We start from the raw sequence: 536824 nt of genomic DNA, 5'->3' as shown, positions 1-536824 counted from the left end.
TGACTACTGTCTCACTTGGCCTTTTCTCCAAGGGGATGGTAGCGCACTCTGTGTTGACATCAAGTCCTTTTGACTTTGCCTCCTAAACATTTCTTGCATCTTCTATGTGTCCATTAGTCCCTGGCCAAGTCCAGTTCAGTTCAGTTCAGTTCAGTCACTCAGTCGTGTCCAACTCTTTGTGACCCCATGAATCGCAGCACGCCAGGCCTCCCTGTCCATCACCAACTCCCAGAGTTTACTCAAACTCATGTCCATCGAGTCGGTGATGCCATCCAGCCATCTCATCCTCCGTCGTCCCCTTCTCCTCCTGCCCCCAAATCCCTCCCAGCATCAGGGCCTTCTCCAATGAGTCAACTCTTCACATGAGGTGGCCAAAGTACTGGAGTTTCAGCTTCAGCATCAGTCCTTCCAGTGAACACCCAGGACTGATCTCCTTTAGGATGGACTGGTTGGATCTCCTTGCAGTCCAAGGGACTCTCAACAGTCTTCTCCAACACCACAGTTCAAAAGCATCAATTTTTCGGCGCTCAACTTTCTTCACAGTCCAACTCTCACATCCATACATGACCACTGGAAAAACCATAGCCTTGACCAGACGGACCTTTGTTGGCAAAGTAATGTCTCTGCTTTTTAATATGCTATCTAGGTTGGTCATAACTTTCCTTCCAAGGAGTAAGCGTCTTTTAATTTCATGGCTGCAGTCACCATCTGCAGTGCTGCCTGCAACTCTGGCCTGGACCACTGCGGTGGCCTCCAAGCTTCCCCTGCAGGGACTCATCCCCCACCAGTTGGTACTCCACGTAGCAGCAGCAAGAGTGGTCATTTCCAGTCTCAGATTCTGTCACACTCCCCTCATTCTGACCTTCACTCCGGTATTTCTTCCCATTGCTTTTAGATGAATATGACATTCTTCTCACAGCCAGAGGCCTGGATCCCCACCCACCTCCCCAGCCTCTTCTCCCAGCCATTGTCCCTGCTAATAGGTGTCTCCACAGACCCGCCCCCACCCCCTTCACTGCCCTTCCTTCAGGCTCAGAGGTCATTACCTCTCCAAGTATGCCTTCCCAACCTCTCAGGGGCCACATTTTTCAGTTGCAATTTTATACTGATTGATGTAATAATCTGATTAAACACAAGTTTCCATGTAGAATGTAATTTCTCATGAAGGCAGGGACCAAGTTTCTTCACTATCATAGCCTAGTTATCACCAACAGTGATACCTGTTGATACCCCTGGTGATAACAGGCACTGCTGGTAATGATTTGAACATGTTTGGACACTTGGCACACCTCACTTCTCTTGGCTCAATCAAAATAAAAATTTACTGAACAAGAACTAGGCGCCAGACATGCCCCTTATTGCTTAAGCAGCTTGTGGTCTGGGGAGGAGAGACAGGCATGAAACAAGTGACTACAAATATAAGTTTTACAAAGGGGCATTTGAGTAAGCCACGGAGGCACAGAAGAAGGGGTGCAGGTCTCGTCTGGGGGAGGGGGGGTAGGTCAGTGGAAGGCTTCCCTGCATAATGCATAAGGAACATTTGAACTGAGGTGAGGATGAGTGGTTTCCCTGGTGGCTCAGATGGTAAAGAATCTGCCTGTAATGCAGGAGACCTGGGTTCTATCCCTGGGTCTGGAAGATCCCGTGGAGAAGGGAATGGCAATCCACTCCAGTATTCTTGCCTGGAGAATCCCATGGATAGAGGAGCCTGGCAGGCTGCAGTCTATGAGGTTGCAAAGAGCTGGACACCGCTGAGTAGCTAACATTGAGGGCAAGCAGAACAGGGCATAGGGAGCCGTCCGGGTAGAGGCCAAGGTGAACTTCAGATGACAGGGCTATTTAACGGGCAAGTAGGGAGCACTCAGTTCAGCCTAATTCTCTATCCTCTCAAGTGGTTGGCTGAGATGACCTGTGCTGACCTGGAGACTGGGTGGGGTCCAGAGGGCGGATGATGCACTAAACAGGCTTGTGCATGGATACCTCTCAGGGCCCCTCCTCTGACTCAGACATCACAGGAGAGGTTGTGAATTCAGCACCACCCCCAGCACTCTTGTCAGCGCAATATTAAACATCATCACCATGAGTGGTTTTGATTCATTTCTTTATTAATGTAGAAAAGGAGCCCAAGGCAGCTGGACCAGTAGTACAAAGCACCAGGAGTTAATACTATTCTGGTGAAAGGGTTGGCTTTACAAAAGTGAAGAAGTAGGTAGGAGCGACCCTAGTTCTGGGGCCAGGCCCCGCCTACTGCCCAGAACCAGCCCCCAGGAGAGAGTGACAGGTAGGTCGGGGACAGACGAGCTGGAGACCAGAAGGACAGGCAGCAGGGATGGAGGGCCAGGCAGTGAGAACCATCCTGTGGCTGATGAGGACAGGGAACTGCTGTCTGGAGGCTCCCCACTGGACCCTGGGCAGAGGTTCACATGAGCAGGCAAAAAAACCCTGCAGATACTAGAGAGGATGGGGATCCAGACTCAGCTTGGGGTCAAAGGGCCTTCCCTTCTCTCCATCAGGGGTCACTGTTCTCAGTACTACGGGTGGGGCTTCAGGGCCCAAGGCACAGAGGGAGGCCCAGAGGCCTCCCAGTGGGAGAAAGAAGGGGCAGGGAAGGAAGCACTTGAGTGTTCCTGGCTTAGGCAGCCAGGGATGAGACACAGAGCAGGAAAACAGAATCCCCATACAGTGAGGCTGGAATGTGCGGCCAGGTGGGCTTATCCTCAGCCAGGACCAGCCCCGTGGCCTCGATGCCTGCCTCAAACCTTAGCAAACAGAGTCTGCCAAGAGCCCTGAGCTGTTTCTCCATGGACCAGCCATGCCTTGCCCTGCCCTTTGCCTCCTCTGCTAACGAGAGCTTTGGATATGACCTCTTAGGTCATGGGAGCTCCAGGACCTGCTCTTGGTAGTTAAGTGGGAACCAGCCCCAACCAGCCCCTGAACAGAACTGGCATGGGCTGGGGGGCCAGGGATGATGGAAGAGGAAGATGTCCTGCATGGAGCCTCCCCCCTTTGCCCGCAGACACACTCCAGACCTGGGCAAAGAGCCTCTCCTTTGTCTGGGAGAAGCAGCTGCCCTCCCTTGGCACAGGGGGGACGTGGCTTGGTGCAATCCCTTCACAACCGCCACCCGGTGATACCGGCATGGAGAGAATGGGATGGCACTCTACAACCCTTCATGTTCTTCCCCAGGGTGGGGAGCTCAAGGCCTCTTGTGGCTTTTGCCTCCAGCCTTCAGTGTGGGGTCATCGTGCTCTTTCTTCTCCTGTGGTCCTGCCCTGGGGACAGCCCGAGACTCCGCCTGGCTGGCACATGTTAGTCAGTGAGGAAAGGACAGAGGGGTAAGTAAGGAGACAGGAAGGTGAGAGCAACTCTCTGGCTTTCTCCTCGTCCTCCAGGAAGAGCAGCTCAATCGACTGAGTCGCAGATCTCCTCCACCACCGCGTTGAAGATGTGCGGCTGGTCTGCGTACACGTGATGCGAGGCACCCTCGATCTCCTATGGAGGGAGGACCCCACCAGAGGCAGGATGGCCCTTTATTCTAGGCACTGGAAAGCTGCCACACCATTTCTTTTTCTTGTAAACCTGCTTGCCTGTTGCCCGTAAGCACGTATTTTATCTAAGACAACTGTCCACCTTTCTCCCTATATCTTGGCACTTCCCAGTGGCAACCAGTGAATCCCAATGTCTCATCCCTACTGCTCCTATGATCCCTGATTGTATCTTTCCTTCCACACTAGTCCCACCATGCTCATGTCATCCACAGGTTCGATACCCAGGGCCCCTGAGGCACCAGACTAAGTAAGCACGAAGTGAAAATCCTTCAATCCTGTCCAACTCTTTGTGATCCCATGGACTATAGCCCGCCAGGCTCCTCTGTCCATGGACTTCTCCAGGCAAGAATACTGGAGTGGGTAGCCATAAGTAAGCATACTCCTTAGCAAGTGAAGGTGGAGGCAGGAGAATGGTGGGAAGGCTTCTTGGCAGCCTCTATTGTACCCAGCTCTGATTTGGAGTGAGAATTACAGGGGAAGAGGAGCAGCATGCTCCCTATACCTGACTATTGGACAAGAACTTGCCTTTTAGCTTGACTGGCTACACATAAGTGAGGAACCCTGAATTATGATATTACAGAGAGCCAACCCTTTCAAATTCATGACCCGATCTCAACCTTTCCATTCCTCTTTCTCCCTGACTCTCCCATCACCCTTCGCTACCTGGTCTCGTAGCTACACTGAGTCAATCAACATGTGCTGCATGTTGCGAGATTCCCACCTCAGTCTGTCCCCTCTGGTGGCAACGTACCAAGTCTCGGACATAGGAATCCGGCCGCTGAAGCTTCACCTTTTTTCCCGTGCTGGTGTCTATCCAGGTGTTGGCCCCATAGATCATGGTGATGGGCACATCTTTTCGAATCAAGTGAATTCGCTCTAACATGGGGCGCCGGGCCCAGCCGAAGGACTCCATCATGGCTTTGAATGCCGTCTCCCCGCTGGAAAAGCCAAACAGGTGAGGCAATGAGTAAATGTCACAGCATAAAATGTCAATTTGTGGGTCTCTCGGAGGCTGGGGCAGTATCTTTGGCATCTTTTTGTTTACCTCAGAGCCCAGCACTAGGCTCATTAAATATTAGGAAGATGACGAGACAGGACTGAATCTCCAGAGGGTCTGGACACAAATGAGGTAGGAGGGACACACTTGTGAAAACCCCATGGCACTGAGGATTGTCCACTAGCATAGCAGGTTAATATGTATTTAACAGCTATTGATGTGGCAGCTCTGGGCGGAGGGTGGGCACATACGAACAAGACACATGCAGTGCCTGCCCTCCCGGAGTTCCCATTTTCCTCATCCTTCAGGCATTACATAATGAACTACAGGATTAACTTAACTTCACATTTCCCAAGAATTATAAAAGGGTGGTGGAGTTCTAGGAGAACACAGACTAAGGAGTTGGCTGGCTGGGGCTGGAGGAGAGGGTCGAAGAATTCCTTGAGGTGGGCTCTGAAGGGCAGGAACTACAGAAGCACAGAGGGTTAACTGAGGAGACTGGGGAATGAGAGTCTTGCGAGGACCCAGGGGGAGCAGCAGTTTGTGCTACCTGAAAAGCAATGACGGCCAATCTAATCTACTTTGCTCCCTGGTCTTTCAGAGGTCGTGTCAAGGGGTCTGCAAGGCTGGAGGGGAATGCAGCTGTCTGGACGGCTTTGTCACTTCTGTGGGAAGCAGGAAAGGCTGGGGTGACTGGCACCCAGCAGGCTCGGTCTGTTCGGGGGTTATGTCCCCAGTCTCCTTAGCATCCCTGAGATGAAGGGGAGCCTGAGTCCTGCACAGGTCACCAGAAAGAGTCCTTTCCTAAGACACTGCAGCACAGTGGAACAGTCATGGACTCTGGAGTCAGAGAGATATACCTGCAAATCCTGGTTCTACTTTCTTAGCAAGTCGTGGAACCAGAATATACTTTAGTTCTCTCATCTACAAACTGGAGAGAAATTATACCCACTTTTTGAGGTCATTATGGGGAAAATGAAAATATGTACAAAGCCCCAAGTTTAATGAAGCGAAGTAGGTATCCCACCCCCCAGATATTATTCTTTTGCTAAATTATATGTTTTCCAAGGGAATGGTAACAGTTACCATGAACTCAAGATTACAACTCAAAAAGACTCAGGGGCTTATAAAACTGAGTGATGGTGTTTAGGGGAAGCGGCTGGTTATCACCAACATCATCTCTGCTTCTTCCAGGACCTGAGTGAGTTGTGTGACTACATACTCTGTGGCTTAGATGGGAGGCCATTCATTATACTGAAGAGGACTGAGGCTGGGGAACGCTCTGAGGAAAGGACTAGGGGTGGGCCTGCAAGGCCTCAGAGGGTATGAGACTGGCACCAAGCCCAGTTGAGAGGGGTCACGAGCAGGAAGCTGATTCGACTGTCGAACTGAGTTTCCAGACTGCTGTTTAAGCAGGGCCCTTCCATCAGTTGAGCTTCTGAGGAATGCTGGATGGACAGTTCCCACGCTGCCTGAAGGCAGTCTGAATTTGAGGTTAATGCTCAGACATTGCTATTGGAATGCAAAGTCCCAGTTGCTTCACAGCTTCGGACTGAACAGGCCTGAAATGAGGCAGGGCAATGCTGCTGCTCCCAGTGATCTTGGCTTGCCTGTGATGCCTCCCAGCAGCTTGGGGTGAAGTCCCCACAGAGGTGGTGCCTCATGGTATCAGCAGCTCACATGGCACTGCCCAAGGGAAGATTACCTCCCTGACTCCGCCCTGGCTGGCGGCTGCCAAGACTGCAGATCACAGGGTACGGGCCAGGGGCCCACTGTCGGAGTTGTCACAAACATCAGCTTGTTGAGATTCTGGGGACATCCTCAATTCTCCAAAAGACAGAAAAGGCATTCCTATCCCAACAGTAAGTATTTCAATGTGCACAAACATTAAGTTTTAGAATGTATAATCTTTCCATCAGCAATTCTATTTGTAGGAATGTAGCCGAGAGGTACAGTCAGACGCGTGCCAAGGAAGATATACAAGGAGGCTCTCTGAAGCAATATCACATGATATCTCAGACAGAAAATAACAAGAAAATGACGGAATTACAGGTCTGGGACAGGAGAGGACTTGCTTGCTTTCTTTTCCTTTACAAAAACACCATGTTCATAATACTTCTTCAGTTAAAAAAAAAAAAAAAAAGATCTTAGCAAATGTTTTCCAGATTCTTTGCCTGTCAGGCCAACTGCTTACTTCCAGGGAAGAGTAAGGGTCTTCCTCTATAGAGACAGGTGGTATGTTTAATTAATCTATTATCTTCTCCATCCCTTTTTGCCTATCCCTGGGGAAATCTCTGGAAATAAGCACACCTGCTAATGCCTACGTTCCCCTAAGTGGATGAGAGCTCTGTGGAAGAAAAAAATACAGCACAGACTGATCTTGGGATAGTTCTGGAGTTTTCCAGCAGCTGGAGTTTTAGGTCCAAACCCATCGACATTGAGCTGACTCCCAGAGCTGCCCTCACCTGGGATTCTGTGCATTGCAGTGGTAGATATACTCTGATATAGTATCATCATCAAAGAAGTCTGCAAACTTGCGCTTGAAGTCCGGTCGGAATCGCTGTACCAGGCCGGGCCCTAGGAGGGAACAGAATGTGGAGGGGCCAGTTTGAGTGAGGAGGAAAGACCCCTGTCATTGTATGTTTTAACAACTTTAACCAAATATTATTTCTCTTAAGGGTTTGTTTGCTTTGTAAATTTAAGGTTATAGTGACAGAGCATGTTAAGTCTTTTGGGAAGCTCCAGGTAACTACAAATGAGAGTCAGTTAGTTGCCAAAGAATTTGGACAGTCTAAGGTCACTGAGGAACCAGATTATTTGCAGCTCAATGAAATCCCAAGATCCTTTCCTCCAAGGATCACAAACCCCACAAGAGTCCATGGTTGAGATGCTTTGCTTTTATGGTCTGAGCTATGTTCTCTTTCTCCCTGAGAGCATGTATGGCCTTTTAATCTTCTGAAGGTAGTGGATGAAACCAAGAGCCCTCTCAGGTTCAGGCCTGTAACAGAATATAAGTGATGAGGTAAACCTAACACTGGCATCTCAGACTCAGGGCAGAGTTTTAGAGAAATCTGTTCCTTCCACCTTTCTTTAAACAGTCCATACACAAGCAGTTTAGGGCACTTGAAACACACTGTAAAAATTGAGCCTAGTCATCAGCTTCTGGCCTCTCTCCCTCTTCCAGTCTGCTCTGTGTGAGGAGGGGTGAGAGGGAGGCATGGCAGGATCTCCTGGGCACTAGCCCTCCTCCATGGTTGCCAGCCACCTGCCCCTACCATACTAGCTCTGATGTCTATGCATGGCCCCGGCCAGAGGCAAATCCTGAAATGGGGACAGTGGTTAGAACAGGGCTCCTGCCTGGAGGACTATGGAAGGTCTGCTGGAGTGCACAGTGCTGGGTACCCTAAGAAGACCAGTCCTCTGCCCATTTAGTACCCTTTGGCACCTGTGTCTCTTGTTTTCCTTTCTTTCTCCCCAGACTCCTACCTTCTGCTCAAATGCTCACTTTTCTCTTTTACCCAGAGTCATTCTGTTTCTCTTGGTGGGCCTAGAGAGACAACTCTTATTCGGCCACTAGCAATTAACTCCTAATAATTGGCTGCTGAACATTACTGTGTATATATAAGCCATCAGTGCAAGACAGCGTTGCCCACCTTTACCATAAAGGGAAGCTGCTTTTGCTTCATTAAAAGGCTCCTCTCCAGACAGGAAGGTGCCGGCAGTGTGAGGTCAGAAGCCTGGGGCCTACTAAATCTATGCACTCTGGCTGCCCCACCTCCTTCCTCCCTTCACTCACAGGATTTGCTAACAGCTACTAAGTGGGGATGTGGTGTCTGACTGGGGTAGGGCATGGTGTAGAGGGGCTTGCCTGCCCCTGTAGGTGATGCTGGAGGCTCTGGTTCTGACCTCTCCTGGAAGCAGACGTTGGGTGAGCTACAGAGATGGGATCCATAGTGACCACGCTGAAACACCAACAGCTGCCCCAAACCCACACATGTAGCATAAAAGCTCAGCAGAGGAAGAGTTGCCTCGTAACCCCTTTCTCTCTCTCTGGGGCACAGAGTACAAGTTCTACTCCAGCTGTCTCTTGAATAGAAAAGATTTTTCCATGCAGATGAAGGGGGGAAAAAACCTTCTGAAACTGCTGACCAAGACATCTGGTCCAGATGAACAGCTTTAAATAATAATGCTAGGCTTATTCCCATTTTTCATGAACAAAAGGGGATGGTGAGTGTCCAGACACAGGGGGGCTTCTAGAATGGGACAGTTGTGGTTGGAGGAGACAGTTTCTTCATCTGCAGGCTACTCACCCCAGGGCCCAGCGACTCGAAGAACAGCCAGTGGATTGGAACGCCCTAGGACAGAGGCCACAGCCTTGACCCAGGTCGGGGGTGCACGGATCTGACTGGGGTCAGTTGGTCGGAGGGGAAAGCCCCATGGGTCCACCAGGATGAGGTGTTTAACTCTAAAGGAGGAAAAGGGAGAAGACAAGTTTTCTTTGCTTGAAGGTACCATAGCCCTTAAGTTGCCCAGGAAGAGAACAACTGGAAATGGGTAATAGAAGATTCCCAGCAAGGCACTGTTGTGATGGAGACAGGTGGCTCCTCCTTACCTGTCAGGGTACTTGATCGAGTAGGAAGTGGCCAGGAATCCTCCCAGACTGTGCCCTAGGAGAATCATACTGGGGATCCCCATGCTCTCCCGCCATGTTTCTATTGAGGTCACAAACTCGTCCTCGGCCCCCTCTGGATCCCTCGGGAACGTTGGCCTCGAGCTTCGCCCGAAGCCTAGCAGATCGAAGGTATGTAGCGTGCGGCGGGTGCTCAGTGAATCCATGTTGAGGATCCAGAGGCCCACGCCGCCCCCGAAGCCGTGCACCATCACCAGTGGGGTGCGGTCCCTGAGCTCAGGGCTCACTGTCACTGTCCAGATCTTGTTCTGGTTTGGGAGGGACACATATCGAGCCAGGAACTTGTTCTGGAGGCCTGGGGAGAGGGGGTGCAGGGCAGAGGGATAAGACTGTGTGCTGACTGCATCATCTTTTTGCTTGGACTCCCACTTTTCAGCTCTCTCTCATCCCCAAACCCTTCCTGGCCTCTTTCACCTTTCCTTTTACAACTCTCTGATCATACAGCCTAAGAGTTCAACTCCAAGAACATTTTGTAGATGTCTAGTGTTAGTAGTCTTAATTGCTCAGTCGTGTCTGACTCTGCCACCTCACGAACTGTAGCCTGCCAGGCTCCTCTGTCATTGGATTCTCCAGGCAAAAATACTGGAGTGGATTACCATTCCCTTCTCCAGAGGATCTTCCTGACACAGGGATTGAACCTGGGTCTCCTGCATTGCAAGCAGATTCTCTACCGTTTGAGCTACAGGGAAGATCCTTTAGATGTCTAATCTGTAGGCATTAAGAGGGCCATCATATTCCCTGGGCTCCCTTTGGGTCCAGGGCAGAAGTGACCCCACAGAGCTCTGGCATTCATCACTCTTGTATATGCCTGGGGCTTGATCGAGGGAGAGTGTGTCCTCACTGAGGGCATCTGGGAGGGTCAAGCCAGGTCCCTCTTAGGGAAAGATGAAGGTGGGCAGTGTTTGCTCTGCCAGCGTGAAGGCAGTCACACAACAGGGCACCTGAGGTAAGTCACATGGATTTCAGACAGAGGCCTGAAAACTGACTGTTCTGTGGCTGTACTTACTCAGGCTCATAAGAGAGAGGGTAGCTATGGCTAGGGCAGAGGGTGCAGGGCAGGAAAGATCATATGAGAAATATGGGAAGATGGGGCCCAAGGGTCTTGTTTGAGTTGGTGGCTGATGGTGCTCCTAGGGGGATGCCCTGACCCCACAGAACATTGCCTAGGAGAACTGGCCAGTGGGAGTGCCCAACTACTCTGGTAACTGGATGATGGGGAGGGGTGGCTTATTGGGTAGAATACAAGCAACAGTATTATTAGAGAATATAGGATTGCTGGTCCTTGGCTAGGAAGGTGGTAAATCTAAGAAGTGTTTGTCTGATGAGAAAGGGAGAGATGGAAAAAAAATCAGAGAAGCCAGAAGTGAATGTGTATTTGTACACATTGTATATTAATAGCTGGTACAGGGTTTGAGGTGAAGTTGTAGGATGTGGCAGAAACCAGCATGCTGGACAGCGTGGGAGATGTTAAGGAACCGCTATCATAGAATGTGCACCCTCTGCACAAATTGCTTCCCTCCAATCATGGACATCCCTTCCTTCTACATCGAGCATTGTCAACCAGGAATCAGTGGGCTCACTGGGCCAGGCTCTGGGAAGACCCTGTATTCTGGGGCTCCCGAGGGAGGTGGCACAAGCCACTTTCTACTTACACTGGAGGATCCTGGCTTCTACATTCTTCAGTTGAGACATGGAAGTGGGGCGCCAAGTGGGCAGCCAGCTGCTCAGCCAGCCTTGAGGCCTGGGACAGGAACACACAGAAACATTCACTAGCAATATTGCAAACATTGATACCCCCAGTCTTGCTGGCAGTTACAAAAGAGTTATCAGGGTGCAGGGTGTTTCCCAGGCTCAGGAAACCTGCCCCTGTGGCAGTCAGCAATTCCCTGGCTGCCTGATAAACTGTTACTCTTCTCTGGTAAATGGTTATTAGCAACAACATACCTTTTGTTTCAACAGATACTCAGAATACTATGTGTACAGCACTTTACAGTTTATAAAGCCCTTTCACTTTTTTTTTTTTTTTATCTCATTTGAGCTTTACAACTCCCCTTTGTTACTGGTTATTATAATGTTCAAGGAGGTTATGGGGGGGGGGGAGGCCAGCTTTTAACTAATGTTTCAGTTCTCCTTTGCCATCCCTAGGACTGTATGTTCCTTTAGAGTAGGACAAATTCCCATGCCACCTGCCCTCCTGGCAGAGTACCAGGGTTGCTGTATGCCTGCTTCCCAGCCCCTGGGAGTCCAGAGCACTCTGTCAGTGGCCAGTGGGGCTCTCAGGCAATCAGTCCAGACTTGAATGATGTGTTGGGATAGGCAGGGAGTAGGAGGAGGGAGACCTGGGTTCAAACTCAGTTTTGATTCCCTGATAGGACACATGTTGCCTCTGGCCTTGTTTCCAGATTATAAAATGAGTAGAAAGCTCACCACCAACGGCTTGCAGTAAAACAGGTAAGATAACCTATCTTGTTTTCTACTTTACACCCAGGGGACTTTAAGTCATTGCAGGGTACAGGTGGAAAGTACCAGTGTTAGAGTAATTTTTTTAAAACCCTAGATTTACGTCATAGTAATGTCATTTATGAGAAGAATGGTGTTGGCCTGATAAATAACCTGTCTTTGAGTATCCAGCTATGAAAGGAATCTCATAAGGTGCCTGGGATAAAACAGATGCTCAGTGAATCGCTTTTGTTATTCCTTTTCTACCCCATATTTCTCTTTCCTTGAACTCTGCCTAGATGAAGTGGATTTCAGGATGGACACTACCAGCTATAGGGAGGGCCTGTAAACATCATAATAGTCAAGCAGGGACATTCTGTGAAGGAGTGAGGGCAACTACTACTAATCCCCTCTTGCTACACACTGGGCACCGTGCTGCATCATTTGAAATGCAGCATTTTAGATTAGGCTAGTTCCTTAGAAATCTAGTCCAGCCTCTTAATTTAACAGATGAGCAAAGTGATGCCCAAACAGGCCATACATCTAGTTAGAAAAAGAAGCAGAACCAGGACCTGGATCTCAAATCCAGGTTTCAGGAATTCCCTGATGGTCCAGTGGTTAGGACTCTGTGCTTTCACTGCTGAGAAACAAGGCCAAAAAAAAAAAAAGTCAAATCCAGGTTTCTCCTTGTGTTTCCTCTGGACATTCCAGCCTCAGCTTTTTAAGGTCACACATGGATACTCCAATATACAAGCAGTTTTACACCTGCCTGCTTTCTGAGAGGACGTGTGACCTAAAGCCAGAGGTCAGAGTTCTAATCCTGGCACCACTACTATACACACACACACACACACACACACACACAATGCCCTTACACACACACACACACACACACACACACAATGCCCTTAGCACATTATTTAGCCTTTCTCTGTCAGAGTTTCCTCATCTTTAAAAGGGAGGTAATAATAGTATCTACTTCATAGGGTTGTCATAAAGATCGAATAAATTAAAGCACAGAATAATGCCTAGCACAGTACACACTCTCATAAATGTTCTTTCCCCTGGCCAAATCATAAACTATTCATATTCTGTGCTTTTCAAGTAGCAAATCTCAGTTACTCAAATCTTAAGAGGTTTGAATTACTGAGGCTGCAGCTGAAACTTGTCCGTCAATGGCTTTAGTCAGATGAGAGCTGTTAGTCTCAATCCTATGAAGACTCAGAACCCTTCAAAAATCCACTGGAATTCCTTACAGGCTTGAGTGCGGGCACCAAGACCACAGAATGTTGCTGGTCTTAGGAGACAGACTTTCTCTCCATCCTACAGAGACTGTGACAAGTCAGAGCATGTCATCTGGAACCCACATGGCCTCGTATCTGCCCAAAGTAGCACTCAGGAGAGATGCTGTCCCGAGGAACAGCATCATGGGCTGCTCTGCAGAGATCCTCAGATATCCCGCCTTTCTTCTTCACCGAAAATGCTACCAGTAAAGTGCTGGAAATAGCACCTGGCACACTATCTGCTCAGTACCACTGGGGAGATAAGAAAGCCTGGAGTGGGGAACTGAGACAAGAAGCAAAGTGGCCCCTTAGCCACAAGCTTAGCCTGACTGGGGTGGTCTCATCCCTCTAGGGTCAAGGGATCTTTACCCTGATGGTGGGTGAGGCAGAAGAGGTTCTGTGCTGCGTAAGAAGCCTGTTCTAGACCTCTGTGATATTGGGGTCTAACTTCTTTGGACACCGGATTCTTCATTTGTAAAAAGAAACTGCACTGACTGAATATCAACTCTAATATTCTGTGTTTCCTTAAGTCATTGTAGGTATTGTAAATTTCCTCTTGAAAGCATCATTTTGGAAAGTACCACTCTCCTTGGCAGTTCCTTCAAGCCTGTCACAACGTCATTAGTTTTGCAAAAAGCTCCAAAATGGGGGGAACACGGGATTCAGGAAAGGCCCAGTTCTGGTATAACCCCGGCTTGGGTGGAAGCTGAGTCATTCTCCAAGCAACTTTTCCTTGTTCCTATCAGACGGTGAACTGCTTGCCACACCACCTACAGGTGGCATCCCAAACTTGATGTCATTGAGATCGCGGTAACAAAATCCAAAAGCTCTAATACTGAAACCGTAGCATTAAGGAGATTGTTAATGATGATTAAAAACTATCAACTAGGATTGCTGGTAAATTAAGCGCCTCGCTGGGAGAAAGCTAAAGGAACTTGCAAGCCTATTAACCCAGAACAATCCCAGCCCAGGGGAGCCCTCTCTCCGCTTTCCAAGCCTTCGCGTTGCGGGGCTAAGCGATGCTCTTCCCACACCTCCGACTCGCGTCCGGGAGCAAACGCAGACTAGCAGCAGAGCTGGCTGCTACCCCCGCACCCGCGTCCACACACGCTTGCTTTGAGGGATCTGAGACATCACCACTAAACCTAATCCCAGGGTGCAGGCACTAGAGGGGAGCGAGGAATGATCGCCGAGACTAAAGTGGAAAGTCAGAATCGCCGGGCTGCAGGCAAGCGTTATCTTCCATCGTTCCCTCGGCTCTGCGGCCGCAGCTCCTGGGCTAAAGCAAAGCAAGCAGACGCAGCCCCCAGCCCTCCCCGGAAGCCGACCTGGAAACGAAAGGCGGGAAGATGTCTAAAACTGTTCCTCAGCCACAGACAGTCCCAGGTTCACGGCCCCGAGAAAGAGAGAGAGAGAGAAAAGAGACAAGGTTAACTCACTGCTGGTCCAGATCATCGGCCATAGTAAACAAGCCCTGCCGGGTCGAGCTGAGCCAGCCCATCCCTCCGCCTGACGCCAGCACCAGCTGACCCAGAAGAGGGTCGGATAACAAAGTGGGGCGTGGCCAGCGCCGCGGCCGGGGAGGCGGGGTCGCAGGAGTCTGGCTGGGCCAGCCGGGACACGTGAGCTGTCTCTGAGCCCCGACCGCAGTCCGGCCACACATTTGGGGACAGCGAGGGAGGTAAGCAGTACTGAAACTACGAGTTCCTCCGTCAAACCTCCATTCTCTGATAAGTGAAAGGTAACAGAATTACCCCTGCCCGCTCCCACACACTCTTCCCTATTACAGACCCCAGACCCCCAGGTCCTCTCCTTAGCGTTCCTTCTAAGCAGATGCTTAAGATGTTTGTGGACACAGTACCAACGGTGGAACGCTCCTACGAAGGGCCTGGGAGCTCGTGGCCCAAGTAGACTGCTAGAGTTTGTAAATAAAACTAGGACGCCTAGTTAAGGTTGGATTTCAGATAAACACCAACTACTTTTTTAGAGTAAGTCTGTCCTGTGCAATATGTGGGACATAACTGAGCATCTTGTATTTTATTTGGCCACCCCAAACTTAAGCCACGCCAGCCAAGATGAGCATTCCTCAACCCCGGGGATGTCTTTGGCCCCAGCCTGGTTCTCAGGAACAAGGTGGCTCAACCTCAGGTCTCCGTCAGTTTGGACTATCCCTGCCTCCACTCCCCGCAGGAGGGAAGTTAAAAGACTAACCTGTAAAGGTGGGTCGGTTTTAAGTAGCTGGAATGAGGGCGGGTGGTGAGGGGGAGAGAGGTCCTGATTGGTTTGCTCAGCAGAGGAGCCAAATCTTAAGGCTGGCTGGCTCCAGAACTTACCTGAACTGGATAACAAGGTCTGATGTCCCTGGAGCCGGCATCCTCTTTTATTTATTTATTTATTAAATTTATTTATTTTTTCCGGCATCCTCTTGATAAGCTTAAAACCAGACTAGTAGTGGAGGGTGGGAGAATACTGATGCTAGGGTTTGTCAAGATGGGTTTTTTTTGGTTTGTTTTTTTAGCCTTCCTGCTAGACTCAGGAGAGTCTGCTGTTTCTTCTTTCATGTAACACAGTGTTAAACTGATCTGATTATCAAAGGGCAGGAAGTTCAAGAGAATGGGTATTTAATACACCATTGATACTATGTTGAAATAGGTTAACTAATGAGAACCTACTGTGTAGCTCAAGGAACTCAGTGCTCTGTGGTGACCTAGGTGAGAAGGAAATCCAAAAAAGAGGGTATATATGTATAGGTATAGCTGGTTCTCTGCTGTACAACAGAGACTAACACATTGTAAAGCAGCAGGTAAAGGCTCCCACTCCCGCATTCTGGCCTGGAGAATCCCATGGACCGTATACTCCATGGGACCAAGCAAAGAGTAGAGCACAACTGACGACTGTCACTTTCACACTCCAGTAAAAATTAATTAAAAAAAAGAGAGAACCGGCATTTTTAGAGCTTGGGGGTCTAGGAATTTGCAAGGTGTGGAGCAAGGTAGTACTAACAAACAAGGACCCGTCTTGTCACTTGTTCTTAGCACAGAGTGATCCTAAACCTCAGGATGCATGACCATCATCTGGAGGGCTTGTTTAAAAATTCAAGTTTCCAGGACTTCCCTGGCAGTCCAGTGGTTAAGACTCCATGCTTCCAATGCAGGGTTTGAACCCTGGTTGGGAAACTAAGATCCCACATGCCTGTGAGGTGCAGCCAAAAAAAAAAAAAAGTTTCTAAAACCCTACCCTCTGAGATTCTAATTCATTAAGTTTGGTTTGATGCTAATAGCTGCATTTTTAGGAAGCACTTCAGATGCTAAAGTTCAGTAGGACTCATTGGAAATTAGAAGATAATTTCTAGGGTCAGAATTCTGGGTGCAGGTCAATTTTGGCTTTGCAGCTTATCTGCTACATTATTGTGAGTAAATTATATAGCATCTCTAAATTTTCCTCCTCTGTCTCCTATTTTGTTGTAAGAATTAAGATAATTCAAACATTTAGTACATTTGTTTATGCTAAAAAGTTACTATTATTATTAACATACCTATTCAAAGCCCAGCATTATGTTAAGCACTAATAACACCATTATCAAAAGTAAAGAAACAGGGACTTCCCTAGTAGTCCAGTGGCTAAGACTCATTTCGTTGCAACAAAAGATCCTGCCTGACGCAACTGGAACCTGATGCAGCCAAATCAATTAATTATAAACACACACACACACACACACACAAACCAAGGTGCTAAATGTTATGAAAAGGGAATGTTGCCTATAATTCCAACAAACAAAAAATGTTACCTGCCGTTCCAGTAAACAGTGAATGTTGCCTGCCATCAGGCCAGGCCATCAGCCAGAGCAACTGCTGGCCGCCCACTCAGCCCACCCCCACATGGTGTGCCCTGAAGGGAATTCAGGATGGAGATAAACAGGAAACTGTCTGTCCTAGATAGTTAAGATGCATATCTAAGGAATAATTCTTATATGTAGTTAAGGACTAAAATCACTAACTTGAGATGTCTGGTTTTTGTGATTTCCATGTTCCACTACATGTCTCCACCCCCTGACACCCCCACCCCCCAACCCCCCATCCCCAGCAAAAACTGCAATATATCCTGGCTCCTCCCTTAAGTCTTGGGAGCAGTTCCTCAAGGCAATCTGAGGAAGGTCCTCAAATAAAACTTAACTCTCCACTTTTAGTTTGTGCAATTTTTCTCTGGTTGACAGTGTCAAGGGCTTTTGGAAGCTGTGCCATACAGGATATTCCAGGCTACATCACTGTTAGGTTAATAGAATCTCCCACTTTTCAGAAAACCTGTAAGATGTAGAACTTTTCAGGGTAAGCAGACCTGGCTGAGCACTGAAGAATTGATGCTTTTGAACTGTGGTGTTGGAGAAGACTCTTGAGAGTCCCTTGGACTGCAGGGAGATCCAACCAGTCCATCTTAAAGGAAATCAGTCCTGAATATTCATTGGACAGACTGATGCTGAAGCTGAAACACCAATACTTTGGCCACCTGATGCGAAGAACTGATCCATTTGAAAAGACCCTGATGCTAGGAAAGATTGAAGGTGGGAGGAGAAGGGGACGACAGAGGGTGAGATGGTTGGATGGCATCACCAACTCAGTAGACATGAGTTTGAGTAAACTCTGGGAGCTGGTGATGGACAGGAAGGCCTGGCGTGCTGCAGTCCATGGGATCGCAAAGAGTCGGACACGACTGAGCAACTGAACTGAATTCAGCTGATGACCTGGCTGGAACTGATGTCAGATCTCTCTTGACCTCATCTTTTGAGGCAGTGCAGAGGCATTTGTATTTTGTCTTTGTGTGTCAAACCAGCTCTACTGTAGAGGTTGGTCATGAGTAGGAAACTTCAACATATGGAAAGTGCCTTTTATAACTAAAGTTAAGAGATCTCTTAAGATGTCCCTGTTACTGATCTGAACTTGTGTCCACTCGCTGTGCAGCAAAGCTAATCTGTTGACACTGGGTTGTGATGAAGGAAAGTATAGTAGTTATTGTAGGCCCCCAGCCAGAAGTCCAAGTGGCTTCTGCTCAGAAGACCTGAACTCCCTGAAGGCTTTCAGGAAAAGGTTATTATTATTTTTTTTAAAACTTATTTACTGAAATTTTTAAAAGTTGATATATTTTAATAGAAGTATAATTGATTTACAATGTTGCATTAATTTCTTCTGTACAGCAAAGTGATTCAGTTATACACATACATACATTCTTAAAGGCAACATTTGAGGTGAGAGTTACAAGGTACATGACTTTCTTCTGATTGGTTGGTGGTGAGCTAACAGGATGGAGTTTTAGGAATTTTAATTATCAGCCTTCTGGTTCCAACCAGTCTGGGGTCTATGAGCTTGTGTTCAGCATGCGGTCACCATCCTCCACCTGGATTGGGGGCGTCAGTTCCCGCAGAACACCTCAAACATAAATGTCAGGTCATTATGTATATCCTTTGGGGAGGAACCAGGGCTGCTTTAAATTGTTGCTTGACTGCTTGTCCTTTGTTTCTGTGTTCCCTCATCTCCCTAATTAGTAACCATTTGGGTCTGCTCTTTGGCACTCAGGGAAGGCCTAGGAGACCAAAGACTTTTTCTTAAAAATAATTGTATTTATTTATTTATTTTTGGCTCTGCTGGGTCTTCCTTGCTGCTCGGACTTTTCTCTAGTTGGGGCTACTCTTCATTGCAGTGAACGGACTTCTCATTGCCATGGCTTCTCCTGTTGTGGAGCATCGGCTCCTGGCTTGCGGGCTTCAGTCGTTGTGGCTCATGGGCTCGGTAGTTGCAGTTCCAGGGCCCTAGAGCACAGGCTCAAGAGTTGTGGTACAAGGGCCTGTGGGATCTTCCCAGATCAGGGATGAAACCCTTGTCTCCTGCCTTGGCAGGTGGATGGATTCTTTACCACTGAGCCACCAGGGAAGCCACAAAGCCTTTTTCTACAAACAAGAAACAGGGGACACAGGAACTTTTGTACCAGGGAGGGTCCTACAGGGCTCTGTTGGGTCTCATCCCCAGAGCTGAGATATCTCAGGGTTAGGCTGAATCTGTGAGAATTACAGAGTGAAGACCCTCAGGGCCTGCTCTAGACAGGCCTCTGGGGAGAAACACAAGGTACTTGTTTCTCCTTAGCTTCAAGATAAAATACATTGTGTACGAGTGTATCTTTTACCTCTAACATAAGCGATATTATGTATGATTAAAGTATGAATATGCTCTTTATGAAGGGAAACTAATTTTTTAACAAACCCTTTCCTGTGCCTCTAAATCACACTAAATATTCCAGAAAAAAAATTTTTTTTTTTCCAGAAATAGGTGGAACTGATGACCTGATAGCTCATGCCTGCCAGGGATAGATTGTTCTTTGGTTTCAAATGGGTGTCATTGCCTTTTGAATGACCTATAAATAAGGTCTGACCCTCAGATTAAACAAAGAAAGTGAGTAAAATAGCTCTAAAGTCGCTCTCTCCAATATGATAGCCATTAGCCACATGTGGCTACTTAGATTTGAATTAATAAAAAATCGAAATTCCTTAGTCACATTAGCTACATTTCAAGCACCCAACAGCCACCCACATGTGTCTAGTGGCTATCATATACTGCATGGCACAGAGGCTTTTTTATCATCACAGAAAATTCTATCGGACAGTGTTGCTCAAGCAGTGATGATTTCAGTCCCATTTTATGGAGAGTGGCCCTTGGAAAGGACTGTATGGTAAACTCTCTTATGGGTGTCAGGGAGGAAGCAAGATTGAGGGGTTCTCTTTATGGGACTCTCTAAGACTAGAAGGGAAGAAAATGAAAGGAGCCTGTAAAGTTATTCTGTTCCATCAGGGACTACAAGGACAGTTATGTTGGGATGAAGTGATATGGGCTTACTGAAGCTCTTTGCTGCTGTACTAGGGCTTAGATCAGAAACTTGATACTTGAGAAATTTGACTTTGTGCTGTTTGCAATTAGATTCCTCAACATTTTTTTAAAAGAAAATAATAACCTATTTACTATATTAGAAAACAAAGTAAAAGAAAAGAAGATTCCTTTTTCTGTACTCAAACAACACTTCTGACACCAGATGTGTGGATTTTCTCATACTAGGCATTTCCCCAGTTCTCAGCGGACACCAGCTCAGTGTTCTTAATGTTACTCAGTTCTGGCACCGACTGCCCTGACCTAGCACAGATGCCACAGGTGAAGGACTCTGTCCCATAAGGCTCTCCCCTCCTCCTACTTTAAATGCTAATCTCAAGTTCAGGTTTCACCTCTGATCACCAGCGATAACTTGGAGGTTCCCAAGACCCCCTCCTAAGGTTTGATAACTTACTGCAATGGTTCACAGACCCCAGGAAAACAATTTACTTACTAGTGTTAAAGAAGAAACAACAGGGAATTCCCTGGTAGTCCAGTGGTTAGGACTTCGTGCTTTCACTGCCAAGGATGTGGATTCAGTCCCTGGTTAGGGAACTAAGAAACAAAAACAAAACAAACAAAATAAAAACTAACCAAACAAAAAGAACACAACAGGTCCAAAATGGAGTCACTTGTGCTAAAACCAATTTCTAATTGGTCAGCGCAGAATTTTCTGGTCAGGACCAATGAGGTGCTTTCCATCCTCCAAAGAAAGGTTAGGTAATTTGTCACAAAGACCCATTCTGTCTCCCATAGGTAGGTTATCTAAACCTGAAATAATCTTTTTAATTATATTTTGCTTTTTTGACTGTACTGAAAGGCAAGCAGGATCTGAGTTCCCTGACCAGGGATCAAACCTCTGCCCCCTGCTGCAGAGAAAGCATGGAGTCTTAAGCACTGGACTACCAGGGAAGTCCTGAAATAATCTTTTTTGTGTATGATTTTCTTGTCTTATTTCTAAAATCCTCTCCCTTTCTGTAACTCTTTGGAGCTCTTCTCTACTAGTAAGTTGGGATGCTGCCTGAGTCATGAGTTGTTCAGTAAAGCCAGTTAGATCCTTAAAATTTACTTTGTTGAATTCTTGCTAACACTAGATTACTGGTTTATTATAAAAAGATACAATTGAGAAACAGCCATAAGGAAGAGATGCACAGGGTGAGACACTGGGAAAAGGTACATAACCTCCTTTATCTTTTAGGCTGTGTCACCCTCCCAGCATCTAAATGTAATCAGCAATTCATCAATTCTCAGAACCCCTTTGGTTAGAGTTTTTTATGGAGGCTTTGTTACATAGGCATGATTGATTAAATCATTGTCTACTGGTGATTGAATTCAATCTCCAGCCCTTCTCCCCTTATTGGACCTTGAGAAGGAAACGAAAGTTCTAACCTTTGAACCATGTGGTTGGCTCCCCTGGCATCCAGCCTCCATTCTTAGGGGCTTTCCAAAAGTCACCTCATTAATATAAACTCCAGTGTGGTGAAAGGGGCTTGTTATGAAAAACAAAAGACATTCCTTCCACCTTTATTGCTCTGGAGCTATTTCAGAAATGGGACAAAAACAAATATAACAAAAGATGCTCCTATTGTTTTTACCACTTAGGGAATAATGAGGGTTGAAAGCTCTGTGCCAGACCTGGAGATGAAGAACAAATATGTATTTCTTATTATATCACACTGTTACAAAGAAAGTGGGTTTTGGCCACACTAGGGCCAAAGTTTAAAGGATGGAGCTGTTATGTGCAATAGCAGAGAGAAGAAAAAAAAAGGGATTTGAAGGAGAAAGTGAAAATAAAAGGGAAAAGAACTGGAAAACAGACTTTTTCACACAAAGATTGTCTTTAGAAGAGTCCTCTTCTTAGGAAGATATGTGTTTCTTTTGATAAAGAATGTAATTTCTTACCATAGTGAGATACACTGTACATTCATGGCTTTTGTTTATCAGGGGACCTTCTTGACCTTCCACTTTCCCATGGTTTGATGATGTTGAGTGTTTAAGGGTAGCAGAATATGCCATCCCAAACTATGCCACTTTAGTATAGCATTATTTTGAGCTGAAGGCAACTGAGAAGACACAGATACAAGAAAAGTTCTGGACTTGCCTGGTGGTCCAGTGTTAAGAATTGCCTGCCAATGCAGGGGACATGGGTTCGATCCCTGATCCAGGAAGATTCTGCAGGCTGCTGGGCAACTAAGCTGGTGCTCCACAGCTACTGAGCTGACATGCCGTAACCACTTAAGTCTGAATGCCTAAAGCCTCTGTTCCACAACAAGAGAAGCCACCTTAATCAGAAGTTCGTGTACCACAACTAGAGAGGAGCCCCCGTTCACCACAACTAGAGAAAGCCTGCGAGCAGCAAAGAAGACCAAGCACAGCCAAAACCAAATATAAATAATTAAAAATAAAGGTTCTCTGCCCTCCTCTTATTTGCCTAAAAGCAGGACAGAAAGGTGTTCCCGCTCCTCTCTCTACTAGGAAGGACAGAAAACTCTTGACCTTATCAGCCCAGAGAGGGCACCAGAGGAATCTACATACCAAACTTTACTAGCTAGCCTTTATTTTTCATTAATGCTTTATGTATTTACTTGCTCAACTTCATATATTTACTCACAACTTGCTTTGAATTTCTAAACTCAAAGTCGTTTTCCTCTGTCTTGTTACTTCTCTAAAAGTTTATTGCTTTCTTGGGTTAAGATACTACTGTTAAAAACAAGACAACAGGCTCAAAATGGAGTCACTTATGCTAACTTAATTACAATTTCAGTGCTCCCAGAAGTGGAATCTTAAACCAGACAATCACGGATTGCCTGATCAGTACTGTGTGCATGTGTGCATGCCTGATCAGTACTGTGTGCATGTGTGCATGCTCAGTCACTTCAGTTATGTCTGACTCTTTGCAACCCTGTGACTGTAGCCTGCCAGGCTCCTCTGTCCATGGGATTTTCCAGGCAAGAATACTGGAGTAGCTTGCTGTACTATTAGGTAATCTGCCTGATAGATCCCTGCCATCCCCTAAAGGAAAATGACCTTGCTGTAAGTAATCTGATTTTTGTCTAGTATAATTAACTCTTCTCTCTCCCTTCTGCCTATGAAACTCTCTTATTTTAGATAACTCCTCAGAGCACCTTTATATCTGTTGGTTGGATGCTGCCTGACTCATACATTATTGAATAAAGCCAATATAATCTTTACATTTGCTGAGTTGAATTTTGCTTTTTAACATTATATAAGCCCAAGTTCTGACCACCCTTTTGAGTCACTTCTAACTGGCTGTTTCCTGTGCATGTGCAATGCATATGTTAAGAAACATGTTGGTTTTCCTCTTGTTAATCTGTCTTTTGTCAGTCTAATTATAGGCCCAATGAACCTGAGTAGAGGGAAATAGTTTTTTTTCTCTCATTGTTTTAGTAACAAAAAGTCTAAGTTTTACACTGATTTCAGCTTCAACTTATAAATTTGATTTGTCCTCTGAAAACCATAAGACTTTCAGTCCCTCCAGTACCCATTATTTTGCATGCCCAAATATTGAGGCTCTGTGCTTTGCCCAACTTCTAATTATTCAGAGAAATAACAAAGCAGACATAGTTAATTACCTGGGTTAAAGATAGTTAATAAGAACAAACATTTCCTTAATATTTACTTTGTGTCAAGTGCTGTGTTAGTTACTGTTAACATCATCTCATTTAATCCCCACAACCTTTGAACTAAAGAATGTCATGCTTGTATCTCTAAAAGGACTGAGTCATTACTCACTGTGGTGACTGACCTTCAACACACTCTGAAAGGAGTTGAGGGCAGAGATCAGGAATGAGGCACTCTGTGCTTTGGGAATACTGGCAGAACAGGCCTTCAGATGGATATTTTCAGGAGAAAATGTGAACCCAATTGAGACAGGAGGGAAGGAGGCAGGGCACAACCATTAAGAGAATGATACACAGGGGAATTTCCTGGTGGTCCAGTGGTTAAAACTTGGTGCTTTCACTGCAGGGGCCCAGGTTCAACCCCTGATAGAGGAACTAAGATCCCAGGAGCCATGTGGCCTGCCCCTCATCCCCCCGCCCCCACCAAAAAAAAAAAAAAAAAATAGAAGATAGGACAAATGCCATTTAGAACCAAGTAGGCCCAAGATGGTGGGAGATTCAAATTCCAATAGACCTTGACCCTCATTATAAGCTCACTGTAATACATGTGCATGCTCAATGACATACCCACAGGCACCATGACAGTTCTGAGATTGGCCATAAAAGCCCAAAAAGTGAGTGGTAACCCAATTTCTAGAAACCCCCACTCCTTTCCCCAAATAGTTGAAATAATCTTCCCACTTGTTAGCCTATGAAATTACCCAACCTATAAAAACTAACAACCATGGGGCTTCTCTCCTTCTGAGATAGCCCACACTCTGTCTATGGAGTATGTAACTCCCTCAATAAACCTGCTTTCACTCTATTTCATCTAGTTCTTGAATTCTTTCCTGTAGGAAGCCAAGGACCCTCACTTTGGGGCTTATCCCAGGGTCTTGCCCAAGACTTGGGAAGTGACCATTCTCTCATGCCCCATTTTCCTGCAACACAACTTCTTGCATTTTCCCATACTTAGAAAAGCACTAAAATCATTAACTAAGATATCTGTGCCTTGTGACTAGCAGTAGCCCTCTACCAAGATGTGCTTGGCGGCACTTACCCACTCCCTTCTCCACAATCAAAGACATGATCATCTCTCCTCTACCTCTTCAGAGCAATTCCTCAGAGCTACCTGAGACACTGTCTCTTGGGCTATAGTCCTCAGTAAATCCCCAAATAAAACTGAAACTCACAGCTCTCACATTGTGTATTTTTACTTCAGTCAACAATCCAACAAGCCAGGTATTGTTCTTTCCATCTTGAACAAGAGGAAAATGAGGCTGTCAGACTAACTAACTTGTCCTGGATTAGAGAACCAGTCAACAGCGGGGCTTCCCTGGTGGCTCAGTGGTAAAGAATTTGCCCCGCTGTTGAGTGGGTTTGATCCCTGGGTCTGGAAGATTTTCTGGAGAAGGAAATGGCAACCCACTCCAGTCCTCTTGTCTGGGGAATCCCAAGGACAGAGGAGCCTGGCAGGCTACAGTCCATGGGGTCACAAAGAGTCAGACATGACTTATCGACTAAACAACAACAAAACAGCAGAATCAAGGCTCAAACCCAGGATTGTCTGACTCTTGAGTATGTCCACTACTCAGGACATGACTGTTTACATAGAGATTCTGATTTAAAATATTGAAACTAACACTAGTATTAACAATTTCTCATTGAGAGATCAGTCAAAAAAAAATGTTTCAATGATTACAGAATCATAAACTGAACACAGAAGTCTACTTCTTGCTGTTTTAAGTAGTCCAGAAAGCTTTAGTTCATTGTATCGGTGTTTGACTTTGCAGATCTCAGAAAAGGATGTATTCAGTGAGTGAATTTGATGTTTTTCATCTCTTCTGCTTTCCCCCTTTAGGAGTTCCTATGGAGATGCTAATGATGATAGTAGACAAGGATCAAAGGTAGACAAAACTTACGGGAGAGACTACGGGAAGGAGCCTGGATGATTCCCCTCAGGAATCCACTCCTAAATGATTAAACAGGATCCGCCTAGTCTTTAAAGTTTGAAGTTGAATACTGGTGAGGAAGCTACCGTCCTACTTACTGATGAGGCAGGGAGAAAGTTTCAACTTGTCAGAGAAACTGAGGCTTCTTGCCTTATTATATTGAAATTCAGAACTGGCATGGTTATGCACTTTTTTCTCAGCAACTTAAGAGTTTAGATTGAAGTTCTGATAACAGTATAAATCTCCATGAGTGTGAATATGAATATATCTTCAAATAGATTGTAAAGTTTTTTGAGGACATGGATTACATCTCTGCTTTCTAGAACTAAGCAAGGTTTTGCTCACGACTGTTAATCAGTACATTTGTGACACCCATTTGGTTCCAGTTTAAACACAAATAAAAAGTGAAAATGAATGAAGGAAACTTGCTGTTTTAGGAATTTTGCTTGAATGCCTAGGATAGTTCAAAGTTATAAATGTAAGCTGTAAAAGTACCTGGTTCATGTACTGCTTGCAGCTCGGAGAAAGACTAGGTCTGGAAGGTCAGATTCATATGAAATTAAAACGCAGAAAATGCCAGAAATTAAGGTATATCTTAGTTTTCAAAAAAAGTTAAAATGCTAGATATGAATAGTTAATCTCACTTGTTAAAATACAAACCTTCAAACCTTTAGTTTCCTCTGCAAAATAAGCTGGAGCGTGTAGGGTTTGAACCAGGCACCAGGCAATGCTTTTACAGGCCTTTCAGAGCTGTCATTCTGGGATAGTACGACAGGTTCAAGATGATAGCTTGGGAATAGAAGGCTGCTAAACTTGATCATATACTCTTATGCAATTTAATGGACTTTTCCCCCGCCCCTGCCCATCATCAGCTCTTTTAAGACTATATCATATTTCCCTGAGGATACCTAAAATCTAGCATAACGATCTACAATTTATAGCAAAATGGAGGCTGGAGAAGGCGTCCAATAAATGTCTGCTGATTGAATGAACACCTGCGGGCCTAGGTTCTACCGCGCTTATTCCTAAGCGTCCTCAAGAGGTCAGCTCCCAAATCGAGTTCAGGGCCGGGCGGAGGTCGAGCTCCCCAACTCCGCCCCGCACTTGCCTTCTCCAATAACCAAGTCTAAACTGATGCCTACGCAGTGACCGGCTCCGGTGGTTCTCACTGCGGGACAACTCGACTTCCTCTAATGATCTGGGACAGGCATCTGCAGTTAGTGCCCTGAACAGAATTAGGGCCGGGCGGGTACCGAAACCCAGGAAGCGCCAGACATTGACTTAAAGCAGATCCAATTAGGACGCCTAAGAACCAAAGAAAGCCGGAACTTTTGGGTAGCCACGCTGTCCGCTGAAAAACCTATCCTTCTCTTCCTCCCACGCTACTCTGTTGCTAGAGCAACTGTGGGCGTCTCTAACCCGACGGCGGAAACAGGACAGAAAGAGTACACGTCTCCAGCTCTGGGACAGATCCGTTGCGCAGGCGCACTAGTTTTCTCTGGCTGTAGTTCTCATGCAGTTGACGTATTCTGCGTCTGCGCATTACTTGCTTCGCGCCTTGGCCGGCCTATACGCCTGCGCAAAGTGGCAACTCGAGGAGGGCGGAGCTGGGATATTATCTGTGCGCATGCGCCAACGCTATATCCGGTGTGGTGGTCTGGTCAGTTAGGAGTTTGAGGGTACGCCGGCGGGAATATTCAGCTTGAAGCCGACTGTAGCCATGTCGGCGTCTGTGTTGTCGGTCATCTCGCGGTTTTTAGAAGAGTACTTGAGCTCCACTCCTCAGCGTTTGAAGTTGTTGGACGCATACCTCCTGTATATACTGCTGACCGGAGCGCTGCAGTTCGGTTATTGTCTCCTCGTGGGGACCTTCCCCTTCAACTCCTTCCTCTCGGGCTTCATCTCTTGTGTGGGGAGCTTCATCCTAGCGGGTAATGATTCTATAAGTGATCTCAATAATAATGTGTTGCTTTGGTGCGTGCTTGTATTTCCACAGTACTCGGTTCTGTATCAGACCACCGCCTTCTGAAGTTGTGAGGGGAATCTGCATTGCCGTGTTTTTGTGAGTGGGGAAATTGAGGCTCATTCAGGTTGTCGTACCTAACACCAAAAAGCCGCCGAAGAACTGGACTTAAATCTCGAAACACCTTCATTCTGCTCCTCAACCTGGTGATCCACTTCACTTCATATTGGTCCAGGGAAAACTGCATTTCGGCTTTAACTTAAGTTTATTTAACACAGCTTTGAAGTTGGTAAACTTTTAAAATGGAAAACCCAACTCTGAAGCTGTTATTTTACTATCTTGAACTCAGCTTCCATTCTCATAATTCTGTTATTGGTGTGATACAATCAGAAGAATTTTTGAGCAGATAATTTTTCTTTATGCCAAGTCTTTGTATTTGAGGCTGCTGTGGCTAAAATTGAATTGGCAGACCCCCTAACTTCCTCCCCAATGAGAAGTTGATGACTTGTCATTGAAGAAAATGCCTACTGAGAGGGAATAGTGGGGTTCTTGTGGGGGATTGTGATTTCATAGCTGTTGGATAATAGGTAATTGGGGCTAAGAAATGAAAATTGCTTTAGGAAAAAGGATTCAGGACAATCCATAGTTGCTGTGGAAGGGTATTGGTTGCATTTCTTTTTATTTTTTAAAAATTATTTTTAACTGGAGGATAACTGCTTTACAATGTTGTGTTGGTTTCTGCCATACAGCAGAGTGAATCAACCATAAGGGTACCTGTATCCCCTCCCTTTTGAAACTCCCTCCCACTTCCACACCCTCTTCCCCCATCTCTAGGTTGTCGTATAGCACTGGGTTGAGCTCCCTCAGTTATACAGCAGCCTCCCACTAGCTATCTGTTTGACACATGGTAATGTATATGTTTCAGTGCTACTCTCTCAATTCATCCCACCCTTTTCTTAACCTGCTCTGTCCACAAGTCTGTTCTGTCTGTCTTTCTCTTCCTGCCCTGCATATAGGTTCATGAGTACCATTTCTCTAGATTCCATGTATATGTGTCAATATATGATATTTGTTTTTTGTTTCTGACTGACTTCACTTTGTGTAACAGGCTCTAGGTTCATCCACCTCAGTTCAGCACCCTCAAATTTGTTCCTTTTTATGGCTAATACTCCACTGTATGTATGTACAGCTTCTTTATCCATTTATCTGTTGATGCACATCTCACTTGCTCCCATGACCTGACTATTGTAAATAGTGCTGCAGTGAGATTTGGAATACATGTGTCTTTTTGAATTATGGGTTTCTCAGGGTGTATGCCCAGTAGTGGGATACCTGGGTTATAGGGTAGTTTTATTCCTAGTTTTCAAAGTAATCACCATACTGTTCTCCATAGTGGCTCTCTCAGTTTACGTTCCCACCAACAGTGGAAGAGGGTTCTCTGTTCTCCATATCCTCTCCAGCATTTATTGTTTGTATAATACATTTCTTAATGGTGGCCATTCCGACCAGTGTGAGGTGGTGATACCTCATTGTTGTTTTGATTTGTTTAGAGCATTTCTCTAATAATGAGCCATGTTGAGCATCTTTTCATGTGTTTATTGACTGGATTTAGAAAAGGCAGAGGAACCAGAGATCAAATTGCCAACATCTGCTGGATCATCGAAAAAGCAGGAGGGTTCCAGGAAAACATCTACTTCTGCTTTACTGACTATGCCAAAGCCTTTGACTATGTAGATCACAATAAACTGTAGAAAATTCTGACAGAGATGGGAATACCAGACCACCTGACCTGCCTCTTGAGAAACCTATATGCAGGTCAGGAAGCAACAGTTAGAACTGGACATGGACCAACAGACTAGTTCCAAATAGGAAAAGGAGTACATCAAGTCTGTATATTGTCACCCTGCTTATTTAACTTATATGCAGAGTACATCATGAGAAACACTGGGCTGGATGAAGCACTAGCTGGAATCAAGGTTGCCAGGAGAAATATCAGTAACCTCAGATATGCAGATGACACTACCCTTATGGCAGAAAGTGAAGAAGAACTAAAAAGCCTCTTGATGAAAGTGAAAGAGGAGAGTGAAAAAGTTGGCTTAAAACTTAACATTCAGAAAACTAAGATCCTGCATCTGGTCGTATCACTTCATAGCAAATAGATGGGGAGACAGTGGAAACAGTGGCTGACTTTATTTTTTTGGGCTCCAAAATCACTGCAGATGGTGATTGCAGCCATCAAATTAAAAGGCGCTTACTCCTTGGAAGAAAAGTTATGACCAACCTAGATAGCATATTAAAAAGCAGAGACATTACTTTACCAACAAAGGTCCATCTAGTCAAAGCTGTGGTTTTTCCAGTGGTCATGTATGGATGTGAGAGTTGGACTATAAAGAAAGCTGAGTGCTGAAGAATTGATGCTTTTGGAGAAGACTCTTGAGAGTCCCTTGGATTGCAAGGAGATCCAGCCAGTCCATCTTAAAGGAGATCAGTCCTGAATATTCATTGGAAGGACTGATGCTGAAGCTGAAACTCCAATACTTTGGCCACCTGATGCAAAGTACTGACTCATTGGAAAAGACCCTGATGCTGGAAAAGATTGAAGGTGGGAGAAGGGGATGACAGACTGATGAAATGGTTGGATGGCAGCACCGACTCAATGGACATGAGTTTGAGTAAACTCTGGGAGTTGGTGATGAAAAGGGAGGCCTGGTGTGCTGCAGTCCATGGGGTCCCAAAGAGTCGGACATGACTGAGCAACTGAACTGAACTGATATGTCTTTGGAGAAATGTCTGTTTAGGTCTTCTACCCATGTTTTGGTTGGCTTGTTTGTCTTATGTTGAGCTGCATGAGCTGCTTGTATATTTTGGAGATTAATCCTTTGTCAGTTGCTTTCTCCCATTCTGAGGGTTTTCTTTTTATTTTTGTTTATAGTTTCCTTTGCTGTGCAAGTGTTTTTAAGTTTAATTTGATCCCATTTGTCTATTTTTGTTTGCATTTCTTTTGACACCTTTGACCTTACTAAATCCACCACTGCCTTGTGTCTGTTTATTGTGCTGGGGTTTCTAACCTCCCCAAGTTGTTCTATCTATTGGAAGAGAAGGGAGGTCAGTTTGGCTGAGAAAGGGAATTGTAGGCGATTATGTGGAAGGATTAGGTAGTTCTGGGTGCTAGAACTTTGAGGGCCAGGCCAAGGAATTTTATCCTCTAGGTAATAGGAATGCATCTAAGCATTTAAAACATTTAAAAATTTTTTTAGATTTGAGTGAAGGAGAGACTTAAAATTGGTGTTAATATGTAGGATAAACTGGAGGGGAAAGTTCTCTAATCTGGTTCCTTAATTTTTTTTTTTTTTAATTTTTTTTTCCCTTAATTTTTTTTGGTAGTCTGTTCTTTTCCATCCCTTCTGCATGTGTTCTTTAGCATATGCTCTTTGGACATTGACTAGTACATTATAAATCAGTACAGGACCCTGTCACTTTTTTTTTTTTTTAAAGCCTGACATTATTTGAGCCCAATGAAAATGATCTGTTTTCTCCTATTCCCTCATGACTGGGGAGACTTACCCATGGTTTCAAGAAGGAGCCAGAGGTAGAAAATTGCCGTTGATAAATCTTTTTTTGTTTGTTTTTTTGGATCAACAGTTTACAGTGTAGAAGACTTCAATGATAGAATATTTTTCTTCTTCCAGACAGATTTCAGACATCCTCAGCAGCTGACTGTTTATCTTTTGGTTAGATATCTCTAGAAGAGGACACCTGTCCCTTTTTCAGAATAGCATCCCAGTATTTGCAGCCTTTCTAGTTTTTCCTTTTTTACTTGATTCAAATCCCTCTTTTGCTCCTTTAAAGTGCTCTTTAGGGGTACTCTTTCTACCCCCTTCTGATGTCTATGTCAGAAGCTTTCTCTATCCCTTTTATACTTTAATAAACTCTATTGCACAAAAAAATAAATAAATAAAAATAAAGTGCTCTTTAGGAGGGATGTGTGGAAAACATTAAGACTGTCCTTAAAATAAGTCTTTGATATTGAAATCAGTTTTTAAGTAGTTTCACAGCTTTTGTCTATTCTGTTTTCTAATCTTTATGAAATACTTTTGGAATTAACAGCGTTTTGTTTCCCCTAGTTTATAGATCCAAAATGATTTGAATTTGAAAGGCAAGGAGGCCTAATTCAGAGTGTTTTCTTTCTCATGGCAGCTCTTTGGCTGTGAGGACTGGAGTCCAGTGTTTCTTTGGGAATTATCTATTAGATTCCTAGGCCCATGCTGCTGCTGCTGCTGCTGCTAAGTCACGTCAGTGTCCGACTCTGTGCGACCCCATAGACGGCAGCCCAAGAGGCTTCTCTGTCCCTGGGACCATAGCTGTTATCAAAGAAGTTGGGAGTTTGGCAGCATTATGCCTGACAGTCCTGTTTCTAAATCTCATATCTGTTGCTAGCTGTTTGTCTTCTGTCATTCAGGTTCTCAATATCTGCTATCTGGAAATCTTCCTTATTGATCTCCCAGCCTCTTGTCTCTCCCTCCAGTCCCTCTTCCACTATGTTTGCGGGCTTGATTTGACTTACAGATCTAACTGTTCTACTCCCCACAGAAAATTTGTCTGTATCCAAAGAGAAATTTAAAATATTTTTTAATGGTGTAGAGGCTCTTTGATGATCTGGCCCTGGCCACATCGCGAGCTTCATCTCTTGTCTCCACCTCCTCTGTACTTTATATCCCAGTATTATTGTGTTACTTATTATTCCCTGAACATGCCAAGGTGTATTAAGCTATTTTACCTTTGTTTGATTGCCTGGAAAATTCCTTCCCTTTTTAGACAGCTCAAGTGCTGCTTCCCTTTGAGCCCTTGCCTGGCTCTTGAGATTTAGGTCTTCCTCCCATGTTCTGTAGGTGTGTAATGCTCTGTTCATCAATTAGTGCTTAATACTGAATGTTCAGTTTTGAGCATGCCTCCGATAAGTTAAAGAATGTTGAATATTTATGTGTCAGGTTTCCTGGCGGGGAACTGAGAATTTAACTATGGAACATGCAGATGTGGTGTCTACTCCCACAGGGTTTATAATCTGGTGGGAGATGCAGGCAAGTACATGGATATGGTGCTGTGGTGGAGAAGTATTGGTGAGAATAGTGGTCTGTAACACTTCCCTAATATGTTTGCTTTTCCAAGACATGATTCGTAATTTCTCCCTGCACTCTCACCTGTCTTTTCTCTTTTCCTTTATTCTCAGTTGATCTTGCTTTGTTTTTTGCTTTCCCTTTCCCAACAGGGAATCATAGCAGCTCACCTCCACTTGTACCCCTGCTCTCTGGCTTACTTCCTGTGATGATGGATGATATATCCCTTTCCTATCAGAGGCCACCTCCTCCGCTTGTGAAGAGCATCTTGATGTCTCTTGCTCACTCAAGGACTCATCTTCTGTAATCATCCCTCCATTCTGTACCATTAACTTCCCTCCACTGGATCATTCTCATCATACACATATGCTCTAATTAATCATCCAATTAAAAAATTTATTTGACTCCAGATACTCCTCTAGCTACTGTTCCATTTCTTTTCCATCATCACGGAATTCCTTGAAAAAAATAGTCTAGTTGTCTAGTTGTTTCTGCTTTCTCATTTTCCATTTGCTCTTAACCCACTCATGGTGGTGGTCTTTCCCCACCACTGCAGTGAAACCACTCTTTCCATCTTGCCAGATCTAATAGCACACATCTCACCTAGCTGGAATGCTCAGCAACATTTATCAGTTAACATAGTTGGCTGCTTCCTTCTGAGTGAATGAAGTACTTTCTTCTCAAAACTTTTACAACACTACACTCTCCTGGTTGTTCTCTTTTACCTCGTTGGTTTTTCCTTCTTACTGTTGGTGCTAGGTGTTCTCGGTCTGAGGGTGTGGTTCCAAACCCATTCTCTATTTCTTTCCTTTAGATGAATTTAAATAATATCTATGTAACTGCAGCTACCACTTTAATATTTTCAGTTTTAACCTGTTCCCTCAATTCCAAATTAGTAAGTCCAGTTGCCCACTTGACATCTTCACTTGATGTCTAACAGACAACTCCAAATTGAGCCTTCCGGCCCAACCATCTTTCTCTTGCCAGTCAGAACATAGTGTCAACATTGGTTAAATTGTTGAAGCTAAAAATTTAGGAGGTTTTCTTGATGCCTTGGTTTCTCTTACCTCCCACATCCATCACATCAGCAAGCCCTTCTTTTCCAAAACATAGCCTGTATCTCTCCACTTCTGTCCATTTTACTCCCATTGCCCAAGCTCTGGCTCCTACTTGACTCTCTTGTTTCTTTAACTCTGCAAACCATTCTCTATATTGCAGTTCTACCATCCTTAAAAAATGTAAATCAGATTATTTTACTCATCGGCTCAAAACTTCGAAATATTATTCCGTTGCTCTTACAACTACATCCAGACTCTTTACTGAAGCTTACAAAGCCCCACAGGATTTGGCCCTTGTCCCCCTCTTGCCCTTGATCTCTACAGTCTAGTCAGTCTGACATGTTGTACCTAGAGCATGTCAACATTGTTCTTGCTCCCTGGAATGCTCTGCCCCTAGATCTTTCCATAGTTGGCTCCTATCAAATTTTGGTCTTAAAATAGCACCTTGTTAGAACTTCTGTTACCACCAAATAAGAAATAGCTTCCTAGTCACTCTTCTATTACATTGTTTTCTTTATAGCACATATCTCTACCTCATATTTCCTTATTTATTTGTTTTCTTGTTTATTATGTTCCTCTTCATTGAAGTGTAAGTTCTTTGGGAGCCAGACTCTTGTCTTATTCTATGCCAAATGGCACATAGTAGATGCTCAGTAAATATTTTGCTGAATAAATGTACATTTAAGGAGATAAATTAGAACCACTAAAATGGAGCAAGCTGCCTCAGAAGGTAGTACATTTCCATTTTTGGAAGTGCTGAGGGAGAGACTGAGGATATTTGTGGGGGGCGGCGGGGGTGGGGGGGGTGTGTGGTTTGAACAGAGGGCTTCCATGATGACTCAGACAGTAAAGAATCTACCTGCAATGCAAGAGATGCGGGTTCGATCCCTGGGGTTGGGAAGATCCCTTGGAGAAGGGAATGGCAACCCACTCCAGTATTCTTTTTGCCTGGAGAATTCTATGGACAGAGGAACCTGGAGGGCTACAGTCTATGGGGTCGCAAAGTGTTGGACATGACTGAGAGACTAACACTTTTTGAACAGGCGTTCTTTGCCTTTTTTTCACCCCTGCATGTTGGGGATATGTTGCCTCTGTGATAACACAGGCTCTGGATGGTTTGTAATTCTCTACCTGGGGATGACTTATCAGATTCCGGAAATGGTAAGTATATTTTGAAACGATTCCCAGCTGATTCATGCAGCCCTCTTGGCATGCCCATTCTCACCATCTCTTGGGCATTTTGTGCATCATAAGGGATGTTGGTCTGTATGACATTCAGGGTTGTGAAAATGGTAACATCACCTTCATGTAGAGTTTCTCTTTTCCTTTTGTCCCCCATTCTCAAGCACTGCTCTACTCCCACCTTCCACCTCAATAGCCTCTGTTAATTGTGTTTGGTATCTCTCCAGATTTTTTCCTACATTCCAAGAAAAATGAGAAAATATATTTAAGAGAAATATGGAATAGAATAGTGTAATATTTTTGGCTTTTTTTCAATTGATATATTTTAGATATCTTTACTGTCAACCTATCGAGAATTCACCTCATTCTTTTGAATAATTGCATGAGATTTTATTGCATGTCTGTAATTTATTTAAATAATCCCTTGATGTCATTTGGACTGTTATCACTTTTTTTTCAGCTTTAGGTACATGCTGTTAGAATGTCCTTGTTCTGTAAGATAAATTTTTTAGTTAAAAGGTGGCAACATTTTAAATATTAATAGATGTTGCTAGTTGCTCTGGCAAATGGATGAACCAAGCTGTACTCACCCCAGCGGATTTTAATTGGCCACCCTTGTTTCAGTCAGTGTCCTTCATGTTTTGAAGAGTCCAGGTTCCTGAAAATATCAGGGGTGTTTCCACAGTGTTTGCATGTTTAAGCATAATGACAACTCTTGCCATAGTGATGGACTCTTGAGAACTAGTCTAATAGTTTTCTGACCTTTGGGTTAGATCTCAGTTTGTTGCCTTCTCTTGGTTAGTGGTAAAATGGATGCTCAGTTCAGTTCAGTCACTCAGTTGTGTCCGACTCTTTGTGACCCCATGGACTGCAGCACACCAGGCCTCCCTGTCCATCACCAACTCCCTGAGTTTACTTAGACTCCTGTCCATTGAGTCAGTGATCCATCCAGCCATCTCATCCTCTGTCATCCCCTTCTCCTGCCTTCAATCTTTCCCAGCATCAGGGTCTTTTCCAATGAGTCAGGTCTTCCCATCAGGCGGCCAAAGTATTGAAGTTTCAGCTTCAGCATCAGTCCTTCCAATGAATATTTAGGAATGATTTCCTTTAGGATGGACTGGTTGGATCTCCCTGCAGTCCAAGGGACTCTCAAGAGTCTTCTCCAACAACACAGTTCAAAAGCATCAATTCTTCAGCACTCAGCTTTCTTTATAGTCCAACTCATATCCATACATGACTACTGGAAAAACCATAACCTTGACTAGATGGACCTTTGTTGGCAAAGTAATGTCTCTGCTTTTTAATATGCTGTCTAGGTTGATCATATCTTTCCTTCCAAGGAGCCTTTTAATTTCATGGCTGCAGTTACCATCTGCAGTGATTTTGGAGCCCAAGAAAATAAAGTCTGTCACTGTTTCCACCGTTTCCCCATCTATTTGCCATGAAGTGATGGGACCGGATGCTAGCATGAAGTAAATTTAAGTTGTGTAATCATTTGTCACAGGTATAAAGATATTTAGGAAAAGTGTATCCCTAGAACTTTCTTTTCATGTCAAATGGTGACTGTGGCTACAGTATCAGGTTGGAATCTTCAAGGGTAGGTACAGAAGGTGGCCATCGAGAGTTCTCTGTCAGAGCTATGTAACTTAGATCTCTTGCCTTTTTTGAGACCAGCAGCTGCTAGAACTGGGAGATCAAAGATTATTTATAACTGTGAGGTCCTCGTGGATACGCATCTCTGCTGTCTAATAAACATGTTCTGTTGGAAATAATTGACAATTTTATAACTTGGTCTCAGCCTGCTTCCTTTGTTACTACCTCAACTACATCTCAGTCTTAATAAGTTTATAAACTTAAGTCAGGAGATAAGAGAGTTCTCAAGATTTTCTGGTTGTATATATATTTTTTCTAAGTAAGCCTTTGATTTTTAGCTTAACTCTGAGAAGTCATATTGTTCCCTTTAACAAACAACAGCAGAAAATTTAAGTGTACAGCTTGATGAACTTTAAAAAATTTACCCTTTTAACCACAATCACGTCAAGATATAGAACATTACCAGCACCCTAAAGATCTCTCCACATGCTTTCCAAGTCATCTCTCCTGTGAAAGATTAAAAACCACTATCCTGACTTGTATCACTGTAGATTGTTTTTGGCCGGTTTTAAGCTTTGTAGAAGTAGAATCATGAGAATGTATTTTTTGGCATCTGGATTGTACTGCTTATCATGATATTTGTGGAAATCCATGTTGTGAAGTTCTTTCATTGCTATATGGTATCTGTTGTATGCATATGCCATAATTTACCCATTTTACTGTTTTGTTTGTGGGTTTCTTTTGGTTGCTTAACTTGTGAAATCTTAGTTCTCCAACCAGGGATGGAATCTGGGTCCCTGTCAGTGACAGTGCTGAGTCCTAACCACTGGACTGCTAGAGAATACCCCCCTGTTTTACTATTGATAGATATTAGATTGCATCCACTTGGGGGCCATCATCGGTATCATTCCTTACGTGTCACTTCTGTTGGAATAGAATTATTGGGTCAGAGGGTCTGAGTATTTGCATTAGTCATACATGTTACATACTTGATAATCATTTTTGTTTTTTTCTTCTTGTACAGTTTGTCTGAGAATACAGATCAACCCACAAAACAAGGCGGATTTCCAAGGCATCTCCCCAGAGCGAGCCTTTGCTGATTTTCTCTTTGCCAGCACCATCCTTCACCTTGTTGTCATGAACTTCGTTGGCTGAATCATTCCTGTTTACTTAACTGAGGAGGAGGAGACTAGAAGAATGTAAGTGATGATCTTAGCGCTTATCACATGATGTTGATTTTAGGAATAGAGATTGGAGGGGGCTGGTTTTGATTATGGTTGGCAGAGTTCCCATAGTGCTGATGAGAGGTTTGCAGAATTTTCCATATTGGTCTGCAAAGTTTGTGTTAATATCATCATGATTCATCAGTGCTGCTGATCTTGGTCATTGCCTTCTCTTCTCACTGTTCTGGAAATGATTAAGAGAGCAGAAAATGGGAGTTTGCTTGTAGCTAATACATTAATTTCTGCACCAATAACCCCCTGAAAATAACTCTGAGCTCTTGGAAGAGACATAAATTGTAGATTTTGGTTTTAGTTTTGCTCTATAATTTTTTTTCTGATATTGATCTCAGATGACTTCAAATGCTGGGCCATTGTTCCCAGAGTACCTAGTATAGTGCTTACACTTGATACACATATAGTATATGCTAAATGAATGATAGCTTCATGATGACAGCTTCTTGCTAATATATGTGCTAAATTAAAAATTAATGGGAAAATTGGATTAGCTTGGGAGAACACCTTAAAATATAAGATGAGATGCTCTTTGGTTCACTTGTCAGTTTTCCTTTTTTTTTTAGCAGTAGAGCTCTTTTTTCCCCCTAAGTATCTCAATCAGTTCAGTTCAGTCACTCAGTTGTGTCCAGCTCTTTGCGACCCCATGAACTGCAGCACGCCAGGCCTCCCTGTCCATCACCAACTCCTGGAGTTCACCCAAACCCATGTCCATTGAGTCAGTGATGCCATCCAACCATCTCATCCTCTGTTGTCCCCTTCTCCTTCTGCCCCCAATGTTTCCCAGCATCAGGGTCTTTCAAATGAGTCAGCTCTTTGCATCAGGTGGCCAAAATATTGGAGTTTCAGCTTCAACATCTGTCCTTCCAATGAACACCCAGAACTGATCTCCTTTAGGATGGACTGGTTGGGTCTCCTTGCAGTCCAAGGGACTTTTAAGAGTCTTCTCCAGCACCATAGTTCAAAAGCGTCAATTCTTCAGAGCTCAGCTTTCTTTGTAGCTTTCTTTGTAGCTTTCTTTCTCAGCTTTCTTTGACCACTGGAAAAACCATAGCCTTGACTAGACATACCTTTGTTGGCAAAGTAATGTCTCTGCTTTTTAATATACTGTCTAGGTTGGTCATAGCTTTTCTTCCAAGGAGCAAGCGCCTTTTAATTTCATGCCTGCAGTCACCATCTGCAGTGATTTTGGAGCCCCCAAAATAGAATCTAAATATATAAAATGGCAGAGGAGCCAGGGTTGTTTTGATTGACAAAGTTGAAAAGCCCTCTTTGCTCGGCTCCCCTTGTGTGTAGTATGCCCTCCCCTCCATCCTTCCCTCCTAAGCAGAATCCTAAAGCTCTGAGAAGCACTTGACTCTGTTAATAATTGTTTTATATGTGAGGAAAGAGAGTTCCAGAGCATCTACTGGTTTCCTTGGCTACGTAGCTCAGTGGAGGCAGAGCAGTGTCCTAGTCCAGTGGTGCTCTTCCAGTATCCTATGTTGCCTACTCATGAGTAAATGCACTCTATTCTCTGCCTTTCCCCACAGAATTAAATCTTGGTATTACTGGGGTAGAGAAAAGAGAACATTAGGAAATGTTACCCTCTCTGGGGGAAGAGGCCCAGCCTCTTTCTGTTGTACTTGGAAAGCTGTCTTTTTTGTATTAATCAGAAATCTAACACATGAGTTACAACAGCCATGGGCAAGGTAAATGTAATACTGTGACTGACTATACTTCAGTTTCTATCATAAGTCAATCAGTTACTTAGTATATTACATAAAGCCTTTCCATTTTGTATATTGTCTCAAAAACAGTTCTGTTAGTTCAGGTGAAGTTTCACTTTTGGCAATAGTTAAGTTGACAGAGATGGTTTATATCAGTGAAAGAGCTTGAGAACCACTTCTTTCTACTATTGTAATACAGTTGAATTTTTTGGAGACCTGATCAGGACTTGAATTGTTCTCTCATATGCCAGTCAATGCCTTGGTACTGGGAATACAAAGAAAAGGAAAATATAGTTCCTGCCTTCAAGAAGTGAACAGTCTAATGGAGAAGCCACGTGCCCACAGCAGTTAGAGCCATGCTAAAGACCTGAACAAAGTGCTGTGGGGGCTGAGAGAAGGTGGCTGCCATGCTATCTGGAGCAGAGGCCGCAGGCGAGGTGTCTGACCAGTGACAGCTTCTGCAGTGCAGGTGGAAAACCTAGCCAACAGCGCTGACCTTCACTGACCCACGAACATCCTGAGTAACCCTTGGGCTCTGATAGTAAACTTGCGGGAAAGGTCATAAGTCTTCTGATTGCCTTACTTTAAAAGTAATGGCTTACTTTAGAGCAATGCCTTACTCTAAAAAGTAAATGCCTTACTTTTTTCTAGATGAGTCATGGTGGTGTATACTTTAACAAGGGGACAGAGCATACAGTCCAAGGATGTTCTCTAGGATCAGGGAGATACCAAATCATGAAAAATTATTTCTTAGGGCTGTCATGATTGGAAGAGGACTCTGCTGCAGAGAGCTTAGTATTTCAAAATTATGACAAAAACAGACAAAAAAGCAGGCTCAGCAGAAACTGCATACTGCAGACCATATTAATGACCTAGGGCCACCTGTTCAGCTGGGAATTATGGATCCAGGGTACAGCATAATCTTCCAATCCCAGATTGCAGTGTTAAATCATTCTATAGAGGGTATATTCATAGAGAATTCTTCTGTGGGGGACTCGTCAGGGTTTTTTTCCCCAGAGATCTTTCATTTGACATACAGTATACTGTCCTGCTCTCAATCTTCAGATAGACATTTTCCTGCTCTTTTTCTGTGTTTCTAATTCAGTTCTATGTGCAGTGTCCTAAAACACTTTTAAAAATGGTTTTTAAGTGAGTTTTCAATATTTGTATCAGAGGGTACAGCAAAAATTTAATACTCTCCATATTTGCCAAGTATGTTGGGAATTGGGTATAAAAAGAATAAACATCTATAGGGTACTGCTCTTTGTGAATTTTGGGGTAGCATTTAAAACCAGCAGCGACTCTGAAAAAGGCAGATCAGAAGAAAATGGCGTTGAGTTAAAGAAATGTTTTCAAGGAGAAGTAAGGAAGTTAGCAGATAGTGAATGCTCACATGGACCAGGTTTTAAGTTCTTTTTATTCTGTCTTATTTTATTTTCAGAACAACCTCTTGAGGATAAACTTGCTAATTCCACTTATGAATGGGAAACTGAGATTCAAGGAGCCTTGCTGGAAATCTTTTAAGTCTGATAATCCAGTCTGATGTCAAAAAATGTTTTTAATCTCTATTTTCACTTGTGTTACTTGCTCAATCTTGTCCGACTCTTTGCAACCCCACAGACTGTAGCCCGCCAGGCTCCTCTGTCCATAGGGATTCTTTAGGTAAGGATACTGTGGTGGGTGCCATTTTCTTCTCCAGGGAATCTTCCCGACACAGGGAAACCTGGGTCTCCTGTACTGCAGACAGATTCCTTACCATCTGAGCCACCAGGGAGGCCCTAATTTTTGCTTAAAATTGCTTATTATGGGAACTTCCCTGGTGGTCCAGTGGCTAAGATTCTGTGCTCCCAATGAAGGGGGTTGGGTTTGATCCCTGGTCAAAGAATTAGATCCTACATGCCGCAACTAAGAGCTCCTTCACCACAAGTGAAGTTCCTGTACTGCAACTAAAGATCCTACATGCTGCAATGAAGATTGAAGATCCTGCGTGCTGCAACCAAGACCCGGGGCAGTCAATAAATATATATTAAAAAAAAAAACACCCTCCTAAAAAAAATTGCTTGTTATAAAGTATTTGACAGTTGCATAGTCAGAGAAATGTGTTTAAAATGTGGCCACAGTTATTTTACCACCATCTTTTCCTTTATTACTTACTTTCTTTGCTTGTATGACAATGTTAAAAGTACAGAAAAGTACAGAGAATAATATAACATCCCCATGTTCATTACTTGCAGTGGACAGATTTTGAACAGAAACTAAGCTAAAGTTCCTTTGAATCCCTCCAGTCCTCATTGTTTCTCTCTGCTGTAAGACTTTACTGTCTTCTTGAAGTTTATAAATATATAAAAACTACTGTTAATACAACCTTATCCAAACTTCAGACTTTGTGGCCTCCTGAAAACATGTCCAGAGATAGCAGAGTGAGAAACCTGTGGTAAAAGTTAGCTGTTCAGTTGGCAACACTGGTATAGGTGGCTATTCCTGGGGTCAAGAATAGACTTCATAATATTTAAAAAGTTATTATAAAAAGGAAAAATTCTCCTCATGAGCTTCTGAGTTGGGAGAATTCATGCACCTCTCAAGTGATGGTATTTGGCACTTAGGTGGCAGTAAGTCTGTTTTGAATGAATGCATCATATTCAGTGGACTTGAATATTTAGAGATTTACATAACTACAGGTGAATATTTCCTGTTTTGTTTTTCCATGTTTCCCTGTGAAATTCTTTTCAGAAAATGTCAGCCTACCTCAAGTGTTCGGAAGGGAAGAGAGACTTAGCTACATTGGATCACAGCTTGGGAAGGGAAGTTCCTGATGACTCCGCCCTGGATCAGAGGGAAGAGTGAACAGGGCTTTGACAAAGGGACAGACCTGAGCTTGGAAGTGTGCTTAGCCTGGGGGAGATGGTTTGCCACCAGCTTGTGCTGAAACCTTGTTAGTGTTAGTCTTTATGCTGGAGGCTGTTCTACAAGTCTTTAAATATCCATAGTGTTTAATTCTGGCTGAAGCGAGGGTGCTACAAGGCTGGGCAGAGCATAACTCTGACTAACGGAACTATATTCCAACAAGCAGTTGCTGTTGGCTTTTTGAATTCATCAGTAAATATCAGTACTATAGTAATCTAGAAAATTACCTCTAAAGGGAATTCTAATGTTATTTTTTAGGCTATACTGCCACCTAGTGGCCAGTACATTTCATTACTGAGAGAATATACTACAAAACTCAAGAGAAACTGAGTTTAGGGAAAGAGACCACAAACACCTTTGTGATAGAACCCAGTTTCTTTCCAGTCACAGGAGGGCAGCAGAGGTCCAGGTGGGCCTGGATGTTAGGTAGGGGGTGCTTTACATTCTGACCAGAAGTGGGCAGTGTCGAGTGAGGCACAAAAGGGCATGCAGCCTTACAGTGACCCTAGGTTTTGTTTCATGTGAAGACCAAGCATACAGTGGCCCACAGATATACTTTTTATTTCTTTTTCTTATCTTGTCAGTTCAGGAGCTCCCATTTTGGCTTATTCTAGACCTGTTTCTGACTTGATGGACATGAGTTTGAGTAAGCTCCAGGAGTTCATGATGGACAGGGAATCCTGGCGTGTTGCGGTCCATGGGGTTGCAGAGTCTAACACAGCTGAGTGACTGAACTGAGACCTGGTTTTGCTCTTCTCCTGGAAGCCAGCTTTAAGTTTGTGTGTGTGTGTGTGTATGTGTGTGTGTGTGTGAGTGAGGGGTTAGTGTCTTTCATTTTCTCTGTGACATTTCACCTTATATTGAATTAGCCATCAGATAAGTTCTGAAAAAGGAATAACTAAATTTGTAGAAAACATTTTGAGTTAGCATAGTCTTTTTTTCAACCCCCTTTTTTTTCCTTGGTTGGAGAGGGAGCTTAATTTTTTACCTATTCTTAAAACCTTAAATCTGCTTATTTTTTTAAAAAAACAAAAACCCTGATAATTGATGACTTTTTTTTTTTTAATTGATGACTTTTAATTGGTGATTTTGCTCTATTTTGTACTTGGTTTATTGATAACTACAAAAAAAAAGAGGGACTATCAGGTAGATTTGTGTGTGTGTGTGTGTGTGTGTGTGTGTTTTAATTTGTTCTGTTTTTTAAGTTTGGCTGAGCTTTGTGTCTTACGGAGTCCTAGTTCCCGACTAAGGATGGAACCTGGGCCCCGGTAGCGAAAGTGCTGACTCCTAACCGCTGGACAGCCAGGGGACTCCTACAGATTTGTGTTTATGAAGTCCCTACCTTATTTTCTCTACCCTTGCAGCTCAGCTGAGTCCTGCTGCAAGTCATTCTTCCCCCAGGTTGCATAGGATCCTCTTGGGGCTGTCATGGTTCCCTGTGCCTGCCCCTAATGCTGCGCTTAGCCATACACTTACAAAACCATTCATTTTCCTGTCTCTCCCACTGGACTCTTAAATGACCAGGGAATGGGGACCTTAGAGCTTAGCACAGAGCTAACATAGTGCATGTTTGTTGTGTAAATCATTTTCAACAGCAAGAAATGCTGTATAAAATAGCTGTATCCTTAGTTATGTGGATGCTCAGACATGAAGAATGTGCTGTAGAAGGACGAAGCCAAGGAAACAGTCCACATGAAGGGTGGTAGAGTGGGGCATGAGCATGAGATCAGAAGTCAGAAGACCTGCGTTGTAGACTTTGCTGTGCTGTTAACTAGTTGGATGGAGAAATAAGCTTGTCTCTGAGCCCTCACTTCCCCTATCTTTACAGGGAGGGAATTGGCCTGGGTGATCATCAGAGTCTCTTGCAGTTGTTGAAGCCTCTAATTAATAGTGTTCATGATAGTCCCATTGTGTTTGAGGAGGATCGCACTGTGTGGATCCTCAGCTGAGCTTTGCTTTTTTTTCCTTTGCTTTTTTCCTTCAGTTTTTGCTTTTTATACATTACCAGGTTTTCATCACCCATCAGGGTGGTGCAAAGTTAAAAATGTACGATGTTTGTATAAAGCCTTTTACAAAATTAGACAACATTTGTTGAATGTTTTAACGTTATCACATACCAGGCTTGCAGGACTCACACACATCCCATGTGCACTTTTTTTTTTTTTTTTAACACATCAACCTATGTCATCCTCACAGCTCATGCTGGGATCAGTTCAGTTCAGTTCAGTCGCTCAGTCATGTCTGACTCTTTGCGACCTGATGGACTGCAGCACGCCAGGCCTCCCTGTCCATCACCAACTCCCGGAGCTTACTCAAACTCATATCCATTGAGTCAGTGATCCATCCAACCATCTCATCCTGTGTTGTCCCCTTCTCCTCCTGTCCTCAATCTTTGCCAGCATCAGGGTCTTTTCCAATGAGTCAGTTCTTCGCATCGGGTAGCCAAAGTATTGGAGTTTCAGCTTCAGCATCAGTCCTTCCAATGAACACCCAGGACTGATCTCCTTCAGGATGGACTGGCTGGATCTCCTTGCAGTCCAAGGGACTCTCAAAGAGTCTTTTCCAACACCACAGTTCAAAAGCACCAATTCTTTGGCGCTCAGCATGGCACTCGGCACACTGGGATGGAGGTAGACAAATAGTAGTAGTCCCTTTCTATCCATGAGGTAAGGAAACCTTGATGAAATTAAAATTGATTTGCCCAGGGCCTGGAACTAATAAGTGACTGAGTAGGAACTCGTTAACTGACATTTTTACTCCAAACTTTTATATTCCTTCCTCTCTAGTGTTCAAAGACTTTTGGATGATGAATATAATGTCTTGTTAGAAGGTTTCCTTTAACAGTATTAAAGTTGCTTCTCTTTTTTAAATGGGAAAAACTTAGAGGTAAATGTTTCTGTACAATAAGTCATCTTTAATATGATCTGGAAGAAATGGTGGAGAATGCACATCAGGAAACCTGACTTTATCTCAAGAGGCTGACCCTGGGCCAGCGCCGTCTGATAGAACTCTGCTTTGGGCAAACTGAGTCTGCAGCTGCCCAGTATGGTAGCTGTAGTTATTAAACATTACGAATGTGGCTATGTGACTGAGACACTGTTTTTTTTCCTTTTTGGCCACACCCCGCGGCATGTGGAATCTTAAGTTCCCTGACCAGGGATTGAACCCATACCCCTTGCACTCGAAGTACAGAGTCTTAATCACTGGGCCGCCAGGGACGTCTAAGACACTGAATTTTTAATTTTATTTAATGTTAACTCAGTTTGAATACTCACCTGTGGCCAGTGGCTGTGGTGTTGGACAGCTCAGCTCTGGACAGATCTGTCAAACTCTCAGATGGCAGTTGCCTCATCTGTAAGATAAGAAGACTAGATGCACTTTGATTCATATTTTCTCCAATTTTAGTTTTAATTGGGTGAGTAGAATCTAGGATGAGATGGATTTGAAGGAAAATCGGTATTTGAGCATATCTGCTCAGTGCTGGTGTCTGAATAGAGATGGTGCTGAGGAAGTAGACAGATTCCAGATGGAAATGACCCTGTCTGGCATCATCTTTTGTGACTTTACAGAGAGTAATTATTTTGAATAGTTCTTTGTGTTGTGCCTTACTTTCTCTCAAGATGACGGGGACAGGTTGATGGAATGGTGCTGTCTTTCCTGCTTGGGTGAATAGACTGAAGAAGCCATGCGCACTCTTCTCAGTAGGTGTCTTCCACTTTACATATCTTGTTATCAGGGGAGGAAATCTTATTAGTCAGTTTCCTGAAACCTTTATCCCCTGGTTAACAGTTGAAATCATTCTTCTGAGCTGGTGAATAGTTCAGTTTTGTTGAGCCTAATAATTCAGAAACTCCTAGAAGCTCTGCTTTTAGAATATTGTCTGGTAAATATACTTTTGCCTTAAAAGAAAGGAGCAGATCTATGTAGGAATTTTCTGAAAACCATTTTCAAAGAAATTTGTTAATCATTTTCTTGCCTTTTAGATGGACCAGTCCCAATGTCTTAGATTTAAATGTTTTAATATCATAAGATCTCAAAACTTGACTTTCCTAATAAACGAGGATTTCTTTTAGCATTCTCAGTGGTCAAGGCTCTTCCCTGAAGTGGCCTGTGCTCTAGTCCTCTCTCACCTTGGCTGTTAGCACCGATGTGTTGTACTAGTTCATAGTCTGTTGTCAGAGAGTTTGCTTAAAAAATTTGATGGAGTGAATAGGTGAGTTTCAGTAGATCTGTTTGTTCTTTTTTTGGCACTGTGCTCACTTTTGCTCCCCAATTTTTGCTCTTTGTTTTATTACATATTTCTTCTAATTCCACTGATGTAGGAATATTCTGCAATTATGTAGCATTACTGTAAGTGCCATTGTTAGTGAAATAAAAGCAATCTGGCTAGAACTCTTAAGATCTTTCCTTTAAGCTCTGATGCTAGAATCTCCAGGTCGCCTGAACCAATACACAAAGTAAGGTGGTGCCCTTTCACATAGGGGGTAGCCCCCCTCTTCTGAAAGGTCGTGTTTCCCAACATTTCTCAAGTGATGGCACACACGGAAGATGACAGTATTTTTACGGCCCACTGCAGGAAAATGGACTGCTTGTGGCCGGGGACATTGGGGTGCCTAGAGTCAAGGGGTCACCCCTGGCCACACCAAGTTGGAGCAACTGTGGGTAGCCCTCCCACAGGGGTGAGAAAGAAAGCCACTTCTCTTGGAGTTGTTCTCCACCTCATTCTCGCCAAAAATAGTCTTATCTTTAAATGAAAACCATTCCTTCTCTTTTGGTCCTTCGTTAAACCTGAGGTTAGAGATCTTTTTCTAGGTTTTTCGAATTCTTCTTTCTTCCACTCCCCACCCCTCCCACCCCAACGAGAAGTTAGTGCTTTATAAGCTTTCTAAATCCAGAAAAGTTCTTTAGGTTAAGTTGAAGCCCTCTCGCCTCAAAGAGGGTTTGTGGATCAGGGAGGTCAGAGTGACTTACATGAAGTCACACAGCTGATTAATTGGAGAGCCAGCGTTAGACCTGTGTCTGCAGTTCCAAGTCGTTATGTCTTGGAATTGAGATTTGAGCATTAGTTTTTATGGATACTTCTGTAAAATGTTCAGTGAAAAGTATTCGCCTTATTTTGGTTGTTCTAGCCTTGTTTAAATACTTTCCAGAATTGGGAACCCTGTAACTGCCTTTGTCTATACGGGTTTAGAATTTAGGTTAAAGGATTTGAGGCCCTGTCTGTAGTGTCACAAGACATTTTAGGAACCATGAATATCTCTTCTTACCTCTCTGCTTCTTTCTTTCAGGTTCACCTTTTAATTTCCCCTGGATAAGAGCTCTTTGAGATGGCAGTTTGCTGGACACATGGACTTTCTTCAGATTTATGCTTACTACCAACTCCTTGGGGTGCAGGTGGAGAGCCTAGAGAAGCTCCCTGCCTTCCGAGCCAGAACAACTTTGTAATGAGCATTTGTTAGCATAGCCTCTGCCTTCCATACAGTGTAACCTTTCTGCCTTCCAAATTAAAAAGCTCCATGCCCCTCCTTCCTCTGCCTCTGGCTGTGTTTTTTGGTATTAAAATCCTTTTCCTTCAGTCCTCTGTGCACATTTCTTTAGGAGTTGATAACTTGCAACTGTGAATCTACCTCCATGTTTTCCTTAAGTGTATTTGAAGTTAATGACATAAAGGCACCTCTGACAACCCTGGGAAAGTAGAGCCCTTTGTCTTTTCCCTGGAGCTGGTAATCCCTTACTAATCCTTCAGTTGTTGCCGGTGGTTCTGCTCTTAGGACACAATGCATTCCTGGAACTCCATCATTAAGCACTTTGTGAGAAATTGAGCTATGTGTGTGCTTCCCCATTTATATCTGTTTCACTGTGATTTAGTGGTGAAAAGTGAAATACGTATCTCTTAGTGTAAGAAGAGTACAAAAAGTGTGGTAGTTGTGTGTGTGCTTGTTTATGAGACACTGCTCTCCGGACCACCTTCACCAGTACCCTCACTTTGTCCTTACTATTATCTCAGGGGTTCCAGTCCTCGTTAGGTAGGTGAAGAAATTGAAGCTCTGATTTGTAACTTGCGTTAGATCAGAGTTCATGACACGCTTGGGTGGAACAGTAGGTCTGCTGGCTGAAGTCTAGGCATATTTATATGTATTGTGGTGGCGGCCTTATTTCCATCTTGGGGGCTGTAGGAAATAAGCTATGTTGAGGATTCCACTATTTAAATTTAGCTGACTGCTGCCTTGGTATGTTGGGCTCTAGAGGTTCCCCAACTTGGCTGCACATTACAATTGCTTAGGGAACTTAAAATCTCAATGCCCAGGGCACAGCCCAGACCAATTAAATAAAAATCTTTGGGGGTGGCATCTTTACTTTGTACAGCTACCCAGGAGATTCTAACATGCAGCCAGATTGGAGAAGTGCCACTGGATTCTTGTTCCTTAAAATGTAGCCCATTGACCAGCAGTATTGACATCACGTAGGAGTCTATTTGAAAAGGAGACTCTACAGCTCCACCTCCCTCCTGAAGCAAAAGCTGTTTTAACGTGGTCTGCTTGTGAAACACGTGCATGTTAGAAGTTTGAGAGGCACCCATCCAGACCAGTGGTTCTCAATCTTGGTTTATCTCACAGTTCTCTGGGAACTTAGTAATGAACTTGGGCCTCTGTGTTTTTTAGCTCTCCATGGGACTCTGATACACACTGAGGTTTGAGAATAACTCTGGGTCAGGAGTCGTCATCACTGAATGGTCTGGCAGTGTTTCACTAAAACCGTATCACAAAGGCAGGCTGTTGGTCCTTGGGACATGGTTTACCATTCTGAGGTATATTAGTTCACTCATAACTAATAATGCTTTCAAACGTATGTACAGGCATGCATCTTTATCAGGAGGCTTCTGAACAATTTTTAGTGTAGATTGATAGACCAGTATTTTGAATAAGAAAAGCAGTATAAATGGGCTTAAAAACTGGGAATAGTACTAATTTTATCAAGGAAGATGTTACAACTTTCAGAGCCTCTGATATACACATTTTAATGTCTATCCATGATCTTGAGATACCTGGGGCAGATACCAAGCACCCACTTAATTGGGTTAGCTGTTATCTCAGACGTGATTTACCCAAGCCAGTGACCGTCAGTGGGAAACATTCATCTCGTGTTGTCTTCTCACTATTTGCAGTAGGGCAAAAGCCTATGGACAGCTTTTAGAATCTTGAGTTTAAATTCAGTTTAATAAAACTCCATTTTTGGGCTTCGTTCAGTGGTTCTCAACTATTTTTTTGAAAAATTTATTTTAATTGGAGGCTAATTACAATATTGTGATGGTTTTTGCCATACATTCACATGAATCAGCCATGGGTGTACATGTGTTCCATCCTGAATCTCCCACCTCCTTCCCCATCCCATCCCTCAGTGTCATCCCCGTGCACCAGCCCTGAGCACTCTTGTCTCCTGCATCGAACCTGGACTGGCGATCTATTTCACATATGCTAATATACATGTTTCAATGCTATTCTCTCAAATCGTCCCACCCTCGCCTTCTCCCACAGAGTCCAACAGTCTGTTCTTTACATCTGTGTCTCTTTCGCTGTCTCGCATATAGGGTCATCGTTACCATCTTTCTAGATTCCATATATATGTGTTAATATACTGTATTGGTGTTTTTCTTTCTGACTTCCTTCGCTCTGTATAATAGGCTCCAGTTTCATCCACCTCATTAGAACTGATTCAAATGGCATTCTTTTTAATAGCTGAGTGGTTCTCAACTCTAGATGAAGAAAATTTACCTGTGAAATTTTAAAAAGTACTTTCCCCCTCTCCCCAATGGAATTTCTGATTCTTAGGTTTTTTTCTTTTTTTTTTTTTTTAAGATAAGAGGCACTGAACCAGGATGGGTAATCTTTTTCATCAAATGGGTCTTCCAACCTGGGTCTTGATACCCATCAGCTCTTGTGATGGTGCCCCTCTATGGGTCTCACACATGGGTGCCCAAAGGAGCATGCTGCAACAATGGATTTTGAGTACCATGCCACAGAATGAGCTATAGTCTAGCATTTTCTGCTGTCTCCAGCTCAACACCTTTACAAAGTGGCTTTATTTTTATTTTCTATGCTCTTTTGTGGAGCCGGAAACCATTCGCCACAAGCACTGTACATGGTCTGTTCCCTGCCATTCTTTGCAGTGGCGGGAAGCCCGGCCCTGAGCACCTCCTGCCCACACATTTCCTGCCCCCTATCACATGGAAACCATCGTTTGTGTTTTCTTCTCTTAGCAGCCAATACCTTTGGCCTCTTTGATCACATCCTTTCATCTTAGTCTTCAAAACACTTTTGTTATGATGGTTGAAAATACTTGGGGGGTGGGGGCCTCTCTGGTTTTGGAGGCTCAGCAAACTTGCCCTGGTGGTTACCAGGGCCTGGGGCGCTGTGTGACTGTGTTCTCTCCCATCTCGGCTTGCGGCTCAGGGCTTCTACAGTCTGAGTGCTGTATGACTTCCTGTCTTTAACTTTTAAAAACTTAACGAATATAAAAAATGGATTTTTCCTTTTGGTAGAAACCAGCACAATACTGTAAAGCAATTATCCTTCAATTAAAAATAAATAAATGGATTTTTCCTGCATGAGGAAACAATACTTCACAGAACAAGGATCTTAGATAAGGAAATGAGGGGGGAAAAAAAGACTTGCTTAGGTTGAATTAATTAATAGGCAGGTTCAAGCTTAGGCAGACCTGTCCATGGGATGAAAACGAGAGGCATTTTCAAGACTCTAGTTGGGCAGCCGGCTACTGCCGGAAGTACCTCGTTTGCCCTGAAGGTGTTGATTCAAGGACATGTTCTGCCACTTCCTGTCTGTTGACCTGAAGACCTTGTGTTTTGTCTCTCAAATTTAGCCAATAATTAGGCACCCAGGCATGATGCTGCATAGCACGTGGGATCACCAGAGACAAGATACAGCCTTGTTGTCCAGGAGTGGCTACCACTGAGCACCCTCCGTATGTCTGGCGTGGTATTAAGTGCCCTATTACTTATATTTCCCTGTGAGATGGTTGGATGGCATGATCGACTCCATGGACATGAGTTTGAACAAACTCGAGGAGATAGGGAAGGACAGGGAAGCCTGGCATGCTGCAGTCCATGGGGTTGCAAAGAGTTGGACACGACTTAGTGACTGAACAACCACAATAATCGCATGAAGAGGAAGGTAGTCTCTTTCAGATGAGGAAATGGAAACTCAGACGACAGTGTGAGGGTTTGAATCTTATTTCTGTCTGATTTCAAAGCACTTGGGTTAGGCTTTATGAGAAAATGATAGAATAGCATGGGGCTAATAGGACTTCTCACTGTTGTGCCGACAAAATAGAAGTGAAAATACCTTGTTAATACGGCTGCCGTACAGTGTATTGGTACCCTGAGCGCAGTCGTCAGAAATGCGGAAAACTGTCCTCACGTACTGCTTTTCACCCTCAGCTGCACATCCAGTTCTACTGGCTTCCAGCTAAAGGACTGTGGTGGCCAAGGTCAGGTCTTCCTAGGTGCCCCTAGAGACATCCCTGGGGTCTGCTATTTGAACCTGCTCTGCCTTTTTAAATCCCAGGGATGAATAGCTTTGTTTCTTAACTTTCTATTACTGAAAATGTCACAGACATACAATGCACACACATGCATGCATGTCAAGACATAAACTTACGGATACCCGACATTTGGCTTAAAAAATTATCAATGTTTTTTACCCCATCTGGACTTCCCTTGTGGCTCAGCTGGTAAAGACACTGCCTGCAATGCAAGAGACCTGGGTTCGATCTCTGGGTTGGGAAGATCCCTGGAGAAGGGAAAGGCTAGCCACCCCAGTATTCTGGCCTGGAGAATTCCATGGACTGTATAGTGCATGGGGTCGCAAAGAGTCGGACACGACTGAGTGACTTTCACTACCCCGTCTAGTTTCAAGATACTATAAGAGACATCTGATGGGGAAGCTCTTTCTATGACTCCAACATTGAGTTAAAAAATATTTGCGTGCCTACTCTCCAGGACATGCAGAGGTGATCAGAACAGACAAGGTAACTCCCTTTTTGAGCCTTACATTCTAGTCAGGAAGAGGGCCAATTAGCACATGAATAGAACTGCTGTTAAGTGGAGTGAGGGACACAAATAGTATGAAGTGATCACGAATGGGGATGAGGTGGGAGCTCCCTAGACACAGTGGTTAGGAAAGCTTCTCTAAACAGGAGACATTTATCATCAGTCACCGGCAGCTGGAGTGTGTCTAGGTATTACTTTACTAACTCTCATTGCTGTGTGATTGAGTCCTGGAGTTTGCTTTTGCAGAAAGCATTGCCTCAGGAGATGACTAATAAACAACATTTACCGAAGGAGTGTCTCTTAAGCAAACTGTTTTGCAACTCTGCTCTAATCCTAGAGGAGTCAAGAGTCCTGAAGAGGGAAGGGAAATCCGGACAGAATAGAAGACACCAGTCTTGGGGCAGGGGTGGGAGTGGGTGATCAATTGGTCCTGAGACCCCATCTTTTCCTGCTCCTTCCTCTGTGATGGCTGTATCTGGAGGCACCTGGGATTTGGGCGTCCACTGGCGCTGATGTGGGCCTCATTCACTGGAATGGCAAGTGAGCCATTTCGCCTTTCTCCATTTGTGAAAGGGAGGGACCATACCCTGCCTGCTGCTTAGCTTTCCTGTGAAGGTCAAAGCCAGATCATGTTTGCTTTGGTGTTGCACAGACACGCTATTCTTCATAAAGATTCCAGATAAGGATGTCGCCCCACCCACGTCCCCTGGTAAATCGCTAGAATAACTTGGGTCAGCAAGGAGAGGCAAGGACGCCCTCGAGTTTGCTAAAAATAGTGTCTCACCGTCTCCACTGGAAAAAAGTCCTGTTTCATGTTAGCCCAGTTTCCTCCAATCAAGGCTGGAAGCATGAAATGGAGACCAGTTGCTGACCACTCTCTGAACCACAGTCCTTCATCTACTCAAACTCTCTGAAGTCCTGCCAGCCATGTCTCACATTTATATGCTCTTCCCCTAATCGTTCCTTTTTTTTCCTTGGCTGAATTCTGTGTGGGTGGCTCAGGAAAAGGGCAGACAAGCATGCTTTCTGCTTCTTGGGGGGATTTTTAAAGAATCTGACAATGGGAGGGCTCTCTCCCCTGGATCCTATTGCCTCTAGATTGAGAGGGTGCCCACATTTCCAAAACAAACAGTGAGAACAGGCTGCCCTTTTCCCAAAGGTGATGAGACCCCTCTGGGATGATGTAGGGTGTTCTGGCTTGGGACGATGGCTGCCCAGAGAAACGACCCACTGAGGGGTGGCCTACCTTCATTCCTTCAGACTTCACATCTAGCCAGGACTCAAGGGGGCCCATTTTGGGGGAGAGGCTTGTACCATGTGGCATGTGGATTCTTAGCTCCCTGACCAGGAATTGAACCCTTGCCCCCCTGCAGTGGAAGTGCAGAGTCCTAACTGCCGGGGAATCCCCAAGGGGGCCCTTTTGAAAGCAGAGAGGCCCCCAGACGGTGAGAGGGGAGATAAAAAGCAAGAGTGTTCAGGGATGTTGCAAAGAGAGGAGTGGGCAGCTTGCAGTGCCCTGGGGCTGGGAGGGCTGGCTTTGTTCTGAAAATCCACGGCAGCCTTGCCAGGGCCTCCCAGTGCTGTAATTTCCCCTCCCTCAAGCTCTCCTGGAAGCTGTGGAGGGGGCAAGAAAATGCATATCATGGTGTAACCAGAAGCTCCTGGGGCCATAGTGAGGAGAGAAATACCTGTCCCCTGTGGGCAACAGAGACACACGGGTGGGCTGAGAGCTCTAGGCTCCCTTGGGTGCTGGCCTAGTGAAGCAGCAGCCCCACTTTTATCTCAGCGTGGTGGTCCAGCCTGACCCAGCTCTACTCACCCGCAGGCAGGGTCTCCGTTCAATTTTCTGGGCATTCCCTTAAAATGTGCATTCAGTTTACTATGCTGAAACGGTGCATGTGTTAATAGGAACAGTACTTTATTGAGGTATAATTTACTTGTGCTAAAATGCACAAATCTTATGTGTACAGTTGGGCTTATTTTGACGTGTCTATATACCTGTGTAAATCACCCAAATCAAGAGGCAGAATATTTCCACCACCTGGAAGCTTCCCTGGGGCCCCTTTCCAGCCAGTCCTTGTACCCCAGAGGCATCCACTGTTCCCATTTCTGTCGCTGGTGATTAGTTTTGCTTGTTCTTGAGCTTCATCTGTGTGGAGTCATATAGTTTGTACAGAGCCTGAATCCCTGGGGCCTGGCCTGTGTCTGCACTTGGCAGGTCTGCACTGTGAGAGGAGCCTTGGTTCTTAAGCTACCCTGTAAGAGAGCACTGACCCCATTGGGAAATTGAAGCTGTGGATGGTCAGTGAGATGCCCACAGGGCATGGTGGGTCCTGGTGGCCAGCCCAGGCTCCCCGATTCTGAATCCAAAGCTCTCTCCAGGCTCCCAGGGGGGTCTCCCAACCTCTCCATGGGGGCTCCTATCTAGTGCTCTGGATGAAGGAGCCTGGTGATCCTGGGCAGGTAGCGCCCCCTGCTGTCTACCGGGGCCAGACCCCCACACCCTCTCTCCTCCAAGGGAAGTGACAATCACCCGGGCAGGAGCCCAGGGCAGTGATGGACAAAGGGCAGGGACTCGGCTCCTGGAAGGAAGTCTCCTGTCCTTTTATTTTCCTCCGAAAAGACGTTTTCTTAAGCGTTTGGGGGCTTTCCTGCTTCAAAAGAAGCGGATGAAGGGAGAAGAGGCATCTTTGGTGGAGCTCTGCTGCCCCCAGGTGGGTGGCTGGGTCACTACCACGGAGCCGGACGTCCAAACCCCGCGATCTTCAGGTCTCAGGTTCAGAGCGTCCTTCTGTGGCTCTCCGTCTCCCGGCCTCCTGAATCCTGGTCTCCTTGGCTTCTGAGAGCCAGATGTCCCTCTAGACCATCATCTTGCACTTCAACCGTGATCTGGAGCGGTTCCTTGGAGAACCAGCTCCAGCTGTGCGTAGGAGGGTGCGATGTGGCCCCACGCCTCCCGGGGAGGGCGGGCTGGACAGAAGCCTAGAGGGCCTGTCCTGCATAAAGCAATGGTGTGATCGAGGGAGATCAAGGTTTGATCTTAGGGCTTGGCTGGGGGGGAGGGGGTGATAGGCGGGGCGGGGGTACTTCTCGCTGTGGGGTGCACAGCCCCCCTGCCTGCCGTGGGCGTGGGTGCCGCCGCCAGGGCCCCGCCGGCCCCTCCCAGCTCGCCGCCTTCCTGTCGCACCTGCAGTCCTGGTGGTGTAACGGCCCGGCCCTCCCGGCCCCGGCACGTGGCCTGGGGTGATGCTATCTCTAACTCGGTATTTTTAACTCCTTTTTCCAGAGGATGTGGCTTCTGTGGGAGAGCTTCAAAGGGTGCCCCACTTGCCCCTCGCGGCAGCCATGACGTCATGGAAATGGGAGGGGCCGCCCCAAGGCCCCCCAAACACCTGCACGGAAGTGGGAGGCTTTTTCCACTTCCTGTTCTACATCTGGCTACTGACTCAATGTCTGACCTGCTTATTAATTTCAAAATATAGCTCTCAGTGTGATACTCAGAGGAAACCTTACTCATGTGCGTGTCTGGGTGAAACTAGGCCTGCATGCCAGGGGGCCTTACACAGGGGCAGGGCACTGGCCCGCCAGCCTCCTGGCTTCTGAGTGTACTCATTAACAGAGTGACAGTGACCTGGGCTTGCAGACCTCCCCAGACCCACCCATCAGTCAGAAGCTCTTCTTCCCACAGGTTGCTCCCAGAGGTAGATGGACAGAGAGTTTTAAGACAGGACACGTGGAGAAAGTGAGGTGAATGGTAAGGTAGCCTGCAGCCCTGGACCTGGGTGTGGTCCTTCAGTAAAGGGAGGGCTGATTCCTAGAAGCCCTGATGCTTTCCCATCCCCCAGGCTCTACTGGATGAGTGCCCACCCGAGGCTGCTCTGGCCAAGGGACCATCACTCAGGTTCTGCTTTTCCTGATAGTTCTCGACAGGTTACTCTTAGCTCTTGGCTAAATTATGAAATGCCTTCTCAGGAGGCTCAACGGTAAAAAATCCGCCTGCCAATGCAGGAGACACAGGAGACTCAGGTTCAGTCTGTGGGTTGGGAAAATCCCCTGGAGTAGGAAATGGCAACCCACTCTGGTATTCTTGCTTGAAAAATTATATGGACAGCATGGCAGGCTGTAGTCCATGAGGTTGCAAAGAGTCAGACAAGACTGAGCGACCACACATACACAAATTGTGAAAATGTGGCTCACCGGACCACCTCGTATATTAATCCCCGTTTTCCTTTCTCTTATGCTCCCTCACCCCCCTACACACATATACATCTTCGCTCCTTCCCCAGTGCCTGATGAGCCCCTGCCTCATTTATTTGTTCACTTGCTGCTTAAGTGTATATTAAGCATCAGTTGTATGCCAGGCACTGTGCTGGGTGTTGCAGACACACGGATGAACACCATATACTTCCCATCCCAAGGAGCTCATAATTGAATAGATTTTCTTGCTGAGATATTACCTGATAACTGAAGTGGTATCTGTCAAAGGCTTTACATGTGACCCCATGGGAGTTAGATGTTATGGGCAAACCAAGAAGAAAACAATCTTCAAGACTCAGAAGGCTGCCCCTCCAATGGTGGGTCATGGTGAGGGGTGCTCTGTTGGGGCTGAGACCCCACCCAAGTGTTCCTGAAGCACATACTGGCTTAGCCTGCCCTTTCCTTGACCAGATCATGATTCCAGTTGGACTCAGAGGGCAGATTTCTGGGTGAAGTGGCAGAGAATTCTTTAGAATCTTAGGCTTGGGGTCCAGAGAAGTCATTTGGTCCATTTTTCTGCCTCCAGGGTTGGCCTGAGCTTAAGTCTTTTGGGGGCAGTAAGATGTCTGTCCAGAGAATTCTGTTCTGTAACTGGCCTTGGGGGCCCATTCCACCTTGGGATGGCATGGTGTCCCTCCCCGAGGCTGGCCCCTGCTGGTGAGGACTGGGGCTCTTCAGGGCTGGGCCTTCTCAGGGACTTGGTGGCCATGTCTCCAGGTTTCCTCAGCAGCCTCTTCCCTCTATGCTGAACACTGGTCCCTTTCTGCATGGAGGGATCTGCCACAGTGGCCCTTGGCCCAGCACCGCCCTCCTAGCGGGCACAGGCACCCTTCCCCAGGCCTCCTCACAAGGCCACTTCGATCGCCTCTGACACCCTGGTGGGGCCTGGGCCAGACGTGAGAACAGAGAGGACACAGCCGCCGAGGACTCTGCACCACCCCTTCAGCACTCTTGCTTAGTTGGCTGTTGGCTTAACAGCCTCAGACCCGAGAGAAGGTTCTTGCTGCGATAGAGGAATCCAGATTTGAGATGGAAAACTTCCCCGAGCTGATGCTGACCCTGTTTTCCAGATGGCCTCTTACCTGCCTGAGGCCTTGTCACTCTCAGCTTGGGCTGGGCCTGGAAGGAGTGGGCCTTCCCCCCTCCATGGGTCTGGGAGGATCCCTGGGCACTGCTGCCGCACCCCTTCCTAGCTCCTCAGGTGGCCTCAGGGGTCCAGTGACCACAGGGCCCTGCCAATCTAAGGACCCTGAGCTGGCATGACTCCACAGGCCCCCTCGGTCTCCTTCCACCTGGGCCTCCTCTGCAGTTCTTGGAGGGGTCTGTCTTTGGCCCCTTCACTGCCTTCCAGTGTCCCTGCCGCTGTCCCCTGCCACAAGTCCCATTTCCCCTTCATCCTCAGCATCTTCACAGCCAAGGCTCAGGAGCAGACCTGCCTCCCCAGCCACCCACACAGTCTCTTGCCTGGATCTTATGTATACAGACCAAAGTGGATTAGGAGGAAAAAAAAAAGGCTAATTTGCCTAAAGTTTTTAACAGTTGATAAAGGCTTGCTCTGTTAACCCTCCCAGGGGCATTTTCATTTAATAGGGGGAAGAGAATGCTTTAATTAAAAGAAATTCCCAATGATGGAGTCTCTGGCATCGTGTTAGACTGATGAGGCAGTTTTGAGTTCCCCGCAGGTGGTAACTCTTCTTCTGGGTGTGAGAGTGATCTGCTGTGATGGGATTTCCTCTGAGATCCTTCCCTTTAGTGATCTTTAAAGGCACTTGTATTTAGGCTGCACATGAGGCTGCTCAGAGACCACTGGGGTTTCTGTGACTACCCTTGGTAGGGCTACCAGTATTGAACATGGTTCTTAACCTCTATAGAAGCCATAGAATCAGAGATGCGGGGAGCTGGAGGCAGCCTCCTGTCCTAAGTGGCATAGGTTTTATAGGTGGTGACCCTGGAACTCACAGACGGGAGGGACATGCTGATGTTACCTATTGAGCTGGTGGCTCCATCCTTGTAAAAAGCCGCAGACCTGAATTGTAGCCGGAAGGATTTGCTTGTTTCTGGCTGTGTGGTCAGAGACACACAGGTGAACTGTAGATGTACTTGGGGCTAGAACCCCCTCCCACTCCTACACCAGGAATCGGTAAGCACTGGGCTCCAGTCTTGAGAATGGTAATTGTGAGGTGGATGGCTGAGTAGTGTCTGAGGGGTGCTCCCTTTCCTAAGCACCCCAGGAAAGGTGCTAAGGTAGCAGGAGGCTCAGGAGAATCCTAGGGGACCCCATCTCCTGTCTTCTAGGTGAGGGCTTGAGACACCTATTCTCCTTGGCCAAGTCCCTGGGCTTGAGAGGAGAGAGCTCATTTCTGCTTTCCTTGTTCTCACACCCAGGGTGATGGGAGCAGAACGTCTGGCTAGGGTCACCCTCTTCTCCCCGCTTCCCCCACTCCTAGACTGACACGCCAAGGGGCTGAGCCTCTGGTGGGCACTGGGGGCAGTGGAGTGGTAGGTGGTCCCCAGCCATGAACTTGTAGAGCAACGCACAGTTTCAGTGGGAATCCAGTCTGAAAGGAAAGGCAAAGGAAATGTTTCTTCAGGGCAAGAGACAGTGGGTGGCCTTTTGGGGACACTTGCTGTGTGGTCCCTGTCTGCCAAATTTCAGCTACAGGTCATTACCACCCATGTACATGGGCCTCCTGCTATGGGTTGCCCAGCAGAAGAGCAGGGACCCAGGCTTTTAAGTGGGTTTGCCTGGCCCCAGCACAGCCTTCTCAGTGGAATTCTTTAGAGGTTTTTCCAGGAAGAGGTGGACTTAAGCAGCTTGTTGAATTAGGCCTGCCGAATGTCCTCATGGATGGACGGCTTGGTTTCTTTCTGCCCAGCTAGTGATCCACAGCAAGCTGAAAATGACCCGGACCAAACTCAGTCAAACAGGAGCACAGTCTCTTCCAAATCGCTTTTATTGAAGCCTTGGCAGCAGAATATACAATGTGGCTCAGATACACAGCAGAGCAGGGCCTAGATCATGAAAAGATAATTTTTCCCCACATCTTGGGAAAAAGGGTGATATATATTTTTTTATGAACACTATGTAAAAAATATAAACACCACACAACATTCTCCGGGAGCTAGAGCCCAAGAGAACCCACTGGGGATCCACCATCCAGTGGGACATCAGAGGCAGTCTCTGGGGGGTGGGGGTGGGGAGGGAGTGTCCCTACAGCCAGGAGAGGGTGCAGCAGCCCCCCGACTTTGCCGAGAATGCCAGGCAGTGACAAGCAGCAGTGAGGAAGAGTGGGTGGCAGCTGTGCTGGGCAGCTTGTCAGCATCTTGATCGCCAGTATCTGGAGGATCCAGTTGGTGTTATGGCCAGCCAGGCCAGAGAGGAGGAGGGAGACTTCTCATCCACAGGGGCAGAGAGTGCGCCTCTCTGCTTGGAGAGGGAGAGGAAGGGCGACGAGGAGCAAGGGGCGAGGGAGCACGGGGCTCTCAGGCTGTCGGTGACCTGGGATGAGGAAGAACAGGGTCAGGCTGCATAGTGATGAGACCCAGGACAGTTAGGGATGTAATGAGGATGCTTCTGTTTGTAGAGTTCTAGGGGCAGATGGACCCAGAGTTCTTTTTGATGAGATGCTCTTGTCAGTGGGATGACCTGGGACACTGGGGGAAAGGGTCTGGAGATTCTAGTCAGAATTGGGGTGGATAACAAATACAATACTGCCTCACCACACTGGGGCCAGAGGACCTGAGAAAAGGAATGGGGGGCCCCCTAAGATTTGCAATGCATGGGGTACAATAGAAGGCGTAGGTATGAATGAGTCTAGGTCCTAAGTGTCTCCTAAGTTCCACTCATTAACTGTGTGGCCTTGATGTTCCTTGGCTTCAGTTTCTTCATTCCCAAAATGAGGATAATAACAACTGTTCCTCATACTTTGTAGGTGAGATGTGGCTCAAAGGAGGTGACCAATGTCACCCGAGGAGTGTATTGTGTTTCTTAAGTGTTTTGCGCCATTGCTATTAACAAGAGGAACCACTAACAGGAAAAGAGGAGTCTGGTGGGTCCAGACTTAGGACCTAAAAGCAAGAGCCTGGGGGAAGTTCCTTTTCAGAGCTTGGGGACCTGTGCCCGGGGCCCCACCACCTGGCTGAGACGTCAGCTCACCTCAACTGGACCAGAGCCGCAGCGTCATGAGCAGGTTAAACCCGACCACCTTCAGGAGGAGGATGCGGAACCCGATCACTGACAGGTTCTGGGAGTTTAGGTTCATATCTGCAAAAACAAGGAGTCACAGCAGTCATGGTGCAGGTCTGCACAGCCCCCGTGACACCGAAAGCAGAGTGGGGAGTATGGTGGGCTTCAGCGCCTCCACCTGCCTCTCCCTTTGGGCTTTGGTGCACATGCCCTCATAAACATATCTGTACATCCCTCTAGGGTCAACAGGGGCTTCCCAGGTGGCACAGTGGTAAAGACTCTGTCTGCCAATGCAGGAGATGCAAGAGATACGGGTTTGATCCCTGGGTTGGGAAGATCTCCTGGAGTAAGAAATGGCAACCCATTCCAGTATTCTTGCCTGGAAAATTCCATGGACAGAAAAGCCTGGTGGGCTACAGTCCATGGGGTTGCAAAGAGTCGGACACGACTGAGTGACTGAGCGCACACGCACCAGGGTCAGCAGCATTTCATTTCCAAAGGGAAACACTAACAGCCTTACTCTCAGTTTTAGGGCTGAGCCTCTCAGTGGGTGGGGAGGTGGATGCTCAGAACTTGGCACACGCAACACCCTGGGTCAGGGCCCCTTAGTGAGAATCTAGTGGCGGAACCACAAGGATGAAAGTGAAAGTGAAAGCCACTCAGTCGTGTCCGACTTTTTGCGACCCCATGGACTATGTAGACCATGGAATTCTCCGGGCCAGAATACTGGAGTGGGTAGCCTTTCCCTTCTCTGGGGGATCTTCCCAACCCAGGGATCGAACCCAAGTCTTCCGCATTGCAGGTGGATTCTTCACGCGGTGAGCCACAAGGGAAGCCCAAGGATACTGGAGTGGGTAGCCTATTCCTTCTTCAGTGGATCTTCCCGACCCAGGGATCGAACCCAGGTCTCCTGCATTGCAGGAGCCAGAAGGGAAGCCCTAGAGGGATGACTCAGTACAAATGATTCAAATGGAAATGAACGTGGGCCCAGAGTAGGTGGTGAGGAGTGGTGGGGATCTTTGAGAGCCAAGGTCACCGCCCACATGAGTTCTGCTGCTCTTCTCGAAAGAAGGCAAAACCCCCAGGCTATGGAGGGAAAACATCCTTGGGAAGACCGGGTTAGTCTAGGGCTTTATGTGAGCAGGTCAGAGATTTCCCAGCTGGGCCACCCAGAAGCTCTCTTGATCTCTGTGGACAGTGGAGGAATCCACTGAAAGGAACATAGAGGCCTGGGAGTGAGTCATTGGTCTAGCAAAACTAGACGTATCCATAAAGTTCTTAGAGTGGAGAAGAAAATTAGAGATGGTGAGAGGAATCTAGGGATTCAAGAATGTCCCCAGGCAGCTTTGAATGGGGCTTGAACTGCTGTTCTTGTTCCTTAGAACTTCATTCCTAGATCCACATGTTCCTTCACACTGCCTCTATCCCGTCTGGGTGATTGTGGGTTCATCGTCTCCCCAGACCTGTGTGAAGCCAGGATGGATCCCTCGCTTACCTGTTTCAAAGCTTTTCTCTACCAGCTTGGCGTTACAGGCGATTCCTAAAAGGAGAAATAAAGACATTTTTCTTAGAGTCCTGAGCATTCTGACGTCCCACCCCAGAAGCTGGGCTGGTGAATGTCTCCAGCTTTTCTATGCCTCCTCGTGGAGAGATCTGGAAGGAACTTGTCCCGTATGAGCACCTGTTGGGGCCTCCACTGACCCTCGAAGGACCAGCACCCTGGCTTCTAGGCACCATTTTATATACTTAATACTGGTTGTGCTAAGTGCATGTTACATGACACAAGGAGCCATCAGGCTCCACCCTTGGGTGAGTTCCAGTCTGGAGTCTGATAGAGGAAGTAAGACAGACACTGTGAGAAGTGCCATAAGGGGCATAGATGCTTTCATCTGTTCCACAAGGTTTTGACCCCTGCACCCCAAATCCGTTTACTTGTTTTTTCTGACTCAGTAAATGGCCTTATCATTGACCTAGCTGCTCAGAAAGAAAATCCAGCCACCTTCCTCAGTTCCCGCTTTTCCTTTTCGACCCTGCATGGTTCTAGCTTTGAATCCCAAATAGTGTTGAGCTTTTAACTCCCCTGTCACAGGGACTTCCATGATGGTCCAGTGACCAAGACTCTGTGCTCCCAATGCAGGGGGCCTGGGTTCTATCTCTGGTTGGGGAGCTAGATCCCACAAGCTGCAACTAAGAGTTCGAATGTCCTAATTAAGGCCCAGTGCCTTAGTTAAATAAATAAAAAAACAAAATATCAAATAAATAACTCCCCTGCCACAACCCCATCCTGGCCTCTATCCTCTCTCTGCTGCATGAGCTTATTTTCTGTATCCACCCTCAGCTCCTACAATCCATTTTCCACTCTAGTCAGAGTGATTGGAAAAAAAAAATGGCTTATTTATTTTGGCTGTGCCAGACGTTCCTTGGTTGCAGTGAGCAGGAGTTACTCTCTAGTTTTGGTGCCAAGGCTTCTCACTGCGGTGGCTGTTGCGGAGCATGGGCTCTAGGGTGCACAGGCTTTAATAGTTGCAACACATGGCCTCAGTAGTTTTGGCTCCTGGGCCCTAGAGCACAGGCTCAGTATTTGTGGCACATGGGGCTTAGTTGCTCCATGGCATGTGGGACTTCCTAAACAGGGATCGAACCTGTGTCCCCTGCACTGGCAGGCAGATTCTTTACCACTGAGCCACCGGGGAAGCCCCCAGGAAGATTTTTTTTTTGCCTGCTTATAGGCAATCAATAGCTCCTCACTATCCAAACAGTGTCTCCCTCTCATGACGGGCAAAGCTCTGTGATCTGGTTCTGGCCTATCTCTTCCATCTCATCTCCTCCTGCCCTTTGCCTTTCTCACTGTTCTCCTGACTCTATAAGGTCCTTTCTCTTCTTATGGCTGGTACCTCCTCAGCCTTGAAATCTCAGCTCAGATAGCATTTCCCCAGAGGGCCCTTCTCTGACTTCTGTCTGTAGGGTGGCTATTTCCCCAACTCCAAGTTAAAGCAAGTATGATAATCTGGATTTCTTTAGATTTCTGCTTGTTGATGGTTGGTCTCCCCCAACTAGAATGGGGCTTACTCAGAGCAGACCCCTCATCGGATGCATTTCTTCCTCCATGGAAGCACTGGGCATGTTGTACAGGCACGATCAGCAATTGCTGAGTGAATGAGTGAATGAGGTCAGGAGCTGGGAAGCCCTTTGGCCGAGAGGGAGGAGTAAAAGGAGGGATCTGGGAGAAGCACACTGGAGCCTGGAGGAGCAGTGAGGGGCCGAGCAGAGGGGTGGGGCTCAGAGAGGGTGAGCTTCAGGGCCCTGGCGCTCTCAAATTCTTCCCCCTCTGCTGTTTATCTAGGACGTTCTGTGACCTGCCTGGATGGGGCTCCCTGATGCTCAGGAATGAGAAGGGAGGGGTCTTTGCTGACAGTTGATGAGGTTGAGACCACCAATCAGAGCAGCTTTTAGATGTCACACACCTGAGCCCTGGGCACAAATGGGCCTGTCGATGGAGGAGACAACTTAGAGCAGAACCCAGGCTGCACTCACCGTCGCTGGGGGCTACGACAATGTCCTCGCTGAAGGTATCTTTGCATCCAGCATCGCTGGTGTTTCCCCAGGTCACTATCCCGTTGCTCTTGGATCCCAGGACCTCCATGTCGAGCGCAGTGCTATTTGTCTTGTGCATCATGTTCCACTTGCTCCCCGTGATTTGTGTCAGCTGGACTTCAGAGTCAAAATCGGTGAACAGGCAGACAGAAGTGTCGCTGGACTCGGGGCTTCTCAGCTGGTACACAGTGGGGTTGGGGTCCTTGATTTCTGTGGACCGAAAGGACCCAGGTTAGGAGATGGTTGTTTTCCTCCTTGCTCCAACCAAGGCCTGAGTCCAGATGCCAGTGATGGGCAAGAATAGGGCTCTATGGGGCTGGCAAGTCACATTCTCAGGTTTGAGGTGGGAAAGAACATCCTAGAAACCATCTGCTCACAACAGATGGGACTCAGGGACAAGCACAAACTACGGGTCCTGGCCAAGAGGCCAGGCTCTCAGTGAACACATTCTGCCAGGCCCTGCCTACCATTCAAGGAAACTAGCAATGCAGGGCTACTTAAGGATGCTGCCCATTTTTCTACTTAATAGGAACTTTTTCAAAAGCTCAGAAGGCCTAGGAAGCAACAACATAGTTCTGGCAGGACAAAGCAAGCAGAGAAAAGAGACCCAGCAAAGCAAGCCATATGTCTTAGAGTCTAGGGTGGTCTTCCTGTCTTGGGCTGGTGTTGACAGGAGTGTGATGTTTGTAATAGGCTGGCATGAACTTGGAAGATGGGCCACATCACCAGGAGATCTCTGTCACTGATAAAAGCTTTAGGCTCTAAATCAGAACCCTTGTGTCTAAGCCCCGGCTCTCCCATTTACTAGCTACAAGGCTTTGAGCAATTCACACCAGCTCCTTGAGTCTCAGGAATTTCATCTGTCAAGTGGGGATATTGCCTCATTCTTTTTCCTGACCAGGCTCTTCTGAGAAGCCATGAGAGTTTCTCCATGTAAAGTTATACTTAATAAACTGAAATAATTTTAGTAATTGCAGCTCTTGATACTACCAGGAGATTGCCATGATAACTGCGCTACCCAGTAATACAGTTTCTACTCTTTCGTCCAGGGAAAGCAAGGAGCAGCTGGAGGCTTTTAGTTAGTGCTGAGAATGACTCCTCAGTATTTTCATGGGATTCTGTGTTTTTAAAGCAACCCTCAGTGTTTATTCTTTCAGACCTCCTGCCTTTGGAGGAGGAAGCAGAGGTTTATTAGGAGGATTAACACGTTGGGGCCACCCAGCAAGTTTACAGCAGGGCTGGGATGGCAGCTTCCGGGGCTCGTGGTTCTCTACTCCCCTAGCTTCTCACCGCACAGGCAAAATCTTGCAGACCAGTGATACATGACGCACCCCGTGTGCTGAGCCAGTCAGGGTGGCCTTGGAAATGCAGATATCCATCTGGATGAAAAACAGGGGAATCAGCCCTTGGCATGGCCTTGGGATGCTGAATCAAGGCAGAGCTGCCTGTGGGTGGGGTTGTCCATGGTCACATGTGAGCGACACCCAAAGCTCTGGCTTCAAAGGATTCTGCCTGCTCCCCTCCAATCTCCACGTGCCCGAGAGGACGACATCATTGTGGGTTAAGGATTTACGGCAGAAATCTTTTACTGGGAGTGGGGAGACCGGAAGCCATTAGCTAACACCACACCCCAGTGGATGTGTCAGTCATTAGTGGGAGTCATGGGTGGGACCAGAGAGGGTGATGTGGAAGGGTGTGGAGGTGCTGAGAGAATGTGGCCTCAAGAAAGCTGTCACCAGACACAGGTTGACCTCAGAGGGAGAAAGGGGTCGTTATGGGGGCCAGATACCTGACTGAGTCCTGGTTAAACTCTCACTCAGATCCTAGAGCCAGTGGCTGTCAGTCTGGAGAGGGTCTAGACCACGCTGTCTAGTGTGATAGTCTTTAGCTACACTAACCAACATCAAGAGAACTCCGGGAGATAGAGAAGGACAGGGAAGCCTGGTGTGCAGCAGTCCAAGGGGTCACAAGGTGTCAGATACAACTGAGCTACTGAACAACAACAACAAACATCAAGTAAAATTAAAAATTCAATTAGCAATGAAACCTTCATTTTGAGACCCCAGTAGCCACATGTGGCTGATGCCTACAGCGTAGGACAGTGCAGGCTGAAAGAGTATTTCCATTGTCACAGAAAATTCTATCAGACGGCATTGGTCTGGAGGGTGCAATGCCACAGACCACGAGGAAAGGCGGCAAGGGCTGAGAGTGAGACTTAAAGCCAGCTGAGGTGCGTGGAGGGCGATACCCGGGCAGGCTTATTGTTGCTCAGCTTTGCTAGTGAGAGATCAAAATGAAAGAGCAGTTAGTGAAGTCAGAGAATTGAGGTGATTTTTAGCCTCTCTCAATTCTCGTTTTTACCACTTGATACCCTTGGGTTTTCCCCATGTGCATTTTTGCTGTTGTTTCTCCTGTCCGGCTTCCTTACCCCTGGTTTCCTTCTTACTCACCCTTTCCTGCTCCCCCGACCTCAGTCTTTTCTTTGAGCTCATCATCCAAATGACCTGTCTAAAACATGGAGCTGATCGAGTCACTTTCTGTTCAAAATACTCCAGAGACTCCTATCGCCTATAGGATTATGTCCATACTTCGTGGCACAGCATTTGGTGGTTGCCACGATTTGGAGCGCTTGAATTTCCTCTCTCAAGTCCTGTATATGCCCTGTATGAACACAGCTGGACAAAACTCTTCACCCTGGCTCCCTGGAATATAAGCTCTGTGACAACTAGGACCTGTCCCTAGATCACTGCTGTGTCCCTAGTGTTTTCCATATACTAGGTGCTCAAGAAATAATTGTGGGATAAATAAACAGCCTAGTGACCACCAGATTTGGAAAATTTCTACTAATTAGAGTTTGTGGTCAAAAAACCTGGATATTTGTCCCGAAACTTGGCTTTTTAAAGCCCTCTTTTAGGGACTTACGTGGCAGTCCAATGGCTAAGAATGAACTCCCAGTGCTGGGAGTCCAGGTTCGATCCCTGATCAGGGAGCTGGATCCCACATGGCACAACTAAGAGTTTGAGTGGGACAGCTAAAGATACTGCGTGCCACAACCAAGACTTGGCGCAGTCAAATAAATAAATAAAAATAAGTACTAAAGAAGAAGTCCTTAAAAAATAAAGCCCCCTTTTACTTTTATCCCCAGGTGCCTCAATGCTACATTTTTGTCTGAAAACAAAGAATGAGTCATTATTAATTTGGAATCTTTAGGGGTCCATCTGCCAGAGTCCTGAGAGAGAAACATCCTGTTCCACTTTAGTAAGATAAATGCCTCTTGCCACTGATGACATCTCAGAAGGTAGGCTTAGCAAGACTGGATCAACTTTTCAGTGTGGAAGTCCAGCTATTTCTAGATCCTCACCATTCATTTTAATTCAGAATTAACCACAGAAGCACATGTTCCAAGGCTCTAGTGCCTAAGATCCCCAGGGCACAGCAATGATGGAAAGCTCCCTTACCACCAAATCTGTGTTTGGAAGTTGGGCACCAGGAACCCTAAATGTGAGTGAACAGTACTGACTTTGAGTTTGAATCCCACTGAGGCCCTCGTGAGTGTCAGGAAGCAGTGAACCCTCACAGACATACCTGGAGTAATGGAGACTCTAGTTCCCTTGCCAAATTGCATCTGGGAGGCAACACCTCCATCTCACTCTCACTGTCTTCATTACAAAAAGCCTTAGGTTCTCCCTCCTCTGATGGATGGGCTCTTACAGCCCATTGAGCAACAAAGGGGGGTGGTCTAGGCCATGAGCTGTCCATAGGAAGAACTGGCCTCTTTCACCTTCACCTCTGGTCTGCATTTCTGAATTGATTCCCTGTCTCCCAGTGGCTGGTCTTGGCCCTAATGGTCTATATTATCCTGAAGGCTCTAGCATTCCTTTTCTCCATTGTCTCTGAAGACATCTTTGGCTTTCTCTCCATTTAACTTCATTATCAGAGTGTTTACTTGGCCAAAATGCACATGCCTTGTTCATTCCTGAGATCATGCCTTCTTTCTTGGTGTTTCTTATGCCTGGAAGTCCCCTCATTTCCTAACTTTGCCCCAGTAGATCTTAATTTATCCTTTAGCCTCAACAAATTCTTTCTACTTCATAAAACCTTTTCCATGTAGGCCAACTTTTCATCCAGGACCCCATTTCTCTGAATCTCTACCGTGCCTGTTATCATCATCAGCTGGTTGATACAAAAATGGTTTTCAGGTTGCTAAATTTACAATATCTCGGTCCCGTTGACTAGTTTTTATACTGTTTGGAGACAGTTCAGGCATCTATCTTAGGTATTCATTCTCAGTCTCACATTTTATAGAGTGATGGCCACACAGAAGGCATTTAAAGTTATCTGTTGAATGATTAAAGTCAAATTTTAATGTGTTTGACCTAGAGAAACACAGATTTTCAAGATCAATAGTGTTGCCTTTTCCATTCACAGAGGCCTCTGTAAGACAGTTATAACACTCACAGTTAGCCTTGCCACAGTAATAAGATCCCCAGGGAAAAGGTTAGTGACACTGGTCCATGGGGTTGCAAATGGTGCCACCTGGAATGACTCACCAGATATTATGGACACTTGGGTTCCTTTCCCAAATGTGAGTTTACTGGTCACTCCTCCTGTATTCACACTGCTGGGGATACCATTACAGAAACTCACTGGCCCTGCCTCCTACTTCAGTGAGAAACACTGGTCTCTCAGAGGGGACAGAGGATCACACTCTTTAGAGTTAGACCTTCTGCTCTTCTGTGTTGAGTCTTTGTCTCTTAATCCTTTTCTTCCTTCCTCGTCCTGCTGTAGTGCTCTGGATTGGGGGTTCTGATTTCCATAAACACAGAATTCAGTAGACAACACCCCCTGCTCAGGACAACAGTGTCTTGGATCCTCTCGTGAAAGGTCCAGGACTCCTTGCCCATCATCTGACTCATGATTTTTCAGGTTCTGGCCCAAGGGTGTTTGCTGAGCATTGAGAGCAGGATGAGAGGATGTTTTGGGATGGGTGGAGAGAACCTTTTGGGATTCAACAAAAGAAAACACCCGCGCTCAACTGGGCATCTCAGACAAAGAAGAATTAGCTGTCAATGTCCACCTTTGCCCCACATTACTTACTTGGTTGGACACTCAGGCTGGTCCCTGCTCCAAAGTTTAACTTAAAAGTGCCGAATCTCCACCGAGAGTAAGGTCTTTGCAATAACCGTCCTGACATTAACCTGCTGGAACCTACCAGGCTCTGAGGGTACCATCTGAGAAGGGACCCCGGCTTTTGTTTCTTAGGTTTCCTATTTCCCATGGAAATTGTTCCCCTTTCCCGTTAACAATAATGAAGCTTTAGAATAACAAAGCCTTCATGATGATGATGATAATTATCATTAATATTATTTAGAAAACCTGTCATTTATTGATTACTTGCTATATGCCAAGCATTATCTCATATTATGATGTGTTAATTTTTATTTTTCTTTTGAGAAGGTGAAGACTTAATTAGCTGGAGAGGACAAATCCAGACTCCCCCCAAGGTCTGCTAGCCTCCCAAGCTATGCTGTGAACCCCACACCATCCTGCCTCCATACCTTGTCTTATTTGCCATTCACATAGGGGTCTGGGTCATTTTTACCCTGGGAGCAGTTCAAAATTCTACTCAGTCTCAGAGAGAAAGAGTCTGTGAGCAGCTATCCCCACACTATGCTCATTAGTCCATCCAGGGAATTTAGCTACCTGCTGCAATAAAAGAGAATTTGTGTTTGCCATTAACTCATCTCTTTCCCCCAAGAGCATTTAGCTAATTTCCTGAATGCTCAGATTATCTGGTGCTGATATGATCCATTTCGCTTGAAAGCACCAAGTATCTGCAACTCTTTTTATGTTTCTGTAAATTGTTCTACTCAGATTTTCATTTACCCAGCTGGCTCTTGGCACTTCTATCTTTAACATGAGAAATGGGAACATTTCAAGTTACCAGAGAGTTTGTAGAAATGAAAACGAGTGTTGCACATATCCTCGAATTTGCCATAAATTATTGCCGGTTTTCTCGCAGACAAATGGTCAACCACTTTGCCTTGGTCATTCACACCGTCATACTCACGGGAGTGTACAGTCAGCCTGGTCCCGGTTCCAAAGGTCAGCTTATTGTAGCCACCAGACGACACACACTAGGAGGATGCTTTACAAGAACTCTGGCCCCTGGCAGGGTTAGCAATGACTCCTGAGTCTATTTTACAGGTTCCTTAAAAATCCCCCTTTCTCTAGCACAAGAGAAAAGTCCGGCTCACCAAGTCCTAATTCCTGAGCTTTCTGTGTAACAACCTCATACACCTTTCGCTCCCAGCCAGCCTTGAGTAGATCAGGCTCTTTCTGGAGGGTGGATGCCCATTCTAGATTCCACACTGAAAGTGAGGAAAGAAAACTGAAAGAGTCTGGAGAAAAACCAGAGATTAATTGGGAAATGAATCTTGAGGGAAAATTCACAGCACTGGCAATAGATGGAAAACCTTGAGTACAACCTAATCATGGAAGGGAGGCCTATGAGAGTGCTCTATTAGAAAGTGGTTCCATTACTCCTTGAGGGCAGACACAGACTAATATTGCCATAGGAATAGTCCCATGAAGTGCACAAGGAGGACTGCTTAATTGTGAAGGTTGTGAGAATCAGGAGTGAGTTGCAGATGGGGCCCAAGAATCTAGTTCTCTGGAAAGTTCTAAGGTTAGGGTTAACGTTCATATGGGGACAAAAAAAAATCTCCAGTTTGAGAGTGGTTTAGACAAGTCCTTTTCAGTGAGAATTTCACAGAACTCTAGTCCTAAATTTCTCTGCAAAAAAGATTCTAAGCTCAAAGAAGTTTGGAAAATAGAGTATACTCTATTTTCAGTCCTGAAGCCTGACAGTGCATATTAGCATTTTAAAGGTTCTGAGAAGTCTTAAAGAAATTTAGAGCTTCTTAAACTTATTTGATCCAATAATGTTTTTTTCTTAAAACATCCATTAAACTCTGTGGAACATGTACAGGTTTAGATATACATTCCCCGGAAGTCCCTTTTCTAGTTCAAAGAATTTAAAATTCTTCCTAAATTTCAGCCTAATTTTATCCTTAAGCTTTCATGTTCTGAGTCTGTTTGTTCTCTTACCAACTCCTACCGACACAATTAGGGGTCTCATTGATGCTGATTATTTCTTTCTAATCATTATGAAACAGCTTCATTCTATTCGGGCAATTGCTGAACAATAGTCAGCTATGTAGCAAATTTTCTTGGCGCTGTCAGGAAGGGCTCGAGGGCAGATATGAATGCAGTCATCATGCAAGACCACATCACCCCAACACTTTGTAGGGTTTACCTACTGGGAACAATGGCAACTTGAAAGCCTTGCCCAAATGTGAATTTATTGGTTTTCTTTCCACACACCTTCCTACATACCTTAGAGCTGTGTGCTTCAAAGGAGATTCTGGTCCTAATGGAGAAAATTTTCTGTCCTGGGTGGTGTCTCAAGTAGAGTCATATACTTCAAGTATTTATCACTAGACCACTTTCCTTTTTGCTACCAAAGGATTTTCCACTTGTGCTACTTCCCTAGCAGGGTAGTGCAATTCTTATACCTCTGAACTCTGGTTCTTTAGAAATATGACGGGGTTTCAGGCTTTCTAAAGGCACCCTGAACTGACCCAGGGCAGGGAAGATGCTTCGGTGAGTGCACAAATGAACGGACAAATATGGAGGAAGTTTTCCCTCAAGAAATGGGCTCTCACCCACCCATGCACATTCTGATGGATTCTGTAATCTCTTGGTTTTGAAATTTAGCAACTCTGTTGGAGAATACTTGCTACTGTCTAAACCAAAAGGTTCTAAACAGTTACCACCTCTGCACTGAAGTCTTCCCCAACTCTCTAGCTAAAGGCATTTTTCAACAATCATTTGTTTGGTGATGCCTATGTGTCAGGTGTGGTGCTGGGGTATGGAGGTGTAAGGATGAAGGAGAGAGGGTCTCAACCTCACAGAGCTTATGGTGCAGTGCAGGATGGATGAAAGTACCAAGCAGCTAGGATAGGAGGTCAGGATGCCTTCCTTTCTGCTATTCCATCGCAACTTGTGTGTACTTCCATTGCAGTGTGGTGACACTGTCTTTAACTGTCTATGTGTATGGATGTCTATCCACTGGGAGATACTGGATGACAGAGACTCTGCCTTTTCCTTTCTTCCTTCTCTCCCTTCTTTCCTTCCCTTCCTCCCTCCTTCCTTCTATAGTGCTTGGAATGTATTGGGCTGGCCAAAAATTTTGTTCAGGTTTTCCTGTAAGATCTTTATGGAAAAACCCGAATGAGCCTTTTGTGTGTGTTCAGTTGCTCAGCTGTGTCCACCCCTTTTTTGACCCTGTGGACTGTAGCCCGCCAGGCTCCTCTGACCACGGGATTTTCCGGGCAAGAATACTGGAGCAGGTTCCGTTTTCTACTCCAGGGGGTCTTTCTAACCCAGGGATAGAACCCATGTCTCTTACGTCTCCTGCATTGAACGAGCCTTTTGGTCACCCCAGGAATAGTTATTTGATAAATATTTGTTGAATGAAAGCCCTTTCAATATTTTAATTCATTTTAAATGCAATTCTGCTATCTTTTTTTATTAAGACCGTTTCATTTATCTTTTAAGTACTGTATGGGTCCATTTTCTAAACTCAATATTGTTTTTATTGCATCATTTAGGCCTTAAGTCCTTCCCATGTCTCTTGACTAGACATGGAGCTTTGTGAGAGTGTATCCCATGCCCATGGTCTTTGGGAAATTTAACTTATCACCTTTCATGAAAATTAAATGGTAACAAAAATAATTTTTTTGGCATAATCGGTCATGATTTCTTTTCCAATAAAGGTCTTTTGTCTCAAAGGAATCTAGAAATAGCAAAAGAGTCTACCTCTGTAATGATGAAAAGGCCAGGCCCCACTGGCAATGACTACGTTTAGAAAATAAACCACTGTTGAGCTTGTGGCTGGGAATTCAAATTTCAAAACATTCAAACCTCATGGAGAAGCATGAGAAATTAGTTTGGGAAGTGCAGACTCAACATCCAAGAAAGCAGAGTAGGGACTTTCTGTGCTTTTGGCTGGAGTCTAAGGTTGGGCACTTACTTGGATGCACTTGGAGTCTTGTTCCACTCCCAAAAGTGAGTGCTCTGCCGCCCGTGTCCACACCCTGCTACAATGCAGTACAAATACTGCTCTCTGCCACCCAGGGCGGCTGCCCTTGCCCCCTCCTTCCCCCATACAGCCTTCACTCTTGGGAACAGAGCTTTTAAACAGCCTGTTCCAAGGTTTGGATGATAAATTTCTTTCTGTGTTACTTTATGCCCAATAACGAGTCCCCCTAGGTTTCTACTCCTCTCCCTGCCATGCCTGCATTCTGCCAACCCAGTTCAATGACTTTACTCATCTCTTCAGAAACGATGAGTCCTGGGACCAAGGCTGCCATGGTTACCATGGCAACAAGGCCTGGGCTGGGCAAACCAAGGACCAGACCAGTAGCCTTTGAGGTCTGTGATCTTCCTTCACAGAATACAGGAGGGACAGTGGTAGCAGTGTAGTGGCCTGTTTAATAGTAAGGCCCTGGAGTCAAATAGATTAGAGTTAAATTCTAGCTCTGTCATTCCTAGCTGTATGATGTTGGGTTGGGCGAGTTATTTGTTTCAAGCCTCTGTTTCTCCATCTGTAAAATGGGCCTAATACTAGCTACCTAACATTAGGATGGGTGTGAGCACTGAATGAGAAATTCTATGAAGGACAGTCACTGGCACATGTCAGACATTCAGTAAATAGTAGCTAATAGTACAGTGGTTCCCAGCAATGATTTCCACTGAGGGAGGGATGAGGCTTTTTGCGGCCAGAGGAGACCTGTCCCTGTTCCACCGTCCTTTCTAACACTCCAGGGTGCCTCAGCATTCTGACTGGGATGCTCTTGCCTGGGACAGATATCTCATGGATCCAAGACAACATGGTAAGAGATTCTCAGCCACAGAATTGAGGGGTAAGATGGACCCCTTGGCTACCAAGAAGATAGTTCTGCTTCAGAAACCTAACCAAGAGTGAAGCCTTTTTTCTCAACCCTCAGGGATTTGTCCTCTGCACACACCATGCAAAACCTTTGTCCAGCACAACCTCAATCATTTCATTAGACCTGACACAATGGTAGGTTACTCCCAGACAACAATGGGCTCTCTAACGACGGAGCAGACCAATCATAGACTCCCTCATTATTGCCGTATCCTTCCATCATATGTCCTCTGTCTACAGAATATCCCTTGGCTGTTTCTATAATACTCACGTGGGTGAACAACAAGCTTGGTCCCTCTTCCAAATATAAGCCCATCATTTCCTCTTGATACACACAGCAAGGAAAGCCCTTGCTAAAACCCATCTCACATGACCTCCCTCTACCTGTTGCCCCAGTGGCTGGGGCAACAATCCAGGGAAACACTAGCCGACATGCCCAGAGTTGCAGGAATCTCCCACAGTTGTCCAGGGCCACTGAAGCTAGGGGCAGTGATGGGACTGGGAGAGTGCCACACTTGGTTTACTCAGGAGAACGCACACGCTCCTGTCAGTGGAGAAGCGAGGCGGCAACTCCCTTGTAGCAGCAGCACCACCAGCACTGCCTGCTTGCCTGGGGCCACAGCAGAGTCTGACTCTGTTACTCTTTCGTCAAACACAAGTGCTCCCAGAATGGAGGCAAAGGAGATTTTATATTATATTGTCAGTGCAGATGCTGAGAGAAAGCAACAAGGGGCACACAAAGGTTAGACACAAAGCTTCTTAGAAGTGACTTTCTAAGAATGTTAGGTGTGGCATTGATGGAGGACATGCCCTTCCTACTCCCACGAACGTAAGTTGTCCAGCACCTATGGGGTAGGAACATCGATGGGTGGGGGAGAGGGCCATGTGCCCAGGAGGATCCCAGCTCACTTACTTGGTGTGACCAGCACTCGAGTCCCATTTCCAAAAGTGACTCTGTTTCCATAATCACACTCTGGGTAAGTGCATTACAAAAAGGTCCTGGCTTTGCCCACCCTCTCACAGAGGACACACATACATCCCAGGAGCTCTAAATGCTGGGAACCCGGGAAGGCTGACCCTAACCTTTTTCCTGGGATGGGTGCTCAGAGCAGTGGAGGGAGATCCCGTAATGGCTGTAGCAGCTTCAGCCCCATTGCTACCCAGCACCTCCATTTTCCTCATCACAGCCATCAACAAACAGCCTCTGGCTACTTCTCCTGCAGGGGGGTGGAGGGGAAGCAGAGCCTTTACAACACTTGGTGAAAAACTTGTCTCCTACCTCGGCCGGGTGGGTGTGCATGTTTCTGAAGGTACCAGGCAGCAGCGGGCGTTTCCCACCTCAGCTGCCCCGCCTGAGAGGAAGGCACCATCATCTTGGGGACATTTGCAAAAATGTATGTTTCACTTTGCCAGAAAAAGTGGGAGCAAGAGCATTTTCAGTAAGCCATGCTGGGGCACACGCTAAAAACATGCTTCAGGGAGACTCAGAGTCACCGCATCCTCCTTGGGGCTGAGCAAGACTCCTGGTGACTCACGCCTGACTCATTCCTGCTTCTACTGTTTCTATCCTCACCCCAGTCAGGCTGCTTTCTGTCAAGGGTTGTCAAGAAAGTCAAGCATCTCAGCAGGTAACAGTCTTAGGTCCTTTTCCAGAAACACAGGGGTGGAATCCTGCTTGCTCTCTGCCAGGGAATGTGGACTGTCCACTGTCCTGTTTCCAGCCAGTAGGGCCCCAGGTCCTATGCATGACCACACACAGCATGCTGCTTGGTGCGCCCACATATAAATTGTTAACAGACTTTTAATAGATGGGTGTTTTGTTTTTCTGACAAGACTGGAAGTTCTCGAGAGCAAGAACCGCATCTTACACTTCTTCTTTTCTTGGTTTGTTTCTTTTTAAGTCACATATGGCCCCTGGCTTGTCGATGATACTTAGTCCTCACCTACTGAGGTGAACTGAGCTTTACTGTGCATAATTATTGGGACAAGAAGGCCAGTTTAGGGAGAGGTTAAAAGCTAAGTATACTCTGGGTAAATATGAGCTGCAAAATCTAAGTGCTTAGGCAGGGAAAAGCTAAGGAAGCATTTCTCAGAGAGGTAATCAGGAAGCAGCATAGAAATCAAAATATCGTGAGGTTAATATGAACCCTCAGCAGAGAGGGGGCAATGGAATGGACAAGTACTTGACTCCAAAAGAAACACAGATGTTTTTCTCCTGTTACTTTCACACTGATTCTTCTTAAAGGGTAAAATGAATAACGTGGCAGAAAAGTAAATTCAAAGTTAGCAGCATTGTTATGATTAATAATAATAAAACAGTAGTGGTAATAATAATAATGAGATGACAATAATAATGATTATTATTATCATCATCATATTATGTTTAGACCAGAGCAAATGCTACATAGATACATGTAAACCCAATACTGGAAGTGGGGTTACACATTTCTGGAGATCTGACTTACTTGGGTTGATCAAAAGTTGGGTGCCAGTTCCAAATACGAATTTCTGATAACCTGTGTTCACACTCTGACATAACTCTATACAAAAATGGTACCTCACAACGGAGCCAACTCTATACAAATGGATCCCTGTAGCTGGGCCATAGCCTGGGATTCCTCAGTCACACACAAGTTAGTTACCAAGTGTGTGTGGTCATCAAAGTAGGAAGAGGTGTGTAATTTTACTATTTAACCTTCACTTCTAAGAACACTGGAAGATGACAAGAAATAAGTCATAATTCAATAGAAAATCCTGCTCTGTATACAGTAGATTATATTAAAAAATGCGTGAATATTCAGGTTTAATAAGTCATTCATATAATTACAGAGTTTTAGTTCTAGACAGGACCTAGGGTAGCTATGTCCATCCACACTTACTAAGTGTTCACTACGTATTTCTACATGAACAGTGCTCATGGACATATACTGCAACTTTACCATTGCCAACCTATCTTATTTAAATAGCAGACAAAACTTTGGGGAAAAAGTCAATGAAAACAGATATTGATATCTTTCAACTATAATAAAAATCAGGTTATTTCATGGAACTTACTTGTTTTAACAAATAACTTTGTTCCTGTCCCAAAGACAAGTTTGAAGCCTCCAGAATTTCCCACAGTGATTTGTGCTGTGACAAAATGGACCACTTCCTTCTCCTTCCATTTTTATACCACAGCTGGGGATTTGGCTCAGGGAGCCTTATTTTGGGGAAGGTATTCAAAGTAAGGGGCACTTTTTTGTTTTTTCTATTTTGGCCATGTGGAACTTCCCCGACCGGGGATCAAACCCGTGCCCCCTGAAGTAGAAGCACAGACTCTTAAGCAAGGAGCAATTTTTTTTTTTTTATAGTTTCCCAGTAAAACCCAGTTTTTTTCCTGCTCATGGACAATCTCATACATCTTTCCTGTTAGAAGTGTTAGTTCTCCAAACAGTAGTCATGGAATATGGCCCAGAGACTAAGATCCCCATGTTTTAGTCCCAGCCCTAGTTCTCACTGAATTTAGGATAATGGACAGTTCAGTGAACTTCTTTGGATCTTAATTTCCTTATAGGAAAAAAATTCCCTTTCAAAACTAAAGTTCTATGATCCAGAAGTGCCCAAAGTGCCCTCACCATTGCATATTTCTATAATTCACAAATGAGTGAGGCACTTATAGGTGGATTACCCTGGAGACTGTCTGCCTGGGGAAAATACAACAAATATTGAGAGGAAAGGACAGTCAGCATTAAGGAAGTGGCTGCTGCCAGCTCTTCTCTCTCCTGTCTCCACTGGGGTAAATGCTCTCAGCAGCCCCCTGTATTACTTATTTCTCATTAAAAGGAGCAGAGAATCCTTTAGATTTGCAGCACCCAAGTCAAGATCTCTCAAGGCTCCATCTCTCAATCATGGCAGTATCTAAGAATAGAAAAGATAAATTCCATATATTTCCTTAGCAATTCTGATTGGCATCCTCCCTCATTTCTAAGTAAGCACTGGTACAGTGTCTGTGAGATAAAGTAATAGAAAGAGTAAGCCTTTGAGATCAGGCAGGCAGATCCTGATTTGAATGTAGACCCTTCTATTCACTAACCCTGGGATCTTGGGCAATACTTCTCTGAACCTCAGTTTTCTCTTCTGTAAAATAGAAATACTGTTCCTTGATCCATAGAGTTGTTTGAAGATACACAATACTGTATGTCATGCACCTAACATGATATCCACCCATCATAGAAACTGAGATGGTGGTTATGATTTCTGTGTTGTTAAATTATTAATCAATAAGGCTTTTTTTAGTGTTAGAGAATTTGTGAAATAGCCCTAAGAGTCAATATCCTTGGGTTGTAGTGATATAAACTCTAGGGTGCTATAGGAGTAAGATCCTAGAACCATAGATTTGGAGTGCTTCAACCCTCTCATCTCACACTGGAGGCGTCTGAGGCACACAGAGGGGCAATGACACAGTCAGTTGGGGTGCAATCAAATCTAGAACTCTAGACTGAAACTAGAAACCCTGGGCTCCTTTCTCTGCACTTCACTGATTCTTCTTGAATAATGTTTAGTGCAAAGGGCCATAGCCTCTGGAATGAGCTGGGGCATAGGTAAAGTGACCTTGAATAGCCTCCTATGGTGAGTCTCAGTCAATGGCAGTGGAGGTAGAAAAATTCTATGAGATTACGGCCATGCAATTTCCTGCTTTTTATCTTTTTTCCTCTTTCTGGCATTTAGCTCAATTTTAGTGCTGAAAACTCTAATACTGGACAGAGCTTTTTGTCCTGTCCATTTTCCTCCTGTTACCTTCACACTGATTCTCCTTAAAGGGTAGGATGAATAACGTGGCAGAAAAGTAAATTCAAAGTTAGCAGCATTGCTATGATTAATAATAACAAAACAGTAGTGGTAATAATGATATGACAATAATAATGACTATTATTATCATCATCATCATATTATATTTAGACCAGAGCAAATGCTACATAGATACATGTAAACCCAATATTGGAAGTGGGGTTACACATTTCTGGAGATCTGACTTACTTGGGTTGATCAAAAGTTGGGTGCCAGTTCCAAACACGAATTTCTGATAACCTGTGTTCACACTCTGACATAACTCTATACAAAATGATACCCCATGACTGGGCCAACTCTATACAAATGGAGCCCTATAGCAGGGCCTAGAACAGGCTAGACACCACAGGCTAATCTTTAAGCAGGAAGCCAAGCTATTTCTGGAGAAACCCGGGTTTGTCAGCCTCACATCTTGGGAAAAGTCTTAATAGTTTGCTAAATTTCACCATAAGGAAAGGATGCTCATACAGTGTTTGAATATTTTCACAAATTTATCTGAGTGCTACAATTCTTAATACTTCAGCAGTAGATTGTGGTTAATTATAAATAAGATACAAATGACAAAAATGACATCTCCTTGAGAAACTCCCAGTCACTGTCATTGGAACACATTTTGCATTTACCATAGAATTGCACACTTACTCAGCTTCACTTTTAGGTGGGTGCCTTTCCCAAAGGTGAGTTTGTTTCCTCCTCCCCAATTCCCACAGTGTCTGATGCCTCACAATAAACTTCCTCTGTCACTTCACCCCTTTCCTTTATTTACCTGATGAGTTAGAAAATGTTTTAGACTTAATATGGCTATTTGACTTACTCATATAAGAAAAAAACTCTCCACAGCCCAAGTAGAATAAATTCACGGGCTGCTGGTGCCAAGGGGCCAGAGAGGCCATCCAGACATACTCTCCCATTTTTTGGATGAGAAAACTGAGGTCCAGAGGCAAGAGATCTGGTCCAGGTTTCACTGCTAGTTGGTAGCAGAGACCAAAACTTGAGTCTGTTTGACTCTCAATCTAGTATTTTTCCCTCTCTACCACATACTGGTTGGTATGTACTGTGTCACTTACTATATTTTCCTCTGTGGCCTGGAAACTTGATTTCTCTGGGTATTTGATTTCAATTAAACAAGCACTTTTCAAGCACTTACTTTGTAAAATGACCATATTAGATACTTCATGGTATATAACAGGAACCTCTGCTCTTAAGGATCTTTCAGTTTTAATAGGCAGATCTTCTCACTAATGAAAGAATTCTGTAGCTGTATGTGTCATAGGCTGTCCAGTATTCCACGGCTAGGTACAGGATACAGAGGGAAGAGGAAAGGGAGGGGTACCGGGGAGACACCACAGGCTAGTCTTTAAGCAGGAAGCCAAGCTATTTCTGGGGAAACCCAGGTTTGTCTTAATCACCTAGAGTATTAGTCTCTATTCCATCCTGATCTAGTGAACTAGTTCTACTAATTAAACTAGTTCTACTAACCCAACTCTTCTGTTGGTTACTTTCCTTTTTCAAAGCCTTCCATGAAGGCTCGACCTTAAATTCATAGGTCAACTGATTAAACAAGGATGATGTCACAAGGGTTAAACACAGAAATTACACGTAGAAGCCTTAAACCAGAGAACGAGAAGAGAGGAGTGGGACTGAGTCAACATTTACCTGGAAAGACAAGAAGCATGGTGCCCTTTCCAAAAGTAAGTGCGTTGTATCCTGAATTCACACTGTAGCAAACCCTCATACAAAAATAGACTGTAGTGTTGGGCCCTTCAACCTCTGACCTACTTAGGAAGGGAAAGAAGACCAGTACTAGAGTCTATTACGTGCCAAGTGGGTTAACAACCTCTCTATATAACCTTGCCTTATTCGGGCCATAACTATGCCATGAACTCTGATACTATTATCCTTATTTTACAAATGAAGAACAGATGATGTGGGGATGGGCACGTGGAACCAGTCCTGCTACATAAGTACCCTGGATGCATGAGACTTTTTAGTGCAGGACAGATACATGTTAGCAGGAGCTATGAGAGAAGGACTCTCCTTTTTGTTTCTAGGAGAATGAGACTGCAGCCGTGTTATAGTTAATCCTCTTGCCAGAACCAGATGTTAGAACGCTAGTATCAGTGATCCCCCAAACTCCAGCTCATCCTCTATCATACAGTCATTTCCTGAGACATGAAAACAAGTTCATCAACCTTCCTGCTGTTCCTCTGATACTCTACTCACCAGGCCTGACCAGCAGTCTAGTCCCGCTTCCGAAGGTCCACGTATAGCCTCCCACAGTGTTTCTTAGTCAGTCAAAAACACCTGCAAGCCCACACATCTTCTCATACCCAAGACTGAGAGATACAACCCCCTCATCTTAACTTTCTTTTTACATTCTGCATAACACAGGCCATTCGACTCAAATATGAGCATTTATTGTGTAACACTTAAAATGAAGCCTTTATCTACTCACAGCCCTGGGTCTATCACCATCCAACTTGTGATTTTCAACTCTATTTATCCAGCAGATGTATCTAGCTCTTTTGTCTTCATTACACTTATCAAACTTTAAATTCCTGCCATAGTGTCTCTCCCAATTTTAACTTCAGTCAATCTGAAACTTCATGGAATAACATCCAGATCACAGAGTGACTACTTACTGCTCCTACCTCCTTATCTTACAGACTTAGTGGCTCAGCGGCACCTGGGTTACCTACTTGAGTTCTGTTCTGTCCCCAAAATCAGGCATGCCTCTGATTAGAGGGCATCCATTCTGGTTCAGGTCTGATTTAAAAAAAAAAAAAAAATCACTTGCCTTCTCTTTATTCTCTGCAACTTTACTGTTTCAGTTGGCCTCATGGGCAATGTCGTGGCTTTCTTTTCTATTAAGAAAGAGCACAACTTGGATGAGACAAAACTATTAGAACATTAAAGGTTGGATGAGGGATATTTCTAAATATCTTTATTTAAATCTTTCAAAAATGGCCAGAAAAGGCTTATTACATCCCCATTATGTGCTCCAAATGTTACAATCTGGGAGATGACAACACAAGGAAGGAGAAATGCTTAGGAATTTAGACTTAGGGTGACTTGAAGTGTCGTTCCAGTTCCAAAGGCAACCTTTAGGTCACCCCTAGGATTCATGCTGCAATGCAGGCCTTTACAGAATGGCTTCCTTCCTGCCATTCTCATGTGGGTGACATTTAAGTGTCTGTACGTCATAGAAGAGAGAGTGGTTTTCACCAATGCCTATGGCTACAGATCAATGTGAAAATAGCTGTTTTACTAAGAACCTACATATTCTCTATGTAGAATTGTACTAGCCATCCTAACTTTTTCTTTTTGTTCTGAAAACAGTCATAATATTTTACATGTACATAGCATTTGCTAGTTTATAAAAATAATAGTTTCATATCTATTAACTTATTTTATTTTTAAAAAAACTTCTGAGGTGAGATGAAGTATTTTCATTTTACAGGTGGTGAAATTTTGGCCCAGATGCACTGATCTAGCCAGGTTTAGAAGGACTAGCAGTATTTAGCCAAACTTTGTCTTTTTCTTTATGATCCACTCTCGGACTGAGCTGTTCCAGTCTGTTATTTTTGGTTCATCGACATGACTACTTTTGCTCCACAGTTAGATCTTTCTAGCCTCTGTGGCATTACTTTAACATTTCTTTCTACATCAGAATGCATTTTAGTCCACATAAACCATTCATTTCTTGACGCTCGGGCCCTACAAATGCTGCAGTAAGTTCAACGGCCACATTAAGCCTCCTACTTTAGTGACATATTGTCTACTTACTGGGTTTTACTGATAATCTTGTCCCACTTGCAAAGATGAATGTGTTATAAATCACAGCACCGTGCTGCCTGACAATAATTCCTGAGCTACCTTGATAATAGATTAGTGTGATTAGCGTGTAGCTGTCCTCCTTCCTGGGAACTCTGGCTGGGATTTCCTCCCTTTTTATTATTGAAATAAAGACTAAGCCATGGAGTTAAGCCTCTGAAAGCTTCTTTTTCAGAGCACAATAGAACTGATGGAGGGGAAAGCCTGAGAAGAGTCCAAGTGATAGTCTCTAGACAACTCTGACATATTTCCTTCAGAAAGATTTGCAAAATTTCACCAAGTCATCTTGTTTTACCAGCCAAAGGACATCAGCTCTGGTACCCATGTTTACTTAGGCATCAACCCCTGTACACAGCTCCTTTTACCAGTGGTTAGCGAATTGCTCCCATCCCTATAGGTAATCTGTCTTTCTTTTATCACTCACTTTAGTTTATTTAAAAAAAAAAATTTGTGAGCATGTGGTGGGTATGGTTGGAGTATTAGACATGGGGGATAGTACACATTTTTTTTCATTTTGTTTTAATGTCTTTCATTACCAAACCCCAATACTCCTTGAGTTAAAGAATAAGGAGATAGGGACTTCCCTGGTGGTCCAGTGGCTAAGGCTCTGCACTCCGAAGGTAGGGGGCCGTGGTTCGATCCCTGGTCAGGGAACTAGATCTCACATGCTGCAACTAAGAGTTTGCATGCCACTATTAAGACCTGAAACAGTCCTATAAATAAATATTAAAAAAAGAAGATACACAGAAACCCACAGGGACACATTTAGAAAAAAAGAATGAAACATTTAGTCCCCTGTACAATGTAAGTCTGCAGGATAAGTTCAGGTGTTATGATCAATAATAACCAGGTACTTACTGGGATGCACTGATACTGTGGTTCCTTTTCCAAAGACCAATGCATTTCCTGCCTGGTAGGCACAGTGAAACAAGGCCCTGCAAATACCTGAGTACCTGCTCACTCACCTAACAAGGCACACTTGTATTCTGTCCTTGCCTTTGGCAAGGAATTCAGTGAACTCTCAGGGTTTGGGAATGCAACAGTAAAGCTGTGTTACTTTGTGAGAAGGAAGGTAGATGTGGTGGGTCCTGCACTCACTTAACAACTCTTCACCCACCACCTCCATGTGTGAGGCCCAGTGCTAGGTGATAGGATACAGCTGAAAGCCGCTGGGACACTGTCCCTGTCCCCATGGCGCTTACAGTCTAGGAGGAGGCACACAGAAACCAATCCATAGATAATACAATGTCAAGTGATGAAAGTGCTTGAACAGATCAGGCTGGATAATGGGATGGAGAACCAGGCGTTGTCTGTGTTTGGTGGCTTGTTGGATGGATTAGGCAGAAAAGGTCCCTCTGAGAAGGTGATGTCTGAAGTGAGATCCAAGCATGGAAGAATGAATCGTCACCTCCATTTATAGATCAGCAATTTGAGGGTCTGAAAGATCAAAGCCTGGTTCCAAATCACACAGTGCCAAGGATGGCCATGGATGCCTAGATCATGCCTTCTCTCTGTTGAAATACTAGATACAGTTCCACCTCATAAATTCCTGCTTAGGAAAGATAAAATGAGACTGAGGTTCTTCCAAAGTGACTTTGGGACATTACAGGAATTGGGAACTGTGGCAATGGTTGTGAGGGCATTAAGGTTGTAAGAGGAGGCCCACTGGAAGAGAAGATATTAGCCTCTCAGAGTGTTTCTCAGATGACTTCTCTGATGGAGCTGACCACTGAGATGGGGAGACTTCTGCCATTCTGGTTCTCTATTAAACTGTTAAACAATGCAAACCATCACAAACCATTACAAACAAAATGAGCTGTTACAGTTAGGATGGGGAGGACATGGGAAGAACTCTGTTCTCCACTAAATCTGAATAAACTGAAAACATTTGGCAGTCCCCTTAGATATACAAAAAAGCCTGTTACATGTCTCCATAACTAATAGAATTCAAAATTCAATACTTACTAAGATTCACCTTTAACATGGTCCCACTTCCAAAAACCAGCCTCTGGCCACTTGAAAACCCCACAGTGATCTATTTCACCACAAAAACCAAAGTGAGCTTCATTTACAAGCACAGAAATTCTCCCAGGTTCTCTTGCTTGGTTGACACCTAGTTCAACACTAAACACATATTTAGGTAAACTCAAGAAAAGTCTTAAAGTCATACATTTTTCAGCATGATAGGAAACCTCTGAAATCATTTCCAACAAGCTCACAACCTCACTCATTTCTCTCCCAAGTGATCTCAGGTCTTGATGGTCTCCAGGGACAGTCTCAGTCACTAATTCTCATGTTCTGGTTTCTTATGGCTAGAAAGGTTCACATATCCACGTTCAACCCTTTCTCTGCAGTAGCCAAGATCCATGAAGCGTTTTGATTTCCAAGTTTACCCTCAAACAGAATTTTTCATAAAATCTGACTCTCAAAAAATTCATGAATCATCTGACTGCCCATACTTTTCAAAGAGATTTCACATACATTATCTCACTTGATTCTTACAAAATCCTTTGAGCTAGGCAGAGCTAGAATCATAATCTGCATGTCATAGATGAACTGAGGCTTATAGGGCTTCCCATGGGCACGTGGCTGGTGAGTGGCTGAGCCAGATCCACTGCCTTTTGGCCCCATGTTGAATGCCTTAATGATTTATTTGTACATGTTCATGTATTGATCATATCACCGTGGCTTTCAAGGATCTCTCCCTTCTTTTTTCTCTTCCCTAATGAAAAAGGCAGTATCATCAACAACAAAAACAATATCCATTTCCTCCCTTAGAAAAAACCAAAACAAAACAGAACCTCTCTAAATAAACCTCCAGTTCAACTTTTTCAGAGTAATGTCCTTTTAATCCTTACATGCTTTCTGTGAGCCTGTAGATAAGAGTTATGAATATTTCAGTTGCATTAATTGGGAAAAATGAGGGCCAGAGGAGATATATCAGAGTGATGTTTATAGAGGGTGAAGCCTGGTACAGATAGCAATATATTGCACCTTAGAGCATGTGGGTGCTGGCCCTGCTATTATGCGCACGTTCAAATCCTTTAACCACTCTGAATCGAGAGAATCATTGCTTTCCTCTTTCTTCTACGTTGTGGGACAAAGCTGTGAAGAAATAAGGAAAGGGCCTTAACTATTTTCCTTTTTTTAAGAAGACAGATCCTAGAAAATACCAATAGCGCTATTTTTCTCCACACTGAATTTGTGCATCCCTATATGCTTATGTATGAGAACAATACTACACAATTTTAAGGCAAGTTTGAGACAGATTAATGTGGGCCCACACAGCACACTCAATCTAAAATTGACGACTAGATTACTGCCTCAATGTTGGAAACAGAATTGTGGCTCAAGTACTCACTCAGCTTGACTATCACCCTGGTTCCTCCTCCAAAGATTAGCTTGTTCCCTGCAGAGGTGGTCACACAGTGATTTGAGGCCCAGCAAAAACCACAGGGACCAAAGAAATCACACTCTTTAGATGCCTGACCCCTATCCTGTGGCTGGTGCAAAGTGGAGGGCTTGTGATGGTTAGGGTAATCCTGGCTCCCAGCACTGTGCCCACTTTGTAGAGCTGAAATGCTTGTCTGTGGCACATATTTGGGTCTCATTCTTTCACATATTAACTTACTTCTCTGCTTTGGCTGCTTGGACCTGGATCTGTGAGTGAGAATAACAACTGCCAACAAAACCTCACCCAGGAGCCCATTTGACCATTTGTAACCCACAAAGGAACCTGAGAACAGGAAGTCCTATAAGCTCTATAAGACTTCTGGGATCAGGTTGTTCATACATACAGCTTAATGAACCCACCCGTACACAGGCATGCACACTATGAGCCTTTTTTTTATTCAATTTAGTGCCCTGGGAAGACCCCTAAGAGAGGAAGGATATTTAGTCTTGGGTCTACTCAGGCCCTTCGAGCTCCTATACACTGTGATCAGCTTTTCTTTCCTTGGTCCAGGTTGCAGACCCTCACTCCCTCCAGTTATTCTAGAGCCCGTCCAATGGGGAGGCTTCCACTAAGGAAGAGGGAGGAGGCTTCCTGGGGAAAGTTGACAGAATACAATGGAGAGGTTATTCATGGTAAGAAAGAAGTTGATAGGGCCTCTGGACTCCAGAAAAATAACCCTGGCAACCCTGTACCTCAGTCTGGCATGTCCAGCCAAGTGTTGGGTGTGGACAAGAGTGGGGGTTTTGGGATGCCTCACACACTCCAGTGGGAATGCCCTTCTCCTTGTGGGGACAAGCACAGCCTCCTCTCAGAGTCTCGGGCTCCTGAAAGGGATCCTAGGTGGTCCTGATATTTCTTCTGATTCCCCATCCTGGTCTACCTAGGAAGGAGGGTCCTCCAGGAACAGCAGTACACATATTCCCTTAGTTTTAGAACTAAGGGCATTTATTCATCTCCCTTTTCAGTTTCTTCATAGAGATGTTTCCCTGGAGTAGATAACAACCCACTCACCAGCCTGGACAGTTAGCCGGGTTCCTCTTCCAAAGTAGAACCTCCCCAGACTTGAGCCTCTGTCGACACAGTGCCGGCCCCCTTTACATGAACCTGCTCCTAATGTTCCCCATCCCCCTCTCTCCTGCCCTGAGGGCCAGGTTGAAAATCCACCTTCATCCTCTTTAAGTGGCTTTAAGTCTTTCCTTGTGCAGTCAACAGTTTGAGCGGGACAGTCAGATCTCAGAGGCTATCTCTCAGGGGACAAATGGTCTGTGCTAACAATAGCATTCCCACCTGCAGAGGCACCCTCCCATCAGAAAGCAATTACACGTCCTTTTGAGAGTGTTTAAATTGGAAGGAACTTGGCTTCCTGGGCCCTATTTCCCCATATAAAAGACAGTTCACTTAGTTGGATTGTCATTGTGTTTGGATCCTTTTCCAAAGCTGAACTTGTGAAAACTCTAATAGACTAAATCTGTCCTTTGCAGAATCACCCCATTCCCCTCCTTCGACCTCTGGTTGTCCCTCCAGGCATTCTCTTTTCCTCTTTTTTTCTTCCTGATATCACTCTTTATTTTTCCATTTACAGCACTGGGAAATCATATCCCACCATCTCTTAGGTATAAAAAGCCCAAATAGGCTTTAGCTCATGAATAATTCAATGACATATTTCTTTGACTATCAAAATAATAAAAATAGAAGAAACACGTCTGAGCTCACCTTTTCATCCTATAGGCTGGAGTCATGAGATCTTAGCACTTAGAGTTGAAAGGGAGCCCAGAGATGATTCAGTCCAATATCTAAAATGGCACAGAAACCCCTTCTACAACATCAGATAGTCAGCTACAGGACCCAGTGTGAAGGTCTCCAAGGAAGAAGGGTCGCACACTTCACAAAGCAGCCTTTCCACTGCAGGCCTTGTTCAGAAAGGTTCCACAGAAGGCCGAGACACATCTCCTTTCATCCACTGGTTTTGATTTTGCCTCCTGTCCTCACCCCTTCCCTTGTCTAAATGGCAGTCCTTCAAATATTTGAAAAGAGTTATATCTCATCTTAATACAGCCCACTGACATCCTCTCTTACTTTTTTTTAGGAATCTGAGAGAATTCCAGATAGCTAGCTTGGTTTTCATCTGACGTTAAAGCCAATGCTCTCGACACATTTATCCTTGTGAAGGTGCTCCTGAGGAGGAGAACCATTTGGGATGGAGGAGGATGTGAGGGTGACCATGAGGCAGGCAGATTTTGTCCTAATGCAAATGGGGAAAGCTTTTTGGAATTTCATTACTGACCACTGTGCTCCCCAGGTGGAATTGCTTGTAATTGTGCCTACCATTTTGTTTTAAAGTTATTCTTGTTTCTTCCTTTTTACTTACTTGCTCTCACAGTTACTGTGGTTCCTGATCCAAAGGTGAGCCTGTAGTTATTTAGAGTCACAGTGCTACATCTTCCTACGCAAACCTTGTCTTGGATAAGAGAGTGGGCCGCGGGGACAGGCAGGCTGCTCCGAGGCCTCCCCTTTGTAGAGCCCTCTGGTAACTATTTTAACCTCTTGTTTTATTTTTCACTTTCACAGTTTCCTCATCTGTGAAATGGGGATGGCAATAACTATTTCACAGGATTGTGAGGAAGATTAAGTGAGTTAAAGTGTGAGAGGCCTTTACACCATAGCAAGTGTTCAGTAAATATAGCTATTAGATTATTATTAATATAATTATAATATATAATTTTAATTTAATAAAATTTTAATTTGTCATATCTCCTTTCTGAGGTCCTGGATATTCATAGACCTTTTAAATTATGTTCAAATGCTTTTTTTTTTTTTTTGAGTCAACTAATAATAAAAGCAACTATAGTTAAAATCTGAGAATTTTCCTTATATAGGATATCATCCCAAGAGTATGGTTGGCAGTTTCAAAATGTTTGCTGAATCATAGGATTTGTTTACTACATTTTATATCTGTTTAAGGGACATATGAACAAGGGCCAAAAAACAAAAGAAAAGAACTCAAAATCAATACAGACTGGTAAGAGGAGTTTATGATAATATGCTGGTGACTTTTTCTTATAGACAATTGTCACTTACTTGGCTTTATGCTGAGTTTTGTCCCAGATCCGAAGTAAAATCTGTTGGTGTTGTACACCATGTTTACTACCATTACAAAAAGTCTCCTGGACTTTCTAAAAGGAAGGTATGTTATCCAGAGATAACTAACCAAGCTAGGCCAAGACTAACCCAATGCCACCAGTTTTCTTTTTCTTTTTTTGCTACTTTCCTAGAAAATTCAAGAACCAAAGTGAGGAATGAACCAAGAAGACACATTCATTATCAAAGACAGGCAAGATAAGGGCATCTGATTTTCTTCAGTGGTTTTATTGATTTCTTTTCTTTTATTTTCTGCTTGGGTTCATCCTTGTGTCTTCTGTGCTTCATACACACAATATTTGAAATAAGGACTCTGCAAATAAATGCTCTTTACCTTTCTCTCTTCCTAATTATAAATGGAAGTTCTCCTCAGATAGACTAGATTGTAAGGAGAACCCTGATTCTGCCTTTAGTTCCAGGGCTATCGAGGAGCTTCTCTCCCTGAGTTGGACCTGGGTCTGTGTCATGCTTGGCAACCTGACCTGAGCTTCTTTTCAAGGACACCCTGAACCACACCAGCAAGCTAGCAGTGTTCTGTGTGTGTGATCAAACAAGATTGCTGTGTCCTATCCGTCGAATGCCTCCATTATATAACCAAATGTACTTTAACAGCCCCCGTCCACCCCCCACAATGAAACTGTAGGTTTTGGCTTTTTTTTTTTTCCTGCTTTCTGCCTGCATATTCCCTTTAGGAAGGGGGAGGAAAAAAGAGGCCGCAGACTTGGCTGTCATTTGCAAGTCTAGATGAAACATTATTTATGGGCAAAATATTTTGCTGACACTTTCAAGAGAAAGGAAACCTCAGTGCCAACAGTTAGACGCCCACACTGTTTGGATTTAAACAAATCTCAACAAATGAACACAGTTATGAGAAATAAAATAGAGGTGACTTCAGTCTAAAGCAAGTAATTATAATACTTATACAGTTTGGGAGGGCAAAGGGCTTACTTGTTCTTACTCGTAGAAATGATAAGCAGTGTGTTACAGGAATGCTTTGCTGGAAGGGCACCAGAAAGCTATAGAAATAGAGCTTCATTTAAATATCTTAAATAGGCACTTTTGTGTTTAGCAACATATTTAGAAATAAGCCAGGATGGGCTAGCAACATAGCTGGCCAACTAGACTTGGTTTAAGATAATTCCTGTTAAAACCATCTTGTAGCATTTCACCTGTTCTAGTGAAAATATTATGAGAAACAGAGGTTCCCGTTATGAAATCTGTTATTCTTCTAGGTTAGGGCAGCTTCTTTTCTATTCATTTTCACCAACTCCTATTCCAAACTTGGCAAAAAAGGCTTTTTTCTCTTTGGTCTTTGATAACTACTTCTCTTCTTATGTTACCTTTTAAAGTATGTGTTGTTAGTTTCTCTCCCACCCCACCTGCAGGCCCATTATGTTACATAAATATACACTATACATTTACAGATTAATAAATTCATGAAAATATTACTTAAATGTGATGGCCTACCAGGTACAACAGTCAGTTGGGTCCCAGATCCAAAGGTCAGTTGCCAGCCTGAACCAGAGGAAGCACTGTGATAAGCCCAACAACAAAAACCAGAGCCAACGGGCCAGGTTGGCTGGAGCACAGTGTGAAGAGCTGGCGATCACCATGAATTAGGCCTGTCAAACTAGGTTTGATCTGGAGTAACCAAATTGCCTATCTACAAATCATAAAGAAAGCCTTTTTTGTCTTTAAAATCTCACCTTCTTTTAGGGAACCTTTGCTTCTCACTTTCTACTACAGAGTTCCAGGCATCAAACATATGCTTTTAATATATAGAGAGGGTAAGCGCCCTCTGATTTCATAGGTCAAACCAGTATTTACATCTTTTCATCTAAGAAGACTCACAAAGCCAGGACAGGGACTATTTCTCCAGTGCTTTGAGTATCTCTGGGTTACACCACCAGGAAATTGCCCATGCAGGAGAATTAATGATAGGGACTTAAATTCCAGCCTGAGCTCAACCATAGACTGGCTGTGGGGCCATGATTTGTCTCTTCCCTGGGCCTCAGTTTCCTTATATGTGGACAGTCAGAAAAGATGATTTTTAAGGGTTCTCTCTGCTCCACGAGGCTATGCTGTACACATTTTTGGCCTAAATTCCCAGAAACAAAATTTGTCCCAACAGTACTCATGAATAAACTTTGTTTTAGAAGTGAGTTTTAGACTTTGGGAGAGGCGAATCGCAGTTATTCTGGTCAATGATCACTATTTACAAGGTTCCTTCTATAAATTGACATAATCTTAGCCAAAAAGAATAGTGCCTTAGAGGCTTGGAAAAGAAGAAGAAGTCTTGTCACTGATGATGGTACAAATCTAGGGTTACAGATCCTAGTTAGCACCTCAAGTAATCAGTCACACATCACTGTCTCACTGAATATATTCTGGAAGCAATTCCCAGACACTCCCCTCCATGGCCCATTTTGCACACAGATGTCAGATCCTAGCCAGGGGACTTTTGTCCTTCTATCTGACGCTCATTCACCCTTTCTAAACATTCTTCCAATAGTGTATAATTGGGTCTAAATCAGCCTTTAATCCATAGACATTGCTTAATCCAGGGATACACATTTATACTTACTGGGCTTCACAGATAACTCGGTTCCCTGTCCGAAGATAAGCTTTCCTCCCTGGTTATAATTCACACAGTGTTACACAGCTTGTCAAAAACACATCCAATCTTCCTGAACACATTTCTAATCCTCCCCCTCCAGAATCCACAGCCCATCTCTCTCATACCATGGCGTGAATCACGGCTCTACATTCTCCTGTAAGTTCTTTCCTTATAAGGGAAATCAGGTACCTACACAGGGGACTGATAGGGAATAATGAGAATTCCTGTTTATCCAAAAATGTTACTGTTTAACACCAAACCCGTCTCTCACTTTTGCTTAATGGCTCTGGGAACTGCTGTTCGGCAAAATGGCTTCCTTTCAAATATGTCTCTCATGGTCTCAGCTAGAAATATTTGGCACACGGGTTAGAATTAAGGACAGGTGAGGCTCCAGGGAATCAGGCTTACCTGGGGTGACCACAACCTGGGTCCCCGCTCCAAAATTCAATTTCCCCCAGCTGTCAGTTGTCACACTGTGACGAACACCTCTACAAAATGGCTTCCCCAGAGAAGACAGCAGCTAAATGAAGACAAATGGCTCGTGGGGAAACAATCTTGCTACAAAATGAGGGAACTGCATGATCCGAGATATAAGCTTTTCCCCTGCTTCTCTTCTAATTTCTCTTATTACAAGACACCAAGAATGATGTTGCCAGGAGCTGCACTTCCAAGGCTGCAGGGCCAGGGAGTAGCACTGCTTGGGTTAATGAAGACCAGGCTTAGGGAAGACTGGGTTCTGCAGTGATAAAACCCCACCGTCTAGGAGTTTACCTAAAACCCTACCCAGCGCTCAGCACCCGAGCTCAGGTGAAAGCTGGTTACCCCAGCTACCCTCTCATTTAAATAACCTGCTGCTTCAAATCCAGCTGTCTACTGGAAAAACTGATCTCCCTGAGTTCCGTTCCTGTTAGAATACGCCAATCTCTGAGAGGCCTGTTTTTAACTGTATGAAATGGGCATAAACTCTACCGGCATCTCCTCCTAAAGAAGATCTGCCATCAAGATGCTTTTACTTATTGGAAGGTGAGAGTGTGGACGGACCCCAAGTCTGGACTGTCGGTGGGGTCCTGGTGAGTTTCTCCCCCTCTGCACCTCCCAGAGCTCCTTCAAAGACAAGAAAGGTGACCAGGCGCCTTGGTCTGCTCAGCCCCTAGAATGTCTTTCTGGCCCAAGGAGACCCCCGTGGGAAAGAGAGCAGGTCTTCTCTTGGAGATTATCATATTCAGAGCACAAGTCAAATTGGATGCCACTTACTTGGCTTGACAAGCAGCCTTGTCCCCTTCCCAAAGACGAGGGAGAAGCCTTGCCTTTCCCCACAGTGATTATCTCAGCATCAAAAACCTGCCAACTCAGCTCTCTCCTGACAAAGCCCTCCTGAGAAGGGAAACCTCCGATGTACTTCCCCCAGTATTATTCACATGATCCTGTGATCTTCCTCCCAGAATAAACACCCCTCTCACTCCTTACTCTCCTTTCCATCCTGGCTCCAAGGTCACAATGGACCCAGGCCTCAAGCACAGGCTGGTTTCTGCTCCCACCTCTCCATACTTACGGGGCTGCACAGACAATCTGGTTCCTCCACTGAAGATCAAACCCCGGCCATAGTTATTCCCACAGTGTCCCTGGGCTTTACAAAAACCCCTCAGAGCCCCCCAGAGCCCACACCCCCCAACTCACACATCTCAACACCGCCAATGACCCACAACCCAGCCTCTGTGTCCTTAGCTTTAGGATGCTTGTCCTGTTCAGTCTGAGTACAAAGGGAGTTTGGGACACGACAAGCAAGGGTTCCCAAACTTAACCCAGCAACCCTGGTCCCCCGAAGGAGGCAGCTCCGCACTAATGAGCCAGAATTTTTTTCACAGAGCAGCTCCAGGGCGGGGAAGAGGCTTAGAGTGTCTCTCTTTCTCCTCCTGCCTCCAGGCAGGGCTGCGCTTCAGTCAGCCCTGAGAGGAGGGTGTCTATCTCCTTTCAAAAACCCTCCAGAGAAAGTGCCCTGGCAACTACTCCTGACAGCTCATTTTCACTGTTCGCAAACCTATTAGGAAGGTTTTACCACTAACCTAACTCCCTTCCTCTTGCAGTATTAGCCATGTCCTGTGGTTTGAGTCCCAGGGCGGGGTCAGGCAGGGAGCTGGGGAACACAGCACCTCCAGCTTTTGTTTAATGCGTCCTTTCCCAGATTTAGCTATGACTAGATTCCCACTTTACCCTCCACCCCTCTTCTTCAATACTAACCGGCCCAGTTTGCCTCTATAGACTCCTGATTCTCCATCCCTGGGTCTGAGAATTTCATTTAGGGGCTATCTTCAGGCATCATATCTCTCATGAGCATTACTACCTAGAGGAGCAGAGACACAATCTGGGGGCAAGTAGCCCTTCTCTGTGAAGCTGCCATCCTCTCTCTCTCCCTGTCCCTCCACATGGGGAGCCCAGGTCTGGGAGGGGGTTGCGCGGGGGTCAGCTTGCCGAGAGGATGGGGCTAGGTTTCAGCTGCTACACCCCTCGCCTGACTACACCGTGAGCTGCATCTCTGCTCTAAGGGGCTATTGTGTAGCCCCGGGAGCTCAGACCACGCAGCTCTCTGCAGAAATCTCTCCCCTGCCTCTGACATTTGGATGATTTTGTATTCAAATTAGCCAGGGTTCTTTCTATTTCCCTTTAGACACTTTCCAATCCCAGGTGAAAAATTTCATAGAGCAGGCTGACATTCTCCACCCTCCCCTCCTGCCAGCTCTTCTCCTGACGCATGACAGAGCCTTGACAGAAGAGCCTGAGGGGTGAAACAAAAGTGCTACTGTGTGTTGGAGATGATGTTTATCATTATTATTAATAGCTAGGGTTTAATGAGCTCTTTCTATGTTTTGGGCACGATGCTAAATATTTTAGCTGTTATTATTTTATTTGATCCTTTCAGCAGCATAATAAGGTAGAGATATTTTTATCCTCATTTTATGGATGAGGGAACTGAGGCTCAGAGAGGTTAATTAATTTGTCCAAGATCACACAGCTGATAAATTAGTGGAGCCAGAACTTGAATTTGGGTTTTTCTGTCTCCAAAGCTCACACTATAATGCCTAATCCCTAATCATTTTGATTCATGTCCCGAGGGACACATGGCATCTCAGAGATGCTGCAGAAAGAGATGAAATTTCAGTGCTGAATTTCATATTTAACTGTAGGAATTTTATTCTCAAACTAGATGCCTAAAGTTCTAGGGGTTCTTTTCAGAGATTTAAATCTCAATGCACACATGCGTAGTCAAAGTTAGATGTACTTTATTTCTGGCAGCAAAGGCTGCTAAATTTTAGAATTGATTACAGAGAGAAGCTGAGGAATTCCCTGCCCTAGACCATCAGACAGAGCCAAAGCCCCCTATTTGGCTGAGAACGTGCAGAGAAGCCAGACTGGGGTGGGGGTCTTCTCTGGAGGTTCTTCCCGACTTTCCCATTGGCTCGGTTATTGTTTATATCTCAATTTCTTTGAAAATGCTGTTTATGCTCCTGAAAGCCCCTCACCATGAGCCAGAGTAAGTGTGTGTGTGTGTGTGTGTGTGTGTGTGCGCGCGCACGCGCGCACGTGTGCATGCGTACACGCATATCTCATTTTAAAGCAGAGAAAGAAACCAACTCTCTTTGGCCTGGGGAAAGAACATTAATAAAGAGCCCAAGCAGATGCAGAGGATTAAAGTATTTTTCAAACTAACGATTTGATTGATTGCCCCTGAAGGCACAGCCAAAGAAGAACACAACTTACTTGGCTTCACAGTGAGCGCGGTCCCGTCCCCAAAGGTTAATTTGCCTCTACCGGTGTTACACAGTGTTCAGTGCTATTGCAATAACCTTGACTTGGGCCTCTAGGAAGACAGGTGGAGGTGGAGGAGGCAAGCAGGAAAACAAAACCTGAAATGACTGCCCATGGCCAAAACAATCTCCTTGTAATTAGGTTAGCATGTGGGATGAATACTAATAACTAGCAACTTCCCAGTCCAATTCTATTTGCTATAATTTTCCTTGAGAGAATGGGCCTTGGCAGGAGCAGCTCCTGGGAAGTTCACTCAAGGTGGCTACTGCATGGTCTCCTGGGATCCCCTCTTGTTTGTTGTTCCTGCAAGCCCTTTATCTGTTTTCATCCAATTCCTGCCTCCCCCCTTCCCCTCGGCTTTCCCTGGGCCTTTCTCGTTGTGGAGGTTCACATATTTTCTCTGGGAGAAACTACATGGATCTTAAAAGCCAAGTACAACGCCTCAGAGGATATGTGCATTAATAACCTTGTTTTCCAACTGGTATCATGAACCACCCAACACAAACCAAGCAAAGAAAACACCACCTGTGTTTTGACAGCTTCTGCATGATGGAAGGCAGGCATCTTGGGAAGAATAATTAGCCAGAAAGAAGAACTTACTTGGTGTGACCAAGAGTTTGGTGCCCTTCCCGAAGGTGAGTTGGTAACTCCCGGCCCCAGAGTAGGCACAGAGTTTCCTTTCTTTGCAAAAACCCCACAGATGCTGAGAAAAATCAAACCGTTCACAGTATAGGAGCAGTGCTGACAAAAGCTCAGGCTAAAACAATAACCAGAGGACAGGCAGAAGAGAAGGGCTGTTACAGACACTTGCCATGAGGTGGACCATCCCTGAGTCCTACAGAGAATTGGCTGGATTTCAGAGGTCACCTGGTCCATCCTCCTGTCCTCAGCCAAGGAGTTCTCTAACCAAAGACCAAAGTATTCTTCAAGAGCTCTTGGGAAGATAACTCTCCTTTGCCAATAGCCTTTGCATTCAAGGATGTAACCGATCCTTTTATCTAACTGAAATCTGCCAACTGCAATCTGAGTTCTCTATGTCTTGAGTTGCCTTCACTGAAGACAGGAGATTTCATGTCATACTCCAAGGAGAAACTTATCACAACTCACCCAACCAGTCCCAAGGGTCACCTTTGCGGAGGAAACTGATACTGAAGGAAGAGGAGGTCAGGGTGAATATTGGCTTTATCTGTGATTTGGATTGCTTTTATAATGAGAAAATTTCATATATTACTTAGACAATTTAAAATGAATATCAACATTAGACAGAAACCCACAATATATTTAAAAGTGGCTCTTGGATCTCAGAAAAGCTTTCCTGTGCTCCCCAGACTAAGGTGTCTCAGTTTCTCTGTTCTAGGGTTTTGAGCTCCTGGGATCAGGGGAGAGAACTGGGCAGGATATGTGACCAGAACCAGTTGGAGAGGCTGAGGCCGGGGTGAGGTATTATCTGGTTGGCTTTTGAATTATGTCAGAGTAACCTGTTCATCTTCCTGCCGAGTACTAACTTCTCAGCTCCTACTAGACTTTTCTTGGGGAAAAAAGCATTCATAGGTTCACTGAAAAATCATTTAAGCGTAGATGCTATTGCTGACAGGGATGGCCAGGGACACTTACTTGGAGTCACAGCAAGTCTTGTGCCTTTTCCAAAGACAAGTCGCCTGTCTCCTGAATCCCCACAGTGATTGCCTCCATCACAAAAACTCTGAATGCCTGGCCTTGGGGGTTTTCTAAGTGTTTCTTCATGGTAATCTTTTTCCCTGTGTGAAATCAGCCAGAAATCTCCCCACTAAACCATAGCTTTTGTTTTCCCTTTGCACGTCTTTGCCTCCTTCTCCCTGGAAGCCCATACTGGCTTCCATACATGGAGTTGTGGCCTGAGAATGCATTTGTGAACCATCTGCAAACTTCCAGCTTATTGTTAGCCTGTGAAACATATTCCAAAGGAAACCCCTGTCTCTGGCCTCATAATGAACTCTTTGCTGTGCTAGGAATAAATAGGAGTGGCTGCTTTACCTAAATGAAGGAAAGGATTTGGAAAATGGCACAGAGTGAAAAGGCTCAACCCAAGATGTTGTTCTTGGCTGACACACCATCTTTGTTGCCTCTGGCATTAAAGTAGTTCTTAAAAAAGTTATCTCCTACTCATCCCTGGAACAAAGGAAATGCGAAGGCGTGGGGCACCAGAGCCAGGAATTTTAGCAGAGGCTGAACAGAGAAAGTGGGTCTTTTATGAAGAATGGAAGAGGAGGGGGTCATAGATAGGCTGGGGTCATTTCCGAAGCCACTTTGTTGAAGTCTGAAATCATCCTGGATTTAATGATGTGTCCAAACAAAGTCCATGAAGGGGTGGGGAGCAGCCTGGGTGGGGGAAGGGAAACTTGAAAATGACCCTTGACAACGGTTCACAGTTTTTGACTCTTTAAATGTATAAACCGTGGAAAAGATAATTAATATTTAAGCACCAAAAGCATTGGTAGCAACTTTTCAAGCTCTAGAGGGGAAAGAATTTGATATCTGGCTGAACTGTGGAAGGGTCAAGGACTGGGCCTCTCTGTAGGACTCAGGAATTATAGGCTACCCACATGTCTTAGAGCCGAAGAAGCTTTTCCCACCCAACACCAAACCACTTTCAGTCAATGGGAGTCAATATCAGAAAATCACATGAACAGCACTTACTGGGGAGAACATGAAGCTGAGTCCCTCTTCCAAAGACAATTTTGCTAGCTGTTTGTTCACACTGTGATTGGGGCCACAACAAAAACTCCCAGTGACTCTTCAGGAAAGCTTGATGGCTATCTCACCTTCACGGGACATTTTCCTTTCTACATAATAAACAGGCCTCGTTATCTCTTCTGTTATCTTTCTCTGTGTCTCCTGGTTGTTTTGCTTCAATTTTATGCTGCTTGTTGCAAATATGCAGAGAGGAAATTGGACGACCTCATTTGACACTGAGAGTGAATGATAAAAGCAACAATTCAATGAATTCCTTTGTGATATCTAACACAATTCTGTGGTAGCAGGTGAAAAACGACTGAGCAGACAGCTACGGAGCTAGAAACCCACTCCTCAGAGCCTGAGGAAAGATGGGGGCAGGAAGGGACTACGCAAGACACACATCTGAATTTTACCTGAGACAGAACTGTTTCACAGAGCCCTCACCTCACCCTGGGCTCTGTTCTGGAGGGGCCGTACCACCTAACCCTGAAGATGCCTTACCTGAGGTCAAGCACATGTTTGCTACACTGACTATTGATCTGCCCTAGCGAATGGCGGTGCGGGTCATCCATTGGCCCAGAAGGACTCTAGCCTTTCAGGGAATGCTGTTCTTTCACAGTCCATGCCTATGTTTTCTCACCACTAACAGATGGACACTGGATGGCATTACCACCAGTAATTGAATCCTTGTTTGACCCATAAAAAACCAAACCCCACTGTTTCCTCCTCATTGACTACCTGACCCCCAAAATGTCTTTATCACAGTTGTTAAAAAGGATTAGCATGGATTGGTCATATTTGCTAGATCTAAAGCAAACTTGGGCTTCCCAGGTGGTGCTAGTGGTAAAGAACCCACTTGCCAGTGCAACAGACATGAGACGTGAGTTTGATCCCTGGGTCAGGAAGGTCCCCTGGAGAAGGGCATGGCAACCCACTCCGGTAGTCTTGCCTGGGAAACCACATGGGCAGAGGACCCTGGCAGGCTACAGTCCACAGGGTGGCAAAGAGTCAGACATGACTGAAGTGACTTAGTAGAGCCCAGCAAACAGCCCAAAGCAAAGTTATGGAGTCCTCTAGTTTGTTTCTTTGTCTTTGGTCATTTCCCACAGTTAAACCATTTAAAGATTAGGCCATTCTATTTCAAAGCTCTTTGGTCAGTTGGTCAGTCCATAGTTTCGGTTATAACCTAATGTAGAGTTTAATAACTCATTCAGTCAACTTGACAACACCTGCCTCTTACTATTATTTTTTTAACTAGATGAGTCGCTTTGTTTCCAAAATGTATTGTGAAGAAACTGACATCCCAGGTGCGCCCCCAGGAATGCCAGGCTCCTGAATTCATTATTTCCCTCCTCCCCATTGAGGCATGTTCAAAAAGTTTTTACTCCCCATGGAGGAATTGATCACTAAACAAAAAATCCTGTCATCATGCCTGCCATTTTATTTCACTCTGAATTCCCTTTCAGGTGTTAATAAGCCATCTGGGATCGTCAATTTATCTCAGTTGTTTCTTTCTCCCATTGCATTTGAATAGTAAAGCTATGCTTTTAGTGAAATTTGACATGTATAGGACTAGATGTGGACCTTTGTCAAACTAGGTGGGATGTGGGATAATGTTTGGGTTTTATATTGGATCTTTTAGAAATAAATACATATGCAGGCGTGAGCGACAAAGAAGTTACCTTATCCACATGAGGAGCATTTAAAATGAGATAGATTCTCATTTTTAGTAAAATGGAAGACAAGTTCTGTGGGCAACATCACAGTAAACACACAAATCATTGCAGAGCATAGTTTCAGAGATACTGTGGCTGTAAATAACTGATGACTCCCGTATCTCTTTAAGAAGAGGAGCTGAGCTACCATATTAAAGGCAATTTGGGATGGTCTCATTCTGCATCCATTCATCATTATTGCTCTATTTTCAACAATCATGAATGTTTCATGCATTTGCAAAAGTCATTTTTCAAAAGGCACATTTGTCTACATATTAAATTAAATCTCTACTAACTTCACAGGATTTATTTGTTTGGTCAAGCATAAATAGAACAGGGCCACTTACTGGGCTTTACCACCACCTGGGTTCCAGTTCCAAAGAAGATTCTGGCATTGCCAGTCCCCACAGTATATCCTGCTTTTACTGAAACCCCTAGTGAAACCCCACCGCACATGTGGCTTGGGAGTGAAGGGGCTTTGGATTTCTCATGTTTTTTTTTCCTGTATTTCTGGAAAATGGTCTTTATGATAAGAAGAAAATACTGGTTCTGCTACAAAAAGCAAATAATTTTTATTTGAAAAGACCAAATGTAGGAGCTTTTAAGACCTTTTGCATTGTTAGGCTTCAATCTGCCATGGCCAAATCAACTAATCTGTTAACAACTCTTGTTCTCATATGCATGAGCTCAGCCCTAGACAGACAGGTTTGGAAAGATGATGCCTTCCTATACCCACAGGGATGTTTTCCAGCTTCAGAGCTGTCTGAATTCCTATCCAGACTCCACCCAAATGCCACGGTCCTGTTCCCTACTCGCTGATCAGGGTATTTCCAAGCTTTCTCACTATGTAATAGTGTCTATTTGGCAGCCTAAGAAGATATTTCACCAGGGAAGAGTAACAAGTGGCAAACCATCTCATCTTTTCCTAAAGAAGTGCCACCATGGACTCTTATGATGTTTCAGATGAACAAGAGAGTTATAACACACCATCTACTACACTTTAAGAAAGTCCAGTTCTGAAATAAATGAAAGAAGTGAACATTTTCTGTGATGAGAAAGATTGTATCCTAAAGACAAGGATAAGGGCACACAAGAGCCCTTTTATCACTAAGCTGAGCATTGGCTGAGTTTTAACATACATGTTAACACATACACTGATACTTGAAGAGAAGAGAGAGGAGTGAGCATCCAAGACGGTGACACCAGATCTTGGTTAAAAATAGGGCCTTGGTGACAGGATTTTAAACTTGGAGAGAGGAGACTAGATCTCATCCCCAACATAACTGTGACTTATTGCTTCTTCAGATTTGAAGAGCGAGTTAAATACTAATGTTCTTTCCTTTTAGCTTGGGAGCAGTGAGTGTCCAGAACATGCCAAAAGGATGTATTCTAGAGAAAATGAAAAGGGAAACAAATGCAGGACATATGGGGAAGGTGTTCCATGGATCACCATTTTAATACTGACCTAAACTATCCTAGGGCTTTCCTGGTGGCTCACTGGTAAAGAATTTGCCTGCTAGTGCAGGAGACGTGGGTTTGATCCCTGGGTCGGGAAGATCCCCAGGAGGAAGAAATGGTAACCCACTTCAGCATTCTTGCCTGGGAAATCCCATGGACAGAGGAGTCTTGTGGGCTGTAGTCCATGGGGTTGCAGAAGAGTTGGATATGACTTAGTGTCTAAATAACAACCACAGCCCACCCTAAGCCTCGTCTTTGGCCTCCCCTACCCTGCATCAGTTTTGTCTGCCTTCTTAGCAATCTCGCCAACCATAGCTCTCAGGTCTCTTTGGGAAGAAAAATAAGATGCTTGGACCGGCTCACATACAACTGCACGAATAGGCTAGGAGAGGTTGTATCTATCTAGATAAAGGTAGGACCAGAGCTGATAAATGGCCTGGAAATCAAGTTCACTGAGCAGAAAGCCTGTAACATTTAGATGAGAAGAATTTTTCTACAGGGGTTTTCTTCCTGGGATTTATCTTAACACTAGCCCATTTCCCCTTCTCCGACTTTGTGGTGCTATGAGGAGATTAGGACATTTGAGAGCCTAATAGATAAGGAATGATGGAGGGGTAAGAAATCTAACTTTATCCTTCCCTTTCATCAAAGAGTGGCTGTTCCTTCCCACTTGCTAGGGACACAGAATCCCACTACTCACGTACTTGGCTTGACAGAAAGCAGCGTGCCAGTCCCAAAGATGAGCTGGTTATTAGCACCCCCATAATTCACACAGCCTTTCAGTGCTTTACAATAACCCACAGGAAGGGGCAAAAGGATGGAGGAAAATGGGCCTAGTCTTCCCAGTTTAAGAACTCCTGAGTCCTACTGCTTTGAGAACTGACTTGCCAGGTATCCCTTTAGGCTCCGTACACCCCTCACGTGCCCTGACACGACCTTTTACATGACATCCTTGTGGGGCTCGTGCTGAGGTCCAGAACCTCAGGGGGTTCTCCAGCAAATGGCCAGAAATTTTGCAGGCATCTGCTTCCCCACACAAGATAGCAACCAGAGACAAGGATGTTGGGGAAGTGGCAAACACTGCTTTCATCCCCTGGCCTTTGACTGTGGCTCTTGGCCTTTTCTCTGGCCTTCTTTTTTGACAAAGCAAGACTGGTTATACCCTTGGGAAAGCATTCCAACCATCTTAGAGGGAATCAACCTTTGTAACAGCCCAACTCTGCTCTTTTGGAGGGCGAGTTAAGCACTGTTCACTCTGGAAGCAAGCAGATCAAACAAGAGAGTTGGTGGCTGACACCGCGTCTCGCTGGGAGTGAAAAGCCCTTTTGGGTCGAGTGTCTTGTCTCCAGCAGGCTGGATTGTTCTTAAAAATATAATTTGCATGCTATGCCTCGTGTATTATTCAACCCATGTCTCCTCTCCCTTACAGTCACATCTCTGAGACTTACCTGGCTTTATAATTAGCTTGGTCCCAGAGCCCCAGATCAACTGATAGTTGCCATCCACACAGAGACAAAAACCTTAACAAAAACCTTCACTGTCCTTCTGGGGAGCCTATTAAAGATAAGTCCCAGATAAAAGTCCAGAGCCAAGCACATAAAACAGTGTAGGAATATTGACTATTGAAGATTATTTGCTCATTTAATTACATTTGATTCCTTCGCCCATTTTAGATTTCAGACACAGATGATGAAATCAAATGACTAAACATCTAAAGTCAATCTCGGTCTCTGCACACAAGGGAAGAGTAATTCATAAACAGTTTTCAAATGGGAGAAGCTGAACTTGCTTCACCTTCCCCGATACTTTAAATAAAAATGCAAACGAGAAAAACAGATCATTTGTCTGGAGTCATGATGCATCTGACTGTCTTATTTTCACTGCTGATAAGATTCTAGTCAGTACCATGGTATTCACACATAGATTGAGCTGATTTGGTTTACAGAAACTTCTCTCTTCGAGAAATGGTATCCTGGGGGAACGAGGACCAGACAGCCAGAAGTGGGGAAAGCCATACAGAACACAGCGTTGGGAAGGGTGGCCCACAGTACCATGAGGATGAACCAAAGCCAGTTGACTGTTTATACAAAACACCTTTGCAAAATCTCTGCTTGGTTTCTAGGACTTACTTGGAAAAACTTGTAATCTGGTTCCAGCCCCAAAGATGAGTTTGTTGTTGTTGGTGACACAGTGATACAAAGGCCTACAAAAACCCTTGAGCCTAGCAAGGCTCTCTGCCCACATCTGGCCCCTCTGCTTTCTCCCTATCTCTGACACCAAAAAATCACCAGTGGCAAAGAAGATCTGGGCATACATTTCAAACACCCATGCAATCATCAAACAGTCAGTTTTTGTTTTGGTTAAGCTCCATCCCCGGTGAATTCCTATGGCCTGTGCTTATTATGTTTTCAATTCACAGAAGTGACAGCTCAAGATAATTCACCATAAGAAAACAAGGAATCTCAGGCTGTAATCCCAGTTCTGACTTTTTTGGTTTGACTTAAATAATTTAACTTGTCTGCGCTTTGGCTTCTCCCTCTGTGAAATTATGTGTGATGATGTGTGATGCTGTTTACTTTCTCCGAGGATGCTGTGAAGGCAAAAGGGCTGGTGAGAGAGCAGTGGGTTACACGCAGCAATGCATTTTGAATAATGTGGGGGGAAATTGCTTATTTAGGCCAAGATATTATTAACACGAATAGGAGGGAATATGTTAGCTAAAGTGTATTGCTAAAATAACTAACAAAAAGCTTTCTGAGGAAAAGCTGAAGGGGACTGTATCTATCTTGTATGTTTTCCCCCAAGAAAGTTAGTGGACACAGTCACTTAATCTGCCAGAGAAGACAGGCCTGGAAAAGGTCTGCTGAATTCTGAAGTCTGACTGCCGGGGGATAAGAAGAAATGACTGCTCTCCCACAGCAGTGATGAGCATAGATTAGGTTCCCACCACGTTCTAATTTCCCTTTGCTGTTGGCAGCATTAGCGGAAATCAGTCGAAGTTATGTCTGAAAATGAATTTGATCGCCTTAATGGTCAATCCTGCGGTGCGTCTAGATCCAGAAATCGTATTCCATCAGCAACTAGCTGGGAAATGGGGGTGGGGGGATAACTCCTTTATTTGATTGACATACTAACCCACAGAAATGAGAAGAGATGCTTATACTTACGAGGTATAACAATCACTTGAGTGCCAGACCCCAAATGCAGTACCTCCCCAAAGGCTGACTGTCCACAATGGCTGACTCCACTACAAAAACCTGCCACCCTTCAGAGCCACATATGTGGAATCAAGGTGGAAGCTACAGTTTTCCAGGGAGGAGGGGGCTCAGACACATGTATCACGAAGGCCACGGTGGTCCTCATTCTGTGACCGACCTTCCTCCAGAGGCTCTCCCTCACCCTGGGCCCAGCCCCAGCCTAGATACAGGCATTCGGTACCCAGGGCGGCCGGGAGGATTCCCTCAGGTGCCTGAGCTTTTGGAGGGTCACTCATGGAGTTGAGGACAACACCATCAGAGTATGTCTGGCAGCCTCTTTAGTATGTGGTGGAGTTGGTGCTGGGGTGGGCATGAGACTCAGGGATCACAGGAGAGAGAAAGGAGTTAGAGGAGTGGGAGAAGGAAGGCACGGAAAACAGAAGAAGGGTAGACCCACAGAGCAACAGCTGATGTCAAAACTCGTCCTGCTCTGATGTGTGAGAACACAGGAGTTCTAGAGGAAAAACATGTTCCCAGCTCTGTCAGTCACCATGACATACTTAGTGCTATTTTCCCTCCTGTAACAACCTCTCGTATGCAGCTAAGAAGGGGTGCACTGCAAACGGAGACCCCCCCCGCCCCCCGTCTTACTCTGTTTCGTAGAACCATCTGACCAAATGTTCTACACGAAGGGGCAGGAATGGCAGCCGCAAAAGATCCTCTGAATCTGTTTCTCTGTTTCTAATTAGGCTGTCAATCTGTTTAGCTAATAATTCCTATGAAGTGTCTTAATCTCTTCCAAGGAAAGGAGTCATATAAATGCAAAACAGCAGCAGCCATAAGTCAAATGGCTTGCTGGGTGTCTTTGTGCGCAGAGTTGCTGTTGAATAGATGGAAAACGTGCTGTGTGGAGACGAGACAGACAAGGGAAAAAACACAGCAGCATTTGTTTTTATTAGGCTGAGTCTATACAGCACAAAGTAAAACAGATCTGGCAATTATTTAGGTAACGTGACAGCCAATTCAGGCCATTTTGAGCCCAAAAAAGGTTTCTCAAGGAAATGCCTAAATATTTGGATCAGCTGCCGACATTAATCAAATTAACTGGATGATTGTGCTGTGCAGACACAAGCTAATAAATGTGCCCTGAGATGGTTCTCCCGAAAGGGTTACATATTATAAACTTATCATTAAAACTGGCCCAATATTTACACCCACTCTCTTCATTTTGGCACTGCAATTGACATTTTCCATTTTTTCTTACAACATGTCTTACATTTAGAGCTGCAAAAGTAAGGGTGACCTTCTCCCTGGAGAGTCTTATCAGGTTAATACACGGAAGCTCATTTAGAAATTCATTAGGTGTCTGGGATGTGAGAGCTGGTCATTATAGATTAAGGGCTTTTTCTCAAGTGGCAAAGAACTTACGGGGGAGGATGGTGAGGCTTGTTCCTGTCCCAAAGACAAGCTGCTTTGCTCCAGAAGTTAACACAGTGTTTCTGCCCAGTACAAAAACACTTTACTCTGGGCCATTTTCTTCCTCCTCTTTCTCTGTGAAGCTCACCGGGGGGATACTATACACATTTTGACTCTTTTGACTCCTACTTGATGATAGCCTTTTACCAACCATCCTATGGAAAAAAAATGTTCTTTTCCATGTTTCTTATAAAAAAAAATCCAAAATATCAATAGTCTCCCATTTTTCTTCCCCATTTTTTCACATAAAAACTTATCATTTTCATGTTACCCATCTTCCCTTTGAAAGGCAATTCTTAAGAGAATTCTAGTGGCTACTGGGGTGGTTCTCACTACAGTATGTTATTACGTAAAATCACCTTTATTTTTGGTACACTTCTTACACTTGACGTTTTTATGTCTCCCATCAAATTGTATTCTCTTGGTCTTGCCTAGAAATTCCAGACCTAACTCACCTTAAGTCCTGCTCCTTTTTTTTTTTTGCCACTAACTGAAACCAAGTGAGTTAGAAAAGACCGCACCAGCCAAGCTTTACCCACATTCCCCTTACTAGTGTTAACTAAAGATGAAATCTAAAAAATAAAGAGTCTTTGATAAGTTGAAAAGGCAGAGAAGACTAACCAAAGAATGAGCTGAATGGGTAACTCTGGACTGTTCCGGAACATCAGACCTACCTGGTTTTACTTGTAACATTGTCCCCTGCCCAAAGGTGAGTCTTCCTGTGTTTGCTGAGCCACACTGTAGTGCTCTGCTTTACAAAAACTGTAAAAGGAGAGCCTTTTCCTCCCTCCAGCAACCTGATCTAGTAATAATAGCTAATATTTATTGGAGACTCACTATGTGTCACTGTATGTAAGGCCCTTGGTCAGTATTAACTCTCTTAATCTCATAACAATGCAGTGCTATAGGTACTGTTCTTATTCCCACTTAACAGATGAAAAAATGAGGCATAAAGAGATTAGGTAACCTGCCCGAAGTCACACATATAGCAAGTAGCAGAGTTAGGGTTTACCCAGGCAGTTTGATTCCAAAATTCACCTATAGTGGCTAAACCTTTCATTGGCCTTAAACAAATTCTGGGTTTCCCTTTAAAGTGTGCATCCCCATAACACTGACTAAATAGTTAGCTCATCAATCCTAATAAAGGTGCCCTGAGAAGGTTCTCCTGGAAGTCTTACATTTCATAAACTTAACATTAAAACTGGTACAATATTTATATCCACTCCCTTCATTTTGGCATAGCAATTGACATTTCCCATTTTTTCTTGCAACCCATGACTTACATTTAGAGTTGCAAAGGTAAGGGTGACCTTCTCCCTGGAGAGTCTTATCAAGTTAACACACAGAAGCTCATTTAGAAATTCATTAACGCCTCTATCAGAGATGTCTTTCCCAAATCCTCTGAGCTCACTGTATCACCCCTGTTCCTCTCCCCACAGCTCCAGCCTGGGGCTCCAGAAATTCCCTGGGAGCTAGCCAAAGCCACAGCAAACACTGCTGGGAACCAGTCTGGTTGTACAAGCGCAATTCTGAGCAGGGTGGGTGGTCCCTAAGATGTTTCTGATGAGTCTTGGAGAGAAGAACTCTTCAAGAGAGCAGAGTTAGGATGAAACCAACTTCCTTCCCTGTTACTTCTAGTAAATCTACCATAAGACTGTAAGCCAAAGAGAACTGAGAGATGCAGAAATCACATGGTAGGTTTGAGTCATGCTGGATAATCCGTACTAGGGAGATGCTCTCCAGGGAGGCCACTGGGAGGGCCCTGAGTTCTGAGAGTTCCCAGCAGCACTTGAGTTATCTTTGGCTGGAGGCTAACAGGATTCACCGATGGCCTGCGTTGATGTTGGTACAGTGTAGACTAAGGAGGCTGTGATACATGATGTGTAGTTTCCCCTTGTCTAACTTTTGATGCTTCCTGATGGCTATTTTGAAATGGGCCACCTGTTTGCTCTGTAAGACAACAGTCTAACACTCCAATTGCTTTCCCACCAGGCACATCCGAACTGTTCTATCTAGTTATTTTGATTGAGAGGTAGGCGAGGACTCAGCTTGGGTGGACAAGAGAAGAACACTACTCATTACCGCACATTTAAAACTTTCTCTCTAAAGAGGAGACAGTTTCTCAGATACTTCAAACTACAGAGACAGATTTGAGAGAGTTAATTTGAAGACTCACTTGGATTTACTGCCAGACTTGTCCCCAGTCCCCAAATCAGCTTATTGTTGTTGCCAATATGACACAGTCATAGAAAGCTTTACCGAAACCGACCAGGCCAGTGTGTACCAGGAAATCCCTTTCAATCCCCAAATCTAGCCAGCGTGCTCCTCCAGCTGGGATCCTGGCCAAAGAAGCAGTGGGGAAGACTGCTCATAATCGTGGCCAGTTCACAGCATGGTTGGGACACAAAGGCTCTTCTGAGGTTACGTATTTCATCCCCCAACCTCCAGACCAAGCTGTCCTCTCACCAGGCCAGCAAGGCATGGCAAAATCCTCACAAATTCGCTGGAGAGATTCTTCCACTCCAGTGCTCAGCTGTCCCTGAGTTCAACCCAGACTCTCTGATGCAAATGGTTAAGACAAAAAGGACAAAGAATCTGTTATCCCCCAGCTTATTTGTTTCTGTTCCAGATAATTACCTATGTGCCCATTTTCACATGTACATATGGCATATATGCATGCTGTATCATTATTAGGATTAATGGTTAGAATTAACTTTAAAAACATCGGGTGGAGAAAGTCCTCAAATGGAGTTCAGTGCTATGGTTTCCTTTAGAAATCAGAACATTCATTATAGATTCAGCAGAGATACTCACGAGGTTTGACCATTAACCTTGTTCCCCCTCCAAATGTGAACACGTTGCCTGCATTATTATTCACACAGTGATCTTCAGCTCAGCAAAAACCTCCTGGAAACTGAACTAAGTTTTCCCTAAAGATCTTCTGGAAGAAGCGATACCGTGAGCATGGAGAATATTAAGTAATTGTCACAGTAATAACCTGGCACAGAATCATAGCTCCAGCTTGGAGTTCAGAACTGTTTCCACATTGGATGAATGGAGGGTATTCTTTCTAAATATTCTAAAGAAGGAATTTTCCCACAAAAGCCCAGAATACTTTCCCATAAAAACCCAGACTGCCAAAATCCTAGCTGTCCTCTGGTGCTTTAGATAATAATTCTCCTGAGGTTCTGAAGATCATGTACCTCATTTGGACAAAGTAGGAACAGTTCCTGTCCATAGCACCAAAGCAAAAGCAGTCAGAGACGCTGTCATCGCAATGATAGAGACTGAGGGCAGCTGCTACTGCCCACCCGGCAAGAGGGGTGGGCACTTTGGTCCACCCTTTCAGGATGCTGGAGCCTGGCTCTGATGCCCAGGCTCTTGAATTGTAAGGGGATTCCTGCCTTGTTCTCATTCCAAAAAATTAGAGACAGTTGCAGGCACTGGTCAGCCCTGGAGCTCACCCTTGACTCCAGCTCCAGACCTTTCATCCCCAGCTTGGACAATCGCCAGGAAAAGGACTTTCACTACTTTCTATCTTTGTCCTAGTGGAGACTTTTCCTTTCTTACTGTCCCTTTCCCAGGAGATAACACAAGCCAAGGACTAACCTAAAATCATTCTTTTAAAGGTAGCTTTTCCTGTTCTGTCAAGGTGATTCTCTTGAACCTCTCTTAATTTTGAGGTAGCTTGAAGGAAAATCTGAGAAGAATTTTACCTTTTACTTCCACTGTTGAGTATAGGGCAAAGTGTCCCCTGCTCTTCCCCACCTCTGGGCACCGGGAAGGGACCAGGGGCTTAACAATCAACAATCCGGAATGGACCCTTCCGGAGGGAAAACAAGAAACATGCAGGAAATATGGCAGCCCATATATTCCTACTTGGGTTAAGTCAGTGTTGTTCTCCTCCAGAGAATGTCTTCCCTCCTCTCCACACCAGTTACAGGATCATCTCCTTCCTTCCTACTTTGCTATTTGCCTGTTGGATCTCTTACCCAAGCCTCCATCCTTTTGAAGAAGGGATATAGTTTCTCAAGTTGTCCTGTGAAATGAAGTCTGGTGACATTGTCTGGGTCTCCTGGCTGAGAAACAATTTGTTTCATGTCTGCAAGTCTGCTTTCATTGGTGGGTCTGTGGAGTCTGATTTATGGACACCAGGTTCAGGTGTGGGCAACTGTAAGCATTCGGGGGAAGAAGGTGTCCAGTTTGCCTGGAGCAGAGCATTTGAGAAAGGGAACAGCTGGAAAGAGATTTGGAGAACAGAAAGGGTCCGGGTTTTAGAGAGCCTGCTTTCCTGGTGACTCAGATAGTAAAGAATCTGCCTGTAATGTAGGAGACCTGGGTTTGATCCCTGGTCAGAAGATCCCCTGAAGAGGGGAATGGTTACCCACTCTAGTATTCTTGCCTGGGGAATTCCATGCACAGAGGAGCCCTGTAGACTATAGTCTTTGGAGTTGCATGAGTCGGACACGACTGAGCAACTATCTTTCACTTAATTACTTAAGTCACAGGCTAAGAAGTGGACATGACGGTTTCTCAAAACATGAATGCCTAGATAAAGCATTGAATTGGATGAGGGAGAAAGGCACAAAGAGGATAGGAAAAGCACGTGAAAAATGTGGAATGAGAGTACAGTTTTGAAAAGAATTCCCGTGTTTAGAGGAATCTCTCAAAGTCTTAAGCCAATAAATGTTTTCTAGTAATTAATATAATTCTTAGGAAATTGGTGGTAAGTTCATGTTGGTGAGCCCCAAGCTCGCCTTCATCCCTCCTGTCCAGAGTGGAGGGACCCAGAATGGCCACTCCAGGCAGCTGCCATTTTTGCTTCCATAGTTTACAGCAAGTATTTCCCTTATGTTTCCTTTGCCTCTCAGATACCAACAACATTTAAAATAATCTGTCTTATAAATAAATAAATAAATAAATAAGTATAACATTGTATTAAAAAAATCTGTCTTGCCTGTAATACTCACTTGTTAAAACCTGCAGCCTAGTACCTGCTCCAAAGACGTATTTGTAGCTTCCTGAGTCACAGTGCTGTATGGCTCTACACAAACCAACATAGGGTTCCCCTTTTCTTACAGTAGCTTTGGAGTCAATTAGCAAGATATCGTATGCACTTTTTCCATGGGAAGGTTTTGCCCTCATGTTTTTCTAAAAGGGATTTACTTGGGATAACATCTCAGTTCATATTGAAGTCTTCTTGCTTTGGTTAGGTCTGGGCTTGCAAAACTCCCTCAGTCTTATGCTATGTTTATCTTAAGCATGTTTATTAAGTAAAGAGGCTGTTTTAATAAACATGTCAGGATTTAAACATATAAATTATGGTTGAACCCTTCAAAGTACTCTCTTTAGGATCAGTTTATGGGCCACACATACATAACAATGACCTTACTTTACAGTCATACCTCATTTCTTGGAACCACGATAGTACCAGTAATTATTTTCAATCCCTCCTTTATTTATAAGTCATGTCTCCAAAAGCCTCTTGCTTATTAACAAAAATAAAATTCACCTTCAAAAGATAAAACCATCAAGGCTGCTACAGAAAGAATGTTCCAGGCCTTTTGAGGGCAGATTCAAAGGAGGAGGTGAGCAATGGACAGTAGGGTGTGTGTGGGGGACTGAAGTGCGTGTCACTTCAGGCTGAGTGGCTTGACTGGGCCACTCGTTTACATGTATAAACTGTTTGTTAACAAATCAACCCGGTTACTTATTGTCACACCCAGTTCAGGCACAGAGGGTAGCTGACAAAAATACAACTGAAATGTGAGATGGCAGGCATTTCTGCAAAAAGTGTGCATGGAAGGCACCCCGGTTTCTAAAATTCTAACAGAAAAAACCCAAACCCAAACCCCGGAGCACTGAACTCTGCAAGGGTGGAGATAGTGTATAAATTTTCAACACTGCTTGTTGTAATACATCTTTCCTCCCCTCTCCCTGACAGCTTCACAACTCAGATAAACACCCTGCTTTATCACAGGCAATCCAGTGGCGACAGGGAGGCTTCCAGAGTACTGGGATTCTCTGTCCCTCCCGCAGAGGAGACTCAGCCAGGCTGGGTGATGGGAGAAGTCTGTGTGGGGAACTCCTCTGTCCCCAGAGTGAAGGAGGGGGCTGTCCACTGACATGACCCATTGAGGGCTGTCCTCACACCAGAGAAAGTTGGATTGTTCCATTGTTCTCCCAGCAGAGGAAAACCACGAGAAGCTTGTAACTCCTGCTGCCCACCCCTCACACGAACCCTCAGTCCACCTGCTGGATTTTCCAATTCCAGCAGGTGTCACGGCATAAGTGCAAGCGGCTCCTCAGCGCTTATCTGTTAAGGACACGCTTCTGCGGCCACACGCTGCTGCTTGGGCAGCCTCCCTTTTCATTGGTTTGTTTCTGTCTCTATCACCGAGCTTTTCTGCCTCTTATCTCTGCTTTTCCCCCAAAGCCTCAACGTGCTTTGTGGACCTTCAAGAAACACTGACTATGGTATTAATACAATTTATCAAACTCCCCACAGGACTGATAACTAAATCCAGCCTCCAGGGAAACATGTATTCATATCTGACTCACACATCTGACATAGTTAACAACTGCATGCTAAACGAAGCAATTAAGTTCAGCTGCGTTTCAACAGGTCCCTTTTAATGGCTCTCCAGAAAGGATCAGGAGTTAACCGCAAGAACTCACCGGGTGTGACCAGCACTGAGGTGCCTTGGCCGAAGTGGAGCACATAGCCGGTGTTGAGCTCCACAGTGCACCTTTCCTAAACAAAAACCCCTCTCTTCCTCATGGGACCCTCCATTAAATCTAACGCCTAAACACCCATCACCCTGCAGTCACACAGACCACGAGTCTCCCAGGGCCCTCTTCCAGGAGACCACTGGAAGGTCGCTCACTCACCACAGTGAGGTGGGCGATCACTCCTGAGAAGTGCCAACCTGGGGAGGGGGCCCTGTTACACGTTGTGAAACCCTGTGTCCAGCAGAGGCCAGGCCTCTCAGAACTGAGGCCAGCCAGGGGCCTGGACCAGGGCAGCTCTGTGGGCTCATGGCTGAAGGGCAGGTAAATTTATTCTCATTCTCTCTGGATTGTGATTTAGTTGCACTCATTGATTAGTCTCTGAAATCCCCCAATACTTACTTGGTTTAACAGAGACTGTAGTGCCTTTTCCAAAGATGAGCTTTCCTTGGCTGCTCCCATCATTCACACAGTCATATGGGACCTTACAATAATCAGTGGGTGGGAAGGATTCAGGGGGAGACAGAATAAGGGAGACCACTTGCCCTCTAGTGAAAGTCTTACTGCTTTGCAGCCTCAACTCCCAGTACCTTGGCAGGGATAGGACATTTCTCTAAAAATAACAGCTGGCTGTGTGGATAGATCTGAGCTTGATCTTAAACCCCCAGTTTTGCTTCCATAACACTGAGTTCTGATGGCTGACTCATGCCTGAGACATGTGGAACAATTGCAAGGTCAGGCAGAGATATGCCATCTAGCACGGGGTCAGAGAGTGGCTATTTTGGGGACTAGGGACCATGCCACTTTCATAGTTCTTACAAAGAATAACAACAACCATAAAATCCAATAAAAACCCAACAAAGGAGCCGACTGTGCTCCTCTCGGAGACGAGGAGGGATCTTCTTGAGGAAAACCTGATTTCTGGGTTGTTTGGTTTTTTTAATTTGGGTTTTGCATATTATCATTAGCATTTTTATATATCCAGAGCCAAGGAAGAAACCAACAAAAACTTCTACTTCTTTGTGGCCTAATTCTTAGGATTGCCAGAACTCATCAAGGAAAGGACTCCAACCAGCTCAGGTACAAAGAAGCCAGGTGCATCTACCCTGGGGAGCAGCAGCGTCCTAATCCTGCTAAACCGCACGGAACAGCACTGCCTTTCAGACTGACCCGCTTCCCTCACTTACTTGGTTTTACCGTCAGTCTGGTTCCTGCTCCAAAGCGTAGGTTGTTGTTATAATTGCCACAGCAGTACACCCTCTAACAAAAACCTCCCAAGGAAAGCTTGCAGCCAGGCTCCCAGTGTGGCAGGGGCAGGGGGCAGAGGCACCAACTAAGGCCACAACACAACTGTCCCATTCTCCTCTCTCATAGGAATGGAGCCATTTGTCATGCTACTAGGCTGTACAAGGGGGCACTTCTCAGCGCACTGAGCACAGCTAATCCAGAACCCAAATTGGCACTCTGAGACATAGAATCAGCTCTCTAACAGGTTCCCAAATTAGGTATAAACCCATGCCACAAACAAATCATGCCCAAATGCATGGTGTGTCTTCAGGGACCACTGGATATGAGTTACTGCCTGGTGGCATGCTCCAGATTGTTGATAATTTGCATCTTAATTATGGGTTCAAAATACTCAAACTGCTCATCTATATAATTTCACGTTAATTATCATGTAGTTATTTCATAATTGGTAAATAATGAAACATGGCAGTGTGTTGGGGGAGAGGGTTGGTATTTCATTAGGTTTTCAGAGGATCTAGTGTCTTACTCTACCAAGCGTCTAACCCAACAATTCCTCTCAGAAGTTGAGTGTGTAGGACATTAAGCAAGTTTCCTGAGAGTCACTCAAAAACAGTCATTAGAAGGTCACTCTAGCCCACTTCCTCCCATTTGCACATCATCCTTGAAAAGTTATCTGGAAGAGCAGGGCTCTCTACTCTCTATTTGAGAACCCTTTTCATTCTGTTGCTCAGAGTGACATAATCCTGGTGATAGATTCCCAAACCTGCTGCTCCAAAGAAAACAGACAGAGTAACAAAGACAGAAAGAGCTTCAAGTAGGGAGAAGTCTGTTTTCACAGGTGGATAGGAAAGCCTCAATAGTAGAAATAAAAACCAGTACAAATACTGATGGAATGCTGGTACCCTCAGTGAGACCATCTCCCACTGGAACAAAGGCAGGGCAACATCCAGCTAGGATATCCCCTCCAGAGCACTCCTGTTTCAGAGGTTTCCCTGGTGGGTCAGGAGTAAAGAATATGCCTGCCAATGCAGGAGATGTGGAAGACACGGGTTCGATATCTGGGTCGGGAAGATCCCCTGGAGAAGGAAACAGCAACCCACTCCAGTATTCTTGTCTGGGAAATCCCATGGAGAGTGGAGACTGGCAGGCTATGTACAGTCCATTGGGTCGCAGAGTCAGATGCAACTGAGTGACTGAACACACACACACACACACGGTTGTTACCTTATGGTTCTTGTTACCTACCAAGGGTGACCTGAAGTCTCGTTCCAGTCCCAAATATGACTTTACTGCCACTGCCCGTGTTACACTGTGAGATGCTCCATGACAGAAACCTGCTGCTGGTCTCCATCCTACACTGTTACTCAGAGCTCTCCCCGTGGACAGGCTGCCCAGGCAAGCCCTTGGGGATCGCTTTTCATCCATCTCCCAAACTCTGCAGCGTTAAGCCTAGGAGGGTGGTGGGGCTCTGGCCAGATACTACCTGTTGCAGCCCTCTTTGACCTCAACTCATCATGGAGTGCTGGCTAGCTGATGAAGACTGAGAAGTTGTCAAGTTCAATTCCCCAGACGCTGGGAATTGAACTCCTTGTCCTTTCCCTTTCTGGGTTTTATGTTAACGAATCTCTCTTGTCAGAATTTGATGAGAGATGGGACTCAGAAAGCAAATGATTAATAACTGTTCTAACTTAAGGTCCCTAAGTCAGGCAGAGAAGAGGGCATGAAGACAGAAAAGGAGAAACGATCAAACTTCTATCCACACAGCCATGTCCACAACACCCATGAGAGTCATTTTCATTGCAAAGGTGCTGATAACAAAACAGTCGCTCTATATTCATGCTTCAGTCCCAAGTGGTTTCCTTTGTCTGCCAGAATCCAGAATCCCCAGTAATGGGGCTACACTCACAATAAGCACCCAGGAGCCCCCCTAGACTATCCCCTTCTGTATCTACACATCTCAAAAGTGCCTGTGTCCTTAGGACCTTGCTGATATGCCCATGGGACCAGAGGCTTATCAGCAGGGTGTGGGAATGTTCCCATGCAGTCCGCATTGAGGTCCCCAGCTCTCAGGCAGAAGCACTTACGGGGCTGGATGATGAGCTGAGTCCCTTTTCCAAAGATGAGTCTGTTACCTCCTCCTGTATTCACACCCCATGTCAACCCTTTACATAAACCTCTCTGCCAGAGACCCATGCCCTGAACCTTCAGAACTTCTAGCTACAGCTGCTCCAAAGCCCACAGACACCAGAACAGCTCACAGCCCTGCTGAAGCTGCTGGCCATTTCTTTCCCTCCCTTGTTGCTGTCGTAAAAACTCAAAACACATAATGAGATAAGGGGACTGGAGATGAGGGCTGGGGCTGCCAACACATGGCTACCAACTGCACCGCTGTCGGTTTCTTCATGAGAGCAGAAAAGGTCACAGAACACACCCCTGTCACGTAGGAGAAGATGGGGAGGACAGAGGCCCTTAGCCACAGACATTTAAAGGGGCTATGGTTCGTACATCTGGCATGTAAAACAGGACAATGCAAAAACTATGCTAGAACAAATAATAGGAAGAGACATAAATGTTTCACTTTCCTCTCAGACTTACTGGGCCTCACTGCTAAATGCGTCCCGGTCCCAAAAGTCAGCCTGTTTTGGCTGCCACTCTTCTCACTGTTGTCAGCAGCTTTACAGAAACAGGGCAGACATCTGTCATGAGTGTCAGCTCACCAACCTGTCTGGCTGGCTTTCTCCTGACACCGATCCCAAAGTGCCCTACAAACCAAGCAGTGCGCATCTTCCCTCACACCTCTCCAAGTCACAGGCTCAGGATGAATTTCTCAGCTCAAAACCACAGGCTAAGGTTTCTATCTGACAAGTCTAGACACCCAAACAGCAAGCAGTGCGGTCCCGCAGAGACGCTGACATTTAAAAAAAAAAATTTAAGTTCTATATCAAACCTTAAAAAAATTTAAGCTCTCTTTTAACATCAGTTAATTGGTGTGTTTAATTCTCTCAAAGGCAATGCATGGGAATTATTTGAAAAATTAAAAAATCTACAGTTTATAATAATACTAAGTTTATATAAAACCCCCTGGTTACCTTTGAGGAAAGTAGGAAACCATTCAATATTCCCAAACTAGTAACTACAAGGAAAGAACCAAGTGTGTACTCTTGCATTTCTTATAATTGCATGGGAATTCTTAAGTGAATCACATTAACAAAGTGTTTGTGTTGCACTGAAATTTCACTTTTTCTTCCTTAGAAACAAAACCTTCTAAAATAGAGTCTAGCTGATTTGTTATGAAACACAGGTTGGGATTAAGGTGTGCGTTTTATACTCACGAGGCTTGACTGTCAAAGTGGTTCCTGAGCCAAAGATCAGTGTGTTTCCAGAATTCACACAGTATCAAACTCCTCTACAAAAACAGCTCGTGGGTCTAAGCATGTGGGGTGGTGTGGGGGTGAGTGACTTGGTCTTGGAAACAGAACTCTTCCTCTCTGCATATAGGACGTGCTGGGTTTTGGCCAAGAAGTCAAAGATATTGGAGTTATCACAGAAACTTCCAAATTTGAAAAGTTCGATTGTGTATGGAGTTTCCCTTGTGTTTGCTCTTTGCTTCTTGAAGTAGGATAAATGCTATGACTCTTCTCTAGAAGGAACGAACGCTCCAAAGATTCAGTACATCTTTTCTTTCAGTGCTTTTCTAAGCCTCTAGCAGAATTTTCTTTCATCTCATTAATCCTAATCAGACTCCCCTGTTACAAACATTTCTACTCTGTTGCGATGTCCTCCAACTTCAAAACCCATAGCAACCACCAATTAGTAAAAATTTCTGGATGCATTGATTGGAAACAAACTCTTTGCAGCTGGCTTCCACATACAGTTTTTGAGTATTTGGGGCTCTGAGTTGGTTTAGAACCACTCTGACCGTCCCCTGCTGGGGAAAGCATACTTTTACTGAGTTGCTCTTGGTAGCACAGAGGAGAGTGACATTTTCACTGAGTGAGTTATGTTTTCACCTGGGGACAGTCCCGTGAACACTTCTGGCTACTGACCATCACTGGGTCCCCACAGCTCAGCTCTGTCACTGTCTTGCTTTGTAACTCTCAGAGCTCCCTTTCCCTAGATACAGAGCGGAGAGAGTACCACTCCTCTACCTTCTCCAGACAGAGAAGAAAAAGGCTTTGAAGCCTAAAGGTGCTTTATCCAGTCTAGCTGGGAGATGCTTTATAATGTAATTTTCACTACAATAGTCTGAACCATCCAAGTCCTCAATACTCATGCCTTTAATTTCTAAGGCAGAAAAAAGAGAAAAACATTCCTCTAGGTAACTGAGTGGTTAAGACAGTTGAGAAATCCAGACTTGGACAGGTTCCATCTATCTAGTTCTTGCCCTTCCAGTATTTGCGACGTTGTCTTTTGTTACAAAGTCTACATGTTCACATTTTCCACAGCTTTAACTTTTAGATGCAAGAAATTTTTTTTTGCCCCATGCTTTTCATATTACTGTACTCTGGGTATATATATCCAGGATTTATCTTGTTCCTTCTATCTCTCTCTCATTTATCAACTATCAACTATCTATCTATCATCTCAGACATAGTTTTTTTTTCCCCCCCCAAGTTAATTCTGTGCCTTATCCATGCTCTAACTTACTAAATGCTCGAGAATTGGTGATGGACAGGAAAGCCTGGCCTGCTGCAGTCCATGGGGTGGCAAAGAGTCAGGCACGACTGAGCGACTGAACTGTACTAAACTGACATGTGCTGTCACACTGATAAACTCCACTGGGGTCCGCCCCCTCCAAGTTTTCCAAGTTTAGCCTTCCACTTGGGACCAGTGCTCAGTGTCCCATTGTTCTGCCCTACCTAAGGCACCAGTTCTTAGCACCTTCCCAAATACCTTCACCATCTGCAAAGAGAAACACATTGGACTAACTTTGTAAAATTATACTCTCCAGCGTTCTGTCTGCCTGCTTCTCTGGGTCTCATGGTTTGCTTGTCATTTTGATAGTCTACGTTTCAACCATTTCTTCCAAATGACTGCAGTACTCAAAGTTCAAATTACCATACAAGATAAAAGTGGAGATGCAGTTATTCTGTCTGAATTCTATTCACATGTCACATTAGCACATGATGGCAGCAGCAAAAACAGAATTGTGAATCATATTTTCAGCTTTGAATTAAATATTCAAGACTGGAGTTCCCCCAGAGAACTCAGATATTTGGCAGACACCTATCCCTACCAGTTGTGAGAAAGGACAGGTGGAAATTCTTTTAAGCCTGCTCTATCTAGTGTGACCTCCAGAATCTCACATAGGTGACCTAAAAATTAAAGAATGGCTGATTTCCTGACCAAGAATGAAATACTTACTGGCTGTGATGATGAGTCTAGTTCCTGTTCCAAAGTTTAATTGACCGGCTTGGTAGTTAGACACACAGTGTTCTAAGCCATTACAAAAACCAAGGCTCCAAGCTCTCCAAACCCTACTGTGCAGCCCCCATTTCTTCTGAACCTCCTTCCCCCAATACTTCACCATCAAAGCTGTCAGTGACCCCTTCATACCATTTCCGCTGGACCAGCTGACAGAAAGTGGAGAAAAGGCTATAATTAGGAGAGGCTTGAGATGTGAGAACTGTTTTGATTTTTCTGCCAAATTTTCTTCACAGAGAGGACTAGACATCCTCTTTCTCTCTCCAGGTGCCATCAGCGAATCCCTCAGGTCTAAACACAGGATGAGTCTGGACAGCCTGCCATCTTTCTCATCCTTTCATACCATTCCATATTTCAGTTTTCTCTGAAGTCACCTCTTTTCCCTCCTTTAGCCTTCTGGGCCATTTTCTTTCAGATGAAACTTGCCCCGCAGTCTCTGCTCCTGTGGCCTGTGCCATGAGAGGCCATGCTTCTCTGGTCAGGGCAGGTGTGAGGGGCCAGCTGGTGGGGGTGGCCCGACTGCAGATGACACCATTTGTCCCCCTCCTCCCAGGGGTTGCCAGGTGAGGATTTATGTTCCCAAGCATGAATCACCCTTGCGGGTGAAGGGGGAGGGACTCTGCTCTGTTCCAGATAAAATTCTATCTAGTTTAGAGAATTAGGACAGGGAAGCCTGGCTTGCTGCAGTCCATGGGGTCGCAAAGAGTCGGACAGGACTGAGCAACTGCACTGAACTGAGTTTAGAGAAACAGAGTAGCAGAATCTTGATGCTTTCTTTCTGGAATTTAAAGGGTTTGCTCAACACAATGGGGATGGAAAATTTTCTTTGACTTACTTGGAATGACCGTCAAACTTGTCCCTCTCCCAAAATAGAGTTGTCGGCCGTCGGTGTACCACTGTGACAGGGAGCTCAACAAAAACCAGGCAGAAGACAGAGCTGGTGCAGACACCTGGAGGCCCACCCAACAGACGGACAGACAGACAGACAGACAGACAGACAGACAGACAGACAGACAGACAATCTCTTGTCCTGTGCAGGCTCAGGGGCCAGGGCATTAGTGGACAGGAGCTTCAGGGCTTAGAGCAGCTGTGACCATGAGGAGTGGCTGGAGGGACCGAGTCCTTCTGAGCGGGGGTTAAAGGGAAGGTTAAAGTGCTTTGTGGGCTGCTTGCTGTCTAGTGAAAGTTGTGGGCCCATTTGTTTTATGCGTGGACATTTGAAAAATTCTTTTTCTTTGAAGACTTAATTTTTCTCCTGATGATCGCATGATTCTGAAGCTCATTCTCATCAGGTCTCTTTATTACATATTTTAACTCTGGATTTTATTTCTTTGTGAAATTTTTGGAACAATTCCTTTTCTTGGGATTAATGCAGAATGAGGCTCTGATCACTTGCTCCTTTCCAACCTACCTCACTTCCCTAACTCCCTATTACAGTATTCATTGTTCACCCACCTGATCTTGTACCCCATGAGCAAGGAGAGGGTGGAGTGAGGAGAACACAGGTTAGTGACTTATTTTTCAAATTGCCATGTTCAGGTCCAAGCTCTCTGTGATAGCTTTTAGGCACTAAACCCATATCTGCCATTCTTTGACCTTTTCTGATCACAGTTAATACATCTTGATTCCCACCATGCCACCAGCACAGCCATCTGAGCCCCATGCCTATGGTAATTATCCCCGCCACCATCCACAGGCAGAGTCACAGGCAAACTTACTTGGAATGACTGATAAGCTTGTCCCTTGCCCAAACATCAACTTGTAGGAGTTGTCACACAGCCATCGAGCACTTTGCAATAACTGACAGGTGACTCTGTGATCTCACACCCCAGTCTTTCTTGATGCCACTTCAAAAGGCATCTCAGGTAACTTCAGATCTGAGAGTATGGAGCCACAGTTAGGTCAGATTCTTTGGGGGATGGTAGGAAACTTGCTAGAAACACGTGCTTCTTCACCTTGGGGTCATTGCAACTTCTGACATGCCAATGATTTTAAAAACATCTGTGAGTTCCCTTGTCGTCTTCTCCCTTCTCTGTTGTCACCCATCCACACCATGTCCCCATCTGCATCTCATTTCCATCTCCAAGCCCTTGTTTGGTGACACTCGGTTCTCAGGCACCATTGATCTGCCTTCTCTGAGACAGCATATATTCACAGGCTGCCGTGATTAAAGGACTGGAAATGCCAGCCTCTCAGAAGCTGAGATCTGGGCCCCTCGCTCTTGATCGCTGGTCAATATGTTGTCCTCATTTGTCTGGCTAATGAAGAGCTGACCTTTCTAAGTGGATGCTTTTTCGCTGAAATGACAACTGCCAAAGAGCTAACAACAAAAGCAGAGCTCTGAAGGCAGTGTTGCCCTTTCAGACCCCTTTGGCATATTTCAGTCAAACGGTTCCCAGGCTCAAATGTCATCCTCTCGGTTTCAGCCCCCACAACACTAGGCTTGGAGAAATTCAACAAAAATTGGGCAATATTGGTCCAACCTGCCCCCTGTTCGGTAGACCCAGGCTCCTCTTGGAGGCATCTTGCACATTCAAGATGGTCATAACAAGCCAAGATTCAGCTTCACAGCGGCACTTCTAGTGCCACACCCACCTGGTGTGAATTGATGCTGCCCCTCAGTTGAGCAGATAGAGACCACGATATCAGAAAATCCCAACCCTCCATCCCCACTCCCCTCTCCATCACACAGGGTAGGGACCATGCTGTCTGCCTGATCAATGATGCCTGCACAAAGACACAGACCTAGATTCTCATCCCTTTAGCATCAGAAGACTTTGCCCTCAGTGGAAAGCCTGGGAAAACAGAGTGCCTGCAACGCAGAGTGATGTCACCCTTCTCTGTGACACCCTCCTCCCCATCTCAGTCTTATCATGCAGCTGTTAAAGATATATTCCTACATTTTAATATTTTAACATTTCCCCCTTCCTATAGCTCATTCCTTCCATTTACATTTCTGAGCACCCACGGGACTCCAGCCTCCGTGATCTGTTTCCACTGGACTCCATTAGCATCCTTGCAAGAAAAGGACAAAAGTCCTAAAATGCAAGAATACCTGGGGGACACTGTGAGTTTGGGTCTTTATGGCTTCTTGGCTTCACGGTTAGTCAAGTTCTTTCTTTTTCTAACTCAGAGCTGCTGTGCTACTCCCTGCAGTGGAGAGTTTTACAACGACTGACAGAAGGAACTTTATGAATCTTAAAAAAACAGAGTTTCTCACTCTTCCCAGCGGGGAGCAGCAGCAAACACACCAAAGCCAAATCTTCCTATCTGCTCTAATTATCAGCAAGGATACAAGTCACCACGAGGAGAAAGGTATTAAGCCTTGTATCTGAAACTCTTTGGAATTAATTGTAATCCCTTGCTGGTGGTTTCAGTGATAGGAAACGTGGATATGTGTGTTTTTCCACCCCTTTCCCCCCTTCTCCTCTCTTTTTGTAGTTTTGCATCTAGAGAAGCCATAGGAGACATGTAGGGAACATAGAGGGATTTGAAATAAGACCTTAGATTCCTGTTCAGTTTTCATTTTTTCCTTCTCTGCTTTCATTTGAAACTCATTCTGAACTGAATGCCACGGACTTATTCAACCTCTGCTCTCGATTATCCCTCTCCGCTGTAGATGATACCAGTGAAAATGGCCTCGGCTACACCAAGAAGAATTTAAGGTTGATATAAGGAAGAACTTTCTGATGAGGAATGGTACTAACAGTTAGAATGGGTTACTCAGGGGAGGCGATTGGAAAAGGGACACCCTCACCCCCAAATTTGGGCATCATCTCTAGAGAAGGCTCTGAAAGCAGCAGACTCTTTTCTATCTTTCAAAGGTCAAGGTCAGCTTTACTCCACCGCAGTGGGATAGACCCAGAGTCTCAAAGGGTTAGACCCAAAGTCTCAAGGTCCAAAATGGAATCTATGAATGCTGAGATTAAAGAAGAGACAGGACCCTGGAGGCTACTGGTCAACGTCAAGCAAGATCTGGTTTCTAGGCAACACACATTTCTCTCAAAACTAATACCAGGGCTGAAATCTCAGAATTTCCAGTATGTTTCTGTGTCCTTTTACACTTACTTGGATGGACAGTCAAAGTGGTTCCTTGTCCAAATATCAGCTTTCCATAGGTACCACCAGTATTAACACTGTAGTGGAAGCCTTTACAAGAACCCCGGGGGCACCCCCAAGGCTCACAGACAACTTCCTCTTTAACTCCAGGGAGAAGAGACTCACCCAAAGGGGCCCGAATCTGTGAGGCTGAGATTCTTCCCACCTAAGATCAGAGAACCATTTGCATGTCTGGTCCTGGGACGCTGACCTCCTCCCTCCCTCCCACCCCCTTGTCTCTGTCCATTTCCTCTGGTTTCCATCCTGAGGCTTACTGATTTCTCATGTTCAGCATTTCTCTTTCTAAAGGTCTCATTTCCATTTTACAGCATCATTTTCAGGACAATTTCTCTGATCAGTTTTCAAGACATGTCCTCCCCTCCCTTCGAGGTGTCACACATTTCTGATGACAATGAATTGATTACAAGGAGACAGGAGGAGAGTGTTCAGCTTTCTGGAGGCTGACTAGAATTTGATGAGGTTTAGGCTCCAGCCTCAGGAAACACCATCTCCTGAGCTTCCCTTCATGCCCCAGCATAAGGAATGAAAATGATGGGCACATTTGACTGAACTTCCAGTCGGTTTTAAACCTGAATTACTCATTACTGAGAGCAGTATCTCACAGAAAGTTTACATCTGAGCTTTGTTATGTGATCAATCATCCTGGGGACTCTTTTGGATTTAGGAAAGAAAGACCTTTGTCCTGGGAAACCCACAATCACAGACAAACCGGGACAACTGGTCACCCTACAGGCTCATCCGAGGTGTCCTGACCTCAGAGCAACCCAGCAGCCATAATGGGAGAGTTAGTTGAGGCCTCTCTTAGGGGTGCTTGGAGTTTACTCGGAGTTACTCTGTGTTTACTTGGAGTTGCTGTAAATTGCATCCTTTGATCAAACACAGCTTCCACTGCTGACAGTAACAACCATAGGAAGCCCTGGGGTCTCCTTGGCCCCAGGCTGTGTCTGGTGGATGCCACAGACCATGTGAGGAGCCAAATTCAGGCAACCTCATTATTCGGCACATTGTGATCAAGCCCTGTCCCCAAAGAAGATGAAACACAAATATTTTAGCTCCTTATCTGCATTCAACTTTTAAACTCTTCAACTGTTTTGACTGAATTTGTGCTACTCTCTCTAGTCATCTCTTCAAGCAACCACTTATTAACAAAGTGTCAACATGAAGCCTGAAATGGGAGAGAGGGAAAAAAAAAGGCTATGATTTAGCAAAGAAGAAGTGACATCTGCTTTAAGGACAGCAGTCAGGGATTCAAATGACCCTCTCATCTCTTCCTGCTTCCTAGCCTCACAGTTTACAGAGCTCCCCACACCAGACTTGAGCCACTGAAATTTCAGAACCTAAGCAAAATTAGATGCCTACCCTTAGCGAAAGTTCTCCAACAGACAGTGCCAAAGTGTCGCTATAGCAATAATCTCTGTCCTCTGCTGATTGAAGGAAAATAGTATTTAAGGTCCATTGGACTCCAGCCTTGCCTTGGTAGCCCTTGTAGAAGACGAGTCCATTGTATGGAAAATTTGGCCTACAGTTACTGTCTGGAGCTCTGGAAAAATGCTCGCCCTGCACAGGTATTGTCTGCACCGTGAGGCTGTCTGCTTCTACATTTTACTGTGTAGGGGTTACAGCTCTTACTTCCCTGAGTGGCCCACCAAGTACTGAGAGGAATTCTCAGCTTCTCTGTCCATTCTAGAACACCCACCATAGAGCTCTCCCTAGTGTTTCCAGCGAGACACCAAAGATGAAACCAGTCTGGTCCCCAGTTTTGGCTGCCCACCCTCTGAAAAGTGATGTCCTTGAGTCTCCCAGCAGGCTCATGTAAAGCCCCTTGAAACTTTAATTAGCTAGGACCTCAGAGACTACTGAATGCATGGGCTTCCACATTATTCACTGTTTCTGTTGTTGCAGACGTGTGCTGGTTTTGCCCATGCTGAGCAAGGCACTTACGCATGTGACAGCTTCACCGCTGAGCTAACCACACAGACTGTTTTTCAGGCAGGACCTAGCTCAGAACATTCCAAGCTGGCTGTTACCAGGGCCGCAATAACTCCTTTAGCACTGCATGCACTGCATCACTTACGCATTTACACTGTCCCCCCACCCCCAGCCAGTCTTGTAAGAGCTTTGCCTGGGCTGTATTTTGTAGTATGCCTCTCCCAGTGCTGTATCCTCTCCTAATCATAGAAAGCAGAACTGAATAAATAAAACTCAGCAACCAGGAAGCTTAGCTTATGTCAAAAGGAGACTGGGAGTGCTTTCAACATGTTTTTCCTATTTACCCAAATTTTATAACAAGTTAGTCTTTCCAGCATTAGTTTATAAGCACCACTGTCTGAAGCCACCAGAAAGATTCTCAAGGAATGCCAATAGCTACCGCAGTTGCTTAGTATTTTATATATATAGCATTTAAAACTTTTTCAAGTATTTAACACATGTTATTACCCTTATGAACATGTGGGTGCATATTTGAAGGAGAGATTGTAGTGCTGTATTCTCATGATTCAGAGGACAAATGTATTTTTGCCCCGTCCTGGGTTGAGCTAAATCAAACGGTGACTTAATCAATAATTTTGGTAACAGAGGGAAAAGAGGGGTTAAATGCTGAGTTAATCTGACAGCTCCACTCACAGAGACCTCAGTTACTGGACTGGGGATGGAGAATAGTTCCTTTTAAGAGAGAGAAAATGAAGGTAAAAGAAGAAAAGAAATCTGTCTGTAGAATTTCCAGCATTCATTAATGAAATCTCTGGGTCTCATTATTTCAGGAGATAAATTTAGGGGAGTTTTAGTATCTACATCAGGAAGATTTATATTTGGTCTGCTGAATTTGCATAGTCACAATATGCCAATTTCCTCTCTATCTTTTTGGCAAACATTTCCTGGCTTTAGCTGAATCCCTCAGGATCCTGTATTCAATTTTTCTCCCTGAACCAACAATCTCATTGAAGATGGATGATAGGAATGTTTTTGGCCGAAGGTAATTTAGTCTTTGTACAACGAAGTTCTAATCTCTCTGAGGGGGCCCATATCTTCCCAACACAAGCATCAGATTTGGAAACTAACCTGGAATGTTTTGGGGGTTTGCGGGGGGAGACAAGTAATTTAAATCAGAAGAAAGACATGTTTTGAATCCCTCCCACTTCCCACCGGGCCCTTCGAACTTACTTGGATTCACAATTAAGAGAGTGCCTTTTCCAAATGTCGGTTTATAGCTGCTGGTTCCACTAGTCTCACAGTCAGGGGAGGCTTTACAAAAACACTAACAGGGGCATCTCTTTGCAGCGGGGCCCTGGGGGTCAATATAGTCTCGATAGCACAACATGGCTTGTGGGTTATTTAACAACATGCCCCCACATTGGTTGCTGCAGGTGGGAGCTGGGCTTCCAGAGGGCAATGGAAGCTTGATAAATATATATGTTATTTATTAAAAATTAAAGATTTTTTTTTTTCATTTTTTGTCTGAGCTGCCACCTTAGTTTGGATAAACCACTCTTTTCTTCTTCTTCCCCCATTGTCTACCCCGGTTGGCACTCACAGTCTCTATTTTATTATACTTCGGGGCTAACTGTTTCTCTGGTTTTTGGAAATTGTTCACATCAAACCCCCAGATTCTGGTTTACTGGAAACACCCGGCAGAAGGGGAGGAGAGTGAAGCAATTTTACAGGGATGTATTCAAAGGTAGGAGTTTGAGGGCTTTTTGGTCTTTCCTGATCTGCTTCCCTATAATGGGCCAGGCAAAACAAGCAGGGCTTGTCCAGGAGAGCCTGCAGGACGTGGTCTAGAGAGGACAAAACTGTCAGGGGCCCCGTGTGGCTGCATCCTTTCATACTCACTGGGGTTGATGGTCAGCCTGGTTCCTTGCCCGAATACCAGCTTCTGGCCTGCACCTCTCAGACTCACACCCCAGCAAAGAGCTTTACACAAACTGTATGCAAGGCCCCTCTCTCCCCACGAGACCCCTCTCTCTCCCATGAAGAGGAGTCTGCTCTGCCCTCAGTGCCCCAGGCGGCTGGGCCCTGAATCTCACAAGCCAGAGAGCTTTAGGACAGTCTCTTTGCTGTCCTTTTCCTCCTTGTCAATGTCCCCTTTAGCAGTTGCAGGCATGTACCAGATTTTTGTTCTCCCTGTCAGTCAAATATTTAACATCTTTATTTCCACCTCATAGAATTTTAACTTGAAAAAAAAAATCTTTCAGCCTTTACAGAGCTCTGCCTAAAATCAGCTGGATTGAAAGAATCTTTCAAGTCAGAATAAACAAGGTCTCCTGGGTGAAGTTAAGCTGGCTTCCCCCTTGAAACTGGTGGTTTGAATCCTAGGGTATGCTCATCTGGGACCTCATCCATCAGCTAAGACAGGAAAGGTTAGAAGTCAAGGCAGAAAAATCCAAGGGAAATCCTGGCCTGTGAGCCCTTCTTGTCTTCACACTCTTATCTGCACTTATTTTTGGACTTATTCTCTTTTCCTCTCCAACCAGGACATTGCCAGCTCTTGTCACCAACAGGGAGCCCTGCTCAGCATCAGTTCTAGAAGGCTCCCACCCACACACCCTGAACTCTGAAAACAGACATCATTTCTTTCTTCTGCTTGGGGAAATTTGATTGAAAGACAATTTCTGATTTTGCAAAGTGAAAAGGATTAGGAGAAAATCTGCTTGCTTCTGTTCTCTTTCTCCTCCCCCCTCCTCTTCAGTAGTTTTAAACTATTCATAGATACAACCCCTTTAGGGTTAGAGAAATGTGGTAAGTTTCTAATCTCTTCATCTTTTTTTTCTTGCTATCTATTTACTGCAGTCCTATATTTACAATCTAAATTTGCATTTCATTTCCATTTGCTGAAGCTTCTAATGCACTTTTTCTATTACTTCCAGAACACCATGTGTAATGATAAACTCTATTGAAATGAACCAATTCAGGAGTTTTTAGGGCCGGAGGCTGACATTTCTCTCTTCCGAAAACAGGTCTGGGGGTGAACACGTTATTATTACTCTTCTAGGCAAGCCCAAGATAGGGGCAGTGCAGCCATCTGAGCAACTCGGCTTGTGGGGCTGATGTCTAAATAACCATCTACTGAACGTTGCTCCTTGGGATTAATTTGAGTTTTCTTTTTAATCTAGTTCCCAAATGTCAGCTTCCCATCTTCTTAGCTCTTAGAATCTCTCTGAAAGGCAAAGCTTAAGGTAAATCTCATAGATGTTTTCTGAATCGCAACCAATATTTCATCTCTGTACACATCACAAATAAAGAACCAAAAGAAGGATGAATATAACACCTCTGGGAGAAAATTTATAACAGTTCTCTGGGAGAGATGAGAATTATAAGTAAAAATGGAATAGCATGTGCTTTTTCTGATTATCATTTCCAGTGTCTGGGGGACTCTAAATATCCAACCCAATTTGGAAACATGGCAGCTGACTGGTCCATGTTTTGAGCTCTAGTTAGCAGTTGGACACACAGGTCAGCATGGATATATTTTTTTATTCTTATGCTGTTTTAGGCATAAAGGACTTCAGGAGGGTCATCTGGGACTAACATAATGCTCACTAGGACCTCCTGATTCTAGCCTTTCTATTGTGGACACTAATTTGGCCACGAAAGTGGAAGTTTTACTTTGAGATAGTCATTGGGTATGGGTATCTCTTATGAATTGTAAGCAAAAGTTAAACCCCAAACAATTGTCTGGAATGAGCTTCTATTGCAGTAAAGAGAGATTCCCTCATGGAGCAAATTTCAGCTACAGTCAAGTTAATTAACTAGATTTGTTTTGAGAGTGGTAAGTAGCACTCAAAAATCTCCCTCTGAGTATTGCAAGATGGAGAGAAGAGTTGTTATGTTGGGTTAGGGAATCCTTCCCTCACACTTCCCAGCGTACTTGCCCCTTTTCACTGAAGGGCACAGAAATGAGAGGGTATTCAAAGGGGCTTCTCTGCTGAGCTCAGCCAAGGCGAGAATGAAAAAGTTCCAGTTAGAAGCATTGTGGTTAACAGCATCCTGGGTCATGTTTTCAGAAGTTTGTGATCTGTTTTGAGTATTTGATTTCAATCCTACCACTTCCCTAAATATCAGCTTGAGATTAATGTCGGCACCAGAAAATCCTACATGGTTTTACCCAACTGGTGTGGCTCCAAGAATTTGAGAATCATAGGGATTAGGCAATTTCTTTCCTAATTGCACCAACATGGAGGCCTTAGGAAGGCAAATATCTCACCTGAGATATCAGAATGAGAGTGGTCATTCAGCCATTTATATCAACAGGCTGCATCTCACTGTCTTCTTTTGAGTCAGGTTGCATTGCACACCCTACATTGCTTTAGTTTAATATATCCTTTCTTCCCAACTGCTTTCTGCCCTACACACTAAAACTTTAGTTTATATTTCATTTGTCAGACACACATCTCCAATAACAACCAAAACCAGCATAACATGTCCAAGGGCTTAAAGGTGTAGAAGAAACAGCCCTAAAGAGTCTCCATATGAGGCTGCCCTCATGAGCATATCACCAGAAAGACTGGTGACACCAGGTCCCCAAAGATGCTAATAGTTCAGTGAGTAACTCAGTGATCTTTCACAGAATTTCTAAGAGTGAAGGCTTATGTTTAGAAACAAATCATCTTCTTTAAAACATACCTGGTCTAACACTCAGGATCGTTCCTTTTCCAAATATCAGCTTAATATTGGATGAGGTGCCACACAATGACATGAGACTCTACAAAAACTCAGTTGCTCAAACTCCCTTTACTACCTATTTAAATGTTTACTTATCATCCAAGATTCTCTTGATAGAACCAGCTTTTTATGATGAGGGTTTGCTGGTAGAGTTTATAGACTATCTGGGCCCTTCTTTTTCCTTGCCATAATGTCACTGAGTTGGAAATGTGCCAGCATCCCCCCACAGCCTGCCTGCTCCGGTAAAACAGGAGTAGGAACCTCCTCCCACATTTACAGAGGGAGAGCATAGAGGCTCTGCGAGTTCACTGATTTTCTCTTAGTCTCATGGAAAATCCCACCAAGTATAATACGAAATTAAACTTTCTAACAGTCTGACTCTTTAGTTTAAATGCTTCACTAGCAGTCTCACGCTGGTCTATTAGGTAAAATAGCATGTGAGGGTAAACAGCAGAGTCCTGCATGAGGTAGGTATATGTCACTGGTTGTTTCAATTGGAATCCATCAATGGGGCTGCCAGGATTTGGACTTGATTATAAGACAGAATAGGAAATTTAAGAATCAGGGTTCCAAAAAAAAAAAAAAAGAATCAGGGTTCCAGAGAGAAATCTGGAACCATTAGTTACTCAAACTTACGTGGCCTTACTGTCAGTTTCGTTCCCTTTCCAAAGAGGAGTTTTTCAGATCCGCCCTGAGTTACACCCCAACAGACTGCTTTACAAATACTGCCAAGACCCTTCTACCAGGTGCTGGGGGCCGGGGCTCCTCCGTCTCTCCCAAAGGAAGCACAAAGGTGGAAACACAGTGTTGTATAATCACGAAACTGTATAGTTATTCCTGAAAAGGGGGAGGAGCTAAGGAAACACTTTAATCCATCTTTACCTAACATTTGATTGTTGCCATTAATGAATTAATTAACCTAGCTGGTTAGCAGTTGCAATGAATTTGAAATAGCTCAGCTTTGGGGTCAGGGAGACTTGGGTTTGGAACCAAGGGCAAGTTCCTTAACCTGCTGCACCCCACTTTCCCTGTCTGTAAAGAGGGGAGAAAAGTGGGGAGAATGAGGCTGCATGGTGAAGTTGTTATAAGGACTAGGATCTGTATGTGGGTTGCACTGGCCCTGCTGCTCAATCCCTGGCTTGCTTAGCTGAGAGCACAATTCTCTAGGGATTGTTTTAGCAACTTTAGAGACCAAAGCATCAGTGATTTCCCTTCAAACATAATCCACTCCCCCACTAGTAAACACTAAGCTCTGGAATCTGAGTTCCAAGAATTAAATTCTAGGTCCTCTATCTGACTCAATCTATTTGAACAAATTGTTCAACCTCTCTCTGAGCTTCCAAAAGAATATTAAAATATAAAAATGAAAAAAGTTCTCTTCTATAAAATGACGATATTAATAACACTTAACCCACATAGCCGGTATAAGGATTTGCTGTGATAATGGATGGAAAACATGCAGCCCATTGCCTAGCACATAGTAAGCAATTAAAAATCATCATTATTTTCCTCCCCAGAAGCCAAACACACTGGCAGTGATCCTCTTTTCACAATGCCCTAAAAATCTCCAAGTCCCTGAGTGCTTCTCTTCCTCTAATTGGTAAACCAGCAGGGCTATGAGGGTAACAGAAGAACTACCCAGCAGTTTGATGAGAAGGGTAAGTGATTTTGTGAGAATTTAGCAAAAGCTGTATTTAGCTGCATGGGTGCACCTTCATGACTAGACAGTCTCGGAGGATATGGAGAGGGTATCATTTAGCCAGGCAGAACTTGCATATGAGCAGAGATGGGTCAAGAAGTCACATACCCATGAACTGCTGTAAAAGGGTCTCATACCGTTTTCAAGAAGAGGGTTCAGTGCTTTCTCCACTTACCAAGTTGCACTGTGAGCTGAGTCCCTTTCCCGAATATCATCTTAGAGCCACTGGTTTGTTGAACACAATGCTCCGAGGCTTTGCAAAAACCGGAGGGGTCAACTCAGTGAACCCAACTTTGCTGAGCTTCCCAAGAATTAAGTTTTTCCTTCAACCTCCAAGCTTTTCAGACAGGATAAGTGATGGTATCTTTCTTGGTGGTAGCCCAGAGCTTCAGGGCTGAGAGATATGTCCAGAGATATGATTGCCATTTTAAGACATAAGAGCTCAGCAAGTCGATTCTGTATACACATTCTGTGGTCCAGAGTAATTGCATAGCTGATGCAATTTATCATAGAATATAAAATCCCACTGGGAGAGAAATTAGCACTGCAGAATTTATAGGTAGTGTTTGATGGTCACAGTCAATTGTCTGAAGACAAGACCAGCATTTTCATTTGGGCTTTTTTGCATCCCTGCCTCCATTTGCAGATGGCTGAACATTTCCCCTAAGATCAAGTTTAGCTGTTTCGACTTTAGTCAACTTTCCCCCACAAAACAGGCATGTGATGATTTTATCTCTCTTTAGAACCCTGGGGTTCTGTTCTGAGCTCACTAAATCTTGGAAAAAGAATGTTTGGGGTGCAAATAAACTTGCTTAGTCAAGAACCACGATGTTTTCTTTCTCTTGGGTCTGGCCTGGTCTGAGCTGTGAGGTGTCTTGGCTTAGTCCCAGACCAGTCTCAGCTGTGTGACCTTGAGCAAGTTCACAAACCTCTCTGAGTTTCACCGTCCTCATTTCAAAATTAAAGAAGTGAGTTAGGTGGTCTTTCAAGACTTTCTGAGCTGTTACTCTTTGATTTGATTTTCTGGGCCTAATCTATCCAAAAATACTGTGCAAATCTATCCCCCTCAACCTCCCAGAGTGTCTTGTTCTCCTCCCCATTTCCTAAACAGAATAAAACAAATAAACGGAGAAAAGAAAAGTAGGTCTCTACTTATCACATAGGGAAATAGTTTTTCAAGCCTACCATCTGCCTTAACATTAGATCTTTTTAGAAGTTTGAAGTCAGAATTTTGGAACCAAATCCTCAGGGAAAAGTGTTCTTTGTTTGGAGCTTCCAGATAATTCAAAAACCAAACCAAATAAACTGACACCTTTGGTTTAAAGCTAGTACTTACTAAGTTTCACTCTCACTTGAGTCCCGGTTCCGAATGTAAATTGCCTTGCTTCCCACAGGAGCAGACACCTTTACATAAACTACAGGCTCTTGCTTATCCACAGGAAAGGTGGTTCGATATTTATAGTCTTTTCCCAGTGGATGAGGGAGTTCATCATCTAGCCACCAGTGCCAGCTCTCTGGTTGCTAGGTGTTACATGATGAGGGGGGTTTTGCTAACACTATATCTGAAATGGAGGTACTCACCCAGGCTTACAATTAACTGAGTCCCTTTCCCAAAGGTGAATTTCTCAGTGCTGTTTACACAGTGCCTGGGCCCTTTACCAAAAGTTCCTCTTAGTGCTGAGCTGTGACTTCCTCTTCTCAGATGCAGCCTGTCTCTGGGGTGATTAGGGGGCCAGCTTGGTGAGCAAGGTCACTTAGGGTTGTTCTGCAGCCCAGAACTCAGGCCATGAGGAAGCCAGGACCAATCATGTTAAGGGGTCCAGAATTCTCTGGCTTCCTGGGCAGCTGAGACTCCCGTATTCTGAACATCTTGTAGGCTATTTCTTATTGCCCATCTTGTTGTACAGATCTATAAAAATGATAACTGCCTGGTGGTTCACCGTTGGTTCTGACCTACAACAGGAAAGGAGACCCCTGTGGGCATCAAGTATATGAGGGATGTCAGGTCCCCTTTTTCATTATTGGAAAGATAAAAGGTACCACTTCTTCCTATGTTGACTGTGAGCCTACTTTCAGAAATCTATGATTCTTGAAAAGCTTTCCCCCCATAGATTTAATAGATCAAGAAAACTTACAGTTGGGGAGAGAAACTGGCCCTACAAAATAATGAAATACATGCTAAAAGTCAATTATAAAATACCATTTTTGATGATCTTGTGTTTTAGATTATCCATGCTGTTGTGTACTTATTTCCGCCCCCCCCGCCCCGAAGATAAGCTACTTACCCAGGGCCACAGTTAACCATGTCTGGGTCTCAAAGATAAATCCGTTGTCATTGTTCATTCATTGACAAAACCCTTCCTCACTTAGGGCAATGAAACCACCTCCTCCAAAACTGGCCCAGGTGATCCCTGGGGAAAACTGTGGGCACTTAATAAATATCTGTTAAGTTGAATTGTATTAATCATTCATCTTTTGTTCCTCTTCCTCAAAGAACACTTGAATATCTCTCTGACAATTTTCAGATGAAAAAAAAATTAATTCTGCCAGATAGTACGTACTGAGTTTCAAGATTCCTCTAGTCTTGGTTCCAAAATGTCAGTTTCCTATTAACCCCATTCCCACAGAAGCGAACACCTTTACAAAAACTAGAAGTGTCAGCATGGTTGAAAGGGATGTGGCATCACCTTTGTTCTCCTTCCTCACTAGACAGAGATAGCCTTCTGTCCTCCCCAGGGGCCCCCTCTTTCCTGGGAAAGGTCTGCCCTCTTCCCTCTGTTAGGACAGAGATAGTAGGTGGCTGAGTAGATTTTAGGGATGAAGATGATAAATAAGATATCAAAATGTTATCACACGATGCGGAGACTTTTTTTTTCTTGTCAAATTAATGCTTTTCTTCCCCACCTCCCTGCAAAGGCTGTTTTCAGCACTTTCTTTCTCCCAAATGCAATAATAACCGGATTCCAAGCTGGCATAAGGGCACAAACCTCCAGGTTCTGATGAGTCACACACATACTGAATCAAGAAATGATGCTACCCCCCAGTGAAGAAAAGAAAGCATGCTTTGCTTTCCTCCCTTGCTGGGCATGACAGAGTTTAAGCACCACTCAGGGGGATATAAACCAATAATTCTCTTAGTTCAGCTCTCAGCTTCATACATTAGCATCTTAAAGTGCAAGACCTGGAAGGCAACTTAGCAGCTGCTGGGGCCAAGCAGAAGATGAAGCCCAAGCCCTGAGGGATAAAGTTGCTTAAGGCCACATCAGTAGATAGAGACAGAAGTGGGACTAGAAATCAGAACACCTAAGTCCCTTCCTGCCTTCTTCCTTCTCGTGACTCAAGAGAACAGGGACCCTCCCTTGGTAGGCCCCATCCCTGGGGCTCTCCTGGCTAGCCTGGGTATGATTATCTCTGTTAAGCAGTGGATAAGTGACACAAGGGAGATGTTTGGCTTTGGCACAGGGTTTAAAATTTTAAAGAGAGATATAGAGCATCTTAATTCATTTTCAAAATTTTATTTCTTAGGCTGCAGGCAACAGCAATTGATAGCGGGGGAAATGGCCCATGAGGTCTCAGGGAAGCCAAGGGAAAGACAGAGATTTAGAAATTTGCCCTTTACCAAAAGGATAATCCAACAGAGAGTTGCCTCTGATTAGTCTTTCTCTGCGGGACTCATTACCAGGACTGACATCTAAGCAGGGTGGTGGCAAACACAAAGCCATGTGGTGTTCCCTTCTGTTCCTGTTCCCAGGGCAGGTATTGCTAATAGACACATCACTCTGCTCCTCTGGGTCTAGATATAGCCTCAGTCCTTTTTAAAAAAAAAAATTGAAGTGTAGTTGATTTAAAATATTATGTTAGTTTCAGGTGTATGACAAAGTGATTCAGTTATATATATATTTATTAATATATAAATATATATTAAATGTATTTCTGATTTTTCATTGTAGGTTATTCCAAGATATTGAATATATTCCCCTCTGCTATACAATAAATCCTTGTTGCTTATCTATTTTACATACAGTTCACAATCCTTCTTAAAACTGTGCTCCAGATAACAATTACCAATTGCTAGCCCTTGGTAATTGAGATATCACCTGCTTGCTCTCCATGCCTGGGGGATAATTGGAGAGAAGATCCTACAAATGGCTTGAGAGATGTGCTTGGGTCAGGGTCAGGCGAGGTCCCACACAGCCCCATCACAAAAGATATCACTGACCTGGTTGGACCAAGACTGTTCCTTCCATAGGCTGCTCCAGAGGTGACGACAGTAATACCATGGAGTATTACTTCTTCCTCACTGCTTTCCTTCAAACACAGGCCTTGGGCAGCAAACCATGGTAGTGTTCTTCATGCTGGCTCTGGCCCAAAGAGCCTTCAGCAAGCTCTTCCCCCCAAACAGAGGTCCTGGGGATAGAGGACGTCTGCTGGACCTCAGTCCCTCCCTGGCATGCTTCCTCTTATCCATCCGCCCAGGTCTGTCCTGGGGGTCCTGGAATGGAATGGGCCACAGGAAGAAAGTGATGCAGAAACCCTTCTGCTAGACCACTCATTGCCATCATCACACAGATGTTTCTAAGTTTTTCCTTTTAATCTCATTTCTGTTCTTTCATTAAAAAAGCGATGTGTTTGTCCATGTCCATCCAAAGACATTTCCCTGTGCCCTTTGCTGTTGCACTAGGCTTTTGTCTGGTAGGGAAATGTCCCATGTACCCTTGTGGGGTGCTGTCTTATGTCCTTGAAGACAGTGCTCTGAGTGACTGGGGAGGATGGCCCCTTTGGCCCAACAGAGAAGCAGCTGCCAGTGTCAGGGCTGAAAGGGGATTGGGGAACAGAAGCTGCAACTTTGACTAAGTTCTGAACAAAGAATATTTTCCTCCTCTGACCTCTTTTCTGCCAACCTCCAGTATGACCTACTTATGGAGATGGGCTAATTAGAACAGCAGAGGGCGCTATAAGGTCAAAAACAAAGCTGCCCTCCTCAAAGGAAACTGGGAGAAAACCCCCCCTTCTTTGAGCTAGTGTAGTGATCAAATCCAAGCCTGGGACAAGAGTGGCTTCTTTATCAAATCCCTGGGGCCCCGTCAGGTCCAAAGGCCTCTGTTGTGTGGTGGTTTTGGGTTAAAGAAAGGCAGTCCAGGGCGCTCGCTGCCTGGACTCAGATGCAGACACCCACAGGTTTAAGGGAGATGGGGCAGGAAAATTCAAGGGCAATGCGTCCATAGTAGGTCATTAGATCTTGAGTCTCTCTTAGCTCTAAACTTTGGGGGTCACTCTCGTCTGTACTTTGTGGTCTCCTATGAACAAGCCTGTTGAAACCTTCGGAAGACATAGGGCAGTGAGCTGGCAGATTCATTTCATATTCCCAGTGCTCTTAGGGGTTTGGGATAAGCATAGCTGGCTCAGGTCTTAGGGGAGCACAGAGCTCTATGACATACTTACAGCAGTGACAGAAATGAAAGATGAGAGTCCCTTTTTTATTTGCCATCGATTGGTACAACATGGTTTAAAAATTTTTTTTGGTGTGATTTCACAACTTTATTTTTTAGATTTACTCAGCATCTTATTTCTGAACGTCTTTGATGAGACTCAAGCTCCCAGTTTATTCATCAGTCTGTTTCACAAAAACGACAATAGCAACAGCAATGACTAGCGCTCTTAGATCACTTGCTGGGTGTATTGCTTGTGTTAAATTTCATTTAATTTTCCAGCAGTCCCGTGAAAAAACTATTATTATTTTCATCTCCATTTTATAGGTGGAGACACTGAGGCTTGAGGAGGAGTTAGGTTGTGTTTAAGGTCTCACAGCAAGATGCTGGAGCTGATAGGAACCCAAGTGGTGTGGATCCGGAGCTCCACTCCTTACTGCACTGCTGTTCTGAGAAGTGCCCTGCTTGAAGCGACGCCTCTCAAGGAGTGATGGAAGGGCACCATGGTGGGGAGGGGGTCGTTTTATGATTGTGCCACCCTGAGAAGGTCTCAATGTGAAGGCTAATGGAGAGGGCAGGTGCCTCTGAGTGAGGGTCTCTGAAGCCCTCTCTTCTGTTCTCGAGTGTGGGCAGATGTAACTAAGGTGGGCTGTCAGAAGAGGAGCAGCAGTTTAATTTGTAAACTGTTATATTGCCTAGGTCAGGAAGGGAGCACTCAGCTCTCATACATATCATGCTTCGCACCACCTTTAGAGCAGGGACAGACTCCCAAAGACTGAGCGCGGGCTGCCAGAGCACGTGATTATCTCAGAGCCAGAAGCTCCAAGTGGCCTTCCCTCTCGGAGGGGCTGGTGCCTTTGAGAGGGGGACCCCTGCCTGCAGGAGGCAGTGCAGGCCTGGCAGCAGCTGATCAGACATAGCAACTTGGTTGCTGAACCTCCCTCTTTTACATCTGGGGGCCTGGGGATGCTCACGCTGGGGTTTCAGACTTCCTGGGGTATGCTTTCGGTGATCTTCATGACTAGGATTGCCAGATAAAATGCAAAATGTCCAGGAAATTTGAATTTCAGAAAAACAATGAATATCTTTTTAGAATAAATATGTCCCAAATATGGCATGTCCCAATTATTACTAGTGAAAGCCTCTCAGTCATGTCTGACTCTTTGCGACCCCATGGACAATACAGTCCATGGAATTCTCCAGGCCAGAATACTGGCGTAGGCAGCCTTTCCCTTCTCCAGGGGATCTTCCCAACTCAGGGATCAAACCCAGGTCTCCTGTATTGCAGGTGTATTCTTTACCAGCTGAGCCACCAGGGAAGCCCAAGAATATAGGAGTGGGTAGCCTATCTCTTCTCCAGTGGATCTTCCTGACCCAGGAATAGAGTTGGGGTCTCCCGCATTACAGGTGGATTTTTTACCAGCTGAGCTACCAGGGAAGCTCTAATTATTACCAAAATGTTGTTGTTGTTGTTCATTTGAAATGCAAACTTAACTGAGTGTCCTGTATTTTTATTTGTTAAATCTGTCATCTTTACTACTTACAATAGCCAAGATATGGAGGTCACCTAAATGTTCATCAACAGATGAATGGATAATGAAAATGTGGTATATATACACAATGGAATACTAAGCCAGAAAAAGAATGAAATAATGCCATTTTCAGCAACACAGATGGATCTATGGATTATCATACTGAGTGAAGTAAGTTAGAAAGAGAAAGACAAATATTGTGTAAAGTACTACACATAAAGTAGATAAACAGTAAGGTCTTATGTACAGCACAGGAAACTAAACTATATTCAATATCCTGTAATAATCCAAAAAGGGAAAGAATATTAAAAAGAATATGTATGTATATACATATAAATAGCAATCACTATGTTGTACACCAAAACTAATACAACATTGTAAATCAACTATACTTCAATAAAAAAAATCTGGCAAACTTATCCATGCCAGTGGTGAGTTTTTAAGTGGAGAAAGTTATATTCCTTTGTTCGCAAATATTTGTTGATTGCCAGATACATGGCAGACACAGTCCTAGGGGCTAGGACTCACCGTGTATGTGTATGTACACAGGGTGAGAAAGTGAAAGTGAAAGTTGCTCAGTTGTGTCTGACTCTTTGTGACCCCATCTATACAGTCCATGGAATTCTCCAGGCCAGAATACTGGAGTGGGTAGCATTTCCCTTCTCCAGGGGATCTTCCCAACCCAGAGATCAAACCCAGGTCTCCTGCATTGCAGACAGATTCATCACCAGCTGAGCCATCAGGGAACCCAAGAATCCTGGACTGGATAGCTTTTCCCTTCTCCAGAGGATTTTCCTAACCCAGGTATCAAACTGGGGTCTCCTGCATTGCAGGCAGATTCTTTACCAACTGAGCTATCAGGGAAGCCCATACAGGGTGAGAAGGGAAAGGCAAATAATAAGCGTGTATAAGCCCAGTGATGTCAAATATAGTGATTGATGAGATGTGAAAATAAGACAGAGATGAAATTGAGGGGGACTCTGGGTACCCAAGTGAGTGACATTTATTTGCCAGGGAGAGACTCTCAGAGCTGAGACTGGTAAAAAACTGGAAGCAGAGTTTCAGGCAGCTAGCAGAGGGAGGCAGGGAGAGGAGCAGAAGGAAGGCCACAGCAGCTGAAGGGCAGTGATAGGTGTAGGAGAGGGTACGCGAGGATGCTGGCAGACAGCAGCGGTCCCACCAGGTGCAGTGGGTCACAGGCCAGGATAGGAGGCCCCCCTGACATCATTAGATTTACATTTTATGAAGACCTAGAGAGGGATTGTCCAGGGGCAAGGGCAGAGGCAAGGGGACCAGTTAGGGGGTTACTGCCATGGGCCTGACAAGAGAGGGTGGTATTGGCAGGAGGCGGGGGTGTGGAGAGAAGCGGAAGCACTTGGAGACACACTTCTTGGTGGAGCTGACAGGCCTTCCTGATGAACTGAAGGTGGCGGACAGGGAAACAGAGGGACTCCAGAGCACTCCTAGAAACACTCCTAGGTTTGGGGGAGCAAGTTGGTCATCTGTTCTTTTAGGGCAGTGCCTCCCAGCAGTTTTCATGTCTTGGCTTATACAGAAGATAATATTTGTACTTGAGTGTGGCTAGGAGGGGCTGACCCAGGAGGCTCCAGCTACCCCAGGTCCCAGTGGCCCCTGGGAGCACTGTCTCAGCAGCTTTGTAACCTACTCACGGCAGCTCACCCACTGGGAAGCGCTGCTTCAGGGGAGAATTTTCCAGCTGGGGCCAAATGTGTGCTGCAGGAGAGATGGAAATCAGACTGCGGGAAGTGAAAGAATGATCTCAGAATCGCAGCCCTCCTGATCCATTAGAAATCGATCCTTCTGCTTTTCTGTATACTCATTCTATTCATTTTTGAGAGTTTGATACTGAAACTCCAACTAAAAATCTTAATTTAGCTACTTAAGAAAATAATTGTAATGTAGAGTGGAACTATATGTTACTTTGTTCTGTATTTTCCAAGTCTCTGGTAACTTTATCATACTTTCAGAATTTAAAAAATTAAAAAGAAAGAAAAAATAAAAAAAAACTGGGGGAAAAAGAAATAGAGGATTTCAATATTTTGTAGTAATCGTGAACAGAGTGTAACATTAAAAACTTGTATAAAAATAAATAAACAACAACAACAGCAAAAGAAATAAGAGTTCTAGAATTCAGGGCTAAAGCAGATTTTATTTATTAAAAAATATTTATTTCTTTGGCCGCATCGGGTCTTGGTTGCAGCATACGGAATCATCTGTCTTCATTGCAGTATGCAGGTTCTTTAGTTGTGGCATGTGGGGTCTAGTTCCGTGAACCAGCGATCAAACCCAAGCCCCTCCTCTATTGGGAGCATGGAGTCTTAGCCACTGGACCACCAGGGAAGTACCTAGAGCAGATTTTAGAAATGACCTTATCCAAGCCGCTTCCTTTCCTCATTACACAAAGATGTAATACTAGGTGAAGGTCCCCATCCATTTGTTCCACGTACCGAGTGCCCCAGGTATGGGCAGCTGGGCTCATGCTGGGACACAGAGCTACTTAATGTGCGATACTGGACTGGTACCCAGTCTGTCCCCAGAGGATGTGGAAATGGACGATGAGCCAGTGTTAGGGCTTCCCTGATGGCTCAGTGGGTAAAGAATCTGCCTGCAATGGAGGAGAGATAGGAGACATGGGTTCGAACCCTGGGTCAGGAAGATTCCTTGGAGGAAGGCATAGCAACCGACTCCAGTATTCTTTCCTGGAGAATCCACGGACAGAGGAGCCTGGGGGACTACAGTCCACAGGGTCGCAGAGAGTTGGACATGAGTGAAGCAGCTGAGCATGCAGCATGCAGGGCAGTTTGATATCGAAGTATGTGATCATTAGGCTTGTAATTTCTATTTTATTCCTTTTTAAAAAACTAATTCATTTTCATTGTGTTTTACAAAAGGATTAGTTCAAGAGGGTTGAGGACTACAAAAACAACAACAACGACGTTTCTTGGGTTGGAAGCATGTGCCTCAGAGAGTTACAGCTAATTCAGGCACGTGACTGTCAGGGCTGTTCCACTCCTGTCACGTCCCTCCCATCTCCTTCTCTTCAGAAGCCCCAGAGACAGTCTCAGAGGTTCAAGGAGCCCAGTTTTATTCTATATCCTCCTCCCTGATATAAAAAGAAGATGTTTCTCCCTGTGGGCTTCAGCCTTTTGCTTTTCTGTAAGTGCACTCGCTGTTATGTCCCACTTATTCTATCATCCGTTTCCCTGTTTCTGATTTTCCGAGGCTTGGGCTCTTTCCCATTCACGCTAGATTTTCCAGTTATTTTCTGCCTTTAATTTTCCTCTCTGTGTCCTTCCCCTGCCTCTGCCCACTGAGGTCCCCTGGGTGGGCCTGTGCTGGACCCAGGACCTGCAGAACATAGCCCCTCACTGTTTCCTTATTTTTTCTCTTCACAGACAAGGGCGTGCTGTGTAACCAAGTGACCCAGAGTTCCCCGGAGCAGAGGGTGGCGACTGGCAGTGAGGTGACACTGCTCTGCACTTTCCAAACCTTATATTCAAATCCATACTTGTACTGGTACCGAAGAAGACCAGATGGTGTCTTCCAGTTTGTCCTGTATCGGGACAACGCTAAATCCCATGATGCAGATTTTGCTCAGGGTAGATTTTCCGTGCAGCATAGTGTGAGCCGCAAAACCTTCCACTTGGTGATCTCCTCCTTGAGGCCTGAAGACACTGCCACGTACTACTGTGCTTTAGAGCTCCCACAGTGATGCAGGCGCCCAGGAAGTCTTCACACAAACCCCTGGGCACAGCCTCGCAGAGCTGCTTCTCTGGGCAGCTCATGTCCTTGGACATGGCATCCTTCTTCCTCGTCATTCTGTGGTCCAGTCTGGCCTTGGGAGGTGCCCTAACGCGTCTGCCTAATACGAAAAAGCCTGGTTACTTGCAGGGGAGCACCCCGACTTCCAATGGAAGAGATGTCGCCCCACTTCACAGAGGGCCCTTGCTGCCCTGGTGCCCGTGGTGGGGAAGGGAGACTGCCTGTCTGAGGGACCCTGGTGCCCGGGTTGTGCCTGATACAGAGAAGGGCTTGACAGGGATGTGCTGTGTGCCCTGGGCGGATAGCCAGATGGGGTGGGTGGGGGACCAATCTAAAGAGAGCCCATTGGAAGTGTGTTTATTTTATCTCCATCGTTTAGCCATTGTTGGAATTGGCCTGTTTCCCTTTTAAGATTCAAATTGGACACAAAGTTATTTACTTTAAAAAATGTCCCCAGTTTAACTTTCATGAACATCTTCTTGTGCAGTTACTTTATTTCTCTGGGATGTTCTTTGGTACCTCCTTTTTACTTTGTCTGGAGAATATTTTCCTTTCACCAAAGAGCTTTGAGATATTCCCAGAAAGCTGTCTGTGAAAACCAGAATCCCAGCTTCAAAGTTCCTGAGTTTGGAGCCCAGTGGCATCCCCAGGGGAGAGAATTACCTCCAGGGTAAACCAAGATGTGATGTCAAAAATAGATACACCCTCAGCCCTGGGATTGCACCCCTCCTTCCTCTACTACTGATGTTTCTGCCTTAAGACAACTATTAGAGTTATTAAGTGTAATCTTAGAAATAGTAGAAGTCTTGGTGGTGGTTGTTGAGTTGCTAAGTCGTGTTGGACTCTTTTGTGACCCCAAGGACTGTGGCCCACCAGACTCCTTCATCCATGGAATTCTCCAGGCAAGAATACTGGAGTGGGTTGCCATCTGACCATGGAATTCTCCAGGCGAGAACACTGGAGTGGGTTGCCATTTCTTCTCCAGGGGATCTTCCTGACCCAGGGATTGAACCAGTCTCCTGCACTGCAGGCGGATTGTTTATGGCTGAGCCACTAGAGAAGCCCTAGTAGACGCGTTAGACGTTATTTTATGGGAAAAGCATCGAAGCCCAGAGAAGTGAGGGACAATCAGAGCTGGTTAATGACTGGGCCAAGGGAGCGGGGCTGCATTTCTGGGTGCTCCCACGCAGCTGCGCCCTAGGAGGCTGTAGCAGTAGGCAGCTTGGGCAGCAATTAGTCTGGGCTTCAGCACAGGCAAGTGGAGAGTAGTCACTATAGAGATGGAAGGAAAGAACATGGGTGAGGGAGCCAAAGTTTCAGGCAAATGACTCAGCCTCTGGGGCTTCTGTTCTGCCACCTACTGAGTGTGTGTAATACTCTTCTGTAAACTCCTTTCGGGTCCTTGTGGGACCTGAGATTCTGCATGTGAAAGCTCTGGAAACCTATAATCCATGGTAGCAAGGTCCCCACACCTGAAGTCAGCCACAGTCCCCTCTGGCTCCAGCCTTAAATTTTTTCTGGAGGGTCCTTTTGGTGGAAGAAATTCATAGTCCTCTAAAATGCTAGTTGCCTTTTGCTGATGATCAAAGTGGGCCAGTGGGTGGCCCATTCATATGCTAAGTGCAGGACTGTTTGAACTTGGAGTTGGCACCCCTGATAACTTGGTTCTGCTCCCAGAAATATCCCTGCCCCACTGAATGACTTTGGACAAGGTACACAACTTTTCGGCGGGCATTTTTTTTTCCACCTGAAAAATCAATCTATGATCTTTTAGTTTTTAGCAACTTCAGAGAAATATTCTAAGAATGGCCCAAGGTAACAGATGCACATGTTTTGGAAATAGGCATTCTTGATGCCCATAAGGTGACAATGTGTGGAATCTTCTAGTGGTTTTTCCCAGGATAGACCTGGCTTATCCACCTAGATTGTCCTAAACTCACTGACTCAGAATGCAGCTGCCTCCTTTCTTTGGTTTGGGGTGTGAGGACCTGACGTGGCAGTCTGCAGATGTCACAGGCAGGGGAGTTGTGGGTGAGCCTTGCTCTTTCACTTGTAACCTCATGAGTCCCCAGCTGACACCCCGCAGAGGTGCTGAGGCGCCCACGGTGCTGGGTTTCTAGGCCTCTGCTACCTGTGTTCCTGCAAAGGGATGAAGCTGGCCTTGCTGAGGTGAGGGGAGCAGAGGTCAGTGGCCACATGCGAGGAGGCGCTGCTGATGTTGTAGCAGCTGCGGCAACAACAGCAGGAAACCCAGGGCTGGGCTAGGGGCCCAGGAAGCTGTGGCGTGACCTATGAGCTCAGTTTGGTTTTTGTCTGACTACTAGTGAATTCACAGCCCCTCCACTTTCCCCCTGCAGTGGTCCACAATGAATAAAGTCAGAAGCAAGGTACATACAATGCACTTTAATAAATGCAACAGAGACAAAGAAGAATGGCAGAAAACCATCAACACCAAAGATCCAATGCCCTCAAGTTCCCCATGCACAGATGGGCAGGCAAGGGGTCAGGAAGACTCTGGTTTTACAGGGAAATACTGGGGACTCATTCCTATCCCTCCCTCCAAAAATACTTGCACAGTGAGTTGCTTGAAAGCAAGACTCATGTCTTATTTTTGCACTCTCAGCACAGTGCCTGGAACTTGCAGTAATTCATGTTTGTTAAGTTGAAGAAATCACATTTCCTCTGCATTTTACTCTGATCTCTGCTAATAGCTCTGAGAGTATCTAGATGAGACTTTAAACCCCATTGCTTACACAGAGAGTACTAGGGAGTCAAGTGTAGTTTTGTTTGCCAAGTAATAGGGAAAGCAGAAAGTGCCTTTGTAGACGAGAACGCTAGTTTGGGCAAATCTAGTGCTGGGTTGAGCAGAGGCTTTTACATTTAGGTAGAAGGATACCCACTGTCCTTTCCCCAGGATCTATTTTTCCTCTTGGAAGATGGAGCTGGGAACCGGATGGGTCCCACTTTCTAGTTCTGAAGGCAAAGAAAGTCAAAGGAACAAAACACCACTTTCAAAGTATGTCAGTCATAGGAAAAAAAAATGAGCCCTATATACCTTCATATCTCTTATCCCTTTATAAAGCAGCATATAACACAGTTGGGGCCATAAGCCCCCACTCCACAGGACTTCTATCTTTCATCAGGCTGAAGGATAAGCTGGGTTTGTTGCCTTTAAAGGAAAACCAGTTTGGGGAACAGCCATTTAAGCAAGGCTGGGACGGGTCAACTTGAATCACCAAAAAGTTGAAAGCCTAGGAGATAGTTCCTCTGCAGGCTTTTGGTTTCTTTCAGGGAATGCAGCCTTCTCTTGCCAGTCAGCCTGGAAATGAAGGAAAACTGTCAGAGCTATAGAATCATAGACCTTCAGTGCTGGAAGGAATCGTAGCAGCCATGGGGATGGTCAGTACTTGCTGTGGTTGTACCATTGCAGACATCACTAACCTATCCTGGCATATTTTCCTTCTACACTTCATGATAGTTCAGCTAGTCACTATCAGTTTCTCGGTGTTGGCACCAGTCATAAAACCCATCTGCTCTCCTTTAGTTATTCTTCACTCCTTTGTGTTACAGATGTGATAACCCAGGTCCAACAGGGTGAAGCAAACTGGCTCAGGTAATGTAGTGCGTTAGTGACAAAGTTGAAACTAAAATCTAGTGCTTCTGATTCCTACTGAGGTCAGAAGGTCCTTTTCACCTAGCTATTTGGCCTGTGTCCTTGGGATGGCTGGTAAAACACTCACCTGTTGGGGAATGACTGAGGATGCTTGCAGGCTAGGTTGGGTAAGTCCCACACACTAAGTTTAGGGTTGTCCTTAGATCAGGAGCTGGGACTGAAGGGTGTTTGGGGGCACTGGAGAAGGAGCTTTATAGGCAAACCTAAGTCCCGGTTCAAATTTCATGTCTAAGATACTTTGGCCACCTGATGCGAAGAGCTAGTTCATTGAAAAAGACCCTGATGCTGGGAAAGATTGAGGGCAAGAGAAGAAGGTGGTGTCAGATGGTTAGATAACATCATTGACTCAATGGACATGAGTTTGAGCAAACTCTGGGAGATAGTGAAGGACAGGGAAGCCTGGCGTGCTGCAGTCCATGGAGTCGCAAAGAGTCGGACGTGACTTAGTGACTGAACACTAATAACAAGATAACCAAAGAGGGAATGCAAGTAACTGGCAAATAATTCACATCTCATCCTCAATTTGCATGCATCCTGAGTGGTTACCAGTGAGCTGTTCACTAAGAATAGGAGTGTAGGTTCATCCCAAAGATAAGCTGGTCAACACATTGAGTCCTATGACTAAGGATCAAGAACTGGCATCACCTTTGTCTGGCAAAGACAAGTTCTGCTCCCCTGAATATTCTTCAAGTGAGCCTTTACTGATGGTCTCTTAAAAAGCCCATGGTCCTTTGGCCATATACACAAAAATAGCAATGAAGAAAAAGATCTTTCCCGTTCAGGTCCAGTTTTTCTAGCTCCTCAGTTGGAGATGAGGATTATTGACTGGTATTGCATTATTTACATGAATTTTGAGTCTGGCTTGAAATAAAAGGCCAACAGGAGACAAAATGTTATGCTAAGTATCCAGAATGGTCCACCTTATTGAATCGTAATATGTCTCTATGTGTTTTTTTTCCTTTCCCAATGCTTCTTATCATTCCTAAACTCCTTTCTTCCACATGTAGCATAGTTTGGGTGGAGTTATGAATAATAAGCAGCTAGATCTTACCTTAAAAGAAAAATAACTTGGCAGTCAAGAGAAAATTGACGGCGACACTCTTGGCAAACAGCATTCGGAGCCCCAGTACCGAGAGGGACATCATGTTCACCTTCCCGGGTTGCACTGCAGATGAACAAGAGTGAAGATGGTTCACTCACTTAGCAAGAGACTAAATTTCCTGCCAGATATTGGCTTACAGCACCAACACCAGCCTGCCCCGCATCACCATCATTCTTCCTGGTCTGAAGCCCAGCGTGGTGCCAGACAGCCTTCACAGACCTGAAGCTGCTGTTCACAGTCAGCAAAGCAAGCTTTGGAAAAACCCATTCCTATAGTCAGGAAGACTCTGCTTGAAGAGTTAGAGGGAGCCAACTGGACTCAAGTATGGTTTTTGTTTTCTTTTGAACTAGAATGATTTTGGGCCCCATCTAACAATGACAGAGTTTGCTTTAACCTCAATTCTGAAGTTGGCCCTTTGGCTTCAACTAACCTTGGGGCTCATAGCAGGTCTCTGAAACTGAAGTTTGTTTGCTGTTTCGAGGTTCCATCGGTTTTGGAGTTCCTGGAACAAACAGCAGTGGTCAGGGTTACAATGACAGCTGAGAGGCTCAAGGGCTTTCAGGTTTTAGAATTGGAGGTGACTTTAAGTAAACTAAGAACCAGAGGAGTGACTTGGTCAAGGTCCTAAGCTATTGACACAATCAACATGCTTCCTATCTTGAGGTTTTTTTTCCCATTAGGCCATGAAGCCAACATCCAGGTATGCCTCAATTTGTAGGAAGAATTGGGATAATGAACACCAAGATAAGCTGGGCTGCCCTTGGTTGTAGCATTCACTCTAGATCAGATCCCACATGAACATTCAATCCTAGAGTCTTTAGTATGAAGGAGACAGAGTTTGGTGAAGAGGACAGATGGGGATGAAATAAGATGGATTTTATCCTAGATTCTAGCTCAGAGACGCAACAAGTTTAATTCCTGTTCAGGGATGGGAATTAAGGCTAATCCTTAAGTCTGAACCTGTCTTATTTCCAGCATGATGCCATATTGAATGTGATCTGTCAAAAGTTTACATCTCCAACTTCTCTTTCCCTCAACTTTTCTTCCCCACAACCCCAGACCCTTGAAACCAGATAGGACCTACCTGAAATAATTTTCTTTGGTTCAAATTCAGTAGAGTTTATGGTTTTTTTTGTTGTGTTCAACCGAACACGTCACTGAATCGGGATCTCCATACTGACCAAGCTTGACAGCACTGTACCTCCCCCCAGGTGAGACGACAATAGCAGGGTCATATTCTGTTATTTTCTTGGATGATTGCAGACTTATAGTTACATCTTTGGGGTAGAACTCCTTCACCAAACAAGCGACGTTTGTCCCATTTTTCATGACAAAAACAGATGGGCTGGCAGCAGGTTGACTTTCTGCAAATATAATCAGTTTATTTTGTGAGATGATTATCCACATGTGGGAGTTGAACAATGCTGTTTTCCTCAGTTTCCCTGGGGTCAAACACCACAATCCAGACTTTCCTGCATCCTGTTAGTGACCTGAAATTGTTAGTATCTCCATGAAAGGATCACCAAGGGAAGTAGAAATGAAAGGCAGGCAGTTTGACTCCTAGTTAGGAGATGCGAAGAGATATGACTGGGAGTAGAGATAGACAATGACAAATACAAAAAACTGTCTAGGTCAACTGAGTTTCAATTTTCTATGTCTTATTAGTCAATCCTCTGGACAGTTGAGTTAGGCTGAATATCTATCTGAATCAGTACATTTATTTAATTTCTGAATATCCTCCATTTTCATTTATTTTAAATTTATTTTTAGATTGGAGTATAATTGCTTTACAAATTTGTGTTAGTTTCTACTGTACAACAATTTGAACTAGTTATAAGTATACATATATCTCCCTCCCTCTTGAGCTTCCCTCTCAGCCCCCCTACCCCCACCTGCCCACCATCCCACCCCTCCAGGTCATCACAGAGCACCAAGCTTAAGTTGTGCTGTAGTTGGTTTATTTTAGATGCATGAACCCTTGGAGTGAGATCAAAGCAGAGTCTGAAAAGGGCTCCATAGTGGTTCCAACACTCTGCAGATATTAGTGTTGACATCATTTCAGGGTGTCATTCCTATTTTTTGGACTAGAAGGGATCTGCTAAAGTTAAGTGATCCATATCTCTGCCTTGAGGTGAACTCTTGTTCTCTTGTAAGGGACTACCCTACAGTTTCTTTTGAGTCTTTAATCAGAGAATAATAACTGTCATTCTCAGAAGTCCTAATGAGCATGAAACCAGTTTAAGCCCATTCTTGTTTTGTTCTAAGCGGAGCTGTGGAATATGGGTTACAATAACTGGGTCTCCTCCTGTCCTTCTCTCTTTTCATGCCTTATCTTGGACAATCATTTATCTGCTACTCTGTGTGTGCATCTTTTTCTTTCCTTAAAATCAGAGGTGTGGGGGTGGGGGGTGTTGGGGACTTTTCAAAAGCTCTCCTGGAACCTAAAAGGAGAAAAGCTACATTGTTTTGTTTCCTGGCATAGCTGAAGCCGCTGATAACCGACACTGATAAGCCCAGCAGTAACGGCTTGGAAACCGCACATTCTGCTCAGTCATCTCCCTTCAGAACTGTGGCATTTCTCGCTCACAATACTGATTTGGTGAGATGAATCCACTTGATTTTCAAGGAAGCTATGAGTTATAGAGAAAGGAAACTAGTCCATTAAAAACCAAAGCCAAAACATTCCTATTTTCTTCATTACTTAAAAATATGATCCAATCCTAGTCTGATTTAATTGGAAAATTAAGCCTTGCTTGGGCTTTAAAAATCTACATTCAAAGGCAGTTGTTAATAATCACTCTGGGATGGAGAGACCTGGCTTGAGTAATTTGAACAATTTGATATAAACAAGACAAATGTCTGAAGAAGGTCATACACTCAGAATATTGAGCTCTGAAGCTGTTTGTATTTCAGATAAAGCATGATGCATTGGTTTGAAAAAACATTTTTCTCAGATCCTCTTTCTAAATTAATGTCTATCTATTCAAAACAGTTGTTTGAAGGTAAAGGGTTTAATTCATTCTTTAGTATCATGGTAACTAAAAAATAGAATGCATTCAGTATAGTTGTCACATGTAACTCAGTCTATTTTATATTAGGCCTAAACCAAAATTTGAAGTTGTGTAAAATTTGCACTACATTGGAGTCTAAAATTTAAAGATGTAATTGTTTGTCTTTTGAGAATTTCCAGTCTTTCTTCTTGGTCCACAAATACAACTACATTTTGGCATGTGTTTCAAAGTGCTATTTGTTTGGGCAATTGTTATTTTCAGACTTTCTCTTTTTATGAGTACCATCTGATGCTAAGGTTATGTGCTGGTAAACATACAAAAAGAAGTGTATACCTTCCTTGAACAGTCTTCCTTAATTTATAAACTTAGAAATCATCTATGTTCTAGATTCTTATAGAGCACCTTACAGGTTCTCTAAGCATCTAAACATTGATAACAGATGTCACTCACAATTTCAAAGATTTCTGCCAAGATGGCCTTTAACTTGAACACTGAAATATAAGTTTGCTCCATCTGACTACTCTCACCTGGTTAACCATCTCTCTCCTAAGTCTTCCAGCTGCAGGACACTTTTCAGGTGGCCCAAAGATATGCACAGCTTAGCCAAAGGGATGTGCAAGGATGAAGCAACCACCTGGAGAATTTGGGCCTCTGCCCCTCCTGCATCTGATATTCCAACATATCAGTATAATTCTTCTACTAGATTCCTCTGTGCTTTCTGGGCTGCTCTTTTATCAGAATTTTTTTTTTTTTTTTAATAATAATAGTTACAGAGCTACTTCGATACTCAGCCTAGTATCTCTACTGTGCCCCACTCCACATCTGTACTACTCCATCTCCTAATTATACTTTCTCATGTACCACAAACTGGATGGCAAGTCTAGTCCCAGGAGTCAACTTGTCCCTAGAAATGTATGGAAAAAAAATCAACTTACGGGGCTCCACGAAGAGTTTGGTGCCAGCTCCAAAAAACATCTGCCGGGTCTCCCAGGAGCACATTGCAACACAGCCTGACAAGTAACCAGCCTGGGGCTGGCCCTGGGGCCTGGGCTAGAGCATCTGTGTCCTGCCTCCCCAGCTCGGGTTCCAGCCTAGAGACCCCATAGCTCAGAGAGCTACAAAGCTGCACTTGATGAAATCAGGGGGCTGAGCACATAGAGCCCCAGTTCCCTCTGAAGCTAAGAATAGTGTAACTGCTAGGTAAGGAGGTGAGCATGAAATCCCCAGCCCAGGAGCACTGGGACAGGAGACAGGGCTGAGACAGAGCAGCAGAAAGGGGTGACAGCAGACCAGTAGCTGCCTCCAAGATGGAAGATTTAACACCCGTCTTATTGGAAGGACTCTCTAAGAACACACTAGCTTGGGAGTAAGAATGGGGCACTGAATATCGACATTTCTTGTAATGAATGTTAGGCTGAGGAGAGTTTTAGGCACTGCTCTTTTTCTCATATTCTGTTTCCCTTCTCTTGGGTCACAATCCTGCTTTTTGATTAGAAACCTAATTTCTCCCCCATCACTCAGACTGAGTCTCACAGTAACAACAAATCTACTTTCTAATTCCCTGAGTCCATGGAAAGACTTTCTAAGGACCCGAGGGTTGAACAAGAAATTGATTGCTGACAGAGGAACCCAGTGGTGCTGCGTGTTATGGACACAGGACAGGGAAACCAGAGCTTGCTTTGGATTGCTTATTTTTGTTTTATAATTTCTCTTGACTCTGGATCCAGATACAAGCCTCAAGAGGACAGAGTAATCACGTGAAATAGAACTTAAAAACCCTATAGATTACTTTGTCTTATCACCAAAAAAATCAAGAGTCCAGGGTTAGAGCTAGGCGAAAGGGAAGGACCATTCTTTGCTGTCAAAACTTTAAGGATTAGGGGCTTGATTTGAAATTCTTAAACCCCCTACCTGAGCCTCATATCATCATATTATACTCAATCGCTGCAGGAAGAGAAAACTGGAGAAGCAATTGGGATATCATTGGAGAGTGCAGGTCAGCATCTCAGCAGAGGGTCTAAGCTTTGGTTTCATCTCTTTCCTTCTTCTTTAGGACTCCCAAAGGCATAGCCTCAGAGATTTGATTCTAACACTGCAGATAACTCTGAATTTCAAGTGGAAATGATTTAAAGGGAAAATGAAACACAATACTTTTTGCTCAGATGCAATTTACCCAACATCAATCAGACTGCAATCAGTTACAATGTGATTCTGTTTTCCCTCCTTTTCATTGCTCTAGTCTCCCTCTCCTCAAAGATAAGAAAACTCACCAAATTCCACTATTTCCCTGGAAGCCCAAGGCAATCAAGAACTCCTGTAAGTTTATATTACCCTCTGAGAGGCAGAGACCACGTTGATACTACTAGTCCCTTTCAAGACTGTCAGATTGCCTCCTCACATTCATGTACATTTCTCCACTTCTTTATTGCCTCTGAAATAAGTAAAATCAGAATCTAACCAATGCCCCATTGGCTTTGGCATTTTGGAAAGCTTCCGAGAGACTGTTGTTCTCTGGACTGGTTCCAGTGACTGATGGTTGGCAGCTAGCCAAACTACCTGAATATGGCCCCTGGATTTCCAAACACGGGAACAGACTGCCCGTGGATAGTATCCCTAGGAGAGTCCACTACTTCCCTATTGTCCTGAAGCTGGGGGCTGTGTTTCTACTTTAGGTGTAGACTCCTGACCTTTTACAGAGTCCTCAGATTCAGGGCCAACAAGGGAGGTGAGCACAAAACAGTGCTCAGCAGACCCAAACAAGGGTGGGACCTTGGAAATAATTTAGTGTGAGTCAGGCATGATGATTTAATGCAAGTTCTCAGCAAAAAAAGAGACAAGGGCAGGTTGGTTATTGACATCTGAGGCAGAGAAGGGGCTTTTGCTGTAACTCCTTCTTTAATAATATTTTTCTTCTTCTAACCTTCCCTCTCCCTATGCTGTGACCATGGCTCTTTTCCCTCATCAACAGTGGAAATACTCTAAAGATCCAGAGCTTGCCTTTTCCCTAGTCCCAGTCCCTGACCAGAGGCCAGAAGTCTGACTAGGGCTTTATTTAAGCAGTTGCAAAAGACTTATCAATACTAATCCTCAGAAGAGAGCTTCCAAGTACACATAGAATATTTTCTCAAGAGAGATCTAGTGATTTTATTCTCCAATTTTACGTTGACTCTTTACAGCAACAACAGGAACGACAATGGATTTCCCATTTAGAACCTCCTAACTTCTCAAGAAGCTCTGCTTATTCAGGACTATACCACAATTCCAAGGGAATATACACACTAAATAAAATACATAACTCACTTGGTTCCATGAGGAGTTGAGTCTCATTTCAAAAGACGAGTTGTATTATCAGCACACTATTTCAGACATCATGACCCAAAATCTCACTACCTATTTTCTCCCTGCCTAGTCCATCTGTTTGGAAGTGGATGGGTTAGCTGGATAGAGCTCTACAAGGGTTTCTGAGATCTAAGCCTTTCATTTTGGCAGCTTCTTTGATGTGTGTTATCTTCTGAGTGTTGGCATTTAGGGAAGTCCCAGGGTTTACTTCTGTTATCCCCTCAACCTGTCATCTCTTACCCCAAGATCTTGCTTCACAATCATATTTTCACAGAGAGAAAGGAATTAATTTGGTTTTGCTGAGAATGTCAAATGGCTATTTTCAGCAGAAACATAGCTGTAAGTTTCAAGTCAATCAGAAAAGACTATGCCTCAGTTAGAGTTGGAAGGACATGATGGCTGGACCAAAAGTCATTTCTGCAAAAGACTGGGAGTCTTTTCAAAAGATCCCAATACTCTCAGATGTCTGCCATTTCTATAAGCCATTTTACTACTTCCAGATGGCTTGTGCTTACACTACCTCAACAAACACTATCATAACAAACTCCTTGAGGTGATATTATTAGATCTGTCTTACAGATGAAGTCATTGGAGCTAAAGAGCAGTTAAGATAGTGACTGAGCTGTGTCTGACTCTTAGGTCTCCAGACCCCAGTTCCCATCCATTGAACCAGAGTAATAGATGACAGGACTGAAAGGAGCTTCAGCTGCCACTTGTCAAAATTCCTTTGGCCACACAAAGACTAAGTAATGGGCATATAGAGAGAGTTTGGACTCCTTTTTCAGTGTAATTTTTCATTAAATCTCAGAATTTCCACTGGATCATAAGACATTCACATCATTGAACTTTCTTTCTTTTCCTAATATATTGTCCCTTAGAATTGGTCTGGCAAAAGATCCTGATATTCAGGATCTTAGTGTGCTAAGCTGGAAGACACCTTGGAAATCATTTGAATCAGCTAGAGGGAAACTCAAGTACTGTGAAGTTAAGTCACAGAGCTGGTCAAAAAGAAGGATTAGAACTCAGTCTTTCAATTCTTGGCCTAACATGCTTGCCACTGCTCCTCACATTTATTAGATGAGCTGTAATACAGGTCTGGTCATGGCCCAGATCTGTAAATGGTGAATGCATGGGTGTTAAGTAAGCTGGTTCTCTAAGGGTAGTCAGGTAAAGGGAAGGCCACAAAGACACTCCAGGATGGAGAGTGGACCAAGAAACCTACTACATCCCACCCTGGATTTTGTCAGAAACTCAGTCCCTGCTCCTCCACCATCCCTTGCTAAATCACTTGCTGAAGGGACTTTCAACAACCTGAGAAGTGCTTCCTAAACTGATGAATTGGGAAAATATTTAACAAAGATAACTGACAGATACAGTGGTCAAAAGAAGAAGAAGAAGAAGAAGAAAACCGAGTCACTTACTTGGTTCCACGTTCAGATAGGTTCCTTTGCCAAATATTAGTGGATTCTGCACAGCTGATAAACCCAGTCTAAAAACTGCCTTGCCTTTTCCTTACCGCAACCCTGGCCCCAGTTGCCAAGTCATGTGACAGTCATTGGATGAGATTTTCTGTCTCATCTGCTTAACCTCTTTCTTCCTCTGTCTTGGGAGCTACCCTCCAGGACAAAGCGGGGGGTGATTCCTGTGTCAAATAGAAATCTAGACTTTTGCTGTGTTATAGTCTGGATTTGTGGTCCGAATAAGAGAGATTGAAAAACAATTTCCAGTCTGGAGCAAAAAAGATGGGCTATTGGTCACAGAGTGCATGAGGGTACGCTAAGTTGCTTCAGTTGTGTCTGACTGTTTGTGACCCCATGAACTGTAGCCCGCGAATACTTAGGTGGGGCAAGATCTAGTAAGTTATGAGCCCCACTCAGAACCTTTCAGGAGAATTCCATTTCCTGTCCAATCAGAGCTTTGTATCACTGACAAGCATTGTGCAGCAGCCAGACTTGGTATAAAATAGAACTGGAGTCTATTTTAATAATTTTAATTTTAATAATATATTCATGAATTTCAAATTTGAGCATACTTTAATGGCGTACTGACACTTAGATATGACAGTTAAAATAGCTTCTGTCATATGTAAAACCCAGAGTCTATGAAATTGCTGTATGTTACTCCCAAAAATCCAGGGAGAAAAGATGCAGATTTTTCAGATCAGTTTATAGCCCATACAGGATTGCATATCATACTTTGAGAATCACTAAAATGGAGAGTGGTTCTCAGTTGTGTGAAGTAGAAAGGAATCAGAGAACCTGAAATCAAATTCCACTCAGTTTCTTACTTACGAAGTGTGTAATCTTGGCCAAGTTCCTTAAGGTCACTGAGCTTCATTTGCCTCCTTTATAAAATGAGGATACTGTCTTCTGTATTGAGAGGTTGTAAGATTAAGTGAAAGGGTGTATATATAAAGCATTCTGTAAATGTTCAGTGTAAGTATTAGAATGCTTACTAGGGTCAGACTCAGAGTAAAATTTTTACTTGAAGCAGGAGAATGTAATTATACTAAGCTCAGAGCTCCCCAGAGCAAGGTGTAGGGAGAAGTTGCTGAGACAGGAGAGGATCCTGTTTCTTTGGTGTTTGGGATAAAAGTGAGGACTGGAATCCAGGTTTCTGTCTCCTTTCTCTTACCAGGGTCAGGTGTGACCACCATTCCCTTCTCTAACCTTCCCTCTTAAATCCGAAAGTACAGGTCCTTGCAGTGACTTACAAGCCATCTTTTCTACATTATCAACCTGACTTCATTGGCAAACTCTCTCCTGGTCACTCACTCTCCTCCAGCCACCCAGGCTTCCTTGCTGTCCTTCATGTACTCTGGGCAGTGCTTGTGTTCCCTCTGCCCGGAAGTGCTCATCCTTCAGAAATCTGCACAACTCACTCCGTCACCCCTTCGGGTCTCTGCTCAAATGTCAATTTTCCAATGAGGCCTTCTATAACTTCTTTGTTAAAAACTGCACACTCTCCCCTTCTATTGATACTCTTTATTTCTCTTCTGTGGTTTATTTTCCTTCACAGGGCTTATCACCACCTAAAATATTATATATTTTATTTGGTAAGTTTATCATCTGTCTTTTACAGTACACTGTAAGCTCCAACAAGTCATGGGTTTCTGTCTGTTTTGTTCATGCTGATTCCCTGGCACCTAGAAGAGTGCCCTGCATATAGTGCCAGCGACTTGTCACAGGTTGTGAGCTGGGATCGGGCTTGGCTCTTGCTTACATTTCTGTTTCCTTTTGTCTTATACCACTGCTGACTTGTCCTCTCATCCATTCGTTCATTTGTCCATTCATTCATTCAACAAATATTTATTTACTGCTTTCAATGTAGCCCTTGTCCTCATGGAACAGGGGAGATAGCTGATAAATAAGCATTCAAAGTTTCAGGTGGAGATGAAGGCTATATGAAATAAAGCTCCAGACTGCAAGAGGGTGAGCTTCTGGCTTAAGCCCCTCAGGTTGTGGTCCTTTGTTAGGACAGCCCTGTGAAGCTATGCGTGTATGTGTTCAGTCGCTCAGTTGTGTCTGACTTTGTGACCCCATGGAACATTTACCTTAAATAATGGCTATCATAGAGTCTCTAATATAGACAGTTAAGGTCTCCTGTAAAACATGAATAATGTCACTTAAAAAAAAAAAAAAAGCAAGGTGGACTTCCCTGGTGGTCCAGTGGTTAAGAATCCGCCTGAAAATGCAGGGGACGTGGGTACAATCCCTGGTCCAGGAAGATAAGTACCACAACTACTGGGCCCAGGTGTGTAGAGCCCGTGCTCTGCAATGAGAAGCGGTTGCAATGAGGAGCCCACACACCACAACTAGAGAGTATCCCCAAGTGCCACAACTAAAGAAAGCCTGCAAGCAGGAATGAAGACCCAGTGCTGCCAAAAATTAAATAAAATTATGGAAAACAGTGTGGAGATTCCTTAAAAAACTGGAAATAGAACTGCCATATGACCCAGCAATACCACTTCTGGGCATACACACTGAGGAAACCAGATCTGAAAGAGACACATGCACCCCAATGTTCATCGCAGCACTATTTATAATAGCCAGGACATGGAAGAAACCTAGATGCCCATCAGCAGATGAATGGATAAGGAAGCTGTGGTACATATACACCATGGAATTTTACTCAGCCGTCAAAAAGAATTCATTTGAACTAGTCCTAATGAGATGGATGAAACTGGAGCCCCTTATACAGAGTGAAGTAAGCCAGAAAGATAAAGAACATTACAGCATACTAACACATATATATGGAATTTAGAAAGATGGTAACGATAACCCTATATGCAAAACAGAAAAAGAGACACAGAAATACAGAACAGACTTTTGAACTCTGTGGGAGAAGGTGAGGGTGGGATGTTTCAAAAGAACAGCATGTATACTATCTATGGTGAAACAGATCACCAGCCCAGGTGGGATGCATGAGACAAGTGCTCCGGCCTGGTGCACTGGGAAGACCCAGAGGAATCGGGTGGAGAGGGAGGTGGGAGGGGGGATCGGGATGGGGAATACGTGTAAATCTATGGCTGATTCATATCAATGTATGACAAAACCCCCCCCCAAAAAAAAAAGCCAGGTAAAATAAAGCAAGGACTGCAGAAGACAGGTGGTGGTTGAGGAAGGCCTCACTAAATGTGATGTTTGAGTAAGACTTGGAGAAGGTGAGGGAGAAAGCTAGGGTGAGTTCATGAGAGAAAATGGTTCCAGGCAGAAAGTACAGCAGGTCAAGGCTCTGTTCTGGGAGATGCTCCTCCATAGTGAGAGGGAACAAATGCCAAAGATGAGAGTGGGAAAGCTGTCTCGTGGCATTTTAGAAACATGCTGATGAGCCCAGGATTTTGTAGACTCCTCTTTCTTGAAGGAAAGTGTGATGCTTTGATCATTGCCTGAACCTTTGTGAGTTTAGGGACCCTCTAGCCTGAGGGGTGTAATGTGGGGGATGGACCTTGCCTGGAGAATGCCTCTTTGGGTAACTGGTTTTTTGTTGGGGGACAGAAGTTCTGCCTTGGTGAAGGATTGTGGTGCAGGTGGCAGCTGGAAGGGAAATAGCTTAACTGTTGATTCTGACTTTGTAGGCAGCTTGGAAAGAAGGTCATTAGGAGCCTGTGTGGAAGAGACAGGAAAGAAAAACCTCCACAGGTGCCCCAGTCCAACTGAAGTCCCTAGAAGAACATAGTGTTTTCAGGGCACAGGGTTTGGAATTGACAGATGACACCAATTTTAACTTTGCTAAGCTGTATGATCTTGGCGAACCTCTCCTGATCTATAAAAATGCAAGTAGTAGTACTTAATTTTTGCATAATCATGTGAGAACCAAGTAGAATGACATTCATGAATAAAGTGCCTAGTCCAGTGGCCCAATACACAGTAGGCTCTCAAAAAGTGGTAGTTGATATGATGATGATATATGAATATCATATAACTATATATAATTCTAAGTCCATCCAGTGGCCCACTGGCATGAAAATGTTCCTGACTACCCTTTCTAAGCTCCTGTCATTGTCATGGTCAGTAGCACATATTTACATTGTGGTACGTCATTCCTTGCTGTTTTGTCCTTACTCTGGTTCTGTTTTATGAAGTTAAGTGGCAACCCTAGGTTTTTTCCAGCTGGAGGGCTAAAAGCTATGGTGGACCTGTGACGGTGGGTCTGTGTAGACCTGTTAGTTTGGTGCAACCGGGGAGCCCTGCAAGTAAGAACTTGACAGAAGCTCCTGAGGAAAGAGAGCATCAAAAGAAAGTAGGCTTCTGAGAAGATAAAGGATCTGGATTTGCAGTGACCCTTCTTTATCCAATATGTGTTGGCTAAAAAGAAGTCACTGTGCAAAGATATTCTGGATCTGGGCTACACTGAAAGATATGCCTTCTCTGGATGCCTGCTATCTTTTCATCTCAAAGGACAATGGAAGGCACCAGATCAGTGTTTCTTAAACTTCAATTAATCACATCTCTTTTGGGGCTTTTATTTTGGGTCATTTCCATTAGTCATAAGATTTGCTTAATAAATTTCTTTAAATTTACTCACATTTGAACTTAAAATACAATTAAGAGGAAACTTTAAATCACATAGGTTTGACAACCTAGTTGCACTATGCTGATACCATTAAAAGATAGTGCAATTCAAATGAAAAGAACGTCTGTCTATGTACCCCCGAAAATCATATGTTATGCATTCTACACTTAGGGCAACGTTGGCTCAAGTAAGTCAGTAAACGGAAGAACTCAATTCATTAGGAAGAACTCGGTGAACAAAGGGAGATAAAGGAACTCAGTCACTAGCTTTGTCAGGAATGTGGATAAACTGTTCTTTTAGTGAGAAAAATTAAAGCCAACAAGGTCTAAAGGCAAGAACCTTAATTAGTTGAATTTTCAAATCTTACTATGATTTAAAAAAACAGATAAACAGATATATGATTTTCTTTGCTCTGCCTCTGCTAGCCGACTTTGGCTCTCCATCTTTTTCTGGATGCAAACCACCTGCCCCACTTCTCCATTTTGTGTGTGAGGTTGGGGGGTGCCCAGCCTGCACTTCTCCCTGCCCTTCGTCTGATCTCAATTCTATGCCTCCTTCAATTCATACACCCAGGACAGTCCTGTCCCCAACCATTCTGTGAGACGAGCCCACTCCATCACATTTCTGTAGCCTTCTTTTACCTTAGAAAACACAATCTGAACACCAGGGCATCAGGCCAGGTTGTGCCGTTACTTTTCTAGCAGACAGCTCCAGCAGATAAGGGGGCCCCAACAAATTTGAGACCCCTTGCCAGACTTCCCTAAGGTCTTTGAAATGGGGTTTTGTGTTGTTTATTACATTTTCTAGCTTACTATTAATCTTCACTTTCTAATTGGAAGCTGCTGCCCACTGGAGATTACAGTCTTTTTTTTTTTTTTTTTAAACAAGACACAATTGAATTAAAATGTCACTTAAATGACACGAGACGATGCCTTCTGAGTTGAGCATAGACCTTTGACAACATTAGCATCGATTCCTTTATAACAGTTAATTAGTGAGTGGCTCTGCGTACCCTTTGTGAGGAAGATGGACGCCATGAGCCCTTAGGGAGCTACACCTGGCTATGTCCTATAGGCTTTAAAGAAAGCATAGCACATCCACTTTCTTCCTCACTAGCCACCTAACTTCCATTTGCAAACAATTAGAAACAGATTTCTGGAACTGGTTCCCTTTTTCTGAAGAAAAATGGAGCGGCACCAGCCCACTTACCCTGGCCTAAGCCTCTGTGCCCAGGAAGCTGATGCAGTTCTGAGCTCTCCTAAGAGCAAGTGTTTGGCTTAAAGATCAGAATTCTTAATATCTGGAGCCAGCTTGATAGAGTCACCCAGACTCAGCCTAACCTTGTACCTGGTCAGTTATGACTCTCCTGGAGGAGTTGAGCCAGGGATTTTGTGGTTTCTACAGCCTGACCCAAAGCTCAGGCATTGGACAGAAGCCTTTTCAGTCTCCCTGAGCTGTGTGGGGGTCTTTTACAACCCCCAAATCTACTTTTTTAAAAAACAACCCCCTCCCAATTCCTATGGAGGAGCTTAACGGTAGTTCATATCTTCCCCAAACCCCTCCTCGACACAGTACTGTGCTATTACTACCCATTTCACATTCCCTGATACTTCCACCCCCTGAGATGGAGGATTACCTTTCAAAGAACAGATAAATGAATTACTTACTTGGTTCCACGATGAGGCGGGTCCCTTTTCCAAAGTAGAGTTTGTCAGTCTCACACAGAGATTGAGGGCTTTCCAAAAACCTCAGCTGTGTTCCCGCCTTTCTTCTTCCTATCAGCTTGAGGATGGGAGGATCTTAAGGGTTTGGCTCTTTGAAAGATGGCACTTGATATTCACCCAACTGGTTCATGCTCGTTTAGTCAATTGCAGAATCGCAATTGCTTTTGGGTTTGCTTTTGGAAGGTTGCTGTCTGAAGAGAAGGTAAGAGCACATACTCCTTATGGTGGACATTTCCTGTACAGGGCATTTTGTGAAGTTCTTGGAATGGTTGCTTTCTGTTATTTTAAATTTTCCTCCTTTCCTAGATGCATACTTAACTCTCAGTCTTAGAAGATGAGTGTTGCCCATGGGATGGGTCTTGGATCCACAACTATTCCAGAGTCAAGGGCTTCACAGACACCAGAGCTGCTTTAAGTCAGATAACATGTGGCATATCCACAGTGACAGCATGAAGCACCAGTCCTCTCCTGGGGATTTATAGTGTATTCAGTGTTCGAATGAGCAGCTACTATTGGTGATGGCCTAAAACCAAATCCCCGTCTTTAAATTCATCTTCCCAAACTTCATAGCAAAGCACACAGGCAAATGTCTCTAGGAATTTGGGTTCAGAAATTCCATATGACTCTTTTACAGTAGAAACCAAGACAAGGATAGTTTTCAAGGATCACCTTTCTGTATTCCTCAAATATGGGTGAAATACCAAGAGAAAATCCAAGAGAAAACAGCAGTGAGAGAGAGGCTAGCAGTAGCAGCTGGCAGGGGCAGTTGGGGGTCGGGGAGGGAGTTGGGGTGTCACCTCTCCTGGTTCAGACAATTTTCTGGCATCCCTTCTGGGTCACAGAGGAAGGAAGGACAACTATTTGCTGTGTTAGTTCCCTAGGGCAGGGTAGCCAGGTTATGGATTTCCCAGGGAAATGTCTTTTGGGCTCCTGCAGTTTTTGTACAGGTCCCTGTGGGTTTTGTATCACCGTGCGTATCCCACCCACAATGCTACAGTCCGTTACAAAAACCTCTGCTATGGTTTTGCCCAACGTGGCCTCTTAGAACTACAGGGCCAGGTGTTTTCTCCAAGTCATGCTCCAGCAAGATCAAAAGGATTTGGCTTAGGTCAGGGCTGGATCCCCAGGCGTTTCTGTCTGAGGCTCTTCTGAACCCCTGGCTAGATCTGTCTTGGAGTTTGTGACTAAAACAGATCAAATCATGATGTCTACTCCCACTGTGCCTTCTGGCTGGTCTACTCTAGATGGTTTCCCTGGAAGAGTTTGCCAGACCTGAATGTCTCAACTGGATTCTACAAGCTGTAGGTAGGCAAAAAATGTCTGTGGCTAATATAATTTCTCCTTTATCTTGCTCAGCTCTCAAATTAATTCTCTTTACTCCACTTTGCACATGGGGAGGATCATATAACCGACAAAGGACTTTCACATAAACTTAGAATTTTATCTTCTCCATTGACTCTCTGGTGCTGAATTCAGGGCCAGTAGCCCATATACTACTTAGTGTGACTTGGAAAAGGTGACCTGCTGGGCGAATGCAGAGGTAGCCCCTTGGGTTCAATATGGTGAACAAGGGCTGCTTCGTGAGCTTTCTTAAAGGCTTCCCTTTCTCCAACTGATGCAACTCCACACAAGGATCTTGGCTCAGCCAGCAGAACTCAAGCTGAATTTTAACCCTACTTGTCCCCTAGGCCAAGAGCTGATTAATATAGATGCTAAGCCATGGAGGGACCCCAACTATGAAATTACCTTCCAGAATTTATGGTAGCTCCCCACTTAGTTTAGAATAAGATACTTTGGAACACAGGCTTTTGCTTACCTTTCTAGTCCTGTATCTTATACCTTACCACATGCTCCCTTAAACTGAGCTGCCTCAGACTACTTGCTTCCTGAAAGGGCCATGTTCTTTCATTCTTCTTTGCTTTGCCCTGTGATTGCTTTTGTCTGAGATGCCCTTTCTTTTTGAGTTCTCCAGTTTGGTCCCTTACTCACTTCCTTAGATCCTATTGAGCTGCTGGTCTGAGCTTAGCTGTGGATGCCCCCGGGAAGTCCTAAATGACTGCGTAAGACTGGACTGTGTTAGATGTACCCCTTTCCCTGAATCTTCTTGCATCCAGGGCTGATCCTTATCATTGCTGTCAAAACCCCATTCCTTTCATCTTCATTAGGTAAAGACCCTTGAGAGAAGAGATTTCTCTTGCTCATCTCTGTGTCCTCTGCTCCAGCACAGTGCCTCACGGATTGAGTGCTCTGACAGTGCCTTCAGAAACTGTTTTAGAGATGTGGTATCTCGTATTGAGAAAGGATAAGCTTGAGGTGACAGAACCGGGGCCAGAACCCATTCCTGGTACGCTGCTCTCTCTGACTCTGGGTGCCCGATGAAGTACTATCTTACATTTGTCTCTCTGAGCACAGTTATCTGAAAATAACCATTCAAAATAACCATTACAACCATTAGTTGTAAATAACTGGGTTTTTAACATTAGCCTGAGTTAAGCATCATTGGCGTCTCTGGTAGCTCAGACAGTAAAGAATCTGCTTGCAATGTAGTAGATCTGCATTTGATCCCTGGGCTGGGAAGATCCCCTGGAGGAGGGCATGGCAACCCATTCCAGTTTTGTTGCCTGGAGAATTCCACGGACAGAGAAGCCTGGAAGGTTACAGTCCATAGGGGTGCAAGAAGTCGGACACAACTGAGCGACTAAGCACAGCACAGCACAAGCATCACTGAGAAGATAAGTTTGTTGTGCTTTGCTCCACGTCATGAAATATATGCCAAAGCCAAAGAGAAATGCGTTCTGTGTTGTCTACATGTTTGGGGTATTCAAATTACTTTCTTTCCACTAACATGAGTAATCAAGGATGAACTGTGCCTCTGGAGTGGTATCCTAGAATATCATAGCTAAGACCGTTCTTCAAGGATCATATGTTCACTTCCCTATGTGTTCAGAGGAAAGAATCTAGAAAGATCCAGAGAAGTTTCACAGCTGGCCAAGGCACTCAACTTGAAAAGAACATACGAGAAATCAAGTATCCCAATTCCTAGTCCAGTGATAGTTTTTGGTACACTTAAACTTTGGTCTTTTATTTTGGTCTTTGGTCTTTTATTCTGATGTTTGTTATTTGAAAGTTTCTTAGCATCTGCTCAGTCTTCCAGCTGATCTTTTTCCCTGGAGTGCCCTTAGAGTGGCCTGGGCAGCCTGGCATTTTCTTTCTTTATGTAGCTTTTCATTGTTGTAGGAGATGCTTTTATGTGGGAAAGGGGAGGGACAGGCCCAGGGTGGGTTCATCCTGAACCCTCCTCTTTCTGGTAGGAGGCTGGGTCATTCTCACTGTCAGAGAAGTGCATTTTCAGAGGGGATCAAAGGACTGGGATGGTCTGAGGGTACTGAGTTTATCACGGTTTCTCCAGTCCTGGGTGGGATAAGGTTTGCTGCTGGAGACTCTGAGCACTTCAAGAAAATTTATGAGGATGCCAGGCCAAGAAAAGACATGGGGATTGAACTGGGGCATCCTAGAGCTTTTAATTTTGCAATTGTGGACTCTGAACTTGCTTTATTTATCTCCACCCTCTGCTCCTGATATTGACATGTACTCTTTGAAGATTATAGACACACTGCAGTGTATTCAAAGCTGAATACTAGGCTATTGAAAAGACTTCCAACCACATACAGGCAGGAACAGCTTGGGAGATCCTGGAGGTGTTTGTTTGATCATACTCTTCAGATAACCATCAGGGTAGAGCTGGCTTATTAGAAGACAGCTAGGTTCACTCGTATATGTATGTCTTCTATCTGTTGTAATATTTTAGTATGGTTGAAATATACAAGCAAAATTTGGCCTTATACAGACAAACGTGTAGTCCAAAAAAGTAGGTTAGTTGCAATTTGAAATTTGAAAATGTGCTAATGAACTTTTCTTATTCTTTTCCATTAAAATCCTCTGGTCTAGCCTGCATTTTGGTTAGAACTTTCACCCATGCATGGTTTTGTAACATTATCCAGTAGTCTTTTTGCAAAATAATTGGTTCACTGAGTTAGGTGATTTCTGCATGTTGGCATGTTTCATTATACAATATCAAATGTATCACAGTAGTTAATACGACCACCAATATTTTAAACTCAGAACAGTGTTTAAACACTAGGGAACCATACAGCTCATATGGCAGATACAAGTTTCCAAAATTCTGTTTTTAATATATATATATTAAAAATGTTACTTATTTTTGGCTGTGCTGGATCTTCGTTATTGTGCCAGCTTTTGTTAGTTGTGGAGCGTGGAGGCTAGCTTCTAGTTGTGGTGCGTGGACGTCTCATTTCAGCGGTTCTCTTGTTGCAGAGCACGGGCTCTCGGTGCTCCAGCTACACTAGTTGTGGCTCCTGGGCTCTTGAGCACAGGCTCAATAGTTGTAGCACTCTGGGCTTAGTTGCTCTGCAGCATGGGGCAGCTCCCAGATCAGGGATAGAACCCGTGTCTCCTGCATTGGCAGGCAGATTCTTTACCACTGAGCCACCAGGGAAGCCCCCAAATTCTAATTTTTGCCTGAACACTTAGATTTTTATCATCAGCAACAATGGTCCATTGTTTTTCTCGATGTGCGGGCTCAATTCATTTCCAAGAAAATACCTGACAACTACCAAGATCTGATTAACCATGTCTCTGCCAGTTATTCTGTCAAGCAAAATAGCTTGTTCAGCGATGAAAAAGTGGCTAGTTCGGCTTGTGACTAAAACAATTGCTCACATGTTTTCCCTTGAGATAATCGAATAATTTGGAATGCAGCAGAAGTGCTCTGTGTGTACTTCCACTTTTGTCACACATAATACTAAAAAGACTTATACTCAAGAGTGGAGATTTAATAAAACTAATAGTTTTACTGCTTTTTCAATGTTACAGCCTGGACTGTATCCTTCCCAAATTCATATATTGAAGTCCTTATCCCTCGTACCTCAGAATGTATCCTTCTTTGGAGATGAGGCTTTTAAAGATAAGGTAAAATGGGCCATTTACGCTGGATTAGAGTGGACCCTAGTCCAGTCTGACTGGTGTACAGTGAGGAAATGTGAGCAAACAAAAAGAAGAGACACAACGGATTTGCATGCACAGAGGAAAGTCCATATGGGGACACAGGGAGAAGGTGGCCATCTCCAAGTCAAGGCAGGAGGATTCAGGAGAAACCAACTATGTGGGCACCTTGATCCTAGATTTCTAGCCTCAGAACTGTGAGAAAATAAGTTTCTATTCTTTAAACCATGAAGTCTGTGGAATTTTGTTATGGCAGCCTAGTCATTTAATATAGTCAATAACATTTTTAAGTGAAACTGGCTTTTTACCCCCCTGCAAATATAGAAATGAAGGATACAATGACCTCTAATATAGAATTAAGACTTCTGTCTTGTTTCATGTTGAGGGACCAGGAGTTTTATCCACCATTGCTTTTGCACCATTAGGGCAAATGTCAACACAGAGAAAAAGGCAAATATTGTTTTGACATTATTATGAAGCTTGGTCTGACCTCATGGAATCCCTGAAAAGGTCTTTGGGTCCCTTGTGGTTCATGGAATACCCCTTGAGAACCACTCTCCTAGTCTATGTGGTTTGTGCTGCCAAAGTTGCAACGGCAGCAGTCACCCCAGGCTTTCTCTACTACTTCACCACTCTCTAACTTGTTGACTGGCGAATAGCCTATCAACTGTAACATATGCTTTCAGTACCCATACTATATTTCTGCAGAAATATTTCAAACTTTCCATTAAAAATATTATCTATATCTTTAAATGACAGGTAGTTAGAATGGTGAGCTGAATTTTTGGCAAAGCCTTAAAGGAGAGGAATAGACTGAATTGACTTTCATGGTTAATGGATCAAGCAATACACTTAGCAGCTGGACAGGAAATAAAAAGGGCCAGGGTTTTGAACTGAGACCCATAGGAAGTCCCAAGAATGGATAAACCTGGTCAAGTTCTCCTCAGTCAGGGAGCCCCCAACACACTTTGTCTTTTGTTCAAACCTTCGCCTACCTTCTCTGCTTGTCTTTTGTTCAAACCTTCGCCTCCCTTCTCTGTGACCCCCACCTTGTGCAGGGAAGTAAGCTTGAGAGTCCACTGCTTGGAGTCCTTGGGGCATCTGTAGAGGCCTGGCACTGTCCCACCCCCACGCAAGTGGAAGACTGGATTTGAGCTATAGTCATATCTCAGATCTTGAAAGACAGTGGTTTTAAGATATACTATTAATGCCTATTTCTTGGATTAGAATAATTCAAGATCTGCAACATCATCTCTGGCAGTTTTCTCATTAATGTTACCTGTGTATTCACTGACAGAGTCCTTGTTGTCTTAGAAATATTTCACATAACATACAGTTTCAATTTCTTGAAACATCATTGGATTCAGGGTTTCTTTGAGCCAAGCAGTATTCTTTAAGAAAGCATGCTTTAAAAAAGGGTACAAATGAACTTATTTACAAGGTGGAATTCTTGTATTCTTGCCTGAGAAATCCTATGGACAGAGGAACCTGGCAGAGGAACCCCAGGCTACAGACCATGGGGTTGCGAAAACAACAATGTGGTATCTTAGCCAGACCAAGGATCACAACTGCAACCCCTGAATTGGAAGGCAGATTCTGTCTTCTATAGACGGTTTTTAGAGACAAGAGTTCAGTCAAATACTCAGCCCTCAGATTGGGAGAAAATAATAGCAAATGAAGCAACAGACAAAGGATTAATCTCAAAAATATACAAGCAACTCCTGAAGCTCAATTCCAGAAAAATAAATGACCCAATCAAAAAATGGGCCAAAGATATAAACAGACATTTCTCCAAAGAAGACATACGGATGGCTAACAAACACATGAAAAGATGCTCAACATCACTCATTATCAGAGAAATGCAAATCAAAACCTCAATGAGGTACCATTACACGCCAGTCAGGATGGCTGCTATCCAAAAGTCTACAAGCAATAAATGCTGGAGAGGGTGTGGAGAAAAGGGAACCCTCTTACACTGTTGGTGGGAATGCAAACTAGTACAGCCACTATGGAAAACAGTGTGGAGATTTCTTTAAAAACTGGAAATAGAACTGCCATATGACCCAGCAATCCCACTTCTGGGCATACACACTGAGGAAACCAGATCTGAAAGAGACACGTGCACCCCAATGTTCATCGCAGCACTGTTTATAATAGCCAGGACATGGAAGCAACTCAGGCGTCCATCAGCAGACGAATGGATAAGGAAGCTGTGGTACATATACACCATGGAATATTAGTCAGCCATTAAAAAGAATTCATTCAAATCAGTTCTAATGAGATGGATGAAACTGGAGCCCCTTATACAGAGTGAAGTAAGCCAGAAAGATAAAGAACATTACAGCATACTAACACATATATATGGAACTTAGAAAGATGGTAATGATAACCCTATATGCAAAACAGAAAAAGAGACACAGATGTACAAAACAGATTTTTGGACTGTGTGGGAGAAGGTGAGGGTGGGATGTTTCAAGAGAACAGCATGTATATTATCTTTAGTGAAACAGATCACCAGCCCAGGTGGGATGCATGAGACAAGTGCTCGGGCCTGGTGCACTGGGAAGACCCAGAGGAATCGGGTGGAGAGGGAGGTGGGAGGGGGGATCAGGATGGGGAATACATGTAACTCCATGGCTGATTCATGTCAATGTGTGACAGAACCCACTGCAATGTTGTGAAGTAATTAGCTTCCAACTAATAAAAATAAATGAAAAAAAAAAAAAAGAGTTCAGTCAAATACTATGCATGTAATTAGGTTACTAAGTTAAGTTTCTTCAATCTGTAATAATTCTCCTTCCATTGCTTTCCCTCCATTGTACTTGTGTTTTGTTCCATCATATTGATTTTTGAAGGGGCTGGGCCTGTTGTCCTGAAGAATATCTCACTTTCTGGACTTGTCTAGTTGTTTTTTTTGAATCTGACTTGTTGGTCTTCTGGCTCCCTTGCCTCCTGATAGAACTAAAGCTGGATTAGGCTTTGTTTATTTTCTTATTTTTGGCACGAATACTGTGTAGGGGAGGTCATGTCCTAAGTATGATATCATGTCAGGATAGACATAATGACTTGATGAGGCTAAGAGTCATCACTAGGATAAGATGGTGGCAGAAAAATCTATCTTTTGTGAAGTTTATATTCCCATTGCAACCAGAAAATAATTTGAGACATCACAAGGTTTTAACACTTTTTCTTTATTGGGCTTGAAATAATTTTTCCTGCATGATTGTTTGCCTGAAGCAGGGTGTTAGTTCACATATTTTTCTTCCTACAACTGTGAATCCCTGTAACACCAGAAAGAGATGTTATAAACTCATCACTAAATGCTGAAACATTAATATCTAAAAGAGTTCACTCTTTCAGAAATTGTAACCCAAGGATGATATGTTCCATATTTGCTCTATAAATGAGAATTTCATTAAAAGTGTGATATGTGTAAACTGCAAAATGAGTTCTTTTTTAAAAATTTTATTGAGCTGATGTATTATATTTTTTGAGGAAAGGATCCCCAGCCTTTTTGGCACCCGAGACTGGTTTCATGGAAAACAATTTTTCCATGGACAAGGGCAGATGATTTAATGGATGATTAAAGCACATTACATTTATTGCACACTTAATTTCTATTATTGTTATATCAGCTCTACCTCAGATCATCAGGCATTAGATCCCGGAAGTTGGGGACTCCTGCAAGCCATGAGCTCAGTCATTTTGAACAACCTAGGAGGAAGCCTAGGTATAGTTTTCTTCCTCCATGAATTTATTCTTCTGTTATAGACTCACAAAGAGCAATGTGGTATGGTAATGGGTATTATAATCCCAGGATGAAGGGGTTAATCCCTGTGCTCTAGGAGCAAACACTAGCAGGGTCAGAAGAGTGAAGGACAGGCCAGGACTAGTCAGCTCTTAGACCTGTGGGATTCACATTGATTGATTTCTCTTCTGATTGATCAGAAATTTTTCTGAGTTCCCAAGAAATATCTTTCAAAAACACAAAGTGTAAGTGCGGGGGGATAAGTGGTGCATTTACTCTGGGATGAGGAGGAAGATTCCTTCACTCTGAAATAACATTCCCAGTTGGGGTAGGTCTTGTGTAATCTTCAAGGACCCATTTAAGGCTCATCTCCAAGAGCTCTTCCCAGCTAACTCTACTTGAAAAAAGAATTCACCTGCCACATCTCTTAACTTACCTTGTGGTAACTCAGGTTTTCCTTTGAAGGGTCTGTACTCTTCATTTGTCCAGTGTTACCTAATAACTACCTTCTTGCTATCTCTACTCCCTCATTTGACGGTTTTCTCATAGAACAAGACACATGAACTGTCAGGGTTTGAGGACTTTAGTGTTATATTTTCACCTTGCAGATCTGCTTTTAGTTATGGACTTTAGAAATGTGTTACAAAAGCTGTCTCTTTCAATCAGTAGAATTCAGTTCACAACAACCACTTTCCAAACACTCGTTTTTGTTTCACACTGAGCTTATGAAAAGAGGAATTATGTAAATCAGACAGACGTGGGTTCAACTTCTTGCCTCATCATATACTCCCGAGTGACCCAGTACTCAGGCTAATGTGTGTGCATGCATGCTGCTAAGTCGCTTCAGTCATGTCTGACTTTTTGCGACCCTATGGATGGTAGCCCTCCAGGCTCTTCTGTCCATGGGATTCTCCAGGTAAGAATATTGCAAGTTGGTTGTCAAGTTCTCCAGGGGATCTTCCTGACCCAGGGATCGAACCTCTGGCTCTTATGTCTCCTGCATTGGCAGGCTGGCTCCTTACCACTAGTTCTACCTGGGAAGCCCACACAGACTCAGAGTCTTTATTAATTCCACTTCCTATACTTCTTCCATGATGCTCTCTTTTATATGGCCATGAGTATATGTCCAATAAATTTTGCTAAAATGTGGGAAGATTATTTATTTTGATGACTTTGGTGATACTTGTTCACATTCTGAACTATTGCAAGTTGACATGTGTGGTAAATCTCTAAAGAAAGGAATCAGGGGGCAAGTGGGTAGTAAGCTCGTATATTATTTTCCCCTGACACTCAGAGGTTGGTTCCTGATGCTGAGACATATGTAGTGGAGCGTAGCTGGGGTTTTTGAACAAGGGTTTAGTACACTTCAACTTCTGTGGTACGTAGTCACAGTGAAGCATAGCTTTACAATAACCCTCCTCTTTCTTTTATCTTTTCCTTGGCATCTTGCCATCACCACCCTCCACTGTCTAGAATATCTCAGAAATATCCTTTCTCCAATGCTATTATTGTGTTGAATGCTATGAAACTCATGCAAAAACTATTATAATCATACAAATTCATAAGTAATTTGAATGTATGAAACTAAAAGATAAATTGGCAAAGGACAAATGAAGACGGTCACTCATCAGATAACAAACTTAGAAAAATGTTATATGCTTCTAGCAATAAGAATGTAAATAAAGCATTAATTAAGCAGTTTTTAAACACAGAATTAAATTTCTAATTTAAGCAATGTTTTGTTAGAAAAAGTTATGTTCCCAATGCTTTGTAAGATGTTGGTAACACTATAAATTGCTATATATTTATTGGAAGCCAATTAGTTAATATCAAAAGGGTGAAGATACTAATACTAGTTTGAACAAATATCTTCACTTTGGAAAATTCCCTGTGAGAAAATACCATATATGTTTAAATGAAAGGTCAAATTCTTTATTCTCAGAGAAGGGAGAGTCCCCTTATATTTGATTCTTTGCAAAAATTACAAAAAGCAATATTATAGTGCTTTCACACAATTATTTGATTTTGCACAGTTAAGTACAATTTAGTGAAGATCCTTTTACCGGGAATGATCTTCATCAAGGCCAGTTCTACTCTGGAAGTCAGCTGATGAGATTAGTGAAAAAGATAGGTATAATTTAACAAAAACCACTTTTCTTGGGATTAAGCTTTTAAAATTATGTGTTCAATATTGTTTAAACAAATCTTTTAAAATGAATGTTTTGTTGCTGAGATCACAAATACTCAATTACAGGCTAAGTGGAAAAGCAATAGTTGTAATATTTTGTGAATTAGTTCTGTGGTTTAGAAATGTTTTAGTGATGACTTCATACATGGATTCCCAATGTGCTTAATTTAAATAAAGTAGGCACATTGTAGACACATGTAGGCACATGATATGCTTGGAAAATGTTTGAAGATAAAAAACAGTTCTAGTGATGATAAACACATCAGCTTAAGTTGCTACTAAGGAAATTAAAATAAATTTTATGAAATAAGAATGGAAAAAAGTTTATTTCAAAATCAATAAATATGTAATATGTGATTTAAATTAAGTATGTGCAACTGAATTGACATATTAAACATTTAAAGTAAAATTTAACAATCTTATTTACAACCTTAATATATTTATATTTTCAGATTTGTTTTAAACTTTTATTTAAATCTTCTAATTGAGGAAAAGTGGGAACTTACTTCACATATATACATATACTGTATATATATGCTTATGTAAATAATATAGTTATGTGTATTTAGTTACATATATATAAAGTTTACCTCATATTACATACCACAATTTTAAGTAATGGAAATGTTACATATAGGTATATTCCTTAAAACAATTCTTACCATTGGAGAAATGTAGAAGTTGCCCAAATTCTCCATCATACAAGAACTGATTGATACATAGCAAGTTTCTAAGTACAGTATTAATGTAGATCATTAAAGATACTGATCAGTATAAGCATCTAATAACAAGGAATTGATTTTATAATGTAAAAAATGATGAAATGTATATATGGAGTATGATTCCATATACACAGTATGTAACAATCTATACATCAAAAAAGAAAGCTGGGAAGGAATATACCCAAATACTAACTGTAGTTGCTTTTTGGTGTCAGTTGAGTTTTTTCCAATATGGATACTGTAATGAATTTTAGGAAAGGAAGAACTCAGGTCATTGAGTTCTAGCTCCTAACCACACAGACAATCTGCCCACCTGAACTCACCCTCTGACATAGATGTTTCTTTCACTGCTGAAAAATGGCAACTATGCAAACATATTCCTGCTATTAAATTAAATAACACACATATAAATTTTATTTTTTTAAATTGGTCTCAATTCTGGGCTTCCTCCTGAACATAAGAAGAGAAGTGCCTGCTTGAAGACTTTAGACCCTCCTTGTCTGATCCACGCTGAGTCTTCAAATGGGAGGGAACAAACTTCAGTCTTTCATTTTGGGCAGTACCCAAAGCTTTGAAAATTCTGCCATGGTTGCTTTAGTCTTTAGCTCATGGCTCTTAGGGCTCAGCTGGTAAAGAATCCGTCTGCAATGCAGAGACCCCAGTTCGACTCCTGGATCGAGAAGATCCACTAGAGAAGAAACAGGCTACCCTCTCCAGTATTCCTGGGCTTCCCTGGTGGCTCAGCTGGTAAAGAATCTGCCTGCAATGAGGGAGACCTGGGTTCGATCCCTGGGTGGGGAAGATCCCCAGGAGAAGGGAAAGGCAACCCACTCCAGTATTCTGGCCTGGAGAATTCCATGGACTGTATAGTTCATGGGGTCGCAAAGAGTTGGATGTGACTTTCACTTTCATGGCTCTTATCTCTATTAAATACAATGCTCTCTCTCTCTCACCCCTACCCCAGAAAACCTAAAGCCTCTAACTGTTTCCATTGTTCATCAACTTAGTGTGAACTGGTTTCTGGTGATTTCTTGATACCAGGTTTCGATGGGAACAGAATAAAATCATCTGAGGGATGTGGTAGGGAGGGTCCAAAGGGCCCAGAAAGATGTATGAGGAGCCATGGATGACCTACTTCGCAGTCTGCAGGGATGGCAGCTGACAACCTCCTTTAGCTACTGCCAAGACTTTGGATTATTCCAGCCACAGCTAAGCCCTTTTTTGGTAATATCTGCAGGATTTGAGGATTCAAAGATTCCTTGAATTCTCATACATTCTTTCAGAGACACTAAGAAAATATACATTGTAATACTTACAATTTTATTTTCTAGGAAGCTCAGGTCACTGTCAATTCAAGTGAGGAGCACTCTGGTATTTCCCCTGGTACTAATGTCTTTTTGTCTTGCCTTGTACTTTGTCCCTGCCCTTCCTATTTTCCTCAGCTCTACCAAGTAGGCAGTGCACAGAAGGGACCACATTCTTAGGCCACAAAGGTAGCAAAAGAAATCTATAGACTTAGGAAAGCCAGTGAACAATCTATCACAGACAGTTGGGGTTCAAGGACATCCTTGCAAGATCTTATGCAAACTAGTAGTAACATTCTGATGAGCAGAATCCCCAGCCCCACTGTCTTCCATGTGGAGAAAGGAAAGGTCCTGCTGCTTGCGGCTTCAGAGAGTGAGATGGGCAAGGTCAGTGATTTAAGAAGGCATTCTGTCCGAGTTTTGGATAGATTTGAAAGCATGCCTAAAGTACATGTAAAGTTGTAACACTTGCTTTTTAATAATTCCCTTAACTCCCATTCTCTTAAAAACTTAGTCATAACTGAGATGTCTCAGTTCCCATTAAGAAGCATTAAATCCCTGAAGATGCTCAGGAACAAGTTTCCCAGGCGCTCTCTTTGGGCAGGTGTCAGAAGATGGATGGGATCAGAAGTATGGGAATTTCTCAGAAGTGGATTCTCATGCCCTGCCCTGGGGGATGCTTCCTGGGTAGTTGGCGGTTGTGCCCCACATCTGCTGTGAACTGGCTGAAAGCCAGCAGCTTTTCTTCTCTGAATAGGAAAGGAACTCAAATGTGGGGTGTTAGGGGGTACAAGAACCACAGAATGTGGATAGTCTGGGTCTCTGGTGCCTCATAAGGAAGACTCATCTGTTGGCTTAGGTGGGTGGTTAGAAGTCTGAGTCATCAGGGGACTTGAGAAATTTCTCAGCATCCAGGTCCCATGGATCCCATCACTTTCCACTTCTCTCTTAGAATATAGGTTTTCCCAGGATTATTAACCAGTGTGTATAGTTTGACTTCTGGAATCAATGCGATGGCATAAAAAATACTGAACAAGGAGATCTTCCTCCAGGTGTGGTGGAGACCAGATGGCTTGGGGTGTGGAGCCAAAAAGCAATGGGAGAACCATCCTAACCCCTTATGGCAAAACCTCTATCAGAGAGAAAGCCATTGTAGGAAGAAGGTGTGTATGATTTTCTTCTGTAAATAGAGGTTAAATAATTTCAGTACAATATTGTCTTCCCTCCATACACTCTATCTACACTTATAATTGAGTTAATTAGTGTATATAGGATGGAATCTCAATTTTCTTTTTTTTCTTTTTTCTTTTCTTTTTTCCATTTATTTTTATTAGTTGGAGGCTAATTACTTCACAATATTGTAGTGGTTTTTGCCATACATTGACACGAATCAGCCATGGATTTACATGTGTTCCCCATCCTGATCCCCCCTCCCACCTCCCTCCCCATCCCATCTCTCTGGGTCATCCCAGTGCACCAGCCCTGAGCACTTGTCTCATGCATCCAACCTGGACTGGCAATCTGTTTCACACTTGATAATATACATATTTCGATGCTGTTCTCTCAGATCATCCCACCCTCACCTTCTCCCATAGAGTCCAAGAGCCTGTTCTATACATCTGTGTCTCTTTTTCTGTCTTGCATATAGGGTTATCATTACCATCTTTCTAAATTCCATATATATGTGTTAGTATGCTGTATTGGTGTTTATCTTTCTGGCTTACTTCGCTCTGTATAATGGGCTCCAGTTTTATCCATCTCATCAGAACTGATTCAAAGGTATTCTTTTTAATGGCTGAGTAATATTCCATTGTGTATATGTACCACAGCTTCCTTATCCATTCGTCTGCTGATGGACGCCTGGGTTGCTTCCATGTCCTGGCTATTATATACAGTGCTGCGATGAACATTGGGGTGCACATGTCTCTTTCAGATCTGGTTTCCTCGGTGTGTATGCCCAGGAGTGGGATTGCTGGGTCATATGGCAGTTCTATTTCCAGTTTTTAAAGAAATCTCCACACTGTTCTCCATAGTGGCTGTACTAGTTTGCATTCCCACCAACAGTGTAAGAGGGTTCCCTTTTCTCCACACCCTCTCCAGCATTTATTGCTTGTAGACTTTTGGATAGCAGCCATCCTGACTGGTGTGTAATGGTACCTCATTGTGGTTTTGATTTGCATTTCTCTGATAATGAGTGATGTTGAGCATCTTTTCATGTGTTTGTTAGCCATCTGTATGTCTTCTTTGGAGAAATGTCTGTTTAGATCTTTGGCCCATTTTTTGATTGGGTCATTTATTTTTCTGGAATTGAGCTTCAAGAGTTGCTTGTATATTTTTGAGATTAATCCTTTGTCTGTTGCTTCATTTGCTATTATTTTCTCCCATTCTGAAGGCTGTCTTTTCACCTTGCTTATAGTTTCCTTTGTAGTGCAAAAGCTTTTAAGTTTCATTAGGTCCCATTTGTTTATTTTTGCTTTTATTTCCAATATTCTGGGAGGTGGCTCATAGAGGATCTTGCTGTGATTTACGTCGGAGAGTGTTTTGCCTATGTTCTCCTCTAGGAGTTTTATAGTTTCTGGTCTTACATTGAGATCTTTAATCCATTTTGAGTTTATTTTTGTGTATGGTGTTAGAAAGTGTTCTAGTTTCATTCTTTTACAAGTGGTTGACCAGTTTTCCCCGCACCACTTGTTAAAGAGGTTGTCTTTTTTCCATTGTATATTCTTGCCTCCTTTGTCGAAGATAAGGTGTCCATAGGTACGTGGATTTATCTCTGGGCTTTCTATTTTGTTCCATTGATCTATATTTCTGTCTTTTGCCAGTACCATACTGTCTTGATGACTGTGGCTTTGTAGTAGAGACTGAGTCAGGCAGGTTGATTCCTCCATTTCCATTCTTCTTTCTCAAGATTGCTTTGGCTATTCGAGGTTTTTTGTATTGGGATGGAGTCTCAATTTTCATCACAGAATTATCTGTATGCAGAAACTATGTACAGGAAGCATGAGAAATATATCCAAATGTAAAAATGGGATGATTAGAGACCTGCCTTATACTTAGCTCTTGAGTCTGCATTGCAGAGAGGGAAAGATTTTACTCTGCAGTCAGATTCATTTACTTTTTTGAGTCTGAAGAGTAATGAAGACTATGTTGACTTGGTGCAGGCTATTTTGGGGTAGATTCAATCTATCATAAACAGATGGTAGAATGAGTTGTGGTATCAGAGAACACAAGTAGATGAGAGAGTAGAAGTCTCTCAGGTGACAATGCTTCCTTCTACCACTGAAGACCTATGACCTAGACAGTTCCCATCATAATCCACAGAACTCATGTATCCCAGCCTTTGTCTTGGAGATTCATATATTCATCCTGTAGAACCTTAGATTCTTTTTCAAGACTTTAGAGAAATAATATGTAGATATCCCACCTTTGTCCGGTGGCAGATTCCAGTTATGTAGTAGCTGGACCTGGATTTAGGTAGAAACTTGTGTCCTTGTTTCTGAGTCAGGCATGTTCAAGTCAGCCCAAAAATGCTTCTCTGGGACAGATTCCTGAGAAGTTTCAGTTTAGTTCAGTTCAGTTCAGTTGCTCAGTCATGTCTGACTCTTTGCGACCCCAATAACTGCAGCACGCCAGGCCTCCCTGTCCATCACCAACTCCCAGAGTCCACCCAAACCCATGTCCATCAAGTTGGTGATGCCATCCAGCCATCTCATCCTTTGTCATCTCCTTCTCCTCCTGCCCTCAATCTTTCCCAGCATCAGGGTCTTTTCCAATGAGTCAGCTCTTTGCATCAGGTGGCCAAAGTATTGGAGTTTCAGCTTCAACATCAGTCCTTCCAACGAACACCCAGGACTGATCTCCTTTAGGATGGGCTGGTTGGATCTCCTTGCAGTCCAAGGGACTCTCAAGAGTCTTCTCCAACACCACAGTTCAAAAGCATCAATTCTTTGGTGCTCAGCTTTCTTTATAGTCCAACTCTCACATCCATACATGACCACTGGAAAAACCATAGCCTTGACCAGATGGACCTTTGTTGGCAAAGAAATGTCTCTGCTTTTTAATATGCTGTCTAGGTTGGTCATAACTTTCCTTCCAAGGAGGAAGCGTCTTTTAATTTCATGGCTGCAGTCACCACCTGCAGTGATTTTGGAGCCCAGAAAAATAAAGTCTGCCACTGTTTCCACTGTTTCCCCCATCTATTTGCCATGAAGTGATGGGACCAGATGCCCTGATTTTAGTTTTCTGAATGCTGAGCTGTAAGCCAACTTTTTCACTCTCCTCTTTCACTTTCATCAAGAGGCTCTTTAGTTCTTCAATTCTGCCATAAGGGTGGTGTCATCTGCATATCTGAGGTTATTGATATTTCTCTCAGCAATCTTGATTCCAGCTTGTAATTCCTCCAGCCCAGCGTTTCTCATGATGTACCCTGCATATAAGTTAAATAAGCAGGGTGACAATATACAGCCTTGATGTACTCCTTTTCCTATTTGGAACCAGTCTGTTGTTCTCTGTCCAGTTCTAACTGTTTCTTCCTGACCTGCATACAGGTTTCTCAAGAGGCAGGTCAGGTGGTCTGGTATTCTCATCTCTTTCAGAATTTCCCACAGTTTATTGTGATCCACACAGTCAAAGGCTTTGGCATGGTCAATAAAGCAGACATAGATGTTTTTCTGGAACTCTCTTGCTTTTTCAATGATCCAGCGGATATTGGCAATTTGATCTCTGGTTCCTCTGCCTTTTCTAAAACCAGCTTGAACATCTGGAAGTTCACAGTTCACGTATTGCTGAAGCCTGGCTTGGAGAATTTTGAGCATTACTTTACTAGCGTGTGAGATGTGTGCAATTGTGTGGTAGTTTGAGCATTCTTTGGCATTGCCTTGCTTTGGGATTGGAATGAAAATTGATCTTTTCCAGTCCTGTGGCCACTGCTGAGTTTTCCAAATTTGCTGGCATACTGAGTGCAGCACTTTCACAGCATCATCTTTCAGGATTTGAAATAGCTCAACTGAAATTCCATCACCTCCATTAGCTTTGTTCGTAGTGATGCTTCCTAAGGCCCACTTGACTTCACATTCCAGGATGTCTGGCTCTAGGTGACAATTGACAGAAAAATTTCTTAAAGCAATTATCCTTCAATTAAAAAATAAATAAATTAAAAAAAAAGAAAAAAGAGTCCTCTAATGCTGGAAGGTGGTCCTTACTTTCCAGTCCTACATGGGCAGAGGTAGGATTGAGAAGCAAAAGCAGGAATAGGAAGGCATCTGTTTTGTACCATTTTTTAGTTGAGACACAAATGTTCTGGAAAAGTTCATTGTTGGAAAATGTAAAGCTCAGGGTGAGGGAGGCAGGGAAGGAGAACTGAGAGGTGGAAAGTTTCTGGATTATCAACCCTGTGTTGTTATTGTTTAGTTCCTCAGTTGTGTCTGACTCTTTTGGGATCCCATGGATTACAGCCCACCAGGCTCCTCTGTCCATGGGATTTCCCGGGCGAGAATACTGGAGTGGGTTGCCGTTTCCTTCTCCCAGGGATTTCACTATCCAGGGGTTGAGCCCATGTCTCCTGCATTAGCAGGCTGATTTGTTACCACTGAGCCACCAGGGAAATCCATCCACTCTGTGAGTAGATGTCAAAGAAGAAAGTATGAATTTATAAAGTAGAGATGCAGGGTTAGAGAAAGATATTGAGGAATAAATTCAGCAGAAGACACTAAGTGAGTAATTGGCCATGACACAGAGGGCATGTTAATGGTTGCTGTATGTCCCAAGCTTGAGCTTTTTGCTCCCAATAGATGCCTGGGATAACAGAGAAGTTGAGGAGGAAATCTCTCCATAGAGGTGTCTGAAGAAATTAAAAACTTTAACTCACACGTTGACCTTGTAATAAAATGTGCAAATGTAGCAAAGCCCTATGGGAGTTAGCTTTAGAAAGGAAATACTGGAAAATACAAACAGGATAGAGCATTTACAAGAAATGAGAAAATTCCATGCTTAGTGAATGGGCAGATTTAACACAGTTTGTAACATGTAATTTTCCATCAGAAACAACTTTTTAATGAATTTGGATCTGAGTGCCTTGTAGTAATTAAAAATGGCAGCTGATATTTTGTGGGAATTCATTTAGGGAGTCATGGGAAAATTACTCTGATATCAAGGTAGCCAGGTTGAAGAATTCACAAGGAAATTCCACTTTTAGCCCTACAGTTCATGTACAGGTCTGTGTGATGTTTGTATTGCTGTGATAGTACCCCACCCACAGTACCACAGAGCTTTACAAAAACCTCCCCTTGGTTTTAACCTATCTGGCCTCTGAGAACCTGCATCTCAGCATTTTTTTCTAATTTGAGCTATGTATATGCTGGGAGAGATTGGAGGCAGGAGGAGAAGGGGATGACAGAGGATGAGATGGCTGGATGACATCACTGACTCGATGGACAATGGGTTTGAGTGGACTCCGGGAGTTGGTGATGGACAGGGAGGCCTGGCGTGCTGCGGTTCATGGGATCGCAAAGAGTCGGACACGACTGAGCGACGGAACTGAACTGAACTGAAGATCAAAGGGTCTTGGTGGTAGGTCAGGGCAGCCTCTCCCGGGTGCTTCTTTCTCAAACCTTTCTGCCCTGCTGCCGAGATCTGCCCTGGAGTCTGTGACTAGAACAGACTTCAGAAACCATGCCGTCTTCTCCCATCTGTGTTTTCTGGCCAGCCTACTCTCAGATGGTTTCCCATAGCAGAGTCTGTCAGACCTGAATGTCTCAACTGGGTTTTACAAGCTGTAGGTAGTCAGAAAATATTTGTCATCAATGTATTTTCTCCTTTAACTCACTAAGCTTCCCAATCACCTTTGTCTGCCCCATTTTTTACTTGAAGGGTATTATACAGTAGAAAGGGCTTCCACATAAACTTAGAATGTTATTCTCTCCATTGACTATCTACTGGCTAAATTCAGGACCAGGAATGCTACTGTGTGTGACCTGATAAAAGGGACCTGCTGGTAAATGCAGAGGCAGCTCCTAGGGTTCATGTTGGCAAACAGAGGGCAACTTTGTGAGTTTTTCTGAAAGGTTTCCCTTTCTCCAGCTGATGAAACTCCACACCAAGGCCTTGGCTCAGCCAGCATACCTCAAGTTGAATTTTAGCTCCACTTATCCCCTTGGCTGAGAGTCCTTGTGCCAGACACAACCTGTGTACCTGGATGCCTTGGCTCTAGCCAAATTCAGTCCATGCTTTTTATTTATATTCTTGTTGAACTTCCTCATCATACTCCTTTTGAAATCTTCTGTCTGGTGTTCTCAAGACCCTGGTTTTGGTTTACTTTGATATTTGTGTCCATCACTGTGAAAATAAAGGGATATACTGGGTCATCAAAAGAGACCTCATTAAATATTAGCCATCAAAGAAGACTGTGAATTTTATTGCTGTTGCTATCAAGAGGGAACAGGATTGAAAAAGGTTGACCTTCTCACTTTCACTGGAAGATCTTACCCAAATTCAAATTAAATAATTAATTTGAATTTCAATTTTAGGTATAAATTTGTGACTTCTTCCCACACTTCATATAATTGCATCCCTGCCCCAGGAACTCCAAGCACCTTCATCTTCATACACACAACACCAACACTCTTTTGTTGATTAAAAAACTCAAAACACAAGAAAAGAGAACAAATGTTGTCTTCTCAGTAACCGATAATGTAGCAGGGGTTGGCTTGAGCATAGAATGGAGAATGTGAACCTCAGAGAGGGAGACCAGTAGGGAAGAAAGCATTGAACTCATACTGTTAACTATACCTGGTTTAGGTGCTAGTCTTTGAAGTGGCAAGAGGTATATTGTTGGTATGCTGAACAGTAAATTTGGCTTCTCACGAATCCCTGTGAGGCTCACTGACTCTCTCTGAGTGCTGGTGCATAGGCTTTCCCAAGCAGCCATCAGAGACTGGTTTGCATGGAATTAGCTTTAAGAAACAAAAAGTAGGAGATGTAAAGCAATTACAATCTCAGGTATACTAAAATTCTGCAACTCTGGTTATGGGGCTGTGAATCTTGCCATCCTGTGGCCATGGCAGAAAGGTCTGGGATCTGAATCCTGAGGGGAATGCAGCTGTTGTGTCCCAGCGCTTCACTCCTCCTTGTACCAGGAGGATCCTCCAGGGTCTTTGCTGTGGGTCTTTGCAGGATCCCCACTCCAGGTGGGTGTACATCCCACTCCACTGACTTTGGGACATGGCCACAGCTGTGGATGGAGGTGACATTGCCTGTTCCAGGCTGAGGCTCCATGTGGCATGATGTCATGGATTTGAGCCAGCACTCCTGAGTCTTTGTCCTCTAAAATGAGAAGGGTGTGCTCAGGGGTATTGCTAAGTATATCCTGGGTCCCAGAACAAAGACACAGCCCTGAATGCAGCCTACAATCTGGGGGCAAGTCCAGTTGGTCTGCAGACCAATGAGCAAATGCAATATATGTTTGTTGTACAGCAACTGCAATTTTGGGAATGTTTTTAATAGTTTGAGCCCTCTGAGTGTCTCTGGCGGAATGGAGTTTGATTCTAAATGCAAATTCGCCCCTCCTACTGTCTTGCTGGGGCTTCTCCTTTGTCCTTGGATGTGGGGTATCTCCTCACAGCTGCTTCAGTGTCTACAGTCTTACTGGGGTTTCTCTGACCTTGGACATGGGGTATCTCCTCTTGGCTGTTCGCCGCTCGAGTGCCCTGGACGTGGGGTATCTCCTCATGGCTGCTCCAATGCTGTCAAGGCTGTATATTGTCACCCTGCTTATTTAACTTATATGCAGAGTACATCATGAGAAATGCTGGGCTGGATGAAGCACAAGCTGGAATCAAGATTACCGGGAGAATTATCAATAACCTCCGTTATGCAGATGACACCACCCTTATGGCAGAAATGAAGAAGAACTAAAGAGCCTCTTGATGAAAGTGAAAGAGGAGACTGAAGAAGTTGGCTAAAAGCTCAACACTCAGAAAACAAAGATCATGGCATCTGGTCCCATCACTTCATGGCAAATAGATGGGGAAATAGTGGAAACAATGGTAGACTTTATTTTTTTGGGGCTCCAAAATCACTGCAGATGGTGATTGCAGCTGTGAAATTAAAAGACGCTTACTCCTTGAAAGAAAAGTTATGACCAACCTAGACAGCATATTAAAAAGCAGAGACATTTCTTTGCCAACAAAGGTCCATCTAGTTAAGGCTATAGTTTTTCCAAGAATCATGTATGGATGTGAGAGTTGGACTATAAAGAAAGCTGAGCACCAAAGAATTGATGCTTTTGAACTGTGGTGTTGGAGAAGACTCTTGAGAGTCCCTTGGACTGCAAGGAGATCCAACCAGCCCATCCTAAAGGAAATCAGTCCTGAATGTTCATTGGAAGGACTGATGTTGAAGATGAAACTCCAATACTTTGGCCACCTGATGCGAAGAGCTGACTCATTTGAAAAGACCCTGATGCTGGGAAAGATTGAAGTCAGGAGAAGAAGGGGACAACAGAGGATGAGATGGTTGGATGGCATCACCGACTCAATGGACATGAGTTTGAGTAAACTCCAGGAGTTGGTGATGGACAGGGATGCCTGGTGTGCTGCAGTCCATGGTGTAGCAAAGAGTCAGACACTACTGAGTGACTGAACTGAACTGAACTGATAACAGACAGTTGTTGTTTTGTTAATTCGTGTCCAACTCTTTGTGACACCATGGACTGCAGCACACCAGGCTTCCCTGTCCTTCACTATCTTCCGGGGTTTGCTCCAACTCATGTCCAGTGATTCAGTGATACCATCCAACCATCTCATCCTCTGTCATCTTCTCCTCCTGCCTTCAATCTTTTCCAGCATCAGAGTGTTTTCCAGTGAGTCAGGTCTTCCCATCAGGAGGCCAAAGTATTGGAGCTTTAGCCTTAGCATCAATCCTTCAAATGAATGTTCATAGTATAAATTTCTATTTAATACAGATGCTAAATAGAGAGGGAATGACCTATGAAATTACATGCTAAAATTTTGATGGCTCCCCGTTACTCCCAGATAAGAAAGTCTGGAACCCAGGGTTTTGCCTCTCTTCCTAGGTTTACATCTTGTACTTTCCCACTTGCTTCCTTAGACTCAACTGTGTCAAATTGTTTGTTTCCTGAAGGCTCCATGGTCTTTCATAATTCTTTGCCTTTGCCCCGTGATTTTGCCTGAAATGCCCTTTCCCCCTTCTGTTCCCCATTTTGGTCCTTTACCCAGCTTCTTTGATCCAATGGATTATGATTTGAGCTTAGCATAGCTGTTGACCTCCTGGTCAGTCCTAAACGACTACTTGAGACTGGACTGGTTTAGATGCACCCACTTGCCCTGAATTTTCATGGCATTCCATACTTATCCTTATTATCTCTCTCAAATCTCATCCCTATGGTCTTTATTAGGTAAAGCCCTTGAAAGAAGGACTTGTCTCATTCATCTCTGTGTGGAATTGGGATCAGATGGGGGCATTCTCCATCTTAGAAAATTTAGGATTGTGGATGATGAACTTGTTTGTTGATCTCCACCTCTGCTCCTGATATCAACATGTACTCTTTGAGGGTTATAGACAAACTGTAGTGTATTTAAAAAAATCAGTGTATTAAAAAAATATTCAAACCATGTACATGGAGGAAAAGGCAGAAAACATTAGAGAAAGTAGACCAAAGGAAGGAGGTTAATGGGGATATTTGATCACAGTTTTTTAGTGATCCATCAAGGAAGAGCTGGCTTAGTAGAAGACAGGCAGATTCTTATATCTGCTCATGTGTTCTATCTATTGCAATTCAATGGTTTGGTTCAATTTACCAGAAAAATCTGATCTTATACAGATATGTTGTAGAAAAAGGTAGGTTAGTTGTAATGTAAAATCAGAAACTGTGTTAATGGATTTCTGATATTCTTTCCATTAAGCTCCATTGGTCTAGCTTGGAGTTTGAATGGAAATTTCACCCATGCATGGTTTTGTTACACTGCCTGTTGGTCTTTGGGAAATGATTGGATCACTGACTTAGACAACTTACTCATGTTGATATATCTCATTGAAAGTGAAAAGTGAAAGAGAAAGTCACTCAGTCGTGTCTGACTCTCTGTGACCACATAGACTATACAGTCCATGGAATTTTTCAGGCCAGAATACTGGAGTGGGTAGCTTATCCTTTCTGCAGTGGATCTTCCTGACTCAGTAATCAACCCAGGGTCTCCCACATTGCGGGCGGATTTTTTACCAACTGAGCTATTAGGGAAGCCCCTATCTCATTATATGATATCAAAAATGTCACAATAGATAATATGACTACCAATATCTTTAAATCAGAACAGTATTTAAATACTGGAGATCCATACAGTTCATGATGGGCAGTAACAAGTTTCCCTAAACCCTAGTTTTTGCCTGAAAGATTAGCTTTTTACCATTAGCAACAAGGATCTGTTGTTTTTCTTATTGTGACATACTCAGTTCCTTCATTAAAAAAATGTCTGACAGCAACTCGAGTCTAAATACATCTTTTTTCAAGCAAAATGGTGTTTCATGGAAAAAGTAGCTAGTTCAGTTTGCAATGCAAATGATTGCATGAAGACTTTCCTTTGAGATAATATAATAATTTGGGTTGTAGCAGAAGTGCTTTATGGGTACTTCTGTTTTTGTCACACAGAATACTAAAAAAGACACAAACTCAAGAGTTGAGACTTAATAAAATTAATGGTTTTACTACTCTTTCAGGGTTATGGACTGAGTGGTCTTCTCAAATCCATATGTTAAAGTCCTATCCTTCAGTATCAGAGGATGATAATGTACTTGGAGATATGGCTATTAAATAATTAAGTTAAAATGGGGCCATTTGTATTGGTTTAGGGTGGACCTCATCCATTCTGACTGCTGTCCCTATGAGAAGAGGAAATCTGGTCACACAAAGAAAGGAGACACCATCTACAAGTCAAAGAGAGAGGGCTCAAGTGATATTAGCTCCGAGGCAGCATGATCTTGGATTTCTAGTTTCAGAATTTGAGAAAATAAGTTTCTCCTGTTTAAGCCAAAAGTCTGTGGAAATTTGTTATAGCAGCCCTAGCCAACTAATATAGTCAATAAGTATCTTAAGTGAAACTGGCTTTTTTCCCCTTGCAAATATAGGATACAGTGATCATTAATACAGAATCGAGGCCTCTGCCATAAGTACACCAAGGGACCAGCAGTTTTACCCACCATTGCTTTTGCAGTATCGGTTAAAATGTCAACACAAAGAAAAAGGCAAATACTGTTTTCATATAATTATGAAAATAGTTCTGACTTCATGAACTCTCTGAAGAGGTTCAGAGATGGGCCCCTAGATGTCTGTGGACTATCCTTTGAGAACCACCATCCTAATCTACGCTGTTTGTTGTGCTGAAGCTGCAATTTCAATGGTCAATCCAGTCTTTCTCTACAGCTTCACCACTTTCTACTTGTTTGCTGATGATTAGTCTATCAACTGCATCATATGCTTTCATTGATGAATAATTGGTCAAAAGCCATTGTGAGCAGGGACTTTCTAGTTCTGTCAAAATGTTGAAACGGACCCAGTTACTTTGCTGAAATCTCTAGAGTCAAGGACGATGAACATGTATACCATCTTCCTGTGGTTTGTTCTTGATGGTACTCTGTCTTAGATGCTGAATCCATGATGATGGGGCTTTGGGGACAGTGGGAGGGCTGAGGGAAGCCCATAGTCTGATTACACTATGTTCAGTATCCAACCTATATTTCTGCAGCAAAACCTCAACAGTTCCATTAAAAATAAGATTTTCTTGCTTAAATGATAGGTAGTTAGGATAATGACTCGAGCTTTTGGCAAGACCATAAAGAGGAAGAATAGAGTAACTTGACTTTCATGGTTAATGGATCAACCACTTAGCAACAGGACGGGAATTAAAAGAAGCCAGGGTTTTCACAAAAACAGAAATATAGACCAGTGGAACAAGATAGAAAGCCCCGAGATAAACCCATGCACCTATGGGTACCTTATTTTTCACAAAGGAGGCAAAAATATGCAATGGGACAAAGAAAGCCTCTTCAATAAGTGGTGCCGGGAAAACTGAAGATCTATGCTTTAAAAGAATGAAATAATGAAGTAGAAAACTTGCTAAAGATAAACTCAAAGTGGGTAAAGACTTAAATGTAAGACCAGAAACTATAAAACTCTTAGAGGAAAACATAGGCAGAACACCTGATGACATAAATCAAAGTAAAATCCTCTATGACTCACCTCCTAGAATAATGGAAATAAAAACAAAAACTAAAAAATGGGACTTAATTAAACATAAAAGCTTTTGCACAACAAAGGAAACTATAAACAAGGTGAAAAGACAGCCCTCAGAATGGGAGAAAATAATAGCAAATGAAACAACTGACAAAGGATTAATTTCCAAAATATACCAGCAGCTCATATAAGTCAATACCAGAAAAACAAACAGCCCAATCAAAAGGTGGAAAAAGATCTAAACAGATATTTCTGCAAAGAAGACATATAGATGGCTAACAAACACATGAAAAGATACTCAACATGGCTCATTATTAGAGAAACACAAATCAAGACTATAATGAGATATCACCTCACACCAGTCAGAATGGCCATCAGCTAAAAGTCTATGAACAATAAATGCTGGGGAGGGTGTAGAAAAGGGAACCTTCTTGCACTGTTGATGGGAATGTAAATTGATATGGCTACTATGAAAGACAGTATGGAGATTCCTTGGAAAACTAGGAATAAAGCCACCATTTGACCCAACAATCCCACTACTAGGCATATACCCTGAGGAAACAAGAATTGAAACAGACACATGTACCCCAGTGTTCACTGCAGCACTATTTACAGTAGCTAGAACATGGAAACAACCTAGATGTCCATCAACAGATGAATGGATAAAGAAGCTGTGGTCCATATACACAATGGAATATTACTCAGCCATAAAAAGGAGTGCATTTGAGTCAGTTCTAATGAGGTGAATGAACCTAGAGCCCAGAAAGAGAAAGATTAATATCATATACTAAGGCAAATATATGGAATCTAGAAAGATGGTACCAATGAAATCATTTGCAGGGCAGCAGTGGAGACACAGACATAGAGAACAGACTTATGGACACGGGGCGGGGGGAGGAAGGAGAGGGTGAAACGTATGGAGAGAGTAACATGGGAACTTACGTTAGCATATGTAAAATAGACAGCCATTGGGAATGTGCTATATGACTCAGGGAACTCAAACAGGGGCTCTGTGACAATCTAGAGGGGTGGGATGGGGAGGGAGATGGGAGGGAGGAGGTTCAAAAGGAGGGGGGATATATGTATACCTATGGCTGTAAACCCCGGGAGCTGGTGATGGACAGGGAGGCCTGGCATGCTGCGATTCATGGGGTCGCAAGGAATCGGACACGACTGAGCGAGTGAACTGAACTGATGGCTGATTCATGTTGCTGTACGGCAGAAATCAACAAAATGCTGTAAAGCTATTGTCCTTCAATTAAAAAATTTTGTTGTTCAGTCCTCAGTTGTGTACAACTCTTTGCGACCCCACGACTGCAGCACTCCAGGCTTCCCTGTCCTTCACCATCTCCCAGAGCTTGCTCAAACTCTTGTCCATTGAGTCAGTGATGCTATCCAACCATTTCCTCCTCTGTCATCCTCTTCTCATCTTGCCCTCAATCTTTCTCAGTATCAGGGTCTCTTCTGATGAGTCAGTTCTTTGCATCAGGTGGCCAAAGTATTGGAAATTCAGCTTCAGCATCAGTCCTTCTGATGAATTTTTAGGATTGATTTCCTTTAGGATTGACTGGTTTGATCTCCTTGCAGTCCAAGGGACTCTCAAGAGGCTTCTCCAACAATGCATTTCAAAAGCATCAGTCCTTCAGTGCTCAGCCTTATTTTTGGTCCCACTATCACATCCAAGCATGATTACTGGAAAAACCATAGCTTTGACTAGACAGACCTTTGTCGGCAAAGTAATGTCTCTAATTTAAAATATGCTGTATAGGTTTGTCATAGCTTTTCTTCAAAGAGCAAGCATCTTTTAATTTCATGGCTGCAGTCATCTGCAGTGATTTTGGAGCCCAAGAAAATAAAGTCTGTCACTGTTTCCATTGTTTCTGCATCTATTTGCCATGAGGTGATGGGACTGGATGCCATGATTTTAGTTTTTTGAAAGCTGAGCTTTAAACCAGCTTTTTCACTCTCCTCTTTCACTTTCATCAAGAGGCTTAGTTCCTCTTCGCTTTCTGACAAAAAGGTGGTATCATCTGCATATCTGAGATTATTGATTTTCTTTTGGCAATCTTGATTCCATCTTGTGCTTTATCCAGCCTGACATTTCACATGATGTACTCTGCATATAAGTTAAATAAGCAGGGTGACAATATACAGCCTTGATGTACTCCTTTCCCAATTTGCAACCAGCCCATTGTTCCATATCCAGTTCTAACTGTTGCTTCTTGACCTTGCATACAGGTGTCTCAGGAGGCAGGTAAGGCGGTCTAGTAAATAAAAAAGAAAAAAATGAAAGAGGCCAGGGTTTTGAACTGAGACCTGTATGAAGGTCCAAGATTGGATAAACCTTGTCAAGTTCCTCTCAGTCAGGGGCCCCCAACACACTTTGGCTTTTGTCAAAACCTTCTCCTACCTTCTCTGCTATGCCCACCCTGCTGAATGAGAAGTGAGGTTGGCAATCCACCGACTGGAGTCATTGGTACATCTGTGGACATCTGGCACTGCCCCGCGTCCACACAAGTGAATGATTGGATTATGAGCTCTCATCATTCTCTCAGATCTAGAAAGGCCATGATTTTAAGGTACAGCACTTATGCCTATTTCTTAAATAAGAATACTCCCAAAAGTGTAAGATCATCACTGTCAGTTTTCTCTTTAATTTTACCTGTGTAGTCAGTGACAGAGTCCATTTTTATCTTAGAAATTTGTCACATGAATATACAGTTTCAATTTATCTAAACACCTAGAGATCCAGGGTTTCTTTGAGCAGAGAAGTATTCTTAAAAATATACGCAAATTTTCAAGAAACATTGTATTTCACTTTTGTAATGTTTAAACTTGCTGCAGACTTCTTGGCCACTTAGAAATGAAAACATTAAAGGCATTTTTTTTAAATAAAGCTTTTGAAGTATTAAAAAATGAAGTGAATAGAATCAATATTTTTAGACTCATCACCTACTTCCAGTAATTGATGTTGCCATGCTTGCTATTTATTTTGTTCAAGTATTTAAAAATAAATTACAAATATCACGACAATTCCTTTTAAAAACTTCAGCATGCAGTTTTTGAAAATAAAAATATTTTTCTGCAGAAACCTAATACCTCTTTCCATCTACCAAAGTTAACAATTCCCTAAAATCTTTTCATATCCAGTCAATGGTCAGATTTCTTAGTTCTTTCCCACATGTCTTGTATAGATGATTTTTAGAAATGAGTTCAGTCAAATATTCTGCATTTAATTTGGCTGTTAAATCCTTGAAGTTTCTTTGGCCTGTAATAGTTTTCATTCCACAGCTTTCCTTCCACCGTCCTTGTGTTTTCTTTCATCAGATTGATTATTGAAGGGGCTGGGCCTACTGTCCCGTAGAATATTTCACCTTCTGGATTTGTTTAGTTCTTTCTTTGTGGAATCCTTGAACTTGTTCTTCTAGCTAGCTTGTCTCCTGCTAGGACTAATGGTTGGATTAGGCTTTGCATATTTATTTATTTTTAAATTAATTAATTATTTATTTTACTTTTGTCTGTGCTGGGTCTTCACTGATGCTTGGAGTTTCTCTAGTTGCATTGAGCAGGGGCTTCTCTTGTTGCAGACTGCAGGCTCTAGAATGTGGGCTCAATAGTTGTGGGATGTAGGCTTAGTTGCTCTGTGATATGAGGAATCTTCCTGGACCAGGGATCGAACTGGTGCCCCGGCATTGGCAGGCAGATTCTTATCCACTGTACCACCAGGGAAGTCCTATTTGTTTATTTTTGGCTGGAATAAGGGAAATTGTGTGGAAGGGAAATTGTGTCCTGTGCATGGCATCATGTCAGGATAGACATAATGATTTGATGAGGCTAAGATCAATCACTAAGATAAGATGATGGCAGAAAAATCTATTCTTTGTAAAGTTTCATATTCCCATTGCAGCTTTGCAATGGGACGTTTTTGGGGGGGGGGGCGCTTGGAATATTTTTTTTCTGCATGCTTTTCCTTTAGTGAGAAACTTCAAGCTAGTTGCATTTCTTCTTCCTGTAACTGAATGCATCCAGTTTGCTATGCCAGAAAAGAACGTTACAAACTAGTCACTAGCTTGATCCCTGATAAGGGAACTGAGATTCCACATGAAGCATGGTGTGGCCAATAAAAAAGTGGTAGAATTTGACCACTTCATCTAAAACTGTAATATATTTATATATTCAATTTGGCTAAAACCTTTCTTCTAAATCTAATTGAGGTAAAGTGGGGACTTACTTCAGATTTTATATATGTGTGTGTGTGTGTGTGTGTGTAGTTTTATGGATATATGTAAAGTTTTCCTTATATATCATTTCAGTTCAGTTCAGTCACTCAGTCATGTCCAACTCTTTGCGAGCCCATGGACTGCAGGACTCCAGGATTCCCTGTCCTTCACCATCTCCCAGAGCTTGTTCAAACTCATGTCCATTGAGTCGGTGATGCCATCCAACCATCTCATCCTCTGTTGTCCCCTTCTCCTCCTGCCTTTAATCCTTCCCAGCATCAGGGTCTTTTCAAATGAGTCAGCTCTTCGCATCAGGTGGCCAAAGTATTGGAGTTTCATCTTCAATATCAGTCCTTCCAATGAACATTCAGGACTGATTTCCTTTAGGATGGATTGGTTGGATCTCCTTGCAGTCCAAGGGACTCTCAAGAGTCTTCTTCAACACTACAGTTCAAAAGCATCAATTCTTTGGTGCTCAGCTTTCTTTATAGTCCAACTCTCACATCCATACATGACTACTGGAAAAACCATAGCTTTGACTATACAGACCTTTGTTGGCAAAGAAATGTCTCTGCTTTTTAATATGCTGTCTAGGTTGGTTATAGCTTTTCTTCCAAGGAGCAAGTGTCTTTTAATTTCATGATTGCAGTCACCATCTGCAGTGATTTTGGAGCCCCCAAATTAAAGTCTGCCACTATTTCCACTGTTTTCCTATCTATTTGCCATTAAGTGATGGGACTGGATGCCATGATCTTAGTTTTTTGAATGTTGAGTTTTAAGCCAGCTTTTTCATTCTCCTCTTTCACTTTCATCAAGAGGCTCTTTAGTTCCTCTTCACTTTCTGCCATGAGGGTGGTATTACCTGCATATCTGATGTTATTGATATTTCTCCTGGCAATGTTGATTCCATCTTGAGCTTCATCCAGCCCAGCATTTCTCATGATGTACTCTGCATATAAGTTAAATAAGCAGAATAACAATATACAGCCTTGATGTACTCCTTCCCTAGTTTGGAACCAGTCTGTTGTTCCATGTACGGTTCTAACTGTTGCTCCTTGACCTGCATACAGATTTCTCAGGAGGCAGATAAGGTGGTCTGGTATTCCCATTTCTTGAAGAATTTTCCACAGTTTGCTGTGATCTACACAGTCAAAGGTTTTGGTGTAATCAGTAAAACAGAAATAGATGTTTTTCTGGAATTCTCTTGCTTTTTTGATGATCCATTGGATGCTGACAATTTGATCTCTGGTTCCTCTGCCTTTTTAAAATCCAGCTTGAATATCTGGAAGTTCATGGTTCACATACTATTGAAAACTGGCTTGGAGAATTTTGAGCATTAATTTGCTAGCATGTGAGATGAGTGCAATGGTGGAGTGGGAGGGAAGGGAATAGTGTATTTAATGTGTTTAATAGAGGTGATAGCCATGAGTTTAAGACTAAAGCAACCTGCCTAACATAATGTTGAAATAAAATAATAGATGTTGCCAAAAAAAAAAGACTGAAGCAACCAGGGAAGAATTTGTCAAGGCTTTGGACACAGCCCAAAATAAAAGATGAAAGTTTGTTCTCTCTTGTTAGGTGACTTGTTGTGGATCAGACAAGGAGAGTCTGGAGTCTCCGAGAAGGCACTTCTTATGTTCAGGAGGAAGACCAGACTTGTGATACTAAGTGTAGTATCTGTTCCTTATGTATACATATTACAAATTTAAATGCTTTAAATAGTAACTGTAGTTGCATTTTGGTGTTAGTTGAGTTTTTCTGACATGGATACTGCAATGGATTTTAGGGAGGTTGGAGGTCAGGTCACTGAGCTCTAGCTCCCAACCAAGGAGATAGTCTGCCCAGTGTAGTCATCTAACTGAACTCACTCTCTGATAAGGATATTTCTTTCACGGCTGAAAAATGTCAACTGTGCAAAGCCATCCCTGTTATTAAGTTAAATGACACACATTTAAATTTTATTTCTTTATTGGTCGCAATTCTGGTCTTCCTCCTGAACATAAGAAGTGCCTACTTGGAGATTCCAGACTCTCCTTGTCTGAGCCACAACAAGTCTCCTAACAAGAGAGAACAAACTTTCATCTTTTATTTTGGGCCGTGTCCAAAGCCTTGAAAAATTCTTCCCTGGTTGCTTTAGTCTTTTTTTGGAAACTTCTATTATTTTATTGCTGCATTATGTTAGGCAGGTTGCTTTAGTCTTTAACTCATGGCTATTATCTCTATTAAATGCATTAAGTACGATATTCCCTCCCTCCCACTCCACTTCAGAAAACCTGAAGCCTTCAACTATATTCATTGTTCACTAAATTAGTGTGAATTTGTTTCAAGTCATTTCTTAACATCAAGTTTTGATGGGAATAGAATAAAAGCATATGAGGGATGTGGTGGGGAGGAGGGTGCAAGGAAATGGCCTAGAAACAAGAAAATAAGAAGCCATAGATGACCTACTTTAATTTTGCAGAGGGTCGGCAGCTGGCAGCCTCCCTTAGCTACTGCCAAGAATTATTCCAGCCACAGTGAAACACTTTTTTTTGGGGGGGGGGCGGATGGAAACTGCAGGGTTTAGAAATTCTGTACTCTTTGAATGCTCATATTTTCTTTCAAAGACACTAAGAAAATATACATTCTAATACTGACCTTTATATTTCGGGGGGAAATAAATTTAATATCAATTTAAGTTATAAATACTCTGAGTCCGTATCAGTATTTTTCTTGGTACTGATGTATTTGTGTCTTTCCTTGTACATTTTCCCTGCAGTTTCTATTTCCTTTAGTTTTACCAAGTAGGCAGTATACAGAAGGGACCACATTCTTGGGTTACAAATGTACTGAAAGAACTCTGTGGACTTAGGGAAAGTCAAGGTACGATCTCTTACAGACAGTTGCAGAACAAGGACATTTTGTAAGTGCTGACCCAAACTAGCAATAACATTCTCATGAGCAGAATCCATCCCCAGCTCCACTGTCCTGCCTGTGGAGAAAGGAAAGGTCTGGCTGCTCATGGTTTTGAAAGCCTGTCCTGTGTGTGATCACCTCATTGATTCAGAGAGTGAGATGGGCAAAGTCAATGATTTAGGAAGGCATTCTGTCCAAGTTTTGGAGAGGTTGGTATTAATAGATATGACTAAAGTACATATAAAGTTATAATATTTGTTTTCCAATAATTCCTTTAGCTCTTAGTCTTTTAAACTTAGCTGTAACTCAGGTTTCTCAGTTCCCAACAGTAAGCATCCCTGAAAATGCTCCGGAGTGAGTCGCCCAGCTCTCTTTGGGCAGGTGTCAGATGGGATCAGAAGTATGGGAATTTCTGAGAAGCAGATTCTCATCTGCTCCTCATCCCTCCTGCCCTGGGGGATGCTTCCTGGGTAGTTGGCTGTTGTGCCCCACATCCGTTGTGAACTGGCCCAAAGCCAGCAGCTTTGGTTTTCTAATTAGAAAAGGAACTCAAACGTGAGGTGTCAGGGGTTACAGGAACCACAGGATGTGGACATTCTGGGTCTCTGGAGCCTCATAAAGAAGGCCCATCTGTTGTATTAGGCAGGTGGTGAGAAGCCTGAGTCGGCAGTGGACTTGAGCAGTTTCCCAGCACTCAGTTCCACGCAGCCTACTTCTTTCTTCCTCTCTATTAGAATATGGGCTTTTCCAAGTTTATTAGTCAATATGTATCATCAGGTTTGACTTCTGGGATCACTGTGATTACATCAAAAATGTTGAACAAAAGATCCCCCTCCAATGGGGGGAAGGGGTAGTTAGGAAGTTTGGGATCAACACACTGCTCTATTTAAAATGGATAACCAAAAAAGTCCTACTGTATAGCACAGGGAACTCTGCTCAATATTAGATAGCAGCCTGGCTGGGAGGAGAGTTTGGGGAGAATGGATATGTGTATATTGAAGGGCTGAGTCCCTTTGCTGTCCACCTGAAACTATCACAACATTGTTAATTGGCTACATCCCAATATAAAATAAAAAGTTTAAAAAAACCAAAAAGAGATCCTGTTTTTGGTCTCCTCCAGATGTAATGAAGACCAGATGGCTTGGGGTGTGGAAGTCAAAAACAATGGTATAGAACCATCATAACCTCCTGTGGCGAGAAAGAATTTATCCAGAAAGAATGACATTGTAGGAAGAAAGTGCTGATTGCTTTTATTCTGTAATAATATAAGTACAAAATTGTCTTCCCTCCACATGTTAATCCTGCCATGATAGCTAGGTAAATTAGTGTATGTAGGATAGTTTCCATTTTTATCACGGAATTCTCTGTGTGGAGAAACAATGTACAGGAAGCGGGAGAAATACATCCAAATGTCAAAATGGGATGTGTAGAGGCCTGCCTTAATCAGGCCAGCTCTTGGAGTCTGCATTGAAGAGAGGGAAATATTTAACTCTGGAGTAAGATTCATTTACTTTACTCTGAGTCTGAAGATTAACAAAGACTATGTTGACTTGGTCCAGTTTATTTTTGAGCAGGTTTGATCTGCCATAAATGGTAGAATGAGGAGTGATATTAGAGACACAGATAGACAAGAGAACTGGAGTTTTTTAGAGTGTCGATGCTTCCTTCTTCCACTGAAGGTCTATCATTTGGACAGTTCCTATTACAGTCCCCAGAACTCATGCATTCCAACCTTTGTCCTGGAGCTTCATACATCCATATGTCCTATAGAACCTGAGATTCAGTTCTAAGACTTTCAAGAAGTGATAAGTAGATAGGTAACATCTTCCCATCAGCAAATTTCAGTGATGTAGTACCTGGACCTGGATTTAGGTAGAAACTTGTGAGCATTTATGAGTCAGACTTCTTCAAGAGTTGTGTATCATGGAGTTCATTGTTGTTCAATCACTAAATCGTGTCTGACTCTTTGTGACCCCATGGACTGTAGCATGCTAGGCTCCTGTATCCTATATTTTCTCCCAAAGTTTGCTCAAATTCATGTCCATTGAGTGGGTGATGCTATCTAACCAACTCATCTTCTGCTGCCCCTTTCCCATTTGCCGTCAGTCTTTCCCAGCATCAGGGTCTCTTTCAATGGGTCAGCTCTTCATATCAGATTGCCAGAGTATTGGAACTTCAGCTTCAGCATCAGTCCTTCAAATAAATATTCAGGTTGATTTCCTTTAGGATTGACTGGTTTGATTGCCTTGCAGTCCAAAAGACACTCAAGAGTCTTTTCCAGCATTGCAATTTGAAAGCATCAATTCTTCGGTGCTCAGCTTTTTTTATGGTCCAACTCTCAAGTTCATAGACGACTACTGGTAAAACCACAGCTTTGACTATATGGACCTTTGTCAGCAAAGTGATGTCCCAGCTTTTAAATACACTGTCTAGGTTTGTCATAGCTTTCTTTCCAAGGAGCAAGCATCTTTTAATTTCATGGCTACATGAACTGTTTGCAGTGATTTTGGAGCCCAAGAAAATGAAATCTGTCACTGTTTCCATTGTTTCCCCATCTATTTGCCATGAAGTAATGGGACTGTATATCATGATCTTAGTTTCTTTCTTTGTTTTTTTGAATGTTGACTTTCAAGCCAGCTTTTTCACTCTCCCCTTTCACCTTCGACAATAGGCTCTTTAGTTCCTCTTCACTTTCTGCCATTAGAGTAGTATCATCTGCACATCTGAGGCTGTTAATATTTTTCCTGGCAATCTTGATTGCAGCTTTTGATGCATGCTGCCTGGCATTTTGCAAGATGGGCTTCCTTGGTAGCTCAGCTGGTAAAGAATCTGCCTGCAATACGGGAGACCTGGGTTCAATCCCTCGGCTGGGAAGATCCCCTGGAGGAGGACAAGGCAACCCATTCCAGTATTCTTGCCTGGAGAATCCTCATGGACAGAGGAGCCTGGAGGGCTACAGTCCACAGGATCACAAAGAGCTGGACATGACTGAGTGACTAAGCACACAGTGGGAAGATGCCCTATAGCACAGGGGGCCCAGCTTGGCGCTCTGTGATGATCTCACCAAGTCTGGGCCTCCCTGGTAGCTCAGCTGGTAAAAAATCCACCTGCAGTGCTGGAGACCTGGTTTTGATCTGGGTTGGGAAGATCCCCTGGAGAAGGGAATGGCAACCCACTCCAGTATTCTTGCCTGGGAAATTCCATAAACAGAGGAGCCTCATGGACTACAGTCCATGGGGTGGCAAAGAGTCAGACATGACTGAGTGACTAACACTTTGACTTTGACTCTACATATAGGTTACATAAGTAGGGTGACAATATACAACCTTGTTATACTCCTTTCCCATTTTTGAACTAGTCTGTTGTTCCATGTCTGGTTCTCAATGTTGCTTCTTGACCTGAATAAAGGTTTCTTAGGAGACAAGTAAGGTAATTACTCTGGGGACAGATTTATGAGGAAAATGTTCACAAATGATGTGAAGTGATCCTAATCACTTCACATGGGTATGGGTAGGACTGAGAAGCAAAAAAATGGAATGGGAAGGCAACTGCTTTGCATCATTTTTCAGTTGAGATACAAATGTTCTGGGAAAGCTCATTGTTGGAATGTGTGAGGGAGGATGGAATGTGTGTTGGAGGGTGAGGGAGCCTGGAAGGAAGAATTAAATGGTGGAAAGTTTGTAGACTATCAACCCTGTGAGTAGGTGTTAAAGAAGAAAATATGAATTTATAAAGTGGAGGCTCAAGATCAAGATTAGAGAAAGATATTGATGAATAAACACTTCATAAGACAAATATTGGCCATGGAACAATGACATGGAAGTCATGTTTATGGTTGCTGTATGTCCCATGGTTTCCAAGCCTGAGCTCCTTGCTTCCAAGGGGTGACTGGGATAACAGGAAAATGGAAGAGGAATCTCTCCATAGAGGTATATGGTGAAATTAATAAATATAACTTGTACAATGACCTTGTAATGAAGTGAGAAAGCATAGCAAAGCCCCTTTAGAGTTAGCTTGAGAAAGGAAATCCTGGAAAATACAAGTAGGATAACATGTTTACAGGAAAAGAGAAAATTCCCTGCCTAGCGAATGGTCGTCAGATTTAACCCAGTTTGGAACATGCAATTTTCCATCAGAAGATTGGTAACAACATTTTAGTGAACCTTGGTCTGCATGCCTTGTCTGAGGTAAAAATGGCAGCTGGTATTTTATCAGAGTTCAGTCATGGAGCCATGGGAGAATTGGTCTGATAGTTACAGTAGTCAGGCTGGTGAATTCACCAGGAAATTCCACTTCTGCCCCTATAGTTTCTGTACGGGTCTCTGTGGGTTTTGTAGCAATGTGGGAGTACTCCCGTCACAGTGCTACAGAGCTTTACAAAAACCTCCCTTTGGTTTTGACCTATCTGGCCCCTGAGAACCCACATCCCTGCATTTTTTTCTATTTTGAGCTACAGTAACATCAAATAGGCTTGCCCTCAGGTCAGGACAGGCTCACTTGGGTGATCATTTCTCAATTTTTCTGCCCTGGTGGCTAGAACTGCCCTGGAGTTTGCAACTAGAATGGACTTTAGAAATCGTGATGTCTATTCATCTGTGCTTTCTGGCCAGAATACTCTTAGATGGTTTCTCACAGAGGAATTTATTGATCCTGAATGTCTCAACTGGATCCTACAAGCTGTAGGTAGGCAGAAAATGCTTGTGGTCAATGTAATTTTGGCTTTTGCCTGCTAAGTTTCTGTATCACCTCTGTCTGCCTACTTTACACATGGGAAGTACATTCTACAAAGGGCTTTCACATAAACTTAGCATTTTATCCTTTCAATTGACTCCTTGGCTGTTAAATTCAGGGCCAGGAGCCCACATGCTGCTTTGTGTGACCTGGAAAAAAGACCTGCTGGGCAAATGCAGAGGCAGCTCCTAGGGCTTAAGTTGCCAAACAGAGGGTACTTTTGTGAGCTTTTTGAAAGACTTCTCTTTCTCTAGCTGATGCAGCACCACACAGGGCCTTGGCTCTACCAGTGGAGCTTATTCCCATTTGCCTTTGGCTGAAAGCCCTTGTGCCATACAACCTATGAACCTAAATGCAGTGGCTCTGGCCAAATTCAATCCACTATTTTTATTTATATTCTTGTTGTACTTCTGATTTTTAATATCATCATGCCCTTTTTGAAAACTTTCATCCAGTGGTCTCAATAAACTGGCTTTATTTTGCTTTTGATCTCCATGTCCATCACTGTGAAAATAAAGTGATATGTTAGGGTCATCAAAAGTGACCTCATGGAATGTTAACTGTTTAAAGTAGAGTGTGAATTCTATTGCTGTTGTTATCAAGAGGGAGCACAATTGAAAAAAGTTTAACCTTCACCTTTCTTTGGAGGATCTTATCCATGGCCTAATTTAAGTGTCACAATTTTCTGTATAGTCTTGTGACAGCTCCCTCCCCACCTCCATACAACTGCACACCTCCCCCATGAACCCAACCAATTTCATCTCCATACACAGGGTCTAACACTCCTGCAGATTAAAAAACTAAAAAAAGTGGGCTTCCCTGGTGACTCAGTGGTAAAGAATCCACCTGCTGGTACCATAGACATGGGTTCTATCCCTGATCCAGGAAGATCCTACATGCTGCAGAGCAACTAAGCCTATGCACCACAACTATTGAGCTTGTGCTCTAGAACCTGGGAGTTGCAACTACTGAGCCCATGTACCACAGCTACTGAAGCCCATGTGCCCTAGAGCCCATGCTCTACAGCAAGAGAAGCTACTATAATGAAAAGCCCTTGCCCTGCAACTAGAGAGTAGTCCCCACTCACCACACTAGAGAAAGCCTGTGCACAGCAACAAAGACCTAGCACTGTCAAAAATAAATAAATAAAATTATTAAAAAAAAAAACTCAAAAAAGAAATAGGAAAAAAGGAGAAGAAGAAACATCATTTTCTCAGTAACAGATAATATAACAGAGGCTGGCTTGAGCAGAGAGCAGGAGAACGTGCATCTCATGGTGGGAGGCCAGTTGGGAATAAAGCATTGAACTTGGACTGTTGAGTGTAGCTGGTTTAGGCCCTAGTCTTTGAGATGACAAGAGGTATGTTGGCATGTTGAACAGTGAATTCAGGTTCTGATGACCCCCTGTGAGGCTCACTGACTCCCTCCTAGCGCTAGTGCACAGAGTTTCCCAGGCAGCCATAGGAGACTGGGTTGAATGGAACTAGCTATAGGAAGCAAAAAGCTGGGAATGAAAAGGCAATTAAATTTTGAGGAGACTGAAACTTAAACTCAGCAACCTTGTGAATCTTGCAATCCTTTGGCTGTGAAGAAATGTTTGGGGTGCTGCATCTTGAGGAGAACACAGCTGTTGTGTTTCCCAGCTCTTCACTCCTTCTTGTACCAGGAGTATCTTCCAGGGTCTTTGCACAGGACATTGCAGGGTCCCCATTCCGGGTGGGTGTACGTCTCACACCACTGACTTTGAAACAAGGCCAGGCATGGATCTGTAGGTGTGGGTGGAGGTGACAGTGCCAGTTCCAGACTGAGGGTCCACATGGCATGACTTCATTGATATCTGCCAACACTTTTTGGCCTTTGTCCACTGAGGTGAGAAGGGTGTGCTAAGGGGTCACTGCTGCTTCATCCTGGGTTCCAGAACAAAGACACAGCCCTGAATGCAGCTCACAATCTGAGGGCATCATCCAGTTGGCCTGTGGACCAATGAGCAGAAGCAGTGTATGTTTGTTGTTAAAAAGCAGCTGCAATTTTGGAAATGTTTGTAATAGACAATAGTCATGGCAGAAGTAGTTGATTATTACAAATGTTAAGCCTTGGGGAAATCCCAGTTATGCAGCATGTGCTTAAATATGTGCTAACTTCTTCATTATCCTCAGGATAAGTAAGATAGTTTGGACACAGATTTTTGCTTACCTTTCTAAGCTTATATCTTGTACTTTTCCATTTACTCCCCAAAACACGGCTGTGTTGAACTAATTGCTACCTGAAAGCTCCATAGTCTTTATACCTCTTTGCTTTCCTCTTGTGGCTTCCCCATTTGGTCCCTAACCTCCCCACCCCCCACCCCCGCCCCATCCTCCACTGAGATCCTATTGATTTATTGCTCTGAGTTTAGCTGAGGATTTCCCTGGGAAGTCCTAAGTGACTGCTCAAAAGTGGACTGTGTTAGAGATATCCCTTTCCCGGAATCTTCTTGCATCCAGTACTTATCTATCTTTGCCGTCAAACCCCTTTTCTCTCATCTTCATTGGATAAGGACCTTTGAGAAAACAGATTTGTTTTTTTCATCTCTGTCTTCTCTGCCAGTACACTGCCTCTTTGAATGAGTGCTCAGACAGTGCCTTCTGAATCCATCTGAAGGATGAGGTATCTCATATTGAGAGAGGATAAGCTTGAGGTGACAGAGCCATGGCTAAAACCCACATCTTTCTGATTCTTATTCCCTTCTGCCTCTGGCCCTAAGCTACTCTATGGAAAACTATAGTTTTATATATACAACTATATTATTTATATAGCAGAGCACAACACCATTAGTTGTACACAATTCATTTTTTATCATTAGTCTGAGATAAGCATCATTGGGAAGATAAATGTTCTTTGCTCTATACCATAAAATATTTTTCAAAGCCAAATAGAAATGAGTTCCACATTGTCTACATATTTGGAGTAATCAAATCAAATTATTTTCACTAATGTGAGTAATCTAAGATGAACTGTGCCTCTAGGAAGAATCTTAGTCAGAGCTGAAAGAGACTTCAAGGATAATCTATTCAATTTCCCATGTGTTCAGACAAAAGAATCTAAAAAGATCCAGAGAGGTTTCACAACTGGTCAAGGCACCCAGATTCAAATAAACATAATAGAAATCAAATGTCCCAATTCCTAGTCCAGTGATAATTTTTGGTATACTTGCAAATATCCGGTCTTTTGTCCTTTATTCTGACATTTGTTATTTGAAAGTGTCTAGGTGATCTCTCAGTCCTCCAGGTGATCTCCTTCCCTGGAATGGTCTTAGAATGGCTTGGGCAGCCTGGCATTTTCTTTCTCTATGTGGCATTCCACTACTGTAGGAGATGGTCTTCTGTGGTTAAGAGGAGTGGCAGGCACAGTGTAGGTTTGTCCTGAAGTTCACCTTTTCCTGGAAAGAGCCTAAGGCATGTTCTTGGGGCCAGAAATGGTCACTCTTGGCAGAAACAGATACAGACAACATGTGAGGACTGGGTTTGCCATTTCATTGTCAAGTCATGGCTGTGACCTGGCTTCCTTTTGGAGATTCAGAGCACTTGGAGAAAATTTATGGGATACCATGAAGAGAAAGGAAATCAATATTAGACAGGGGCATTCTCCATCTTGGAAGATTTGGGATTGGGAATGTTGAACTTTCTTTGTTGATCTCTATATCTTGCACCAGTATGAACATATAGTCTCTGAAGATTATAGACAAATTGCAAAGAAAAATATCAGGCTATAGAAAAGGCTTCAAACCATGTACATGGAGGAAGAGGCCGAAAACTTTGGGAAAAGCAGACCAAAGGAAGGAAGTTAAGGGGAATGTTTGATCACAGTCTTTAGAGACCATCAGGGAAGAGTTGTCTTAGTAGGAGACAGGCAGATTCTTATGTGTATTCATGCATTCTACCTACTGCAATACATTGGTTTGGGTGAATATAAGAGAAAAACTGGACTTTACACAGGTATGCAGTTTGAAAAGATAGATTTGTTGTTCTGTGGAATTTTAAGCCATTTTAATAAATTTTTCATATTATTTTCCATTAAAATCCATTGGCCTAGTTTGTATTTTGAATAGAACTTTCACCAATGCATGGTTTTGCAGCATTATCCATTGGTAGTCTTTAGGGAAATATTTGGTTCACTGAGTTAGTGAACAACATGACTTCCACATGTTGATGTATTTCATTTACAAGGTCAAAAATACAAAAATAGATAATATGACTACCAATATCTTTAACTCAGAACAGTATTTAAATACTGGGGAACAATCCAGCCCATGGTGGCAGAAACAAGTATTCCTAACCTCCAATTTTTACCTCAAAGCTCAGATTTTTATCATTAGCAACAATGATCTATTGTTTTTCTTGATGTGACAGACTCAGTTAATTTATTTTCAAGAAAATGCTTAACAACTAACCATCCAAATAATCCTTTGCAAGAAAAATAGTGTTTCATGGGAAAAATGGCTAGTTTAGCTTGCAACTCAAAAGATTGCTCATGTTTTTCCCTTGAGATAAAATAATAATTTGAAATTCAGCAGCAGTTCTTTATGTGTACTTCTGCATTTGTTGCACAGAACACTAAAAAGACTCAAGAGTTGAGATTTAATAAAATTAGTGTTTAAACTTTTTAAATGTATAGACTGCAATGTGTCCTCCTCAAATCCTTATATTAAAGTTCTTATCTCATGGATCAGGATGCTACTGTATTTGAAGATACAGCTGTTAAATATATAATTAAATTGAAATTGAATTGGATTAGAATGGATCCTAATCCAGTGAATAGTTTCCTTTAAGAAGGGGAAATTTGGGCACACATGGAGAAGAGACACAAGGGATTTGCATGTATAGAGGAAAATCCATATGAGGACACAGCAATAAGGTGGCCCTCTCGAAGCCAAGGAGGAAGGGCACAGGAAATTGATTCTATGTGTATCTTGATCTTGAAGTTCTAGCTTCAAGACTGTGAGAAGATAAGTTTGCATTGTTTAAGCTACTAAGTCTGTGGAGTTGTGCTATAACAGCCTAGCCAACTAATACATTTGATATCTTTTTAAAGTGAAATTATTAGGCTGATGCAAAAGTAATTGCATTTTTGCATTGTTGAACTTTGTCATTTGATATTAGAATACATTCTTAAATAAATGTGGTTATGTGATGTATCATTTTAATGGGCATTTCTTGCTTTGTTTTCTTTTTGCTAATGACATTACTTGTTGTTTATTTTATATTTATTTTAGACTATAGAAATGATGTTAAACAAAAAGCAAATTCAAGCAATTTTTTTTTAAATTCAAGGTCAAAATGGGTCATAAAGCAGCAGAGACAACTCGCAATGTCAACAACACATTTAGCCCAGGAACTGCTATTGAACAGACAGTGCAGTGGTGGTTCAAGAAGTTTTGTAAAGGAGACCAGAGCCTTGAAGATGAGGAGCATAGTGGCTGGCCATCAGAAGTTGACAATGACCAATTGAGAGCCATCATCAATGCTGATCCTCTTTACAACTACAAGAGAAGTTGCCAAAGAACTCAAAAGTCAGCCATTCTATGGTCATTCAGCATTTTAAGCAAATCAGAAAGGTGAAAAAGCTCTATAAGTGGGTGTCTCATGATCTGACCACAAATCAAAAAAATTGTTGTTTTGAAGTGTCATCTTCTCTTATTCTACACAAAAGTAATGAACCATTTCTCAATCGGATTATGACGTGTGATGAAAAGTGGATTTTATATGACAATTGGTGATGACCAGCTCAGTGGTTGGACTGAGAAGTTTCAAAGCACTTACCAAAGCCAAACTTGCACCAGTCAGACTCACTACAACTTTCTAAATCCTGGTGAAACTATTACATCTGAAAAGTATGCTCAGCAAGTTGATTATTATTATTTTTTTTTTGCAGTTTTTTGATTGCACCAAAAACTGCAATGCCTGCAGCTGGCATTGGTCAACAGAAAGGGCCCAATTATCCTCCTCCCTTCTTGACCACACATCGCACAATCAGTGCTTCAAAAGTTGAACAAACTGGGCTACGAAGTTTTGCCTCATTTGTCATATTCACCTGATCTCCTGCCAAGTGACTATCACTTCCTCAAGCATCTTGACAACTTTTTGCAGGGAAAATGCTTCCACAATCAGCAAGAGGCAGAAAACGCTTTCTAATAGTTCGCTTGGATTTTTTACAAGCATGGATTTTTACACTACAGGAATAAACTTATTTTTTGTTGTCAAAAATGTGTTGATTGTGATGGTTCCTATTTTGATTAATAAAGATGTGTTTGAGCCTAGTTATAATGATTTAAAATTCATGGTCCGAAACCACAATTACTTTTGTACCAACCTTAACATTTTTCCCCTTGGAAATACAGAAGTGAAGAGTACTATGATCACTAATACAGATTTGAGGCCTCTGCCTTGATTCATGCTAAGGGACCAGTAGTTTTACCCATCATTACTCTTGCAACTGGGGAAAATGTCACCACAAGCATAAAGGCACATATTGTTTTTATATTATTATGAAAATAGTTCTGACCTCATGGAATCCTTGAAAATGTCTTTGGGCCCTTAGAGAACCATGAACCATACTTTGAGAAACACTCTCCTAATCCATGTGGTTTGTGCTGCCAAAGTTGCAATGGCAACTGTCAATCCAGGTTTTCTCTGCAGTTTCACTACTTTCTACTTGTTTGCTTGTGATTAGCAGATAAATTGTATCATATGCTTTGATGGATGGATGAATTAGTGGTCAGAAGCCTTTGTGAGCACATAACTTTCCAGTTATGTAAAAATGTGGAAATTGACTCAATTACTTTGGTGGACTCTCTAGAGTCAAGGACCGCGGATCTATATGTCACTTGCCTGTGGTTTGTTCTCCTTCTTGGTACTCAGTGTCTCAGATGTTGTATCCATGATGATGGTGCCCTGGGGACAGTGGGAGGGCTCAGGGCAGGTCCAGAGTCTGCCTACTCTATGTTCAGTACTCATAATATATTTCTGCAGCAAAACTTCAACCTTATTAAAAATAAAGTTTCCTTATTTAAACAACAGGTGTGGATGGTGACTTGAGTGTTTAGCAAAACCATAAAGAGGAGGAATAGACAAACTTGGCTTTCATGGTTAATGGGTCAAGCAATATACTTAGCAAGTGGACTGGAAATAAAAGAGGCCAGGCTTTTGAATTGAGATCCATATGAAGCCACAAGAAAGGATAAACTTGCTCAAGTTCCCCTCAGTCCTCGGCCCCCCCACAACACTTCGGCTGTTGTCAAAACCTTCTTCTAACTTCTCTGTGATACACACCCTATTGCAGAAGAAGTGAGCTTGACAGCCCACTGTTTGGAGTCACTGATACATTTGTAAAATTTTTGGCACTGCCTCACCCCCACACAAGTGGAAGACTGGATTTTGAGCCATTATCATTATTTCAGATCTTGAAAGGCAGTGATTTTAAGATACATGACTTAAGCCTTTTTCTTGAATAAGAATAATCCAAAATGTACAACATCATCAGTAGTGTTTTCTTATTTATATTACCTAAATATTCAGTAACATATTCATTTTTGTTGCAGAAATATGTCATACGAACATTTACTTTTAATTTGCTTAAATACTTGGAGATTCAAAGAGTACTTTGAGCAAACCAGTATCTCACTTTTTCACTGCTTAAACTTGCTGCAGACTTCCTGGCCACTTAGAAATGAAAACTTTAAAAACATTTTATTATAAAGCTTTTGTTATATTTGAAAAAAGTTGGATAAATTTTGTATCTTTAGACTCATCACCTAGTTCTAGTAATCAGTGTTCACCATATTTGGTATTATTTTGATCAATTACTTCTAAATAAATTGCAAACATCATGACAATTTATTTTTAAGCACTTTAGCATGCATTTTTTTAGCATGCATTTTTAAAAACTAAAATATTTCTTACATAACCATAATACCACTTCCCACTTAAAGTTAACAATTCCCGAAAATCACTTAATAGCCAGTCTAGGCTAAAATTTCCCAGTTCTTCCCAAGTATATTTTACAGATGATTTAAAAAAAGAAGAATCCAGGGAATTCCCTGGCAGTCTGTCCAGTGATTAGGATTCAGTACTGAATGCCGGGGCCTGAGTTTGACCCCTGATTGGGGAACTAAGATCCCAAAAGTTTTTTTTTTTTTTTTTTACTTTTTAAAATTTTTATTTTAATTTATTTATTTATTTATTTATTTTTTTATTAGTTGGAGGCTAATTACTTCACAACATTTCAGTGGGTTTTGTCATACATTGATATGAATCAGCCATAGAGTTACATGCATTCCCCATCCCGATCCCCCCTCCCACCTCCCTCTCCACCCGATTCCTCTGGGTCTTCCCAGTGCATCAGTCCCTAGCACCTGTCTCATGCATCCCACCTGGGCTGGTGATCTGTTTCACCATAGATAATATACATGCTGTTCTTTCAAAACATCCTACCCTCACCTTCTCCCACAGAGATCAAAAGTCTGTTCTGTACTTCTGTGTCTCTTTTTCTGTTTTGCATATAGGGTTATCGTTACCATCTTTTAAATTCCATATATATGTGTTAGTATGCTGTAATGTTCTTTATCTTTCTGGCTTACTTCACTCTGTATAAGGGGCTCCAGTTTCATCCATCTCATTAGGACTGATTCAAATGAATTCTTTTTAATGGCTGACTAATATTCCATGGTGTCTATGTACCACAGCTTCCTTATCCATTCGTCTGCTGATGGGCATCTAGGTTGCTTCCATGTCCTGGCTATTATAAATAGTGCTGCGATGAACATTGGGGTGCACGTGTCTCTTTCAGATCTGGTTTCCTCAGTGTGTATGCCCAGAAGTGGTATTGCTGGGTCATATGGCAGTTCTATTTCCAGTTTTTTAAGAAATCTCCACACTGTTTTCCATAGCGGCTGTACTAGTTTGCATTCCCACCAACAGTGTAAGAGGGTTCCCTTTTCTCCACACCCTCTCCAGCATTTATTGCTTGTAGACTTTTGGATAGCAGCCATCCTGACTGGCGTGTAATGGTACCTCATTGTGGTTTTGATTTGCATTTCTCTAACAATGAGTGATGTTGAGCATCTTTTCATGTGTTTGTTAGCCATCCGTATGTCTTCTTTGGAGAAATGTCTGTTTATATCTTTGGCCCATTTTTTGATTGGGTCATTTATTTTTCTGGAATTGAGCTTCAGGAGTTGCTTGTATATTTTTGAGATTAATCCTTTGTCTGTTGCTTCATTTGCTATTATTTTCTCCCAATCTGAGGGCTGTCTGTTCACCTTACTTATAGTTTCCTTTGCAGTGCAAAAGCTTTTAAGTTTCATTAGGTCCCATTTGTTTAGTTTTGCTTTTATTTCCAAAAGTTTATGTTTGTTGAACAACAGCAACAAAAGAGTTCAATCAAAGACTATGCATTTAATTAGGCTGATAACTACTTGAAGTTTCTTCAGTCTGTAATAATTCTCCTTCCACTGCTTTCCCTCCACTGTCCATGTGTTTTCTTTTATTACATTGATTATTGAATGCCTCAATATCTGGATTTGTCTAGGTTTTTTTTTTGAATCTAACTTGTTCTTCTGGCTTCCTTGTTTCGTGATAGAACTAAAGGCTGGATTAGGCTTTGTTGATTTGTTTAGTTTTGGCAGGAATACTGTGTAGGGGAGGTCATGTCCTGTGCATGGCATCATGTCAGGATAGACATAATGATTTGATGAAGCTAAGATCCATCACTAGGATAAGATGGTGACAGAAAAAGAAATCTATCTTTTGTAAAGTTTCATATTCCCATTGCAACCAGCAAGTAATTTGACCTATTTTTTTTTTTTGACTTGAAGTTTTTTTTTTTTCCTGTGTGTGTGTGTTTTTTAATGTGAAGCCCAAAGCTAGTCACATTTCTTCTTCTTGTAATTGTGAATGTATCCAGCCTGCTATCCCAGAAAGGAATGTTATATCACTAGATGCTTCCCTGCTGGTCCAGTGGCTAAGACTGCACTCCCGAAGCAAGGTACCCAAGTTTGATTCCTAGTCAGGGAACTAGATCCCACATGCCAAAACTAAGAGTTCACATACCACAACTAGAGATCGTGTATGTTGCATTTAAGGCCTAGCACATCCAAGTAAATAAATACTAAAAAAAGACTTATTTGGATATGCTAGGTCTTAAAAAAAAAAAAAGACTTATCACTAGGTGCTGAAACATTAATATCTAAAAGAATCTGTTCTTTTAGAAGTCAGTACCCCAAGGAAGATACATTGCATTTATGCTCTAAAAATGAAAATTTCCTTAAAAGTATTATGTCTGGAAAAAAAGTATTATGTCTTTTTTTATGAATTTTATGAATTATGTCAATTTTTATGAATTGTTTACATTTCCTGAAAATGGACTCTTTTATTTTTATTGAGCCAATATATTCTATCCTTTAAGCTGTAAGTTCAGTTATTTTGAAGCTGGGAGGAAGCTTAGGTAAAGTTTTCTTCCTGTGTGCATTGATTTTTTTCTTACAGACTCACAAAGAGCAATTGGAGCTGGTGTGCTAACTGGTGATTATAATCCCAGGATGAGAGGGTTAATCCCTGTGCCCTAGGCTCAAACATAAGCAGGATCAGAAGAGTGAAGGACAAGCCAGGACTGGTTAGCTCTTGGGGGATTCACATTGATTGATCTTCTGATTGAACAGAATTTTTCTGAGTTACCAGGAAATATCTTTCAAAAACATAGAGTATTTAAGTGGGTGGGCACAGGTGGTACCTCTGCTCTGGAAGAAGGAGAGAGCTTAGTGGCATTGTGTCAAAGAGAAGTTCCTTGACTCTGAAATAACATTCCCAGTCAGGGTGGGTTTTATGGAATCTTCAAGGACCAGCTCAAGACTCATCTCCAAGATCACTTCCCAGCTAGCTCTACCAACAAGAATTTCCCTGCTACCACTGTGACTTCATGATAACTTAAATTTTACTATGAAAGATCTGTACTCTTCATCACATCACTGGGCCATTTGTCTCGTGCTGCCTTATAATGACCTTTTTGCCATCTCTACTCCCTAATTTGACAGTTTTCTCATCCAGAATAAGACATGAGTACTGTCAGGATTTGGGAATTTAGTCAGGTTTTCACCTTTGGATTTGCTTCTAGTTACAGCTTGTAGAATATATTATTTAAAGAAATTGCTAATCTGTACACATGTCCATTCCAGTTCGATTATATTCAATCCACAACAACCACCTTCCAAGAACTTCTTTTGCTTTGTGCTGGTCATTGAGCTCTTTGAAAGGAGAAATTGTGTAGATTAGACAGACGTGGCCTCAACTTGCCTCATCATATTCAGGTGTGTGACATAGGCTCATGATGATTGCTAGTTCCGCTCATGATGATTGCTAGTTACTTCTTCCATGATATTCTCTTTTACATGGCCATGAGTATACATTGAATAAATAGTGTTAAAATGTGGGGAGATAATTTATTTTAATGACTTTGGTGATCCTCGTTCACATTCTGAACTATTGCAGTAGACATATGGGATAAATCTCTAAAGAAAGGAGTCAGGGGCAAGTAGGTAGTAAGCTTGTATATTACTTTCCCCTGATGCTCATAGGTTGGCTCATGATGCTGAGACATATGTAGTGGAGCATAGCTGGGATTTTTGAACCAGGGTTTAATACACTTCAACCTCCGTGGTATATAGTCACAGTGAAGCACAGTTTTACAATAACCCTTCTCTTCCTTTTATCTTTTCCTTGGCATTTTGCCATCACCACCTTCTGCCATCTAGAATACCTCAGAAATCTCCTTTCTTCAATGCTGTTATTGTGGTTAAATGCAACAAAACTCAGAGGCACAAAATTACCGCTGCTGCTAAGTTGCTTCAGTTGTGTCCGACTCTGTGTGACCCCAGAGACGGCAGCCCACCAGGCTCCCCCGTCCCTGGGATTCTCCAGGCAAGAACAAAATTACTACCAGCACATAAATCAGTAAGTACAATGGTAAGACCATAAAAGATAAGTGGACAAAGGACAAATGTCACAAAAGTGAAGAAAATCACTCACTGGTTAACAAACTTAGAAAAATATCTTAACCTTCTAGGAATAAAAAATGTAAATGAAGCATTAGTGAAGTGAAGTGAAGTCGCTCAGTCGTGTCCGACTCTTTGCGACCCCATGGACTGTAGCCTACCATGCTCCTCCGTCCATGGGATTCTCCAGGCAAGAGTACTGGAGTGGGTTGTCATGCCCTCCTCCAGGGGATCTTCCCAACCCAGGGATTGAACTCAGGTCTCCCACATTGCAGGCGGATTCTTTACCATCTGAGCCACCAAGGAAGTGCATCTATCTATCTCTCTTTCTATTTATCTATCCATCATCTATCTACCTATAAATAAGTCTTTTTTTTTTTCCTTTTGGCCTCAGTTCTTCAGTCTGTTGCATACAGCTTAATGCTGGCTGTCTTCCAGGACACAAAGAGTCATGTACCTGCTCTGAGTGATTCCAGACTCTCCTAGTCTGATCCACACTGAGCCTCCAAACAAACAGAGAAAGAACTTCTATCTTTCATTCTAGGCAGTGTCTTCAGGCTTTGAAAATTCTGCCGTGGTTGCTCTAGTCTTTAGCTCATGGCTATTATCTCTATTTTTTTTTGTTGTTGTTGTTGTTTTTAAATACAGTGTTCCCCTCCCTCCCACCCCAACCTCAGAAAACCAAAAGCCTCCATCAATTTCCACCATTCACTAATATGAGCTTGTTTCAGGTCATTTTTTGATATCAGATTTTGATAGAAACAGAATAAAAGCATATGAGGGATGTGATGGGGAGGACGGTCCAAGGAAATGGCCCAGCAAGATGTGGATGAGGAGCCATGGATGACCTACTTTATAGTCTGCAGAGGGCTGGCAGCTGGCAGCCTGCCTTAAATCCTGCCCAGACTTTGGATTATTCCAGCCGCAGTGAAGCCCTCCCCCCTTCCTTTTTTTTGGTGGAAACTTCAGGATTCAAACAGTCTGTATTCCATAAATTCTTGTATTTTCTTTTAGAGATGCTGAGAGAATATACATCCTAATACTGATCTTTTTATTTTCTGAGAAGGTCAGGTTAATATCAGCTTATCAATACCAATTGATAAGCATTCTGAGTTTACAACAGTAGTTTCCCTGGTGCTAATGTCTTTTGTGTCTTTCACTGACTTCATCCCTGTGCTTCCTATTCTCAACTACTAGATGGGAAGTGCATAGAAAGGACTGTTTTCTTCAGTCACAAAGGTAATAAAAGAAATCTACATTTGTATATGTATAACTGAATCACTTTGCTGTATACCAAACATTGTGAATCAACTATGCTTTAATTAAAAAAAATAAAGCAATTATCCTTCAATTAGAAATAGATACATTTAAAAAAGAAATAAAAGAAAACAAAGAAACAAACAGAAAAAGAAAACAAAGAAACAAAAACAAACAAAAAATAAATCTACAGACTTGGGGAGATGAACATGGTCAGTGATTTAGGGAGCCATTCTGTCCAAGTTTGAATAGCTGTGCAGGCATGCCTAAAGTACATGTAAGATTATAATATTTACTTTCCCTGAACTCTCAGACTCATAACAGCTGAAATTCAAGTGTCTCAATTCCCAACAGGAAGCATTAAATCCCTGAAAACGCTCAGGAGTGAGTCTCCCAGGCGCTCTCTTTGGGCAGGTGTCAGATGATGGATGGGATCAGAAGTATGGGAATTTCTGAGAAGCAGACTCTCATGCCCTGCCCTGGGCGATGCTTCCTGGATAGTCGGCGGTTGTGCCCCACATCTGCTGTGAACTGGCTGAAAGCCAGCAGCTTTTCTTCTCTAAATAGGAAAGGAACTCAAATGTGGGGTGTTAGGGGGTACAAAAACCGCAGTATGTGGACAGTCTGGGTCTCTGGTGCCTCATAAGGAAGATTCATCTGTTGGGTTAGGTGGATAGTGAGAAGTCTGACTCAGCAGTGGTCTAGCTTCCCAGTACCCGGGTCCCATGTATCCCACCACTTTCTACTTCTCTCTTAGAATATGGATTTTTCCAGGATTATTAGCCAATGTATATAGTCTGACTTCTGGGATCAATGTGATGACGCAAAAATGCTGAACAAGGAGACCTTCCTCCAGATGTGATGGGGACCAGATGACTTGGGGTGCGGAGCCAAAAAGCAGTGGCAGAAGTATCTTAACCACTTGTGGCAAAACCTCTATCCAGAGAGAAAGCTGTTTTAGGAAGAAAATGTCTAGTGTTTTTCCTTCTGTAAATAGAGGTTAAATAATCTCAGTATAAAACTGCCATCCCTCCATGTTGCTGTATAACACAGGAGCTCGATCTGTTATTCTGTGACAACGTAGAGGAGTGGAATGGTGGGGGAGATGTAGGCTCAAGAGGGAGGGGAGATATATATATGTTATATATGGCTGATTCACAATTTTGTATGACAGAAACTAACACAACATTGTAAAGCAATTGTCCTCCAATTAAAAATAAACTTAAAAAGAAATAAAAAACATACTAACAGTTAAAAAACTAAATAGGCAGCCTAAAAAAATTCTTTTTCAAACATTCATTCTGCACTGATAGTTGAGTAGTGTGTGTAAGTTGGAGTCTCTATTTTCATCATTGAATTTTTGGTATGCAGAAACAATGTACAGAAAGTAGGAGATATACATGAGTGTAAAAATAGGGTGGTTAGAAATCTGTCTTATACCTGGCTTGTAGAGTCTGCTTTGGAGGGAAACATTTTATTCTGGAGTCAGATTCATTTACATTACATTGAATCTGAAGAATATAACAAAGATTATGTTGACTTGGTCCAGTTTATTTTTGAGTAGATTTGATCGACCATAAAGTGATGGCAGAATGAGGTGTGGTATCAGAGAACACAATTTGACAAAAGAATTGGAGTTTCTAAGGTGACAATTCTTCCTTCTTCCATTGTTGGTGTATGATCTGGACAGTTACCATCACAGTCCACAGAACTCATGCATCCCAACCTTTGTCCTGGAGCTTCATACATCCATATATCCTCTAGAAATTGAGATTCAGTTCTGAAACTTTCAAGAAGTGATAAGTAGCTTGGTCACCTTTTCCCAACAGTGAATTCCAATGATATAGTACCTAGATCTGGATTTAGGTAGAAACTTAGAAGTCTTTCTGAGTCAAGCATCTTAAAGAGTTAGTGTCATGAAGTTCAGACTCAGGCCCAAAATGCTGCTTTGTGGAAAGACCTCAGGGAAAATGTCCACAAACTGCGGAAAGTGGTCCCTACTTTCCAGTCCTACGTGGAAAGGGGTAGCACTGAGAAGCAAAAAGCAGGAATAGGAAAGGACCTGTTTTGCATCATTATTTAGTTGAGATACAAATATTCTGGGAAAGTTCATTGTTGGAAAGTATCAAGCTCAGGGTGAGGGAGGCTGGGAAGAAGAACTGAGATATGGAAATTTTGTAGACCATCAACCCTGTGAGTATATGTCAAGGGAGAAATTATGAATTTATAAAGTGGAGGCTCAGGATCAAGTTTAGAGAAAGATACTGAGGAGTGAATGCTGCAGAAGACACTGAGTAACTGCCTACAGAACAGTGACAGTGAAAGTATGTTTTATTGGTGGTTGTAGGTCCCAGGGTTTCCAACTTTGAGCTTTTTGCTCTCAATAGGTGCCTAGAGTAACAGAGAAATGGAAGAGGACATCTCTCAATAGAGGTGTCTGAAGAAATTAAAATATTTAACTTGTGTATTGACCTTATAATGAAGTGAGAAAGCATAGCAAAGTCCTTTGGGTGTTAGCAGTAGAAAGAAAACACTAGAAAATACAAATAATCTGAAACATTTGCAGGAAAAGAAATCCTCTGCTTAGTGAATGATTATATTCAACACAGTTTAGAACATATAATTTTTCATCAGAATGTTGGTAACAACATTTTCCTGAACTGGGACTGGATGACATGTAGCAGCTGGTATTTTGTGGGAATTCAGTCAAGGAGTCAAGATAAAGTCAGTTTGATAGTCATGGTAGCCAGACTGAGCAATTCACTGGGAAATTCCACTTTTGCCTCTACAGTTTCTGTACAGGTCTCTTTGGGTATTGTAGCAAAGTGCTCGTAAATCCCACCCACAGTGCTGCAGAGCTTTACAAAAACCTCCCCTTGGTTTTGTCCCATCTGTCTTAGAACATCCATCATAGGTATTTTCTCCAAGTCAGGCTCCATCCACATCAGAGTCTTGGCTTGAGGTCAGGGCAGGCTTGCCCAGGCATTTCTTTCTCAGGCTTTTCTGCCCTGCTGTTGGGATCTGCCCTGGAGTTTGTGACTAGAATGGACTTCAGAAATCATGACCTCTTCTCCTACCTGTGCTTTCTGACCAGTTCACTCTCAGATGGTTTCTCTCAGGAGAGTCTGTCAGACCTGAATGTCTCAACTGGGTTCTACAAGCTGTAGGTAGGCAGAAAAGATTCACGGTCAATGTAATTTCTGCTTTCACCTGCTAATCTTCTGAATCACCTCTGCCTGCCCTACTTACCCATGGAGGGTGTTATGGAGTGGAAAGTGCTTCATTGATCACATCTGGCTATATTCAGGGCCAGTAGTCCATCTGCTGCTTTGTGTGAACTGGAAAATGCAACATGCTGGGCAAATGCAGAGGTAGCCCCTTGGGTTCAAGTTGGAAAACAGAGGGCAACTTTTTTAGTTTTATTCATAAAGTCTTCCCTTTTTCCAGCTGATGCATCCCCACACCAGGGCCTTGGCTCAGACAGCAGAGCTCAGGCTGAATTTTAGACCCATTTAGATGAATTTTTGCTCCCTTGGCTGAGAGTCCTTGTGTCAGACACAACCTGTGCACCTAGGGGCAGTGGCTCTGGACAAATTCAGTCCATGCTTTTTTTAAAAAAATAAATTTATTCATTTTAATTGGAGGCTAATTACTTTACAATATTGTAGTGGTTTTTGCTATACATTGCCATGAATCAGCCACGGGTGCACATGTGTTCCCCATCCTGAACCCCCTCCCACCTCCCTCCCCATCCCATCCCTCTGGGTCATCCCAGTGCACCAGCCCCGAGCAGTCCATGCTTTTTAATTTACATTCTTGTTGGACTTTTGATTTTTAATACCATCATACCCTTTTTGAAAACTTTGGTGCTCTCAACACAGCAGTCTTCATTTTCTTTAGATCTCTGTGTCCGTCACTGTGAAAAAAAAGCAATACATAAGGATCATCGAAAATGTCTTTACTGAATGTTAACCATTAAAGGATAGTGTGGGGTTTCCCTGGTGGCCCAGTGGTAAAGAATCCCCCTGTCAATATAGGAGAGACAGGTTGATCTCTGATCTGGGAAGGTCCCACATGCCACAGAGCAACTAAGCCCATGTGCCACAAGTACTGAGCTCACATGTTGCAACTACTGAAGGCCGGGCACCCTAGGGTCTGATGCTCCACAAGAGAAGCCACTGCAGTGAGAAGCCCATGCACTGCAACTAGAGAGTAGCCCCCGCTCACTGCATCTAGAGAAAGCCGGAGCAGCAACGAAGACCCAGCATAGCCAAAAGAAAAAAAAAAAAAATATATATATATATATATAAAACAGAAGGATAGTGTGAATTTTCTTGCTGTTGTTAACAAGAGGGAGCAGGATTGAAAAAACTTTGATCTTCATACTTTCTTTGGAGGATATTATCCAAATCCATGGCCTAATTTAAGCATCACAATATTCCTTATAACCCTTACTTATAACCCTTACAACAACGCCTTACTACCCTCCATTCAACTGCATGCCTAGCAACTTCATTTCCACACACACAGTCTAACACCTTTTTCCTGATTAAAACCTCAAAGAACAAACAGGAAAAGAGGAGAAGAAATGTTATTTTCTCAGTAACAGACAATGTAACAGGGGCTGGCTTGAGCAGGAGAACATGTACCTCATGGCAGGAGGCCAGCTGGGCTAAAGCATTGAACTTGGATGGTAGAACATAGCTGGTTTAGGTACTAATTTTTGAAATGGCAAGAGGTGGGTGGTTAGCATGTTGAAAAATAAATTTGGCTTCTGCTGAAACCCCTGAGGCTCCCTGACTCCCTCCTAGCGCTGATGCACAGACTTCCCCAGGCAGCCATCAGAAACAGGTTTGAACAGAACCAGCTATAGAAAACAAAAAGTTGGGAATGAGAAGGTAATTAAATCTTGAGGAGACTGGAACTTAGACTCGGCAACCTAGTGGTTCTGGGGCAGTGAATCTTGCGATCCTGTGGCCGTGGCAGAGAGGTTTGGGGTGCTGGGTCCTAAGGAGAATGCAGGTATTGTGTTTCCTAGTGCTTCACTCCTCCCTGTATCAGGAGTATCCTCCAGGGTCCTTGACACAGGACTTTGCAGGGTCCCCATTCCAGGTGGGTGTACATCCCACTCCACTGACTCTGGGACGTGGCCATGCATGGATCCATAGTTGTGGGTGGAGGCGACAGTCCTGGTCCAGGCTGAGGCTCCACATGGCATGGCGTCAGGGATTTCTGCCAGCACTCTTGAGCCTTTGTCCTGTGAGATGGGAAGGGTATGCTCAGGGGGTCACTGTTGCTTTGGCCTGGGTCCCAGAACAAAGACACAGTTCTGAATGCAGTCCACAATCTGAGGGCAAGTCCAATGAGCAAATGCAATATATGTTTGTTATTGTAGAAGTGTTAGTTGCTTAGTTGTGTCCAACTCTGACCTCGCCAGGCTCCTCTATCGATGGAATTCTCCAGGCAAGAATACTGGGGTGGGTTGCCATTTGCTTCTCCAGGGAAACTTTCTGTCCCAGGGATTGAACCTAGGTCTCCTGCATTGCAGGCAGTTTCTTTACTGTCTGAACTACCAGGGAAGCCCCAGTTATAAAGCAACCTCAACTTTTTAAATAATAGGCAACAACCATAGTAGAAATGGCTACTTAATACAGATTCTAAACCTAGGGTGACTTGACCTATGAAATTACATGCTGAAATTTATGGTAGCTCCCCATTATCTTTAGGGTGAGAAGGTTTGAGCATAGGCTTTTGTTTACCTTCCTAGGCCTTTGTCTTATTCTTTTCCACATGCTCCCTTAAACTCAGCTGTGTTGAACTACTTGCTTCCTGAAAGCTCCATGTTCTTTGGTCTCTCTTTACCTTTGCCCTGTGATTGCTTTTGCTTGAAATGCCCTTACCTTCTCCAGTTCCCCAGTTTGGTCTCTAGCCCACCTCCTTAGATCCTATTGATGAAGTATGATGTGAGCTTAGCTTAGCTGCTGACCTTCTGGGAAGCCCTAAATGATTGCTCAAGACAACTGTGTTGGATGCACCCCCTTCCCCTTAATTTTTGTGGCATCCAGTGCTTATCCCTATCACTGCTGTCAAAACTCATTTCCTCTCATCTTCTTTAGGTAAAGATCTTTGAGAGAAGAGATTTGTCTGTGTCCTCTGTGCAGGACATTACCTCATTAAGCAAGGCTCATAAAGTGCCTTCTGAAACTATTGTAATGATATAATGTCTCATATTCAGAGAGGATAAGCTAGGAAGTGACAGAGTCATGACTAGAACCCACATCTTCCCAATTCCTAGTCCTTGCTCTCTCTCACCCTGCTCTGCACTACGGAACACTATCTTGCATTTGTTTAACATAGCACCATTAGCTGTAAACAATTCAATTTGAACATTAGTCTGAGTTAAGCATCATTGGGAAGTTAAATTTGTTGTGATTTGCTCCACACTATGAAATATATTCCAAAGTTAAAGATAAATGAATTCCTTGTTGTCTACATATTTGGAGTATTCAAATCACAGTCTTTCTACTAATATGAGTAATCAAGGATGAACTGTGCCTCCAGAGAAGCATCTAAGATGTTACAGCTGGGAGAGCCTTCAAGGATGATATATTCACTCCGCTATGTGTTCAGATGGAAGAGTCTAGAGGGATCCAGAGTGGTTTCACAACTGGCCAAGGCCAACATCAAAGAAACATAAAAGAAATAAATTATTCCAATTCCTAGTCCAGTGATATTTTTGGTTCACTTGGCAAATATCCAGTTCTCTGATCATTTACTTTAATATTTATCATTTGAAAGTGTCTGAGTACCTTCTTAGTCCTCCAGCTGATCTCCTTCCCTGGAGTGACCTTAGAATGACCTGGGCAGCCTGGCATTTTCTTTCTGTATGTGGCTTTTCATTATTGTATGGGATGTTCTTTCATGGGAAAGGGGAGGGGCAGGCACAGGGTGGGTTCATCCTGAAGTTCACCTCTTCCTGGAAGGAGGCCGAGTCATTCTTGCTGCCAGATGAGTGCATTCTGAGAGTTTACAGTGATGTTGTCCAGTCCTGGGTGGGAGGGTACTTGGAGACTCAAGGCACCTGGAGAAAATGTATGGGATGCCAGGCCCAGAAAAGAAATGAGGGTTGCACTGGGACATCCCAGAGCTTTTAATTTTGTGACCATGGACTTTGAACTTGCTTTTCTTATCTCCACTCTCGGCCTTTGATTTTGATGTGTTCTCTTTGAGGATTATAGGCAAACTGCAGTGTATATCAAAGGAGAATACGAGGCTTTTTAAAAAAAATGTGGAACAGACTCTTGAAAAGACTTCAAACCACAAAGATGGAGGAACAACTAGAAAACTTTGGAGAATATAGACCAAAGGATGGGTGATACTAAAGGTGTTTGATCATAGTCTTGAAATAACTATCAGGATAGAGCTGGCTTATGGAAGACAACTGCATTTGCATGTCTGCTTATGTATGCCTCCTGTGTATTGCAATATATTGGTTTAATGAAATGTATGAGGAAAACCTAAACTACACAGATATGTGTTACAAAAAGGTAGATTTTTTGCAATGTGAAATCAGAAACTGTGTTAGTGGACTTTTTCTATTCTTTTCCATCAAAGTCCATTGGTCTAGCTTGCATTTTGGATGGTACTTCCACCCATGCTTGATTTTATAGCATTATTCATAGGTCTTTTGGGAAATAATTGGTTCATTGCATTAAGAAACTTTTATGTGTTGATATATTTCATTATACATCAAATATATCACAGGAGGTAATATGGCCACTAATATCTTTAATTCAGAACAGTACTTAAATACTGGGGAGCCTACCAGCTCATAATGGCAGATACAATTTCCCTGATGTCTAGTTTTTCCCTGAAAGCTTGGATTTTTATCATTAGCAACAATGGTCCATTGTTTTCTTGATGTGCAGGCTCAGTTTATTCATTTTCAAGAAAATGTGTGACAACTACCCAAGTCTGAATAACCATAGTTTGCCTGTCAGTTATTCTTTCAAGAAAAATGGTGTTTCATGGAAAAAAATAGCTAGTTCAATTTGCAACTTAAATGACTACAAAAGACTTTTTCCCTTGAGATAATAAAATAATTTGGAATGCAGCAGAAGTACTTACGTGTACTTCCACTGTTGTTACATAGAATACTAAAAAGATATAAACTTGAGTGGAGATTTTAATAAAATTAATAGTTTTACTGCTTTTTCAGTGTTACGGACTGAACTGTGTCCTTCCCAAATCCATATGTTGAAGTCCTTACCCTTGGTAACCCAAAATGTATCCTTCTTTGGAGATAAGACCCTTAAAGATAAAGTAAAAGAGGCCATTTTACCTTAGACTGGATTAGACCCTAATCCAGGCTGACTGGCATCCTTATGAGAAGAGGAAATTTGTACACAGAAGAAGATACATACGGGATATATTATACATGTATAGAGGAAAGTCCACATGAGGACAAATCAAGAAGGTGGCCATCTCCAAGCCAAGGAGGAGGACTCAGGAGAGATCAAAACTGTGGGCACTTTCATCCTAGATTTTTAACCTCAGAGCTGTGAGAAAATAAGTTTCTGTTGTTTAAACCACATAGCCTGTGCTGTTTTGTTATGTCAGCTTAGCTAACTAATACAGTCAATTACATTGTTAACTGAAACTAGCCTTTTTTTTCCACCTGCAAATACATAGGAATGTAGAATACAGTGACTGCTAATACACTACTGAGGTTTTGGCCTTGATTCATACTAAGTGACCAGCAGTTTTACCCACCAACGCTTTCACAACATGAAGGCAAATGTCAAAACAAAGAAAATGGCAAATATTATTTTGCCATTATCATGAATATAGTTATGACCTCATGGACTCCCTGAAATGTCTTTAGGCTTCTGGATGTCCACGGACCATACTTTGAGAAGCACTCTCCTAATCTAGGTGGTTTGTCCTGTCAAAGCGGCAATGGCAGCACTCAACCCAGGCTTTCTTTACTCTGACCAGTTTCTATTTGTTTGCTGGTGATTGGCAGATCGATTGTATCATATGCTTTGACTGATGGATGAATAAGTGGTCAAGCCATTGTGAAAAGTGATTTTCCAATTCCTTGACAAAGATGAAATTGCCTTGAATACTTTGGTGGAATCTCTAGAGTCAAGGACCACAGATCTGTCTGTCACCCGCCTGTGGTTTGTTCTCCTTGGTGGTACTCAGTGTCTCAGATGCTGGATCCATGGTGATGGTGCTTTGGGGGCAGTGGGAGGGCTCGGGGAAGGTCCAGAGTCTGATTACTTTATGTTTAGTACCCATACTATATTTCTGCAGCAAAACTTCACCCTTTCCATTATAAATAATATTTACTTGCTTAAGCGACAAGTAGTTAGGATTGTACTTGAAATTTTGGCAAAACCATAAATATGAGTAACAGCCTGACTTGGCTTTCATGGTTGATGGATCAAGCAATGCACTTAGTAACTGGACAGGAAATAAAAGGGGCCAGGCTTTTGAATTGAGACCCATATGAAGCCCCAAGAATGGATAAACCTGGTCAAGTTCCCCTCAGTCAAGGGGCCCCCAACACACTTTGACTTTTGTCAAAACCTTCTTCTACCTTCTCTGTGATGTCCAGCCTACTGAAGGAGAAGTGAGTTTGACAACCCACTGCTTGGAGCCCTTGGTGTATCTGTAGAAGTCTGGTACTGCCCAGCCCCACATAAATGGAAGACTGGATTTTAAGCTATAGTCATTATCTCAGATCTAGAAAAGCAGTGATTTTAAGGTACACTGCTTATGCCTATTTCTTGAATAAGAATAATCCAAATTGTGCAAGATCATCACTTGTGGTTTTCTCACTAATTTGAACTGTGTAGTCAGTGACAGAGTCGATTATTGTCTTACAAATATGTCACATGGAAATACAGTTCTAGTTTGTTAAAACACTTACAGAATCAGGATTTCTTTGAGCAGAGCAGTATTCTTAAAAAATATGCTAATTTTCAAGAAACATGTTATACTTTTTACTGCTTAAACTTGCTGCAGATTTCTTAGGGATGAAAACATAAAAACATTTTTATAAAGTTTTTGATCTATAAAAAAGGGGGAATAAAATCAGTATCTTTAGACTCATCACTTATGTCTAGTAATCATTAATGTTTGCTTTATTGGGTATTTGGTGAAGTGTTTAAGAATAAATTATAAGCACCATGACAATTCGTTTCTAAACCCTTAAGCATACATTTTTAAAAAACAAAAATATTTTCTATACAACCCTAATACTACTACTTCACATCTAACAAAGTTAACAATTCCCTAAAATCATTTAATAACTAGCCCATGTTAAATTTTCCAACAAAATGTCCTTTACAGATGGTTTTCGGAAACCAGAAACCAGTCAAATACTATGTATTTAATTTGGTTTCTAAGCATCTTAACTTTCTTTAACCTGTAATAGTTCTCGTTCTACAGCATTCCCTCCACTATACTTGTGTTTTCCTTCATCACATTGATTACTGAAGGGACTGGAACTGTTGTCTTGTAGAATGTCTCACTGTCTGGAATTGTCTAGTTGTTTCTTTGTGGAATCCTTTAACTTGTTCTTCTAGTTCCTTGGTCTCCTGCTAGAACTAACGACTATAGGCTCCATTTGTTTATTTTTGGCAGGAATACTGTGTAGGGAGGTAGTGTCCTATGTATGGTAGTGTCCTGCGTCATGATAGGATAGCCATAATGACTTGATGAGGCTGATCCAGCGCTAGGATAAGATGGGGACAGAAAAATCTATCTTTTGTAAAATTATATATTCCCATTGTAACCAGCAGGTAATCTGAGATTTGGCAATGTTTTAAAACTTTTTCTTTTGGCTTGGAGTATATTTTTCTGCCTGATGTTTTGCATGTAGCCAGAAGCTAGTCACATTTCTTCCTCCTGTAACTGCGAATGCCTCCAGTCTGCTATACACAAAATGAATGTTATAAACTCATCATTAGATGCTGAAATATTAGTATCTAAAAGAACCTGCTTTAAAAAAAAAGTAACATAAGGAAGATACATTACATTTCTGCTCTACAAATGAGAAATTCATAAAAAGTGTTGTATTTGTGAATCGTTTATACTCCCTGAAATGGGCTCTTCAGTTTTTATTTTGATCAAGCTGCTGTATTCTATCTTCTAAATCATAAGCTCAATTATTTTGAACAACCTGGGAGGAAGCCTAGGCAGAGTTTTCTTTCTCTGTGCATTGCTTTTTCTCTTATAGACTCACAAAGAGCAATTGGAGCTGGTGTGGTAACTGGTGATTGTAATCCCAGTAAGAAGGGGTTAATCCCTGTGTCTAGGATCAGACACGAGCAGGGTCAGAAGAGTGAAGGAGAGGCCAGGACTGGTCAGCTGTTAGACCTGTGGGATTCACACTGATTGATCCTCTGACTGAACAGAAATTTTTCTTAGTTCCCAGGAAGTATCTTTCAAAAACACATCGTGTCAGTGGGTGGGGACTGGTGGTGCCTCTACTCTGAGATGAGGACAGAGCTTAGTGGCATTAGGTCAGAGAGATGATTCCTGACTCTGAAATAACATTCCCAGTCGGGGTAGGTCTTGTGGCATCTTCAAGGACCAGCTCAAGATTCATCTTCAAGGGCTCTTCCCAGCTAACTCTACCAACAAAAACTTCTCAGCTACCCTCTCTTTGCTCACTTTGTAATAACTCAGATTTTACTTCGGAAAGGCCTGTGCTCTTTATTACATCATTGGGTCGTTTGTCCAGTGCTGCCTCATAATGTCCTTCTGGCCCTCACTACTCGCTCACTTGTTAGTTTTCCCATCAGAAAGAGACACAAGAACTGTCAGGATTTGGGGGTTTAGTGTCAGATTTTCCTCCTTGTAGATCTACTTCTAGTTATGGTCTTTAGAATATGTTGGTGTATGACCCAGTGCACAGGCTATGGTCATCTTTATTTCCATCCCTGTATTTCTTCCATGATGTTCTCTTTAATTTTGCCATTGGTATATGTAATAAATGTTGTTAAATTGTGGTGAGATGATTTATTTTGCTGATTTTGGTGATTATCTGTTCACATTCTGAGACTATTGGAGTAGACACATGGGTAAATTTCTTTCAATAAAGGAGTGAGTGGGAAAGTAGTTTGTGTATTGTTTCCTCATGATGCTCAGATGTTGGCTCTTGATGCTGAAACATATGCAGTGGATAACACCTGGGATTTTTAAACAAGTGCTTAGTACACTTCAACCTCTGTGGTACGTAGCACAGTGAAACACAGCAGTACAAAAACATCCTTCTTCTTTTATCCTTTCCTTAGTAGTTTACCATCATCACAACTTGTCATCTAGTAAACCTCAGAAATCTCCTTTCTCCAATGCTCTTATTGTGGTTAATGAAATAGAACTCAATTGCAAAAATTATTACATTACACAAATTAATAAATAAAACACGAAGTATCTAAAGGGCAAATGCACAAAAAACAAATGAAGAAAGTCACTCATTGGTTAACAAATTTAGAAAAATATTTTAACCCTCTAGAAATAAAAAAATGTAAATGAAACATTAGCAAACCATTAAGAAATAATCAGGTTTTAAGCTTTGTGTTGTTAGAAAAGTTGATGTTCCCAGTGGTGGTAAGATGTTGGTAATAATATAAATTGTTATATATTTATTGGAAACCAATTAGATAATATTTAAAAAGTGAAAATATTATTACTAGGTTAAGCAAATATTTCCACCTTGGGGAATTTACTGTGAGAAAATATATATGTGTTTGAATTTAAAGTGAGGTTTATTATCCTCAGAGAAGACAGAGTCCCCTTATATTTGATTCAAATTCAAAAATATTATACAAAAAGCAATATTACAATACTTTAATGGAATTCTTTGGTTTTGCATAGTTAAGTACAGTTTAGTGAAGACACATTCACCTTTAATGATCTTAATCAAGGTTAATTCATAGATACTACTGAAAGTCAGATGTTGAGCTTAGTGAAAAAGATGACTAGTAAACTTAATGACAATTTAGTAGCTATTCTTGGGGTATGCTTAGAAATTACAAGTGTTCAATATTGTTTAAATAAATCTTTTAAAGTAGATTTTTGCTGTGGAAATCATGAATATTCACTTACAGTCTAAATGGCAATCAAAAGTTCTGTTTTGTGAATAGATATTGGGGTTCAAATATGTTTTAGTGAAACCTTCATATATGGATTCTTAATGGGCTTTATTTCAAACAACTTAGTTATAGGTTGTGTGAAATCCTTTTAAAAAATGTTTGAAGATTAAAAGAACAGCTCTGCTGATGACAATACAAGGCTTTGAGGTATTTGTGAGAATTTAAATAAAATTATATAAACTATTAGAGTGGGGGAAAAAGCTGTATTTCAGAACTAATATCATATATAAGGGTTTAAAAATGTAAATAATACTAAAGCAGTATGTTAAAATTTTTAAGGTGGAATTGGACAAACTAGTGCTGATTTACAAGGGTGTATAGAATCAAGTTGGCTCAAAACCTTTATTTTGAATCTTCTGAGAGAAAGTGGGGACTTACTTCAGTACATATAATAAATATATTCATGGCTTCCCTGGTGGCTCAGCGGTAAAGAATCTGCCTGCAATGCAGGAGACACAGGAGACACAAGTTCTATCCCAGGGTCAGAAAGATCCCCTGGAGGAGGGCATGGCAACCCGCTTCAGTATTCTTGCCTGGAGAATCCCATGGACAGAGGAGCCTGGTGGATTATACAGTCCATGGGGTCGCAAACAGTCAGACGTGACTGGAGTGACTGAGCACACACACACAGACACACACACACACATGTATATACACATGGTTTTCCCTATATACATACACACAATAATTTTAAATAATGTAAAGCTCTCTATATATACACATTCATTACAGCATTCTTTATTATAATAAAAAACTGATCAAATTCTAAATTATAAGGAAATTGATAAAACAGTGTGTTTCCAGATACGATGTTAACGTACATCATTAAATACTGATCATGAAAGGTGTCTAATAACACAGAAAACTGATTGTATAATGCTTAAAAGATACAGGTGTGTATGTGGAATATGATTACATGTACAGACTATTAACTAATCTATATATTAAACTTGGATGAAATATATCAAAAGAGTAACTGCAGGTGCTTTTTGGTGGCAGTCCGGATTTTCTCTTGATGTAGAATAGTGTATTAAATAATAGGAGGAAAATGCTCAGGTCATTGAGTTATAGTTCCCAACCATGCAGACAATCTGCATGGTGTAATCACCCACCTGTACTCATTCCCTGATAAGGATATATCTTCACTGCTGAATGGCTGTCAACTGTTACAAAGCAATTCCTGCTATTGAAATGAAATAATTTAAAATCAATCAGTCTGTCTTCCTGTCATCTATCTGTCTATCCTTTTTTCCCTTTTGGTCCCAGTTCAGCCATATGCTGCAGAGAGGTTAATGTTCTCTGTCTTCCAGGACACAGGGAGTGTATTGTCTGCTCTGAGCGATTCCAGACTCTCCTTGTCTGATCCACACTGAGCCTCCCAACAAAGAGAGAATGAGCTTCTATCTTTCATTCTAGGCAGTGTCATCAAGCTTTCAAAATTCTGCCATGGTTGCTTTAGTCTTTAACTCATGGTTATTATCTCTCCCTCCCACTCCAACCTCAGAAAACCTAAAAGTACCATTGATTTCCATTGTTTCTTAAACCAGAACAAACTGGTTTCAGATCATTTTTTGATACCAGGTTTTGATGAGAATAGAATAAAAACATATGAGGGATGTGTTGGGGAGGATGGTCCAAGGAAAGGGCCCAGAAAGATGAGAAGGAGGAGCCATGGATGACCTACTTTGCAGTTTGCAAAGGGCTGGCAGCTGGCAGCCTCCCTTAGCTACCAATGCCCAGACTTTGGATCATTCCAGCCACAGTGAAATACCTTACTTAGGGGGTAGAAACTGCAGGGTTAAAGAATTTTATACCCTTGAATGCTCATATTTTCTTTCAGAAATGCTAAGAAAATACACATCTTGGTATTGACCTTTTTATTTTCTAGCAATATCAAGTTAATATCAATTTAAGTGATAAATAGTCTGAGTTCACAACAGTATTTTCCCTGGTATTAATGCCTTTGTATTTTCCCTTGCACTTGGTTCCTGTATTTCCTATTCTTCTCAGCTTTACTAAACAGATAGTGCACAGAAAAACTCATTTGCTTGGGTCACAAACGTAATGAAAGAAATCTACATATGTGTATGTATAACTGAATAATTTTGCTGTACACCAAAGATTGTAAATCAACTATACTTCAATTTAAAAAAAAAAAAGCAAAAAGAAATCTACAGACTTAGGGAAAGCGAGGGTACAATCTCTTCCAGACAGTTACAGTACAAAGACAACTTTGCAAAGCCTGGTACAAAGAAGGAAGAACATTCTCATGAGCAGAATCCCCAGCCCCACTGTCTTGCATGTGGAGAAAGAAGGTCCTGCTGCTCATGGCTTTGAAAGCCCACCCTGTGTGTGATCGCCGTGTAGATTCAGAGAATGAGATGGGCAAGGTCAGTGATTTAGGAAGGCATTCTGTCCAAGTTTTGGAGAGATTTATAGGCATGCCTGAAGTATATGGAAAGTTGTAATACTTGCTTTCCAATCATTTCCTTAACTTCCAACCTCTTAAATTTAACTGTAACTCAAGCTTCTCAAGTCCCAACGGGAAACATTAAATCCCTGAAGATGCTCAAGAGTAAGTCTCCTAGGCTCTCTTTGGTCAGGTGTCAGATGATGGATGGGAACAGAGTGTGGGAATTTTTGAGAAGCAAGTTCTCATGCTCTGCCCTGGTGGATGCTTCCTGGGTAGTTGGTGGTTGTGTCCCCATATGTTGGGAACTGGTCCAAAGCCAAAAGCTTTTGTTTTCTGAATAAGAAAGGAACTCAAGTGTGGGGTGTCAGGGGGTATAGCAACCACAGGATGTGGACACTCTTGAGTCTCTGGTGCCTCCTAAGGAAGACCTATCTGCTGGGTTAGTTGGGTGGTGAGAAGCCTGAGTCAGCAGGGGACTTAAGCAGTTTCCCAGTACCCAGGTCCCATGCATCCCACCATTTTCCACCTCTCTCTTAGCACACGGGCTTTTCAGGGATATTAGCCAATGTGTATAGTCAGGTCTGACTTTACGGATGAGTGTGATGACATCAGCAAGGCTGAACAAGGAGATCCTCCTTCAGATGTGGTGGAGACAAGATGCTTTGGAAGGTGGAAGCAAAAGCAATGGCAGAACCATCCTAACCCTTTGTGGCAAACACTCTATCAGAAGGAAAGTCATTTAGGAAAGAAGTTACTCTATTATTTCCTTCTGAAAATAGAGGTTAATAAATTTTGGTGCAAAACTATTTTCCTTCCATACAGTCATTTTGCACTGATAGTTGAGTTAACTATAAGATGGAATCTCTGTTTCCATCACTGAATTTTCCATAAGCAGAACAATATACAAGAGGTGGGAGAAATACAACCAAATGTAAAAATACAGTGTTTAGAGACCTGCTCTATACCTAGACTTGGAACCTTTGCTTTGGAGAAAGAAGAAGATTCTACTCTGCAGTCAGATTCATTTTCTTCACTTTGAGTCTGAAGGTTAACGAAGACTATGTTGACTTGGTCCAGGTTATTTTTGAGTAGACCAAATCTGCCATATACATACATGATAGAACGACGTGTTGTATCAGAAAACACAGGCAAATCAGAGCATTGGAGTTGTTTAAGGTGACAGTGCTTCTTTCTTCCATTGAAAGCATATGATCTGAACAGCTCCCATTACGGTCCACAGAACTCCTGCTTCCAAGCCTTGCCCTGGAGCTTCATAAACCTATAAATCATGTGAGTCTGAGACTCAGTTCTTAGCCTTTAGAAAAGTGATATGTAGATAGCCCACTCTTTTTAAATGGCAGATTCCAGTGAGGTAGTAACTGGACCTGGATTTAGATAGGAACTTCCAAGTTTTTCTGGGTTCAGTTCAGTTCAGTTCAGTTCAGTCGCTCAGTCATGTCCGACTCTTTGCGACCCCATGAATCGCAGCATGCTAGGCCTCCCTGTCCATCACCAACTCCCAGAGTTTACCCAAACTCATGTCCATCAAGTCGGTGATGCCATCCAGCCATCTCATCCTCTGTCATCCCCTTCTCCTCCTACCCCCAATCCCTCCCAGCATCAGGGTCTTTTCCAATGAGTCAACTCTTCGCATCAGGTGGCCAAAGTATTGGGGTTTCAACTTCAGCATTAGTCCCTCCAAGGAACACCCAGGACTGATCTCCTTTAGGATGGACTGGTTGGATCTCCTTGCAGTCCAAGGGACTCTCAAGAGTCTTCTCCAACACCACAGTTCAAAAGCATCAATTTTTTGGCGCTCAGCTTTCTTCACAGTCCAACTCTCACATCCATACATGACCACTGGAAAAACCAGAGCCTTGACTAGACGGAACTTTGTTGGCAAAGTAATGTCTCTGCTTTTTAATATGCTGTCTAGGTTGGTCATAACTTTCCTTCCAAGGAGGAAGCGTCTTTTAATTTCATGGCTGCAATCACCATCTGCAGTGATTTTGGAGTCCCCAAAAATAAAGTCAGCCACTGTTTCCACTGTTTCCGCATCTATTTCCCATGAGGTGATGGAACCGGATGCCATGATCTTAGTTTTCTGAATGCTGAGCTTTAAGCCAACTTTTTCACTCTCCTCTTTCACTTTCATCAAGAGGCTTTTTAGTTCCTCTTCACTTTCTGCCATAAGGGTGGTGTCATCTGCATATCTGAGGTTATTGATATTTCTCCTGGCAATCTTGATTCCAGCTTGTGCTTCTTCCAGCCCAGCATTTCTCATGATGTACTCTCCATATAAGTTAATTAAGCAGAGTGACAATATACAGCCTTGACGTACTCCTTTTCCTATTTAGAACCAGTCTGTTGTTCCATGTTTTCTGGGTTAGGCACCAACAAATATCATAATATTTATGGAGTTCAGGCTCAGTGCTGAAAAGATCTTTCACTATCTTATCCCATCAGAATGTGCAAACTGATTCTCTGGAAACAGATCTCTGAGAAAATGCCCACTAATGGTGCAAGGTATTCCTAACCTTCCAGACCTGTACAGGCAGGGGCAGGACTGAGGAGCAAAAAGTAGGAATAGGAAGGCCCCTGTTTTGTATCATTTCCCAGTTGAAATGCGAATGGTCTGGGAAATGTCACTGTTGCAAGGTGTAAAACTCAGGGTGAGGGATTCTGGGAGGAAGAACTGAGTAGTGGAATGTTTGTAGAGTCTCAGTACTGTGAGTAGATTATAAGTCTTTGTGAGTAATATATAGATTATAAGAGTATAAAATGGAGGCTCAGGATCAAGATTAGAGCAATATATTGAGAAATAAATGTAGCAATGGACACCGAGTCAATAGTTTGTTGTGGAACAATGACATGGAGGGCATGTTTTATGGATGCTGTTTGTTCCAAGGTTTCCAAGTTTGAGCTCTTTGCTCCCATTTGATGCCTGGGATAACAGAGAAATGGAGGAGGAATCTCTCCATAGAGTTGTCTAAAGAAATGAAAAACTTTAATTTGTATGTTGACTTTGTAATGGAAATGAGAAAGCATAAGATAGCCCGTTGTGAGTTAGTTTCAGAAGGAAACACTGGAAAATAATCTAGAACATTTATAGAAAAAGATGAAATGCCATGCCTGGTGAATGGTCAGATTTAAACAGCTTGGAGTATATAATAATTTTCCATCAGAATATTGAACATGAGTTTGAGCAAACTCTGGGAGATAGTTGAAGAACAGGGAAGCCTGGCCAGCTGCAGTCCATGGGGTCGCAAAGAGCTGGACATGACTGAGTGCTGAACAAAAACATTGGCAACAAAATTTCAGTGAACTTGGGTCTGGCTGCCTTGAGTGGAGTAAAAATGGCAGCTGCTTTTTTGGTGTGGGTTCAATAGGGAGATACAGGGGACAAGAAATCTGAAGTCATGGTAGCCGGCTGAGAATTTCCCAGGGCAATTTCACTTTTGCTCTTACAGTTTCTGTAGAGGTCTCTTTGAGGTTTGTAATACTGTGGCCCCAACCAATCACAGTGCTACAGAGCTTTACAAAAACCTCCCCTTGGTTTTATCCTATCTGGCCTCTGAGAAGGCGCTCTGCCAGAGATTTCTCTAATTCAAGATATAACAAGATCAGACTCTTGGCTGTAGGTCACGGCAGGCTAACCTGGATGCTTCTGTCTGAGGCCCTTCTAACCTGTTGCCGGGATCTTCCCTGGAGTTTGTGACTAGAATGGACTTTCAGAAACCATCACGTCTTCTCCCATCTGTGCTTTCTGGCCAGTCTGCTCTCTGATGATTTCCCACAGAGGAGTCTGTCAGACCTGAATGTCTCAACTGGGTCCTACAAGGTGTAGGTAGGCAGAAGATGCTTGTGTTCAATGTAATTTCTGCTTTCACCTGCTAAGCTCCCAAATCACCTCTGCTGGCCACATTTTGCACATGGAGGGTATTATGTAGTTGTGAGGGCTTTCACCTAAACTTCAAAGTTTCATCCTCTCCATTGACTAGCTTGTGACTGAATTCAGGGCCAGGAGCCCATATGCTGCTTTCTGTGACTTGGAAAAGGCAACTTGCTGGGCAAATGCAGAGGCAGCTTTTAGGGTTCAAGTTGGCAAACGGAGGGCACCTTTGTGAGCTTAATTCATAAAGGTTTCTCTTTCTCCAGCTGATGCAGCTCCACACCAGGAACTTGGCTCAGCCAGCAGAGCTCAGAGTGAATTTTAGCCCCACCTGTCCCCTTGGTCAAGGGTTCTTGTGCCAGTTAATTGGAATTTAGCATCAACCTGAGTTAAGCATAATTGGATTAAGGAAATTTTTTTTTTTTGTGGTTTGCTCTGTACCATGGACAAGGGAGCATGGTGGGCAACTGTCCATGGGGTCGCACAGAGTCAGATATGACTGAAGCGACTTAGCATGCTTGCATGCATTGGAGAGGGAAATGGCAACCCACTCCAGTGTTCTTGCCTGGAGAATCCCGGGAACGGAGGAGCCTGGGGGGCTGCCGTCTATGGGGTCACACAGAGTCAGACACGACTGAAGCGACTTAGCAGTAGCATCAGTCATACCATGAGATATATTCCAAAGCCAAAGACGAATGAGTTCTATGTTGTCTACGTGTTTGGAGTATTCAAATCACAGTCTTGGACTTCCTTGGTGGTCCAATTTAAGGACCTGCCAATGCAGGGATTAGAGGTTTGGTCCCTGACCCAGGAAAATTCTACATGCCTCAGATCATCTAAGCCCATATGCCACAACTACTGAGCCATCACTCTGGAGCCCACGAACAGCAACTACTGAGCCTGCATGCTCTAGAGCTCATGTTCTGTAACAAGACAAGCCACTGCAATGAGAAGCCCTTGCACAGCAACTAGAGAAAGCCCTACTCTCTGCAACTAGAGAAAGCCCGTGTGCAGCAATGAAGACCCAGAGCAGCCAAAATATAAATAGACGAATGAATGTATAAATAAATAAAGGCAAAAAGAAGATCACTGTTTTTCCACTAATATGAGTAATCAAGGATGAACTGGGCCTCTAAAGAAGCATCCTAGGATGTCACAACTGGGACGGCTTTCAAGGATCATTTATTTACTCCTCTATGTGTTCAGATGAAAGAGTCTAGAATGATCCAGAGTGATTTCACACCTGGCCCAGGCACTTAGCTTCAAAGAAACATAGAAGAAATCAAGTATTGCAATTCCTCGTCAAGTGATATTTTTGATACACTAAGCAAGTACCCAGTTTTTGGTCTTTAATTTTGACCATGTAATTTGAAAGTGTTTGGGTATCTTCTCACTTCTCCAGCTGATCTCCTTCCTTGGAATGACCTTAGAATAACTTGGGCAGCCTGGCATTTTCTTTCTCTTTGCATTGTTATAGGAGACACTCTTCCATGGGAAAAATGAGGAGCAGGCACAGGATTGTTGTGTTCTGAAATTCACCTCTTCCTAGCAAGAGGCTGGGTCCTATTCTCAGAAGGGATCCTCAGAAGGGTTCAGGGGACAGGGATGGGGTGAGGGGATTGAACAGTGGCATTGTCCAGTCCTGGGTGAGATCAGGCCTCCTGCCTGGAGATTCAGAACACTTGGAGAAAATTTATGGGATGCCAGGCCAAGAAAAATGAGGATTGGCCAAGGGCATCTTAGAGCTCTTAATCTGGTGACTGAGGACTTTGAACTTGCTTTATTTATCTCCACTCCCCCCTCTAATATTGACGTCATCTTTGAAGGTTATACACAAACTGTAGTATATTCAAAGGAGAATACTAAATAAACTATAGAATATTCAAATGTTGTTGAAAAGACCTCAAATCATATACATGGAGAAACAGCTGGAAAAATTTAGAGAGTATAGACTGAGAAAGTAAGATCCTGTAGGTGTTTGTAGTCTGTGGATAGCCATCAGGGTACAGCTGGCTTATTAAAAGATAGTTGGATTTACATGTCCATTTTTACGTATTCTATTATTGAAATACATTGGTTTGATGAAATATATGAGCAAAATCTGGACTTACGCATATATGTAGTACAAAAAGTTAGGTTAGTTACAATGTGAAATCAGAAACCATGTTAATGAACTTTCCTGTTCTTTCCCATTAAAGCCTGTTGCTGTAGCTTGCATTTTTGAGGAAATTTTCATCCAAGCAGGGTATTGTATGATTATCCATTGGTCTTTTGGGAAATAATTATTTCATCTGAGTCAGGCAACTTCCACATATCAACAATCTTTGAAAGAAAAGTGAAAGTGAAAGTGTAAGTTGCTCAGTCGTTTCCAAGTCTTTGTGATCCCATGGACACAGGGGCCTGCCAGGCTCCTGTGTCCATGGAATTCTCCAGGCCAGAATACTGGAGTGGGTAGTCTTTCCCTTCTTCAGGGGATCTTCCCAACCCAGGGATCGAGCTCAGGTCTCCTGAATTGCAGGTGGATTCTTTACCATCTGAGCACCAGGGAAATCCAAGAATGCTGGAGTGGGTAGCCTATCCCAATCCAGGAATCTAAACAGGATCTCCTGCATTGCAGGTCTGTTCTTTACCAGCTGAGCTACCATGGAAGTTCTAACAAGCTTTATATGATATCAGAAATATCACAGTAGTTAATGTGACCACCAATATTTAAAAATCAGAATAGTATTTAAAATTGGGGAACCATACAGCTCATGGTGGCAGATACGAGTTTCCCTAAAGTTTGCTTTTTGCCTAAAAGCTTAGATTTTTAACATCAGCAGCAACGATCCACTGTTTTTCTTGATGTGACAGGCCCAGTTCACTCATTTTCAAGAAAATGCCTGACAGCTACCCAAGTTTGAATACCCACAGTTTGTTTGTCAGACATTCTTTCAAACAAAAAGTATAGACAAAATGGCTAGCTCAGTTCACAACTCAAACAATTGCACAAAGATTTTCCCTTGAGATAATATAATAATTTGAAATGCAGCAGAAGTGCTGTATGTATATTTCCACTTTTGTCACACAGAATGCTAAAAAGACATATACTCAAGATTGGAGATTTCATAAAATTAATAGTTTCATTTGTTTTTCGAGGTTATGAATTGAACTATGTTCTCTCCAAATTAATATGTTACTTATCCTTAGGCCTCATATCTCAGGATGTAATTGTATTTGGAGATATGACTGTTAAATAGATGATTTAGTTAAAAGAGGCCATTTGATTTGGATTAAAATGAACCCTATGCAGGTCTGACTAGTGTCTTAAGAGAAGAGGAAATTTGTACACACAAAGAGAAGAGACACAGGGAAAGGCATGTATGGAGGAAAGTCCATATGAGGACACAGTGAGTCGGTGGCCATCTCCAAGCCAAGGAGGGAGGGCTCAAAGACACACCAGCTTTGTGGGAAACTTGATCTTGAATTTCTAGCCTCAGAACTGTGAGAAAATAAATTTCTGTTAAGTCTCCTAATCTGTAGTATTTTGTTATGGCAGTCCTAGCCAGCTAATTCAGTCTCATATTTTTTATGTGAAACTGGCTTTGTTTGCCCTGCAAATATATAGCAATGAAGAATACAATGACCACTAATACAGAATTGAGGCCATTGACTCCACTCATGCTAAGGGACCATCAGTTTTACTCACCAATGCTTTTGCAATATTAAGGCAAACGTCAACACTAGGATAAAGGCAAATATTGCTTTGATATTATTATGAAAATAATTCTGACCTCATGGACTCCCTGAAAAGATCTTTGGGCCCCTAGATGTCCATGGAGCTCTACTTTGAGAACTTTTGTCCTAATTTTTGTAGTTTGTGTTGCCAAAGCTGAAATGGCAGCAGTCAATCCAAGTTTTCTGTGCTGTTTCACCACTCTCTACTTGTTTGCTTGTGATTAGCAGGACAATTGTATCATATGCGTTGACTGATGGATGAATAAGTAGTCAGAAGCCATGTTGTGCAGTGATTTTCCAATTCCTTAAAAAAGATGAAATTGCCTTGAATACTTTGGTGGAATCTCTAGAGTCAAGGACCATGGGTCTGTATATCACCTGCCTGTGGTTTGTTTCCCTTGGTGGTTGGTACTCAGTGTCTCAGATGCTGGATCCATGGTGATGTTTCTTTGGGGACAGTGGGTGGGCTCAGGGAAGGTCCAGAACCTGATTACTTTATGTTCAGTACCCACACCATATTTCTGCAGCAAAACTTCAAACTTTCCATCATTTAAAAATAATGTTTACTTGCTTAAGTGCCGGGCTCCAGTCTCGACAGGATCCAGGGGATACCCTCAGGATGAACGGCGTTGGCGAGAGAGAGACGTGAGACCAGCCTTGACAGGCCAAGTCTGTGAGGGAGAGAGAAAGAGAGAGAGAGTGAATGACCAGACGGGGGTGTTTGCAGGGTCTGGCAGAGTCTGGCAATGCTTTATTTTTTACCGTAGCTTTTATACCCTAAATTAGTACATTTCTAAGGGGAAGATAATTTAACATTACATCAGCTTGTTCTTCACGAAACCAGGGTGTTTTCTGCATGCTTCTTTGTTTATGAGGGTCTTGTACATTATCTTCTGGCCTTGGGGCCTATTGACATTTTATGACCTAGGTGAATGCAAACCTGTTTTCCGTAATCTATTCTTTAATGAACACAAAGGTCAGTCCTTTAGCAGAAGTTATCAGTTAAATTTATCTAAAAGGTTTACCACACAAAGACTCTGCAGCTCCAGTGAGGCAGCCCCTGTTTAGCATTCCTGGTTAAAATGAACAATTCTAAACTCTTATTTGTCTAAATCTTTAACTATAACCGCTTTTAGAATAATATTTTATGTTCTCTCATAGGCTTCCTCACCTCCCGAAGGACTCTGTGCCTATTAGGGCCTTTTGTGTGATCAGGTTCTTTATGCTGTTCATGATTAAGGTGTTGTGAGCAGTCATGTGCATTAGTATGCATTTGCCAAGCAGGCTAGAATGCCAGCAAAGGGGTCTAAATTGAAACACTCCTTTCATCCTGAATAATCTTATAGGATACCACCATCCGGCGGACATATTGATTAAAGTTCTAAGTTGATTCTGTTTGGAAAGAGATCGGGGAAGGCCTTCTACCCGTGTCACAGAAATTAGGGAGTAGTCTAATATAGCAAGCATCAGAAAGACAGAGATCATCTTTAAGGTGAGCGCCGGGGCAGCTTTTTGAAACCCCTGAGGTCCTGATCTGCCTTGCTTGTCAGGTCTCCTGCTCACGACCTTGTCATGGGTGGGGTCTTGTGTGCTGGCTCCCGGCACTTAAGCATCAAGTAGTTAGGATTGTGACTTGAATTTTTGACAAAACTATAAATATAAGTAATAGACTGACTTGGTTTTCATGGTTCAGGGATCAAGCAATGCACTTAGTAACTGGACAGGAAATAAAAGGGGCCAAGGTTTTAAACTGACACCCATATGAAGCCCCAGGATTAGATATACCTGGTCAAGTTCCTCTCAGTTAAGGGGCCCCCAACACACTTTGGCTTTTGTCAAAACCCTCTCCTACCTTCTCTGTGATGCCCATTCTGCGGAAGGAGTGGTGAGGTTGACAATCCACTGACTGGAGCTCCTGGCGCATCTGTAGAAGCCTGGCATGGCCCCAACCCCACACAAGTGGGTGACTGGATTCTCAGCTGTTATCATTATCTCAGATCTTCAAAGCAGTGATTTTAAGATACAGTATTTATGCTTATTTCTTGAATAAGAATAATCCAAAATGTGCCACATCGTCACTAGGATTTTGTTATTTATATTACCTAAACATTCTGTAACAGATTCACTTTGTTGTAGAAATATGTCATAGGAACATACAGTTTTAATGTGTTTAAACACCTACAGATTCAGGGTTTCTTTAAGCAGAGCAATATTCTTTAAAAAGTATGCTAATTTTCAAGAAACATATTGTACTCCACTTTTTCACTGCTTAAAGTTGATGCAGACTTCTTGATCACTCAGAATGAAAACTTAAAAACATTTTATTGCAAAAATTTGAGAAAAGGAAAGATATTCCTATTTGAATGCAGAGTTCCAAAGAATAGCAAAGAGAGATAAGAAAGCCTTCCTTAGCGATCAATGCAAAGAAATAGAGGAAAACAACAGAATGGGAAAGACTAGAGACCTCTTCAAGAAAATTAGAGATACCAAGGGAACGTTCCATGCAAAGATGGGTTCGATAAAGGACAGAAATGGTATGGACCTAACAGAAGCAGAAGATATTAAGAAGAGGTGGCAAGAATACACAGAAGAACTGTACAAAAAAGGTCTTCACAACCCAGGTAATCATGATGGTGTGATCACTCATCTAGAGCCAGACATCCTGGAATGTGAAGTCAAGTGGGCCTTAGAAAGCATCACTACGAACAAAGCTAGTGGAGGAAACCAACACTACATTGTAAAGCAACTATTTAATTAAAAAATGAATAAAAAAATAAAGGTCAAGGAATGTGAACATAAAGAAAGAAGTGAATAGAATCAGTATCTTTATAGTCCCCACCTAGATTTAACAATCATTAATGACCATAAAGAAGGTCAAGCACTGAAGAATTGATGCTTTCGAATTGTGGTGCTAGAGAAGACTATTGAGAGTCCCTTGGACTGCAAGGAGATCAAACAAGTCAATCCTAAAGGAAATCAACCCTGAATATTCATTGGAAGGACTGAAGCTGAAGCTCCAATACTTTGGCCTCTTGATGCAAAGAGCCGACTCACTGGAAAAAAACCCTGGTGCTGGGAAAGATTGAGAGTGGGAGGAGAAGAGGGTGATAGAGGATGAGATGGCTGGATGGCATTATTGACTCAATAGACATGAGTTTGAGCAAACTCTGGGAGATAGTGAAGGACAGGGAAGCCCAGAGTGCTACAGTCCATGGGGTTGCAAAGAGTTGGACATGACTTAGCGACTGAACAACAAATTTTTGTCATTTTTGCTGTTTATTTTGGTTAAATATTTAAAAATAAATTACAAGTAGCGTGACAATTTACTTCTAAACACTTTAGCATGTAGTGTTTAAATAGAAAAGTATTATTCTACGTGTCTGTAATACCGCTTTCCACTTAAAAGTCAACAATTCCTTAAAACCATTTGTTGACAACAGCCAGTCTTTTTTTAAAATTAATTAATTAATTTTAATTGGAGGCTAATTACTTTACAATATTGTAGTGGTTTTTGCCATACATTCACATGAATCAGCCATGGGTGCACATGTGTCCCCCATCCTGAAACCCCCTCCCACCTTCCTCCCCATCCCATCCCTCAGGATCATCCCAGTGCACCAGTCCCAAGCACCCTGTCTCATGCATGGAACCTGGACTGGCGATCTGTTTCACATATGATAATATACATGTTTCAGTGCTATTCTCTCAGATCATCCCACCCTCACCTTCTCCCGCAGAGTCCAAGAGACTGTTCTATACATCTGTGTCTCTTTTGAACAGCCAGTCTTTTTTAAATTTCTCTACTTCTTCCAAAATACCTTTTACAGAGGTTTTTTAAAAACAAGAATACATTCAAATACTATGCACTCAATTACACTGCTAAATCTTAGAAGTTTCTTTAATCTGTAATAGTTCTTCTACTGCTTTCCCTCCACTGTACTTGTGTTTTCTTTCATTACATTGATTATTGAAGGGGCTGGACCTATCGTCCTGTAGAATGTCTCACCTTCTGGATTTGTCTAGTTTTTTCTTTGAGTAATCCTTTTACTTGTTCTTCTAGCTCCTTTGTCTCCTGCTAGAACTAAAGGTTGGATTGTTGTTGTTTAGTTGCTAAGTTGTGTCCAACTCTTTGTGACTCCATGGACTGTAGTCCACCAGGCTCCTCTGTCCATGGGATTTCCCAGGCAAGAATACTGGAGTGGGTTGCCATTTCCTTCTCCAGGGGATCTTCCTGACCCAGGGACTGAACCTGCATCTTCTGCATTGGCAGATAGATTCTTTACCAGTGGACCACCTGGGAAGCCAAAGGTTGCATTAGGATTCATTTATTTGTTTATTTTTGTTGGGAATACTATGTATGAGAGGTTGTGTCCTGTGTATGACATTAATCATGTCAGGATAGACATAATGACTTGATGAGGCTAAGATTCATCACTAGAATAAAATGAGGCGAGAAAAACTTATCTTTTATAAAGTTTTGTATTCCCATTGCAATCAGTGAGGTATCTGAGATTTTGCAATGTTTTAAAACTTTGTTTTGACTTAGAGCATTTTTTTCTGTATGATTTTTCTTATGTGAAACCCAAATAGTCACATTTCTTCTTCTGTTAATGTAAATGCCTCCAGTCTGCTATTGCGTGCTTGTGAGCTAAGTCATTTCAGTCGCGTCCGACTCTATGCGACCCTATGGACTGTAGCCCGCCAACCTCCTCTGTCCATGGGATTTTCCAGCTAAGAATACTGGAGTGGGTTGCCATTTCCTCCTCCAGGGCATCTTCCCGACCCAGAGATTGAACCCAAATATCTCATGTCTACCTGCATTGGCAGGTGAGTTCTTTATCTCTAGGGCCACATGGGAAGCCCTCAGTCTGCTATACCAGAAATGAATGCTGTAAGCTCATCACTAGGTGATGAAAAATTAACTGCTAAAAGAATCTGCTCTTTTTTTTTTTTTTTAAGAATCTGCTCTTTTAAAAATATATAACCAGGGGAAGACATGCTCCGTTTCTGCTCTAAAAGTGAGAATTTCATTAAAAGTGTTGTATTTGTGAATTGTTTATACTCCTTGAAATGGGCTCTCCTGATTTTATTTATTTTTTTTAAATTTTTTTTTTCCTGATTTTATTTTATTGAACTGATGTCTTCTACCCTTTTAAGCCGGTGGTCCCCAAATTTTTGGTCCCAGGGACCAGTTTCATGGAAGACAGTTTTCCCACAGGCCAGGAGTGGGTTGGAGGGTGGTTTCAGGATGATTCAAAGGCATTACATTTATTATGCCATGGCTGAGCTGACAGGAGGCAAAGTTCAGTCAGGAATGCAAGTGCTGGGGAGCAGCTGTAAATACAGATGAAGCTTCACTCACTCACCTGCTTCTCACCTTCTGCTGTGTGGCCCAGTGTCTAACAGGCCTCGTACTGGTACTGCTCTGTAGCCTGGAGGTTAGGAACTTCTGCTTTAAGCCATAATCCCAGCTATTTTGGGCAATCTGGGTAGAAGCCTAGGTACAGTTTTCTTCCTGTGTGGGTTGCTTTTTCTCTTGTGGACTTGAAAAGAGCAATTGTAACTGATGTGCTAACTGGTGATTGTAATCCCAAGATGAAAGGATGATCCGTGTGCTCTAGGATCAAACACATGCAAGATCAGAAAAAGAGTGAAGGGGAATCCAGGACTGGTCAGCTCTCAGACATGTGGGATTCACACTCTGATCCTCTGATTGAACAGACATTTTTCTGAGTTCCTAGGAAATATCTTTTGAACATGTAGTATAAGTGGGTGGGGACTGGTGGTGCCTTTGCTCTGGGATGAGGAGAGAGCTTAGTGGCATTTGGTCAGAGAGAAGACTTCTGACTCTGCAATAACATTCCCAGTCGGGGTAGGTCTTGTGAATCTTCAAGAATCTGCTCAATGTCATCTCCAGGAGCTCTTCCCAGCTAACTCTACCCAACAAATATTTCCTTGTCACCACCTATTTACTTACTTTGTGATAACTCAGGCTTTACTTGTAATGACTTGATGAGGCTAAAATCCATCACTAGAGTAAAGTGAGGTGAGAAAAACCTATCTTTTATAAAGTTTCTTTACCTCTGTTCTTTTCATGACATCACTGGGTCATTTGTCCAGTGCTACCTAGTAATGGCCCTCTTGCCATTTCTACTCTCTCATTTGACATTTTCTTTTTTTTTTTTTTTTTATAAGAACAAGATATGAACTGTTAGTATTTGGGGATTTGGTGTCAGAATTTCACCTTATGGATATGCTTGTAGGTATGGGATTTATAAATACAGTATTTTAAAAAATGGTCTGTATATGATGGAATTCAGTTGATAACAAGCACTTTCCAAGCACTTGTTTTGTATCAGACATTGAGTTATTTGAAGGAGTAATTATTTATTTTTCAAAACTTTTCATTTTGTATTGGGGTATAGCTGATTAGGGACTTCCTGCATAGCTCAGCTGATTAAGAATCTGCTTGCAGTGCAGGAGACCCGGGTTTGATTCCTGGGTCGGGAAGTTCCCCTGGAGAAGCGATAGCCTACCCACTCTAGTATTCTTGGGCTTTCTTGGTGGCTCAGACAGTAAAGAATCTGCCTGCAATGCAGGAGACCTGGGTTTGATCCCTGGGTTGGGAAGATCCCCTGAAGGAGGGCATGGCAACCCACTCCAGTATTCTTGCCTGGAGAATCCCCATGGACAGAGAAGCCTGGCGGGCTGCAGTCCATGGGGTTGCAAAGAGTCGAATAGGACCGAGTGACGAAGCACAGCACCTAGCTGGTTAACAATGTTGTGATAGTTTCAGGTGAGCAGCAAAGAGACTCAGCCATACCTATGCACGTGTCCACTCTCTCCCAAGCTACGCTTCCATCCAGGCTGCCACACAGCAATAATTATTTACATTAGACAGAAGTGAGTTCAACTTCTTACCCTCTCACATATGAACGTGTGACCCAGTACATGGGCTTCCCATTGTTAGTTTCATCTACTTCTTCTATGATATTTTCTTTTAATTTGCCAATATTGTATTTCATAAATGTTGTTAAAATGTGGTGGGATTACTTATAACTGATTACTTCATGGTAGTCCTTCATATCTGAAACTTTTGTAGTAGTTGCATGTGTATGTGTGTACTCAGTTGTGTCCGACTCTTTGTGACCCCGTGGACTGTAGCCCACCGGACTCCTCGGTCTGTGGAATTTTCCAGGCAAGAATACTAGAGCAGGTTGCCCATTCCTACTCCAGGGGATCTTCCCTACCCAGGGATTGAACCTGCATCTTCTGCATTGGCAGGCAGTTTCTTTACCACTGAGCCACCTGGGAAGCCTCATAGCGAAAGATAATATAGAATAAATTCCTAAAGAAAGGAATCAGGGGGCAAGTGGGCAGCAAACTCATACATTATTTCCCCATGAGACTCAGAGGACTCCTCCCAATGCTGAGACATACACAGTAGATCATAGCTGGGATTTTGAACAAAGGCTTAATACACTTAAACCTCTGTGGTACGCTGTCACAGTGAAACACAGTAGTACAATAACCTTCCTCTTCTGCTTTTTTTTCTTCCTTGGCACTTTGCCATCACCGCCCTCCTCTGCCATCTAGAATGTCTCAGATATCTCGTCTTGCCAGTGCTGTTGTTGTGGTTAAAGGCAGTGGAACTCAGAGGCACAACATTATTACAATTACACAAATCAGTAAGATCTTAAAAGATAAATGGGCAAAGAATAAATGAAAAAAACTTACTCACTGGTTAAATCAGTCACTTAGAAAAGTGTTTTAGTCCTCTAGCAATAAAAAATGTAAATAAAGAAACAATAAACTAGTTTTGGGGCAGATGTTTAAGTAATACTTTTGTTAGAAAATGTGACGTTTCCAATACTGGCAAGATATTGGTAGCAATATATATTGCTTTATTTTTATTGCAAGCCAATTAGGTAATATCAAGAGGATGAAAATATTCTTTCTTGCTTGAGCAAATATTTCCATTTGGGGGAATTTACAGTGAGAAAACATGATATGTGTTTGAATATGAAGTGAAGCTTTTAATCCTCAGAGAAGAGACAGCCCCCTTATATTTGATTTCTTACAAAAGAACAGAAAACAACATTACAATACTTTTGTGTAATTCTTTGATTTTGCACAGTTAAGTATAGCTTAGTGAAGATGCATCTATCTCTAATGATGTTAATGAATGCTAGTTCATAGATGCTGGAAGCAGCTGATGAGCTTAGTGAAAAAGATGACTAATAAGTTTAACAACCACTTAGTCACTATTCTTAGTAACTATTCTTGGGAGTAAGGCTTTCAAATTACAAGTATTCAAATTGCTTAAACAAATCTTTTCAAGTAATTTTTTGTGGAAATTATGAATATTCACTTATAGGAGAAATGGCAATGAACAGTCCAAATGTTTTGTGAATAGACATTGTGGTTCAAAATATTTTAGCTTCATATATGGATTCCTAATGTGCTATAATTCAATCAATTTATATACAAGAGAGTTTGATATGCTCTCAAAAAATGTTTGAATATTTAAAAATGCAGCTCTACTAGTGATAAATACTTTAATTTGAGATGATTGAGAGGAATTGAAAAAAATTCTGTGAACCATGAGAACAAGCAAAAACAAGTATATCAAAATTAATATATTGATGCTATTTTATATGAAATGTGATTTTAAATATGCATGTGTAACAAAATAATACATTAAAGATATAAAGAAACATTTGACAATTTATCTATCCTTCTTAGAGTTTATATAATCAAGTTGGCTAATAACTTTTATTTTGAATCCTTTAATTGAGAGAAAGTGTGACTTACATATATATAAACTTCATATATATATATGAAATTTTGCTCACATACACATAGGATAATTTTAAATAATGAAAAGTTATATACAGATATGTTCATCACAGCAATTTTTATAATAGGAGAAATGTAGAAGCTACCTAAATTCTCCATCATAACAGGACTGATTATACCATACCTTATTCTTGGATACAATATTAATGCAGCTTAGTACAAATACTGTTAATAAAAAGTACCTAATAAAGTAGAGAATTGATTTCATAATGTTGTGAAAGTTGCTCAGTCATGTCTGACTCTTTATGACCCCATGGACTATACAGTCCCTGGAATTCTCCAGGCCAGAATACTGGAATGGGTAGCCTTTCCCTTCTCCAGGGGATCTTCCCAACTCAGGGATTGAATCCAGGTCTCTTGCATTGCAGGCAGATTCTTTATCAGCTGAGCCACAAGGAAAGCCTAAGAATACTGGAGTGCGTAGCCTATACCTTCTCCAGCAGATCTTCCGACCCAGGAATTGAACTGGGGTCTCCTGCATTGCAGGCGGATTATTTACCTACTGAGCTATCAAGAAACCTTCATAATGTTGAAATAGATACAAATATGTATATGGGATATAATTACATATACAGTGTGTAATAATTTATACATTGAGAAAGAAAGTGGGAAAGGATATACCAAAAGAGCAACTGTCTTTCCTTTTTGGTGACAGTCCTGATTGTCTTTCAACATAGATTCTATAATGAATTCTCCGGAGGAAAAGAACTCAGATCATTGAGCTTTAGCACTCAACAATGAGGACAAACTTTCTAGTGTATTCATCCACCTGCACTTACTCTCTCACAAGTATACTTGTTTCACTGTCAAATGGCTGTCAACTGTGAAAACAAACTCCTGGTACTGAATTGGAATCTTTTTTTCATATCTATATCTACATTTAGATCTATATCTGGAAATTTCTATCTCCATCTATCCATCATCTTCATTTTTCCCTTTTTGGTCCCAGTTCCTCCCTCTGCTGCAGACAGGTTAATGTTCTCTATTTTACTAGACACAGGGAAAAAACTACCCACTTTGGGAGACACCAGACTCTCCTTCTTGTCTGATCCACACTGAGCCTCCAAGCAAAGGGAGAACGTACTTCTATCTTTCATTTGAGGCAGGGTCCTAAAGCTTTGAAAATTCTGCCAAGGTTGCTTTAGTCTTAGCTCATGGCTATTGTCTCTATTAAATACAATATTCCCTTCCTGTCACCCCAGGCTTAGAAAACCTAAAGCCTCTATCAATTTCCATTGTCCACTAAATAACTATGACCTGATTTCAGGTCATTTTTTGGTACCAGGTTTTGATGGGAACAGAATAAAAGCATATGAGGGATGAGATAGTGAGGAGGATCCAAGGAAAGGGCCCAGCAAGATGTGGACAAGGAGCCATAGATGACCTACTTTACAGTTTGCAAAGTCCTGGCAGCCTTCCTTAGCTACTGCCGAGACTTTGGATCATTCCAGCTACGGCTAAGCACTTCTTTTGGTGAAGTCTGCAAGATTCAAGGATTGTGTACTCCTTGAAAGCACATATTATCTTTCAGAGATGTTAAGAAAATACACATCCTAATACTGATGTTATTATTTTCTAGGAAGTATTGGGTTACAATCAATTCTAGTGATAAACACTCTACATCTACTCAGTGTTTTCCCTGGTGCTAATGCCTTTGTGTCTTCCCTTGTACTTTGTACCCATGCTTCCTACTTTCCTTAGTTTTACCAAGTGGGCAGTGGACAGAAGGGACTATTTTCTTGGGTCACAAAGGTAGCAAAAGAAATATACAGACTTAGGAAAAGTCAAAATACAATCTCTGACAGATAGTTGAAGTACAAGGGCATCCTTGCAAAGCCTGGCACAGATAGCAATAACTTTCCCGTGAGCAGAATCCCTAGCCCCATTGTCCTACATGTGGAGAAACGGAAGGTCCCGCCGCTCACGGCTTTGAAAGTCTGTCCTGTGTGTGATCACCACTTTGATTCAGAGAGTGAGCTGGACAAGGTCAGTGATTTAGGAAGGCATTCTGTCCAAGTCTTATATAGATTTGCAGGCATGCCTAAAGTACATGTAAAGTTGTGATACCTGTTTTCCAATAATTCCCTCAACTTACAGCCTCTTAAACTTAGCTGTCACTCAGGTTTCTTAATTCCCAACAGGAAGCATTAAATCCTTGAAGATGCAAAGGAGCGAGTCTCCCAGGTGCTCTCTTTGGGCAGGTGTCAGATGGGATCAGAAGTATGGGAATTTCTGAGAAGCAGATTCTCATGCCCTGCCCTGGGGGATGCTTCCTGGGTAGTTGGTGGTTGTGCCCCACATCTGTTGTGAACTGGCTGAAAGCCAGCAGCTTTTCTTCTCTGAATAGGAAAGGAACTCAAATGTGGGGTGTCAAGGGGTACAAGAACCACAGGATGTGGATATTCTGGGTCTCTGGTGCCTCATAAGGAAGTCACATCTGTTGTAATAGGCAGGTGGTGAGAAGCTTGAGTCAGCAGTGGACTTGAGCAGTTTCCCAGCACCCAGTTCCCATCCATCCCACCACTTTCCACCTCTCTCTTAGAACATAGGCTTTCCCTGGTTTATTGGCCAAGCTGTATAGTCAGCTGTGACTTCTGGGATCAGTGTGATGGCGTCAACTATGCTGAATAGGGAGATCCTCCTTCAGATGTGGTGGAGACCAGATGGCTTGGGGTGTGGAAGCCGAAAGGCAATGGCAGAACCATCCTAATCCCTTGTGGCAAAACTTCTGTTAGAGAGGATTTTCTCCTGAAACTAGAGATTAGTAAATCTTGGTGCAAAATTGTCCTCTCTCCATACACTCAATCTGGACTGATAGTTGAGTTAATTAGTGTATGTTGGATGGAGTCTCAGTTTTCATCATAGAATTCTGTGCATGCAGAAACTATGTACAGGAAGTGGGAGAAATATATCCAAATGTAAAAACAAGGCAGTTGGAGACTTGCTTTATATGTAGCCCTTAGAGTCTGTACTGAAGAGATGGGAAGATTTTACTCTGGAGTCAGTTTCACTTCTTTTACTTTGAGTCTGAAGACTAACAAAGACTGTGTTGATTTGGTCCAGGTTATTTTTGTGTAGGCCAGATCTGCCATAAATGCATGGTAGAATGAGGTGTGGTATCAGAGAACACAAGTAGACCAGAGAGTTGGAGTTTCGAAGGTGACAACTCTTTCTCCCATGGAAGGTGTATAATCTGGACAGCTCCCATCATAGTCCACAGAACTGGTACATCCCAACCTTTGTCCTAGAGTTTCATAACCCAAACCTCAGGTAGAATTTAAGATTCAGCACTGCAACTTTAAAACAGTGATATGTGTAGAGCCCATCCTTCTTCCCTTGGGCTTCCTTTGTGGCTTCCCTTGGGCTTCCTTGGGCTTTCCTTGGGCTTCCCTTGTGGCTCAGCTGGTAAAGAATCCACCTGCAATGAGGGAGACCTGGGTTCTATCCCTGGGTTGGGAAGATCCCCTGGAGAAGGGAAAGGTTACCCACTCCAGTGTCCTGGCCCAGAGAATTCCATGGACAGTCCATGGGATCCCAAAGAGTCAGACCAACTGAGCGACTTTCACTCACTTCACATCCTTCTTCCAATAGCAAGTTACAGTGATGAAGTAGCTGGACCTGGATTTAGATAGAAACTTCCAAACTTTCTGAATCAGACCATTTCTTTAATAGTCACAGTATCAGTGGAATTCAAGCTTGTTCCCCAAAAGATATCCTTCACACATCTTCTCCCTACAGAACATGCAAAATGCTGCTCTGGAAACAGATCTCTGAGAAAATGCCCATGAATGGCGCAAGGTGGTGCTGTCTAGACTTGGAGGGCTAGGGGTAGGATTGAGATGCAAAAACACAGAGTAGGAAGGGACCATGTTGCATCACTTCCCTGTTGAGATGTAAACGATCTGGGAACTGTCATTGTTGGAAGGTGTAAAGCTCAGGATGAAGGAGACTGGGAGGATTTCAAAGAGGAAAGTTTGAATTTACAAAGTGGAAGCCCAATGATCAAGACTAGAGAAAGATATTGAGAAGTAAATTCCACGGAAGACACTGCGAGAAATTGACCATGAACAAACGACATGGAGGGCATGTTTATGGTGACTATTCGTGCAGAGATTTCCAAGCTTGAGCTACTTGCTCCTGGAAGGTTCCTGGGATAACAGAGGAATGGAAGAGGAAGTCCCGCCATAGAGGTGTGTGACAAAGTTTTAAAAATTTCACTTTTACGTTGACCTTATAATGGAAATACAAAGAAAGCATAGGAAAGCCCTTTGGCTGTTGGCTTCAGAAAAGAAATACTAGAAAATAAAAATAAGCCAGAACATTTGTAGAAAAAGAGGAAATTCCAAACTTATTGAATGGTCAGATTTAATATAGTTTGGAACTTGCTATTTTCCATCAGAATATTGATAACAACAGTTCAGTGAACTTGGATCTGGATGCCTCATGTGGAATAAAAATGGCAGCTGCTCTTTTGTGTGAGTTCAGTAGGGAGACACAGGGGACAACTGGTCTGATCCCTGATTCTGCTGTTTGGCCGGGCTTCTGGCTCAGAAACACATTGGAATATCTTGCGTTTTTCAGGTCTTTTGTTTCCGAATGATGTTCAGGGCTGTTATTGCATCTGAGAATATTACTTTTCCCACCTTGTGTGTGTACGATGTAGGACACCCTGTACTGACACAGATGACTAATTTACAAGCATTACCTAAGTCTAATTAATATCAGTACCTGAAGTAGTTTATAAGATTGGATTCTGAAGCTATAATTTATAGCCTTTTTCTTACTGATCTTTTTCTTACTGGCCCCCAATATAACCAGACAATTCTCTTGTCTGGTTTCTTGAGGGACAAGTTACTTTCTTGCAGAACCATTCTTAACCATTCTTAAAACCTAGGGGAGTGTAAGACTACAGACAAGCCACAGCCCAAAGCCCAGGCTGCTGATTTGAGCAGATGGGAGAATGTTAACAGCCAAGAAACATGAGGTCTTTGGATCTTTTCCCAGAACTGCCAGGCTAAGACCTTGGCAGAGACCCAACAGGAAACTGAACTCTATTTGCATATCCTTTTATACATGGGAGATTAAAAGCGTCAACCTTGAGTGATCACAGTTTTTGAAAAATCCCGATGAGGCGTTAAAGAGGAGGAGTGTCCCAAGGGAGCTGAGCTGGAGGCAAAGTAAGGTAGGTCTGAGGTTAGCACTGACTTTCAATCCCCTTTGATTAACCATGAGTGTATTTTGTTTAGTTCTTTTTCTGATTTTACCCTTATTGAGTCACATAAAGGAATCAGCCAGGCAGGAATCTGGGCATCACAATCTTGGGAATCTATGAAATGTGATCCCCTTTGTCCCACAGCTGCTTCCTTCTCTTTCTTGTTGGACAGAGACCCACAGCTTGTTAGTGCTGAAGCAGGCATGTTGTTGTTTGGTCGCTAAGTCGTGTCTGACTCTTTGTGACCCTTTATACTGCAGCTTGCCAGGCTCCTCTGTCCATGGAATTCTCCAGGCAAGAATACTGGAGTGGGTAGCTATTTCTTCTCCAGGGAATTTTCCCAACGTAGGGATTGAACTCGAGTCTCCCGCACTGACAGGTGGATTCTTTACCTCTGAGCCACCAGAGAAGCCCTAAGGAAGCGTGGCGATCAGCTAATGTAACCTATTGTACAGATGACAATCTGAGGCTCAAAGGGTTTGAGTGACTCATGTAAAGTCACAGAATAAGAAGTGAAGTTCTGACTCCCCCTCCCCCACACTTTTGTCAACAGGCTGCCAGTTCCTCTTAGCAGGTGGAAGTTTCCTCAGATCTCAGCTTCTTTCCCTCATGGGATTTGGCACAGATAATACCCTTCACTGTCTTCTACCAACAGAAAAAGCATTTCTGGCAAAATAGTAGCTCTGATTCCCTGACTTTTCTTCCTAATTCGCCTGCATAAGGTCTCTATAGTTTTTTTTTTTTTTTTTAATGGACAAAGCCAAAGTACTGAAATGAGGATATTTACCTTTGGGATTTATTTAGGGGAACTTGAGTTTCTTGGCCAAGTTCTATGGTGAACTAAGCCTAGGTAGAAGGCATGAGTAACATGAGGATGGATAAATGTCACCCCTCACAGGCTAGTAACTAAACTTAATAGGTTCCTTTATAAGGATGAAAAAAGATCTCTGCATTCTTAATAAGGTACATTAATTAAATATCCTAAGACTGGGAAGGCCCTGCAGGAGAATATCCTCGAAGCTGATCCTTCGAAAGGCTGAGCTTTCTGAAAATTGAGACTCCGTGGTCCAGCTATTGTCCTAGACATCTAAACCATGTCTATTGGAAGAGTTTGACATGAAAAATTCATTCTCCTTGTTACTTTTGCTAAACCTGGGACTGGCCTGGACCACCTTCATCTGGTACAGACAGAGGGCAATGAAGACACAGTATGTTATTGGGGACCTAGCTCCTTCGGTACTGGACTTGTCTTTGAGACTTTCACTATCATCAGTGCATGGCAGAAACTTAGAGAGGTTGTGTGGAAAGAACATTCCTGATGAGATATTTTTATGAAAAATATGCTGGCAGCACATTTGGTTGGACTTATTGGTTTGAAAAAGTCTTACTGGTTATTACCAATGTTCCTTCCCATTTTAGATCTTTATTCTCTCTTCTGCGTAAAAACCACCCTCCTTCAGACCATTAAGAGCTGAGGGTATTGGGACTTCCCTGGTGGTTCAGTGGTTAAGACCTTGCCCTTCAATGCAGGGGATGTGGATTCAATCCCGGGTCAGGGAGCTAAGATCTCACGTGACTTGTGACCAAAAAACCAAAACATAAAACAGAAGCACTATTGTAACAAATTCAACAAAAACTTTAAAAATGGTCCACATTAAAAAAAAAAAGAGAGAGAATAAGAGCCAAGGGTATAGAATATTAGCATTATTGAGCACATTTGAAGTGCTAATCACCCAGGAGTGCCAGATGACTTCTAGCAATTATTTTATTTAATCTTTGTAATAACTCTGTGAAATAGGTATTATTAATCTGTTTTATCTGTGAGGAAATAGAGGTTTAAGAAGTTGGGCAACCTTGTTCAAGGTCCCACAGTAAATGAGGAGCTATGATTCTTTCTTACTTTTGTCTGATTCTACCACCCATGCTCTTTTTACAATTCAAAGAACTCATGTATAAAAACACATATGCAGCTTATAGACTAAATTTTTTAGACCAAATATTTAAACTTGTTCATATCAAGATAGGTAAAAAGACCTTACCAACATGAGGGACCATTTTCAGGTGATTGCTTTTAAGTTCAACACATTTTAATATTTTTGTGAATGATAAGCATATTTATTCTTGTATAATCACTTTTGTTATCTGCACTATATTGCCACCTATTTAAGAGAGGAAAATACGCCTACTTAAACTGTGTCAGGAAACTTTCTGTTAACATGATAAGGATGTTTTCACAGATCTGAAATGTGGGAAGGATTATAGAACGTGTTTATCTGAAACTCAGAAAATCCCACTCTCATCTTTCTTTCCCTTTGGTATAATTATGTTTTGCTCTTTCTGTCTCTTTCCTCCAATGTTCTAGAATTCAAGGGCTAATAAAAGCAGCCATGACGCATGGTCAGCTTCACGTGAGAGGCAGATATGCGTTTAACTTTCTGACCACCTGTCAGCATTCAGAACAAGCCTTCTGGTCAGCAGGACTTCTGAAAGGGTCATTCAAGGCTGGTTCCTTAGGGTACCATTACATCTCTTCTCACCCTTTGGCCCAGGCACCTCTGGATGCAGTAAGTTGGAAGATGAAAAGATTGGGAAAGTTCAAAATAGCAAAGCAACGAAACCATTTCAGATGAAAATAACAGATGGAGGTGTAGGTCTGGGACAGCGATATCCAGCTGGAGAAAGATCACTGATCTTACATGCAGATTCTCCTTTTTATTCTGCTTACTAGGGAGATTTCAACCCCCTTCAGTTTCTCTGTGGTTCGTAGTGGTGAAAGCACAAGAATACTCAGCCTCTGGTTTCAGTCTGTTTGTTTGTAAATATAAGTGATTGTTGATGTTATTCATAGTGAGAATAAATCTTCCCTCCACGGAAAATTTGAAATGCTTAACCTCAGTCCGAAGGGATTAATTTTAGAAAGAAAATTCATGTGGTCTTTCTAGAACTTGAAGGTAGTAGTTCACCCAGAAGAGTGAACTACTGTGAGTGACCTACTGGAAAGTTAAACCCAGAGGCATTGCAGATGGTCCTTAGGGAGTTCCCAGTGCTTCTTATGGTCCCCGCAGATGATTCAGTGACTGGACCTCTGGAAAAGAGGAAACCCTGATAAGAATTGTGAGAGATAAACATGATACTCTCTTCAAAAGGATGATTCATGCATTATCATAGAGGAATAGCACAAAGAGGGTCAGTCCAAATAGATACCACATGCTGGAAACTGAGGGTGGAAAAGTGCCCTCAAACATACCACTGAGGCTATCAGTCTTCTCGGTTGCAAAATGTAAGGATAGTATCAGGGGGAACCCAAAGGAAATAGTTTTTCCCTCCTTGCACAGCTTCCTTTTATAGAATATAGCCTAATACAGTCAGAAACAACTTTGGGAAGGGATTGGACCCACACTTTTGCCCATAGACATGATTTAAAAGGTTTAATAAGCTCCAGAAAATGCAGCCTCTTGGGTTGCATGGCACAATATCTTTGGAGGCCAGCTGCCTGGGCTTGTGTCCAAGCTCAGCCACTTACCAGCAGTATGACCTTGGGCAATGCCTTACCCTGGCCTTGCTTCCGTGTTTTCATCTACTTCCTCATAGAAAAGTACTCCATGATTGTAGGCCATCAATGAACATTGTTATTAGTACCCCTTTACAACTATTGATGATTTTCATTTTAAGGAGATTTTTCATTTTTAACTTCTTCTTGCTGAAATTTCAGAATGTTTTCTCTTCTTGGCTCATAGGAAATGTTTTCTCTTTTTATTGGCTTATAGGATGACTGATCACAGCATCACAGATGGTGAGAAGAGGACGGGACCTTAGGTTGTCTCATTTCTGGCTTCCTTGCCTTGTGCATGAGCCTGGGGAGGGGTGTAGGTTCTCACAGGGCAAAAGTAGACTTTGAACACACATCCCAGTCTGGTGGGTTTCTTTTCCATTATAACTCTTCACAGGCTTCAATTCAATGCTGCTTAATTTCTCCAAGACTTACTCAGGCTAATTCAGAAACCTGTCAGGCCAGTGACCTGTGGGAAGAGCTGATCAGTGCTGAGTATAATAATACTGCCATTCTTATAATCTTCTAGCACCTCATTAGCTTTCTTTTTCTTAACAGCATTGTCATATGGTGGACTTGCATTTGTTTTGAAAAAGAAAGAAGGGAAAATTTTTGTCTCTGAATGGAAGGCAGGCTCAGGCCATTGATCCACCCATTCCTCAGTAGACAAGTTCAGAGGCACTGCCGTGGGGACAAAGGTCAGGGAGTGAGGAGAAGGGTCCCTGATGAGTGGGGTTTACTAAGGCTGAGAAGACAGAGTGGGAGACCAGCCTTTCGTCTTTATACTGAACACCTGTTATGAACTTGGAATGGAGCTAAGCTCCCAGAGGGATGGAAAATGCCTAGGAGAGCATTTGAGGTTTCACAGAGTCTCTTTAGAAAGGGGTAGAAAGCAAGGGTGGAAGTGTAGTGGACACTCTGGAGTTCTTTGGAGCTCTGGACTCTCACAACACCCATGAGACATCTTATTCTTCCAGCTCAACTTGGCTAGGAGGAGATTTTCCAGCTGACCAGAGTGGAGAATAGCAAAGCAGGGATGTGGGCTGAAAATATGGGGGTGACACGGTGCTTTCCTGTGGCAACCAGGTCAGGGAGTGGTGAGAGGTGTTCATGACCAGGGATTGGAAGCCGTGCTATCTTTTGGCTTTCCTACCAGCTGGCTGTGGGCTGGAGAGAAAGTCAATTTCTCCATTTCCTAGGTCACTTAAGGAGAGGAAAAAATATTACCTGCCCCAGATTCCATTTGTCAATAATGCAATTCTACCATCTTACTTTTCATGTTCTATGTTTTGACCTTTCAGCACAGCTTCCTCCCCACTGGTACTAATTCATGGAACTACATCACATTGGTTTTAAAAAATGGAAGCCTGAATGCTTGGTGACAGAGCTTGCAGCAAGAGAAGAAGAAGAAGAAAAAAAAACTGTTGCCTATTTCTCCAAGTTACAGAAAAACTGGTACTATTATGCATCATAAAACTGGCCATTAAAATGTTATTTCTAACAGAAAATTCTGGAAAACACCCAGACTCTAAATATATCTTACTGCTCATCCCAGACCTTTGCTGAAATGTAAGCTTCTCCTTGTAGCCTTTCTTGACCAGCTGATTTAAAAAATTTGCCTCCATCAGACCCCTGATTTCCTACTCTCTCTCCTCCCTGCAAGTCTTCTCCATGGCAATCATCACAATCTAACACATATTTTACTTATTTTGTATTTATTTTCACTAAAATAAACTCCTGACCTTCTGTATTCCCAGTGTGTCTAGAAAAGTACCTAGCATATAGTAGCTACTTAATAAATATTTGTTGAATAAATAATGTTGTTATATTTTATGAAAATAGCTTTAATCTCCAAAAGTCTACACTTTGGATTGATTTCCTTTATTAATAATTTGCTATCCTAGTAATGTATTTATACTGACAGTTCTTTTTCTGAAAGTTATAAATTCTCCTGGGGCTTTGTCCTTAAGCCAGAAAATGATCATTAAAGCTTCCCTATTCTCTCACATGTATGCAGGCAATGGAAAGCTTACAGGGACTGGTTTTCTTTTTTTTTTTTTTTTGCATTATTTATTTATTTGGCTGCACCAGGTTTGTGGTGCACAGACTCTCTCTAGCTGTGGCACCTGGGTTTAGTTGCCCATGTGGGATCTTAGTTCTCTGACCAGGGATCGAAACTGTGTCCTCTGCGATGTAAGATGGGTTCTTAAACACTGGGCTACTGGGGAAGTCTCTAGATTTCTTATTTAAACAGAGTTGGAGAGCCCGCCCTATTTAAATGAATAGGAGCTATCACATGGTGGCTTGACTTCCTTTAGCAGGTTCTCTTCCTATGGAGCCTGCATGCGGGGTGGAGCATTGCTCCAGGCCAGCTGTGCCAGGGGGCCTCAAGCATCCAGGCTTTGTGCCTTCAGAGAGTTCCTCCTGCGTTCGATTTACACAGTCGTGCACTGTTACCACTCACAGTGTAAGTGTCTGTTCATGAGTGAGTTGCTAAAAACACAAGACCCTGAGGATTCTGCACTCCTGAAGAATTCCAAAATCATTTGATGGCAGTGGTCGTAGCGGAAGAGGGAGTTAGGAGTTGTTCTTTCCAGTGTCTCTTGGTTCAGAGATGGTATGCCCCAGCAGTCTGTTTAGAGAGAATGTTTGCAAAATTTCTCTGGGAAATAGGGTAGAAATGTTCAAGCTTCTCCCCAACAGTTCAAGACTTGGGGCTTGGGGCCTTAGGATTAAAAGGAGAGGAAATATGGTGAAAGGAGAAAGCCTGCCATTCCCTGTCCTCACCCTCCCATTTTATTCCGATCATGGTGGGATGTCCAAGGAATGTAGGAGCATTGATTTCTGCTCTCCAAGAGTCAGTTATTTGGTGTTCTAGAGTGCTCTATTATCTACTCTTTAGAAAATCTTGTTAGCAGATAGATGAGGGTTGGATAAAGCATTTCTGAGGGCAAAGTTATCACCGGTCTTGTGCACTATTGCATTCCCAGCATGCAGCACAGCGCAGGGTACACACTGCTCCTTCATTGCACATTTCACTCACTCATTCATTCAACACATGTACTGCGTGCCCATTTTGTGCCAGATTTATTCCAAGTGCTAGAGGTAACACAGTAAGCAAAACAGGCAAAATCCCTGTGTTCCAGCGGAGAGCTAAACAACAAATAAATAAGCAAGTAAAATATACAGCTCATCAAATAGTAATGAATGCTATGGAGAAAAGTCAGGCAGAGAGGAGAGACGGTATTTGCTGGAGGAAGAATAAAGCACTCTGACCCCAAAATATTAGAGGTGTTATAACCCCATGATTTCAATTTATATTTGGAGGTAAGATGTTGAATTGAGAAGTAGGAAAGCAGCCTCAATTCCAGTGTTTCTTCACCTTGTTGATATGGAGAGTTTATTAGTCAGCACTTTTCTGTCTGAGGTGCTGCAGGGGGCTAAGACCCTGCCTAGAGCGAAGTTTGGTTTGAACTCAGTTCTCTTCTTTGCACAGTGACTCCCTCACCTTAATTTACAGCAGCACTTTCTGGTGTCAGTTTGCTCATTTTAAATGCAGGGAATTGTGGATGATAGATCTTGAGCCCTTTTGCTGCTTCTATGTAAGTGACAATAAGTCAGTGAAAATGGAAGAGACGAACTCGGACACTCTGTCTCAGGGTGCAGATGTACATGGATGGTAAAGTTAACAAGTCTATCGATCTGCCAGGGACCCACAGACTTTCTCCAGCTCTCATCACACCCGCCCCAGACTCCTATAGCTGCCACATCAGGCAGTCTCTTTGAAGGAGGGAGAAGGCAGTGAATGCATCAGCACCCGAGGGACTCTCAGTTCAGTTCAGCCGCTCAGTCGTGTCTGACTCTTTGTGACCCCATGGACCCCATGGAAGCACCACGCCAGGCTTCCCTGTCCATCACCAACTCCTGGAGCTTGCTCAAACTCATGTCCATAATGTCGGTGATGCCATCCAACCATATCATCCTCTGTCGTCCCCTTTTTCTCCTGCCCTCAATCTTTCCCAGCATCAGGGTCTTTTCCTAAGAGTCACCTCTTCGCATCAGGTGGCCAAAGTATTGGACTTTCAGCTTCAGCATCAGTCCTTCCAATGAATATTCAGGACTGATTTCCTATAGGATTGACTGGCTTGATCTTCTTGCAGTTCAAAGGACTCTCAAGAGTCTTCTCCAAGACCACAGTTCAAAAGCATCAATTCTTCGGCGCTCAGTTCTCAGGGAATTCTATAAGACATTGCCGCTGCTAGGCATCAGAAAGGAGGAATATGTGGGTCTGTTTTCCATGCTGTGGCCTGGGAAACAAGCTGTTGACCAAGGGGTGGGCTCAGGAGTGAAAGTGGGAGGGGGCTGGGTAGCAGCTGTCCTGTTTCAGTCATGGGAGTGAGGCATTTCCTGAGAACAACCTGGAAGCTGAAATTGCAACTGATGTTTTCAAGCAAGGGAGGGAAAAGTGGAGGAGGAAGGAGTCAGGAGGAGGAAGGAGCAGGAGGCCAGTTCCATGCCCTCTCCCCAGGACTGGCCAAGGAGTCAAGGACAACCTCTGCATCACACAGATGACTAGACTTCACATACTTGTTCCCAGTTGTTCTCTAATTCAGATTGTATTATAGGTGATGGATTTCTTTAGTGTAGCCCATGGCTCCTAGGCCAGTGCCTGGGCCACTTGCCTTTACTAGGACGCAGGTCCCTGCTCTGCTTCTGGAAACTTAGGTAAGCTACCCAGTCTCTCTGAGGATCAGTATCTCCATCTGTGACACGGAGCTGACAATAAAGACCTGTGGGGCTGATATAAGGATTAAGTGAGTTCACACTTGAAAGTGGTTGCATCTTGGCACTCCATAATTTAGTTTATTTCTTCTCAGTTATTCCACTTTATTGTTGGGCCTTTCTTATGTGAATGGCTCAGTCGTGTCCAACTCTTTGTGACCCCATGGACTATATCCCACCAGGCTCCTCTGTCCATGGAATTATCCAGGCAAGAATACTGGAGTGGGTTGCCATTCCTCTCCAGGGGATCTTCCTGACCCAGGGATTGAATCCAGGTCTCCCGCATTGCAGGCAGAGTCTTTACTGTCTGAGTCACCAGGGAAGCCTTTTTTCTTATGTTAAGTAAATTTATGGAATAACTACTCATGTGCAATGCAATTTACTTCCTATTATTTGTTTTTTTATAACACTGTGAAGATGGACTCATAATTTCTGAAAATGTGACTTTTCTTATTCGGTTTCAAAGATGAAGAGGTACAGATGATTTTAGAAGACAGTGAAGCTTGTGTCAGGATCACAAAACCTCGGAGCTAGAAGAAATTGAGAAGTCATCTGGGACCCCTGCTGTGTTGTCCTAGTTTCTTGACAGATGATCATGAAGCATTGGTTTGAACAGGTCTGGTAGCAAGGGCACAGTCCTGTTGTTCCTTATTTCTGACACATCCTGGGGACGGCCTCCTCCATGGACTACCTCCTCCCAACCTCCTGAATCACATACTGTGTCCTCCAGCTCCAGAGTCTGAAATCTGTCACCCTTCCTTACTGGCAGGAGTATCTTGGCAAGCGTTTTAGCTTTACTGTGCCTTAGTGTCCTCATTTGTAAAATGGGGATGATAATAGAAAATGCATCATAGAATTGTTGAGAGAATTAACTTATATAACTCATGTAAAGTGTTCAGAACAGTATAGTAAGCACACAATAATATTAATCATTATCACAGAGAATTCACAGTTCTACAAATTTGTACAAATATTTTCTTTCCTCCTTCTCATCAAACATATTCTTCCAGTCTCTTTAAGAAGGACCTACTGAGTCTCTTGATAGGAATACATCTTGCAGGTCTTATAAAACCATCACTCCAAAACTTTGACAATATCTACATAACTAGCTTCCAAATTTCATCCCTATATATGTACGTATATTATATATATGTGTGTGTGTGCGTGTGCGTGTGTGTGCTCAGTCACGCAGTTGTGTCTGACTCTTTGCAATCCCACGGCTCCTCTGTCCACGGGATTCTCCAGGCAAGAATACTGGAGTCTATTGCCATGTCCTCCTCTAGGGGATCGTCCCGACCCGGGGATCGAACCCATGTCACTTATGTTTCCTGCTTTGGCAGGCAGGTTCTTTACCACTAGTGCTGCCTATATATATATGTATATATATGAGGTCAGGCAGAATCACGGGAGATGGAATGATTGGGAGGACCCTTGGAAAACTGAAGATCCATCACTGGAACCGATTGTATGCCTGCCTGGCAAACATTTGTCAGCCTCTATGTTCTATGGATGGCAAGACCTCTGAGTAGAAGGGTTAAATGTAGAAAGTTTTCCTTAGGCATTGCTTGAAGTAGCCCACTGAGGCTTTAAGAATTCTTGTTTTAAATTAAAAAAATATTTTTATAACTCCATCAAGGTACTCTTGATGTGTAATAAACTGCATATATTTACAATGCACAAGTTGATGAATTCAGATGTACTCATACACCCATGAGACCACCACTATAATCTAGTTACTGAGGATACCTGTCACCACCAAAATTCCAATAAGGTTGTCAATAACATGAATGGTAGATTTTCTAGACAAGGCCAGAAGGAAGGCCACAAGTTCAGTCTCAGAACAGTCTGTCAGTCATCTAAATCTTGAAAAGTACACTGTTTAAGATAAAAGTGGAATTTAAATTGAGCTACTCAAAGAATGATAAAGAAATGCCAGTGGAAAAAAATTGTTCAATGTTTTGTTTCTAAAACATATAGAAGTAAGCAGGCAGAGATGGAAAGGAGAGCAAAAGTCCAAAATGGTACAGAAAACTAGAGATCCGCTCTTACCCTCCATGTTGGGATGATGACAGGCCGTGTGTCTCATTGATGACAAAGGAATGAAGGAGTCTTTCCACCTTCCCAGCCCTGCTCATCGAGATCAGCTAGATTCCTGGTGTATGTGGTTGGGGAGAAACTAGAGCTTGCCATACTCATATTCTGAGAAGTTTCTCTTTACATCATATCCTAAGTACTTCAGGCTGTATAGCCAAATCTTTTATGAAGCTCCAAGAACACTGTTAGGGGTGTACAGTAAATGCTACAATTTCTGACTCTTGTTCTGTCTCTTCTCTACTGCCCCACACTGGGCCACACCTCACTAGGGATTGCCTATCTAAGCACCACGGGAGCTTGTGGGCAGGATATGAGCCACTGAACCTGAAGGAAAGGCATGGACATCAGCCTTCTCTGGCCTCCATTTGTTAAACTATTTCTTCAAGAGAAAGTCATGATCTTGTTGAAAATGCTATTCCACTTAGATCTCTGTGTTTGTTGAGTTGCTTAGAAGTGAACCTGCAGCAGGGTGGTAACACTGGCACAGTAGTAAAATCCTTCATCTCTCTTTGATGCCTTCAGGACCTCCAGCATAGCCTGGTTGGTTAAATCATCAATTTTACCTCGGAAGTTGTCCTCAAACCCAGGGCCATATGTACCCCCTTCTCGGTATATGAAAGTCATTGTGTTACCCGGGGTCTTCCTGTACCAGAAAATATAGTGTTTACTGATGGAGTCTCCTTTCATGGAGCAACTGAGGGTGACAGATTTCCCCACAGGCACAGTCTTTTCTTGGTCTTGAGGCAACAACACGACAGCTGACATGACTCCTAGAGAAAAGACACAAGATAGGCTCAGTGAAGACTGGGGCTAAGATCATTGAATAAGGGGTGCTATGCTCGAGGGCCTGGCCCTGGCAGCCTTGATGCTCAGTTAAGTTTCCAGGATCTGACTTACCTGCCCAGAAGAGGGTGAGGTGGATGAAGGAGCAGACCCTCTGCATGGCTCGCTTGGGGACAGCTCTGCCTCCCGACTGGTCCTTGCCTGGTCCCTCCTCTGAGCCAACACCTTCTCTGTGACACGTCTCTGTCTGAGGAAACCAGCCCCTGGCAGCTGTTCTGTTACAGAAGAGAGATTTTGCCAATCACAGAAGGCATGTGGAGCCTGCTGCCTGTTAATGAGATGACAATGCCCGTCAATGCTGCCCACCCTAGAAGTTAAATTTGATATTGTTGCTCCATTTTCATGTTAGAGGTGTATGTTGTGTGCTCTGTGGTGCTGCTAAAAGTTAATTGCAAGAAGAATTATTGACATTTACAGCCATAATCATAAGAACCAGCAAATAAGGAGGTTGATAGTGTGTTCACAAGGACTGTGGGTGTTGTAATGGTTGTTGTGTTTACTGCCAACTCCCTCCAGGCAAAGTTGGATAAGGGTGACTGACTCATCCAAGTATAAAAGAGCAATCCAATGTAAAAAACGTAGAAACCACCACTACCTCCCAGTTTATGACAGCTAAATTTAGATGTACTTCAGAAGAGAAGTGCATTTGAATGCTTGGGACCTGCACATTGGGTTTCAGGGTTAATAATCTATGAGATATTGAAATTAAACAGGTAAATTAGTAATGGAAACTAGAAAGCGCAGCTGAAGCCGGGAAGAGGATCACTTGGTCTACAAAGAGGTATCCAATATCTGAGGATGGGTGCAGGACCTAAGTCGCCACACAGGTGGAGCAGAGACCCACCTGAGCTTTCTTGTTCCCCCCAGTGTGACTGGGACAAGACTGGGCTGAGGATTCAGCTGAAAGCAAGCTCAAGGTTTGCTTGACCTCATGGTAGTTGCTTTTCTTCCTCTTGTCATCTCATTTATCCAACAGCCCATCTCACCCAGCATTTCTAGAGGACCATGAGCAAGTATTCAAGGTGGTCACGTTCTCTGACACTACAAACTGCAATATCTATACCCATAGGATGTGTACGTGTTCTGTACAGTTTGTTGCCAAGGGCAACTTTCTGGGCTTACTTACCTGATCTTTTTATATCAGGTTGCTTGGCTCTTGGCACATCCTATAAATCTAGTCATTTTTACTATGCACCGGACCTTGAGGATTCAATGATGAACGACAGATATGGTCTCTTCTCTCACGGAGTTTAGTTTCTAGCATAAGTGCCAGTCACTGCTTGCTGATTTGCATAATGAATTTCTCCAGTGCTGCAGACTGACAAAGACCTTGCAGACGCAGGGTTTTGAGAGCATGTTACAGGGGCCAGGATCTGGTCAGGAGGTCAGGGAAGGCTTTTCTGAAGAAGTGACTTTGCAGTTGAGACTCAAAAGCAGAAGTTACCCGAGTGCTGGATAGTGTCTGTTTGTCCTTCCAGATCACTCTATTTCCTCCCCTAGGACAGGGGGCCCCAACCTCTAGGCTGCAGACCAGTACCTCCTGTCAGATCAGCTGCAGCACGAGATTAGAAATAAAGGGCACAATAAATATAATGCCCTTGAATCATCCTGATACCATGTCCCACCTGCGGGTCCATGGAAAAATTGTCTTCCACAAAACTGGACCCTGGTACAAAAAAGTTTGGGGACCACTGCTCTAGGAGGCTGACCTCCATGGACAACATCCACCTGGTTCCCTTGTTTGCTGACATCTTGTTCATTTTGGCCAATGGGAGGCACCATCAGGAGACTGGAGAGAAGGAGAAGGATGAGGTGGTGTGTTTTCACTCCAGGCTACTTCCTGTTGGCTGTGCCTTGCTAGTCTCTGCTTTCCTTCACCGGAGGCTGCAGGTTTTGGTAAAGGCTCTTGTGCTTCATACTTCAGGCCTAGGTTGGCAGCTGTTTTTCTGTCGCCAAACCCAGATGTTTCACTATCTTTTTCTGGGTTTCCCATAACCCAGCAGTATTCATTTTTTATGGCTGCCTTAACCAAGTGCCACAAACTGGATGGCTTAAAACAACAGGTTTATTGTCTCACAGTTCTGGGGGCTAGAAGTCTGAAATCAAGGTGTCAGCAGGGCCATACCCACTCTGAAACCTTTAGCAGGATCCTTCCTTGCCTCTTCCTAGAGGCTGGTGGTTTGCTGGCAGTCCTGGCTGTTCTTCGGCTTGGCTGGCCTTTGCTGTCATGTGGTGTTTGCTTAGCGTCTGTGTCTTTACAGGGCTTTCTTACAAATTCATCAGTCATGTTGGATTAGAGGCCTACCCTACTCCAGTCTGACCCCATCTTAACTAATTGCATCAATTGCAAAGATGCTATTTCCATATAAGGTCACTTACTAACCTATTGGGGGTTAGGACTTGAACATGTTTTTCTTAAGGGACACAATTCCATTCTTAACACCTGCCCACAAATGTCCTTTTCATTAGAGTCTCTCTAATCACCCCTTTGACAGTGCCCTCTCTCTCCTGCTGGGACTCTGCTTGATACACCAAGTATAGGGGGCCTGTGAAGGGAAAAAACTTTCTGTAGAAGAAAGGAGGACATATTTTTAAAAAGCCCCGAGGCAGGAGGAAGTGCTGTAGACCTAAAGTTGTATTAATATCTAAAGAACAGTTAACGGGACTCAAATAAGCCTATCTGTTTAGATAATTATTGTTGAATTCTTCATTCAGGAAGTCATTCTGAAAAATTCCAAGATAGTGCTTATGTTTATGACTGTGAGTTCTATCCGCCACAGGTTAGAGGTAATTTTAAGAGTTTTATGCTAATGGACAAAGACAACCTTACCCTGGGTCTGATGAGGAGAGAGTCTGCCTGAACAATAAATCAAGCCAGAGGTGGAAGACACCAGTGGGGAGGGAACAGGTTTTGTGGGAGCTGGGGCAGAGTGTAGGGGCTTTCCTGGTGGCTGAGACTGTAAAGAATCTTTCCGAAATGCAGGAGACCCTGGTTTGATCCCTGGGTCAGGAAGATCCCCTGGAGAAGGAAAATGGGGCAGGTTGTGGCTAGGAGACTACCTGGTCAGGAAGAGTCAGGATCTGCTACAGCAGCTTGGCCTGGGCCCATGGCAGGAGCAAGATGGAACTTAAGCACAAACAGCCTGTGAAGGTAGAAGAGTGTGCCAGGGCCCCACCCTTGGATGCCCCCTTCCTCAGGCTCTGAGCAGGCTCTGTTCCTGGTGCTTAGTAATTCTTTCTGCCTCCTGCTCAGCAATTAGGTCACAACTTTCCAGTCCCTGGGGGATGTCTGGCCATTCATGTGACAGGAGAGAGCTCTCAGAAAGAACTTATGTTTCTTCATAGTCTGTGAGGAGTACATGAAATTATATTTGCGGACAATTGGCTCATTGCTTGGCTCTTTGTTAGTTTCCTTCTTTTTTGACATTTATATAAAAACCAGGACATCTGAGACTTGGACAGTTAGTAGGAGAGACAAGACTATGATGGGATGCTTTATCCATTCTTCCCCATAATCTCCATCAGCCCCCCATTCTTTCAATCTTTCTCAAATCTTTTGTGCTATGAAAACACCACCTCAAGGCACATTCCTCAGGCATCTTTCTACCAGATCACAGCCCCTCAGCCCCACCTTTTTGCCTTTGTATACAGTACTTTGGGTGGTGCTAGTGGTAAAGAACACACCTGCCAATGCAGGAGACGTAAGAGACGCAGTTTTGATCCCTGAGTTGGGAAGATCCCCTGGAGGAGGGCATGGCAACCCACTCCAGTATTCTTGCCTGGAGAATCCCATGGACAGAGGAGCCTGGTGGGCTACAGTCCACAGGGTTGCAAAGAGACGGATACGACTGAAGGGACTTCGCATGCAGGCACTCGCAGTTCTTTGTGAGGTATAAGTGTGGCCTCATTCTTGCTTAGTCTGGTCTTTATCTCCTGTGTAATCCCTCCAAAACACCTGCGGGACCCATCAGTTCAGTTCAGTCACTCAGTCATGTTCAACTCTTTGCAACCCCATGGACTGCAACATGACAGGCTTCCCTGTCCATCACCAATTCCTGGAGCCTGCTCAAACTCATGTCCCTTAAGTCGGTGATGCCATTCAACCATCTCATCCTCTGTCGTTCCCTTCTCTTCCTGCCTTCAATCTTTCCCAGCATCAGGGTCTTTTCCTAAGAGTCAGTTTTTTGCATCAGGTGGCCAAAGTATTGGAGTTTCAGCTTCAGCATCAGTCCGTCCAATGAATATTCAGGGCCGATTTCCTTTAGGATTGGACTGGTTTGCTCTCCTTGCAGTCCAAGAGACTCTCAAGAGTCCTCTCCAAGACCACAGTTCAAAAGCATCAATTCTTTGGCCCTCAGCTTTCTTTATAGTCCAACTCTCACATCCATACACGACTACTGGAAAAACCATAGCTTTGACTAGAGCCACTAGAGCCTTTGTTGGCATAAGTAATGCCTCTGCTTTTTAATATGCTGTCTAGGTTTGTCATAGCTTTTCTTCCAAGTAGCAAGCATCTTTTAATTTCATGGCTACAGTTACCATTTGCAGTGATTTTGGAGCATTCCAAAATAAAGTCTGTCACTGTTTCCATTATTTCCCCATCTATTTCCATGAAGCGGTCAGACTGGATGCCACGATCTTAGTTTTCTGAATATACATCAAGGTTGTATTGTCACCCTGCTTGTTAAACTTATATGCAGAGTATGTCATGAGAAATGCTGGGCTGGATGAAGCACAAGCTGAAATCAAGATTGCTGGGAGAAATATCAATAACCTCAGATATGCAGATGACACCACACTATGGCAGAAAGCAAAGAACTAAAAAGCCTCTTGATAAAAGTGAAAGAGAAGAGTGAAAAAGTTGGCTTAAATCTGAACATTCAGAAAACTAAGATCATGGCATCCAGTCCCATTACTTCATGGCAAATAGATGGGGAAATAATGGAAATAGTGGAACCCACACTGGTCCTCAAAAATGCTGACTGAAATGAAATGATTTCTTCTGTTCATAGGATGTCTGACTTGAAAGTGAGTCACTGTCTACAACACACCAGGAGCACACAGGAACATCAGTAAAGAGAACATTCTCAAGATCACGGCCACAGGAAGGACCTCAGGCCTTGGGATTGTGGCTCTAAAGATAAGTCATATCATTACAGAAACATCTGCTTCCTTCAGACTTACCAGACAGAGGAAGGTTAAGAAAGGCATTACTGACCTTAATACACAAACTGTGCTTCTAGCTTTTCCATTAGTGCACAGTGGTTAGAGGGTGCTGTGAGGCTGAGGTAGTTAATATTTCATTAAATATTTTCAGGGCCAGAGTGCTGCCTGAGGAGCCCCAAGCAAATAAACACAGATGACATAGCAATGGAGAAAGATCTGTTTATTGGCCTCACTGAAAATAGAAGGAAGAAGGAAAGATTTGAGGGTAGTAAGTAGGGACCTTTGCAAGCCTTCTCATCACATTTCAGCTTTCACTTCCCCATAAGCTCAAGCAGAGAGCTGCTTTTCCAGTTCTTCAAGTTAAGTTCTGTGAACTCATATTCTATTTCTTTGAATTTGCACAGACTGCTGTGAGCAGACAGCTGGGTAACCCCAACTCTGCTCACATGACCCTCAGACCAAATACTGTCTACCAGTAGGCTGGGCAGGGTCCTTGGGAGCCCTTGTTTCCCACAGCCTCCTCTAGTGTCAAGGGGCAGTTGTTCTGTAGTGGAGAGACCACTGGATTTAGACTCGGAGAATCTGGGTTTGTACCTGACATCAACACTTACTTGCAAGTCACTTAACTTCACTAAGCCTCAGTTTTTAGACAGTAAAATGGGGATAATGCTGCCTCATTTGGTCTTAAAATAATATGCATGGGTACACTTTGTGACTGACCTATAGAGACACCTACCCTTAGATCATTGTGGAAGATGGGAAGAGTAGGCTTTGCTGTAACCTGTGAGGAGCCAGGGGCTTCCCAGGTGGTCCTAGTGGTCAAGAATGCACCTGCCAATGCAGGAGACATAAGAGGCACAGGTTTTATCCCTGGGCTGGGAAGATCCCCTGGAGGAGGGCATGGCAACCCACTCCAGTATTCTTGCCTGGAGAATCCCATGGACAAAGGATCCTTGTAGACTACAGTCCATAGGGTCGCACAGAATTGGACATAACTGAAGTGACTTAACACGCACACACACAGGCAGAGCCAGAGGAGTTGCACTGTGAGGGCAGCCAGTAGTAAGTCCCTCCTCTCTCACTGTAGTTTCAAGAATCTCCAGGGAGAATCGGCCTTTGCAATTGGGGCCATAAATGGCCAAAAATGGCCTCGGAATATTGGGGCCATAGAAGTCTCCTTGTTGGTATATAAAGTTCAGGGAGCCATCTTGGTTCCTCTGACACTAGTATATCATGAAATTATTAATTTCCCTGCCCCTGTCATTTGGCACTGCAAAATATCGCTCTTTCTAAAAGGAACAAACATCTCTTCTTGCTCCAACAAGACATCTGACTTGATTCCCGAAAAACAAAGTCAAAGGAAAAGAAGAGAGAGAGGAGCCCCATCAGAGTGTCAAGGGGCTGTAGTATCAGAGTGGCATTACGGAGCCACCTTCCAGTTTCGTCTTCTCATCGTCTCTCCCGGGAGTCATTTCATCAGGGAGGTAATTTTTCCATTCACCCAATTATTAGGCAAACATCCACTCACTTCTATGGTGGGCTTGGCTCCTTGAGGGTGACAACATTTCGGGCTCTTCAGGGCTCACCTGGCCCAGGAAGAAGCTGGAGGTTCTGCAGTTCTGAGGCTCCAAGGTGGCTCCTACCCAGGCAGCTGAGTGGCAGGAGATGTGCTGCGTGGCTTCCCTGAGTTCTGAAGAGTCTGCTTCTGGGACTGTCTCCCCGTCCTTCCTTCCTCATCTCACCCTCAGTGCCTCTGGCACTCATCTGTGTGCTGTTGGGCTTGCCTGTGGACAACGCAGAAATGAGCCCGAATCAGCAGATGTTCTGCCCCCAGAAAACAGCCTCACCAGTTTTACAGACAATCTGGGGGCTTTTTCTTTCTCCTGCAAATGGCAGCATCTCCCTCATAGAGTGAGGCCAATATTTTGGCAGGACACATGTACTATTTAGATTCAGACAGCTTTTAATCTTCCTTCCCCCCTAGTTGTGGATGTTCCTTTTATTTTTTGTTGCAGTATATTTATTTTGGATCTTTTATTTATGTACCCAGGGAGCTGCTTCCTAGAAAGGGAGATAGACTTTGCCAAAATGCCCATCTTCCACAGGACCAGGGCCCATAACTGTCACACAGGATTTAACGGAAAATATGATTGCATTGGATTTAATTTTTAGTAGCAGCTAAGTGTCTCCTGTAGTACTCTGCTCATGTCAAGGGCCCTGTAAGTGTCGATGCTATACTAGGGAAAGCACAGCACAAAATAAGCATAATGGGAAGATGGAGTAAGTGGAGCGGGCAATGAAAATTAAATGAGAAAAAGCAAAGTTAAAGCATGAAAGAAGGCTTAATGGGGTATTGTAGAATTAGCTACTGAAAGGACAAAGTAGAATAAACTAAAAATAAAAAGGAAATATCACAGCTTAGACAAGAGGAGTGTAGAGGCAGAGGAAAACTGGAGAGGTAATTAGCACAATCAGCTCCACCTTGATGCAGTGGTTCTCCATCTTGGCCTCACACTGGCATCCTCTGGGGAGTTTTGAAAAATACTGAAGCCTGGGTGCTAACCACAGAGAGTCTGATTTAATTGGTCAGAGATGAGGTCCAGGCATCAGGATGTAAAGAAATCTCCTTAGTTAATTCTGATGTGCAGGTAAGGTTGAAAACCACTGTGTAAGAGAATCATTTAGTAAAACAAAGAATATATCTTATAGTACAGTGAAGGCTTATTATAGTGTTAGCCTCGGGAACAAGCCAAAACCTGTGGCCAGATGTCACCTATGACTGGGACAGTCTGTCAGTCTCATCCTTTTCTCCAGGACCAAGAGAGGACCCTCAATAACTCTCCTCTCTGGTGATGGCTCACTGCCCACCTCCTATGGATCAGAGGGCAGGAGGGCCTGTTGAGGTCAGCTTCAGCTATCTCCTGGTTGCCCTGAACGCCTACAGCAGTGCTGGGCACTAAGTAGGTGTTTAGTAAACAGTTGTTAAGTGCTTTTGTCCTTGTCCTTCTGGGTCCTTCTCTGCCAATTAAAATGGGCAAAGCCTATGATTCTTGGTTCCTCCTCTTCATTCTGCCCTGACCATCAAGATCTAAATTATACCCTACTCGACTTCCTCCTGAGAGGGTGAATTCAGCCAGGAGAGCATGCTGGCTGTAATTTCTTAGGTTGGACAGCACATCACCATGTGTGTGGGATGGGACACAGCCTGCAGCACCAGACCCACAGGGTCATGGGTTCTTGATGTGTTTCATCATGTTCTCTTTTCCTTCCCTTTCTTGCTCCCACCCTCCCTCCCTGTTTCCTTCCTTGATTCTGTCCTGTAATTCCCAGGCTCACAGCAGAGCACAGTCATCCAAGGGGACCTGCCATAAAGAGTGAAAATGTGTGCAGTGCCCTGAAGTGGCCACGTGGTCTTGGAGGGGGTGAATTACCTTCTGCTCTCCTGAAACTGCTGATTTCACAGTGAAGATTGCTGCCACAGTGACAGCTGTGGGTAGAATGTAAATCTATTGCTGTCTCCGGCACTCCTCTTTCTTTTCCCCTGCCTGCTGGAATCACCGTGGGGGTCTGGTGGTCCTCAGGTGGAACATGGAGAGGCCAGAACAGAGCTGTTCATGCTGATAAGAGGCTAATCCTATGCCTTTGTCGAAAGAAGTCTATTTATAAAATAGCAAACCCCAAACAATAGTAATTTTGTACTTCCATCCAACAATATCCAATAGAGAGGAAAAAGCTGGAAAAACCTGGATTGGGCCCAGAGGTTATTTGTTTTGCAGGCTTGGAATAGAAGCCTGTAAAGCCTCCCCCTCTGTAATATTTCTCTGTACATAAGAAAAAACACCCTGACTCTCCTCCCCTAAAGGGGAGAAAAATATTTTTCTCAAGGTTCTTATTTGGCAGTAGAACTGGGGAACAGGTCAGAGAGAGGGAGAAGATAAATTTTTTTTTTCTCCTTTGGAGATGGGAGTTTATGAGACTGTAGAATGTCTGTGTTTCCATGCCTTTAAGGAGCTCCAGTTCTGTAACTTGGGCACCATGTAAAATTAAGCTATTATACATCTTACATCCTCTAACCTGCCAAGGTGCCCAAGGCAGAGGGCAGTGACAGTATTGGGCTCTCCCAGAACCCCAGGGAAATCCCCTGCCTTACCTTCCACAGGGAAGCAAACCAAGCCCTTTATCCTCCAATCAAAGGGAGAGGAAATAGCTGAGGCCTCCCCTGAGGGTGAACTCTTCCCACTCTACCTCAAGCAAGAGACACTGAGATGCCCCTTTTCTCTGGTTGGGACTGTGCTGCCAGAGGAGGCGAAATGCCAAGATGGAGAGGCCTCACTTTCTCTTCCTTGGGAGAAGGATGTGGTGGCCCAGCTGCCAGGACAGGTGTGGCTCCCACAGCCGCCAGCAAACACTTGGGTCATCCATACTTTTTCTGATTGGCCTTCTAGCCCAAACACAGCTCCAGGGTATCTCTTACTTCTTGGGCTCTGAACTAACACATTTTTTTACTTAGTTTTATCACAGGTTGGATGGGAAAAAGGAATGAGACTGAAAGAATGCTAAAACATGCGGTCAGTTCTAAAGATACAGAGCTGAGGAAAAAAATGGAAGGAAAACATGGACACACTCTAGGGTGCTTTGGGGAGGGCAGCTGGGTAGATTAAAAAAAAAGTGGCCAGGAGGTAGCTCTGGGGGCTGGAAAAAGAGACTCTGAAACCAGTGAAGTGGGAAAGTCAGTATGTGAGTGGATGTTGGTCTGACAGCAGCTTGGGTTACCATAACCCTTGTCATGTCCCAGGAACAGCATCCATGCATTTGCTGCTGCCCCCTTGCCATATCCTCTGTAACTCTGACATTCTCCTTGGTTATGTGGGGTTTGTGACGAGTCTCTGGTAGAAAGTGGGCATGGGTATAGGGCCAAGGACTGGGGTAAACACAATGTTATCCATATATCATATTCACCATGGCTGGAGACACAATAGTTACAAGTGGTTGTTTTATGATGACCACAGTGTCGCTGTGTTCAAGTCTAGTTTAGAATGCAGGTGCTGTTATATTAATCATGGAAGTGACAAGTTAAAGGGCTGTTAACACTGAGCTGCATAATGAACACTTGGTATGAGTGAATGAAGAGAATGCTGAGTAGAAATACAAGCTACCCAAGTTGGCAGGGCTTTAATTGCCGAGGAGTCTGAGAGTTTGCACACGTGCGTGACTGAGAAGTGACTGTGAACTGGGACGTTACCAAAGAGAGTGAAGGAAGAAGCATGGGCAGTGAAACAGTCCCGCGCGAGGAAGAACCTCAGCATCCATCAAATGGAAGCAACACTTGAGTGAAATCACGGTCTGTGACAGAGCACACAACATCAATCTAAACTGACCTCAGTGTCCAGGCTGCAGTGAGAAATCGGGGATGCAGGAAAATAAAAGATGCAGAGGGAAGGGCACATGCCAAGAAGATGGGCTGAAGAGCCCAGGGAAAGGGGATTTTTTGCAAGACTCAACTGACAGACAATCATCTATCTCTGTCAGAGGACCTTATTTTCAGACATGCCAGCTCAAGTTCCAGATTGGTGACCCAGAGACTGCGGTGTGCTAGGAGAACTGTTGCTTCCACTCACAATCTGCCGCGTTTGTGTTGACTTACAACGTGGCTGGGGACTCAACTGGACTGCATACTAAATGCCTGGTAGAATTCCTAAAACCGCTGTTGGCCCAGAGAACCCTTTGTTAATAAATATTACAGCACAATCTGTGTTTATTAAGGGAAGTGTGATAGGGAAAGGAAACTAGCAGGAAAAGAAAATAGAGTTTAAAATGCCACGGTAGTTGCAAAATATTTATTTTTATGGAAGAGAGGTAATCCAGATGATTTTCCTCTCATTTTGAAAGACTAAACCCTAAGCTTCAAGCATGTGGAGGCCAAGGACAGATTTTTTTCAGGGCAACCACAATTAGTTAAAGCAGCTTCTGTGTACACACACCAAGGGGCTATGGGGTCATGTCTACATTATAACCAGGGCCTCTCTGTATGGTCATCATGACCCCCAACACACTTTAGCAGATCATCAAGTACAAACAGGCTCTTGGATTTTCTCTAGACAATCCTTAGCTTCCATCAGTCCTCTTTTCTTCTAAATGTATGTGAGACGAGCTGATTTTGATGGGTAGAAGAGGCCTTGGGAAGAGCTCGGAAAAGAACAGGATCAAAATTCAGATGAAGGAACAGAGGTACAGTTGCCACAAGCTATTATAGCAGCTGTTGAAGCATCTTCCTGGAATCCAGGAGGTCTTCCTCTTTTGTCCTCCTCTTTGGTTCTGAATCTAAATCAAGGAATCAGCACTATGTGGTTGAACCCTTGCTCTAGTTGGGTGGGACAGTTTTAGGCCAACCTTTGTCATTTGCTTTTATCTTTTCTTTTCAAAGGAAGGAGCAGATACAAATGGGCCTGACACACCAGCCTTGCCAGATGGGCTGTGGCAGGTAGGCAATTTATTAATATAAAACCTTTGAGGCAGCTCCGGTGACCACAAGGGATGATATTGGCTCCATTTAGCATTTTTAAATTTAAGTATTCACCTCATGTCAAAGTATGTATCTGTGTTCTCTCATCTGAGGTTGTTCATTTGGAAATACAGAAGGATGAGGCATTATTTCTTTAAATAAAATATTCCCTTTCGTTACTGGCTGTGTGTCAGAGATCCCTAAAGCAGAAATTCAGCTCACACATTAAATTCAATAATCATATATTAAACACTTACTATGCAACACCCCGTAGAAACTGGAGATGAAACAGAATTCCTACCCTCAAGGGGTTTATAAATTAGGAGGAGCATAAAGGAAGTTTCTAAACAATCATGGAAAAAGAGAGAAAACATGAAATGACTCAAGAGAGTTAAGTGCAGAGAAAAGAAATAAATTTAAAAAAGAGAGCAAGAGAGAGGTGTAAGAGCTAGGGTGGTTCAACTGGGGGGAGATCTTATCTTCAAAGGGGAGTTTTGCATTGGAGATATTAATTTGGGGGTCTTGACCATGTCTGTGGAATTCAACTCTGTGAGCATAAATGAGATCACCGAGGGGAAGATACAGAAAGGAAGAGGGACCTGGACAAGGGCCCTTGGTGCTCTGTATTCAGAAGTTAGGTAGAAGAGTCTCCAAGGGGACTGAGAAGGAGAGGCCAGTGGTATAGAGGAAAATCAGCAAAGTACAACATCTCAGAAGTTAAGCCTGGAAAGCTCTGCAGCTCAAGAATAGAGATGCAGACAGAGAGAATGGACTTATGGATATGGGGAGGGAAGGGGAGGGTGGGATGAACTGAGAGAGTATCACTGACATATATACACTACTGTGTGTAAAATAGCTAGTGGAAAGCTACTCCGTAAGGCAGGGAGCTCAGTTCAGTGCTCTGTGATGACCTAGATGAGGGACGGGGCTGGTGGTGGGAGGGAGGTCCAAGAGGGAGGGGACATATGTATGGTTGATTCACTTCTTTGTACAGCGGAAACAAACACAACATTGTAAAACAATTATATTCCAATAAAAAGAAAAAAAAATGGATGGCCAGTGGTAAAGTACACAGGTGAGAGGTTGTATAGTTGTTGGCTATTCCTTTCTCTGCTTTATGTCTGTCTCCTCTTATCTTAAGGAGGGCAAGGCCCCTGTTTAGCTCAAACATGTACTCAAACACGTCTGGCGTGGCATTTGGCACAGAAAGGACTCAAGATATATTTCATGCATAAAGGAAGAATTAAAGCCGGCCCAAGGTATGTGTAGATGGTGACTGCAGCCATGAAATTAAAAGACGCTTACTCCTCGGAAGGAAAGTTATGACCAACCTAGATAGCATAATAAAAAGCAGAGACATTACTTTGCCAACAAAGGTCCGTCTGGTCAAGGCTATGGTTTTTCCAGTGGTCATGTATGGATGTGAGAGTTGGACTGTGAAGAAAGCTGAGCGCCAAAAAATTGATGCTTTTGAACTGTGGTGTTGGAGAAGACTCTTGAGAGTCCCTTGGACTGCAAGGAGATCCAACCAGTCCATCCTGAAGGAGATAAGTCCTGGGTGTTCATTGGAAGGACTGATGCTGAAGCTGAAACTCCAATACTTTGGCCACCTGATGTGAAGAGTTGACTCATTGGAAAAGACTCTGATGCTGGGAGGGATTGGGGGTAGGAGGAGAAGGGGATGACAGAGGATGAGATGGCTGGATGGCATCACTGACTCGATAGGCATGAGTTTAAGTAAACTCTGGGAGTTTGTGATGGACAGGGAGGCCTGGCGTGCTGCGATTCATGGGGTCGCAAAGAGTCGGACACAACTGAGCGACTGAACTGAACTGAACTGAAGGTGTGTGTGCTTAGGCAGGCAAAAAAATAGTATCTGAATAGCATCTTCGTATTCCTAACATGGAGTAAGATTTTAGCAAGAATGCAGGCCTCCTTTTGGAGGCCTGTACAGAGCCACCGGCTTCAGGCATAACCCCTCTCATCATCACTAATCCTTCAATCTGGATGCCCAGGAATAAGAAAACAGTAAGAATCCACTGGGTGATTCTCCGATAATCTTTGAGAGCAGTGTTAGCCACTAGCCTTTCCCTTCTCCAGGTGATCTTCCCAACCCAGGGATTGAACCCAGGTCTCCTGCATTGCAGGTGGATTCTTTACTATCTGAGCCACAACGGAAGCCCAAGAATACTGGAGTGTGTAGCCTATCCCTTCTCCAGCTGATGTTCCTGATCTAGGAAATGAACCAGGGTCTCCTGCATTGCAGGCAGATTCTTTACCAAATGAGCTATCAGGAAGCCCACTAGAATCTCACGAGATATTAATGGTTGTGCCATTATAGAAAGCATTCTCTGAACCTGGTTCTGGCTACGTAGGCATCTTTACAGTAGGAGTTCTCAGAGCACATAACATGCTAAGAAATAATTGTGAATGCTAATAGAGATCTATTAAGGTAGAGCATTTGCCAAACTTATTTGACTATGGGATTTTTTTAAATTGCTTAATAACCGTTAACATCTTGAGGGATAGTGACATTCTAAAGAACAATTTGGCAAGCGTGGTCTCTGAGTTTTTCTAAGAAGAAAAAAATATCAAATTCATTTTTTAAAAAATTTGTTTATTTTTTAATTGAAGGATAATTGCTTTACAGAATTTTATTGGTTACTGCCAAACATCAACACGAATCAGCCATAGGTATATATATGTCAAAATCCTTTTTAATTGATGTGGGAAAAAGTCTCCATGTTGGATATGAATGACATGGATGGAGTCAAAGGGTGTGGTAGGTTGTATCATTATTATTGTATTCACTTATATTCACAAGTATTTGATCCTCCCTTTTATTTGAAAAAGATGAATTCCTGCATGTTGCTTCATTTCCTATGGTGCCTTCTGAGGGAGGGGTACGAGTTCCTGCCCAGCTGAGTTTGAGTGTGGCCCAAAGGCTTTGATCAATGAACATGGGTGGACATAATGTATGTCATGTCCAAGCAGATGCTCTGAGGAGCACTCTGCCAGAGTTTCTGCCAGCAGCTCTTTTTTTCTTCTTCCTCTGTCATGAGAACAATGTGTCCCAAATAGTGAGTTATCTTTCAGTTTGGATTCTGGAATGAGAAGATGCAGGGAGCAGAGCTTAGCAGGCATCTTGAAGCCACCAACTTGTTGTAAAAGTAGGAATAACAGAAAAAATGTTTAAGCTATTGTCATATTGGTGCTGTTTGTTACTGTAGCAGAGTTGACAAATACAAAGAGGGAAATATGGAAGGCTGCTATAAATATGAGTTTCTTTCCTGAGCTCCCAGAAGAGAGACCATCCTGGAGAAGAAGCAGAAAACACAGTGGCTCAGTTTGTAGCTGAATTTTTTTATACTTCACTGGAGAAAAGTTAGGCTTTTGCTCTGGTGAGAAACAACTCTATAAAATGAGATGACTCCATCAGCTTAGATAGAGATTTGTAGACTTAGTGTAGACTACAGATGCTGACATATCTAAGAGGAAATCTCAATATTTCAAACTGAATGAAGGAAGTCAAAGGACACACAGAAGCGAATGTTCATAACTAGTCCTACTGGCACTATTTGCCTCCCTGTAGAGTGCGTTGGGCTTCCCTGGTGTCTCAGTTACTTTCTCTTTTTTGACATTTAAATTACATTGTTAAGGTGAATAAAGATAATTGATAGTTTTGCATTAAATTATTATAAATTAAATAAAATCAGATGGATATGCAAAGCAAAAGTGCACATATTTATTATTCTTAGCATTTCATTAATTTACAAAAACTGGTTCAAAGTTTAAATAACTGAACTAATGACAATTTTATTTACTACATCCATGTAAATCCAGAAGTAATATCAAGTTTCTGCATTACTTTCCTAACAGTCTCTCCACATTTCCTCATAGTTCCCATTAGCAGGATGGGTGTGCCCCATATCACCAAATTCTGGGAAATCTCTGAGGTTTGGGAAGGCTCTTCAATAAGAACAAAAAGTTGGAAAGGGTGACCATTATCCAAGGAAATAATGTTCTTTCCCTCCCCCTTTCCTCTTTGCTTTTCTTAAATCTTTATCTCCTCAACCCATACCATTCCCATTTAGCTGGTCTGTTCTGTGGTGTGCACAGCAGTGGTACTTTGGAAATCTCTAAGCTTTGCTTGGCAGGGAATTTGCTGCATCTGTGGTTAAAGAGCCCCTGTGAAAGCTCTGATAGACATTAGCTTTCCCACAAAAAGAGACTGATTGTGTCTAGCCTAAGTTCAGTAAATTTCCATCTGTTTTCAGTATGTTTGTTTGTTTAAATTGTAGGTATCATACAGCCAAAGGTACGTGTGTGTGCGCGCATGCGTATATATACTTAGCTATCAAGGATTTTCATCTTTCTTCCTGGATCATCTTCAGGTCATCTTGGTCATCTTCCAAGCATATATTGCTTCAAAGAAGTAGTGTTTTCTCTGTTAGGAGCTCACCTCACTTCCTATGAGAAGCCATCCCCAGCTCTAGGCCATCACTTCCCTCTCTATGTTCTCACAGCTGTGTGCTCCTTCCTCTGTTAATGTCTTTAATTTCTTGTCTGTTTCTCCCACTAGGAAGAACACCTTGAGGACAGGAATTGAGCCTTAGTGGTTTCTAATGCTCAGCATGTGGCACAGCACCAGGAATATTGTGCGTGCTCAGTACATGTTTGAGGGATGAGGGTATCCATCCCTGTAATTATAGACTTGTGTATTTTAATAATATAGCTACTGAAAATACCCATCCGAGATCCAAAACACCAAAAAGGCTCATTAGAAGCCCAGCCAGGAGTCACTGAGAAGATAATCATCTTCATAATCATATTGGCCCCTCTGATTTCTCATAGCTGGCCAGTTTCTCTGGACAGATTTTGTTTACCTGTCCCAGGTCCCTGTGTGGGAACTGGCTCAAATATACAGAGGATAGATCCTCTGACCATCTCAGTTGTCCAGTATGCCCTGAAATAGGCTCTTGAGTACATCAGACAACTAGAGAAAGGATGGAAATCACTGGTTTCTGAGAACACTTGGTCTGTAGCACAGGGTGACTCTGGAGACTTCAAGATCACCCCAAAGTGAGAATATAGCAAGGCTTGGGACCTACCTGCAGCCCAGAGTCAGTGATGATCACCAAATTTTGGGAAATTCTGGAATCTAGGAGAGTCATCCAATTATTCATAGAAATTTATTTTTGCAATTTGTCAGGTTTAAGACAAGCAAGAGCAGATAGATTCCTCGGTGTCTCAGAGCTTTCAAACTAATGAGAAACTAAACGTTAATTAAATTAGTGAAATATATTGCAGACAGAAATATGAATGCATACTTAAAACCCCAAATCTGAACTTGCTGGGACATCTCGACACATATGAAGAACTGGTGTGTAAACTTTGATCCAAAAGATGAATAGGAGTTAAATAAGTGATGAGGAAACAGAAGAAGTATTCCATAAGGAGGAAACACTATGTGCAAATGTCCTGGGGTGGAAGGATACCTGGTGCATTTAAGCAACTGGAGGAAGACCTCTTTGACAGGAACATGAAAAATGGAAGGAGAGAAGGTGAGAGGTACTGGAAGTAGAGATTAGAAGAGGTCAAATTGTGCAGAATCTTAGAGGTCTCTTTAAGGATTTTGGTCTTTTGCATATAAGCAATGGGAAGTAATTTAGAGGATTTTAAATCAGGGATCTGACATGACTGTGATTGTATTTTGAATGGATCACATTGGCTGTAGGGAGGATATGTTGAAAGGTCCCAGAGACCAGGTAGCTTGTTCAAAAGGCTGATGAAACATTTCAAGAGAAAATGGTAGTTTGGATCCAGGTGTTAGTGGTGGAGGATGAAAAGAAGTGTATGGATTTGAGATGATATGTAACATAGGAAACCTTGGGAAAGGATCATATTTAAAGCCACGTTCTTGACCTAAGTCTTGGAGTTCTGCTGAGGTAATTTTGAAGCATCTACATGAATATGCTAAAAAATCAGTATACATAGAATGAATACAGCTCAGGTGAATACATACTTCATGTATTCACAGTCAACTCGTATTTATTAACTACTCACTATATGGTAGTCATTGTACTGAGAATTGTATGGAACAGAAAAATATATTGAACTTGGATTCTTTTCTTGAAAGAGTTCAGAATGTATGAGACAGTAATAAGGAATGGTTGAGAGTATTTGGTATTAAGAAATGAGGATTTGGAGGTTGGATGTGATAGCTGTCTTCAAATAGTTGAGAATATGAGGGTTGAACTTAGTGTTCACAATGTGTAACAAACACCAACATAATAAAGTTACAGGGAGGCAGACTTTGATCTGCATTAAGAAGTGATTTTTTAATGTAAGGACTATCACTGAAAATACTTGAGACTGAAAGATCGTTTACTCAATCAATATTTAATGAACATGTAAATTGAATGGAGAGATTCCTACTTGACCTTTAAGATCCCTTCCGGCTTTCAAATTCAACGATTCTAATTTTCTGTTTAAACTCTTAATTGTTTAGGATGAAGGTCACATCTTGGATTTCCTTGAGTCCATTTCCTCACTCCGCCCCTTCCTATATCTTCCCTGGGCACTTTCAGGATTCTGTAATGAGTCATTTCTTTAAGGTTGTGACACCTCATGATAGAAATGACATTCTCTTTCTTGGTTTGATGCAGAGGAAGAAGTGTACTCTGATTTTCTTTTTTTCCCCTCTTGCCTCTTACTCCATACTATGGCTTCAGGATATTGAATGACTTGTTTGTAAGTGCAGCCAATGGAGGCCACTGTTCTTGGACATAAGGTACCTTCTTTTTTTCCTCTTTCTTACACGGTAACTTCTTGCACCTTTTGAGCCATCAGGGCCTTCATTTCCAGCCACACAGGATGCCCAGGGACTCTCTTGCTTGGGAACCTGGTGGAAGTGGCATGCTTATTGTCACCCCCTGACAGCTGACCTCAGAGACTTTTTCACACACTCTGGGATTTCTCTTTACTGTTCTGAACTCTTTCAAGTGAGCCATTTTCATGCTGGATAACAATCAAAGAAAGCAGGATAATAGGGATAACAATAAAATAAATTTATTCAACCCTCAATCATCTCTACCAATGCAGTAGGGAAGAACTAGGACAATACAAAAATATTGGCTGACGTTCATATCACTCATTTGGCTCTGGGATTTCGGCAGAAACACTTGGTCCATGCTCATACTATATTAGAGCTTTTGGTGGCCCTATCTCCACCCACGTCTGAGGCTTCAAGTATTACGTAAAAGGCTTTCTTATCTGCCTCCTGGTAAGTTCAGGGATTTCTCCAGGCCTTTACTTTTAATTCTTGTCTGATTTGTTTTTTCATTGTTTTCTGCAGATTGTTACTGGGCAGTCTGCTTGCTTTCCCCTCAAATGTCCCTTTTCCTTGGCTCCAGGCTGTTTTTCATGCTCACCCCATTCCCGTTTTGGATTCTGAGTTATCTCATCCCAATATGGGCCAGAACTTCATGTTTTCGTCCATCCTGCAGGAGGAACGGACAACTGGAGACATGTGGTCTTATCTTCCATCCCTTTTCTTCCCCATCAGACTTAATCAGACACTAATGATTCATGTGTTTTTTTTATTTATTTTTTTTCTGATTTGATTTTGAGTTGAAGGTGTGTAACACAAGGTCCTGGGTTGCAGTAGATAATCCAGGAAGGTCACATGGTGTGTTAAAGAGTACACTGACTCAATAAATATTAATTCATTTCCTTATCTGCTTGTGGATAAATGAGAAATGGTCATACCTAGAATTTATGTAATGCCTTCTTCCAAGGAGCATACAAGGACACAATAGCACCTCAGTGAGACCATTTATTATATTAGTAACACAAATAATCTGTAACCTGATTTGAGGATGACTGATTGCTTATTGTGAGTCTCACACCTGGCTGCACATCAGAGTCCCTTCAGGAGCTTTTTACAAAAATAGATTCTTGGGTGACATTAGTGAAAAATTGATTTATATGTCTCCATGAAATTTTTCAATAATGACGGGTTCCTTAGACCAGTGGTTCTCAAACCTTAATATGCTTATAATTCATCTAGGGAATCTTAATAAAATGCAGTCTGATTCAGTAGACCTAGAGTGGACCTGAGATTCTACATTCTGACAAACCTCTAGGTGATGCTGATGATGTTGGTCCAGAGACCAAATTTGGAACAGGAGGTCTTAGACCAGAGAGGGGAAGAGAAGAGGACAGGGAGGGGAGGCTGAAGTACCTGGGAGCTAGAGCTCTATGCTCACACCAATGCAATCAAAATCTCCAGATACATTCCAGACATTGGTATATTCAAAGAGTTTCCCAAGTAAGTCAAATATGCAGTTGGAATTAAAAACTGTTGTTCAAGAGATTCTTTGATCATATCTAGTGCCCATTTCTCTGTCATCAGGGCAGAAGAACTTGGAGATATCCAACAGTTCTTTTTCTGCTTATATCAGAATTTCTCAGACATGTCCTTGGACCACCTGCATCATAATCGCCCAGGGTCCTTGTTATAAATACATGTTCCTAGGCCTGCCCCCAGATACGCTGAATTAGAATCTTTGTAGATTGGGTTCAGAATTGGATTGGAAACAATCTCTCTTAGTGCTTTGCCTACACAATAAAGTTTGAGAAAATCTGGCTTATAAGATAAAATCAAATCTCTTTGGTCATGTAGCCAGGAGGGTTTAAACAAGTTGGTCTCAAGCAGAGCTTTCGCTCTCTCTTTTCCAGCTCTGTGGCATTAATCCCTGGTGGGAGGAAGCCTCTGATGCAGCCCCCAATGAGCCCTACTTCCTGGTATTCATTCATGCTCTCACATAATCTCCTTCCTTCGAGTATGGGCTGCACTTACTGACTCATTTCTACTAAATGATATATGGCAGATGCAATGGAATGCTGCTGCTAAGATTGTTTCCAAAAGACTGTGCCTTCCATCTTGGATGCTCTCTCTCCTTTGCTGTAGGGAAGTAAGTACCATGCTATGATGGAACCTGTGGAGGAGTCTACCTGAGGACTCAAGTTCTGCCAACATCCACATGAATGAACCTGAAAGTGGATTCTCTTCCAGCTGATGCTTGAGATGACCGCAGCCTGATGAGAGACCCTGGAGGACCCAGCTAAGACACACCTGGATTCTTGACCCATATAAACTGTGAGATAATAAATGCTTTGAACCTTTCCAAGTGTTGTGGTAATTCATTATATAAAGGTAGATACCCAGTGCACTCGCCTTGAAATAGCCTTCTTCCTCCTTCCCACTTATCCAAGTCCCAACTCGTTCAAACCTTAGCTGTCCTAGGAAACTTTTCTCATACCGATTGTCCTTTCATGAACTCCTGGAACACTGCATGTGAAGTCGCAGCACTCACTGTTAGATTGTACTTGCTAGTATTTTTTTAATCATTTATTCATCTCTCTAGTTTTAATTTCTAATGATGTCTTTTAAAATAAGTTATAAATCCACTTATGAGAATACAGCTTAAAGTAGACGTTAACACAGAACTCTTTCTATTCCCATGACCTATACCAATATTATAAACACAGTAAGTGCCCTGTAACTAAATGTGTGATGAAGGTAACATTGGAAAGAATATTGGGAAGAAGGCGTGAGGAAAGTTGTAGTTTTCACATTCACATCTACTCTGTATCCTATTGCCTGACTTTTAACCTTATGTATACAGAGGATTCCAGACAGATAGATACTTGAGCAGAAAAACAAAGAGATGGCTATAAGGCCAATAGGATGAAAGCATTCCCTTGATGATTATGAAATGTTTGTGTCTTTAATCCCTCCTGCACATCAGTTTGCTCCGTGGTGCCTCCAGGCCTTGACTTCCTCTAGTTCCAGACACTTCAGTCTCTTCCATTTCAACTTGTGACTCAGGGATCTATTTTTTTAAAAATTCAGTTGATTTATGACCACTTCAGAAATCTCACATTGCCACAAATATTTGTCTCCAAAGTATCTCTTGGCAACCCACATAACAGAAGGCCATGTGTTATCCCTCCCTGCATTCCCCATGGGTCCCCTGGGCTCCTCTGTCGCTAAGGGAAGATATAAAACATTCACTATCTGAAATAGTTAGGGAGCATCTCAGAAAATGACTGTAGTCATCCTTCATCACAGACTAGGAGTTAAAGCTATCTCTAATAGCTTTGGAAATTTTGATTAGGATGGTAATGGAAAACCATCATTGCTTTATCTGGTTTATGCACACAAAGGCTTTCATGATAAAGACTCTGGGATGAGCTACAGCAAGCACTCCCTAGAGAAGAAATATGTTCATCTCAGCCTCTCCACAATGAGAGGAATTTCTCAGTATTGAAAGCTGGTTTTTTTACCCCCAGTCTTTTCTCAGGAGTCTGTGAGAGAGAAGCAGGGTCCCCTTGGTCTCCCTGTACAAACCCTAACAGACCTTTCTGCCCACTTTGGCTGATAAAGTTCCTCTCCACCAACTACAAAGCTAAGGCCCCAGCTCAACTCCTGACTCTCTTATCAGATGTTCCTGTTGAGGTTATAAAGTGGTCTCACCTCAGGGGTGGTGCTCATTTTAGCCAAAGATGGTCTCTCGTTGGATCTGCTGCCTTGGTTTGACTCGGGGAGATTTGAGGCGATCAGAATCAGGACTGTAGCACTGTGGATGTCGGATCCACAGTAGTAAGTTCCAACATCTTTTATTGTTGCTTTTTGAATGTTGAGTACGTATTGATTTTTTGAAGTATCAATTTTCCCCTTGAAATTACCCCTTACATTTTCATTAGAATTATTGCTTAGTCTGTATACTAAAGTTAAGACGTTATTCTCATTCCTCTTATACCAACTCATCTGATAGTTCTTCCAGTTCCCTCCAGTTACATTGCAACGGAAGGTGGCAGGCTCCCCAAGGAGGACAGTCAGAGTTTTGGTCTCTGATTCCAAAATTACATCCAAAGAGACCCCTGAAAGGGAAAGCCCTGAGTTAGAGAGGCCTCAGAGAAGTCCCTCCGTCCCACGGGGAGGAGTGTCAGAGCCAGGCTCAGCAACACTCTCCCTTTGACCCCAGCAAACTGTTCCTGACTTTCCTGAAGAATAAAAGGCCCATCAGCTTGTCCTTACCTGCCCAGCAGATGGCCAGGTGGAAGAGGGCACAGGTCCACAGCATGGCTTTATGGGGATGACTCTGCGGTGTGCTGGTCCCCTGCCTGTCCCTGCCCAGATCAGCTGCTGTCTAGCCATGGGACGGTTTGTCCGTTGTAAGGGTGGCTGGGGGTTAGCCACTTCCTCAGAGAGAGAGCGACAGGCTTGCAAGGCCACAGGTTAGGCTGTTTATTCAACAAACATGGGCTAATGACATCACAGGTCAAGTACTACTAGGGAGATGTAAGAGCAAACTTCTGACATAAAGATGTAAAGTTCTGCCTTGAGAGTGCTCAGCTTTTTGGGGAGACAGACAGAGAGCAATTGCAAAAGAGTATGAAATGCTATTTTTTTTTTTTTTTAAAGGTGGATCCAAAGCACTCCAGGAGCACAGAAAAAGAGCTGCTTCTGCTTGGGATACTCAGAAGGGGTAACTGTGAACTGAGCCCGGAGAGTTGGGAGGAGGCTCTGTCAGGAGAGCATTTCCAGGAGCTGGAGGCGGAAAGGGCGGTGTGGGCAGGAGCTAGCCAGTCTGCCAGTTGTTGTCCTGCCTCCACTCAGAATCTGTGCAGCTCCCAATTTCCCCTCTGCTCATAGCCACCCCTGCCCCAGGCAAAGCTTTCTTCCCCAGTTGACAGCAATTACGCTACTATCCTAAAGGCCTTCCTGCTTCCAGAATCCTTCCCTGTTTCATCCCTTCTCCATGCAGGCCTCACACTAATTTTTTGTTCAGACCAAAGGGGACCAGGTCACACCTCTGCTGAAACTCCTATTCACTCCCCTTGGCTTTTAGGGGAATGTGAAGATCCTATGTCATGGCCACATGATCTCCTGATCTTCTTCCCTCTCCAGTCTCACTTTGGGCCACTCGTCTGCTTGAACTTAGTACTTCTGCTGCACAAAAAGGACTTGCAGGTTTGAAAATGTATTTTAGTCCTCATACGCCCAGTTTTTGCAGTGGCTGCTCTTTCTTCCTGAAAAAACTGTACCTTCCTTCTCCACTCCCACCTCACCCAGGGGAGGTGTCTCCCAGGGCTCCTTGAACTTGTTGGGTCACGGCACTTATCACCTTTATTATAACTATCTGATAATTTGTTTGTTTTCTGCATTGGACTTTAAGATTCTTTAGGACAAAGATAGCATCTTTGTATTTGCATTCTCAGTGTCCAGCAGAGAGCTTATCAATATGAGAAACTTAACATACCTGCTGATCCAATCAGGAGTTCTCTGTGGGTCCTCCTGACTCTCAAGGAGACTGGTGGGTTGCTCATCTAAGTGATGTCTGAGATTAGGGGAGGATTTGCCAACAACCCAAGCCCAAAGCTGGGGAAGCCAGGTCTGCCCATGTTGTAGGTGAGGGGAGTAGTGAGGTACTCTGCAGCAGCAGGATAGCTCCTATCCAAGAGTCTGCTTGGAATTGCTTGTGGCTAACATTCTGACATCACCATTGGTACTTAGGTGATGTCACTACCCATAGAAAGAGCAGTAGCTTGGCAGGTCTTAGAGCTCTACGTTTTGAGTCTTGCTTTGCAACTTGCCAGTAGCTGGGCAAGCTACATCTCTGAATCTTGATTTCATCATCTGCAAGTAGAGTGACTACCTTGTAGGGATGTTGTAGGTGGGAATGAGAGAACACACATGTGACACTCATCCCCACGCCCGGCACACAGTGGTAGGCCACCACAGATGGTGGTTTCTTTGCCTCATCTCTTCTGCTTTGTCATGGTTGGGTTAGTGACGTAGTCAGAGCTCCTTTCCTGAGTCATAGTCACCAGGAGAGATACAGAGCTTCTCATTCCAAGCCTGGCAGAATATTCCTGTGGGAGAAGCAGGGAAGCTGAGCTATGTCCTTAGGACTGTGATCAGGTAAGTTGAGCAGGTTAAATGGATGAAATGAATAGAGCCACATCAGAGTTGCAGTGCATCAGAGTTGAAGGTTTCCCAGGTGGCTCAGATGGTAAAGAATCTGTCTGCAATGCAGGAGACCCAAGTTCAATCCCTGGGTTGGGAAGACCCCCCTGGAGAAAGGAATGGCAACCCACTCCAGTATTCTTGCCTGGAAAATGCCATGGATAGAGGAGCCTGGTGAACTACAATCCATGAAGTCGCAAAGAATTAGACATGACTGAGCAACTAACACACACAGAATTAAGGAGTAGAATCAATAACTTCTGTGTCTGTAGGCAAAGGATCATCTCTTGCAGCTAAGGATGGAAGCCACATATGAGCTAGAGTCCCAGTTTTCTTTGTCCAATTGGGATGAAGAAACAATAGGTGGACTGAAGAAGCAAAAAGACCCCAGGGTCAGATCAAATCAACCCATACTGGCTACTAGCACCATTCTCTCTGATGGTCTCTGCCCCTCTGAGTCTTCAGTATCAAATATCCACTGGGTGACTTGAATATCAGTGGGAGAGTGCCAGAACTTTGATTTTCTCTATAATTGGAAGTTTTAAGACCTACCTTACCTTTGATTTGAGAACTCATCTACTCTCACCCGCTTTGAGTTCTTTGGGATAAAAAAGGAGATAAGTTTAGTGAAGGAAATACCTTTCCTTCCTCTTGCTCATTAGTCTCAAACATCTCACGTTAAGAACTTTTAACAGGGAAGTCAGACTCTGATGTTTGCCCATGATTTGTCTTCATCTCGGTATGGAAGATAACTTCTGTTTGGCCTGTTTCTAGCTGCTGTTTCTCTGCTCTGGCATTGGGTGGTTGGACAAGCAACCAAAGAACAGAAATGGAGGTGAATGAAGGGAGTGGAAGCTGCATTTCTGACTCTCTTGGTTTGGATCTCAGCTGCCTGGTACCCCAGGACGGCCTTCAGTAAGTGGCTTTTGCCCATCTGATTGATCTGGGCTCAGAACGCTCAGATGGCTGGAATTACTCTGCTTCTCTGATTTGTTTTTCCTGAAATGTCTGGGCACCACTGGTTGTTTTAAAGCAAACATTAGATATTTTTGGAAATTAGTGAGGAATTTCAATGGGTGTCAAGGAAAATCACAGTGTCATTTGTCTCTAAAAAGATTTTGGCTGCCAGTATTCCATCTGCGACTCAGTTACCCAGCTGCACGGCATTGAATGAAGCAGCTGTGAAGCAAAACAGCATGGAGGCAAGTAGGGACGCGTTACAGTTGTAATTCTGCTTCTGTCGCTGACTTGAGACCTTGTGATGTAAATAAAAAAACTTTTCCGTATTTAGTCTCAGCTCAGCTCCTTTAAGATGTTTTCCAGGCTCCCATCACCCAGCTCATCCTGAAATCTAGAGGTCTTAATTCCAGTCTGTGCCTTCCTTCTGGAACCCTCCCATGATCATCACAACCAGGTACTTGTCTTGTTTTCACATGTGTCTGACTCCGTTCCTCTGTTAGGTTACAAGCCCCACTACAGCGTGAACTCCAGAATGGTAGAAAGCTTGTGTTTCCTGCCTTGGTATCCTTGGCTCTTGAGATGGTGTTTGGCATATTGAGTAGACACTCAGCATATATTGTTGAATTAAAAAAATGAACCTCTCCAATTCTATAGTCTGAGACTTACGGATACTTGATGAACATTTATTAAATGGCTTTAACCTTCTTGTTCACCTTTTCTTCCAGGATCACGTAGGGAGATTAGAGGGCTTCCAGTGAGATGATGAGGTGGTTGGGACAGATGCGCTCAAGTATACCATGAGCTCCATCACAGTTTTCATTTGGTCCCTACAGGAAGAGACCAGGAAACCCACCCGTGGGCAGTGTTCTCCAGTCAATGCCTCATTCTCTAATAACTTTCTTCTACTGTATCCAGACTTCCTCTCCCTCTGATGGTAGTGGAAAATGAAGAACAGTTATTTCTCTTACTGAGACTGTTAGCGTGGTATAATCAGAGATCTTTGTGACAGAGTCACAAAGAATCTATTTCATTATGGCATGGCCTTTGAATTTTGGTTGCTCTAGGGAGAGTTGACTGAACTGATTTTTATTGGTTGAAAATACAGGAGGGTTCCTAAAGTTGTCAGTGTCCTTTAGGAAACCAGAATTTTCTGCGTAAGCATTCAGCAATTCGGGGGCTGTGTTAAAAATAACCCCAAGGTACCCCTGGGGAAGAGAAAACCCGGAAAGAAAGTGACTCACTCGCTCACCACTGTGTCAATCTGGGCCTGTCCCATCAGGGTTAAGACTTTGAAATCAGATTTCCAAAGCCAAATTTTGCAAAGGGTCCTTCTCTAGTTCTTTTATCCCAAGAAAAGCCTCTTGTTTTGTGTGATTCTGTGCACTTGAAGGACTGCTCTTGGGGGCGCTGGTGCTGATGAGCCCATATGCTGGCTGCAAATGAGAAAGCCAGCAAAACAGCAGGGGATTAGTGTTTCCACTGATGAATAAAAGCAAGATCTGAAGCCGCAGGAGATCCTGCATCTTCAGAAAAGAAAATAGAGAAGACAAGCCTGCTTATTTCAAGTTCTCAGCTCAGCAGTTCACACCCAGGAGTTTTCATGGGTGGTTCCATGAACAAACAGAGGCCAATGTGAGTGTGTATTTGTAGAGATTATGCACTTCTGAAATCATGGTATGATCTTCACTTGACAGTTATTTTAGGATGCCATAGAGTCAGGTGTACTTTGACTTGATTTATAATTTCTTTGGATATAGGAACATTTTCAGGTCATGTAGTATGCCTTACGATGTTGAAAAAACTAATTCCTTATTTATGATTATGTTCATAAGCAACTTTAACTTTTTTTCTGGCTCTACATGTATAAATTATTCCACTATCCATTTAATGGGTCAGGCTACTGTTTTATTTGAATATCTCATAATGTCTTGCTTTCTGCTGATTTTACTTTTTTCTATATAGGAAGCCTGTAATAATTGATCAGCATCCAGTAAAAAAGGTCCTGAAAGTCTTTTGAATTGTATTTCTGTGAATTCCCACTCATATTTAGCTTTTATTAGATGGGATGCTAATATAAAAACAATGCTTAATTGTCCAAGAGATTGACTTACTCTTTATCAGGTTGCTAAGGGCCTAGGCCAGCCCAATACAGGGATGCAGATATGTAGTGATAATCACCATCATGATCTCATCACCATCCACAGCAATAGCAGCTAAAACTTCCTGTGTTTCCTCTGTGCCAAGTGACACTCTAAGTGCATTACATGTAATAATTCACTTAACTCTTGCAACAGTCCTCTAAGGTAAGTATTATTATTATAATTATTTTATAACTGAGAGAGGCAAGGCATAAAGTAACTTGCCCAAGGTCATATAGCTAGTGACTCACTAAGTGGAAGATTGGGATCCAAAATTCAACAAGTCTGGCTTCCAAGTCTGAAGGTGAACTCAGTCATTGCTACTATGCTACCTACTCTTCACATGTATCTTTCTATTATCTATCGATTATTTATTTAATGTACTAGTATTTTACATATGTATATGTAGATGCTTAAAATCTTTCAGGCTGTTAGAAATGTTAGGTTTCCAAGGGTCTGTGATTAAGATGTTAATTGTTGGGTTTGATTTTTTTTTTACTGTGTCCAATTTGTTTGTCGCTCTGGGTATTGGGGACTGTGCTTTTATGTGTCAGGTCAAAGATGCAAGTAATTCAACAGGATTTAATTTTCACTTCTGGTTTAGCAAGATAAATGTGAGGAGGTGTTAACGGCTGAATACATTTTATTATTTGAGAAGTGCTTGTTTTGTATCTTTGTATTCCCATAGCACTTAGGATATTGATTTCTAAACCATGAGGGTCCTTTGGTTTTGAATGAATGAATCGATGAACGAGTGGAGGGAGTTTAAGATGATCCTGAACACCCTCTCTCTTGGTGGATGCCCTCTGAATTTTCTGTGTTGAGCTTGCTTGAGGCATACAGCCTTTGTCCTGTGTGATGTTAAGGGTGTCTCATGGTGCCTGTAGAGCTGGCAGTAAATGGCTTTGTCTCTTGGCTCCTCGTGCCTAATGGTTTAGGTCCTGGAGGATAGCTCTCTGTCTACAAACAACTGGTAAGGCTCCAATACCAGGGTGCCTTGAAAGGCATGGAAGGTATGAGTGAGCCTGTTAGTCTCTGCAGATATCAGAGTTATATTTCCCACCAGGAATATTACATAGGCATTGGCACGTCACATGCCTCCCAATCATGGCAGCTCTGTTGGAAGTTGTGTAATTTCAGGTCCCACAGAAACCATCGGCAAAGAGAAAAAGGATAGCAAAGGAGAATTGCAGCCGTTTACCTGGGAGCCAGTTAGAGAGGCAGGGCGGCCAGACGCAGAGCAGCCGCTACGTGGCAGCGCGGCAGTTCCTCCCGGCGCTGTTTACCGTGAAGCCTACTTTGCATGCACCAGGCAGTCAGGCCACCTTATCTGTAACAACCATGTGGCTGCTTCGTTGCTGCAGCCATAAAGGAAAGAGGTCTTCAGGGGGTGGTTGGTGCGTGCGCTATCGAAAGACACACTCAGATTTGTTCAAAGGCAACAGCCAACGGGCCCCTTTGGAGGAGCTCGGTGCCCCTCCGCCACTAGGGGCCTGCGTTTTCGCATATGGCGCCATTTCCTTATCAGCCCCCGGGGGGCTCATTCTCTGAAAGGAAACAACCAGGGAGAGAATCTTTTGTTGAAAGACATTTGGTGGGTCGTGATCCCTGGGGTCCTTGTTTCTGAGCTTCAGGAACCTAAGGAGGCGGAAAGGTAGGAACAGTCCTTTTCTTGAAGGAACGATGGCTAGCACTACCCTCCTGACTGGTTCTGGTTCTGGGACTTGCTCTTCAGAAGCCAGAAAGGGAAGAAGTACTTTGTTCATTTTAAAGAATCCATTCATCAGGCAACCATCTGTTCAGTGAAGATGTATTGAATGTCAGCTGTATACAAGCTTTGTGCTGAGTGCTGAGGATGCGGTGGAAAGGAAAACCAGTTGAAATTTCTGCCACCGTGGAGTTTAAAGTCTGGTGGTGATGTTTAACTTCAGAAATATACACGAAGCTGGGCAGGGGTGGGTTGAGGGGCTTCCAGGGTCTGCACAGATCCAGGCAGGGTTTGTTCCCAGTCAGCACAGCTGGTGGTAGGTTCACCCTGGAGGAACACAAACTAGAACTTTCCCTGGCAATTCCTGCCCCATCTTAGAGCCAGAGGGTTCCTTTTCTGCCTACCTTCCTTTATAACCATTCTTCCCTCAAGAAACAGTTCTGTTTGTTGACAATTCACAGTTTTGAGCTTTCTGTCTTTGCACTGTTATCTTTCTATTCTTGGAGTAGAATCAGATTGGTTGCAATTGTTCCTGCTGTGAGGATAACGGCATCTTTTGTGTGATGGTTTTCTTTTCACCGTGTCTCCAGTGACTGCAGAGCTAGGAAATTTTAATTTGGGATAAATAATAAGCTATCTTTAGGGCCAATCTTATTTTGAGAGCCAGGACTAATGGAGGTCACTGGAGTCTTTCTCTTTTATTGCTTTCCTCAAAGCCTTGACTCATACCTCTGCTTCTGTCTTCCCTCATCTCTTTCCCTCTCTCTTTCCTAAGACTATTCCTCTTTCTGCAAGATACTCTTTTGAAGAATTTTAAAGGGATTATGGGAGACTGCACAACGAAGTAAGGGGAGAGTCATCCCAGGATGGCTGGTTACACAGAAGTGCCATGCACACAGACACGCAGAGGTGGAAGGCTGGTGGTGTGGCTGTGGGTGTGCCTGCAGCAAAACCGGTGGTGTGACAGGGTGGCCAGGCACCCTCACAGCGGTGCTGATGATACCTGGGACAGTGAAGCTAGTTGAGAAGATTCATGTGTGTAGTATGATGGCCCTAGACTGACTCATCAAAGACTCCTGGGGAAGGTTGCCCTTGGTGCTGGGAGGTATGTAATAGCCTAACCATTTTACTAGGAAGAGGGCTTTGATTGACTGGCCGGGGAAGCCAAGAACTTATGATAGACTTTCTCTGGATCTAGCTCTCCTTAGGCCAAACTGAATAGAGAGAAGAAAAGATAACGGTAATCAAGTGATTTCAGTCCAGTAGCTGGATGCTCCTTCACATGCTGAATTCATAAATAAGGGTGGACAGCCAATTATGGAATGAGTTTTGAGGGCCCAGAAACTCCCTACCCTCAAATTCTGAAATTCTGTCATTGGAGATTAGTCGTTTGGACCATAGAAACATAATAAAAATATTCTTAGGAAGATCAACACTTTAAGTCTTAATATAGTAAAAACAGATAGAATTAATTTCTGACGACAAAGTCTTGAAACATACAAGCTAGAGAATCTTCCAGCATACAAGCAGGATGCCATTAAGAGGCCCTCTCAAAAAAAAAAAAAAAAGAGGCCCTCTCTCTCCCCCTTGACTCCCACTTATCATTCATCTGCTTTTGATGTCTCTTGAATCTGCTTTCTCTTTCCAGGTGCTTATTCCTGACCTTTCCATTGTCCATCTCAGCTTTCACACAAACTTTATATCTGAGCTCACTGCTTTGGGTCTCCAAACCAATCCTCTCATCCACAGTGATCTTTCTAAAACACTTTCCAAGCACATTGCCTCTTTTGTATCTCTGATTTCTTATGACTTCTCACAGGACAAAAATCCAAATCCTTTATCCTGGTTTGCAAGACCTTACCCCATCAGGCTACATCTCACCACAGCAGCCACTGCTCTGACCTGGCCATCAGTGCTGACTCATTCCCGCAGAGTGGATGCTCTTGTCCAAACACAGTCCCATCCACCTTCCTGAATTGCCTAAGCTGCTAACCCTCTTCTTGTCATGTCTTTCTCCAGTCCCTCCATTGGTCAAAATCCTTCATCCTTTAAGTCAGTTCAACTATAACTTCCACCAGGGAGCCTTTCCCCATCCTTCTTAACCAAACTAATCTCTCCCTCCTCTGGACAACTGTGCATTGTACTCTGACCAACATTTATCATGTTCTGACGTTAGAAATGAGTGCTAGGAGGGTCTTTATGTGTCTCCTATTGAAAACTCACCCTACCCTACCCCATTCTCTTACAGGTTTCAGGAAGGTCCATATGCTTGAGGAAAAGGTAGATTTTCCAATTGATTTTCCAAGGTCCACCAGTGTGCTCTGTCCAAAGTACAGCTGTTATGCAACAATGTCTGCCAGGTAGGCAATCTGCTAGTCTCTAATGGGAACCTGAAAGAACACTTCCAGCTGGATCACTTTTGGTGAATGTACTGAAGGATTTGACTCTGCCACTGGCGACACTTGGGGTCCATGGTCCTTTTTGAGGTCCTCTGTGTTCAACAAGTTCCTGCAGTGTCACTGTCTCCTTCAGGGAGTAACCCAGCGTGTGTGGTTTCGAGGGACTAAGATTTCCTACACTGCTGCCACAGTGTGAAAAATTAAATCCACCAGTTAGTAACCAGGGTTGCCTGGTGTTGGAGTTGTCAGAAGGAATTATAGTTTCAAGGAAAATAATCTCAGACACTTCTCACATGGGTCACAGTCTTAGGAGAGATTTCGAGTTTTTCCAAATCACAAGGCAGGAGGGTGTGAGGTCTGCCATAGATGTCAAACGTGGACATCAGACCTGGTATCAAGCCTCAGGCATTATCCACCCATCGAAGATCTGGACCTGGATATTCAGAGCCCTGAGTCAGGTCTGTATTTGAATGCAGTGCATTAACCCTGTGGGCTTTCCTTGCCTCTTGAGTCTTATGTATTGACTGTCAATCTCCTCTCTTATGGAAATTTCTGTACATTGTTTTTTCCAGGTATAGAACAGAGATGATGCCCTAGAGGCCTGTCCCTTGATCATATTGAAGACATCTTGAAAAATAACAGGCTGGGACATGCTTAACATATGATGAACTCAACTCCCATGAACAGTTACAGGAAAATGTTATTTTAGAAAGAATTTTTTTTTCCAGTTGCTCTAAGGAGAGTTTGCTTTGATTTACAACATTTTTGTGAGAAGAATGAAGACCCTGAAGACCTAAATTTGAACTGTAGGAAGAAATTTAAGTTAGGTGTTTTTATAAAGGGATATTTCTTTTCTTTATTCCTTCATTCCCTTTTTCCCTTCTTTCTTTCATTTTGCATTTTTTTTAAAACCAGAGGATAATTGCTTTATAGTGATGTGTTCCTTCTTCCTTCTTTCCTTCCTTTCTATCTTTTCTTTTCTTTCAGTAGAACTGATCCTTGAAGATTGTTGAGGCTGAGAGGGTTTTGTTGGTAGACTAGAGACACTAGATGAACTTAGAGCACTGTTGTTGAGAAAACTAGAGTAAGGCTGAGAATGAGTGTATTCACATCTAAAACAAATATCCACTCATTGTTGGGGAAAATTATGAAGTCTGCATACAACTAAATTCAGATGTACACTAAGATAGAAAATATTCTGTTGTTTGGCAGAAACCAACAAAATTCTCTAAAGCAATTATCCTTCAATTAAAAATAAATCAATTAAAAAAGTATTCTATTGAGAAAAATTAATTTGTATCTTTCAAGTTAGAAGTGGAGGGCATATTTTCCTCCAAATATGAATATAGTCAAAGCTATTGGTGTCTCATACATTATATTTTAAGACCTAATAACACCGATTTTGCCTTTTTGGGCCATGAAGACCAGCCTCTACCTGAGATGGTGGAGGGTTGGTGAAGAGCTTCCCTGGAAGGAGTAGTTTGTCTCACTGTCAGTCATCCCAGGGCAGCAAAAGAGCTGGTTTTGGACTCTGCACATGAGGATGTGGGAGGCCTGCAGATTTTTACTGGGGGCACTGACTGGTCCCTGCTATGTGGAAGTCTGCAGGGAGACAGGAAGAGGTTGGGTTTGGGGTCTTAAAATGTGCATTTCTTTCTCTCCGCTAGCATTTAGCTGTGCTTTGAATGATTAAGAGAGCAGGCTGTGTCCACCGCCAGGTGGAATCCATTGGCAGTAGGCAGAGGGGACAGCAGCCTGGAGAAGGGTCTTGTGGGATGACACAAGGGGGCCTGAAGGAAAGTTCTGGTTCAGTGAAGTTGTGGAGCCCCATGGGGACCCATGGTGGGATGAAATGACCATAAGTCCCCTGGGGACAGAATGGATGCTCCACATTACCATGATAGAGCCTGCTAGTTATAAACTGAATATTCATGAAACGATGTCAGTATTTTGTAATCCACAGGCTGATGAGATCTGAGGACACATGGGTGATATAACGAAGGACTTCTGAAAGTAAGAGATCTGAAACTCTTGAAGTGGTGTTTGAAATAGCGTTTGTACAATGACAACCACTGCTTTAATTAATAACCTAATTATCCTTGGCTGTCTTCAGGACTAAAAATGCACAGCAACTAATTGATGGCTTAAAGTTTAGGTGTTATAAGAGCTGGAAAACAGGAACAAATCTGAAAATGGCCAATCCCAATTTATGCGTATATATGTATGCATGCTTCTTCTACCCATTCATTGAACAAACATTTATTGTCAAACACTGTGTTTACTGCCAGGAATATAGAGCTTATTAAGACATTACCCTCAAGGAGCTTACACCTGAGTGGGTAGAGATAGGTAGGACTCTGCATCCCCATTCAGAGAGACAGATGGTTCCTGATTAATGACACGATGAGACAAATTGTCGTCTCAGTCTTTCCCAGGGGATTGGAGCCAAATCTACTTTCTGGTGAACTGCCTTTTATTTCTATGACCCAGGTTTGGAGGAGCTGCTGTAATAGGCTTGACCGCGCTGTGCTCTCAGGGTGCTCCAGTGGTCCTTGGTTTTTGGCTTCCAACCAGAGGCTATATCCTACAATGACGGCCCAGGTGGGGACGAAGATGGAGCAGCGCACCTAGAGATTTGGCTGGTCCAGCACTGCCCTCCAGTGGTCAAATGTAGGCATGTGGGAACCACGGATTCCTAGAGCGAGTTTCTGAGGTGCCTGCCCATTCATCAGGGGACGAGGAATGACTCCTTTGGATGAGGTTGGGAAAGCAGGAATTGGAAGCCACAGTTGAGAAATTAAAGCGAGAATTAAGATTGATTAATGACCAGGCACCTGGAGTTGTATTTGTAGAGAGAACTAGAATCAAAACCATGTCAGTCTTCTGATTTGAATTTTGGGGGACACGATGACCAGGCTGCCTTGGTGTGTAGAAAGTGCAGTGATACTGGAGGGGCAGTGATTGCCCAGAGATGCAACCCCAGTCCTCTCAATCCTCTTTGGTGTAGGTTCTCAGAAGGCTTTGATCAAGAATTGTTATTTTTCAGGTTGATGGGCAGTCAGGAACAAGCACAAATCTCCTGAAATGAAATCAGAGGCAAATTCTCCAAACATTAGATTTACAAAGGGATCTAGCCCGTAGGAAGACACATCTGTCTTCAGCATGTCTCCTGGGACTCAAGTATTCTCAGTCTCCCCACATCCTACATATGGGCAGTTCAGTAACTCTACTTTGGAGGGAAATTTCTCTCTCCTAGAAGCAAGAAATCTTCCTCCCAGCCCTCTATTGGGTCAATGTCACTGGAAGATGTCCAGCACAGTAGAGCACTGTCCCATGTCCCAGATCATGGATCTAAGAGTCAAGGCTGAAGTAGTCTTGGCAGCCTTGGCAGTGTGTGCTTGGCAAAGTCTACAGCTAGTGCAAGCTTCCCTTCCTTTTATGTTAGCACATCTTAGCACACGGTGTCCTCTAGATATATCATCGCTTACCTTTCAAGGTCATGAAAGCAATGGAATTTCACTGTACCCTGAATCTCCCCCTGCTTCATTTCTTCTAGTTGATCTATGACTTGGCTTTCTGAATCTTCAAGCCTGAAATCTTCCCTGCCCCTGCCCTTGTTGCTGTCTTCCCCTACTCCCCTGAAGGGAGAAATGGGTTAGAGAAACTTCCTGATCAAATGGAAAAAGCAATACCAGACAGTTACAGCTCAGGAGCTGAGTAACTGTAGCATAACGCATCTTGGTGGTTGATTTGCTCACACTGTTGCCTCTAAAATCCAAGCATCCACAGCCCTACTGTAGAAGACTCTAGTCTTTACTGCAGGAACAAGGTTCAATCTGTGAATCCAGGGCAGAAATCTGAAAGCAAGATAATGAAGATGGAACATGAATATTTTAGCTACAGGGCTCTTAGAAGACAACATGAGTCACAGTAACTCTGTGCATATGTGTAGCGCTGTATGCGCTGCCATGTCGTTAAATGGAAGCTTTCTGAAATCAAGAACTGTGCCTTCCCTGCCCTCCTTCATAATGCAGGGCCCTTGGTGATAAGCATATTGCGCCATAGCACAGTGGTTAAGAGACGATGCTTTGGAACCCAAGCCCTTTTACTTTAAGTTTTCAATCTTGGGAAGAATTCCTAGCCTTTCAGAGGCTTGGGCTACTCATCTGTAAACCAAGGATACTAATACCTGCTCCCCACTCCCTGCTCCCAGGCAGAGCGTCTGTGAAGATTTGGAGAGCTGGTGTCTGTGCAGCCCTGGGCATTGTGCATGGCACAAGGTCAGTGCTCAGTAAAGAGTAGTTATTTTATTATTTACATGTGTATATATGCATGAGATCTCTGGGCACATGAGAATTTTTCAGTCAAAGTCCAACTTAGCTGCAAAATAAATCAGCCTCATTTCAGAAAACCAAAAGCATGCAGGCATGGAGATGAACAGATTCCCTTCCTGTTTACCCTTTGCCGCCTCCTTCTATAACTGTAAAGTCTTTGTCCAAATTTCCAGGAACCAAACCTGTTCTTGAACCCTGTCTAGAAATGGGAGAACTGTCCACATGTGAAAAAGCTTTCAGCTGAAACAGACACGAGGTGGCTGATCCTCTCTTCTTGATCCAGTCTGGGTGCTCACCTTGTGGTTGGCAGGGCTCGGTCTCCTGCTGTGGATGGTCATAACTGACCCAGTCTCAGGAGCTACCAAAACAAGAGAGATTGGGAAGCTTAGTGTTCAGTCATCACTGGGAGCCTACTAGGAGAACAAGGCACCATGCAGTACTGGAAAGGCTGTGTCTAGAAAGGGCCATAACGGAGGAAAATCCTTCTGCTTGGCTGACTGGGGCCAGGACTATGGCTTTAAAGCAATTGGCACAGATGCTGAGTGAGGGGGTGCCTTCATTCTGTGCTCAATAAAACCGGTTTTATTCAGGGAAGTGAATTGTTATCCCCCCCGGAAAGGGTGAAGGTATAAAAACAGGTCATAATTCCTGGAGGGTCTCATTCTTTTGTAGCTGGAGACAGGAAGAAAAGGAGAGGGAGAGAGAGGGAGAGAGATGGATGGAAGGGAGCGCTGCTGTCCCAGGGAGTCCTAGGGTAATTACCCGCTCCAAGTTCTCCTGGAGCTTCAGGATGCTGCCGGATGTGTCCAGGCCCTCCGCATACTGCCCCGCAGAGCCGGCATCCAGGGTCCACCTCCTCCCCCCCTGTGGCTGCTCCTCATGTCCGGGAACACATCAAAGGAGGTTTGATATTCATAACCGCTGTGAGTCATGTTCACATGGAACTACAGGGAGCCGCCCGCACTGCTGCATGCTGTATTCAGCCTTTGTCAGTGCAGCTGAGCCGAGCCAATCCCCCATTATAGGCGAGAGGAGTTTCCTCCTGGGAGACTTGGATTTGTCCCTAGACCCTTGTGCAGAATAAAACGAGTCTTTTTTTTTTTTTTCCACTGAGAAATAGTTATTAAAACATCCTGGGGTCTTGACTCTGGATCTGCACCGCCCACGGGGACGACTCTGTGTGGTCCTTCTCTAGGAGTGCGGTCGCCTCCAGGCCCCGCTGCTGTTAGTGTCAATAACATCTGAAACCTCCCGGGCTCCTTCGTTCTGAGGACAAAGGAGGTCGACAAGACTCCAGCCATGACCACATTTCTTATCAGCCGGAGGAGGAAATTCTGCTCCCTCCTGTGGAGTCTGGCTATTGTTGGAGATGGCTGGCGGAGACTGGAGAAATTGAAGCCCCAGGATCCCAGAGCCGGAAGAGGCCCTAGTCCCCATCCAGTGCTAGCCCTTCAAATTACAGATGAGCAAATTGAGGCACAGAGAGGTTAAGTGACTTGTGGAAGGTCACACAGACCTGTGAGGATTTCTAGCACATAGAATCTCTTTCTGAAAGATGGAGGGGAATTGCAGCGGTGTGAGCCTTGCTGTTACATTCCCACTGGGAGTCAGCTTCAGAGGCTCAGACCTATAGAAAAGGGATGGGAACTAGGAGAGCCAAAGCCATACCTCAGCTGTGCATCTCAGTTTCTCTGTATGAAAAATGACTGTATTATTTACCTTCATTTCAGGATTGTTGATGGGTTTCGTGAGTGACTCTGAGAAGTCCTAGGAGCTTGGACTTTGGGGTGGATGACAAGTCTCTTTCTGGGCTCTGGAGTGGGCTGCTTGCCTGGCTGACTCACCTGTTCTCAGTTCCTCAGTCACCACTGAAGCTTCCAAGAACCCCTGGGTTTGGGAGAGTGGGGAAATTAGTGTGGAATGATCAGTGGGGGTGGTTGGACACAGGGCATGGGAGTGGGTATGGCGTTGGCATATAGTAAAAAAATACAGCAATACCTGCCTGCCCCCAGCCCTGGTAGCAGTCTCCCAGGAGAATATGTGAGACATGCCCGCCAAGGGAAAACATTCCTGGTTACCAGGACCAGATTCCCAACCTTTACTTGGGGAGACATGGGAAATGGATTCCCCATCGCTGTGCAGTTGAATGCGTTTTTCTTTTTTAAAACTTGTTTGGCTGCTCCGGGTCTTAGCTGTGGCATGTGGGATCTAGTTCCCTGACCAGGGATTGAACCTGGGCCCCTTGCACTGGGAGTGCGGAGGCTTTGCGTCTGGACCACCACGGAAGTCCCTGAATGCATTTTCATTACCCTGTATGCCTTCAGTGCTGCCAGAAAAGCAAGCATGTCTTGTTCTTTAAAATGTCTAGAGCTCCCGTTCCCACTTGGGGTTTGTGGTTGGAAGGTCAGCCTCCAGAGCTGTCTGGTGGGAATCGGGTTCTTAACAAATGAGCCCTCGGGGGCTGCCAGGGAGACCAGAGAGCAGTTCGGGCCCTGCCTGGGCTGAGTCGCAGCAGAAGCCACATGGCTTGTGCCCCTTGGCAAGGTGGCCGCGCTGGGCTGGGCAGCTCCTGCTTCCTGGCAACCCAGCCAGCATCCGGGCTTGGCGAAGCTGCAAGCCCAGAGGCCCGGGTCTGCACATCAGTCTTCTCAACGGCTTTCTCCTGTTATTACCTTGTCAACAGCAGTACCCAGGACACAAAGGACAGCTCGGCATGATGATGCAGTGAATGACTGGTTAGGTGCCTCCTGTTTAATAACCAGAGAAATATTGCTGTGCGGCATCTCTCCATATGTTGTAGCATCTGTGTGTGGCATGTAAGGGACTCATTTTCTTCACATATCTCATTAAAGATGTAAAGCAAAATGGAGGGGCAGCAAGCCTCTCCCTGTGATGCTTGCAACTCCCTTTTCTTACCCTCTGCTGCCATCTCGTGGCCAGTTTCCTCCTCTGCACTGTCCTTTCCCTAACAGGGCTGAAGTCTCAGCCCCCGGGAAGCAGGAGGAAGACAGTTCCAGAAAACACAGAGTCATGGCTTTCCTCAGAGTCCTTGTTGCAACGGAGGGTCAGAACTTACCTCTTGACACCTGCCTGAGCCACGCTGGGACTGCATCTTGGAGCCCGAGAGGGCCCTTTCTCTTCTGGAGAGAGATTGTCTGTCCACTTTCTTACAAATCTATCCACCTTCCAGACTCTAAAAGTAAACCGTGGAGACCTGGCATGTCTTGCCAAAATCCCAGGTGAATCCTGTGACCTGGAGACAGATAGAGTCCTGCATCTGATGCTGACATTTCCCACCATATCTTCAAGAATCCCCAGAGGTGGGACCGGAGAAGGCACAGAGCAGAAGGGAGATTCCGTTGGTCTCTTCAGCCAACCGCCCACCTATTTCCATACAGAGTCCTTGTAAGTGGAAGCTCGCTCCAGCCTGGGGTTCCGCTGCCTCAAGTCAGGACCTGCAGACGGTGTTTGACATCTGTTCTGTTGCCCATGATGACATCTGAGTGTATTTTCAACCCTTATTCATTAGCCTGGGGTCTGGGGATGTGTGCAAAGCTGTGAAACACTCCCCAGGATGGAAGACCCAATGCAACACAAGCCAGCTTGTCCTTAAAATGAACGAGAGCCGCGAAAGAAGAGCAGACAGCGCCGTGGCTGCGGGGTTTGGGATGGGGCTGCGGGTGCCTGTGTACCGCTGTGGGCTCCCACACCGGAGGGAGGCGCGCCTCTGCGCCTCTGGGCTGGGCCTGAAGCACAAGGAGTGATGTGGCTTTTGTCATCGAACCCAGCAGCTCATGTCCTTCTCTTCAAGCCTTGGTACGTGTTCATCAATTTCATTCATTGAGTCGTTGTTCTCTGTGTACTCAGCTGTGGAATATACAGTGAACTAGACACAAAACGCAGCATACAACACAGTCTCAACCTTTGAGGATCTTGTTATCTAGAGAAGGAAGTCAGGATGAGCCTGACGGTCGAGACAATGTGGGTTAATTCTCCAAATGAGAAGAACAGCTGACACAGGAAGCAGAGATTATAAGAGAGCATCCCCAGAGATCACAACAGCTGAGTAGTGTATTATGGAAGTAAATGATTCAAGCTGCCCAAGGAATTGCTGTTGATGCTGAAATGCCTTCTAAGGTGTGTGGCCACCCCCGGGGCCCATGGCCTAAGGACTCTGCTTCAACTGTGGGCTATGCTCCCTGGGTCAGGAGACAAAGGGGGTGTCTTCCAGGGCCCATTTATTGACTATAATAGATTTCTTCCCTTTCTCAATATTACTGTTCATTCATGAATTAATGTGTCATTCATTTACTCATTCAAGAAACATACTGTTCTAGCACTGGGGATCAAGATAGAAAACCACAAAAATGGCTAAACGTTCACACTAGCTTGACATTGCACTAGAGCTTCATAGAACAAACTATTAATAGCATCACTGTCACTTTTGTCTCCATTTCAGTCCCTTCACTTGTTAAGTATCTGTTAATTTTTAATTGCTTTGTCTGTCCACATGGTCCTGGCACCTTTCCGCCAAGAACACTTCAGAGAGAGATGCTGCATCTTGGAATGACTGGACCGGTTCTCAGGGCTTCCGGTTGGCAGGATGGTCAGAGAGATCAAGTGGAAATAGAAAGTCTAAAAGATTGAAGAAAAGACCCTTTGATTCAGTCTTGATTAAAAGTAAAACAGACTTAGTTTGCAATGATGTTTGATATGTCTTGTGAGGAAGAAATCCTATTATGTCAAATTTTCAAAAGCCTGTGCTGATAAGATAAAAATATTTATATTCCATGACCATGGAGCTCAGTGAAAGGGGGCTGTCAAGAGACTAGACAGCTTGGGGGAATGTTTTGTGTGATTTAAACGTACACAGCTTTGGCGTCTTAAGTTTACTGACAAGGAACAAGCATCTCTGATATCAACTCCCCAGGAATATAACTTCTAACGGCAAAGCATTTGATCATAAAGAGCTCAAAAAAGTATTGTATTGCTCATTTAGTCCTCAGAATATTTGTGTAGGAACTAGAATTTGTTTAGTTGAGTTGTAAGTAAACGCACAACGCTTTGATCACTTTAACTCATCACCTTCTCTTTATTTCTTTTGGTGTCGTCTCTGCTTTTCTCTCAATAAACCACATGAAATAAAGGGTTGCAGGAGATACCTTCTGGACCTCATTTCTTCGCCAGTTCTGTTGGTTGGGGTTTTATATTCTGGAGATAGAGGTTTCTAGGAAGAGGTAGGTGCCAGGTAATGTATATGTTTCCGTAGGTACTGAGACCTGGACCCAGCTGCTCTTGGCCAGGTGACCTTGGTGTTATCCACACTGTCTGCAAAAACAACCCTCCTAACTCCATCAGCTCCTGGTCTTGGAACTTAACAGTGGAGATAAAGATCAGAGTCTCTGTACCTTGGCTCCTCTTTTCATTTCTGAAACTGTCACAGACAAGAAAGTTTGGCTGAGCTTTATGCAATCGTGAGGTGTCATGTCCTCTGAAGCCTGATGTGCACCTGTGGGAACCACAACACCCTCCTTCCATCGTCCCCATCATACTTTCTCTGGGATTCAGTGAGTTGAACCCCAATCTCGCAGATCAGCCAATGGGAAGGGAACTTCGTGGTCAACGAGCATCTACTTGAGAGCCCACTCACTTGGATTTCACAGTTTGCTGAGGCATGCATCATAGTCCCATTTTATAGGCAAGGAGGCCCCCAGAGGTTAAATAAATAACCACACACAGAAGAGGAAAGGGTGGGCTGAGCCTTCCTCCCCCTCTACCCACCTCTGTCTTTTCTGAACAGCTGAGGAACTGTTTGGAGGTGGATGATGCCTCTGCTGTCCCCTGGCCCTAGAGCCCTGCTCCCAAGACCCCAGGACCTCCACCAGCTGTCATCAGCTTCACATTCCATAGGTGCTGGGACCCGGGGCCTGGGGCTGCACCCTGGGCAGGATGGAGTGCAGGAATAACAGGGTCACTATTCCAGTCCTTAGAAGCCAGCTGTCCCTGTGAGTTTCCTGAGGTCAGAACCAGCCAGTATCACAGTCATTCCTTACCTGGTCTCTGTCCTAGGGACCACCAAACTCTGGAGGAGGAGGATGGGGGGAGAACCAGATACCCAGACCTACGGCTGCCCTTGACTCTGCCAGGATGGACCTGAGTGAGACAAATCCACCGCAGAGGGACCCCTACCAGGCCCTTCTTTCCCTTACTTTCCCCCATGGGCTGGGTGGTCCCACTTGTTCCAGGCCAGTCTCGAGTGGGCTTCTCAGAGCTGGTTCTTGCTGTTGTAGGAATCCCTACAATCACAGGGTCCTTTGGAGCCGGAAATTTCCCCACAATCACAGGATTGGAAATTCCTGGTTGCAAGGGCCACTGGTATCATCCCGACTAACAAGTGGCATTTAGTCACCAGTCCCCTGTGCTCAGGGTCCCTTGTGGTGATGTCTGCAGTTTGGTTTTGTTTTTATAGGACATGGGAGTTAGTGATTCAGTGAGAGAGGGACATGTCTCTTTTGTGAGAATTCTCCTTTAATACCATGGCATTGCAATCATGATATTGATGATTTAGCCCCCATCCATTTGAGTGTGGTTCTCTATTAGGCACCATCTTTAGGCAATTGAATGGAAAGTAACTCTGCCTTCTCGAAACGTCCAGTCTGAATCAACAAGATGGTTCTTCTACACAAAGCAGACAGACATAATGACCAGTGCAAAAGCATCAGAGATTTATTCCTTTCTATCCAGAAAGCAATCACATCATTGGCACTGTGAACAAGCACCTGCAGACTGGCAAGCAGCAATTAGACACAGAATGACGTGCCTGCCCCAGATTCAGGGCTCGCAGTGGCTCAGGTGCAGGTCTGTTGAGGGTACTGGGCCAGCACCATCAGCCTCTTCTTCTCCTTGTGAGTGTGAGTGGCAGAAAGAGAAAGATTGTTTAATAGAGAACCACTGAATCAGAATTTTACAGAAAGCTTTCTTTTCCATATCTCAATTTTATGCAGAGGAAACTGAGGCTTACATTACTTACCATGGTTTTAGCAAGGTCATGCATCTTGTAACAGAGACAGAGTCAAAGCCAGAGCTCTCTGCTCTCTCTACCTCACACACCGCTTATACTGAATTACAAACTGAATCTGATCCATGTGGAATCTGTGCCAATGCGCTGCTTCTAACAAGGGCAGCAGGGGAGATAACCCTCTCTCCTGACACTAATCTCAAAGGTTAAACTATAGCCTCAGACTAGTTTTCATTAATAGAATATCAAGGATCTGTCATGCGTTTATTGATCCAAAAATAGTGCTACCATTTTCATAAATTAAACATACATGACATAAAGTCCATCTTCATTTATTGGTATGTTGATTTTAACACACATGTCTTAGTCTGGCATTCCAGCAGTGCTGGGGTATTAATAGTTGGGGATGCCTTCATATGCTTTTTCTCCAAGTGACAAATTTGTATTTTAACCTGCACTGTCAGTAGCTGAACTCCAGAGGGTGACTAATGGATAGATTGCAGAATCACAGAAGGTTGGTGGGGATATTATCCTTTTAGTGGAGAAATTTTCTGTGTGTCAAATCCTACCATGTAAGTGACTAATCTATAGGTAAGACCAGTCTTGACCTAAAATGAGGAATTCTGGAAAATTGCAAATGCAACTCATGCTCAGTTTTTGATGTTAGCGAAAATGTCAAAGTGGACCAGCCATGCTGTGCTGTCTGTCTGGCTGTTTCCTGGGATTTCAGAGGAGCAACATCCGCCTCATCTCAGGGTGCTGGTGAGCACTCCACTGCGGACTCTGGGGACAGCTCGGCGGCGAGCTCAGAGCACACAGCAGAATTTCCTTCTGTGTAAGAATGAATGAACCCTCAGAAACCTTTGCTGGACTTTACCAGCTTGTTCCCTGGCATATATTTCAGAAGGTGCTTGAGGCCTCAGATAGAGCGTTCAGGAGAGTTGAAACCTCCCTCCCCCCAATACATGAAGATGTCCCTTCTGGTGACAGCACTTATGTCAAGCTCAGCAGCTCAGCGTGCCCCCAGCCCTCCTTAAGATCACAGCGGATGCAGGGAGGTGAGAGCTCACACCAGCCTGGGTGAATTCTATGTGGAACCTTGACAAACTTTACTGGGAATGAACTGGAAAATATCACAAGCTTGCATGAGAGGTGGGGTGTTCCTTTTGGGGACACTCATCACAATTAGAGAGAAAGTAGCTAAGAAAGTGCAGTCTTAAGGGAGACTTGGACTTTTCGAAGATTTTTTTTTTTTTTTGATGTGGACTGTTTTTAAAACCTTTATTGAATTGGTTACAATATTGCTTTGTTTTACTTTCTGATTTTTTGGGCTGCAAGGCATTTGGGATTTTAGCTTCCCAATCAGGGATCAAACCTACACCCTCTACGTTGGAAGGTGAAGCTGTAACCACTGGACAGTCAGGGAGGTCCTGATACGAACTTTTGAGGAGGTAGAATTTGAGAGAGATCTTTGCTGCTGTTGTTCACCCCAGCTCTCCTCCCATCACTCCTCATTCTCTTTTTCTGGTATTTGGAGAATGAGTTGACTGGGCGCCTCTGGGAGCTGTGGGCATCTCTGGGCTGAGCCAGGGCAGGGCTTGTCGGAAGTTATTTATTTGGACCTTGCCCTCTGGACATTAGCTGTAAGAACAAATTTCTCACAGTGTCTACATTAATGCTTTTCAAATTTATTTCCACATGAGAACCACTTTGGCTAGGCAGATAACCTCTGGGCCTTTACCTCTCTTGCTAATGGAGAAGAAGCTCATTGGAATGAATAAAGAGACTAGAATTGCTTTGGCTCAAACACTAATGAGTACTTTCCAATTGTCCTAGTGTAAATATTAAAGTTAAAAGAGCTCAGGGGCCAACTAATTATGTTAAAGACCCCAAATGCTTGCAGATTGTCTGAAATGGTACATGGAGGAGCTATGTTCTCTTTCAGTGCTGAGATCCCTGGGTTTCCTAAAACAAACACTTCTGAGTGTCTCCAGGAGCCTGCCAGGAGGGAACTTCTCCCAGGCTCAGAGGATGTTAGAGCTGGGCAAACTTAAGTCTTTTGGTCCAACCCCCTGTTTCATGTGTGGGAAACTGAGACCAGAGGTGTTGAGATCTCATCATTAGCTCGGCGGGTCATGATCAGAACCCAAGTTTGCTGCTCGCCAGTCTGGTCTTCGTCTCTTTCTCCCTCTTGCTTAAGGAAAGGACAGTGGTTCCTGGACTATCAGAGGAAGAGGTATTTTTCTTTTCTTTTTTTCTTTTTTTTTTTACAGTTTTTAGGATGATCTGTTTTTTTTTTCCTGCTTTTAAGGTGTATATAGACTCCACTTTCACTTTTCACTTTTATGCATTGGAGAAGGAAATGGCAACCCACTCCAGTGTTCTTGCCTGGAGAATCCCAGGGATGGGGTCGCACAGAGTCGGACATGACTGAAGTGATTTAGCAGCAGCAGTGTTTACTACCAGTAAATTTTTTCCAGTGGATGTTTGCTTCTAGAAATGTCTGCAATTATTCTATTTTGTTCTGAAACTATTGGTAAAGCAACCTTTTCTTATTGGTCTTTTTTTTTTTTTCAGGGTCGGGAACCCAGGATGAATGTTTATGACTCTAAGTCTTGCTCATTTTGAACTCCCCAAATCCTCACGACCTAGTAGAGTGCTTGGTATAGAGAAGCATTCAGAATGACTACATTTAGCTCAGTACTTTGAGAACAGTGGCCAAATAGTGATTCTTTGGTCAGAATTGATTGCTCACTGACTGCCACTGTTAGACATCCTCTTCCCCTTGCCGTTTGTTTAGAAAGAAAGCCTTATTTTTAGTTGTGAATAAAAATGGTTCATCAGAGTATGTTTATTGCTTGTATTGTTGTACAACAACTATAGAGAGCTTTACTTGAAGTTTGAAATAGTTAAATTCAGAAAGAAAATACCGTTTTAATTTACACAGAGGGAGTAAATTTTAGAAATTTGGGTTGGAATATAGGAATGTGAGTTCTAGAGAGATCTAGATCTAGAGGTTAGGCAACTCACTTTAAGGGAAACTACAAATATTTTAAAGACGTATAACCTAGTAATTAGAAGATGCTTTTATTAGATGATTTTTATCACTATATGTGTTCATTGAAGGGAAAATTGTGAATTATATATAATTATAAGGAAGAAGAAAAGGGACATCATCCATAATCTCACTGCCAGAGACAGTAACTCTAATTTTGTTATCTTTCCCTTTAGTCTTTACTTGTCAGTTTATTTTCTTACATGTTGAAACCACATTATATTTTCAATTTTCTGCTTTTCATTTATAGTAGAGTGATATGTTTTTCCCTGTGTGATCGAAAACTCTTAAAAATCTAATTTTTGATGGAGGCATAGTATTTTATTAGGCAGATGTTTCTTAATTTGCTTAAACATTCATCTGATGTTGGATTTTTAGATAATAGTAATTATTTCCAATTATTTGGACCATGAGTAACATTAAATGGATATTGTAGCTTATAAAAAGTCTGCTCAGATAACTCTTTTAAAGATAGATTACCAATTATTCAGACAAGAGGGATGGCCATTTTAAAAGGTCTTGATACCTAATACTGTAATAAGCTACTGTTGCATTGATTCAGTTTGTAGTCATAGCAGCAATAAATGTAAGTGTTCTTAATGTGCTGAATTTCATCAGCATTGAGTTGTGATTGCTTTTTTAAAATTGATAAGCTTTTATATGAGTAATAGTTGTTTTCATTTGCATTTAAAAATTTTAAGTATGTTAGGGTTTTTCAAATATTCATTAGCAATTTATGTATTATTTTTGTCTCTCATTTTTGCCTCTATATCCATCAAGCCAGTGTTCTTGTTCATTTATATGAACTCTTTATACATTAAGTGCATTAAAATTTAACTTATATAACTCATATGAATATATTTATTATTGATCTTTTTTATGAATGTATTGTCAATCTTTAAAAGCATTTTGGATATTTAGAACTCTCTTCACTTTATGTACTCAAGTTTATGAATTTGTACGTATTCCTGATAGTTTTGCTTACTGCCTTTACATAAGAAATTCCTTTTCTTTCCTGTTTCAGAGGGAGTGGGCACAATTTGGGTATAGGAGGAATAGTTCTACGTTGGGAAGAAGACTTGACTTGGGGCTTGGATTAGGGTTGGTTTTATTAGCAGCTTTGACAGTCAGGTGTCTCCTCACTGCTAACGTGCTGCAGGAACTCTGGATATAACATATGGTATCATTTTTCTTAGTTTGATAAGGCTTCTCACAGGGTTGAAAAGGTAGATGGACTGTAGGCTGATAGTGAGAGACTGTGAAAATTTGTCTAATTAAATTACTGTATAAAGGGAGGAGACATAATGCTTCCCAGTGCCACAGGAAAAATGATTTAGGTTCCAAACTGACTCTAGCATTATGTCCCTAAGGAAATAATAATCCACAGGAAGACAGTAGCCAGCATTATCTAGAGGAAGAGAGGTTAAAACTATGAATGCATATAAAATCCAGTTGCCAGGTGTTTTTGTTGGGAGGTACATTCTTCATGGTGTTTTGTTAGAGCTTAAGGGAAATACAAGGCTTCCCTTGTGGTTCCGCAGTAAAGAATCCACCTGCCAATGCCGGACACATGGGTTTGATATCTGGATTGGGAAGATCCTTTGAAGAAGGAAATGGCAACCTACTCCAGTATTCTTCTCTGGGAAATCACGCGTACAGAGGAACCTGGCAGGCTACAGCCCACGAGGTTGCTAAGAGTCAGACACCACTTAATGACTAAACAACAACAACAACAAGGAGAAATATAATAACCCCCTCCCAAGCTGTTTAACTTCCCATATTCACAGCAAACAAGTTTATTATCAATAATTTGGCTTCCAAAGTATCATAATAAGCAAGGGAAGAAGTGCCTTGGACAGGGACTAAAAGAGCAAATACACTGGCATTTGGTTTTAAATCTGAATCTCATCCCAGTTTAGATATTTTAAGTTTGCCACTGATGTGCTGATCACCTCTGCGTTCATGAAGAACATGCGCTTGCTCGGTTCTATAGATAGAGGACCAGTGACTCAACTTTGAACTTCCTCTAGCCATCAGCAAACCCTACTGCTACCCAAAGACACTTGGAGAACACATGTTTTCTGTAACTTTTTAAGCGAAGGGAAAATATTTTAATAAATTGGGAAAAGACTGAGTAGAATATGCCCATCCTAATGAAGACAGCAAATGGAGCAGATAGGGAAGAAATAAATTCAGGTGCTACCTTGCAAACTTTAATGGGAGAAGTGTAACCAGGAACACAAAATACGAAACAATCAATGTTGTAAGGTTATCTATCACCTCAACTCAGCACTTGAGCAAGGACATTTCTGTGGAAAGTTATAGAGAGAAAATACTAACAACCTGTGCATTTCAAGAGAGATATAAATATAGAAGATATAGAAGAGGCTGGATAGCAGAGGTGTGTGTGTGCATGCGCACATGCTTATGTGTATACTCACTTCTACAAGGAAATGTGCAAAACAGCAATTTCATTAAGACTATAGCTCTGAGCCAGCTACCTGAATTCAAATTCTGATTATAACACTTATGGATTTGGTGAATTTGGACAATTTACCTATTCCCTTTGAGGCTTGGTTTTATCATATTTATCATGTAAAATGGGGATTAATAAAATTGGCATCATAAGGTTAATGATAAGTTTAAATGCAAAGCATGTAAAATGTTTAGCAGAGTGTCAGTGACATTAAAAATCACTAATAAAGGTAGATTTTGTTACTTGCTATGTACAGAAATGTACATCTATGGGGATAGAGAAGAAAACTCTAAAAATTTAAATTTGATGATACAAGTAATATACTCAAACATTCTTTTTAAAAATTATTTTATTTATTTGACTGTGCCAGGTTTTAGTTGCAGCATGTGATAGTGAGTAGTAGTGAAGTAGTGAAAGTCACTCAGTCGTGTCCGACTCTTGCGACCCCATGGACTGTAGCCAGCAAGGTTCCTCTGTTCATGGGATTCTCCAGGCAAGAATACTGGAGTGGGTTGCCATTTCCTTCTCCAGGGGATCTTCCTGATCCAGGAATCAAACCCATGTCTCCTGCATTGCAGGCAGATTCTTTATTGACTGAGCTAGGAGGGAAGCCCGCAGCATGTGATATCTGTTCCCCAGTTAGGAATCTAACCCAGGCCCCTACATTGGGAGCACAGAGTCTTCACTACTGGACCATCAGGGAATCTCCTCAAACATTCCTGTTATAAAAATTAAAGCATTGCAATGAAAGTCCAAATGTTCATTGACTGTCTCCCTCCCTCAAGTGTTATTTCCATTCCCAAGGTTGCTATTAATAGGGAATTTGTCTTTGTACTTTTACTTTGTCTTTGTACTTTGTCCTTTTACTGTGAGATATCCAGGGTTTATATTGTACAAGTATTTTTACTAACATAAATGGCATCAATTTCTATATGTTGTTCTACAACTTGCTATTCCCACTCAGTGGTAATGAAGCTGCTATTTTGTACAGATTCACTTTATTATTTTTAAGTGTATGGAGTAAATTAGACAACACAATAAATTAGACAACATAATTTATTATATCATTGTTGCCATATGATTATGTTATTTGCAGCTTCTTATGACCCCACATTGCTGCAGTCTTGTACATGCTTTCTTTTACAGTGAGGGTAATACTAAGGCTGGGACCCAGTAGTTGCTGAGTCACAGTATATGTTCATTTCCATTATTAATATTTATCAACACAGGCTTTTGTGCTGTGGTAGGAAAGATACCTCAGCCTCTCTCATTCTTCTCACTGCTGGAGTAAAATAGTATGTCAATTTTTGTTTATTGTATGTTATACCCTAAGTAACTAATTTTGTTATTTCTTTTCTAACATGAACATTTATTCTTGTAGAAGTTTCAATTTTTATCATAAAATTAGTATATTTCTTATATGGAAAATTTGTAAAATACAAAAGAGCTGAAGGAAAACAGTAGTCACCCTATTCCCATGAGCTGTGATATTGAGTACTTAATCATGAGATAATTTCCTAGGGAATTTAAAAAGTTATAATATGGTTAACAACTAATTTTGGGGAAGCTTCCCTGGTAGCTCAGCTGGTAAAGAATCTGCCTGCAATCCAGGACACCCCAGTTCGATTCCTGGGTCAGAAAGATCCCCTGGAGAAGGAAATGGCAACCCGCTCTAGTATTCTCACCTGAAAAATCTCATAGACAAAGGGGCCTGGTGGGCTACAGTCCATGGGGTCACAAAGAGTCGGACATGACTGAGTGACTAACCAGGAACAACTAATTTTAACAATCAGGTTACATTATGCTGGTTTAACAAAGAAGTGAACAAAGCAATAAATTATATCTTAAATATAGCAAAAATTTAGACTAATTAAATTTCTGATTGAAAAATTTAGGAAGAAAAGAACTTATCAATTTTAAATGGTAGTGACAAAAATAGTATTCCACATTTGGTTAAGTTATTGTCCTTTTTTTGAATAACGTTCTTTTTACAGAGACAAAATTATCATTGATTTTAAGACATTTCCAAGATCTGTATGGAAATTGTAATAGTAACAGGGATTATTTGAAAATTGCTTTTAAACATTCATTTATACTTTGTATTTATCACATTTGAAATATATGTATCTCTGAAATTTTTATGGGTCTTCATGTTTTTATGAGAATTAAAAATGTGTTTCAACAGAATGATAGTCTAAAACATGCAGTTGGGCTTCATAAACTATGTGAAATTTAAGTGGCGTGATATAAAAATTAAATAACCCATATATAGTATGAGCAAAACTTGTAATAGTGTAGTTCTTACTAAACATAAATTAAGATTTGCGTAACTTTCAGTTGAACTAAAACAATTAAGCTTTTTTTCACTCCTGCCACATGGTGGCGCCACTTTAGCTCATAAGGGAAGTAACCAGACATTCACTGTTATTAATAGTATGTTATGGTCTTCTTTTTGCTTTATGAAAATAGCTGGAAGAGATATCGGTTTCTTTAATGTTACTATTTTTAACAGTCACTAAAGTTTTTAAATTGTTTTATGTCTTTTTATATTAGCATTTACTAAGAGTTGTTACAAAAACTCATGTTGGTATGAAAACTCATGTTGAAAATGCGTACATTTTAGACAGATGTTAGCTGTAATTTGGTGCCATGAAGAAAGCCCAACAATGCCTTAATACACTTTATCATTAATTTAAAGAAGAGCAATTGCTAAATATTATAGATAGTACTAAGGAAATAAAGAGCATCATCAAAACAGAAGTATGTTACAAAGTTGTAGATATATTAGTTTTATAAATTAATTCCCCATTTTTTTTCTTGTGGGAAAATCAGCCTTGAATTATATGCAAGATTGTAAAAAGTACATATTTCTTTAAAATGTAACTGAATCACATTGGGCCTTATCTTATGGTGATCGTACAAGCAATACTGCCGCAAGACTCCAATGCCCTCTTTTGCTTTTTCAGTAATGTTAGCACTAAATGAAGGGCAAGTGAGGTCAGGTAATTTGAATAGAAAACAATTATGGAAATGGAGTTGTTACAAGTTGAATGCTATAAGCATGTAAAACTCAATGTACGATTGGTTCCATATTCACCGTTTGCATGACTATATGTGTACAGTTCAACTTTTGTATGAACAATTTAGCTACCGTTGCTTAGTAGTAGGTATGCTGCTGCTGCTGCTACTAAGTCGCTTCAGTCGTGTCCGACTGTGCAACCCCATAGACGGCAGCCCACCAGGCTCCGCCGTCCCTGGGATTCTCCATGCAAGAACACTGGAGTGGGTTGCCATTTCCTTCTCCAGTGCATGAAAGTGAAAAGTGAAAGTGAAGTCTCTCAGTCATGTTCAACTCTTTGCAACCCCATGAACTGCAGCACGCCAGGCCTCCCTGTCCATCACCAACTCCTGGAGCTTACCCAAACTCATATCCATTGAGTCGGTGATGCCATCCAACCATCTCATCCTCTGTCATCCCCTTCTCCTCCTGCCCCCAATCTTTCCCAGCATCAGGATCTTTTCAGATGAGTCAGCTCTTCGCATCAGGTGGCCAAAGTATTGGAGATTCAGCTTCAACATCAGTGCTTCCAATGAACATCCAGGACTGACCTCCTTTAGGATGGACTGGTTGGATCTCCTTGCAGTCCAAGGGACTCTCAAGAGCCTTCTCCAACACCACAGTTGAAAAGCATCAATTCTTCAGTGCTCAGCTTTCTTTATAGTCCAACTCTCATATCCATACATGACCACTGGAAAAACCATAGCCTTGACTAGACGGACCTTTGTTGGTAAAGTAATATCTCTGCTTTTTAATATGCTGTCTAGGTTGATCGTAACCTTCCATCCAAGGAGTAAGCATCTTTTAATTTCATGGCTGCAGTCACCATTTGCAGTGATTTTGGAGCCCCCCAAAATAAAATCAGCCACTGTTTCCACTGTTTCCCCATCTATTTGCCATGAATTGTACTGTTGGTGCACAGTAATTCATCAACCCATCAAGTGAATGATGTATATGGATGTATTTATTTAGGCTGCTGGGGGTCGTTGTTGCTGCGTGAGGGCTACTCTCTAGTTGTGGTGTGTGGGCTGCTTGCTGCGATGGCTTCTCTTGTTGCAGAGCCCAGACTTTTGGGCCTGTGGGCTTCAGTAGTTGCAGTGCGTGGCCTCAGTAGTTGTGGCACATGGGCTTAGTTGCCCCATGGCATGTGGCATCTGCCCAGACCAGGGATAGAACTGATATCCTCTGCATTGCAAGGCAGATTCTTAATCACTGGACCACCAGGGAGTCCATGAATTTATTTTTGAACAAAGGAAAACTAACAGTGATGAAAATCAGAAGAATCAAACTGATAAGTAAAATCCAACATGCATATGTGTGTGTGTGTGTGTGTGTGTGTGCATGCTAAGTCACTTGTCGCGTCCAACTCTTTGCGACCCTATGGACTGTAGCCTGCCAGGCTCCTCTGTCCTTGGGATTTTCTAAGAAAGACTATTGCATTGGGTTGCCTTGCCCTCCTCCAGGAATTTATATGTCACTTCAGTCATGTCTGACTCTGTGCGACCCCATGGACTGTAACCCGCCAGGCTCCTCTGTCCATGGGATTCTCCAGGCAAGAGTACTGGAGTGGGGTGCCATGCTCTCCTCCAGGGATTTATATATATATATACAGCTCCAAATTGATGATTTAGTTTAGCAAAACATCATAAATTAAAATCATTAAAGTTTTACTGGTTTTAAAGTTTTCTGCATGTTTAACTTGCATTTTTGTAGTTGGTATAAGAGCAATAATAAGCACGTGGAGTTTAAATACCAGTTTATTTTTCTACATGTTTAAAGAACATTATGTACTCTAGTTGAGGGACATTGCCCTGATGTTGGAAACTCTGTTTCCTTTTGCATATTTTTGTGTGTCTGTTCTCTGGTTCTACCACTGTGGCCAGTGTCCACGGCAGGTAACGAGGTGGGGTCCCAGGACAGAATGTAGGTACAGGAGGCAGGTGATGGGGGGATCGCAGTGTGACTGTTGTGTAAATGTGGGCAGCTGGAACTTAGAGCAGGGCAACCAGGATGTGCAAAAGGAGGAAAGCATTTTCACTGAGCTGCATTATGAATCTTCTACTCCATCTCTCTCTCTCATTTGCAGAGATCCTGCCCGAATTGATAAAAGGCAAGCACTGTTTGTGTAAATAGTTCAGAATAAAGTTCTCTGCATTTTAGAATTTGTAGGGCCCTGGAATTGTGTTCACTCTCCTTTTCTGTTCACCCCCTTTCGGGAAGACCAGGTCACCTACAGGAAACAAGCCTTTTGTTCATCATACCCTATAGTGTTTCTTTTAGTCTCACTGTCTCCAGAAGGACTCCCAGTATATCCACACTGACATTTGCATCTCTGAGAGGAAAGTCCTCTGTGGGCCTGGACTGCCATCTTCAGGAATTCCCCATCACAGGTGATCCACAGTCACAAGGTCACCAAGGAGCTCCCAGGGGCTTCTCTATGTTTCTTTCTGCCCATACTGACTGTCTTCCGATATCTGACATAAGGAGTGCAGGTTTGTACTGGACAACTACTCTGACAACTGTGTTTCCAGAATCCTCTTCTGTGTGAAGTTCTGTATTAGAAATGGGCATGTGACGAAGTTGCATGAAATTTGGAAGGCAGAAGGGAAGCAGTGACAATTTCTCTTGTTACTGAGTCCAAGCTCATACTGCTCACCACATGACAGGCCAGTAAATCAAGAGATAAGTTGTTGGGGCAAGTAATAGTGACTTGATTCAGAAAGCCAGCAGACTGCAAAGATGGCGGACTTGTGTCCCAAAGAAACATCTTCCCCACGTTAGAGTTTGGGCTTCATTTATACTAAAAGGGGTGTTAATGGTGGTGGTGTTGTGGTTGGTTGCTGCGAGCTTCTTCATGGTGGAGTCCTTTGCTCTTTTAACTGTCCACAGAAGTCTAATCACAATGTTCCTATACGCCTCCAACAAGACAGAAGTTATTCTGAGTTCTGCAGATTTTTATCTTTTTTTTTAAATTTATTTTTATTAGTTGGAGGCTAATTACTTCACAACATTTCAGTGGGTTTTGTCATACATTGACATGAATCAGCCATGGAGTTACACGTATTCCCCATCCCGATCCCCCCTCCCTCCTCCCTCTCCACCCGATTCCTCTGGGTCTTCCCAGTGCACCAGGCCCGAGCACTTGTCTCATGCATCCCACCTGGGCTGGCGATCTGTTTCACCCTTGATAGTATACTTGTTTCAGTGCTATTCTCTCTGAACATCCCACCCTTGCCTTCTCCCACAGAGTCCAAAAGTCTGTTCTGTACATCTGTGTCTCTTTTTCTGTTTTGCATATAGGGTTATCATTACCATCTTTCTAAATTCCATATATATGTGTTAGTATGCTGTAATGTTCTTTATCTTTCTGGCTATTTTTATCTTTTTTGAGTGGAAAAGTGTTACACTTTAAAGTCAGAGCCCTGAGAATGGGCCATCCTGTATGTTTTAGGTTATAGGCAACATTTTTAACTTGTGGCAAAAACAATAGAATACAAAAGATCAAGTGAAAAACAGATCCAGTATGGAGTCAGGTTTGTTCTTCCCTATTACACTCTTAGAAGGTCACTGTGGTCAGGTACAGTGATAGATGCCAGGGTGCTAGGTGGGTCCCACTTTGTCCTTCTTCTCCTCCATTCTATGCCAGCTAATCTTTCTGGCTCTTGGCTCTGCCTACCAACAGTTACCCCAGGCCCATCACCAGATGCCTGGCTGTGGATCCACCCAAGACATAGCAGCTTATCGTACACCTCTCAATGAGTTCCTCTTCACAGTCCCATTTTGGTGGCTGAAAGAGCTTCAGTCAGTTCAGTCGCTCAGTCATGTCCGACTCTTTGCGACCTCATGGACTGCAGCACGCCAGGCCTCCCTGTCCATCGCCAACTCCTGGAGTTTGCTCAAACTCATGTCCATAGTGTCAGTGATGCCATCCAGCCATCTCATCCTCAGTTGCTCCTTCTCCTCCTGTCTTCAGTCTTTCCCAGCATCAGGGTCTTTTCCAATGAGTTGGTTCTTCGCATCAGGTGGCCAAAGTATTGGAGCTTCAGTGTTAACATCAGTCCTCCCAATGACTATTCAGGACTGATTTCCTTTGAAAGTGCTTAGGTACTTAGATTTTCCTTCAAGCCCCAGCCCGTGCCTTTGTGCTACTGCTTCATGCAGGTAACTTAATGACCCCCTTCCAATCCTCTGACTCCCTTTTTCCAGACCTTCCCTTCTCCAGCTCCTCTTGTGTTTGTAAGTTCTAATTACTATAATGAATTCTTACTCCTATATTCTGTATCATTCACAGTGGTTCTGCTAACCTGGCTGACCCTAAATAGTACAGTCTTTGGTCTGGAACTGATTCAGTTAAACAGAACCTTCCAGATGGGGAGATGGTATCAATTCCCTGATTTTGCTAGGTGTAGTGATCCCACTGCCACTGGTAAATGGGATGCTAGTAGTCCCTGATATCAGGTGCTTACAGAAGGAAGTGCTGAATTACCAGGTAGCTGTTATCATTGAACAATTTAGTGGAAATAAAGAGTGTAAGGAATGTGAGTTGCTTCTGGGTGCCATAAAGAAATTTGAGAAAGAAAATAATGAATTTGGGGTAATATCAACACATTTCAGCATAAGGTCTAGGCAAAGAACTAGAAAGTTTCTGCGACAGCTGTGAAAAAAATCCTTATTTCTTGTTGTTGCAGTATTCGACATTTCTGAAAACCAAATTCAAAGACTAATGTCATGAGCAGGTGGATTACAATACCAAGTTAACTCAAAGTCTCTTATACAGTAACCCCCCTACGTACGAACATGCTCCGTTCTGAGAGTATGTCCGTAAGTCTAATTAACTCATAAGTCCAGCAAAGTTAGCCTAGGTACTCAACTATCATAATTGACTGTAACACTGTATTGTTATAGGTTTATAATACTTTGCACACAAATAATACATAAAAAAACACAAAAATAACATTTTAATCTAACAGTAGAGGACCTTGAAAAGTACAGTAGTACCAGTTACCTCACCTCTGCTTTTATGCTTTCTTCCTATATCCTGGGCTTGAAATACAGTACTCTATACAGTGAAAAGGAAAATAAAGTGAAGTCTCTCAGTGGGTTGCCATTTCCTTCTCCAGGGGATCTTCCCATCTCAGGGATTGAACCCAGGTCTCCCGCATTGCAGGCGGATGCTTTACCCTTAAAGTACACAAAAGCAGTTGCAGAGAATGTAGGCACATGACAATGTATGCCAGGCAGGAACTAACTTATATGATTGGATATGCGAAGGCATGTTCGTATCTTTGAAAGTTTACAACTTGAAGGTTTGCATGTAGGGGACTTACTGTAGTTAAAATTAAGGCCTTGATTGGCATAGACATAGGATCCCGAGTATTGAGATGGCAACATGTGGGCAGATTCTGATCAATCCAAGGCCCTGGGAGGCCCTCAGTCTCCTTTGCTAGAGGAAGCAGACTTTATTCCCCTATGCGAGGAGTAAGGTACCCCTTTGCTTGGAGAACCTATGATGACCTTCCTCTCCTGTAGGGAAATGCTGAAACTCCTCAAGACCCACCTTCAGCACCTTTCATTGCTTCTATACCTGTAACTAGATTCAAGATTTGACAGGTAAAAAATAATGAGATATCATACATGTAGAAAGAATTACAGTTTTTCTAATTTATATTTACATGACCAGAGGTTTATACTGCAAGTTTTTCCTCTTTCCTTTCCCATCAAAGACTTGCAACCATTTGCCAAGGTTATAGTGCATTGGAGCAGGGAAATAACCAGACTTTTGGGGATATCTAAACACTGGCTCTGAAACAACACTAAATCTTGAAAACCCAATCTGCCACTCTTGTCTGCTTGTCAGAGTAGGATTTTATTGAGGCTGAATGGTTATGGTGTTTTGGTTTAGGTCCATCTCACAGTCTAGGCAGCTGGGCTTGGAACTCACCCCATGGTTATTTCCCAAGTTCTAGAATGATTGAAAAAGACACACTCAGCAAATGTCAGAGTCACTATTTTGGTTATCTGATAAGTGAAGACAACAAGAAGATATTAGAACTGCCTCTAAATTCCCAGCTAGTAAATCCAAAGTAATCCTGCTTTCCTGGAGAAACTACAAAAATTAGTGCCTCCATAAAGGACTTAAAAGATACAGAGTTGACAATTTCCACTCAATTCAACTAATTGGCCTGAGCAGAAGATAGATGGCTCTTGAAGAATGACAAAGGATTACTGTAAAGTTTATCAGATAGTGAATACAATTGCAGCTGCTATTCCAAATATGGTTTCATAAATCAGCAAATCCCTTGGTATCTGATTTGGACAGCAAGGAGATCCATCCAGTCAATCCTAAAGGAAATAAACCCTGAATGTTCATTGGAAGGACTGATGCTGAAGCTGAAGCTCCAATAGTTTGGCCATCTGATGCAAAGAGTTGACTTATTGGAAAATACCAATGCTGGGAAAGATTGAGGGCAGGAGGAGAAGGGCACAGCAGAAGATGAGATGGTTAGATAGCACCACTGACTCAATGGACATGAGTTTGAGCAAACTCCAGGAGATAGTGAAGGACAGGGAAGCCAGGCATGCTGCAGTCCATGGGTTTGCAATGAGTAGGACATGACTTAGCAACTGAACAACAACAATGAAAAATTATTTTTTCTCTCTCTGTACCTATTGGCAAAGACTGCCTGATGCTTTCAAATGTAATTTAATTTAATTTTATCTTATAAGTTTTTAAATATGGGAGGACCAGCAACATATTTTCAATGTTTCACCTTAGAAATATATCAACTTTCCAACCCTGACTCTATTCCACAGAGAATTGATTGCCTCCTTATTCCACAAGACACACAAAACTATAGAGTCTGACCTACAAAACTATGAAGTTGGGCATGCATAGGAGTGAGAGTGGTGTACACAGATTGGGCTTGAGCATTTCTTGAAGGTACAGGTAAATGGCATTAGCAAGTGGCTCAGATTTTTATGGATCCCAATTCTGCTACACTAGTCATTTTTTTTTTCCAGCTTATACCTATGGCCTCATCAAGGTCAGAGGTATATTAGTCATGAGTATATAAGTATTAGTTACAATCATGGGGTGGGCAGAGAAGTAGACTAAGGTTGGAACCAGAAAAAACAGCGACATTTAATGCAGGAAGGAGAGGAGAGTTAACTCTATAGGAATCATGATAGGTGTATCACTGACCACTTTATGTTGCTAATATTTTAAATATTTATGAGCCTAACTTCCCAAGTAGAATGTGAACTCCTTGAAGGAAATAATTATAGCTCATCTTTTCTGTGCTTCTATACCAATTGTCCCAGTGCCTTGCACATATATACTTAATATATGTACATTTAAATGAATGAATGAATAATTAATTAATGGAAGGACTCTGGTTTGACATTTCTAGTTGGTGCTTTCATCATTTAGTGTGACATTTCAGTGTAGTAGTTCTTCATATCTTTTCATTTTATCACTATTTTTTATTATATAAAGAATGCATATTTATTGAAGAAAAATTTAGAAAAAAGGAAAGCTAAGAAAGTTACTTTTAATCCTATTACCAGGAGTAACTGTTGTTAACATTTCATGTCTATCCTTTTAGACCACTACTATCAGCAGAAATACAATGTGAACCATGCATAACTTAAAATGTTTTAGTAGCTATATTAAAAGAGAGCATAAAGAAATAAAATTAATTTTGATAATATATTTTATTTAACCCAGTAAATCCAAAATATCTTTTCAATAGGGAGTCAATGTAAAAAAAAAATCACTGATTTTTTTTTTCATACTAAATCTTTGAAGCCTGGTGTATATTTCACATTTACAGCACATCTCAGTTTGAACTAGCTACAATCCAAGTGTTCAACAGCCACAAGTAGGTGGTGGATATGTACTCAACAGTACAGTTCAACACTTTTTGATGTATATATAATGATGCAGCTATACATAAAATTATAATTTTCCCTCCACAAAAATCAGGTCAAATGAAACCTACAATTTTATAGGTTTTTAAAGTGAACTTTAAATTTTAGAGTAGTTTAGATTTACAGAAACGTTGTAGAGATAGTACACATAGTTTCCACACAGTCCACCCCCAGTTTCCCTTCTCACTAACATCTTCCAATGGTAACTGTACTGCAAATAATAAACCAATACAGACATTGTTGTTAACTTAAGTTCATACTTTATTGGATTCACTTAGATTTTACCTAATGTCTTTTTTCTGTTTGCAAAATCCCATTGAGGCTGCCACATTACATTTAGTCATCATGTCTCCTCAGGTTCCTCTTGGTTGTGATAATTTCTCAGACTTTTCTCATTTTTGATGACCTGGGTAGTTTTGAGTTTTTAGTGGAGGGCAAGGCAGCCTGACTGCTGCAGTCCATGGGGTTACAGAGAGCGGACATGACTTAGTGACTGAACAGCAACAACAGGAGTTTTGAGGAGTGTTAACCAGGTATTTCATAGAATTACCTCATTAGTTCTTTGATAATTTCCTCATGATTAGACTGGGGTTATGGGTTTTGGGAAGGAAGACCACAGAGGTAAAGTGCCACTTCTTATCATTTCCTGTCAAGGGGACCTGCTATCGTCACGACTTATTTCTGTTGATGTTGAACATGATTACCTGGCTGAGATAGTGTTTGTCAAGTTTTCTCTTCTACACAGTTACTCTTTTCCTGCCTTTTCTAACTGTCCTCTTTGGAAGGAAGTCACTATGTACAGCTCACACTTAAGGAGTGGGGAGTTATGCTCCACTTTCTGGAGTATGTAGTGTCTACATAAACCATTTGAAATTCTTCAGCTTGGGATATTTGTCTATTTTCCCTCATTTACTTTTGAAATAATTTATGCATATCAATGACTCTAGATATTTATTTTCTACTTTAGGTTGCTACTTAATACTGCTTAATTTATTTTATTGCTCGAAGTGTTCCACCTTTGGCCACAGGGAGATTCTTCAGTTGGTTCCTATGTCCCTTTGACATTGCCTTAGCACTGGTTTTTGTGATTTGTGTATGTGTTAAGCATGATGACATACTCCAGGATTATCCTGCATATTCCCTGCTCTGACCTCAGAATCAGACATTTTCCCAAGGATCTCTGGTTCCTTTTATTAGAAATGGTATTTGAAACCAAGATATGGGATCCAGGCCTGCTCCTTCTGGAGCATTTTCAAGAATGTCATAGAAGAGATGTGAAGTCGGTTTTGAAAGATGGTGACTCTCAAAAGGTAGAAATGGGGAGGAAATGTATTGCTGGAAAAGCAAACAGCAGAAACAGAATTTGGGAGCTGGGGAAAGCACAGTCTTTCAGGGGATCCAAGCTTTTTGAGCCAGCAAAATTCTTGGGAGGGACACTGTGGGGAGATGAGTGGAACAGCACTCAGCAAGGTGACCCTGCGCTGGAAAGGTCTGGAGGTGAGAGAACAGTTAAGTGTACAGCGTAGTGATGCAGGTACAGCTGTTAAGTCTGTCCCTCTTCCTTAGCACCCTGGGTGATGTGAGTTGATGTCCAACCCATCTAATTGGAACAGTTTGAAGAACTGAAGAGTTGGGGCTCAGGGCTGCTGCCCTAAAGTATGCTGTAGTGGCATTCGGATTCTTTTGGATTGAAGCTGTTTGAGAAATAGCTGATGCAATAAGGAAATTCTGACCCTCCTTTGTCCCCCTGAAAGTAGGAAATAAACCTCTATGTGAAAAGTGTCCTTCCTGCATCTTATCACCAGAGATAGGGAATCTGGAAGAAAAATCTGTATAAACAAACTTTGTTACTTCTTTACCTCACTACCCCAAGCCCAGACTCTGTTTAGATTTTTCACTGAGCATTTGACAATTACTAATAAAAAAGTATAAAAGATGCCTGCTTTGGCCACTTCTTAGGTACCCTTTCCATGAGAACTCTGTGCACAAATTAAAATATATATATATTTTTTCCCCTGTTAGTCTTTCTTGTGTCAATTTTATTATAAGTCCAACCATAGGAACTCAAGGAGGGTAGAGGGGGAAATTTCCTCTCCTTGACAGGATCCTTTCTGAACTGTAGCACATCAATAGTTCTGTTATTTTGAAGTATTTTGCTTGCTTAGTTCATTTTACCTCATGACTGTCTTTATTAGTGTTTTTTGTTATCTCTTTTGATTGAAATATTAATAATGGAAAACTCAACTCATAATAGCTTACAAAAAAAGAGATTAATTGTGTCACATTGTTGGCATTCCACCTTCACTCCCTTACGTTTATCATTTCAAAGTGCACACTGCCCACTTCCTTCTGCCAACACTTGTGTTTGGCAGATTTCAGTGCTGGGGAGTTAACACCCTCATCCACTGGAGCTGTCCTCCGTCAACCACTGGAGCTGTCCTCTGTCAAAGACACACAGGACTGGGGTATCAGTATCCTAGCTCCTTTGGCCCCAGTTGAGATAAGTGGAGATAAGTGCTTTGCGCTGGTTCCCAGAAAATTCCCTGGCAAGATTAAACATCTGGTGCCCAATGGCAGATGGCCTGACAACATACACTCTTTACTGGCTCACTCCCTTCCTGTCACTCTCCCTAGAGCTCGCACCATGCATTCTGGGATCACTTCCTAACTAAACCACTTGCACTTGAATCCTTGTCCACTTCTGGTGGAACACAAGATCAGGGAGCTGAATTGTTCAATTGAAAATTCCATATAGATCTTCTCTAATCACAGCAGAGTCCAGGGCCTCAAACAATGTTTTAGTAGCTCAGTGTCACTTCTTTCAAGATCATGGTCTTCTCTTTTGATGGCAAGAGGGTTGCTGGAAGCTCTAGGTTTACATTGTTTAAAAAAAAATCACCTGGGTAAATCTGAAGATCTAATAGGTTTTTTCAATGATTCATGAATCAGGCAGCACCCCATGTAGCAAAACATGGGGTTGTACAAAGTAAAAGGTTTTTATAGGCAGAAGGAAGGAGGGACAAGAGGTATTAGCCAAAGGAAAAAAAAAAAGATGGTTTCAGGCCAGGACCATTTTCTCATGGGGAAAGGGAACAGCAGGGTTTTATCACAGATAACCTCATTGGTATTAATCAGGAAATTTCAGATTGACTATCGTAAAGGTCATGTTTCTGGAATAGGTTGAAACTACAATTGAGTCTTGATTTGCTTTTGTGGGAGATGGGGCAAATGATTCCACTTGGGGCTTGTCATTGCTTTTTAACAACATCCTAACCTCTTAATCTCCAGCAGCATTCCCATAGTTCCGTCTTAAATTTGGGATGTGGGCTTGGATCATGTGTGCATCCTTGAACCAATCATTGTGGTCAACGAGATGAACTATGCTAACTGGTCAGGGCATCCAAGGATGGGGTCAGCTTCATCCAAACCCACACATGGGGTAGAAGGAGGGGTGTGTGTTTGCTTGTGCTCAGTCGTGCCTGATTCTTTGCGGCCCCATGGACTGTAGCTCACAGGGCTCCTCTGTCCATGGGATTTTCCAGGCAAGAATACTGGGGTGGGTTGCCACTTCCTGCTCCAGAAGATCTTCCTGGCCCAGGGATCCAACCTGCATCTCTTGTGACTCCTGCATTGGCAGGCGTATTCTTAACCACTACACCACCTGGGAGGCCTAGGAGGAAGGGAAGCTTGTTTATCCAGAGAAGATCAAGGTGCTGTCACCAGAAAAGGGGTGTGGATGTTGGGCAAGCAGAAATGACAGCGGCATACCTTGATGGTCTATACTTAGACACCAGACACAGAGATGAACATGCTCCGGAGGCTGGGGTCTCGTAACCACGACTCTTTCTTTGATACCAAATGTGGGAACATTGGTTTGAGAACATTCATTAGCCTCTCTCTAGATCCAGCAGAACCACCCATCATGCCTGTGTCTTCCCTCTTCCTGTTCTGTGGGTTGTCTTCTCCTAGAGCAGGTGGCTGTCTCGTGCCGAGCCCTGGTGGTTTTTGTAAGGCGCTTCCTGTCACTACCCTCACCGTGGAACTCTCTGACAGCACAGAAATAGATGGCCGAGTCACTCAGCGTCAAGGCTGAGATGGTGAGTTTCAGCATTTGGCTGGGTTTGTAAAATTCCACAGAATATCGTCCTTCCCTTGCGTGCTTGCTTTGAGAATAAATATTAACCATGTAAATCATCTCTCCGCTGGAAGGCTGTCGATACCAGTACATCATGTAGTAAGTATAGCTGACTGAGAACTTGCATTCCACGGTCACAGATTCCCCCTCTTTTTTATACACTGTAGGTACATTGGCGCTCTCAACATTGTTGGAACCTGTAGAAAAGAAGGGAAAAATGATTTATTTGTTGGTGATGCTCACAAGAAAGCTGCCACAGTAGCCAAGTTTTGACCCAGGAAATAAAGTGGAGAAAAGCATTGTAGGATTCTATTCTAACTTCTTTCCCAAATCTCCTTCCTCAAGCCCCAGCTGCAGGGTTGGGGAGCTCCCTACCAAGGCAGATGAGGGCCACGACTGCGCACAGGAGAGCAGGTGGTCCAGACTGCATCCTTGGGGTCCTTCCCGCTAGTGATGTGGCTCTTATTCTGCTGTCACCTGCCAGGCCCTGGCGATGTCACTGGAGCTGGGCGGTCCTGTGGCCTCGCTGCTGCAGAGCCGGAAATGGGGTTTCTGCCTGTGCAGGCTTAGTCATGTCACCTGCTGTCTGTGCTTACCCTCCCACCTGTCTTCCTCCAGGCTTGCTACTTTTCTTTAATAAATATATAACGTATAGTATATTTTTTGTTATAAGGAAAACTATCAACATAGAACCAAGTATAAAAAGTGTAACAGAGATATAAAATTCAACTATAATCTCATTCCCCAGAGATATACACTGTTAACATTTCATTATATTTCTTTTAACATCTTTGCAAATGTGCTTACTTTAAAGGAAACCCTCACTTGTTTATCATTGTATTTATGAATATACCATCATGTCATTCAATTATATGTTAAAATGTGATATTTACAGCTTTGGACTACTCTGTTGTGTAAGTGTACCTCAGTTTGTTGAAATATCATTGGTTGACATTGTATCATTATATTTGTTTTGCCTAATTTAAATACAATTTAGTGAACATTGTAAATATGAGTCTATGCATTTCTGATGACTTGTTTTTATGTTAACCAGGTTTTTTTTTGAGGTATTTTATTATGGAGAATTCAAACATCTACAAAAGAAGAGAGAATAGTGTGATAAAACAGCATATATTCATTACCTTGCTTCCACAATTATAGACTTATGGCCAGTTAACTAATCTGCTTGCCCATCATCCTACATACCTATGTACCTCCCCCTATTCTGATTAAAGTAAATGCCAGACATCATGGTATTGTGTACTTTCCTGGGCAGATACATAATATCAGCTTGACTGTGTGTGTGTTGTTAGTGACTTTAATAAGCAATGATAAATCTATTCTTCAGCTATCTCCTGGAGAAGGGATAGGCTACTAACTTCAAAGCAGTCAATCTTAAGGGAGATCAACCCTGAATATTCACTGGAAGGATTGATGCTGAAGCCGAAGCTCCAGTAGTTTGGTCATCTGATATGAACAGATGACTCACTGGAAAAGTCCCTGGTGTGGGAAAGACTGAGGGCAGAAGGAGAAGAGGGCTTCAGAAGATGAAATGGCTAGACAGCATCACTGATGCAATGAACAGGAATTTGGGCAAACTCTGGGAGACGGTGAGGGACAGGGAGGCCTAGTGTGCTGCATTCCATGGGGTTGCAAAGAGCTGGACATGACTGGGCTGTTGAACAACAACAACAACAACCCACTTCAGTATTCTTGGGCTACCCTGGTAGCTCAGATCATAAAGAATCCCCTTGCAATGTGGGAGACCTGAGTTTGATCCCTGGGTTGGCAAGATCCCCTGGAGGAGGGCATGGTAACCCACTCCAGTATTCTTGCCCGGAGAATCCCCATGGACAGAGGATCCTGGCGGGCTACAGTCCATGGGGTTGCAAAGAGTCGGACACAACTGAGTGACTAAGCACAGCATTGTTTGGTTGGGACTTGGTTGGCAAAATGTTATTCTAATTATATAATTTCTACTTCACTTATTAATTTTATGATATTTCTATATATGTTTATTGTTATTGCTATATATTATATCTTTATAATATTTCTATAGATATTTTCCTTGTCAATATTTCAATTACTCTCTGATATCAAGTGTATGATTATTTATCAGTCTTCAGGATAATGAGTTGATTCCCTGTAACATGACCAGTCATCCCTGTTTGCCTGAGATGAACATGTTTCTCAGGGCATGAGGCTTTTTGTGTCAAACCTCAACAGTCCCAGGCAAACCCCATGCAAATCAGGACAAATCCCCAAAAGGAACTGAGGAGGATGTTTTTGTGACCCCATGAATTTAAATATACTTGATGTGTTGCAATCCACTGGATTCATTTTATTATTGATTCAAGAATCATTCCATCTTTAGCCAGTGAAAATCTTTTCAGGTTTGCTCTCAAGTCTTTTAACATGGACTCTGTAGTCATCAATAACTTCCTAGTTTTCTGGGATGACAAGGTATTCTAAGCTTATTTTGTACATTTCCTCCCTGCAAAATGGAATCAGCCATCGATGATTAATGATAATTGTGTTTTTTCCTTTTTAGTCTTAATGTTTTTATTATTTTACTGCACTGGTTAAGATAGGCTTCCCTGTTAGCTCAACTGGTAAAGAATCTGCCTGCAATGCAGGAGACCCGGTTCAATTACTGGGTTGGGAAGTTCCCCTGGAGAAGGGGTACACTACCCACTCCACTGTTCTTGAGTTTCCCTGGTGGCTCAGATGTAAAGAATCCGCTTGCAATGTGGGAGACCTGGATTCGAGCCCTGGATTGGGAAGATCCCCAAGACCATTAATGTAGAGTAGAAAGGATAATACTGAAACTCCTGTGTTTTCAAGTTTTTAAGGGAATGTTTTTAACATTTCACTTTAAAAACAAATAAAACTCCATTTGTCAGGTTAAGGAAGTTCCCTTTACTTCCTAGTTTACTAAGAGATTTTATAGCTAAGGGATTAATTAAAAATATGTACCAATATTAAATTTGACCAAGTTACTTTTCAGCATTTCATGAGAGAATTTTATAATTAATATATTTAGGTGGTGTGTTGTTCAAATATCAAGCCTTCCTCATACTTCTGGGGCTTCCTGGTAGCCCAGACAATAAAGAATCTGTTTGCAGTGAGGGAGACCTGGGTTCAGTCCCTGAACTGGGAAGATCTCCTGGAGATGGGAATGGCAACCCACTTCAGTAGTCTTGCCTGGAGAATTCCATGGACAGAGGAACCTGGTGGGCTACAGTCCACGGGGTCTCAAAGAGCTGGACATGACTGAGTGACTAACACACACACACATACTTTTGGGTGTATCAGTATTATTTTAAATATTCAGTACTAGATGGACAATATTTTTAGAAGTTGTCATTGCTTTTTATAAATAATGTTGGTCTATAATTTTTGATTGTCCTCTATTCTTGTTTTTGTCATTATGGTTCTCTCTTAGGCTCAGAATAATGCGTTGACTAACTTCCTGTCTTTTATTATTCTCAGTACTTGGATATGGTTTGTATAATATGGAAATTATTGGTCTTGGGTTTGCTATAACTTGCCTATAAAACCATATGTATGTATTATGTTTTAAATTTCTTTAATTTATATGTAAATTCAAACTTTATAATTTTTTATCAGTTTTGCTATATTATAATTTTTAGAAAGTTTTATATTTTGTCCAAGTTCATAAATTTATTTGTATGAATCTACATCTTGCATTTTCTTGTAATTATTTAAATTTTTACTGTGCCTGTAGCTATAATCTTATTTTACACAATATTTTTGTCTTGTTTTAATTTCTTTGAGAAAACTTATTAGGGATTTGTCCATTTTGTAATTCTTTTCAAAGGACCATTTTAAATTGATCCTTTTCATTGTTTCTTTCTCTGTATTTCATTAATTTTAGCTCTCATTCTTACCTTTATTTATCCTATTTTTGTTGTTTACTATTGTCTCTTAAGACTTTTTGATTGAATGTTCAGCTCATCATGTTCAGTTTTTTGTTTTTAATATATTTTTAAGCCTGTAAAATTACTCTGTATTGCTTTAGGTTTATCTCTGAAGTGTTAAAATATAAACCTTTCATTATAGTTCAGTTGTAAATATTTTAACAATTCCATATGTCTTTGGTTTACAAATTATTTAGAAGTGCATTGTTTTCTTTTTTCAATATTTATTTTATATTGGAATATAGTTGATTTAAAATGTTGTATTAGTTTCAGGTACACAGCAATGTGATTCAGTTATACATTTATATATAAGTTTTTCAAAATCTCCCATTGAAATGACCACAGAATAGAGTTCCCTGTGCTGTGCAGTGGGTCCTTCTGCTTATCTATTTTATATGTAGTGGTGTGCACATGTTAATACCAAACATTTCATTTATCCCCTTTCCTTCCCCTTTGGTAACCGTATGTTTGTTTTTGTGGTCTGAGTCTATTTCTGTTTTGTAAATAATTTCATTTGTATAGTTTTTTAAAGATTCTACATAAAAGTAATATCATATGATATTTGTCTATCTCTGACTTAATTCAGAAGTGCATTTCTTTTTGCCTTTAACGTTGACTTTTAATTGACAGATCTAACTTTGTTTATGATAGCATAAGAATATAACCTTTGTGATATTGATTCTTTACTACTTGCTTTGGTCAATTTGTGCTCAACTTTTCTGAATATTTTTTAAGGGCAAATTGCTGGATGTAGAATTGTTGAGTGGATTAGTTATATATATGTTAACAAATTACCCTTAGAATGAATTTGCAAATGGAAATTTCGGCAACATTACTACAAGTTTTTGTTTCGTGACATCCTTAGAAGCACCAGAGAGTCTAATATTAAAAAAATTAACAATTCATAGAGAAAAAATGTTTTATTATTTAACGTGCTTTTGTTCATCACTGAGGTTGAATTCTTTTCATATTTTTGCTGTTGGTTTCTTAGTTGAAAATTGTTTGTTCATATCTATTTTTTAAAATTGGTGTAATTTTTCTCTAATTTCTTTGTAATGATCTTTTATTTTTAAGGCCATTAAATAGGCTTGTTTATAAAAGATCATTGTCTTGGAGTTCACTACTGTTTCTTAACCAGATAGATATGCAGCTTAATATGTATTATATATTTGTAGTATATAAATTATATAATATTTATTATACCAAGCTCCTTGAACTAACCATATTTCTGGATCATTTCCACCCCAGAACTCACCATTGAGGTCCTGGCTGCTGAAATTGTCATTACAGAAGTGATAATGACATGAGTAATGAAAGGTACACATAAAGGATAGAGAGACCTGTTTAGAAAAAGGAATAGCTTCTGGCCAAATCATTTTTTTGAGAGTGGTTTGTTATAAAGGGTAAATCTGTTATAAAGGAAATCTTATCCAAAGAAATGATCATGGAATGGGGAAGTCCTCAGACCTCCTTACAAGCCTGGATTTGGTATAAGACAGGGCTTGGGAAAATTGCACATATAGAAGGAAACAGGTGGTAACAAAGTTTCCTGAAGTTCAAAGGAATTTTAAAGAAAATCTGCTGTCAATGACCTCAACAGTATTCAAGTGTCTAATTATCAATGGTGTCCTTTACTCTCCCAAGTTCAGGCCTCTCATCAGTCCCCATGTAGTGTAAGCATGGTCTCATTGTTTTCAGAATCGTGTTAATGGACAAGATTGTCCCCTGGAGGCCACACAGAGAAGCAGCCTTTTTAAAACATTCTAGCCTCCTGGTTCTCGGGCTCCCCGGTGGCTCAGCTGGTAAAGCATCTGCCTGCAAAGCAGGAGACCCAGGTTCCATCCCTGGTTTGGGAAGATCCCCTGGAGAAGGAAATAGCTACCCACTTCCTGGAGTGTATTCTTGTTTGGAGCATCCCCTGGACAGAGAAGCCTGGCAGATCCATTGGGTCTCAAAGAGTTGGACACCACTGAGCGACTAACATTTTCACTTTCCAGCCTCATAGGTCTCAAGTCTGGCTGCACATTAGAATAAATCGGAGGGCTTAAAAAATGTGGATTCCAGAGCCCTAGACCAATGTGGAGATACACTTCAGCATCACCTATTAAAGTTTACACTTAAGTGAAAAAATAAGATAGAAATGAAAGCTACTGCTCTGCAATAAATCTAAACAGGAACAGAACCAGAATTACTAATAGCAGGAAGATGAACTAAAGAAGATATTGAGAGAGAGAAACAAGGAGACACTTTATCTACAGGTTTCCCACTTTGGGAGGGAGCCAGTTTTACAAAACATTAAGACTTGAAATTTGACTGGGCCAGTTTTGGGGTCTATGTCTGTGATGTTCCCATGAAGGTTCTCATTTTTGTGTGTAAATTGACTGCTGATTATCTAAGTTTGCACTCCTAGTTCTCAAACCTTTGCTCTTTGCTCAGCTTTCCCTGGGTTCTGGGTGGCTGTGGTATTACCAGGGGTCAGCAACCCTAGAACCTCATCCAGGACTTGGCATCAAGGTCCAGACTAGCATTTTGAGATTTAAACTTCTAAACCAACATTAATTAAAATTTTCTTCTGGAGTCATAGAATCACAAAAAAATTCAAACTGAAGGGCTTTTTGAGGCTCCTCAGACTAACTTCCTTCTTATAAAAGTATGAAAAAGTCATGTTAATTTTGACAACCAAAAAAACATAAAAGATAGTTACCATTTCAATATCTTCTTCTCTATCCCAGGTACCTCATAGGGTACCTGATTGGGTACAAAGAAGCCATGTACATATCTGAACTTTTCCTTGCACTGTCTCTACCTAATAGAGGCAAAGCACTGCTAGTGGTCCTACCGACTTTCTCTAGGTGGTTTCTACCAACTTTTCTGCAGGTGACTTTCTCTAGTTTTCATTTCTGGGTGTAGAAACATGGTGCACGTGGAGGAGGAATTCCCAACAGCCAGTCTCTAAGTTTATAAAGTGACTTTCTGGGTGGTTCTGGCTTCCTGAGGTAAAACTTGGTGGGTTGGAAGGGAAACCTGGCAATGTGTTTCTAAATACAGCTCTATCTGCTTTCTGTTAAGCGGAGACAGCTCTCAGATTCTGGTATTAGATTGTCAGTGTCACTTCTCAGCAATTTTGTCAGTCTTCATGACTTTTCTATTTTCTGTGTAGATAAGGAGGGAGAGAATTGCCACTTGATCTTCCTTTACATATGGATTTCTCTAACATGACTGCTTACTTCTTCAAAGAGAGTCTCTAGAGCATACTTTCCTGCAGAAGCTATGAGATACAAATGTGTGCTGTGCTAAGCCACGATTTTGTGGTAAGTTGTCTTGTAGCCATAGAAAATGAATACAGATTTTGGCACCTGATAGTGGGTGCTTTTGTAACAAATATGTAAAAAGGCTGAAGGAATTTTGAGATGTATGATAGAAAAAAAAATCTAAATTCCTTTGAACAGATTGTTAGTTTTAATAGAAGTCTGGACTTTAAGGACACTACTAGGGAAGCTGCAGAAGGAATTAAGGAACTGTTACTGTGAACTGAAGGAAGGGGAGCCCTTGTTAAGTAGTGGCAGAAACTGTGCAATTGTTTCCTGTGGTTATGCGGAAGGCTCAGCTCGGTTGTAGAGCTAAGGAGATTTTTTTTAAGCAAAGCATGAACGTACCACTGGGTTTCTTCTTGCTGCTTATAATGAAATGCAAGAGGAGAGAGGTAAACTGAGGAAAGAATTGTTTAACAAAAAAGAATCAGTGTTGTATAAATTTGAAAATTCTCAATTTGAAAAGATACTAAAATTGAGACAGTGCAGCATAGAGAAAAATCTGAGTGAGATTGTACAACTTTTCATTAAAACATCAGAAAAAATTAATGGTGGGAGTACTCAGTCACACAAACGGTTCTTTCTAGGGATTAAGATGAGCCTCATAGACCCTCTCAATCAAACCAAAGGACCCCTAGGAAGCTTGAGAATATGGTCTGTTGGCCAACTGAGCAAGGGCTGAAATAGAGGTTATGTGGAAAAGATTTGTGGGTGTGTCTTTTTCTAAAGACACAAACTTCATTGAATCCATGGGAGACCCATATTTGTGCAAATCCAAATTAAAGTCCCTGTGGAGCAGCATCAGCAAGGTGTGCAGGGTCACCTTTTCTGGGCTATGCAATCAACATGTTTATACATCTCTGTTGGGTAGAATCTCCTTGTTTCCAAGGAGTAGAATGTAGTGTAACAATTTTGACTCTCTCTGCCCCCTCAGTCACTTGAGGGAAAAGCATTTCTTGATCACCCTGTTAAATTGTACCCTTCAATTTCTCTCTCAGTCTCTTGTTTATTGCTTCTATAACATATATCCTAATTTGCTTGTATGTTGTTTAAATATCTGTTTATCCTATCTTTCTCATTAGATATTAGGGAATCTGTTGTTGGGCATATTTTTCTTCAGCATCGTATCTTTGGCATCAAACACAGTGTCTGTGACCTACCCACAAATAAATGCGATCTAAAGCAACATGACTGCTATAAAGGTTCTTAAAATTTTTTTTAATTTAATTTTTATTTTATATTGAGTATAGTTGATTTACAATTTTATGCTAGTCTCAGATGTATAGCAAAGTGATTCAGTTATGCATGTACATATATCCATTCTTTTTCAGATTCTTTTCCCATATAGTATAAGATTTTATTATTGATTGATTGATGGGAGTATAGTTGAATTATACTATTGTGTTAGTTCCAGGTATACAGCCAAGTGATTCAGTTTTATATATATATATATATATATTTATTTATTTATTTTCCAGATTATTTTCCACTCTAGGTTATCACAAGATATTGCATTTTGTTCCCTGTGTTATACAGGAACTCCTTATTGCTGATCTAGTTTATATATAGTAGTGTGTATCTGTTAATCCCAACTCCTAGTTTCTCTCTCCCTCCTGTTCCCCTTTAGTGGCCATAAATTTGTTTTCTGTGTCTGTGTGTCTGTTTCTGTTTTGTAAATAGATTCATTTGTTCATTTGTATTACTTTTTTAGAGTCCACATTCAAGTGATAGCATATAATATTTGTCTTTTACTGCTATAAAGTTTTACAGTTGCCAAGGGTGAGGGTGATTGCTACAGCTAAGCGTGAATCAGTACTGAAAATTTCAGTACTGATTTCAGTACTGAAAATTTCAGAAAATTTCAGTACTGATTTCAGTACTGAAAATTTCAGTACTGAAAATGAGGATTAGAGAGTCTTCGAGGCAAGTGGAATGGCCTGAACAAGACTGTGAAGTGGTGAAGCACTCTGTGTTTTCAGGGAAAGCATTGTCTCAGGAGGAATCTGAGAAGGTTCTCTGTGGGAGAGAGACAGTGGAAGGTTCGTCTGGCAGCACTGGGCAGGGTGGATCGGCATAGGTGGTCCGAGCCTGTGGGTGGTTGTTAGGGGCCTGGGGCATTGTGGTAAAACCAGCTGTGGGAACAGCTGTCTTTGATCCTGGTCCTGGCCCGCCTCCTGCCTCCTTACTGCCTGAAGTGGGAGGAGGGGGGATGAAGTCAGAAACGTCCCATTTGAGACAGGTACCAGTGTGTACAGCTAGAGGAGTTGGCCTGGTGTCTGAGATCTGTGGGGAGACAAAGTTCAGGCAACAAGCTAGTTAAAAATTATTTGCTTTGTTTTGAGCAAATGCTATTTTTATGTGCCGCTCAAATACCTCAGGTACTAGATTCAGGGAGGAAATGCTTCTGAGAAGGAGGTCTGGATACCATTTCTCTATTCTCTGAGCCCAGGGGTGGGTGGGAATGTTTTTCTAGAAACAATCAGCAGTTTCCTCCTAGGACCCCAGAGGATCACTCACAATTCCTGTTTCTCAGTGTCTTTCTGAGTATGTGTGTGTATACCCAGGCTTCTGCAGCCTGGGGTGTTTTTGGCAGACTCCTGGGTTTTTGTTTTCCTTTCTTTCTTTTTCTGCCATCATTGCTCTGTGTTCTGAGAACACAATGACACAGATTCCTGACTGTCATTATGAGCTGATGAGACCGATTAATTTAACCTCTTCTTGGAAGTTCACTAAATAGCATCCATTTGTTGATTTCTAGTTACACAGAATAATAAGGTAGAAAAAGTTAACCACGTGCTAACTATAGGCAAGTAGAACCCAGATGGATTGGAACCAGAAGGCTGATGATAAAGATTTCCAAAACATTACCTTGTTACCTCATCATGAACCAATCAAAAGAATTGTGCATGAGCTGATCACCCACCCTGTGACCTTGTCCCTCACATTGTCTTTAAAACCCTTCTAAAAGCCTTTGGGAAATTCGGGTGTTTTGAGCATCAACTGCACTTTCTCCTGGCTTGGTGCCTTACAACAAACACTGTACTTTCCTTCACCGCAACCTGGTGTCAGTAGGTTGGCTTCATTATGCATTGGGTGAGCTCACCCAAGTTTGGTTTGGTAACACATAAATGACAGGCTTAAATAGCTCACATAGCTTAAATCTGGTATGGTAAGTAGATAGCCACATGAGAAGATCTCTTCCACAGAAGCCTTCCCAGAAGAAGTATTATCTAAGTCAGGGGCTGCCAATGATTATAAAAACTGGTGTGTGTTTGTGTGTGTGTGTGTGTGTGTGTTTGGTGGGGGAAGGGAGACAGTAGGATGCTGCTTAGAGAGAGAAGGTACCAGACAGAGGAAACAAAAGTGAGAAAATGGCTGCTATCCAAAAGTCTACAAGCAATAAATGCTGGAGAGGGTGTGGAGAAAGGGGAACCCTCTTACACTGTTGGTGGGAATGCAAACTAGTACAGCCACTATGGAGAACAGTGTGGGGATTCCTTAAAAAACTGGAAATAGAACTGCCATATGACCCAGCAATCCCACTTCTGGGCATACACACTGAGGAAACCAGATCTGAAAGAGACACGTGTACCCCAATGTTCATCGCAGCACTGTTTATAATAGCCAGGACATGGACGCAACCTAGATGCCCATCAACAGACGAATGGATAAGGAAGCTGTGGTACATATGCACCGTGGAATATTACTCAGCCATTAAAAAGAATTCATTTGAACCAGTTCTAATGAGATGGATGAAACTGGAGCCCCTTATACAGAGTGAAGTAAGCCAGAAAGATAAAGGCCAATACAGTATACTAACGCATATATACGGAATTTAGAAAGATGGTAATGATAACCCTATGTGCAAAACAGAAAAAGAGTATAGAACAGACTTTGGGACTCTGTGGGAGAAGGCGAGGATGGGATGTTCAGAGAGAATAGCATTGAAACAAGTATACTATCCAGGGTGAAACAGATCACCAGCCCAGGTTGGATGCATGAGACAAGTGCTCAGGGCTGGTGCACTGGGAAGACCCAGAGGGATGGGATGGGGAGGGAGGCGGGAGGGGGGATCGGGATGGGGAACACATGTAAATCCATGGCTGATTCAAGTCAATGTATGGCAAAAACCACTACAATATTGTAAAGTAATTAGCCTCCAACTAATAAAAATAAATGGAAAAAAAATGAGAAGAGTTGGGGGTCATCTGGGGGTCCCTGGGCTTCATTATTGAGCTACCCAAGCACAGATTCTGCCAACATTCTGGATACAACTCCTTCCCAAAAGGGGTGTTCCTGGAGGAGGCCCTTGGGAAGTGACCTGGCTCTTTCCTCACAGACTGACTTAGGGACACATTTTTTTTTTCAAATGTGGTCCTCATTCCACCATTCTTCTTTTTTTTTTTTTTTTTTACTACCCACCATTCTTCTTTTAACTTCAGCCCCTTGGTTTGAGTTTGCACCCACTCTGACTTAATTCTTGACCTACACAAACTTTCCTTTTTTCAGGCCATGAAGGCTCTCAGAAGGAAGACTATAGAGATCATAAGCACACCCGTGCCATGGGGTACTATTATTGGTATCATAAATTGTGCACCTGTTTCATTTAGTAAGTCTCAATTGAAAACAATTTTCTGGTTGGCTGAATTATTTCCTTATCATTGTACTTGTTTTTCATTTTATCAACAAAAAATGTAAGTTCATTATGGCCAGGAGCCTTAGTTCTAACCACCACCTCATTTCTTCATTTTTTAAAAAAAGGGTTAGATAACCATTATGAGTGTCTAGAAAATGCTTCCTGAATATGGAATTTTTCACGGCATTGCAGATGGAGGTGAGAATAAGGAAAATCAGGCAGTATTAGACTATTTCACACCCCCTTAACACTTAATTAATAAGATCTCTTCTTTAAGCTCCAGTCTCTTCTTCACTAAGAAAATAGGAGCAATCAGAGTATGACTTCTTCATCTTCTCACCCCGAGTCTGCAGTCCTATGCCTCTGAAGCTGTGCCCTGTGCCTTTCCTTCTGTTTAATGGATGAGCCCTCCCTGCTTATGTTAAGGCCAATTCCTCCGTTTGTACTTGGACCCTGTCACCTCTGCCAACTCAAGGACTTCGTAATGCTAGCTTCTGTTCTCTGCATTATCAGTTTCTATCTCTTCGCTGGATCATCTCAGTCAGTATGTATAAATATTATATACTATCCTGTATGCTGTCTCATGCCCCTGATAAAATATCCTTCGCCTGGCAGTTTTAAATTCAGCATCACGGGGAAGTAGGGAAATGTGGGTTTTCTTGTATTTGCCCACTGATTTCTCTGCTATGTGCCTCTCTCCCTCTCCCGGGATTTCTTTACAATATTTGTAGGAAAATATTCTATTTTGAAAAATTCTAATCTCAAAAGGATGGACGTTAATCACATATAATGGGAAAACATAAAATATGAAGAAGAAAATAAAGATCACCTTTTAAATCAATTATGCAGAGAAGCTTTATTAACAGCTTAGCATTTTAGCTTTATATATGTATGTTTACATAATTGTAGCAACGTGGTATATTCAATTTTATTTATTTATTTTTTTTCCATAACAGCAAGAGTATTTCCAGATCATTAGTATGGTTTTAATGGCTGCATTTGTATAGACATTGTCATGATTTATCTAACTATTCTACTACTGGTAGACATTTATATTTCCCCCGACTTTGACATAATAAATAGTATTACAATGAAATACTGTACTTCTATAGAATTATTTAGGCATGTTTATGGTTATTTCCTATGAATTAAATTAGTATGGATTAAATTAATGGGAAGGCTCATATAAACTTTCTCTTTCTCTCTCTTACTCTCTCTCCCCACCTCCCTATGGTAGCAAAGCTCAGAATCCAAAGTATATGTTTTTTCCACCACTGGAACTTATCTTCAATTAGAAGCTTCCAGGGATTTCAAAGCATTCCTTAGCTCTTTTCTTGGGCATTGTCATTATAACTTTTCTTAAAAACCTATATCTCTAAATAACAAAAAATGTTCATGCTGACTGTCATCATCATGTAATACAGAGACAGGTAAAGGAAAAGTTGATATCTTCTGCTTGTCACGTCCCAGTCCTTTGGTCCCTGGAGAGGAGGTTAGGAGGGGGACATTTTGTACCTGCTGTTATTTGAAGTCAAGATTTTCTCTTTTGCACATGCCTTGCACATGACTTGCCTTTCTGTGTGTTTTTTTTTTTTTCCTGAAAAACAACTCTTTATCTGGTTAGAAACAGGATAGGGTCAGTTTGAACTTGTTTTATGAGTGCTGTAAGAGTTACCTGTTGAAGATATGATGAATATGAGAGACTTTTGAAAAATATCCTTGATGTAACTGTTGAAAATGAAGAAAAACATCCTGTCCCCTTATGGATTTTCAAGTGCTTTCAAAATTGAGAAAACACTGAATAAATCTGAAAGACAGTTGAATGCTATGTCATCAGACAGAAGATATTGTTTTCAATTAGAGATATTGCATTGCTATGTAAAGTAAATCTGTTAGAATCATCTCATTTTTAAAAAATTCATTTTTACAATGAAGAATGCCTTTAGCTGTGCTCTCAGTTTAGGAGAATCTGCATGGTCCTTTTATACTAATTGAATAAATTAGACCTAAATGGGCAGTGCTACATTTGAGTGACTTGAGTGTTAGTATCTCAGTCGTGTCTGGCTCTTTACAACCCCATGGACTGTATAGCTCGCTAGGCTCCTCTGTCCCTGGAATTCTCCAGGCAAGAATACTGGAGAGGTTAGCCATTCTCTTCTCCAGGGGATCTTCTCCACCCAGGGCTTGAACCCAGGGCTCCTGCAGATTCTTTACCAGCTGTTTACTAATCAAAAGGTTAGTGAGTCAGAGCAGGCCTCATGGAAGCACAGTTTATAAGCACAATAATCAGTGTTCATTAACAAATATCCAACAAGTGAAGTTTCTATAACAAGCATTCCTGCTTAACAGTTCTTGGAACCATTAGGCTAGTATTTTCATTATTATAAGAAAGCTCCTTGCTCTTTTTAGTTAACAGAGATAAGCAGAAACTTTATACAATTATAAGATAGGAAACATGATTTAGCTTATTTTTATAGTCACTGGCATGTCACATGCACTCACTGCTTCTAACTACCTGTATGGAGTTAAAACAAGCATTAATTGAGCAATTATCATGTATCAGGCACTGGCATCTCTATGAGGCGCATATAATTTACAATCTCAATTTTTCAAAAAGACTGAAGAATGGAGAAATGAAGTAATTTTAAGGTCACAGAGTTAAAATCTGAAGGATCTGCATATAGGCAGTCTGTACCTGGAGCCTGTGCTTTTTAAAAAAATATTTATTTATTTTTAATTGACTGATGATTGGTTTACAATAGAACCTGTGCTTTTAATCTCTGTCTTGTACTTTTAATTTGTTTCACCAAACAAAGACTCATTATCAACCCAGTGCTTTTCAGTCTCAAAAGTCCCTGTATCAATTACTTCTTAAATTTCTCTCAAAAATAATAGCATTTAGTTTTAACTTGACTTTTCATCAGGGTTGAATCGTGGCTATTTGAGGCTCCTAAAAATTCATTTTCACAAAGAGCTACTGGGTGAAAGTATACATCTGTTCACTGAGCCATTATTTCAAGACTTCAAGAATATGTGCAGGTTGGGTCTTTTCAACACTTACACAAACATAACTCAATGTGATGAGATCAACAAGCAAGTTACATTTTAGGAGGTGACAATAGGGAATAAAAAAAGACTCCATTTTTCTATTAAGCCATTCTGTACCTGTGCTTGCTCTCACCTGCTGATTGATGACCTCCTGCTGGCATGGCCGATTCAGTGAGAGAACCGACACAGATGTACACAGTGTGGAGAATGGGGGGCGTCCATTCTCCTCCTGAAGTGATGCCGCTTGGGGGTTAGATTTATGGTATATTTTATTGGCAACAGTGACTCCTATGAGGTTTCTGAGAAGGTAGAGAACAAATGTCTGTTAGGCCTTGAATGTCAATTGTTCAGAAATTCTGAAACATATGCTGGTCAATGGGTTTGCTGTCAAAACAGAAAAGATTGATAGAGAGGAGGACATTTCTTTAGAGAACAGCATGCCTTTGAGTGCCCTTAAGGGAGGCCAATTTGCAAGGCTGGTATTTACTCTTTCATTCGGCTTAGTTGAAGCATTTACATAGTAATGTTTTCAGTTTAACGTGGGAATGTTATTTTAAATCCTATACACGCTGCATATAAGTGTCCAAATGAATTATCTTATGTGTTTACTGTGTCTGGATGCTTGTTTATGGGCCTGTTTGAAACTACTCTTTGCCGGTCCCTGCTTTCATTCTGACATAGTGTCGGCAGGGTCTCCTAACAGGGAGTATGTGTTCCTCTGGTGCCTCTAGTAACAAATTCCCGTCTTTCAGGGTTACCCCAAATTTCATACTAACCCAAGCTACTTCTTTTAATAAGTATCCAGGTTAGTGGTTTTCCACTGGGTGTTTTGGTTTCCTAATTTTTGAAATAGCACATGACCCTTGGCTGGCCTTGGGGGGGGCATGTAATACGTGTGAAAGTGATTTGTCATTTCTGTAGGAGCAGGAAAGACATTGAACACAGCTGATCTGGAGACTAGAAACCTAGCAGGTAAACATTTTGCAGTTTACTCAGATGTACAAACCACAACAGTTTTATTTTCTATAACAACTTAATTTCTAACTCCAGTAACCATTTCATCTGGTGTCAGAAAACTTATTTTAAGCAGATACAGGATTTTCTTAGTTAAATCATAATTTTTAAAGTCAATTCAGGATTTCCTCTGACCGTTCAGGTTTCCCTCGCTCCATCCTTGGGTTGATGTCTAAGCTCTAGAGGCCTTAGTGGTGTCCTGATGTTGGCTGGGGGCACCTGGCCTGCATTGGCACCTGCTGGGATGCAGGGCTTTGGGTCTGGCCTGCCACATTACTGTCTCTGTGTCTCTAGATGTCTGAGTCCCTCTGGGTTTCTAGTTGTTGATGTACATGTTCTGTGTCCCTTGAAAATGAAATCTCTCCAGATTCACTAAAGCTCTTTCAATAAATTTCCATGTTTTTTGGTGTGTCTGTGAAAACTCAGCTGCTCTAACATCACTTATACAGAATGGATAGAATGGGGCTGTCTTGGGCTCTCTGGGCCCACTATCACTACAGCACAGCTATCTCTGCCCTGGTGGAAACTTGCAAGTCTATTGTCTTTCTGATAGGAATTAGGTAAGTCTCCTAGTCTCAGATTCCTACAAGCCTGTTTGGGGCTCCACTGGTGGGCAGTGATATGAAGGTTGGGCACAGAGGTCTTCATCAATGTCTTAACTGTGTTGCTTTTGTTTCCATCACCCCTAGGAATTCCCACAGACCTAGAAATTTGTATTAAATCGAGAGTTTGTATCAACCCATTTTTCTCAGAGATCTTTAGTAAGGCATAGGTTTTTTTTTTTTTTTTTTAACTCAAGGATTATAACCCAAACTCAAACTCTTTTTCTTTTATTCTGTTGATTCTAGAGAAAGTGTCTAAATTTTATTTTGAAGCTTGAAAGCAAGTAATTTCTTTTTTAATTTTACTTATTTTTTATTTATATATTTATTTTTATTTATTTTTTCTTCTATGTTCTTTGTGCTCTTCCTCCTACAATATAGGAAGTCAGGACTTCCTGCCTAATGTGAGAGGGATGACAGAATGAAATAAAATACACATCTGGCTATATAAAAATGGTTCTTTGTCACTGAGATGATTGGGATTGGGTATTAAGACAACCAGGTTACTATTAATAACACCTTTTTATGATATCAGAGAAAATATAAGTGATTACCTTCTGAGATACCATATAAGAAACTGGATAAGCGCATTAACCATGGAATCAGATGGTTTGGATTCAAATTCTGGCAGTGTGTAATACAGCACAAATTATTTAAACTCCTTGTGCCTGGTTTCTATAACTGGGCAAATAACTGGAGTTGTTATAAGAATTAAATAAGTTAATAATGTACAATACTCAGAGCAGAAACTGTTCAACAGTAAGCACTTAACAAATATTAATTATTGTTATTAGATATTGCCAGCTTATGTGCTGAAAACATTTAAAAGTGATAGTCTCATATATACATGTTCCAAATAATGCACATGGCATCCAAATTTAGATATTTTGTTTCCTTTCCAGTTGTTTTGCCCATGTTATCTACTTTAAACTTTTTTTTTGTTCTCTTCATAAAACTGATTAGTTTGCACTGATAAAACTTTTTTTATCCACATGGAATTGCTCAATACAAAATGTACCTACCAGAATTGGTCAAACTATGAGGTTAAGGGCATAGTCCTCCAGACTGCCAAATCTACCCAAAACTTAGGACTCCAGTTTCAAGGATTAGGAACCAACTACGAAGTTAAAGGGAAGAGTCTACACAACAATGTCCTTACTTCTGACAACTTCAAGTTTAGGGGTTTTCAGAAACCACCCTTAGGTTTCATTATATGCTAGAAAGACTCGAAGAACTCTTTGAAACCTATTATACTCATGGCTATTTTTATTATAGGAAACAAATATATTAAAATCAGCCAATGTAAGAGATGCATAGGACAGTCTGGGAAGATTCCAAACTTGAAGCTCCCATTGTCCTCAGTGATGGCTTATCTTCTCAGCCTCAGTGTGTGACAATACAGAGTAATGCCAGCCCAGGAAGCACACCTGTGCTTTGGTGTTCAGAGTTTTTCTTGGGGCTTCATTATGTAGACACAATTGATTAATTGCCCATGTGGTTGAATTTAGTCTCAGGTTTGATCAATATCATGTAACCCAAAGCCCCCACCACAATTGATATGGTTTGTCCTTCTGGCATGACCGGCCCCCCCATGCTAATACTCTTAGGTGAGCCCAGCCTCAAGCTGAGTCATCTTGTTAACAGGAACTGTCAAATGTGATCCAAGGGGTCCACTGTCTATAACAAGGATGCTCCTATGATTCTGGAGCTTCCAAAGATTTAGAGATTCCTTTCCAGAAGCTGGGACAAAAGCCTGTCTTTGGTCAAGGCCATTCCTTACTATATATTAATAGGAGAGTAAGCAAATTTTATTATCATAATCCAAAATTTCCCCTTTCTCTCAGGGTCCAGCTCATTACAATCTCTCACCTCAGCCCATTCAATTTAGGAGATGATTAGTCTAACATTGTTTCTGTGTCTACTCTGAAATCAAACATATTCTCTGCAGTTTTCCATGATAGCACCTGCATTTGTGTGAATTCTGTTTAAGGTCTTTATTTTTTGACTGCAGTCTTGTTGAGCTACAGCCTCACTCCCAGAGACACTGTTTCCTGTGCTTCTAATCCTCTTCCATCAGAATTTGAGTTAATGGATGTGTCACTGGGAGCATTCACAGTGAAGGAACAGTCCAACGCAGAGTAAGATAGATGCCTGATGGCTGAGATTCATTCATTTATTAACTATTTATCACATCTTTTTTCTGTGCCAGGCACTATTCTGAACACAGAATATTCAGTGATGCTTAGAGGTTACTGGGAAAGGCAGATATTTATTGTACACAAAAATACATAGCAATTGTGATAAGGTCTACAAAGCGAAACTTGTTTTACTGTTTAAAAAAAATTATAGGTTTCTTTGAAACAATAAAACAGAGAGGACAAATTTAGATGTGGAGTGGGGCAGGAAATTGTTCACTGAGGAAGTGACATTTAATTCCAGATTTAAAAAATGGGAAAGGATTAGCCTAGTGACTGGAACTCTCATTTGATATGAGCTGGTAAGAATGGCATTGATGTAAGCCCTAAATTTAGTCTTTGTATGATCTCCCCACTCCCACAAAATGAGGAAAATAATCTTTAATGAAACTTGAAAGTCAAAGGCCTTTGTATTTAAGGCTTTAACTGGCTCTGGAGTCAAAAAGAAATCTAGTGAAAATAATTAGTGAAGTTGTGTAAACATTGCAAGAGGAGGAGCCTTTGGAAAGGTTTCAGGTTGTCTCATTCCCATGTGCATAACAATTGAAAGCTTTTAAAAAACCTTTCAGGAGGTTATGCTAATGGAATCTAGCTTATGAGATTCACTGTGCTTTCATTCCATGATATATCTTGAGCTAGTCATCAAAATAGACTTTGTTCTTTTTCATAGTTACTGTTTTGGCAAGCAAAGGAACCAGAAATCATAGTAAAACATCACTAGTATTCCTTGTTAAGACGAATCAATGTGCTGCGATGAAAAGGTTAGGCAGCACTTATACCCAGCTTAAAGTATTTTGAAATGAAAGCCAGGGTGGGCTTCAGAGTAAACACTGTGAAATGTCAGTGTGATACATGACAAGAAAGGAAGAGTAATCGGCTTTACTTAGTCTAAGCAGATAGGGATTTTGGAAGTGGTGTTAGATGACTTGCAGAATCATTTGTCAGTCTGGAGAAAGGGACTCTGGGCCTGACTTCTAAGAGCAAAGACCAGAGCCACCCATTCAACTGGCCTAGAAAGTAGGTGGCCGTCCCTGTGCCAATCACAGGACCGCTTGATGGGGGTGAATCTTCTGGACTGGAAGTGGCCTCCAGTGCCACCAGACACAGAACATGCAGCCAGGCTGGCCCAACCAGGAAGTTACTGCTCCTGAACCAATGAATCAGATGCTGCTGCTGCTGCCAGCCTGAGAACAATGCAACCCGTACTGCCTCCCATCAAGGAAAGTAATGTCCTTGCCTAGACTACTCTTCATGTGCCTCATCTCCCGATTTAAGGCAATGGAGCCTGGGAAGTAGGTTAAAAAGTTTTCCTACCTTGGGAAGGCAAGATTTACAGCATGAGAAACTGTCAATGTGGACATCATGTCTAATACTTTTCAGAAGCTGTTAATGATGGTTGTTCTTTAAAGTAAAAAAGAATGCCCAGAGAAATACAACAGCAAAGATGACTGTAAGAATAACTGGGAGAGTCCAAAGAATTATAGATCCTCAATCTAAGAAGATGAAGAGGAAATATGGAAAGTATTTAATAACTTAATGATGTCACAATATATAGTGTAATGAACTCAATCATTATAATGAGTAAAACTGAGTTTTGAGGTTGATTTAAGTATAAAAACTTTAAATTATACAAAGCCACATTTCTACAAGTGCCTGCATGGTTTGAATTTATTTCAACTCAACATTATGCATAAATGAATTAAAGGTAAGAGACAAAAACTAGTTTTTAAAGAAAATTGTATGATTGTTATCAGAAACAAATTAGGTTTATTAGTAACTGTTTCCCAGTGCCATAGATGGGTGACATTTATTTTTGTCCTTACTGTTTAACTCCATCAGATCCAATTGTTTCTTAAATATTTATATGAAGCAATTTTTTGTTTGGTGATGGGAGCTAGTGATGAGAACTAAAGAAATGAAATGTATGAAATGATTAAATAATTAAGGAATGTATGATCAAGCAATGAACTCCTTTTAAATTCTAGGTACACTTGAAGAGACACTGTTTCCTCTAACCTTTTGGATGGATCTTTCCATGGCCTGCCATTTACACTTGACTGAGACTCATTCTGCTGAATATTTGAGGGCATTCTCTGCAGATCTCCAGGGTTCTCTCTTTAAGCACTTCTCTTTTTTTTTTAGTATTCTGTCCTGTGAGCTCTAGCTCCTCCAGTCTCAGCTCTTGTCTCCTTGACTCACGAAAGTCATGGGGTTCTTACTCAATTTCCCCTCCCTGTGTCATAGACTGGAAACTCTCTCAAGGTGAGAATCTGGGGGCAATGTTTGGGCTCCCCTCATTTGTTTCCCATCTCTCAGGGATAGCTGTCATCTGTTGCCTGGTATACAGTGTCTTGGAAACTGTTGTTTTATGTAATTTGTCTGGGGATTTTTTTTTTTGGTTTTTTCAGATGAAGGGTAATCTGGTCTTCTTTTTTCTATGTTGACTGGAAGCAGAATTCCAGATCATATGATTCATAGTGGTTGTATCCATTGTACAGATGAGCCAACATTTTTAAAATCACTTTCTCTATTGGTAGACATTCAGGTTTCTCCTTCTTGATTCTTAACATCTTTGGTCTTTTTCCCTTTTTCCAAAGTGGTTGCTTCTATTTGGCCCCAAATCATAGGCCTTAGTTGTTATTTATTTTCCTACAGCTTAGGTTTCAGAACCATTTTTGACACAGAAAAAACCCAAAGAGACAGCTTCATCTTCAGCTTCAACTCCAGCCTGAGCTAGGATTATCCTCCCGCCGAGACATCATCGGCTACATCTTACTTCTTCTGCTTTCTGTCATTCCAACTGTCAATAAAATGAAAGATATTCTAAAAGTTCATTTATACTTTGTGAAATTTCAACATCGGTTTCTCATTAGGAAATGGAGGCTTGAAGTTAGAATTGACTTGATGAGGTTTTGGAAACAGAACCATGTCAGAGGTTAATAGAGGTTGTTAGGCTTTTGGAGAACTCTGTTGGGTCTCAGGGACAAACAGAAGAGACAAGAAAAAAGACAAAAAAGAGAGAAAAAGTTATGGAGGTGTGGTGGTGGGTGGTCATTGGCCTTTGTTAGCTCCAGGTCACCACTGACCCTCTCACTCCCACTGGGATCCTATTGTTAGGGGAAGCACACTGACTGAAACCGCCCACCCTGGCCAGGCACCATAGTAACCATTTGCATGAGTTGTTTTATGACAGGAGATCCTGATAAGGAATACGGAACTAGTAAGCCACCACCAACCAGAAGAGTTCGGGAAAGGTCAAAAGGGGACACCGCGTGTCCGTCCACTTCCCAGAATCCCTCTCGCTAGCATCCATCTTGGCTGAGTGATGCTGTGTCACCAGGAAAGACTCTGAATTAGAATGATTGGCCAAAGACCATCCGGAAACTAATCCCATCACCATAAAACCCAAGAGTGCAAGCCACGCGGCAGAGCAGTTCTCCTGGGTTCCCTCACCCTCCTGCTCTCCACCCAGGTGCCCTTTCCCAATAAAATCTCTTGCTTTGTCAGCACATATGTCTCCTCAGACAATTCATTTCTGAGTGTTAGATAAGAGCCCAGTTTCAGGCCCTGGAAGGGGTCCCCCTTCCTGCAACACTATTATGGAAGTCCTTGGTGTATTTAGAGCTGATCCTCTTTTGTGTCTTTCCCCCAGACGGAATCTATGGAGCATGGTCTCAGGGCTGGCTCTGGGCCTTACTGCTTTGTGTGTGAACAACTTGCTATAAAACTGCCTCTTCAGAAGAAATTCATGTATTGATAAGATTCATTATCTTAGGACTTCAATGAAGAGATTTAAACTTTCACTAATAGTTGAAATGTTGGAAGACTTAAACAAATGAAATGAAAAGGAATGATGAATGACTGATGAGTGTCTGTCCTTGACATGGAAATGGGGTTTAGGAGTCTGACCCTTCTTTAACTGGAGAAGGGAGCAATGTTTCAGGACTTGAGAAAACATAGGAAGTTTGAAGAGGAAGTGGAGAGCCAATGAACATAATTTAATGTGCCAGAGCAGAAAGGATAAATAGCTAAAATGATTCCCAGAAGCATGAAAATAATATAATGGCTAGAAATCACATGGCCTCTCCAAGTGGTAGGTGAGGCAGAATGAAACCTTTGAGCTGAGCATCCAGCCTTATACACATTGATTAGCATGTGCCTGTGGATGGAATTGGGATGCAGTCAACATAATTTAGCCTCTGATTCCCTCAGCATCCAATCCCTTGAAACATAAAGGTTTCAGGCTCTCACATTTGAGTTCAGAGTGACCAAGGGAGAATCAGGGACACACAGAGTCATACAATTCTTCGGCCTAATGGAAGGGAATGTCTTTTTTAGCTGGTCCTGCTGGCTCTGGCTGGCTGTTCCTGTCCTCCTTCATGTGCTTGGATAGATCAGTTTGGTTAATAAGGCCTTCACAAAGAAAGGAACACACAACTAAGAAAATATATATTGTCTTCCCTAATAGCAGAATATGACTGTGATAGCCAGGAGGCTAGTATGAAATAGTGTCCTGCGACTTTTTTTCCAATATCCTAAACCTCTTTGGAAGATGCTTTTATTTACTACCTGACAGGATCCATTTATCTGAAGTATAGTCTGAATAAATGGACTTTCAACACTTGTTCATTCTTTTTCCTTGTCTCCTGACTGTATATCTTGAGCAAATAACATTTTTTTTAAAGGGACCCATGCAATCTATGTTTTTACAAACTCCACAATCTTCCTTGCCTAAATGAAAAACATTGCTTGCTCAAATATGCTTTGAATTTTATTCCAAATTCCAGTGGCCACAGAATCTTTGATTTATTTTCAAATAGCTAATGCTTGAGGCCAAATGTAGATCTCTCAGGCTGAGAGAATATTCAGGAATTAAGAGGAGAGGCACGCCTTTCCCGGGGCTGAGGAATCCAGGCATTTCCTTTGTTAGTTTCTCATTATGGTGATAAGTACCCTCTTCTCTCTTTAATAGGGATCGCCTTGTGTTTTATAAGTCTGGAATTTTAATCTTTGTCTTTGCTGAGAATAACTACCTTGTAAGACAGTGCATATGCCCACACCATGTTGATTAAAACACCTTTGCTCCATCAGAGCTTTGGTCCCCGTGTCCTTCCTTCCTTTCTTTCTTTCTCTTCCTCTCTTTCTCTTTATCTCTCTGTTTCTGGCTGATTCCCTGGAATGAGAAAGCCGGCTGCATAATCCAGGGAATATTAGCCTCTTTCCTTCTTTCACTTTCTCATCGTTGACTCCAGACCACCAGGTTCCAGTCCAATAAAAGACCAACACTAATCAGTGGTATTTCTAAACATTATAATGATATGCTATGCATGTTGCATGCTAAGTCGCTTTAGTCATTTCCGTCTCTGTGCGACCCCACGGACAGCAGCCCACCAGGCTCCCCTGTCCACAGGATTCTCCAGGCAAAGATACTGGAGTGGGTTGCCATTTCCTTCTCCAGAATGATAAGGCAATCTGATAAGTAAATTTTTATATCCTCTGATAGTCTGATCTTTCTGTCCAAGAGTACACTGTGACTTCTAGGAGAAAGACAAAACAAAGATATTTAATTCATAAAATCTATTTCCTGATCTGAACCTTTTAAAAAAAGTCAGAATAGAGTGGGCATTCATCATGAGATATTAATGAAGGTTACATACACGTACACAGACACACTTCAAGTCATCACAAAGCTCTGTTCTGAAATAATACTTAAAAGAAAATAAGCATCTAATTTAGCAGTAGTGAATCCAAACCTGGACAGGAGTCAGTGGGAAGAAAAACACAAGCTGCAACTAGTGAGTACATACCAGCTATGGATTTTAAGGGTCTTTTTTAGAATTGTGGGCTACATTCTTAGGGTAAACAGTATCTGGATGACTTGTCCTTTCTGTTGCAAAATTCTAGAAGCTGCCATCACACAGAATAAAATATTGGCGCTCTCTGGAGCAGTGCCATGGGCAGGCACTGCTTGTGGGCCCTGGGGTCTCTGGGGTTCTTGTCTCATCCTATGTGACAGACACTGGGGAGCAGTGATTGCTTGGTCTAAGCTTATTTTGCATCTTTCCTTTCAACTACAGTGACTTCAATGAGGGTAAATATAATTCTGAAGTGCTACCTTGAATTTATTTAGAAAAAGAGAAATTTCATGACTTTTATTCGAAAATGATTGAAAATGTCTCCTTTCCCCCAGAACTTCACTTTGACTGATACAATGTTAGTCTTCCCACGGTCATCATTAATTTTTCAAACATTTGTTGCACTAGAAGAGACTTAGGTATTGCCTTAATAAGGTATGTAACCAGGACATATGCTAATTCAGCTAAAAAAATTTAAACTTGAGCTACTCAAACTTCAGGGCTAATGCAGAAAACACAGTTAAATGACAAGTAAGAATGTAGGTAATCCCCCAGAGGTCACTCTTCTGCAAACGAATCATTTACATTTATTTAGTGATTTAATCCATGAACATCTTTAGTTTTATAAACTAGATATGAGTTTCTATCAAAAATAACCATAAAGGAACACCTTAAAATAGTTTTATCTTTTGAAAATGTACCCTGTTGTCTACTGTTCTACGAACAAACCACCAACAGAATAACAAACAGCTCTGTGTTGTTCTCAGCTATCACTTACCTGCTTTCTTTCCCAACACAATTTCTCAAATGAACTATCTTTTCTGCTTCTATTGCTTTACTTCCCATTAACTCTTTATTTCCTGTGTACTCAGCTGTGTCCGACTCTTTGCGACCCCATGGACTGTAGCCCACCAGTTCCTCTGTCCATGGAATTTTCCATGCAAGAATACTGGAGTGGGTTGCCATTTCCTACTCCAGGAGATCTTCTGATCCAGGGATTGAATCTGAGTTTCTGGTGTCTCCTGCATTGGCAGGCAGATTCTTTACCAACTGTGCCCCATTATTTTTGTTTAACCAATTTCAATTCATTGTCCATCCTCCCAACTCAGGACACAGTTTCTGCCAAATGCACTAGAACTCCCTTGCTGCAAATCCAGTGGTCACCTTTGTTATTATCTTGCTCAACCTCTCGGCAGTCCCCTCTTGCAGTTATACAGGCCCCTCTCTTGGCTCTTCTGATTTTCCTCTGCCATATGGCCACTATCTCTCAGTCCTCTTTGCTGCATTTTTTTCCCTTTTCTGCTCACCTTTGTGTCATAGTACCCAAATCTGATTCAAGTTCTCATCTCTTCACTAACTCTATTTATTCCCAGAAAATCTATCTCCCCACGTCCCTTGGCTTTACATGCCATCTACATGTCAACGACAGCTGAAGTTTTAGCTCTATCCCTGATCTCTCTATTAAATTCCAAACCCATTTACCGAACTTTCTCTATGACATCTTCATTTAGATTTCTAATGGGTATCGTAAACCCAGTATGGCTAAAATGTAAATCTTAATTTCTCTTCAAACATGTTCCAGTCTTTTCGGCTCCAAAATCACTGCAGATGGTTACTGCAGCCATGAAATTAAAAGATACTTGCTCCTTGGAAGGAAAGTTATGACCAATCTAGATAGCATATTAAAAAGCAGAGACATTACTTTGCCAACAAAGGTCTGTCTAGTCAAGGCTATGGTTTTTTCATTAGTCATGTATGGATGTAAGAGTTGGACTAAAAAGAAAGCTGAGCACTGAAGAATTGATGCTTTTAAACTGGTGTTGGAGAAGACTCTTGAGAGTCCCTTGGACTGCAAGGAGTTCCAACCAGTCAATCCTAAAAGAAATCAGTCCCGAATATTCATTGTAAGGACTGATGTTGAAGCTGAAACTCCAATATTTTGGCCACCGGATTTAAGAACTGACTCATTGGAAAAGACCCTGATGCTGGGAAAGACTGAAGGTGGGAAGAGAAGGCGACGACAGAGGATGATGGCATCACTGACTCAATGGACGTGAGTTTGAATAAACTCTGGGAATTGGTGATGGACAGGGAGGCCTGGCGTGCTGCAGTCCATGGGATTGCAAAGAATTGGACATGACTGAGCAACTGAACTGAACTGAACTGAGTCTTACCTATGTCAGGAAGTCACATCAAAATGTACCTGATTGTTTAGGCCACACATCAAGTAATCATCCTTAGTTCTGCTCCTTTTTCTTTGCCTTCTCACTCACTTAAACCATAAATTAGTTCTGTTAATTTCACTGTCAAATATGTCTCATATTTGCATATTTCTCTTCATCTCCTTTTTTTTTTTTTTTCATCCTAGTCCAAATCACTATCTTTTTACAAGGATTATTTCAACATTTCAACAGTCTACTAAATGGTCTCCTCCCCCACACCCCCTGCTACTTCTGCCTCCCTGCCTCTCTTTATCTACTTTCCACACCAGAACCAAGTAATGTTTTTGAAGAAGGTAAATGAAACCATATCACTGGCCTATTTACATTTTCCAGGAGCTTCTCATTATACTTGTTAGTAGGTATCCCAGTATTACTCACCATGGCTTTTGTAAGTGTCTATGTAACACCTCAAGGAAACATCTCGCACCAACTTCTTTCTCATTCACTCTGCTCTTCTCATTCCTAGTCCTGGAAAATACCAGGCTTTCTTCCATTTTAAAGCTTTTTATTTGTTTTCCCTATACCCCAGATCCTTTCTCCTCATTTCTTAGCAGGACCTGTTCTTTCTTTTCATTTGAATTTCAGCCTAAATATCATCTCAGAGACTTTTCTCCTGACCAGTCAATGAAAGTGTTCTCTACTCTTGCTCTGTCTTATCACTTTCTTTTATTTTCTTCTGAACATTTATAAGATATGGTTTACCTTGTTTATTTACTCAGTAGAACATTAATTCAATGGGAGAAGCTTTTTTGTTGAATTTGTTCATTGTTATATCTTCAGGACTTAGAACATACCTGATAAATAATAAGTGCTTGGTAAATATTGGTGGAATAAGTGAGTTTGTTTATTCCTGTATTTTTTATGTCCTTCTCTGCACCATATTGATATAAGCTTCATGGGTGGAGGGACTTTACCTTGTTTATTGTTGTGTACTAAATGTCTAGGCTATTGTCTGGTCCATAATAGTCCCTCAACAAATATTTATTGAACAAACAGGCAGAACCTAGAATGGGAGAAGAACAGGCTGTCTAAGCAGCACCCCTGGCCTCCTTGCCTCTCTTCTCCTCACCTGGCTCTCGCTGCCTGCCCACCCTGCTGCTTGCTTGGTGCCCAGAATACCTTCCACCATGACCATCTTGGCGAGCTCCCACTTGAACAAATCCATCAAGCAGGTGTACATGGTCCTACCTTAGGGTGAGAAAGTCCAAGCTATGTACATCTGGATCGACGGTATTGCAGAAGGACTGTGCTGCAAGATCTGAACCTTGAATTCTGAGCCCGAGTATATAGAAGAGCTGCCTGTGGAATTTTGATGGCTCTAGTACTTTTCAGTCTGAAGGCTCCAACAGTGACATATGTCTTGTCCCTGCTGCCGTGTTTTGGGACCCTTTCCGCAAGGACTCCAACAAGCTGGTGTTCTGTGAAGTCTTCAAGTACAACCGAAAGCCTGCTGACACCAATTTAAGGCACACCTATGAACGGATAATGGACGTGGTTAGCAACCAGTGCCTATGGTTTGGAATGGAGCAGGAATATACTCTCATGGGCACAGATGGGCACCCCTTTGGTTGGCCTTCCAACGGCTTTCCTGGGCCCCAAGATCCATACTACTGTGGTGTGGGAGTGGACAAGGCCTACTGCAGGGATATTGCAGAGGTTCACCACCGGGCCTGCTTGCAGGCAGGCATCAAGATCTGGGGTAGGGATGCCGAGGTCATGCCTGCGCAGTGGGAATACCAGATAGGACCCTGTGAAGGAATCAACATGGGAGATCATCTGTGGGTGGCCTGTTTCATCTTGCATCATGTGTGCAAAGACTTCGGAGTGATCACCACGTTTGATCCTAAGTCCATTCTTGGAAACTGGAATGGTGCTGGCTGCCATGCCAACTTTAGCACCAAGGCCATGCAAGAGGAGAATGGTTTGAAGTACCCTGAGGAGGGCATTGAGAAACTAAGCAAGTGGCACCAGTACCACAACTGAGCCTACGATCCCAAGGGGGCCCTGGGCAATGCCAGGCGCCTAAATGGATTCCATGAAACCTCCAACATCAAGGACTTCTCTGCCGGCATGGCCAACCTCGGTGCTAGCATCCACATCCCTCGGACTGTTGGCCAGGAGAAGAAAGACTACTTTGAAGACCGTCGCCCGTCTGTCAACTGTGACCCCTCCGCTGTGACGGAAGCCCTCATCCTCACATGTCTTCTGAACGAAATGGGCGACGACAAGCTCTTCCAGTACAAGAACAAAGTGGACTAGACCTGCAGCCCTCAAAACACCTCTCAATTCTACATCTTGCTCCCACTCTTGCTCCTTTCAATGTCATAATAACAATAACCCAAAGGGTAGAATATCAAGTTTTTTTTTTTTTTTTTAATTCCTCACACCCAATTAATATCTCTTGCTTTCTTTAGTCAGGATTGAAAGAGTCAAGTTCTTAATCATTTCACAACCACCTACCTATCCCTGCCCTTTTCTTTTTCCTATCACCGGAGCTTTCTCGTGCATTCGTTGGGGTTGGGGAAACATAACCACTGCTTCCATTTAATCAGGAGTGTTTGTCCAGTAGGCATAGCTTTCTGGACAGAGAGCCCAGTCACTGTTAAGGGATGGGGAGGACTTTTCTGAGCAGTTTCTGAGTGGGGGACTGGGGTGCTGGATTCTGTGGTTTGGTTAGGATTTCCCTTCTTGGTGGGAGGTTCCATTACTTAGGAGGTTGTAACCAACTTTCTATTAAAACTGAGAATTAGAGGGGAAGGAAGGGTGGGAAGTCAGGTAGGAAAATACCCTAGATCTCCTGGTGTGGTGCTTCCCTTGCCTGAGGCTCAACGCCCTGACAGGCTCAGGATAAATGGATGGATAGTCCTACCTTCAAAGAAAAAGTTCTCATTGTGTGGTCCTCCATTTATAACACAAAGCAGAGTAGTATTTTTATATTTAAATGTAAATATATTTAAATGTATATATATATATATATATATGGGAGTGCAGATAAATGTTTGTTTTCTCTTTAGGGAGAAAAGGCCATTCTGATTACCGGGAACCCAAATTTGAGACAAGTAGTTTGGTTAGAAATAAGGATCTCCTTTTGAGTTGGGGTGGGGATGGGGGTGGCCATGCTGGAAAACTTGGCTGTTTGGGGCTGTTACTCTGTCACTACCACTTCAGAGATTCTCTCTGCCCCGCTCGCCCTTCTGGGGAGGCTGACATTGATTGGTTAACAGGTGGAAGCCCATGATAGCAGTAGCCATCACCTGAGCCCCGGGTTTAAAAAGCCACACATGTACTTGTACACACAGGAGTTTGGCAATATGTGTTGGCTGGTCAACTTGAGCTTGTTACTGACAAGGGGGTATTGGGCTTTTTTTTTCCGGTGGGACTAGCATGTCACTAAAGCAGGCCTTTTGATATATTAAGAGAAAATTTTTTTTAAAAGCAAAACAGAAGTTTAGATTTTAATCATATTTGTAGGGTTTCTAAGTCTTTGTTTTACAGAATTGCTTGTTTGCTTCATCTGTCTCCTCCCCATCTCTGCTCTGGAGGAAATGGGACAAGTCTGGAGTTCAAACAGTTGTAATTTTGTACCTTGGTATCTGTTCTCTGAGTGTGAAATATTCCCCTCCTTTGTTAAGATTCTTGAGGAGTTACTATTTTTCTTTCTTTTATAATAAAACAAACTCCACTTTTGTCCTTAAAAAAAATGAATAAAACAGTATGATTAATGTACCCAGTATTTGTGAAATAAATGTGGTTTAACATCACTTTTCTTGGCTGTTTAATGAAGAAGACTATCTCTTAATCCTGAGGAAGTGTTTTAATTCTTATCAATTTTCTCACAAATGTGATAGACTCAGAATAGCAAGTCACCTTCCCTGGACAACAGTCTTATCCAGGGTGAAGAACATGGATGCATGTAAAGTGAATATAACCATAGGATGAACAGTATGTCTATTAGGTCATAAGCTCCTTGACAGCAGAGTGTCTCAGGCATTTTATCCATGGAGTCTAGAAGTGCTTTCACCTAGTTACTCACATTTACTGAATTGAAATGTTAAAATTTTAAGGAAAAAGATGGAATCCTAAACCTGTCCAGAAAGAATAAAAAAGTCATAAAAGAGAAAGATTCAAAGTGGTATCACCCTACTTAACAGCAACTCTGGATATAAAGAAATAGTGGAATGCTACTTTCAAAATACTGAGTCACCAGAAGTGTTTTGTACTTTTCCTCTCATTAAAAAACTCAGAGGAAATAGCTTTTCTTCCCTAATACTGGAAATACTGATAGAATTTCAACTTATAGGCTTATATTCAGTCAAAATATTAATCAAGAGTGAGGGTAGAATAAAGACATTTTCAGGCATGCAAAGAGTGACGGAAGAAAAGTCCCATGCAGCTTTTATTACAGAGGTTTCAGAGAACATGTTTTATCAAAAATAAAGACTGAACTGAAAAATGAAGATACATGAGGTTCAAGATGCAAGATAACCAATACGGTGAGCAATGCTAAAAAGTCCTAGGATAACATTTGTGCAACAAAGTCAAAGAGTGATTATTTCACACAAGGCTGATGATAGAGGTCAAGGAACAGAGAATCTGTAGGAAAAAAAGAGAAAAAAAAAAAGGATGCTCTACTAGATATATTTGATTCATTTGGGAGAAATTATTAACAAATATTAAAAAAATCTGTTGAAGAACTCACAAAATAAATAGGGAATTGATATAGGACAAATGAAAAAAATGAGGCAATTACTAACTAAAAGTTCCCTGGTAGCTCAGTTGGTAAAGAATCTGCCTGCAAAAAAAAAAAAAAAAAGAATCTGCCTGCAATGCAGGAGACCCCGGGTCAGTTCCTGGGTTGGGAAGATCCCCTGGAGAAGGGACAAGCTACCCGCTCCAGTATTCTGGCCTGGAGAATTCGCAGAGCCTGAACATGAATGAGCAACTTACACTTTCACTTTCAATTGTACTAGAAAGGAAATGTAATCACTGTACTCATTTTGGCTGGACAGTGACAGTATTGACATGGTCATAATCATATTTATCATGACTATCGGTTTAACTCCATATTGTGATATAACCATATTAGGAAGGTGGCAGTGATGCTGTGTTACCATAAAAGAAATTCAGTAGATAATGTCTAATATTTTTAAAAACGTATTTATTTTTAGTTGGAGGATAATTACTTTACAGTGTTGTGTTGTTTTCTGCCTGTACATCAGCATAAATCAGCCATAGGTAGATAATGTCTAATACTGACAAATCAAGGAGAAAGCATATAACTTAGAAACTGCTAAAATGGAGTTGGATTGACAGTGGGAGTAGAACATCATATTGCTGGTTTTTGTTTTTTGGTTTTTTTTGATGGGGCGGGAGTGGGAGAACAGAACTGTGTAATACCTCTTACTTTTTAGATAATGTGCCAGTAGTATTTTGATTTAAAAAATCTTTGATTTTAAAAGAAAAAGATTTAGTTATAAGTTAATGTGTGCATTATTTTACTGAGCAACAAGAACAGTAATAACAATAGTATGTGCATGCTAAGTCACTTCAGTGGTGTTTGACTCTCTGCAACCCTATGGACTGCAGTCTGCCAGGATCCTCTGTCCATGGGGATTCTCTAGGCAAGAATACTGGAGTGGGTTGCTATACTCTCTTCCAGGAGATCTTCCCAACCCAGGGATCGAACCCACATTCCCTGTGTCTCCATCATTGAGAGGATACTTTACTGCTGAGCCACTGGGGAAGGGAAATCCTATTAACAATAGTTCTCATGCTTCTGTTAAGAATTCCACTGGGGGTGAGGAATAATGATGCAAGGAATCCTTGGTGAAGTAAAAGTAAAGAACCAGCAAGTGAGACCCACTGGGTTTGATAATTTGTTTCATAAATTTTCATAATTTTCTGTTAGAGTTCTCCATGTGAGAAACTTAGAATCTGTGTTTTTTCCAAAGCAGTTGTTGAGCTTCCCCAGGGCCACTTTACCCAGTTTTTTATCTTCCCACTCAAACCAAACATAAAGTTATCCTTCTACCAGGTTTTCTAAGGCCATTTGATATTTTCCCTAATATGATTTTAAAAGGTCAATAATTGATGGGTATTATTAATGAAGAATTTGGAAGCTAAAATTATTATTAGGTGCTTGTTACTTACATCCCATTCATTTCTCCAAAGATCTGAGGTATTAACACATCAGTGAGTGTTAGTAAACTTATGATGCATCTAAATCTATTATGCTACTAATAATATCTACCACTTATATAATACTAACTATGGACTGGCTTCCCCAGTGACTCAGCAGTGAAGAACCTGCCTGCAATGCGGTAGATGCAGGAGACCTGGCTTCGATCCTGGGTCGGGAAGATCCCCTGGAGAAGTAATGGCAACCTACTCCAGTATTCTTGCCTAGAGAATCCCATGGACAGAGGAGACTGGTGGGCTACAGTCCATAGGGTCACAAAGCGTCAGACATGACTGAAGTGAATTAGCATGTACATGGACTGGGGATTATTTCAAGCACGTTGCATGTGTTATCACATGTCATCCCACAAATCGGAGTTAGGTACTGTGGTTACCAGTTTCCCTTTTTAAAAAAAATAATTGAGTAAAAACTGAGGCATATAGAAAGTGTAACTTGACTAAGATCATCCAGTTAGTTAGAGGTGGAACCAGTATTTTTATACTCTGGCCATTTAGCTCCAGAGAGTGTATATTCTACTTCCTATGCAATAGATCATATATTGTTCTAGTTAACATATTTGGTGATGATGCTTTAGTGATTGGGGTGGTCTGCAGGGGGAAAATCTTAAATTTAAAAAGTTTTTGAAATGCATCATTTGGAATATATTTTAGTTGGTCAAAGGAGTCTCATGTCTGATGAGAGAGACAGATGAATATGGAAAGACAAGGATGAGAAGAGATGATGCCTTTCAGATTCAGAGTTTGGGTACAGGTTCCAGATGCCTGCAGAGCACTGTGTCTCCACAGCACAGAAGTAGACGGCAGAGTCTGTGGCCTGGGAGGCTGTGATGTGCAGGGAGCTGTAACATTCCCTCCTGTTTATTGTGGCACTTACTCTTCCTTTCCTCTTCGTCTCTAGGCTCAGAATAAGCAAGGAGATGATGCCTCCTCCAGGATTCTGTTGCAACCACTGTAAGGTGATCATTCCTTCTGAGTAATTACAGTTGATTGTACCTTCCTGGGCACTCAGGTATCGGGGACTCTGCTCCACTCCATTTTTACCACTTACCTCTGTTCTCAAAGATATTAGCAAGCAGAGAATATTACCATTAGTGAAGCATTTCTACAAATTTCTTTCCTTACACATTTCCCAGAGGGCACTCCAGTTTAGTCACTGGGAGTCCCTTATCCTCTCAGAACTTTGAAAAAATGTCCATTTATTCTTCATATCCATTTAGTCTTCATCTTCCCATATCCAGAAACTCCCCAACTTACAGTGTAACTGAAGCCACAGAATAGCCAACGAAACTTGCTGGGTCTTCACCATTTTTACCACAGGTTTCTGTTACAGAATTTGGAATATATGTTAATTGTTCAAAGGAGTCTATGATTGCTGTAAGTTCTCCTCATTTACTTTAGAAATCAAAAGGGATTTCCAACCCATTAAAGGCAGCACAAATGCACACGTCTGCACTATTTGTAGGGCCTCCTGTACCAGAAACCATCCACAGTCTTTTAAATAAAACGTCCACATTGCCATCTAGTGGCAGCACACACAGCCATTCATGATGTAGGTCAAACTGACGTAAACACCAAGAAAAAACGAACCAAAGTTAGGATCAGCCCTTGGTGCCCTGGGAGTTATGGCAAGATGAGGACCAGAAGTCCAATGATTCCTCGGCTTCAGTGGGCTATGCTACACCAGGTAGAGTAGGTGACAACCCGTGCATTTTATAGCGTATGTTTCTGAAAACCCAAGGACAGCTCTGTTCTGGCTTTTAAAAGTATTCCTTATGAACATCCCTGGTTTCTTCATATGACATCATTGTTTCTTCACATGATATTATTTTGAGCTTGTAGTTGTTTTCTACTTTTGGGATTCCTTCCCAGCCTACATCCCCTCCATTGGAAGTGCCCCTTAAGGGATGAATCTAGGGTCATGTTCGTAAAAAGTGACCTTGTTTTCCTGACTACAACATATTGAGTCTGGGTAAATCCTGGGCTTACGAATTTGGAGTAGGTGTATAGAAATAGTAGTTAGACAATATTTGTCACTAGAGCTATAAAACCCTATTGAGTTCCAGTCAGAGTCATCTCTTGGCAAATGAAAGCTAGGTAGGTTCATACTCAGGTTATTGTGGAGCAGAAACTAGCAGGCTTACAGTGGAAGCTGGTCTCCCAAGAGAACTGATTATACTTTCTGAGAGAACTAGGTTTAGAAAGAACAGAAAATTGATGGCTTTCTTCTTCCTGTGAGATCTAGCTGTATTTTTTGCAAATGGGTTTTATGAGATTCACCTGTATCTTTTCAGACACTCTCCTTTTCCTTGAGCTAGTGTGAGTGGGTTGTACAACCAGTTCATGTTCACAAAAGATACTGTAAGTCCAGGGTCCCTGGTTCTATACACCACAATCAATTTTCATAAAAATATATGTAGAAGTATGGTATGTAGTTTTCACCATTAAATTTTATTTTGACTGTTACAATCCATCTAATATGATCTAACATTATAGCTACCTACCTCAACATTGTGCTACTCGCACATTTAACGGGCATACCTTACATGAATTTATGTTAGATGACCATGAACAAGTCAGGATGAGGGATAAAACTGTGTGACACAACAAGACAGTTTTCTGTGTGGTATCTTTACACATGGCCATTGTCTCATGTGGGGAAGCCGTGGACAGCAGCATTATACAGTAGGGCAAAGTGAAATATGGACGTGGTTTGGAGCCAAATAGATTTAAGTTCGAGTGTTAATTAGCCTCGCCACTAACTGGATTGGGTTTTGAAAAGTTACCACAATTTCAGTCCCAGGTTTCCTGTAAAATGAGGGTAACGATACCAAACTGCGGTTTTGTGGTGAGAATTACAGATAACGTGGGAGTTCGCAAAGTCTAGTGGTTGAGGATGCAGGATTTGGGGGACTCCACCTGTCCTCGAAGCTGGCTCTCCTTATACTGGCTCTTCTCAGGCAAGTTAGTTTCTCTGTGCCTCAGTTACCTTGGTGCTAATAATTGTACCCACTTCATGGGGCTGTAGTAAAGATTAAATAAATAATGTGTGTGATGCACTTAGAACAATACTTCATACATATTAAGTGCTTAACAAATGTTAGCTGTTATCATTATTGATAGTATAATAGGGCCTGTGATCACTCAGCAGATGATACATGATATTATTATCTTATTATTTTCCCAATGAAACACAAAATAGGAAATGTCTTGCAAACATCTGAGCCAATTTAAGTTTACAGAAAGTGCCTTGAATTTAGCAGCTTTGTCTAAAAGAATATTATAAAAAATTTAACAATATGAATGAACAAATGAATATTTATAAAACAGAAACAGACTCATAGACTTCAAAAACAAATTTACAGTTACCTAAGGGGAAAGGTGGCAGCGGGATAAATTAGTAATCCTACACATTGCTATATAATCCTACACAAATCCTATGCAACTTTGTACCCATTGAGAAGTCCAATAAGTCTTTTCTCAAGAGGGCATGATACATCTTTATTTTCTAATCCTCCTACCAATGTGTTGGTCCATGCTAAATTCTTCACTTTTCAACTAACTGATCAGTGAATGTTTGGAGAATGATTACTTAATAGCTTATGCTGAGTCTTTTGAATACAAGGGCGTTTCTTACTATTTTTGTTGTTTTATCTCCATGTGCAGGTGGAAGAAAAAAATGCAGCCCGTGTTTGAGAGAACTTTGAATATCCTGTTTATGTTGCTTTGGAAAAGAAAAGGTAGAATACCATACTGATTATTTTGATTCAAAATGTTATTTTGAATGTATAAAGCAGGGATACCTTCACAAAGATTAGTGATGTCTGGTCATAAATATAATAATTTCTGTGAACTACCAAATTCTTCCACTCTATAGAAGACAGTGCTATCTATCTATGTCACTTCATTCAGTTTTTTTAATTGGGTCCTTAAGGGAGAGAATACGACTTATTGATCACAACAACCTGGGTCAGGGGTGGAGGTTGAGACTGGGTGGTGTGATAAACTGGGGGGTTGGTAAGTCTTGTTAGGTGGTCAGGACTAGGTAGAGATTGCCGTAAGAGGGCAGAATCGCTATAGTGCTTTGAGACCTGATCTGTTTCTTTTAGCCCATCTTTTCTCATTTCATCCCCATGTTATATTGTGTGATTATTTTTATTTCTTTTTTATAGATGAAAAACTAAAGCTCTGAGATACCAATTAATGTGGCCAAATTTGCATAGCAGATAAGCAGTAGGGCCAAGACTGGGATGCAAGTTATTACAACCTAATTCCTAAATATCCTTCAAGGAAGCCTCAAAGCACAGTGGAGAGCTGGCTTAATTGAGAGCAGGTCCGTTTCTGAGACTCTTTCCCCTCAACCCATTTTCAGTCAAAGAACTGCTGTGCCCCTGGAATTCAAAGCAATTATAGCTGATTTCATTTTCCCTGTCTTCTAACGGCATCCTGGCAGACCGTGAGAGCGCAGGGCTCCTTGGTCAGAGGCTCCCTGGGCCCCTGAGGTTTTTGCACAGCTTCCCCGGTGCCCTTGGCTCACAACAGGGGAACTTTTTCCTTTACATTTCTGGCTCCAAAATTTTTGCTGTTTTTCTTGTCTCTTCCTGAAGAAACTGCAGAGTTTATTGGGATATTGGATCTCTTAACATTGCTTTGGTTTTCTTGAAGCCTTGTTTTCTGTCTTTATTTCCTTCCCCAGCCCAGATGTCATTTTGTCTAGTTTCTCAGGGCTGAAAGAATTGCTCTTCAGGTATATAAGCTTGCACTGAGGTTAGATGAGGTTGGACTTGAGTTGAGTATTTGCAGTCTTTACTTCTGGTCTCAGAGTGAGTGGCTCAAGGCTAGTGGTGCCCATTTGGGAAAAGGCTGGGTAAAGCCCTTGGAATAACAGAGGAGGAATTCCATGATCGTGTGTATGTGTTTAACCTTCATTGCTTTAATAGGTGGACAATGAATCACACTGATCTATTTTTACGTTTCTCTGCTAAAGAACTTGTATACCTCATTATAAATTGGCTGTCCATTTGTACTTCTTTTTGTAGATTGCCCATTTTTCCTCCAGGGAAATTAATGTTTTTATTATTGATTTATAGAAGACATTTTAATTACAAGGGTATTATCAGAAAATCACAGGATACATATTTTAAAATAACTGATGGCAAAGAACATTCCTTTCCTGCATTACTGGTCTCGTAGATTCGATCAATGAGCTATTAGAGGACAATTTGTCCCCTGCTCGGTATGGGCAGGGTTTTGAAGATGCACAAGAGTGCACACAAAACAGTGTCTGGTGCTCAGATGGAGGATTTCTGCAACTGAAAGGATGCTGACTTCTAACCCGAGGGGCCTGCAAACCTTTATGATCTTTCTCTTCATTTTTCATGATGCCTCAGAGAGGAGGCACCTTAAGACCTTTTGGGGGTATTGGACATACCCAAAGAGGAAGGAAGACCCACATTTCGTAGGTATAGTTTGATGTCAGGTGCATCCCTTAAGAGAGGGTCACATGGCCCCCTGCCTGGGTCACTGAGTCTCCAATGGTTCTTCCTGAAAAAACAAGGCTTTTGTCATGATGAATAGAAAGAGTGTGGCATTCAATTAATGGCATTCAATTAATAAATAGGGGTGGTAAGAGAAATTACAAAACCAGCCAGAGGTTTTTTTTTTTCCATTTATTTTTATTAGTTGGAGGCTAATTACTTTACAATATTGTAGTGGGTTTTGTCATACATTGACATGAATCACCCATGGATTTACATGTATTCCCCATCCCGATGCCCCCTCCCACCTCCCTCTCCACCCGATCCCTCTGGGTCTTCCCAGTGCACCAGGCCCGAGCACTTGTCTCATGCATCCAATCTGGGCTGGTGATCTGTTTCACCCTGGATAATATACATGTTTCGATGCTGTTCTCTTGAAACATCCCACCCTTGCCTTCTCCCACAGAGTCCAAAAGTCTGTTCTGTACTTCTGTGTCTCTTTTTCTGTTGTGCATATAGAGTTATCATTACCATCTTTCTAAATTCCATATATATGCATTAGTATACTGTATTGGTCTTTATCTTTCTGGCTTACTTCACTCTGTATAATAGGCTCCAGTTTCATCCATCTCATTAGAACTGATTCAAATGAATTCTTTTTAATGGCTGAGTAATATTCCATGGTGTATATGTACCACAGCTTCCTTATCCATTTGTCTGTTGATGGGCATCTAGGTTGCTTCCATGTCCTGGCTATTATAAAGAGTGCTGCGATGAACATTGGGGTACATGTGTCTCTTTCAGATCTGGTTTCCTCAGTGTGTATGCCCAGAAGTGGGATTGCTGGGTCATATGGCAGTTCTATTTCCAGTTTTTTAAGAAATCTCCACACTGTTCTCCATAGTGCCAGCCAGAGTTTTAAGCTGTCATTTTTCCTCATCAGGAATGACAACATCACAAGTGTCAAGGTGAAAGCAGAGATCATGGCTGCTCCAGGCCTGGGGGCTGAGGTGAGCTGCACTTTCTCTTGGCTTGGACTAGCAGCCCTGTCCTGGAAGAACCACACAACGTACGTGAGGGCTGAGCTGCGGGTTTGCGCCAGTGGTTGCACATCCTTCCTTTTGGCTTGAGGTGTTTGTGTTTTTCAGTAGTGATTTCTCTTTCAGAAGTGAAACTCCCAAGTCACTAAAGCTACTGGGTCCTTAGTGGTACATACAAGTACTGTGATTCCATATGTGATTGTTTCTTATCTTAGAGATGCCAAGACACACAAGTGCTTCTCGACCGGCAGAAGAACCACAACAAAAATAAAACACAATGGCACCCTACCTTGGACTATGGAGTGAACCTCTCGCATTTCTCCTGATTCTTGTTGAATTAGTGACAGAGACAGAAGTGCAGGTTTGTGAGATACATGCTGCCCTTTCTGTGTCTAGTTAAACCAATAGGAATGAATAATAATGATACAAAATAAGGCTTTGCATACATTATTTCACATGACAATAAAAAGTAGGTGTTAGTACTATTCATTTCCATCTCACAGATGATGGAACTGATGATCAGAAAGCCTAAGTAAACTGTCCAAGGTCACGCACTGTTCAAGTGGTGAAGCCAGAATTAGTACCAGGTCTGTCTCTCCACTTCCTGAGTCCACAGGTTTATTCAATAGATATTCACTAGGCTTGAGACACTACCAAGTCTATCAAATAATATGAATTCAGTATTTATAGAATAAATGAATGAATCAATATATGAGAAAATGAAGTATTTGATTTTGGAGCCTGGGGATTTAACTAGAACCTACACCCTTCTAAATGTTACTTCTTTACATCTTTGCTCCTAGCCTTGGAAGAGGAGACAACCAAAAAGCCCCAGGCTTTGCTAAATGATTTTTGATGATGATACAGCCTCTTCTATGGTGGGAAAACTGCAGTGTTACCTAGAGAGGTAAGTTGGGATCCTGTTGTTGGTTTGCAAACTGGCTCCCATACATGGAGGGCAAGGAGAGGCTAAAGAAAGAGGCGGACCACTTTAGGTTGGTAGGTGGCAGTTTTAATAAGCAAAGGAATTTCCCTAATGAGGCTTGTTCTGGGAAGCCAGAGGATGAGAAGATCTCTGAACACACCCACTAGAATTTTATAAATTCATCTAGAGGCCTTACCTGGTTTATGGGTCTCAACACCATATAGCTCTCTCAAGGTTGCATCCTTGAAAGTGACTGCTTGTGCAGGAAGAGTGGGTGGAACATACATTTTAAGGTCAGGGAGAGGATAAGGAACCTCTGTCCAGGTACAAGTCCAGTTCTTTGGTCACGACCTCTTGATGACCTTCTCCAGCACCTGCATAGACCGCACCTATGGGAAACACAGTGAGTGCCTCTCTTTCTGAGTTTGTAAAACAGCTCATGGTAAAACTCAGCCTCTTACTTGGCTTGATTAATAACTTATTTATATATTTATTTTCTTCTGCAGATAGAGCTTTCCTAGTACTTGGGACTCTGCCATGGCTGGGGTCAACATAGGTAAAGGACCTATATTCAGTCTTCAGGTGCCAAGAAAAAGTACATCTCACCAGCTCAGAGGTAGGTGGAGAGGTGATGTACCACACCAATTGGCACATTTAATTTGCCCTCACTCTCTACTCCACAAGGTTGAACTATTATCAGATTAATGCAAGGTCTCTCCCATGCTCCCATCTGAACACCTGTACCTGGACAATTTGAATAATGGCTGTTACTGCTGCTAAGTCACTTCAGTTGTGTCTGACTCTGCAACCCCATAGACGGCAGCCCACCAGGCTTCCCCGTCCCTGGGATTCTCCAGGCAAGAACACTGGAGTGGGTTGCCATTTCCTTCTCCCATGCATGAAAGTGAAAAGTGAAAGTGAAGTCGCTCAGTCCTGTCCGACTCCTAGCGACCCCGTGGACTGCAGCCTATCAGGCTCCTCCGTCCATGGGATTTTCCAGGCAAGAGTACTGGAGTGGGTTGCAGTTCAAACTAAAGACCAGGGCCAGCTTCAAGGGTGTGAATTCTGTGCTGTCTCATAAGACCCCACGCTTAAAAGGCCCCATGCTTATTTTAATGCTCTGCTGTTGCCATCTTGAAATTCTTAGGAAGATTTGCACACGAGGTACTACATTTTCATTTTGCACTTGGCCCTGCAAGTTATGTAGATTGTCATGTTAAAGGCCTCTACCTCCTAGAGATAGAGGAGGTCACTCAACATGATGAGACAGCAGAGATCCTTATCATACAGCCATTCACTGAGGTGAATGGAAAGGAGTATGTCAAGGCTGCATATCGTCACCCTGCTTATTTAACTTATATGCAGAGTGCATCATGAGAAATGCTGGGCTGGAAGAAGCACAAGCTGGAATCAAGATTGCTGGGAGAAGTATCAATAACCTCAGATATCCAGATGACACCACCCTTATGGCAGAAAGTGAAGAAATAAAGAGCCTCTTGATGAAAGTGAAAGAGGAGAGTGAAAAAGTTGGCTTAAAACTTAGCATTCAGAAAACTAAGATCATGGCATCTGGTCCCATCACTTCATGGCAAATAGATGGACAAACAATGGAAACAGTGAGAGACTTTTTTTTGGCCTCTAAAATCACTGCAGATGGTGACTGCAGCCATGAAATTAAAAGACGCTTGCTCTTTGGAAGGAAAGTTATGACCAACCTAGATAGCATATTAAAAAGCAGAGACATTACTTTGCCAGCAAACATCTATCTAGTCAAAGCTATGTTTTTCCAGTAGTCTTGTATGGGTCTGAGAGTTGGACTATAAAGAAAGCTGAGCGCCGAAGAATTGATGCTTTTGAACTGTGGTGTTGGAAAAGACTCTTGAGAGTCCCTTGGACTGCAAGGAAATCCAAGGAAATTCAATTCCTTCATCCTAAAGGAAATCGGTCCTGAATATTCATTGGCAGGACTGATGCTAAAGCTGAAACACCAATACTTTGGCCACCTGATGTGAAGAACTGACTCACTAGAAAAGACCCTGATGCTGGGAAAGATTGAAGGCTGGAGGAGAAGAAGATGAAAGAGGATGAGATGCTTGGATGGCATCACTAACTCTATGGACATGAGTCTGAGTAGGCTCCAGGAGTTGGTGATGGACAGGGAAGCCTGGCGTGCTGCAGTCCATCAGGTCGCAAAGAGTCAGGCATGACTGAGCGACTAAACTGAATTGAACTGAACTGATTCACTGAGGTGTGTTGGATTTTCATTTGCCCTCTCCTCTGTGTTTCACATTACCCTCATCATCATGGGATCATTTTCTCAAGTCCTTGATGTGTACAACTTTGAGCAAGAAGTCTTAAACAGAGAAGAAAACTCCAGTATTTGTTCTCAGAGAGATGCCATCTTTATGTATCTGAGATCAGGACTCCTTTGTATTATTTCCCCTCAAACTCACATATCATTAGAATCAGAGTATTCCCAGCAGTCATCCAATGTCATCTATCTCTTCCCTGGCAAGAATAGAGACACCAATTGCTCCTGAATGGGCTTCTCTTTATGGAAGAAGGCTCTGAGCCCAGAAGAATGTCAGACACCATTGGTTCTGACTATATAAAAATTTATTTTAATTTTTTATTTATAATCATCAAGCTGTACATTACATCCCCAGAACCTGTTAATCGTCCAGCTGGAAGCTTGTGCCTTTTTGACAACTTTTTGCTTTTGATGTTAACATAACAGTCTTCCCTACCTTCATCTTTTTTTTTTTTTTTAATTGGTGAGTCACTAATGATACATTTATTTTCTATCATTTAATATTTATTTATTCATTTGGCTGTGTTGAGTCTTAGTTATGGTGTGTGGGCTCTCTAGTTGTGGCACATGAGTTCTGTAGTTTGTGGTGGGGGCTTAGTTGTCCAGCGACAAGTGAGTGGGGATCTTAGTTCCCCAGCCAGGGACTGAACCCACATTCTTTGCATTGGAAGGTGGATTCTTACCCACTGGACCACCAGACAAGTTCCCTGATTTCATCTTGACTACCTGTAGTCTATTCTCAACACAACAGCCAGAGTGAGACTTTTCAATGGGAGTTAGTCATTCTTTTTCTAAAGCCCTCCTGTGGTTCTTCGTTTCACCCAGTCCTTGAATACATTGGGTGTTTCCTAATTTAGAACTGAATTCTTTCCTCTGCCTGAAAAGCTCTTGCCCCAGATAGCCTCAAGGTTCACTCCCTCATTTTCTTCAAGTGCTTGCCCAGATGTTATCCTTCAAGCAAGCCTTCTCTGACCACCTAATCTAAAATTGCAAGGGGAGCTACTTTCCTGTGCCCCACCCTCAGCACTACCTAATCCCTTCACCCTGCTTGAGTCTCCTCTCCGTAGATTCATCTTCTAATATACTATACAATTTACTTATTATATTTAATGTGTATGAAAATGGAATCTCCATGAATTTGATATCTTTCAGCATTTTGTTAATAGGCCTACAAGATAGCCTGGTACAGAGTGGACACTCAATAAACATTTGTTGAATACATTATTTAATCTGAGAACAAACATACTTTCTGAACAAACATACTTTCTGCTTTGGGATGGAACTGGACACATTGCCCTCATGGCCACCCAAATCATTCTACATTTACACCAGCCTATGTGCTAGGGACTCTGCCTGTGTATTTCAGTGAGAGGTAGGAACAGCAGATTCCCTGCTAGCCAACCTTCCAGAGAGGGAATTGTCCTCACATAGAGCTCCAGCCTGGTGATTATGCATGTTAATACTGGAAGGATGCTGAGGTGACAGATCAGGACTGGAGGGCACAGTTTTTGCTTTCTATTGTTATAATCATGAAGCCCAGCCTTTACGCTGGGGTAAGGCCTGGTGCTTCTCATTAATTCAGCTTAAAAATCTCCATGTCTCAAGACTGGGATCCTTTCGTAGGGTCTGATGCTGACTCTGCTAGACTGGTGGGTTGTGCCCCAGATTGTGGGGATGTGTGCTGCCACTGGGAATCTTGTCTTTGTGTTTTCTCCAAAAAAACACTATTCTAGAAGTCCTGGTATTTTTGCTGTTTACCTGACATACATTCCATCTTATTTTAAATGTCATAAAACTGGCAAGTGGTATTACTTCCCCCTTTTTTGATGAGAAAAATGAGGCTTAGGTATATTATATAACTTGTTTAGGGGCACTGAGGTTATAGTAGAAGAGTTTGAACACCAAGGAATTTTTTTTTTGACACCAAGACTGGCATTCATATGGTTGTATTATTAGAATCTCCAATTTTATATGCAGTGGAATAATAGTTTTAAATATCATCTTACATATTTTCCTTCTTTAAAATTAATTTTTCCCCTTATAACCCTCTTGTTATAAATTCTGGAGTTGAATCTGATTGAGCCAGGAAAGGGAGATTGCAAAAAACATCCAATGAGACTTGAGACCAAAGATTCAAAATCTTGTCTTTGTGTATTGTAATAGACCTAAAAATTGTTGAGAGGAGAAAAGATATTAAAAATGAAAAGGTATTTTAGTTTCAAGAGCCAAGTACTTGATAATTTTTCCTTTTGAAACTTTGCATGCCAAGAGCAAATTTCAGGGCAGTTTTTGTCATGAATCCTGCTCTAAAACCCTGAGCTAGTAAGTGAAAGTTGCTCAGTCATGTCCGACTCTTTGCAACCCCATGAACTATACAGTCAATGGAATCCTCCAGGCCAGAATACTGGAGTGGATATGCGTTCCTTTCTCCAGGGGATCTTCCCAACCCAGGGTTTGAACCCAGGTCTCCCACATTGCAGGAGGACTCTTTACCAACTGAACTATGAAGGAAACCACTTGGGCTAGGAATGCTGATGATAAAAATCATAAGATTGATTGGCTATCCAATCAATGCAAAGGGAAATGTTGTGTGGTTTCTGTCTGGAACTCTGAAAGTTTCCAGCTTTGCAAAATTATATATTCCAACATATTTCAGCCACAGTCTAGTAGAAATAACACTATGATCTATTTAAATACTGTTTTGCAAAAATATCTGAAAATATTTTCTTGTGTGAAGAGGTTCATGGAAAATAGCTGGGAATTGAGAACTGTTGGGCCAGCCAAGGGAATCTCATTAAGGAAGGTACATGGTGAAAGGACCAAGTGAAGGATATGGTTGAATCTCAAAAGACCAACAGTTCCTATGGGAAAGGAGCTCTGATTCAAGACAGCTGGTAGAGCTGGAGCTTGCATGCTGAGTCTTAGAGAAATTCCTAGAAGCTACCACATGACATTTATAGTTACATTTCTTTGACCAGAACTTGGTTCATGGCCATACCTAGCTACAAGAAAGTTTGGACAACACAGACTTTATTTTGAGGCAAAGGAGGGAAAGAGAGCAGAATGGATATTGAGGAGAAAAGTACATCACAGAGGAAGAAGGAGAAACAAATGGTTTTCAGGACATTATGCTAAAAAGACAGAATTTATGGAGAGATAAATCATACCCACCAAAAATGAAGCTAAACAAATGAAACGAGCCATTGCAAGAAGAATTTTGATAAGTAGGGGATTTCAACTGTCCTCTTTCAGAATGTTACAGAATTCATAGAAAACAAAACAAACAGAATTTAATAGTACAATAAAAAAGTTGAGTACTTAGATGCACACACAAATATGAATTCATAACTTTCAAATAAAGTTAGTTGTGATTATGTGTGGTCCCAAAGTAAACCTTAAACTTTTTTGAAAAGTAGAGCTTTTATAGGGATATTCTCTGATCATAATCCAATTAACATAAAAAACATAAAAATATAAAAATGAAAAATGTAAACTCTTTTGAGATGAAAAAATGAATTTCCAGATAAACCATGAAATAGAGACAAAATTAAAAAAAAAAGTAACCAAGGATGCTAAAAGCAAAGAAAAGGAATAGTTCACACCAAAACCTATGGGACAGAGTTAAAAGTATATTCAGAGGAGAATTACTAGCCTTCAATGCCTTTTGTGGACATAAATAGCACAACTGAGAAAAGTTTCCCCTTTCCTAATCCTTACAACAAGTGGGACTGGTAACTGATGCATCTGATCAGTGTGAATCTGTGAGCATTAGAAGAAGCTCTGGTTATGGGAGGTAACTGCTGGGGATTAATGTCACCAGAAACCATCATGGAGGTCCCACTGGAGGGAGCATACTTGTTTTATGTGGTGGATATGGTCACATCTAATATTTTCTTATTATACCATCACATTCTTAAAACCAACTGGTTCAGTTTTGAACACCTGGGTTATCGCTTTTAGGATAATGTATAATGATACATTCTCAAAGTGATTCTAGGAAAATAAGTGAAAATCTATGTGTTTATAAGTTGGGAAGGGGTCAGTAAGGGAAGCAAGAGGAACTTGGTTTTTATGTTTTAAATTTCAAATTAATGGATTTCTTTGAAGTCTGAGTCTTATTCACCTGTTTTGGAGTTTGCTTATGCTCTTGACTTTAAGAATATACAAAAGTTCATCTTCAGAATCAGAGTCCTTTATTCTAAGGAAGAGATCTGGAGACTCAAGTGGATATTTGTTCCTTCAATAAATTCTGTTGAAAAATGACTTTTTTCCTGTCATGAATGGTTTCCTTGTGAAACCGTTTTCAACGTTGAAATCAATATGTGGCAACATGGTGTTAAATGCTACAGAAAGGTCGTAGGAAATATGATATCTGTCTGATGCAGAAATCAAGTTCATAAATGAAAAATAAGTATTTCCTGACAAACAGTCATTAACAATAAACTTGCTTTGGTAACAGTTTGAGGAAGTAAAAATTCAGGATCCATCATGAATATTTATAAGTACACGGTCAAAGTTCTTCCAGCTTAATCCGTAAGAGTAGAGCCTCTGCTTGAGTTAAAGGAAGGTGGAACTAAGTCCGGTTTTCATGTCAGATTTTATTTTGTCTGTTATTACAGTTATTATAGCCGGTGCTGTAGGTTCTGAGGGGTATCAGGAACTTTGGTTTGTACACTGCTGATGCTGACCTTTTTAACCTGTCAGCAAATACCTGTGGAAGCTGATAATCCTGTGAAGATTGGGACAATTTGGAGAAATAGATTAAAAAAAAAAATTGTGCTGTTACCTAGGAGGGTGTGAATGTTGAAACATTAAGGTCAGCTTTTACACATATTATAATTTCTGGAATAGATTCACTTGAAGGCCCCCTCAAATCAAGATGATTATTTGTCTAGAGATTTGGGAAGAAAAACTGATGAATCTGGTATCTGAGGGTACTGATTAGGGCTTGTCCATCTCACTGGTAAAACAGGAAAACTGTTTTCAATTATTTTCATATAAAGCTCAATTTGGATATTCCTTTTTTTAAATTTATTGAAACATAGTTGATTTACAATGTTGTGTTAATTTCTATTGCACAGCAAAGTGATTCAATTATATATATATGTGTGTGTGTGTGTGTGTATGTGTGTGTGTGTATATAAAATACACTCTTTTTCATATTCTTTTCCATTATGGTTAGTCATAGGATATTGAATACAGTTCTCTACTATGCAGTAGGCCTTTGTTGTTTATGCATGGATATTTCTTATAAGATGACTTTCCTGATAGTGAAATTTGTTTTGATCTAGCCTGAAAAGGACAAAGTTGAATTCACTGTTTAGCAAAATATAAACAAACAAAAATGGAGCAAGCGGAAGAAAGAGTTGGTGGAGAATATAGAAAAAATATATTTTTATGATTGGCAAGAAGTCGTGTGGTAAATCCAGGGACTCTACAAAGATTAAAATTTTCTGAGATTCTTCTTTAGGAACTGTGCTTATGTGGTAGGGAACTTGAGACTGTGTGAAAGGGTGTCAAAAGGAAGCTGGGTTACAATTGCTAATGATTGAGTGGAAAAGGGATAGCCAAATTTGAATAGATTTTTTTAGTACAATTTTGTTGACTGGTAGCTTCAGCAAGCATCTTATTTTCCTAAATCATTCCTGGAGAAAGCTGCTCAATTACTGACCCCATGCTATAAAAGTGAAAACAGTGGAGAAGAGAACAATCAATTCCATATTCAAAGTTATTGCTGGTGCTTATGTAGACCTCTGTCCTCCTCAGTTCAGCTGGTCTGAGCTGAGACACCCCATTCTTAGAGCTCTTTGATGCCTTCTAGTTTCCTTTCTCCTAAAAAATTTAAATGAGGAAAATTTATTAAAGACCTGATTTGCTATAATAAGAGAAGCTTCATTATGGTGCTCTTATTCAATTCTTTCCTTTAAAAATTACCAAATTAGCTGTTAGGGTTCTCTCCTGACTTTATTTTATGAAAGTTTGCTTAAAATGCTGCTTGAGTAATTTTGGCAGATAATAGTACTCTTTCTATTTCCTGTTGTGTGTTAATTCTTGATCTGATAGCCTCTATAAAATGTGTGAGATAATTATTTAGACATCAATTTTTGACTTTCTGTTTTCATGATTCTTGAGCTATATCTCTGCAACTCCTAACATAGTTGAAGTCAATGTATCATTGATGAGGCTCCCACACTTATGAATTTTTAGTCAAAAGTTCCTTCTCTTGTAGCATATTTTCTATTATTCACCCAGTCAAAAGCTGGTTCTACCACTCTGTGTCTGTTGACTAAGTGGGGCCTCTCATTCACACACAAAAAATCATATTCTTTTTCTGTGAAGTTCAAATAAGAAAATATAAGGAAAGAACAGAAAGGTGGTAATACAGAAGCCTTTGGAATAAGTAACCCTGCTATGTTGGAACTCCATCTTAAAATATTTATCCAAGGACTGTAATTTCAAATTACATGTACCATATAAATAAACCTACATTTGTATTATTTGTAGCCGTATGTTGGTCCTTAGACATTCCTGAGTGATGAAGAAAATGGATTGCAGGCTATAGGTACCAACACTCTTGCACATTCAATGACCAAGAAATAAAAATCCCTGACTTTTCATGGCCTGTGAAGATGTTCACAAATGTGTCTTGGGGTATATAATTCTGCATCATGGAGGGATCTGATCTGAATTTGAATTTCAACTAGTAACTAACCCAGCCCACTAATCAGCTCGACCACATGGAGAAGAGAGAACAGAACAAATCACCACACTCAGGACACAGACTGCCCTGGCAGAGGAAGGAGCAGGGCTGTGGAACAGAGCCACTGTTCCTGGGTCGTAAGAAATGTGGGCATGGACTTTTTGCAGAGTAGTTAGAGGGAAGTAAAGCCTCTAAAATAATAAAGAATTGATATTATGAATATCAACTTTCAGAAAGCACTTAAACAAACACCAGAAACATTCTGGACTTGCATAAAGATCTTTGAACCAGGGAGTGACTCCCATTGCAAACTGTTCTGGGACAGGAATATTACAGGACACATAGAGGTGCAGCAGGTTGTATCAGAGTACATACTATTTTCTTTGCCATTAAACTAAGTCTTCTCACTAATGACTTAGCCAGGAGCTTAGAACTTAATATGTAACTTTGTTTTGTTTTATTAAATTGATTCAAAAAATCATGCAGCAGGTGCTTATGAAAGATAATGTTTGGATTTGTTCTATTATTCAGCAAGAAAATCCCAGAAAACTACTCATATTCAATGAGGCAAGCATCCTTTAGAAAAGGAAGTTTGACAATGTAGAATCATGGGTGTGTGTGTGTGAAGTCGCTCCGTCGTGTCCGACTCTTTGTGACCCCATGGACTGTAGCCTACCAGGCTCCTCCATCTATGGGATTTTCTAGGCAAGAATACTGGAGTGGGTAGCCATTTCCTTCTCCAGAGGATCTTCCCCACCCAGGGATTGAACCCAGGTCTCAATCATGGGTGGCCTCTCTTAAAATACTGGCTTAGGTCACATTGGAGAGACTCATTTGTGGGATAAAGCACCCTTTGGGCAACTTTGATTATAGAGAGGTTGCAGGATGCTTAGGGGTTATTTAGAGAATCTTTCCTGAAGAGGATCCATGCAAAACCCTACTGTCACTCTAGAGAAAGTGAGCATAATCAGAGCCTTGGGTCTGAGACATACAAAACAAAAGATATTATCTGTTAAGTATGGGTCCCAGAAAATGCAAAAAAGCGATGTTGTGTGGACTCACAATATAAATGCCAGAACCACTCTGAACCCAGCATCCTTTGATTTTCTGGGGCTCCAATGATGGTTGTGCATCTATAAAAGAGAGGACACAGAGTCTAAAACCTTGGGAACCCAGGTTTGAGGCACCCTTGCCCCGCTGACATTGGAGTGGGGTCACTCTTCAGGGCCTGCATCAGCAGTGGTCCAGCAATCCTACACAGACCAGGGGGAGACTGGACATCAACAAGAAACAAGGCAAGGGTCAACTGGGAGGACCTCTGACGGTGTGTGGAAGCTGCACTAACCTCTTCCAAACTGCCCGAGTCTCTCGGGTTCTTAGACAGGTCAGGAGCTGGCGTGGGGAAGGCCTCAAAAGAGAGCATGAACTTCCTGCTTATTTGGCAGGTAGTCACTCTAACAATTAGTTGGAAAAATAAAAGAGACATAAGAGTATTTGTATGTATCCTGGGTTTGTAGATCTGGTACATGTATGTTGTTTTCATGAAATATTGTGGGTTCAGGCTTTTAAAATTAGCCTTTTAATTTTCTTTTAAGGTCCTACAATAAAAATCTCTCCACATGTTGTGAAGACTCAATCTATAGATCACATAGGTATTGCCTGTCTACTGCAGTCAAAGTTTCAGCAGGAAAAACTAGGTAAGGAGCCTCTCATAGAATATTACATTATAAAGCTTTTATTCTCTTTTCCCCTCCATGGCTATATGTTATCTTTGCATATAAAAACAAATAATGGTTCCATATTTCACAGGAATTATTTGTGACAGTAGCACTAAATGTAAAATTACTCTGTAATGGAAGACTCATGGATTTTGACTATGAGGCAATAAAAGATGAGACTTCATATTCTTGGAAAAGACATGTTTAGGTTGTTCCCCATTCTGCCTGCCTCAGAATCCTCCTTCCTTTTAAGCAAACTTCCACAATAAAGAAAATCAAAGTAAAAACACTGTTTTTCTCTCATTCAGCTCAGCATTTTTCTTTCAGGCAGAGAGCCACAGACAGTGAAGGAAGCCTCAGAACTGCAGTCCCTGCAGCAGGGGTGTGGGCGGGAGCCACAGCTGCAGGTTGGGGTACAGACTGGAAGCATCAGGGGACACTGTGCATCCACGGCACAGAAGTATGTGGCAGAGAGGCCAGGCTAGGGGGCTGTGATGGGCAGGGGGCTGCGACGGGCTTTGGTATCAAGGCAGGCTGTTAATCTTCCCTTCTTCCTCACTGCTCCATTTGACATCAATAAAAACAGAGATTCCAGGCTCTTCCCCTGATCCTGTCTGTACCAGAGCAATGTGCCGGGGTAGTGACTGAATGATCGCAGTTGATACCAGCTTGCCCCTCCCAGATGATCAGGGATGGAGGGCTTTGCTTCACTTTCAGCTCTGCATTTAACCCTGTTCAGAGAGAACATTTTAGAAGGAGCTCACTAGCTATTCCTATAATCCAGTTCCTACCCAGGAAACCACAAATGGGTCACACTGAATATTATCTCCACTTCTGAACCCCTTATGACAATTCCTTGACCCCCATGGTTCTCTTTCCAATAAACCCTCAACTCAGCCTAGTTGAAGCCACAGAATCGCTGCTAGTAGCTTCTTCATGTTCCCTTTTCTTTTTTCTTGTCCACGTCACTGAAGATTCAGATTAAGGTGCTTTGAAAGCTGATTAGGGGTCCTCAAACATGGCAACTTTTTCTTTCTCTACAGAAATGCCATTTCAACAAATGTTCCAACCAATTAGAATCACCTCATGCAATTCACTAAGTTCCTCCCTTTTGTTTTTTTTGTTTTTTTTTTTTTTTAAATGCTTTGGACAAAAGGGTGGCTTTCTTTTTTTTTCCTTTTTGAATGTAAAGAGTGCCGCCTTCAGGATATTTGGAGAAACTACTGAGAGAGTAAGCTGTGGAATTGAGAGTAAGCTGTAGAATTTGCTTTTGGTAAGCTAACAAGGTGTTTCCTAAAGTTTTTAAGCAAATTAATCCTTAAAAACCTCATTTAATTAGTCAGGACATTTGTCATATGACAGAATGTAACTGAAGTAAGCTTAGTCAAGAAGAAAAATGCATTGGCTCCTGTAACCTAGGCAGTACAGAATGTATATATGTATGTATATGGGCCTCAGGTATCCAGGGTGCCAGGAAATCGAACCTTTCAAGGATTTTCCTTTTATTCCACCTCTGTCTGTACATAAGATTTATTCAACTAGACCACAAATTAGGAGACCTGGATGCAAACAGTTTCTAGCCAAAGTTCATTTTATGGCATGGCCACCAAAGATGAATTCCTCTTTCCCATCCCCAATGTAAACATTCTGGGATTTTCTCACCTTACTCTGAATTAGGTTTTCCTCTAGGGGTCAGTTTATGACTGCAGTGGGGTACAGATGGTATGATTGGCTCAGCTGGGTCAGGCATCCACCTCTGAGTCATTCAGGAGTACCAAAGTTGGTGTTAGAATTATTGTCAGTGTGCACATATGTTTAGGCTTTCTGGTGGCAGTGTGGGAGACCCGGGTTCAATCCCTGGGTCGGGAAGGTCCACTGGAAAAGGAACTGGCAACCCACTGGCAGCCTACTCCAGTTTTCTTGCCTGGAGAATCTCATGGACAGAGGAACCTGGTGGGTTGGAGTCCATGGGGTTGCAAAGAGTTGGACATGAATGAGCGACTAACACACATGCATGTGCATATATGTTTATCCTGCTAGATTGTGAGCCCTCTGAAAACAGGGACTTCTTTTCTTAATCCGTCTTGATTTTCCATGTCTAGCACAGTGATTGGCACATGGTCTCTGTATTTGCTTGTTAAAAGTAAACATAGGGTGTTTGTAACACAGACTGGGTGGTTGACATAGCAGGAATGTATATCTCACAGTTCTGGAGGCCAGAAGTCCAAGACCAAGGTGTCAGCAGGTTGATTTTGACTCAAGCCTCTTTCCTTGGCTTGTGGATGCCTGCCTTCTCGTTGTGTTCTCGCATGGTCTTCCTCTGTGTTTGAGCATCCCAGCGTCTGTCTAATCACCTCTTTTTATAAGGACACTGGTCAGGTTGGATTAAGGCCCACCCTAATGACCTCATTTTAACTTAATCACTTTTTTAACAGACCTATCTTCAACTGTAGTCACATTCTAAGGTATTACGGGTTTACATTTCCAAGCATGAATTTTGGGGTGACACAGTTTATCCCACACTAGTAGGAATAAAAATAGCTTTTTTTTAAAAGATGGAAATACAGGAGAGTTGAGGCTTGGTTCTTGGTATTTATGTGCTGGATATATGGGGGAAATAGAAGAGGCAGAATTCAGGATTTTTTTCACTTATGGTTTGATGCAGACTATAGAATTATAAAATAATATAAATTTTTGCAAACTTTAGAAGTTCAAGTGAAAAGATTGTGTATTTCTAAAAATCATCCATTTCATCAGAATCTATTTACACAAGTATTAAATGATGCTTAAAAATGCCTACCTTAGAAGATGTTAATAATATTACTATTCTCATTTTTGATATGTATTTGTGTTTTATTTTTCTTATTATTTCTCTCATTCTTGATGTTATGTATTTGTGTTTTCTTTCTTTTTTCTCAACATATTTTCTAGAACTACTTACTTATAAATTTTAATTTTTGTTTTGCTTTTAAATTAATTCCTGCTTTTATTATTAGACCTTCCACTTCTTTATTTTAGTCTATTTTGCTCATTATTATTATTTTTTATTTCTTGAAAGGAAAATTTAGCTTCTTTATTTAACTCTTCATTAATAAATGTACTTAAGGCTATTCATTTCTTTTGAGTAGTTTCTTTGAACAAATCCATAGATTTTTATATGTAGTACTGTCATTAGAGTAAATTTTTAATGACCTACAATTTTAACTTTTAGTTCTTTGACCTGGAAATTATTTAGAATATCACAAGTGGTTAATTGCCTTCAACTTATTTACTGGTTATTTTTAAATTATTAATTTCCAGCTTTACTGTATAGTATTCAGAGAATGTGGCTTTTATAAATCTTTCTTATGACTTCTTTGAGTCATGATACATGCTCAAGTTCTGGTAAATGTTTATATATATGTATGTATATGCTTATGGGCTGCAAAGTGATTTTTCATCTCTGGCTCTTTCTCTGAGAAGTAGTTATTAAAGTATCTTATAATTAATATCATTTAAAACTATTCATATATTTCCCACAAATTTTGCTTTATATTTTTCTGATGCAATATGGTTTTGGAATAAGAACAAGCTCATTCACTCATCCTCTTATGAATTCAACAAATAACTATTGAGAATCCATTGTGTTCCAGATTCCAGGTTGATCTCTTAGGCTATAGCAATGAGCAAGACAAAAATTCAGCCCCTAATGTTGTGGAAGACACAGCCTGTTTGAGAAAGGGACATTAACACTCATTCAACAATTGCCACCAAGTGTGGAGAATGTTGTGATGGGAGAGTACTGGGCACTGTAAGAGTTAACAGGCAGTTATACTGAATCGAGGAGGCTAGGAAAATCCTCCCTGAAAAAGTAACGTTAAAGTAAAAAATAAGCACATTTTAGAATCTAAAAGCAGTATTAATCAGTATTCTAGCAGAAGACGCAAACAAAATTTGCCTAATTTGAGGAGACTTTAATGAGGCACTAGTTACAGAAGTATAAGCAGAGAGTAGGGAACACCTAAGGGATAGTGCTATTTTGGGACTAGCATCTCTCTGGGTCTTAAATGGAAGGGAGAGAGTGATTACTGGAACCTGGAGATAGAGAGGCTCTTTGGAGAGGCTGTCTTAAAGAGCTGATCTTCTGATAGAGGTTCAGTGTCAGCCTATGTCAGTCTTACAAGGAGGAAGCTGGGGCACTGTATCAGTTCAGTTCAGTTGCTCAGTCGAGTCTGACTCTTTGCGACCCCATGGACTACAGCACGCTGGGCTTGCCTGTCCATCACCAACTCCCAGAGTTTACTTAGACTCATGTCCATTGAGTCGGTGATGCCATCCAACCATCTCTTCCTTGGTCGTCCCCTTCCCCTCCTGCCTTCAATCTTTCCCAGCATCAGGGTCTTTTCCAATGAGCTGGCTCTTTGCATCAGGTATTGGAGCATCAGGTATGTGGAGCGCTTTGCGTCCAAAGTATTGGAGCTTCAGCTTCAACATCAGGCTTTCCAATGAATATTCAGGACTGATTTCCTTTAGGATGGACTGGTTGGATCTCCTTGCAGTCCAAGGGACTCTCAAGAGTCTTCTCCAACACCACAGTTCAAAAGCATCAATTTTTGGCACTAGCTTTCTTTATAGTCCAACTCTCACATCCATATATGACTACTGGAAAAACCATGGCCCTGACTTGACGGTCCTTTGTTGGCAAAGTAATGTCTCTTCTTTTTAATATGTTGTCTAGGTTGGTCATAACTTTTCTTCCAAGGAGCAAGCGTCTTTTAATTTCATGACTGCAATCACCATCTGCAGTGATTTTGGAGCCCCCTCCCAAAGTAAAGTCTCTGTCTGTTTCCATTGTTTCCCTATCTATTTGCCATGAAGTGATGGGACTGGATGCCATGATCTTAGTTTTCTGAATGTTGAGTTTTAAGCCAACTTTTTCACTCTCCTCTTTCACTTTCATCAAGAGGCTCTTTAGTTCTTCTTCGCTTTCTGCCTCAAGGGTGGTGTCATCTGGATATCTGAGGTTATTGGTATTTCTCCTGGCAATCTTGATCCCAGCTTGTGCTTCATCAAGCCCAGCGTTTCTCATGATGTACTCTGCATAGAAGTTAAATAAGCAGGGTGACAATATATAGAGTACTCCTTGACGTATCCCTTTCCTGATTTGGAAACAGTCTGTTGTTCCATGTCCAGTTCTAACTGTTGCTTTTTGACCTGCATACAGATTTTTCAGGAGGTAGGTCACGTGGTCTGATATTCCCATCTCTTTAAGAATTTTCCACAGTTTGTTGTGATCCACACAGTCAAAGGCTTTGGCATAGTCAATAAAACAGAATTAGATGTTTTAGGGGCACTATATATCCTGACCTTATACTCTTCCTTTTCTCTGGTCTCTGCGGGTGCCCCCCCTTGAGCCTAAACCAACTAAAAGTCAAGAGGCAAGAGAGCCCATTGATACAGTTCCTACAGGTTAGCCACCTGGGTCACAGAACAGGGCGTGGAAATATGAAGAAACGACCTAGAAGGGCAGGCAGGAGATAGTAAGCCCATAGTCCAATATGGGTGAGGATGAGAGTTGGGAGATGAGGCCAGAGAAATAAGTCAGAGCAAGGAAGACTTTTGAGTCTTGATGATTTTGAATTTTATCCTATGGGAAATGGGAAGTCACTGATTAATTTAAGCAAGAGCCTGAAATGATTGCATCTGCATTTTTAAATAATACCTGATTATAGTGAAGAAAATACCTTGGATGGGATGATGGTTTCCTTCACTGGTGTCACAGCATATTTACCTAGCAATCCATAAATATTTATGAGGAAAGGCTCATATGGTTTACACTCCTGTGTGTTGGAAATTAACCCATGGAAATAGAAGAGGTATTATAAGTTTATGGTCTAGAAGAAAAATTAACCCCAAATTCTAGTACCAACTGTTGTACAGTTACCTTCTTCAAGATTGTCAGATAAACAGTGCTGCGATGAACATTGGGGTGCACGTGTCTCTTTCAGATCTGGTTTCCTCAGTGTGTATGCCCAGAAGTGGGATTGCTGGGTCATATGGTAGTTCTATTTCCAGTTTTTTAAGAAATCTCCACACTGTTCTCCATAGTGGCTGTACTAGTTTGCATTCCCACCAACAGTGTAAGAGGGTTCCCTTTTCTCCACACCCTCTCCAGCATTTATTGCTTGTAGACTTTTGGATAGCAGCCATCCTGACTGGCGTGTAATGGTACCTCATTGTGGTTTTGATTTGCATTTCTCTAATAATGAGTGATGTTGAGCATCTTTTCATGTGTTTGTTAGCCATCTGTATGTCTTCTTTGGAGAAATGTCTGTTTAGTTCTTTGGCCCATTTTTTGATTGGGTCATTTATTTTTCTGGAATTGAGCTGCAGGAGTTGCTTGTATATTTTTGAGATTAATCTTTTGTCTGTTGCTTCGTTTGCTATTATTTTCTCCCAATCTGAGGGCTGTCTTTTCACCTTACTTATAGTTTCCTTTGTTGTGCAAAAGCTTTTAAGTTTCATTAGGTCCCATTTGTTTATTTTTGCTTTTATTTCCAATATTCTGGGAGGTGGATCATAGAGGATCCTGCTGTGATTCATGTCGGAGAGTGTTTTGCCTATATTCTCCTCTAGGAGTTTTATAGTTTCTGTTCTTACATTTAGATCTTTAATCCATTTTGAGTTTATTTTTGTGTATGGTGTTAGAAAGTGTTCTAGTTTCATTCTTTTACAAGTGGTTGACCAGTTTTCCCAGCACCACTTGTTAAAGAGGTTGTCTTTTTTCCATTGTATATCCTTGCCTCCTTTGTCAAAGATAAGGTGTCCATAGGTTCGTGGATTTATCTCTGGGCTTTCTATTCTGTTCCATTGATCTATATTTCTGTTTATAATAGCCAGGACATGGAAGCAACCTAGATGCCCATCAGCAGACAAATGGATAAGGAAGCTGTGGTACATATACACCATGGAATATTACTCAACCATTAAAAAGAATTCATTTGAATCAGTTCTAATGAGATGAATGAAACTGAAGCCCATTATATAGAGTGAAGTAAGCCAGAAAGATAAAGAACATTACAGCATACTAACACATATATATGGAATTTAGAAAGATGGTAATGATAACCCTATATGCAAAACAGAAAAAGAGACACAGATGTACAGAACAGACTTTTGGACTCTGTGGGAGAAGGCGAGGGTGGGATGTTTCAAAAGAACAGCATCGAAACTTGTATATTATCTATAGTGAAACAGATCACCAGCCCAGGTTGGATGCATGAGACAAGTGCTCGGGCCTGGTGCACTGGGAAGACCCAGAGGGATCGGGTAGAGAGGGAGGTGGGAGAGGGGATTGGGATGGGGAATACATGTAACTCCATGGCTGATTCATGTCAATGTATGACAAAACCCACTACAATATTGTAAAGTAATTAGCCTCCAACTAATAAAAATAAATAAAAAAAAAAGATTGTCAGATAAGTGTATTCTAGAAAATGCTTTTGCATGATAGAGCAAAATGGATCTAGCAATGGTCATATTTTTCCCCAAGATTGGAACAACTTTTTCTTTTACAGTGCTGCTAATGAATGATCCTGCCATTTACAATTGCCTTTTCCAAGATAAAGATACCTATGAGTGACTTCTATGCAAATGACTTTGTATCATGCAAGAGTTCAGTCCCTGTTATTTTCTAATTCATCAGTAGCCATTTCTCCAAGCCAGAAATGTCAAAGAGGGTTTAGGAAATTTATCAGCTTACAGAAACTGAAGACTCTATCCTTCAAATTTCCTGCTTGCTTTCCTCAAACCTCATTATGGAATGAAGACTGGCTGAGAATGAATCAGTAATATGTAGACAAATCTAATGATAGGCTTTCAAGGTGGCGCTAGTGGTAAAGAACCCACCTACCAGTGCAGGAGACATAAGAGACGTGGGTTTGATCCCTGGGTCGAGAAGATCCCCTGGAGGAAGGCTTGGCAACCCACTCTAGTATTCTTGCCTGGAGAATCCCATGGACAAAGGAGCCTGGTGGGTTCATAGGGTTGCAAAGAATCGGACATGACTGAGATGACTTAGCAGATACACACATGCAATGATATTCAAAGTAGGCAAGAGATATGTATTTAAGGGAGTCAGTTTCTAGATCCTTGACTTCTCTATGTACCCTTTCCTAAAAATGATCTGCCAGAGAACTTGACTGTGGTTCTCATTTCCTAACTTTCATTTCACAGCTGTCCTTCTTACTTTACATGGAATTTTTGCAGCGCTTCTCTGAGGTTGAAAAACCACTAGGGCATTAAGAAAAGGGGGTATTTCTTTTTATTGGTGTCAGGAAAGCATTTAATCAAAGCAATTAAATCTGACCTCAGTCATTTCATTAAGAAATGTGCTTTCGAAAATCTTTTTTGCCTGTTACATTAAAAAAAACCTTTAAAAATTATAGCATATTTAGGTTGTTTTCATTAAGTATGCATTACCAGTAATTGTATTTACAACTCAATCCAGAAAAAAAATAACTTAACAATTAGAGCAATATGATCAGGGAAAATTAAAAAATAATTTTAATTTCATACATGTTTTGCAGACATTTTTGGTAATCAGTAAAAAACTTTAAAAGACAAAATGTATTAAATTCTGCAGGGGAAATTGAATGGAAATATGATTTTAAGAGAAGAAAGGAGTAATATGACATCTTGTTCATGAATTTTAATTGGATGTTGATGGATATCAAATCACTTTGGTATTAAGATTTCATTGCATATATTTATAAGTTATTATATAAGTTTTATTTGAAAATGTCAATATTTATATTACAGTGGAATTTATAACCTTTAGAGCTACTTAAACATTTAAAGTAATTATAAAACATTTTAGAAGTCATCTTAAAAATGTGTGAAGGTTTTATAGTTTTCTAAAGTCTATCACTCATCTAAAGTGCTGATTGGCCTACAAACATATGTGCTTTGATGACAACGCAGAATTACTGGCAATGTCTGTTTTGGTTAATCCTCTAACCATTCTTTAAATTTATATCTTCTACAGGTTGGTGGAAAATATCACTCATTGAAATTCATGAGACTTCTCCAATGTTTCCCCTTAAATCTGAATCTAAATGAAGTAAGACAGAACCAAAGATTTTTAGATCTGACATCACTCACCTTTCTGAAATTGCAAATGTTCTGTGCAAGAAATTATCAGTGTAATTCTGAGCTTCTAGAAAAGGTTATCTGCATCAGCCTCCCCATTAAGCAGGAGTTTCCTTCTGCCAAAGGGTAGACTTCCGTTGCTGCAGTCAGTGGAACGTGCCCATTCCTGATGTCGCAGAGGCAATGAAGCTTCCTAAGAAACGTGAGACAAAGAGCTGTGTTAAGAGAGAAAGAGCATGAAAGCTCCATACTCTCTGTTTTGTTAGTAACCAAAGCAGATGAACAGTGTTAGCAAAGCATATTAACAGGAATCAAAATATCCTAATGTGGTCTCAATGCCTAAAAGTTTTATTCCGGCCATGTTCTTAAGCGAATACTAACATAAGCACATGTGATATTTTGATTTATAAAAAGAAATGGATATCTGATCTTCATTCCATTTCTGGCACCTAAAACTCTTGGAATTTCTTATGGCAAGAGCCTTAAAGTTATCTTATATTATGTTAATAAGGTGATTTTCAGAAAGCACCCAAGGACAGTGGCTGGTTGACAGAGGAGCCAACCCTGTGATTAGAGGGTTGTGGCTTTTAGGCCCATCCCCCTGATCTCCAGAGAGGGGATGTGGCTGTTGAATCTATTGCCAATGGACAATGACTTAATCTGTCATATCTAAACAATGAAGCCCCTATAAAAACCCTTAAGGCTGGGGTTCAGAGAGTCTCTGGGTTGGTGAACAGGTGGAGATTCAGGAAGAGTGGTGTATGCTGAGGATGAGCTTGAAAGCGCTCCTTTCTTCATATCTTGCCCTACCCATCTCTTCTACCTGGCTGTTCCTGAATTGTATGATTTTATAATAAACTGGTGATCTAATGAGGAAACAAGCTTCCTCAGTTCTGTGGGCCACTCCAACAAATTAATACTTCCCAATGCCTCTTGAGAAATCTGTATGCAGGTCAGGAAGCAACAGTTAGAACTGGACATGGAACAACAGACTGGTTCCAAATCGGGAAAGGAGTATGTCAAGGCTGTATATTGTCATCCTGCTTATTTAACTTATATGCAGAGTACATCATGAGAAACGCTGGGCTGGATGAAGCACAAGCTGGGATCAAGATTGCTAGGAGAAATATCAATAACCTCGGATATCCAGATGACACCACCCTTATGGCAGAAAGTGAAGAAATAAAGAGCCTCTTGATGAAAGTGAAAGAGGAGGGTGAAAAAGTTGGCTTAAAACTCAACATTCAGAAAACTAAGATCATGGCATCTGGTCCCACCACTTCATGGCAAATAGATGGGGAAACAGTGGAAACAGTGAGAGACTTTATTTTGGGGGGTTCCAAAATCACTGCAGATGGTGACTGCAGTCATAAAATTAAAAGATGCTTACTCCTTGGAAGAAAAGTTGTGACCAACCTAGATGGCACATTAAAAAGCAGAGACATTACTTGCCAACAAAATTCCGTCTAGTCAAGGCTATGCTTTTTCCAGTGGTCATGTATGGATGTGAGAGTTGGACATAAAGAAAGCTGAGCACCAAAGAATTGATGCTTTTGAACTGTGGTGTTGGAGAAGACTCTTGAGAGTCCCTTGGACTTCAAGGAGATCCAACCAGTCCATCCTAAAAGAAATCAGTCCTGAATATTCATTGGAAAGCCTGATGTTCAAGCTGAAGCTCCAATACTTTGGCCACCTGATGTGAAGAACTGACTCATTTGAAAGTACCCTGATGCTGGGAAAAATTGAAGGCAGGAGGAGAAGGGGACGACCAAGGATGAGATGGTTGGATGGCATCACCGACTCAATGGACATGAGTTTGAGTAAACTCTGGGAGTTGGTGATGGACATGGAGGCCTGACGTGCTGCAGTCCATGGGGTTGCAAAGAGTCGGACATGACTGAGTGGCTGAACTGACCTGATGGGAAGATCTCCTACCCACCCCCACCCATCCCCACCATATTAGAAACTGAGATTCAGAACATCTTCTGGTCAGCACAGAAGCAGGACAGGATATTCTTGCCCAGACAGTAGGTAGAAAAGTGAACTGAGGCAAAGATAAGGATCAGATTAGCTGATATCTGCATATCTATCAGACTTTTATTTTATGAATATGTCTGCATGACAAAAAAATTTCACATTTTTTTCTTATTTCTTCACTAACCTACATCAGCTCACTCTTGCTTAGTAGACTATTTGTTATATTATGCTATGGTATATGTTGTATTACCTTCTGGGCTGGGGTGATATTAAAAACTTATAACCCAATATTTAATAACTTGTTTGTTATTTGGTATGGATATCAGAACAGACTTAGGTTGTGGGGAGAAAGTCAGAGTGTTGAACAGAATCCTGGTGAGGATTCCAAGCTATTCCACTGTTTAATTGCTGGCTGTGCCAAGCATTTTCTCTTTAGTTGCTGGGTCATGAATAAGTTTGGGAGAGGAACCAAGACAGCCAAAATTGTAGTGATTGGAACTGAGCATGTAAGGGGCCATTAGGAAAAGGTTAGTTGCCAATGAGCATGGTATTTCCATTTTTAACAACCAATAAGTTTTTATAGTGTATAATCAGGGAAAGTCAGTCCTGTATCTAGTAGTTCGCTTTGCCTAAAATTCATTTGAAGTGTCATCAGGAGGGGTAGTGCCCCAGTAGATTCATTGTTTCCAGATGCCATTAACTGAGGGCATATAACATACTTTTCCATTCATTATTCCAAACAGAATTATTTGCTAAAACAGATTTTAAATTATGTAAACATCTTAATCAACTCTGCTTTAAAAAGATGAACGTCAATGAAAAGGGGTTAATCAAACTTTTTACCATTGTAACATAATTTGTGGTTGTGAAACACTCCGATGGACATGAATCAATGGACATGAGTTTGAATAAACTCTGGGAGTTGGTGATGGACAGGGAGGCCTGGTGTGCTGCAGTCCATGGGGTAGCAAAGAGTTGGACACGACTGAGCGACTGAACTGAACTGAACTGAACTGAACACTCCCATATTAACAGTGTAACTGTGGTTGTTCTCAAGGTTTGAGGGGGAAGACTGTAGTCTTTAACTCCCAGGTGATTGCTACATGCCACTTCTACCCTACAGTCATTGGTCTAGAACAGTAGAAAGAAAAAGAAAGCACAATTTATAACATTTAGCACTAATTTTTGTACTGTCAGTGTTGATTCCCTTTTCTGTCAGGACTTCAAAAGAAAGAAAAAAAAAAAAAAAAAAAAGAAAGAAAAAGAAAAAATCTTTGACTGATCTGTCTTCCCTGATATTTTATGGAAACCCCTCTCTGGAGCGTTCTGGAGGTCTGGAACCCTCTTGTTAGACTTAACTATTTCAGTCATGGAATATCTTATCCAACTTTATAATTCATTCAAAGTGGGCAGATAGAATTAAATGCTTCAGGAGGGGGTTCTTCATAGCTATGTACTGGGGAGGGCAGATTATGGACATACAAAGAAATATTGGCATCATTTTTTTCTATTTTATTTTTTTTCCCTTTCACATAAATAAGATGGAATCATTTCCAGGTCTGGACATTCCCAATTTCTCAGGGAATGTTAGGTGGTGACTCTGGCTATGGCAGCTGCTTGGCCCCATCTTTCTAAATGGCTCACCTTCTCCCAGAAGCAATGGTAGCATAACCAGAAATTAACCTTTTTGTTTTTAAAAAATTATTAATTTGCATTTGCTGACAAGTACTTGCAGCACATGAAATCCTATTGGATGTGTTTGTTCTCTTTCCTTACCTTTTAGATCAGGCCTATTGTGCTTTAAGGAAATTTGAGAAAAAGAGGGTGGAGTTGAAGTCAGAAACAGTGACTGATGTATCAACTGGAAAACAATGAGATGAATGTGATGTCGCTTGTGACACTGTTTTTGTAATTATAAAGAAATTAGATGTGGGTACACACACACACCACAAAATTAGATAGCCCAGGCTGGGAGGTAAAGGGTGAAGAAATTCTCCAAGCCCAGAAATAGGAGATTTCTATTGTGTGTTTTAATCCTTATCAAAGCTGTGGAAAATAATAAGGTTTGTGGGGAGTATGAAACATTCTGTTTCAGATATGTTGAGTTTGATATGGTCATGGAACATGCAGATAGAGAATACAGCTTTAGTTAGAGCTATAAAAATTCCTGGATGGTAGTGACACAGAATATCTGACCTCTCCTATAAAACAACAGGGTTTTGAAAGTTAAATACATGTGAATGTAAATACTTTACAAACTATAAAGTGTTATGTACCTCCATTATTCTTATTACTATTTTGATAACTTCAACTTATAGATATCCTTTCTGTGCTTCCTATAGGCAGATGGAATAATATTTTTTTCCTCTAGAGAAGTCCATGATTTTCTGTTCCTTTTACCCGGCTACTTCCCCTGACCTCTGCACAGGTGCTGAGTTCTGAGGTTTCTGTAAGCCTCTCTCCGTTGCTCATCTCACTGTGCACCACTGTAAGCACAGAAATACATTGCAGCATCCTCCAGCTGGGAGTCTGAGATCCTGAGACTGAAGGCTTTGGCTTCTTTCTGGAAGTTCACAGAGTAGCGATAGTTGGTTGCATTCTGTCGTTCATAAGCATTTTGGTGAATAATGAAAACCATCTCCCCGCTGGGAGGCTGTTTGTACCAGAATAAATAATAATCACTGTCACTGGTGCTATATGCACAGTCCAGGGTCACTGTGCCTGCCTCCTGTACAGACGCTTCTGGTTGAGGCTGAATGACCGTCTGGGCCACACTGGGTCCTGTGGGAAGGAGGAGAGAAAGGTCCACACTGGGTGTCACAGGAGAGAGAAAGCAGGCAGACGTCCGAGCTGGTCCCCATTGCCACCCACCTTTCTTCTGCTTGATCTAAACTTCAAGTAAAATGCATCAGCTTTCTTGCCCCCAGTAGCTTGGACCCATGAGGAAGTAACAAGATACCTGTGTTAATAATTTTTCTTCCTACTTCCCAGTCCTAGTGGCTGTTAGTAAAAGCAAATACACATGCTTTCCTTACCAAGATAGATGGAGAGCACGGCTGCCCACAGCAAACCGGGGCCTGACATGTTGGCAGTTCTCTCCTTCAGGGACATAAAAACCTCTTGTTCTCATCAGAACCTTGGTGACACCCTGGCTTCAGAACAGGAACTGGTTTGTCAGGTGGGCAGTTGATTCTCTGTTGTCAACCGTGCAAGCAGTGCCCTCTTCAGGTCATGGAAATAGTTACTGAGGCAATTCCTATGATGATTCACTCCTCTACACAGAGGGAACTTGGTTTAGTCAAGAAATCTGTTCTATAAGGAGTCTGTGACCACTGGGGAGAAGGGATTCAAGGATTCACTATTAGAGAAGAACACCTGGAGGAGATAAAGTTTTGAGGTGTGCTTATGGGACCAATATGATTTGACCAGCCTGATACAAATGAAAGGGAAATTTGGGCGAGTGGAAAAACCAGAAAAGAAATTCAAGAGACTGAGATGCTTATGGGTTGGTAAGGAGAATAGACAGACTGGAATAGAGGTATATTTTGAGAAGAAGAAGTAGGAATGAGGTTTAAATAATGAGGATGAGCAGATTCAGGGACAGGGATAATGATATTAATAAAAATTGAGACTTGGTAAGTAAGGATACGATCATACATCTACAGAGACTGGATTTTCATATATGATCTATTTCCCTATCTTTTGAAAAAATAAGGTGTCAGCTTCTATTTTTCCAGTTATGTAATCACTCAAGTACCAACCTGCTCTTGTTAGAAATCAGCCCAGTAAAGTTCACCTTGAACTTTCTTCTGTTCTTTCTCTATCAAATTTTTAAAGCACCTCTGTTTTAATTTTGTCTCCTCGCAACCCCCAAAAAGGAGCCTAAAGCAAGCATTCAGGTGAAGGCAGTTTATTTAGGAAGTGCTCTTAAGAAGCAGAAATGAGAAAGTAGATAGCGCAGTATTGGGGCTTGATTCTGCCAGGATCTCCAAGAAACATACCAGATACATCTCAGGATTATCGTTGGGAGGCAAGAATCTGTGTATGCATCCATCCCTTTTCCTTCTGGTTGGTGCTTGCAGGCAGGGATGGTAATTTCCCTTTAGTTTCAGGCTGTGCTTGCCCACGGACTGAATGAGCTCCCAAGGAATCAGAGAAGGCCCTGGGGTACGAAGTAAAACTAATGCACAGTGGACGCTTAATGTTGCAAGTTATCGGCTTGAGATGAGTCCCAGTGCCCACAGAATTGTCTGCCACAGCTATTGCTAACATCAGACCTAGGTGTTTGGATGTGACAATAAGGCACATGAGATATTTGTGACGGAGCTCGCTCTGACAATACACAGAGGTCTGCTTGTCTCATGTTATTTGCACGGTGTCTCTGAGTATTCAAGGTTGTGGCAGGCTGCAACCCATCTGAAACACTTGATACACGAGGTAGTATGACCTGAGCTTCAGGCCCTGCTCCTTTACGTGGTACTCATCTCCTCCCTCCTGTGCGATGCTCTCCAGACTTCTGTATATTAGACAGAACTTTAGCAAACTCAAATTCTTACCAGGTGTGGTGGCCCAGACCCTCTTGGCTGAGAGGTCTCTGTTCTTAGTTTGTTCTTTTTAGACCTTGTTGCCATGGTGACCATTTGCTGTTTTTACTGGGCCTGGAAATACCCCATGTGAAACACTTGCATTCCGTACATATTCATTTTTGTTTTCATTATGCTGCAACAACCTGGTACTCCATGATAATCAGAATCAATAACCCCTCCATCTAGTAACTCCTGTCTTTGCCTGCTGGACCATCAGCTCAAGGAGTTCAAAATGACCTAGGTGGAAGTCAGAGCTGCAGGTTCAGTGAAACCCTTGTGAGTCCATTGATGGAAGCATTCTTCCTTGGGGAACCAGGACCTCTAATCTAGCAGAGCCTGGATCTATGGGAAAGGGGAACACACATTCTGAAGGTGGGTTTCAGGGAGTAATAGGAAAAGAGTATATTCTGCTTCCATTTCTTGGTTTCTAAACTTGTGTATTTCACCTAGGGTGCAACAGATTGGACATTGGTTTAATGAGTGTTATCTCTTCCTGGAATAGCATTTGAACCACGAATGGTCTTGCTCCTGAGCTGTCTTCTTAGCTGAGCCTTTAAAAGGCCATTCCTTCTTCTAGGTCACTTGATCTAGGTACATCAACCTAGGTTATCTCTTAAGTCTGTGGTAAGACCAGTGGGGTCCCTGCCTGGTTATGCCCACTCTGTCACACCGTTGTGTACTAAAATAAGTATCTTTTTCTGAGGAGCTTCAGTTTTGGTCAAGGAGGACAGTTAAAAGGACAAACACCTATGAACAACTTGGAAAAGATTAAAATTCTTGGAGGTAAGAGTTCCCAGGAAAATTATAAAGATTTGCTAGACAGAAGAAATGCTTCAGAAATCTAACTAATCATGTATACCATATGAAGCAATGAGGGTTACAGATGATATCATGAATGAAGACACCTCGTAAAACTGGAAAGTACTGTACATGTTATTACATTTACTTAAGAACTACAAGTCACATACATTCATCTCTCTGTTTCTTATATTTAGATAGGAATGGCTATTGTTTCAAGTAGAAGTCAATGATTTTCTGTTCCTCTTATCCCAACTACTTCCCCTGACCTCTGCACAGGTGCTGAGTTCTGAGGTTTCTGTAAGCCTCTCTCCGTTGCTCATCTCACTGTGCACCACTGTAAGCACAGAAATACATTGCAGCATCCTCCAGCTGGGAGTCTGAGATCCTGAGACTGAAGGCTTTGGCTTCTTTCTGGAAGTTCACAGAGTAGCGATAGTTGGTTGCATTCTGTCGTTCATAAGCATTTTGGTGAATAATGAAAACCATCTCCCCTCTGGGAGGCTGTTTGTACCAGAACAAATAATAATCACTCTCACTGGTGCTATATGCACAGTCCAGGGTCACTGTGCCTGCCTCCTGTACAGACGCTTCTGGTTGAGGCTGAATGACCGTCTGGGCCACACTGGGTCCTGTGGGAAGGAGGAGAGAAAGGTCCGCACTGGGTGTCACAGGAGAGAGAAAGCAGGCAGATACCCAAGCTGATTTCCAACCCCACCCACTTTTCTTCTTGATCCAAACCTCAGCAGAACATATCAGCTTTCAGCTGGGCTCTGTGAGGCAATGCAGTTCCGGTGCTATTAATCTTCTCCCATTTCCCAGCCCCATTAGGTAACATTATAAATAAAGACCTAAGCCTTCCTTACCCAGACACATGGAGACCAGGACTGCCCACAGCAAGCTAACAGGTGTCATGGTCACAGCTCTACCCCGAAGGCCGAGAAGCCTCCTGCTCTGATCTGGGGTCCCCTCTGTGATCAGTGACACGTGAGCTTCAGGGCAGGAAATGGTGTGACAGCTGACAGGTGACTATGCCTCACTGATGAAAGTTTTCCCAATACTTTTTGGTCCCCCTTCAGGAACTAGCCTATGGGTTACAATTTCAAATGAAAGCAAAAACTGTTTTCTGAGTTTTTAAAAATTCTAGGATGAAAGTTAAGAGCAGAGGGAGCTGGCAAATGTATTTTGCCAAGTCCTAATGCTAGGGAGAAGAATGGAGCCCTGGAATGGTAGGTAGAGGTGGCCGGGTTTATATGCAACAATGGTAAATTCTGTAATTTTTCTTTGTGTTAAGAAAAATGACAAGCCAAGTGTGATAACTATAAACAATTAATTATGGATGATAAGAATACACCTGTTATATTAATGTATTCATTTTTTTATAGTTTTAGAGCTGCTCAGAATAATGAAAACAAAGATATATGTGACTGAAAAAAGCACAGACTAAACACAGAGTAAATGGAAGCAGAATGTGTATTGTCTAATTGTGCTTATATTTTTCATGGACACTTAAAAAATAAGACCTCATTTGTGCTATATTTAGAAGTTCTGAAATAACTATTTCAGGAATTCTCATCAGCACCAAATTGCCTCAAATAACTCATATTAATATGTATCATTTTATACAAGTTAAACTGTTAAGTCATGTGTGCTTGTAATATCAGACCTTGCATTCAATACACAATGCCATAGACTCTTTCCAAACCTGTATTTTTCAATGAACAATTAAAAAGATTGTCATTAAGAAAAAAAAGAGTTGTTCCCATTGCTCTCATTCCATTTTGAAAAAAATACTGGAACAAGGGAAAAAACATACCATGAGTCTCTAGAAGTTTCTGTTTCCAGAAGGAGTGACATGGATACTCATGTAATTCTAGATTTGGAGTCCTCAAGCCAAGAGAAAGAATGGGGTTCTGCTATATACTGAGTACTGCCTGTGAGCATGGGTTCTCTTGTAACAGAAGAGGGTGGCTAAGTCTTCTCACTGAGAGAGATGAACTGGAAATTGTAAGAGTTGGGACCAGCTCTGAATGAGGCTGCTAAAATCTCCTGTGCCCCTAAAGCCAGTTTGATAGCAATGGAAGAAAGGACAACAAGAATTTCCTCTAAATCATTGCTGTCCTTGCCACGTGACTTGAATTCCTGTATCTTAGTTTTGGATTCTCCAAAAGTCAGCTCTAACACATGGAGTTGTGGGTAAGTAGTTTATTTGCAGGTGATTCTAGGAAACATTGAGGAAGTGAACAGGGGAAGGGAAGGAGGCCAGTACAGAGGGTTGTCATCAAGTCAGTTACTACTCTGGGCAATTGGAGCTTAATCCAGCTGGGTAACTCTGGGAGATGGTATAGCATTGCCCTTCAGAGTTACCCCAAATGAAGCATAGAGGAGGTGGAGTAGTTCATAAACTCATTATCCACTGCAGATTGAGGGCTGCTTTGGGGACACAAATTCTCTGGCACATCTGATCGGTCCTGCACACTGGCCACATGTATGCACATGGTCAGAAAATAGTCCTCAGAGTTGCTGGGGTTTTCCGTGTGCAGAGGTGACTGCCAAAGGATGTGAGTGGTGCATCAAGGGCACCATGCAGCCCATCCTTACACTGCTGAGATCCTCTTGTGCTCTATGTTTAATCCACTCAGAACACTAGTTCTTTAAAAAAAAAAAAATCAACAGGAGTATTAGTGGGACAAGTTACAACTGCCATAGATGATGAAAATTGAAAGTGAAAGTGAAGTCACTTAGTCGTGTCTGACTCTTTGTGACCCATGGACTGTGGTCAGCCAGGCTCCTCCATCCATGGGATTTTCCAGGCAAGAATACTGTAGTGGGTTGCCACTTCCTTCTCCAGGAGATCTTCCTGACCCAGGGATCGAACCTGGGTCTTCCACATTACAGGCAGACTCTACCATCTGAGCCACCAGGGAATCCTGCTATAGATGATGCCACAACCATAATTCGTATTTATTATCTTCCATCTCCCTCCTATACCACTCATTCTGGATTCTCCCCACCTAGGACTAATACTTCTCTATCTAGATTTCTGTCCCAGGGAGGAGGTAATCTAGACCTTCATCCCTGAGGGGACTGAACTCCTGGTTATTCTCCCTTTATCAGGCCATTGTTGCTAAAGTTGCCTATTTACAGTAACTATGGTCATGAAAATGCTAAAAGTCATCCTGGTGAATCCCCTGAGTTTTTGTCCTATATTTCCAGCTCCCAGTAGGTAACCATGGCCCTAAATCCTCATGAAAATCAAGATTGATTGCCCCTACCAGTGTAGTAACTCCTTTCCTGTCCTTCTGGCCTTTGGATATGAGTATCTTAGATGACCAGGTGGTATATGTAACACTGCTGTTGTTGTTTAGTCACTGAGTTTTCTCCGACTCTTTGCAACCCCATGGACTGTAGCCCACCAGGCTCCTCTGTCCATAGGACTTCCCAGGCAAGAATACTGGAGTGGGTTGCCATTTCCTCCTCCAGGGGATCTTCTTAACCTAGGGATTGAACCTGCATCTCCTGCATTGGCAGGCGGGTTCTTTATCAATGAGCCACCAGGGAACCCATATGTAACATTAGGCATGGTGAAAGCCTCTCTGTTCCCTCCAAAAAAGTATCCTCTCCTTTCCACTCAAAGGGAAATAGGACCTCTAGTCCAGATGAAACTAGAGTTATGAGAACAGGAAACACACAATGAACAAGTGAGTTTTGATATTCTCCCAATACCAGAATTGGGAGTTGATGGGAAGATAACCCAACTTTCACTGCTTGGTTCCCAGGTCCATGTATTTTATCAAACAGGAACACAACACCATCTCAAAGAATAGTCCTCCAGCCTCTCAGAGCACTACCTCTAAGCTGTTGCTTTAGTTAAGTGGTCATTCCAATGTTCTATGAGGCTAGTGGTTTGCAGATAATGCTGTACGCAGTAAATCAGTATGTCCAGTGTCACATGTCCATTGTCCCAACTTTTTGCTGTAAATTGGGTCTGTTGATGCAAAGGGATGTGAAATCCCTTGATAATCATGATCACCTCTGAACACTTGGTTCATACTGCTATGCTCAGCCCTGTCAAAGGGAAGCCAAACTCGTACCCAGAACGTGTCGTTATCCCAGTAGGAAAAGATTTCTGCCACCTCCAGGGTGGAAGTAGTTTCATGTAATAGACTTGCCAACTAGAGGCTGGTTGGTCTTCTGGAGGGGTGATTCCACATTGAAGGCCCTTTGTTGCATCTATGGCTGGCAGGCTGAACATTTGGCAGATGTAGTTAGGTCCGACTTGGAGAGAGAAAACTTGTGCTTCTGGGCTCATGCTGCTGTTGTTCAGTCACTGAGTTGTGTCTGACTCTTTGCGACCCCCTGAACTGCAGCATGGCAGGCTTCCCTGTCCTTCACTGTCCCCCGGAGTTTGCTCAAATTCATGACCTCTGAGTCACGGATGCCGTCCAACCATCTCATCCGCTGCCCCCATCTCATCCTTCTGGGCTCATGGAGGACGTCTATTCTGTCAGCTTGGTTCATCTGTGCACAGGTCTCTTGTTCAAGCACTGAAGTACACAAGGATGAGGCTGGTGACATCCTCTGGTTGGACCATCTTGTCACATGGTTGCTCGCGCTTCCTTGTGGTGGATGTTGTCTGGGGGGCATGAATGTGAGATACAGTGATCCCAACCCCATGTGCCAACTCACTGCTCCTTCAGCTCATGATCTCCTCGAAATGTGACTCTTCCTCTTCCACCTGACTCTAGAAAGGAATGAGAAACTACGTGCTGTTAGAGGTCAGCCCTAAAAAAGTCACACTTTGACTCTTTTCCAGTCAGCTGGTTGAAATTTTATCCTCTTTTAAGGAGGAACCAGATTTGCCATCCCACTGTGTTCTCCTTTCACTCTGCCCTTTGAAAACTTTAAACCATGTCCCCTCAGGTTTTGGTACTCAATCTTCTTAGCCAGTCTTTTTGGAATGGCAGAGCATGTTTTCTTTCACTGTGGGATTTGATAGTCACTGCTTTCAAGATTTTGTATTCTTGAGGTATTTGTGAAAGTCTACAAAAGAGCTCAAAGGCAAGATATTTTCTCTGTTTCCTCTTTTCCCTCTATTCTTTAGTGCTCTACTCTTTCTGATGTTAAGCCTCTGGTTTTTGAACAGAGTAAGGACTTCACACAGAGAAACAAAACTATTAATAGATTAGATGGTGTTTGAAAACACTACCCCTCTGCACATGGTCTTCAAATGAAATCTTTGACACTGTTATACAAAGCTCTTCATGTTTCACTTTGCTCAGAGCACAGAGTCAGTGCCTGGGAGCCCTTCAAGCAGGAGGTGCAGGCTTAGCAGGGTTTAGGTGCAATACGCAGGTGTCTGAGCTGCACTGTTCACCTGTTGCACATTTGAAGGTGGTTGTATTGTGGAGCTGGCAATCCTCCACATGCAGAGAAAATTGCTGGTCATCTTTGTTAAGCTTGGCTGTGAATCTTCCCCTGATTTTCTCTTCCTCATTTAAAAACAACTGCACCAGGGAGTGGATGCCTTCCCTGGGATCCTGCCTAAACCACTGGAAGAAATCATCAGCTCTGTCTTTGTAACTGCAGTTCAGTGTGAAGTTCTCGCCTTCCTTGATTTTCTGTTCCACCAGTGGTTGTCCATTTGACCCTGTTCAGGAGGGGTGAGAAAATGTTCATACATAAAACACATTTTCTGTAAATAAAGAACTTTCCCTATTTCTTTTTCATTTCTTAAAATAAACTCTAGATTGTCCCTGGGATGCCCCTAGATTTCCTTCCCAGAGTTTCCCATTTCCCTGGCTTGCCTGTTTCCCGCCTCTTCCCCACTCAGAGGTTAGTTGCATGCACAGGAGTATCACTGAAGCTTGCAAGTGAGGCTGCATTCCTGCTTCTGTCTGGAGTCTCTCAGGATTCAGTTTGGAAGCCTGAAATTGACCATGTTCAATTGTGCTTATTATTATTAGTCCATTATTCTAGATTCTTCTCCTTCCTTTGGTTTGGAAGCCCCGATGATCTTTATTCTGTTTTCACAACCAATCAAAATCTCACTTGTCACAAGTGCATCACTGAATTTACCTGCTCCTGCTTCTCCCATTCACAAAATTCTAGTTTCCAGCCAGTTGCTTTTGTTACTGGTAGCACTGCCCCCATGGGGGCGTCTGAACTTTTAAATTATTTTGTTTCCATTACCCTTAATGCAGAGCAATTCCTCAAGTTAAACTAAAGGATGATAGAACATACAGTGAGGTGAAGAGTGAAGAAAAAAGAAAGAAAACAAAGCTCTGTCAAAATGTTCTCTAGTGGTTACTGTCTTCACATCCTTACTACCTGGGACTCCCTTCTTCACTCTCCTCACTTGTAAGGGATCAATGCATGTTCTTTGCCTGTATGACTATGTTCTGAGGGTCATAAATAAAACCTTGAGAGAAGATCTGATTCTTTCCCTTAATTGGTTAGGGTCTCCTATGACTTTGTTACATTTCTTACTCTGAAGAATTTTAAAATAGCTAAAAGGGTTAGGACTTCTCTAAATTCTTTATAAAAGTATAAAGGAAAGAAATAAAGTATCTTTCTTTTAATATACGCCCAGATTTGAAGAGCAAGCTGGTATCTGGCTAGCTCTGAAAATGGCAGTACCTTTGCAAAAATGTAAGTGTTTCTTTTTGTAAGTTTTTTATTTTCAATTGGAGTATGATTGCTTTATAATATTGTGTTGGTTTCTGCCATATATCAGCATGAATCAATTATAGGTATACATGGCTGTATACCTATTGTTGTATACCCAGGATTGTATACCCCTCCCTCTTGAACCTCCTTCCACCTCCCACCCCATCCCACCCCTCTAGGCTGTATTTCAATCTGGGCATCTGTGTAATCTCTGGTAATTTCCTATATTTTACATATTCAGTATATGAAACCCTGTTTCATGATCTTTTATATTACAGCAAGGGTTAGGACTTGACTAAAGAAGTTAATCAATACTTTGGCACTTGAAGAATTGATGCTTTTGAAATGTGGTGTTGGAGAAGACTTTTGAGAGTCCGTTGGACTGCAAGGAGATCCAACCACATCCTAAAGGAGATCAGTCCTGGGTGTTCATCAGAAGGACTGACGCTGAAGCTGAAACTCCAATACTTCAGCCATCTGATGCAAAGAATTGACTCCTTTGAAAAGACCCTGATGTTGGGAAAGATTGAAGGTGGGAGGAGAAGGGGACGACAGAGGATGAGATGGTTGGATGGCATCACTGACTCAATGGACATGAGTTTGAGTAGGCTCTGGGAGTTGGTGATAGACGGGGAGACCTGGCATGCTGCAGTCCATGGGGTTGCAAAGAGTCGGACACGACTGAGCGACTGAACTGAACTGAACTGAAAGAAGTCAAAGCGAAGTTGCTCAGTCATGTCTGACTCTTTGCGACTGCATGGACTGTAGCCCACCAGGCTTCCCCGTCCATGGGGTTTTCCAGGTAAGAATACTGGAGTGGGTTGCCATTTCCTTCTCCAGGGGATCTTCCCCACCCTCAGATCGAACCCAGGTCTACACATTGCAGGCAGACGCTTTACCCTCTGAGACAGCAGGGAAGCCCTTGTGACTAAAGAAGAGAAGAGGTTAAAAAAGAAAGTTCTCTTCCAGTCTTTGCATTCAGTCCTTACCCTGATGATTCTAGGTGCTACCACTTAACTTCATTTTCTCAGCTGGACTACCTGGCTAAAGGCCTGGTCCTGGCAATCTAACCCCACCCTTCTTTTTCTTTGGTTCTTATTGTGGGCCTGAGGTAAGTGGCTGAGAGTCTGCAATGAGTAAAGAGCTGTGATCTTCTATGATGTTAATTGTGTATATTAGTCTTTCTCATGTATGAAATTATGTAAAACAGACTGCTTTTTCTAGCATTTTCCTGAAGCACAGGGTCACTGTGCCTCAGATTGGAGCTAACTCCCTCTTAGAAATGTAGGGTCTGAGATGAACTGTGCTTTGTTTTTGCCAGCCCACTCATTTCTCCTTGAGAAGAAAACAGCAGACTTGGGGTGGTCAATGGAGAGTCTGCCTATTTGTCAACTGATACACTTTCCCAGGAGCATGATTGCTCTTTTCCTAAATAAGAGCACTACCAAATCATATTAAATCTGGAAGCAGAAAAATGTTAGCCAAATTTCAAGAAGGGAGTTTTATTCTGGGAAAAATAGGAGGTGTTGTTACAGTTGTTTGGAAGAAGTAAAATCTACAAGAGAAGTTTATATTTGCATGGAGTTTTCTCTCTGCTGTCATCAATTCAGTTTAGTTCAGTTGTGAATCCCACGGACTACAGCACACCAGGCTTCCCTGTCTATCACCAACTCCTGGAGCTTACTCAAACTTATGTTGATTGAGTCAGTGATGCCATTGAATCATCTCATCCTCTGTCATCCCCTTCTTCTCCTGCCTTCAATCTTTCCCAGTATCAGGGTCTTTTCCAATGAGTCAGTTCTTCACATCAGGTGGCCAAAGTATTGGAACTTCAACTTCAGTATCAGTCCTTTCAATGAAAATTCAGGACTGATTTCCTTTAGGATTGACTGGTTTGACCTCCTTGCAATCCAAAGGACTCTCAAGAGTCTTCTCCAACACCACAGTTTAAAAACATCAGTTCTTTGGTGTTCAGATTTCTTTATGGTCCAACTCTCTCACCCATACATGACTACTGGAAGAACCATAGCTTAACTAGATGGATCTTTGTTGGTAAAGTAATGTCTCTGCTTTTTAATATGCTGTCTAGGTTGGTCATAGCTTTTCTTCCAAGGAGCCAGCATCTTTTAATTTCATGCTATACTTAGTCTCTCAGTTGTGTCTGACTCTTTGTTACCCCATGGACTGCAGCCCACCCAGCTCCTCTGTCCATGGGGATTCTCCAGGCAAGACTACTGGAGTGGGTTGCTATGTCCTTCTCCAGGGGATCATCCCAACCCTGGGATCGACTGGGTCTCTCGCTTTGCAGGTGGATTCTTTACTGTCTGAGCCACCAGGGAAGCCCATGAATACTGGAGTAGGTAGCCTATCCCTTCTTCAGGAGATCTTTCCAACCCAGGAATCAAACTGGGGTCTCCTGCATTGCAGGCAGATTCTTTACCAGCTGAGCTACCACGTAAGCCCTTCTCTCCTGTCATAGGATTGGTGATTTCAACATTCCCGGTCAGAAGCAGCGGGAATGTACCTGGTTAAAGGTGATAGTGATTTTCTCAAGTAATGATAGACAGGGGTTGTGGCAGTCAACGAAGGCTGAGTGTCTGCTACTTTAAATTCATTCGAGCTAACCCTGTGGGGATGATTAACAAAATGTACAAAATAGAATCTGCATGATACTGTTGAAGTCTTGAAAAACACCCATAAAGTTAGCTACCTCTAGGGGGCAGTGCATAATAGGCATCGGCACCCTGCAACGGATGCAAAGTTCAGGAGCAAAAGTTTGCAACTAAGAGGAGCTTAGTAACTGGTTTGAGAGCTAAGAAGAAAAATCATATCATCATTTCCATCGATGCAGAAAAATCATGTGACAAAATGCAATACACATTTATGGTAAAAACACCTTAAAACCTCAGCAGACAAAATTGTATATGCCACAACCTCAAACTAACACCTACCTTTGGGGAAACACTAGAAGCCTTCTTTTTTTTTTTTTTAATTAATTAATTAATTTTTAACTGAAGGATAATTGCTTTGCAGTATTGTGTTGGTTTCTACCAAACATCAGCATGAATCAGCCATAGGTTTACCCGTTACCCCTCCCATCTGAACACCCCTCCCACCTCCCTCCCCATCCCACTCCTCTAGGTTGTTACTGAGCCCTGGTTTGAGTTCCCTGAGTCATACGACAAGTTCCCATGGCTGTCTATTTACATATGGTAATGTATGTTTCCATGTTACGCTCTCCACACAAATCACCCTCTCCTTCCTCCCTCACCCCAGCTGTGTCCAGAAGTCTGTTCTCTGTGTCTGTGTCTCCATTGCTGCTCTGCAAATAAGTTTATCAGTACCATCTTTCTAGATTCCTCTAGATTCCATGTGTTAATATACGATATTTGTTTTTCTCTTTCTGACTTACTTCACTCTGTATAATAGGCTCTAGGTTCATCCACCTCATTAAGTCTGATTCAAATGTGTTCCTTTTAATGGCTGAGAACTATTCCATTGTACATATGTATCACAGCTTCTTTATCCATTCATCTGTTGATGGACATCTAGGTTGTAGAAACTTTCTTATTAAAGTTAGGAGAAGGACAAAGATATCCACTATATTTACCACTATTTAGCATTGTGTTAGAGCTACTACTGAGTGCAGTTGGCCAAAAGAAAAAACAATTATATGCATAATAATTGGAAAGAAACAGGTAAAATATCACCTGCATGTCCGCAGATGAGATAATGATATATCAGAAAACCTAAAAGAGAAGAAAAGTGAAAGTGAAAGCTGAAAGTGAAATCACTCAGTTGTGTCCGACTCTTTGTGACCCCATGGACTATAGCCTACCAGACTCCTCCGTCCGTGGGATTTTCCGGGTAAGATACTGGAGTGGGTTGCCATTTCCTTAAACAACAAGTTAAGAAATAGCTTTTATAGTGTTCATGTGAAAAACAAAAAACAGTTACAAGAAATGTGGAGGAAAAGAGCACATTATCTGCTGCATGAAAGTAAAAAGTCTTGCATTCTCAAGTGCAAGACTAGGCAGAGAGGTCAATAAAATGGATAGCAAATCAGTTGTTGTTTAGTCAATAAGTTCTGCCCGACTCTTTTGTGACCCCATGGACGGTAGCCCACCTGGCTCCTCTATCCATGGAATTTCCCAGGCAAGAACACTGGCGTGGGTTGCCATTTCCTTCTCCAGGGGTAGAACCTGCATCTCCTACAGCTCCTGTACTGCAGGCTAGTTATTTACCGCTGAGCCATGGGGAAGTCCCTCTTCCACCACTCAAGATCCCAAATGAACATATAGCATTACCCAACATTCAGCACCAAGAAACTTTTCCTTGACAGAAAGAATTGTGAGTGGGATTATTATGAATCTATTGGTTACTTTTCTGAGATGGATCATAGATATTTGATAAAAGTAAAAAGTAAAAACTGTGACTGGAAGCTTCTACATTTCTCACTTCATCCATCAGTGAATGTTACAGAAAGTCTTTTATTCAATAAAATAGATTTCTCTTCTTCACTCTTCTCAGTTTCTACTTTTGAAGAAAACTTTTCTCTTTCTGAATCATGTGGATATAAACTAAATCTCCAAATGGTGGAATAACCATTTTAGTTTTACTACAGTGTTGATGTCTATTTTTTTATGTGCTCACTTGATTCTCAGACCTTGCAACATTTAGTAGAAAAATGGAGCTATAAGACTCCCTAAAAATTTAATATATTGCTGTCTGAAGAAACATCCTTTTTTAGATACACCAAATCCTGTGAAATGTATTAGATGACAAACATGTTTGTGAAGATAAAAGACACAGTGGGGGTAAATTAAAAATTAGCCCTAATGTCAAAGGATTGTCTGCCTGGCTTTTCCTTATGGCAACTAAGTACCCTAAAGAGCAGGGGTGGGGACATATCCAAACTACACCAGTATAAGTTGTGAAGAGGGTAAAATCTCAAATGAATTCAGGAGTTACTTTCAGTGAAAATCATGCAAGGGCTTTTGTACCCAGGGGAGGAAGATAACAAAGTACAAAGCAATACAGAATCTAGCTATGTTTTATTTATTTGGTCTGTAATATTTGATTTAAAAGTTTGTCCTTTACTTGAGGTTAATGAAAGCAGAGAAGCTATTAGTCTCCCCCTACATCCAAACAAAACTCATGCTGAAAAGTGGTCATAAAATTGCTGCACATTGGGAAAGTGTATAGATTTTTCCTTTCCTGCAATATGGTTATTAGTTGGTGGTAGAATTGCTCAGGGAAAGGGAAATTTATTTGTTCCTTGAATCAATCACTATGGAAATCAAGTTTCTCTACATATTTAGAACTGTGCTTGTAAAAGTAAATCTTTGACATTTTTTAACAGTTTAAATTTAGATTAATTGTTCACTCTAAGAAACAATTTCAATATATTCCTTTATGTTACATCCCAGGTGGTGCTAATGGTAAAGAATCTGCTTGCCAGTGCAGTAGACATGAGAAATTCAGGATTGATCCCTGAGTTGGGAAGACTCCCTGGAGTAGGAAATGGCAACCCACTCTAGTATTCTTACGTGGAAAATTCCATGGACAGAGGACCCTTGTGGACTGTCCATGGGGTCAAGAAGAATCAGACATGACTGAGCACACATACACACAGTGTTGCCCAGGTTAAAGACAGGTATTCTCATGACATTTTAAAAATATAGTGTTGTTTTAGTTTTATTTTATTTAGTTTTTGACCATGCCATGCAATATGTAGGATCTAAGTTCCCTGACCGGGGATTGAACTTGCACTCCTGGCAGTGGGCGTATGGAGTCAACCACTAGACCACCAGGAAAGTCCCTCATGACCTGTTTTATCTTTTATCCAGAAAGAAATCCAGTTCTGGGCTGCTGTAGCTCTCTTGAACTACTGCCTCAAGCTAACATTTCATATTATCTCACAGTACCATCCAATAAAAATTGTCTTATTTAGTAATATTAAAAATTTGTATTTTCCTAAACTCTTTTTGCTTACTGTTTCTTGATCTTTGCCCTTAATAAGTTTACCCTGCCTGGAATGTGTTCTACCATTGACCTCACTTAAATTCCTATACATACATCAAGCAAAAATTCAGAATCCAATTTCCATGAATCTAGAAGTGATTTTTTTAAATCTGTGGTGCATTTTATAAGCACTTTTATTATTCAGTTCTTTTATTGTATTTTCTTTTATTTAAAATTTAAAATTTTAAGTTTGGTACAAAATCATATCCTTTTGTAATTATTTCTGTAAATCACTAGAAAATAGATGTTCCCCTTTTATTTGATGATTTCCTGAAATGAGGATTGTTTTACACCTCAAAGCCATCTGTTCTGTTTTGAAAAAACCTCTAATTGTTTATTTTTCCTTATAGTGAGCTGAAATTTATCTCCATATAAATTCTAACCATTGGCTATAAATTTGTCTTTATACATGGGGTACAGTAAATATTACCAGTCATTCATTCATTCAATCATTGTTCAGTGAGTGCTTATTGGTAAGAAAAAATTGATATCTTCACAAAGCTTAAATATAAAGAGAGATATTCCCATTACTGTTAGATAGAAAGCTCTTTGTGTATAAGCATCATGACTAAAATATTTTTATATTGCCTAACAAAGCAAGTAGAAAGGAGGAAAGTGAAAAGCCTGAGGCCTGAATTCTAAGAACTATCATTTCGTGTGGAAGTGAGCACTCCCTCTAGTGGGATTGTGAATGGACTGAAGGCGGGGAGTGTGTGTGTGTGTGTGTGTCAGTGGCTCAGCTGTGTCTGACTCATTGTGACCCTATGGGCTACATGTCCCATGAATACAGGGCCGAAGTTGGTGGCTGAATCTATGACTTTCACAGAGAGGCATTCTTGTTAATGGTTGGGGCTTTCACACTTGCATTCTGTTTAATCTCTGAAACAATGAAAACTATAAGAATAAGGTCTTTCCTAGTATTGTGTCTGAAACATAAAAACCTATAGTCTTGTGTGACTGTGTTAAAATTGGAAATCTCTCTCTCCTGGCACCTGTGGGCTGGGAACTCTGTTCCACTTTTTGTTGGCTTTCTTCCCTGCTCAGAGAGAGGAACAGACACAGAAGAGCAGACATCAATTGTCCACTTACTCAATGATTCATTTCATTTTTTCCAACTTTTCTGGAAACAAGCAAGCAAAACTTACTTTTAAAATACTAAACAAGATCTGAATAAATGAACAGGCATATAATATTCTTGGGTAGGAAAACATAATATTCTAAAACATCAGTTTCCAATGTGATTCCAAAGAGAATCTCATTTTGTTTGAGCCAAACTGAGTAAGTGAGAACAAATATCTTGAAATTGTCAACTATATTTTGAATAAGAATACTGAGAAAACTGAATATCTATCAATGAAAGAGATGCTTGAATAGATGATGGTACATCTATACTGTGGACAATGAGACATTAACTAAAATAAATAAGTTAAAAATATAAAAAGTTAAAGCATTAATTTTCTTTCTTTTTTAAATTTATTTTTTTAATTGAAGGATAATTGCTTTACAGAATTTTATTGTTTTCTATCAAACCTCAACATGAATCAGCCATAGGTATACACGTATCCCCTCCCTTTTGAACCTCCCTCCCATCTCCCCACCCCACTCCTCTAGGTTGCTACAGAGCCCCTGTTTGAGTTTCCTGAGTCATATAGCAAATTCCTGCTGGCTATCTATTTTACATATATTACTGTAAGTTTCCACGTTACTTTTTCCAGACATCTCGCCCTCTCCTCTCTTCTCCCCATGTCCATAAGTCTACTCTCTATGTCTATTTCTCCACTGCTGCCCTGTAAATAAATTCTTCAGTACCATTTTTCTAGATTCCATATATGTGTGTTAGAATACTATATTTATCTGCCTCCTTCTGATTCACTTCACTCTGTATAATAGGTTCTAGGTTCATCCACTGCATCAGAACTGACTCAAATGTGTTCCTTTTTATGGCTGAGTAATATTCCATTGTGTATATATACCACAACTTCTTTATCCATTCATCTGTCGATGGACATCTAGGTTGTTTCCATGTTCTAGCTATTGTAAATAGTGCTGCAATGAACAATGGAACACATGTGTCCTTTTCAACCCTGGTTTCCTCAGGGTATATGTCTAGGAGTGGGAATGCTGGGTCATATGGTGGTAGTTTTTTTTAAGGAATCTCCATACTGTCTTCCATAATGGTTGTATCAATTTACGTTACCACCAAGAGTGCAAGTGTTCCCTTTACTCCACACCCTCTCCAGTATTTATTGTTTGTAGATTTTTTTGATGATGGCTATTCTGACTGGTGTGAGGTGATATCTCATTGTAGTTTGATTTGCATTTCTCTAATAATGAGTGATGTTGAGCATCTTTTCAAGTGTTTGTTAGCCATCTGTATGTCTTTTTTGGAGAAATGTCTGTTTAGGTCTTTTCCCCACTTTTTGGTTGGGTTGTTTGTTTTTCTGACATTGAGTTCTACAAGCTGCTTATATACTTTGGAAATTAATCCTTTGTCAGTTATTTCATTTGCTATTATTTTCTCCCATTCTGAGGGTTGTCTTTTCACCTTGCTTATAGTTTCCTTTGCTTTGCAAAAGCTTTTAAGTTTAATCAGGTCGCATTCATTTATTTTTGTTTTTATTTCCATTACTTTAGGAGTCATAGAGGATCTTGCTTTGATTTATGTCATCGAGTGTTCTGCCTATGTTTTCCTTTAAGAGTTTTATAGTTTCTGGTCTTACATTTAGGTCTTTAACCTATTTTGAATTTATCTTTGTGTATGGTGTTACTAAGTGTTCTAATTTCATTCTTTTACATGTAGCTGTCCAGTTTTCCCAGCACCACTTATTGAAGAAGCTGTCTTTGCCCATTGTATATTCTTGCCTCCTTTGTCAAAAATAAGGTACCCATAGGTGCATGGGTTTATTTCTGGCCTTTCTATCTTGTTCCATTGGTCTATATTTCTGTTTTTGTGCCATACTGTCTTGATGACTGTAGCTTTGTAGTATAACCTGAAGTCAGGAAGATTGATTCCTCAAGCTCCATTCTTCTTTCTCAAGACTGCTTTGGCTATTTGGGGTCTTTTGTGTTTCCATACAAATTGTGAAATTTTTTGTCCTGTTCTGTGAAAAATGCCATTGATAATTTGATAGAGATCACATTGAATCTGTAGATTGCATTTGGTAGTATAGTCATTTTCACAATACTGATTCTTCTTACCCAGGAACATGGAATATCTCTCCATCTGTCTATGTCATCTTTGATTTCTTTCATCAGTGTCTTGTAATTTTCTGTGTTCAGTTCTTTTGTCTCCTTAGGTAAGTTTATTCCTAGATATTTAATTCTTTTTGTTGCGATGGTGAACAGGATTGATTCTTTAATTTCTCTTTCTGATTTTTCATTGTTAGTATATAGAAATGCAAGTGATTTCTGTGTATTGATTTTGTATCCTACAACCTTGCTAAATTCACTGATTAGCTCCAATAATTTTCTGATACTATCTTTAGGGTTTTCTCTGTACAGTATCATGACATCCGCAAACAGTGAGAGATGTATTTCTTCTTTTCAACCTGGATTCCTTTCATTTCTTCTTCTTCTCCGATTGCTATAGCTAGGGCTTCCAGAAGTATATTGAATAATAGTGGCAAAAGTGGACACCCTTGTCTTGTTCCTGATCTTAGGGGGAATGCTTTCAGTTTTTCACCATTGAGAACAACATTTGCTGTAGGCTTATCATATATGGCCTTGTCTATGTTGAGGTAGGTTCCTTCTATGCCCATTTTTTGAAGAGTTTTAATGAATTTGTGAACGGGTGTTGAGTTTTGTCAAAGGCTTTTTCTGCATCTATTGAGATTATCATATGGTTCTTATCTTTCAATTTGTTAATATGGTGTATCACATTGATCGATTTGCATATATTGATGAATCCTTGCATTCCTGGGATAAACCCAACTTGATCATTGTGTATAAGCTTTTTGATGTGTTGCTGAATTCTGTTTGCTAAAATTTTGTTGAGGATTTTTGCATCTATGTTCATCAATGCTATGGGCCTACAGTTTTCTTTTTGTGTGTTGTCTTTATCTGGTTTTGGTATTAGGGTAATGGTGGCCTCATAGAATGAGTTTGGAAATGTTGCTTCCTCTGCAATTTTTTGAAAGAGATTTAGAGGGATAGGCATTAGCTCTTCTCTAAATGTTTGATAGAATTCTCCTGTGAAGCCATCTGGTCCTGGGCTTTTGCTTTTTGGGAGGTTTTTGATCACAGCTTCAATTTCAGTGACTGTAACTGGGTTGTTCATAAGTTCTATTTCTTCCTGGTTCAGTCTTGGAAGATTGAACTTTTCTAAGAACCTGTCCATTTCTTCCAGGTTATCCATTTTATTGCCATATAGTTGTTCATAATAGTCTCTTATAATACTTTGTATTTCTGCATTGTGTGTGGTTACCTCTCCTTTTTCATTTCTAATTTTTTTAAAATTTGATTCTTCTCTCTTTTTTTCTTGATGAGTCTGGCTAAAGGCTTGTCAATTTTGTTTATCTTCTCAAAGAAACAGCTTTTAATTTTATTAATCTTTATTATTGTTTCTTTCATTTCTTTTTCATTTATTTCTGCTCAGATCTTTATGATTTCTTTCCTTCTACTAATTTTGGGGTTTTTTGTTGTTGTTCTTCTTCTTTTTCCAGTTGTTTTAGGTGTAAAGTTAGGTTGTCTATTCTATGTTTTTCTAGTTTCTTGAGGTAGGATTGTGTTGCTATAAACCTCCCTCTTAGACCTGCTTTTTCTGCATACCATAGGTTTTGAGTTGTCATTTTTCATTGCCATTTGTTTCTAGAAATTTTTTGATTTCTTCAGTAATCTGTTGGTTATTTAGAAACGTGTTGTTTAATCTCCATGTGTTTGAGTTTCTCACAGTTTTTTTTTTTCTCACAGTTTTTTTTTTTCTTGTAATTGATATCTAGTCTCATAGCATTGTGATCATAGAAGATGCTTGATACAATTTCAGTTTTCTTAAATTTACTGAGGTTTGATTTGTGGTCTACCCTGGAGAATGTTCCATGTGCACTTGAGAAGGTGTATTCTTCTGCATTTGGATGGAATGTCCTGAAGATATCAATGAGATCCATCTCATCTAATGTATTTAAGACTTGTGTTTCATTATTAATTTTCTGTCTTGATGATTTGTCCATTGGTGTGAGTGGGGTGTTAAAATCTCCTACTATTATTGTATTACTGTCAATTTCTCCTTTTATGTCTGTTAGTGTTTGTCTTATGTGTTGAGGTGCTCCTATGTTGGGTGCATAGGTATTTACAATTGTTATGTCTTCCTCTTAGATTGTTCCCTTGATCATTATGTTGTGTCCTTCCTTATTTCTTGTAATCTTCTTTATTTTAAGATCTATTTTGTCTGATATGAGGATTGCTACTCCAGCTTTCTTTTGCTTCCCATTTGCATGGAGTATATTTTTCCACCCTCTCACTTTCAGTCTATATGTGTCTTTTGTTCAGAAGCGGGTTTCTTGTAGATAGCATATATATGGGTCTTGGTTTTTGTATCCATTCAACCAGTCTGTGTCTTTTGGTCGGAGCATTTAGTCCAATCACATCTAAAGTAATTATTGATATATATGTTCCTATTGCCATTTTCTTAATTGTTTGGGGTTGATTTTGTAGGTCTTTTTTCTTCTCTTGTATTTCTTGACTATATAAGTCCATTTAACATTTGTTGTAAGGCTGGTTTGGTGGTACTGAATTCTCTTAACTTTTGCTTGTCTGAAAAGCTTATTTCTCCATCAATTTTGAATGAGATCCTTGCTGGGTACAGCAATCTTAGTTGTAGCTTTGTCCCTTTCAGTACTTTAAATATATCCTGCCATTCCCTTCTGACAGAGTTTCTGCTGAAAGATCAGCTGTTAAGCATATGGGATTTCCCTTGTATGTTACTAGTTGCTTCTCCCTTGTTGCTTTTAATATTCTTTCTTTGTGTTTGGTCTTTGTTAGTTTGATTAGTATATGTCTTGGCATGCTTCTCCTTGGGTTTATCCTGTATGGGACTCTTTGTGCCTCTTGGACTTGATTGACTATTTGCTTTTCCATGTTGGGGAAATTTTCAACTAGAATCTTTTCAAAAATTTTCTCATATCCTTTCTTTTCCTCTTCTTCTTCTGGGACCCCTATAATTCGAATGTTGCTGCATTTCATATTGTCCCAGAGGTCTCTGAGACTATCCTTAGTTCTTTTCATTCTTTTTATTTTATTCTGCTCTTCAGAAGTTATTCCCAACATTTTGTCTTCCAGCTCACTGATTCGTTCTTCTGTTTCAGATATTCTGCTATTGATTCTTTCTAGAGTCTTTTTAATTTCAGTAATTGTGTTGTTTATCTCTGTATGTTTATTCTTTAATTCTTCTAGATCTTTGTTAGTTGATTCTTGCATTTTCTCCATTTTATTTTCAAAGTTTTTTTTTTTTTTATCATATTAACTATCATTATTCTGAATTATTTTTAAGGTAGTTTGCCTATTTTTTCTTCATTTATTTGGACTTCTGTATTTCTAGCTTGTTCCTTCATTTATGTAGTATTTCTCTGCCTTTTCATCATTATTATTTTTTTTTAACTTATTGTGTTTGAGGTCTCCTTTTCCCAGGTTTCAACGTTGAATTCTTTCTTCCTTTTCGTTTCCGCCCTCCTAAGGTTGATCGAGTAGTTTCTGTAAGCTTATAGGGTGAGATTTGTGCTGCGGTTTTGTTTGTTTGTTTGTTTTCCCTCTGATGGGCAAGGCTGAGTGTGGTGTAATCCTGTCTGCTGATGATTTGGTTTGTATTTTTGTGTTGTTTGTTGTTTAGATGAGATGTCCTGCACAGGGTGCTACTGGTGGTTGGGTGATGCCAGGTCTTGTATTCAAGTGGTTTCCTTTGTGTGAGTTCTCACCATTTGATACTCCCTAGGGTTAGTTCTCTGGTAGTCTAGGGTCTTGGAGTCAGTACTCTCACTCCAAAGGCTGAGGGCTTAATCTCTGGTCAGGAACGAAGACTCCACAAGTGGTTTGTTATGGCATTAAGTGAGATTAAAACAACTGTCCAAAAATAAGAAACCAAAGATGAATCCCAAACAAATGGCAGTTACAAAATCAAGCAAATAATAATTAAAATAATGGAATATACACATATACATATACACCCATAAGCAAAATCCAAACAGTCCAACAAAAATAAAGTACAGTATATCGACCCAGCAAACAAAGGCAACCAAAAATTATGTCTACCAGAGCAAAACTAACTAAAGCACAAACTGGAAAACAATACTAAAGCAAGGTGCCAATTGGGGAATAAAGCAATGAAAGTAAAACTAACAAATATGTTGAGACTAAAGGAAAGAAAGAAGGGAAAGAATAGATATGCCAGAGGTAGATAAAGAAGATTTATATGTATTAAAGATTAACTGCAAGGAGAAAAGAACAGTAGGAAAAGCAAACAAAGAAAAAATGTGTAGAAAAAATAATAGTAGGTTTAAAAAATTAAAAATTAAAATTAAAAAAAGAAAAAAAAAAACCTCCCCAGAACTGCAAAAGCCCAACATAGAGGCAGAGTTTTATAACATCAATAACAAATATGACAGGAAAAAAAGAAAAAACTCAAAACCTTAATTAGATTTCATAATGCCAATAAAATCGACAACTACAACAGAGGGGGGAATAAAGGAAAAAAATGCAAAAGAATCTACAGAACAAGTCAAAACAAGAATAATAAATGTTTTTCTTGAGCCATTGCTGTCAGAATCCTTTCCTTGCTGGGAGTCACAGTCCACCTCACCTCCCTAGGATGCCCTCCAACACTATGCTGATCTCTGGACCTGCTGTGGGGGCAGCTCAGATTCTAATCTGGTCCTACTCCTCTGTGTTCTTCCCTCCAATGTCCACAGCTGTCAGAACGAGTGTGTTTTCTTTTGTGGGAGCTCTCAATGACCTTTTATATATTCCATAGACACAGAGTCCGCCTAGTTGATCGTGTGGATTTAATTTGCAGCTTGTACAGCTGGTGGGAGGTTTTTGGGTCTTCTTCCTTAGCCACACTGCCCTTGGGTTTCAATTGTGGTTTTGTTTCCACCTCTGATGTGGGCCATCCATTGGGGTTTGCTCCTGAGGCTGCCCTGGAGGACTTGGGTTTGCCCCTGTGAGGGCCAGATGTGGAGGTGGGGCAGCTGCTTGGGTTGCAGGGGTTCTGGCAGCACCTGTTACTCAGGGAAGTTGGCGGCTAAAGCAGCAGGAAATATAGTGCTCTGGAAGGGTATGGCAGCCTGTATCAGCCAATACGCTCCAGTATTCTTGCCTGGAGGACCCCCCTCCCTTACAGAGAAACCTGGCAGGCCACAGTCTACAGGGTCGCGAAGAGTTGAACACGACCGAAGCTACCCTGTGTGCACAGGCGCAAGACTTTTTTGACCTGTGGCAGCTCCGCCCCAGGGGGAGTTGAGCAGGAAGGTGGCACAGCTGCTTGGCTTGTGGGGACCCTGGCAGCGCCAAGTGTGCAGGGACACAGACTGCCTCCACCGCAGGAGTGATGGCCCTATCAGAGTCTTTTTTCGAGCCTCTTGTAGCTGGTGATCAGAAAACCTCTTTGGCCAGTTTTTCTCCAAGGCTCTGCCCGTGCAGGCACTTAGGGGGCTTCCTTGCCTGGGGTCCTTCTCTGGTGCTCAGGTGAATCAGGCACATAGAGGGGGCCCCCCAGCTGGGGTCCTACTCTGTAGATCAGTGCATCAGGCACTTTAAGGGGCACCCTGGGTGGGGTCTTACTCTGTAGGTTAGTGGTCAGGTGTTTGATGGGCCAGCCTCCCTATTGTTCAGCTGCCAATGCTGGCCTGTAGGGGGAGAGAGGCAGTGGTGATGGCTCCACCCCCTACGCGTGACTCAGCAGTATCGCCTTGCTTCCATGGCTGCCCGGCTTTTCTCCACAGGCATTTCACACCACAAACCCCTCCCTCACATCCTCTCCATCTGTCTCTCTGCAGTCAACAGCAGCCCTCGCCCAGGGATTGCTCCACAATCCCTAAACTCCAGGGCACAGCCGCTGAGCCGTCTGGGGTCTGTATGGCTGTGGCAAGGACCGTCTGATTCTCAATCCGTTTAGGCTGCCACAGAACAGCTGTTTCATTCTCAGCTTTAAATGTTTCTCCTCCTCTGACTCAGACAATTGCCCTAGTGTGGGGATTGCACCCCTGCTTCAATTCCCCCACATGCTGAGAGCAGGTCCAGTCCTACTAACACTCCTATTTTTTCCCCCTAGTTCCTTCTTCTCCTGAGTTTCATGTGGGTCTGTATATTCTTTTCTGCTGGTCAGATACTCCTGTCCACTCTCAGCTGGTATTCTGCATGTACTTCTGTGCCTGAAGGTGTATTCCTGATGTTATCCAAGGAGAGAGCTATACTCCACGTCCACCTACTCCTCTGCCATCTCATTCTCCCTCCTAATTTTATTTCTTTTTTGTGTCTTTACCTGACCGGTCATATTTTCTGTAATGGAAATGAATTATTTTTCAGTGTTAAGATATTTCACTAAAGGTTATTATCATTGAGAAAGAGGAAATAAAGACATTAGAATAATATCTACTGACCCGTAGGAATGTGCATGATTGTACTATGTGAAAAATAAAACATTTATTTTTATATATATGCTCAGTCATGTCCAACTCTTTGCAGCCCTATGGACTGCAGTCCACCAGGTTTCTCTGTCTGTGGGATTTTCCAGGCAAGAATACTGGAGTGGGTTGTGATTTACTACTCTGTTTTATATATATATATATACACACATACATCAATATAAACAAACCAAAAAAGCAATAAGCATATAAACCAAACAACTGCTATATATGTATGACTATATGTTGTATATATTTACATAAGCGGGGAGAATGGTGGGAAAGACACTCATCAGGTATTAAAGTTGCTTGCCTCTCAGGGATGAGAAACAGGTGAATGAGGATTAACTATGTATTTTTTATTGCTTCATTTATTATAATAAGCAGCAGTGCTTTAAACTTTACTAAAAGTTTAAAGAAAATAGACAAATAATTAGATTAAAAGAAAATGCTAGATTTTTTTCTTTAATTTGTTAAAATTTAAAGGTGAGAGTCAATTTCAGGACTATGAGTTGAAAACCTTCAGTGAATGCAGTTTGAGATGGCTTTTCCTGTAATACAATTATCTGTTTCCTTTCCATTCTTCAGTTATGCTTTTCCGTTTAGGGTCTGTGGGTCCTCCCCAGCTCCTGCAGAAGGTGAATCTGGGGTACAAGCTCTGAGGTTTTGGTCTTACAGTTTTTATTGTTCCTCTTAACTGTGAGCATCCTGAGTGCACAGACATACTCCTTCCAGTCTCCTGGCCTCACAGCTTAGATGGTGAGAATGATGGTGTTGGCTGCTTTCTGCAAGTTCTCAGAAAATTATCTGTTCCTAGAAGCTGCTGAACTTCAAAAAATCACTTGAAAAATATCAGTATCTCCCCACTGGGACGCCACCTAAACCAAGAAAAAAAATGACTGGATTACATGTAAAGTATTTGCAGTTCAGAGCCAGAGACTACCCTTCTGTAAAGATGCCAGGTTAGGTTAGAATGATCCTTGAGTGCTGCTGAAACTGGCAGAAAAAGTAACAGCAGGGAATAAGCCAGGCTGGATCTGTGACTCAGCGCAATGGTTCTGAACAAGCTGTTTAGAACCTCTACAAGCCCCAGTGTCTGAAGAAGACTGCAGAAGACATTACAGCCTGATGTCTATGACTCTTTTCCTCTCCTTCACTGGAAGCATCTTTCAGAAAAGCTCCCATCTCCAGGTGACTCAGTCTCTGCTGAGGAAGATGGAGTTACATCTGCCCATGGCAGTCTGGGGCAGCATATGCAGGCAGTCTTCTGATCTCCCCGAGTAAAATCGGGTGTGTTCTGACAAGCCCAAGGCTCCACTCTGCTCTGCGTGCAGGGCCAGCCTCACGCAGAGCACTGGAGTTGTGCGTGATGCCGCAGCCACAGGTGGAACCGTGACAACCAGTACAATATGTCGACACTCCATCAGGTCACTACTCCCCACAGTTATCTGAGTTTATTTTTTCTATTAGACATCAACATCAGGCTTGATTCCCTGTTATTGAGCATTTTGAAGAGAGATAGTTTTCTTTGATTGGAGAGACAGGAATGAAGGAAAAAATTGGCAGCATCAACCAGAGTTGCATTATAGGAAAGTTTACAAATATGGAAGTGAGGGGTTTTGCTATCCTGCCCAAGAACCATAAGAATCATGACAAAGGAGCTGCAGTTTATATAAGCCATGTATTCAGATTCAGTTCAGTCACTCAGTCATGTCTGACTCTGCGACCCCATGAACCTGCAGCACGCCAGGCCTCCCTGTCCATAACCAACTCCTGGAGTTTACTCAAACTTATGTCCATTGAATCGGTGATGCCATCCAACCGTCTCATCCTCTGTCGTTCCCTTCTCCTCCCTCCCCCAATCTTTCCCAACATCAAGGTCTTTTCAAATGAGTCAGCTCTTCGCATCAGGTGGCCAAAGTATTGGAGTTTCAGCTTCAGCATCAGTCCTACCAATGAATATTCAGGACTGATTTCCTTTAGGATGGGCTGGTTGGATCTCCTTGCAGTCCAAGGGACTCTCAAGAGCTTCTCCAATGTCACAGTTCAAAAGCATCAATTCTTTGGCACTCAGCTTTCTTCATAGTCCAACTCTCACATCCATACATGACTACTGGGAAAACCATAGCCTTGACTAGACGGACCTTTGTTGGCTCTGGAGAAAGAGGTTTCTGTGAAGAAAGTCTTCTTCCTGGTCACTGAGCATGGTGAAAATGAGAAACAAGAAAAACCTAGACTAGATTCAGAAGTACCTTCTAAATAAAGTCAGAAGATTTGATTTGTGTTCCATTCTGCCATTTACTAGTCATGTGATGCTGGTCAGTTAATCTTCTAAGCCTTGGTTCACTACCTAATAGAGAAATAGTACTATTACTATTACTGGTATTATTAAATAAGATGTAGACAATTGATCAGAGAAGGCAATGGCACCCCACTCCAGTACTCTTGCCTGGAAAATCCCACAGACGGAGGAGCCTGGTAGGCTGCAGTCCATGGGGTCGCGAAGAGTTGGACACGACTGAGCGACATCACTTTCACTTTTCACTTTCATGCATTGGAGAAGAAAATGGCAACCCACTCCAGTGTTCTTGCTTAGAGAATCCCAGGGACGGCGGAGCCTGGTGGGCTGCTGTCTACAGGGTCGCACAGAGTTGGACACGACTGAAGCGACTTAGCAGCAGCAGCAGACAATTGATACAATGAATTACTTTGCATGAATTAAAAGGGAATGAAATGATCTCTATCTATTAACATGGCTAGTCTTCAAGACCATTTTGTGAGTAAAATAAAGGGAAGTTGCTGAGTAAAACATGTCTGTTAACATATACGTAATAATGCCACAAAATAACAGTACATATTTTCCATGAGTACATGTATACATATATGTCCATATTAATTATGTTAAAGGACCATAACATATATTACCATATAAACCCAAAGTAGCATTTACCTCTAGGAAAAGAGACCAGATGAAGATGTGAGCAAAAAGAACTTATACCTTATCTGTAATGTTCCAATAATGTTCCAACTTTTTAAAAATGAGAAGGTATTCATCTCTTAAAGTCAATTCAGTATATAACTTTTTTACTGGAGTATAGTTGATTTAAAATGTGGTAATTTCTGGTATGTAGCAAAGTGATTTGATTCAGTTATGCATATATATATATATACACATTCCTCTTTGTGTTCCTTCCTATTATGGTTTATCACAGGATATTGAACATAGTTCCCTGTGCTATACAATAGGACCTTTTTGTTTATCCATCTGCTAATCCTAATCCATCTCTCCCCAACCCCACTTGGCAACCACAAGTCTGTTTTCTAGGCCTGTGAGTCTGTTTCTGTTTCATAGATAAGTTCATTTGTGTCATATTTTAAATTCCACAATTTTTAACTATTTTAAAACAATCATAAGACAAAATTAATTATGAATATTATAGCTTTAACTTATCTTCTCTCTTGGAAACCAGAAGTGGTTTCCCATGAGAGGTCAATGGAGATTTCTGAAGGCTTGGTACAATCAGTTCAATCTCCCACTGACTGGTCTACTCTAGAGCGAAGAGCTGCAGGTTGCTTTTTCTCATTTATCCATGTAAAAGATGAGTTGGAGACACACAGGGCCTTCCAGGGGGACTCTGTCAGTGGGTCTGGGTCAGCTAAGGAAGAGGATTTATGGGGCATTGACCATAAAGCTGGTGCCTCCAGTTCAAGAGAGGAGGAAGAGCCAGGGACGCTGAGCTGGGATTGAGACGAGTCCTCAGTTGTTTAACACTAGCTACAAAGTTTGGAGCTAAGACTATAAAAAAAATTTTGTTTATGTACAAAATAAGTTCTCTTAAAATGACTGGTGCAGTTATTCAGCCACAGTGAGGCTGGTGCAGGCTTCACTGTGAACTGCAGGAACCCCAGATTTCTAGCTTGGAAGCTGCTTGTGCTAACACAAGGCTAACAAGGCTGCTTGTGCCAATACAGTTTATAATGAATAAGGTTTAAAGTCTTCCTTTGTCTTTTACACCCTGTCCACCATTATACAAAGATGCAAGGCTTTGGATGGTAGTAGACAGTTAGAAGTGTGGTTTGAACCATTGCAGCAGGTGTCCTCTGACTCAAGCAGCCTGTGTGAAGATTTCCCTTACTCACTTGGCCTCCTGTCTCCAACTGGAAAGGTAAGAACTGACAAAGAAGCATGGTATTATTATCTCTAATTTCAGGAAATAGGAATTCCAAAAGCTTAAGTTTTTTGCTTACAACTGAATAGCTGTAATGTAGTCAGATCAGATTTTTTCTGATCCCATATCTCCAAACTACCCTGATGTGTCTTGCAAAAAAAAAAAAAAAAAAAAAGTGTTTTTTAAAAAAATTAATGTATTTCAATTGGAGGCTAATTACTTTACAATATTGTAGTGGTTTTTGCCATACATTGACATGAATCAGCCATGGGTGTACATGTGTTCCCCATCCTGAACCCCCCTCCCACTTACCTCCCCATCCCATCCCTCAGGGTCATCCAAGTGCACCAGCCCTGAGCACCCTGTCTCATGCATCAAACCTGGACTGGTGATCTATTTCACATATGATAATATACATGTTTCAGTGCTATTCTCTCAAATCATCCCACCCTCGCCTTCTCCCACAGAGTCCAAAAGTCTGTTCTTTATACATGTGTCTCTTTTGCTATCTTGCATATGGGGTCATTGTTACCATCTTTCTAAATTCCATATATATGCGTTAGTATACTGTATTGGTGTTTTTCTTTCTGACTTACTTCACTCTGTATAATAGGCTCCAGTTTCATCCACCTCATTAGAACTGATTCAAATGTATTCTTTTCAATAGCTGAGTAATATTCCATCATGTATATGTATCACAGCTTTCTTATCTATTCATCTGCCGATTGACATCTAGGTTGCTTCCATGTCCTGGCTATTATAAACAGTGCTGCGATGAACATTGGGGCACACGTGTCTATTTCAATCCTGGTTTCCTCAGTGTGGTTTTGTGTGCTGCATTCTGCTTCCTCCTGTGCATTGATGTTCTTGTACGGCCACCCTATGCAGTATTCTCTTTGTGCCTCTCCAGGGCACAGAGGTACAGGGCCGTGTCTGCAGGCACCACCTTCTTGATGTACAAATTTGTTGTGTTGGCTGTATTATCTGAGTAAAACCGTTCTGTGGCAAAACTGGCATATCCTTTTCCAGAGGACCCCCAATGTCTGTAGAGAATATATTCTGGCGCCTGATTTGGATACTGTCGATACCAGAGGAGACTAACGAAGCTTGTAGATGAAGTATGATAATTACAAAAGAGGCTCACAGTCTTCCCCTCTGCTCCAGACACTTCTGTCTCCTGGGATCTGATCCAGTCTGCTCTTCTCGGCCCTGAAACACAAAGCAGACCTCAGCCAAGGCTCACTCAGTCTCCCCCAGGAGGGCAACTCAGACGCAGGACAGGACTCAGTTACCTGGAAGGGCCAGTACTAGAAGTGAAGTGAAGATAAACTTCATATTCATCATTTCTTCTGGATCTCTTGTTAATGAGTTTACGTTATTTGGTGACTGCTTCCAAGAGGACAGTGTCTCATAATCAAGTTACTGGGTTTCAGGTCAGAAATGGGAGGAGCTCAACTGAACTACATAAGGAGATTTTTTTTTTTTTTTGAAGAAACAGAACTATCTTTTCTTGCAGAGACTTTGAAAAACACTGGTTCTTTGAAATAATGTGAACTTCCCACATCTCTCTAGACTTATTTTTTCATGTTTGTGAACAAGATGAAATGGAAAGTATAAATGCTAATTGTCCACAGTGGTAATTCCTGTAGGTTGAGGTTATAGGTGTTTCTTTAACTTGGTTTTCTTTCTTTCATTTTGTTTTTATGACAAATAAACACTGGTCATGTAATTAGAATATTTCTTTTGGTGACAGGTTACTCTTTTGAGATGTAAATTCTGTTGGTTCTTGTTAACAGAAGGAAATAGGAATGAATGAAAAAGAAACTGTTCCCATTTCAGCTGCGTTTTTCACTCCAGGACTAAACTAAATCGCAAGCTCTTCATATCCCTGAGCCAATGACCAGCTGTGAGAGGAGTTACCATGTTCTTGGTGTCTCAGGGTCTTCTTGAAAAAAACAGACAAGAGACAAAAAGTCTTACACCGGTGTTTTCTTTCGGAAGTCTAGCTGGGTTCACCAAAGAGAGAAAAAGAAAAAGGAGGGGGTGGGGGGGGGGTGGTCACAGACTGGAATGGTAGGGCAGCTCCTTAGAGTCCAGAAAGGGCAGAAGAGCATGTTCGGTTTGACTGGTGGGTGAGACGACCTGCTGCTCATAGAGGTCTGTGTTTTAAGTGACATCAATGCCCAGAATGCCCTTTGTGTAAATGCCCTCCTTGTGTAGCTCTGAACTAGTGCAAAGACATGTGCTCAAAAACTCCAAAGGAGGTTTTGGTCATGAAAGATGCCTTTCCATCAAGGCACCAGATGGATGTATTTTGAGATACAGACTCAGGGCTGTGGGAGCTTATAAAAACTCATTTATGTTTTGAGTGTATCTCCTGAGGACTTTCTGGTTATATTGTGAAGAGGTGGGATACCCTGGATTCAAGCACGTCAAACAAGGAAAAAAAGAAGCAGGGGGTGAGGAGAGCCTTAAAATTTCTGTTGAATAAGAAACATACTTTTAAACACAGAAGCTTAAATAAAGCAACATAGTTGATTTAGTGGGAATTAAACTAAGAACACTTGAGTAACAAGGTGATGGCATGGTTCTGTTTCTTTAACTTAAAGTTATCCTATAAACACTGTTGATATCACCTCATAATCTCTATATTTTTGAATGTTGAGTTTTAAGCCAGCTTTTTCACTCTCCTCTTTCACTTTCATCAAGAGGCTCTTTAGTTCCTCTCCGCTTTCTGCCATAAGGGTGGTGTCATCTGCTTACCTGAGGTTATTGATATTTCTCCCAGAAATCTTGATTCCAGCTTGTGCTTCATCCAGCCTTGCATTTCTCATGATGTACTCTGCATATAAGTTAAATAAGCAGGGTGACAATATACAGCCTTGATGTACTCCTCTCCTGATTTGGAACCAGTCTGTTGTTCCATGGCCGGTTCTAACTGTTGCTTCCTGACCTGCATACAGATTTCTCAGGAGGCAGGTAATGTGGTCTGGTATTCCCATCTCTTGAATTCTCCACAATTTGTTGTAATCTACATAGTCAAAGGCTTTGGTGTAAACAATAAGGCAGAAGTAGATGTTTTTCTGGAACTCTCTTGCTTTTTCGATGATCCAACGGATGTTGGAGATTTGATCTCTGGTTCCTCTGCCTTTTCTAAATTCAGCTTGAACATCTGGAAGTTCATGGTTCATGTACTGCTGAAGCCTGGCTTGGAGAATTTTGAGCGTTACTTTGCTAGCATGTGAGATGAGTGCAATTTCTGAAAAAGCTGACTTAAAACTCAACATTCAGAAAACTAGGATCATGGCATCTGCTCCCAACACTTCATGGCAAATAGACGGGGAAACAGTGGAAACAGTGACACAGACTTTGTTTTCTTGGGCTCCAAAGTCACTGCAGATGGTGACTGTAGCCGTGAAATTAAAAGACACTTGCACCTTGGAAGAAAAGCTATGACCAACATAAACAGCATACTAAAAAGGAGAGACATTACTTTGCCGACAAAGGTCCGTCTGGTCAAAGCTATGGTTTTTCCAATAGTCATGTATGGATGTGAGATTTGGACCATAGAGAAACCTGAGTGCCAAAGAATTGATGCTTTTGAACTATGGTGTTGGAGAAGACTCTTGAGAGTCCCTTGGACTGCAAGGAGATCCAACCAGTCCATCCTAAAGGAGATCAGTCCTGAATATTCATTGGAAGGACTGATGCTAAAGCTGAAACTCCAATACTTTGGCCACATGACGCAAAGAACTGACTCATCTGAAAAGACTCTGATGCTGGGAAAGATTGAAGGCAGGAGGAGAAGGGGACGACAGGATGAGATGTTTAGGTGACATCACTGAATCGATCAACATGAGTTTAAGCAAGCTCTGGGAGTTGGTGATGGACAGGGAAGCCTGGCATGCTGCAGTCTATGGGGTTGCAGAGTTGGAGATGACTGAGCAACTGAACTGAACTGAATCTCTATATTTTAGAGTATTTTTTAAAATATAGTCTAACAAATAGGCTCCATCCTTTGGGTGAATATTTACATTGTTTTTGAATATAGCACCTCAAGTTTTATGTTTATCATTTTCTTTTCTTCTAGTAAATTTCTTCTTTAGGAAAAATTCAGTAGAATTCATGGGATTCATGACTATTTATATATCCATCTGCTGAGAGTGAAAAGGACCTACTTTATCCTGATGAGTTGTTGCCAAGAATGACAAGGGGGCTGGCCAGGTAAAAACCATCCCAGGTTGTCATAGAAGGGCCCTGCATTCAGCCTAGATGTTGGAAATCTCATAAGCTCCCCTCCTTACCATTCATGAAAGGAGTATCTAAAATTATGAAATATTTCTAACAGATTGAAAAGCAGATCAAATAATGCAATAGACTTCCTTTACCCACCACATGAATTTTATAAATATTAAAATTTATCATAACTTATGAACATTTATATATGACTGTATATTTAATGCATTGGAGGCTAAGTGTCTAACAGGTCTTGTATATGGGAAAACTTGAGGGCATGTGGACTGTAAATTGCTGAGCGTAAGATGATTTCTACAGTGAATAATGAGTTAACACTGTGATTTTTATTTTTCAGTTCTTGGCCTTGTACACTTCTTGAGGATTAAGGATCAGGGGAGGGTGATAAGATAAAAACTTAGTTTACATACAACTTTTGAGGAACACACCTCCTTCATTAAGGAAGGCCATTTGCAGAAGGATTAGTTATCAGCCTCCTAGACCTTTTCTTCCTAGGACTTCAAATGAAAAAAATAAATACTTTGTCTTGTTCTTCCTGTTGTCTTTACTTTATATTTGCCATAGGGTTTCCTATTTCAATTTTGTAGCCTTAATTAAATTAAAGCTGAGTTCTTATCCCATCCCTGGCTTCCGGTTCTTTGTGTAGAAAGAAAAGGAAGAAAGAAAAATGGGCAGAGAGGTGTGTGCAGGCTGAAGAAAGGCAGCAACATCCTGGTACATTATACTCTGTTTCTTCCTTTGAATGATTATCTGCTGTTTTCCTACTCTGTCTCCTCCTTTCCTGGGCAGTGTAATCAGAGCTGTGTTCAACTTGCAATGCATGTTCTTAACACTGATGAGCCCAAGTTGTCTTTATTGTCTGCATTCTTCTACAGAGAGGGTATTAGAACACTCCACTTACAGGTTAGTCTTTAAAATCAATTATCAGGAGAAATAGGTCATTTTGTAGCTTTAACACCTTCCCAGTTTAAGGGATAGCATTAATCTGCAGTGCTTTGAAGAGCTAACAATAAAAAATCTTGTTTTAATGCCGTGTCATTTGGTCATGTATTGTTATAATCCAGCAACACTGTATATGTCAGATAATAACCATATAATGCAGTTTCAGTTTCCTGGGATTTTGGTATTTTAAAATGAAGCATATTGCATTTTTTCTCCTTGCAGGCAGTTTAAACAGTAAGGAATATTATAAAGCAGAAAAATAATAAATAGTACTAAGCCTTTGGGCTTCCCAGGTGGGGCTAGTAGTAAAGAACCTGCCTGACAATGCAAAGAGATGCATTGTAGATGTAAAGTAGATGTAAAGAGATGTAGGTTCAATACCTGGGTCAGGAAGACCCCCTGGAGGAGCAAACGGCAACCCTCTCTAGTACTCTTGCCTGAAGAATCCCATGGACAGAGGAGCACGGGGTCACAAAGAATAGGACACAACTGAAGTGACTTAGCACACACACAGTACTCAGAGACAACTATCGATAAGAGTGCTGCAAACATTTTCGTGTTGTTTAATTCACATGTTACTGTGAACATGTTATATTATTCATGTGTCAAACATGCTATTCTGATATTTTGTTTATTTCTCTGATATAAAGTTGTGGTCATGCTATGCATAATCCCCCCCACCCCCCAGCCATGTATTGGAGAAAGCATAGCTTTTGGAGTTGGATAGTCTTAATTTCAAATTCTATCAGTTATTTTTACGGGGGGATACCTTAGTCTTCCTGAAATTGCGTTTCCTGATCTGTTAACAGGAAATAGGAACAATGATCAATCAGAGTTATTTTGAAAATCCAATGAAGTAATATTTGTAAAGTACAAGAAAGAAAGAAAGAAAGTGAAGTCACTCAGTCGTGTCTGACTCTTTGTGACCCCATGGGCTGTAGCCTACCAGGCCCCTCTGTCCATGGAATTTTCCAGGCAAGAGTACTGGAATGGGTTGCCATTTCCTTCTCAAACAAAGCACACAGTATCTACTCTCATCTCAATAAACAGTTGTTTTCATTACAAACTCCTTGTAAATACAATAAATATGATGAAAGAATATTTCATGGAAAAATATATCATAACTCAACCAGGCTAAGCTTATGTTAGTTTTGCATAACTTAGGTTGGCTAACACTTGTTTTCTTGGGGGGGAGACTGCTTAAGATACTAAGTGTTCAAATTAATGTGTATTAGCTTAAGAAAATTCTACTATATCATTTTCATGAAGCACCTAGTATAAGCAACAACTCTCAAATCAAGGGAGTGAGTAAGAATACTGAAAATAGGGAAGAAAAACTTTCGTTTGAATCAAGCAACGATGCCTTGGTTTTCACTTTTTGTTTTTTGCTAATAGGTCCAGCAAAAATGTTGCGGGGAGAACTCTATCTGTAAATAAGTCTATTCTAGGTGGGACTAGAAAATAAAAAATAAACTGAACTTTTAATCCATCGATGTTGTCAGGCAAAGTCAATGATGGGTGGTACACATACTAGTTGTTGGTGCAATCCTGGTAAAAGGCTTTCTTTCTACCACAGGCCATGATGGTGTGGTAATGGAATTGGTATATTCTCTGAAAACATTAGCTATGCTGACTTCCATAGCAAAGAACTAACAGAGTGATATGAGTTGGTCTGAGCTGAGACTCATTAAGCTTCATGAGTAATTGTCAGCATGGGCACTAGGATCTTGACCAATAGTTGCTTTTCCTTACAGCTTGATTTTGAATGCATGCTTGATTTAGCAAGAACCCCATCTAACAGTTGCAAGAGCCTCAGTTGTAGCATTTGGGTCCCAGCTGCAGGTGACTAGAGAGCACCGTGCCTCCGCTGCACAGAGGTAGGTGGCTGAGTCTCCGGCTCGGCGACTGTGATGTGCAGGATGCTGAGAAGTTCATTTCTGTCTAATGTGCCTCTTAATCTTCCTGACTTCTCAATCCCAGTTGAAATTAGTGCAAATAGAAATGTGGGAACTTTCTCTTCCTGCTTATACCAATGCAGGCTTTGAAAGTTATAGTCACTTTGTAACTGCAGTTGAGACTTGCATTGCTTCCCTCATGGACAATCAGAGATGGGGGGGCTCTGCATCACGTGGTGATCACTCTTCACCACTGTTTAGAAAAGATCAATAAATAAATTTATCAGAGAAAGAATGATGTCAGGTCAAATCTTGTCAGAGATCATAAATATCCTCCAGTAAAAACATTAGATGCTCCCAGATAAGTCAGAGTGAATTTCACTTTTCCCCCTTCTGTTTTCTGAGGATTAATCCTCAGATATTCCTGACTGTCCCTCATCTTTTACATTAATAGTTGTGCTACTCACAGCTCAGTTGAAGCCAGAAGATCACTAGCGAAGCTTGTGGCCACGTCTCTATCCTTCACGTCTTGGGTTTGTTTTCACTGTCCCAAGCTTTCCTTTTTTAAACCAACACCATCTCTTTCTAGCACAGGTGTGTGCATGCATGTGTGCACATACACATACACACACACACATACACCACAAAACGGAAATAGCAATTTGACTGTTCATCCAGCCAGGAAAACAAGTATCATTTAGCTCTAATTCAAATTCAAATCCCTTCCATGAGTTACTCACGGGAGTTATTTAAAACAGAGCACTGCCATCTTGTGAGCTGGTGAAGAATAGCTGTAAAGGTGAATCCACGTGTTTTATCAGTGATGACAGCTTCTTCCAAAATTGAGTCACCATTGAAGGACAGCCTACTCAAAGCTACTCATACCGCTAATAGTGGTTGTGGCTCAGTGAAGGCAGAGGGAAACGGTATACCAGAAAGTTGGAAAATGCTGTTAGTTCCAGGAGGAACCCACGCTGTGGGGTGAAGGGCTGAAGCATTCTATGGAGAGCTGCAACAGAGGAACAGCTGGGGAGAGAGGCAAAACTTCTTTCCCAAAACTCCTTTGGAGACTCACTATTGATCTCATTATCCTGGATGACATTAGAGCCACTAGAAAATAAGCAACACATCGATACTCCCAGGGTCTTCAAATTTGGAATTATTAAATATAAAATATCTATGTATGCAACATTAAAAAGATAATAAAGGAAGTCAACGATGAGAAAAGAATCAAGATGATAAAAACTGGCTAGGTGGATTGGATAAAGAACCAAATATAACTTTCATAAATAAAATAATGTAATTGTTGGATGTAGTAATTCAGTGGATGGGCCAAACAGTAGAGTAATAGAATTAAAAGGATAATTCATGAATTGAAAGATAGATGTGAATTTTTGTGAATTCAGTATAACATAGAATCTCCAAGAGAGAGACCTGAGAGTCTACATTTTTTAAACCAGCAACTCAGGTTATTTATATAAACAGCCACATTTTAGAAATATTGCCAAGTCAAAGAGAAGATTTTAAAAGAAGTCAGAAACAAAAAAAAAGTTATTGACAAAGGAATGGCAATGACACTGAGCATATGTGTCAAAATCAGCAATGGAAGCTATAATATACTGGAAAATGTCTTCAAAATGCCGATAGAAAATAGCTATTAACCTAGAATTATGAGTAATAACCTAGAATTACGAGTAAACTATCTTCGAGAATGAGGTTGGAAAAAAGAAAGAATGAGGTTGAAATTAAGACTGCAGACTTTGTCCCCAGCAAGGCTTCAATTCTAAAGGGTGTACCATAGGAAGAAAGGAGCAAAAGCAATCTCTCAGAATGAGACTCCCCTGGTGGTCCAAAGGTTAGGACTTTGAGGTCTCAATGCAAGGGGTGTGGGTTCCATTCCCAGTCAGGAAACGAAGATCCCTCATGCAGTTAGGTGCGATCAAACACACACACACCCACACACACACACACACATGCACACGCACACGCGCACACACACAAAATTTCAATTTTGTTGTTTTGATAGATATGTTCAGATTTTTTTCTCATTTAAAAAAATTTAATTGGTGTATAGTTGATTTAAAATGTTGTGTTAGTTTCTGCTGTATAGCAAAGTGAATCAGTTATACACATATAAATATATATCCACATTTTAAAAACTTCTTTTCCCACAAAGATCATTAGAGTATTGAGAAGAGTTCCCAGTGCTATGGAGTAGGTTGTTATTAGTTATCTATTTTATATGTAGTAGTGCAGATATTTTTCTTGTCAGTGTTGGTGAGGTTTTTTCTTTTTTTGCCCTATGAAATCAACTATTTTACCTGTTTTCAATTTATTAGCATGAATTATTTCTATCGCTATAAATCTATTGTATCTTTAATGATATTCTCTTTTCTTTCCCATTCCTAATGTTGTTTATTTTATCATCTGCTTCCTCTTTCACCAGTTTTGCCAGAGGTTTATCAACATTATTTGTCATTTCAAACAATATTTTGTTTTTGCTCTATGTTATTAATTAAATTTTGTATTTATCATTCTGTTTGGGATTTATTTGTTGCCCCTTTTCTATGTTAAGTTGATTGTTCAGTTTAATGGACATTCAACCTCTTCTTTTCTAATACGTAATTTAGGACTAGAAATATCCTTTTAGGTATTGCTTTAGTTGCATCCCACAAGCTTGACAGGTGGTGTTTTCATTTTCATTGAATTAAAATAGTTTGAGTTCTATCATAAAATTTTATGTAGTGTGTTTTAAAGTATCTAAATATATGGCATGTTTTAATTATGTTTTTGTGGATTCTTTCTATTTCTGTTAGATTGTGTGAAGATATCAGTAGCTTATGAGTTTGGCTCTTTAGTTTTATTTTCTTTTCAGCCAAATTAGATTAATTTCTAATTGTTGGGTGTAGAGTTTGACATAATCTTAATATGAATATAATGCAATATAATGTGATAATATGGATAAGCCACATTTCATATATCTCTTTTTTAGTGGATGGACACTTGGGTTGTTTCAGTATTTTTGGCTATTAGGAATTATGCTGCTATGAACATTTGTATATAAGCTTTTGCAAACATGTTTTCAATCCTTCTGTACACACCTAGGAGTGTAATTACTGGGTCAAATGGTAACTCTATTTTTAACCAATTAAAGAACTGCCAAGCTGTTTTCCAAAGTGGCTGCATCATGTAGCATTCCTATTTCTCCACAGACTCACCAACACTTATCATTTTCCATTTAAAGAAAGATATGCCTATTCTAGTCAGTGTGATGTGATATCTCGTGATTTTGATCTGCATTCCCTAATGAATAATGATGTTGAGCATCTTTTCTTGGTCTCACTGGCCATTTACAGATCTTATTTGGAGCAATGACTATTCAAATCCTTAACCCATTTTTAAATTGTTATTTGTCTTTTCATTACTGAGTTGTAAGTTACTTTTTAAATATAGTTTCAATTGTATATCTTCATCAGATACTTGATTTGTGAATATAGTCTTCCATTTTTTGGGTTGCCTTTTCACTCTGATTTGTGGAAAACTCTGTAACCTTTGATGCACAAAAATTTTAAATTTTGATGAAGTTCGACTCACCTACTTTTTCTTTGGTTACTTTGCTTTTGATGTCGCATCTAAGAAACTGTTTTATAGTCCAAGGTCACCAAATTTTACCTATGTTTTCTTCTAAGGGTTTCTAGTTATAGCTTTTACATTCAAGCCTTTGAACCATTTGAGTTCATTTTTACACATGTATGTACTCTTGCACGCAGCTGTCCCATTGTCCCTGTGTCGCTTCCTTTTTGAATGGCCTTGGCACTTTGTTGAAAATTAATTGGCCACAAATGTATGGATTTATTCCTGGTCTCTCAACTCTATTTCATTGGTGGCTATCCTTTTGTTTTACATTTTATTTATTTGTGTTTAATTGAATACATTTGATGTGTAACAGCATGTGAGTTTAAGGTGTACAGTGTGTTAATTAGACACACTTATATAGGATTATAATATGATTGCCAAGAAGCAATATTTATACAATTATAGTACACTACTATTGTCTAAATTCATTATAATGTACAAGATCTCTGTGGCTTATTTATTACTCATTACATAATATCTGTCCATTTTTAAGAGGAATATGCTAAATATTCAGTTGTGATTGTATACTGATCCTTTCTCTTTATATCCTGACAAAATAAGTAAGCAAACCTACTCTACACATTAGAAAGGAGTTGTGTTCATTAAGCAGGGCACAGTCTTGGGAAGGTAAAGCCCTGACTACATGAGTTTGCAGCAGCAGAAGGGCAGGGGGCAGGGGCCAGGGGTCGTGCGCACAGTTGCATCTCATGTCAAGAGAGCAGGAGCCGGGAAGGCACGGTGCCCGGTGTGCCCACTGCCAGTTTGAGTGCAGGCTGCAGTGCTCGGGGAGCACTGTGCCGCCAGCACAGAAGTAGGTGCCCGCATCTTTAGGTTCAGAGGCTGAAATGTTCAGTAAGCTGTCCTTTTTTGTTCCTCCAAACTGAGCAGTCAGTTTCCCATTTCTGGCCAACTCACCACCCTTAAGTAATTTTATTAGTAGGATCAGGCCTTCTCCAGCATCCTGCTTGTACCACTGCAAGAGGTTTAACGTGCTTGAGGCATTGCAGTTCATGGAGACGTCCTCTCCCTCCTGAGTGGACATAGACTGAGGACTCTGATTCAGCTGTTGGGCACTCACACCTATTTAGAAAATCAAAGGGAGATATGCAAAATCATTTTAGATCACCTTTCTGAGAGCGGTGATGGACACTCTTTCCCCTAATTCCCCAGCCTTGGCTCCGTGCTTTTCCCTTTTCTTCTTCCTTCCCCCCTCCCACCTCTCCCGCCCTCCCATTTCTCCTTCTGTTTCTCTTTTCAAAGACCCAGTTATACCTCACCTCCTTCTCTCACAGATTTTCTACCCTTTTAGAGTTCCCTGTGCAAGGTTCAGAAACCCTCAGTACTCACATGACAGGTGCATCCATAGGATCATTAATAAATTTTCAAGGAACATCCCCTATCACTTATTTCAGCAAAGAAATTACTTCCTAAAAGGGCTTTTTTTGCTTCAAGAAACTCCTCTGGGCTTAGAGGAACACTATGAATCCTGTCATAATATTAAAATCTATACTGTTCTGTATATGAGCCTGTCTGACCTCTAACTGGAGGTTTCTCTGAATTTTGAGCTAATCTTGAAAGTTAATATGAGCACAGGCAGTGCCCCCTTGTGGCTAGTTGCTAGATTGCTGTCTGAGAGGTTTTTAAAAGGGAATTCTCTTGTTTCTCGCATTCACTTAGTGGGTGCTTACTGAGTACTCACTATCTGCTAGGGAAATAGAGACATTAGCAATACAGGAACTCTGCCCCTGAGCACCTTATAATATCGCTTAAGAAAATCAGTGAAAGCTACTCTTATGACTAAGCATAATGAACTAAAGACATATTTTTTTTTCTGTTTCTTTCTGAGAACCTACTGAAATGACAGTAAAAAAAAAAAAAAAAGAAAAAAAATATATATTTAAGTTACGAATGCCAAAGTGTTTATACAACAAGCAAGAAATGACTGCAGGTGAGATGTTCTGGGAATTGAGATTGGATGGAGAAGTGGTAACTGGATTAGCTGAAGGAAGTGGCCCAATGAAGGAAATGCTAAAAAAAATCCAGGTGCCTTGAAAGTCGAAAGCCTATTTTACTGAAGATTTTGAATAAAAGATCTTAAGAATCTGGGATGCCAGTCTCAGTTGAGAATGAAGTGAGGCCATCTTCTTCTGCTCAAATCCCAAATTTATAACCTATTAAGTATAAATGAATTGGGCTTTCCTAGTGGCTCAGTGGCAATACAGGAGGCACAGGTTCAATCCCTCGGTTGGGAAGATCCCCTGGAGTAGGAAATGGCAACCAGCACCAGTGTTCTTGCCTGGAGAATCCCATGGAACCTGGTGAGCTACAATCCATGGGGTTGTAAAAGAGACAGGATATAACAACTAAACAACAACAAAGTACGAATGAGCATCTGATATCACTAGACATGTGAAAAAAATCACACTTAACATGAAAGGCAAAGGCAAAAAAACAAATAAACAAAACAAAACAAACCTAAAAGAGAAAAGAACCTTTGGAGAGACAATGCAGGAAGAAGGTTGCCCTTGCTCATTAATGCAGTGGTGTGAGCATTCCAACTTTTTTTAGAGAAGAAAATAAAGCTCTGAATAAGCAAAACATCATTTTTACAAAATGAAGTTTTAGAGGGGAAATTTTGCTTTAAAAAAAACTTGATTCTCTATCTTGGAGTTTCGACTGCCTATGTTCTAGACTGAAAAGCTGAGGAAGACCTCATGAACTTCCACCATGTCCTGACCAGAGTATCTGTCTTTATAGCCCACTATGCTCCTCAGACTTAGGAGAGCAGGGATTTCCACTTCAGATTTTCCGAGTGTCCTTTCCTCCTTCGAGTATCAATTCCAGTTCCAAGTCTTGGTTTGCCTGACATTCACTTCTGGTTGTGTATTTACCTTGTCTCTTTTCTATTTTACTGTATAGTAGGCTTCTCAATATGAATCACTGTCTCTGACCAAGTAAAAATACTGACAACATTACCTTTCTGTTTTAAATGACTCTGCACTATTTTATTGGAGAAATGCATTAAGAAAGAAACAAAAAGCATCTTCAAAAAACCAGAAACATCTTCATTAGATAAAAACAAATTTGCATTAATCTGCTCCTATCTTAATGGAATGTGGGAGGCTCAGAGATGACAGGATGGGAGGTTTAGCACTAGGTCTCTTGACCCTCTTGTGATCACCACAGCTGTGGCTGCAGTAACGATGAGGAGCTGTTGTTCCGGTTTGCCTTGAGACCAGCTGCCTCAGCCTTGAATGCATCCCCATTTCCTTGAGAATTCTATCAATATATTTCTATCCTCTAAGGGAAAATAGTCCAGCTAGTGGTGTATGAGGGTGATGTTAAGCACTGGGATAAACATGGTGTGCAATTCTGGATGATCAATTTAAAGCATTTTTTCATATATTGAAACAATTAAGGTTATATTACAGAGTAGAATGTAACATGTGAATTTCATGAACATGGGATTTCAGAGAAATTTCATACATATAGGGGACCATATCTCCCAGGCTTCCAAGGATATATACTCACTCTCCCAGATTGTTAGTGGTAATTTGTAGGGAAATTAAAAAAAAAAAACAACACTCAGGTTACTAAGATATATGTTATATATGTCTAAAGTGTGCAACAATACTTTATGTGTGCAATAACAAAATATTTCTGTAACAACCTAAACAACCTAAGAAATACCATTGCTGTGTATTCTAATTTATTTATTTAGATTTTGTTCTAATTCGAATTGCTAAGCCAGAAAATCAAGGCATAGCAAATGCTTGTAGTGAGCTTATTCAGGAAGAAAATCCTGCAATAATAGAATGGATTATTTCTATTTCAAGTTGTAAAAGAAGAAAGATACCAATCAGGAATCCCAGTAAAACAAAATGAAGTGACAATAAGCAAATCACTTTTGAGTGCAGGAAACTGACAGCTCCAGGACTGCACACATTGTCCCCAGGGAGAGATTTTGGAATCAAAGAAGGTCTAGCTCATGTACCTGGCAGGATCAGAAGCAGAACGACCCAGTTTCCACCATTTTCTGATAGGCAGTTTGGGGACGTGGGTGCAAAGCGTCACCTGCCTCCATTTTCCAGGTCAGTGGACAATGACTATGAGAAAAAATTTGGTAATGGCACCTAATGAAAGGAAGACAGTGGAGGTGAGGGCCAACCACAAGATGGATGAGTGGCCTCTGTACCTCTGGAGTGGCTGTGGATCTCCTGTGTTTCCCCAGAATTCAAGTTCTCAGAAGCATTCCTTGATGGGAATTTTTCTGCCTCTCAGTTTTCTCATCAGCAAAATGAAGATGATAATATCTCCATTCGATGTCTTCTCCTATATTAGATCTAAATGAATATGGTTCTTTAAATGTGTATTATACACCATTATTTCCATGATTGTCATGAAAATGAAATCCATCTTACATAACAGATGCTGCCAATTATTATGTGTAGTGTCAAGCAATATAATCTTTATCCTTTTTCCTTTCTGTAGTATATTATCCTTCTGAACAAATTTGAATAAAAATGTGTTTCTAAAAAATAGCAACACTGTGGTGCTGGCACCCTTGCTCAGGGATCTGCCCTATACTCAGGCACATGACCCAAACTATGGCTTGAAGTGTGGGAAACTGTTTTACCATGAAACGTCCTTCTTACCAAACTGTCACAGCAACTGAAAGTATAACATTTGAGGTGACTTCTTTTCAATCTCCTTGAACATTTCTCTTTTCAAATACAATCTGGGACAGCTAATCAAGCATGTTGTATTGAAATGGAAGTTAGAGTACAAACCATTCCATTTTACAGATTGATTTGGGAATAGAATCCATAAAGTGAAAGAAGATTTTGGAAACAATTCAGTGACTAGAAACATTTGGCTTTGAATGGACAAAAGGGGTAGTGGAGAGTCACTGGGGTACATGAGAGGTTGGTAAGAAGCAGGAGCAGAGATGGAAGGGAGGCAGATAAAGGCACAGAGATGGTGAAGAACTAAAGACAAAATATTCACATGTCTTAGTTCCATTCCATCTGGCCCTAAGTTCTGATCTTTTTATCAACAGCAAGAAGACAAGTGGAAAAAGTCTGCAAATTGAGCTCTGCCACAGGGCTGAATATGACCTGTTTCTTTGTGAAGCTATGTCAAAGGTGAGGGGGCTGCAGCCCTTGGGATGTGAGAACAGGTGACATGTTGTTGGAGAAGTATAAGACCAGATTAGGCACAGATCTATGTCTCTTCTCTTCTCTCTCTCATCTATCTACCCATTTATTTGTCTATCTCTATACTTACAATATAAACTCAGAATAAAATATTGCCCTTGACTCTGCCCAGTATGACAGTCTTGCTGTTCTAGTACTCATGGTGGAATTTTCATATGCCACAAGGAACCCAATAAATGACTGAGAATTTCTTTCTATTAACATGGTGTGTGAATAACAGATGGGAAAAAGTCTCCTTGGGACAATTAAAGCACAAGATTTGTGAACAGTTATTGCAGCAATCACTGACATTCATGCTATTCTCACCCCCATGAGGTTCTACCCACTAAAATGTAACAATTACCAGAACACAAAGTCAAATTAAATTTCAGAATGAAAGTATAGCTTCCTTTGCTCTCACTCCTTTATCCCCCTTTTCAGGAATGAGACAATAGCATCTTCCTTAGGCTCCTCATCCTGGCAAGTGTCCCAGCCACCCCTTCAGGAGCCCTGTGTCAGGGAGCATCTGTGGCCCAGCTGTATGTTTGGGGACAGCCTGTAAAGATCCAGAATCACTGTGCGTCTCCCCTACAGAGTAGATGCCCAAGTGACTGGACTCAAGGTTGTGATATGCGGGGAAGTTTGCTGCCTTTTTCTCATCCAAATTGGCAGTTATTTTTCATTGACTCTTTTCTTCCCTAAATTTCCATAGCACCACTAAGATTATCAGACCTTCACCATGCTTTTGTCTGTTCCAGGATAAGGCATGTGAGGTAGCTGATGAATGGCAGTTTATGGAAATCTTTCTCCTCTTGGATGATCAGGGATCATGATCTGTGCTCCAGTTCTTGGATACTCGGCCTGCTCAAAAAGATAAAGTTAAAGAAAAAAATACACACACACACACACACACACACACACACACACATATGATTCACATAAAATGTTCAAGCTCTTATTAGAAATGTTTTTTCTTTACCTTGTCTTGTTCCCTCCAGGTGGCAACATTACCACATCAGTATCAAAGACTATCTATTTCTTTTGTATGTGGGTCTCAACAGCCTTCCCAAGACAGAAAGTGACTCAGTTCCTGCCCTCAGGAAGTTGTCATGATTTCCTAACTCTCCTACATTTAAGCACATACTCACAGGCTGCCTGCAACCCCAGTGTCCCTATGAGTACTTGCAGAAGAGTCTCCATCCCTTGATTTCTTAGGAATCACAGCTGAGTCAGGTTTTCTTGAATGGGCTTTCCTAGAAGAGGTCACTTTAGCTGAGGGATGAAGACTTCTGAGAGACCTCATTTGTGCAGGAGATTGAATCAATCAGAGATCAGACTTAATTTCTTGTTTGTCCATCCCCCAAGGAGGGCATGGCAACCCACTCCAGTATTCTTGCCTGGAGAATCCCATGGACAGAAGAGCCTGATGGGCTACAGTTCATAAGGTCACAAAGAGTTGGACAGGATCAATAACCTCAGAATGCAGATGGCACCACCCTTATGGCAGAAAGTGAAGAACTAAAGAGCCTCTTGATGAAAGTGAAAGAAGAGACTGAAAAAGTTGGCTTAAAGCTCAACATTCAGAAAACTTAAGATCATGGCATCTGGTCCCATCACTTCATGGCAAATAGATGAGGAAACAGTGGCTGACTTCACTTTTCTGGGCTCCAAAATCACTGCAGATGGTGATTGCAGCCATGAAATTAAAAGACGCTTACTCCTTGGAAGGAAAGTTATGACCAAACTAGACAGCATATTAAAAAGAAGAGACATTACTTTGCCAACAAAGGTCCATCTAGTCAAGGCTATGGTTTTTCCAGTAGTCATGTATGGATGTGAGAGTTGGACTATAAAGAAAGCTGAGCACAGAAAAATTGATGCTTTTGAACTATGGTGTTGGAGAAGACTCTTGAGAGTCCATTGCAAGGAGATCCAACCAGTCCATCCTAAAGGAAATCAGTCCTGGGTGTTCATTGGAAGGACTGATGCTAAAGCTGAATTGGCCACCTGATGCGAAGAGTTGACTCATTGGAAAAGACCCTGATGCTGGGAAAGATTGAGGGCAGGAGGAGAAGGGGACGACAGAGGATGAGATGGTTGGATGGCATCACCAACTTGATGGACATGTGTTTGGGTGGACTCTGGGAGTTGGTGATGGACAGGGAGGCCTGGCGTGCTGTGGTTCATGGGGTCGCAAAGAGTTGGACATGACTGAGCGACTGAACGGAGCATGTAAGCACAGCACAACACATTGCAACAGAGTATGTTATTTCAGGAGATTTAGGAAAATGCACTGTTACCTTTGCCTGCTTGAAACAGTTTCCCCTTTGTAAATTTTAAAAAGTGAAAAATTCTGCTCTCTGTAGAATTGTTTCTTAACATTGGGTCTGTTTTTTATTTCATTCTTTTAAAACCTGCTTTATTGAGGCATACGTGACATCAAATCAGTTGCATATACTTAAAATGTACAATTTGATCATTTTTTACAAGGTGTACAAGTGTGAAATCATTATTATAATACAGGTAAAAGCACGTGCAGGACCCCAAAGATCCCTGGTGGCCTTATCCTTTGTGCTCCTTTTTAACGCCTCCTGTATATCTTCCTACCACGTCCCCGCTCCAATCCCTGTTCAGTCCAAAGGAATCACTAGTCTGCTCCTTCTTTCTGTAGATCAGTGTGCATTTTCTCTAGTTTTATGTAAATAGAATCCTAGAGTATATACTTTCTCTTGTCTGGTTTCTTTGGGCGTATTTATTTTGAGATTCACCCATGTCGTTGCACTTATCATAGTTCATTCCTTCAAATTGCTGAGTCGTGTTCCACTGTGTAGTTATACCTCCAAAAGTTTTCTCTTGCCCTCTTTGTCTTTAAATTTTTATTTACTTATTGTGATTTTGTTGTCATTGTTGTTCAGTCTCTAAATTGCATCCAACCTTTGCTACCCCATGGACTTAGTATGCCAGGCTCCTCGGTCCTCCACTATCTCTCAGAGTATGCTCAAATTCGTGTGCATTGAGTCAGTGATTTTGTCTAACCATCTCAATCCTCTGCCACTCCATTTTCCTTTTGTCTTCAATTTTTCCCAGCATCAGTCTTTTTCAATGAGCTGACTCTTCAGATCAAGTGGCCAAAGTATTGGAGCTTCAGGCTTCAGCAACAGTCCTTTGTTGTGACAGGAATACTTAAACTATGCTCTCTCAGTAATTTTTAAAGTGTTCAGTACAGTATTGTTAACTAAGGATATGACTATTACATGTTTTCACGGGTGTAGTAAGGTTGCCTTCCAAACCGGCTCTAACAAGGCACACCGCTGCTGCTTCCCTTCCCCAGCAAGGACACACTGCACAGATGCAGCCCCTTCTGTCCCAGTGTGTGTCTCTCAGGACGCAGTAGTACACAGCGGTGTCTCTCACCGTGACCTGGGGCAGAACCAAGATGCTGGACTTTCTGTCTTTGGCGATGCTCAGAGAGGCCATCCTATTTGTCACATTGTTGTTCAGACCATGAATCAAGTACTCTGGACCCTGGTGGGAAATCTGTCGATACCAGTATATGTGCTCACGTCCACTGATTGTGGAGTGATTACAGGGCAAGTGTACAGGTCCTTCTTCAGCGCCCTCCGCTGAGTTTGGCTGTGTGGTCTTAGAATCTCCCAACATACCTGGGGTATTGAAAAACAATCGATTAACTCCAGACTGTCAAATCAGGGTGCACCTAAAGGGCAGGTTCACAAACATTCCCATAAACATTCTCTGGCTTTGCCCCATCCTTGAGTATTTTCATGAGATTTCATGTCCTGTGTGTTGCACAGGACAGGAGAATTACTACTCGTATTTATTACTGAGCTAGTCAGAGCCACAAGGCCAAAGATAAGTTGCTGTTTTCCATGATCCTTGGATTCCCTGAACCCCAAAACTTCTTACAGCCAGAAAGCAGTGAGATTCATGGGGCTCTGTGAGTAGTGGATCTGATAACTTCTGATAATGATGCTCAGACTCTCTAGAAAACACACAGACACATAGAAACACACAGATGCACATTCTTCCCAGCAGTTTGGTAAAGCACAGTGGGAGAAGTGAAAGCAGCAGACATCTGCTCTTTGACTTTACCCACGAAAGCTGTTCTTTCTTAGGCCCAGATCACTTACCCAAAGCTAGGAGAAGAGTTATTCCTGTCACCAGTCTCATAGTTGAAGTCCCAGGCCTCAGAGCTCAGGATCTGTGTCTGAGCTTAAGTTAGGGGAGGTCCCAAGTGCCAAATCAGCCGCCACTTGCACAGCCCCACACCAGGCAGCTCATTGGGGTGTTCCCCAGCCAAGCGTCAGCTGTCTCTTGGTTGGGTCTACTCACACCCCCAAACTAAACATAAATCTAAACAGAGTGTAACACTATTTTCCCAATGTTTAGCCCTAATTCAGAGAGCCTACAGTATGATTACTTTCAAGGTTCAAACTCAAATCAGCTGTCTGAATGAGTCTGAATGAATCATTTCTTCCACAAGGAGGTTACCCATCTATTTTTACAACAAGGAAAAACCAACCACTATTGGTGATTTGATGCTCCTTTGAGCTGGTGTGAAACGTCATTTAATCCAGGAAACCTATGTTGAGCCCTGGGGTATGGGGGAAGAAGGGAATCCCTATCTATATTCCCAGTCAGGGGAAAGAAGTCTCAGGAAGAGCAATATATACCATTTAACTTCAAGAGCTAGAAACTCCTTTTTGGTGTAAAAAAAAAATTACCATAAGTTAAAAATAAAATGACACAGCGGAAGAAAATATTTGTAACATTTACAACAAAAATAACTTTATAGTTGTATAATACTGCTGTTCTCAGTCTGATTGGAAAAGAAAATTAGAATCCAGTCTAAAAAGGCAAGTCACCTGGTAAGCGGGTCTCCTTCCTGGCTCCTGGAAAGATGTCCAATAAGTGGACTTTATTGGATTCCTCTGGTTTGATCCAGGAATAGACGACTTGAATTTTACTTATCCCTATTCCACCTGAGCCTTCTTTAATGCATACTTTCTCCTCTCCCTGCCCATGCTTAGGGATCGAATGCATTGAGGACACTAAGGAGAAAGTAAGAGAGGAGGAGATGGGAAAAGAAAATATGGAAAAGAGAACGAAATGAAACCATCTTATGAGAGAGATGAAAATAAGCATAAGGTGTTTTCTTTTGTTATTCTCAAAGCGGTTATTAACAAAATGTGAAAGAAAGTGAAAGTCGCTCAGTCATGTCCAACTCTTTGCCATCGCATGGACTGCAAGCTGCCAGGCTCCTCTGTCCATGGAATTCTCCAGGCAAGAATACTAGAGCGAGCGCCGTTCCTTTCTCCAAGAGATCTTCCCACCCCAGGGATCGAACCCAGGTCTCCCACGTTGCAGGCAGATTCTTTACTATCTGAGCCACCAGGGAAGCCCGTGGTATAGAATAAAATTAAGATTACTCATCCTATTTAGCTGCAATAACTAAGTTTATTACTCTACTCTAGGAACAGATATTTGGCCACTAAAAATTCAAATAGTCATCTCTCTCCATTTTTTTCCTGTGAGTGGGTCAGCTCTTTGCTCTGCATTTAGGAAGGGGGTTACCCAGGCCCTTGAAACTCAATGTGAGATTATGAAGTACAAGGTGATGAAGAGGAGGAAAGTAAATTCTTTGTATAACTCACTGATAGCTTCTCCCTCACCTTGGTTGGAGCTTTGGTTTTCCAGAGTAACAGCCCCCTCTGGTGGCTGCATACATGAACTCCTTACCTAAGAAATGGAATTTAAGTCAGTCAGCAGCCCCTGGGGCTTTGTGTTTCAGCTCTAAGACTAAGCATCACACTGGCGCTCCCTCTGGCCCTCTAGTGGCAAGGTTTCCTAACATAGTATTCTAAAGATTGGATTATTTTCAGTCACTTGGGAATTTTAGAACACTTTCTGTGACACTTTTTTTCCTCACAGAAATAATTCTAAATCCCCTCAATCAAATGCCTTTTACTTCCCTGAGTGTGTTGAACTTCCCATGTTGGAGGGCAGTTTCCAAAGGCCCCATTATTTATCCTTAGCATGGGATTTAGTACAGGCTAAGCACTTAATACTAACTTGTTGGGTGAATATATTAATTAATATGTACTAGGAAAAGTTATCTGGAGTGACTCTTAAAATTACTCCAAACCAAAGCTTCTAATTTTGTGGTAAATAAACTGAACACAAGTATCCAGCTGTGAAGATAAGTGCAAGAACAAACCTAAGAGGAAAATTCAAATAGATAGCACACCAGTTCTTATTTTTTATCCTACAAAAAAGGGAAAATTCACATATATAGGAAAGGGAAAACTTGGTTTTGAAAATGTGACAGTCTATGGCATGGTGGTTGTGTAGTCAATGTCAGTTTAATCACCATTCTATGTGCATCTATTGCTTGCCAGGTTATAAGCTAACAATTAAAATTTAAGGCTGGTGTAATATATAAATGACAGAAATGTATATATATGTTTATAAATTATTATGCTGTATAAATATTATTATGTTATATTGTATATATAGTATATATAATATATACAATAACATATATAATATAAATATATAAATAAATAATGGGCGTGCTGAGGAAATATGAAAGTTAAGAGTCATTATATCATTTAGTTACACAATATAAAAGTCAAGCTCAAGTTACAACTTTTTATCTAGTGTTTATTACTGCAATGGTCAGATGGTATGGACAATCCAGACCAAGCCCTGCTGCTGCTGCTGCTAAGTTGCTTCAGTCATGTCCTACTCTGTGAGACCCCAAAGACAGCAGCCCACCAGGCTCCCATGTCCCTGGGATTCTCCAGGCAAGAACAGTGGAGTGGGTTGCCATTTCCTTCTCCAGTGCATGAAAGTGAAGAGTGAAAGTGAAGTCGGTCAGTTGTGTCCGACTCTTCGCGACCCCATGGACTGCAGCCTACCAGGCTCCTCTGTCCATGGGATTTTCCAGGCAAGAGTACTGGAGTGGCGTGCCATTGCCTTCTCCAGACCAAGCACAGAGAACCATAAATATTGTGGCACTTTTTATTTTTGTTGATTTGTTTTTACATAATAGTGTCTTTGTGATACAATTCATATAAGATTCAATTCACCCATTTAAACTGTACAATTTAATGGTTTTTTTTGTATATTCACAGAATTGCACAGCCATCACTAAAGTCAATTTTAGAACATTTCATGATCTCTTAAAGGAACCCATACCATTAGCAGACACTCACTATTTCTCCCTATGAAATTACATCTAAGCAACCACTAATCTACTCGCCTTCTGTCTTAGTCGATTTGGACTGCCTTACCAAATTACCACAGTCTGAGTAGTTTAGAAACAACAGAGATTTTTTCCCCCTATACATTCTGGAGGCTGGAAGTTCAAGAACAAGGCACTGGCAGATTGGGTGTCTAGTGAGGACTGGCTTCCTGGCTCACAGGTGATGCCTTCTTGCTGTCTCCTCATGTGGTAGAAGGGGCAGAGGCCCAGTTGCTCAGTCCTGTCCGACTGTTTGCGACCCCATGGACTGCAGAACGCCAGGCCTCCCTGTCCCTCACCAACTCCCAGAGTTTACTCAAAGTCATGTCCATTGAGTCGGTGATGCCATCCAACCATACATCCTCTCATCCGTCCCCTTCTCCTCCTGCCTTGAATCTTTCCCAGCATCAGGATCTTTTCAAATGAGTCAGTTCTTCTCAGCAGGTGGCCAAAGTATTAGAGCTTCAGCTTCAACATCAGTCCTTCCGATGAACATTCAGGACTGATTTCCTTTAGGATGGACTGGTTGGATCTCCTTGTAGCCCAAGGGACTCTCAAGAGTCTTCTCCAACACCACAGTTCAAAAGCATCAGTTCTTTGGCACTCAGCTTTCTTTATAGTCCAACTCTCTCCTCTACACATGACCACTGGAAAAACCATAGCTTTGACTAGACAGACCTTTGCTGTTCCATATCCATTTCTAACTGTTGCTTCCTCACCTGCATACCAATTTCTTTGGAGCCTCTTTTATAAGAGCACTCATTTCAAAGGAGCCATATTGATGTGGTCACTCAGATCAGCCTCCCGAGGCAGAGAGCAAGGAGGAGAAAGATCAGAGATTGTATGTGAGAGGCAAATGTAATACTTTGAGCTGACAATCTGTATCCAGTTGTCTATTCTTTCACTCATACCATAGTTTAAACTTCATAGTCTTAATATTTAAAGTAGAAGAAGTCCTTGTCTTGCTTTTTAAATTTCAGAGTGTTTTAAATAATCTTGACCTCAAAAAATACAAAGTTTTGAATTAGCTTTTCCATTTACACACACATACACAGAGATGAGACTGATGGGGACTTCATATGGATGTATTTATAAAACGTGAGAAGATTGACATTTTTGCCTCATCTTTCAATTCATGAACATGGTATATTCTCCCATTTATAGTGTGTGTTAGTCATTCAGTCATGTCCAACTCTTTGTGACCCCATGGACAGTAGCCGCCAGGCTCCTCTGCCCATGGAATTCTCCAGGGAAGAATACTGGAGTAGGTTGCATTCCCTTTTCCAGGGGATCTTCCTGACCCAAGGATCAAACCCAGGTCTCCTGCACTGCAGGCAGATTCTATACCAACTGAGCCACCAGGGACTCATTTATATGCAACTATAAATTATTTTTTATAGTTTTCTATGCTGTGATATTGTAACTATATTTTACAAATTTAATCCTAAGTATACTGATTCTTATTTTTAGTACATTGATTCTTATGTGATTTTGAGAATATTTTTTAAAATTTCATTTCTAATTTTTAGTTAGTTGCATATAAAATATAATTTTAAATATTATATTACTAAACTGCTTTAGTAATTTGTAGATTATTTTGCATTGTTTATATCACAATCATATTTGTGATATGATAGTCCTTGATTTCTAATTATTAAAACTTTTGTTTCTTTTTCTTTCCTTTCTATACTAGCTAAGATCCAGTATACTGTTTAACAGAAATAGTGCTATTTGGTTTCCTTGAAAGAAAGGATTTAACATTTCATCATTAAGTTGGGTATTTGCTTGATGTTTATAGCATATACCCTTTGCCAAAGTGAAGAAGGTTTTTTTTAAATTCCTAAATTGCTGGGAATTTCTTTCTTTATAATAAGAGAATGTTGATTACACATTTAATACTTTTGTGCATTTTTTATTGATTGTGTATTGATGTTTTTATTAATGTGAATTATTACTTCGATTGATTTAAAGTGTTGAGTCAGCATACATAGGGCCCAACTTGGTTGTGGGTGCTTTTATATAAAATGTTAATTCTTTTGCTAATATTTCATTTAAAAGTTTTGAATTTCTGTTCATTGAAAGACTCTATCTTATACCTTGTAAAAAATTTATTCATTCAAGTTTTAGTGTCAAGACTATGGTGTCCTTTTACAGTGCCTACTCCTTTTTTTCTGTATTTAGGTAAGTTTGGTACACAAGTAATGATAGGTTACGCTGTTATAATTGTGAGGCTGTCACAGCTAACACCATGGCAGGCAGCCTAGATTAGGAGTAGGCCTGGTTTCCCAGGGTAACATAATTATCAGGCCTCCTGGAGCCAGCCAATCAACATATGCCTAGCCAGAGAAAAGGGAACCTATCAGGGGAAAGCTGAAAGCCCCACGTTGGGCCAACAAAAATTACCTTGCAACTGTGTAACCAATCCGCTTACGCCAACTACCCACTGTGTAACCAATCCGATTGCGCCAACTACCTGCTGCTTGTTTTGACCTAATAAATACCCAAGAGAACTGGGGCTCGGGAGCTTTCGTCCTCACACACCTGGTGAGGGCGGGAGGCCCTGGCTCCAGTCAGTAATAAATTCCCCTATTGCGAGTTACATTGTTTCGAGGAGTCTTCTTTCCCGACAGGGACTCGGACTAAGGGCAGAACAATAATAAGCAACTCCAAATATCCATGGCTCAATGAAACAGTCATAATTCATTTTGAATCAAAGTGATTCTCCAGGTCAGCCATACTACATGTGATGACTAATGTTTTCACATTTGAATCTCTGTAAATATTGTATCAACACACAAATAAACAATCACCACAGTCTGTGAAAGTAAAGGTTGAAATTTAAACTAGACAGTTAAATGCCACTATCATGAAGTGACACATGTCATTTCTATTCACATTTTTTTGGCTGAAGGAAGTCCTATGGCCCTGTGAGTCTTCAGGAGGCAATTCTCCTGCATGGCTGGAGGAGAGGGAACTGGATACAGTACTGATGAATAGCTATCCTGGGCTCCATAGTCGAGCTCCCCACTTGTAACCAAGAACTCAGGTATCCCTTCTCCAAGGAAGATGGCTTACAACCCCTGTTCAGTCACCCCTTTTGAGCAAAAGCAGGGTCTCTAATTGAGACCCTATAGTCTTCCTCAGATGCCTGTTGGTGTGAAGATCTGTGAAAAAACAAATAAGCAGAAAACAAACTGGTGAAGAAAGACAAGTAAGCTCCACATACTAAGTATACCATTACAGAGAAGACACTGAATTATATCATTCCAAGTTCTCTTGGGAAGAGAAGAGACACAGCGCTGATCTGAAGCAAGTCTATGGTCCCAGGAGGAATTGCTTGTGGCATTTCTTACCCTGTTTTGATGAGACTCTGTGTTTCATGTAAGGAGCTAGCTTGCTCATTGCTTTTCACATTCTCTGACTTAGCGCTCAAAGATATTCTTTTTCCATTATCTTCTTTGGCCACATCTTAAGGACTATCACTTCTTTATTGGTAAATAGACTTCTCAGTCTTCTCTACCTGGGTTTGTTAAGAGCTGAAGAAATACAGTTAACTTTCAAACATCACAAGAGTCCAGGGATGGGAGGTAACCCTTCACAAAGTCAAAAAACTGTGTGTAACTTGTAGTAGATCCTCCTTACACATGATTCCTCCATTATCTGAGGTTTTGTGCCCACAGTTCAGTCAGTTGAGGATCATGTAGTACTGTTGTATTTATTTTTGAAAAAAACTGTGTATAAGTGGACCCCCAAGGTTCAAATCCATGTGATTTGTTCAAGGTTTAACTGTATTGTGAATCCATAATGACCATAGTTTGTTTTAGGCAAAGCTGATTTTGACCACCCAGGTCTTTCAAAAGATTGGTAACTTATTTATTTGATTCCAGAAAAGTCTTATATTTATGTGTTTATTAAATAAAGCACACATATATACTATACAAGGTAATAAGGTGCATTATTATATTTGTGAGAACTGTTAAAATGGGGATGATATTGGAAGAGAAAGTGAATGATGTTTTAAAATATTTTTTAATTTTTTGGCTGTGCTGGATCTTCATTGTCTTGTGCAGACTTCTCTAGTTGCGCGAAGGGGCCACTCTCTGGTCGTGATGCGTAGACTTCTCATTGTAGGGGTTTCTCTTGGTGTGAAGCACGGGCTCTAGGGCGCTGGCTCCGTAGTTGTGCTGAACGGGATTAGCTATCCTGCTCCATGTGGGGTCCTCCTGGGCCAGAGAGCAAACCTGTCACCTGCATTGGCAGGTGGACTCTTTACCATGGAGCCACTAGGAAAGCCCACGGATGGTTTTTACTACAGCTTCAGATCTGAATATCCAACAATTCAAGAATTAGAAACTACTTCTGATTTCCCCAGAATAAGTGGGTGCATTCAATTTAGTTGTTTAGAATTTTGTGATTTATTTTAACCCAAGGAACAAACATAGTATGTGGGCATCTCAGGTAATAGCGCAGTTTCATATACTGAGTTCAAATAAGGGAACATATTTTATAGAAGGAAAGTGTACATTAGAAGGTCTCAACTGTGCTACCACAGTGCCTGCCTTCTTCCTGTCTGTGGTTCATGGGATTTTCCTAACCCTCTGAACAGGTGGCTGCCTTAATGCAGCTCTAAGGTTTTTGATTATCCTCTACTATCATTTTTACCACTGTGGTATTCCCAGAGAGCACAGAAATACTTCGCTGAGTCAGCCAGGTGCAAGGAAGAGATGGTAAGGCTGATGAATCTTCTTGCCCGTTGAAAGTTTACAGAGTAGCGATCCCTCCTTGCATTTGCTTTATTATCATCCTGATAAATAAGGTATTCCATCCTTCCATCAGGAAACTGTCTGTACCAGTACAAAGTATACCTAGACCGAGAGGTTTGATATGTGCAGTCTATGGTCGCAGCTTCTCCTTCCCGCGCTGTTACTGTAGTCTGAGCTTGAGTTACTGTGTCAGCCATGCTGGATCCTGTGGAAAAAGGAGAAGACAGGGTTGGTCCTCTGAAATGACTCAGGGATCATGAGGGCTCGGTTAAGTTACGACACAGGGACAAGACAAGGGTCACCTAGTTGTTCATTTCCCCGCCTCTTTTCCCTCTGACCCCCCTGCCGGTCACAGCTTGCACAGGGCCACCCTTCAGCTCTAAGAGGACGCTGAGGGTCCAGGCTCAGGGCCACACGTACTGAAGCCAAAGGCGGCCATGAGCACCCACAGCAGGCCCGGGCGGAGCATGACGGACGCGCTTCTCTGGTGGGAACTGCTCCTGTTCTTACTGCGGCACAGACCCGCCCTTCTCTGAGCAGCTGAGTGCGGAGTCCGCGTGGCTTTCAGAGGATTCTACCGCAAACAGGAAGTGATTTGCATAATAAGGGCGTTCCATTCAATGTATGCAGAGACGAAACATCTACCCCACCACCAAACACTATTTTGCTTTGATGTTTCCTGGAGGAATACCTTTAAAAAATGGCTATTGTAATTAGCAAGTTACAGGAATGAAGTTTAATTATCTTTTTGTTATTGAATTCTTGCTTAATACTATTGTGATCAGAGACTGTATTCTGAATGACTGAAATCTTTTGAAATAATTAAGCCTTGCTTGAAGATTCAGAGTAGAGTCAACTTTGATAAATATTCCATATGCATTTGAAAATAATCTGTATTATGTTGTTTTGGGGATTAAAGTATTCTATATATGTAAACTAGGTAAAAAATAGGTAATTGTCTTTGATAAGTAGAGAATATTTTCTCTCTACTTGAGGGAATATTGAGAGATGTGTGTTAATGTCCTGCCACACGGGTTGTATATTTGCTTACTGATTATTTTCGAATCAATAAATTCTACAAGTTTAATTTTGCTGATTAACTCTACTGATTTATGTTGGATGTAGTTTGAAGCTATGATATTCAGAGCATGCACATAAACATAGAATTGTTTCTATTTTCCTGGTAGAGTGTGTACTGAATCATTTTGAAGTGCTGTTCTGTATTCTTAGTAACAATTTCCATTTTAATGTCCACTTTATCTGATATTAGCATAGCTACTCAGTTTTCTTTTGGTTAGGGACTCCAGATCAAATGTCTCATTATTCATATGCAAAAGAATGAAGTTGTATCTCTCTATCGCCTACAATATTAAAGAGTTAACCTGAAATGAATCAATGACTTCTATATACAATTTTAAACTATCAGACTCCTAGAAGAAATCATAGATGTAAATTGTTGTGATCTTGAATTAAACAATGGTTTTTAAAATATTACAGTAATGCACAAGTAACTAAAAATGTAGATAAATTAGGCTTCATCAAAATTGTAAACCTTCTGTTTCAAACAACAGTATCAAGAAAGTGAGAAAGACAACCCACAGAGTGGGGGAAAACTATTTGCAAATCTTGTCTATTAAGGCCTGAGTATTCAGAATGCATAAAGAACACATATAACTCAAGAATAAAAGTACAAATAACTCAAGGAAATTTTTTATTTTAATCATACTTTTTTTTTTTACTAGGGTTCTGAGGACAGTGGGAATACATGTAAGAAGTATTGTTACTTTCCTGTACACACAATAGATGGGCTTCCCTGGTGGTGCAGGTGGTAAAGAATCTTCTGGCAATGAGGGATTCAATCCCTGGGTTGGGAAGATCTCTTGGAGAAGGGAGTGGCAACCCACTCCAGTGTTCTTGCCTGGGAAATCCCATGAACCCAGGCTATGGTTCATGGGGTCGAAAAGAGTCAGATATGACTGAGTGACTAACACATTCTCTTCTTTTTTCATACACTATAGATACATTCAGTATATGCCCTTTTGTATAATTTTAAAATTTTATACCATATGCATTTATTATATATTCAAAAATCAAAGAATAATTTGTATTAAAATTGTTTCACTAAAAATCTACTGATGGGATGGTAGTGAAAGGTCATACAAATAGACAGTGGAAGTTAGAATATAAAATGTCAAGATATCTTTTATTAGCTAACAGACTCATTTCATTACTACTCAATTGTAGGAAAGGAGATTTTCTTGTAGGTAAACTTTCACCATGTAGCTCAATAAGTTTGAAGTTGTAAACTACTTGTGGTTTTGATTAACAGACAACCTACTGAAGACCTCTGATTTACTAAACCTTTGGGATGTTTTCCACATCCTCTAAATTCATATGGATCATATGGTCATCTTAGAATGACCTTGGCCTGGTTCTTCCCGCTCAACATTGAACTGCATCCTAAATGCTCAATGCCCTATATCCAGCTCAGCAGAGAGTAAGAATGGCTACCAATAATAAGGTCTTTGCAGATGACAAACTTCATGAGATGCTTGTATTTATTATTATGATTCACAGGGCATCAACATTTACTTGTGGACAATGTGTCAAATATTGAATGTCATTCAGGGAAAGAGTACACAGCAAATGATTTGCTGAAGCATTGCCCAGAAGTACTTGTAAGTGAAGAAGAGAGTAAATAAATGTGATTTACAATATACACATTTTCAAATGCTTTACATGGAAAGGTTCATTTACCTAAGGGTTTCGCATGTGGTGATAGTGGCAAAGAAACCACATGCCAATGTAGGAGACATATAAGAAACACAGTTTTGATCCCTGGGTTTGGGAAGATCCCCTGGAAGAAACATGGAATCCACTCCAGTACTCCTGCCTGGAGAATCCCATGGACAGAGGAGCCTGGAGGGCTACAGTCCACAGGGTTACAAAGAGTCAGACACAACTGAGTGAGTGACACACACACAGTTACCCAGAAACAATAATCATGTATTAAATTGTCCATTTTATACAAAACTGAAGCACATGGCTACTGATACTCAAAGGCACACCAGCATCCACTGGTGAAACTTGCAGTGGGATCTGGTTCCCTATCCTGAACACACTTTTCCCTGGAATACAAGCATAACAAAGTACCCCATTCCAGGAGCAAGTCAGAACAAAGCATCATCGGTGACTGGAGTTCAGCTGACCCACAGCCTCTCTCTGAAAGTAAAAAAGGAAAATGGTTAGATTCCTGGACACCCAGGAGCCCATGGAATGTGCTTAACTCATTTGTGGAACTTGCCACCTATTGGTCTTCTTTGAAGCTCAGCTGCCTCACCCACTTTAAGGCACAGCTTCTCACGCTGCCGTGTATAATGGGGAACAAGCGTGTGTGCCTCTGAGTCTGAGTCCCCAGAGCACGTTTGCGTACAGGCTGCAGGTGTCTGGGGAGCACCGTGTGTGGGCTGCGCAGAGGTACAAGGCTGAGTCTCCAGGCTGGGAGGCCGAGATGTGCAGAGAGAGGTGTTTGGCACTTCTGCTGCGGAAGACTGTGAACCTTCCATCCTCATTTTTCTCCAAAACGGAACCTATTGATATCAGGAATGTGGGACTTTTTGCTGGGTAGACTCTGTACCAATGGAAGTAATTAAACATAATGTCATCATAGTCACAGTTCAGAACAGAAACCCCTCCTTCTGTCACACTCAGGGACGGAGGATTTTGCTTAACCTGCCGCTGGTCACCATTCTTCTGTTGACTCTTCACCCCTGTTTGGAAAGAGAGTAACAGATTTCAAATTTTATTCTTAAAATTTCCACAGAAAACCATTATAAGCCAGAAGATATATTGAAATAAGAGTCCCCAATTATCTCATCTCCCAGCCTTGCGTTATTCTTGGAGTTTTTCTACTATATTTAAACTTCCTGCCCACAACTCACAGTCAGACCGGAGCCACAGAATCAACAACGATGTTCCTAGGAGTTTACTCATTTCTCCTACAAAGACTCAGATCGTCCTCTTTCCTGCCCAAGCAAACATAAATCTGACTGCCACTTCCTCCACTTCATTTATTTCCTTCCACAGAGCCTTCACATATGAACAGCCCTGTTTTTAACCAAATTTATGTTTATGAAAGGAAGCACTGCCCCCTTTCGACCATATGCAGAAAATTCCTAAAAATGCATTTCTGTGTTTCTTAAAGATCAGTTTGCAATCCCTTCCCTATAAAAACATTAAAATTAGAGTTTGTAAGAGAAAGAAAGGTTTTCAGAGATCACATTATACACACATACACACACACACACACACACACACACACACATATGTATAGAAAGAAAGAAAGTGAAGTCCCTCAGTGCAACCCCATGGATTATAGCCTACCAGGCTTCTCCATCCATGGGATTTTCCAGGCAAGAGTACTGGAGTGGGTTGCCATTTCCTTCTCCAGGGGATCTGCCTGACCCAGGGATTGAACCCTGGTCTCCCGCATTGTAGACAGATGCTTTTACTGTCTGAGCCACCAGGGAAGATATATATATATATGTAGAGAGAGAGCAAGTAGAAAACAACTGAGAATATAGAGAATTAGTAAAAGAAAGGGAGGTCACTCAGTCGTGTCCGACTCTTTGCAATCCCACGGACTGTAACTTTCCAGGTTCCTCTGTCCATGGGATTTTCCAGGCAAGAATACTGGAGTGGGTTGCCATTTCCTTCTCCAATATAGAGAATTATGTTAGGTCAAAGGAGTGGCACTTTGCTAATTGGTGTATTTAGACAGGCACCTTATTTAAAATACTAAGAAGACTTGGTATCTTGGGGGACAAGAAACATATGATGGTCTATCTAATACAATGGTTACAAATATATAACAATGGCAGTTTGAAATCTCTCTTCAATGTAGTTGCATTCTACATGGTCTTCAGAGGTACAGTATTTGTTCTGGTTAAATAAATGCCACAAGGCAATTCAATTTGATGTAAATTCTGGGCATCTCTCTTATAAAAACACAAACCACCACAATAAAATTTACCCTCTGCATTAAATCACCCTTTGAAATAAATTATCTCTCTTAGAATTTGGATGAGATAATTTAATGTGTTCCATATTCTCAAATGACAAAAAATACACAATCCTGTAAAGTCTATAGAAAGAATGAGGCAATAATGTTGAAAGGTACCAGAAGATGCCACAAAGGTTGCATATTTGTCTTCAGTCTCGCTTCACATCTGATCGTCTTCACAGCTTAATCCAATGTGAGAGGCAAGGAGGCACTCCTGAGCTCTCACTCCTAAATCAGTTGGGCAAGTGATGATCGCAGGTGAGGATAATTTCCGGGTAGAGCTGTTTTATTGCGTGTTCTGTGAGGCAGGTAATAATATACAGAACTCTGGATTATTTTGTCTTCTTCTAAAAGAATGCTAGATTTGTTAAATTATTCCTTAGAATCTGTTGAGGCTTACTTTAATCTCTTTTAGAGCAGAGTTTTTGTTTTATTCCCCAGTTTTCTTTTAAATTAGAATTTAGCCCTTACCCCTAGCCTGCAGTCCTTGTTCTGGTGACTCCATTGAAAGTTCAAAGCGTTTGCCAATGTTCTTTACTCTGGAAAGGCCAGAGCTCTTACGTCTTCCCAGTACTGTGTAGTCTCTGAAATCTCCTTGGAGTCTTTAGACCCTCAAAGGCTGTTTCCTGCCAGCTCTATCCATGTCTCTCTGCACGTGCAGCTTGTGTGTAGGCTCAGAAGACCCCCTCTACAGATTTTAAGATTCTTTATATGAGGCTCACTTCTCTCCAGTACCTTTTCCCTCAGATTCCAGTGATGTCAGCAGCCCTAACTCTGATCTCTGTTTCCTGCAAACAGCAAGCTGTCACTCTGCTGGGGCTCCAGGTCCTTGTGCTGAAGGTTTAGAAAATCCCCCTAGGAGATGCCTTGTGAATGTGGGGGTCGTTCTGCAGGTTTTCTTTCTCCTATGAACTATAAACTTTCACTGTCTACGCTCCTTGGAAACAATTTTTTCATACTTTTTCCAGTTTTAGAGTGGTTTACACTTAGAAGATAATTCCAGTATCAGCTATACCTAAGAACCAAAAGTAGATTTTTCTCTTAAGATAGCATGTTTTTATGCATTTCCTCCATTTTTTCCCTCTAGTTTTATTGAAAGAATTTACATACTGCTCTGCATCAGGGTGTACAATATACTGATTTATGTCATGAAATCATTGCCAGAATAATTTTAGTGAATATCCATTATCTTGTATAGCTACCAAATTAAATTAACAAAAGCTTTCATAATTAGAAATCAAGGACTATCATATCACAAATATGATTGTGATATAAACAATGCAAAATAATCTATAAATATATTACATTACTAAAGCAGTTTAGTCATATAATATTTAAATTTTTATAAATTTTAAAATTTTATATGCAAATAACTAAAAATTAGAAATGAAATTTTAAAAAATATTAATTTAATTCCCCTCTCATTCTCCCTTATAATGAGAATTCATAGGATTTACTCTCTTAACTTTCATGTAAAACAAACAGCAGTGTTACTTATATTTATGTTGTATATTACATTCCTAGTACTTATTTATTTATAGCTGGAAGTTTGTACCTTTTGACTGCCTTCTTCCAATTACCTCTCCCTCCAGCCCCTGCCCCTACTAACTATAAATCTGATCTCTTTTTCTATGAGTTTGATTGTTTGTTTGTGAAGTATATAACTGATCTATAATGCCAAGCTAGTTCCTTTTATACAACATAGTGATTCAGTATTTCAAAATGATAATAGGTCTTGTCACCATCCAAAGATATTATACATAATAATTGATTATATTCCCTCCACTATTCATTTCATATCTGTGACTCATTTATATTGCGGCTGGAAGTTTGTACCTCTTAATCTCCCTCATCTACTCCCTTCCTCCTCCTCATTCCCATCCCTCTGGCAATGCCTATTTGTTCTCTGCATCCATAACACTGTTTCTGTTTTGTTACATTTGTTCATTTGCTCTGTTGTTTGCATGTAAGTGAAATCACACAGTATTTGTCTCTCTGTCTGGCTTATTTCACTATTTCCTCACTTTTAAAGGCAAATGTCATTTTTATTTCAGTCAAAAAAATGTATTTTGCATATGTATCATATTTATGATATTTTGTGCAGCTTATTTAAAAATGTTCTCTGCATTTAAAAGGAATAGGGTCTCTAGAGAATTAATACTCCTTATCATTAATTACTTTCGTGATTTTTTTTCATGGCTCTCAATGCAATTACCACCTGTCTGTACACCCTGAGTATGTAGATGTGCTTAGTGAATTTTGTTCCCCATATCCTTCACCTTATCACATTGTGATATTAAAACTATTCACTCCAAGAACTATTAGATTTTATTTTAAGTCTCCCACCACATAAAGAGTCACCCATGCAGTGTTTTGTCACTTGAAAATTACATTTTAGGTCTTAAATTAGCCATGATCTGCCTTGTTTCACACATACATATGCTTTTCCTCAAATTGGAGCACTTTCCACCCCCCAACCCTGTTTTGTCCTTTAGCCTGATCAACTTCTATTAATCTATTAGTTTTCAAGCTGACACTCCATATAATTCAGGAAGCTGTCTTCGACTGATATCTATTTGTATTTATAACACTTACTTTGGAACAGTATGATAACAAAAATGGGTTCCCCACTGGATACATATTCAAAAAGGGAAGGAACTCATTATTTATTGGGAGCTCCTTATCTAGTATCTAACACATATTAAGTGCATATTTGTTGAATGATTGAATATATGAACTCTGCGAGTAATGGTGGGTGGAGAATATGTCTGCAGCTGAGGATTCTTGAAAGATGTACAAAGATGGTGACTCATTTTCTAAAGAGGAAATTGCATACTATTGGCTGGAAATTAGCTTTTTTCTAATGGTCTTCCAAAACATAAAAGAGGATAATGATATAAATGATATTAGTAAATACTATTGAATATGAACAAAATTAACAATTAAATGCACTGTAAGAAATTGAAACAAAAATAAGTGAAGGATTACAGATCCTTAACTGCTCTTTCTTTGACACTTTCAGTTCAGTTCAGTCGCTCAGTTATGTCTGACTCTTTGCGAATCCCATGGGCTGCAGCATACCAGTCCTCCCTGATCAACACCATCTCCCAGAGTTTGCTCAAACTCATGTCCATCAAGTTGGTGATGCCACCCAACCATCTCATTCTCTGTCTTCCCCTTCTCCTGCCCTCATTCTTTCCCAGCATCAAGGTCTTTTCCAATGAGTCAGTTCTTTGCAGCAAGTGGCCAAAGTATTGGAGCTTCAGCTTCAGCATCAGTCCTTCCAATGAATATTCAGGACTGATTTCCTTTAGGATTGACTGGTTTAAGGTTTGACTTTCTATGATTTTCCTTCATACATGAGAATAATATGGGTTATGAATAAACAGCCTTCAGGCTGAATATACCCATTTTAACACAGAGCTTTATAACTAGCTTTAAGATTTGTGAACTGGAATTACTGTGTCACTGATTCTCTGATTTAGGGATTAGGATGTTAGAAATAGTTCTATTTAGGAAATGAAAGAGATAGTTACTAGGTTGAATATTCTTCAGCATTTCCATTTTTTTTGGAAAGTGAAATCACTTAGATTTATCCAGAGTCACTTCTTAATACCATGTTAGGTGTGAGTAAAAACATTCAGACACCTCTACCTCATGTTGGGTTTGGGGACTGCAGACACACATCTGGGTTCAGACTTCAGGTGCCTGGGAAGCCCTGTGTCTCTGCAACACAAGATACGTGGCTGAGTCTCTGGTCTGGTGTGCAGAAAGTTCTGCCCAGCCTTCATACTAATTGTGGCTCTTAGTTTCTTCTGCTCCTTTTATTCCTATTTAAGTGTATTTAAAAAGAAAAAGAGAGCTTTTCCCAGGGTTCTGTCTGTACCAGTGTAAGCTATAAAAAGATGTTGAAGAGAGGGTGAGACTGGTGCTTTCTTGCGCTTAGAGATGGAGGGATCAAGGGTTCTGCTCTACACTGAACCGGCTGCTCACTTCTGTCCAGAAAGACAGAATCAGATAGGAAAGAGTTGATCAATGTATAGATTTTATCTAGTTACAGAGATCTCCAGAAGACCTGCTTATGTGCCTACTCTGCAGTGCCAAGTTGTAGTTCTACAGAAATGCTTTCTGCAGGAATCAGGAGATGCACGACAATGAGATTTCAATTCTAATCCCATTGGGCATCTGCTTCCACTCAGGGGATTGGGTTAAGTCTTCAACTCTGGTTTTGCATACAGGCTGCAGGCGTCTGCAGAGCACTGTGCATCCACAGCACAGAAGTAAGTGGCTGAGTCCTCAGGCTGGGAGTCTCTGATGTAGAGTTGACTGTAATGCTCCTTGCTATTGATGGTGGATTTCAGTCTTTCTTTCTGCTGCATTCCTGAAGCTATGTAAAACAAGGAGATGAGGCGTCTATCAGGATTTTGTTGGAACCACTGCACACTGGTCATGGAAGTAGAATAATTGCATATCAGAGAAGAATTTCTGCCCTCCTGGAGGGTCAGAACCCCAGGACTCTGCTCCACCTTCATCTGCACTCTGAGCCCTGTTGAAAAAGAGAGAAATAGGCACAGGTGAGGGTCCCTGAACAATGACTGTTTGCAAATGGAGGGCATTTTTCTCTAGTTTCCATCCTCATGGTGGAGGATACAACCCAACAGACTTATGTTCTCACTTCCTCCATCTTCCCCTCCACTATGTTCCTTTCTAAATTCAAGTGTGATGTTTCTTCATGTTCCCCCAGGATGTTCTTAACTCACAGCAAATCTGTATCCACAGGAGACTCAGCAAGACTCTTCTTTGTGTCTTCATGATTCTTTACTCTTTTGATATAGGACACACTTTGATGTCATGTTCCTTTAAATATTGGTATTCATCATATCTTGAAAATGGGACTGATTCTGTTCCTGTGCCTGATTGCTTTCATGAGAGATTCAACAGAAGCCAACCCTAACTATCATCACTCAGCTGTGTAGTGGGAGCTCCACCCATCTATGGTTTAGTCCTTCTACACACTGTGGTCTGTGAGCTTTTATGTGTGTTTGTTGGGTGTAAGGGAAGTGCTATCTTTTCAGGGTTTAAAAGTCTTTTTTTTCTGTAGACTCTGGGTATATGTAAAATAATTTATGTTACGATTAGGGAGACAGTATATTAGAGGGGGAATAAAGAAATGATTTCTATGTCTATAAAGAGCCATAGGTAAAATATATTGATTAAGCTGAAATCTGAGACATGATCAGATTGGGAAACTCTTCTGGGTTGTGATAACATATATATGGAATATTACTGTTGTTTAGTTGCTAAGTCATGTCTGACACTTTGCGACCCCATGGACTGCAGCACGCCAGTCTTCCCTGTCCTTCACTATATCACAGAATTTGCTCAGACCCATGTCCATTAAGTCAATGATACTATCCAACCATCTCATTCTCTGTTGCCCACTTCTCCTCCTGCCCTCAATCTTTCCCAGCATCAGGGTCTTTTCCAATGAGTCTGCTCTTTGCTTTAGGTGGCCAAGTATTCGAGCTTCACCTTCAGTATCAGTCCTTCCAATGAATATTCAGGGTATATTTCCTTTAGGATTGGCTGTTTTGGTCTCCTTGCTGTCCAAGGGATTCTCAAGAGTCTTCTCCAACATCACATTTCAAAAGCATCAATTCTTCCATATTCAGCCTTCTTTAGTGTTCAATTCTCATATCCGTACATGACTACTGGAAAAACCATAGTTTTGACTATATGAACCTTGGTCAGCAAAGTCATGTCTCCATTTTTTAATACACTGTCTAGGTTTGTCATAGGTTTTTTGTTTTTTTCCCAAGGAGAAAACATCTTTTAATTTCATGGCTGCAGTCACCATCTGCAGTGATTTTGGAGTCCAAGAAAATAAAGTCTGTTACTGTTTCCATTGTTTCCCCATCTATTTACCAAAAAGTGGTGCGATCTCAGATGCCATGATCTTAGTTTCTTGAATGTTGAGTTTTAAGCCAGTATTTACTTTTGAAAAGGATCCTGTATAAGTAAACCCACACAGTTCACACCCATGTGGCTTGTTCAAGGTTCAACTCTATTGTGAATTTCTAATGATCATTGTTTTAGCCAAAGCTGTTTTTTGGCCATCCAGATTTTTAAAAAGATTAGATGCCTTTTTATCTATTTGATTCTAGTAAAAATCATATATTTACATATTTATAATTTTTTACAAAATGTACACATATACAAAGCAATAAAACACATTATATTTGTGAGAACTGTTAAAATCAGCATACTATTGGAAGACAAAGTGATTTTTCCTGCAACTTCAGATCTGAAAATCCAACAACTCAAGAATTAGGAAACTACTTCTGATTTTTCTGAATACGTAGATTCATTCAATCTAGCTGTTTAGGAACAATTTGAAAAGCACTCTGAGATTTATTTTCACCCCAGATACAAACACAATACCTAGGAGTCTCAGGAAGCAGTGTTGTTTCATACACTGAGTTCAAAGGGAAAATGTTTTATAGAAGGAAAGTTGACATTAGAAAGTCTCAACTGTGCTACCACAGTGCCTGCCTTCTTCCTGTCTGCGATCATGGGATTTTCCTAAGCTCTGAGCAGGTGGCTGTCTTAATTGAAGTCATGTTTTGATTATCCTCTACTGTCATTTCTGTCACTCTGGTATTCCCAGAGAGCACAGAAATACTTTGCTGAGTCGTCCATTTATAAGGAAGAGACGGTAAGGCTGATGGATTTTTTTGCCATTTGGAGGTCCCGGTAGTAGTGATACTGCTTTGCATTTGGCATGTTGTCAAGCTGATGAATAAAGAAAATCATCCCGCCACTGGGCTGTTTGCATCAGTACAAAGTGTATCTCCCCTGAATGGTTTCATATGTGCAGTCCACGGTCAAAGCTTCTCCTTCCCGACTGTTGCTGTGGTTTGTGCTTGGGTTACTTTGTCAGCCATGCTGGATCCAGGGGGAAAAGGAGAAGGCAGGGCTGGTTTTCCAAAATGTCTCAAGGGTCATGAGGGTTAGATGAAGCTATGACACAAGGATCAAGAAAAGGATCACCAGGTTTTCATTTGCCCACTTTTCTTCCCTCTAACACCCCTGCTACTCACAACTTGCACAGGGTCACCCCTGAGCTCTAAGAGAAGCTGAGGCCCCATGTTTAGGGCCACACATACTGAAGCCAAAGACGGCCACGAACACCCACAGCAGACCAGGAAGATCATGACAGACATTCTTCTCTGGTTGAAATTGCTCTTGTTCTTACTGCCGCAGAGACCAGTCCTCCCTGAGTAGCTGAGTGCAGAGTTCCTCCAGCTTTTAGACATTTCTGCCCCAAACAGGAAGTACTGTTCATAAGCAAGATGTTCCATTCAGTCTATTCAGAACGAACCACCTCAAACCACTGTTTTCCATTGATGTTTTTCTGGAGGAATACCTTTGAAAAATGGCTATTGTATCTAGCAAGGTACAGGAATGAAGTTTCATTATCTTTTTGTTATTGAATTCTTGTTTATTGCCGTTGTGATCAGAGACTATATTCTGAATGACTGAAAATTCTTTGAAATTGATTAAGCCTTTTTTTAAGAGCTAGAGTCAACTTTTATAAATATTATGTGTGGATGTGAATATAATCTATATTCTGTTTTTTGGGGGTAAAGCATTTTATTAATATATACTTAAGTAAATAATAGTAATTGTGCACTATTAATAAAGAAAAGATAAACATAAATAAAAACAGAAACATGTTCATTTAGATAAAAATAAATTTGCATTAATCTTATACTATCTTAATGGAATGTGGGACGTTCAAAGATGACGAGATGAGAGGTTTATCACCAGGTCTATTACCCCCCATTGTGATCACGATGGTTGTTGTTGTAACGGCAATGAGAAGCTCTTGTTCCAGTTCTTCATGAGATCTGCAGTCTCAGCCTTAATTGTATTTTCATTTCCTTGAGAATTCCTTCAATTTGTTTTATCCCCTAAGGGAGAATAGGCAAACAGTGTATGAGGGTGACACTAACCACTGGGATAAACATGGTGTGCAATTCTGGATCACCAATTTGACATTGTGTTGGTATATTGAAATAAATAAGGTTATAGTACAGAATAGAGTATAACACATGAGTTTCATTAACATGAGATTTCAAAGAAATTTTATACATATGGAGGACCATATCTCTCAGGCCTCTAAGAATACATGCTTACTCTCTCAGATTGTTAATGGCAATTTGTAGGGAAATTTTAAAACACACTCAGGTTACTAAGATATATGTCATATATGTCTAAAGTGTGCTAACTAGAACAACCTAAGTAATACCACTTCTGTGTGTTCTAATTTATTTGTTCAAATGATGTTCTAATTGGCATTGCTAAGCTAGAAAATCAAGAGTAGCAAATGCATGTAGTGAGCTTTTTAGGAAGAAAATTGTGCCATAAAGGTGGATTATTTTTATTTTAAGTTATAAAGGAGGAATCATATCAAACAGAAATCCCAGTAAAATAAAATGAAGTAACTATCAGTTCAGTTCAGTCGCTCAGTCGTGTCTGACTCTTTGTGACCCCATGAATCGCAGCACGCCAGGCCTCCCTGTCCATCACCAACTCCCAGAGTTTACTCAAACTCATGTCCATCGAGTTGGTGATGCCATCCAGCCATCTCATCCTCTGTCATCCCCTTCTCTTCCTGCCCCCAATCCCTCCCAGCATCAGAGTCTTTTCCAATGAGTCAGCTCTTCGCATCAGGTGGCCAAAATACTGGCGTTTCAGTTTCAACATCAGTCTTTCCAATGAATACCCAGGACTGATCTCCTTTAGGATGGACTGGTTGGATCTCCTTGCAGTCCAAGTGACTCTCAAGAGTCTTCAACAACACAGTTCAAAAGCATCAATTCTTTGGTGCTCAGCTTTCTTCACAGTCCAACTCTCACATCCATACATGACCACTGGAAAAACCATAGCCTTGACTAGATGGCCTTTTGTTGGCAAAGTAATGCCTCTGCTTTTAATATGCTATCTAGGTTGGTCATGACTTTCCTTCCAAGGAGCAAGCGTCTTTTAATTTCATGGCTGCAATCACCATCTGCAGTGATTTGGGAGCCCCCCCCCAAAAAAGTCTGACACTGTTTCTACTGTTTCCCCATCTATTTCCCATGAAGTGATGGGACCAGATGCCATGATCTTAATTTTCTGAATGTATTCAGAAGTAACTATAGGGCCCTGCTTTCAACTGCAGGAAACTGACAGTTCCAGGACTGTATACATTGTCCCTGGGGAGAGATTTTTGGAATCAAAGAAGATGTAGTTCATTTACCTGATAGGATCAGGAGCAAAATAACCCAGTTTTCACCATTTTCTGATACGCAGTTTGGGGAAGTGGGTACAATGTGTGACCTATCTCCAGACCCCAGTTCAGTGAGTGAAGACCATGAGAAAATTTGGTCAGTGGTACTTAATGAAAGGAAGAGGGTGGAGGCTAGGACTGACTACATAATGGGCGAGTGGCTTCAGTGCCTCTGGAGTGGCCGTGGATCTCCTGTGCCTCCGAAGAATTCATGTTCTCAGAAGCGTTACTTGATGGGAATTTTTCTGCCTCTCAGTTTTCTTATCAGCAAAATGAAGATAATGATACCTCCATTTGATGCCTTCTGCTATATTAAATCTAAATGAATATGGTCCTTTAAATATGTATTGTACACCATTATTTCCATGATTGTTATAAAAATGAAATCCATCTTACATAACAGATGCTGCCAATTATTGTGTGTAGTGTCAAGCAAAAGAAGCTTTATCCTTTTTCTTTCTTGTAGTATATTTTCCTTCTGAAGAAATTTGAATAAAAATGTATTTCTAAAAAATACCAACACTGGTGCTGGCATCCTTGCTCAGGAAATCTGCCCTACACACAGGCACATGATCTATACTGTGGTTTGGAAATGTGGGAAACTGTTTTACCATGAAACATTCTTCCTACCCAACTGTTATAACAACTGAAAATGCACATTTGAGGTGACTTCTTTTCAACCTCCTGAATCATTCCCTTTGTAAATACAATCTGAGGACAGTTAATCCAGCATGTTGAACTGAATGTAATTTAGGGTATAAATCACTCCATTTTAAAGACTGATTTGGGAAATGGATATGGAAACCATAAAGTGAGAGAAGATTTTGAAAAGTAGTTCAGTGACTAGAAACATTAGACTTTGGGTCTGCAAAAGGGGTAGTAAAGAGTCACAGGGTACCTGAGGGGCTGGACATGAAGCAGGAACAGAGATGGGAGGGAGGCAGATAGAGTAACAGTGATTGTGAAGGACTAAAGACAAAAGATTTACATGTCCCAGTTGTGGTCCTAAATTCTGATCTTTTCATCAACAACAGTAAGACAAGTGAAAAAAGTCTACAAATTGAGCTCTGCGCAGGACTGAGTATGACCTGTTTCTCTGTGAAGCTATATCACAGGTGAGAGGCCAACTGGGTGTGACTGCAGCCCGTGGGCAGTGAGAACAGGTGAGGTCCGAGGTTGGAGTAGTGAAGGCCAGTAGGAGACCAGATAAGATGCTGAACTATGTCTCTTCTTCTCTCTGCCTCTACCCCACCTACTCTCACATGTATCTATTGGTCTACCTCTATATTTATAACATACACTTAGAAAAAATTACTCCCCATGAGTCTTCCCAGTATGTCAATATTGTTGTACCAGTACTCATGTTGCATCTTAATATGCCACAAGGAACCTGATAAATGACTCAGAATTTGTTTCTATTAACAAGGTATGTGAATAACAGATGGGAAAGAGTTTCCCAGGGACAATTAAGGCACAAGATTTGTGCACAGTTATTGCAGCAATCACTGACATTGATGCTATTCTCACCCCTGTTTCAGGTTTTATCTACTAAAAAGTAACAGTTACCAGGACAAAAAGCCAAATTAAATTTTGGAATGAAGGCATAGCTTCTTCTGCTCTGACTCCTTTCCCTTTCTTTGGCAACGGGACAATAGCATCTTTCTTAGGCTCCTCATCTCAGCAAGTGTCTCAGCCACCCCTCAGGAGTCCTGTGTCAGGGAGCATCTGTGGTCCAGCTGTATATTTCAGGACAGCCTGGAGAGGTCTGGAGATCACTATGTGTCTTCTTTATAGAGTTGATGCCCAAGTGGCTGGACTGTGAGGTTGTAATATTCAGGGAACTTTTCTGCTTTTTCTCATTCAACTTGGCACTTATTTTTCATTGACTTTTTCCTTCTTTAATTTTCCACAACATCATCTAGAAGATCAGACCTTCACTATGCTTTTGCCTGCATCAGTATAAGGCATGTGAGTTCTCTGATGAATTACAGTTTATGGTGAAATCTTCTCTCTCTTGGACGATGAGGGACTGTGATCAGTGGTCCAGTTTTTGGCTATGAGACCTGTTCAAAAGTAAAGAGAATACAGGAGACCCACATAAGATCTTCCGTTCATACTAGAGATGGTTTTTTCTTTCCCTGCCTCACTCCCCCAGGCAACAAGGTTATTATGTCAACACAGAAGACTGTCTACTTTTACTTCTGTATCTGGGTCTCAAAAGGGCTTTCCCAGGATTAAAGGTGACTCAGTTCCTGCCCTCAGGAAGTTGGCATTATCTCCTGACTCCCCTACATTTAACTACATCCTCACAGGCTGTCTGCAACTCCAATGTCCCTTCCAGTACTTGCAGAAGAGTCTCCATCCATGATTCCTTAGGAAACAGAGCCCAATCAGGTTTTCTTGAATGTGCTTCCCCAGCAGAGGTCACTTTAGCTCAGTGGTCTTCCATTGGTGCAGGAAACTGCACCAATCAGAAACCAGGTTTCTGGTTTCTTCTTTGTCCAGCACTGCACAAACCTAACTCAAATATATTTTAGACACTGCCGTCCCTTGGCTAGACTGAGAAATGGTGAATAATTCATGAATTTTTGGAATTAATTTATATATGGATTACATCCCTTTTTACAACAGAATATGCTATTTATTATGAGATACATAAAATATCCTGTGATATGCACATGTTTGAAACAGTTCCCCCTTTGTAATTATGAGAAAGTGAAAAATTCTGTTATTGGTAGCCTGTTTTTCATCATTAGGTTCTATCTGCTTTTGATTTTATTCTTTAAAAAAAGCTGCTTTATTGAGGCATACTTGACCACTGAATAATTGCATATATTTAAAATGTACAATTTGATCATTTTTTACATGGGCATACAAAGATGAAATAATGACAGTTAAGGTAAAGAGCAGATGTACGATCCTAAAGTTCCCTAGTGGCCCTATTCTCTGCTCATTTTTAATCCCTCCTATATATCTTCCTACTATGTCCCCCCAACCCCTATTCATCCCTAAGCAGTCACTACTCTGCTTTTTCTTACTATACACTGGTGTGCATTTTCTCTAATATTATGTAAATAGTATCATAGAGTATATAATTTCTCTTGGTTTCTTTGAGCATATTTATTTTGGGATTCATCTATGTTTTTATATTTATTAGTAGTTCATACTTTGAATTGCTAAGTAGTGTTCCACTGTTCAGCTGTATATAAATTTATTTATTTATTCACCAATTGATGGACTTTAAGGTTATTTCCAATTACTCTCTTTATAAGCTATTATGAACATTCATGTCTAAGTGTTTTTTGTATGATATAAGGTTTTATTTCTTTTCTGTTATAAGTAGGCAAGGAGATGCTAGGTTATGTGATATGTGTATGCTTAACTTTGGAAGAAATAGTGAAACTGGGTTTTGGGCAGTTGGACCATCTACATTCTTAGCAGCACTGTATGAGAGCTCCAATTGCTCCAAAACCTCATTAACACTTGGAATTGCCAGTCATGTTTATTTTAGCCGTTCTACTAGGTATGTCATGGTATCTTATTCTTTTAATTTGCATCTCCCATACTATAATGAGTCTGAGCATTTTTTCATGTACTTATTTACCATATATAGGCATACTTTGGTAAAGTGTTCAAATTTTTGGCCCATGTAAAAACAATAAATTTTTGTTTTATTAAATTGTAAGAGTTTATATGTATAGTATACATATTATGTATAATATATATATTCTAGATATGGATCTTTTGTTAAATATTTTGCGAAGACTTTGTGCTAGTCTGTGGCTTTTGTATTTTTCTTGAATTTTTCTAACAGTGTCTTTTAAGAAGCAAACAATTTTAATATTATGAAGGTCAGTGTGTTGAAATTTTTCAAAAATAACTTTTTGACATATGAGTGATGTACAAAAACCAGTATGCATTTAATATATAAAGCTTGATAAGTTTTGGGGAAAAATATAGTCTTGAAACTATCACCATAATCAATGTCATAAACATACTGGTTATGTCCAAAAGTTTTCTCTTGCTCTCCTTATTTTTAAAATTTTATTTATCTGTTTTTTTTTTGTGATAGGAATACTTTAAATATATTCTGTTAGTAATTTTTAAAGTGCTCAGTACAATATTGTTAACTAAGGATATGCCTATTATATGTTTTCACGGGTATACTAAGGTTGCCTTCCAAACCGGCTCTAACAAGTCACACCGCTGCTGCTTCCCTTCCCCAGCAAGGACATACTGCACAGATGCAGCCCCGCCTGTCCCAGTGTGTGTCTCTCAGGATGCAGTAGTACACAGCGGTGTCTCTCACCGTGACCTGGGGCAGAACCAAGATGTTGGACTTTCTGTCTTTGGCGATGCTCAGAGAGGCCATCTTATTTGTCACATTGTTGTTCAGACCGTGAATCAAGTACTCTGGACCCTGGTGGGGAATCTGTCGATACCAATATACATACTCACGTCCACTGATTGTGGAGTGATTACAGGGCAAGTGCACAGGTTCTTCTTCAGCGCCCTCCGCTGAGTTTGGCTGTGTGGTCTTAGAATCTCCCAATATGCCTGGGGTATTGAGAAACAATCGATTAGCTCCGGATTGTCAAATCAGGGTGCGCCTAAAGTGCAGATTCATAAACACTGCCAGAATTCCCTGCTCTGGCTTTGCCCTGTCCATGAGGATTTTCAAATTTGTTGCACAGGACAAGATAAGTATTACTAGTATTTATTACTGAGCTACTTAGAGCCACAAAGCCAAAGATAAATTGTTGTTTTCTGTGACCCTTGGATTCAATGAAGCCCCAGACTCCTTACAGTCTGAAAACTGAGACTCAGGAGATCTTCTGTGAGTAGAGGATGTGATAGCTTCTCACAGTGATGATCAGGGTCTCTAGACAAACACACAGACACAGAGAAACACAGAGAAGCACATTCTTCCCTGTAGTTTGGTGAAGCACAATGGGAGAAGTGAAAGCAGCAGACATCTGTCTTTGTCTTTAGCCATGAAAGTCATTCTTTCTTAGGTCCAGATCACTTACCCAAAGCTAGGAGAAGAGTTATTCCTGTCACCAGTCTCATAGTTGAAGTCCCAGGCCTCAGAGCTCAGGATCTGTGTCTGAGCCTAAGTTGGGGGAGGTCCCAAGTGCCAAATCAGCAGCCACGTGCACAGCCCGCACCAGGCAGCTCACTGGGGTGCTCCCCAGCCGAGCGTCAGCTGTCTCTTGATTGGGTCTACTCCCGTGCCCAGGACTAAACACAAATCTCAAGAGACTAATAATATTTTCCCATTGTTAAGCCATAATTCAGAAAGTATACATTAAGGTTATTTTCAAAGTTCAAACATAGTCTATGTCTGTGTGAGTATATTTCAGATGAACATTGTTGAATTCCTCTGGTCTTGGCCCAGGAACCAATGACTTGTATGGTACTTACTCCTATTTCACTTGGGTCCTTTATAAAGCATAGTTACTAGTCTCGTTGCTCATGACTTGGGGTGAAATGAATTGAGGATAGTAGGAGAAAAGAAGAGAGGAAAAGAGGGGAAAATAAAATTTGGAAAGGGAAATGAAATGAAGCCATCTTATAAGAGAGACAAAAATAACCATAAAGCTATTTCTGTTATCCCCCAAAATGGTTATTATTAAAGAAAGGAGATAGAATAAAATTTAAGATTACTCATCCTTCTCTGTTACAATATCTAAGCTTATTACTCCACTCTAGCAACAAATATTTGGCCATTTAAAATTAAACTATTAATCACTTCTCCCTTTTTTTCCTGTGGAGGGTCAGCTCTTTGCTCTGCATTTGGAAAATGGCTTACTCATGTCCTTAAAACTGCGCACACACTCAATGTGAAATTTTGAAGTACAGGTGATAAAGGGGATAAGAGTCAATTCTTTGTACAACTCAATGATCACTTCTCTGTCACCCTGGATGGAGCTTTGGTTTGCAGAAGTAACAGCCCCCTCTTGTGACTGCATATATGAACTCCTTTCCTCAGAACCTGGAATCAGCAGCCTTTCAAGCTTTGTGTTTCAACTCTGTGAACAGCTGTCTCACAGGTGCTCCCTCTGGCCCTCTAGTGGCAAGGTTTCCTAACATAGTACTCTAAAGACAGAATCATTTTCAGTCACTTGGGAATTTTAGGACATATACAATTTTAGAAATTTTATTTTTCTGTGAGATATTTCTCACAGAAATAGTTTTAAATATCTCTCAATCAAATGCCTTTTACTTCCCTTATTATCTTGAACTTCCCATGTTGGAGGGCAGTTTCCAAAGGCCAGTTTATTCATTGTTTAGCATGGGATTTGACACAGGTTTTGCTTACATTTAATACTAATTTGTTGAGTGAATGTTTTAATTAACATAGACTAGGGGAAGTTATATAGAATTATACGGAGTGACTCTCAAAATTATTCCAAACCAAAGATTCTGATTTTCTGGAAAACAAACTGAACAAAAGTATACAGCTTCCCTGGTGGCTCAGGTGGTAAAGAATCTGCCTGCAGTATAGGAGACCTGTGTTCAATCCTGGGTTGGGACGATCACCTGGAAGAGGGAATGGCTACCCACTCCCATACTCTTGCCTGGAGAATTCCATGGACAAAGGAGCCTGGTGGGCTACAATTCATGGGATGGCAAAGAATCAGACACAACTGAGCAACTAACACTTTATTCATCCAGCAGTGAAGATAAATGCAAAATTCAGATAGACAGCACACCAGTTCTTACTCCCCATCCTCCAAAAATGGGAGAATTCAAAAATTTAGGAAAGGGAAAGCTTGGTTTTGAGAATGTGGTAGTCCATGGCATGGTGGTCATATAGTCACTGTTAATTTAATCTACATGTGCACCTACTATGCACCAGGTTATAAACTAGCAATAGTGTTTTAAGGTTGATGTCAATATATAAATGAGAGAAATATTGGGATTGCTGAAGGAAATATGAAAGATAAGAGTCATTATATCATCTAGTTATAAAACACAAAAGTCATGCTCAGGTACAGCTTTTTATCTGGCGTTTATTACTGCAGAGGTCAGGTGATATGGACAATCCAGATCAAGCACAGAGAACTATAAGTATTGCAGTACTTTTTATTTTTGTTGATTTGTTTTTATATAACAACTTCTTTGAGATACAACTTATATGTCATATAATTCACCCATTTAAATTGTATAGTTCAATGTTTTTAGTATATTCATAGAGTTGTGCAACTGTCACCACACTCAATTTTAGAACATTTCGTGATCTCTAAAAGGAACCTATACCCATTTGCAGTCACCCACCATTTCTCCCCATGAAACTCCATCTGGGCAACCACTCACCTACTCTGTTTCTGCCCTAATCCATTTGGACTTCCTTAACAAATGAGGATTGAGTAGCTTCAAAACAAGAGAAATTTTTTTCCGTACAATTCTGCATGCTGGAGGTACAAGAGCAAGGCACTGGCAGATTGGGGGTCTAGTGAGGGTATGCTTCCTGGCTCACAGGTGATGCCTTCTTGCTGTCCCCTCATGTGGTAGAAGGGGCAAAGGCTCTCTTTGGAGCCTCTTTTATAAGAGCACTCATTTCAAAGGAGCCATATTGATGTGGTTCACTCAGATCGGCCTCCTGATGCAGACAGCAAGAAGGGGAAAGATAAATATGTGAAAGGCAAATGAAATACTTTGAGCTGATGGTCTATATCTAGTTGTCTATTCTTTCACTCATTCCACAGTTTTAACTTCATGGGCTTAATATTTAAGGTAGAGGAAGTCCTCCTACTTGCTTTTTAAATTTCAGTAGGTTTTAAAGATTCTTGGCCTTTTAAAATATACAAATTTTAGAACTGATTTTCACCTTTACATGCATACAGAGAGTTGAATCTATTTAAGAAATGTGAAAGACTTTGACATTTTTTGTTTCATGAATCTTTTAATCCATGAACATAGTATATCCTCCCATTTATTTACAACTGAAATTAATTTCTTTGTGTTTTGTAATTTTCTGTGCTGTGGTCTTATAAATATATTTAAAAATTTTATTCCTAAGGATTTTTATTCTTATGCTATTTTAAGAATTTTTTAAAAAAATTTCATCTCTATTTCTAGTTACTTGCATATAAAATATATTTTATATTTTATATTGCTCAACTGCACTAGTAATGTAATATATTTGTAGATTATTCTGGATTGTTCTCACAATCATATGTGTGACTATTATATAGTCCTTGATTTCTAGTTATTAAAACTTTATTTATTTTTCTTTCCTTTCTACAACTGGCTAGGGCCCGGTACACACTTTAATAGAGATAGTGCTATTTGGCTTCAATGAAAGAAAACACTTAACATTCCACCATTAAGTTTAGTATTTGCTTTATGGTTGTAGCATATACACTTTACCAGAATGAAGAAGCTTTTCTTTCAATCCTAATTTGTTGGGAATTAATTTCTTTACTTTGAGTGACTGTTGATTACACTTTTGTGTAACTGTTGGGATGATATTTTTTATTAATGGGGATTATTACATTGATTGCTTTATTTTTTTTCTCCAATTATTTTTATTAGTTGGAGGCTAATTACTTTACAATATTGTAGTGGTTTTTGCCATACATTGACATGAATCACCCATGGATTTATATGTGTTCCCCATCCTGAACCCCCCTCCCACCTCCCTCCCCATCCCATCCCTCTGGGTCATCCCAGTGCACCAGCCCTGAGCACTTGTCTCATGCATCCAACCTGGGCTGGCGATCTGTTTTACACTTGATAATATACATGTTTCAATGCTGTTCTCTTAGATCATCCCACCCTCGCCTTCTCCCATAGACTCCAAAAGTTTGTTCTATACATCTGTGTCTCTTTTTCTGTCTTGCATATAGGGTTAACGTTACCATCTTTCTAAATTCCATATGTATGCGTTAGTATACTGTATTTGTGTTTATCTTTCTGGCTTACTTCACTCTGTATAATGGGCTCTGGTTTTATCCATTTCATTAGAACTGATTTAAATGTATTCTTTTTAATGGCTGAGTAATATTCCATTGTGTATATGTACCACAGCTTTCTTTCTTTCTTTTTTTTTATTAGTTGGAGGCTAATTACTTCACAACATTTCAGTGGGTTTTGTCATACATTGATATGAATCAGCCATAGATTTACACGTATTCCCCATCCCGATCCCCCCTCCCACCTCCCTCTCCACCCGATTCCTCTGGGTCTTCCCAGTGCACCAGGCCCGAGCACTTGTCTCATGCATCCCACCTGGGCTGGTGATCTGTTTCACCGTAGATAGTATACATGCTGTTCTTTTGAAATATCCCACCCTCACATTCTCCCACAGAGTTCAAAAGTCTGTTCTGTATTTCTGTGTCTCTTTTTCTGTTTTGCATATAGGGTTATCGTTACCATCTTTCTAAATTCCATATATATGTGTTAGTATGCTGTAATGTTCTTTATCTTTCTGGCTTACTTCACTCTGTATAAGGGGCTCCAGTTTCATCCATCTCATTAGGACTGGTTCAAATGAATTCTTTTTAATAGCTGAGTAATATTCCATGGTGTATATGTACCACAGCTTCCTTATCCATTCATCTGCTGATGGGTATCTAGGCTGCTCCCATGTCCTGGCTATTATAAACAGTGCTGCGATGAACATTGGGGTGCACGTGTCTCTTTCAGATCTGGTTTCCTCAGTGTGTATGCCCAGAAGTGGGATTGCTGGGTCAAATGGCAGGTCTATTTCCAGTTTTTTAAGAAATCTCCACACTTTTCCATAGCGGCTGTACTAGTTTGCATTCCCACCAACAGTGTAAGAGGGTTCCCTTTTCTCCACACCCTCTCCAGCATTTATTGCTTGTAGACTTTTGGATAGCAGCCATCCTGACTGGCATGTAATGGTACCTCATTGTGGTTTTGATTTGCATTTCTCTAATAATGAGTGATGTTGAGCATCTTTTCATGTGTTTGTTAGCCATCTGTATGTCTTCTTTGGAGAAATGTCTGTTTAGTTCTCTGGCCCATTTTTTGATTGGGTCATTTATTTTTCTGGAATTGAGCTTCAGGAGTTGCTTGTATATTTTTGAGATTAATCTTTTGTCTGTTTCTTCATTTGCTATTATTTTCTCCCAATCTGAGGGCTGTCTTTTCACCTTACTTATAGTTTCCTTTGTAGTGCAAAAGCTTTTAAGTTTCATTAGGTCCCATTTGTTTAGTTTTACTTTTATTTCCAATATTCTGGGAGGTGGGTCATAGAGGATCTCGCTGTGGTTTATGTCGGAGAGTGTTTTGCCTATGTTCTCCTCTAGGAGTTTTATAGTTTCTGTTCTTACATTTAGATCTTTAATCCATTTTGAGTTTATTTTTGTGTATGGTGTTAGAAAGTGTTCTAGTTTCATTCTTTTACAAGTGGTTGACCAGTTTTCCCAGCACCATTTGTTAAAGAGGTTGTCTTTTTTCCATTGTATATCCTTGCCTCCTTTGTCAAAGATAAGGTGTCCATAGGTTCATGGATTTATCTCTGGGCTTTCTATTCTGTTCCATTGATCTATATTTCTGTCTTTGTGCCAGTACCATACTGTTTTGATGACTGTGGCTTTGTAGTAGAGTCTGAAGTCAGGCAGGTTGATTCCTCCAGTTCCATTCTTCTTTCTCAAGATTACTTTGGCTATTCAAGGTTTTTTGTATTTCCATACAAATTGTGAAATTATTTGTTCTAGTTCTGTGAAAAATACCATTGGTAGCTTGATAGGGATTGCATTGAATCTATAGATTGCTTTGGGTAGAATAGCCATTTTGACAATATTGATTCTTTCAATCCATGAACATGGTATGTTTCTCCATCTGTTTGTGTCCTCTTTGATTTCTTTCATCAGTGTTTTATAGTTTTCTATGTATAGGTCTTTTGTTTCTTTAGGTAGATATACTCCTATTTTATCCTTTTTGTTGCAATGGTGAATGGTATTGTTTCCTTAGTGTCTCTTTCTGTTTTTTCATTGTTAGTATATAGGAATGCAAGGGATTTCTGTGTGTTAATTTTATATCCTGCAACTTTACTATATTCATTGATTAGCTCTAGTAATTTTCTGGTAGAGTCTTTAGGGTTTTCTATGTAGAGGATCATGTCATCTGCAAACAGTGAGAGTTTCACTTCTTCTTTTCCTATCTGGATTCTTTTTACTTCTTTTTCTGCTCTGATTGCTGTGGCCAAAACTTCCAACACTATGTTGAATAGTAGTACCACAGCTTTCTTATCCATTCATCTGCTGATGGGTATCTAGGTTGCTTCCATGTCCTGGCTATTATAAAAAGTGATGCGATGAACATTGGGGTACACGTGTCTCTTTCAGTTCTTGTTTCCTCGTGTGTATGCCCAGAAGTGGGATTGCTGGGTCATATGGCAGTTCTATTTCCAGTTTTTAAAGGAATCTCCACACTGTTCTCCATAGCAACTGTATTAGTTTGCATTCCCACCAACAGTGTAGGAGGGTTCCCTTTTCTCCACACCCTCTCCAGCATTTATTGCTTGTAGACTTTTGAATAGCAACCATTCTGACTGGCGAGAAATGGTACCTCATTGTGGTTTTGATTTGCATTTCTCTGATAATGAGTGGTGTTGAGCATCTTTTCATGTGTTTGTTAGCTGCTTTTTGATTGGATTTTTTATTTTTCTGGAATTGAGCTGCAGGAGTTGCTTGTATATTTTTGAGATTAATCCTTTGTCTGTTGCTCCATTTGCTATTATTTTCTCCCAATCTGAAGGCTGTCTTTTCACCTTGCTTATAGTTTCCTTTGTTGTGCAAAAGCTTTTAAGTTTAATTAGGTGCAGTTTGTTTATTTTTGCTTTTATTTCCAATATTCTGGGAGGTGGGTCATAGAGGATCCTGCTGTAATTTATGTCAGAGAGTGTTTTGCCTATGTTCTCCTCTAGGAGTTTTATAGTTTCTGGTCTTACATTTAGATTTTTAATCCATTTTGAGTTTATTTTTGTGTATGGTGTTAGAAAGTGTTCTAGTTTCATTCTTTTACAAGAGGTTGACCAGTTTTCCCAGAACTACTTGTTAAAGAGGTTGTCTTTTTCCATTGTATATTCTTGCCTCCTTTGTCGAAGATAAGGTGTCCATAGGTTCGTGGATTTATCTCTGGGCTTTCTATTTTGTTCCATTGATCTATATTTCTGTCTTTGTCCCAGTACCATACTGTCTTGATGACTGTGGCTTTGTAGTAGAGTCTGAAGTCAGGCAGGTTGATTCCTCCAGTTTCACTCTTCTTTCTCAAGATTGCTTTGGCTATTCGAGGTTTTTGTATTTCCATACAAATTGTGAAATTATTTGTTCTAGTTGTGAAGAATACCGTTGGTAGCTTGATAGGGATTGCATTGAATCTATAGATTGCTTTGGGTAGTATAGTCATTTTGACAATATTGATTCTTCCAATCCATGAACATGGTATGTTTCTCCATCTATTTGTGTCTTCTGTGATTTCTTTCATCAGGTTTTATAGTTTTCTATGCATAGGTCTTTTGTTTCTTTAGGTAGATATACTCCTAAGTATTTTATTCTTTTTGTTGCAATGATGAATGCTATTGTTTCCTTAATTTCTCTTTCTGTTTTCTCATTGTTAGTGTATAAGAATGCAAGGGATTTCTGTGTGTTAATTTTATATCCTGCAACTTTACTATATTCATTGATTAGCTCTAGTAATTTTCTGGTAGAGTCTTTAGGGTTTTCTATGTAGAGGATCATGTCATCTGCAAACAGTGAGAGTTTCACTTCTTCTTTTCCTATCTGGAGTCCTTTTATTTCTTTTTCTGCTCTGATTGCTGTGGCCAAAACGTCCAAAACTCTGTTGAATAGTAGTGGTGAGAGTGGGCACACTTGTTTTCTTCCTGATTTCAGGGGAAATGCTTTCAATTTTTCACCATTGAGGATAATGTTTGCTGTGGGTTTGTCATATATAGCTTTTATTATGTTGAGGTATGTTTCTTCTATGCCTGCTTTTTGGAGAGTTTTTATCATAAATGGATGTTGAATTTTGTCAAAGGCTTTCTCTGCATCTATTGAGATAATCATATGGTTTTTATCTTTCAATTTGTTAATGTGGTGTATTACATTGATTGATTTGTAGATATTAAAGAATCCTTGCATTCCTGGGTTAAAGCCCACTTGGTCATGATGTATGATCTTTTTAATATATTGTTGGATTCTGTTTGCTAGAATTTTGTTAAGGATTTTTGCATCTATGTTCATCACTGATATTGGTCTGTAGTTTTCTTTTTTTGTGGCATCCTTGTCTGGTTTTGGAATTAGGGTGATGGTGGCCTCATAGAATGAGTTTGGAAGTTTACCTTCTGCAATTTTCTGGAAGAGTTTGAGTAAGATAGGTGTTAGCTCGTCTCTAAAGTTTTGGTAGAATTCAGCTGTGAAGCCATCTGGTCCCAGGCTTTTGTTTGCTGGAAGATTTCTGATTACAGTTTCGATTTCCGTGCTTGTGATGGGTCTGTTAAGATCTTCTATTTCTTCCTGGTTCAGTTTTGGAAAGTTATACTTTTCTTAGAATTTGTCCATTTCTTCCAAGTTGTCCATTTTATTGGCATAGAGCTGCTGGTAGTAATCTCTTATGATCCTTTGTATTTCAGTGTTTTCTGTTGTGATCTCTCCATGTTAATTTCTAATTTTGTTGATTTGGTTCTTCTCCCTTTGTTTCTTAATGAGTCTTGCTAATGGTTTGTCAATTTTGTTTATCTTTTCAGAAAACTAGCTTTTACCTTTGTTGATTTTTGCTATGGTCTCTTTTGTTTCTTTTGCATTTATTTCTGCCCTAATTTTTAAGATTTCTTTCCTTCTACTAACCCTGGGGTTCTTCATTTCTTCCTTCTCTAATTACTTTAGGTGTAGAGTTAGGTTATTTATTTGACTTTTTTTCTTGTTTCTTGAGGTAAGCCTGTAATGCTATGAACCTTCCCCTTAGCACTGCTTTTACAGTGTCCCATAGGTTTTGGGTTGTTGTGTTTTCATTTTCATTCATTTCTATGCATATTTTGATTTCTTTTTTGATTTCTTCTATGATTTCTTGGTTATTCAGAAGCGTGTTATTTAGCCTCCATATGGTGGAATTTTTAATAGTTTTTTTTTTTTTTTTCCTGTAATTGAGATCTAATCTTACTGCATTGTGGTCAGAAAGATGACTGGAATGATTTCAATTTTTTTGAATTTACCAAGGCTATTTTTATGGCCCAGGATATGATCTATTCTGGAGAAGGTTCCGTGTGCACTTAAGGAAAAGGTGAAATTGATTGTTTTGGGGTGAAATGTCCTATAGAGATCAATTAGGTCTAGCTGGACCATTGTGTCATTTAAAGTTTGTGTTTCCTTGTTAATTTTCTGTTTAGTTGATCTATCCATAGTTGTGAGTGTGGTATTAAAAGTCTCCTACTATTATTGTGTTATTGTTGATTTCCCCTTTCATACTCATTAGCATTTGCCTTGCATATTGCGGTGCTCCTATGTTGGGTGCATATATATTTATAATTGTTATATCTTCTTGGATTGATCCTTTGATCATTATGTAGTGTCCTTCTTTGTCTCTTCTCACAGCCTTTATTTGAAATTCTATTTTATCTGATATGGGTATTGCGACTCCTGCTTTCTTTTGGTCTCCGTTTGCGTGAAATATTTTTTTCCAGCCCTTCACTTTCAGTCTGTATGTGTCCCTTGTGTTGAGGTGGGACTCTTGTAGACAGCATATATAGGGGTCTTGTTTTTGTATCCATTCAGTCAGTCTTTGTCTTTTGGTTGGGGCATTCAACACATTTACATTTAAGGTAATTATTGATAGGTGTGGTCCCATTGCCATTTACTTTGTTGTTTTGTGTTCACGTTCATACAACCTTTCTGTGCTTCCTCTCTAGAGAAGATCCTTTAGCATTTGTTGAAGAGCTGGTTTGGTGGTGCTGAGCTCTCTCAGCTTTTGCTTGTCTGTAAAGCTTTTGAATTCTCTTTCATATCTGAATGAGATCCTTGCTGGGTACAGTAATATGGGTTGTAGGTTATTCTCTTTCATTACTTTAAGTATGTCCTGCCATTCCCTTCTGGCCTGAAGAGTTTCTATTGATAGATCAGCTGTTATCCTTATGGGAATCCCTTTGTGTGTTATTTGTTGTTTCTCCCTTGCTGCTTTTAATATTTGTTCTTTGTGTTTGATCTTTGTTAATTTGATTAATATGTGTCTTGGGGTGTTTTGCCTTGGATTTATCCTGTTTGGGACTCTCTGGGTTTCTTGGAGCTGTGTAACTATTTCCTTCCCATTTTAGGGAAGTTTTCAGCTATTATCTCCTCGAGTATTTTCTCATGGCCTTTCTTTTTGTCTTTTTCTTCTGGGACTCCTATGATTCGAATGTTGGGGCATTTCACATTGTCCCAGAGGTCCCTGAGGTTGTCCTCATTTCTTTTGATTCTTTTTTTTTTTTTTTCCTCTCCACTTCATCTATTTCCACCATTTTATCTTCTACCTCACTTATCCTATCTTATGCCTCCATTATTCTACTGTTGGTTCCCTCCAGAGTGTTTTTGATCTCATTTATTGCATTATTCATTTTTAATTGACTCTTTTTTTATTTCTTCTAGGTCTTTGTTAAACATTTCTTGCATCTTCTCAATCCTTGTCTCCAGGCTATTTATCTGTAACTCCATTTTGTTTTCAAGATTTTGGATCATTTTTATTGTAATTATTCTAAATTCTTTTTCAGGTAGCCTCCCTATCTCCTTCTCTTTTGTTTGGCTTGGTGGGCATTTTTCATGTTCCTTTACCTGCTGGGTATTTCTCTGCCTTTTCATCTTGTTTAGATTGCTGTGTTTGGAGTGGCCTTTCTGTATTCTGGTGGTCTGTGGTTCCTTTTTATTGTGGAGGTTTCTCCCAGTGGGTGGGGTTGGTCGATTGGCTTGTCGAGGTTTCTGGGTTAGGGAAGCTTGCGTCAGTGTTCTGGTGCATGGAACTGGATTTCTTCTCTCTGGAGTGCAATGGAGTGTCCAGTAGTGAGTTTTGCGATGGGTCTATGTGTTTGGTGTGACTTTGGGCAGCCTGTATATTGAGTCTCAGGGCTATGTTCCTGCATTGCTGGAGAATTTGTGTGGTATGTCTTGCTCTGGAATTTATTGGCTCTTGGGTGGTGGTTGGTTTCAGTGTAGGTATAGAGGCTTTTGGATGATCTCTTATTACTTAATGTTCCCTGTAGTCAGGAGTTCTCTGGTGTTCTCAGGTTTTGGGCTTAAATGTCCTGCCTCTGGATTTCAGTCTTATTATTCTAGTAGCCTCAAGACTTCTCCAACTATACAGCACTGATAATAAAACTTCTAGGTTAATGGTGAAAAGATTCTCCACAGTGAGGGACACCCAGAGAGGTTCCCAGAGTTACATGAAGAAGAGGAGAGGGAGGAGGGAGATAGAGATGAGCAGGAGGAGAAAAAGGGGGACTCAAGAGGAGAGAGAGAGATCTACGCAGTACTCTGTTCCCTAAGTGTTCTCTGTAGCCCAGAACACCCACAGAGATTCACAGAATTGGATTGAGAAGAGAAGGGGGAGGGAGGAAATAGAGGTGATCTGGGGGAGAAAAAGGAGAGTCAAAAGGGGGAGAGAGTAATCATCACACTCCTGAATAAAAATGGGTATTGAATATTGGATTTTTAAATGTCCAAAATTGACATCAATTACTGAAAAATAATTAAAAAATCTAGAGTAAGGGTTAGACTCTTAAGAATACAATATTAAAAACAAAAACACATAAAATTTAAGAAGTATATATGAAGTTCACTTTAAAAATAGGGTCTTTTTTTTTTTGCAAGGTTATAGTGAAGTGAAAATGAAAATTAAGGAGTAATAGAGGAGTAATAGAGGACTTTAAAAGAAAATAAAAGAAAAAAAGAAAAATTTTTTTAATTAAAAAATAGTAAAAATATATGAAAATGAAAATGAAAATTAAGGAGTAATAGAGGACTTTAAAATAAAATAAAAGAAAATGAAAATTAAGCAGTAATAGAGGAGTAATAGGGAATTTTAAAAGAAAATAAAAGAAAAAATTAAAAAAAGAAAAGAAAAAAGAAAAAAATTTAATTAAAAAAATAGCAAAAATATATCTAGGAATTTCTCTGGAGCTGTTTTGGGCAGTGTGGGTTCGGTTCAGTTTCAGATAGCTCTTTGTTCCAGCTTACACTTCTTGATATCTATAGGCCCCTTCCAGTGTAGTCGGTGTTAACTACAGGTATTTTAATCTGTTGCAACTGTCACTTCTGAAGCTGTTCCCTTTGTTTATTTGGCTTCTGTTTGCTGGTCTCTTCAGTGTCTAATTTCCACCCTGACACAAGCAGGCGGAGGTGGTCTCTTGTTTACGTTCGCTTGTTCAGTCGTGCTGAGGGAAGGGAGGGGCACTGCAGACACATGTCACTGGCGTGTGTGGGGAGCACTCGCAGTGTTCCGGCCACACTGGGTTTGCCCCCGCTCAAGGCATGTGTGCTTTCCCCATCTACACTGCTCAGGCTCCAGGCTGCTCTATAGGGAGCGGGCCCTGAGTTGCATGCAGTTCCAGTTTTTGGGTACTCCACAAAAGCACAGACTCGGTTGGGCCTGCGTTTTGTGCCTTCCCCGGTCGGAGCAGCTCAGGCAGCAAGGAGCTTGACGGGCGCACTCTCCTGTGGGTGCGGTGCGCCTTATCCCCTCCGCGGTCCCAGCCTCAGTTTCCTCATGCGATGGTCGGGTGAGCCTTGTGTCTGTTCTGGGGAGCTGGTCTCTAGCCACCACCCTCCCAGTGGATGTCAACCATCCAGAATCTCAGGAAGTCTTTGGTTAGAAGCTGGAAGCCTATTTGCCGTTTGGTAGGGGGTGCTGTCTCTGGCGCTGAATTTGCCCCTTTCCCCTCCCCCCTGTCTCCTGCCTCCTGCCTCAGGTGGGGGATGGGCCGGTCCGCCACTGGCTAGCTCTTCTCTGGAAGTGCTCAGTCCTTTCTTTGTTCTGTGAACGGGCCAGCAGTGTGTTCAGTTAGCGCTTTTCGCTGGTTAATTTTCTCTCTCTCTCTCTTGCTATCCCACAGTTTAAGTTGCTATCTCACTTTAGCTCCCTCCGATTGCCCTCAGGGCATTCAGGCCTGGTCCTTACCCTAAGCAATGCTGCCAGCTTCTCGCCCACTTACTGGTGGTGGGTGCGAGCTTCTGGGGTACTTTTCTGCTGGGAGTTGCTTTTAGACATGTAATCTGTGGGTTTTATTTATTTTTCCTCCCAGTTAGGTTGCCCTCTGAGATTTGAAAACTTCCCCCAGACCCGCCAGTGAGAGGGTTTCCTGGTGTTTGGAAACTTTCTCTATTATGACTCCCTTCCCAGGATGGGTCTCTGTCTCTAGCTCTTTTGTCTCTCTTTTTATCTTTTATGTTTTGTCCTACCTCCTTTCAAAGACAATGGGCTGCTTTTCTGGGCACCTAATGTCCACTGCTAGTGATCAGAAGTTGTTTTGTGGAGTTTGCTCAGTATTCAAATGTTCTTTTGATGAATTTGTAGGGGAGAAAGTGGTCTCCCCATCCTATTCCTCCACCATCTTAGCTCCTCTCCTCCTTTGATTGCTTTAAAATGTTGAATAAAGATACATGAAACCCAACATGACTGTCATATATTATGCTTTTATATGAAATGCAAATTCTTTTTGCTAGTATTTCATTTAAAAGTTTTAACTTATGTTCATTGAATGACCCTATCGTATTCTTCATTCAAGTTTTAGTGTCAAAATTAAGCTGCCCTTGTACAGTGTTTCCTCCTTTTTTCTGTTGTTAAGTAAGTTTGGTACACCAGTTAAGATAAGTTATGCTGTGGTAATAATCAACTCCAAAATATCAGTGCCCCAAAGAAAGAGTAGTTTGCACATATGTCATCCATTTTGAATGAAGATGATTCTCCAGGTCAGCTATAATACATCTGAGGACTAATGTTTTGGTATTCGAACTTCTATTAATATTGTACCAATACAAGATTCAGTAGTCACCACAGTCTGAGAAAACAGAGGTTGAAAGGTAATCTAGAGAGTTAAATTCCTTTATCATGAAGTGACACATGCCATTTCTACTCGTACTTCCTTGGCCAAAGCAAATGTTATGGCCGTGTCGATTTTCAGGAGACACACAATTCTCCAGCATGGCTGGAGGAGAGGAAACTGGGTCAGTATTTATGAATAGCCATTGTGTTTTCCATAGTCAGCGTTCCCAGTTGTAACTGAGAACTCATTTCCTGTCTTCTCCCCATGTAGGAGACAGGTACTTCTTCAAGGAAGACAACTTAGGATCCCTGTTCAGTCACTCCTGAACAAAGGCAGAGTCTCTGTGATTCTATAGTCTTCATCAGGCTCTTTTGGGTCTGAAAATCAATGAAGAAATAAATAAGCAGAAAAGAAAAAATTAAGGAAACAAGTAAGTTCCACACATTAAATATACCATTATGGAATAGACATTGGATTATATCATGCAAGGTTCTCTTGGAAAAGAGAAGAAAGATGCACAGTGTTGGTCTCAAGCAAGTCTGGGGCCCCAGGAGGCATTGCTTGTGGCATTTCTTACTCTGTTTTGATGAGACGCTGATTGTGTCTTAAGCAAGGAGCTGTTCTGTGACTTAGCCCTCAGGGATATTCTTCTTTCATTATATTCTTCAGCCACATCTGGAGGACTATGGCTTCAGATGTTGTAAACAGATTTTGTCTGCCTGGGTTTGTTAAGAGTTGAAGTACAGTTGGCTCTCCAACAGTGCAGGAGTTTGGGGGGCCAACAGTTGAAAATCTGCATAGAACTTACACTTGGTTCTCCTTACATGCAATTCCTCCCTATCTGAGGTTTTGCACCTGCAATTCAACCAACTGAGAATCATGTAGTAGTGTTTTTACTTTTTAAAATAGTCCATGTTTGAATGGACCCTCACATTCAAACCCATGAGGTTTGTTCAAAGTTCAACTGTATTTTGAATCTCTAATGATCATATTTTGTTTTAGTCAAAGCTGTTTTTAATGATTCAGATTTTTCCAAACATTAGTTTTTATTTATTTGAATCATGTTAATGTTGTATATCTATGTATTTATAAAATTTCTTTTTATAAAATATACAAATAAATAAAATGCATTATTTAATAGTAAGAATTACTAAAATCAGCATGATAATGGAAGAGAAAATGAATGGTTTTTCCTACAATTTCAGGTCTGAAAATCCAGCAATTCAAGAATTGAATTGCTTCTAATTTTCCTGAAATAAGTGGGTTCTTCAATGTAGCTATTTAGGAAAAATTTGAAAATCACTTTGGGATTTATATTAATCCAAGATACAAACATAATAGCTGGGAATCTCAGGGAACAATGCTGTTTCATACACTGAAATAAAAAAGGGACATGTTTTATAGAAGAAAAGTTTACATTAGAATGTCTAAACTGTGCTACCACAGTGTCTTCCTTCTTCCTGACTGTGGTTCATGGGATTTTCCTAAGACTCTAAGCAGGTGACTGCCTTTATACAGCTCTAAGGTTTTTGATTATCTCTACTGTCATTTTTATCACTGTGGTGTTCCAAGAGAACAGAGAAATACCTTGCTGAGTCAGCTAGTTGCAAGGAAGAGATGGTGAGGCTCATGAATTTTTTTCCTGATGAAATTCCACAGAGTGGAATTATCATCATGATAAATAAGGAATTCCATCCCTCCACCAGGAAGCTCTCTGTACCAGTACATAATATACCTCCCCAAAGTGGTTTCATACATGTAGTCCATGGTCTTCTTCCTGTGCTGCCACTGTGTTCTGAGCTTGGGTGACTTGGTCAGCCATGCTGGATCCCGTGGGAAAAGGAGAAGACAGAGTTGGTCCTCTGAAATGTCTCAGGAGTCATGAGGGCTAGACGAGGTTATGACATAAGGACCAAGAAAAGGGTTACCTAGTTGTTCATTTCTCCATCTCTCTTCCCTCTAATCCTCTAAGTCACAGGTTGCGTGGGGCCACCATTGAGCTCTAAGAGGAAACTGAGGCCCCGTGTTTAGGGCCTCATGTACAGAAGCCAAAGGTGGCCGTGCACACCCACAGCAGACCAGGGCAGAGCTTGACAGACATACTTCTCTAAATTTCTCTTGTTCTTATCGTAGCAGAGACCAGCCCTTCTCTGAGTAGCTGAGTGCAGAGTTCTTGTGGGTTTTAAGATGTTTCTGTCCCAAACAGGAAGTAATGTTCATAAGGAGACCATACCATTCAGGGACTGAAACATCTACCCCACCCCAACCACTGTTTTGCCTTGATGTTTCTCTAAAACATCAGCCTTTGAAAAATGGCTATTTTATCTAGCAAATACAGGAATAAAGTTTCATTATCTTTTTGTTATTGAATTCTTATTTAATATCATGGTGATCAGAGACTATGTTCTGAATGATTTAAATCCTCTGTAATTGATTAAGCCTTGCTTTATGATCCAGAGTATGAACAAGTTTGATAAATATTACAAGTGCATTTGAAAATAATCTGTATTCTGTTGTTTTGGGGTACAGTGTTCTATATATGTAAATCAGGTAAAGAATACAATTTAGTAATTGTATAAGTAGAGAATATTTTCTCTGTGTTTCTACTGAGAGATAGATGTTAACGTCTGGCAGCAGAGTTGTATATTTGCTTAGTGACTATTTTTAAATCAACAAATTCTACTAATTTAATTCTGCTGATTAACTCTACTGATTTATGTTGGATATAGTTTGAAGGTATATTATTCAGTGCATATAAAATAGGATTATTCTATATTCCTGGTCAATTGTGCACTTAATCATTCTGAAGAGCTGCTCTGTATTCCTAGCAACAATTCCCATTTTAATGTCCACTTTATTTGCTATATCTACTCAGTTTTCTTTTGGTCAGGGACTCCAAATGTCTCATTAGCCATATGCAAAGGAAAGAAGTTATATCTCTCTACCTTCCACCAGATTGAAGAATTAGTCTGAAATGGATCAATGACCTCAATGTAAAAATTCAAACTATGAAACTCTTAGAAGAAATCATTGACATAAATCTTTGTGACTTTGGATTAGGCAATGGTTCTTAAGGTATGCAATCAAAGCACAAGTAAGTAAAGAAAAATAGATAAATCAGTCTTCATCACAATTAAATAGCTTTTGTTTCAAAAGATGCTATCAGGAAAGTGAAAAAGGCAGCCCATGGAATGGGAATAACTATTTATAAATCGCATTTGTTAAGGACTGAGTATTCAGAATACACAAAGAACAGTTACAACTCAGCAACTAAAATACAAATAACTCAAGGAAAATTTTAATTTTAATAGTATTTTTACTAGGATACTGAGGACAGTGGGGATGTGGGTGAGAGACAGTGTTACTTTCTTATATACACTACATGCACTACATATATCCTTTGAATACTTTTTAAGTCTTATACCACATGTATTTATTATCTATTCAAAAATCAAATAATAATTTGCATTAAAAGCTATTCACTATCAACCAACTGATTGGATGGTTGAAACCTTCTCCTCCTGACCACGCAGGGGAGAGGGGACGGGCTGGAGGTTGAATTGATCCACAATGGCTAATGATGTAAATCAGTCATGATGATGTAAATCAGTCATGGTGATCTAAAGAAGACTCCTTAAAACTCACAACACGGTTTGAGAAGTTCTGGGTTGGTGAACTCATGGAGGTGCTGGGAGAGGTCACCCGAAGAGGGCTTGGAGGTTCTACATACCTCGTCCTGTGCATCTCTCCATCTGGCTGTTCCTGACTTATATCCTTTTATAATAAACCAGTGATGTAGTGAGTAAAGGGCTTCCCAGGTGGTGCTAGTGGTAAAGAACTCACCTGCCAATGCAGTAGACATAAGAGATGCAGGTTCAATCCCTGGGTTGGGAAGATCCCCTGGAGGAGGGCATGGAAACCCATTCCAGTATGCTTGCCTGGAAGAATCCCATGGTCAGAGGAGCCTGGCGGGCTACAGTCCATAAGGTCACAAAGAGTTGGATACTACTGAAGTGAATTAGCATGCACAGCACACTAGTGAGTAAAATGTTTCTCTGAGTTCTGTGAGCTGCTCTACCAAATTCACTGAAACTGAGAATGGGGTCACAGGAACGTCTGGTCTATAGGTAGTCATGTAGAAGTATAGATAATAACCTAGGCTTGTGTTTGGCACTCTGAGATGGAGTAAGTTATTGTATTCAGTTGCTCAGTCATGTCTGACTCTTTGCAGCTCAATGGACTGTAGCCTGCCAAGCTTCTCTATCCATGGGATTTTCCAGGCAAGAGTACTGGAGTGGGTTGTTATTTGCTACTCCAGGGGATCTTCCAAACTAGGGATTGAACTGGCATCTCTTGTGTCTCCTTCATTGGCAGGCACATTCTTTACCACTAGCACTACCCAGGAAGCCCTGGAGTAAATTATTTGAACCTCCAGTTTCAGTGAGGGATGGGATAGAAGAGGCTGTCTGGTAGTACTGAGCCCTAACCTTTGGGAAATTATGTTATTTCCAGGTAGAGGATGGCAGAGTTGAGTTGAATAGAGGGATGCAGCTGGTGTCCAGAGAAGTGCTTGGTGTTGTGTGGTAAACTCCCCACCCATGTACATGTGGAAGTTGGGTCCAGGACCCCTGAAAAGACTATTTTCCTGGAAAAGTTTGAGTTGAACAGGTGTAAAAACTGCAAGAATCATGTATAATTTCTAAACACTGTCCTTCATATGTTGCTTCTGTATGGCATGAAGTATGGTCTCTGAGCCAGCTGTGAGGGAGTTCTTCCTAGAATGAATTCAATGACTTCCTTTATAAATCTTATCTTACTCCCTTTACCCATCAGCTTCTAAAAAAAAGTCTGGGTAAGATTTGTATGTCTTCTCTGCAAATATGGGAACATGCAATTGCTCCAGCTGAGTTATGAGGTTTTTGTAAAGTTCTTTTATCATGTGTATTTTTTTTTTGGTAGTCATTTCTTGGAGACAGCAAAAGTATATTGCAGAATCTTCTAGTTGTGATGATAATATGATGAGCCTGATCATTTTTGTAGCTTTCTGGAATTTCACAAAATTTTGACCCTCTGTTGCATTGGCTTCTGCACTGTGTGCTGAGTTTGAGGGAAGTCATCTCCTCACTGGGAGGACTTTTGTACAATACAGTACAAAACATACAAGTCTGATTTCATAGGAACAGTCCAGTTCCTCAGTCTTGCTCTCCTGACTAACTGTTGTTGGTTAGAACTGAATGACCTGGGACAATCTGGATCCTGTAAACAGAAGAAATAAAAAGCTTGATCCTTGGTGCTGACAAATAAGGAACTGGCCAAAAACTTCAAGGGCACAAGTTAAATCTTCAGTTAAGACTAAGGGAGTAAATTGTGGATTCCTTTCTCCTTCCTTCTTATTTTCCTGAGTATTTGTTACGTTTGGCCATTGTTCACCCTCTCTGCTCCTTCCCACTGTCTCCCCACAATCCAACACTGTCCTCAGCCTTCCTATTAGCAACTCCTCCTACCAATGAAGTCAGAGGCCATCATGCCAATAATATGCTGACAAGAGTCATGTTGGCACCTGTGTTTTAAGAAGTCATCTCCTGCTCTGAGCCTGCTCAGTCTTATTTGGCTTTGTGTAAAGCTATCCCTAGAATTGTTGGCCATGAGCGGTACAGCTCTCTCAGAGCAGACATTGGTTTGGTTGGTAGGATGACCTGTCAGATCATATCCTGTGCATCCTTGCATAGAATAAGTTGAACCACCAAATGCATTTAAAATAGCCTCTTTCCTCCTGAAAAAGTTGTTCATATATTCTCCAGAAATTTGAGAGCCATGTGAATGTATCCTTAAATTTAGATTGACATTTAAAAATACAATGTCTGTGTTTTCCTTCTCAATTGAAGAAAGAATATTTTAAATTAAACTGCAGATATGGTTCTGTGTCCTTGTAAGGGATAGTTATATATTATTACACACAAAATTTCAAAGTAGAAATTTCAAAACCCAGGTATTCTTCCCTGCCACCCTTTTCTTTCTCTAAAGTCTGCTCCCTGATTATCTTAGACTTCTGATGGTGATCTAGGTAGCTATTTCACTAGGACAAAGGAAAATTTCCATTCTAGTCAATGTTATTTGTCTTGGGCTCAGTTATAATAGAAGATCACTTCTATGATGACAGATTATTTCCTTGATTCCAGGTTGCTAGACATCTGTGAGATGAGAAGAAATTATTTTTTATCTTTACTTACCTTCAGCCTGTCATACTGCCCCCATAAAAGTAAAAATCCTCAACCTCTATACACTATTGCTTAGTTGTTTGGTTTTTTTTTTTTTTTTTTTAAATAATAAGAAGCTGTGAATATCTAGCAGAAGAAAGAGATGTTCCATTTACAGACAACACTGTAGTTCACATGTGTAGTTCAGTAATATGGTGATTCACTTTGGTTTTTTTAAACTGAAATTTGTGTGTATTTATTATACAATACCTACTATGCAGTTACATAATTATCTAACCAGAAATTATATAATGACAAAGAAAATAATGTTAAACTATATATCATCTTAAGAGCAAAGCCCCCTTTTGCATTTCATATTGAAGCAGCTGAGTTTCCCTTGGGTCTCTCTTTCTTCCTGAATGACCCTTCTGGTCAGTGCCCCGCAGAAGTCCTGTCTGGATAGCATCTGTGGTCCAGGTTCAGGGTCAGGCACAGACTGTGGAGGCCTGGGTATCACTGTGCATCTACTTTCAGAGGTAGTAGATGATTGTGATTAAATGTAACCCCTGAGGGGGGAGGAGCCAAGATGGCGGAGGAGTAGGACGGGGAGACCACTTTCTCTCCTACAAATTCATCAAAAGAATAACTGAACGCAGAGCAAACTTTGCAAAACAACTTCTGATCACTAGCTGAGGTCATCAGGCGCCCAGAAAAGCAGCCCATTGTCTTCGAAAGGAGGTAGGACAAAATATAAAAGACAAAAAGTGAGACAAAAGAGCTAAGGACGGACATCCGTCCCGGGAAGGGAGTCTTAGGCGGCATTGCTTGGGGTTGGGTCCGGGCCTGAGTGCCCTGAGGACAATCGGAGGGAGCTTCTGTGAGTTCCCAACTTGAACTGTGGGAGACCAGAAGAGAGAGAGTAAATTAACCGGCCGAACTCACTACCGGGGGAGAGAGAGTAAATTAACCGGCCGAACTCACTACCGGCCGTTCGCAGAACAAAGAGACCGAGAAAATCCAGAGAAGAGCTCGCAGGCTGCAGACTGACCCAGCCCCGCTGGAGACAGGAGGCAGGGGGGAGGGGAAGGTTGCGGAGGGACACAGGGAGCAGGCACCCGACCGGCGCGGGCGGGGACTGGGGCTGGGGACGCGGAGGGCGGAAGGCACAGGCACCCAGTTGGCGCCAATGGAAACTGACACTGGGACCGTGGAAGGGAGTGGGTGCGCCACACCTGGGGAGAGTGCACCCACCAAGCCCCTGGCTGCCTGGACCGCTCTGACGGGGAAGGCACAGAGAGCAGGCGCAGCTTTTCCTTCCGCGCTTTTGTGTAACACCCGAGGGCTGGAACCTCGCTCAGCGCGGGGCGCGCTCCATATAGAACAGCCGGGAGCCTGAGCAGCGCAGACGGAGAAAGCGGCGTAGGCCCCTCCCGGCAGCGCCAGCCCGTCCCCGCGGCGCAAGTCCGTCCCCACAGCGCCAGCCCCTCCCGGCAGCGCCAGCCCGTCCCCGCGGTGCAAGCCCGTCCCCATAGCGCCAGCCCCTCCCTGCAGCGTCAGCCCCTCCCCTCAGAGCGACGGAACTAGCTACCTGAATAAGAGTCCACCTCCGCCCGCCTGTGTCAGGGCGGAAATGAGGCTCTCAAGAGACCGGCAAACAGAAGCCAAATAAAGGGAACCGCTTCAGAAGGGACTGGTGCAACAGATTAAAATCCCTCTAGAAAACACTGACTACACCGGAAGGGGACTGTAGATATCGAGAAGTGTAAGCTGGAACGAGGAGCTATCTGAAACTAAGCCGAACCCACATTGACCGCAACAGCTCCAGAGAAACTCCTAGATATAATTTTACTTTTTTCTCTTTTTTTTTCTTTTTTTTTTTTTTTTAATTTTTTCTCTTTTATTTTCCTTTAAAATCCCCTATTACTCCTCCATTACACCTTAACTTTCATTTCCATAGATTTTTATGATTTTTTTAATTAGGGAGAAAAAAAAATTTTTTTTCTTTTTTTTTTTTTCTTTTTTCTTTCTTTCCTTTTTCTTTTCTATTTTCTATTTTTCTTTTTCTCATTTCTTTTAAAGTTCTCTAGTACTACTCCTCTACTACTCCTTAATTTTCATTTTCAATACACTATAACCTTACAAAAAACAAAAAAAAGGAGAAGCCCTATTTTTAAACCGAAGATTATTCTCTCCCAAGATTGACTCTCTGTTTTCTACCTCAGAACACCTCTATTTCCTCCTTTCCCCTTCTCTTCCCAATCCAATTCTGTGAATCTTTGTAGGTGACTGGGCTACAGAGAACACTCTGGGAACAGACAGCTGCGTAGATCTGTCTCTCTCCTCTTGAGTCCCCCTTTTCCTCCTCCTGCTCATCTCTATCTCCCTCCTCCCTCTCCTCTTCTTCCTGTAACTCTGTGAACCTCTCTGGGTGTCCCTAATGGGGGGGAATCTTTTCGCCATTAACCTAGAAGTTTTCTTATCAGTGCTGTATAGTTGGAGAAGTCCTGAGACTACAGGAAGAATAAAACTGAAATCCAGAGGCAGGAGACTTAAGCCCATAACCTGAGAACACCAGAAAACTCCTGACTACATGGAACTTTAAGTAATAAGTGACTGTCCAAAAACCTCCATACCTACACTGAAACCAACCACCACCCAAGAGCCAGTAAGTTTTAGAGCAAGACATACCACGCAAATTCTCCAGCAACGCAGGAACATAGCCCTGAATGTCAACATACAGGCTGCCCAAGGTCACACCTAACACATAGACCCATCTCAAAACTCGTTACTGGGCACTCCATTGCTCTCCAAAGAGAAGAAATCAAATTCCACGCACCAGAACACAGACGCAAGCTTCCCTAACCAGGAAACCTTGACAAGCGAATCGTCTAACCCCACCCACTGGGTAAAACCTCCAAATAAAAAGGAACCACAGACCTCCAGAATACAGAAAGCCCACTCCAGACACAGCAATCTAAACAAGATGAAAAGGCAGAGAAATACCCAACAGGTAAAGGAACATGAAAAATGCCCACCAAGCCAAACAAAAGAGAAGGAGATAGGGAGGCTACCTGAAAAAGAATTTAGAATAATTACAATAAAAATGATCCAAAATCTTGAAAACAAAATGGAGTTACAGATAAATAGCCTGGAAACAAAGATTGAAAAGATTCAAGAATTGTTTAATAAAGACCTAGAAGAAATAAAAAAGAGGCAATTAAAAATGAATAATGCAATGAATGAGATCAAAAACACTTTGGAGGGAACCAAGAGTAGAATAACGGAGGCAGAAGATAGGATAAGTGAGGTAGAAGATAAAATGGTGGAAATAAATGAAGCAGAGAGGAAAAAAGAAAAAAGGATCAAAAGAAATGAGGACAACCTCAGGGACCTCTGGGACAATGTGAAACGCCCCAACATTCGAATCATAGGAGTTCCAGAAGAGGAAGACAAAAAGAAAGGCCATGAGAAAATACTCGAGGAGATAATAGCTGAAAACTTCCCTAAAATGGGGAAGGAAATAGCCACCCAAATCCAAGAAACCCAGAGAGTCCCAAACAGGATAAACCCAAGGCGAAACACCCCAAGACACATATTAATCAAATTAACAAAGATCAAACACAAAGAACAAATATTAAAAGCAGCAAGGGAGAAACAACAAATAACACACAAAGGGATCCCCATAAGGATAACAGCTGATCTATCAATAGAAACCCTCCCGGCCAGAAGGGAATGGCAGGACATACTTAAAGTAATGAAAGAGAATAACCTACAACCTAGATTACTGTACCCAGCAAGGATCTCATTCAGATATGAAGGAGAATTCAAAAGCTTTACAGACAAGCAAAAGCTGAGAGAATTCAGCACCACCAAACCAACTCTTCAACAAATGCTAAAGGATCTTCTCTAGACAGGAAGCACAGAAAGGTTGTATTAACGTGAACCCAAAACAACAAAGTAAATGGCAACGGGACCACACCTATCAATAATTACCCTAAATGTAAATGGGTTGAATGCCCCAACCAAAAGACAAAGATTGGCTGAATGGATACAAAAACAAGACCCCTATATATGCTGTCTACAGGAGACCCACCTCAAAACAAGAGACACATACAGACTAAAAGTGAAGGGCTGGAAAAAAATATTTCATGCAAACGGAGACCAAAAGAAAGCAGGAGTCGCAATACTCATATCAGATAAAATAGACTTTAAAATAAAGGATGTGAAAAGAGACAAAGAAGGACACTACGTAATGATCAAAGGATCAATCCAAGAAGAAGATATAACAATTATAAATATATATGCACCCAACATAGGAGCACCGCAATATGTACGGCAAACACTAACGAGTATGAAAGAGGAAATTAATAGTAACACAATAATAGTGGGAGACTTTAATACCCCACTCACAACTATGGATAGATCAACTAAACAGAAAATTAACAAGGAATTACAAACCTTAAATGACACAATGGACCAGCTAGAACTAATTGATAGCTATAGGACATTTCACCCCAAAACAATCAACTTCACCTTCTTCTCAAGTGCACATGGAACCTTCTCCAGAATAGATCACATCCTGGGCCATAAATCTGGTCTTGGAAAATTCAAAAAAATTGAAATCATTCCAGTCATCTTTTCTGACCACAGTGCAGTAAGATTAGATCTCAATTACAGGAAAAAAATTGTTAAAAATTCAAACATATGGAGGCTAAATAACACGCTTCTGAATAACCAACAAATCATAGAAGAAATCAAAAAAGAAATAAAAATATCTATAGAAATGAATGAAAATGAAGACACAACAACCCAAAACCTATGGGACACTGTAAAAGCAGTGCTAAGGGGAAGGTTCATAACATTACAGGCTTACCTCAAGAAACAAGAAAAAAGCCAAATAAATAACCTAACTCTACACCTAAAGCAATTAGAGAAGGAAGAAATGAAGAACCCCAGGGTTAGCAGAAGGAAAGAAATCTTAAAAATCAGGGCAGAAATAAATGCAAAAGAAACTAAAGAGACCATAGCAAAAATCAACAAAGCTAAAAGCTGGTTTTTTGAAAAAATAAACAAAATTGACAAACCATTAGCAAGACTCATTAAGAAACAAAGGGAGAAGAACCAAATTAACACAATTAGAAATGAAAATGGAGAGATCACAGCAGACAACACTGAAATACAAAGGATCATCAGAGACTACTACCAGCAGCTCTATGCCAATAAAATGAACAACTTAGAAGAAATGGACAAATTCTTAGAAAAGTATAACTTTCCAAAACTGAACCAGGAAGAAATAGAAGATCTTAACAGACCCATCACAAGCAAGGAAATCGAAACTGTCATCAAAAATCTTCCAGCAAACAAAAGCCCAGGACCAGATGGCTTCACAGCTGAATTCTACCAAAAACTTAGAGAAGAGCTAACACCTATCTTACTCAAACTCTTCCAGAAAATTGCAGATGAAGGTAAGCTTCCAAACTCATTCTATGAGGCCACCATCACCCTAATTCCAAAACCAGAGAAAGATGCCACAAAAATAGAAAACTACAGGCCAATATCACTGATGAACATAGATGCAAAAATCCTTAACAAAATTCTAGCAAACAGAATCCAACAGCATATTAAAAAAATCATACACCATGACCAAGTGGGCTTTATCCCAGGAATGCAAAGATTCTTTAATATCCGCAAATCAATCAATGTAATACACCACATTAACAAATTGAAAGATAAAAACCATATGATTATCTCAATAGATGCAGAGAAAGCCTTTGACAAAATTCAACACTCATTTATGATTAAAACTCTCCAAAAAGCAGGAATAGAAGGAACATACCTCAACATAATAAAAGCTATATGTGACAAACCCACAGCAAGCATCACCCTCAATGGTGAAAAATTGAAAGCATTTCCCCTGAAATCAGGAACAAGACAAGGGTGCCCGCTCTCACCACTACTATTCAACATAGTGTTGGAAGTTTTGGTCATAGCAATCAGAGCAGAAAAAGAAGTAAAAGGAATCCAGATAGGAAAAGAAGAAGTGAAACTCTCACTGTTTGCAGATGACATGATCCTCTACATAGAAAACCCTAACGACTCTACCAGAAAATTACTAGAGCTAATCAATGAATATAGTAAAGTTGCAGGATATAAAATTAACACACAGTAATCCCTTGCATTCCTATATACTAAGAATGAAAAAACAGAAAGAGAACTTAAGGAAACAATACCATTCACCATTGCAACAAAAAGAATAAAATACTTAGGAGTATATCTACCTAAAGAAACAAAAGACCTATACATAGAAAACTATAAAACACTGATGAAAGAAATCAAAGAGGACACAATCAGATGGAGAAACATACCGTGTTGACGGATTGGAAGAATCAATATTGTCAAAATGGCTATTCTACCCAAAGCAATCTATAGATTCAATGCAATCCCTATCAAGCTACCAACGGTATTTTTCACAGAACTAGAACAAATAATTTCACAGTTTGTATGGAAATACAAAAAACCTCGAATAGCCAAAGTAATCTTGAGAAAGAAGAATGGAACTGGAGGAATCAACCTGCCTGACTTCAGACTCTACTACAAAGCCACAGTCATCAAGACAGTATGGTACTGGCACAAAGACAGAAATATAGATCAATGGAACAGAATAGAAAGCCCAGAGATAAATCCACATACCTATGGACACCTTATCTTTGACAAAGGAGGCAAGGATATACAATGGAAAAAAGAAAACCTCTTTAACAAGTGGTGCTGGGAAAACTGGTCAACCACTTGTAAAAGAATGAAACTAGAACACTTTCTAACACCATACACAAAAATAAACTCAAAATGGATTAAAGATCTAAATGTAAGAACAGAAACTATAAAACTCCTAGAGGAGAACATAGGCAAAACACTCTCCGACATAAACCACAGCGAGATCCTCTATGACCCACCTCCCAGAATATTGGAAATAAAAGCAAAACTAAACAAATGGGACCTAATGAAACTTAAAAGCTTTTGCACTACAAAGGAAACTATAAGTAAGGTGAAAAGACAGCCCTCAGATTGGGAGAAAATAATAGCAAATGAAGAAACAGACAAAGGATTAATCTCAAAAATATACAAGCAACTCCTGCAGCTCAATTCCAGAAAAATAAATGACCCAATCAAAAAATGGGCGAAAGAACTAAACAGACATTTCTCCAAGGAAGACACACAGATGGCTAACAAACACATGAAAAGATGCTCAACATCACTCATTATTAGAGAAATGCAAATCAAAACCACAATGAGGTACCATTACACGCCAGTCAGAATGGCTGCTATCCAAAAGTCTACAAGCAATAAATGCTGGAGAGGGTGTGGAGAAAAGGGAACCCTCTTACACTGTTGGTGGGAATGCAAACTTGTACAGCCACTATGGAAAACAGTGTGGAGATTTCTTAAAAAACTGGAAATAGAACTGCCATTTGACCCAGCAATCCCACTTCTGGGCATACACACTGAGGAAACCAGATCTGAAAGAGACACGTGTACCCCAATGTTCATCGCAGCACTGTTTATAATAGCCAGGACATGGAAGCAACCTAGATGCCCATCAGCAGATGAATGGATAACGAAGCTGTGGTACATATACACCATGGAATATTACTCAGCTGTTAAAAAGAATTCATTTGAACCAGTCCTAATGAGATGGATGAAACAGGAGCCCCTTATACAGAGTGAAGTAAGCCAGAAAGATAAAGAACATTACAGCATACTAACACATATGTATGGAATTTAGAAAGATGGTAACGATAACCCTATATGCAAAACAGAAAAAGAGACACAGAAATACAGAACAGACTTTTGAACTCTGTGGGAGAATGTGAGGGTGGGATATTTCAAAAGAACAGCATGTATACTATCTATGGTGAAACAGATCACCAGCCCAGGTGGGATGCATGAGACAAGTGCTCGGGCCTGGTGCACTGGGAAGACCCAGAGGAATCGGGTGGAGAGGGAGGTGGGAGGGGGGATCGGGATGGGGAATACGTGTAAATCTATGGCTGATTCATATCAATGTATGACAAAACCCACTGAAATGTTGTGAAGTAATTAGCCTCCAACTAATAAAAAAAGGGGAAAAAAATGTAACCCCTTAAATTAAATCCCAGATCCTCCATTTACTAACTCTGACTTTGCATGAGTATTTTAGCCTCATTCTCCCTTCTGTACAATAGAAAGGATGGGAGTGGGGAAGAATAACCTCTCAAGAGTTTCACCCTTCCCACCAGGCAAGGATTAAGTAAGATTTCCTGCAGGAAGTTCCTAGAACATGCTAAGTTTTCAGTGAAGTGTAGGTAATATTTTTATTATTAAACAAAAGTGGTCATTTCAAGTGACCCTAGGTTCTCTAAATAAAACTGTAGGAGGTGATCAACATGGTATGGTGGTGCTAGGATGTTGACTTTTAGTTGGGGATAACCAATCGCTTTCATGGTTCACAGGGAACTCTGTGCCTGTCTAGAGTCCTCGAAAACAGTGCTCCTTGTGGTCAGACTGAGAAATGCTCATTGAAAAGTGAATTTTGACTTCTTGAATAAGTTTACATCCAAGATGTGTCTTTTATTTTTTTCTTCTACAAGGTTAGGTCTATCAATGCCAGTGTTAGAGAGAGAATTGCTCTAAGATTAACAGAAAAAGAAAAATCAAGGTAAATATTAGTGTGTGTATATATATATATATATATATATATATATACACAGTTACATATATATAAGTACATATGACTATATGAAAATCATATTTCAGATACTAACATTTCAGTGTAACATTTGCTGTGCAGATCCCTTACAGTGCTTCTCAATGCCTTCCAGATAATATACAGCATCTCATAATGGCTCATAATTATTTTCACAAGGTGGCTTCTGCTTATTGTTTTAGTTTTATATTTGTTGTTGCCTGTTTGGAGTTGTGTGCTCCAGCCATTCTGAGTTAATGTCATCCTCCTAAACAACATATTGACTTTACCTTTGCACATTCTATTTCTCTTTTTCTGTAATATTCTTTACCTGACTCCATCTTTGATGAATTCTTTTAAAAGTCTTGACATAGACACCACTTACCTTAGGTAGTATTCCCTTATACTCTTTTTCCAACTTGGATGCCTCTGTTAGTGACCATATTTTACTTTTCCCTTGTGGTAGCTTTGATTGCACTGTTTTGCAATGGACTTTCCAATATTACATGCTTCCTGAGTGCAGGCACAATATGTATTTGGATCTAGGACACACCACATGCCAAATGAATGAATGATTAGAAGAATATCAAGTAAACAGAGAATACTTTTGGTAACTTCATGAAGATTATGTTTGCTCTTTTGTAAAATTGAGATTATAGCGACTTTGCAGGGTTGGTTTAAAAATTTTGTATTTGTGTGATTTTATTCATAACATAACCTTGACTTTCAAAGTCCTGAAATTCACTATAATCTCTATTGCCCTGTGTGTGCTATTCCTACTTGTAAGGTCACTTTTCCTACCTGGGCTGCCTTTCAACCTGATTAACTCCCACTAAAGCTTAATGATGATACCATTCTAATAGCATAAAGTGAACAGAAACAAAACAGCCTCTTGATGAGGGTGAAAAAGGAGAGTGAAAAAGCTGACTTAAAACTCAACATCCAAAAAACTAAGATTATGGCATCTGGTCCATCACTTCATCGCAAATAGAAGGGGAAAAGTGGAAGCAGTGACAGAGTTTATTTCCTTGGGCTCCAAAACCACTGCAGACAGTGACTACAACCTTAAAATTAAAAGACTCTTGCTCCTTGGAAGGAATGCTATGACGAACATAGACAGCATAATAAAAAACAGAGACATCACTTTGCCAACAAAAGTCTGAATAGTTAAAGCTATGGTTTTTCTGGTAGTCACGTATGGATGTGAGAGTTGGACTATAAAGAAAGCTGAGTGCCGAAGAACTGATGCTTTTGAACTGTGGTGTTGGAGGACTCTTGAGAGTCCCTTGGACTGCAAGGAGATCCAGCTAGTCCATCCTAAAGGAAATCAGTCCTGCATATTCATTGGAAGGACTGATGCTGAAGCTAAGGCTCCAATACTTTGGCCACCTGATGTGAAGAGTTGACTCATTGGAAAAGACCCTGATGCTAGGAAAGATTGAGAGCAGGAGAAGGAGGCAACAGAGGAAGAGATGATTAGATGGCATTACTGACTTGATGGACACAAGTTTGAGCAAACTCTTGGAGATATTGAAACACAGGGAAGCCTGGTGTGCTGCAGTCCATGGGGTCTCAAAGAACTGGACACGCTGAGTGACTGAACAAAAATAAGACAGTGTTTTTTACTGATGACAATGTGTCAAATAATTGAATGCCATCCTGGGAAAGAATACACAGTAAGTGATTTGCTAAAGCATTACCAGAAGTACTTATAAATTAAGAAACATGTAAATGAATATGACTTACAGCATACACAACCTCAAATGCATTAAATGGAAAGGCACATTTAGCCAGAAAAAAATAATGTATTATATTACCTATTTTATATAAAACTGAAACACATGGCTGTGATATTCAAAAGCGCACCAGCGTTCACTGTAAAACTTGCAGTGAGATCTGATTCCCCATCCTGAACACCTCTTTTCTTTGGAATACAGGGGAAACAGGCTACTTCATTCCAGGAGCAAGTGGCAACAAAGCATCATCAGTGATTGGAGCGTAGCTGACCCAGCAGCCTCCCTCTGAAAGTAAAAAGGCTAGATTCCTGGAAACCCTGGAGCCCAGGGAATGTAGGACTTGCCACCTATTGGTCTTCTTTGAAGTTCAGCTGGGCTTCCTTGTTAGCTGAGTTGGTAAAGAATCTGCCTGCAATGCAGGAGACCCTGGTTTGATTCCTGGGTTGGGAAGATCCCCTGGAGAAGGGAAAGATCAGCTGCCTCACCCACTTTAAGGCACAGCTTCTCATGCTGCCATGTGTAACAGGAAGCAAGTGTGTGTGCCTCTGAGTCTGAGTCCCCAGAGCACGTTTGCGTACAGGCTGCAGGTGTCTGGGGAGCACCGTGTGTGGGCTGTGCAGAGGTACAAGGCTGAGTCTCCAGGCTGGGAGGCCGAGATGTGCAGAGAGAGGTGTTTGGCACTTCTGTTGTGGAAGACTGTGAACCTTCCATCCTCATTTTTCTCCAAAACGGAACTTATTGATATCAAGAATGTGGGACTTTTCGCTGGGTATTTTCTGTACCATTGGGAATAATCAAGCATAGTATTATCATAGTCACAGTTCAGAATAGAAATCCCTCCTTCTGTCATGCTCAGGGATGGAGGACTTTGTTTAACCTGCTGCTGAGCACTGTTCTTCTGTTGACTCTTCATCCCTGTTTGAAAATGGAGTAACAGATTTCAAATTTTATTCTTAAAATTTCCACAGAAAATCATTATGATCCAGAAAACCTATTGAAATAAAAGTCCCCAATTGTCTCAGCTCCCAGCCTTGCATTGTTCTTGGCGTTTTTCTACTATATTTAAACCTCTCTCCCACAACTCACAGTCAGACTGGAGCCACAGAATCAACAGTGATGCTCCCAAGAGCTTGCTCATTTCTCCTGCAAAGACTCAGGTCGTCCTCTCTACTGCTCAAGCAAACATAAATCTGACTGCACTTCCTCCACTTGATTCATTTCCTTCCACAGTGCCTTCTGTTTCACATGTAAACAGCCCTGTTTTTAACCAGTTACTCATGTTTATGAAGGGAAGCATTGCCCCCTTTAGTTCACATGTAGAAAATTTCTGAAAATGCATTTCTATATTTCCTAAAGACCAGTTTGCAATCCTTTACTCATTAAAAATGTTAAAATCAGAGGTTTTAAGAGAAAAAAAATGTTTTCAGAGATCACGCTATTTTATTGGGTGGGCCAAAAATTTCATTCAAGTTTTTCTGTAAGATCTTACAAGCTTTTTGGAATGTATGCATATATATTTAGACAGAAAGTAAGTAACAATGTTAACTGATAACCAAGAATATAGAGAATTATGTAAGATCAAATGAGAGGCACTTTGTCAACTGGTATGTTTAGACAAACACTTTATTTAAATGTACCAAGAAGAATTGGTGTCATCGGCGACACATAAAGGTATTATGTTCCATTTAACGTAACAATTTCACACTTAGAACATGTGGAGTTTGGAATCAATGTAGTTGCATTCTACATGGTCTTCAGTGGTGCAGTATTTGTTCTGTGGCAAATAAATGCCACAGATAATTCAATCTGATATAAATTCTAGACACTTCTCTTAAAAACTCAAATGAGAACATTAAAGTTTATCCTCTGTATTAAACCAACCTCTGAGCTGAATTACCTCTCTTAGAATTTAGATGGGATCATTTAATATGTCCCATACTCTCAAATGAGAAAAAATTACATCATTCTGTAAAGTCTATAGACAGAATGAGTCTATAACATTGAAAGGTACTAGAAGATGCCAAAAAGGCAGCATGCTTTTTTTGTGTTCACTCTTGATTCACATCTAATATGCCTCCATAGCTTAATCCAATAAGAGGCAAGAAGAATCTATTGTGGTTTCAATATTAAATCAGTTGGGCAATTAATGATTGTAGATAAGAATAAATGCTGAAATATTTCTTTTATTGTGTGCTCTAAGATGGAAGTAGAACTCTGGTAACCATAAGTTCCTTCTCTAAGTCTGTGAGTCCATTTCTGTTTAGTAAATAAGTTCATTTGTATCATTTCTTTTTAGATTCCACATATAAGCGATATCATAGGATATTTCTCTTTCATGGTCCGACTTAAGTTCAGTCAGTATGGTATCTCTATGTTACCGAGGGAAAGGGTGAGGGGAAAGGATAGGGACTGAATATACACACTGCTATATTTAAAATGGATAATCAGCAAAGACCTACTGTATAGCACAGAGAACTCTGCTCGATATCATGTACTATAACAACCTAAATGGGAAAAGATTTTGAAATAGAATGTGCTGTGCTGTTCTTAGTCACTCAGTTGTGTCCAACACTTTACGACCCCATGGGCTGTAGCCTGCCAGGCTCCTCTCTACATGGGGATTCTCCAGGCAAGAATACTGGAGTGGGTTGCCATGCCCTCCTCTAGGGGATCTTCTCAACCCAGGGATTGAACCCAGGTCTTCTGCATTGCTGGTGGATTCTTTACCATCTGAGTCACCAGGGAAGAATAGATACAGGTGTATATATAACTGAGTCACTTTGCAGTACAACTGAAACTATCACAACATGGTTAATCAACTAAAATACAAAACAAAAAGTTGAAAAAAACAAGAGGCAGAGCTCGATTATTTTGTCTTCGTCAAAAATATATTAACTTTGTTAAATTATCACTTAAAGTCTGTTGAGGTTTACTTTAATATCTGTTAGGGGAAGTTTTTTATTCCTTATTCATTAATTTTTTTTTGTACCAGGACTTAGCCTTTACTTTTGGCCCGTGGTTTTTATTCTGATGACTCAATTGAGCAAGGCATTTTAACCAAAATTCTTTGCTCTAGAAAAACCAGAGCTCCTATGTCTTCCAACACAGCAAAGTCTCTGAAATCTCCTTGGAGTTTTTGGCCCCTCAAAAGCTGTTTTCTGCTAGCTTTCCCTGTCTCTCTCTCTGTGTGTGCATGTGTAGCTCTTGTGTAGGTTCAAAAAACTCCCTTGACAGATTTTAAGGTCCTTTTAATGAAGTTCACTTCTCTCCAACACCTTTCCCCTCAAATCCCAGTGATATCACCAGCCCTAATTCTGACCTCTGTTTCTTGCATACAACAAGCTGCTACTCTGCAGGGCTCCAGGTCCTTGTGCTGAAGGTTAGAAAATCCCCTGGGAGATGTTTAGTGACTGTGGGGGTCATTCTGCAGGCTTTCTTTCTCCCACAGATGGCAAACTTTCACTTTCTGCACTTCTTGGAAATTGTTGCTTCATATGTTTTCCCAGTTTTGGAGTGGTTTACAGTTAGAAGATAATTCCATATCAGCTATACTGGAATAGCCAGAAAATCTTTTGTTCTCTTAAGATAGCACCCCCCCCCCTTTTTTTTAACATATTTCCTCTCTTTTGTTTTTTTCCTTCTGGTTTTATTGAGATAAACTTGACATACAGATCTGTGTAAGTTTACGCTGTCCAGCATAATGACATATACATCAGGAAATGATTACCACAGAAGGTTTAGTGAACATCCATCATCTCATATAGATACAAAATTAAATAAATAGAAAACAATGTTTTTCCTTGTGGTGAGAACTCTTGGGATTTACTCTCAACTTTTACGTAAAAATACAGCAGTGTTAATTATATTTATTATGTTGTGCATTATGTTCATAGTCCTTAGTTATCTTATGACTGACACTTTGTACCTTTTGACTGCCTTCATCCAATTCCGTCTCCCCCTGCCTCCTGGCCCTGGTAACCACAAATCTGATCTTTTTTTCCTATGAGTTTGATTGTTTATTTGTGAGTATAATTGACCTACAATACTGCTAGTTCCTTTAAACAACATAGTGATTCAGAATTTCAAGATACTCACCACAAAAAGTCTAGTCACTGTCTTTCACCAGACTAAGATGTCACATATCCATTGACTGTGTTTCCTCCACTGTACAACTCACATCTGTGCCTCACTTATTTTGCTGCTGGAAGTTTGTGCCTCTTAATCTCTCTCACCGCTTTCTTTCCTCCTCCTCGCGCTTTGTTTCATTTTGGCACTGCCTGTTTGTTCTCTTCATCCATGACTCTGTTTCTGTTTTGTTATCTTTGTTCATTTGGCCTGTTTTTTTTTTTTTTTTTTTTAGATTTCACATATAAATGAAATCATAAAGCATTTATCTTTCTGTCTTAGTTATTTCACTGTTTCTACTGTTTTAAAAGCACCTGCCATTTTTTATTCAGTAGTCAAAATGTTTCATGCATATCTACTGTATTTATGATATCTTACACAGCTTATTTCAGACTGCTTTGCATTTAAAAGGAATGGGGACTCTAGAGCACTAACATTTCTTTCTCATCAGTAATGATTTCTGACTCTTTCCCTGGTCCTCAGAGCAGCTGTTCCTGCCTGTGTGCCCCGAGTGTGCGGGTGAGCCTGGGGACTGTTGTTCCTCCATCCTTTACTGCATCACGTCACAGTATTAAGGCTGCTCACTCCAGGAACTGTTTTTGTTTATTTTAAGTCCCTCACAGCATGAAGTGTTTTTATCATATTTTGGTCTTAAATTAGCCATCATCTGTCTTGCTTCCCACATGTATATGATTTTCCTCAAATTGGAGCACTTTTCTCCCACTCTCTTTTGTCTTTAGCCTGATTAACTCCTGTTAAACTACTAGGCTTCAAACTGAGGCATCACACAATCCAGGAAGCTCTCTCTGACTGACATCTATTTGTCTCTATAACACCAAATTTCATCCTTTTTTACTTTATAAGAACTGTAAGATAACAAAAATCTGTTTGCCACAGGGCTACATATTCAACAAGAGAAAGAACTCTTTATTTACTGAAACCTCCTTATCCAGTACCTGACAGGTATTAAATGCATATTTGTTGAATGATTGAATAGACGAACCCTGTGAATAATGGTGGGTTGAAAATATGTCCTCAACTGAGGATTCTTGAATGAGGTACAAAAATTGTGACTCATTTTCTCAAGATGAAATAGCATTCTCATGACTGGAAATTAGCTTTTCTCCAATGGTCTTCCAAAACATAACAAAAAGGATAATGATACAAATGATATAAGTAAATACTATTAAATATGAACAAAATTAACAATTAAATGCACCGTAAGAAGTTGAAACAAAACTAAGTGAAGGATTACAGAGCATAGCACTGTCTTTCTTTGACACTTTAAGGTTTGACTTTCTATGATTTCCCTTCATGTGTGAGAATAATATGGGTTATGAATAAACAGCATTCAGGCTGAATATACCCATTTTTACACAGAGTCTTAAAATTAGGTTTGAAAGATTTGCTAACTGGAATTACTGAATCACTGATTCTCTGATTTAGGGATTAGGATGTTAGAAATAGTTCTATTTAGGAAATGAAAGAGATAGTTACTAGGTTGAATATTCATTAGCACCTTGAATTTTTTTTGAAAGTGAGATCACTTTGATTTATCCAGAGTCACTTCTTAATACCATGTTAGGTGTGAGTAAAAACATTCAGACACCTCTACCTCATGTTGGGTTTGGGGACTGCAGACACACATCTGGGTTCAGACTTCAGGTGCCTGGGAAGCCCTGTGTCTCTGCAACACAAGATACGTGGCTGAGTCTCTGGTCTGGTGTGCAGAAAGTTCTGCCCAGCCTTCATACTAATTGTGGCTCTTAGTTTCTTCTGCTCCTTTTATTCCCATTTAAGTGTATTTAAAAAGAAAAAGAGAGCTTTTCCCAGGGTTCTGTCTGTACCAGTGTAAGCTATAAAAAGATGTTGAAGAAAAGGTGAGACTTGTGCTTTCATACCCTTAGAGATGGAGGGATCAGGGGTTCTGCTCTACACTGAACCAGCTGCTCACTTCTGTCCAGAAAGACAAAATCAGATAGGAAAGAGTTGATCAATGTATAGATTTTACCTAGTTACAGAGATCTCCAGAAGACCTGCTTATGTGCCTACTCTGCAGTGTCAAGTTGTAGTTCTACAGAAATGCTTTCTGCAGGAATCAGGAGATGCACGACAATGAGATTTCAATTCTAATCCCATTGGGCCTCTGCTCCCACTCAGGGGGTTGGGTTAAGTCCTCAACTCTGGTTTTGCTTACAGGCTGCAGGTGTCTGCAGAGCACTGTGCATCCACAGCACAGAAGTAAGTGGCTGAGTCCTCAGGCTGGGAGTCTCTGATGTAGAGTTGACTGTAACGCTCCTTGTTATTGATGGTGGATTTCAGACTTCCTTTCTGCTGCATTCCTGAAGCTATGTAAAACAAGAAGATGAGGCGTCCATCAGGATTTTGCTGGAACCACTGCACGTTTCTTATGGAGATAGAATAATTGCATATCAGAGAAGAATTTCTGCCCTCCTGGAGGGTCAGAACCCCAGGACTCTGCTCCACCTTCATCTGCACTCTGAGCCCTGTTGAGAAACAGAGAAAAAGGCACAGGTGAGGGCCCCTGAACAATGACTGTCTGTTTCCAAGTGGAGGGCATTTTCCTCTTATTTCCATCCTCATGGTGGATACAGCCCAAGAGACCCGTGTTCTCTCTCTTCCTCCATTATCCCCTCCCACCTTTTTCCTTTCCAAATTTAGTTGTGATGTTGATGTTCTTTCAGGTTCCCCCTGGGATGTTCTTAACTCACAGCAAATCTGTATCCATAAGAGACTCAGCAAGACTCTTCTTTGTGTCTTCATGATTCTTTACTCTTCTGCTACAGGGACACACCTTTAAATATTGGTATTCATGATATCTTGATTATGGGACTGATTCTGTTCCTGTGTGTCTGATTGTTTTCATGAGAGATTCAACCAAAGCCAACCCTAAGTGTCATCACTCAGCTGTGTAGTGGGAGCTCCACCCATCTCTGACTTAGTCCTTCTACACACTGTGGTCTGTGGGAGTGTGTGTGGGTCTGTTATGATGTTGGGGGTAATGGAAGGATTGTCTTTTCAGTGTTTAGGAATCTATTTCTGTAAACGCTTAGTATATATAGAATAATTCATGTAAAGAATAGGGAGACCATACCTTACAGGGAGAAGAAAGAAATGGTTTCTTAACTATAAAGAACCATAGATAAGAGATATTGACCAAGCTAAAATGTCAGATATGATCCAATTTAGTTTTTTGGGTTGTGATGATATATAACTATATCTATATCTACATATATAAAACATACACATTATATATTATGCAAATATATATGAATAATGCAAATACACATGACTCATTTGCATTTTTACACTCCATGTATTTTACTTTTTGAATGTATCAATGTCAAATGACACAGTAGAAGTCTAGAAAAAATAGCCACTTGAAATAAAAATTAGTTAATCATAATAGGAGAAAGGAAAATATTTAGTTTCTCAGTCTTTTTCGCATCTGTATATATACATTAGAAAAACATGTATTGGTAGTATATACCTATAAAATGTTAAATATTACACACAAAATGAACTGAAGAAGTAAATGTTAGATGATCCATATGTTAAATTGAGAGAGCAGAAACTTTGAGGCTATATATATTATGAGTATACATGATGAAATATCTGTATAAAATATCCAGCTCTACTGTGTCTATCCATCAATCTATCATCTATCCCCTATCAATGTACATTTGTTACTTATCACTCTATCATCTTGTAGAAGTTTCTACTCAATAAATTTAACATATAAACCGTTGGTTTACAGCCAGTTGCCCCCAGAGGACACTTGACGGGGTCTGAAGGCATTTTTGGTTTTCACAACTGGGGAAAGGAGAGGGTGTCACCTGCATCTAGTGAGCAGAGGCCTGGGATGCTGCTAAATATCCTCCAATGCACAGGAAACCCTTTCCCCCCAAAAAGTCACCTGGCCCCAAGTGTTAATAATGCTGCTGTGAGAAACATATAGACAATGGATTCCAGTTTAAACAGTCTTCTGCCATTTTCTCTTACTCCTTATGTCTCCACCCTCTTCTTTCCATATATAATTTACCTTTTCTTTACTTGCTTCTATCTTTGCTTTTATTTTTCTTATCTTTGTGTTTCTCTTCTTATATGAGGTATCAGTATGGTTTGGAAAAGAAAAACAATCAGGTTGAAAAGAATTTCTGGACAAATTAATAAAAGCTCATATTGGTCCCTGGTACCTAAAAATATGGATTCATGAAACCATAAAATTAGAGAAGTATGAAACAAATTGTCTTGTTTTAATCTCAAGCTTCATTTTGAGGCTTGGAGATAAGAATTGGTGATAAGAAAGCAGGACCAAGTGCATTATGAACAATTTTCTTGTCCAGAAATTCTCTTGCTCCCCATCCTCTGCCCTGGCCCTAGTTATTAGTCCCCTTCCTGTTTCAGAGATCTTCATTCTTCCTTCAACAGTTAATCCTGAAAGCCTAAAGACACTTAAGAGTGCCTCCATCTGGACTAAAACCTAGCACTGACACCATTTTGTATACAGAGGGGTGTGTGTGTGTGTGTGTGTGTGTGTGTGTGTGTCGCTCAGTAGTGCTTGCAGCCCTGTGGACTGTGGCTCACCTGGTTCCTCTGTCCATGGAATTCTCTAGGCAACAGTACTGGAGTGGGCTGCCATTCTGTTCTTCAGGGGACCTTCTCAACCCAGAGATCAAACCCAAACTGCAGGCAGATTCATTACCATCTGAGCCTCCAGGGAAGTCCATACCCAAACCAGGGTTTTTGATTGTGGCCTTCAGCATCACAGTGTGTTTTCATGAAGGCACAGATTGCTTCAGGATCATGGAGAGTGTCTGAGTTGTTCTTAAAAGTTATTTCTCTGAATGGAGGTTGTAGGTGAGTAGATTCTTAAGTTGTGGTCCATGGAGATCAATGGCTTTGGGAACTAGTCACTGGCTCTCCATCATCACAAGAACAAGTTCCTTGAATGTGGAAACTGTGTTCTTTACACATTTACTGCACAGAATATCAGGACCCAGATGAAGTTTTTAATGTATCTTATTGAATCTGTCATTCTGCCATGCAAACTTTTAATTTTTTTAATCCATTGTGCTGGGCAATTCACAAAACACTGTTAATCCTCATAATAACACTGTAAAGTAAGTGCTACTTGTTTACTTCCAAAGTACTTATGAGGAAACTGATGGTCACAACATTGGCATATAATGCCCCATAGCCAGTAAGTGGCAGAGCCATGGATATCCCACGCTCTTCTCACAGTGTCATGTCAACTTTTACAGGTAAGAGCAGTGATTATGGAAAGACACGGGCCATCTTCATGGGAAAACAAAAACAAAATTTCCTGCCAATCCAGAACACCTCTCCATGAGGATAAAAAAAGAAAGGAAACAGTTTTATTATTGAATAAACATTAAATCAGAATATAGTGGTTTTCCTGGTCTATCCGTTAAAGATACTGCAAAGATGTAAAAAATTTTCTATCCCTTTATGTAGCCAAACAAATAGAACCCATTTGATGCATTTCTCAAGATAAATAATAACTAGTTCTCAGGTAAGAGGACTTGACAGCACCATTTGCCAAGAGTTCCTTCTGACCTTTACCTGGTCATTGGGGTTAGCCATGTATGCTTGCTGATTTCCTTTACCTGAAGGAAAAATGGCTTGTTTCTTTGACAGGAGGAAAGTTTACAACTTAGAGCAAGGTGCCAGCCGAGGTTAGACTCCTGCCCTCCTCAGACACTTCGAGGTGAGGGTGTCCTCCTTGATGAGTCCATTTCAAAGAGATGGCTCCCAGGTGCTTGACAAATATTTCTGGATTGTAAAACTGGCAAGAGGCTTATTTAGCTTTTTAAAAGGTTTGCACACATCTCAAAGTGATAGAGAAAAAATTCATAATTACAAATTTTCTAAAGTAAATACTCTAAGAAAAGGGAGGGAGTGAAGCCTTTCCCTTTTTATATGAGGCAGAATTGAAATGTGTTTTTCTTATTTTTAACTTATATTTGCCCTTGCAATCTTCAAAATGAATGTATTTGTTCAAGGGGGTGTCTTTCGAGTATGTTTCTGGGGTAATATGAAGCTATAAATCAATAAAAATAAACAATATTTGGACTCAGATGTGAAAAATGTAACACTACTGTTATTATTTGTTAATATTTATGTGGAAATTGATATTGTCTATGGCTTAGGATGCAAAGCTGAATTTCATAGTCTCCCATGAGTGTAGGAGATTGACAGAAATTTTAAAATAAATGGAAGATAAATTTTTTCTTAATACAAATTTATAGGAACATTAACTCTTCAAGAAATAAATATGATCAGCATAAATACAGGTCCCTCCTTTGTAAAAATATAGTACTTATTTGTATCATTCTTTCAGTGCACACAAAATCACAAAGCCATCTTATGTCATCCAACTACAGTTAGGATTATGTTTAGCCATAAGTAGCAAAGAAATTCAACCAAAAACTTGTTTATTAAAAATTTTCCTATACAAACAAATCTGGGGGAGGGATTTGACCTGGTATCTAAAAGGTGATCAGGCATGGGATTAGGGAGGGAATTTATGATTGTGCCTTCCTTCATGGTAGAGTTATCACTTCCATGTTTCAGGAAGAAAATCACTGGAAAGGGGACAGGAAGTTATGGTGCCTGTACCAGAAGAGCAAAAACATTACAGAGAATCCCTAGCATGTTTCTGGGTTTGACTCATTGGTCAGAACTATTCTATATGTGACCCCTCATTGTAAGAAAAGATGTGAAATGTAGTGGTTATTTTTTTTTAAAGCTGGGGATACCATTGTGCAAATCAAAATTGAAAGCTCTGTTAAGAAGGAAGCAGAAGAGAATGGTGATTAGGTAGGCAACTCAGAGTGTCTGCCTCCCTGACTACTAAAATGAGAATTCAGAATATTTGGCAGAGGTTAGCTTATTCCTCCTTGAGAAGTCAGCTAAAATTTCACAGTAGAAATAGTATTTATTTAGAAAAATTAATAACAATATCATTTACAGGTACATTTATTGAGTATATATTGCACATGAGACTTCATATCATTTTTAAAATGTTACCTCATGTAATTCATAGCAACTTACCAAGATAGGTGTTCTTATTAACCTGTATTTACAAGGAAGCTTAGAAGAGGATGAATAATTGCCCGAGGACACAGAACTAGAAAATCGCAAAGACAGGATTCAAAGACCCGGGTTCAAACCTGGTATATTGTGACTTCAAAACCTGTGTGCTTCGTATTATATCATCTTGCTTTAAGAACAACCAGGAATGCTTCAGGTATAAAAGTGGGCCAGTGGAGGACTTGCCAGATGGAGGAATCTGTCAGCTTCCAGTTTCTTCCGGCCTTGAAAACTTGAAGCTATTGATGTCTGTTATGCAAACTGTAATCCCCAAGCAAATTCTGAGCAAATACAGGCTACTGCAGTTAATGCTTAAGTGGTTTCAGGACCATCTGGTGGGAATGTTGCTTTGGGAACACAGTTGGATATTACTGGAGTACATTTGGGTCATTTTCTGTCAAAAAGTAGGAACTTTCTTCTTCTAGTTAATTTTTACTGTACTTCTGCCTTTTACTCTGGTTTAGCAGACTGGGGATGAAGAAGCTTCATCAACTGCATAAAGCTGCAAAATCATTCATTTCTGTCTCCTTGTACTGACCATTCCTTGCCATGGTCTTTGGGATGTACTGTGTCTGATATCCTCCATACTGACTTTCTTCTCACCCCTACTGCCTACCATGAGAAGCTGTAAATATTTTTAAGTTAATTAATTTATTTTAATAGGAAGATAATCACTTTACAATATTATGATGGATTTTGCCATACATCAACATGAATCAGTCATAGGCATACATCTGTCCTCTCCCTTCTAAGCACTCTCCCACCTCCCTCCCCACCTCATCCCTCCAGGTTGTTATAGAGCATCAGCTTTGGGTCCCTGTGTCATACATCAAACTCCCACTGGCTGTCTATTTTGCATATGGCAATGTATATGTTTCAGTGCTATTCTCTCAAATCATCCCACCCTCTCCTTCTCCCACTGAGTCCCAAAGTCTGTTCTTTATGTTTGTGTCTCCTTTGCTGTAATTCATGTAGGATCCTCAGTACCATCTTTCTAGATTCTATGTATATGTGTTAGTATATGATATTTTGTAAATCTTTATTTTTACTCACTTAAGTGTGTGCATGCCCATGTGCTCAGTCGTGTCTGACTCTTTGCTACCCCATGGACTATAGCCTGTCATGATCCTCTGTCCATGGGATTCTCCAGACAAGAATACTGGAGTGGGCTGCCATTTCCTACTCTAGGGGATCTTCCAGACCCAGGTATCAAACCTGCGTCTCTTACATCTCCTGCATTGGCAGGCAGATTCTTTACCACTGGGAAGCCCACTCACTTGAGTACTGAGTTTCATTTCCAGAAGCTTGTCTTAGAACAGATGAATCTTGGACTCCAGCGTATGTGGGAAATGTTCTGGAAAGGCAGCAGAAATGGTTCTGCTCCATGAGGAAAGATGTGTGAGGTGGAGCTGGAGGACTGAGGCAGCTGCGAGGCTGGGGGCCTGCAGCAGGGTTTGCCTGCAGGCAGCAGGAGACCCTGGGGCACCGTGCCCCTGCACAGAGGTAGGTGCCTGCATCCCCAGGCTGGGCTGCAGTGATGGGCAGTGAGCTGTCCTTTCTTGCCTCACCAAACTGAGCCCTTATTCTCTTCTGCTCCTTCATTTCTTTAGGTTTCATTAATGTCATCAAAAGGACAGGCCCTTCCTCAGGCTCCTGTCTGTACCACTGAAAGAAGGTGAAGGTGCTTGAGGAGCTTCAGTGCACGGTGACATTTCCTCCCTCCTGGATACGTAGAAACTGCAGATTCTGCTCCAGCTGCTGGTGCTCTCCCCTGTTTAGAAGCAAAACAGAATGCAGCAGGGAAGGGAATTAGGGCCTCCTTCCCAGCCCGAAATGATTATTTCCTCCCTTGTTCCTCTCTTGCTCTCTCCCTTTCTTCTTTCCTTCCTAATACTTCCTTTCACTCTTTACCATAAAATAACCTGCCTTCAAGGTTATTTTTCATCTGCTGAGGATTTTCTGTTCATGTAGTCGGTAACTTCTCAAACTCACATGCCAGTTGAATCCAAAAGACCAACACCAAGAGTTTCTGGAGCATCTTTTCTTTTTATCATTTGGTGGCTACAGTCCCTGATTTTAGTTGTTCTTGAAAGATTCCCTCCTGAAAGAGGCTTTTCTGGGCTATAGCAACACTTGCTCCCCACTTTGATCTCAGTTAAAAAGGTACAGACCTCTGTGTGTCAGCCAATTGAATCATTCACCCTCCACCCCCACTCCCGTTTCATCCAACCTCAAACTCTACTTTGATTCTGGGAAGGACTTTGCCTTTTGAAATACTGCCCTCCTGTGGAGAGGTAGAAAAGTAATTTACTTTCTTTTTATTCTTCTTATTGACAGTCTAACAGACTGAACCCAGTACAGTACAAGTAGAGAATACATTTTTTCTTTTCCACCATTGTCCCTTGAAACCTGCCCTGTTGAGTTGCTCTTCCTTGACCCTAATTAAAATGTTGGCAGACTCCAGGGCTTTTCTAGTCACTTTCAGATAGTAAAAACTATAAGAGTAGCCTAATGTCACAGGGTTAATTTCTCTTTCATTCTAAGTCTACTTAAAATGTGAGGAAGTCATGTTTTCACCTTCTCTAGGCTAAGAAACCTGCAGCAGGGAAAGGAAATGTCGGAATTTCCTTACTGAAAAGGGGCTTACTTTCAATGATGCTTCTGTTTCTCCCAATTTCATTTGGCATGCACAAGCATCAAGATTTAAATAAGTCTGGTGACCTGGTCAGACATGAAAATATGACCTTTAAAATTTACCATTTTTAGCCAAGATAACAGAAGATAAAGAACATATCATCTTATCATTTCTGGTATCCTCAACAAGCATGTTGAGCAGTGAAGTGTCTGTGTAAACTGCATTTGTGGGTGAGTGTGTGGTGTGTTGTTTATGAAATTGTATCATATTTTCTGCGTCATATGGCATGGGTCAGTAAGCAGCAGTGAAAGTCTCTCAGTCATGTCCAACAAAGAGTTGCAAACAGCAACCCCAAGGACTGTGGCCTGCGAGGTTCCTCTGTCCCAGGGATTTTTCAGGCAAGAATACTGGAGTTGGTTTCCATTTCCTCCTCCAGGTGATCTTCCTGATCTTGGGATCAAGCCTGGTCTTTTTTGCCTCCTGCACTGCAGGCAGATTCTTTACTTTGAAGTCAAAGTGGAATAAATACTTGACTTTACAATGTAAGAATTAAGGACAGCCACATTAATACATAAAGCAAAATAAAAGCTTGTATGTTAGAATAAAATGTATGAAAATATAAAATCAAAATACTAAGATATAGAAGTAATTTCTACAAATAAAAAAGAGAAAACCTTAAAGAAAAATGATCAAAAAATAGAAATAAGGATAAGACCAGTGTTAAATAACAGAGTGCCAATTGATAGAGAAAAAGTGGCTCAAAAGCACTAGGGTTCAAAAAAATGTATGTAGGTAAAGTGTGTTTGGATTGTTAAAATAAAAAACACCAGTAATTTCCAATTTGTAGAGAATGCAAAATATACCTGCTCATTCACTGTTAACTGAAGTATAATTGTTTAAACCATTTGGAAAGCAAATGGTCACTGTCTTCATTTACATGTGCTTTTCTTTAGGGGTTCTTTGGTAGCTCAAAACATAAAGAATCTGCCTGCAATGCAGGAGACCTAGGTTTGATCCCTGGGTCAGGAAGATCCCCTGGAGAAGGGAATGGCAACCGACTCCAGTATTCTTTCTGGATAATCCCATGGACAGTAGAGCCTAGTGGGCTACAGTCCATGGGGTCACAAAGAGTCAGACATGACTAAGCAACTACTTTCACTTTCACTTCTTTAGAAAAAAAGTGACTTTCTTTCACTTTCATAGCAATTACAATTTCATAAATTTCATTAAATAGACACTTCTACATACATAAAAATTATATGTATATAGATGTATAAGATAACATTCTCTAAACAGCAAAGAAACAGAAACACATATGCATTAATAGGAGAATAGTTAATTAAATAATGAGATGTTTCAAAGTACTAAATCAGTATCAAAAAGGATAAAGCACACCTCTTTACATTTTTCAATTATAGAAATATCTCCATGACACTATTAAATGAAAATAAAAAGGCAAGTTGGAAAAATTAAAATAATCCAGCTTACATGGCAAATTCTGTGTCCATGTATGTGTACACATATATGAGTATATGTGTGTGTTAATGTATAGTGTTAATCACTCAGTCGTGTCTGACTCTTTGCGACCTCATGGTCTGTAGCCCACCAGGCTCTTCTGTCCATGGAATTTTCCAGGCAAGAATACTGGAGTGAGTTGCCATTTCCTTGTCCAGGATATCTTCCTAAGCCAGGGATTGAATATGGTTCTCCTGCACTGCAGATAGACTCTTTACCCACTGAATTACCAGGGAAACCCTGTTAATGTATATGTGCTTGCATAAAATGATCTGCAAAGACATACTTAATCGAAACAGAATGGGCTGGTATTCCAAACTATCAGAACTGGTTTTCTCAGAGGACAATTGGAGCTGTGGTGGAATGACCCATGGGCTTTCACTTTTGGTCTGCATGATGAGATGGATCTATCTGTTGCTTCTCTCTGTGTGTGTGCTTACTCAGTTGACTCAGTCGTGTTGAGAGAGTTAATTCTTAGGTAGGTTGATAAGAAGTCTGGTTCCTAATGAGGAGAAAGGGAGGAGAAAAGGACAAACAATTTTTTCCTTTATTCCTCAGTCTTAGTCACATAAAACATTTTTGTTTTTGCTTTTTTTCTTTAAGCCGAGAGCTAATGATTATATAGCAGAGAAGAAAAGTTATGACCAACCTAGACAGCATATTAAAAAGCAGAGAAATTACTTTGCCAACAAAGGTCCATCTAGACAAAGCTATGGTTTTTCCAGAAGTCATGTATGGATGTGAGAGTTGGACTATAAGGAAAGCTGAGTGCCAAATAATTGATGCTTTTGAACTGTGGTGTTGGAGAAGACTCTTGAGAGTCCCTTGGACAGCAAGGAGATCAAACCAGTCAATCCTAAAGGAAATCAGTACTGAATGTTCATTGGAAGGACTGATGTTGAAGCAGAAACTCCAATACTTTGGCCACCTGATGCAAAGAGCTGACTCATTTGAAAAGACTCTGATGCTGAGAAAGATTGAAGGCGAGAGGAGAAGGGGATGACAGAGGATGAGATGGTTGGATGGCATCACCAACTCAATGGACATGAGTTTGAGCAAACTCCGGGACTTGGTGATGGACAGGAAGGCCTGGCATGCTGCGGTTCATAGGATTGCAAACAGTTGGACCCGACTGAGTGACTGAACTAAACTGAACTGAATGATTATACAACAAAACAGCTCATCTTGCTCAAGGATATGTTTTTCCCTAAACTCTGTACGAATAATTATATAAGAACATATGGTTATCTCAATAGATGCAGAGAAAGCCTTTGACAAAGTTCAACATCCATTTATGATAAAAAACCCTCCAGAAAGCAGGAATAGAAGGAACATACCTCAACATAATAAAAGCTATATATGACAAACCCACAGCAAACATTATCCTCAATGGTGAAAAATTGAAAGCATTTCCCCTAAAGTCAGGAACAAGACAAAGGTGCCCACTCTCACCATTACTATTCAACATAGTTTTGGAAGTTTTGGCCATAGCAATCAGAGCAGGAAAAGAAATAAAAGGAATCCAGATTGGAAAAGAAGAAGTAAAACTCACTGTTTGCAGATGACATGATCCTTTACATAGAAAACCCTAAAGAGTCCACCAGAAAATTACTAGAGCTAATCAATGAATATAGTTGTAGGATATAAAATTAACACACAGAAATCCCTTGCATTCCTATACACTAACAATGAGAAAACAGAAAGAGAAATTAAGGAAACAATTCCATTCACCATTGGAACAAAAAGAATAAAATACCTAGGAATATAACTACCTAAAGAAACAAAAGACCTATATATAGAAAACTATAAAACACTGGTGAAAGAAATCAAAGAGGACACAAATAGATGGAGAAATATACTGTGTCCATGGATCAGAAGAATCAATATAGTGAAACTGAGTATACTACCCAAAGCAATCTATAGATTCAATGCACTCCCCATCCAGCTACCAACGGTTATTTTTCAGAGAACTAGAACAAATAATTTCACAATTTGTATGGAAATACAAAAAACCTCAAATAGCCAAAACAATCTTGAGAAAGAAGAATGGAACTGGAGGAGTCAACCTGCTTGACTTCAGGCTCTAATACAAAGCCACAGTCATCAAGACAGTATGGTACTGGCACAAAGACAGAAATATAGACCAATGGAACAAAATAGAAAGCCCAGAGATAAATCCATGCACCTGTGGACACCTTATCTTTGACAAAGGAGGCAAGAATATACAATGGAAAAAAGATAAACTCTTTAACAGTGGTGCTGGGAAAACTGGTCAACCACTTGTAAAAGAATGAAACTAGAACACTTTCTAACACCATACACAAAAATAAACTCGAAACGGATTAAAGATCTAAATGTAAGACCAGAAACTATAAAACTTGTAGAGGAAAACAGACAAAACACTCTCCAACATAAACCATAGCAGGATCCTCTATGACTCACCTCCCAGAATATTGGAAATAAAAGCAAAATAAACAAATTGCACCAATTAAAATTAAAAGCATCTGCACAACAAAGCAAACTATAAGCAAGGTGAAAAGACAGCCTTCAGAATGGGAGAAAATAACAGAAAATGAAGCAACAGACAAAGGATTAATCTAAAAAATATACAAGGAACTCCTGCAGCTCAATTTCAGAAAAATAAAAGACCCAATCAAAAAGTGGGCCAAAAAACTAAACAGGCATTTCTCCAAGGAAGACATACAGATGGCTAACAAACACATGAAAAGGTGCTCAACATCACTCATTATCAGAGAAATGCAAATCAAAACCACAATGAGGTACCATTACACGCCAGTCAGAATGGCTGCTATCCAAAAGTCTACAAGCAATAAATGCTGGAGAGGGTGTGGAGAAAAGGGAACCCTCTTACACTGTTGGTGGGAATGCAAACTAGTGCAGCCACTATGGAGAACAGTGTGGAGATTTCTTAAAAACATGGAAATAGAACTGCCATGTGACTCAGCAATCTCACTCCTGAGCATACACACTGAGAAAACCAGAATTGAAAGAGACACGTGTACCCCAATGTTCATCGTGGCACTGTTTGTAATAGCCAGGACATGGAAGCAACCTAGATGCCCATCAGCAGACGAATGGATAAGAAAGCTGTGGTACATATACACAATGGAATATTACTCAGCCATTAGAAAGAATACATTTGAATCAGTTCTAATGAAGTGGATGAAACTGGAGCCTATTATACGGAGTGAAGTAAGCCAGAAAGAAAAACACAAATACAGTATACTAATGCATGGAATTTAGAAAGATGGTAACAATAACCTTGTATGCGAGACAGCAAAAGAGACACAGATATATTGAACAGTCTTTTGGGCTCTGTGGGAGAAGGCGAGGGCAGGATGATATGGAAGAATGGCATTGAAACATGTAAATTATCATATGTGAAACGAATCACCAGTCCAGGTTTGATGCATGATACAGGGTGCTTGGGCCTGGTGCACTGGGATGACCCAGAGGGATGGGATGGGGAGGGAGGTGGGAGGGGGGTTCAAGATGGGGAACACATGTATACCAATGGAGGATTCAAGTCAATGTATGGCAAAACCAATAAAATATTGTAAAGTAAAAAAAACAAAAAAAGGACAATGTATCCTGCTGGAGGAGTGTTTCTCCTTCTTAAGAATCTTCTGACTAATCCTGTTATCTTAAAATTTTTCTTATGGGAATGGTCTGGTATGATCTTTCTATTGTTATCTAATCCCATTATATTAAAATGTAAATTCTGGGAGTGGGTCTGATAAAACCTTTATAGTCTTTTGATTTACTGTAATAACCAATTGAAAAGTATATAGCTTCCTTGATAAGAGTAGTGAGGGGGGCACTCTCAGAAGTTTTTCTGTCCTTTTTCACTGTAGTAAAATTTCTGCCACACAAGAGCCCTGAGTGGTCAAGCCTGGGCCCTGATCCTGATGCTAAATTTTCTTCTTTGAATCCCATACTTCATGAATCCCATACTGTTCACCGTAAGCTATCAGTGTCAGATTCTTTGTGACCCCATGAACCGTAGTCCGCCAGGCACCTCTGTCCATGGAATTTTTCTGACAAGAATATTGGAGTTGGCTGCCATTTCCTCCTCCAGGGGATCTTTCTGACCCAAGGATAAAATCCCCTGTGTCTCCTGCTTTGGCAGGCAGATACTTTACCAATGAACCACTTGGGAAGCCCATGTGTTGTTGCTTGCTTGCTTGGTAAGTCACTTCAACCATGTCCTACTCTTTGCAATGCTATGGACTGTAGCCCAACAGACTCCTCCATCATGGGATTCTCAGGCAAGAACACTGGATTGGGTTGCCATTCCCTCCTCCAAGGATCTTCCTGACCCAGGATAGAACCCATGTCTCCTGTGGCTCCTGCACTGCAGGTGGATTCTTTACTGCTGAGCCCACCTGGGAAGCCCCATGTGTTACTCAAGGAATATCAAAAAAAGATAAAAGCTCTTTTATAGGACAGGGGTTTCTAGATAAATAAAAATAAATTAATACTCACCTGATTTTTGATTCTTTCCAAAAAATAGCTTCATCACATATATGCATGTTGTTGACTAACAGCAAAAAAATTTGAAATTTTTCTCAGGACAAGAATTTGTTTCTATTAAGTGGAACAATGATAATAATATGATTTTCAGAGTCTGGACTTGCCTTGGGCTCAAAGGAAAGAAGTCTGTGGGACAATTTGTATTTTCCTCACCTTTTATGTGGAGGCTAATATACTGAAACCAATATTATTGACATGAAGAGGAGCCATGATAAATGATTGATACCTCTTCACTTCATTTCTATGTTAAAATCAACATAATTTTCATAATTCTTGTAATTCTCATAATTCGTCTCAGCCACATGAACCAATGAAGCCCTTCTTCCTTGTCTTCTCTTTCTTCTTTTAGTTTTGCATCTTCTCGTCTTTCATCTCCCCTCATTTTCCTAATCTCTTACTGCTCTCTCACTCTCCTTCTAGATGACTCTAGATTTGCTCTCGTGACTGCTCCCCCACTGTGCCCCCTCTTCTTCCCACCAGAGATACTGCACAGGTGCAGTCCCGTCTGTCCCAGTGTGCCCCTCTCAGGATGCAGTAGTACACAGCGGTGTCTCTCAGGGTGACCTGGGGCAGGGCCAAGGTGCTGGACTTTCTGTCTGAAGCTATGGTCAGAGAGGCCTTGCTGTTGTTGTTCACCGTGTCTCGTAAGCCATGAATGACATATTGTGGACTCTGATTGGGATTTTGCCGATACCAATGTATATAGTCCAATGCATCAATGGTAGAGTGGTTACAAGGCAGGTTTACATCCTCTCCTTCAGCACAATCCATGGAACTGAGCTGGGTGATCTCAGTATCAACCATAATCCCTAAAGAGTCAAGAAAATAAAATTATCGCCTGACCACAAATCAGTGTAATTCTGTGGATCAAGTGTACAGCATTCCTATAACTGTCTGGACCTATCCTCTACTCCAGTGTTTTCATTTCTGTCCTGCAAACATATCACTGATGCTTATTATATAGAGACCAAAGACACATGGCAAGAATCAGAGACTCCATAGGCTTTATTCCATGGGTCCTTGGCTCAATAACTACAGAGATTTCTTATAACCTAGTTATTGCTAAGTGCTCTTCTGGGATCATAGATAATTTGACTGTCATGTAGAGGTCTGTGTGTGCAAGTGTATTAGTCATTCAATCATATTTGACTCTGCGACCCCATGGAGTATAGCCCACCAGGCTCCTCTGGCCATGGAATTCTCTGGGCAAGAATACTGGAGTGGGTTGCCATTTCCTACTCCAGTAGAAGTTTGTGCTCCCTAACAAACCCACAGATCATTTCTCAGTCCCACCACTATAATGCTGGGTAAAGCACAGGGAGAGGAGTAGAGAGCAAATGACCCTTCACGGTCCTTTAGTTTCAGATCATCCCTTGCAGACACAGAACACTTACCCAAGGTCAGAAGCACAGTTACCCCAGTCACCAGCCTCATACTTCAAGGACAAACCAGGGTCATGGGCTCAGAGCTCAGACTTGTGTCTACTCCTGGATAAAGAGGTTCCAGAGAACAGAAGCAACTGCTGCTAGTAGAGACTTACAGCCAGTGCAGGTACCACTGTCTTGTTGCCAGGACCTTCTCAGCCAATGATTGGGCAGTTCCTTGTCTGGGTTTTCCTCCTCTGTTTTAGTCATGCCCCCAAAAGAAGGAGAGTCATCCCCAGCTCACAGGGTGCACACTGTCATCCCTGTGAAGTGTAAAGTCTGGCTCTGGACAAGGAACACCAAACACAATATTGTGTCTATCCACAACCATTGTTCCATCATTTGTGTTTTTAAAGAAATTTTCTGATGTCCCATGAAGCTTGGGGAAAGCACTGATTAATCCTAGAAAACTGAACTGAGCACTGTATGGTAAGGAGATGAAAATTCCTATCCACATTCCAGAAAATGTATGTGAGTTTCCAAAGTAGGCAATGATGTGCTCAGGGAGGGCAGGAAAAATTAATGTTGAGACTAAAAGTTAAACATTCTAGAGTTCAGGCTCAGAGTCCCTATAAAGGTCCCTGGATTCAAGCATCTACTGCCCTCTAGGTAGAAATTTCTCAATGCATCTGTTCTTGATATAGTAACTGATGACTCTGACGGTGTTCACCTCATTTTCATTGAACAGTGGTCCTTAATCCTCATGTTCTCTATGCCTATGCTTGTAGGTACACTAAGGATGCTGAGGAAGGGAGAAAAGACAGAAGGGAAAGCAAACAAGATGGGACAGGGTGGAGGTGGATGAGGCTGGTAGAAAAAGTTGGAGGAGGGAAGAAAAAGAGCATAAGGATTAGGGAAGGGAAGGGATAACAGAGAAGAGAAATAGAGAAAGCAGTGTTTAGGGAAGTTCATGGAAAAGATTTAGGCTAGTGATGCTTTTGAACTATGGTGTTGGAGAAGACTCTTGAGAGTCCCTTGGACTGCAAGGAGATCCAACCAGTCCATCCTAAAGGAGATCAGTCCTGGGTGTTCATTGTAAGGACTGATGCTGAAGCTGAAACTCCAATACTATAACCACCTGATGTGAAGAGTCGACTCATTGGAAAAGACCCTGATGCTGGGAAGGATTGGGGGCAAGAGGAGAAGGGGATGACAGAGGATGAGATGGCTGGATGACATCACCGACTCGATGGGCATGAGTTTGAGTAAACTCCGGGAGTTGGTGATGGACAGGGAGGCCTGGCGTGCTGCGATTCCTGGGGTCGCAAAGAGTCGGATACGACTGAGCGACTGAACTGAACTGAAGATACCCTAATCCTTGACCACACACACTCAAGAAGGGATTACAAACTACAAGCAGTCTAAAAAGGAAGAAAGTATGTCATTTTTCCTTTTTTCTCTGGAATACCAACAGAAAACAAACTTCCCTTCCCTTTTCCCAGAAAAGACCGCTATTTCCAGATGAAGCAGCCCCCTCTTGTGACCGAATAAATGATCTGCAGCGCTAAACCCAGACCAAAAGTCAGCCAGCAATCTTTTGAAAGACTCCTCAGATTTGAAGGTACGTATCTTAGTTGTTGGAGAAGGAAATGGCAACCCACTCCAGTACTCTTGCCTGGAAAATCCCATGGACGGAGGAGCCTGGGAGGCTGCAGTCCATGGGATCCCAAAGAGTCGGACACGACTGAGCGACTTCACTTTCACTTTCTTTCATCTTAATTGTAGGGCTTCCCTGATAGTTCAGTTGGTAAAGAATCTGCCTGCAATGCAGGATACCCCAGTTTGATTCCTGGATTCGGAAGATCCCCTGTAGAAGGGAAAGGCTAACCACTCCAGTATTCTTGGGCTTTCCTTGTGGCTCAGCTGGTAAAGAATCCGCCTGTAATGTGGGATACCTAGGGTCAGTCCCTAGGTTGGGAAGATCCCCTGGAGAAGGGAAAGGCTATCTACTACAGTATTCTGGCCTAGACAATTCCATGGATGGACAGTATAGTCCGTGGTGTCACAAAGAGTCAGACACGACTGAGTGACTTTAACTTTCACTTTACATCTTAGTTGTAATACCTCTGTACTTATGTTTGTTTCCATAGCTTTGTGAAAGTTTAATTATTTTTCATTGCTTTATTTCAGCATATGATTCTCAGTTGTTGGTTTCTATTTAATGTTCCTTTTATCCCTAAGCTTCTTATTTGTGACGGTAGTTCAAAAGTCCATACTATTCAATGTTTAAAAGAGAAGTTGGAGGAGAAGATGTAACAATTATAAATATATATGCACCCAACATAGGAACACCGCAATATGTAAGGCAAATGCTAATAAGAATGAAAGGGGAAATTAACAATAACACAATAATAGTGGGAGACTTTAATACCCCACTCACATCTATGGATAGATCAACTAAACAGAAAATTAACAAGGAAACACAAACCTTAAATGACACAATGGTCCAGCTAGACATAATTGATATCTATAGGACATTTCACCCCAAAACAATCAATTTCACCTTTTTCTCAAGTGCACACGGAACCTTCTCCAGAATAGATCACATCCTGGGCCATGAGTCTAGCCTCGGTAAATTCAAAAAAATTGAAATCATTCCAGTCATCTTTCTGACCACAATGCAGTAAGACTAGATCCCAATTGCAGGAAAAACTATTTGGAGGCTAAATAACACGCTTCTGAATAACCAAGAAATCATAGAAGAAATCAAAAAAGAAATAAAAATATTCATAGAAATGAATGAAAATGAAAACACAACAACCCAAAACCTATGGGACACTGTAAAAGCAGTGCTAAGGGCAAGGTTCATAGCAATACAGGCTTACCTCAAGAAAACAGAAAAAAGTCAAATAAATAACCTAACTCTACACCTAAAGCAAATAGAGAAGAAAGAAATGAAGAACCCCAGGGTTAGTAGAAGGAAAGAAATCTTAAAAATTAGGGCAGAAATAAATGCAAAAGAAACAAGAGACCATAGCAAAAATCAACATAGCTAAAAGCTGGTTTGTTGAAAAGGTAAATAAAATTGACAAACCGTTAGCCAGACTCATCAAGAAACAAAGGAAGAAGAACCAAATCAACAAAATTAGAAATGAAAATGGAGATATCACAACAGACAGCTCTGAAGTACAAAGGATCGTAAGAGACTACTACCAGCAGCTATGTGCCAATAAAATGAACACCTTGGAAGAAATGGACAAATTCTTAGAAAAGTATAACTTTCCAAAACTGAACCAGGAAGAAATAGAAGATCTTAACAGACCCATCACAAGCAAAGAAATCAAAACTGTAATCAGAAATCTTCCAGCAAACAAAAGCCCAGGACCAGATGGCTTCACATCTGAATTCTAACAAAACTTTAGAGAAGAGCTAACACCTATCCTACTCAAACTCTTCCAGAAAATTGCAGAGGAAGGCAAAACTTTGAAACTCATTCTATGAGGCCACCATCATTCTAATACCAAAACCAGACAAAGATGCCACAAAAAAGAAAACTACAGGCCAATATCACTGATGAACATAGATGCAAAAATCCTTAACAAAATTCTATCAGACAGAATCCAACAACATATTAAAAAGATCATACACCATGACCAAGTTGGCTTTATCCCAGGAATGCAAGGATTCTTTAATATCCACAAATCAATCAATGTAATACACCACATTAACGAATTGAAAGATAAAAACCATATGATTATCTCAATAGATGCAGAAAAAGCCTTTGACAAAATTCAACATCCATTTATGATAAAACTCTCCAGAAAGCAGGCACAGAAGGAACATACCTCAACATAATAAAAGCTATATATGACAAACCCACAGCAAACATTATCCTCAATGGTGAAAAATTGAAAGCATTTCCCTTAAAGTCAGGAACAAGACAAGGGTGCCCACTGTCACCACTACTATTCAACATAGTTTTGGAAGTTTTTTTCAACATAGGCAAAACACTATCCGACATGAATCACAGCAGGATCCTCTATGACCCACCTCCCAGAATATTGGAAATAAAAGCAAAAATAAACAAATGGGACCTAATAAAACTTAAAAGCTTTTGCACTACAAAGGAAACTATATGCAAGGTAAAAAGACAGCCTTCAGAATGGGAGAAAATAATAGCAAATGAAGCAACAGACAAAGGATTAATCTCAAAAATATATAAGCAACTCCTGCAGCTCAATTCCAGAAAAATAAATGACCCAATCAAAAAATGGGCCAAAGAACTAAACAGACATTTTCCAAAGAAGACATACAGATGGCTTACAAACACATGAAAAGATGCTTAACATCACTCACTATCAGAGAAATGCAAATCAAAACCATAATGAGGTACCATTACATGTCAGTCAGAATGGCTGCTATCCAAAAGTCTACAAGCAATAAATGCTGGAGAGGGTGTGGAGAAAAGGGAACCCTCTTATACTGTTGGTGGGAATGCAAACTAGTGCAGCCACTATGGAGAACAGTGTGGAGATTCCTTAAGAAACTGGAAATAGAACTGCTATATGACCCAGCAATCCCACTGCTGGGCATACACACAAAGGAAACCAGATCTGAAAGAGACACGTGTACCCCAGTGTTCATCACAGCACTGTTTATAATAGCCAGGACATGGAAGCAACCTAGATGCCCATCAGCAGACGAATGGATAAGGAAGCTGTGGTACATATACACTATGGAATATTACTCAGCCATTAAAAAGAATTCATTTGAATCAGTCCTAATGAGATGGATAAAACTGGAACCCATTATACAGAGTGAAGTAATCCAGAAAGATAAAGAACAATATAGTATACTAACGCATATATATGGAATTTAAAAAGATGGTAACTATAACTCTATATGCAAAACAGAAAAACAGAAACAGATGCACAAAACAGAGTTTTGGACTCTGTGGGAGAAGGCAAGGGTAAGATGTTCTGAGAGAATAGCATTGAAACAAGTATACTACCTACGGTGAAACAGATCACCAGGCCAGGTTGGATGCATGAGACAAGTGTTCAGGGCTGGTACACTGGGAAGACCCAGAGGGATGGGATGGAGAGTGAGGCAGGAGGGGGTATCAGGAAGGGGAACACATGTAAATCCATGGCTGATTCATGTCAATGTATGGCAAAAACCACTATAATATTGTAAAGTAATTAGCCTCCAACTAATAAAAATAAATGAAAAAATAAATAAAAGAGAAGTTGGTCCAGACTAGGCACTCAAATTGCCTGTATCCTTTATTAGTGAATGAGTTATCATTCATGAATTTGGTGGTAGAAGTTATGTTGAGGAACTCTTTAAATTTTTCTAAATGCAATTGTTCAGTTATATGGAAAACGTGTTAAACAAAAGACTCCAACAAAATAAATCCACAGTTATACTTGTGGACAAAATTCAGCAATAGGCAACAAATATCCCAGGCTTAGGATGGGAGAAATCAGACTCTGAAGATATGGGAGTAAATGTCATAGTAATCATGCTCATTGAATATTCATTGAGAGCCTGCTTGTTCTGTGGCAAACCCCTCTCTCTCTCTCTCACACACACACAGATAAGCCGCAAGCACCGCTACTGAAAATATAAGGACAAATAATAACTGAAAGTAGGTTGTTTTTATTATATTAGCAAAGGCAGAAGAAAAGCAATAACAACTTTTTTGTTTGCTGGTTTGTCTTTATTTTTTAGAAGACAGTAGAGGCCATTACAAAATAGCATTTTAAATTGTATTGGAAATCAAAAATCACTCTATTTGGTGCTGGAAAATCTTAAGATATGTATTGGCTCTTTTCAGAGTCTTGAATTTAAAAGATCCTATTATCTCTTGCCTAATGGAGTAAGGTTATCTTCCTCTGCTTAATGAAAATGAAAACAATGTACTTAAGTTACTTTCATAAAAACTAGAGGATTTGATAAAAAGCCAACACTTGCATGATGAGTACCCTCAACAATCCAGAAATAGAAGAGAAATCCTGGATCTGATAAAGGGTACCAATGAAAATATCCAAATTCAATATTGTTTTGTCTAAGGTAATAAATATGGAGAAGGCAATGGCACCCCACTCCAGTACTCTTGCCTGGAAAATCCCATGGACGGAGGAGCCTGGTAGTCCATGCAGTCCATGGGGTCGCTACGGGTCGTACATGACTGAGCGACTTCACTTTCACTTTTCACTTTCACACATTGGAGAATGAAATGGCAACCCACTCCAGTGTTCTTGCCTTGAGAATCCCAGGGATGGGGGAGCCTGGTGGGCCGCCGTCTATGGGATCGCACAGGGTCGGACACGACTGAAGTGACTTAGCAGTAGCAGCAGCAAGGTAATAAATAAGATAGGTTCACTATCATTACTTCTGTTTACCGTCATACTGGAGGTTCTGGTATCAAGTTATGAAAAGGAAATAAGATGTATTAAGTTTGAAAAGGGAGAAGTAGGCCATTTTTATTCATAGGTGACACATCTGTGTAGGTAGAATATACAAAGGAATCTATAAACAAACTACAAAGTCACTAAACACAAAAATCAATTTTATTTCTAGATTTCAGTGTGTGTGCTCAGTTGTGCCCACCTCTTTGCAACCCCATGGACTCTAGGCCATCAGTCTCCTTTGTCTGTGGAATTTTCCAGGCAACAATACTGGAGTGGGTTGCCATTTCTTACTCTAGGGATCTTCCTGACCCAGGGATGGAACCGACATCTTGTGCCTCCTGCACTAGCAGGTAGATTCTTTGTAACTAGCACCAACTAGGAAGCCCTTTCAGTCAAAAATCTCTGGAAAATTAAATTAAAACACCACTTATCAATTTGAAATAATTTAATATAAAATATGCAAGTCCTCTAGAATAAAAATTATAACACTAATCAAAGAAATTAATGGGGACCTGCATAAATGAACAGGACATCATATGAATTAGAAGACTTCATTTGTTAAGATAATCAGTTTTACCCAATGAAACTATAAATTCAACAGAATCACAATCAAATTATGTGCAATCTTGATTACAGCAGCTATAGCTTGAAATCAGGTAGACTGATGGCTTCTATTTCCTTCTTTTTTAAAGGGTTACTTTAGCTTTTCCAGTATTGCTGTCTTTTCATACAAATTTTAAAATAATCTTGCCTGTATTTATTAAAAAAATCCTGCATGGATTTTTAAAACATTTATTTATTTTTAAATTGAACAATAATTGCTTTACAGAATTTTGTTGTTTTCTATCACGTCTCAACATGAATCAGCCATAGGTGTATATATATATATCCCCCTCCCTTTTGAACCTCCCTCCCATCTCCCTCCTCATCTCACCCCTCTAAGTTGACACAGAACCCCTGTTTGAGTTTCCTGAGCCATATAGCAAGTTCCCATTGGTTATCTATTTTGCATATGGTAATGTAAGTTTCCATGTTACTCTTTCCATACATCCCACCCTCTCCTCCCCTCTCCCCACATCCATAAGTCTATTCTCTATGCTTCTCTATTGCTGCTCTGTAAATAAATTCTTCATTATGATTTTTCTAGATTCTGTATACAGGTGTTAGAATATGATATTTATCTTTCTCTTTCTGACTTACTTCACTCTGTATCAGGTTCTAGGTTCACCCACCTCATTAGAATGTATTCCATTTTATGGCTGACTAATATTCTGTTGTGTACATGTACCACAATTTCTTTATCCATTCATCTGTCAATGGACATCTAGGTTGTTCCCATGTTCTAGCTATTGTAAATAGTGCTGCAATGAACAATGGGATACATGTGTCTTTCTCAATTTTGGTTTCCTCAGGGTACATGCCTAGGAGTGGGACTTCTGGGTCATATGGTGGTTTTATTTCTAGTTTTTTAAGGAACCTCCATACTGTCTTCCATAGTGGCTGTATCAGTTTATATTCCTGCCTACAGTGCAAGAGCATTCCCTTTTCTCCACACCCTCTCCAGCATTTATTGTTTGTAGACTTTTTGATGATGGCCATTCTGACTGGTGTGAGGTGATATCTCATTGTAGTTTTGATTTGCATTTCTCTAATAATGAGCAATGGTGAGCATCTTTTCATGTGCTTGTTAGCCACCTGTATGTCTTCTTTGGAGAAATGTCTGTTTAGGTTTTCCCCCCACTTTTTGATCGGGTTGTTTGTTTTTTAACAGCACTATGTAAAGTGTGTACATTAATTTGAGAGAACTGACACATGCCCTTTTTGGAACCTTCTAATTTGCAAACAGAGGGGATCTCATCATCTGTCTTCTTTGATTTCTTTTAGCAGTGCTTTATAGTTTTCAGCACAAAAGTTCTGAAGCAGGTGCTCCCAGAGCACTGTTTCTGGGCACAGAAGTAGGTTCCTACATCTGAGGGCTGGGCGGCCGTGAGGGGCAGGGAACTGTGCTGTCTGGACTCTCCAAACCGAACTGTCAGTCTCTGCTGCGTCTTTACTTCTCCACCCTTAGCTAATATCATCAAGAGGACAGGACTGCCCCCAGGCCTCTGCTTATTGTACCACTGTAAGTTGTAAAAGTTGCTCGAGAAATTGCAGTATGTAGTGAAGTTATCCCCTTCTTGCAGAAGCAAGAATTCAGGAAAATGCTTTATCTGTTGTCCATTCATTTCTGTTCAGAAAAACAGTGGGAAACATCAGAGAAAATCTGGTTAGATGTCTAATTCGTCAACTACCCTGGTCTCTCTCATTCTTGTGTATTTTTCTCCTTTGTTTCAAGTCTCCCTCGTCAACTCCCTCTATATTCCTACTTTATAATTTTTGTGTTTTTTCACAACTTTGCTCTCAATCAGAAAATCCCACTCCTCCAGTTGTCTGCAGATAAGATTCCGCTGTGCTGAATTTTCTGGGAGCAATCAGGGAAATCCCAAACTCACGTGGTATTTGCATCCATAAGTTTAACACTGGTGCAGTGAACAGCATCTCCCTCTTCTTCCTCATCTGGAAGAGTTGCTGAATCTACCTTCTCCTAAAGGGTTTTCCTTGTAGAAGCTTCTTCCAGATCCACAGAAACATGGTCTGCACTGCTCTTTGGAAAGAAAGGTGAAAAGAGTGACTGCAGTTTGAGGGAGCCAGTCAGGCTTACCACTGTTTTACTCAGGTTATTTTCAAGAGGGGCGGGTTTATAGATGCTGCCCCCATGTGGTTGGATCAAATATTGCTGATTTTATAACTGCTGCTGCAGCTGCTAAGTCACTTCAGTCGTGTCCGACTCTATGTGACCCCATAGGCGGCAGCCCATCAGGCTCCGCCGTCCCTGGGAATCTCCAGGCAAGAACAATGGAGTGGGTTGCCATTTTCTTCTCCAATCTCTTACAAAGTTTTCTGTTATTATTGCAGATATATTTTAAACATTTATTTTATCTTAGAGTATAGTTGATGAACAATGTTGGGCTAGTTTCAGGTTTACAGCAAAGTCATTCAGTTGTACATATACATGTATCTATTCTTTTTCAATATTTTTTCTAACTCCTGTGGTAAATGTTTGTCAAGGCTTGGAAAGAATTTACTCATGTTGATAGTGTTTAGAAAGTGGAAATGAAAGTGAAAATCGCCCAGTCATGTCTGACTGTTTGCGACCCAATGGACTATACAGTCCATGGAATTCTCCAGACCAGAATACTGGAGTGGGTAGCCTTTCCCTTCTGCAGGGGATCTTCCCAACCCAGGGATCGAACCCAGGTCTCCCACATTGCAGGTGGATTCTTTACCAGCTGAGCCACATGATAGTGTTTGGGGAGGTATAATTTGCCCTTCAGGAATGGATTCTGTGATTCTTTAAAAACCAGGGCATCAGAATGAAATAAAATGTTTCATTTGTCATTTCCAATTTTATCAGAATCATGTAGTGTGTTTTTCTGTATGTACTGATGGAATATATTAGGTCATTTTAATAAATGTGGAGAAGACCCATAATTTATTGTTAGACAACCTATGATGTCAAAATGGAAGATAAACTGTATCTTTCCCCCTGCTGTCATATAGAATACTCTGGCTGTAAATTATCCAGTTTAAAGCTTATATATTGGCTATCTCACCATGTTACTTTACCACGTACCAGGGATTTTAAGAAATCAATATAATTCAAAAAGAGTCTTATCTATCTATCAGACATGAACTTCTCTAACGAGAATTTCTTAAAACTAAACAGTTGAATAGTATACCATCCTATGGCTGTACAGAATTTCAGAATTGTTCACTTAGCACTATTAGCTTGCATTATAGTGGTTTGTTAATTGTGGGGGCTGGCCCATGTGCCTAGAGGGCATGTACTCTATCATCATCAAGAACTAAGCTGTCCTATATGTTGTCTAAAAGCTGCTTAGTTTAAAGTAAATTAAAATTAAACAGTGGAAGTGAGAAATAGACTCAAGGGATTAACTCCGACAGACAGAGTACTTGAAGAACTGTGGATGGAGGTTCCTGACATTGTACAGGAGGCAGCGATCAAGACCATCCTCAAGAAAAAGAACTGAAAAAAGGAAAAACTGTTGTCTGAGGAGGCCTTACAAATAGTTATGAAAAGAAGAGAAGGGAAAGGCAAAGGAGAAAAGGAAAGATATACCCCTTTGAAGGCAGAGTTCCAAAGAATAGCAAGGAAAGATAAGAAAGCCTTCCTCAGTGATCAATGCAAATAAATAGAGGAAAACAGTAGAATGGGAAAGACTAGATACCTCTTCAAGAAAATTAGAGATACCAAGGGGACATTTCATGAAAAGATGGGCACAATAAAGGACAGAAATTGTATGGACTTAACAGAAGCAGAAGATTTTAAGAAGAGGTGGCAAGAATACACAGAAGAACTATACAAAAAAGATCTTCATGACCCAGATAATCATGATGGTGTGATCACTCACCTAGAGCCAGATATCCTGGAATGTGAAGTCAAGTGGGCCTTAGGAAGCATCACTACGAACAAAGCTAGTGGACATGATGGAATTCCAGTTGAGCTATTTCAAATCCTAAAAGATGATGCTGTGAAAGTGCTGCATTCAATATGCCAGCATATTTGCAAAATTCAGCAGAGACCACAGGACTAGAAAAGGTCAATTTTCATTCCAATCCCCAAAAAAGGCAATGCCAAAGAATGTTAAAACTACCGCACAATTGCACTCATCTGACATGCTGGTAAAGTAAAGCTCAAAATTCTCTAAGCCAGGCTTCAACAGTACGTGAACCATGAAATTCCAGATGTTCAAGCTGGATTTAGAAAAGGCAGAGGAACCAGATATCAACTTGCCAACATCCGTTGGATCATTGATAAAGCAAGAGCTTTCCAGAAAAACACTTACTTTTGCTTTATTGACTATGCCAAACTCTTTGACTGTATGAATCACAACAAACTGTGGAAAATTCTTCAAGAGGTGGGAATACCAGACCATGCGACCTGCCTCTTGAGGAATCTGTATGCAGGTCAGGGAGTAATAGTTAGAACTTGACATGGAACAACAGACTGGTTCCAAATAGGAAAAGGAGTACGTCAAGGCTGTATATTATCACCCTGTTTATTTAACGTATTTTTTTTTCATTTATTTTTATTAGTTGGAGGCTAATTACTTCACAACATTTCAGTGGGTTTTGTCATACATTGACATGAATCAGCCATGGAGTTACATGTATTCCCCATCCTGATCCCCCCTCCCACCTCCCTCTCCACCCGATTCCTCTGGGTCTTCCCAGTGCACCAGGCCCGAGCACTTGTCTCATGCATCCCACCTGGGCTGGTGATCTGTTTCACTATAGATAATGTACATGCTGTTCTCTCAAAACATCCCACCCTCGCCTTCTCCCACAGAGTCCAAAAGTCTGTTCTGTACATCTATGTCTCTTTTTCTGTTTGGCATATAGGGTTATCATTACAATCTTTCTAAATTCCATATATATGTGTTAGTATGCTGTAATGTTCTTTATCTTTCTGGCTTACTTCACTCTGTAAAAGGGGCTCCAGTTTCATCCATCTCATTAGAACTGATTCAAATGAATTCTTTTTAATGGCTGAGTAATATTCCATGGTGTATATGTACCACAGCTTCCTTATCCATTCGTCTGCTGATGGGCATCTAGGTTGCTTCCATGTCCTGGCTATTATAAACAGTGCTGTGATGAACACTGGGGTACACGTGTCTCTTTCAGATCTGGTTTCCTTTGTGTGTATGCCCAGAAGTGAGATTGCTGGGTCATATGGCAGTTCTATTTCCAGTTTTTTAAGAAATCTCCACACTGTTCTCCATAGTGGCTGTACAAGTTTGCATTCCCACCAACAGTGTAAGAGGGTTCCCTTTTCTCCACACCCTCTCCAGCATTTATTGCTTGTAGACTTTTGGATAGCAGCCATCCTGACTGGCGTGTAATGGTACCTCATTATGGTTTTGATTTGCATTTCTCTAATGATGAGTGATGTTGAGCACCTTTTCATGTGTTTGTTAGCCATCTGTATGTCTTCTTTGGAGAAATGTCTGTTTAGTTCTCTGGCCCAGTTTTTGATTGGGTCATTTATTTTTCTGGAATTGAGCTGCAGGAGTTGCTTATATATTTATTGAGATTAATCCTTTGTCTGTTGCTTCATTTGCTATTATTTTCTCCCAATCTGAGGGCTGTCTTTTCACCTTACTTATAGTTTCCTTTGTAGTGCAAAAGCTTTTAAGTTTCATTAGGTCCCATTTGTTTATTTTTGCTTTTATTTCCAATATTCTGGGAGGTGGGTCATAGAAGATCCTGCTGTGATTCATGTCGGATAGTGTTTTGCCTATGTTCTCCTCTAGGAGTTTTATAGTTTGTGGTCTTACATTGAGATCTTTAATCCATTTTGAGTTTATTTTTGTGTATGATGTTAGAAAGTGTTCTAGTTTCATTCTTTTACAAGTGGTTGACCAGTTTTCCCAGCACCACTTGTTAAAGAGGTTTTCTTTTTTCCATTGTATATCCTTGCCTCCTTTGTCGAAGATAAGGTGTCCATAGGTTCGTGGATTTATCTCTGGGCTTTCTATTCTGTTCCATTGATCTATATTTCTGTCTTTGTGCCAGTACCATGCTGTCTTGATGACTGTGGCTTTGTAGTAGAGTCTGAAGTCAGGCAGGTTGATTCCTCCAGTTCCATTCTTCTTTCTCAAGATTACTTTGGCTATTCAAGGCTTTTTGTATTTCCATACAAATTGTGAAATTATTTGTTCTAGTTCTGTGAAAAATACCATTGGTAGCTTGATGGGGATTGCATTGAATCTATAGATTGCTTCGGATAGTATAGCCATTTTGACAATATTGATTCTTCCAATCCATGAACATGGTATGTTTCTCCATCTGTTTGTGTCCTCTTTGATTTCTTTCATCAGTGTTTTATAGTTTTCTATGTATAGGTCTTTTGTTTCTTTAGGTAGATATACTCCTAAGTATTTTATTTTTTTCGTTGCAATGGTGAATGGTATTGTTTCTTTAATTTCTCTTTCTGTTTTCTCATTGTTAGTGTATAAGAATGCAAGGGATTTCTGTGTGTTAATTTTATATCCTGCAGCTTTACTATATTCATTGATTAGCTCTAGTAATTTTCTGGTAGGGTCGTTAGGGTTTTCTATGTAGAGGATCATGTCATCTGCAAACAGTGAGAGTTTCACTTCTTCTTTTCCTATCTGGATTCCTTTTACTTCTTTTTCTGCTCTGATTGCTGTGGCCAAAACTTCCAACACTATGTTGAATAGTAGTGGTGAGAGTGGGCACCCTTGTCTTGTTCCTGATTTCAGGGGAAATGCTTTCAATTTTTCACCATTGAGGGTAATGTTTGCTGTGGGTTTGTCATATATAGCTTTTATTATGTTGAGGTATGTTCCTTCTATTCCTGCTTTCTGGAGAGTTTTAATCATAAATGGGTGTTGAATTTTGTCAAAGGCTTTCTCTGCATCTATTGAGATAATCATATGGTTTTTATCTTTCAATTTGTTAATGTGGTGTATTACATTGATTGATTTGTGGATATTAAAGAATCCTTGCATTCCTGGGATAAAGCCCACTTGGTCATGATGTATGATTTTTTTAAATATGCTGTTGGATTCTGTTTGCTAGAATTTTGTTAAGGATTTTTGCATCTATGTTCATCAGTGATATTGGCCTGTAGTTTTCTATTTTTGTGGCATCTTTGTCTGGTTTTGGAATTAAGGTGATGGTGGCCTCATAGAATGAGTTTGGAAGTTTACCTTCTGCAATTTTCTGGAAGTGTTTGAGTAAGATAGGTGTTAGCGCTTCTGTAAAGTTTTGGTAGAATTCAGCTGTGAAGCCATCTGGTCCTGGGCTTTTGTTTGCTGGAAGATTTCAGATTACGGTTTTGATTTCCTTGCTTGTGATGGGTCTGTTAAGATCTTCTATTTCTTCCTGGTTCAGGTTTGGAAAGCTATACTTTTCTAAGAATTTGTCCATTTCTTCCAAGTTGTCCATTTTATTGGCATAGAGCTGCTGGTAGTAGTCTCTTATGATCCTTTGTATTTCAGTGTTGTCTGTCGTGATATCTCCATTTTCATTTCTAATTTTGTTGATTTGGTTCTTCTCCCTTTGTTTCTTAATGAGTCTTGCTAATGGTTTGTCAATTTTGTTTATTTTTTCAAAAAACCAGCTTTTAGCTTTGTTGATTTTTGCTATGGTCTCTTTAGTTTCTTTTACATTTATTTCTGCCCAAATTTTTAAGATTTCTTTCCTTCTACTAACCCTGGGGTTCTTCATTTCTTCCTTCTCTAATTGCTTTAGGTGTAGAGTTAGGTTATTTATTTGACTTTTTTCTTGTTACTTGATGTAAGCCTGTAATGCTATGAACCTTCCCCTTAGCACTGCTTTTACAGTGTCCCATAGGTTTTGGGTTGTTGTGTTTTCATTTTCATTCATTTCTATGAATATTTTTATTTCTTTTTTGATTTCTTCTATGATTTCTTGGTTATTCAGAAGCGTGTTATTTAGCCTCCATATGTTTGAATTTTTAACAACTTTTCCCCTGTAATTCAGATCTAATCTTACTGCACTGTGATCAGAAAAGATGACTGGAATGATTTCAATTTTTTTGAATTTTCCAAGACTAGATTTATGGCCCAGGATGTGATCTATTCTGGAGAAGGTTCCATGTGCACTTGAGAAAAAGGTGAAGTTGATTGTTTTGGGGTGAAATGTCCTATAGCTATCAATTAGTTCTAGCTGGTCCATTGTGTCATTTAAGGTTTGTGTTTCCTTGTTAATTTTCTGTTTAGTTGATCTATCCATAGGTGTGAGTGGGGTATTAAAGTCTCCCACTATTATTGTGTTACTATTAATTTCCTCTTTCATACTCGTTAGTGTTTGCCATACATATTGCGGTGCTCCTATGTTGGGTGCATATATATTTATAATTGTTATATCTTCTTCTTGGATTGATCCTTTGATCATTATGTAGTGTCCTTCTTTGTCTCTTTTCACAGCCTTTATTTGAAAGTCTATTTTATCTGATATGAGTATTGTGACTCCTGCTTTCTTTTGTTCTCCGTTTGCGTGAAATATTTTTTTCCAGCCCTTCACTTTTAGTCTGTATGTGTCTCTTGTTTTGAGGTGGGTCTCTTGTAGACAGCATATATAGGGGTCTTGTTTTTGTATCCATTCAGCCAATCTTTGTCTTTTGGTTGGGGCATTCAACACATTTACATTTAAGGTAATTATTGATAGGTATGGTCCCATTGTCATTTACTTTGTTGTTTTGGGTTCACGTTAATACAACCTTTCTGTGCTTCCTGTCTAGAGAAGATCCTTTAGCATTTGTTGAAGAGTTGGTTTGGTGGTGCTGAATTCTCTCAGCTTTTGCTTGTCTGTAAAGCTTTTGAATTCTCCTTCATATCTGAATGAGATCCTTGCTGGGTACAGTAATCTAGGTTGTAGGTTATTCTCTTTCATTACTTTAAGTATGTCCTGCCATTCCCTTCTGGCCGGGAGGGTTTCTATTGATAGATCAGCTGTTATCCTTATGGGGATCCCTTTGTGTGTTATTTGTTGTTTCTCCCTTGCTGCTTTTAATATTTGTTCTTTGTGTTTGATCTTTGTTAATTTGATTAATATGTGTCTTGGGGTGTTTTGCCTTGGGTTTATCCTGTTTGGGACTCTCTGGGTTTCTTGGACTTGGGTGGCTATTTCCTTCCCCATTTTAGGGAAGTTTTCAGCTATTATCTCCTCGAGTATTTTCTCATGGCCTTTCTTTTTGTCTTTTTATTCTGGGACTCCTATGATTCGAATGTTGGGGCATTTCGCATTGTCCCAGAGGTCCTTGAGGTTGTCCTAATTTCTTTTGATTCTTTTTTCTTTTTTCCTCTCTGCTTCATTTATTTCCACCATTTTATCTTCTACCTCACTTATCCTATCTTCTGTCTCCGTTATTCTACTTTTGGTTCCCTGCAGAGTGTTTTTGATCTCATTTATTGCATTATTCATTTTTAATTGACTCTTTTTTATTTCTTCTAGGTCTTTATCAAAGATTTCTTGAATCTTTTCAATCTTTGTCTCGAGGCTATTTATCTGTAACTCCATTTTGTTTTCAAGATTTTGGATCATTTTTATTATCATTATTCTAAATTCTTTTTCAGGTAGCTTCCCTATCTCCTCGTCTTTTGTTTGGCTTGGTGGGAATTTTTCATGTTCCTTTACCTGTTGGGTATTTCTCTGCCTTTTCATCTTCTTTAGATTGCTGTGTCTGGAGTGGGCTTTCTGTATTCTGGAGGTCTGTGGTTCCTTTTTATTGTGGAGGTTTTACCCAGTTGGTGGGGTTGGACGATTGGCTTGTCAAGGTTTCTGGGTTAGGGACACTTGCGTCAGTGTTCTGGTGCATGGAACTGGATTTCTTCTCTCTGGAGTGCAATGGAGTGCCCAGTAATGAGTTTTGAGATGGGTCTATGTGTTAAGTGTGACCTTTGGCAGCCTGTAAGTTGACATTCAGGGCTATGTTCCTGCGTTGCTGGAGAATTTGCGTGGTATGTCTTGCTCTAAAACTTATTGGCTCTTGGGTGGTGGTTGGTTTTAGTGTAGGTATGGAGACTTTTGGACGGTCTCTTATTACTTAAAGTTCCATGTAGTCAGGAGTTTTCTGGTGTTCTCAGGTTTTGGGCTTAAGTCTCCTGCCTCTGGATTTCAGTTTTATTCTTCCAGTCGTCTCAAGGCTTCTCCAACTATACAGCACTGATAATAAAACTTCTATGTTAATGGTGAAAAGATTCTCCCCCATGAGGGACACCCAGAGAGGTTCACAGAGTTACATGAAGAGGAGAGGGAGGAGGGAGATAGAGATGAGCAGGAGGAGAAAAGGGGGACTCAAGAGGAGAGAGACAGATCTACACAGTTGTCTGTTCCCAGAGTGTCCTCCGTAGCCCAGACACCCACAAAGATTCACAGAATTGGATTGGGAAGAGAAGGGGAAAGGAGGAAATAGAGGTGTCCTGAGGTAGAAAATAGAGAGTGAAAATTGGGAGAGAGTAATCAACACACTCCTGAATAAAAATGGGAACTGAATATTGGATTCTTAA

At 41.6% G+C, this 536824-nt stretch overlaps 2 protein-coding genes, 5 long non-coding RNA genes, 1 other non-coding gene, 1 pseudogene and 11 gene segments (V, D, J or C); 7 read left to right on the top strand and 13 right to left on the bottom strand.

Annotated features, from left to right (window-relative positions):
* Positions 1-2084: 2084 nt before the first annotated feature.
* Positions 2085-14496, bottom strand: ABHD4 (abhydrolase domain containing 4, N-acyl phospholipase B). 3 transcript variants are annotated; one of them, XM_043920388.1, is made up of 7 exons: positions 14397-14496; positions 10888-10976; positions 9158-9530; positions 8856-9010; positions 7011-7122; positions 4300-4486; positions 2085-3492 (listed from the first exon to the last, which is right to left on the bottom strand). In XM_043920388.1, exons 1-7 carry the CDS (start codon positions 14456-14458, stop codon positions 3403-3405), a joined length of 1068 nt encoding a protein of 355 aa, XP_043776323.1. In that variant the 5' UTR covers positions 14459-14496; the 3' UTR covers positions 2085-3402. The 3 variants fall into 3 exon arrangements, with proteins under 3 accessions (XP_043776323.1, XP_043776325.1, XP_043776324.1); XM_043920390.1 differs by having other exon boundaries at positions 9158-9332; XM_043920389.1 differs by having other exon boundaries at positions 14286-14421.
* Positions 14497-27034: 12538 nt separating this feature from the next.
* DAD1 (defender against cell death 1) lies at positions 27035-47720 on the top strand. 2 transcript variants are annotated; one of them, XR_006344061.1, is made up of 4 exons: positions 27035-27365; positions 37369-37543; positions 40730-40950; positions 47481-47720. XR_006344061.1 is itself a non-coding variant. In XM_043920447.1 (3 exons), exons 1-2 carry the CDS (start codon positions 27155-27157, stop codon positions 37497-37499), a joined length of 342 nt encoding a protein of 113 aa, XP_043776382.1. In that variant the 5' UTR covers positions 27035-27154; the 3' UTR covers positions 37500-37543; positions 47481-47720. The 2 variants fall into 2 exon arrangements, 1 of the variants encoding a protein (XP_043776382.1); XM_043920447.1 differs by lacking the exon at positions 40730-40950.
* Positions 47721-59451: 11731 nt separating this feature from the next.
* Positions 59452-391213, bottom strand: LOC122704603. The segment is given in 8 exon segments: positions 59452-60014; positions 60672-60779; positions 62197-62241; positions 64236-64505; positions 127894-127955; positions 154165-154171; positions 390607-390903; positions 391158-391213. Coding segments are annotated over 7 exon segments (837 nt in total).
* LOC122704645 lies at positions 142218-144046 on the top strand. The segment is given in 2 exon segments: positions 142218-142559; positions 142799-144046. Coding segments are annotated over 2 exon segments (354 nt in total).
* On the bottom strand, positions 145549-326343 carry LOC122704602. The segment is given in 10 exon segments: positions 145549-146484; positions 147890-148003; positions 148371-148442; positions 149025-149304; positions 161973-162021; positions 248228-248239; positions 303937-303942; positions 313597-313603; positions 325735-326023; positions 326202-326343. Coding segments are annotated over 9 exon segments (883 nt in total).
* Positions 250485-256005, top strand: LOC122704659. The gene is made up of 3 exons (XR_006343903.1): positions 250485-250610; positions 253003-253204; positions 255492-256005. It is a non-coding gene; the product is annotated as an uncharacterized LOC122704659 (long non-coding RNA).
* LOC122704642 lies at positions 261317-262205 on the bottom strand. The segment is given in 2 exon segments: positions 261317-261836; positions 261964-262205. Coding segments are annotated over 2 exon segments (369 nt in total).
* On the top strand, positions 267987-283028 carry LOC122704661. 2 transcript variants are annotated; one of them, XR_006343906.1, is made up of 4 exons: positions 267987-268559; positions 270406-273556; positions 274719-274836; positions 282552-283028. It is a non-coding gene; the product is annotated as an uncharacterized LOC122704661 (long non-coding RNA). The 2 variants fall into 2 exon arrangements; XR_006343905.1 differs by lacking the exon at positions 274719-274836.
* Positions 276198-284838, bottom strand: LOC122704607. The segment is given in 3 exon segments: positions 276198-276681; positions 284121-284527; positions 284685-284838. Coding segments are annotated over 3 exon segments (465 nt in total).
* Positions 288919-295086, top strand: LOC122704664. The gene is made up of 3 exons (XR_006343909.1): positions 288919-289208; positions 293671-293782; positions 294394-295086. It is a non-coding gene; the product is annotated as an uncharacterized LOC122704664 (long non-coding RNA).
* Positions 296345-299175, bottom strand: LOC122704660. The gene is made up of 4 exons (XR_006343904.1): positions 298918-299175; positions 298452-298513; positions 297310-297459; positions 296345-296900 (listed from the first exon to the last, which is right to left on the bottom strand). It is a non-coding gene; the product is annotated as an uncharacterized LOC122704660 (long non-coding RNA).
* Positions 331552-331623, top strand: TRNAC-GCA. The gene has a single exon. It is a non-coding gene; the product is annotated as a tRNA-Cys (tRNA).
* LOC122704989 lies at positions 353778-354909 on the top strand (annotated as a pseudogene).
* A 2617-nt stretch (positions 391214-393830) lies between the features above and the next one.
* On the bottom strand, positions 393831-394457 carry LOC122705844. The segment is given in 2 exon segments: positions 393831-394138; positions 394373-394457. Coding segments are annotated over 2 exon segments (357 nt in total).
* A 26399-nt stretch (positions 394458-420856) lies between these two features.
* On the bottom strand, positions 420857-421382 carry LOC122705843. The segment is given in 2 exon segments: positions 420857-421185; positions 421269-421382. Coding segments are annotated over 2 exon segments (381 nt in total).
* Positions 421383-447915: 26533 nt separating this feature from the next.
* On the bottom strand, positions 447916-448365 carry LOC122704663. The gene is made up of 2 exons (XR_006343908.1): positions 448228-448365; positions 447916-448130 (listed from the first exon to the last, which is right to left on the bottom strand). It is a non-coding gene; the product is annotated as an uncharacterized LOC122704663 (long non-coding RNA).
* Positions 448366-451285: 2920 nt separating this feature from the next.
* On the bottom strand, positions 451286-451948 carry LOC122705842. The segment is given in 2 exon segments: positions 451286-451695; positions 451867-451948. Coding segments are annotated over 2 exon segments (462 nt in total).
* Positions 451949-457195: 5247 nt separating this feature from the next.
* LOC122705841 lies at positions 457196-457519 on the bottom strand. The segment is given in 1 exon segment: positions 457196-457519. A coding segment is annotated over 1 exon segment (324 nt).
* Positions 457520-464117: 6598 nt separating this feature from the next.
* On the bottom strand, positions 464118-467437 carry LOC122704643. The segment is given in 3 exon segments: positions 464118-464384; positions 466559-466878; positions 467352-467437. Coding segments are annotated over 3 exon segments (369 nt in total).
* A 36836-nt stretch (positions 467438-504273) lies between these two features.
* Positions 504274-504864, bottom strand: LOC122705840. The segment is given in 2 exon segments: positions 504274-504587; positions 504813-504864. Coding segments are annotated over 2 exon segments (366 nt in total).
* Positions 504865-536824: the final 31960 nt, after the last annotated feature.

The sequence above is a fragment of the Cervus elaphus genome, chromosome 12, assembly GCF_910594005.1.
Source record: "Cervus elaphus chromosome 12, mCerEla1.1, whole genome shotgun sequence".
Taxonomy (NCBI): Eukaryota; Metazoa; Chordata; class Mammalia; order Artiodactyla; family Cervidae; genus Cervus; species Cervus elaphus.
This window is presented reverse-complemented; position numbering and strand designations above follow the sequence as displayed.

Coding starts and splice junctions, on each gene's coding strand:
- ABHD4 (XM_043920388.1), bottom strand. CDS start 14,458: ATGGGCTGGCTCAGCTCGACCCGGCAGGGCTTGTTTACTATGGCCGAT. Junction 9,531..10,887: donor AGAAGCCAGGATCCTCCAGT/GTAAGTAGAAAG, acceptor CCCTCTCCCCAG/GCCTCCAGAACAAGTTCCTG. Junction 3,493..4,299: donor ATTCCTATGTCCGAGACTTG/GTACGTTGCCAC, acceptor CTCCCTCCATAG/GAGATCGAGGGTGCCTCGCA.
- DAD1 (XM_043920447.1), top strand. CDS start 27,155: ATGTCGGCGTCTGTGTTGTCGGTCATCTCGCGGTTTTTAGAAGAGTAC. Junction 27,366..37,368: donor GGGGAGCTTCATCCTAGCGG/GTAATGATTCTA, acceptor CTTCTTGTACAG/TTTGTCTGAGAATACAGATC.